The sequence below is a fragment of the Homo sapiens genome, chromosome 4, assembly GCF_000001405.40.
Source record: "Homo sapiens chromosome 4, GRCh38.p14 Primary Assembly".
NCBI lineage: Eukaryota > Metazoa > Chordata > Mammalia > Primates > Hominidae > Homo > Homo sapiens.
In genome coordinates this window covers 136,747,203-137,323,918 of record NC_000004.12, presented here as the reverse complement: position 1 = coordinate 137,323,918, position 576,716 = coordinate 136,747,203, and the positions used below count along the sequence as shown (strand labels likewise).

Genomic DNA, 576,716 nt, shown 5'->3' with positions numbered 1-576,716 from the left:
AATTCATTAGTCATGTTTCTTGTTTCAGTAAAATTCATAGTATCATATTACCTAATCTCACTTGAATATTTTGCGCTAAACAGTGCTTTTTATTCATATGTAAATAAATCTCAGTACATAAATACATTCCCAAACATTTCTTAATTGCAGGTTTTTCACTTTTCTGAAGACCCTACAGCCATTCTGTCTCATTATTAGAGTGAGTTAACTGCCTCCAAATTTACAAATAATAAAACAAGTTAATTAAAACTTTAAAAATGTTACTATCCATATCTTTCAAAATTTCTCTGAACATTTTCCATGATTTGTCCATGATTTCTAATTTCCAAGGATACACCGTCATTCTTTTTCCAATTTAACGTCCTCCTCTCCTCCCCAACAATGGCACCTCTTCCAGTCTATTCTTCATCTCATCCAGCATTCCTTCTGAACTATTCCATTGATCACTTCTTCCATTCTTTCATCTTATAATTACTCATTTTCTTTTTTTCTTGGCCCTCAAAACTTCACACTTTTTTATTATTTTAATTGACACATAATTGTACATACATATTTATGGATACAGTGTGATATTTTGATACATGTATACAATGTATAATGATCAAATCGGGATAATTCACATATCTATCACCTCACAATTGGTCATTTTCTATTTATTCCTCAGTGGCTCTTTGGTAAGATCTTCAAACATAAGCAGTTGTAAAATATATTAAAGCTTTTTTCTTTAATTGTGATACCTGATCAAGCTCCCATACTGTCTTTAAGAGTGGTTACAAAATTATTTCCATATCTTTATGTTTTAGCAGTGAGATAATTGAAATTACACTTCTATACTACCTTGACTTTATTATTACATTAAAAGTCAGGAACGAACTCCCCCATTGTTACAGTTTAACCAATGCTCCTAATTCTCCTGCTTGACCTTTGTGGTGTTGATATTACTGTCTAGCCCATTCCTGTTGACATTTCTCCCTAAAATTCAAATGAGATAATTTATTTTTCTTTTCCTCTCTGATGACTCTTTTTCATTCTTTCACTGATTCACTATCTTCTCACATTATCTTACTATAGGCACAGGCTAATGTCCTGTTTTCAGTTTCACTGATTTTCTGCTCCTGTCTTTAGTTATTTCCTTCCTTCTGTTTGTTTGGGTTCATTTTTATTTTTTTCTATTTCTTCTTCTTCTTCTTCTTCTTCTTCTTCTTCTTTGGTTTCTTGTGGTAGAAATTTAGCTTTGAGATTTTTCTGCTGTTCCGAGCATCTATAAATTTCCCTCTGAGCATTGCTTTAGCTACTTTGTTGCTTTAGCACTGTTCTAGTGCTTTTTCTCTAAGACTGGCTATAGCCACATATTTTGATATTGCTTTCATTTAGTTCTGAGTATTTTCTACTTTCTCTTGAGACTTGTTTTCTGACCCGCAAATTCTTTAGAAATGTGCTGTTTAATTTCCAAACACTTGAAGATTTTCCTGTCCTCTTTCTGTATTTGTCTTATTTAATTCAATTATGCTCAAAGAAAACAATTAGTATCATTTACATTTTTTAAAATTTATTGAAGTGTGTTTTATTACCCTCCCCCCCCACAAAAGAGCCTGCCTTGTTGAACATTACGTGTACATCTAAAAAGTGATATGGTTTGATTGTGTATCCACCCAAATCTCACCTTGAATTGTAATAATCCACATGTGTCAAAGGCAGGGCCAGGTGGAGATAATTGACTCATGGGGGTGGTTTTCCCCATATTGTTCTCGTGGTAGTGAATAAATCTCATGAGACCTGATGGTTTTATAAATGGGAGATCCCCTACACAAGCTCTCTTGCCTGCCACCGTGTAATGGGTGACTTTGCTCCTCATTTGCCTTCTGCCATGGTTGTGAGACCTCCCCAGCCATGTGGAACTGTGAGTCAATTAAGCCTCTTTCCTTTATAAATGACCCAGCCTTGAATAGGTCTTTATTGGCAGTGTGAGAACAGACTAATTGTCTAATACAGTTTACACTAATAATCCAGTAAATTGGTATCAGGTAGTGAGGCACTGCTGTAAAGATACCTGAAAATGTGGAAGCGACTTTGGAACTGGGTAACAGGCAGAGGTTGGAACAGTTTGGAGGGCTCAGAAGAAGACAGGAGGATGTGGGAAAGTTTGGAACTTCCTAGAGACTTGTTAAGTGGCTTTGAACAAAATGCTGATAGCGATATGAATAATAAGGTCCAGGGTGAGGTGGTCTCAGATGGAGATGAAGAACTTGTTGGGAACTGGAGCAAAGGTGACTCTTGCTATGTTTTAGCACAGACTGGTGGCATTTTGCCCCTGCCCTAGAGATCTGTGAAACTTTGAACTTGAGAGAGATGATTTAATGTATCTGGTGAAAGAAATTTCTAAGTGGCAACATGTTCAAGAGGAGGTAGAGCATAGAAGTTTGGGAAATTTTCAGCCTGATGATGCAGTAGAAAAAAAAATTTTCTGGGGAGTAATTCAAGCTGTCTGTGGAAATTTGCATAAGTAATGAGGAGCTGAATGTTAATCACCAAGCCAATCGGGAAAATGTCTCCAGGGCATGTCAGAGACCTTCACAGCAGCCCCTCATATCACAAGCCAGAGGCCTAAGAGGAAAAATTGGTTTTGTGGGCCGAGCCCAGCGCTCCCTGCTGTGTGTAGCCTGGGGACTTAGTGCCCAGGTCCCAGATGCTTCAGTCATAGCTAAAAGGGACGAAGGTACAGCTCAGGCTGTGGCTCCAGAGGATGCAAGCCCCAAACCCTGGCAGCTTCCACATGATGTTGAGCCTGCGGGTAAACAGAAGTCAAGAATTGAGGTTTGTGAACCTCCATAGATGTCAGAGGATGTATGGAAATGCCTGTGTGTCCAGGCAGAAGTTTGCTGCAGGGGTGGGTCCCTGCTAGGGCAGCGTGGAAGAGAAATGTGGGGTTGAAACCCCAACACAGAGTCCCCACTGGGACACTGTCTAGTGGAGCTGTGAGAAGAGGGCTATGATCCTGCAGAGTCCAGAATGGCAGAATCATGGACAGTTTGTACCGTGTGCTTGGAAAAGCCTCATACACTCAATGCCAGCCCATGAAAACAGCCAGGTATGGGGATATACCCTGTAAAGCCACAGGAGCGGAGCTGCCCAAGGCCATGGGAACCCACCTTTGGCAACATCATTACCTGGGTAAAATAACCTGGATGTGAGACATGGAGTCAAAGGAGATCATTTTGGAGCTTTAAGATTTGACTGCCCTGCTGGATTTCAGACTTGCATGTGGCCTGTAACCTCTTCATTTTGGCCAATTTCTCCCATTTGGAAAGGGTGTATTCACCCAATACCTGTACTCCCATTGTATCTAGGAAGTAACTAACTTATTTTTTATTTTACAGGCTCATAGGTGGAAAGGACTTGTCTCAGATGAAACTTTAGACTTGGACTTTTGAGTTAATGCTGGAATGAATTAAGACATTGAGGGACTGTCAGGAAGGCATGATTGGGTTTCAAATGTGAGGACATGGGACTTGGGAGGGGCCAGGGGCAGAATGATATGGTTTGGCTGTGTCCCCATCCAAATCTCAAATTGAATTGTAATAATCCCCACATGTCAAGGGTGGGGTCAGGTGGAGATAATTGAATTACAGGGGTGGTTTCCTCCATACTGTTCTCTTGGTCGTGAATAAGTCTTATGAGATCTGATAATATTATAAATAGGAGTTTCCCTACACAAGCTCTCTTGCCTGCTGCCATGTAATAGATGACTTTGCTCCTCATTCACATTCGGCAATGATTGTGATGCCTCCCCAGCCGTCTGGAACTGTGAGTCAATTAAACCTCTTTCCTTTATAAGTTACCCAGACTTGGGTATATCTTTATTAGCAGCCTGAGAACAGACTAATACAAAAAGTCTGTATATCCTGCTGTTGTTGATCATAGTGTTCTGTAAATGTTCATTAGATTGCACTTATTCATTCTTCTATATCCTTGCTGATTTTCTGACCAGAAGTTCTGTTTATTACTGAGAAAGGAATGTTAAAATCGCCAACTACTATTTTTGATTTGGTTATATTTCCTTTCAGTTGGGTCAATTTTTACTTCGCATATTTTGCAACCAATTTCATACACATTTAGAATGGTTATTTCATCTTGTTGAATTGGCCATTTTAGCATTATGTAAAATTCTTAATGCCTTGTAACATTTTTGGTTTGTTTTGATGTCTAATTTGTCTGATATTAATATAGACATGTTAATGTTTTATTTTAAATCAATATATTTTAGATGAGTTACTTGTAGACAGAATACCACTAGATTTTTGTTTTTATCCAACTTACTATTCCTGTCTTTTAATTGGTGTGTTTAGATTTTTTCCTTCAATGTAATTATAGACATTCTTAGATTAGGTCTACAATTTTATTATTTATTTTCTGTTTATTCCCCCTGTTTTCCCTTTCCTGCCTCTTTTGGATTACTTGAATAATTTGTAGTATTTCATTTTAATTAATCTATTCTGTATATAATTTTTGTTGTTATTCTAGCAATTACAATATACATACTTAATGTTATGCAGTCTACTTTGACTCAGTATTTTAACACTTCAGCTGAAATGTAGAAAACCTAATCCCTCAAAGACCCCTTAACAACCTCTGCCTTTATTGTAACAGTACTAAGAGGTGGGGACTTTAACAGGTGATTAGGTTACAAGGGTTCTACCATCATGAATGAATTAATGCAATTATCATGGTAGTAGGTTAGTTATCATGGGAGTAGCTTTATTATAAATGCAAGTTCTCTCTCACAAGCACTTTTTGCCCTCCCTTCTTTTTGCCATGGGATAATCCTTAGCAGATTCCGGCAGCATTGGGCTTTCCATCATTCATAATCATGAGCTGAATAAAGTTATTTTCTTTATGAATTGCTCAGTCTGTGGCATCTGTCATAGCAGCAGAAAATGGACAGAGACACAATCTGAACAGAGAAAATGAGCAGAAAAAAGATGAAGAAAGTCTTTGGCAGCTCTGGCAATAATAATAATAAAAAAAATCAACATTCATGTTACAGGATGTCAGAAGAAATGAGTAGAGCTGAGATGACAGAATATTTGAAGAAATAATAGCTGAAAACTCCCTAAAGTGATGAAAGATACAAACCTATAGATTCAAGAAGCTCAGAAAATTGGGAACAAGATAAACCCCTCAAATTCACCCTAAGACACATATTAATTAAATGCCTGAAAACTAAAAACATAGAAAATAATCCTGAAAGTGCTCTGAGAAAAACAAAACACTGCCTGTAGAAGAACTTCAGCTTTAAAAACTGTATATTTTTTGTCTGAAACTGTGGAGACCAGAAAGCAGTGATACAATCTATTTTAAATGCTAAAAAGAAACCCGTGGAAATTGTGCATCCTGTATACAGAAAAAAGTTTCTCTTGAATAAAGCTTAAAGGCATTATTAGCTGAAGAAAAAAATAAATAAATTTGACATTAGCAGATTTACCCATAAAGATGAGCTAAGTAAGGCTCTTAAAACAAAACAATAATAAGAACATCTGGAACATCAAGAAGGAAAAGAACAATAGAAAAAGAAGAAATATGGGTAGAAAATATAGAGTATTCTTTTCCTCAGAAGCTTTATAAAACATTTTCATGATTAAAACTAAAATTATAACATTATATGAAAAATAAGACAATGATATTTAAAAGTTGGGAAAGTAAAGAGAGAAAAATGGAAATAATGTGGTCATAGTCCACTTGAAGTTGTAAAATGTTAATACAAGTAGACTGTAAAAGTCATATTTGTATATTTTAAAATGCCACTCAATCAGTACAAGAACTATGCAAAAAGAGTGAAAAAGACTGTAATTTAATGATGCCACAATCCTAAATATAAGTTCAAGTAATGTACAGAAAGATAAATATAACAAATAAATGAGAGCAAAATAATAATACAGAAAGATAATTATAAAATGGTAGATCTAAGCTCTAACGTATCAATAATTACTTTAAATGGAAGTGGTCTATACATACCAACCAAAAGAGAGATTGGCAGAGTGAATTAAAAAATTACAATTCAACAATATGTAGATTACAAGAATCTCACTTTTAGTGACATGGGTAGGTTGAAAGTAAAGGAGTGGAAAAAGAAATACCTTATAAATATTAGCTAAAAATTAGAGTGCCATTATTAAATATAATAATGTAGACTTTGGAGCAAAGAAAATTACTTAAGAGAAATAAGGATATCATATAATGATAAAAGGGTCAGTATAATGGAATCCAACAAGAAGTTAAGCAGAACTACAACAAGAAAATCTCTACAAAGATGTAAATTAAACATTAAATTTCTATATAATCCATGGTCAAAGATGAGATTTCAAAGCAATTTTGAAAAACATAGGTAACTAAATGAAAATGCAGTTTATAAAAACATGTGGGGTTCTGTTAAACAGAAGTGGGAGGAAAATTTATGGCACTTAATGCTTACATTTACACCAAAGAAAAATCTAGAGTCAAAAATGTAAGTTCCTTTGTCAAGAAATAAAAAGAGAAAAATAAACTTAAAACAACTATAAGGAAGGGAATAATAAAGATAAATGCAGAAGTCCACAGCAATGATAATAGAAAAATAATAGAATAAATAAGGCAAAAAGCTGATTCTTAGAAGTAAGAAATCAAATTGATGAAATTCCAACAATATTGACAAAAAAATTAAAAAGGCATGAATTGTCAAAATCAGGTATAAAACAAGCAATGCAACTACAGACCCTTCTATCATTAAAAGAATAATCCAGGAATACTAAAAACATCTATACTGTCATAAATTTAACTATTTAAATAGAATGGGTCAACTCCTCAAAATCTGAAAACTGCATAAAAAACCTTGGTAAAATAGATATAGTAGCCTCATAACCATTATTTAATTTGATTTGTAATTTAAAATTCCCCAAAAAGAAATACCTTGGCTCAGTTAATTTCACTGAGGAATTCTACTATATATTTAAAAGAGTAATGAACACCAATTTTACAAATTGTCTTCAAGAAGATACAAGAGGTGGAAATGCCTTCCAACTCATTTTATGAAGTCAGTGATACTTTGATTCCAAAACTAGACAAAGATGATATAAAAATTGAAAATTACAGATAAATATTCCTCATTAATTTAGACCTAAAAAAGTAACAAAATAATAACACACTGAATACAAAAATATATACAAATAATTATACAACATGACTACATAGGATATATTCTTGTTATTCAAGCCTGGTTTAATATTTTAAAAATCAGTCAACATAGTCCACCTTATTAACAGACTAATGAAGAAAAGCATCATGATTATATCAATTGTTGCAGAAAATGCTTTTTATTAACCTATTTCCATTCTACCCTAATTCATTTTCATAAAAAATCCCTCAGAAAACAAGGAATAGAGGATATAGAATAGCCTAGGCTTGAATAAAGAGCATCTAAAGGATCTGATAGTCAACATCATACCTAACAGTAAATGACTGAATATCTTCCCCCTAATATTCACAAAAAACCAAAATGCCTCTGCTTTTATACCATTTATAAAACATAGTATTGAAAATTATAGTCACTGCAATAAGAAAAGAAAATAATAAAATAATAAATACAAGACATGAAGATTGGAAAGTGAAAACAAAATAAGAGAATAAAAACTGACACATGGCATAATTATCTACATACAAAATCCTAAGGAATCTATAATAAACTCCTGGGACCAATAAGTACGTGGAGGAAGGTGGCAGGACACAACATAAATGTATAAAAGCCAATCTCTGTATACTAACAATGACAATATGAAAACTAAAATTTAAAACAATTATATTTAAAATTGCTCCGAAGAAAATAAAATACAGTATCTGTATGCTGAAAATTAAAAATGCTAATGAAATCAGTCAAAGATGATTTAAATACTTGGAGAAACATACCATGCTCATTGAACTCGAAAACTCAATATAGTAAAGGTATCAACTCTCTTCACATTTATATATGTTTAATGCACTTCCTATCAAATCTCCAGTAAGTGATTCTATAGAGATTGCCAAGCTCACTCTGAAATTTTCATAGAAAGGCCTAGGCTCTAGAAAAACTAAAAGAATCCCAAGAAGGAAGATTAAAGTGAGACTTTAATCTACCTGATATTAAAGATTACCATATAGCTATGGTAATGAAGACAGATCAATGAAACTGAACAGAGCACCTGCAAATAGACCCACACATGCTCAGTTGATTCTGAAAAAGATGCAAAAGCAATTTAATGGAGAATAACCTTTTCTACAAATGCTACTGGATAAATTGGATATCTATGGATATCTATCTCACAAACCAACCAACCAACCAACCAACCAACAAACAGGCCAGGTGTGGTAGCTCATGCCTATAAACCCAGTACTTTGGGAGGCCAAGAAGGGAGGACCACTTATGGGAAATTTAGCTCAGAATAGATGTCATACAATTAAGTTTAAAATTTTAAAGTATAATACTTTTTTTAAAAATTGAAAGAAAAAATTTTGCAATATGGTACTACTAAAAAAATTCTTAGATTTGACATCAAAGTACAATTCATTAAAAATAATCGATAAATTGAACTTCATGAAAATTAAAATTTTGCTCTACAAATTAAATTGTTTGCCCCGCAAAAGCCATGTGAAGGAAATGTAAAGACTACAGAGTGGGAAGACTATTTGCAAACAACACAAGAAAAGGACTATTATCTAAACCATGTAAAGAATACTTAAAACTCAGCCGTAAAATTACTATCTATACGAGGGTGCGGTGGCTCATGCCTGTAATCCCAGCACTTTGGGAGGCCAAGGTGGGCGGATCACAAGGTCAGGAGATTGAGACCATCCTGGGGCAACACAGTGAAACCCCATCTCAAATGAAAAAAAAAAAAGAAAATAGCCACGCATGGTAGCACATGCCTGTAGTCCCAGCTACTCAGGAGGCTGAGGCAGGAGAATTGCTTGAACCCCGGAGGTGGAGGTTGCAGTGAGTCTAGATCACACCAGTGCACTCCAGCCTGGGTGGCAGAGTGAGACTCCATGTCAAAAACAAAAAACAAAACAAAAAAAATCTATTTAGAAAATGAACAAAAAGCATGGACGTTACACCAAAGAGAATACACAGATGATGAATAAGTGTATGAAAATATATTCAATGTCACTAGCCCGTAAAGAAATTCCAGTTAAACCCACAATGAAATATTACTACACACATATCAGAATGGCCAATGGAAAAAAAAATGGTAACACCTAATATTGGTGAGGTTGTAGAGAAACTGGAGCACTCATAGATTGATTATTTGACTGTAAAACAGTACAGATTCAATGGAAAACAGTTTGACAGTTTCTTATAAAAGTATACAATTACCATATGACCCAGCAATTGTACTCTTGAGAATTTATTCCAGAGAAATTGAAACATATGTTCACATAAAAACCTGTGCACAAATGTTCATAGCAGCTCTATTCAATATAGACCAAAATGGGCTCTTTACAGCTTTTGCCTATACTGAATGAAGACGGAGTCCAGGTGTCCTTTAATAGATGAATGTTTGAAATATTGTAGTAACTATATTCCATATACTACTTATCAATGAAAAGGAGGAAAGTGTTATTCATTCGATCATTTGGATTAATCTCTAGGAAGTTATACTGAGGAAAAAATCCTAAAATAATAATATTATATGATTTTATTTATGTAACATTTAAAAAATGTTATTTTAGAATTTTGGAAGTAGAAAAATGATTAGTGGTTTCTTAGGGGTGAAGGATTGGTTAGAGGATCTGAGGAAACGGTTATGGTTACAAAAGAGCAACATGAGGGATACATTTAGTGATGAAAGTCTTCTGTGCTAGTGGATACATGAACCTATGAGAGTCCAACATTGTATACAGCTAAATACACCCAGGAGAGACAAATACAGATACAACTGGAAAATTTGGTGGATGGGTGGGTTTTATCAATATCTTGGTTATAATATACTACAGTTTTGAAACATGTTATAGTTTGGGGTAACTGGGAATGCTGTACATAGATTCTATCTTAAAACTGTATATGAATCTAATGATCTCTATAAAAATTTGAATTAAATTATTGTTTCTAAGTATGTGTATGTAGGGGTGGGTTTGTGTTTATGTTTGTGTGTTCACATATATTGAAGGTGGGTGTCCCAATCCAAGTTCATTATGTCTCCCCAGATTGCTTCCCCTTCTGGGATAGTATCTCAGGATATTTTAGTGGTTAAATCATGGCATGACTTGGAGCCAACAAATCTGGCTTTGAGTGCTGATTCTGCTATTTACTAGTTTTTACTTTGATAAGGTGTCTTTAGTCTCTTCAATTTTCAATTTCCCCATCAGAAAAATGCTGTGTTTGTGTTTTTTAATAGAAAATAATCACCTTTGTAAATTATTTAGCTGACTTCTTTGCATATATTATTTGTTTATCTGTATCTCCAACTAATGATATTAATTTTTCAAGATACCTTTCTTCCAGAATTTATCATGTTCTGAAATTTTTTATTTGCCTTTTATTAGTCTTCTAGTACTTAGTCTCTTGTGATTATTGTAGTTAAATGCATTAATTTTATTATACTTTGATTGTTGAAATAATCTCTTAAATATCTTCCACTTTTTGTTACCTGGCGCTGGATTACAAAAGTAATTTTTCTAAACATGAGTTAGATAATGACAATGTAATGTATTGAGTTATTTTATTTCAGTATGAAGTGGACATGTAGAACAGAATAAAGGACAAAGGCACAGGAAGGAAAGTCAGACTACCTGAGTACTCTCTGACCTTGGCAACTCCCATTAACTTTCTGAGCTTCAGCTTCATAATCTGAAAAATGAGTTTAATAACAATAACTACCTCTTAGGTTCACTGTGAACATGAAAAGAGATGATTCCTCTAAAGTGCTTCTAGGAGTGCCTAGAACCTAGTAATCAGCAAGGAAATGAATAACAAACGTTCACAATTGGAAAGGATAATAGAAGTTTGCGGAACACTGCAGAGAATGATACTGTTTAGGAAAAGAGACTGAGGAATCATAAGTAAGTGAACAATTGTTGGATATAATCATCTTATTTCATGTTATGCTGTTACCTGGAAAGAAATAGTAATTCTCCAACAAGATTCTTTTGATTACACAGAATTTAGACCCAATGATAATTTGTGCTAATATTATTTGCAACAGTGTATCACTTTCTTCATTTTGATAGATTACAGTATTAACCTGTCTGGTAACAGTGAATAAATTAATTGTTCTTCAGAGTCTCTTTCTGACCCACTGTCCTTTGAGTGTACATGAAAGGTTTTGACAACTTAAATATTATTTAAATTTTCTATAAGACGTTATTTCTCTGTTACGGTCATTTTACTCCCTCTATCCATCCAGGCGATATTTGGCAACATTTGGAAACATTTTTGTCTGTCAACCTCAGGGAATGTAATGAGCACTTACATACATGACTTCATTGCTGACTCACACAGAGATTTGGCTGTTGATTGCTTTATAAATATCAGGATTCATAATAATTGTTTTGAATTTAAGAATATAGCATGCTACTGTGAAGTTTTATGTGTACCTAAGGATATTGCAAATTTTAATAAATGGAGGAACCCCAAATTGTATTTCTTAAAAAATAAGAATAACTTGTTTTTAACTTGTATATATTAAAATTTAAATTTATATACAATTGTTTTTCCAATGGAAAGCTAAAGACCACAAGAGGGCAGGGATAATGATGTAAGATTTAATAAGTGTTTAAATTAATAAATTAAATTATAAAATATTAGTTGATTTGGGTTATGATGTATAGTGAGAATAACACTTCGATGGTATAAATAATAATAATTTTCTAAGAATTAAAAATACACAAATAAGACTCAAATAGAAAGAGCCATTGTAGAATCGGGTATTTGGATTTTCACTTTGAACCAATGAGATTATCAGCTACATTTTTTTCCATGTGTTTTTATTTGTGCATTTGGTAAAAATAAATTATAAATATATGAATGCTTGAAGCCTCTGAGAATATTTTAAATCTCCTGGGAAAAATGTACGCTGAGTTTGGGTGTGATAGACAGACCTTCAGGCAAATCGCATTGGTTTCCATCTCCTGGTGTCCATGCCTCTGTGTAAACCTTCCCCCTTGAATGGGTGTGAGACTAAAACTTTTAAAACTTATTTCTAACCAATAGAAATGAATATGCATATATATATCATATATACATGGCAAAAATGATAAGGTGATAGAAGGTCAGTTCTGTGATTACATTACCTTACATAAGGTAAGGTATGATGTATCGTGGCAAAATGAAATAGAGATTCACCTTTCTGGCCCAATGAAGTCAACAATCAGTTTGGGGGAGCCTATGTGGCAAGGAACTTCTGTTGGTTTTTAGGAACTGTGAGTGGTCTCTAGGACAGGAAAAACCCCTCGAGTTGATAGCCAGCAAAATGCTGGGACTCTCAGTCATGAAGCCATAAGGAAATGAATTCTGCTAAAAGAAAGAGCTTGGAAGTGGATTCTTCCCCAGTCAAGATTCCAAATGAAAAACATTCCCCCAACACCTCCACAGTAGCCTTACGAGACCCTGAGCAAAAGTACTCAGCTAAGCCATGCTCCTGACCACAGAAACTGCAAGATAATAAAATGTGTGTTGTTTTAAGCTGCTAATAAGCCTCTGGTAGTTTGTTGTGCAGCAACAGAAAATTAATACAGTGGGCTTTGGTTTTGCAGATCTATCTATCCTCTACTTATTGTGGGATTTTAGGTATACACTGCAAGGCATGAGCTTTTAAAATATATGTGAGGAGTTTTTCAAGTATAATGGTCTACTGCATCAGCCAGGCTTTCATCACAGTGAAATCAACAGAAAGTCTCAATATTTAAACAAAAGTGGGTTAATATGAATCTCACTTAAAAACAAGTGAAAATTAGTGTTTAGAACTCTGACTTGTACCTAATCCATTCTTTTTTTTTTTTTCTTTGCTCGGCTTTCTGTTTTTAATGAAAGAATGTAGTTCAGAAATTTTGAAAGACATTGTGTTATGCATTGGTATAAATTGGAGAAAAAATATTTTAGATGATTCAAGAGTGAATGAGTCATCAACAGATGGTTTCAGTTAAGCCTTTTCTCAAAACACATACTTACCAGGGGGTAAAACAACTAGTGCAGATGTCTGGTTTAAACAAATTTGTTCTTTTTGTTTGTTTTTTAAAATGTAACTCAGGTAAATATGAATGTTTTAATTTGGAATGGAATATGTTATAAAATATTATATCTGTCACATGTTATAACCACACCACAGAAAAGTAGGTGATTATATTCAAGGTATTAAATATTTAGAGCAGGTCAAAAAGTGGGAATATGTAAAATCATGTTTGCATGTTAAAGGACCCTAATATTTTCATACAAATCATAACCTAATAAAAATCCTGGCTATGATTATGAATGTTTTGTTTGAAAGAAAGAAAAGAAAGAGTGAGGTTACACACATTTTTGGCCAACTGATATGGTTTGGCTCTGTGTCCCCACCCAAATTTCATTTGGAATTGTAATCCCTTTGTGTCAAGGGAGGATCCTGGTGGGAGGTGATTAAATTATGGGAGTGGTTTCCCCCATTCTTTTCTCCTGATAGTGAGTGAGTCTCAGGAGATCTGATGGTTTTAAAAGTGGCAGTTTTTCTTGTGCATGCTCTCTCTCTCATCTGCCACCATGTAAGAAGTGCCTGCTTCCCCTTATGCCTTGATTGTAAGTTTCCTGAGGCCTCCCCAGCCATGCAGAACTGTGAGTCAGTTAAATCTCTTTCCTTTGTAAATTACCCATTATCAGGAAGTTATTTACAGCATTGTGAAAATGGACAAATACACCAACTAATCAGCAAAATATTATATATTTTATGTTTTCTAATTGTGTATTGCAAAATAGTTTAGAATACCTAATGTGAAGAATGCAATAATATTCTAATAAAACTAGTAGAAGGAGGTATCAGGTATTTCTCAAGTTGATTTTATAATTCTGGTATAATGTTTAGGGTTCTCCAGAGAAACAGAACCGATAGAATATACGTATTCTTTTGTATTATTTCAAGGAATGTATGCATTATTTAAAAAATGTATTATTTTAAGGACTAGGCTCATATGATCATGGGGCTGACAAATTGAAAATCTATCAGGCAGGCCAGTAGTCTGGAAATGCAGGCAGAATTTCTATGTTATAGTTTAGAGGCAGAAATCCGTGTTCTCTGGGAAACCTCAGCTTTTGCTCTTATGGTCTTCAACTGATTGGACAAGGCCCACCCACATTATCTAGGGCAATCTTCTTTACTTAAAGTCAATTGATTATAAATGTTAACTACATCTACAAAATACCTTCACAGCAACACTTAGATTATTTGATTTATTAACTGTACTATAGTATTGCTAAGATGACAGAGAAACTGATAATCACATCTAGTTTCATAGTTTGCTTTCTTTTAAATGTATATACATATATGTACACAAATGACATATTATACATGTAATATATATTTCTACATATTAATTCAATTATTAGTTGATTGATATAATATCCATTAATACTAATATGTATTCATCAATATTATTTTAATTGATATATTATGTTTTATATATTCGTTAATTCAACTTCATTTATTAAACATTTTCTATACTGTGTTCTGAGACCCAAACAACAAATAGGGTATTATTCTTATATATTGGAGAAGTTCAAATTTCATTGAGATGAAATATAACTCAAGATTTTATGAATATTATTATAGCATTCCTAGTTTTCTGTTTGAAAAAAAGCCCTAAGTTGGAGATCATTTATTAAAAAATTATAGGGTAACTATATATGCAAGGCACTGGACTATATATGCCCAGTATAATTTAAGGGTTAAAAAAATAAAGTGTCTTTCCCCAAAGAGTTTAAAATCTACTGGGAATTGTTTCAGCTCTTAATTTGGCCACTGTGTAATACAGGACATATTACTATAATTTGAAATTCAGTTTTCTTATCTGTGAAATGGGAATTGAACTGAATAGTATTTCAGTAAGATTTTTTAATGATTCTAAAACATTATCATTTTCAAGACTGTATAGAAAGTTATTCTTTAGTGGGTAGAATAGGTGCATTATTTATATTAATTTGGTTTCAAGTAGAAAAATAGCAATTGATAGCATGTGTTTAAGTAGTGAGCTCTAGATATATTTTCTCTTATTTAGATCAACATCTAAATTGCCTTCATAAAACAATAAAAATTAATCTCAAAGACTGATAGAGAAAATTACCAATAAGTAGGAAATGCAGTGGCCAATAGCAGAATATGTTTTTTAAGTTTGCTTAAGCATTAGATGAACAAAACTTTTTTGAGATAGCTAATTTGTTATTAATTATTTATAGGAAACAATATCATGTGAGGCTTGAGGATTTGAAAAGCTGTATGTGTTCAAGATTGTTCTTTGCAAGTCGTGTTATGTTTGTCTCCAAATTAAATCTTGTTTTAAGATTTGGCCATCTGATAATAAAGGGGACCCATCATTGTAAAGTAGATATTATAAGGATGTAAGATTTTAAAAATATTTGAATGAGGTGATGTACTCTAATTCTTTGTATTAATTTTAATTTTAAAAATTACACAGGTCAATAAAATGATCACGATGCAATTGGTAGCATGCGTAGTTGATGATTCATGAATTTGAAGAAAAATGATACACTATTTTGTATATCTTGTTGAAGAAAGACCAAACCTTCCATTCTCTTACTGAACTGCTTATAATTTTCAATGCACATTGAAGTTTCATTCTTCATATTTGCTTTCTATTTTCATAGTGATTGGAATGGAATGTGATCTCCATCACTCAGCCATAATCCTGCCCTTTGTGGCCATAGCCTTTGACTCAGGCCTGAGTTCACCACAACTTATTTTTACAGTGATCCTGACATGCAGCCAGTCCACTTGGCAGTATTTTCACTCTTGCTTAGCTGATTTCAAAATGAAGATTCTTATTGTTTCTCTTCAAAGCATTTCTAGTTTCAGCAAGAAACCTTTTAAAATAAAACTGCTGTTATGCAAATGACTGAAGGCAAAATGCATTTCTTTTCCAATTCCCTGATTCTGTCTCAACTATTAAGTTCCGTAGAGCTCTCCACTTTTCAGTCTTATTTATAAAGATATTATCAAATCTAGCAATATTTTCTCAAGAAATTGCTGGGCAGTGAGTACTTTTTTATAATGGTGAATGGGTTCACTGTTTTCATATAGTATGTTGTAGAAAATATATCCAATGTGTGTGTAGCAAATGCTTGTCTTGTTGGGTATTAAATGACTGAATTGTTTATGACTATCAGTGAGGCAAAGGGAACATTGCAAGGTTTGGGACTGGAGTTATTTTCTTTCTGACTTTTGATGTTCTCCTTTTAAGGTTTTGTTTTGCTGCTTACTCTATGCATTATTTCATTTCAGTTTTTTTTCTTCCTTGGTGGACTTTTTACAACCTACTAGGAGTTGATGGGCTTCGAATTTTCAAGGTATAATTTAGTAGTTTTCTCTCAATCACAATGTTGAGTGACCATTTATTTATTTATTTTCACAGAACTAGTTTTATAACCAGGGTGGTTGCAAAAATAAATGGTAACTAAAGTATGTAAACTCATCTTGCTTGTAATTTTGGTTTATAGCTTATCCTAGTGGTTCCCAAACTTTAGTGTGCACCAGAATCACCTGGTTTAAAACCAACCAGACAGCTGGGCCCCACCCCAGAATTCAGTAGTTTTGAGGGGTGGGGTCTGAAATTTTGAATTTTGAATGACTACCCTGCCAGTGCCACTGCTGCTTGGCAAGAGACCACAGTTTGGAAATTACCTCTGCAGAACATGAAAGAATAGTAGACGCTAGTCATTTTGTTCAAATAAAATAGCACACTGTCATCTACTGAAGAGGGCACAAATGCCATTGTTCTTAAGAAATAGCTGTGACTTTCTCTTCTTAAAACAGTATACCTTCTTTAAGCTTAGCTCTTGCGTTCTGTGAATAAAACTCGAATTGAAGGAATGGCCATATTTCTGACAAGTCATGAGGCTTACCAAGGTCAATTTCATTTGCTGTATCACTTAAAATACAATTCTACTTACAATGGCCTGGCATGGATGATTGAACTTTTTTTAATGTACACAATACATTTGACACTGAGAAATAAGAAGCTATGAAAATAAGGTTGATAGCCAGTAAAGAAGTTTTTCCTTAAATGGTTGCAATCTGCCAAGAGCTGATAAGGAAAGAATCCTGTGGGGACAATGACAAAAAACTTAAATCCATCAAACCCATGTCAGCACTAGGCAAGAAAACAAATAGAATTCCAGACAATTCAGAACAAATACTACAAATCAGAGACCATACTCTAACCTCCTTTCCATCTTACACTTTTGAAAGACAACTTAGAAGTGCAAAGGACAGTGAGCAACTCCACGCTAATAGTTAACATTGAGCCTTTATTTTGACTTTCTTCTGTTGAGCTGGAGTTAAATTTGTCTTCAGTAAAAACTTTGCTCAGCTTCTCTATGGTGCATATCATATTGTCTCTAATGTAAAATGTTCAAGAAAAAAAACTGAGGCTGAGCAAAGGTAATTTAATTATTTAAAGTTGTGTGTTAATTATGATGAATTAGAGTAATGAAATTATGCTTAGCAGATTTCTGTTGTGCCTTTACATTCTCTGTTCTAAATGGCTTTGAAGTTATAAAGTATTATTGGAGAAGGATATTACCATATGAAGTTAAAATTATTAATCTTAGCTTCATGGATTCATACCCATGAAGTAGATAGTTAATTATTCCTCATTTTTCACATGGTATTATATAAAAGGTATGTCACAGATTTATAATTTTTTTTAAATTTTGACATTAAAATGAGTTGTGTGTCAAATTTTGATGCTGCTTCTTACACAGAGTACTTAAAATGAATGGGAGCAGAAAATGGATCAACTGGAGTTGTTGTGACTTATGTTATCTTATACTTTACAACATTTTAAAGTTGTTCAGCTAAGGTAGATGGGCATAAAGCTAATAATATCAGTATCGCTCTATCATTGAAAGATTGCCATATGCAAGGTAGTACTTCCCAGGCTGTGGACTGCACAACTTCTTTAAAATGTTTTACAGATGACATCTCATGGAGTTTGTGGAATTTTAGATTTAGGGAAGTCAAATAACCTGAAAATCTCATGCAGATGCTAAATGCTGAAGCTAGAATTTGAACTCATCTTATTCTTTTAATTATACTGCCTTATTACAAGTTTATATTAATGCATTCAAGGTTATCTATATGTGTGAACAACCTCCTCCTGTTGATAAAAAGATACTAATATAAATGATTTCCCAAAGTGGGATTTTATAAAAGACTGCATAGAAAGTAAATGCTGTTGAAACCAGGTAGGGGTGGGGATAGCCATAGATCTTTATAGTACAAATATATTGGTATATTACAGAAACATCCTGCTTAGTTGAAATGCAAAAGTGATCAAGAAAACAGTGCATCGTTTTGTGGATTTATAAGAGACTTAAGAAATCCAGGGTGAGATAGCTCAGTGAATGGTGAATATAGTGAATGTCTGTGAAATAAGAGGAAATAAAGACTCCCTAGCATAGAGCAAAAGATATTGACTTTAATGATGTTTTTCTTTTTCTCATGTATTTTTTTTTCTTGTTCCAAACTGTAAAATAATATGTGCGTTTGTTTTCTGCTAAATTGTTGTTTTACTGAATTCACTGCTTAACTTATCAATGATAAAAGGAGTTATTTCAAAGACTTGGCCAAGGCAGCTGAAGGTAGGAGAATAAACCAACTTCTTGCAAATAAGACCAACAAAAACAAAACAAACCTAGAGTGGTGATTACTGATAAGGTTTGGCTCTGTATCCCCACCTAAATTTCATGTTGAATTGTGATCCCCATTGATGGGGAGGGACTTGGTAGTAGATTATTAGATCATGGGGGCAGATTTCTCCCTTGCTGTACTCATGATAGTGAGTTCTTACGAGATCTGGTTGTTTAAAAGTGTGTAACATCTCCCCTTGGTGCTTTTCCTCCTTCTCTGGCCACATAAGATGTGCCTGCTTCCCCTTTGCCTTCCGCCATGATTACAAGTTTCCCGAGTCTTCCCCAGTCATGCTGCTTGTACAGAGTGTGGAACTGAATGGATTAAACCTCTTTTCTTTATAATTTACCCAGTTTTACTTATTTCTTTATAGCAGTGTGTGAATGGACTAAGGCAGTTAGTGAAGGAAAGCTTCTCTCGGTATTGTTATGGTGTTTGGGCTCAGTTTTACTCATTGTCTTGTAGAAACTCTGAAACAAATCATCAGCCTCTAGCAAGTATAGTTTGAATTAAAGATAGAAAGTATAAAGCATGTCTATTTTTCTTTTATTTAATTTCAGTTGCTTGAGAAAAGAAAAAAAAGAAACATGTAGATAAAGATAATTTATTCAGAAAAGTAGTCAAGAAAATAGCATGGCTTCAATGCAGAATATTTGAGTCATTTTAGAAATAGCATCAAACTGGCAGAAGTTTGAATAAAATGACAATGATGTAATAAAATAGCAAATGTACTATATATCAATAATAGAAGTGGTAAATTATTTTAAATAAGTTAATTATAAAGGTAAATTTTTACAAAAATGATAGGGCCAGAGAGATATTAATTTAAAATTATGTGAAAAAAGAGACATTGAATAGGGCTATAACTTTATCATCTTGATATCACATAGTATTGATTCATCAGTAAGGAAGATTTTTTTAATTTATGATACTGTATAAAATACTTGAGTTTAACTAAGAAAGATCTCATTAAATTATTTTGTAATCACCAAACTAGGGTATTTTATCAAGATAATAAGCATTCTAATGATCAGATAATCCCTTAAAAGATCTTTAGGTAGCCAAATGAAAATATGCAGGTACAAATTGTTTTCTTTCAAGCAAACAGTATTATTACACCCTAGTTAATTGAATCCCCAGAACTGATTACAATATTACTTCCTTCCACGAGTATACATTTAATAGCAGTAATTTTCCTTCAAAAAAGTAATGTTAGATTAACAAACATTGACATTGGTCTAAAGGGGACTTTTATACATCTAAGAAATAATTGTCAGTAGCAATTAAGCTGTTTCACAGTTAAAGCTTACTGAAGGAAGTAGGGAAAAATGAACAAAGTATTCTGTAATACGAAATTTACCTACTGCATACCTGAATCATTGAAAAAATACATACTTGTAAGAAATATAGAGCGGGCAAGAATGAATTAAAATATAGGTGCTAAATATGAAGTAAGATCTACGTGTTCATTCATTAATTCTGACAATATATTTATAGAATGACTAATGTGGCCTTTTTGTGTAGAGTTTACATTAATTCAGTTTTCTTGGAGAAAATATTTAGAAGTTTAAAATGTTTGCTCTGTGGAATGAGAGGTGCAGTTGACTGAAGACATAGAAATAACTGAGAGCACAGTTGAGATTGGAGGAAATGAACATGGTACTCTTCAAAACAAACTGATGTAATCTAGAAGCATTCAGCAGCCTCTTGATAGCCATAAAGAATGCATACAATTTACTGCATTAGTTTGAGGTGTAGCAAAGTGGTAGATGTACGTTGAAGTGTTGTGTGAGCTTCAGTTGCACAAAAACTTAATGTAGAACTGCAAGAGAAAAAGTCTATTGACTACATGAAATTTTAACATCAAAAGGATAGGTGGAAAAATTAAAACCAGCAAACAAAACTTGAATCAGAAATATAGGAAGAAAATTAGATCAGAAGAACATTAACACAAACAAAATTGCAAAAGAGATGTTAAAGAGGAAAACTATTATTTTCATTTTCAGTGCTCCAGAAAGCTTAAGGAAGACTGGGTACAAATGTTAGGGATGTCAGGAAAAGTCTCTCAGATGTTGTTATTTCTATGTTTGAACCAAAGCAAGGACCAGATCACCAGTGTACTTAATTCATAAATAGAAATTGGTGCTGCTTTATCAACACTGCTGGTGAGAAAAATCTCATGTTTTTATTGTGGTGAAATTCACATAGCATAAAATCAATCATTGTAAAGTGTGAAATTAAGTGGCATTTTGTACATTCACAATGTTGTACAACCCAAAGCCTCACTTTTAATAAGCGTAGTTTGTCTTGAAACATAAAATGAAAAAGCCTGAAGAAATCATATAGGGAAAGTATTGACTTGTAGCATAGACCCGAAAGAAATGAAAGAGAACGTTTGGAGTAGGTATGGGAATGATTCCACTCTTTGCTGACTAATGGATTAAATTATGGTCTAGGATATCTAACAAGAAACAAGAACATCTCCATCTGGTAGCAAAGAACTGACTTTGAAGGAAACACCCACAGTGCTACTTCAGCTAATCAAGGATTGTAGCAAAGCTGTGGTTTTCTTGATAGCTTTATGTCCCCTTACAGTTGTGCATACTTTATTTTCCAACAAGTACCATCTTATTTGGTATTATAAAAATTTTATAGCATGCTAGGTCTTTTTTTTCTTCTACTTTTTTTTTTTTTAATGGAGCAATTACGTCTTGCAGAACAGGCTATTTTAAATCATCATTTAAATATAAAATATTTAAAAAATAGAGTTATAAAATGATTTTCCTATACATGCAATTAGTGAAATTATTTCTGGGAATTATAAGCTCAGGTAAGAATTTTAGTGTTAGGAGGATATTGAATGAAATGGAAGAACTGTCACATATAAATGATGAGATTAGATAGATTTGGTTTTGTGGTGTCATGATATATACTGGCTTTCATCCAAGGTTCCTGGCTCACAACTTCTGTAGCCCTTGTTACAGTCTTTTGTTATAATGTTGGGTGTGTTAGGCCTCAGGCGCAGGCCTCTAACCTTCTCTTTCCCTCCTTTCTCCTACCTTTATCTCACTGACCCCAGGCAGGATTCTACTCTTCCCTGGCCTTTCTGATCGTGGGTCTTAAGGCCTTTCCCAGAGATGGTCCTGCCCTATATTCTAGGCGGAAAGAATACTGATGTCCTAAAGCTTCCATAAAATCCCAAGAGGATTGGTTTAAGGGAGCTTCCAGATAGGTGAACACATGGAGATTCCTGGAGGGTGGCACACCCAGGGAGGGCATGGGAGCTCCACACCGTTTTCTACATGCCTTCCTATGCAACTCTCCATAGATATCCTTTGCAAAACCAGCAAATGTAAGCAATTGTTTCCCTCAGTTCTGTGAGTTGTTCTAGCAAATTAATTGAACCAAAACAGGGAGTCATGGGAACCCCAATGCCTGATACGTGTTAATCAGAATTTCAGAAGCCTAGAATTGTGACTGGTGAGCAAGGGGCAGGCTTGGGTACTGAGCCCCACCCTGTGGGATATGCTATCTCCAGATAGACAGTGTTGGAACTAAATAGGAGGACACTCATATGGTGTCCACCGCTTGGTGTGTGGGGAAACTCCCCCCTACATTTTGTCACGGAAGTCTTCTGTGTTGATTGTTGTGACATGAGAGTAGAGGAAAACCATGGTTTGAGAAAATTTTCCCCACACAGGTTGTCTTAGGGGAGAAAACAAAAGCTAGCAGATAAATGTAGAAAGAGAAAAGAAGACGGTGGTGATGGTAGCCTAGTGTGCCAGGGAGCTGTTGCTTTTTCTGAGTCGCTTTATTCCAGGCTCTGTCAATGGTCGGCATGGCCCGTGGAAATCAATGAGAACTTGTCCACCAGAAAAAACATGGAGAAAACCCAGGAAAATAGTAAGGGGAAAAGAAAAGAGGATAGGTTGACTACCTCTCAGAGAAAGCATAGGGACTCTGAGCTCATGCAACAAAAGCAGAAGGCAGCTAATGAGAAGTCTATGCAGACAAAAGAAAAATAATGACTGGCTATTTGGAAAACATGGGTGCTACTGCCAACTGGGTGTGTCATAAGCTTTAAGGTCAAGATTCTGTAGAGTGAATAGTCATTACATATACTATGACTTATACTTTAAAAACTATTTTAAACTTTACCTTTCAGCTTGACTTAGTGTGATGTTTTAGAAGCATTCTTCAAAGAATAAAGCACTAACCATAAAAAAAAAGTACAAATATGAAGATTGAGAATAAGAGTGGAGGCACAGATGTGGGGAGTCCAACTGCTGGTTGTTTTTAATAGGAGAACTTGGTTAAGTATTTACACTGCTTTCTTTTATTAAAAACCATGATGACCTGATTCAGATAGTTTCCCTTCTGCTATGAACATGAGATCATAGATGAAACAAAACCTTCAAAGTAAGATCTAACTAAACACCAAAGAATAAAGGAAGGATTCAAAGAGCACAAAATATAATAAAAGTCAACATGGCGAGAGCCGATGGCACTGCAGCCCACAGTAATTTTTACCCTGTATTTAGGCATGAAAGGCTGAGTGTAGGCTTGTCATTCACACAGGAAGACCAGAGAGACAGCCTCAGGCTGTTGCAGGTGGGTAAACTGGATTTTCTAATCCTGCATAAAAATATGCATGAAAATCTTTTCATAGAGATTCTCCACTTATGAAAAGTGACCTAGAAAAACTTCACATACATACAAAGAGATTTGGCCTTAAAATTTTTGCTCTGCCTAGGGTCCTAGGTATAAAGGAGGGAAGAAGAGAAGGCACGTATAAAAAATCAAAGCCCCGGGGCCCAAACATGTCCACATTTAATTTTTTTTTCTGTCTAAAATCATTCCAGGACCGTTGTAATCCATATATCCTCATCAGTAATAAGAAAATTGAAATAATAAAATCAGAGAAAAAGAAAAAAGTTAATGCTGAAAATGAGCTCACACAACTGGATTACATGATACGATTAGAATCTTAGTAGATGGAAATAAACAGAATTAGGCATTAAAGTATTATAAATATGAAAATCAGAGAAAAACTTCTAACTAAATATGCTGAAGTTTATTGATGGGATAACAAAATAGAATTATATATATATTTTATAATATACATATTGTTATATATTATTTATATTTATTATGAGGAATTGGCTCATGTAATTATAGAAACTGAGAAGTCCCATGATCTGCTGTCTGCAAACTGGAGACCTAGGAAAGCGAGTTGTGTAATGTAGGCTGAGTCTGAAGGCCTGAGAACTGGGGAAGTCGATGATATAAATCCTAGTTCAAGGGCGGAAGATGACATGAGATGTCCCAGTTCGAACAGTGTGGCAGAAAAAAAAAGGGGGGGTAGATTCCTCCTTTCTTTACCTTCTGTTCTATTCAAGCCCTCAGAGGATTGAATGATACCCAACCATGTTGGGAAAGGTAATCTATTTTACTCAATCCACCAACTTAAATTCTAATTTCATTTGCAAACACCCTCACAAACATACCCAGGGAAAATGTTTAATCTAGGCACCCCATGGAGCATTCACATAGATGCATACCATTGTCTGTCATACTCAATGAGCAGACTAAGAAGATTAGGAAGAGCTAACCAGAGAATTAGTGACCTGAGAGGTGGCTCTAAGAAAACTACCTTACATACTACAGAGAAATTTAAACAGATGGTGTTAGTAACTGTAGGGCACACAAAGCGTTTCCTGGGATATTCATGATATTCTGCTTCTTTATCTTGGGACAGATTCCGTGAGCATGGTCACATTCTGAAAATTTGTGAAGCGGTACAAGGGAGAATAATATATTTCTATAAAAAGGTTAAAAAAGCTTATAAGTACAAAAATATGAAATGTAACATTTTAAATTGTAAAGTGAAAAAAATTATATAAAAAATTTCTAGTAATTTTAGAGAAGTAAAAATGGAATTAAAAACAAGGAAAAGAAACCATGAGGACCAGAAATACAAAGCACAAAATAAGATGGTTGAACTAAATCTAAATTTAAATCTACCTATTTAAATACGGGAAATATTAGCTTTGATAAAATAACAACATTTTATTTGAAATAATCATACCTAAAACTTAATGACTAAGAAATTTTGAAATTCAAGAAATAAAAAAAGTTGACCAAGTATTAATTGCATAAAAATATTAATATATAGACTTTATTACAGATAAAAGAAGTCATTAATAATAAAAATAATTCATTAGTCAGATCTTGTAATCTTATATCTAAATATCTGTAATTCAGTAATTACTTAAAATTATTTTTTAAGAGAGGCTTTAACATTGCTAAAAGAATTAAGAGAAGATGAATTTTAACAATGGAGAAATAAAGCTCAGAGGAACAAGTGGGATGTAAGGGGCAAAAGAACGCATTAAATTGAACTTATGTAACATTCTTCAAGTTATGAGTTTAAGCAGAATTCAAAGTAGAGCTCATTGATCATTTAAAAATGTAAAGAACTGAATGGAAAGAATGTATGATAGTACACTTATTAATACTTGTGAAATGCAGCAAAAGCCATAGACATTTATAATTTCAAGTATATTTTTTAAAAATTAAGAAAATAAGAAAATGTGAGCTAAGTATTAAACTCAAATAGTAAAATAATAATAATAGTACTTGTAAAAATGTAGAAATATGGAGATAGTTAAGATAAATTAATATTAGATTAATATTAAAAAAACAAATACTATTTATAGGTGTTACTAATATACAATTTCCAAAAGGACTTATCACAAAAAGATAATAGGCTTAATTTTTAAATAATTGAGACATAACTATAAGTATAGCAAGATAAAAACAAAAGTAAATGGAAGACAGCTTTGTTTGCAATATCAAGAATTGGAAAAAACTAAACATCTATTAACAGGGGAATGGATAAATACATTTTTCCATAGATATATGATGGAATATTATGCAGTAGAAATTAATGAACATATACCTGTGTGGATAAATGTCAACTATAAGGCTACATAAAAATCCAATTCTAAGAATACATATAGATGACACCAGTTGAATAAAGGTTTAAACATACATAATGATATCAGCTTTAAATCTTATATCATCAGATCATGCTAGCCATTCCTCTATTTTTGCTCCTACCTGCCATGTAAAAGCTCTCTGATCAGTTCCCAGTATCAACTTAATCTTTTACTTTCTGATTTCCCATCACTTTCTCCAATACTGGTGCTGTCATAGTTCTTGATGATTTAAAAGACAACCCATTATCTTCCATTTTCTGGCATCTCAGTTCCTGTCAGTTCTTTTATCTAATGATCTTCACCAATATCTCCACTCACAAGTCTAACACTCAGTCATTGGGCTCTCCAGCCATTACTTCCTGTCTTTGTGGCTAACGCTCCAGTATTGCCACAGCTTTGATCTCACTATGATTTACTGTATTAATTTTCTAGGGGTGTCTTAATAAAATACCTTACTACCTAGTTCACTGAGAAGGAGGAGGCAATCAGAAGAGACTTTCTACAACCCCCACTACAATTTCTAATAACCTACTTGCATTTGAACTCATATTTTCAACTTCTTCCTCTGCATATCTTTCACCTTCATACTTATGAACTAGGTCGTCTCCCTATCTTCCAAAGTCTTTGTTTTAGTGATTTTTTTTTTTTGCTCAACCATTCCCTTTCTACTGGAACTTTCCTATAAATATATAGACATGCTGTTGTTTCTCACATTTTTAAATGGCCTCTTAACCTTGAATTTCTCAAATACTGCTCCACTTATCTCCTTGTCTATATCCATGATTCCCAGTTTTTCTTCCACTATTCTCTACTGAACTCCTACCAGCAAGACTTCATTGTTACTACCTAACCAAAATGGTTCTTATCGAGGTCACCAATGACTTCCAATAAGAGAATTCCATGGTTATTTCTCAGTCCTATTTTACTTGATCTGTTAGCATTTGTCGTATTTGTTACTCTGAGGACATCACACTCTCCTGGTTTTCCTTCTTTCTCAAAGGATAATCTCAATCCCATAACTGGTTTCTCCTCATCTCACAATCCCATTGTTGTTGCTCACTGGGAGTTAGTGCACCTTATAATGACATTTTGATCAATAATGGGCTGTACATAAAATGATGGACACATAAAATTATAATGGAGCTGAAAAATTCCTATCATCTAGTGACACCGTAACCACCACAATGTCATTGTGCAACCCATTACCTTTGCTATATTTAGATACACAAATACTTACCATTGTAATACAATTACCTACAGTATTCAGTGCAGTAACATGCTGCAATAGGTTTTTAGCCTAGGAGCAACAGGCTATATCATACAACCTAGTCGAGCAGTAGGCTATACAATCTAGCTTTGTTTAAGAACCCTGTGTGATGTTCACACAACAACAAAATAGCCTAAGGATGCATTTCTCAGAGTGTATCCTTATTTAATGATGCATGACTGTATTTGGACCACTTCTCCTTACTTTCATGCTAATTCTCTTGAAGCCGATTCAGGGTCATTTATATGGTAATGCTTCCAAATTTTATATTTACAATCTTCTTTCCCCTTCAGTCCAGCCTCATATATACAACTGTACCCTTGGTATCTTTGCCTGATATTATAATATACATATTTAATTTAATGTGTTCGAAACTGAGCTCCTGATCATTCTGCTGCCACTGCCTCCAAACATGCTCTTTTAATAGATTTGTTTGCTTGTTTGTTTCTGCTAATGATAGTTCTCTTTCCAATAGCTCAGAACTAAAATCTTGACCTATGCCATCATTATCTTTCACCTGGATTATTTTAACAGCCTCACAAGTGAACTTCCTGCCTTCTATCAAGCCCACCACTGAAAAACAAAACAAAAACAAAATAAATCTAGTCTATTTTCAACATACCAGGATTTTTTGATTAAAATATCAATGATATCATGCCTATTCTCTGCATAAAATTCTACCAACTGGTTACCATCTGACAAAGAGTTGTTAATAAGTTATTATGAATGCCTCCAGCCAGTCCAAATCTGTACACTCCTCTAGACTCTTTTGTCTCTCTGATTTCATTTTCTGCTCCTCTCCTCCTTTCTATATTTATTTTTTTACTGTTCTTTATATATATCCAGTATATTTTCAATCCTTCATTTCCTTTAACTACTTACTCAAGAAACAATACATTGTCTGTGAAACTTGACACGGACGACATTTTCCTTTTATCTCTTACCCTCATCTAACATATTATATATTTTAGAAATTTATTTTGCTCACTGCCTAACTTACTAAAATGCTATCATTATGAGAAGAAGGATTTTGGTCTGTGTTTTGTCCTTTGTCCTATTTCTAGTAGCTAGAATAATACATGCACTTAATGTAATAGTATATACCACTTAATATTTGTTGACTGAATAGATAAAAAATACGTGTGTATATGTATGTGTGCACTATGGATATATAAATATATAGCAAACATGAGGATCTGTGCATGGAAAAAATAAACACCAAATTGGGGAGCTTCATCTCTTAGGTGGATAAATACAGGAAAGAAGCAATCTGAGGAGTACACAAGGAGATTCAAAATATTTGTGTTTATTTCATTAGTTTAGTGAAGAATATATGAGTATTTGTTATATTATTTGTACTTTTTTGTATGTCAGAAAATTAATTTTATATGAAAGTAATGACATACTAATCATACTGTGATCTAATTAGTAACTACTTGGATAAAATTCTATTATGCTATGTTGTCTTCTTGAGCACTATCTTAAAAATTCCATGTATGTATTTAAAAAGTTGCTTGATTTTAAAAATATCCTTCATTTCTCTATTTTTCATAATTTTAGACATATGAAATAGAGTAATGGCTTTAATTTTATTTTTCAAAAGTTCTAGCATCTGTGTCACTTCTCTGTCAGTTTTCATTAATTGTTTTTTATCCTCATTATAGGTCATAGTTTTCTTTTTCTTACTACATCTGTTTCTTAGACTGGATGCCAGACAATTTGAATTTTACATTCAAATGGTGCTGTATAGATTTGATTTCCTATACATGTTTTTGATTAATTTATTTGAAACAGTTGAATCCACTTTGTTCTATTTTTTATTTTTGATTTGTTAGGTGACTCCATAGCAGTGTTTACTATAAGGCTAATATTACCCATTACTGAGGTAAGAGTCCCCTGAATATTCCATCGAATGCCCTGTATATCCTGAAATTGTCCAGTCTTGATATTTACTGCCCTTTGTGAGTACCAGGCACTGTTTCCTCTAATTTTATTGAATGATCTTTCCCACAATTCTAAAGTAGTTTCCTCACATGCATGTGATGCTCAGTACTTTGCTGAGTACTCAGAGGAGACTCTGTAGACAGCCAGAATTTTCTCCCTGTGCAGTTTTCTCCTCTCTGGTACTTTCTCCTGCAAATTATAGCCACTTAGTCCTCCCCAGGGCCTCTACTAAGCTTCCTCAACTCAGGGAGTCTTCAGGACTCTGTGCCAAGGCTGGAACCTTTCTCAAGGCAATAAGCTGAAATAAATGTAAGATTCCTCTGGTTTGCTTTCCTTCTTTCGGGTATCACTTCTGTCTGGTATTAAGTGTCTTAAAAACTATTGCTTTTTTTCTTTTCTTTTTGTCTTGTCTTTTGGTTGTTTCAGATGGGATTATAAGTTTGTTCCTTATTATTACACCTTGACCAGAGCTTGTGTTTTATTACTATCACTTTCAAATATATGTACTCTTTAATCGTATTTGATTTAAAAAATAGTTTTCTTCTTTCTTTCTTCTGCTTTTTCATTTCTCCAATACCTTTATGCATTTCCCCTTTCCATCTTTTGCTTTTCCTCTGCTTTTTTTTTTTTTTTAACTGTGGTATCTATTGTTTTTTTTGCTTTGTACTCCACCCTCCAATTTCAACCCCAGTAACTACTGGTGTCTGAGACGTTTTGTTTTGTATCTTCCATTTGCCTAGGCAAACAGTTCTGAGGTTTTTTATTTCTAATTTTAGCTGCTCTTTCAATGTTTGCATAACTTTTTATAATTTATTTTTCCCTCACTTATATGTATTAAATCAATGCTTTCATCTTCTTTTTTGTTGTGTGTTTCTGGTGTTTTTCCATTATTTATTAAAACACCCTCTAGTTTCTTTTTATCTTTTTTTTTCTTGGAATACACTTGCATGGAGTTAGATTTTATTTATTTTATTTTTTTGCAGTATTTGATGTTTAAATGATGTGGGTTTTCTGGGAAGATTAGCTTGGGCACATTTTCAAACTTTTTGTTTTTTTAAATCACTTGCTATCTGTGATCTACTCCCACAAAATCTAATGTCTAATATTTTGGCCCCGCTCAATTTCAATTTTGTACTCAGTATTTGGTCTCTATGTGAACTGTTTTCTTTTATAAGAGAGACTTAGCTTGATATTCCTAAAATTTTCAGGGGAATATACTAAGATAGCAATATTAGACCTTTTAGGTCTGCTCACAAGTTTTTTCATTGCTATTAATTCAGCTCCTGTGAGAAATTTTCCTAATTTCACTGGTCATTCCCAGCTGCATCTATTCAGGTTACCACTCAGTGTAAAACATGCTGCTTGAAGTGATAAGAATAAGTTGGCTTTTGGGGGAGGAAGGGTATTTCCATGAAATTGTGGATATTTTTGCATTTCATTTTCACGCTGTCATTCCCAGTTGTTACTTTGGTGGTTTGACCAACTCCATTTTTATTTTCAGATTCATCAGGCTTCTGTTGCCTATTTTTAAAAAGATATAATCAGATGTTAACAAGTGTTGACTTGTTTAATTTTTAGCAAAAGTGTGGAGGCAATTTTAATATACTCAATTTTACTATGTGTATAATTTTGACAAAAGAAAGCAAAACTTACAAGAGAAAAAGAAAATTTAATGAAAAATATATTAATAACCATAGTAAGAAATAATATACAAGGATAAATCTAACAAAGGAAATCTTTATCCATATTTCTGGATAAAGTTTATAAACCTTTTGAAGGAAATAAAAGTATGCTAAATAATTAAAGATATATACTGTGCTTGTGGGTGACAAAACTTAGCATTACAAAGATTTTGTAATGCTTAGCATTACAAAGATTTTGGCCAAGCAATTTTATTCATTCATTGTATCATAGAATCTCATCAAACTCTTTGTTAAATATATACTAAAGTTTAAAAAATTGCCAAAATATTATTAAAGAAGAAAAAAAGAGAGCTTGTCAATATTTATTGTAATGATAACATTTGTATGATTACAATAATGCATTAGTAATATACAAAAGCAAACTTATGGATACATACATGGTAAACTTATTCAAGTGAGGGCAAGGATATCATATAAACTGAGAATGTTTATTTATGTGAAGCAAAGATGAGGAATGTGATTGTAAAGATACACAAAGAGACTGCAACTTCATTTGTTAATGTTTTAGTTCTTTAATAAATATGGGAAGTAAAAATGGACAAATGTCTACATCATTAAATCTGAATCATTATTCTTAATATGTTAAAATTTATTATTCTCTTCCTTCTTTTTCACCTTCTCCCCTGCTTCCCTTTCTTTCTTTCTTTACCCCTCTTTTCATTGTTACTTCTCCTCCTCCTTCTCTCCTTTTCTTATTTCTTCCTCTGTCTGTTGTCAGGAACTGTGCATTATTTTTCAAATATATCTAAATTATTTGGTTGTTTTTGATTTGTCATTAGAGAGTGATCCAGGTTCTACAAGAAAAAGAAAATGTTTATATTGTTCTATTGCTCTCCTCTAACTTCCTGTTTTTATTTTGTGTGGTAGTATGAATGGAATCTATGAACAGAATTTATGAGGAGAAAACAGCTGTTAGCAGCAAAATGATAGAGTTCATTAGCTGTCCTTACAATATGCATTGCGCATAATTGCATGGTTCAAGTTTTAATTTAGTTTTAAAGTCTTTTAAAAATATATCGGTAATTACCAGACCACCAGGCACTAAAACCCATGATGAGTAATCAGTTTTGGATAATACTTTAAGTACTGCAAAGCTATTTGATTCCTTAAAAGGAGGCAGAGTATACAATATTAGGTAATAAGCCTAGCTAAAATTTTTTCATATATGGAAAAAACTAGCTATCTGGAATTTCTGTAGTCATTTTTAGGAATTGTGTTTGAGGCAGGGCAATAGCAACACAAATAATATGGTGGACAATGAATATCTGTTACTCACTTGGAATGAGTGAAAAAGTGTTTCATGAAGTGAAGCTCATATTCAGTTACACATGGATAAAAGCATGTCATTCTGAATAGTGGGGTGAAGGGGGGTCTATTACCAATGAAATGTAATAGAGTGGAGTGTGAGGAATACTGTTTTATGCATTATCTTTTAGATTAAAACTGACATAGCACAACTAATGAAAGTTGATCTGATATTTCTCTTAACATGTTAAAGATATCTATAGAGATAAAAATAGAAAAGAAACACATTAAGCAAGTTCAATGCCTTACAGTGTTTTTAGTCATGGCCCTATAGGAGAATGATTCCACCATGGCACCCTGTCAACCTTGCGTATCCATAAAGGTCACACAAACGAAGATTTGAACCACAGCTAACCTGAGTCTTAGCAGAATGCCTTATGAAGCTCCTGGAACATAAGAGGATGGAATGCATGCAGGGAGCTTCTACAGGGCCGTTTCCCACTCACCTTGCGTTATCTCCTTGTTATTATAAAACAATTTCTCATCGCCTCCTGAATTTTGATGAAACTTCTGGAGTGCCACACTCAGAAAAGAATTTCAGAAACATAAGTTCACTTAGTTGCAGTCTAGAGTTAGAAACAGCAACAGGGCATCCTGCTACTTACACCAAGGTGTACTGTTTTGTTTTAGTGTTGTTTTTTGTTTTACAACAAAGCATAGGAAGCTGGCACCTCTTGCTAATCTTTTTTGCTTGGTAAAGTAATAAAGTAAATAATAAAGTGTTTGAATCTAAAAGTGGTTCACTGTGACTTTATCAGGCTTTAGCTTTGGCCTGGACTTAATTTTTGTGTGCTTGACAACTTTAGCTTAAGAAATTCATTTTGCATCATTGAAAGAGGGCAACAGCTTATCTTTCAGCATTGAATCAACAAAGTTGTTAGTCTTGTTTCATGAGACCTTGCATTCTGCCCTTGGGACCACACAGACACACACTATATCTGTATATCCGTAATACAGTCCCTGAATGTTCTCTGATGTCCAGTTCTTATCCTTTCATTTCGGTGTACAATTTTGTCTAGAGATATGGTTCTGCCAGGTCTCACTTCCACTCTCCCAGGAAGTTAAATACTGCTCTTGAAGTACAATTTTTACAAACAGCTGTCTTTATATATATATATATATATATATATATATATATATATATATACACACACACACACACACACATACACACACACATATATGAACACACACGTCTATATTTTGAGGCAGGGTCTCCTATCACAGTTTTTATAAACAGCTGTCTTTATATATATATATAATATATACATATATTTATACACACACTATATATGTGTGTGTATGTGTGTATATATATATATATATACACACACACATACATACTTTTTTTTTTTTTTTTGAGGCAGGATCTCACTCCTATCACCCAGGCTGGAGTGCAGTTGCGTGATCTTGGCTCACTGCAGTCTCGACCTCCTGGGCTCAGGTGATTCTCCCACCTCATTTTCCTGAGTAGCTGGGACTATAGGTGTGCACCACTATGACCGGCTAATTTAATATTTTTGTCTTTTTAGTAGAGATGGGGTTTCACCATGTTGCTCAGGCTGGGCTCAATCTCCTGGACTCAAGCTATCCACCTACCTTGACCTCCCAAAGTTCTGGGATTACAGGCATAAGCCACTATGCTCACTGTCTTAACATTAATTCAAATATCTCAGGACCTAATTACCCAACTGGAAGGAGCACCTCAAATCACCTGTTAGATTGCATGATTTTTAGTTTTAATGAGCCTGTCTACTTTTGAGCCCAAGAATTGGCAGAAACTATACGACAAAATATATAAAGACAGACTGAACTGAATAATTGAAAGATAAGCTCTCTGAGAAAAGGAATATGGTCTTTTTTTTTTACTACTATTATTTTTGTGCATATAATAGTATTAGGTACAACATAAGTACTCAATTATAATTTTTGATTGAATAAAGAAATACTAGAATAGCATAACATAACATAACACAGCATAGACTAGAACAGTTTGTCCTGAGGGATGGTGAAAAACTTTCTATTATTTTGAAAAGGTACTAATTTCAGTCTTATGATTTAAAGTGTCAAAGAATGACACTGTCAAAAGGAGTTTATATTACATGGTAGCTAATTTTATGTGCTGACTTAACTGGGCTAAGGAATTCCCAGGTGGCTGATACAACATTATTTCTGGGTGTGTCTATAAGGGTGTGTCTGGAAAAAGCTGACATTTAAATTGGTAAACTGAGTAAAGAATATCACCCTCACCCACGTAGGTGGGCATCATCTGATTTATTGAGAGCCTCAATACAGTAGCGAGGTAGATGAATGTGCTCTCTAACTGAGCTGGGGCATCCATCTTTTTCTGTCCTTGGAAATCAGGCTCTTGGTTTTCAGGCCATTGAACTTGGGATGGGTCTTATATAATCAGCTCCAGTTGTTTACAGGCCTTGAGACTCAGACAGAATTACGGTAGCTTTCCTGGGCTTCCGTCTTTTAGACAGCAATTCATGAGACTTAGCTTCTATAATCATGTGAGCCAATTTCTTATAATAAATCTCATTATATCCTTATGTATGCTATTGGTTATGTTTCTCAGGAGAATCATGACAAATGCACATGCATCTTTAGTACCCCAGAGTATTTGTACTGGGTAAGGAGTAGAAGGTGGAGAAATCATTTTGTTCTCTCTTTTAATTGATGGTTTGAGAAAAGAAGCAAGAAAGAAAAAGTAAAAATTTATCTACATAATTTTAGTAACAAAATGTACTACTATGAATGCCACTTTCTATTATAAGGTAGTGGGTTTCATGTAGAGATACAGGTTTACTAAACCATTTGTAAAGAACACACAAGTTGGTAAGAGAAATGCTGACCTGAACTATTAGGTTGGTGCAAAAGTAATTGCAGTTTTGGACCATGAATTTTAAATCATAACTAGGCTCAAACACAGCTTTATTAATCAAAATAGGAACCAATACAATCAACACATTTTTGCCAATGAGAAATAAGTTCGTTTATTCCTGTAGCATAAAAATCCATGCTTCAAGATTCTACGAACTCTTGGAAAGCATTTTCTGCATCCTGCTGGTTGTGGAAGCGTTTTCCCTGCAAAAAGTTGTTAAGATGCTTGAAGAAGTGGTAGTCAGTCGGCAAGAGGTCAGGTGAATATGGCAGATGAGGTAAAACTTTGTAGCCCAATTCATTCAACTTTTAAAGTGTTGGTTGTGTGATGTGTAGTTGGGCATTGTCGTGAAGAATGGGCCCATTTCTATTAACCAGTGCTGGCTGCGAGTGTTGCAGTTTTTGGTGCATCTCATCGGTTTTTAAGATATAATGGTTTTGCCTGGATTCAGAAAGCTGTAGTGGATCAGACTGGCAGTAGACCACCAAACAGTGACCATGACCTTTTTTTGGTGCAAGTTTGACTTTGGGAAGTGCTTTGGAACTTCTTCTCGGTCCAACCACTCAGCTGGTCTTCACCAGTTGTCATATAAAATTCACTTTTCATCACATGTCACAATCTGATCAAGAAATGGTTCGTTTTTGTGATGTAGAGTAAGAGAAGATGACACTTCAACAATGTTTTTGATTTTTGCTCACCTCATGGTGCACCCACTAACCAAGCTTTTTCACTTTTCTAATTTGTTTCAAATACTGAATAACCACACAATGGTCAAAGTTGAGTTCTTCGGCAACTTCCTGTGTAGTTTTAAGAGGATCAGCTTTGATGACTGCTCTCAATTGGTCATTGTCAATTTCCAATGGCCAGCATCGGAAATTGACAATGGAAAAACACTCCATCTTCAAAGCTCTCATCTCCTTTGCGAAACTTCTTGAATACCACTGCCCTGTACTTCCTTAGCAGTTCCTGGGCTAAATGAATTATTGATGTTGCATGTTGTCTCCACTGTTTTACAACCCATTTTTGAACTTGAATAAGAAAATTGCTCAAATTTACTTTTTTCTAACATCTGTAGTCTAATCCGTTTAATACTTTTGCAGTCTAAAATAAACACAAATAGCAAGTAATGTCATTAGCAAAAAAAATTAAGTGAGAACTTCCCATTAAAATGATGTATAAGATAACCACGTTTATTTAATAATGTATTGCAGGCCGGGTGCGGTGGCTCACGCCTGTAATCCCAGCACTTTGGGAGGCTGAGGTGGGCGGATCATGAGGTCAGGAGATCAAGACCATCCTGACTAACGTGGTGAAACCCCATCTCCACTAAAAAAATACAAAAAAATTAGCTGGGCGTGGTGGCGGTCACCTGTAGTCCCAGCTACTCGGGAGGCTGAGGCAGGAGAATGGCGTGAACCCAGGAGGCAGAGCTTGCAGTGAGCCGAGATCACGCCACTGCACTCCATCCTGGGTGACAGAGCGAGACTCCATCTCAAAAAAAAGAAAAGTGTATTCCAATATCAAATGGCAAATTTCAACAATGCAAAAATGCAATTAAATTTGCACCAACCTAATAACAATCTTTTATTTCTATTTTTGTTGGAAAAATTTAAAATAGAGTAAAGAACAAAGACTGAAATACAAACATATATATTCCATCTCCAGAATTACTGTCAATTAAGATTTTATCACATTTAATTTCTGTTTTTTCCCAAATAATAAAATATTACATACATATCTACAATTTGTTTTATCTACTATCATTTTTTTCTGTCCACAGCTATGCCCACAATCACTGCTATCACTGCAATAAGAATTGCAAAAGTTGGACATAGGGATGAGACAAAGATTTGATTCATGAAAATAACTTTCTTTTAGAGGGAAGTGAGCTGTAAATGGAATTCTAAAAATTCCATCATACCTTCCAGGAGAGGTGGATTACCTCTAAACTTAAGCAAAGTGAGTAGAACTTCCTCAAGATTCTTTGGAAGTGATGGTTTGATTTGAGTTTTCTGTTCTTCTGGAAATGTACAGGACAAAAGAGACAGATTGACTAAATGCTTTGATAATTCGGCAACAAAGTCTTACTGATGCTTAGGAATCAGCTTCTACTCTCTGAATGTATTCAGACAAATAATCTAAAAGTTTTCTGTGGACCAAATGAAAAGTGTGGGAAGTTACTGTCTTTAATTTTATCCCATGGAACCATCAAGAGGAGCAAATAGCAACAAATAAGCTTTGGCAGAGGAGAGACGGGGTGAAAAGCTAGATCCCTAGTAGGGAGAAAGCAACTTGACAGAAAAGAGTACATTCACCCAAGCAAAGAGAATTTTATGACTAGACTAAACAGGCAGAGGGGAAAGTTTATAAAGGGGTTGTATAGAGGCAGAATTGTGTCCCCTCGAAATTCATATGTTTTAGTTCTAACCCACAGTACTTCAAAATGTGACTGTTATTTGACAATAGGACCTTAAAATAGGTAATTAAGGTTAAACGAAGTCTTTACAGAGGGCCCAAATCCAAAATGAATGTTTTCCTTATAAGAATAGGAGATGAACACAGGGGCACACACAGAGGAAAGACCACATGAAGTCACAGGGACTTTCTTTTCTCTCTTTAGCTTATAGTCTAGCTGCTTAGCAACTACAAGCCAAAGAGAGAAGAGAAGGAAGCCTCAGAGTACATTAACTCCGCTGACACCTTGATCTTGGACTTTCAGCCTCCAAAACTGTGGAAAAGTAAATTTCTATCATTTAAACCAACCAGTTGGTGGTACTTTGTTATAGTAGCCCTAGCAAACTAATACTATATGATAGATAATTATGAACATCATTCATGAATAACTATGCAGAAAAGAACATGGCATCAAAGACCATGAAGCAAAACTTACAGAAAATATGAGGATAGTTATAACAAACATTATTTTAGTTCTTTACTGAAGAAATATCAAATAATAATAAAGACATTTATTACTTAAATAATTTGACAAATCATCTTGATTGTAGATTTTTTTCTAATGTCTACTGAACAATCACAAATAATAACCATATATAATCGGATTCAGAAGAGAAGGGGAGGGTGAACTTCGGAAGAAATAGCTTCATTATAAATGGAGGAGATGAATGTGCTAATGGTTGGAGAGGAAAATAGCAACAAGAGAGATTGCTTGCTTAAACAATTGTGCTTTAAATAATAGAAATAACATCATGAGAATAATCTAATAGAAATCAATTAGCAATATAGTGGAAAAGGAGAAGACCTACCCGAGTCTAGTGCATGAGTAGACAAAACAGAATGTCATCTAGTATAAGAATGAGCAGCTGGTCATTGCTAAGAGTGCAGAATAATAGGAATGAAGGCGAGTATATGTGACGAGTATAGATGTGGTTATTAAAGGTTGCTGATTGTCTCTTCTGATTATTTTTGTCTTATCAGTGAAACAAAGTGAAATGATACGCTGAGTGAAGGAGATTTTGAAGATGTAAAGAGCAGAAAGATGAATGAAATAATCACCCTCAGGGTTAGGAAAGTGAGTAGCTTAGGAAAAGTTGTAAGTTTGCCAGGGATAATTAAGGGCTCACTTGAGTTTGGTGAGGTGAGACTCATGAGCATGATTGTGTGTTTCATCCCGGTCATGTCCAGATGCTAATCTGTTTGCACAGAGTAGGTAAAGATTTGGACTTAACTAAATTTGTGCGATTGTTAATTTTGGTTTTCCACAATGTGGTATTCTATTATTTGTATCAAACAGAAGATCGCATGTGTTTCAATTCATCTAATATCTTGATAAAAACTGGTCTCAAAAGTTTTCTGTGCAAAAAGGAACTGGGGAAATGACAGATAGCAATGGGAGAAAAGCAAACTGTATGTGCTTTAACATTTTCCATAAGTATAGATTACCTGTGTGATTTATAAAGTGTCATAAGTGTGTTTATAAATAATTTGAATATAAAATAACAAAGTTGAATGAAGCAAATTTTACCTGTAAGATTAATATGAAATTTTACTAAAAAACACAGGAGTAATAGACGACAATAAACTAAGTTTGGGCAAATGATTAAAAACGGCTACTAAAGCCAACAAATAGAACAGTCCAACTCAAATCTAAATATCAGAGTCAGTTTTAAGATAACTATAGTGTTTATATCATGAAAAATTGTTATTTTCCACTTCTGGAAATGTACATGCATATTTAGCTGTCAGATTTTAAGGTTGTGTGTACAAAAGCTTGTTCAAGGGATATATAGCCAGTGATTAAAAACAAGAGTGACTAAACCTTAAAGAGAATGATGTATAGGAAGTTTATAAAATTTGCAAACTGAGCCTTATAGTTTCAATAATTTTATGAATAGTAATTGTCATTTGTTGAGTTGTATCACAATTCATGACATGGCATAAGTGCAAAGAGAGCATATGTGGTAAATCACTTTGCCTCCTTGAAGTGGTAGAGACATGTATAAAGGGGAAAAATTGACCATCATTTGGGTGCCTTTAAATTTTAACTTTCTTATGTTGTACATACACATAACTGAATAAATATATAATTTCAGTCTTTACACTTTAAAATTCTTTAATAAATCAGAATTTCATAAATTAGAAACATGCTAAATGGATGTATGCAAATACAGTACAGTGTTACACATATTGTTGGCATTTATTGTATACTTCCTTGTTAGACCTAATGTTCATTTCTCCCCAAATGTCAATCTTAAGATTATTGTGCCTTAGGTATCATTACTTTTAAACATTAAACCTCATGATGTCTCATAGTTTTCTTCTTGAACCAGGCAGTTATATCTCTAAAGACAAAAAACATACAAACAAACAATTTTTTCTCTTGCTTTGGAGTTAGATCATCTTAACATTTAGTAGTCTGTTTAAATTACACTGACAGTACCTTGGGGAACAGGTACCTGATGAGTAACTTTACAACTGTAATAGCCCAAAGAGAAAGGAGCACATTCTGTTGATTGGATGAGTCTAAGAGAGACATCTGCTGGCTACCTTTGAATAGCTACTCTGAGAAATTGTCAGAATCTGTAGTCCTATTTTTTAATATATAATTAGGAAAAAGAAAAAAATGGAGTAAAATAATTGAGGACACTTACAGAATTTAGTTTATTCAAATAAAGTTGATAATTAGACTATAACCACAAGTTCATAGTTAGACAAACAAGTAGAGGCACTTTAGAAAAATGCTGTAGACGTGCTCATTGATAATGAAGGTCCTTCTTTTAAATAAGAGGATATTATAGCCGCATATCATGTACATAAAGTAATATTAAGTAAATCATTCTGAAACTAATATAGTATTTAGCTGGGCAAAATCGTTATTGCAAGTGAAAATCTGAAAAAAGTGACAAATAACAGAAAACATTATAAAATGTTATCCTCAGATATTAACCCATAAAGTTTTACAATGGTCACACCTTTATATACATATTGGTCTCATAATACCTTTCCTTTTTTCAACTCTATTTATTTATTAATATAAATGGTACTCAAAATGCTCATAAATATTATTATGCAGATTTTTTCTACAATCACCATTTCCAAAGACATCAAGGAGAAGGGGGTATAATTTAAGCAATTTAATCTGTTTGCCACACACTGCCTTATACATACATTGCTTTTAAACAATCCATATAAACAAAAAATTAAACTTCAACAAGTAAAGCAAAGAATGAAAGGCATTGAAAAAAGTAATGTCTCATACACAAGATTGAACATTGGAATTTTAGCCACTTGAAAAGTCTTTCTCTTTCTATATGAGTTAAATAAAAATAGCCAGTGATTATATGTTCAGAAGTGGTTTATTCCTTTGACCAACTTTGCAAAACATAGAAGACTGAACTCAATCTCTTACAGCAAATTTCTTTTGGTTAAAACTAGTGACTTATCTGGCCATTCGATCTGAATCTTTCTCCTATTGGCACTATTGCTGCATTGCACGTTTGATTCCTTTCCTCTGCAGATGAGTTACTACATCAGTGACCTTTGTTTTGTTTTAAAGAATTGTGACATTTCTGTGTATGAGAGTAAGAAGTACCAAAGGCATCTTCCGAAGACCTTCACTTTTTTCTTGTATTAATATCAGCTTCAGTCATGCGGGGTTCACCTAGGGAACATCAATTCTTTAGCTACCAAGGCCTCATGTCCCTTTTCTTTTTCACATGTTCCATAGAAAACACATTTTTTTTGCACTTGTATGCCGTGTGACTCATAAATAATTTCATATTTCAAAAAATTGATCTGAATATTCTTATAGATAAGCAAGATTTTTTTCCCTGGCTTCACCTAATATTTTTTCATTCTTCTTCCCTTCATTCAAATTATCCTTAAGTTAAAATAGAATCATTTTATTAAACTTAACTTCCTATGTTGTTTCAAAAAATTTTTGGAAAAAATGTATTCTGACTAGAAATAGAAACCAATCATTTTCACTTACACATGAAGAAATTGAGATTCAGAGGGAGTAAATGCTTTCCCTGAGGGTTGTTTATTTACTTGGTTTTTAAAAATTTTCTTGTTTTTGTTTTGTTTAATATATTGCTCAGGCTTGCTTTTTATATCATTTTGCCTTTTAAACATTTTTAAAAATTATGTTCTCTCTTAATTAAAGAAATCTTAGATGTTCACTGAATAATTATGTAAGATCAACTTGGAAATCGATGTTAATTTCCAAAAACTATTCTATATCTCCAACTTTATTCTTCTTTAATATATATATTATCGTATGAATTTCTGATTATTACCTACTGACATCAGTATTTTCCTCCTTTTGAATAGTAATCTCAAATCTCTTCTTAGCATGCAATCAATACTTAAAGATTTCGTGGTTTGTACTCCCAATATATTTATATTTACTTTTTTACACATTTGATGAAATAGTACTATATACATATGTTTATATATTATGGAACATTCTGTCAACATTTCAAATGATGAAATAAACATTAAAAATGTATAAGAGGATTATTATGTCCATCCCAATTATTTCCATATTTACAATTTGGCCTAGATACAAATAGTTCATTTAATATGTGAAACAGGACAAAAAACTGACAAGATGTGAAGATAATAAAGTGAACAAAGTGCATCTAATTTTGACCTTAACCTGACCATTGTCCTGTTGAAAGATGATGTATAGAACAATTTGAATATGTTATTTTCCAATGATAGCATTCTAACTTTCTATTCTTTCACTACCTTTGTCCTATTATAATGACTCTTTATATACATCAATATTATCAATGATTCCACATGTTTTCAACCATACAATCTATTCTACCCCAACTCTCTGCTCTATTTTTATGTGAAATCCACCCTTTAATCAACTCCTGCATATCTATCCTTTTCCTCTCACCATCCCTGATCTGCCAACTCTTACAACAAGCTCAATGCAGCTATGCTTTTCTCTTCTCTTCTTTTAATCCTGGGTTATAACTAGAGAGAAAGTTACAGAAAAATTTCACTCTGTGGTACTTCACCTGTCTGGTCCTCACTTTCTGCTGAAACTTCAACGTTTTTTTCAGCATTAATCCTTTTAATATGTATTTCATGTATTTAATCTCTGTAACTGTATATTAAAGATTCACCAGTTTCCTCAAACCCTCTGTCCTTCTCTTTGACTCTTAATCACTCCTTTTTTGTTGAAAACTTTGCCTACTACTTTATTCGGTAAATGGAGGCCATGATGTATGAAATTTAATTTATCCATCTATTTAGCCAATATTTATCAGGCTCTTCATTGTTTTCGACTTTCAGCAATGGAAAAGTGTTATTCTGGGCCTTTATGTTTCATGAGGAAGACTGACGTGGCAGATTCAGTTATTCCCTCACTAGCCTCTTTTCTCATAATTGGGTTTAACTGGAACATAGAATTTAACAGTGATTATGGATGCAGGGTGCTGTAACTGGTATTTTAAATTTTATTTCATCTTTACTTTCTGATATTTTACCTAATTAATCTGTATTAGTTGTATAATTTTTTAAGAGTCTGTATTAAACAGAAATCAATGACTAACCCGTATGAAGCTTAATAAGTAACAAACATTATGCTAAATGATACACGTGGATTATTTTGTTTAATCCTTGCCACATACTGAGAGTTTGGTGATAACTAGGTAGGCAAGTCTGTGTAAATATAAAATGCGAAGGTGAGATTTACAAGTGTTAACCAATTGGCTCAAGGTCAAATATCCATTAAAGATATAGACCTGTGATGTAAATCTAGGCAAATCTATTCAAGGAGCACATGCAATTAATCTTAGAATAGGAATTTCTAAGTAGCACAGGCATTTCTAAAATATCAATGAATCCTTGGTTGAATCTACTAAAGAGTTGATATTTATCAACCACTCCCAATTTCTGGCTTACAAAGATACTTAAAATTAAGAACAAAACCTGTGATGTGTCCTCAGACGCTCCACAGGATGTGGTCAGTGTCTACCCCTACCACCTTCATATTGAACCACTATTATTTTAGACTCTGAAGCCCAAGCCTCATGGGCTGTTTGTTATGTTTGTTCAGTGAATACTACATGATCTCTTTTATGTCACATCTTTTGCATGTGATATTCTTCCTGTCTGTGAAGATCTTCACAACCACACATACCTATCCCACTTCAACTACTGTACACCATTAAGTCACTGTGATTGCAAATACAATAATGTTTTAGTTAATTTTTTTAGTCTGATATAATTGTAGATACCTGTGAATTTGTAACAAATAATATAGAGATAGCTAGTCAACCCTTCACTCAGCTCCCTCCAGTGTTAAAATTGTGAATGATTATAGCACTACATAACAACCAAGAAATTAGCATTGATATAATCTATTATTCAATTTTTATGTTATATTTGAATTAATTTCTGTGTGTGTATTTATTCCTATACAATTTGATCATATTTGTAGGATTGTGTGACTATCACCAAAGCCAACATACAGAAAAATTCCATCATAAGGATCCTTTGTGAACCCTTTTATAGCTTAAGCCACCTCTCTTCATAATTCCAGGCAACTACTAATTGTTCTCTATCTCTATGATATTGTCATTTTTTAAAGAATTTTATATAAATGGAATTTGTTTAAACTCTTTAATTTTTTTCTCTTTTTTTCTTTCTTTGGTGATAGTCTTTTTATTTTTTGGGACAGTTTTACATATACAGAAAAACCATGAAAATGAATCAAAGAGTTCTAATATATTCAGTTTCCTGATAGTTAGCATCTTATATTAGTATGGTACAATTGCTGTAATGAATGAAAGAAATATTGATACATTAGCATTAAATTAGATGTTTTATTCATATTTTCTTAGTGTTTACATAACATTTTTTTTCTTTTCCGGGATCCCATCTAGAATACCATATTATATTATATTTAGTTGTCAAGTCTCCTTAGGTTTGTCTTGGCTATGACAGTCTCAAGATGTATTTGTTTTGGTGGTCTTGAAGGTAGTGTTGGATATTGTGAAGAATATCTCTCAACTGGATTGTCTGATGTTTTCCCCCATGATTAGACTGAGATTACCAGTTATGGGGAGAAAGACCACAAAGGTAAAAGTGTCATTTTTATTTTCATCACATCTTATCAAGAGATATGCTATGAATATGACGCTGTTGCTATTTCTTTGATCATCTAGCTGAGATAATGTTTGTCAGATTCTTCCACTATAAAGTTTTTTTGTTTCCTTTTCAAAACTGTACTCTTCGGAAGGAAGCCACTATGAGTAGTCCATACTTAAGAAGTGTGGAGTTATGCTTTACCTCCTTGAAGGTGGAGTGCCTACATAATTATTTGGAATTCTTCTGACCAAGTGGTTTCCCTCTTCTCCTCCATTTATTCATTAATTTTATCACTTTATATCGGTATAAATTTATGAATGCTTATTTTATATTTTTTGTTATAATTCAATACTATTTTATTTTATTGCTCCAATTCTTCCAGCTTTGGCCCCTGGTGGCTCTTTAGTTAGCTCTTCTGTCACTTTCAAGTGAATGTGGGATTGTTTTTGTTGTTGAGGCATCCTCATTTTCTGTCCAAACAAGATGCTCCAGGCTCATCTTATATATTTACTTCCTCAGTCCTAGAAATAGCCATTTATCTAAGGAGATTCCTCTTCTTGAAGAATAGTGTTAGAAACTAAAATCTGGTGGCTACATGTGCTCAGTAAGTTACCTTATGAGGCTGGCTATTTTTTTTTTTTTTTACTCAGTGTAAATCCCTTGAGATTCATTCAAATTCCTGTGTGTTTCAATAGTTTGTTCCATTTTATTGCTGAGTAGTATTTCGTAGTATAGTTGTAGCAGAGTTTAACAATTCACCTATTGAAGGACATCTGAAATGTCTCTATTTTTAGAATATTACAAATAACATTTGAACTGTGAGCATTTATGATCTCTGAAAGTGCAGTGGCTGGGTCATATGGTTGAGACATGTTTAGCTTTATAAGAAACTGGAAAGATGTTTTCCAGAGTGGATGTATCATTTTACCTTCCAGTCCCACCAGCAACCTATTATTCATCAAGTTTCTCTGTATCCTTGCCAGCATTTGCTGTTATTATTATTATTATTTTAATCTGTTTTATTAGATGTGTAATAATATTTTACTGTAGTTTAACAATAATGTTTTATGTACTGCTTGGAAAGGAGGAAGAAAGGAGGGAAAGAAGGAAAGAAAGCAGGCAGACAGGTTTGTTACCAATTAAGGATGCTTCACTGATTGTTGTTTATTGAATTTAAAATGTTAAAACATGACAAAAAAGTGCACCATAGAATTAATAATAAGTAGCTAGTATCTGTTCATCCTTCATATATCAGATAATAGCCTACTTTCTCATAGTAGCTTTGCTTGATCCTACAGCCTTGATGAGATCACCTACTTACATATTGTAGTAACTCACTGTTCATTTTCTCTGTAGTACTAATAATACTTTTAATTATATCCATGTGTATTTAATTGATTAGTTTCACCCTTCTCACTAGACTACACTCCATGAAAACAGAGACTTTACCTACTTTACTTACTACACTATCTCCAATGCCTACTCCAGGTTTTGACATACAGGTGCTCAATACATATTGTTAAATTATCATATAGATGTATTCTTAATTAATTAATACATGTTTGAAATGATGTAATTTAATCTTCTTAAAGTTCTGTTTATTTATTTACAAATAGAAAATTGATTTAGATCAATTATAAGACTTCAGACTTCCAGTTACAGGGACGTGATAAATGATAAACAATTTTTTCCTTTATAAATTGCCTTATCCCCAGCCTCAACATGGACAAATGCATCAAATCACCTTTGTAAGTTGGTATATCTTCCCAGTAAGCTTCAGTGTTTAGGTATCTTGTGGGAGGAGGCCATGGTTCTTGCTGTTTTTATATTTATTTAGAAATTAAAATAATCTTAGACACATAAAAAAGAAAATACCCTAGTACCTAATAAATATTTGGTTGATTGGGATAATATTACAAAGAAAATCTTATCAATACAGAGAGATTTTAAATTTTAATAGTTAGTGATCTATAGTTGTAAGTTATTTCAGAATTACTCAAATACTGAGGTTAGTACAGATTAATTTCAATGTATTTATTGAAAACAGTTTCATGACACAAATGATTCACCAAATTTATTACTAGATGAATAAAAGTTAAATTATGTGCTATGGGCTAGGATAGCCAATCCACTAAAATTCAGTGTTTAACATCTCCCCAGTAAAAGAGGAAGTAATAAATAATATTCAGTATCAATCAGTAAACAGCACCTATGTACATTTTGATGGGAAAGGAAGCTAAAATCACTGTCAAAGGGCATGGTTGGCTATGAGGTTATTTTAAATTAAGTGTAGAATGTTCTCCAAATAAATCGTATTATGTCTAAGCAATTTTCAGTCCTTTATGCCATAGCATATTCTTACATAAAGATTGATAAATAAAGCATAATTCAATCTTTATATATGGAACAACTTGAGAAAAATAGATAACTTATCGGTGCATATGAGCAATCTAAATTGTCTAATTAGATAATTTAGGCCTAATTGCCTCATGTTTAAACAAATAGCAATTTAGGTGCTTTGTTCCTTCCTCTCAATTTTGTCCTAAGAAGTGCTGATAGAGTCTGCTATCCCTTGAAGTTTGATTTCTCCTCCTTAGTTTTAGCCATACACATAGAAAGCTACTTATCTGTAATCTATATCCCTAGCTTGTCTTTGCAGAGCTAGATTGATTCCAATTGGATGCTAGCAGAAGTTATATAGAGCTTCCAAGTCACAGCCTTAAAGAAGATTGAGTATCTTTAGTTCCACTGACTAGGAAAAGAATGGTTAACACTTCATTTAAAAAATGAGAGTGAAATAAGGTAATTCATGTAAAACATAATAATATTGGATATTATTAATTACATTATCAATTATATGTTAGTTATTGATTGTTGTTCTTATAAAATACTGTAAAATAAAAATTTTAAATTGGCAACTCCAAAGAAAATGTCATCAGAATGAAGCCAGAATTCTATATCCATTATGAAGTGTGATCTTGAATTTCACTCGGAATCTCCTGAAGCCAAAACAAAATAAGAAAATGTGGCTACTTGCACAATCTACTCTGTCCATGAGAAACTGTTGTGTCTGAAGGAGAAACAAGAATTCTAAATACTGATCTATTAAAGTAATTTCTTTCATGACCTTTTAATAGATGAACAGTAAGCTCTGTACCTACTTCTGTACCTCTGTCAATATAATTTGAGGTGAAACTTCAAAGCTTAATGAGGTAAATGCAGTTCTGTAGGAGTCAAGAACAACATACAGGCAGAATGGCAGCATGTGTAAAGATAGAAACTGACTTATAAATCTGGATTTGGTCTTACCTGTAAATTTTTAGGCAAATTACTTCCTTAAACAAATGTAGACCCTTGGAGTGCCTAGGAGACTAATAATGCAAATTCATTCAGTGTCAAAGAAAAATTTAAAAATGCACTGAGATTATTTTTATTAGCTATTTATACCACGTTAGTAGCCAAGGTTTTTTGAAGAGGTCACAGGAACAAATTTATTTTCAGAATAGCAAGGCACATTTCTTATGGCCAGAAGAATTTTCTGCAGAAATAATCGGTCCTCACAGGGAACCAGGGACTTGGAAAGCCTGAAACTTCATGTGGGAAGATGTTGTATTGTTCCCAATTCTTATGGTTGTTTTGGTAGTTTCCATGTAAGAGAATTATATCACTTATATTTCTCAGTTGACATCTTTCCATCAATCTTTCCATCTACCTCAAAGGTTGGGGTCAGAATATGGACTAGCACAAAGACTCAAAACCTAAATATTAGGTTGATTTGGGGGAATTAAGAACAACAACACAACAACAAAACTTGGAAAAGGAAATGATACTAGAATGCTAGGACTTTACTCAGACCATTTAAGCAAAGACCTTATATGGATTTTCAATGGAATATGACTATTATTTCTTTTGGGGTAGCTTAGCAGACTGCATTTAAAAAAATATAGTTCAAAATGGTGAAGTGGACATTTCTCCATTAGATTCTGGAATTCCATTAGTTTTAACTAAAGAAGTAGACATGCCTGAGTTTCCAACAGAGGCTGAAAGCAATAAGCACTCAATAAGGAATGTAGTGGGTAAGCAAAACAGGAGCAAAAAGTGTTTTTTGACATAAGTACATGAGGTGTTAGTGTTAGAAATGTTAATGGGTCAGAAGACTCATTCAACTCCATTCTCTCTGAAATGGAAGTTTGTGATACCTAAAATTTACAAAGGCTGGGGATTTCTTTGACCCAAACATGCAGACTGAAGACTTGTGAAACACACACGTGTGTGTGTGTGTGTACATATATATGTGTATATATGTACATATATGTGTATATATATGTGTGTGTATATATATATATGTTTTTAAAAATTGTTTTCAGAGTACAGAGTTTTAGAATGGATTTCATACTTGGACAATATTCCTTGTGAGTATAGAGACAGAAGTACTTAGGTGACACGTAGAATTTTCAGTGCTAGCATGTTATATAGTAAGACTTTTTCCCAAAATATCTCTGAATAATATGAATGATGCCTGGCCGGTGAGAGAGATTCTGTGGGTGAATGTTTGGCTAACATGTCAAAGCAGTTTGACTATTACCAGAGTTATCCATGATTCCATAGTACGCTAAATTGGTTCAAAGATATGAAGATCAAAGGGTTAACTAACTTTTCTCCTTCAGGCATGATTGTGTTTAAGGGAAGATATTTTGCTGCAATGGAGCCAAAAGAGATAAGTGGAGAAAGCTGGAAATATGCCCAGCTTCTCTAATCCTAAGATCTTTGGGAAAATAACTATTTTCTTTTCTTATTCCCTTGAGGTGTTTTACTAATCATGGATCTTACTAAGCTTTCTTAGGAAGGGAAAGCATCTGGCAAGGAGTAAAATGTCTGTCTCCAACAATTGTCCCTGTTCCCACTACTTTTTAAAAATGTCCTTAGTAAAAAGTGTATATGAGGCAAGATTATATTGAAAAAATGAATATAAGAAAAAAATATTATGTTAGAGAGAAACGTATTCAGCATAGTTATCAAAATCACAAACTGTTAGGAACTCTGACATCAGGATTGTTCTCCATAAGCAGCAAGAGGAACCTAGAGTAAAAAAAACCCAAACAGACAACAAAATAAAACAAACAAACAAACAGAAAAAAACGCAGTGGCAGAGTCCAGAGGGCAAATTGAAACAGCTTTATCAATTATTAAAATATATCTTCAAGCTTCAAAATTAATATAGCATTGTATTGATTCATAGATAGGACATAGAAAAGTTGAGCAAAAAGTTCACATATAAACCCAAATAGACACAAGAATGTAATATATAATAAATATGGTCCCTCAAATTATAATAAAGGTGCACTGTTAAAAATTACTAATGGGAAATCTGAATCATTCAGATAAATGTGAAGTTTGAATGTCTCCTTACATATACTCATATCAGGATATATATCAAGATTTCAATATTAAAAACATAAATTTTCTAGAAGAGCTAGTTCAGTGCAAACAAGTGAAATAATGAATGTAGTAGAAATATGTTTAATTTCCTTACACATAGAGAATATGTGTAAATTCATTTATAAACTTGGAGACGGTTTTTCCAATTATGATTTGATATTTGGAATCCATAAAGAAAAATATTGCTAAATTTTCTTATACAAAAGTCAAAATGTCAACAGATGTTTAATTTTTCTTATACAAATGTCAACTTCTGGGTAAAAAATATAGAAAAAAAAAGCCCACTGTGACCAAAGTCAGGAAACAATTGACAAATTAGGAAAAATGTATTTTCAACTCATCTACCTAAATTAGAAGTGCTAATCTTCCTAATTATATAATGCTATGTCTAATGCTAAAATTCGTGTCTTGGAAACTTAATCCCCAATGCAACAGTTTTAGAAGGTGGGGCCTTTTTGGGGGTGTTTACGTCATGAGAGCTCTGTCATCATGAATGAATTAATGCCTTTATAAAAGGGCTTAACAGAGAGTTTGCTTCTTTTAGCCTTTCACCTTCTGCTATGTGAGAACACAGCATTTTCTTCTCTGAAGTGCACAGCTTAAAGGGCACCATCTTGAAAGCCAAGAGCAGCTCTTATAAGACACCAGACTTGATGGAACCTAGATATTGGGTGTTCCAGCCTCTAGAACTTTGAGAAAATAAATTTCTGTTCTTTAGAAGTTACCCAGTCTCAGGTATTTTGTTATGGCAGCACAAATTGACTAAGGCAGAAATTGATACTAGAAGAGTGGAATGTGGCTATAAAAATCCCTAAAACTGTGGAACCAGCTTTGAACCTTAGTACTGGGTAAAGGTTAGAATATTTTTTAACTAGTAAATAATAATTGTATATATTTATGGGGTACAATACAGTGTTTCAGTACATACATATATAATGATCAAATCAGGCTAATTAGCATATCCATCACTTCAAATATATATCATTTTTTGTAGTAAGACTATTTAAAATCTTCCTTTTTAGCTGTTTTTAAAAATAGAATACATGATCATTAACTATATTCAACATATTGTGCAGTAGATCCCCAAAACTTATTCCTCCTGTCCAACTAAATCTTTATACCATTTGACCAACATCTCCCCTTTCCCCGTTCACATTCCCCACCTCTAGTAATCACCATTTACTCTCTACTTCCATGAATTTGACATTTTTAGACTTCACATATAAGTGTTATCATATGGTATTTGTTTCTCTGTACCTGGCTTATTCTACTTAGTATAATGTTCTCTGGGTTCATTTATATTGCTGCAAACAACAGAATTTTCTGTTTTTAAGGCTGAATAATATTTCATTGTGGATATATAACACATTTAAAAAATCCATTCATTCCTTGATGGACAATTTGTTTATTTTTATATCTTGGCTCCTGTGTATAGTGTTGCAATGAACATGAAAGTGTAGATATCCTTTCAAGATACTGATTTCAATTTCTTTGGGTATATACCTAGAAGTAGGATTGCTGGATCGTATGTTAATTCTATTTTTAGCTTTTTAACCTCTGTACTGTTTTCCAAATTGGCTGTACTAATTTACAATATTCCCAGGAGTGTGCAGGGTTTTCTGTTCTCCATATCTCATCAACACTTATTATCTTTTGTCTTTTTAATAATAGCTCTGCTAACAGGTATGAGGTAATATGTCATTGTGGTTTTACATCTCTCTGGTGATTAGAGATGTTGATGATTTAAAAATACATCTGTTGGCAATTTGTATGTCTTTTTTGAGGAATATCTATTCAGTCCTTTGCTCATTTTAAAAATAAGGTTATTTTGTAGTAGTTTGAGTTCCTTGTATATTTTAGATATTTGCCTCTTACCTGATGTATGATTTCCAAATATTTTTTCAATCTATGAGTTGTCTCTTCACTTTATTAATTTTTTTTGCTATGCAGAAGTTTTTTTAGTTCAATGCAATCCCATTTGTCTACGTTTGATTTTGTTGCTTGTGCTTTTGGTGTCTTATCCAATAAGGCACAATCTCATGGAGATTTTCCTCTATGTTTTCTTCTATTAGTTTTACAGTTTCAGGTTTTATATTTAAGAATTTGATTAATTTCTAGTTGATTTTTGTACATAGTGTAAGATAAAGCTCTACTTTTATTCTTCTGCATGTGGATATCCAGTTTTCCCATCACAGTTTATTGAAGAGACTGTTCTTTCTGAATTGAGTGTTCATGCACCATTCTCAAAATTCAATTGACCATAGATGTGTGGTTTATTGCTAGGGTCTTTATCCTATTCCATGGGTTGATGTGTCTGTTTTTAATGCCAGTACCATGCTGTTTTGATTACCATACCTTTGTAATATACTTTGAAATCTGTTTGTGTGTTGTCTCCAGCTTTGTTCTTTTTCAATCTTTGCTCAAGATTTTTATGGCTATTCAGGATGTTTTGTGGTTTCATAAAAATTATTGGATTTTTTTTTCTATTTTTATGAAAAATGATACTGGAATTTTGATAGGGATTGTATTAAATCTATAGACCACTCTGTGTGATGTGGACATTTTAATAATGTTAGTTCTTCCAATCCGTTAACATGGAATATTTTTTCATTAATTTATATTATCTTTAATTTCTTTCATCAATGTTTTATAGTTGTATAGATATCTTTCACTTCCTTGGTTAAATTTATTCCTGAGTAGTTTTTTTTTTGATGCTATTATAAATGAGACTGTTTGCAGAGGCTGGAACAGTTTTGAAGTTAATGCTGGAGTATGCCAGAGGGCACAACCAGTGAGCTTTGGCAGCAACCACATGGTGCTAATTCTGTAGGCACAGGATACAGAAGTTCTGGAGGGCTGGCCTTCTCCCCTAGATTTCAAAGGATGTCTCCAGAAGCCTCCCAGGGAGAGAACTGCTGCAGGGGCAGAACCACCACAGTCTCTGGTTAGGCAAGGCTGTATAGTAACCATGGGGGATGGGCTGCCTCAAGAGCCCTTACTGTAGAGCCACAGCATGTAACACCAGCTTGGGAGGGCCACGATCTCCTAATTGCAACCTGTAAGAGAAGCATGATCAATGCCCATCAAAGCTGTAGGAGTAAGGCCATCAGGAGCGTTGAGGACTCACCCCTTACTTCAGTGCCTGTGGACAGTAGGACATGGAGTAAAAGATTATTCTCAAGCCTTGAGATTTAATGTTGCCCTGTTGGGTTCTCAACTTACTTGGGACCTGTTGTCCCTTTATTCTTTTTTATTTCCCCTTTTTGGAATGGCAATATCTGACCTATATCTGTCCCACAATTATATTGTGGACATAACTTGTTTGATTTCACAAGATTACAGTGGGAGAATTTGTTTCAGGATGAATTGTACCTAAAGTTTCACCCATATGTTGTTTAGGTAAGACTTACGTCTTAGACTTTACAGTTGGTGCTGGAATGAGTTAAGACTTTTTGGTACCATTGGGATGGAATGTATGTATTTTGTTTGTGAGAAGGATGTAAAGTTTGGGGGCCAGAAGTAGAATGCTATGGCCTAAATATGTCCCCCAAATTTTATATGTTGGAAACTAAATCCCCGATGTACTAATGTTGAAAGGTGGGGCCTTTCTGGAAGTGTTTATGTCATGAGGGCCCTTCCGTTGTGAATGAATTAATGCCATTATAAAAGGGCTTGACAGAGGAGGTTCACCCCTTTTTGCTCTCTATCTTCTGTCATGGAGGGACATACCATTCCTCCCCTCTCACAAACACAGCATGCAACTCATCATTTTGGAAGGAGAGAGCAGTCCTTTCCAGACACTGGATATGTTGGCACCTTAATCTTAGACTTCCCAGCCTCCAGAAATGTGAGAAAATAAATTTCTGTTTTATGTAAATTATCCAGTCTCAGGTGTTTTGTTATAGAAGCATAAATGGACTAAGACATGCAAATACTTCACAGATACATAAAATATGAGATATTGAAGAGAGAAATCACAGAAAAATAAATTCAAATGTTTTCAAAAAATAATTTTTGTGAGTCTTCAAACTTACTCGTGAGACATGCAAATTAGAAATAAAGCAAGATTTATTTTTTATATTTATGATTAACAAACATGCAAAATGATGAGAAAATATTCTTTCCCAAACTAAGGAGAAACAGGTTCTTTCATACATAGATGGTGGGAGAAAAAATGGTGTACTTCTAATGAAACAAGTTTTAGCAATATCTCTAAATAAATGCTTCTAGCCTATGAACAACACATCTCACTGGGAATTTATCTTACATATGTTTCTGCATAGATTGGATAAAGTATTGCATAAAGTAATACATTGAAATATAGTCTGTAACACCAAGAAAGTGGGAACAACCCAAGTATTTATTAATAAAGGACTACTAAAATAAACTATAATACCATTATCATAAAGCAGAAAAAGATAATAAGATAACTTTCTATATTATAATATTAAAGAGCTCAAGATACATATGATGAAAAAGCCAATCTTTAGAATACTGTATAGAGTAAGTTTTATTTTTTGGAAGAAAGAGGAAAGTAATTGTATACAATTATAATTGCATAAAGCCACCTTGGAGTGATGCATCCAAAAGTAATGACAGTGGTTACCTCAAAAGCATTGAGGTGGGCTAAATTAGGCTGACAGTGATGGGTAGGCCTTCAACATGTTCTTTAAAATTGTATGCCTCTTGCATTTTGAACTATATGAATATATTACATATCCTAAATGAATGCAAATGGAAAATATATAAAAATTTAAAAGGCAGTTAGTCAAAATATTATATTCATAGCATTTTTGTTGCTGAAATAGTCCCAAACCCCTTTTTTTTAACTGATGAAAGAACATACTGAGGCATATGGCTTTGTCAAGTTCACAAAGAGATTTTCAGAACAAATTAGACCTGCAGTAATATACATTGTTAACATCTGGCTAATGTTCCGGTGAGTCTTTCTAAGACACATCCTCAAGTTCAGTCTTCACAATGGAGGCTGCACATTGTCAGGGAAATATGTATATCCAGGTTGAGAGTCAAAATGGAAGTGCATTTGCCTTCTTGCTCAGATTATCATATGTTACAAATAAATGTGATAGGTCAAGATAAAACCCATAAAGTTGATCTACAAGGACCAACTAACAAACAAAATTAAAGGAGGTGTGCAACATGTGGAAATGTTCCTCATAAGTATCTATGGTACATCTGTGAATGGAAACAAAATCGTATGCTCTTAGGTGTGCTTATCGAGATAGGAAATAGACATGAGTAATTTGCTTGTAAGGTGAGATTGTGCTATCTTAAATGCAGCAGAAATGTTACAATTGAACATTATCAATAAAGTGAATAAAAAAGTTTCTCTTTCATCAAATCTTCTAGGCTCTAGAGTTGAAGTTTTAAAAAATGAATGTTAACTTTATATTATAAAATATTATCTGTTGACTTTCACAAAGTTTTTAAATTATTAGTTTATATTTTTCCAAGTTACTCTAGTATTATATTGAAAATCTCTTAATAGCATGTTTTCATGATCTCTGAATGTCATAAAGAGTTGTAGTTTTTTCATGTTTCTATAATATATATTTAACTGTCACCATAATTGCAAGTTTTTAATCTTAAACTAAAATTTTGTTCATTATGCTACAATGAATCAAGGAATAACATGAATGAACAGACACAAAATATTCTTTTTCTGTTTTTAATCTTCATCTTAAAGTATAATTTCTATGAAACAGCAGAGTTTACAAGGGATTAAATTAATATGGAAAGCTTTAAATCAAGACCTATTATCTATATTCATAGTGTTTAGGAATATAAGACTTTAGAATTAATCCTGGATTTTTGTTTCTCTTTTCCATTACTCTCCTATGGTATGTAATGCAATGTTTTGTTTTGTTTTGTTTTGTTGCTGAAAAAGGCATTAAAAACTCCCACTGGGAGCTGAAAAATATAACAGTGGTTTTCCAAAATGTAGATCGAGGAAAATTAGTTTGTTTCATATTTTTTTTTTGCACCATGCTCTGGGGTCTTTTGATCACCTATTATTTATCCTGCTGGTGAGGAAGATATCGTCTCCTTTACCTAATATGAAAAAAAAAACAAATATATGATGACCAATATTGCACAAATGAAATCAAACAAGTTTATTGTTAAAACATACCCATAGCTCCAGAGTAGTATCAGGCATGACACAAGGCCATGCAGAGGGTGCACAGGGGACAAAGCTGAACAAGCAAGGGCTGTGGGAGGCAGGCTTGGTAGTAATGAGAGGGTGAAGTACCTGAGAAAGATACGAACTTGTTCTAATAACTTGTTTGAGGTGGCAGGCATAAAAAACCTGTTAGGTTGAGGACCAGATGGCGAGCAGCTGCCTCACCTGATCCAACTAGCTGGGTCAGAGTATGTCTGTTGAGAGCAAGGAGACTCACCTTTAGGCCTTTTGTGCCCCACAAGGTTCAACAATGTGAAAGCAGCGGCATGTGAAATTGTAGGCTTATAATACTTAAGATTGTAGTCTAAAATATTATAGTAGTCCTCCCTTATCCATTGATTCACTTTCCGTGATTTCAGTTACCCACAGTCAACCAGGGTCCAAAAATATTACATGGAAAATTCCAGAAATAATTCATAAGCTTTAAATAGTGTGCCATTATGAGTAATATGATAAAATCTCACACCATCTCACTTGGTTCCACCCATAACATGAATCATCACTTTGTCCAGTGTATCCAAGCTGCACACACTACCCACTTAGTATCCCTCTGGGGTATGATATTAACTGTTGCGGTATCACAGTGTTTTTGTGCAATTAACTCTTTACTTAATAATGGTGCCAAAGTGCAAGAGTAGTGATGCTGGCATATTGTTATAAATGTTCTACTGTATTTTTAGTCATTGTTGTTAATCTTTTACTGTTCCTAATGTAGAAATTAAACTTTATCATAAATATCAATATATAGGAAAACATATAGTGTATGTATAAGCTTTGGCACTAGCACAGTATTAGGCATCTACTGGGAGTCTTGGAACAAATATATTTCCATTTCTCCCTGTATTAGTCAGGGTTCTCTAAAAGGACAGAACTAATAGGATAGATGTATGTATGAAGGGGGGTTTATTAGGAGAATTGACTCACACAATCACTAAGTGAAGTCCCACAACAGGTCACCTGCAAGCTGAGGAGCCAGGAAGCCAGTCCAAGTCCCAAAACCACAAAAGAAGGGAAGCTGATAATGCAGCCTTCAGTCCGTGGCTGAAGCCTGAGAGCCCCTGGCAAATCACTGCTGTAAGTCCAAGAGTCCAAAAACAGAAGAACTTGGAGTCTGATGTTCCAGAGCAGGAAGCATCCAGCATGGGAGAAAGACAGAGGCCGGAAGACTCAGCCAGCCTCGTCCTTCCAGGTTCTTCTGCCTGCTTTTCTCCTAACTACTCTGGCAGCTGTTAGATGGTGCCCACCCAGATTGAGGGTAGGTCTGCCTCTCCCAGTCCACAAACTCAAATGTTAATCTCTTTTGGCAGCACCCTCACAAACACATCCAGAAACAATACTTTGCAGCCTTCAATTGGATCAAGTTGATACTCAATATCAACCATCACACCCCCTATAATGGGGTACTATTGTTTACTTCTCATGAGAGAAGTTTCCTATTTGCTTTTTGTTTGCTTTTGTTCTTCCGTAGACTAAATTTTCTTGTCTCCCTGAAAGCTCAAGAGATACATCATTCTTTTATGTGAAATGTTCAATATTGCACAATTAAAATCTTATATAGCACCCCCAGCAACTGAAATAGCTAAAAGGATGGACTGCGGATTTAACAACAAAAAGATTATATTGATATGTAAAAATTTTAAGGCATATGTATAATTTTATGGAGCATTCTATTGTGATGATTTTATTCTCCATAAAATATAAAGAGGTAATAGGCCATGTGTTAAAATGAAAAGAGAACACAGAAACTAGTGTAGGAAACCCGAGTTCCAATCCTGGTTCTTTTGGAAGTAATTTAATAGTTCCAGTCATCGGTTTCTCCAGTAAAAAATAATAATGGTGAAACAAGATGAATTTTATTTTCCTCCTTTCTCCAAGATTATTTTAATCTAAGTTCACATGTTTTAAAAATATTTGCACAGTATCTGTGCATATTTTGTTTTTAGTTCTGTAAAAACATGGCCCAAGGATGATGAAACAGACCGCTATCAAAAGATAATGGTGTCTGCCTGTAATCCCAGCACTTTGGGAGGCCAAGGCAGGTGAATTACCTGAGGTCAGGAGTTCGAGACCAGCCTGGACAACATGGTGGTGAAACCCCATCTCTACTAAAAATACAAAAATTAGCCAGGCGTGGTGGCATAAGCCTATAATCCCAGCTACTCCAGAGGCTGAGGCAGGAGAATCGCTTGAACCTGGGGGATGGAGGTTGCAGTGAGTGGCGATTGTGCCACTGAACTCCAGCCTGAGTGACAGAGCGAGACTCCATCTCAAAAAAAAAAAAAAAAAAAAGATAATGGTGTTGATCAGCTGATACAGAAAGGGAGAGAGGTTAAGAGCAAATGCTTCCAGTAAAACATTTTACTGATGTTTACCTTGTTGATTATGCACTGACTCATTGATTTATATTGTAACATTGCAGCCACTGTAATAATTAATATATGGTATTTACAAAGACATCAACATTAAAAGACAGCTATAATTATATAATATTCATGTTAATAAAAGTTGTTGAGATAAAGTGTAGCCGCTGCTGTTTAAGAGAATTTGCGCCATTATGAGAAGATATTTTGAAGAAAAGCATCTGCTTTCCATTGCAGAGATTATATTTATTCTTTTAGAATGTATTGAACACAAGATTGGGTGAAAATGAGTTAACTACAACAACAAAAATGAAGGGGAAGCAGTTGCCCTGTTTTCTTTTCCCTTAGTACTTCTGGGAAATGCAAACACAAAGAGAAAGATCTAGCTTTGGTAGAAAGGACAAGGGAATAAAAATGAAACTCAAAACTACTGCAGACGAAAGAGTAGAGTGTATGAACATTCCTTTTCCTATGTAGGTTTGGGGAGACTATTATTTTGTTGTTGTAGAGTGTGAGGTGTGTGATACAGTTGTGTTGTTGTTAGTGGATTCTTGAGGCATTATATGTTAATCTCTGTTCTCCATTTTTTCCCCTCTCACCTGTTGAAAATGTTTGTTTGTAGGCGATTTTGTGTTTTGAAATGGTTGAAGAAACTAAGTGGGGCTGATGGTAGAAGAAGAAAAGTTTAGAATTGGCCTGAAGTTTAGTTGTGAGTAACGATAAAAGTAATGAAATAATAAAAGTAATGAAAAAGCGCTTTTTATCTTTTTCTAAATTGCCCAACCACTTTTATTGGAATAGGACAAATAGGAATGAAGTGGGAGAACTTTTCTGTCCAGGAATGTCACGGATTTGTCTGAACCTTCCCTTTTATTCATCTTTCTGGATGCCACTCCTGTGGCTAGACAAAGTAGGTTAGGGATCCAGAACCTTGCCAACAGTATATCCAAACTAAACTGTGAAGTAAATACGTTTTATAAAATCAGCTGCAACTGAGCTTTCATGTTGACAGCATCATCAAATGTTTTATATAATCTAAGTCTATGGACTATTGAATGAAATTGATTTTTTAAAGTTTTTATGCTTTTTCAACTTTCTCTGAGAAGTCTTCTCAGAGGAGTCTTCTATATGTTCTTTATTTTAGTACATTATTTTGCTATTGATTGTTAGAATTACGATAGACCCCCCCACACACACACATTTCACTAGCAGCAAGCAATATGAAATTAGTGATCAGGTTGTTCATCTGTGTTATCCCAGTGTGGAGTAGAATGATGAAACATAAAAAGCAAGCAGTAGTCAGTTTCGTTCTTAACCCCTCTTTCGACTGCTTCTCGTAGCACCCACACCTTTATTATCCACTTGTCAAAATTTTACCAATCCTTAAAGTCTTATCTGAAATACAATCTTCTGTAAAGTATTCATTTTTACTTTGCATCTTAATCAAGACATTACTTTCCCTCTGCAACCAATAGCATTTTGTGTTTCTTGTACTGCTCATCTTATTGTTTCTAGAATTAAAATTGTGCATGTATGCTTTATCACTAGTAATAAATCCAGACAATTTATTCCCTTAGAAATATTTGTTGAATGCTTACTAGGGACCTGTTTTAGTTTATTTAATTACATCTTTGAACAAAATGAACAAGATATTTTGCTTTATGGAGTTTATATTCTAATTGATATAGACAAATAAGTAAAAGTAAAACAGTGTGAGAGATATGGCAGTGACAGGGGTTGGGGTTGCAGAGTAAAATACAATGACCTGGATAGGATATGTTGAGAAAGTAAAGACTCGATTATTAGGGTTAGCTTTATGGATTTTTGGGGTTGGGGAAATTAAGAAGCTTGTTCCAGGCAGAGGAGACATCGAGTGCAATGAATGCCCTAATCCCAAAGCAGGATTAAGGTAAGTAAATCAGAACAATGGAGTGGAGCCCAGTGTAACTGGAGGCAGTCTTGTTTGGAAGATTGCAGTGCGGTAGATGATGACTTTGAATGATAATGAGGGGCTAGATCATAAGAGGCTTTTATAAGCCCTTTAAAGAATTTTACCTTTTCCTCTGGGTAAAATAAGAAGACATTGCAGGATTTTTAGCAGAAGAGTGACATGATTTGGCTTGTCTTAAAGGGATCTCAATGTAATTGTATTGAGAATAGTTGAGAATAGGGCATTAGCAGTGCCAGTGATAGAAGCAGGGAGTCTAGATATCCATTATAGAAGAAAGAATAATATCATCTGAGATGAAAGAGTAGCTGTGGAAGTAGTGGGAACTGGATATATCTCAGGGAACTTTGCAGTGGATAGGTTTGAAGGAGAATATGAGAAGTTCAGTTTCAGAAGTGTTAAGATCCTATGCATATGTTGAGTAGGCATACATGTTTATGCTAAGTATTATTTAAACATAGTCATTTATTTTGCAGGAGCTATCTGTATAACACATGAAAGCATTAGTATATTTTCTTTCTATTTCATATAACCGATATTACTAGATACTAAAAAAGGCTTATGTTCTATTCTAAGGTAGTCAATTTAGTACTTGGAGGCTGAGAGTACATATTTTTCTTTAATTGCTGATTATTTGGTAAGGGTTTTACCAAAACTAGCAATGTATTAGAAAATAATTTTTAAAAATTAAAACTTCCTGGATCATATTCTGTAGAGTTGTGAAAACTGCAATATTTTTCACTGACACTTTTAAGATATACCTATCATGTTAACTTTGTGGTAAAATATTGAGTATCTTGAAAATTAGCACAACAAATGAATCAGACACACAAAGATAATGCCTTTGCTAGCCCAGAAAATAAATGCAATGCTCATATGCCTGAGTACACCTTGATTCTTTTCATCATTTATCATGGAAATGTGAGTTGACAGTTTTATGTATGGAATGCAAATCTGGCTCTGTTTATCAATCCCATGCATATTAATATTTATATATGGTAATTGTTGTTGCTTGTGGAATGGCCTTTAGACACTACTGCAGTTCTACACAATTTAATAGGTGAAATGTTGGAATGTATGTATTTCATGGGCTTGTTTTTATTAAACTAGTAAAACGTTTGTAGAAATTTGCTAGATGATTGTCATTCTTTTATATTTCTATACATGATAAAAAGGTAGGTTAAGATGCATTATCATATATACACATGCATAATATATTTACAAATGCAAATATTGTTTCTATTTATGGAAACTCAATAACTTTGTTGAAGCTAGAAGGACATTGGGGAAGAGTAATTGTCATGAAATGAAGGCACACATTTTCATAAAGTTGCAGATTATCTGAATTATAGTAATTATGATCCACCAAGTGACTCTTAGCTTTCTAATATAATTATGAGAGAAACGAAAACTTCATAATCCCTAATTATTCTTCCCACATGTCAAATATCATTATCAGCTAGACTGGGTTATGAGGAGAAAACAACCTTCCATCTTTTCCCCATAGCCTTTCTCACCACTATACTTCAAGAACCTGAGTCTGTGCTTTGCAGTTTAAAATAATGATAATAATAATAAAAAAACAGATCCAAGCACTTACTAGCTAGGTGATCTTGGACATATCTTCTAAACTCTCTAAGCATCTGTTTCTCCAACTATAAATAACAACAATAGTAGTAATTGTTTCATAGACAATCATATGAGTGAGAAAAGAGAGGAAATAATTTTTTTATACAGAATCAGCATTCTAAATTATTTCTGTTACTATAACTATTATCATTACATGCATATAATTTATCATAAAGATATACACCTTTTTTTCCTCCTTATAGACAGTAGCTCTTCCTATAAAGCACATAGATTCTATATCTGCTCAAAAAACTTACACTTACTATGTAAGTGTAAGCCAAATTATATAGGAAGAAATTCTCCAAGAAGTTTCTAGGGTATCTATGCAAATCCTAAAGCTTTAAAAAAATCTGCTAGTATTAGCTCATACAGTACCTGTAGGCTATATAGGAGCAGGAAAAAATATGCAATATGAAGTTGAAGACACTGTAACAGAGGTCTTCCTAAAGAACTAGAGAGAAGTTAGAAAATAATTTTTAGAAAACTTCCTGGCTCATATTCTGTAGAGTTTTGAAAACATGCAATATTTTTCACTATGACATTTTTTCTTCCTAAGGACTTAGAGAGAAGTTTCTAGTATATTGTGAGCATCTTCTAACCCCTGCAGTGAGGCAGTGCCTCCTCCCTATCTCAAGACAAATGAGAGTGGAATTTTTTTTTTTTTTGATGGATCTTGCTCTGTGGTCAGGCTGGAGTGCAGTGGTGCGACCTCAGCTCACTGTAACCTCCATCTTCCTGGTTCAAGCGATTCCCCTGCCTCAGCCTCCCAGGTAGCTGGGACTACAGGCGTGTGCCACCATGCCTGGCTAATTTTTGTACTTTAGTAGAGATGGGGTTTCACCATGTTGGCCAGGATGGTCTTGATCTCCTGACCTCATGATCCACCTGCCTTGGCCTGCCAAAGTGCTGTGATTACAGATGTGAGCCACCATGCCTGGCCGAGTGGGGCTTTTAAGTGAACCAAGACTGTATTCAAGTCTGAAAAGTTTAAGCGCAAAACGCCAGAGCTAGTTTCCTTGGAAAAGCAGAGTCAAATGGACTGCTCTGAGACACACTTCTACTGGCTGCCAGGCAATGACATTGATTTTCATGTGTTAAAGGGAGCCAACGGTGAGCCATCTCTAAAAGACCCTTTCCGAGAGGACTGCTAGCCTGGGGTCAGGGAAGCTCCATAGGAAAGGCCAGCAGTTTAGTATGGCCTGTAGGAGACGGGCTTGAGTGGTAAGGACATAAACAACCAAATGACAGAAGGAACACCATAAACCACTTTAGGAATTCCAGGAAACTACATGACTCTCAAGAAAATGCCACTAAAGAAAGAGTTAGCTTTTGGCATATATTAAGCCCAAAGCTGCATTATGATCTTCCAACGCAGGAAAAACTTTCTGACCCTTATTTCTTCCTTTTCTCTTGCCTCAAACTTTAAAGCTTCCATGAAAATCCATAGCATGGGGCAGGAGATCAAGAAAGGAAGACTGTGCCTCCCTTTTCTTGCTTATCAGCAGGGGAAAGAGAAATCTTAGACTTAAAGAGTGGTTAAAGATTTGATGTTAGACTGACAAGAATTTATGTTATCTGAAATGAACCAGAAATCATTGAGATCTTCTTGTGATTTCCTTCAAAGTTAGGGAAGAAAAACAATCTATTAAATGCACTGAAAAGGGAAATTGTGAAGAAGAATAAAGTTTCTCCCTGATTACATTCTGCAACATCCAATTTTTCAATAAGCTGGTTATATGCAATTTTACAAATTTCATTAACTTCTTCAGTAGGTTATAATTTGTTCTATTGGGAACTTTGTTGATTAGATTCATTTGTTATTCATTTAGAATTAGAGATCAGTTCATTTACTAGGAACAATTAGGAAAATTATTCTCAATGATACTGTCAGGAATAATTGTGAATGACTTTGAAATGCACAGAAAAAGATCACTGGGTGTTTTGTCTAGCTCATCCTTCACTGTCTTGATCTGTGTTACCACTCTAAATTGTAGATAACTGATAGTGATGCAAATCATTTTTCTCATAGGCAATGCAAAATGAATTTCCTCCATTGGAGGTACTATTGATTTCCTTCTCTTTCCCAAATAAGTTAATTTTCCATCTATTAATCAAATTCATTTCAACATTCCTGATAATTTAATATATGTCTCTCTTTCAGTTCTCCTTTGAACTGTTTTATAGTATCTCATTGGTGCCTTCTTTAATGAATGAGTTAAATAAATGCAAATCATACTGCTGGTCTGCTGCTATTTTCTTGCTCCCAGAGGGAAACACAAGTGACAATAGAACTTTAGTTAAATGTTGATTTTGTATTTCTTGTATTTTTCCCAATAATTTTGTGCTTTGTTGAAGTTTCTATTGTTCTTACTGTGTGCAAGTTATTCTCCATTGGTGAGAGCAATGTTTGAAAATTCGGCTTAATGATCTGGTTATTTGTTGATCATTGCTGTTGGATTATAGAATCTGTTTTCTGTTGGGTAAAAGATGACAGGGAATGAGGTTTTTATTCTTTTTTTGATTGTTTTTATAAAATTCTCAGTTCAAAATATGGTGCCCACGTGAAGGAAACAAACTCAGTCTGATCCGTATCTGTGTATTTACTCTTGACCTATGGGTGAAGTTAAAAATGTGAAGCTATAAGTACTCTATGTATCTTTGTGTCTATGTTTCTGTAATTCAGAAAGGCCTTTACCTCTGATTGTGTTAGTGTGAAATGTTTTACTCTTTCTAGAGGGTATAAATAACCTATATTTATCTTAAATTATAAGCTATGTTCCAATTGGCTTATAGAGATAAATAAATACGTAAACTAAATGATCCAAAGTCCCAGAAATAAAGGAAATTAAAAAATGAATAGTTTAAAAATGTTCTCAACTTAAAGAAATTTCTTATAAAAAAAGTCTGAAGACTTTTTGAAGATACTAAATTCACATAATTAGAATAAACATTGACAAATAAGACTAGTTGAATAATTTTTGTGTTAAAAAAGGTAGCTGTGTCTCTTCCATGATTAATTTGTGTTGAGTAGAGTAAAAGCATACACTTTATTCTACTTAGGTTTGTTTTCTCAAATTTATACAGGTCTGCTGTTTAAATAAGGTGAAATTACCCATGCATAATATTTAAAATTAAGAAAAATTTAAATCTATGCAAATAAGTTGGATCATTACTTTGTCAACCTATTTATTTCTACAGTAATTATGCTGTGTAGTATGTCAGCTTGAAGATACTTTCTAAGATGTTTAAATAATTTAAATTATTGTTCTCTTATTACATTAATTAAAGGATATTTTTATATACCTAACAAATTTCCAAGTAAGATAGGAAACCAAAGCATGTATGAAGCATCATTTTATGTTTGTATGCCTTTTAACATAAATTTTATGTTATAAAGAGAGACTATAGCTTTGCGTCATGAATGTGTGGGTGAGACCTATGTGGCCTTAGAAAGTTTCATTACATGTTCTCATAATGGTAATGCTGTGTGAGACAGACAGTTCTCATTTATCCAGCCAGCTGCTTTTTCTGTAAAATAGAATTTAGTTACTTGGGTTAAAAGATATTATTAATATAAGGATTTGAAACTATACTAGCAACAGCAGTGTCAGAGAAATACAATTCTATGTGTGCTTTTATCAAGTGAAAAAGTGTAGGTTTTTTCCTAACTTCTCAGCAATTCTCAGGTTTCTTAATTTCTGGATTTTTTATACTCTTGAGCACTGCCTAAATAACTTTTGTCTGTGTGGCTATCTATATTTACTGTGTTGGGAATTGAAACTGATATCTTTTAACACTTGTTTATCAATTCATTTGAAGATAGCAATAATAATGTATTGCATTTCAACATGATTATCATCTTAGTATTTTTATGGAAATTGTTTTGCCCTCATAGACCCCTGAGAGAACTACTGTCCTAGGGTGAAGTGTCAATTGGTTCCAGAAAATGATCAAGCATAGTGAAGGATAACATTTGGAAGGTGAATTTTAATTGCCCTGGTCTATAATATCTACTTCCAAAAAAAAGCTATGAAATATGTTAAAATTTTAGCAACGTTCACTCAATTTGTACAAACTTTCTGCCTTTGTTTCTAATTAGTGCCTTTAGCAACAGTAAAAAAGGTTATTCTTTAATTCAATGCAATCTTCCTGGATAGCAGTGATTCTGTGTTATGTCAGATTAATTTTCTGTGCCTTATGCTCAATTTGAAATGCTCTTTATTACAGAGAGAGAGTGAGAGAAAGAGAGACCAGAGTTTCCTAACTCATGTAAGAGATATAGTTCTTTATAAATGTGTTATATTCTGTTTCTTTAAAATGCTTTATTGTCACTTTAATTAAATACACATGCCAACTGTTGCTTCTCAGGCACCTGTGTCAGGCACCCTAATCAAGCACCCAAATCTCCGATAATGCTTTTGATTTTGCCTTTCCAAAACCAGCATTAAAGTTGTAAAGAAAAAATCTACTTAAAATTTTCTTTGAGGCTTTTCAGATGGATTTTGGAAAATCACACATATTTTATTTTTCTCTTTATATAAAAAGAAACACTAGAAATAATTAGGTTTGTTTTCTGTGTTACTATTGTAAGAGTTGCATAGAAAATTGTCACATCAGAAGATATGCTCAACTTCCTCTAAATTAAATTTGTATAGGTAAAATGTTATCAAAATAAATATTTCTGCTTTATGGGAAAACTCTGGAGTTTTGTCAATGTGCTTAATATCTATAATATGTACTTACCCTTGGGAAAAGCACTGATCAAAACTCTTTAGGGAAAGAATGTACTATATTGCAATAGAGAATTTTACCATCTTCCTTCCTGATATACTGATTATAGTAATAAATTAACCACAGCCAGAAATTAATCCTCTCTCATCTGTGGGTAGTTTTGATTTTACTGTTACACTTGCTAGAAGGTTCTGCTACGAGCCAGTCATTGTATATTCAACAAATAAACATAGTCTCAGAGTTTTGTAGAAAAGTATTGTACCAGACATGTCTAACTACTGACCGTTAAAAGAGTGGACCCATGGGTATAGGTTTCTGACCAAACATCACTTAGATAACTTCCATACCATACCTGTTGACTGAGTTAGGATTTCCAGGACTCATTTTAGTGTAGTGTAAGTCAGCTGCAGGCAAATGGATGGATAAGCCAGGATCCAGCAGAAAAAAAACTAATTACGTAGGACTGAATAAACGCTGAAGGAAATTACACTGTGGTTACTTGGAATATTGTTGATGTATTTTTAAGGTTCCATTCTCCAGATATGTAAGGAAGACCTTTTTCTTCTTTCTTAAGCTATTCACAATCAACAACAACTTAATAAACTCTACTTCTATACATTGAAATATGACATCTTAAAATGATATCTGATTCTCCCTGACCTTCCAGAATTTATAAAATCTTGAGTCTCCTTAATTTTCATTGCAAAAGAGAGTAGATTGCATAGTTTCTACTGCAATATCTTCTCCTTCTTACCAGCACATAATTGACAAATTGTGCAGTCATAGCCATACTTCAAATATCTTATTTGAGAATCATGCTTACTGAATAAAGTATAACAAGTTAGTTTTAAATAATAGTGTTTAGCTTTCTTGACAGAGCCAAAGCATAAAAGTTCTATTAGGAAAACTGGCCTTTTACCTTGTTCATTTGGCTTAGTCTTTTAGTGCTGGGTATAGGCCCCAAATCTGGCCATAAACTGGCCCCAAAACTGGCCATAAACAAAATCTCTGCAGCACTGTGACATATTTGTGATGGCCATGATGCCCACGCTGAAGGTTGTGGGTTTACCGGAATGATGGCAAGGAACACCTGGCCCACCCAGGGCAGAAAGCCACTTAAGGCATTCCTGAACCACAAACAATAGCATGAATGATCTGTGCCTTAAGGACATGTTCCTGCTGCAGATAACTAGCCAGAGCCCATCCCTTTGTTTCGGCTCATCCCTTTGTTTCCCATAAGGAATACTTTTAGTTAATCTATAATCTATAGAAACAATGTTTATCACTGGCTTACTGTCAATAAATATGGGGGTAAATCTCTGTTCAGGGCTCTCAGCTCTGAAAGCTGTGAGGAGTCCCCTGATTTCCCACTCCACACTTCTCTGTGTGTGTCTTTAATTCCTCTAGCGCCACTGGGTTAGGGTCTCCCCGACCGAGCTGGTCTCAGCATTTTAGACTGTAAGAAAGTTAAACTCCTGCCAGTGCAGGAGCTTTGAGAAATGTTGGGGACCTCAGGAAGAGAAGAATTCACTCAGATTTACAGACACTGCAGTTGAAATCTTGTAGAGAACATTTCTTGGGTTTGTTTTGTTATCCTCCCAATAGCAAATAGATACCTTTAAAAGCATAATCCAAAATTCCTTATGAAAACATTCATAAAGAAGTGAATTTTGTGGCTTACACGAAAGATAAAATATCTAGGAATATACCTAACCAAGGAGGTGAAAAATCTCTATGAGAAGTACAAAACATTGCCCAAAGAAATCACAGAAGACACAAACAAATGGAAAAAACCATTCCATCCTCATTGGTAGGAAGAGTCAATATCATTAAGATGTCAGTAGTGCCCAAAGCAATCTACAGATTCAACACCATTTCTATCAAATTACCAATGTCATTTTTCACAGAGTTAGGAAAAAACCTAAATTTCATATGGAACCAAAAAGAGCCCAAATAGCCAAGGCAATCCTAAGCAGAAAGAACAAAGTTGAAAGCATCACATTACCTGACTTCAAACTATACTGCAAGGCTACAGCAACCAAAACAACATGGTACTAGTACAAAAATAGACACATAGACCAATGGAACAGAGACCTTTGAAATAAAGCCACATAGCTACAACTAACTCATCTTTGACAAAGTTGACAAAAATAAACAATAGGGAAAGGATACCCTATTCAATAAATGGTGCTGGGAAAACTGGCTAACCATGTGCAAAAGAATAAAACTGGACTCCTACCTCTCACCATTTATAAAAATTAATTCAAGATGGATTAAAGGCTTAAATGTAAGACATCAAACTACAAAAATTCCAGAAGAAAGTCTAGGAAATACTCTTTTAAAGACTGGCCTAGGCAAAGGAATTACCATGAAGACCCCATAAACAAATGCAACAAAATAAAAAATAGACAAATCAGACTTAATTAAAGAGTTTCTGCACAGCAAAAGAAACTCTTAATAGAGTAAACAGACAACCTACAGAGAAGGAGAAAATATTTGCGAACTATGCATCTGACAAAGGATGCATAATATCCAGAATCAATAAGGAACTTAAATCAAGAAGAAAAAAGCCAAACAACCCCATTAAAAAGTGGGCAAAGGACATGATCAAACTCTTTTCAAAGGAATATATACAAGCAGCCAACAAACATGAAAAAATTCTCAATATCACTCATCATCAGAGAGATGCAAATCAAAATCACAATGAGATAGCATCTCAGGCCAGTCAGAATGGCTGTTATTAAAAAGTCAAAAAGTAACACATATTGGCAAAGTTGCAGAGAAAAGGGAATGTGTATACACTGTTGGTGGGAATGCAAATTAGCTTGGCTTCTGTGGAAAGCAGTTTGGAGATTTCTCATAGGACTAAAAATAGAACTACCATTCAACCCAGCAATCTCATGACTCAGTATATACCCAAAGGAAAATAAATACTTCTACCAAAACTACACATGTCCTTTTATGTTCATTGCAGTGCTATTCATAATAGCAAAGGCATGGAATCAACCTAGGTCATCAACAGTGAGCTGGATAAAGAAAATGTGGTACATATATATCATAGAATACTATGCAGCCACAAAGAAGAATGGGATCATGTGTTTTGCAGGAACATGGATGGTGTTGGAGGGCATTATCCTTAGTAAAGTAATGCAGAAGCAGAAAACCAAGATAACTCATGTTCTCACTTATAAGTTGGAGCTATATCTTGAGTTCACATAGATTTTAAAGATGGGAATACTAGGCACTGGGAACTCCAAATGGCTGGGGTAAGGGAGGGGCCAAGGGTTGCAAAACTTCCTACTGGTAACTACGTCCACTATCTGGGTGATAGGATCAACAGAAGCCCAAACTTCAGTACCAAGAAATATACCCTTGTAACAAATCTGCACATGTATCCCCTGAATCTAAAATAAAAATGAAAACTAAAAAAAGAATTTTATGACTTTGTGGGTTTTAAAATATTCTGTGATACTTGATTTGCAAAAGAACATGTAAGGAGAACTACAGGGTTAATTAAAACTGTTGCTGGACCTATATAAACAACCAGGCCAAACCTAACAAAACTAGTCAATTCTTTGTAATCAATTATAGTCTTCTTTGTTATTATGATATGAACATAAATTGGGAGGATTGTCAGAAAAATAATTGTGAATGGACAAATTGAAATGCAAGGCTACAGTAACCAAAATTATTCCTGGGTGGCCTGTTCTGCAAACACATCAGGATTATCTCTGTCTTTCATTTACTTTGAGCTGTTTTACACTTTTTTTTCTTTTAGATGGAGTCTCACTCTGTCGCCCAGGATGGAGTGCAGTGGCATGATCTCAGCTTACTGAAACCTCCACCTCCTGGGTTCAAGCAATTCTCCTGCCTCAGCCTCCAGAGTAGCTGGGATTACAGGTGCGTGCCACCATGCCCAGCTAATTTTTTGTATTTTTAGTAGAGACCGGGTTTCACCATGCTGGCCAGGCTGGTCTCGAACTCCTGACCTTGTGATCTGCCCACCTCAGGCTCCCAAAGTGTTGGGATTACAGGCATGAGCCACTGCACCCAGCCTTTACACCTTTTAAGTAGTAGGTACTGACAATGGTGAAAGTAATTCTTATCCATATAAAACAATGCATTTTGACAGGTGGAGGCGCAGTTGATTTTCATTTACCCTGTAGAAGAAGCCAGTTTATTATCTATTATATTGAGCCCAATAATTTCATCATTCCTGTTTATGTATGTATGCTTGCTTTTAGGATAATCTGTTGAATAGATATAACACCTTACATGTTCTCTCATTCATTAAAGAGTTAAACTACATATTTTAAATGTGTTCATATTATATTTAGATGAGAGCTGTGACTTTACCTTTTTAAAAATATAATACTGTGTGTGTGTGTTTGTAATATCAATTTGCCTTTCAAGCCCTTTACTTTTTTTTCTACCTTTACCATGTAACAGGTGCTATTCAAGTAGATTTACAAGTCTTTTCAATTCTAAGAACAGTTCTGCAATGGAAGTATTATTAAGCTCATTTTACATCTAAGGAAATAAACTTGCAAGATATTAAGTGGTGAAATTATAATTTAAACTTGAATTTTTCCAATGCCTGTACCTTTAGCAAAAGGTTAACTTTTCAAAATATTTCATGAAAAGCCAAAATGCAACTGATGGATACTACGATTTACTGCAATATAATAGAATGTGGCATAATTGTTTGGGTAATCAAAATCAGGAATTAATCTATAAGAAAACATTATTTCAGGAAAATTCTCAGTGAGATGAAGGAAATTGGCATCCAATGTGCACATTCTGTTGACAATAAAAAATATAAATAGCCCTAGAAAATTTGCCAGTATATCATTCACAGTATCGTTCTATAAAATTGGCTGGCTTCCTAACTTCCAACCTTCCAGCAAGCCTATTAACCTTAGCTGGTATTGTTTTGAACAGCTTTCAGAATCATCTACTTTATCACCAAAAGCAAAGAATTGCTTGTTCTTTTTTTATGTTTTTTTTCAGTTTTTTTTTTAATAGAATGCTTGATGGAGTTGCTTTTTCTTACATACCTCAGCAATATGACTTGCCTGTACTTAGATATGAGGTGACATTTTGAATGTCTTGCTGTAAAATATTTCTCCCCATGTAAATTGCAATGCCTTTGCATTTTGTTTACTTTTCCAAATTCAGTCTATAAACATAGGTTTTCTATAATTATTTTTTTAAGAACAATAAAATGTTACTCTCCCTTGTCCCAGAATTCTATTTGGAAATGTCTGCTTGCTTTCAAATATTCACCAATTTTGGCTTCTCCCGAAATTGAAAAGTCCGAAACAAAAACTTCACTTGTGCTTGTGACAGTACTAGACAGTTTATATCTTAATTGATTATCTTATCCTTCATGATTAAGTTTTGGTAAGCCACAGAGAACCTGTCTTCCCCTGTCCATTTCTATATGTCCAACAATATTAGAGTATCCACTTGGGTGAGTAATTGCATGGCCTTTAATCTTTTACTTAACCAGTGAATACTTTATAAAGTTATGTATATTGGGTGAGCCCCTTCTGAGCACAGAGCACATTTCATTTTTCTCTCTTCATTCTCTGTTTTTTATGTTTAAATTTTTCTTTATCATTCCAGCACTTATTATCAATGATATCCCAGACACACCCACTACACTCATGCAATTGGAGTGAGTTGATATCTCCACTCCTGATATCACCAGGATTAACTACTCTGCACCTTCAGCAGAGTTGTCTGACTCCTCTACTTGGATATTTCTTTGGAAAAATATGTTAATGCTATCACAATTCTTAGATATTTTGCTTCTTTCTCTGCCTCTAATGTGGTTTTCTTGTTTGTTTTTTGGTTTATTGCCTTACTCATTAACCCCATGTTTAATTCTTTTGTCGATGTTTATTTCATTCTCTACTGTCTCCTTTATACCACTCATACATCCAAGTACTGGATTTTAAACTGATCATTTCAAATAAATCCTCTTTTTACCCTGGGCTTTCCATTGCATCAGTATTTCTCTAACTTTATATATAAAGTATTACTCAAAATTAGCAAGCCAAGGCTAATTTTATTAACTTCTCTAAGAAACATAACATTTGAACAATTCTTAATTCAGCATCATTCTGCCTTATTATCAATCTTTATTCAAAAGTGGCATGGGTAGAAAGCAACTGTATGGCTACTTTGACTCACCATCTCATTGGCTTCTCATGTGTTCATACTACCATCAGTCTGCTTATACCCTCTTAAATAAGCATCTTGGTTTCTTCTTCCCTTTCTGTTTAAACAGCTACTACTTACATTGAAGCCTTCATAATATACATCAGGCAAATAGGTAAACACTGATCTTTACATTTCATATTCTTACCTTAATATAATAAAGCTATGCCTTGGAATTTCTTAAACAAACTTTATTTCCCCCCCTTTCTATTGCATTACTTCAAGATTCTTAACTCTTCAACTAAAACCCCTCAATTTTTCAGTATCGATTTACAGATTCAGCTATTAAAATCTTTCAACATTTCTCACAAATGGCTCCTAAGTTTATTAACTATTTTAAAATACATTTGGATGGACATTAATTGTATTTTATATACTCTGTGATCATTATATTGCTCAAACAAGTCTAGCATGTTTTCTGTTTGCCATGTAGATAAGAGTTCTAATATTTAAAATCAAATAATGCAATTAAATGGGTAACAGTTTTTCTTCAAATATGTGGCCTAATATTAAAACAATGTTTGGGTGAATTACTTTGGGATTTACCATCCACATTTGAATTCAGAACCATTAAAAATCTCTTTATCTTTTCTGACCAACCCTGGAACTAAATGCAGAGTTTTCATTCTATCCAGTGTTGAAAACATGTGACTGGTCGTATTTTTCTCTCTTCATTCATTCTTTCATTTGTTTACCCACTGATTCATTAGCCATTTTATGAGCATCAACTTTGTATCAAACCCTTTAGAATGCACATATATACTTAGATACTTATATATGTGTGTGTATATATATGTATATGTATATATATATACACACACATATATATACCCCTATATACATATATAAACAAGTTGTCACTGTATTTTAAATTCTTACATCTAATTGGGCAAGAAAACAAATACAATATTAAAATGCAATGTGATAAATATCACAATTACGGTATGGCAAAAATGCTATGAAAGAACAATCTCTGAAGTCTTTGAATGTTACAAGGGAGAAGAGATTATTCAATTTTGTGGAAAGAGAGACAGCACAAAGTCTTCTAGGCAGAGGCACAAAGTATTCACTTGTGAAATGGCAGGTGGCTCTAGAAAAGCAGTGTGAGTTAAGACATGAGGCAGAGTTTGATTGTGATTTTAAATGAAATAATTGCTTTGCCCCTACTTTCTGTCTTTGTTTCTACCAGTATTTCATATGAAATTTCTTTTGTCCCCCCACCACAGTTTGCAGAAGTCTTTTGAAAGAGTTTAGGACCAGTACTAATCTAGGCTTTGTTTTAATGAAATGAAAGTAACTGTTAAAACTCAATTTGCAAGTGCCATGGTAACTGTGTAGTTGAATTTATTTTCTTATTCTCTATAGACACAACATCTGAGCTAGTCTGTCACAGTAGCCTCTGTTTAATAAATGGAATAGTCATGCAGTAAATTAATGAATGTCTCAACATGTACATTTTTACACCTTTATCTAGGCTTTCACATGGACAGCTCTAACTGGTCTGGCTCAGATTCACTTCAGTTCATACACTCAAGAACACATTTATCAGGCACCAGACAGTGAGGCTCTTTTAGACAGTCAATATACTGCAGGAGAGAAGCTGAAGAGTGAAATTCTAATTATTCTCGACATAGGGCATTCTAAGAGTGTCTCATGCCAAAATAATGAAAGTTATCTTTCTTCAGGAAATTGAAAGACGATACATGAAGTGTCTTCAGGTTTCCACGGAAATGGAATTAAATAAGAAACATTTGGCACTTTCTGATGGATACAGATCAACCTGAAGTCACTTCACATCTGCTGGCTAAATAGAGAAATAACTATAAATCTTTTCAAAAACAAAGGAGAGAAAAATGTAGGAAATACATCAAGTAATACCTTTATGGCACCATTAGTATGACTCTATAAAGAAGGTTATTTATAATGGTGGAATTGTTTGTCACACAGCATATGAAAAAAGGAAATTAAAATTATAGATGGTTTACAGTATTAAACATGATCTTGTAAACTCTAGATATGTCACCTTACTAGACGCAAACCTTATTTTTAATTTTTAGCAACATTTAAAAAAATTAGAGATGTATGAATATTCAGCATGGTTTAAGCTCGGTTCATTTGGATATTTTCTAAACAATCCTTAGTAGAAATTTAAACAAGTTTATCTTGTTCTCATATATGTGTTTATGCATAAAGGGTTGTTTTGAAGTAGTGTTAATGGTGAATAAATGTATGCAATGGAATAAATTCTTTACAACTGTGGACCTACTTCATGAGAAATGTATATAAAGCACACAGAATTCAGACTTCTTCCAAAAGTCTCTGGTTCATACTTCTCCCCATCATGCTCCATTTCCAATTATGCACCATATACCTGTTCAAATATAATTATATAAGAATTTTTATGTTTAAGCTTAGCAACAGTAAATTTTTCATCAGTTCAAGAAATAATATATGTATCCACGAGAGTTAAAAAGACAATATTTTATCAATATATAACTAGTCTCATATTTCAAGTGCAGAGGCAAACTATTATCACAATATAAATATTTTCATGTGAAAATATAAAAATAAACTCTCATGCATATTCATGTAAAACAAAACAAGTGTATGGCTACAAAAAAGTCCTGTGTTGGCAATTTTTTCATCATAATCTGCATTCCTGTTTCTCTTAACCCTTAGAGAAGAACTATCAATGTTTTAATAAGATTCAGTTGGAAAGCAAAGTGTAAAAGTGCTTATTTTATTCCACTCAGACTCCACCACAGACCTGGAAGTGGTCCTGCCTGTGGAGGCAGAAGGGCTGTGGGGAGTTTTCATTTAGCAGCCTAGTCTGGTAAACTAATAAACACAAATTTGACTCTTTGCTCTCTCCTTCATGTCTTCGTATACTTCCCCATGGTATCAGCTGCAAAAAAACGAAGGCTTTGAGTCAGACTGAGACATAAGCAAGGATTGCACTCTGAGTTAGGCACCTGTCAAAAATAATGTGATTCCTTATGTAATATTAGAGAATAGGTAGAGATACATACAAAGTTATATTTTATTATTTGACCATTAAAGTACAGTTCTGTCTGCCATACTTTTTTCCATACTAGAGAGTAACCTCTATTAAATACTATTATCTAAATTCTGGCCTGCTATGAATTTTCAACCAAAGAAAAGAAAGCCATTTCAATAAACTGCTATACAAGATACTAAAATTTAATGATATAATTTAGGTGTTATAATTTTTTGAAAGGACATTAGAGGTCAGAGTTAAACGTCTTCATTTTCAGATGCAGAGGCAGTTTAACAATAAGTTTTAATGGCTTGTTCAAGGTAATTTTTAGCTTTTATTGGACATAAATTTCATGTTTTATTTAGGTCCAACATTCTTGTATATCTAATGGTGCTTCTCAAAAATTTTCCACTACAATGTAGGATGATGCCTATATTGAATGGGGAATATATAACAGGGAGGTCATTCTACCCCTACAAAGAAATAACAGTGGTAATGAGGAGATGTAACTGAAAGATGATTCTAGTTCAGAAATCCCCCCATCCCTCCTCACAGTTCAGAATAAAGGAAGTTTTCTGTGAGAATTATTGTTCTAAACTAGGGTTTTAATTGCCACATGTTAATTTGCAACAAAGAAATTATTGGGCCTAAACTACCCTTCATGTCTTTAGGGTGCTATAAAAGAGAGAGAGAGAGTAGAAAGAGAGAGAGGGAAAGGAAGAGAGAAAAAGAGAGAGAGAGAGAGATAGGGAAGTAGCTTGTAAATGAAGGGGCAGATAAAGGGACGGAAGTACAATTGCAAGCTGACTAGGCATGACTTCCTATGCAATGCAACTGGCACTGCAGTATCAACTTGCTCCTCCTTGCCTTATTCAACAGTGCACAGATTCTCTGCCTGTCCATTTCATAGTAAGAAGAGAAATGGAGGACATTTAGTTTTTTTGTTAAGTCTTGATGACCATTTTAGGAATCAGCTTAATTACTTTGATGGGAAAAGTAAAAGATTTAAAAACAAGCATGAGAAATTCACAGAAAGATGTGATTAAAAAAGAAAAACCTCATGGTATAGTAGTATGCGAGGAAGCATTTCTTACCACTTTCTCATATTTAAATCTGGCCTTTTGTTTCAGAGTTATGACAAGTTTAGTCAGAGCGGTGGTGGAACAGAGGTCATTTTATCAGGCATGAGTGGGATGGAAATTCTGTCCCACTTCCCATATCCCACAAAGTAGTGATCTAAATACATTTGAGTTTGAACAGAGGGGTAAATAGGCTAGAGCAGAGAAAGCAAACTATTATGATCACTATAATTCACTGATTATCAATACTTCTTTACCATCTTGCCTCATTGTCCACTTTTCTACATATTGTCTAGTTATATTCTTTGATTTTTTTTTTAATTGCCAAAGTTACTTTCTGATCTGTGGCCAAATCTTTTAGTTGTTGGAAGCACTCTGAGTGTGGAGGATAATACATAATAAGACAGCCACATTTATGAAACTTTGGATGATACGTCTGAGCATCACAGATTTTTGGCAATATATGGATATTGATTAGATTTTAACATTCTATTTTATTCCCTTTCCTCGGGATTTTGTTTCCAATCTGCCAGGGGAGAGAAGTTAAATTATTTCACTGCAGAATTTCAATATATAAAAAGGTCACTATTGCATAGCTACTCCTTAGGTAAAGATAGGGGCTTAAAGAAGAAAGAATATTAACTTTATATATGGCCACAACAAATAATCTAAATCTATTTAGCATGATAAATTAGGTACTTCCAAGGCAAGCTGAAAAGATCTACAGTCATAAACCATATGACATTTTGGTCAGTGACAGATCACATATATGAAGGTGGTCCTATAAGATTATAATATGATGATGGTCTCATAAAATTATGATACCATATTTTTACTGTACTTTTTTATATTTAAATACACACACTTACCATTGTGTGACCATTGTCTACAATATTCAGTAGTAATATATTGTCCAGGTTTGTAGCCTAGGAGCAATAGACTATACCATGTAGCCTAGTTGTGTGGCAAGCTTCACCATCTAGGTTTGTCTGAGTACACTCTATGATGCTTGCACAATGATAAAATTCCCTAATGATTTATTTCTCAGAATGTATCCCCACTGTTAATCGATGCATGGATTGCAGTTTTTAGAATCTCTATTCTGGGCCATTAATAATATATTTAGGGATTAACAATATATATTTTTAAGACATCTGTTACTTCCTGTCTGTTAACTAAGAAGGGGTTGAAGTGGAAAGAAGGGAATTAGTACTTATTTAGCACCTACTTTGTGCCAGGTGCTATATTCCATTTATTTTTTTTTCATTTAATACAGTATCTTATGAAGTATGGGATCTTCATTTTTTAGGCAAGAAGTCTCAGAAGTTAAGGAAATTTAACATATATTACTCCTTGAATATAAAGTGTTTTATGAGACTTAAAGGCTTTTTTCTTTACCATTTATGACCTATGTCACTGGATCCTATCTGGTATATGAAGTTGTAATGGGAGACATGCGTTTCTGACTTAATCTTTAGTTGCTGCCCTATAGTTCACTGAAAACGGTCTCAGAGGAAGAGGGAGAATAATTTCTCGGCCAGTCCTTCTGTAATATGGAAGAAAGCAGCTTGAGAAGATGGTCTCCGATTTAACCAATTGCACAAGCAATGATCTCTATGCAATCAGAGAGCACAGAGAGGCTGGGGTGCAGCTGAATTGCTCTGAATTCTCTTCAAGTCTGTTCAACTCTGCAGGAGCTGCCTTCCGCTAGGGACACATCTTTCTTTCCTGGCATCTTGTGATGGCCTCTTAACTGGGCTTCCTACAGCTTTTATAACTATATATGTGCTCCTTCCATACAATCTCCATATAGCCACAATAATATTCCCCAAACTCATATTCAGTCATCTTACACAACTACTTTTTAACCTTTTAGTGGCTTTTCACTGTCATTAAGATGAAGTTCAACATTCTTAAACTGTTCTTTAAGCCCTTGTATTATCTGACCCCTTTGATCTGGGCATTAGAGTATAGTTTTCTGGAGAAATGTGAATGGGTTATAGATATTGCCAGATGGTTGTGCATGTGTACATATATAAAAAATATTTTTATATCTAAACATTTTTATATCTAAACATATATTTAGATATAAATATACCAAAATCTATAACTAGTAATACATTTCTATGAGGTTGTTTTCTGTTGCCGTTGTTGTTTTAGAAGTGGGGTCTTTCTCTGTCATCCAAATTGGAGTGCGGTGGTGTAATCATAGTTCACTGCAGTCTGGAATTCCTAGGCTTAAGGAATCCTCCCACCTCAGCCTCCCGGGTAGCTGGGGCTACATGCATGTGTCACCATGCCCAGCTAATTATTGTTTTATTTTTGTAGATATTGGGTCTTGTTACATGTTCAGGCTGGTCTATAACTCCTGCCTAAAGTGACCATCTCACCTCAGCCTCCGAAAGGGTTGGGATTACAGGCTTCAGCCACTGGGTCCAGCCTCCCATGAGCTTTTTCCTTATACAGAAGATAAAATAAGGAATCTTATCATAAGACATCATTAAGAACCCCTTTAAAGATTTTGATGACTCTTAGGTAATGCCTGAATTTCTCTCTCTTGTCTTTCAAAAAATATCTGAGCTCAGTCTGAAGCTAGGATATTGCTTGCGTTAGCACACCTCAGACTATTCCTTTGGAGCCATTTTTATAAGACCGTGTCTGAGTGAAAATTATTTAATTATGAAACATAAGGGAGAAATATGGAGCATAAAACATAGCCTGTTTTTATGAAGAAACTACATGTCAGAGGGGAGGCAATTTCCAAGGCCATGGAAGGGTTAAAACAGAGCTAGTCACTGTGATTCCAATTCATTGCGTTTCAACCACTCCATTATCACTTGCTTTCTAAATTTCAGAAAACATTTCAAAATAAGAATTATCCTTTCTTATCTTTGTTCTGTCAGCCTACTACATTGCATTTGAGGATAAGAAATCAGTTTCTATTCAAATAACCAAAGTCTCTGTGCCAGGTACTTTGGGCAGATGATTAACAGGGTCAAATTTTAATATGTACATGAAGTCCTACATTGCTATACTATTGCTTAAAAATCGCAAACATATTTATTTATTTTAAAATATGAATAAAAGCTAAAAATCACAACAGATATAAGCAGGTGAAACCACTCCAAGTACACTGGAAAATTTTTTGAGAAATGTGATATATTTAGTAAATTGATACATACTTAATGAACTGTAATGATACTAGTTCTTTTTGTATGTTTTGAAAATGGAATGTCATAACTTCTTATCAGAGAAAAATCATCAATATCTATTTTAATAAAAAACAGGATAGATGATTATATTAACATGCTTTTCATGCTTCTGTTATACATAGAAAGGAAAGTTTAAAATCAAGAAAACATAGACTTAAAAAAATCACTGTGTGGGACTAACTGCTTTGTCTCACTTTTTGAACTGTTTCTCAGTTCATGGTCTGCTTGTATCTCTCTGCTAATATACTTTGAATAGGGAGAATTCTTTTCAGTGATTGGCATGACTTTGATTCAGCATAGCAAGGACAAGCTAGTTTAGATAGATAGATATACATTTTTTTTTTCTGTATGGTAAGATCATAGAGTTCCACTTGTCATGTGTAGTTTCTGCCTCTCTCAGTTAAATCAACACAATTGAAATATGCTTTATTGTTTTAAATAACAGCTTGGGCAGAATATGTACCTGCCATCAAACACAGGAAATATATTTGACAAAATCTTTTACACTGTTCAATTATAAAAGTTAGGAATTTATACTTTGAGCCACCACATCATCCAAAAGTAAATCACTCTTTTATAACTACTCTTTCTAGTCACTCATAGATGAAATTAGTAGTAGTTCTGCGGAGTCTGAAGTCATATGATTGAATCATCTCTCTGCTATTAAACAACTGAATAATGTGTTATGTTGCATAAATTAGATAATTTACTTGAAAATATCTTATACATAGAAAAGATGTATTGTGGTTATTATTTGAGAAACTTAGAGGTTAATTGATTGCATTTTTCTTTTACAATGAAGTGTTTTGGTTAAAGATTATAAGGTGTCATCAAACAGTAATGGAAGGATATTGTCATTTTAACTGGATAAACAACCTGCATCACTCAATCATTGCAAGCACAACAGACTCATCTCGCAGTGTTGACATAAGTGTGAAATATTACACTGTAATTTTAAACCACTGAAGATTATGTTTTATAGTCATGTAACATAAATTACGTTTTCCTATTATACAAGAAATTTTTAAACGAATTTTATAAAACTGTATAAATGAAAATATTGATAAATATGGTAATATTAAAATAAGACACTATCAAATACAAATATAAATGCTTCTTAGAGACAATAGGAATTCCAAAAATATAAAACTAAAAGATTCAGACCTCAAACATATATAGATATTATAAACCAATAAGAACAAAAAAAAAAACTAATAGGCAAACGTTAAAATGTATCAACAGGCAATTCAGAGAAGAAATCATAGTATCCAATACATTTTTGGAAAAAATAAATGGCATACAAAAATTCAAATTCAAAGCAAATACCATATTTTTAACTTTCATATTGAAAATAAATATTAACATTCTAAAAATATTAAGTATTATCAAGGATGTAGAGCAAAGAAAACCCAGATTCTGTGCTGGTGGGGATATAAACTAGGTAATTTTGGAAGGTAATTGCACAAATTTAGTGAAGTTGAAGATGTACATATTCTAAAACTAACCACTTACATTCTATTTCCTGAGACATCTTTTGCTTATGTAAATTCATTTATTAGGACATTAGTTATAAGAGTGAAATATTTGTTTATCCAAAGGAGAGTGTTAATTTACTTGAAGTATATTTTTATGAATGACTCTATTTAGTTCATAAAATATTTGAAGTAGAATTCATGTATAAACAAAGAAATTTCACATAAAAATGTTTTGAAGTAAGATAATTATAGAATGGAAATCTCAATATTATATTTTAAAATGTAAACATATGCAAACTGGTTAGTATGTATTAAGTATGAACTCATATGTATGGAAAAAACACTGAAATGTTTGGAATAAAAATCACTATAATTTAGGATAGTAATTCTGTGCTAGACGAAGGGAAAAAAGAGGTGAAGAAGATCAATGTATTAGTCTTTTCTCGCATTGATATAAATAAATATCCAAAAGTAGGTAATTTATAAAGAAAAGAGGGTTTAAATTGGCTCACAGTTCTGCAGGCTGTACAGGAAGCTCAGGAAACTTACAGTTATGGTAGAAGGGGAAGGGGAAGCAGGCGTGTATTACATGGCCAGAGCAGGAGCCAGAGAGAGCGAGCAGGGAGGTACTACACACTTTTAAATGACCAGATCCTGGGAGAATCACTCATTATCACAAGCAAGGGATATGATGCTAAACCAATCAGGAGAAACCACCCCCATGATACAATCACCTTCCACCAGACTCTACCTCCAACATTGGGGATTACAATTGAACATGAGATTTGGGTGGAAACACAGATCCAAACCACATCAATCAAGAAAGGAGGATTCAGAATTTTAATTATATCTGTAACGTTTGTACTTAAAAAATAGTAATGAGACTTTAGCTTCCAGAATTGGTGCACTAGTAAATCTGAATCAACAATCCTACTGAAAACTACAAGAAAAGCTGGACAAAGACTAAAGAAGCATCTGCTTGAAGTAATTGGCAAGTTACCAATTCTCCAACTATTGGAGGATGTACAATTCAAGGCATCTGAGCCTGGCATTTAGGGCCATTTTAGCCTTCTGGGTATGTGCCAATCCAGGAAGAAGTAACTGAGAGTTTGTGACCCTGGGAACTGTTTTTGAGAGTCTCATGAGACCAGGGAAACAAAAATTAGACTCCATACATTTCCATGATGTAAAAGATGCCCTAGATAAATTTCTCATCTTTGCACTGGGATCCTAAAGTGTTGGAATACAGGAGCAAGTTTTACTTACAGTGAAATTGACATTCTGAGGAACTGCAACCCAGCATTAATTAAATTTAATCATGGATACTTGATTTAGTTGATCTGGGATTGTTATGATGCCTAAGCCCCCAATAGAAATTGTCAAGATTGTGGTTACTTTAGGAGAGGAGATGGAATAGTAATGGAAGAGGACAGAAAAGGAATCTGTGGGTTGTGGCAAACGTTTTTTTAACTTGGGTAGTGGCTACAAAGGTAATAATTTTGTAATAAATCTTGGGCAGTATATTTTTTGTTTTGTGTACTTATAGACATATTGAAATATTTCATACTACATCAGGCTAAATAAGTCTTTTAAAAAGTAGGAATTCAAAAAATGTGAACTCATTTTTCAAAAAGTGAAGCAAATAAGACAAATCTATTAATATTTGATAAAGCTAGTTTATTGCTACATTGATTGCTTTTTTGTATCATATACCTCAAAAATTAAGTAGTAAAAGAGTAATAACAAATCAACACCATGTTCATTCTGAGAAAGACTGGGCAAAAAAAAAAATCACTGTCATTACAAGGGAGCAAAATATTACATCTAGCTTTGTAAACAACTTATAGGTGATATTTACAACAGCTGGAAGCCATTTCTGAATGTTGTTTAGGGATCTAGATTTCTCCTCTTATCCCGTATAACTTTTCATTGAATTCCATTGTTTTTCAGGAAAAAAAAATATAAGTTTTTTTCACAGGGCTTGGAAATGAGCACTAGCTCATGCAGTTTCAGCTCACAAAGCGAACTCAACAATCCTGTAAAAAGGCAGCAAGAACCAATATTATAGATTTTGCCCTTTGAATTTCCTAGAATAGTTACCAAGTAGAAAAAGTTTGGCAAAAGTAATTTGAATGGCAAATCACATATTTTGAACCATACAACTTGATAACTTTCCTATTGCATTGCCAGATTATTTTATTTTAATATGCTATATACAATATATTTGTCTTTCCTAAGAGGTCAACAAGGTTGAAATTTATTTTTCTCTATTGTTGATCTTGAAAAGTCATCCAATTAGGTTACTAGAGCATTTGTAAAATCAAGTGTCATTTTTTTCCTCTCAATTTTCCTGATATCTAAAATATGCATGAATTTTTATTTTTATGTCATCGTATATTTGAAACATTTTCTGCTACACTTTTGTAGCATTTGCAGCCTTAAGGACTTGTCCTATATCAATGGGGATCTTCTGTTGTCATTTGTTTACCTCTCTGTCTCTAGAGATTAACCTGAGGACACAAATCATGACTTAAAAATCTTTATACCTTGTGCCTAGTAAATAATTCAATAAACATCAGCAAATTGGTGAATAAGAATGGACTTCTAGAGAGATCATCATATCAATGAAAACAGGTAATCCTTGACATATTAGAACGATGGTAGATAGGAGATAGGACTAACTTGCAGATCCCACTTGGATGGCCAGAGCAGCGTGTGGAGACTCACATCGTGAACTTTTACTCCAATAACTTCCACAGGAACATACCAGAAACTCTCAGAGAATCCACAGACCCTTTGAAGGAACTGGGACACCATTGCAGGCTCCCTGAGATGCTGAAAAACTGAATCTTCTTGCTTTCTCAATGGGGAGGCTCATGGTCTGGGGCAAGTTCTCAGCCCTTGTCACTGGCTGCCTGGAAATAGACTCGGTGCTGTTGTGGTGGGGATGGTGGGAGCGAGACCAGCCTTTAAGACAGTGGGCTGTGTGGGAGCAGGGTGAAGCCTGTGACTGCCAGCTTTCCCCCACTTTCCTGGCGACCTGTATGACTCAGCAGACACAGCCATAATCTCCCTGGGTAATAATATAACTCCACTGGACTGGGAACCACACCCTTATCTCTCACAGTAGCCACAGCAAGCCCTACCCATGGAGAAGCTGGGCTCAGACTAAGCCTCTCCCTGCCCCTACCTGGTGGTCTTTCTCTACCTGCCCTGGCAGCTGAAGACAAAGCTCATATTCTCTTGCGAGCTTGATGGCCTGCCCACTGCCTGAAAAACCTGAATACTTAGCCAGGTGTCCCTAGGGCAAGTTTGCATCCTCCCTGTATGACCACAGCTAATATGCTCTTGAAAGCACCACCTCCTGGCTTGAGGCCAACCCACACAAAACAGGTGCACTAAACAAAAACACAACCAAGGACCCTCACAGAGTCCACTTTACTCCGCTGCTAAGTCCACAAGAGCAGGTGCTGGTATCCATGGCTGTCAGACCTGAAGATGGATCACATCACAGGACTCTTTGCAAACAATCCCCAGTACCAGCCAAGATCCTGGTAGCTTCCCTGTGTGGCTAGACCTGGAAGAGCAAAAACGATCACTACAGTTCTGCTCTCAGGAGGCCCCATTCCTAGAGGAAGGGAGAGAACACCACATCAAGAGAGCACCCCATGGGATAAAAGAATGTGAACAGCAGCCCTTGAATCCCAGATCTTCCCTCTGACATCGTTTACCCAAATGAGAGGAACCAGAAAAATAATTTTGGTAATATGACAAAACAAGGTTCTACCTAATGAGAAGGAATCAGAAAAACAATTCTGGTAATATGACAAAAGAATATTCTTTACCACCCCCTAAAGACCATACCAGATCACCAGCAATGGATCCACACCAAGGTGACATCTCTGAATTGCCAGAAAAAGAATACAGAAGGTCAATTATTAAGCTAATCAAGGAGGTACCAGAGAAACATGAAGTCCAACTTAGAGAAATTAAAATCATGATACAGGATATGAAAGGAAAAGTCTTCAGTGAAATAAACAGCATAAATTAAAAACAAACACAAATTCTGGAAATTAAGGACCACATAGAGAAATGCAAAATGCACTGGAAAATCTCAGCAATAGAATAAAACAAGCAGAAGAAAGAACTTCAAAGGTCGAAGACAAGGCTTCTGAATTAATTCAATCCATCAAAGATGAAGAAAAAAGAATTTAAAAAACTAACAAAGCCTCCAAGAAGTTTGGGACTATGTTAAACATGCAAATCTAAGAATAATTGGCGTTCCCAAGAAAGAAGAGAAATTTAAAAGTTTGGAAAACATATTTGAGGGAATAATCAAGGAAAACTCCCCCTGCCTTGCTAGACATCTAGACATCCCCAGTACAAGAAGCTCTGAAGATACCTGGGAAATTCATTGCCAAAAGATCATGGCCTAGGTACATAGCCATCAGGTTATCTAACGTCAAGACAAAGGAAATGATCTTAAAAGCTGTGATGTGGTTGATGGGTGTAGCAAACCACCATGGCACGTGTATACCTATGTAACAAACCTGCATGTTCTGCACATGTACCCCAGAAGTTAAAGTATAATACTAATAAAAAAACAAGCTGTGAGGCAAAAGCATTAGATAACCTATAAATGAAAACGTATCAGGTTAACAGGAGATTTCTCAGAAACTCTACACGCTAGAAGGAATTGGGGTCCTATTTTTGACCTCCTTAAACAAAACAATTATCAGCCAAGAATTTTGTATCCAGTGAAAGTAAACTTCGTAAATGAAGGAATGGTAGTCTTTTCCAGCCCCAAAAAAACTGAGAGAATTTGCCACTACCATCCAACACTAAAATAACTGCCAATAGGGGCTCTAAATCTTGAAATAAATCCTCAAAATACACCAAAATAGAACCTCCTTAAAGCATAATTCTCACAGACCTACATAACAATAACACAATAAAAAATGCATTCCAGCAACAAATAGCATGATGAATAGAAAAGTACCTCAAATCTCAATAATAACATTGAATGCAAATGGCCTAAATCTTCCACTTAAAAGACATAGAATGGCAGAATGGATAAGAATTCACCAACCAAGTTTCTGGGAGGCTCACCTAACACATAAGGACTCACATAAACTTAAGGTAAAGAGATGGAAAAAGAATTCCTTGCAAATAGACACCAAAAACAAGTAGGAAGTAGCTATTTTCATATCAAACAAAACAAACTTTAAGGCAACAGCAGTTAAAAAAAGACAAAGAGGGACATTATATAATGATAAAAGGACTAGTCCAACAGGAAAATATCACAATTCTAAATATATATGCACCTAACACTGGAGCTCCCAAATTTATGAAACAATTATTACTAGACCTAAGAAATGAGAGAGACGGCAACACAATAATAATGGGGGACTATAGTACTTCACTGACAACACCATACAGGTCATGAAGACAGAAAGTCAACAAAGAAACAATGAATTTAAAGTATATCCTATTACAAATGGACTTAACATATTTACAGAACATTCTACTCACCAACTACAGAATACACATTCGATTCCTCAGCAACTGGAACATTCTCCAAGATAGACCATATGATAGGCCACAAAACAAGTCTCAGTAAATTTAAGAAAATCTAAATTATGTCAAGTACTCTCTCAGACCACAGGGGAATAAAATTGGAAATTGACTCTGAAAGGAACCCCCTAAATTATGCAAATACATGGAAATTAAATAACCTGCTCCTGTATGAACATTGAGTCAACAATGAAATCTTGATAAAAATAAAAAAAATTATTTGAACTGAATGATAATAATGACACAATCTGTCAAAACCTCTGAGATACAGCAAAAATGGTGCTAAAAGGAAACTTCATCTCATTGAATGCCTACACCAAAAAGTCTAGAAGAGCACAAATAGACAATCTAAGGTCATACTTCATGGAACTGGAGAAACAAGAACAATCCAAACCCATACCCCACAGAAGAAAAGAAATAACAAAGATCAGAGCAGAATAAAATGAAGTTGAAACAACAACAACAACAAAAATACAAAAGATAAATGAAACAAAAAGCTGGTTCTTTGAAAAGATAAATAAAATTGATAGACCATTAGCGAGATTAACCAAGAAAAAAAAAAGAGAAGGTCCTAATAAACTCAATTTGAAACTAAGCAAGAGATATTATGACTGATAACACAGAAATACAAAGATTATTCAAGGCTACTATGAACATCTTTACTTTGTAAACTAGAAAACTTAGAGGAGATGAATAAATTCCTGGAAATATACAACCCTCCTAGATTAAATCAGGAAGATATAGAATCTATGAACAGACCAATAACAAGCAGGGAGACTGAAATGATAATAAAAAATTTGCCAACAAAAAAAGTCTGGGGCCAGACGGATTCACAGCTGAATTCTATCAGACATTCAAAAAGGGATTGGTACCAATCTTACACTATTTCAAAAGATAGAGAAAGAGGTAGTCCTCCTAAATCATTCTATAAGGCAATATCACCCGAATATCAAAACCAGGGAAAAACAACAAAAAAAAGAAACTACAGACCAATACTCCTGATAAACATAGATGCAAAAATCCTCAACAAAATACCAGCAATCAAAGTCCAACAGGATATCAAAGAGATAATCCGCCATGATCAAGTGGGTTTCATACCAGTGATGCAGGGGTGGTTTAACATACATAAGTCAATCAATGTGATACACCAAATAAACAATTAAAAACAAAAATTACATAATCATCTCAATAGATGCAGAAAAAGCACTTGACAAAATCCATCATCGCTTTATGTTTAAAATCCTCAGCAAAATCAGCATAGAAAGGCATACCTTAAAGTAATAAAAGCCATTTATGGGCCGGGCGCGGTGGCTCACACCTGTAATCCCAGCACTTTGGAAGGCCGAGGTGGGCGAATCACCTGAGGTCAGGAGTTCGAGACCAGCCTGCTTAACATGGCGAAACCCCGTCTCTACTAAAAATACAAAAAATTAGCTGGGCCTGGTAATGTGGGCCTGTAATCCCAGCTACTCGGGCTGCTGAGGCAGGAGAATAGCTTGAATCCAGGAGGTGGAGGTTGCAGTGAGCCAAGATTACGCCACTGCACTCCAACCTGGATGACAAGAGTGAAACTCTGTCTCAAAAAAAAAAAACCATTTACAACAAACCCACAGCCAACATTATATTGAACAGGGAAAAGCTGAAAGCATTCTCTCTGGGAAGTGGAACAAGACAGGAATGCCTACTTTTACCACTTCTATTTAACATAATACTGGAAGTTCTAGCCAGAGCAATCAGATAAGAGAAAGAAATAAAGGGCACCCATATCGACGAAGAGAAAGTCCAGCTGTTGCTCTTTGCTGATGATATGATTGTATACCTAGAAAACCCTAAGACTCATTCGAATGAAAAATTAACTTCATAATCATGGGAAATGTAAAGTTTGTCAAGAAACTATTGTGTATTTATTTTACAATGTTATTTATATTCATATTCTGTTTCTAAACATATTACAGTGGAGAATTTCTCATATTAATGCCACCTGAGTAGCAGATCTTTGAGCAATCTCTGTCAATTTTCTGCTAAAATACATTTAAAGACACAAGGATAAAAACTGAAATATAAGACCCATAGTTTGGGTAAATTATCTACTAATATTAAGAATATAAAGGTATTGAGAAAGAAACCTACCCAACTTCACTTCCTTTCTGACTCTAGGTTTGTTTCATAAAATAGTGTCCTCTGGAAAAGAAAAAAGAAAAAAAAAAGATAAAATAGAATTTATATACTTATCTCTGTGGTAAATAGAAAAATGGCTGCCAAAAATGACCATGTCTTAATCACCAGAACCTGTGAATATGCCATTATACATGGCAAAATGGATTTTGCATAATTAATTAGAGACCATGAAATTGGGAGATTATTCTGGAATATCTGACACACTCAATCTAATCACATGGGTCCTTGAAAGGGGAGAACTGGCCAGGTGCAGTGCTGTAATCCTAGCACTTTGGGAGGCTGAGGGGGGCAGGTGACCTAAGGTCAGGAGTTGGAGACCAGCCTGGTCAATATGGTGAAACCCCGTCTTTACTAAAAATACAAAAATTAGCCCAGCTTGGTGGCATGGGCCTGTAATCCCAGCTACTTGGGAGGCTGAGGCAGGAGAATTGCTTAAACTCGGGAGGCGGAGGTTGCAGTGAGCCAAGATTGTGCCATTGCACTCCATCCTGGGTGACAGAGCAAGACTCTGTCTCAAAAACAAAAAAAAAACAAAAAAGTGGAGAACCTTGTTAAGTTGTGGTCAGAGATGTGGCTTAAGGACTTGATCCATTGTTATTGGCTTTGAAGATGAAAGAAAGATGACATAAATAAATGAATAGGGGCAAATGCTAGGAGCTGAGAATGGTAACAAAGTGGATTCTCTACTATAGTCTCCAGAAACAAAACAAAACGAAACACACAACCATGCCAAACCCTTGGGCTTAGCTCAGTCATACCCATGCTTCAGCCTCCAGGTGTGGGATAACCACATATTACAGCAGCAGTAGAAAACACACAGTTTCTGTATGAGCTTGGATTTACAGACTTAGTATCTATACTAACCAGAAAATTGGGAGGCCTTGTCTTTAACTCCAGAAGGCTGATTTAACTTACTTCCCTATCCACCCAAAATCTCAGGACACCTGCCATCCACAGAAAACACCAGAAAAGTGGACAGGAAGGGTATATGGATATGTTTGTATTTGAGTTGGAAAACTAAAGCCAATCTGCCAATTCACTATTTTTAGTCCCCGTGTCAAGATCTACTTATCTATATATCTACACACACACACACACACACACACACACACACACACACACACACACACACACAATGCATAAAACAACTTCATCGGGTAACTTATCCATTTAACTAGTGAGGGATGTACACATAGAGATAGTACATAGCATGTGACTTGTAAGAGATGGAGCATGGAATTTGAATTCAAGTTTGATACCAAAGGCTTACAAGGTGTGTTTTTTTGTGTGTGTCACACAATTCGGCCACAATAAATAGGTTTATGTCATTCTTTTTTATTAAAATCATGTCCATGCATTTCCTATATTCTAGTTCTTGTGTTATTTTTTATTTTATTGATAATAGCCTTCCTTCATCTCAGAGCTTGTATTCTGGTAGAGATAATCTTTTTTCTATGAGAAACTAAATCTGTATTTTATATACCTATTTTTTTATTAAAATAAACCACAGTAATGGAAAATCCTAATCAAAATGATTTTTAATAAGAAAGTGTATTGGGGTATGTAAGTTAGAAGTCCTGAGGTTGGGTTGGCATCACATAAATCAAATAAGACATGATCCAGGATAACTCAAACATGTTACCAAACGATTTTTTTTTATTTAGTTTTCCACTCCGCTTGTCAAGAAGTTAATTTTCTTCAAAGCTTCTTTCCTTCTTTCTCCACAACGGTTAGTCACCAGTTCTTAAGCTTACATTATCCCTTATTCATGTTTTCAAGGATGAGAAAGTATCTTTGTTCCAGAATTATCATGAAATTCTGAGAGTTATTCTGATTAAACCAATTTAGGTTACATGCTACCCATGAAACACTATTCTTGAGAGATTTAATGCACTGATTGGCTTCTGTTATATATTCCTGGAAATAGAGTCAGCTTTCTAGAATCAAATGAATCCCCCAAAGACAAGCTGCCTTGTTTCAAGGGAAGTGATGTTGGAGAGGTTAATAAGGTAAAGAGAAATATGTGTATAATTAACAAACAGAAAAAATATTGTAAATGTAATTTCCTTGGGGAAAGGATTTTACCTTTTTTAATCGTTTTTAAAATCACTATTCATCATTGCAGAATTCATTTGATCTTGACAAAAGTTTATAATAAATAAAACAAATATATATGTACTTATATGACTATACATATAAAACACCTAAGATACTACAAAGACAAATTATGAGAATTAATAAGTGAATACTGTATTAGTTAATTCTGATGCAACATAAATATACAACAATAAACTTAAATGACAGCAGTGAAAGAATTGAAATTTATAAAAATTTTAAATTTATAGTTGTGGAAAAATATGAACTATACTTGAAATGTTGCTGTGTATTAAATGTTAGTTAAAAAAATAAAATTGGGTCTCTACTCCACACAATATTTAAACAGTTTTTAGGTAGATTAAAATTTCAAAGCAAAAGACAAAATTTCATAATATTTAACAGTAAATTTTAGTCTTTTCATTGCTTAGTATAATAAAGGGTTTCTTAAAGCATTAAAATATAAACAAAGGAAATTATTGATAAATGTAAGTATCATAAAATTTAAATTTTTTCTGTAAGGATTTCATAAAACATACAAGACAAGACACAGAAAGACAGAAAATGTTGCATTGTGCTGTCAACCAATAGTATTCAGACTATGGAGCATTTTGACAATAAGGGAAGACAATACAACAGGAGAATGGACCAAATATGGAAAAGGATGTCCACATGAGAGGAATCATAACTGAACACTAACCAATGAAAAATTATTAACCTTACTAGTAATCAGGAAAGTACAAATTAAAAGCACAGTGAGATAGTATTCTCTATCCATCAGATTGGAAAAATAAAATTCTAAATTGCAATAATCCTACCTCTTGGTATTCAACCCAGAGGATTTTTTGCACATGTACACAAGGTAACAAGTAAACATGCATCTACAATTGTTTTTACCGGGGAAACAGAGAGGATCCAAATGTCTGGTAACATGAAAATTAAAAAAACATAGTGACTGTATTACTCAGCTAAGGCTGCTATAAAAAATACCACAGACTGGACAGCTTACATAACAAAAATTTATTTCTCAGGGTTCTGGAAGTTGGAAGTTCAAGATCAAGGTTTCAGCAGGTTTTGTTCTCCTGAGACCTCACATGAGCTGTTCTCTGTTTGTACCAACCTGGTGTCTCTCCCTTTTCTTTTAATGACACTAGTCCTATTAAATTAGAGGCCCATTCTTGTAATCTCATTTAATCTTGATTACTTCTTTGGAGGCCCTATTTCCTAATACATCACATTGGGGATTAGGTATTCAACATATGAATTTCGTAGGATGCAATGCAGTTCAGTCCATTAAGAGTGACACATTCATATAATGGATCACTGCAGAACAGTGAAAATATATTATCCATAAGGATGAATTTCACAAACAAAATGTTAAGTACAAAAAGCAAGCATCATATAAAGTTTTAAGATATGAAAGTAATGCATATTAATTGCTTTGGAAGAAAGTCATTTATAATAAACATGTAAGTAACTGTACAATAATAATTTAAAAATTCAAAATAGTCTTTCCTTCTGCAGGGGAAAAGATGAAGATTCAATAAAGAATGTGTATACCGTATTGGATACTTCAGCTCAACTGTGTTGAGTTTTTTATTTTTTAGGCTGAGTGCTACATATATGCTTGTTTATTTTACTTTTTTGTTTGTTTGCATTAACTTTTACATTTAAAATATATATAGTGCAATAATTTTGTGTGAAGTAATCTTGTAGAATCTTAGGATACATTGGTAAACATGCTAAGATACCTACTGTCATGAAGCTTATATTCTATTGCAGTAAACAGACAATAAACAGTAAGCAAAACAAAACAAAACAGCCAAATGCATATAGTCCTTGCTGTGGTTTGGACATTTGTTCCATCCAGACTTCACGTTGAAATTTAATCCAAAATATTGAACGTGGGGCCCAATGGGAGGTATTTGGTTCATTAAGGTAGATGCCTCATGAATAGGTTATGCCCTCCTTGGGGAGCATAAGTTCTCATTCTCTTTGTTTCCATGAGTTATAGTTGTTAAAAAGAGCCTGGCACCTCTCCCTTCTCTCTTTTGCTCCCATTTACATCATGTGATCTCTGTACTCAGACCCCCCTTTCACTAGCCAGCCTAAGGCTGTTGACCATAAGATGTCCAACCTTGAACTTTCCAGCCATCAAAATTGTGAGCCAAATAAACCAGGAATACGGATTCTCAGGTATTCCTCTTATTTATTTAGAGACAGTCTTACTCTGTAGCTCAGCTCCCCGCCACCATCCTGGGTTTAAGCTATTCTTTCCTGCCTCAGCCTCCCAAGTAGCTCAAGTACTTGGGATTACAGGCGTGCGCTACCACACCCAGCTAATTTTTGTATTTTTAGTACAGACAGTTTTCCTGTGTTGCTCAGGCTGGTCTGGAACTCTTGGGCTCAAGTGATGGGCCCACCTTAGCCTCTCAAAGTGCTGGGATTACAGGCATGAGCCACCACGCCTGGCCAGGTAATCCTCTTTACAAACAAAAACAGGCTAAGATAACCTTTTAGGAAAAATAAAAATTGAGCATATGTTTTTTTCAAAAGGATATATATTTTTCAGTATTTGTTTTCATGCAGAAGAATTGTTTTCTTTTTATTATATATCTTTTGAATGTTTCTGAATTGATCAGAACTTTTTCTCAAATTCACTGCCACAGTAAATATGTAGGCATTTGTTATATGTTATGCATTTTATATTTAGTTGTAACTTCCTTCTAGATATTTAATTTCAATGCTAATATACTTGTAAACTGACTTAATTCTGTCTTTAAAAATCTTTGGAATATAAACAAATAGAAAGGAGCAAAATATCAAGTAATCCTCACATTGCAAACAGATTGAATATGAAAAGTATATCTGTTAGTTATTCACTTAGAGCATAATACATATGCTCTTTTTTCAGTAAAGTTAAAAATTTTTATCAGCTACCAATAGCAAAATTATGAAGAGCCAATTGAAAAAGTTAATGCCAATGCTAATAAATGATAAAAATATTTTGATTATATTAGTTATTCAAAAATACAAGTTAATAATAATTTAACTTATACCAGCAAATATGTATGTCTATGTCTGCATATATATAATGCAAATTGGGGAATTAGCTTTTACTACCACATATTAAAGAAAACAAGGTATATCCAGATGATACCATCAAAAGCATTATTTTGAAAAATGTTAAAGCACTTAGAAAATACACATACTTTCTAAATACACATATTAGAATATTGAGTGGAAATTGAAGAATACAAAAGTATTTTCTGTGACAAAGTCTTTGTTCCTGATTATGTAATATACACATGCATGCAGAAAGATAAAAATAATGTTTGCCATTTAATGAGCTCTTACTTTGTGTCAGACACTGAGCTGAGGATCTTATCAGGATTATTTCAGTAAATCCTTGTAAGAATCCTTTGAGGTAAGTGCCAATATTATCTACATTTGACAGATGAGATGAATTTTAGAGAGATTAAGTTTACAAACCTAGTTATTGTGGAATCTAGGATATGAACCAAAGAAGTGAGACTCCAGAACCTGTGCTTTTAATTACTGTCCCGACTTGGAGGTCAATTGAGGTTACTCTTTATGATAAAAATATAATTAGTTAGAGATTAAAGTAAGAATCCTGCTTCTAAAGGTAAAGCCCATGCTGTCCCAAATGTTATGCAAATTCCTAGGGGTTTATATTATCATTTTCTTTTGATTCATGGTGGTGATATTCATTATAGCATCATAAACTGTGTATAGGTGAAACCTCTGTTGTTCAGTTGTTGGCTATCCTGAATCTGTAAAATTATAGCTTGCCCCATTTTCCCTTAGGCTAGAGCTTCCTTATCTTGTGATTTTTTTTCTCTCTTCTCACTCTTGTCTCTTCTTTTCTTTTCTCTACCTTATTCTGACTCACTGTTCATTTCTTAAACAGATTAATTTGTTTTCTTCCAAGCATGTTGTCTGAGAGGAATCTTTCAAGACATTTTGCTGGGTGCAAAAATAATTGTGGTTTTTGTCATTACATTTAATGGCAAAAACCGCAATTATTTTTGCACCAACCTGATACTTGCCTGCTACATAAAATGAACAGGATAATCTAAACAGAATTTATATATAGAGAGAGAGAGCAATATACATTTGGGAAAATTTTTGATCTCACTAAGAATTAATGAAAAAATATATAGTCACAATACCATGTTTACCTCAACAATTGGAAAAGCTTTAAAAGATATATTATTTAATACTGAAAAAGGTGTTTTGGCAGGAGTACTCACTGGTGTGACTTTGCACTGCTATTTCTGGAAAGTAATTTGGCACTATATTAAAAATAATCTCAGTACTAAATTCATACACTTTGGCCCAAGAATTCTATAAATATCTTCTAAATGCAAGACAGAAGACTACAGACATTGTAGGTGTTTCAATAACATATATCAGAGCTAGCTTTAATATGAGAGGTTGAGCACCCATGGTTCTAAGTTACACACTGTCAGGAGGTATTCCACAGCAAAATTGTCTAAGGACCAAAAATTACTGCTATAAATGATGAATTATTTTCAAATTACAGAGTCACCAACACAAACAAAAGGAAACAGATATTTTCCTCAAATCTCTACCAACACCACCGCCATGGAAAATGGTGATTCCATGACTAGATGACATTTAACTCTGGTAGTAGACACATCACTGGTTCTCTTTTACTCCCTGAAGTTTGAAGTATTTCAATAGTCAGAGCCCCAATGAGGTTTGCTTAAATGTTCTTAGTCCATGTTCACCCAGAAATGTTTTATATGATAGATCATCAATGTCAGTTGAATCCAAGTTTCTTTTATCCCTAAAGGAGTCTTCAGATGATCACGTGAATTGGCAGATCTAAATTAATACATAGAAAAAGTGCACAAATTCAAATGGAGATATTGGAGGTTGGATATAAACCTCCAGTATCTCATATGAGTAGGAATAGACCTCAGGTTTATCTGACATGTCTTGTTATAAACATGTATATAGATTGTTTATCATTTGCATTCCTGTGTATCTGGAGCTCTCTAGATCTAGTATCAAAAGTAAACTACCTGGCAAATTCAACCTCCATCACCACCTGCTGGGAACTATTTCAAATTGCATCCAAAGACCCTAGAGGACTGATGCTGTTCCTTCTTCTCAGCCACACTCCTTTAGATATTCACTTAGGAATTATAGATAGAGGAGAGGTCGGTGTCACACAACATTTTCAGTAATATTATCGGGAAATTCAGAATTTATTTGTAAATTAATAAATAAGAAACAGGATGAAAGAAAGTTTATACATGAAACTGTGGCATAATTCTACTGAATACTTTGAGGTTTTGTGTTCTTTCTTGTATATTAGAAAAACTAATTACAAAATATTAGTTACTAATGACTTTTCATCAGTGAATATTTATCTACTGGTACACAAAATGCAGAGATGTTTGTAAGTAGTTTATGGTTTATTTTAAAGATTCCAGGTGTTTAGATCATCTGCATATAAATATGACACCCACACAAGCATACAAGTTTATTCACCAGAGTAAATGAGGCCCCTCTAGCTATATACTTTGTACTTTCTTCAGAGATCAATTCAGCAAGAACCACATTATTTATTCAGGGTGACATTAAGATGTTCATTCTTTACAAGAATAAACACATTGATAATGTTTATGCTTCGTTTTCTGTGGAACACCTACACTTAAATACAGCAGAGAAGTGCATGACTTTTTTTTGCATTTTTCATTTCAACATGTGATTATAGCTTTCTGTTTGTGGTTAGTCACTTGTGCAAGATTTCCCAATTTAAGATTTTAAATATTATACTTCTAGCTTTCCAAACAAGTAAACTCAGCATGATTTCATTATTGCTGCTCTTTGATAGAAGTCGATAGTAAAAATTTAAAAATACAGGAGGGCACCAAATTCTGTTTCTCCAAAGAGAGTTGAAAGGAAAAATAAATATAGAAAGCATTGAACATGAGGAAAGTCACAATAGTCATATAAAACTCTGGATAAAACAAACCTCCTAAAGAAACAGATGGGTCTTTTTACAATGAACTGAGCATTTTTATGGCTCACTGGAGCTCATACTATAAAGTGTCAATGAAGAAGAAGATTAGATAAGTCTCTAAACTAAGATTCTGCCTTCGTAAGGGATAGTAAACAACTCCAGGATGTATCCAAAGGGCTTTTTAGTTCCTGCTACACAAACAACAAATATAGAAGACAAGGTATAGCTGAGGCAAGATCCATTCTTTTGTAGTTGGTAAAAAAAAATGGTTCTTTGGTTTCTGGGCTTAGAACCTTCCTGTTGCCTATTTAGGGTTAACATCATTTGCACGTTTAACTCTTTAGGCTCTTGGCCCCAAAGCTATCGCTGATCATTTAATTCTATATGTTTCACTTTCTGATAGAACAGAAGTTATTTCCAGATCCCACAGCAGAGTTTTCTTTATATATATATAAAGGGAGATATATATAGGGATATATATATATATATATAGGGATATATATATAGGGATATATATATATCCCTTTATATATATATGGGTATATATATATAGAGATATATATATATGGATATATATATAAAGGGATATATATATATAAAGGGATATATATATAAAGGGATATATATATATATAAAGGGACATATATATATATATATATATATATATATCCCTTGAAAACCACTGTACAATTACCAAGTGAAAAATTATAAGTGAATTTTTAAACTAGAGAAAAAGATGAAGTATTACTCAAAAATCTGATAGAGGTCAGTAAAAGTCAAGAGGATGTACAATTTATCTTAGATAATTTAAAGATAAAGTGATACCACATTTGCTAGTATTGAAACGGAAACATAAGTATATTTCCAAAATAAAATATAGCCATAAAAGAAATAATTTAACAACAAATATTTTGTTCTAAATAAAATCATACTAACCAATGTAATCGTACTTTGACTAACTGAAGAAAAAATTCAATTTCATAAATACTAACATTTCAAATAATTATAGAACATATCTGATACAGAATATACAGTTAATTTATTGTTACTTTAGAAAAGAGTGTAAAGAAGAAAAAATAATGGTTATATTCTCAAACTTAAAAATTAGAACTACTTCTTCAGAAGGCATATAGTAGTAATTAATCTCAAAATTAAAAGGAATTGTTCTAACATAAGTTGGTATAGAGAAAGTATTTTGAAATTATATTTTAAAATATGTATTTGATTATTGAAAAGGTAAAATTTGCAATTGGAGAAAAATTCAGTGTTATAAGTGGCATACAATGAAAAATCAGCTTGTGCTCCTTTCCCTCCTGGATGCAACCATGATAAAAACCATATGTAAACCAAGATCTTTACATAAATAGAGTGTTCTTTGACATATTTTCTCACATATTATAATGTAAAGTAATCTTAAAAAATTAATGTAGTCCTGGCTTATTTTTTCAGATTGCAAAGCACTCCATTGATGGGCATATTACAGTTTATTTTTAATTTTATAGTTTCTAACATTAGTTCTTATACCCATGTTGACACTACTTGTATTTGTGTGTATCTGTATAAATATATGTATAGATTTTTTACCACATTTTGCCAAATCTTTCCTTTGATTGTAAAATATGGCATTATTTTGGTATCATTAAGAAAGAGAAAACAGCATAAGATAAATAGTATATACCATCAATTATTTAATATATCCAATTTTGGCTGAGCACTGTGGCTCACGCCTGTAATCCCAGCACTTTGGGAGGCCTAGGCGGGTGGATCACGAGCTGAGGAGGTCGAGACCATCCTGGCTAACACAGTGAAACCCCCGTCTCTATTAAAAATACAAAAAATTAGCCAGGCTTGGTGGCGGGCATCTGTAGTCCCAGGTACTCGGGAGGCTAAGGCAGGAGAATGGTGTGAACCCAGGAGGCAAAACTTACAGTGAGCTGAGATCGTGCCACTGCACTCCAGCCTGAGCAACAGAGTGAGACTCCATCTCAAAAAAAAAAAAAAAAAAAAGAAAAAAAATATCCAATTTTAAAGATGTTAAAATATGTCTCATAGTCAATATAATGTAGTATGGTTATGAGTATCTTAGAATCAATGAAATATGGAGTTAAAAAGTGATATAGCTGTGTCAGATTGCCATATTGCCACCTATAGCACCTCAATAATTTACCACACCATTGACAATGCAAGACAATGCCTGTTTCCCCTTTCCAAAAAAGTGCATGTAAATTTTGAATCTTGGCCTATCTCATACATTAAAAAATAGTATATTTTAATATGTAAAAATGACATTGCTATTTCCTGATCCACAAACTGCTCCAGATTTCCAAACAAAAAATGAACACTTTGACAAACAATAAATCTTATTGCACATCTTTTCTGAGGTTGGACAAGAGTTTAATATGCTGTGAGATCTGGGCCCATTCATTTAATTATTCTAAGTCTCAGTTTTTCTTTCTGTAAACTGAAGATAATAATAGATTTTCATGAATTGTCATAATATTGAGTAAAACTAATGAAGGTAGGCTATTTCTGGAATTTAGTGGTACTCTTTGTGTATTAGACATTACTATTATTATCACTGTGTCTCGAATTGGTTACTTCCGGTGGGTTCTTGGTCTCGCTGACTTCAAGAATGAAGCCGTGGACCCTCACAGTGAGTGTTACAGTTCTTAAAGATGGTGTGTCCGGAGTTTGTTCTTTTAGATGTTCAGATGTGTCCGGAGTTTGTTCCTTCCGGTGGGTTCATCGTCTTGCTGAGTTCAGGAGTGAAGCTGCGGACCCTTCCAGTGAGTGTTAAAGCTCTTAAAAGGTGGCATGTCCAGAGTTGTTTGTTCCTCCCAGTGGGTTCGTGGTGTTGCTGACTTCAGGAATGAAGCCGCAGACCCTTGCAGTTGAGTGTTACAGCTCATAAAGGTAGTGCGGACCCAAATAGTGAGCAGCAGCAAGATTTATTGTGAAGAGCGAAAGAATAAAGCTTCCACACTGTGGAATGGCACCCAAGTGGGTTGCTGTTGCTGGCTCCAGTGGCCAGCTTTTATTCCCTTATTTGGCCCTGCCCACATCCTGCTGATTGGTCCATTTTACAGAGAGCTGATTGGTCTATTTTACAGAGTGCCGATTGGTCCATTTTACAGAGTGCTGATTGGTGCGTTTACAATCCTTGAGCTAGACACAGAGCGCTGATTGGTTTGTTTTTACAGAGTGATGATTGGTGCATTTACAGTCCTTTAGCTAGACACAGAGTGCTGATTGGTGCGTTTTTACAGAGTGCTGATTGGTGTATTTACAATCCTCTAGCTAGACAGAAAAGTTCTCCAAGTCCCCATTTGACCCCGGAAGGCCAGCTGGCTTCACCTCTCACTGCTACTACTGATACTGCACTTAAGAATGGAGAAATATTTTAATTCGCTTACAACATTTTTTATTCAGAGTGAGCTTTTAAGTAAGTGAGTGCATATACAGTCAACCCTTGAACAGTGGAAGAGTTAGGGGTACCGATGCCTTGTGGAGTTGAAAAGCCATGTACACGGCCGGGCACGGTGGTCACGCCTATAATCCCAGTACTTTGGGAGGCTGAGGTGGGTGGATCACTTGAGGACAGGAGTTTGAGACCAGCCTGGCCAACATGGTGAAATCCTGTCTCTACTAAAAAGACAAATAATTAGCCAGGCGTGGCAGCGCATGCCTGTAATCCCAGCTACTTGGGAGGCTGACGTAGGAGAATTGCTTGAACTCAGGAGGCAGAGGTTGCAGTGATCTGAGATTGCACCACTGCACTCCAGCCTGGAGGACAAAAAAAAGCAAATCCGTATACCTTATGATTCCCCTACAACTTAATAGCTTACTGTTGACTGGAAGCCTTACTGATAACATAAACAGTTGATTAACACATATTTTGTACCTTATATGTATTAAATACTGTATCCTTACAATAAAATAAGCGAAAGAAAATGTTATTGAGAAAATCATTAGGAAGAGAAAAGAAAATGTATTTCCCATTAGGTGGAGGTGGATCGTCATAAAAATCTTCATTCTTGTCTTTACTTTCAGTAGGCTGAGGAGGAGGAGAAAAAGGAATTCATCTTGATGTCTCAGGGGTGGTAAAGGCTGAATAAACTCTGTGTATAAGCCTACCGGCCCAGTTCAAACCTGTTTCGTTCAAGGGTCTACTGTATAATGGGTAAGGGAAAAAGAATAAATCTTTTTGGGATGCCATTTTCACAACAATAAGTATTGTGTTCAATTTACAAGGTGATGTCAGAAGAGGTTATATTAAAAAGAGATAATCACAATGGAGTTTTAAAACTGAGAAATAGTTATTTCATTTAATTATAATGGGTCAAAACCAACATAGTTTTTCAGATTTTTCAGGAAATAATGTGTATTTCATTGGGTAAAACAGAAAAAGTCATATTTGTGCTGATGTGTATTACATAAACCAAAATATAAATTATATGCTTGTCTGATTAGAATATTTTCTTTAATTTCTTTAATTTTACTTTTTATTGACAAATAATAATTGTGTATGTTCGTGGGGCATTATGTGATGTTTTGATGTTTCCTTACAATGTGTAATGATTAAATAAGACTAAGTCCTTCACCTCACATAATTATTTTTTATGATGCCAATTTTTAAAAATCTATTCTTCTAACAATTTTAAAATAGATAATACACTATTATTTATTATAATCACCATTCTGTAGGATAGATCACTAAAACGTCTTTCTTCTATCTAATTGAAACTTTGTACCCTTTGATCAACATGTACCTTTTCCCCACTGACCACCCTCCCCTATCCCCTGGCAATCCCCATTCTACTCTCTGCTTCTATGAGTACAACTTTTAAAGATTCCACATATAAGTGAGATCATGTGGTATTTGTCTTTCTGTGCCTGGCTTATCTCATTTTGCACAACATCCTCCAGGTTCATCCACGTTGTTGCAAATGACGATATTTTCTCCTTTTTACGGATGAATAATATTTCATTATTTACACAAACATACCTTAGATATATTGTAGTTTGGTTACAAACAGCCATAATAAAGTAATATTGCAATAAGGCAAGCCACATAAATTTTTTCTGGTTTCCCTGTGCATACAAAAGTTATGTTTACACTATACTGTAGTTAAGTGCAATAGCATTACGTCTAAAAAGTATATACTTTACTTAGAAAGTACTTTATTGCTAAAATGTTAACAGTCATCTGAGCCCTCAGTCATAAGTTTTTTCTTGTAGAGTATCTTGCCGCAAGGTTGATGGCTGCTGACTGATGAAAGTGGTGGTTACTGAACGTTGGGGTAGCTGTGGCAATTTCTTAAAATAAGAATGCAATAAAATTTGCCACATTGATTGACTCTTCCTTTCATGAAAGATTTATCTGTAGCAGATAATGATATTTGATACTATTTTACTCACAGTAGACCTTCTTTCAAAATAGAAATCAATGCTCTCAAACCCTGCTGCTGCTTTATCAACTAAGATTACATAATATTCCAAATCCTTTGTTGTCATTTTAACAGCGTTCACAGCATCTTCACCAGGAGTAGATTCTGTCTCAGGAAACCACCTTCTTTGCTCATTCATAAAAAGCGACTCCTCATTCATTAGTTTTATCATGAGATTGCAGCAATTCAGTCACATTTTCAGGCTCCATTTCAATTCTAGTTCTCTTGCTATTTCCACAACATCTTCAGTTACTTCCTCCACTGAAATCTTAAACCCCTCCTTTCCCTTGGACACTTAGAAGCCATTTTAGGGTTATTAATTGGCCCAATTTCAATATTGTTGTGTCTCAGGGAATAGAGAGGCCAGAAGAGAGGGAGAGAGGTGGAGAACAGCCAGTTGAAGGAGCAGTCAGAATACAAGCAGCATTTATTGATAAATTTGCCATCTTATATGGGTGCAGTTCATGGCATCCCCTAAACAATTACAATGTAACATCAACGATCACTGATCACCATAACAGATATAATAATAATGATAAACTTTGAAATGTTGTGAGAATTATCAGCATATGACATAGAGACACAAAATGAGCACATGCTTTTGAAAAATGGCACTTAGACTTGCTCACTGTAGGCGTGACACAAACATTCCATTTAAAAAATAAAAATCTGTGAAGCAAAATAAAGCGAAGTGCAATAAATGAGGAATGCTTATATATACAACATGCTTTTTATTCATTATTTTGATGGTGGGTACCTAGTTTTCCATATTTTAGCAATTGTGAATAATGCTGCAATGAATGTGGGAATGCAGGTGTCTCTTTGGCATGCTGAATTCAATTATTTGTATATATACCCACATATGGGATTGCTGGATTATATCATAACTCTATTATTATTTTTATGAGAAACCTTTATACTATTCGGAAATGGCTGTATTAAATTTATTTTTCCACCGACAGTGCACTAGGATTCTTTTTTCTGCACACTCTAAGCAATACTTGCTATCTTTTGTCTTTTTGTTAGTAGCCACTCAAACATGTGTGAGGTGACAACTCATTGTGGTTTTCATTTGCATTTCCCTAATACTTAGTGGACATTTGTATGTCTTCTTTTGAGAAGTGCCTGTTTAAGTCCTCTGCACATTTTCTGATGGATTGTTTTCTTGCTATTCAGTTGTTCAAGTTTCTTATATGTTTTGGTTATAAAATCTTTATCAGAATTATGGCTTGCAAATTTTCTACCAATATATGGGCTGGTCCATTCCTCTATTGATTGTTTCGTTTGCTGTATAGAAACTTTTTAGTTTGATGTAATTCCATTTGCTTATATTTGCTTTTGTTGCCTGTGTTTTTGGGGTCATATTCAATAAATCTTTATCAATGTTGAGCATTTTTTTCTATGTGTTTTTCTAATAGCTTTATAGTTTCAGGTCTTATGTTTAAGACTTTATTACATTTTGAATTAATTTTTTATATGTGGTGTTAAGGTTCTAATTTCATTCTTTTGCATGTGGTTATCCAAAATTTTTAGCACAATTTATTAAATAGACTATTTTTTTCCCTATTATGTATTCTTGGCTTCTTTGTTGAATATCAACTGACCATAACTGTGTATATTAATTTCTAGACTCTCTATTTCATCCCTTTGTTCTATGTGTCTGTTTTTATGCCAGTTTCAAAACAAAGCCATGCTATTTTGATTGTCTTTGGAACAGATTTTGAAGTCAAGTAGTGTTATGCTTCCACTTTTCTCATTTTTGCACAAAATTGCTTTGGCTATTTTTGTGGTTTCATATAAATTTTAGTATTTTCCTATTTGCTTGAAAAAATGATCTAAGAGTTTTGATAGGATTGCATTGGATCTGTAAATCACTTTGGGTAGTATGGAGTTTTTAATAATATTAATTCTTTCAATCCATGAACATGAGGTAACTTTCCATTCATTTGTGTCTTATATAATTTTTTAATCAATGTTTTATAGTTTTCAATATACAGATATTTCATCTAGTGGGTTAAATTTACTGCGACGTATTTTATTGTCTTATACCATTGTTAATGGGATTGATTGCTTAATTTCCTTTACTAAGAGTTTATAGTCAGTGTGAACACATACTACTGATTTTTGCTTGTTGATTTTGTAACCTGCAATTAAGCTGAATTCCTGTATCTGTTCTAACAGTTTTTTGGTGAAGTCTAAGATTTTCTATATTTAAGATCATGTCATAAACAAACAGAAATTTCATTTATCTCTTTTTTTTTATTTGGATGTATTTTGTTTCTCTTGTCTACTTGCTCTGGCTAGAACTTTCATTATTATGTTGACTAGAAGTGGTCTTTCTACTTCTAGTCAAGTTGTCCTTGTCTCTGATTTTGGAGGAAAAGCTTTTGACTTTTCCTTATTGAGTATAAAATTAGCTGTGGCCTTTTCATAAATGAACTTTAAGGACTTTATTGTGTTAGAGTACGTTTCTTTTATACTTAATTTGTTGAGAGTATTTTTTTTGTTATGAAAGGATGTTGAATTATGTCAAATGCTTTTTTTGCACTTATTGAAATAATGATATGGCTTTCATCTTTTATGTTAATGCAGTATAACACATTTATTAATTTGTGTATGTTGAAACAGTCTTGCATCCCAGGAATAAATCCCACTTAATCATGGTGAATCATTGTTTTATTGTGCTGTTAAATTTGGTTTGCTAATATTTTGTTAAGGAATTTTACGTCCAAGTTCACTGAGGATATTGACTTGTAATTTTTTTTTTCTTGTAGTGTCCTTGAGTAGCTTTTTATCAGGATAATGCTTGTCTTGTAAAATGCATTTAAAAGAATTCCTTCTTCAACTTCTGGGAAGAGTCTGAGAAGATTAATATTAGCTCTTTTTAAATGTTTAATAAAATTTTGTTACAAAGCCATCTTGTCTTCGGCTTTACGTTGATAGGCGATCTTTTTTTGTTATTGATTCAGTCTCTTGCCTTGTTATTTGTCTGTTCAGACCTGCTGTTTCTTCTTGATTCGGTCTATTTAGGTTTTATGTTTCTAGGGATTTATACATTTCTTCTAGGTTACCAAATTTGTTGGCATAATATTATTCATATTAGTATCTTATGATCCTTTACTTTTCTGTGATATTAGGTGTCATATCTCCTCTTTTGTTTCTGATTTTATTCTGGTTAGAATTTTGAAATCCAAATTTAGAAAGGTTATGTTCATGGCATACTATTTATTGCTACAGAATTACAATGGTAAATTTAAAAATGGCTTAAGAATTAAACTACATTGATAATCCTTATTCATGAGAAATGAGTATAATGTGAATTATTAAACTAATTTTTATTACAGTCTTACAATAATTTATAAATATTTTAAGTTTTGTCTTAAATGTGGTATCATTTGCATAAAAAGTGACATTACATATATGTGTATGTGATTTGTAATCTTCTAAATTTGATTGGACATTTTAATATAAAAATAGCAAAGGAGTTACAATAGTAACAAAAGTCGTAATTTCTATAATTTGTATATTTAGTTAATATAACCTTGTTCTGTGCTTCTGTAACCTGTTAAGACCCACCAAAAATTCTAATCTCTTGAAGGCTGCAGATCATAGTAATATGTGACATTTACATTGTGCTGTATATGACAGACATGCTGATGAATAATTTAAAGACATTATTTTATTTAATTCTTACAGTAAACCTATGAGGTAAATATCATTATACCTACTTTATAAATAAATAAAACTGAGAAAGATTAAGCAATTTCCTCTCATAGAACTTATTTATCTAAAATTACATTATCTTTAGCTGCTTTTATAGTATGACTAGTCACTTATTCATTTATCATTTATCCATTTACTCGCTCATTTATTTGTGCCACTAAATGAGAAATTTGTTTGTACCAAAATTGTGCAAAGAATTAGAGGCACACTTGTGAGTAAGGGAGAGTATATAGTTTATTGAAGGAGTAATTGAAGGTAATTACATTTTAAGAATTATGAATTATAATGTATAAAGTAGAAAGAAAATAGATTTTTAGGAACCTATCTTTATAGGTCAGGATTTTAGTAACTAATCATAAAGGACACTTTAAAGGAGATCTATCAGATAATTTAAATTTGTACAGTATTGGGGAAAAAAAACCAATCTTGGATACTATACAGAGACAAAACTCCACTGTTGTTGATATACATTGCCTCAAACTTATTAATCTAATATCTAGGAAATCAACTAGTAGAATTTAACACAGATATTTTAGAGGAATAAAATACTTCCACCACATGATCTATTCTCCCTAACTCTATTTTCCTTTGCTTCATCATTTTTTATATGTGGTCACATGGGAACTCCAGATAAAAGGGGAATCTAGGAAACTTAATTTTGACTTTCTGGTTTCTATAGAACACATACTAGAAGATTGAAGTGAACTCTGAGTCAGAATATCCACCTTATCTGACACATCTTGGCTTTTAATATATTCTAAGTTTTACTGGAGTAAAATGCATTAAATAAGGATAAAATAAACAAAGGAAGACCCCACCTAGGCCTATTTTTAATGTTTATAAATATGTGCCATAAGAATAGACTACAAATATCTACATTATGCAGTAGTATTAACTTACATTTACATATTCTATGCTCTTGTTATGTGCATATAGTATAACCTATATTATGTAAGGTAATTAGTACAAAGAAAAAATAATGAGTATGTGTGGGATATCCAGAATACATCAAGAACTCTCACAACTCAACACCAAAGAAAAAACAACCCAATTAAAAAATGGGCAAAGGACTAGAGTAAACATTTCTTCAAAGAAGATATACAAATAATCAAAAAGTACATTTAAAAAATGCTTACCATGGCTAATCACTAGGGAAATGCAAATTAAAACCGTAATGAGATACCACTTCACAAACATAGGGTAGCTATTATAAAAAACAAAAAGAAAAACAAACAAACACAAAACCTCATAAAACAGAAACTGTTGGTGAGGATGTGGAGAAATTTGAACCCTTCTGTATTGCTGGTAGTAATATAAAATGGTGCAGCCACTATAGAAATAGTATAGACGTTTCTCAAATTATTAAACATAGAATTTACATGTGATTCAACAATTCCACTTCTGGATACATAGTTAAAAGACCTGAAAGCAGGGACTTGAATAGATCTCTACACCAATGTTCAGTACTCACAGCAGCCAAAAGGTGGAAACAGCTCAAATGTCCACTGACTGAATGTGGTGTATACAATGGAATATTATTTATCCTTATAAAGGAATACAATTCAGATACATGCTACAACAGGAATAAACTTTAAAGATATTTTGCTAAATGAAATAAGCCAGGCACAAAAGACCAAATATTGTATGATTCCACTTGTATGAGGTACCCAGAGTGCTCAAACTCATACACGCAGAAAGCAGAATGGTAGTTACCAGGGTCTAGGATGGATGGCAAGTTGTTTGCTAATGAGTTCAGAGTTACAACTTGGAATGAAGAAGAAGTTCTGAAGATTAATAGGAGTGACAGTTGCACAACAATGTGAATGTGAATTATACACTTAAATATAGTTAAAATGGTATATTTTATGTTAGATATATTTTACTATAATGAAAAAGTTTATGTGTCATTTAATACTGTGGTTGAGATTATTTTGTTTTAAAAATTTAGAATAGTCTTTTAACTTTACATAAAATTTGCAAATATATACTTCTTTAACTCACAGGTAGTTTACTGTATTGATAATATCTTCTATTGATATGCTACATTTGTAAAAAATAATGAAACAATGATGATATATATTAAAGTTCAAACTTTGTTAGGATTTCCTTGTTTTTACCTAATGTCCTTTTTCTGTTCTAGGTCACCAGCTAGGATACCATGTTAACATTTAGTTATTATATCTCTTAACCTCCTCTAAATTGTGACAGTTTTTCAGGTTTTCCTCTTTTTTAATAACCTTGATAGTGGTGATCAGTACTGGTCAGGTGTTTTGTAGAATATCCCTCAATTTGGGTTTGCCTTGTGTTTTACTCAGAAACTAAGGATATGGGTTTTTGGGACGATCACAAATGTAAAATGCCATTGTCATCACATCACATCAAGGCTATATTCTATCAACATGCCTTATGAAAGTTGACTGTATTCTATCAACATGTTGATGAAAGTCTTTTACCTGGCTAAAGTACTCTTTGTCAGGTTTTTCCTTTGTAAACAATGTTCTTCTCTCTTTCCATACTGTGCTCTTTGGAAGAAAGTCATTATATGCAGCTCATACTCAAGCACTTGTAAGTTGCACTCTACCTCCCTAAGGAAGCAGTATCTACATCAACTATTTGGAATTCTCCCGCACAGGAGATCTGATTAGTCCCCTTCACTTAAAAAATATATTCAGTCATCCATTGATATCAGGATGGAGTCATGGATATTTATTTTATACTTTGGATTATAATCCAATACTCATTTTCTTCTACAAACCACTCCAGATTTGACCACTGGGAAATCATTTGCTTTTCTCCTGTGTCTCTTTGATATGTCCTCATCATTTTTAAAAATCACTTCCTTACTTTCTGGCATTGCAAAGATGCTCCAGGCTCATCTTGTATATTCCATGTCCCAGCCCTTGAATTAGTCAGTTCTCTAAGGATCCCTGATACCTTTTATTGGGGAAGGTAAAGATAATGCAAACCAAGATCTGAGCACTGGGTGAGTTTGCTGCTACTGCAGTGTCACAGTGTCTAGACTCTTCCGGCCGAGAGAGTTTGGAAATCTATGTGTGTATACTAACCTAATACATGGGTGTATGCACAGGCTACTATACACATATATCTATAACTTTCACTATATATGTCCACCTGTATGTATATTATGCTAAACATATGTTTATATTTAATTCGATGACTCCAACTCTAATCCAATGTTGTGTGAGTCATTCTAGACTTCTTCCCTTGCTTATCTATAATCTCTCTCTTCATCGGTGAGAAACATGATTCCCACCATCTGCTATTCATTTACTTGTTTGTTCAGTTCAAGTATACATGTATAGTAGTTTCAAAATTGTTAACATGTACTCCTTTGAAAAATGAACTTTATCAAATAATGTACAGTGTTTATGTATAGTTCCTTTTGCTTTTAGTCATTTAGATTCCACTCTATTCAAAATTTAATTAGGTCAGCACATTTTCCCTCCACACTTGAGGAGTTATTTTGTAAATTGGTCTAGGAAGTTCTCTGCTGAGGTGACTTTTGATGAGCAGATCTGAACTGAGGGAGGTAATAAGCCACATGGAAATTTGGTGATATAGCACTGCAGTTGGAGAGAACAAGTTCAAATGAGGAAGAAAGGGAATTGTAACAGCATCACAAAGGAATTTAGTTTGGATGTAACTATGAAGCTTATGGAAATTAATAGGTAATATTTATTATCCTAAACCATTAGTGGGATATTGGAATAACACACTGGTTTTCAAAAATCATGAGCTTAAGAATTATCTAGGTGCTTGTTAAAAACTTAGAACATTCTGAAACAAAATGTTTTGCTTAAAAAAGCTAGTGTCTTTAGACTAGCAAGTTCTAGTGTCTCTAGAGCCTTATTCTCATTGTTTAGCTCTACAAGAGGAATAACAACTATTACAGTTTCTTATGTATGCATTCAGAAATATGAGTATAGCATGTGCTGTTTGTGTAAATAAACTCGCACACGTTAAAGATTTTGTGACAAAACAGAGATTAATGGATGCCACACCTCAAAGTATCTGATAGAATACATTTAGTCTGGGGATAAGAATCTGCATTTTAAATAAGCACCCTAGGTAATAGTGTCTCAGGTTGTCTAGGAATCAGACTTGGAGAAACACCAGCTAAAGCAGTAGGAAGCCATCAGCTGTGTGAAGTAGAAATAAGCATAGAGCCTAGAGTTGACTTTAATGGTGAACAATGAGCAATTGTGCTGAGAAACAAAGGAGAGTGGATGAAGAACACAGCAGCCTGCCTCCACAGCTTTGGGTAAGCAGAGATCAGGAAAGCTCATCAGTGGAGAGGATCTTTTCAAACTCAAATTTTGTAAGCAAATTATGTGTCTGAAGATAGGATAAATTTATGATTATAATTTACATTGTGATTATTAGAGGCAGTATAGCATAGTGCTTTTGGAGCGAGACCACTTAGGTGGGAATCCTGGCTCTGACAATTACTAATGATACAACCTGGGAAATTACCTTAACATGTCTCTGCCTTTTCCTGTCCATAAAATGGATATAACAATAGTACTGACCTCACAGGAGCATTAATTCAGTAGCACTAGGTTCATAATAAGAGATCAAAGAATAGCAACTCTTATATATTTGGTTGCTTGTAAACATGACGGTGTTTATTTGTGTAGAGTATTTTACTTGAAAATGGGTATATGTCTAGGCCTATATCATTGAAGAACTCTACATTAAGTATTCTATTTAGCCTTGTCAGGCAATACAAAAATATATCATGAAAATATATTTTGCTTTAATGGAAATACTAGCTTATTCTTATTCTATGAGACTGTGCATGAATAGAGATGCTAGATATAATATGAAATAATCTACTCAACTAAAGATGGTTAGTTCTTTAGTTTTCAGGTGTAGAAAGAACAAACAATGTAGTCATTTTAACGTGACCTAGATGAAATTTCAGGAGAGGTCTTGAAAGGTGATAGATGTTTAATTCTGGATAATATTCACCTTATTGGTTTATTTGAAAGCAAAAGGACAGTCTAGGATTATCTAGGATCTTTCCAGCATGTCCTAGATTAACTTTTAAAGAATTTTCTCAAAATATTTAACCCTGGGAAAAAAAGCTTTGGGTTCAATAGTCTAGTTCACAGTTCACAAATAATTGGTTCTGGGTGCAAGCTAGAAGTTTGAATTTATGGTGTTCTATAAATATGAAATTTAAGTATTAACTATTGTTCCATCTGTTATCCCTCTAGAAATGATAAAATGATAGAAGTTCTAGTCTTAGGGAAAGTTGTTTCATGTGATGGCAGAGAAATTGGCATTTCATCGGAAGACTACAAAACGTGGAAAAAAAAAGATTATTTCGCCAAGGTGATATTTCTTCTCCTGAGTAGAATCATCCATCTCCTTTCTATGTGGTATGTTTACATACCAGACACACTTGATGGTTGGGTGTTGCTGTTATCACAGTAGGAAGATTTCTCACTGAACCCTATGCTTTCTGGAAGTAGGTCCTTCATGGTTTCCACTGTGCTTAGTGGGCCCAATGCTAGAGGCTTTCTAATCCAGTTTCCCTTTTGTAAGGTAGAGGAAGAGTTATTACCTAGAGAAATGCAATAGAGAATATGACCTTATGGTTTCAATACCCTTACTGTAGACATTTGACCAATCCATCTTTCAGTATCAAGCTTCACCTCCACCTTCCCCTTCAGCCAGTGACTTCAGTTCCTGAGCCTTTCTATAGTTGTGCTTTATGAACAGTTTTGCCTCTCACTGTCTTCTCTCACTGCAGTCAGTTTTTCAGCTTTCTCTGTTCCCTTTCCTTTTTCATCTTCACCTTGTAAAAAATGTTGAAATCTTGTCTATCTTGGTTGCCTTTCTAGTTCTATTTCCGTTTGTGTATTTATATGTATATTTTTAACTGATGTAATGGAATTTGAAGTGTGCGCAGATATAAACATATATATTCAACATCCCACGTTGATTCTGAAGTAATCCAATAAAATACACACTTCTATTGCACAATCCTCATTTTGTGTGCATATAGCTACTAAAATTATAGATTAACTCATTTGTCAAAATTGCCTGCTGAAATTATATTGTTTATTCATTTAACTGAATTGCTTAGTATGAAAATAATTCAGAATCTTAAAGAAGTCTAATAGCAAATATTTTTTATGAAAAGTATCCTTATGATCTGGCATTTTTATAAAGAGACTAACCATAATTTTACTTTTTGCTTCCTTATCTTTCTAGGGTTCTCAACTTTAAAAATAATATTATTTTTGATAAACAAGCACCACACTGTTCATACAATTCTTTTATGTTTTTTTCTTTTTGTTTCAAGGACTCTTTCCATTTTTCCCATTTATCTATCGAAATCCTAACTATTCTTCCAAATACTTAAAAAACACCATACGTTTTCCACTTTTTTAACCAGTCAATATATCTCCTTGCTTTAAAACACCAAGACAAGTTTTCAATTCATCGAATCTATTAAAATCTCACTGACAATATCCTAGTCCACATCTGCATTGTCTATTTCTTGAACTATGGTAGGATATTTATGTATGTGTGTGTGTTTATTTTTTTTTTTTGCCACTAATCTTTCCCTCTTAAAGCATTCCCTGTTCTTCTATAAGAACTATTCTCCACATAACTTTTAAAAATCATTTCCTTTCCAAACAACGTATCTTGTTTTGCTCACAATTACAGAATAATACCAAGCACTGCAACATGGATATTCTTCCAGTTTTGCCCTTCTGGCTTCTTACACTCCTCCGTGTCTTCATTCCTACATCATGATAATATCTTTGACTCCAGGAAATGCTTGTATTTCATGTACAAATAGGTAAAAATTTACTAATAGAAAATTAATATTTCTTCTGACAATACTAAATGAATATTGCACTAATGTTTACATTAAAAGATCACCAGAATATTCTACTGATAGACTAAGTAGGATTAGTTTATCATTTATTAAATGATGACAAGGAGAAGAAAAAGTCAAAGGTGACTAATGCTTGAGGCTGGGCAATTGGTAACACAGTGTTGCCAGTAGCAGAATTCAGGGACTATGCAAGGAGGGAGATTTAGGCAGAGGTAATATGTTCAGTTTGGAAATAGGTTGCTTATGAGGACACAGTAATAGAGACAACATAGTAGAGTTGGAAATGTTACCATAAAGATTTAAGGAGGGTCAGGCTGATACATGTGCATTGAAAGTAATTTACATTAGGGTAAATGTCATGAAACAATTTAAATTACTGAATATTATACTAATTAAAATATTTAATTTAAGCCATCTTTTATATGAGGCAAATATCTTTTACTGTGACATCTTTATGTAAATAATAAATATTAGAAAAATCATGGAATCTCTTATAAATGATTCACTTGTTACATATTTTTTTCTTAAATCAACCTCCCTTGCTAAAATTATAACAAATGCACCTACTTAAAAACAAAATACAAGATTGTATTATTATCATTTAATCCAAGAAAAATAATAATACAAAATGAAGTAGATTCTTTCTGATATTCAAATGCCATTTCAACAGTGGTATGCAGTATTGTGCCTCATGGTTGTCATGGCAACTGCGTCTCAATTCTAGAGTATCAAATCCTCATTTTCTATGAATTTCCAAAAGAAAAAAAAGGTATAAAGTAATCAATTATATAATGGTCCTCTTTATCTTTTATTTTGATGCACCACATTTCATATGATATGAAATACACTTCAAATAAAGGGATAACTAATATCGATGTTGAAAATTTGAAAATTTAAATTAGACTAGTAGGTTATTTATTGTTCACTCATTTTAAAATTTAAATTGCACTAATAGGTTATTTTATTGTTCATTTTATTTATTGTTCACTCTCTGAAAACTAATACCCTAAATTTCTTCAAAAAAAGTATTATTTTCCAGAAAACTATTTCCATCTTCTACTTAATATTAGTTATCTAGTCAATAACTGGTTGAGGTTTTTTGAAGGAGTAGTAATGATTATGACTGGTTCTATTTTAGCTACACCCAGATCACATAGGAAATAACAATTTAATATTCCCTTATTTTCTAGCTTTCTCTTTGAAACCCAGATGCCTAATGTACTGAATAACTATTCTTTATATGTTAAAATATTACTCTGTATAACAACAGTCTACATACAGGATCAATAAAAATGTCTCATGTCAGTATTTTGTTTATTATGAAAAAATAATTTCCCAGCCCCAATAAGTATTTTTATTTTAACTCGTAGCAAACCAAGTGTATATTTGCATGTAAATGAGGTTATAGAACTTTTAAATAATAACTGTAGGTCCAAAAAATTAAAGTATTAGGAGAAGAATTGAAAGATTTTAATGGTCAGTCACAGGGTCTGTTTGCTATGAAGGTAGAAATACACCTTACTTAGAATAGCCAAAGTTGAATGAATATATAAAAGAAATACTTCCAAGAGAATTTATTGTTTAATACATTAATGTAGACTATTGACCCTATTAAAATCTAATGCTCCCCCATACTTGAATGTTTTGATAATTTTATGTAGTAATTTGCCTTATTACAGAATAATAAAAAGAAAACCACAGGATAGGAATTGGCATACTTTTAAAACCAATAGTTTTAATATAATAAACTTATATTTTTATTACTAAGTATTATTTTATCTAGAAATACTGTAAGAATTTTTATATAAGGAATTAGAATATAAAAATGTATACATCAAATTAGGCTTCCTCTAGAATACATTTCTATGAATATTTCAAGCAATGCTGGGCCAAAAGTGGCAGCATTGATTTCTTCCTCAGCAAGGAAATAGGTAATGCACATAGCCGGTGACAACGTGCCAGCCTTATGTTGATGGAGATAGCCTTCTCATCTATTTGTGACTGCATGCAGCCAGGAAATAAACCATTTTGGCTGAAATGACTGGTTTTTGTCGTCCTTCTCATTTTGCTGAACTCACTATTAAAAAAAAATTTTGAATCAATAAGCTATTCAGGCAATCGTGCAGATATGACTTTTAATTCTTAAGTCGATTTAACATGTGTTGAATTTTAGCATGAATCTAATCAGAGGAGAGGCCATTTCCAAGCAGTGAGCTCCAGGCTAAGATTTCCTTGCAAATAGCTCTAGAAATCCTTGTATTAAAATATGACTCTGCCTTAGCAAGGGAAAACATCATGTTGTTGAAAGGTACCTCCCAAAATTAAGACTTTTGGAATAACGTTTACTTACATCATCCAGGTACTGGCCATCCTGTTTTTATCTGGGACTGAGAACTTTTAAATTTCTGGTTTTATAAAACATTTTATTTTAAAGCCATTTTTGCTTTAATGATGACTTCAAATGCTTGGATTGCTTTCTTATATATTCAAAAGAACCGGAGGTTTGGGTGAAACAGGCCACTCAAATGTAATTCCAATACTATATAGTTGTGTTGTGTAACATTAAACAATAAATCATGATATTATGGTAATTTTGTCTGAAAGCAAGAATAATTATTATAATTCAGAAAGCTATCATGAGAAGTAAAAGAAAATAAAATGGTAAAACACCTGGTACAGTGCCTAGGACAAAATAGGCATCTGGTAATTAGCAATTTCCTTCTTTCTTCTCACTCTCCACTCTGGTCTCAAGTGGGCAATTGCCTTGAACTTTGCCTGTCATTTAATGTATAGATTCTTCTGGACAACAAGAAAGGAATCAGGCTTAAGGATATGTTGAATAGAGAAGTAAAATTTCTCAGAGCAAGTATTTCAAGTAGGTTATAAATATCACAAAGAAATTCATGTAATGATAGTTTTTGGAACATCTGCACAAACAAAATAACCATCTAAGTAAACAGAAGAGCAGGGACTGTTATTTTTTTTCCTGCAGATATTTGGCTTGAGCAGCTACTCTTTGATTTATATAATTTTATCATTATGCTGCAACTGCTTTCATTCTGAATTATTCATTCAACATAAGCTGGCAATAAAGGCAATGCCTTTCTTCAGCTAAAAATTCTCTGACAGTAAGAAGGTGGTTTAAATGAACCATGGAGTTTTTTTCTCTCCATTTTATGGTCTGAATAGATGTTGCTCTTGGACAAACCACGTTTTGAAAAAATTATCACAGCTTTAAGAAAAGCTACACACACACACCAATAGAATAGTCTTTGAGCCATGTCCTTGAATGGCCACTAGTTTCTTTTCTTGACTGCCTGCTTTTATGGAGAGAGTTTCATTGAAAGGCCTATAATGAAAATAACAGCACGAATATTGGCTTCTGCTGCTAAAGTTACTCCAGATGGTTACATTTTTTTTTCTAGAAAATGCATGTGTGCACATACAATTAGTTTTCATAGCCTGTGCTTTTACACATGAAACCAGGGAATAATGAATCATTAGTGTAATATTTTGGTCTTTATCAATAAAGTCCATATTAATATAAATAGCACATGGAAACTCAAGCAACTTTTTTTGTTTGGGTTTAATATTTTAAACCTAAATATTTACAGGTTATGTGATGCTTTTTGTTCTTGTTTTTTGTGTATAAGGCAGGCACTGGCTATACCACATTGAAATTATGTAAATTCTATTATTTAGTAATAATTACCCTTGAATGTTACAAAAGAAACTAAAAATTACTCTTTAAACTAGAATTCCTCGCCTGTTTAAAAAGATAAACACAGCAATTAGAGATTTCCTATTAGTATTCTATATATTGATCTTTCACTTATATTTAAAGAGTATTCTCACAATTTTTATTTTTATTAACAATAGCTGACACATTATTTGGAAGAAAGACATGTCTCTATATTAAATTGATTGATTGTATGAGTCTTTTGCACACTGAAACCTAAAAGAAATTGATGAAAGATATTAAAGAAGATACAAATAAATGGAAAGTCATCCAGTGTTCATGGCTTGGAAGACTTAATGTTAAAATGTCCTTACTAATCAAAGTCATTTATAGATTCAGTGCTATTCACATCAAAATCTCAGTGACATTTTTACAGAAATAGAAATAAGCAATCCTGAAATTCACATGGAATCACAAAAGACCCTAGATAAACAAAGCAATATTGAGAAAAAAGTACAAAGCTGGAGGCCTCACTCTGATTTCAAAACATATTATAAAACTATAGTAGTTAAAACAGTATATTACTGGCAAAATAAAGAACACCAGACACATAGACCAAGGGAAACAATAAAAAGCCCAAAAACAAACTTACACTTATAGTGTCGATTGATCTTCAGTGAGTTCCAGGAATAAACAATGAGAAAAGCATAGTCTCTTCAACAAGTGACATTGAGAAATTTAAATATCCACATGCAAAATAACTATATTGGTGCTTTGTGTTTTGCCATACACAAAAAATAAGCTCAAAATAGATTAAAGACTTAAATATAAGACATGAAACTATAAAGGTTTTGGAGAGAAATAGAAAAAAATTGTGATATTGGTTTAGAACATGATTTTTTTTGATATGACACCAAAAGCATGGGCAATAAAACCAAAATTAGACAAATGAGACTACACCAAAATAAAAAGCTTCTGCATAGCAAAGAAAACAATCAACAGAGTGAAAAGGGAACCTATTGAGTGGGAGAAAATATTTGTAAATAGTACCTGATAATGAGTTAATATCCAAAATATAAAAGAACTCCTACAACCCAATAGTAAGTAAAAACAAATAAGCTTTTTAAAAAATGAGCAAAGTATGTGAATAGATATTTCTATAAAGAATACATACAAATGACCAACAGGTATAATAAAAGATGTGTAACATCACTAATCAGGGAAATGCAAATCAAAACTGTAGTGTAATATTACCTCGCACCTCTTAGGATTACTATTATAAAAATGGCAAAATATAAAAAGTGTTGATAAATGTAGAGAAATTGGAATACTTTTATACTGTTGATGGGAATATAAAATGGTGCATCCCCTATGGACAAAAAGTATGGAGGTTCCTCAGAAAATTAAAAATATAACACCACATGACCCAGCAATCCCCACCACTGGGTATATAGCCAAAAGAATTGAAATCGGGTTTTTAAAGAGATATCTGCACTCCCATGTCCGCTGTGGTATTATGCACAATAGCTAAGATATAAAAACAACCTTAATATCTATTAACAGGTGAATGGATTAAAAATGTGATATATAAATAAAATGGGATATTATTCCGCCTTAAAAAAAGGGAATTCTGCCATATGCAATAATATGGATGAACCTGGAGGGCATTAGTCAAATTATCCAGGCACGCAAGGACAAATACTGCCTGATCTCACTTATATAACAGGTATGAAATAGTTAAACTCAGAGAAGCAGAGACAATAGTAGTTTGTTCAGTGGGTATAAAGTTTCAGTTATGCAAGATGAATAAGTTCTAGAGACCTCCTGCGAAACATAGTTCTTATAGTTATCAATCTTGTATTCCATACTTGAAATAATGTGTTAAGAGGATAAATCTTAAGTCAAGTGTTCTTACCACAAAAAGGAGGGAGAGAGATAGGAGGAAATTTTAAGAGGTGAAGGACAGGATGGTGGTGAGGGTTTCAAAGATGTATTTGTTCCAACCAAAAAATTACATATATTAAATATGTACAGTTTTTGGTAATAAAAAAGGATGAGTTTATGCAACATGATTTATGTGTGTATAAAATGATTTAATGAATTAAATAAATTCATTACTACTTGAGACAACACATCAAACTTAGTACACGATACATAAGTACTCAAGTAAATGTTCATAATTACTACTATTCCTATAATGTTTCTGGTCATCCAAAACATTATAGTGACAAACACACCAGTTATTAATTATTGACTATGTGCCAGGTACTAGGTTAGATGTTTTATATTTAACAGTAATCTCATCACAACTTTGAAAGAGAAATATTTATCTTTTTTTTATTTGGCCAGGAATCACAGAATCCAGAATTCAAATCTGATTTTGTCTGACTTTAAGCCCAGCTTCTCTTTATTGACCAGCCAAATTACTATTATCCAAATGTTAGATAAACACAAGCATAGAATACAGTTTCATTTTAAGGTTTAAGTACATTTAATTCATTTATGGAATCACAAAATGTAGTGGAATAAAACATCTATCCACCAGAGGACATGAATGCTAAGGACTGGAATCAGCTGACGTCTCACTCACTTTTCTGGCTGACTGTTGACTGAAACCTACATGTGGCCACTGCATGTATTCTGGGCTTCTTACAGTAAGTGGCTGGTTTCCAGGGCAAACATACCAAAAAGGAGAGGGTCAAACCGAAGGCATGTCCTCCTCATGACCTGGCCTCCTGAATCACAGAGCATCACTTCTTTTGTAGTCTATTGATTTGAATAGTCACAAGCACACTGAGGTTCCAAGGAAGAGACAATAAACTGTATCTCATGAAGAGAAGTGGCAAAGTTCTAAAACAGCATTTGTGGCCAGAAATAATCCTGTGGCAAATTTTGGAAATTACCATCTGCCACACTTTTATAAATAGTAATTATTTAAAACAAAGAAATCATTTGTATGTAAATGCTGAAGTAAAAATGTGATAGCCCAGTGTGCTAAACATTTACTAAGCTTTCTCCAATAAGAGTACTGCCTTAAAGGCCTTATACAATATGTTAGATCAATACAGTTCAGTTGAATTTCTGAGACAATGAAAATATTTTATATCTGTTATGTCCAAAGGTAGCTGCTAGCCATCTGTGGCTATTGAACTCTTGAATGTGGCTAATGCAACTAAGGAACTATGTTTTAAACTTTATTTTAGTTAATTTAAATTTAAATGCCCACAGAATTATATGCTTGATATGATCTGGATCTGTGTCCTCACCCGAATCTCATCTTGAATTCTAATTCCCATGTTTTATGGGAGAGACACCATGGGAGGTGATTAGATCATGGGGACAGTCCCCCCATGCTGTTGTGATGGTGGGTGAGTTCTCATGAGAGCTGATGGTTTGATAAGGGGTATTTCTCCACTTTACTCTGCACTTCTCTCTCCTGCCACCATGTGAAGAAGGATGTGTTTGCTTTCCCTTCCACCATGATTATAAGTTTCCTGAGGCCTCCCTAGCCATGCAGAACTGTGACTCAATTAAACCTCTTTCCTTTACAAATTACCCAGTCTCAGGTATGTCCTTATAGCAGTATGAGAATGGACAAATACAATGGTATTTATCTAATTTTATTTCTTATGTGAGATGTTAGCATTAATATGATGGTCAGTTATAGAGGCAATTCAAGTAGCGTAGACTCCCAAATAAAATTTGAGATGTTTATAAAAATTATCAATATACTGTAACTGCATTTTTTACTAAATTGAATTTGTTCCCAATAATACAGTAAACATAATGTGGAGTCAATTTCTAATTTAATTTGAAATCACTAGTTTTAAATCAAAATTTAATAACTTTTATTTTAAAAACATGCATTTTATGGTAATAGGACACTAATAATTGAGAGGTCAATAACTTGTTTTAATCTCTAATGTTAATGATCTTAATGCTGCTTTATATAATCTTTAAAATGCATTACAAAAATATATTTTATGAATAAAAACAGTCTCAGATTGTGTCTATAAAAAATCAAGCCACTGATATGCTGGGTGCAGGGAGAAGCAAATAACTGGCTAATAATGAACTAAGTCAGTCAGACCTATTTTATTGCATCCTTTAGATCTGTTATCCTAAAAGATGGTTTAGGATGCTTCTAAAATGGTTGCCCATTTAAATGGAACAGAAACTTTTGAAAAATATCAGTGTCCAGGTCCATTCCCCAGAGATTCTAATTTAATTGGCTTGGGAAGAACATTAGTACTTTGTAAAATAACCTAAGTAATTTGAATATGTAACCTGGGTAGAGAATCATGACTATAGATAAGACTGTAAGCTAAAATAATTTTAGGAGAAATATGTGTTTAATATATACATACATATATGGCTATTATAACATCAATTCATAATAAATATATTACTGAAAACACATCTAACACACTGGGGCCAGAAAGAATCCTGTGGCAAACTCTGGAAAACCACCATCTGTCATACTTTTTTTTTTTTTTATATTTGAGATGGAGTTTCACTCTTGTTGCCCAGGCTAGAGGGCAATGGTGCCATCTTGGCTCACCGCAACCTCCGCCTCCTGGGTTCAAATGATTTTCCTGCCTCAGCCTCCTGAGTAGCTGGGATTACAGGCATGTACCACCGTGCCCGGATAATTTTTGTATTTTTAGTAGAGACAGGGTTTCTCTGTGTTGGTCAGGCTGGTCTCAAACTATCGACCTCAGGTGATCCGCCAACCTCAGCCTCCCAAAGTGGTGGCATTACAGGCGTGAGCCACCGTGCCCGGACCATACTTTTATAAATAATAATTATTTTAACCAAACAATTAAGATGCACATATAAACTCTAATGTGAAAATGCAATGACCTTAGTGAGCTAAAAATTCATGAATATTTTCCAAATAAAGTATATATCTTAAATGCCTTGTACAATATATTAGATCAATACTGTCCAGTAAAATTTAAATTCTGTATATCTAATGATCATACATCTAATGAAAACTTATATGTAATTAAAATATATATCAATGAAAACACATATCTAATGAAAAAGCTTATTTAGCAATGCACAATATAAGTAGAATGTAAGCATCAATTTTGCTCTTAAATTGAGCTCCCCAGAATGATTTTTATAAGAAGCCAAATGCCACAATTATTGTTATAAGCTATTTAAGGAAGTCACTAAAACCTGTAAACATGTATTCAGTCAAAACTAATATCCAAATTTGGTTACTGTTTTATTGTTTCTTCCAAACTCACATAATAGGATATAGAAAACCAATACATTTAATCTTTAAATAGCATGAAAATCCACATAGGGAAATTTGAGTATACGTTTATTTCAATCATAGTCCAACAATTAAATTTGCTGTACAGGCTGCCATTCTTTTGGGAATATCTCATCCATCTGTAGCTCACTAACACAAATCTACACAAATTATCCCATCTGTGGATTAAGAAGGTGGTGATTTAAAGGCAAATAAAGTGGCTAATCTAGCTATTTGATACCAGTGATAATTATAAATTGATATCTGTGTTGGGATAAGTAACAGACAGGCAACTGAAAGAGGTCAACAAGAAAGGGTTCTTTATATCATTAACAAGAACGCTTGCAGCAGAGGGACTCGTGGAACAAATGAAAGAACTCTAGCTTGGCCTTAAAGACCCTAGATCAGCTTCTCTGCTTTCCCCTTGCCTTCTCTTCATAGTTCGAAGAAGGCTGTGCCATGTTAGATATTACTTGCAAAAGAAAAATATCCAGAGCAAAAGAGGATCCATGCTCTTGTTTGTTTGGTGTACCTTTTTCAGAGTAACAACACGTTATTCTGTCTTCAAAATATTCCCTATGGTGTTTTATTTAGGGTTGTGACACATGCCCCTGCTTAAACAGTCACAGGAAAGGGAAATTAAATTATCATGCTTGGGTTAGTCTTATCAACCTTTGTCCCCTGGGGCTGGGAAGGGATCATAATTAACATGACCACCCAAAATGTGAACAAAGTACAAAGTACGGGTTTGCTAGCAAAGAAAAAGCAGAAAAAAAGTTGTTGCATACACCAGACAGGGGCCTCTCAAATGTTAATGGTCATACAATCACCTGGGGATCTTGTTAAATGCAGCTGCTGATTTAATATGCTCCCAGGTGATACTGATGCTGCCAATTTGTGGGCCACAGTTTAAATAGAAAGAGAATAAACTACCAACTAAATTGCCACAGGTATTCCTTTCATAATATTTTCTTTTTTGTTTAATAGTAATGTTTTCAAGTAATGCAGAATGCTGATGTTGATGGGGAAAATAGAAACCAAAATGTAAATTTTGAAGTTCTTTTTAAAATGGACCAAGAAATCAAACAAATGGGTATTTTTCTATATATGTATAAAATATCATTATATAACCTAATTTGTGTTTATTGTCCACATAGGCACATAAACTTATAGTTTACCAGTAAGCAATACAATGTATAAGCAAAGCATAATATATGAATAAAAAGATTTATAAGCTTTTAACTCATAAAACATATTTAAATTACATTTATTAATTATAAGCCAATACCCAGTTAGAATATTTATACTTAATTGTCAAATTTTTAGAAATTATATTTCATAAATTTTTATTTTATTTGGAAAGAAAATACATTTTTACTGAAAAATTTGTATTTCTCAATCAACCAGTCTTCCAATTACTAAAAATATACTGAGCCCCTTATTTTAGCAACTTTAAAAATAGACTTTCTCAAATTTGCTTTTGTTAAAAAAATTATTTTCAAATTTCCTAATAATTGTGAATTATGACCAAGATATATGTGACTCAGACAGTCAAATTTACTTTATAGAAATGTAAACACGTATCTTCAAATTCTCCATCAGAAACCTGGCACCAAACCCTATTGACTTCTCAATACCTTACTTGCAATATATCAGAAGGTAATATCTTCAAAGACAAATTATTTTAAAATTCTTTATTCTGCAACTGGTAAATCCTCATAGCCAAAAGTCTTATGATACTCTGCAGTTTTTTAAAAGTCCCCAATAAGTATTTCTCCAAGTCATAATGTTAGAGTAGGTAGTTAGGCAGACATGAGCCAGGCAGGAGAGCCTCTCCCAACCCCAGAGAACTTCAGGGGACCATCAGGTAATGGTCAGGTGGTTGTTAAACTGTGTCTCTGAAATTATAATTGGTCACAGCTGGTACTAGGGACCGACAGTCTCCCAATAAATAGGAAACTCCTGGAGCTGTGGAGGAGCAGCAGCTTCCCGATAAGATCTCAGGGATTGGGCTAGTGGGCTCAAGCATGCACTAAGAGGCAAAATGGCAAAGTTTAACTGGTATATAACCTTCCTCTGGGAATTTTTGTCTAATGAGGGGAAAAACACCTCAAGTGAGCATGCACACAACTTCAGTAAACACACTGTGTATGCACCCCTTCCCAAGTGCTGGCGGGCCACTGTGCCTGTGGACAGCCTGCCGCAAGGGAGAAATCAAGGGAGGAGAAACTCAAATCCCGGAACCAAGCCAATGTATTAAAATCCCAAGCCAAAGGTTGGACGGGGCACTTGGATCTCTCAAGGAACCCACTTGACCCTCTTCCAAGTGTGCTTTGCTTCCTTTCACTCAGGCTCTAAAACTTTTTAATAAACTCTCACTTTTGCTCTAAAACTTGCCTCAGTCTCTCCCTCTGCCTTAAACATACTTCTGCCCCTCAGCCAAATTCTGTCCTCCAGAGAGGCAAGGATCACTTTCGCTGCAGATTCGCGTTGGTAACAATAGTACTTGAAAGCATGGTTCTGCATGTCCAAGCAAATTTTCTGAGAGCCGGTCTTGTAAATCTGCTTCATCACCCTTTTCTGGCTCCGTCTCTGTTCTGGCAGGGTGAGTCTTTAAATCCCTTTTGGAATCCTCTGGTGGAATTGCTGGTTATTTTAATTAATGTTGTACATCTGTATTTTTGCTTCATACCTCATCAAACTTATGATGCTCAAAGCAGGCAATTCCAAGCAAATTCACTCTTCAAAGATAGCTGCCTAATTTTGTGTGGTGTTTTTCAGTTTGTTGTTTAAAGAGTTCCAGGTTTGTAAAGTAAGGGAAAAATAAGCAAGTGGGAAACTCATGTATTTTATTCCCTGCTGGATCCCTAGTGTCCAGAACAACGTCTGGCACAAAATAGGTGTTCAGTGGGTGGGTGAATGAACACATATTTCTGTTAACACAATACAATTTTCCTTCTTCACTTATTCAACCAGTATTTGAAAACAATTTCAACTTAGTTAAGAACGCCATACAGTGATGAGATACTAATAATTGATACATCTGCATGAAGTGTTTTTCTATATTATAGTATCTTCTTTAAATATCTTTGTAGTGTCTTCTTTGAATAGCTTAGAAATATTTTATACACAGTAGAGCATAATTTTCCTACTACTTCAATAATTGAGTTAAGTGCAAAGGCCTTCCAATGTATACTTAGAAAAATATTTGTGCTGATTAATGAGGAAGTTTGGAACAAGTTTTGCAAATACTGCTTTCAAAATTTTTATTATCCTCCACTTAGATCATATTCTGCACATTTATACTGTGGCTCATACTGCACAGACAGTATCTATTTTTCATCCTTTTTTTTTCTGCAGGCAGCATAAAACAGAATAATGCTTTTTCATTATTATGATATATGTAACCAGGGTGCTAAACTCCTAAATAAGGACCAGGCACCAAAATCATAGATCTTCTTAATAATGCCATATTTTATGTTAATTCTTTAATACTACATACTTATTTTAAACAGGAAAATGAAAGTCTATGTCCCATAATTGTGCAAATATATTGGCAACATTATTTGCCTAGTATAATAATCTAACATTTCCTCCTTTCAAATGGTCCATATTTTAGTCCTACCCATTGTGTTTCAAAATACCATTAGATCAAGAAAACACAATAAAAAACAGTAAGTATGTGTTAGATCAACAATGGCCGAGTCTTAAGTTTCCTCATTTGTGAAGGTGAGTACTGGACTAATATGGCTAAAACTGCCAGCTATTGACCAAAATTTGTCTACCTCCAGAGTGCAGAGTTGTCATCAGAAGGCAACTGCCTTGCCAGGACTATGTTTTCTTGCTCTTCTCACATCTATTTGTAGCCGTATAAAATATGAACAGAAATGATGAGTACCCCTTTCTGACTAGGGCATTTAAGAAGCAGATGATGAATCTTCTCCACACTTCTGTTCCACTGCCCGGATGCAGAGGACTTCAAAATCCTGGAGGACTGGGGAGTCAAAAGATGTTAGAAAACTAAGTTTCAGAGTCACTGCATGGGAGAGATCTACCCACTAACCGAGAACACCTGCATTAGGCAATGTAATAAGTGACAAACTATTATGTGATGCCACTGTTATTTTGGGGTTTCCTTGTTTCAGCAGCTAGAATTATCCTAAATAAACTACTGATCACTGTAATTGTACTTCATAGAACTCAAACATTAAATTAGTAAGTATGCAAAACAATAAAATCTAAATACAGTTATAGTGCATATGTAATTAAGAGACATTAGTAACATTGAAGGCTGTAAGCTTTTGTTATTAAATTATGGATAATTACTAAATAAGTATAAAATGCCATAAAAATAAGTATTATGGGCCAGGAACTAAAGGTTCATTTAAACATTACAAGGATCCTGTGAATTAGTTATTATTTTCCTTCATTATACAAATGTAGTAACTGAAGAGAATTTTCCCAAAGTTTTAGACTTGATAAATATAGGATTTTGAAATTTAATAGAAACTTTTGTACCACCAAAGTAATTTTGTTCCACTATAGTTTGCTATCTTCTAAAATAGCTCATTATGCAAATATTTCATTTTGCCTTTTCCTTTCACCACCAGTATTTGACAGTAGTCTATACATCATGCTTCCAGTTTCTGGCCAACAATGCATTCTACTGATTCTTGTAATCAGACTGTAATCTATTATTTTGCTGAAACTAGGCAATTCAACTTTCATTTTCACAGATTTAAGAAGAATACAAATGATGAGGACAATCTCAGAGAGGTATTGTGTTAAAGTAAAAATAGAGAATATGTCTTTTGCTACTATTTGTGTAAAAATTAAAAGAGGAGGCCTGGCGCGGTGGCTCACACCTGTAATCCCAGCACTTTGGGAGGCCCAGATGGATGGATCATGAGGTCAGGAGTACGAGACCATCCTGGCTAACAAGGTGAAACCTCGTCTCTACTAAAAAAATACAAAAAATAACTAGCCGGGCGTGGTGGCGGGCGCCTGCAGTCCCAGCTACTCGGGAGGCTGAGGCAGGAGAATGGTGTGAACCCAGGAGGCGGAGCTTGCAGTGAGCCAGGATCACACCACTGCACTCCAGCCTGGGCTACAGAGCGAGACTCTGTCTCAAAAAAAAAAAAAAAAAAAAAAGAGGAATAATGTATATACTTGCATATACATAGAACAATGTGAAAAGCAATATAAAAGCCTTGTGATTTATTCTCTGACCTGGAATACAAGAGAAAGAAGTTTGCATTTCACGGCAAGCTTTTCGTAACTTTTGAATTTTTGTGTTTAATTCAGAAAAAACATAAACCACACATTTGATTTTATAATGAATGAATAGCCACATTCATTATTCAGGGTACTACTATATTAGACACTTATGACCAAATTTTTTTCTAGATAATTTCTTTTGTTCATGCTCATGATTCTTCGACCTGAAGTATCTTCTTTGTTCCAAAAACCTATTCATTATTCAAGATCATTTAAAGTTTATCTGAAGTCTGTGATTTCCACTACATCACAGAAAAATAAAATCATACTCAAGTGTGTAATTCTCTGCATCTCTTATAATACTTGACTAGTTATTCTTTTGTGAGACCTGGATATATGAGTTTCAGATCATAAATCCTTGAAATTAGGAATTATCTTTTTTTCATCTTTGTTCCACAAAGTCTAGTCCTATTTGGGATAGAGTAACCCAATAAATTACTGAGCTCTGGTTGAGTCATTCCTCACGTGACATATGAAGTGATGTTTTCCAATTTACCCATCAATGATTCAGATCTAGAAAACCTTCTTATACTTATCTTTCCCTCTCTAATCATGCATCAAAAAAAAAGTGACAAAAGAGTTTTTTGCAATAGTACTTAGCACATTTTTCTTGAAGCATTTATAGAAAGTGAAATCATAAGGCATGGTAAAGTACCATTTTATCAGGAGCATCAATTTTTACAATTTATTTGTCAATTCTGACACAACTAAAACACTAAGAATAATATTTAAACAAGCTAATTGAGTAGACTATTGAAAGACTATAAGTGAAATACTTAGGGCTTAAAATCATTGTATAGATTTTTATTACCATAGATTTCAAAGTAATAAAAAATTGTCCACAATGAGTGAATAATGTAATAAATGGCTAATTTAGATGACTTAAATCATAGCTTAGACATTTGTTAATGATAAAGTATGAGAAACTATGGCTAAGACAACATTTCAGACAAAACTACTGCGATGTGAAAAAGACAGAGAACTACATACAACAACAGCACTTGGACAATAAATCTTTGCATTCTCCCAGATGGTTGTGTTGTCCAGTATAAAATATGTATGATAGATTTATATGCCTCCCTTCTATGCAGTGTTTACATAACTTGTTTAGCTGGGTACCTAGGTCACATCATTCATCTTCAGAATAGTCCTTTTTGTTAATTTATTCTTCACAGCACTTAAAAGTCTTTATTATTAATCAACTCACATTAAAGGTAAATAACATAGCACATATATATACATATATATGAATTCAGTACAATCACAAAGAACTGTAATACTAAAGTTTTGTATGTTAAGTCTCACTTTTTCATCATATTAATAAAATAATTGTCTCTTTTTAAACTTTTTTTACTTTAAAAAATTTTATAACGATGAAGTATAGATCTAGAAATATTCTCTGGACTATTTTATTTGAATGACCTTTTAAGATTTTGTTCTCTTCTATAATTCTTGAATTTAAAACAGGAAAAACAGAAATGTAACCAACATGGTAGAATCCTGATACTTTGCATTGTGTATGAAGTAGAGAATCATAAAAAATGGTTTGCTTTCATTTAAACTATATTTTCTGAAATCAATTACATATTGCAGTTCTCTACTAGAGATGTTAAGAAGTTATTTAATTCTTTTTTAAAATTATAATTTGATAGTTTTTCTCTTTCCTTGTTTAATTACAGAACTTGGTATCATATCTTTGCAAGAAATTTGTTTTAGCAAAGGTGGTGTAAATCTGATAAGCAGAATATGTTACCTGTTTCACTCAGAGTTTCATTGCGCACAGCAGAAATCATAATCGCGATTTTAAGCTTGAAGGTATTTATCGTTATCTATTGAGTTTCTTATAAAATTGTTGGAAGGCCAAAATAGTAGGCAGCCCATGTCTCCAAGAGTAGCTTTCAAACTCCAGTATCAGTCTGCCCCTGTAACATGGTTAAAGCTTTCATAACCACTGCAGAAAAGTCTAAAATCTTCTGACATGCTGACAGCAGAATGACACCAGTTATATTTCTATACATGCCAGCAAATAAATGTTTTATATCCTGCTTTTCTTCACATTTAGTTCTTTTCTACAGCCAAATGGCACTGTGAGAGTATCTGTGGAATCTAAATCCTATCCAGGACCCAGGCTATGTGGGAATCATGGAGAGACAAAGATTAGCATTCTAGAATCCACAACACCAAAGGCATACTTAAAGGGAACTGGAATGTTTTCAGAAGGAACCTTTTGATGATATCTTTCCTAATTCTCCCGCTAGGAAACTCCACAAACAAACCTAATAAAGCAGCAGGAATTGCAACAGTAATATGTTCCTGATATAATGCAACCCTCTTACCCATAAACAGGGATGGGTTATCTTTCTCCCCTACGAAAGAGTTCTTTCATCTTTTGGTGATGATCACTATTCCTGTGGCTCAGGTACAAATCTAAATTGACATCCTGTCAATTTAGCTGATAAATTGGGAGCTGATAAATTTGATTTTCATGACCACCATCATGGCATAGACAGACTATAGAACAAAGAAAATTTGTATCATTTTCACAGTCCTTGTTAGTTATGAAATCATAGCTTAGGAGACTGCACTGAAGAACTTTTGGGGTGATATTTCATATTTGTTCTAGCACTAGTTTTGTGCTGTGAGTGTGTGCCTTTACATAGAATCCAATATGAATGACTCTTGAATAGTGCCTCAGATTTGGACATTTCAGTAGTTCTTCTAATCTTATCATTGTTGTTACTTACAACTTCCAGCAGCCACTAGCTGTTATATTTTCCATTGTTCTCAGTCAAAATACCTACTGAAGGGTCTGTGCTTGCCAGGGTGACTCAAAACCCTTATTTTGACACATGATGAGCTTTAGTTCTCCTGTTTGTATTTAGTTGACATAGTCTTCCACTAACTTTTACCACTGGACATAAAGTACCAAATGGTAATCTAAACAATTTTCTAGACTCCATCCACTCTCCTCCTTTGCCGTTATATGTAACAGGAACCCCCTCGTTCTTTTTCTTTTCTTTTTTCCTTTTATTTTCTTTCTTTTCTTTTCTCTCTTCTCTTCTCCTCTTTTCTCCTCTTTCCTTTTCTTTTCTTTTCTTTCTGCCTTGCTCTGTCACCCAAGCTGGAGTGTAGGGGAGCAATCCCAGTTCACTACAGCCTCAACATCTGGGACTCAAGTGATTCTTCCACCTCAGCCTTCCAAGTGTGCATCATCATGCCTAATTAATTTTTTTTGGAGAAATGAGGTCTCTATGTCATCTAGGCTGGTCTCGAACTCCTGGCCTCCAGTGATCTTTTGCTGGGATTTTAGGCTTGAGCTACTGCTCCTGCCCCCTCTCCACCTCACATTCTTCTTAATAATAACAGCTGATCACTCAAGCCAGTACAGTAACTTCTCTATTGGCTCAGAGACTCAGAAAGTACAAAAAACTAGGATGACAATCCTGACTTACCACTAAATGCAACCACTGTGTCCCTGGGTGGAAACATTATTCTGTTGGGAAGTAGATCTCTAAACTAACAGAGCTGACATTATTAAACAGGAGAAAAATGAATCTGAAGGGCCATTTGAAGTACAGTTGAGAGGAAGTACTTTTAAATCCATCTCTCGGTTTCCAGGCCTCTATATCCTAAATATAAGACAAATGATATATGTATATATAGTTTTCAGATTCACAGCAAAATATATCACATCAGATAGAATAGGTCTCAGCCACCTCCAGACCTCCAGGTGTTAGTATTTAATTGGTGCTATTATTAAGTGATATGATGGAGCCTTTACTAATTAATAATGTTTAAAGCAATAATTCATCATATGGAAAAGAGAAAATTGTGTATAATCCTCACCAAATCTGTCAAGACAAATTCCAAATGGGTCAGAGTTTTGAAATTAAATATATAAGTATTAAAATAATAATTAAATTGAAATTTTTTACAACCTAGGGGTAGAGAGTATTTCCTAACCATAACTTTTAATTTATTTGAAGCAATTAAAGAAAAGATGGTGATATGGTTTGGCTCTGTGTCCCCATTCAAATCTCATCTCCAGTTTTAATCCCCATGCCTTGAGGGAGAGAATAGGTGGGAAGTGATTGGATCATGGGGGTGGTTTCCCCAAGCTGTTCTCATGATAGTGAGTGAGTTCTCAAGAGATCTAATGGTTTTATAAGGCTCTGGCTCTCTCTTGCATGCCAGCATGTAAGATGTGACTTCTTCCCCTTTTGCCATGATTGTAAGTTTCCTTTGGCTTCCCCAGCCATGTAGAACTGTGAGTCAGTTAAGCCTCTTTTCTTTATAAATTACTCAGTCTCAGATTTATAGCAATGTGAAAATGAACTAGTGTAGTAAATTGGTACCGTGGAGAGTGGGGTATTGCTATAAAGATACTTGAAAATGTGGAAGCAACTTTGGAACTGGGTAACAAGCAGAGGTTGGAACAGTTTGGAGGGCTCAGAGGCAGACAGGAAGATGTGGGAAAGTGTGGAACTTCCTAGAGACTTGTTGAATGGTTTCGACTAAAATGCTGACAATGATGAGGACAATGAAGTCCAGGCTGAGGTGGTCTCAGATGGTGAAGAAGAACTTGTTGGGAACTGCAGCAAAGATGACTCTTGCTATGCTTTAGCAAAGAGACTGGCATTATTTTGCCCCTGCCCTAGAGATCTGTGGACCTTTGAACTTGAGAGCAGTGATCTGAAATTTGAATTTATATTTAAAAGGGAAGTAGAGCATACAAGTTTGGAAAATTTACAGCCTGACAATGCGATAGAAAAGAAAAACCCATTTTCTGAGGAAAAATTCAAGCAGGCTGCAAAAATTTGCATAAGGAACAGGGAGCTGAATGTTAATCACTATGACAATAGGGAAAATGTCTCCAGGGCATGTCAGAAATTTGGTGGCAGCCCCTCCCATCACAGGCCTAGAGGCCTATAAGGAAAAAATGGTTTCATGGACAAGGCCTATGGCCCTCCTGCTCTGTGTAGCCTTGAGACCTGGTGCCCTGTGTCCCAGCTACTTCAGCTCCAGCTATAGCTAAAAGGGGCCAAGGTACAGCTCAGGCCATTGCTTCAGAAGGTGCAAGCCCCAAGCCTTGGTGGCTTCTATGTGGTGTTGGCCCTACAGGTACACAGAAGTCAATAATTGAAGTTTGGGAACCTCTGCCTAGATTTCAGAGGATGCATGGAAATGCCTGGATATCCAGGCAGAAATCTGCTACAGATGCAGTGCCCTCATTGTGAACCTCTGCTAGGGCAGTGTGGAAGGGAAATGTGGGGTTGGAGCCCCCACACAGAGTCCCCACTGTGGTACTGCCTAGTGGAGCAGTGAAAAGAGGGCCACCATCCTCCAGTCCCCCAAATGGTAGATCCACCAACAGCTTGCACCATGCACCTGGAAAAGCCATAAACACATAAAACCAGCATATGAAGGAGCTGCCCAAGGCCATGGGAGCCCACCCCTGCATCAGCATGCCCTGGGTGTGAGACATGGAGTCAAAGGAGATCATTTTGGAGCTTTAAGATTTAATAACTGCCCCCGTGGATTTTGGACTTGCATGGGGCCTGTAGCCCCTTGGTTTTGGCCAATTTTTCCTATTTGGAATGGGTGTATTAACCCAATGCTGTACCCCCATTGTATCTTGGAAGGAACTAATTTGTTTTTTATTTTATCAGCTCATAGGCAGAAGGCACTTGCCTTGTCTCAGATGAGACTTTGGACTGTGGACTTTTGGATTAATGCTGAAATGAGTTAAGACTTTGGGGGACTGTTGGGAAGGTATGATTGTGTTTTCAAATGTGAGGATGTGAGATTTGGGAGGGGCCAGGGGTAGAATGATATGGTTTGGCTATGTCCCTACCCAATTCTCATCTCAAATTGTAATCCACATAATCCCCACATGTCAAGGGAGGAACTATGTGGGAGGTGATTGGATCATGGGGGTGGTTTCCCCCATGTTGTACTTGTGATAGTGAGTGATAGTGAGTGCGTTCTCATGGGATCTGATGGTTGTATAAGGCAGTTTTCCCTGCTCTTGCTCTCTCTTGCCTGCCACCATGTAGGACGTGACTTCCTCCCCTCTCCTCATGATTTTAAGTTTCCTTTGGCCTCCCCTGTGAGTGGAAGTGTGAGTCAATTAAACCTGTTTTCTTTATAAATTACCCAGTCTCAAGTATGTCTTCATAGCAGTGTGAAAATGGACTAATACAGATAGATACATTTGACAATATAGAACATAAAGAGACATTTGCATAGAAAATGAAAATAAAAATATTTGGCAAACCAGAATATATATTTTTATATTATCCATAGATAAAACTGTAATATTTCTTATTGGTAGTCTATAAGTTAAAAAGTAAAATATAAATATCCTATGCAAAAATGTGCAAAGAAAAGTCAAGTTACAACAAAAAGAAATGCTACATTTTACTTTATTCCTGCTAGCCTAAAATGAAATAACAATGACAACATAAAGATTAATAATTACTATAATAAATTTTAACCCACCATATATACATAAAAAAATCATTTTTTTATTGACACAAAAATGATGAACTGGCACTGGTTATTAGTGAGTGTTTCTAGGTAATGTTATTATTTTGAAAGTGATTAATTAAAAGGATAAAAGAAAACATTTATTCTGCCTTTTCCATAAATTTTGGATTGCTTTGTGTTTCTCTAAAATTTATGTTGAATTTTTAACCCTCAGTAACTCAGAATGTAACTATTATATTGATATAGGGCCTTTAAAGAGATAATTAAGATAAAAGAGGTCATAAAGATGGGATCTTATCCAATATAACTGATATGCTGATAAGAAAAGAGAGACACCAGAGGTACAGCCATGTAAAGACACAGTGAGAAGATGACCATCTACAGCCAAGGCAAGAGGCCTTTGAATAAACCAATCCTGCTGACATCTTGTCTTGGACTTGAGCCTCCAGAACTTAAAAAAAAAAAAAAAAATTCTGTTGTTTAAGTCACCAAGTGTGTGGTAATTTGTTATGGCAGCCGTAGCAAACAAACTCATTGTACATGTTATATTTTAGTCTCACAGAATACTTGATGTAGAATAATGTTTCCTTATTAAAAATAATATGGCTAATAAATGTAAAAGAATGACGGGAATGATATTCTATTTTGCAATTCTTAGTTACATAATAAGTTATCATCAGTGAATACTAAAACCATTAATTGAAAGAGTGTGGAAAAGATTTGTAAAGGATAGATCAGTCTGACAGCCCCTGAATCCACTGGTTATAATTAGCATCTCTAAAAGTGGGATAAGTAGACATTAAATGCTCCGTAATGTAATAAAATAAAAAGTATCCATAAAATGTCCTTGCTTACAAAAATTGAACATAAATCTGAACTAATACCACTTTACAAGAAACATAGGGGTACAAGTACACAAACCCATGAGGAATCAGTCATTCAAATATCAGAATATGGGACATTTTATGGAACAGATAACATAAATTTTGAAAAACCAAACCAAACAAAAAAACAATGGCATGGAAGGGAATAAAAGCAAAGAGAAGGAAGGAAGGTTGTTATAGAATAAAAAAGACTTAAACCTAATTACACATGCAATGTGTGGATATTTGCTGGATGTTATTTTGAAAAAAAAAACAAAGTATATTTTTGTCGCAACTGGTGAAATTTCAATATTGATGACAAATTTAGTTAGCTGTATGAAGTGCAATAATACTGTGGTGGATATTTTTAAAGTTCTTATGGGGTTAAAATGCTTAGTAATATTTATGGGTAGTATAGCGTAATTTTTATTATTTGCTTTAAAACAGTATACACACACAAAGGAAAACTGGAATGGTTATTAAACAATGACACAAGTCTGGCAAAATGTCAGTAATTGAGACTGGGTGATGAGTACATGGAATGGTTTACAACGATCTCTCTGCTTTTGGTTATCTTTGAAAGTTTTTATTTAATATGTACTAAAAGTATTTCCACAAGGTAGAAATGTGCCATTTATGGTGTTGTTTCATGTTTTTAACTGTTTCAGTGTTACTATTTCGAAGAGGAAGAAGAAAATAAAAAATAACTTCCTCTCATATTTCCAAGTTTATCTTACAAGGCTAGCATTACCCTGATTAAAAAAAAAAAAAAAAAAAGCCAGAGAGCTACTGCAAGAAAAGTGCCATTATCCCTAATAACCATACATGCGCAAATACTCAATAAAATAATAGCAAGCAGAATTCAAGACTACATTAAGAGATTCATTCACCATGATCAAGTGGGGTTTATCCCTGAAATGCAAGAATATTTTAACGTACACAAATTAATGAGTGTGAATACATCACATTAACAAAATGAAGCACAAAATTATTTGATCATTTCAATACATGCAGAAAAAGTATTTGACAAAATTTAATGCCCCCTACTTTTACCATTTCTTTTCAACATACCACTTGAATTACTAGCCAGAGAATTTGGCAACAGTAAGAAACAAAAAGCATCCTAATAAGAAAGGAAGAAGTCAAAAAGTCTCTGTTTGTGAACAACATAATCTTGTCTATAAAAAAGCCCTAAAGACTCCACCAAAAAACAGGAGTTGGTAAGTGAATCCTGTAAAGTTGCATGAAACAAAATCAACATATAAAAATCAGTAGTGATTTTTAAGAAATTTTTTTAGCTTATCATTTCTGTTTTATTCCTAGAGACCTTTTTGTGGAGCCTTCTCTCCAACACAGAACTGGTTGTCTGTCCTCCTGGAGCATTCAGCACCATTGTACAAATTTCCTTTGCCTTTTATTGGATCCCCTATTTCTTGGATGCTATTTATTACTTTTTCCTTTTTAAGGTGATCCTTGAATAACATGGGTTTGAACTGTGAGGGGGCATTTACATGTGAATTTTTTTCAATAAAAGTATAGATTACCTACATGGATTGTTGACTGCATGGAGGGTTGGCACTCCTAATCCCTGAGTAGTTCAAAGGTCAGTTGAATTGTACTAATAGCAGATTGTCTAAACAGGAAATTAAGAAAACAATCCCATTTATGATAATAACCAAAAAATTTAAATACTTAGGCACAAATTTAAGCCAAAAGGTAGAAGACCTGTATATTGAAGACATTAAAACACTGATAAAATAAATGGAAGAAAACACAAATAAATGGAAAGATATCATGTGTTCATGGATTGAAATAATTAACATTGTGAAAATGTCTGTCCTACCTAAAGCAATCTACAGATTCAGTGCAATCAATCCCAATCAAAATTTCAATGTCATTTATCACAGAAATAGAAAACAAATACTTAAATTTGTATGGAATCACAAAGATTCCAAGTAGCAAAATCAATCTTGAGCAAGTAAAATAAAGCTGGGCCAGGAGTGGTGGTTCACATCTGTAATGTTCATGCTTTGAAAGAACAAGATCTGAGAATTGCTTGAGGCCAGGAGTTTGAGACCAGCCTGGGCAAACATAGTAAGGCTGTACCTCTAAAAAATACAAAATAAAACTAGTCAGGTGTGGTGGTGTACACCTGTAGTCCCAGCTATTTGGGAGGCTGGGGTAGAAGAATCACTTGGGCCCAGGAGTTTGAGGCTGCAGTGAGTGAGTGTCGTGCCACTGCACTCCAGCCTGTGAAATAGAGACAGATCCTGTCTCTAAAATAATAAAAAATGAAAAAGAAAAAAAGAAAAACATACCTGAAGGCATTGCACTCCAGGTTTTCAAAGCATATTGTGAAATGATTGTAATCAAAATAACATGGTACTGGATATAGAATAGACATATTGACTAATGGAACAGGCTAGAAAACCCAAAAATAAATCCATACATTTGTACTCAATGCATTTTTGAAGAAGATATCAAGAATACACAATAAAGGAAGGACAGCTTTTCACTAAATGGTGTTGGTAATACTGTATATTCATATGCAGAACAATTAAAGTAGGCCTTTAATTTACACCATACACAAAAGTCAATTTAAAGTAGATTAAACACACGTTCAGTGTATACTGCTCGGGTGACAGGTGCACCAAATCTCACAAATCACCACTAAAGAACTTACTCATGTAACCAAATACCACCAGTTCTCCAAAAACCTATGGAAATTAAAAAAAACATTTAAAAAATTAAAAAATCAGCAAAAAACCCCCAAGTATGTTAAACATTAAAATATGAAACTTGAAACAGTAAAAATATTAGAAAAAAATTATAGGGGAAAATCTCCATGACATTGATTTGGAAAATGGCTTTTTGGATATGACCCCAAAAGCACAGGCAACTACAGCAAAAATAAACAAATGACATTGCACTAAACTGAAAAGCTTTTTCATAGCAAAGAAAATAATTAACAAAGTGAAAAGACAACCCACAGAATGAGAGCAAATATTTGTAAACCATACATCTGGTAAGATGTTAATATCCAAAATATATAAGGAACTTAACCCAGTAGCAAGAAAATAAACCCGATGAAAAAAATGGACAAAGGACCTGAACAGATGTTTCTCAGAAGAAGAGTAAAAATAGCCAATAGGTTGATTAAAAAATGCTCAGTATCACTAATCATCAAGGAAATGCAAAAAAACCCCACAATGAGATGTCACCTCATATCCGCTAGCTAGAATGGCTTTTATCAAAAAGAAAAAAAATTAACAAGTTTTGGACAGGGTTCAGATAAAAGAGAACTTTTACACATTGTTGGTAGGAAAATAAATTAATATAGCAATTATGGAAAACAGTATAGAGTTTCCTCAAAAAGCTAAAAATAGAACTGCCATGTGATCAAATAATCCCATTTCTGGGTATATATACAATGGAACTGAAATCATTATTTTGAAGACATATCTGGACTTCTGTATTTATTGCAGCATTAGTCACAATAGCCAAGATATGGAATCCATGTAAAGGTTTATCAATGGATAAATGGACAAAGAAAATGTGTTATACACATTCAGCCTTAAAAAGTGGGAAATCCCATCATTTTCACAACATGGATGAATATGGGAGACATTATACTAAGTGAATTAATCCAGGCACAGAAAGACAAATACTACATTATCTCACTTATACCTAAAAAGGTTGATCTGATAGAAGTAGAGAGTAGAATGGTGGTTACCAAAGGCTGAGGGGGTGGGAGGGAGGAAGGGAATGGGGAGTTGTTGATTAACGGGTACAAAGTTCATACTGGGAGGAGAAATATTAATAGGTTTTGAGACTAATTCACAACAAAGTACTATAATTAATAATAATGTATTATAACTAAGAGAGTAAATTTCAAATGTCTCACTGTAAAAAATGATAGGTAAGTAAGGTGATGGATATGTTCGCTTGATTTAATTATTCTACATTGCATACATATATCAAAATAGCATATCGTACCCCATAAATGTATGTAATTATGATTTGTCAATCAAAATAATATTACAAATAAATTTTTTAAAAAGATAGTTTTCTTCTGTGCCACAGTACAGCTAATGCCAAGAAGCAAAGCTCAAGGAGAGCATCTGAAACAGAAAAGGTGCTTTTTAAGAAGTGTATCGCTAATATCCTCCCAAATGAAACAGAGTTTTAAGTCAGTTTTATGACATAAATAAGTGCTACTATGTTACACTGAACACATAACATAAAAAAAATTATTCATAAAATCAGTGTGAAATGATTGGTCTTCTAAACTCCAAAATGACAAATCTTCCCCATCATTTTATCTGTAGTCTCTTGTCTTCTAGTCTTGGCTATTCTAGTCTTTATTGTCTTTTATCACAACAAAAAGAAAAGAAATGGTTTTATCTCTAATTATTAATTTTGTGTACTGGGAATTTTGAACAAACAAGAGTGGCAGGTACCTGTCAGCAATGTTCCCACTTCTGATCTAAAAAAGTATATAATAATAGTTGGTAATAGTTGGTACATTACCTTCCCCATAAAGAAAGCCAGGTGAAGGAGGAAGTTAACCTATTTCCATGGTCCAAATAGTGATATGTTAAATTCCTTCTTCATTAGGCATTCTTCCTAACTCCTAAAATGACCTGAGGAGGAAAAGCCAAAAAGACCAATTGAGGATTTAGTTTTTTATCTGAACAGATAAGTAAGCTACATTCCACAGGTTTATGTTTTGCTTAGCCACACACCTGCAGTGTGCATCAGAATATGCCACATTCTCCCCGAGCCGTGTCCCATAAAACTAGGATATCTAGGGTGGATATGTAGATATCTCGCTTTGGTTCATCTGAACTGAAGACAAAATCCAAAAAGTAGGGAGCAGCTATCATTAAGTATCTTCCCAAAAGGAGTAAAAGTATACACTGACTAGGTCTCACTGACTAGTACAGCCTTGTATTTAATGTTTTGTGTTTTCTAAATAAAGTATATCCAATTTCTAGTATATAGTGAGGATGGATAGCTTTTTTCTCTTAAAAAATGAGACTGACAATATGTTTTCCTTTTCTTTAATTGTTGAAATAATCTCCAAGATTCCTTTAAGAAATTCCCTAAGGAAAAAACAACTTAAGGGCCAAACTTAGTTTGAGAAAAACAATTAGGTATAAGGTGCTCTTTGGAAATTTCAGGTAGATATTCCAAAAGACAATGGAAAATATAAGACTGAATTTCTCATAAGTGGAACTTCCATAAACAAAGCAACCATGGAGGAATTTATTTTTTTATATAATATTGAGAAAAGCTTTATTTTCTCTAAGGAACTGGTGTGTTTCTAATTTTCAGATAATAAAATAATATAAAGAATTATGGTAATACCTTATAAAGTTTGCATTGTAGTAGGCAGGAACAGTTAATAAGTTCATATGCATTTAATATTCACAAGTTTGTTAAAAATATACTCTTCGTCCTCATGTTAAAGAGAAGAATAATGAGATTCAGAGTGCTAAGTAACGTATCTAAAATCATACAGCTGTTAAGTGTTGAAGCCATCATTTCAGCTCACTAACTCTGGAGTCTACACTTAGCCACTATGCTATACAGCCACTAACTAATATTCATTTTTGTATTGGCTTCTATGAAGTTCAGAAACAAACCTGCAGTTTAACTTTAGCAACTCATCCTTCCTTTCCTCCAACTTACTACTCATATTTATATATTTTTGTGCTTTGTGAGACGTGTGTCTTTCTGTAAGCCATTTCCATTCCTTTGTGGAAGAAAATACCCTATAAAATAATATTTCTTCAATATATACAAGCTACACATTCACTAATATAAGGAGAATAATGGAATAATGAAATGTCAGATAGAGATTTTGAGGAGAAACGGGGATAAGATTTTTCCTATAAGTAGGGTATGGTTATTTGTGATGCAGAATAATAGAGAGGGGTGAAGGCTGAGGAAAGACAAATGGCTGAAGAGGTTTGGGAATGGAAGACCTGTTTCATGTTAGCAACCAATAAAAATTTGGGTTAGTGAGAGTGGCTGCTATAAGCCACTCTTCCAAGAAGGATAAAGCTGGAGAAGGAATGAAATGGTGTCATGAGAGATTATAATTTTGCCTGAATGTTACTAGATATAAGCAAAGTAGACCATAGGGAATATATTAATTACTATCACAGTAGAGAGATAACTTACAGCTTCATTATCTGTACAGGACCAAATTGATTAATTAGATTTATTCATCAATTTCTCTTTCTCTTTCCCTCTCTCTCTCTCTCTGTGACACACACACACACACACACACACACACACCCCTTGCATACAAACTTTTAGTACTATGACAAATTATCTACAATTTCCAAAATTATTTGTAATGTCATATAAATCAGAAAAGGGTGATTAAAACCAGTTGTTAACCTCAGAAAAGCACTAGATAAGCCATTAAGTATTGAAGAAGTTAATGTTAATAGAAGCGGATATAAATAATTTAATCAGGACATAAAACCTATGAAAATTGTAGGGAATAAAAGATAGATAAATAAGAAAGGGTTATCTATAGCTTTCATAAAGGACATTGAAATTCCCTTTCAATTCAGGGAAAGGAGGTGTAATTTGAATACAGAAGATTGAAGGAGGCAGTTAATATGTACCTTGGAACTTTAGAATAAAGAAAGAAAATAAGGATATTAATCCAAGGAGCTTAACTGATGATTTCATAAAATTATTGTAGATCTGGAGTTGTAAAGGGAGTTCTCAGAAAGATTGAAGAGATGTGAATAAGCAAGACCAAAAGGAGAAGAGAAACTAAATGTATTCTATCATGGGACTTAATCAACTGTTTAATCTCAATCCCATATGCCCCATTTGATTATGCTGACAAGTCAAAAGTACATTCATCTAAATTTTTAAAGTATTTAGACATTAACCAATATAATATGAGTTATCTAAATTTCACATTGCAAATAAAAATTAGATCAACCATTTAAATTGAGGCAATAAGAGATGACATTAAATTATTCAATGACAAATAACTCTATCCAGTTAAATGTCATACACATTTGAAAGGAATTTACTTGTCAGAAAGATAGCTAACTGCTGAAATGACAAATAGTATGGTAAATGCAGAAAAAAGGTCAATTAGTAAGCTGATGTTTTTGAAAGCAATGTCTTTTGGCATTTATTATATCATCGCTGTATTATTCCCTTTTATTTATAAAGATGGGTAACATTCATACCATATGCATCTCTCATTCAGACTAAGTAGTAATTATATTTAAAATATACATTGAAAGAAATGATAATATGGTGCTAATCATATTCTTTTCTTTTAAATGGCTGTATAGAAAAAAAGCAACCTCAAACACTTGGATAAAAAGAAAAATAGCAACTGCAACATTTGTGACCCAGGATTTAAACTGGCAAATAAAAGTATTCATTGAAAGAATATACAGACAAGTCTGTTTTGACCATTTTAGAAAATGTCAAACTAGTTTTGGATTCACTTAAATGAGTTCAGGTGGTAATTAGAACAACTAATTCAAAAGGATAGTCAGAAGATATTATCATAGTTATGATATTACACAGAGAGAGTTGGAGTAATTCCTAGTGATGGTAATTTTTTTTTTCAGTGTAAGAAAAATCTCAAGCTTCCCATTTTATGGTTTTAAAGTTGTCAATAGAATTGTTTGTAGTAGACTACTATATATCCTGCAAAAATGTTCACACACTAATCTCTGCAACCTGTTAATATATGTCAAAAGGGACTTTACAGATGTGATTAAGATTGTGGAAATTGAGATGGATTGATTATTTTGGATTATCTGGGTGTCTCCAATCTGATTATGGGACCACTTAAAAGTGGAGAACCTGTCTCTACTGAAGTTATGGAAAGATGTGGCAGAAGAGACACAGCACTGTGAGAAGTATTCCAGGTGCTGCTTGTTCTGAAAGGCAGCGTCCTACACAGAAGCACCAGAAGAGAGGCTGCTGGGAACAAAGAGTGGAATCCAGCAAGAAAATACGACCCCTACTGCCTGGTACTGAATTTCGCCAACAACCTGAATGAGTCTGAAAACGGATTCCCCTCTAGGGCATTCAGAGAGGAACATAGCTCTGCTGAAACCTTGGTTTTGGCCTTGTGAGATATGAGCAGGGAAACTAGCCAAGTACACTGGATTCTGATTTACAGAACTGTGAGAAAGTTTGTGTTGTTTTTACCAATGAAATGTGGGATTAAGAAAAGAAATACTGGGTTAACTTTCTATACATACTTTGTCACTGTATGTATAGAAAGCTAACCCAGTATTTCTTCAGCTTTTCTGACATAAATTCATGTTTTTCTACTGGCTAAAGTTTTTGCAGGGTATTAGTGCATATGATGTTCTAGAGTTGTTTGCTGTAAAATGCCCTCCATTTAACTGCCAGTATAACATGGTTTCATGAGGGCTGAAAGATAGTATGCTGGAATACAAATAAAAGTTTAAAAATCACAGAAACCCAGATTTGGATACCTGTTCTACAATTTCATTCTGTTGCGCAAGTCCTAATCTTTAATTTACCACTTTGCTACTTAATGACAATACTGTCTACACAAACTTGAGATAATCTATGTAAAAGTAGCTTTACACACTACTTGAAACTTATGTTTAATAAAGCAAATTTCCTTATCATCTGTCTTTCTTGGACAAAGTTATCTACCCCACTATCCTATACGTGACTCCTAGGGACTGCTTTAGGTTAAAATAGCCTATTTTTAAAATTTATTTTATGTTTATGACTTATTTTCTTCCGATAATAGAGATGGTCATTGTTTAACACATAAACAACTCATCAGGAATCATATTTCTATTGAGTTGCATTCTTGTTGATGTATGTGATAAGCTGGGAATTGACATTTTTCCAGGCAAGGTTTCATGTGGAAATAAAAGATGTTTACAGTGGATCACTGCAGGGAGGTAATGCCTAACATGACTCCATGATAACTTCCTGAGACAACCAGCTATTATTCTGGAGAATCTAGGTTGAAGAAGTAGGAAACAAGAAAAGTCTTCTGTTGGGGAAAATGAAAAAAGATTGTCAAAATCAAATAAAATATGGATCCATCTCTAAAATTTAAAACATTTTTATTTGGGAGGCAAGAACTGCAATTTGGGGCATAAACACAGACCAGGTGGTCTTTGGTATGTCCAAAGAACAAAGAGCAGGCTGGAAGTTTTAGTAAAACATGGAAATATTACATATTGTTTTGCAAGAAAGTTCATTGGCACTGGTAAATTTTGGGGGAACTGGCAAGTGGGCAGTTTTAGAGTCTCAGCAGGTTCTTTCAGGAGCCATTAGATAAAACTGGTTTCAGGTTACAGCAGCCAGTTTCAGCAGCCAGGTTTGCAAAGAACTTACATTTTTGGAGCAATGTTACGTGCCCTTAGTCCTTTTTTCCCCCTGGCTTTTCTACTCTGTTTTAGTTGGGTATGGCTAGAATGACCTAATTTGTATGACAAACTTCCATGAGATGATGTCAGAATAAACTTTATTCACGTAATAATTTTTTTTCCCCACTAAGGTTAACCTTTCCTGAAATCACGGATTAGATGTATACTTTCTATACTTCATTTTCTAAATAAACCAAAAAGAACTATATAATGGTATAAGATGTTTTAAATTTTCAGAATATTATATATATTTTATATTCATTCTCTTATAAAGTGAATACTTCTGTCTCTATTTCCTTCACGTATTTATAGTGCCTACAATACGTGAAACATTATGGGTGCTGCATACATGGTCCTATTATTTATTCATAATAAATGCAAAAAATTATTTAGGCTGAATAGAGCAGAAAAATCTAACTGGATTTGGGAAAATGTAGAAAATTATTTTCAGCTAACACTATAATAGCAACTCAAGAGTATAGATTTCTTGTTTGTGGAAATTTAATTTTTTGTTTTGTTTTGTTTTGATTTTTGTTTATTTTCTTATTTCTCAATCAAGAAGTAATTATATACGATATTTACTCTGTGCAAAACGAAGCAGAAGAGAAACGCAGAATATAATTTGTCTGCAATAGAATAAAATATACACTTCAAAAACTATACTGAATTGCCCTGGTATTCCAAATGTTGCAGCAGCTACAGGATGGCAGAGACTCCATCATCCTTAGAGTGTCTAAAGCAGAGACCGTTACTTCACCATTAGTTGACATTAGCATGTACAAGAAATAAACATTTTTTTTTTTAGACGTGGTTTAGCTTTCTTGCCCATGCTGGAGTGCAGTGGCATGATCAGAGTTCACTCAGCGTTGACTTCCTGGGATTAAGTGATCCTCCCACTTTAGCCCCCCAAGTAGCTGGGAGCACAGATATCACCACTACACCCTGCTAATTTCTTTTTCTTTTGTAGAGATGGGAGTCTCCCTGTATTGCCCAGGCTGGTGTTGAACTGCTGGGCTCGAGCAATCCTCCCACTTCAGCCTCCCAAAATGCTGGGATTACAGGGATTACAGACGTAAATCACCATGCCCAGCAGAAAGAAACATTTTTATTGTTATTGCTAAGCACTGAGTTTTGGAATTTGTTTATTATCATAACATAATTTAGCCTATCCTAGCTGAGATGGACACTGTTGTATAGAATTATGGTCCTGACCTAACAAATACCTTAAATATATGACATCATTTTAGTGGTGGAGTCGTGGTGTCTAGAAAAATGGTATGTTATACAGTAGCAAAACATTTGGTAAAACTGTCCAGCAATAACTTGTGTCAAGTAGATCATGAACATTAGTGATGATGTTGGGTGCTTTTGTCAAAGTTTTATATAAAAAAAGATGAGCTCAGGGAAGAACTGCCTGGAATAAAGAATAGAGAGAGTGAGAAAGAGAAGTCTTTGCCAATTGGAAAAGGGCAACTGCTTCAGGACTTCAAATATAAGAGTAGAAAATACATTTAAAGAGGTAGTTGAGGATGGAAGTCATTTAATCCTTGCCTGGGAGCAAGGATCAAATCAAGTTTTTAACTGTCATACATTATTAATCATTAATATCTCTTTGGTGATTACTGTGGTGCCCAGTAAATCCCTTCAGTTTATAAATGATCACTTAGTCTCCCAACATTTCATAAACTCTCATTACACTCAATTGTGCCTGTTGGACCTACTATGAACTTATTGTGTCCCAACAAATTTATATATTATAGACCTAACTTGCAGTGTTGATGGGATTTGGAGATAAAACCATTAAGAGATAATTAGGTTTAGATAAGGTCATGTGAATATGGGGCCCTCAGAAGGGTATTAATGCACTTATAAGAAGAGATGCCAGAAAGCCTGCCCTCTTTCTGTTTGCCCTGTGAGGACTCAGTGTGAGGGCCTTTTGTCAGCCAGGAAGAGACCCCATGCCAGAACCCCACCATCCTGGTACCCTGACCCAGGACTCCAACTTCAGAACTGTTGAGTAAATAAATGACTGTAGTTTAGGCCACACAGTTGATGGTATTTTGTTATGGTAGCACCAGCAAACTAATAAAGGCCATTACACAGATTTTCTGAGTAAGTATCATCGAAAAATGAACCTCTAGTATTATGCTTGGTGAACAGTATATACTCTGGAAATCTAACTGCCTGTTGAAGAGTCTATATTAGTTTGCTAGGGCTGCCTAGCACAAACTGAGGAGGTTAAAGAAGACAAATTTATTGTCTCGCAGTTCTGGAAGCTAGAAGTCCAATATCAGTGTGTCAGCTGGGTTGATTCTTTCTTAGGGCTGCGAGAGATAATGTGTTACATGTCTCTCCCCTCATTTTTGGTGGTTTGCTAGGACTCTGACTTTCTTTGGCTTTACACATTCTATGCTGTCATCTTCAAATAGTGTCCTTTTTGTGTGTGAGTCTCTGTGCCCAGACATATAGTGGGGTGTGTGTGTGTGTGTGTGTGTGTGTGTTTTGAAAGCTTTTTATATTAAAAAGTGACAAAAAAATTCCAGAGAGCTCCCATGTAATTTTCATTCAACTTCCCCAATGATAAAATCTTCTATTACCATAGTACAATTATCAAAACCAGGAAATTGACATTGGATCAATGCTGTTAACTAAATTTAGGACTTTATTCAGATTTCAATGACTTTTATATGCACATTTTTCAGAAGAGTTTTATGAAATTTTATCACATATTTAGATGTGTATAATTACACAGTTAGGAAACAGAACTGTTTCAACACGCCAAAGGCACTCTCAAATGTCTCCTTTATAATCCAACCCTAACCCTAGCAATCCCTGATCTGTTTGCCATAATTATAATTTTGTGATTTCAGGAATGATGTATAAAAAGATCTTACCATATGCCACATATTGATACTGGCTTTTTCATTCCAATGAGAGGTCCTTGAGATTTATTCTTATTGCTCCATTTATTAATAGTTGTGTATAGTTCATTACATGGATGAACCAAAATTTATCTTTCACCAAGTTTACATTTAGATCTATGATCCATTTGAGTTGATTAAATTTCACTATTGTTTTTCTGTTTTCAATTTTATCAACTGCTTCTACTATCTTGATTATTTCCTTTCTTCTCCTTTGTTTGGTTTTACTTTGCCCTTCTTTTTTTAGTTTCTAGAAGTAAGAGCTTAGATTCTTGATTTTTATGTCATTCTTACTTTTGAATGTGAACATTTAGTGCTATAAATTTCTCAGTGCTGCATTAGCTGCAGCCCACAAATTTTGATATGTGTGTTTTCATTTTCATTTATTTCAATATTTGTTTATGTTTCATTTTCTTGCTGGGATCCTTGCTCCCAGGTTAGGATTAAATGACTTCCCCTTTGACACATAACTTATTTAGAAGCCCGTGTTTTAATTTCCAGGTATTTGGAGATTTTCACACGACTTTACTTGTATTCATTGTTCATTTTATTCCATTATATTCAGATAAAATAATCTGTATACTTTTCTTTCTTTATTTTTGTAGCTTATTTTGGGACCCACAGTGTGGGCTATATTGCTGACTGCTGCAATGGCTCTTACAAAGAATGTGTATTCTGCTTTTGTTAGGTGTTGTGTTGTGTTCTATAAATGTCAGTTGGATTCTGTTGGTTGATGGCATTTTTGAGTTCTATGTCCTTGCTGATATTCTGATAAGTAATTCTTGAATAGAGTTTATGTTTTCAACCATGATTGTGTTTATTTTTATTTTTCCTTTCAGTTCTATTAGTTTTTGTCCCAAGTATTTTGAAGCTTTCTTGTTGCCTACGTATTTAGAATTGCTTATGTTTTCTTGCTGTGTTGACTTATTTTTATCAGTATGTAATGTGCCTTTCTGCTCCTGGTACTGTTTCTTTGTTGTGCAGCCTATTTTATCTGTTAATAATATTGCCATTCATGCTTTCTGTTGACTAGCGCCTGTGTTGTATCTCTCTTTCCATCTATATATTTTCAACTTGCCTGCATTGTTGTATTTAATTTTTTTTTTTGACAGCATAGAGGTGGTTATTAGTTGTTCTGGGGGCTTTTAAAAAACCTACTCTGCCAATCCCTTTTTGTAATTGATGTACTTAGGCCATTTGATTTTTATGTAATTAGTAATATATTAGGACTGAGGTGTACCATTTTATTTTTTGTTTTCTGTTTTTTGTTTCTCTGTCTTTTTTTCTCTCTATCGCTGTCTACTTTGCCCTGGCCTCTTATAGGTTACTCAATCATTTTTTAGAATTCCATTTTGGCTTATCTGTAGTGTTTTTGAGCATATTATGTTCTATAGGTCTGTTAGCAGTTGTTCTAGATACTTGATTATATATACATAATTTACAACATTTTAGGAAGGGTATAGGCTTTTTCATGGCTGAAAAGGGGAGCATAAGAGATCTTTAGAGAGATGGAACAATTCTGCGTCTTGATTTAAGTAATGATCACGAGTGGTTTTGTGTTGTGAGGAGATAGTGAATCTTATAAAAACTTCAAGTAATATAAACTGCACTTATTCTAGCCAAAAATGCTATCAACCAAGTAGTGGTCTCAGTTGGACTTATTAGTAAACACAATTTTATCTTGCGATTTTACATTATGTTTTCAAATTACATAAACATCCTACATATAATTGGCATTACACCTTTGCTATTTACTCATGAATGTAACAAACCTTTCTTATTCATAAGACATTATTAATATCTTTGAATTATTCAGCTTAACATTATTTTCATGGATAATCAATCATGCATTCTAGAACAATGAACATGGGCTGTATGACAACAAAACAAACTTTTAGAAACTAAGTGACTTTCAACTCTCATGTAAGCAATTACATTTCTGTTGAAATATATAAAAGAAAAAACAGTTTTTTAACGGGATTTTTTTCCTTTTCAGCATCATGGTGCCAAAAATAACTATCTTATATTGCTTAAACATTATTATATTCTTGTATATGCATGGTATTCTTTCAAAATATTTTTCCTAATTCCTAGAACCTGTGACTGTTACGTTATTTGGAAAAGTTTTCGTTGGTGTAATTAAACAAAAATCTGTTTTTTTTTAAAATTGTTTTTTATTTTACCTTAAGTTCTGGGATACAAGTGCAGAACATGTAGCTTTGTTATATAGCTATACGTGTGCCATGGTGGTTTGCTGCGCCTATCAATCCATTATATAGGTTTTAAGCCCTGGATGAATTAGCTATTTTTTCTAATGTTCTCCCCCTCTTTGCACCCCACCCCCACCCCTTGACTGGCCCCAATGTGTGGTGTTCCCCTCCCTGTGTCCCTCTGTTCTCATTATTCAACTCGCACTTCTGAGTGAGAACAGGTGGTGTTTGTTTTTCTATTCCTGTGTTAGTTTGCTGAGGATGATGCCTTCCAGCTTCATCCATGTCCCTGCAAAGGACATGATCTCATTCCTTTATATGGCTGCATAGTATTCCATGGTGTAGGTGTACCACATTTTCTTTATCGAGTCTATCATTGATGGGCATTTGGGTTGATTCCATGTCTTTGCTATTATAAATAGAGCTGCAATAAATATATGTGTGCATGTGTCTTTATAGTAGAATGATTTATATTCCTTTGGGTACATACCCAGTAATTTGACTGCTAGGTCAAATCATATTTCTGGTTCTAGAGCTTTGAGGAATCACCACACTGTCTTCCACAATGGTTGAACTAATTTACATTCTCACCAACAGTGTAAAAGCATTCCTATTTCTCCATAGCCTCACCAGCATATGTTGTTTCTTGACTTTTTAATAATCGCCATTCTGACTGATGTGAGATGGTATTTCATTGTGGTTTTGATGTGCATTTCTCTAATGATCAGTGATGTTGAGCTTTTTTTTATGTTTGATGACCATATAAGTGTCTTTTTTTTTTTTTTTTTTTTGAGACAGGGTCTCGCTCTGCCACCCAGGCTGGAGTGCAGTGGCATGATCTCTGCTCACTACAACCTCCGCCTCCCAGACTCAAGCAATTCTCCTGCCTCAGCCTCCTGAGTAGCTGGGATTACAGGTGTGTGCCACCATGCCAGGCTTGTTTTTGAATTTTTAGTAGAGATGAGGTTTTACCATGTTGGCCAGGCTGGTCTTGAACTCCTGACCTCATGATCTTCCTGCCTCCACCTCCCGAAGTGCTGGGATTACAGGTGTGAGCCACCATGTCCAGCCAAATGTCTTCTTTTGAGAAGTGTCTGTTCATATCCTTTGACCACTTTTTGATGGGGTTGTTTTTTTCTCATAAATTTGATTAAGTTCCTTATAGACGCTGGATATTAGACCTTTGTCAGATGGGTAGATTACAAAAATTTTCTCCCACTCTGTAGATTGCCTGTTCACTCCAGTGATAGTTTATTTTGCTGTGTAGAAGCTCTTTAGTTTAATTAGATCCCATTTGTCAATTTTGACTTTTGTTCCAATTGCTTTTGGTGTTCTTGTCATGAAGTGAAGTATTTCCCCATGCCTATATTCTAAATGGTATTGCCTAGGTTTTCGTCTAGGGTTTTTATGGTTTTGGGTCTTACAGTTAAGTCTTTAATCCATGTTCAGTTAATTTTTGTATGAAGTGTATGAAAGAGGTCTGTTTCAGTTTTCTGCATAAGGCTAGCCAGTTTTCCCAGCATCATTTATTAAATAGGGAATCCTTTCCCCCATGGCTTGTTTTTGTCAGGTTTGCTGAAGATCAGGTGGTTGTAGGTGTTTGGCGTTTTTTTCTGAGGCCTCTGTTCTGTTCCATTGGTCTATATATCTGTTTTGGTATCAGTAGCATGCTGCTTGGGTTACTGTAGCCTTGTACTATAGTTTGAAGTCAAGTAGTGTGATGCCTCCAGTTTTGTTCTTTTTGTTTAGGATTGTCGTGGCTCTGCGAGCTCTTTTTTGGTTCCATATGAAATTTAAAGTAGTTTTTTATAATTCTATGAAGAATATCAACAGTAGTTTGATAGGAATAGCATTGAATCTATAAATTACTTTGGGCAGTATGGCCATTTTCATGATATTGATTCTTCCTATCCATGAGGATGGAATGTTTTTCCACTTGTTTGTTTCCTCTATTATTTTCTTGAGCAGTGGTTTGTAGTTCTCCTTGAAGAGGTCCTTCACTTCCTTTATTAGCTGTATTCCTAGGTATTTTATTCTCTTTGTAGCAATTGTGAATGAGAGTTCATTCATGATTAAATAAAAAAATCTTAGGGATTATTCAGGTGAATTTGTCAGCTTGTTTTATAAGTTCATTAAATAAATGTGTTAAAATATGCCACTATGATATGAAATTATTTATTACTTATGTTTTTGTCCAAATTTGTTTTCTATATTTTATGGCTATTTTATTATGTAGGGTCCAGGTCGTTATTGCATCTGGACACTCTTACACTGTGAGAGCACTTAAAACTCAGTATTAAATGTCTTTCTTTTTTGTCAACTCATGTTATGTGATTTTAACGCATGTATCCCAACAGTTTGTTGTTACAGCCTCTAAGGAGTATTTATATATGTTTTATTTTCAAACCATGTGGGTCAGGTCAAGCAATTTTAAGTGTAACACAATGTTGTTTTGTGGGTTGGAGATTTACTTCTAGCTTACATTATTCAAATAATATAGTTTTTAAATGATCCAAATTTAAGGGAAAGAGAGTGTTTCTGATTGACTCTTCACATTAGCTAGCAGTGTATTTTCACACTTCACATAGTCTGCAAACAACTTGAAAATTTAAACACAGTTTTACTCCCTTTGTTTAAGTCATTGATACAAAAACCGATTGCAGTGCTTTACTTCCCAACTGGCTTCTTTTTTGTCATATGTTTACTTTGAGTAATATATTACTTTAATGATTGCATGTTGACTCTTTCAAGACAGTTGGTTCTGATATCTCACCTGCCATACTGCCAAAAGTAAAATATTCATGCCTTATTTCATTTGTCATTTCAAGTATCATGAATTGATTATAAAACGTATTCTAGTCTCATTATTGATAGTGGTTATGTTCTAGAAAGTCAAGAAAAAACAGAATTATTGAATAATAAACCATTTATTTGGCCAGGTGCAGTGGCTCATGCCTGTAATCCCAGCACTTTGGGAAATCAAGCCAGGGTGATCACTTGAGCCCAGGAGTTTAAGACCAGCCTAGGCAATATAGTGAGACCCTCATCTCTACATAAAATAAGAAAGTTAGCCGGGCATGGTGGTGCATGCCTGCAGTTCCAGCTACTCGGAAGGCTGGGGCAGGAAGATTGATTGAGCCGGAGAAGTTGTGGCAGCAGTGAGTGGTGATCATGCCACTGTACTCCAGCCTGAGTGACAGAGTGAGACACTTTATCAAAAAAAAAAAAAAAAAAAAAAAAATTCCAGGAGATATAAAGAATGAGGTTTCTATGAGCTTTTAGTCACAACATTTTCACTGACTAATCAATATGTAAAATTGTGTTTTGTTTGTTTTGTTTTGTTTTGAGTCAGAGTCTCGCTTTGCCTCCCAGGCTGGTGTGCAGTGGCACGAGCTCGGCTCACTGCAACCTCTGACTCCCGGGTTCAAGCGATTCTTATGCCTCAGCCTCCTGAGTAGCTGTGATTACAGGGTGCACACCACCACGCCCAGCTAATTTTTGTATTTTTAGTTGATACGGGGTTTCACCATATTGGCCAGGCTGGTCTTGAACTCCTGACCTCATGATCCGCCCGCCTCAGCCTTTCAAAGTGCTGGGATTACAGGTGTGAGCCACCGTGCCTGGCTATAAAATTGTTTTAATATATACTATTTACTTATTAACAATCAACAGCACTGTAATTTGTGCTTGGATAAGTGTTAGTGAAAATGTAAATTTTCAAATACAGAATCCACAGTCGTCATGACCAACTTTATATGCCTTGAGGCTACAGTAAGTGCTTAGAAAAGTCATGCAATGATGTTTATGGCATCTTCATGGCATTTGCACGGCTCTCAGTTTGGATTTGCCCACCATCCTAAACAGAATTAACAGGAGCCACTGAGATTATGTGTTTAAATCTCTAGTACCATGAAATAATATAATTCATGGGAGACACTCTGCCTGATCCTCAGTTTTGGTATTCCACTGACCCAGAGCCCAGTAATTCATGAGGAATTACAGCCTATTTGTCAAATAGATTATTGAAATGAAAGTTAATCAATATTCATATTCATTTAAAAAAGAAAAGCAATAAATCAAACAGTTCCATGCCAGTCATGTACATTTATAATATCACTTAATCTCACAACTGCTCTGGACAGATTATATTTTTATGTCATCAATCATAAACTCAAGGCTCAAAATGGTTAGTCACCTTGCCCATGATTTTATACCTAAATACAACTGAAAAATGGGGAGTGAAGCCATGTGTGTCAAACTGTAAAGTTCATGATTTTTCCTTGCCTCACTTTCTGTCCTTTGCCACTGAGTTGTGTGGCATTTCTTTACTTCAAAAACAAAACTATGTTTGCTGTCTATAATTACAAGGCATTGAACTACTTCCTGATATTTCTGGCTTTCAAACCAGCTTTGAAAAATATTAGACAAGGCAGCCGTTTGTCCTCAAAAGCTCCATTTTCTGAACACACTTCTATTGAGAGATACTATAAGAGAATGTCTTTTTCTGCAAGTGTGAGTTATTAAATCTCATGTGCATCATAAGGCAATAAAACAGTTTTGAAATAATTAAGCATAGCTACTTCTTCTTTATCTCTGCACTGAGATCCACCAGGCACCATTTTTCAATTAGTTAAAATATAAAGAATTACTTTGAACATGACTTTATCTTTCTTCTCTTTTTCTTCACCTTATAAATAAAGAAAAGAAGAGAATATATATATACATGTATGTATATACATAATATACATACATGTATATATACATGTATGTATATATATAATATACCTACATGTACATAATATACCTACATGTATATATACATATACGTATATACATAATATAGCTACATGTATATATACATGTAGGTATATACATAATATACCTACATGTATATATACATATAGGTATATACATAATATACCTATATGTATATATACATGTAGGTATATACATAATATACCTACATGTGTATATATACATATAGGTATATACATAATATACCTACATGTGTATATACATATAGGTATATACATAATATACCTACATGTGTATATACACATATAGGTATATATACATATGTATATATACCTATATGTGTATATATACATATAGGTATATATACATATATGTATATACATATATACCTATATGTGTATATATGCGTATATGTATATACATATGTATACATATGTATACGTATACATATACGCGTATATGTATACGTATACATATACGCGTATATGTATACGTATACATATACGTGTATATGTATACACATATATGTAAACACATATATTATGTATATTATGTATATACATATATGTATATATACACATGTATATTATGTGTATACATATATGTATATATACACATGTATACATATATGTATATATACACATATATACATATATATGTGTATGTGTATACACACACGTGTATATACACATATATGTGTATACATGTGTGTATATATGTGTCTATATGTGTGTATATATACATATAGGTATATACCTATATGTGTAGGTATACATATAGTTATATTATGTATATACCTATATGTGTAGGTATACATATAGTTATATTATGTATATACCTATATGTGTATACACATATAGGTATATTATGTACATACGTGCGTGTATACATACACACAGGTATATTATGTACATACATGCGTGTATACCTACACACAGGTATATTGTGTACATACGTGCGTGTATACCTACACACAGGTATATTGTGTACATACGTGCGTGTATACCTACACACAGGTATATTGTGTACATACGTGCGTGTATACCTACACACAGGTATATTGTGTACATACGTGCGTGTATACATACACACAGGTATATTGTGTACATACGTGCGTGTATACATACACACAGGTATATTGTGTACATACGTGCGTGTATACCTACACACAGGTATATTGTGTACATACGTGCGTGTATACCTACACACAGGTATATTGTGTACATACGTGCGTGTATACATACACACAGGTATATTGTGTACATACCTGCGTGTATACATACACACAGGTATATTGTGTACATACCTGCGTGTATACATACACACAGGTATGTACATACGTGCGTGTATACATACAGGTATATTATGTACATACATGCGTGTATACATACACACAGGTATATTGTGTACATACGTGCGTGTGTACATACACACAGGTATATTGTGTACATACGTGCGTGTATACATACACACAGGTATATTGTGTACATACGTGCGTGTATACATACACACAGGTATATTGTGTACATACGTGCGTGTATACATACACACAGGTATATTGTGTACATACGTGCGTGTATACCTACACAGAGGTATATTGTGTACATACGTGCGTGTATACCTACACAGAGGTATATTGTGTACATACGTGCGTGTATACATACACACAGGTATATTGTGTACATACGTGCGTGTATACATACACACAGGTATATTGTGTACATACGTGCGTGTATACATACACACAGGTATATTGTGTACATACGTGCGTGTATACATACACACAGGTATATTGTGTACATACGTGCGTGTATACATACACACAGGTATATTGTGTACATACGTGCGTGTATACATATAGGTATATACATATGTATATATGTGTATATATGTGTGTGTGTGTATATATATATATATCTTAAAGAAGAAAAAGAACAAAGTTAATGGCCATGCTTCATGCTTCTGTGTTTTCTAGTGTTAAATCAGTAATTTTCTTGTTTCAAATATAAATGATTTCTTTCTATAAACATTAACTTTATGTACTTTAAATCTAGAAATGATTACTCTTCATTTGCAATAAGTATACTGTTTTAAAATTATTTGAAATAGTTCCAAACTTACAGAAAATTTGCAAGTAGAACACAGAGAATTTGTTTTCTGTACCATTTGAGAATAAGTTGCCAATCAGATGCTCTACAAACCAGAACATTCTTATATATAACCACAGATCAACTATCAAAATCAGAAGTTATCATTGATGCATTACTTTTATTTTATTGTCAAACCTTCTTCAAATTTTACCAATTGTACCAATAGTGTCCTTTATTGCAAATGATGCAATTTAAAATCATCTGTTGAATTGAGTTTCTGTATCTATTGTTTTGCGTGTGAAGTAGTTTCTCAGGCTTTTCTTGGCTTTCATGACATGAACACTTTTGAGGATTATACACTGGTAATTTTATAAGAAGTTCCTTTACTTAGTTTCGTCAATGTTTTGTCTGGATTATATTTCAAAAGAATATCACAGAAATGCCACAGCCTGTTAGGTAATATTCGAAGTAAGTTTGGACCATTATGGTGACCTTAATTTTGATCCTACAGTCACAATTGTATCAACAACTTTTCTCCAATGTAATCTTTCCCTTGTATTCAGTAAGTATTTTGTGGAAGTGGAACCTAAATATCTTGCCAATATGCTGTTACCTCTTGAAATTTAGATAATAAATTTCAAAATTGATATTCACTATGGATAAGAACTTCTTTATTTTGTTCAGTGGGTTATAATCTATTACTACCATTATTTATTTAGGTGCTCAAATTGTCCTGTATTTAATCAGTGATGCCCCTTCAATCTGGCTTCTGTGTCTTATGTATATCATATCTCAATTATTCTTTGAACACTTCCTTCTTCTCTGAACAAGTCATTCAGGTTTCAAATGGAAAATATTCTCACTTCAGCCTTGGAATCAGCTCTTTCTCCCAAGAATCCTAGCTCCTTTTAATAGAAAATGGTGTTTAGAAATTAAAATATGGGCAGTAGATATTATCATTGCCTTTAGGGTGCTACTGTTTCTATGCTTTTTCAGTGGCAAGAGCTAGGAAATGTTCCTTATACAGCTATAAGTCATGTATATATAGTCAAAGCTATAGTAAAGACTAATATAATAGTGTCTACCGTATAATCTGGCACATTTTCTTTATCTTAGTATTTCTCTTCTCCCTGAATATGCTAGCTTGTGCCCTTTACTTGGCTCATTTTTTCCAAGTATTTTATTCAAAGTTTTTTGTTTGTTTCTTCATTATCTGCACAGCTGTCAGGTTCTTTCTACCCCTGCTCAGCTGGCTGGCATAGCTGGTAGACTTGTATGTTAAAACCCTGATTCCCAATGCAAGTCCTGGAATCTTATTTTACACAAGTACAGAGATCAAGTATATAAAAGAAGAGGTCACACTGACCAAGACCTTCCATCACAAAAGATCTAAATAAGATGAATAAGCTATTTGAAATTCAGGCAAACTAGAACACAGTAGCCTTGGCTAAACTGGTTAGTTGATACTTATTACCAGCAAATTTTGGCTCTAGGAGAATATTTTCCCAATATTGCCAAATCTGCTTCTCACTTTTGAAAAGACTGTTGAAATTAAGTGAAGTCTGCCAGTTTTAAATGTTGTCAACTAATTAGATTTTTGTTGCCTTGTTTAATATTTTACTGTCCAAAGAATACATGTCTGTATGTCACCACTTTAAAACCTTTTACTTAACAAAGCCCAGGGAATATTTTTCATTGAGGGGGGTAAACATCAGAAAAATAGCTGCTGTTTTATTCCTTTGTGCTTATGAACTACTATATACCAAACCTAGAGCCAAGCATCCTCATTTATCTACTTGAGGGACATTCATTCAGTCCTTACTGTGTACAAGGCATAATGCTAGACAGTGCAGTGGGCAGACAGATAAAAATGCTGAATAGATCCCTCTCCTCAAGACATCATAACATTGCAAGGAGAAGGGTAAGTATATATAAATATCCATATATAATCTCCTAAAGCAGAAAGGGAAACATAAAATATATATATATTTTTATATATATAATATATTTATATTTTATATTTATATATAAAATATATTTGTATATAACTATATAAAATATATTTGTATATAACTATATATAAAATATATTATATATAACTATATATAATGTATTATATATAACTATATAAAATATATTTATATATAACTGTATATAAAATATATTTATATATAACTGTATATAAAATATATATAACTGTATATAAAATATATTTTATGTATATTATATAAATATAAAATATAAAAATATTGTATTTATATATATATTTATATATTTATATAAATATATATATTTATATATTTATATAAATATATATATTTATATAAATATATATATTTATATATTTATATAAATATATATATTTATATAAATATAAAAAACTATATAAAAATATATTATATATAAATATATAATATATTTATACATGAAATATAAATATATTATATATATATGAGAGAGAGAGAGAGAAATAGCCCTAAAACTATAAAACATATTGCAGTAATGATACAACAGAGAAATATGAAAATTCAGATTACAGAACATATTTTATGTTGAAGACATTGGGCTGAAAAGCAAAAACAATGTTGTATGAGCATAGTAATGAAGCAGATTTCTTAACAACTTAGTAAAATGGAGATTGGGAGAAAGTGGTTAGTTAGCATATGCAAAAACATTGAGGTAGAGAGGTAGGAAATACAGGCAGGATCTGTAAAGTAAAACTATTTGTAATGGATCTGAAAGTACGTAAATTAGCATGAAGACCACTGATAGTCCAATCTACCTTAACCTGAGAAGTAGGGATCAAAGACAGTTCTAAAAAAAGTGGCAATAAATGTATGAAAAATAGGATAATGAGAGAGATCATTTGGAAGTAAAATAAATTGTCATTTAGATTAAACAGGGGTTGGAAGAAGTAGAGGAGATAGAGATCAATTAAACATAAATTCCAAATGTTGGTTTGAGATGATAAAGAAAATATCCTTAACGTATCCAGAGTGATGAAAAGAAGACACTATTCTGTGAGGGGCAAGATGGTTCATTCATATTTTAACCTCACTTAAAATGTAGGTGTAAATAATTAATTTATTCATCTGTTTTTCAGAAAGTAATTGTGTAACTACTATGTGCAAAGTGCTGGATCTTGGCCATGGGTGATACAAAAGCCAAATAAGAATAGGTCTTGTCTGAGGAAATTACTGTGTCTACATGCTATTAATGGAGCTATGCTGAGGGCACAGTTGAAGCCCTGGAAATTGGTAAGGATATCATAGGAAAAGGGGAGATCTGACTTAAAGGTATTATATGCTAATCCCAAGGTTTTGCCTTTATTCTGAAGGTTTTTCGAAATCACTGAAGTAATTTGTTCTGACAGTGTAATAATCAGATTCATGTTTTCATAAAACATATCTAGCTATGCTACACATTACCTGCTTATGAATACAAGATATTTGTTAATCCAAGATGGAATGGTGAATGTAATAAAATATTTCCCTCTTACTATATACATATTATTATTATACATTCATTCAATAAATAATAAATGTATATTTTCAATAAAATATTCAATAAACAGGTACATAAATAGTTATTAGTTGTGCAACTACTATAAATTGAACATACATGTGGTAGAAAATAAAAAGGGAGTTCGAGTAATGGGATAGGGCCCTACTTGGTCTATAAGAGGCCAAAATCATATCTTGGAAGGTAAGATATATCAGATTTGAAAGATAAAAAGAGTTGTGTAAAAAGAAGAGTGTATTCTAGGAAGTAGAAATAGCATATGCACAAATTCTAAGGTTTATGGTACTTTTGCTGCATTTTGAAAACATTGTTATTTTGCAGATAAGGTCACTTTCCATAAATAAGCCTTATCTGTGAGGATTTTGAAAGCTGACACAGCTCACCTGTAGATCCTGAAGGGTTGCCAGTTTTAGAGCAGCAGTCATCCTCTCTTTCCCTTTTTCTTTTCCCTATGTAACCCCAAATTTAACTGCAAAAAGGTATTTTTCAAATGTTCAAACTTCCTTTAAATCTCAAAATGAAAGAAAACAAGTCATTTTCAAGATGAAAACCTTAAATGTAGGAACCTTTAATCTTATTTATCCCAAATCTTAAAGCTAATAAAATAAATTTTAGAGACTTGTCAAAAAAATTAAAATCTGCATATATATGACAACTAATTTTGGGAATAGTTTCTAGAGATTGACTAAAACCTATGCATGGGAACCTCAGGTGACATGCAAAAACTGTAACATTAAAAGTTCTACTACTAATTACTATAAGGAAAAAATATCAAAATAACATGTTTGCATTATTCCAAAACTTGAGATATTTCAACATATCATATAATTAATTTTAATGAGATTCTAATTTTAAGTCAAAGGCTTAAGTGTAGAAGAGAAAGTGTATATTATTACATACACGTTTCACAGAACAAGTATTCCATCAAAATTCTTCCGGTTAACTTTATGGTGATGGCAAAACCAATTCAGAGAATTCTAGACATATGAAGTTTTATTAGATTTCTAATAGGGTATATTTGTTAAATAAAATACTGTTCACATTCTTAATATTTAGTTTCTTATATAAAAATTAATTTATATCAAAAGTATAACACATATAAAACACTTTTGAAATGCCGTTAATTTTTTTTAGGTATGTTCAAATAACATGGCATAAAGTGAAAAAAAGTGTAATACAATCAGATAAGTTCACATAAGAATATATACAAGATGTGTCACTCTACAATTAATATCAAGTTATTCCCCTGATTTAAAATAAAGATATTAAAAATTATGTAATTAAGCATTAAGTGTTATGGACTGAATTGTATCCCCCTGAAATTCGTATGTTCAAGTCCTAACCTCCAGTCCTTTAAAGACCCTATCTCAGTATTCGGGGATAGGGTCTTTAAAGAGGTAATTAATTTAAAATGAGTCCACTATTGTAGGCCCTAATCCATTCTGACTGGTGTCTTTATTCACAAAAGAGAATGGGACACAGAGGTGCACACACACAGGTGTGTACAGAGAAAAGACCACGAAGACATGGAGAAAATGGGGCTACCTGCAAACCAAAAAGAGAAGCTTCAGAAGAAATCAAACGTGCTGACATCTTCATTTTGGGCTTCTACCCTTCAGAACTATGAAAAAATTAATTTATGTTGTTTAAACCACCCAGTCTGTGGTATTTACTTAAAACAGCCCTAGAAAAACGGATACTCTATGTTTCCAAAATGATTTTTTTCCTACAAATAACACATAGCAAATAAAAGATATACATTTTCTACAAAATGCATACTCTTACTACATAATTCAAAATAATTTGAGATGTCATATACTGTCATTATAATTTCATGTTTTAGCTTATTTCTGGAAAAATAGCTTCTCTTTATCTTGACACTGTTACACTTAAATAGTTTTTAAAAAGTCATCTTTCAAGCAAAATAATGTTAACATACTGTGAAATATAAAATAAAATATGAAAAATATTCATTGACATATTTCATGTCAATGAAGTTTATGAATAACATGTATTTGTAAAATATTTTGTAAATGTCAGACTTTGATTATGTAGGTCATTAAGCAAATTATACAAATGAGCAAAGTCTAATAGATAAACTGACCCTCATAACTAGTAATGTATTATCAACAATCTAGACTATGCGTGGGATAAGTCTGTGAAATATGTAATGTGAGCAATAAAATATGCAAAATCAGGACCTACAGTATATAGCTTACTCAGTAAAACTTGGCATGCATAATAATTAAACAATTTACTGAAAGAGCAAAATATGCAAAAAAGGGAAAGCAATTTTATTTATTAAACTGTAGTAATGGATCATCAATAGATAGTTTCAGATGATTTAATTTAAAAAATAAGCTGTTTGAATGATCTATGCTGCTCCATCAGCAAATTATGTACCTCAATCATTGAGCTATATGAAAAATTAATTGGCTAACTATGGTATTTTATTATTGCAACAAAGGAAATTCATTGAGACACTAAAAAGTTTATGTGTATAATTTTAAAATCTTATATGGCATCTTAGAGGTTTTTGCAGCTTGCTTCTATTAAATTCCCTTTCTCCCTTTTTCTTGTTTTACTTTTTTTTGGTAAAAGTTGACTGACAGATTATGATGGGATGTAAAAATAAAAGCTTAAAGATAAATAGTAAAGAGCTGTTTTTAAGATTTCACATATGATTATGACTTATTAATTAGTACCAAACTATCCCTTCTACCCCACACACTAGACAGAACATATGAATCAACTGTTTTCAGAAACTAGGTAATAGGGAATACAAGACTGCTATTCCTAAAACCATGGATATTCATCTGCTGTGCCCCATGATATCACTAGGTCTAAGAATAGGAAAACTTCCCAAGCACAGAAGAGCAGACAAGGTACTAAAAAGAGCGCTGAGCTGAGGAGGCAGAGATCAAAGTTCAAGTCAACTGGACCAGAGCAGGAGAGAAAAGGTGGTCCTGCAAGAGGAGATCCCAAATTCTGTACATGGTTCCCCAAAAGAAACTGGGTGAGGGCTGTACTTCATCTGTTCAGGGTGAGACTATAGGAAACTGACAACAGCGTCAATGTCATGAGGCAAAAAAGTGAGCAGAGATGCTAAAACTCAAGTTGTCCTGGTGATACTGCATCCTGACAAGAGTGAAGAGTCCATATTAATGTCCTATTAACATCCCTTCAGATATCTGATATATTAGAAAAGTAGATCCTAGAAGTAAAAACCGTGCTCTAGAATAAGACCTACTCTGCACCCCTCCACAGACACAAAAAGCCTCAAACTAATCCCAACAAGACGTAGATATTTGAAGTTGAGTACTGACAACTTGTAGGACTTTGGGAAACAACTGGACTTTCCATACATCTATCCAATAAAGCATAAACCAAGTTTACCTAAGTTTGTTGAACAAAACTCAGCACTTTTCCAGAAGAGACAATATAATATAGATTTCTTATAGATATTAACAATAAACATTAGTAGACATGGAAAGAAACTAGAATATGGGAACCTTATTTTTTGTTTTTATTTTTTGCATAGTTAATGGAAAAGAACTATCAAATGGTCCAGGTTTGAGACTTATCATAAACATATAATAAATCAGATATTATAAATATATACATAAAATTAAAGGAAGATAATTTTGTAAAATTAAAACAATGGCAAAAGAATATCAACAGAGAAATGAAAATCATAAGGAAATAGGGAAATACAAGAATTAAATTTTTTTTCCTAATTGGGCTTAATAGTAGTTTGGATATGGCAGAAGAAAAGTTCAGTCAACTTGAAGATAGGATGGATAGTCAATTCCCTATGAGAAAGTTGATATGTAATTCATACTCTGTATGGGGTAAGGTAGCTGATAACAAGACTTGAATGGAAAATTGTAGCCATTTTGAGATCAGGTTAGAAGTTTTATCCTGGTATAACAGTGAGTATACTGTTGCAAGTAAAGGCTAAAGAAACATGTTTACAAAAAATATTTAGTAGACTTAAAAAATGAAGTAGAGATGATGAAATCAGTGTGAAGGAGAAAATCAGTGGCTTGAAGCAGCAGCAACAAAATTTCCCAATTTATTAAACGTGGGATAGAAGAGAGTTTGAGAGGGAGGAATCTAGGAAGTGGTGACCCAAATTTATCAGCTTGATTAAATGGGTGTATGAACAAATTAATATGTTCAAAAATATGTTTTGAACATCTACTACATAACAGCAACTTCTTATGGTGTTGAAGATACAACACCATAAGCAACAACACAGTCTACAACACAGTCAGGAATTTCTGCCTTTATGAAGATTTTACAAGGTGGTAAGACAGACAATAAATAAAAAATTATATAAATCTTCTTGAAATACTTTTTTGTGTGTGAACTGAAAGGATGATCAGATTGAGAAAAATGTAAAAATATGATATTATGGCATTCATACAAATTCTCTAAAATATCATTCAGGAGTAGTTAACATATATTTACCTACTTATTTTGGTGACTGGGAGTGTGTCTGGTGGAGATTACATAATAGAAAAAAAAAACAGCATTATTTAGCAACACCTAATAATCATTGTAATAATTCTATATGGAGAAATTAACTCTGTAACACAGCCAATAAATTGTACAAACGATTACATTATACAGTTTTGAATATGCATAGAGCCTAAATGTCTGAAAATAAATGATTGATTTAAAATATATCAGTATGCAAAACAGGATCTACAAAACTCTGATGAAAGAAATCAATGAGCTGAATAGGTGAAGAAATATTCCATGTTCTCGGATAGTAAGAGTCAATAATGTCAAGTTTTAGTTCTTCCCAATTGACCTATAGAGTCAATGAAATCCCATTTAAAATCCCAGCAGGTTATTTTGTGAATATTGACAAATTGATTCTAAAATTTATATAGAGAAGGCAAAGACTCAGAATAAGCAGCACAATACAGTCAGTCCCCTGTATATACATGTTCCACATTTGCAAATTCAATCAATGGCAGCTGGAAACTTTTTGAAAGATAAACAATAAAAAATAACAAACAGAATGGGTGTAGTGGCTCAGCATCTATTATCCCAACATTTTTGGGAGGCTGAACCAGGTAGATTGTTTGAGTCTAGGAGTTTAAGACCAGCCTGGGCAACATACTGTACTATACATAGTATAGACAGTCTTGCTGTCTAATATATATTCATATATATGCACACACACAAAACCCAGCCAGGTGTGGTTGTGTGTGTCTGTAGTCCCAGCTACTCAGGAGGCTGAGGCGGGAGGATTGCTTGAGACTGCGAGGTCAAGGCTGCAGTGAGCTGTGATGGTGCAACTGCAGTCTAGCCTGGGTGACAGAACGAGACCTTATCTCAAAAAAAAAAAAATACGAATACAAATAAGAAACTATACAGTATAAAAACTTTTACTTTTCTTTGTATTGGTGGTTACTATAAGTAATCCAGGAATGATTTAAAGTAACTGGAGAATGTGCATAAATTATATGCAAATACTGTGCCATTTTATATAAGAGACATGACCATTCACAAATTCTGATATCCAACAGGAGCCCTGAAACAAATCCTCCACAGATACTGAGGGAGGAGTGTATTGAAGGGAAAAGGGAAAGAACAGAGCTGTTCGACCAGACCTCAAGACTTAATATAGTTCACTATACACTGTACCTCAAGAATTAATAGAAGCATGGCAGTGTGATATTAGCAGAAGAACAGACAAATCAATGGAGAGCCAGAGAGCCCAGAAATAGAGATCAACAGAGAGCCCAGAAATAGAGCCAGATAAATATATTCAACTATCTTTGACAAAGGAAAAAAGGCAATATAATTGAACACATACAGTCTTTTCAACCAATGGTGCTGGGGTATGCAAAAAATGAATCTAAACACAGCCTTACACCATTCACAAAAGTTAACTCAAAATGAATCATAGACCTAAATGTAAAATGCAAAACTATAAAACAAATAAAAGATAACATAGGAGAAAACCTACATGTCTTTGTGTATGGTAATGGATTTTTAGATACACACCAAGGCAGGATCCATTAAATAAATAATTGACAAGCTGCATTTTATTAAAATAAAAAAACTTCTTGTCTGTAAAAAGCAATGTCAAGAGAGTAAGAATATAAGCCACAGACTGGGAGGAAATATTTGTTTAAGACGTATCTGAAAAAGGACAGTTCTCCAAAATATGCAAGAACTCTTAGAACTTAATAATGAAAAATGAAAAAGCAAATTAAAAAATTAGCAAAAGACCTAAACAAATTTGTCATCGAAGAAGATATACAGATGTCAGATAAGAAGTCCATGAAAAGATGCTCCACATCATATGTCATCAGGAAATGAAAAATAAAGCAACAATGAGATATTACTGTACCTATTACAATGGCCCAAATCCAAGCCACTGACAATATCAGATGGTGGAAAAAATGTCGGACAACAGGAACTCTCATTCATTGCTAGTGGGAATGGAAAATGGTGCAGCCACTTTAGAGGACAGTTTGGCAGTTTCTTACAAAACTAGAGAGTCTTACAATACAACCCAGCAATCATCTCCTTGATATTTATCTAAATCAAGTGAAAACTTATGTTCACAAAAAAACTTGCACATGGATATTTATAGCAGCTTCATTCATAACTGCCAAACTTGGAAACAACCAAGATGTTCCCCAGTAGGTGAATTGATAAACTGTGGTATATCCAGACAATGGAATATTTTTTCAGTGCTAAAGAGAAATGAGCCATTAAGCAATAAAAAAGGAGGAAGTTAAATGCATATTATTAAGTGAAAGAAGCCAGTCTGAAAAGGCTACATACTGTACGGTCTAAACTGTATGACATTCTGGAAAAGGAAAACTATGAGAATAACAAAAACACCAATAGTAGTCAGGGTTTGAGGGAGGAAGGGAGGGATATCTAGGTGGAGCTCAGAGGATTTTTAGAGTAGGGAAGCTACTTTGTATACTATTATGATGGTCATTATACATTTGTCCAAACTCATAAAATGTACAACAACAAGCATGAACCCTAATGCAAACTATAGATTTGGGGGTAATTATGAGGTGTCAATGTAGATTCCTCAATTTTAACAAATACGCCACTCTACTGGGGGATGTTGATAATGAGAGGGGCTGTGTATTTGTGAGGGTAGGGGACATTTGGGAAATCTCTGCACCTTTCTCTCAACTTTACTGTGAATCTAAAACTGCTTTTTAAAAAAGTCTTTAAAAAGCACATATTGGTACAATTAAACTAGTATTTCCCAAGACTCTGTTCATCAAAATCACCTCAGGAGCTTGAGAAAGCTACAGATTTTCCTAATTTACTCAAATTAAATGAGTCAGCATTTCTGGTGGTGGATATGGAGAAACTATATTTTGAAAGCAACCTTTCAAATGATTTTCATGTAGGAGCAGTCACTTACACATACAATGGAATGCTATCAAATAGTTTGTGGCAGAATAATTGATGACACATAAAATGCCTAAAATATACTCCACTGGTAAGCAAAAGAGTACTGAGAAGTATGTTCGTGATGATATGATGTTGTTACACATAAGGAAACACACACATGGAAACACACACTCAGTTTCACATAGTAGTTTTTGCAACACTAAATAGAGGGACACATTTAAACAATAATTATGATTGCTAATTAAGATATAACAGTAATATTTAACAATTTATATTTAGATGCCTATGTCATGATATGCAGATGCTTTCCCTCCCTTGTCTTAACTGTAAAAACTTAATTGAGAGGTTCTTTGTAATTGTTATTGTTTCCCAAAGAAGGCTATATTTTTGGAATTGTGGACAGCTGTAGGAACACACATTCTAAAAACAGAAGTCAGAACCATAATTTTGTTGACTTGAAAGATCAGACTTAGAGTGCAATGTTGGTAATGCTTGCTATTTAGTGTATTTTAGTAGCATCGCTAAAGGACTGACACTAGAGATGAAAATTCAAATCCCACTCTTAGTAAATTATCTGAATGATTACAAATTTCTTAAACTCCATTGTTTCTCTCACCCTTAGGCCTATTTGCCTTTGTAGAAAGTCCTCATATATACAGTCATTCACACTGAAAATAAAGGCAACTTAATAGGAGCTAGAAGAGAGAATTCAGACGAAAGATGTCAGATGTAGAAAATAATCCTCCCAACTCCTGATCAGCAATTTGCTAACTGAAAATCATTAACATTTATGTTTTGAAATATGACTATGACAGTATGGAGGCAATTTATTATAAACTATATAAATTGATTTATAAAAAAGTTTGGTAAATACTGTCTTTCTGCTTAATATTTTGAATAACACAGTTTGGTCTAGAGAAAATGTATGGAATATAATTTCAAAAAATTAGCATTTAACAAAATAATTATATTTGGGATGAGGAAAACTTACTTTCAGATCTGAGGTGCCTCGAGATGACTCTTATGAGCCTCCTCTGTTCTTGTAAAAGTCCTGAAACCAGAGAGGATAATAAGAACAATTAAGAACCAATTCATTTTCTCTGCAACCTTGCCAGCATATGTTTTTATTTTTTAGTAATAGGCATTCTGACTGGTGTGAGATGGTATCTGATTGTGGTTTTTAATTGTATTTCTGTAATGATCAGTGATGTGGAGCTTTTTTTCATATGATTGTTGACTGCATGTATGTCTTCTTTTGAGAAGTGTCTGTTCATGTCCTTTGCCCACTGTTTAATTTTTTTTTCTTGTAAATTTGTTTAAGTTCCTTATAGGTGCTGGATATTAGAACTTTGCCCAATGCATAATTTGCAAAATTGTTCCCTTATTCTGTAGGTGGTCTGTTTACTCTGTTGATAGCTGTTCAGAAGCTCTTTAATTAGATTCCATTTATCAATTTTTGCTTTTGTTACAATTGCATACATTGTTGGTGGAAGTGTAAATTAGTTGAATCATTGTGGAAGACAGTGTGGTGATTACTCAAAGACCTAAAGACAGAAATACCATTTAACCCAGCACTGCCATTACTGGGTATATACTCAAAGGAATACAAATCATTCTATTATAAAGACACATGCAGGCATATGTTCTTTGCAGCACTATTCACAATAGCAAAGACTTTGAATCAACCTAAATGCCTATCAATGATTGGCTGCATAAAGAAAACATGGTACATATACACCAGGGAGTAATATGCCACCATGAAAAAGAACAAGATCATGGCCTTTGCAGGAACATGGATGGAACTGGATGCCACGATCCTTGGCAAATTAATGCAGGAACAGAAAACCAAATATGGCATGTTCTCACTTCTAAGTGGGAGCTAAATGATGAGAACACATGAACACAAAGAGGGAAACAACACACGTTGGGGCCTATTGGAGGTTGGAAGGTGGGAGGAGAAGAGGATCAGGAAAAATAACCAATGGATACTCGGCTTACTACTTGAGTGATTTAATAGTCTGTGTAACAATCCCCCATGACATATGTTTACCTATGTAACAAACCTGAACATCCTGCACATGTACCTCTGAACTTAAAATAAAATTTAAAATAAACAAGTAAATAAAACAGTGCCCAGCATTCAAAAAACAGTGAATTCTATTATTTACTCATTGAAGCAATTACATAATAGGTTTAACTGTTTTGTTTTCTTATTTATTTTGTTTATATATTTATATTTATTGGGTTAATCTCTAAATGTAGTTTTCTTACATAGACAAAAATGTGTTGTTGTCTACCCAAGGATTAATTAATGATGGTCTCACATAAGTAGAAAAAATATTTAAAAATTTAGTTCCTGGGGTAAGAAAGTAACACAAAACACTTAGCAGACCCTTTTGCTCTGAAACATCACTAGGGCTGTGATGAGAACATTCGCCAAACCACTTCCACATGCATTTCTGTATAGAATCAACAAGGATGGATCACTGATATGTGTTTTGTGAGTCTTTAAAATTTTAAGACAGGAATTTTTGTTACAGGATATTTGGGCATAATGCTAATGCCTATTCAACAGTGATTGCTAAATAAATGAGGCTGGCACTAATGCTGACGAAGGCTTCAAGTGAGTTTAGAAGCGGGTAGAACCAGAGATTGAATCTAAATCTGAAACTTGAACTGTTTGACCTTAGGGAAAGTTATTATAAGTTTTCTACATCTTTGAAAAGATAAAAAATAGTGAAAGAAAAAAACAGGGTAAAGCACTGGGTTGCAGAACTCTTTGTGATTATGAGTGGTAATGTAAGAGTTCCCCCAAATTGTTTTACTCAGAATTGGCTTTCAATAAATAAAAGTTATATCTTCTTGGAAGCAGAATGCTGTGGTAGAATGAGGGCTTCTAATTTCAATTCTAACATCTATGTGACCTTGTATCGAAGTCACTTACTTCTCTGAGCCTTCATTCTCTTGCATTAAAAGAGAGAAATAATGCTTACACAGGCTTTGTGACCTTAGCCACATAACTTTGCCATTCTCAATGACAATTTCTCTAAGCCTAAAATGAAAATGATTTTACGATTTTGTATATATTTATATATATTATATATATACTCTCTCTATATATTATATATAATATATATATAATAAATATATAATATATAATAAATACATAATATATTATATATAATGTATATATAACATATATATTATAATATATATAACATAATTATATATAAATATATATAATTATATAATATATAATATATAGAGAGCGTATATAATTGTGGCAATCAAATTCATAATTATCAGTATATAACTAATTTAAATCATGTTTCTATACTTTTATGATGTATTTGATACATCATAATAATGTGTACATCATAATAATGTGTATATGCAATATTTAACTCAACATTAAAAATGTATAATTTCTTAGATTTCTGTCTCTTTCCCTTTTCTTGTTAGTTGTAATTTTCACAAATGGCACCAATACCTTCTAGCATGTAAAACTAGAGAGTGTGATGACATATACATTTTTTTGAGTCAAATTTTAGGAAAGAAAGTTATGTTAAATTTCAAGAAATCTCCCAAAGCTGTTTCAATTTCCTGAAATTTCAATAATAACGTGTCATGAAAAATACATAAACTTGTCTGCAATTGTTTGTATGCCTGCACACAGATGTCTAGAAAACATTTAGATAGATGGATTTTGATGTGGAGAGTGATAGGGGAGGAGAATTTAGGGAATAAAGCTGGTATAAAGTAATATTTCTACACTTTCAGATTGGAGGTCTGTCTGCCAATGGCTGGGATGCTTCTTTCTTTTTAGAACTTTGCTTTATATAGGACTGTAAGATTCAAAGTGAGATTTTCTTCTTCAAACCCTTCTTAGTAACTAAATGAGAAATAATCTTGTAAAGCAATTAGAACCACCAAACTTGATATCCTAGCCAACCCAAAAAAAATAATTTCACATTGGCTTTCAAAATAAGCATAGCTAAAGATCACTCTGTTTAAAGTATCTTCATTACTGTTAATTTTCTTAATCCAAACTCAGGGCAATACAGTTGCAATGATGTCACATTTTTACATTATGGTAAACTGATCAGTTGCTGAATCTTATGAGGGGAATAAAACTGAGTTATTTGTTCTATATTATACCATAACATGAGGTTTGTTATAGAATTTTATAATACAACACCAGGAATAAAGTGCCCTAGGTCTTACTTTTAAGTGTTCAGTAAAGAGAATAATTTGTTCTGTGTGTGCTATTTTAATTCATAATTGCCCATTATTATTTATGGCTGCTTAATACATCCTCCTAACATCTTCAACAGAGAAGCAAAATGAAAACAGTGAAAATGTTTTTAAAAGTAGTCTGTTTCAGAAGTTAAATGAGGTTGGTGGACTCAAGTCACAAAGGTCTAATAGTCGTGCTTAATGATGGTGATAAAGCCATCATAAATACTGTAGAAAGGCCTGTATAAATGCAAAGTAGTATTTGGAGTGGTGACAGGAGAAAAACTGAATATACCTTTTACTTTAACATTTTATGTTTGACTTCTTTGTTCTTGCCTGACTTGACAATGTTACAACATCACAATATCTGGTTCTCTTTAGTCCTATTGACATCAACACCCCTGTGTATTTATGCTTATATGGCACACAGTTAATAGAAGGTCTGCCACAACTACTCTGCTATTAACATTGAGATTTTCGGAGACTGTGTGACCACCTTTTAACCCTGAGTTGTTTTTTGTTTCTTTAAAATAATGAAAGTTTTTGGAAGAAAAAATAGGATTGATGTCACTGCTGTTCCAGCCTCTAGTCCACTGTTATGACTTCAACATTGCAAGATGCTGAGGATTCAGTTGAGACAGAGAAGGTGTAGACTTTCCATTGATTGATGGAAAAAGACAGTCTCTAGAATGACCTTAAAAAGCCCAAGATTATTTAAAAAATACTTAACCTCCTAGATCTCAGATATGAAAAATCTTTTTTTTTTTGTTTTTCTAAAAGATGAAAGATAGTAGTAGTTAACTTTATGAGTGTATTTATAACCAATTTCAATGGAATTCATTTTCTTTGCACTTATTAAAATATGACACTGACTCAGGAGGGTGAGGCAGGAGGTTTTCTTGAGGCCAGGAGTTTGGGACCAGCCTGGGCAATGTAGGCAGTTGCCAAATCTAAAGGAGAAAAATAAAGATTAGGTGGGCATGGTGGTACATAGATGTAGTCCTAGCTACTCAGGAGGTTGAGGTGGGATAATAACTTGAGCTTAGGAGTTCGAGGCTACAGTGAGCTATGATCGTGCTACTGCATTCCAGCCTGGTAATCTCAAAAAATAAAAAAAGACATTTAAATAAAGTTATTCGAATTTTATCAGTATTTATGTTCTCAAACTGGGTTAATCATCTAGTGAATATAGCATGATACAGCCATCCCTTTAATTATATGGTTTATTACAATGACTGGCATCCTTTTTATCTGGCCCCTTCATACTCTTGTTTAAAACAATTATGGTTCTAATGGAGAAATAACCTCTGATTCTTGTTGTAATAACTGAGAAGTTCATAAAAAGGTGTCAAGAATATGGCTAATATATAATATTGGCAATTTGTAATACTTGATATAAAAGACTAAGTTGTTTTTCTTTGGCTATGAATGTATTGCCATGTTCTCCAAATTTAAAAACTGCAGATCACAGAGCAATTGACATCCATGTTACTTCCTGAAATAAATCTGATTTTGCATACAAGGTAGAAATTAAAAAGAAACCAAAGTGGGGAATATACTTCTCAAATGATTAGTACTGCTTCTTTGGTTCCATCTGGGATGATTTTGCTTATTATTGGCTTCAATAAGCACAAGAGATGTGCTGGATACTGAGCAAATCTGAGAGCCTAGATATGTCAAAATGAGACTATTATATACGGTCATTTGTTACCTTGCAAAAATGAGGTCAGCAGACATTTCCACATGCCAGTCAGTCACAATTTTGTGTTTTATAACCTCTGACTTTAGCACATTGTGTAGTGAGTAAGGTCACCAAGGATGCTCTACAACTAAATGTGTTTCCTGGATTACACATGTGGTTTTCAAATTAGTTCTTACTTTCTCAACTGATAAGGTACTTTTCAACATACTCTGAGACTCTCAATTTTTAACTTTGGATTTTTGACAACTGCTCACCTGAAACTCATTGAGGGAAAATAATGCCATGCTCTTTCAGGATATTCTCTTTTTTTTCTCTTCAGTCTGACTAAAAATGGTTTAGATGATAACAATATGTAAATAAATCTCTGAGAAGCGTCCCTTCTCCAAAGCCATTGTTTGAAGCTACTTATTTTGATACTGTCATGAAAAAGGCTCTAAGTAGCCCATAGGAAAAAGCAGGCAAAACATGGTGAATCAGAGGCTAAGGCATCCAGTGACAAAGAAAAGTATAAAAATACAATATGAGGGAAAGAAACTGTTGAAGAAACTCATCTATAGCAGTGTATTATTTACTGTCATCCCTATTTCTGTATCTTGTAACTATCTGTCCCAAATGCTGAAATTCGCCTTCCAATGGTTCTACTATAGATGGATTTGTCATGGCACTATACTCCTGCAGCTTTCCTCATATTCATGGAATTGTCACATTTGAACTTTTTTCTTTTTTGTTAACAAAAAATAAAATTTGGCAACAATGCAGGCGAGAATCTTTCTTAAAACTAGGCCTAATTTTATAGAACAAAGTGCTCCAGTTAGAAAACCTGAAATTACCTGAAGCAAATGTGTTCTTTCCTTTCTCCAGCCACCAGAGATTAGTCTGTTAATTTTTTTCTAAACAATTTGTGGATTTGCCAGAGATTCTTCATATTTTCAACAGAGAAAGATTCTCAATCATGCATTGATATGGTTTGACTGTGTTACCACCCAAATCTCATCTTGAATTGTAGCTCCCATAATTCCCTCGTGTTGTGGGAGGGACTCAGTGGGAGATCATTGAATCATGGGGGCAGCTCCCCCATACTGTTCTTGTGGTAGTGAATAAGTCTCACGAGAGCTGATGGTTTTATAAGGGGAATCCCCTTTTGCTTGGCTCTCATTCTCTCTTGCCACCACCATGTGAGACGTGCCTTTCACCTTCTGCCGTGATTGTGAGGCCACCCCAGCCAAGTGGAACTGTGAGTCCATTAAACCTCTTTCATTTGTAAATTGCTCAGTCTCGAGTACATCTTTATCAGAAGTGTGAAAACGAACTAATACATCTATTCTATGTGTTTTGTTTAAGGGTCTGAAAAGAGAAAATATGAGAAATTAGTTCTGGGAATGGGATGTGGCTATAACAAATACCCAAAAATGTGGGGATGGCATTGTAACTGAGTGATGGATAGAGGCTGAAAGAATTTGAGGTACATACTACAAAAAGTCTACATTGCTGTGAACAGTTTTTAAAGGCAATTCTCATGAATGCTTAGGGGGAAAAGTGGAAATCTGTAGAAAAATCCTCAATCTTTGAGAATACCTTAGTAATTTTGAACAGAGTGTTGGTAGAATTTTGAATTGAAAAGTTCAGCCATAGGAGGTCTCAGACAGAAATGAGGAAGTTGTCATTGGAAGCTGGACCTTTATGATAAAGTGGCAAATAAATTGGTTGAATTGTGTCTGTGTCCTAGTGTTTGTGAAAGGTAGAAATTGAGAGCAATGAAACTGGATAGTTAGCTGAGAAAATATCTAAACAAAATGTTAAAGATGAAGCTTGGCTTCTGCTATGGTCTGAAGATTTGTGTCCTTCCAAAATTCTTGTTCACATCTAATTCACATTGTGGTGATATTAAAACATGGTGACTTTAGGAGGTGATTGGGTGTCATTGGCCCCATCCTCATAAATAGAATCAGTTTCTTATTAAAAAAGATTTGAGGCTTCCTCTACTTCTGCCATGTGAGGATGCAACAAGAAAGAGCTGTCTTGAAACAGAGAACAAACCCTCACTAGACACGAAATCTGTGGATGCTTTGGCCTTTGCAGCCTCCAGAACTGTGAGCAATAAATTTCTGTTGTTTGTAAATTAACCAGTCTATGGTATTTTGTTGTACCATCCCAAACAAACTAAGGCGACTTCTCACTGCTGATTATAGTAAAATGTTAGAAGAGGTACATGATTTTAAGACGGAATTGTCAATTAAAAGGGCATCAAAACTTAAAGGCTTGGCAAAACTATTAGCCTATCCATAATGTAAAGGATAACACCTGTTCAAGAGAAAACACTAAGGCTATGGCTGAAGGAGTATTTGGCAAGGAGCTTAGTCAGCCTTCCCAACAGAAGACAAGAGCTATTGTTCAATGGAAGAATGCAAAGGAAGGGCTCGTGCCCGTTGAGTCTTGGCATAAACTGCCTGGTATAACTTCACATAAAGGGTTTAGCTCCCCACACTCTCTGGCTGTTTCAGGTGCAGCTGTGGCAGGGTGCAGTGGCTGCCTTTCTAGAGGGCATAACTTTGGTAGAGTTTGTACAGCACCATCTCCACTTACCATACATACCTAGAGAAGCCTAGGGGCATGGCTGCCTCAACTTATATTTCAAAGGAAAGGAACAATTTCCTGTGGATCAGTGAGGATGGGTCCCCACCAAAGAGCTACCATGGCACCAAGGCAGCCTGGGGCCTTGGGGACTCAACTTTTGCCTGACAAAGCTGCAGTAGGAGGACTACTGCCCAATTAAGTTCTCAAGGCAGGTCCCCTTCCCCAATGTGTTCGGGTAGGGACCTCTGCCTCAGTGGTCCTGGAAGACAGAGCATGGAGCCAAAGATTATTCTAAGCCTTAAGGACTAATGGGGTTTGCTCCATTGGGTTTTGGACTTGTTCAAAACCTATTAATCCTTTGTTTTTTTCTTATTTTTCTCTTTCAGAATGGAAATATCTATCCTATGCTGATTCCACCATTGAATTCTCTTTGATTTCACATGTTCAGAGCTGGAGAGCAGTTTGCCTCCGAATAAATCATACCTTGAGTCTCACTCATAGCTAATTTAGAGATATTTCGATGAGACATTAGACTTTTTAGTTGATGCTGGAATGAGTTAAAACTTTCTGGGCTTTGGGGATGTAGTAAATGTATTTTACCTGTGAGAAGAACATGAGTTTTGGAGGATGATTATTTCATAAATGTGAAGCTCTTATAATGGGATTAGTGCTGCTATAAAAGAGGCCCTCACCCCTTTTGCCATGTGAAGACACAACCTAAAGACAGCCATCTATGAGCCAGGAAACACTGTCACCAAACACCACATCTGTGGGCCTACTAATCTCTCAGACATCCTAGTCTCGAGAACTGTGAGAAATAAATTTCTGTTGTTTATAAGCCACCCAATCTGTAGTATTTTTGTGGTTAACAGTCTGAATAGACTCAGACAAATAGCTACTGACACTTTGATGCATTTTTAAATGTATGGAATTAGATATTGATGTTATTAGCTAGGGATTCTGCACATTTCAACACAGAGAATCTTAATTTCACAATTATGTGTACCACTTCTTTACAGCCATTGACCTTTCAGTGTTCATTTGGGGAAAAATGATAAATCTAATAGGAATCCAGCAATAATTTTGAATACATTTGCATTTCATTACATTCATTTGAAAAATATGAGATCCAAAACATATTATTTGTTCTACAGGTAGTCCATGCACATATCCATATGGATTCACAGACCCTTGCAGTAGCTTTCACCTTACTCTATGATTCTATGCTTTAGCAATATGAAAATAGCTCACTCTTTTTAACTAGTAGATGAAGCCACCTCTTTCTCTGTCCCTGTTTTTCCTCTCTATCTTTGTCTCTCTCTCATTCTCTTTCTCTCTCTCTTTTTCTCCGTCTCTTACATGCACACACACACACACACACACACACACACAGAGCCTCCCATATCTTTGGTTGGCTATTCCCGTTAATGTTTCAGGTCACAACTTCAGATAAGTTTCTGCAGGAATTCTTTTCTTCATGACTGAACTTTGTGCCTCCTCTAAGCAATGTTTGGGGCAAACTGTGTTTGTATCTGCTTTTTACCAAAAGATAAGCAACCCAATGTTAAAACTTTATCTACACAATTGTATTAAGTGTTCATAATGTGTATTAAGTGAAGTAATGAATGAATCAACTTTTCTTGTCAACTGCCAAAATCAATAGACTCTGAGCTATTGCTATAACTTAATAAACGTACTTCTAACTTGAATTTGACAAAAGGAACCTCTTCTTTTCCCATATTCCTAATTTTTAAGCTATCCATAAAAATAATTTTAAATATCTATCATCTTGCACATCTACGTGTTTCCAGTATCTTCCTTCAAAATATTATTTTTTTGTAACATATTTCTTAGTAAAAATTGACAGTATAGCACACTTTCTTCCTTTTTTCAGCAATAGTAATAAATGTTTGCTAAGTTATTCATGCATGAGAATGTATTATGCAGTCATGGAAATATTAAGTTAACTGTTTTGCCAAGCACCACACTTTAACCCACTGAGCTTACCTAAAATCCAGAAATTAGCATGTAGAGGTTACTTTATGTATTATATTTAAATTGATTCTAGAGGAAAGTGTATTCACTTATTCATCTAAATGTAAATAACATCCAATCAGAAAAACTTTTATCTAGAGAAGCCAGAGAAATCTGACAAAATAGTGTTTTCTTTTTTTTTTTTTTTGCTTATTTTATTTTGTACATATTTCCCAGACTAAAGTTAATGTTGTAATGGTCCATTAGTTTTCTTCACCTTCTTTAATATTTTCTTGGAAGAAATAATAAAACACAAGCACCCTAAAAAGTTTATTATATATGGCTCATTTCGTTATATATTATATTAGCTCTAATATATCATCAAAGCAACTGCTTTGTTGAATTTATATTTTTGAAGTTGTTATTCAAAGGGTAATGATTTGGCAGGGAAATATCCATATTTTCCCCATGCAAAGTAATGATTTTCTAATAAGCTGGGCATGGTGCATGGGTCTGTAGTCCCAGCTACTCCCAAGGCTGAGACAGGAGGATGGCTTGGGCCCAGGATTTGAGTCCAGCGTTGGGTAACATAGTGAGATCCTGTTTCAAAAATAATAATAATGATGATTTTCTAGATGAAAACTTCACAAAAACCTTCATATATGTATTATAGAATATATTCTATATGTTGAAATCTTCCATCGAAACAATTTCAAATTTAATTTTCATTAAGGTCCAAATCTTGATATTGAACATATTAATTATTGTGTAATTAAATGTCTATGAAGAAAATTAAAAATACCTTATTAGATTTATCTGTGCTCTGATTAAACTACTGCAAAGGGCATAATCAAGTTTAAAAATAAACTTAAGCTTGCTACATATATTTTTACCCTAATGTTCAGAAAGACATTTGGAAACTAATGGAACTAAATTTTATTTCAATTACTTATTACTTTATCCATGCTATGATTATAAATGAGTTCAAAATATGTAGATTTGAAAAAGATTATCCAAGTGGTAAAGAGAGTCAACATTTTTTTTTCCTCAAGGATCCAAGCCCAACTCCTACTAATAAGACTCAAAATTGTATCAAATATTCAACATGTATGCTAAAGTGATTGGTATGAAGTGTAGTCTTGTTGTGTTTTTTTATATTGAGAAAATATACAGTTTTCTGTGTACGAAGTTAGTTATTTTCACAGAGTGCTCCTTTTCTCAGAAGACTCTGTCCACCCAAAAATCCTCAAATGTTTTAAAATTGATAAATAAAATCTATTTGAATTCTAACTAGCTAATGTTACAACTTGTTGCATGCTTTAAAACATAATACCATTCTTTGATTTTATTTTATAGATCCATTTGAGTATCTCTTACACAATGTTAATTTTCAAGATGATTTTTATACACTGAAATGTCTTAAGCTGGGCGTAGTGGCTCATGCCTGTAATCCTAGCATATTGGGAGGCCAAAGCAGGCAGATCACTTAAAATCAGGAGTTCGAGGCCAGCCTGGCCAACATGATGAAACCCCATCTCTACTAAAAATACAAAAATTAGCCGGGCGTGGTGGCGTGCACCTGTAGTTCCAGCTACTGGGGAGGCTGAGGCACGAGAATTGCTTCAACCTGGGAGACGGAGGTTGCAATGAGCCAAGATCACTCCACTGCACTCCAGCCTGGGCAACAGAGCAAGATTCTGTCTCAAAAAAAAAAAAAAAGAAAAGAAAAAAAATCTTAGGCAGATTTAGTGACATTAGAAATGCTCAAGTATTTCATTCCAACTTTATTATAGCATGCTAACTAACTTCAAACATTTTAACTCCATGGACATTTTCTTTTCCATGCTTTGACCCAACCTGGCCATCTGGTTGGCAAGTAAATGAAACCGATGGTAGAAATCTTATATGTGATGCTTAGGCAAAAACAATGAAGGTAAGTGTTTATAGTGGGAAGGACTGATCAAATATTTGAGCTTAGAACCCCTCGATTTTAATACGCTCCCTGCTGTAAATAAGAAAATTAATAAATCTTTGAATACTTCTAACCTCACCTTCTTGAGGCTTCATCTGCCAATGCAACTTAAACTTCTTGGATCAATAATTGTAGATATTGCAACAAAACTGATTTTTTATTTTCTGTTTATACACTCCTGTAGGTATCTCTTTTTCATGACTTTTAACATAGAAGAAAACAAATTAGCAAGGAGAGTTGAATTACTATAAATTTATACATTTACATTTTAGCTGAGATGTGAAATATATTGTGATTTTTTAAAAAGACACTTTCAAAGAAAGATATTTGCTGACCATATCAGTCATTGAATAAGAAAATTCATATTTTATACAAAAAATGATAAATTTATTACCAACATTTATAATACAATATTCCAAATGTGTACAAATATATGCATAATAAGACACAAAATCACATACTAACTCCTAAATTTTTCCTCACATCATAATTTTTTTTGGTCACATTTACTTTTCAACTTTTTTTTTTGAGACGGAGTTTTGCTCTTGTTGCCCAAACTGGAGTGCAATGGCATGATCTCAGCTCACTGCAACCTCTGCCTCCCAGATTCAAGCGATTCTCCTGCCTCAGCCTCCCTAGTAGCTGGGATTACTGGCATGTGCCACCACACCTGACTAATTTTGTATTTTTAGTAGAGACAAAATGTTGGTCATGCTGGTCTCGATCTCCCGACCTCAGGTGATTTGCCCTCCTCGGCTTCCCAAAGTGCTGAGATTACAGGTGTGAGCCACCACACCCAGCAGAACATTTTGTTAAAGACATAAAACAATACAGATCAGCTTGAGCCTATTCCCCTGTTTATTTTTCTTCAATTTCATTTGCCTCTGTTCTTTCCTCCATCTCCCCTAATAGGTACTAATAATTATGAATTTGGTAGTCTTCCCCCCAATGATAATTAATTTGCATGTGTAAGTAATATTTAATATTGTCTTACATGTTTTTGAACTTTTATAAATGATCTCCATTTGATTATATTATTGAGCTACTTTCCTGTTTGTGCAACTTTAACTTCTGAGATCTGGTTTATTCCTGTTGATACATGTATCATTTAAATAGTCATAAAATATTACAATTGCAAATAATTAAATTCATTTTAATTGTCATAAAATATTCTATTTTATGAGTATACCATAGTTTCAGATCTCTTGTGTGGTAAGATATTTAGGTTGTTTACAAATATTACAAAAAACATTTCAATAAATATTGTGTACATGTCTTCTCATGCACATGTGAAAGAATTATTGGGTGTAGACTAAGAGCACACTCAAAACTTCTGAGTATGGCCAAATTGCTCCATAAAGTGATTTTACCAGTTGCAATCCCACTAGGCTGCATAAAAGCAAGCAATTTGCTGAGTGTGTAATGATGTCTTCTTGTAGTTTTAATATTTATTTTCCTCATTACAAATGTGCTTGAGTATATTTTTACATACTTATTGAATATTTAGTTTTTTCTCTTTGTGAACTGCTCATTTTTCCTAATTGTTTTCCTTCTTTGTAGGTTTTTTTTTTCTCTCTTTCAAAAATCAAAATATGTAGTATGACAAAAAAAAATTTTGTTTTTGTGTGAATTTACATACAGAAAAAAATCTTACATAATAGTTTCTCAACCTGATTGTCTTTTAGAGAATCAATCGTGATTATTTTATTTAAAAAAAAACACAATCTAAAGAAAAAATTCAAAGCGTGCTGCAGTTTTTCCACTAAAGATGCTGATGAAATTTAGAGCTGTTCTAGACACATATAAAAGTTAAACAATCATATTCTATGTAATTATTTGAACACCCAATGTTGCAAGGTACAAGTATCAATAATATTCTTAAAAAGTTTTATATAAATTATGTAATAGAAAAAAATAAGTTGGCCACAGAGAAAGAAAGCTGAGAAGGTGACATTTAAGGCATGTCACTGACATGGATTTGAAAATAATTAAAGGACTTGGTTTGAAAGAAAGTAATGGTGTGGGCATTTCAGGCAAGCAAACTGCTGAAATAAAGGCTCAGATGTAAGATGCCCCCATGTGTAGGGGCAGTGCAGAGCATAGCAATTAACGAGACCAAGTGTTTAGATTTAAGAAGGTGGTTATTGAAGTCAAATCAATCTATGCATTTAATAATATAGCATCTCTGCATAAAATCATGATACTGTCCATTTCTATAAGATAAAAACTGAGAGTCCTTCATGTGGTACGCAAGGTCCTTCAACTTCTCAATTCTATCCACATTTATTTTCAGATTCATCTTCCACAATTTCTTCATCCATAGTCTACTTGCTAGCCACTGAAGCCTTGTGAATTTTCTTGAATTCATTATTTCTGAGATAACTTTCATCACGCCACCCACAAGCCCTCATCCCTATCCATACCTCAGTTTTTCTAAGTATTATCACCTCTGTGAGTCCTTGGACAGTTCCTCCCCATCTTGCTCTCTACGCAATTTTCACAAGTTCATTACCTTTTTTTTTTAACCTTATACATGTATGTTTATCAGCATTTCCCCTCTACCCAGTGTATTTCTTATCTTTCCTCTAAGTATCTTTTCCTCTGTCCTCAGGAGTTCTTTGAAAACAGGATTTATGTATTTGTTTCTAAAAGTATTCCATTCTTGCAGCATAGGAACTGCAGCAGATTATTTGATCAGTGACTGTTTCTAACTGGAAGACCGTAGAGGTCTTAAGACCAGAATAAGACACATGCGATGGCAAATCAGCTGTGGACGATTCCTCGTATATTGGTTACTCTGCCTTCTCTGAATTCCACATCTCAGGCTTATAGTTTATTGGATAAGAGATCAGGACAAATGAACCACAGGCAATTATCTATAAATGAGCCAGCTGCGAGGTCCGAAAATAATATCCAACAAATATGCATGAAATTGGGAAATTACTAAGGGAGACAATCAGTGGAGGTTTGTGTTTTGTGTTTGGAATATGTGAAAGTAATCTTTAATAGGAAGAGACCAGGGAGAAAGGAATCAAAATAGATGTGCTGAGTAAGAGTAATGGAAAAGTTACCCTTGTACCCTGAAAGACGTTTGAATTTTTCATGAGACCTGTTGAAATGCTCTCCTGGTCTCTTATTTCTTTTCATTTGGTAATAAATAATATTTCACTTAGAATACTATTTTATCACCTGTGCTAACCAGAATGACTTGGCCACTTTCACCTTCATTTTAAAAGAACCCAGATAATATGAATAAACAAACCAAATGATGTAGAAAAGAAAAAATAATCCTATCTTCTGAGAACAGAAACGAGATCTAAAGTTTTTATAAGATTTAATAATCAAAATGAGCCCATTGTAATACCCTCCTGCCTTGTTAAAATAGTTACAACAAAGATTGTCTGGCTATTTTATTAATTTTGAAAACTATAAAATAATTTTGTAGAATGTTATTTATTAATTTCCTCTTCTCTCAACTAGAAACTGGATATTATAAATTAGGTTTAAAATATTTGCACATGTCCTCTTCAAGGATTTGATCATTTAAGATCAAAGCCAAGAGTAAGTCTGAAACTTTGAAAGGAATGCAATTATTTTTTCACAGCTGTTTGCTATTTCACACCTGCAAAAACAATAATATTTCAGCAAAAATATTTTTAAAGTAAAGAAAGAGTTTAACTTGTGATTGAGGGCATGTGTGGGTAAGGCTAAGCTACTTTTGTTAGCTGGTGAAACTAATCCCTCCCTTTCTTGGATCATGAAGGGTCTCTACAGATGGTTAGGAATTTCTATATCATGATGTTTTGTTTGCTTGCTTTAATCAAGGTTGCCATAAGAAGGAAATAATTCCTTGGATAGAATTACCGATAATACTTTCGTAAAATGACACAATTTTAGCAAATGATTAAGACATACATTCAGTTAGACAATTAAATAATGTGGTGCTTCTGTCTACTTTGTTTTCTTAGTAAAGATTAATATCACTCTTGGTTGGGTGTGATGGCTCATGCCTGTAACCTCAGCACTTTGGGAGTCCGAGGCGAGTGGATCACCTGAGGTCAGGAGTTCAAGACCAGCCTAGCCAACAGGATGAAATCCTGTCTCTACTAAAAATACAAAAATTAGCCAGGCGTGGTGGTGGGTGCCTGTAATTCCAGCTACTTCAGGAGGTTGAAGCAGGAGAATAGTTTGAACTCGGGAGGCGGAGGTTGCAGTGAGCTGAGATTGTGTCACTGTACTCCAGCCTGGGTGACGAGTGAAACTCTGTCTCAAAAAACAAACAAATAAACACACGCACACACACAAAGATTAATATCACTCTCTAGTTGCATGTATCTTTGGAGTCAGATTTCACATTTGGTTCCTGATGTTCTTTATTTGTTTTGTCCTGGTTTACTCCATCTTCTGTTGCCTTGTTCTACATGATTGCACCTTAATTCTTGTTTTAGTCTTTGTGTTGGTTGTGTGAATATCTTCTTTCATTTGTATCTTGCTTCTTATTAAGAAACAGTTACATTACCCTTTATTTCAGAAACAAGCAAATATACAATGAACAGGCAAATAATCAAACAAATAAAAATCCCAAACAAATGTGTGTTAGTTATTGTTTCTGCTGGGCTTTTATGCTCTCTTACTTTCTGTATCGATTGACTGATTGATGTTTTGCCAGCATCAAAAGGAGGCCAAATTGAAGAGTGGTTGAAGTCCCTCACTTTGTGAAGACTGAATTGATTGCTTTTGTATTGGCTAATTCAAAGCTGGAAATAAATTTTAATGGCATACTGATATTTTATTAAGAAAAAGAGAGCTTCTAGGAGTAGTTCCCATTGCAAGATTGATCCCTAATATTCATTCCTCGTTTGCCATATTTATTTTTAATCTCTCACTTGGTCAGGGAATGACTATTGGACTAAGCAGTTAAAAGTAAAAGTGAAAGCCCAGGGACTGGTGTGGCACTTGGGACATAAAATCTAGTCCCAGAGGAGACAGTTGAGATTGTCTTTGAGAAAACTCTGGCAAAATTTAGGAGTGTGTTTGGTTGCTTTCTGTGTGTGCTGGATCCAGCAGAGAGTGCAATGATAGTCAATACAGGTACGTGTGTAGTTACAGGATTGGTCTAATGGTTTGCACACAGACAAACTTATGTCATACAAATTTGGCTTATGAATAAATTATGTAATGTATTCTCTGCCTTCCACTCAGTAAACCTCTACTGATTTTTTTCCTTTTGGAACCTTATTTCATCTATGAGGAAATTACTTCTTCTGTCAATCTCCTCTCCTTAGCTGATTTGCTGTGATACCATATCATGCTTTCCACGGGAGAAATTCTTTGTTAGAAACCTGGGCTGAACTATGCTTATGGCATATGCTTTCATATTGAAGAGACGCTTCAGCACCTGCAAGCTTCTCTCTGTATGTGGCAAGCAGGTTTATCCACAGGTAATAGGATGTTAGAATGGCTCTTTCCTGTCTCAAGTTCAGCTGTACAACAGCAGATATTAGAATGGAGTGTAAGAAAAATGTTCCCATGTAAATTAAGAGGAAATGGTTTAAGAAACTTTAGCTAGCTTAGGGTTCTGTAAGAGGAGTGGCTGGAATATGGAGGAGATTTATTGGCAGAGAGGAGTCCCAGAGTGGCATGGAAGAATGGCGCTACCTTCTTGCCGATAGGCAATGGAACTACTTGGAAACTTTGACCTGCCTGCTGCAATTGGAAGAGATGAAAAATTTGGGCTTGATAAAAATAAGATGGCTGAAGCAGAATGTAAACCGGAGAATGATTTGATTCACGAAATTCATAGGACTGGCTTTAGTAGCAGAAGTAAGGAGTGTGGTCACATCTTAGAGTCCATCTCTATTAGCTTACCTTGGTAACAGATGAGTAAGTGTTTTGCACAGGCCAGATTTGAAACCAGAAAGAGAGAGAGAGAAGAGAGAAGTAACTGGTGAGGTTACCTCTTGGCTTGGGGTTGTCTTGGCTTTTATTTCCTAGGACTCCAGAGGGACAAGGAGTCCTCTCTTGAAGGAATCTGCGTATAAATTGCTGAATACACAGAAGGTATAGAAGGATTTGTAAATGACCACCAGGATGGGAGTGCAACCTTCCTGGTCAAGAGAGTTTGGGAAAGAATTGTCTAGTAGGCTCCACCCAGGAGAAAGTGTAGCTTTATTCATCTGCCAAGCACAGAAATGGCCAAACTATTCAGATAAGCAAGAACTGTCCTGAACTTATAGCACCTTCTTCTTCCACTGACTTGGAGTTGAGAGTCAACAAAATGATAACAAAAAACCACCGAGGAAAGAGTGAAAGAGGAAAGATATAAAGAATGACCATTTCCCCATTCTAGGTGGAGCAAACTTGAAAAGGTCTCCTTTTCAAAGGGGAAAAATTTTAACTGGAAGTCAGATTCTGTGTTTTAACTTATATTTGTCATTGTTCATTCTAACTTCACAATTGAAATTGTGTGAAATGTAAATTATCATAGGACCTGTTATTCCTAAGGATAAAGGAAAAGACACAGGTACACCAAAATTTTTATCCAGGGGCAGATAAAAATTATTCACATTGAAAAAATGTTAATAAGTGGAATGAGGGTGCTGGGGACACACAAGTAAAATTGTGTTTTGTTTACTTTGCAAGTTGTATATATTCTTGGCTTAATTTTGTTTTACTGGAATTTTTTTAACCTTTTCCTTTTAGTTTTAGGGTTAATGAAATATATTTTCAGTTAGAAAAGCTGGGTAAAGATTTTATGAAGTTTATTGGTTCCTAAAATTTACTCTTACATTATTATTTTAGGTGATTTGGAAGTTCTCTATTCCTTCTATGACTCTCCAGTTTTCCAAGTTTATGTTTTTCATTTTGTATCTTGCAGAACTATAGAGGTTGCATATACTGTCATCATTCTGGACTCATTTGACATTCAAAATAACTCTGTATAGTTGCAAGACAAACATCATTGTGTCTATTTTAGAAAAAAGCAGACCAACGTTTACAGAAGTAAAATAATTGCTGAAATTTATACTGTTAATAAATGTCAGGGCCAAGATTACAAGTCAGTAATTACAGTTTCATAATTTCAGAATCTGTATTTCAGTATTCGTATAAGTCTTCTATTTTTACAGGTGATAACAATCCATAACAGATAACAATTTCTGAGCATTTCTCTTTTTTTTGAGATGGAGTCTCACTCTGTCACCCAGGCTGGAGTGCAATGGCAAGATCTCGGCTCACTTCAACTTCCACCTCCCTATTTCAAGCGATTCTCCTGCCTTGGCTTCCTGAGTAGCTGGGATTACAGGTGCCTGCCACCACACCTAGCTAATTTTTGTATTTTTAGTAGAGACGGATTTCACCATGTTGGCCAGGCTGGTCTTGAACTCCTGACCTCAGGTTATTCCACCTGCCTTGGCCTCCCAAAGTGCTGGGATTACAGGCATGAGCCACCGCGCCCGGCCTGAGCATTTCTTATGTAACAGACCTTCTAGTAAGTGCTATTTATTATCTCTCTTGCTTTTAGTAACAGTTCTATGAGGTAGGGATAACTGTACCAATTTGTACATGAGAAAACTGAGACTTTGATAGGTGTAGGGATTTAACCAAGATCATGCACTAGATAATGATTAGCACTGAGAAAACTTAAACCAAGGCAATCTAACTTTAGACCTGAATAATTAACTACTGCACTCCCATATTTTTTTACATGAATACACTTAGTAAGTGTATGTATATTAGTTTGTCCTCATGCTGCTAATAAAGACATACCTGAGACCGGGTAACTTATAAAGAAAAGAGGTTTAGTTGATTCACAGTTTCACATGGCTGGGGAGGCCTCAGGAAACTTACAATCATGACGGAAGGCAACTCTTCACCAGGCGGCAGGAAAGAGAATGAGTGTGGAGGGAAGGGGGTTGCGTCTTATAAAACCATCAGATCTCCCGAGAACTCACTCACTATCATGAGAACAGCATGGGGGAAACTGCCCCCATGATTCAGTTATTTCCACCGACCCTGCCCTTGACAAGTGGGGATTATTAGAGTTCAAGGTGAGATTTGGATGGGAACACGGAGCCAAACCATATCAATATGGTTTTGCATGTATTGCTGAATTTTATATTATAGAAATCTAAAGTGTGTATAATTCTAAGCAAACTGCTGCTACTAAACTACTGCTTTTTTTAGAGAGGTGAAAAGTACACTTGACCTGAATTTAAAGCATTAAGTTGCAATGTCTGCCTTGGTTTTAGACAATTATGACATAAAGCATGTTGCAAAATTCCTCAGTATTTGTTTTCCTCTATAGCTGTTATACAGAAACTATAATTAATCTCACTACACAACTTTAAAATATTATGCATAAATTCACATAGTAAGCATGGATTAATTACTGAGGAAAAGAAGTGTGTCTCTGTGTGTGTGTGTATATATATACACAGTTCTATACATTTATATATATATTGGATGCCATTAGTTCCCGTAGTAGTAATGAGGCAGCCATTTATTTCTCATTATCAAGGTTGATGATTAGCTGGCATGCACAGTAGCTGGCATCTATATGGTGTCCCTGCTGTACCATTTAAAAAATATTTTCTATGTATACTTGCCTCTAATAATCTCCAATCACAGAGTTCCATGTATGTCAAAAACAGTAACATATTAGCACATGGCACTTAAAAAAGAGCTAAATGTTAAATTGGAATAATATCTTATGTATTGACATTCATTTCAATATGCTAAATGTTATAGAGCCAAAACTTCCATAGACTAAGCATCGGCACTCTTAATCTATTATTTTTACACCAAATTCTGACTGTGATATTCCAGCCAATGAATGATCATTTTGCGTCATCAAATGGTACTGCTGCCTGCTACCTTCTTTGTACAGCAGCATTTGTGAAATTATTTGAATATTCTATTGCATTTTATGTTATTACTTATCAAATGAGTGGAAATGGGAAACTGATATAAAACTTACATCTCATAAATTTAATTCCTTTGAGGCAAAGTTACAAATTATTATCATGCTTCAGGCGATAAATCTTAAAATTCCTTGTCTTAAACTAGTTGGTATTTCATAGTTAAAGAAAATAATAAAGGAAGTGCATGCATAAAATAATAGAAACCTTTGATGAATACATTGTTTAAAAGTCAAGATATATTTAGGAAATTTATTATTTTGTATTTTATAAATTTTAAGATACCACTCATTGTAAGATGAACTATCAATTAAAAAGTATCTAACAAAGAATATACAGTCCTGTATTCAAAGTAGAAAAATCTATTCAAAATGTACACTGATTTTAGAAATGCTGAAATGCGGTTTTAGAATCGGATAAGTATATCATTATTTTTAATATTGAAAAATGTTTTTTCTAGCTTTCTTATATTTGACTCTGATATGCATTTAGAAATATATTATTTATAAAAGTTATGATAAAATTTAGATCTATTTTCTTAATACATAAAAGCTCATTTAATAGTGTGTAATGCTTGTTAATAACAGAAAACATTGGTATAATGGATATACTCTAATTTGTTTCTTTGTTTGTTTACGGCTCATAATAACAAAGATGTGATGTTTTTGTAATATATTTTGACTGTCAGACCACATTTCTGTGTTTAGCTTCAGTGAAGCAGAAACTAACAAGTAAGAATAATCTTCTATATGCTGTCTTAGAGACTTTTGTAGAGTGCCTCTCCAAGTGAAACCTGTATTCTTTATAATATTTAACATCATTTTTAAATTAAATTAATATATGTGTGCTCCTAAAACAAGAATCAATAGTGGCAAATGTGCTGTGGGCTCTTCTCTTTTATACTAATAATTATTCCTTTGCATCTTTACTTTTGTCTTTTTTCTCTTTCTTATCAAGATTGCTTCACTACCTATTAGTGGCTAGAAATTCTAGCAGCATATTTTGCAAAAAAAAACTCAGTTATGAAAAAGAGGTGTAAAATATTTTGGATCAGACTATTTAGTCAAAATCATGATTGTTTACATTTGCTAAGGAGTTGACTTGAAGATGACTCTTATTTTTTTCCTCTGTGAATCCTTCCTAAATATTAACACTAATGATTGTTTTTAAAGATGCAAAGATGAAAAAGCAGTCATTTGTGGTATTAAGTTTCTGATTGGTTAATAGATGACTTTTCCACACCTAATTTAATTACTACTTTAAGTAGATGATTATACAGAGAAAAGTTACTTTTATTTCAGTACGAAGAATAGAAATGCAAATGTGAGGAGCGATAAGATTCGGCAAGAAACATAAATTTTTGCCACCTAGAGTGTTTTCTTAGGTATAACTTCCCAACATACAGTTGGGTCTGGAATTGAAATGTGGCTTATAATAGATATATCATTTTCAGGGTCATCAACATTCATGGAAGAAAGTGCCTCAGTAGTATTTGTGAAATGATCAAGTTGCATATACAGAAGAAGAATAAAGGAATATGGCTAGATCCATGGGAAACTTCTATTATTTTCCTATTTTCTACACCTAATTCAATTGCTTCAGTTTTGGCCCAACCATCTCCTGAATTAACTGTATACTTTCTACTCTGTCTTTCTGCATCTTGTCATTCTCTTCTCTAGTTCATTTTCCACATGACCTCTGTATTGACATATTAAAAGTAGATCACTTTTCATATCACAAACCTAAATAAATCTTTGTTTCCTTTTTATTCACAGAAGAAAGCACACTCATCCTAGTACTTGGTATCTTTCATTGTTTGGCTGAAAGTTGTATTGGCTGTGATTCCAGATATAACCATAGAATCTGAATTAAAATTGATTTTTCTCTTATTCTCTCATAATTGTTTATTACCATTTTCTTATAGCTCTTTTAAAATCTTAATTGTATGGCCATGCAGATGTCTGATTGTTGGGGAATAAATCATGAAGGGAAGAAATTCATTCTAAGTAATCAACTAATACAGGCTTTTCATATAATAGATACTCAATTATTTACTTTTTGGTTTGATTTGATAAAAATTATATAACTTTGGATGTTTGGTACTTGGTGGTTCTCATACAACAAAATTTCAATTTTAAAAAAGTAGTCTGATTTTCTAGAAATATCTTATTTGCCTTCTCTATCTGTCCCACAGTTGTAGATTTCCACTATTCTTCATTATTCTATCATAATTCAAAGGTATGTCTTTAGCTTTTTATTTTATGTACTTTATTAGGTCTCTGTATAAATCTGGAACATAGAAACAGAATATTTATATCTTGTGCTTGCAATTATGTATTACTATAAGCAATTAAATGTTTATTTTCATGTTTCATAATTATTGCTCTTGACTTGCTTAGGAAGCACTGTATATGAATAGGCCAAACCTAAAAAAGCAAAACCTTCTCCAACCCTGAGTACATCAGTAGCTTTCTGCCTTCATAAAATAAATTTGTGAATTTTAGTTTCTAAAACTATATCCATGGTAAACACATAATTAGGTTGAATGTAAGCAAAATACAGTTACTTATAGTTTACTTTCATTTTTATTTTGGATTTTGGTTTCTTAAGAATAATGGAATTTGACTGATCATTATTTTTTCCCTAGAATATATTTGACACCACATATTTGCTCAAATAAATCACACTCCCATCTTAATTTATTTATTTGTAACAAAAACATGCCAGGGAATAGGCGGACAAAATATGCATTATTATTATATTTTTATACTAACAAGCTCTAGAGAGCCATATAAGCTATGGCTTTTCTTATTTCTGCTGTCAGTTATCCTATACCTGACAGTATCTGAAAACATACATATTTGTGATTCAAATTATAAAAATATAGTTGAAGATAAAGGAAAAATGGGAGGGAGAAAACAAGGATGAAAAAGCCATTTGATAGTAAGATTAAAACATTTATTTCTGTTGCATGTAGGTGTTTATTTATTAAAGAATAAAACATGTATCTACTTGAATAAGCAGCACACAAGGAGAGAGAATAAAATATAGGATTTGCCACTTCACTGCTCTTTCCATTCTTAAAAGTATAGGATTTCATAAATTTCATATGCAGTTGCATTTTTAGACTTTTATAATACATGTGAAATTTTTTTTAAGTTTTGTTAAAGGGGATTAAGAGTTCTATACATAATAGTCTAGATAATTTAATCACAAGCCGTATTTTATTTTGATTATGTAATGCCAGAATTATTCCATTTTTAGGGAAATTAGAGCTATTCTTACACATCTTATTACTGTATGTTTGCATACTATCAGCACCACCCATCACCACATTCAATAAGCAACATGAGGATAGTGAATCAGTAATAATTATGTTCTGTTTTCTTCTGAAATTCTACCCATGAATCAGTTAATTTATATGGAGATCTGGTAAGCTCACCATGCCATTTGTACTTCTTAATCCTTCTTTTATTAGCCATACTTATGAGAATATTATACCATTATTTTCCTACAAGCCTCAAGGCTCAACTAATTTGTATAGTCAAAAATATTTTCAAGTGGCCTTCCTTTCTGACTGAAGAATTATTCAAACTCTGTGTCTCAGTTTGACTGAATCTGTCTCATTATTTGTATGTGTACACTTTATTCTGTAGGTAAGAATAAGCACTAAGGAAAGCAAGGTCTTAACAGGTCTTGAAATGTGTTGTGTATATCAGTGGTTCTTGGTCTTTATCCATCAATGCTATGGCTACCCCCTCTCAAAGGCTGGAGTAATTTTTTATAGTCATTTATTCACATTATTTTTATAAAGACAAGGTTGATTTATGATGGAGGCGAGAAAGAGATTGTGCCTTCTAAACTCTGAAATTCTGGCAATTAATCTAACAGTTGTGGAAGATTTCTAGCCTTACATGGCAACAATAAAAAGAGTATTTGGAAAGCAAATCTATGCCCATTGATTATTAATTTATGTCTCCCACCTCCCCCTGGCACACAGTAAGCCTCTAACATTGAAATTCCATTTTGATTGATATTTCTGAGATGTTAAATTTACAGAGTTTAGTTATTCCAGCTCTGCTCTTTGTGTCCCAATTTTATCAAAACTTCAAAGTTTAAATGAGCACTTAAAACACCATTTTATTCTTTTGCCAAATTCTTTATTGTGTAGATTGAAAGAAATTTAAATTCTGAATCTCAGTAAAATAACAGAGGCATATACATTAAGGAAATGTAAATTAAAAAGTTGGATATTCAGCAAGGGTATATGTCCCTAGGCCAAGTGAGTCCTGCAGATTTCAGGGGAACAGTCCAGACTGGGACATGGCTAGCTAGTGAGCTCAAGAAGGGAGTTACTGTGACTGGAGAAATAGTGCCAAAGACAGAGTAGTAGATGAGGTAAAAAAGCTAACTGAAACCCAGCTTTTGTTAGCATTTAGCACATCATAAGATCATTTGGCTTAATAAATCAAACAAAGATGTTGAACAGTTTTGTGCAGATATATGATGTGCTAAATTAGATTCTATCACCATCACTATAGATTCTGAGCTCCGTGATGAGTCTAGACTGTAAACTGATTAGGATATTGCTTTAAGGCATGACAATAATCCAAGTAAGAGATGATGGTGGCTTTTAAGTAGTAGAGATGAGAAAAAATGATTTGATTCTGGTTATTATTGAAAATTTTTCTGAAAGATTTGATGGGGATATGAAAGAAAGAGCGGTTATTAGAGACAATTCAAGGATGTTGGCTTAGTCAAATAGAAGAATGACATTGCCATTTGTGTCATGGAAAGACTTTGACAGCAAGTGTGTCTCATAAAGGTGAGAAGTTCAGTTTTGAAGATGTCAAGTGTAATTTGCTTATTAGTTATCTAGGAGTGTGTGTGTGTGTGTGTGTGTGTGTGTTTGCCATCTGTTTCCTGGCATTTAAATATATATGGACAGAATTCAGATAAGTCTATACTGGAGTTATAAATTTGAAAGTTGTCTACATAGAAATGGTATTCAAAGCCCTAACACTGAATCCGATTACCCAATGAGTTAGTATATATAGAAAAGAGGCAAAGAAAAGGAGGAAGAAAGAGGGAGAGAAGCTTGAAGTGGCTGGTGATGTCAGAGGAAACAAGGACAGGAGTATGGTCAGCAGAAACCAAGGTCAGTCAAGTCTAGGAAGTGGTTAAAGAAGGAGGGAGTAATCTACTGGGTGAAATAATGTTTATACGTCAAGTAGATTGCTGACAGAAAACAGATGGTTAGAATTAGCAATATTGATAGTCCCCGATGATTTGTAAAAGAGTCATACACAGCAATATACAAATGAATTCTGGTGGAAGTGTGGCTGATGGAAGCTGTTACAATAGTCTCAAAAGAGAATGGGAAAATAATAATCCAATAGGAGATGGAGAGTATAACACTTAAGAAGTTACCATAAATAGGAAGGAGAATGTGAGGTCAAGAGAAGCCTCTCTTTTTCTTTTTCATTTATAAAGAGAATAATGACATTTTTAATTCATAAGAATTACTAGTACGGAGGGGAGATATTAAAACAGACCAAAGACACATGAATCTTTGGAGCAATGTTCTTAAGTAGGTAAGGTAGAATGGGATCTAGAGGAAAGGAAAATCTTAAGAACAGAGGGTTCATCCTTACCAATAGGAGGATGATCAGAATTATGTAGGCACCAATTCTGGAAGTAGGTATATAAGGTGGCGGGATTTCATGGGAATTTTTGTTACTGGCTTCAATTTAATCAGCATTTGAAAAGTGTGCATTTACGTGTCCCTATACATTAAGAGTGCTCATCTGCTCAACATACTTATATTGCTTATGTAATAAATATCTGGAAAGAGTTAAAACACATGTAAAATTAAAGTCAATTTAAAATATACTCCACAAATCTGATTGTAATCTACTTACCTACTTATCTACTATTATCTACTTACCCAAACCAGCCTGCTCCCTACCTCACTCTTGTCTTCTGTGTTTAGAAAATTTAAAATCTGTGAGAAAATTTAACCAAGATAATTTGTGCATGTGTGTGGGTAAAGTGAAGGGTGGAGATAACTGCTCTTTTCAAGTCATACATTTTCTGTGGTAAATTTAAGAAATCATATTTAAATTTCTTTGTGGGTGTGCATATATAAAGATTGCAAGGTTATAGGTAATCGCTATTCACGTTTGCTTTGCAAAGCTCACAATTTATAATAGAAAATCTATCTGTTTAGTATGTGAAGGACATAGAAAAAATACAAGTGTTTATAAATTAAAGAAATCAGAGCCAGAAGACTGGGAAATTGTAGAAAGATTAATAATATCATTGAAAATCCAATTTGCCTGCACAGAAAATCATATTTTCTGAGAGAAATATTAATATCAGAGATGTCTAAATAGGTTATTTAAAGATTAAATTGCAAGGGATGGAGGAGTAAGAACAAAAACAAAGTCAAATAAATAAAAACTAACATTGCAGAAACTTGAGATCTTACAGATGACTGATTGTTATCTACTTAAATATCTTTTGATTAAGTAAATGTAAAAGATTATTCAGAGTTCTATATTTTGAAAGAATTTGTAGAGATCATTACGCACATTTTCTTTAAATTAGGCCAGAGTTATTTAAGACACCCTGCGGTGCCAAATAATGGGCAAGTGCCAGAATAGAAAAGTATGTAAATTTAATATGTATAAGCAGGATCTTACATCCTGGCTGTACAGATAGAGGGCAATGATGGAGTTTATTTTCACACATAAGATTAATGAACATGACTATCTATCTTTTCATTTCATTTTATTCCATTTTAAATGTTAGCATATTTTCAGGAAAATTTATGCAGCTATTGGATGAAATCTGTCTCAATATTTCCATATATTAGAAATACACAAATATGGCAATCACATTCATTTAGATTATGTTACGAACTCTGCAGCAATTTACAGACACTGGACAGGTTATGTTTTTCTTTTTGTAATTTTTAAATTCCTAAAGAGACTTCATCTTTCCCCCAAATGTCTTTTTGGGGAACTGTGTTCATGCGTGGAGGAGTTTTATTTTGTAAGTACTAGACAGTGTGATCTTTCATGTTTCTACTTGCTTCATGAGATAATAGCAAAACAAATGAACAAAAGCATGTTTACCTATCTTAAAATTATCTAGTTTTTTGGCTTTCAAATTTGCTTCAAAATAGAATAGTAAAGATATTTTTCATAGCTAAACAGCGTGCAGCCATGGTTTTTCTACCAAGCTTTAGTTTACATGGCATTCTTCATGGAGAAATCTGATCTTCAGTTATGCTTGTCCAACTTTTATCTATATTGTGAGGCCAAAATAAAAACTTTTGCTTACTGCCTGAGATTTAACGTAAAGCTTCCATTCAATAGTAATGATGAATTTTTCCCTTAGTCTACTTTCTTTTAGAACTTATATTATTTCATAGCTTACTGTATTTGTAGTTTTTGTCTCTGAACATAAATTTTAAACTTCTTGAAAACAAGAACTAAACTTTTATATTAGATTTGTCTTTATAGCTGCCAGTACCCACAAAGTAATTGGCCAAATATCAGGTCTTTAATTAATACTTCTTATCTAAGTAAGGCATCATTTCAATTTGTGTATTTGAGGTAGTAATAAACTGCATGTGAACAGTTTCTGCTAGTGTGGAGAAAATGAGAAAATAAAATATTTCATTTAAAAAAACGTCAAAATTTTATGATAATTGAAAGTAATTAAGGCGACTCAACAGTCAAATGGTTTAGACGATTTTTAGATTTAAAGCCTGGAGCATAGTAATATTGCTAATTTAAGTAAAGTTCATTTGTGGAGTAAAATTGTTTTATGTATTTTTGTCCATGGATATTTTGGTGTATCAGAGGGACCAGAATTAGTTTTAAGATCAGTAATTATCAGCAAGGATGTGGGAAATTTCACATTAACTCGAACCAGAATGCGAGAGAAACAAGAGCAAAGGCTGTGGCAGAACATTTTGGAACTTGCTGAATATGAGGCCATATTCTAAATTCCTTGGTGGCACCTGAGCCTTTTCATTAAAATAAGTTGTAAAGTCATCTACTGACAATCAGCAAGAACATCTTGGGAACAGGAACAAGTAGAAGATTGTGACAGTTGTTCACATGATGAATAACAAGCTTAATTATAAATACTAAATGTAAGATATTACCATTATCAACACAGTAGTATCAAAGTTAATATTGATTACTTGGCATTCTGCTACAATTTTATTTTATTTCATCTTCACAATGCTATCAGGGAGGCACTGTTATTAATATTTTTTCCCATTTTATAGAAGAGAGGTCTAGGAATTAAACTAAGGAAGTCACCAAAGGTCACACAAAAAGCAAAGGTGAAAGTTTTTATTTGAACTTTGGCTAACTCATGCCTTTGTTTTTTCTATCACAAAATATTGATATACCACACTTACAAATATTATCAATTTTGTAGTTATTTTAATTATTTTTTTGCTCCATACTCTAAATTGTGAATGTTGAATATTTCCTGTTACAAAGAAACAGACCAATGAAACAGGTGTAGATGTGGCACCAATCTCTCTACATCTCTCTTTCTCTTTCTCAATCTCTTTTATCTTCTATAGAAAGGAAAAAAATAGATGACATCTCTTCTGCAGTAAGATGTTAGAAGGAGGCCGGGCGCGGTGGCTTACACCTGTAATCCCAGCACAGATCACGAGATCAGGAGATTGAGACCATCCTGGCTTAACACGGTGAAAGCCTGTCTCTACTAAAAATACAAAAAATTAGCTGGGCATGGTGGCGGGCGCCTGTAGTCCTAGCTACTTGGGAGGCTGAGGCAGGAGAACGGCATGAACCCGGGAGGCAGAGCTTGCAGTGAGCCGAGATAGCGCCACTGCACTCCAGCCTGGGCGACAGAGCAAGACTCCGTCTCAAAAAAAAAAAAAAAGAAAAAAGACGTTAGAAGGAATACTACTTTAATATTTTGCTCCAAGCAGAGAAAAGTCTATAGTTAATGGCACAATACCTGGATCAAATAGCCATTTTGTCAGAGATGCTATTGATTAGAAAGCCTCTGAAGTTTTTGCACTGTTTTTTGCTCTCTCTTTTTTGCCTCTGGTCTCAACCGTAAACTTGGCAAGGCACTTCCTTCAGCTGATTCAATTGGTTGATTCCATGTCTCTCCTCATTTGTGGAAGGATATATCTACCTGAGAGGTGGTTGAATCTAGGTGTTAAGGGTCCAGGTTCTGAAAACAGACTGAATTTAAATTCCAGCTCCATCATTTACTTCCGCAGCCCTAAGAGAAAATTTATTAAGCTTTATCTGCCTCAGTTTTTTCACCTTTAAAATGAAGTTATTAATAATACTACCTACAAGATGAATTGTTATGAGGATTAGATGAGTTTATATATGTATTATTCTTAGTGTCCAATATATCCTAAGCTTTAACTTTTGCAATAAAAGAGATACTTGATCATAAATATTGAGTGTCACCAAAAATTAGAAAATAACTTTACATATGTCCAAAATAGCATTTTTCAATAGCATAGAACTCTGGTCAAAACTTTGCCCCAGCACTGTTAGATCTCCCATTGACTCATGTTTTTTGCTTACTATAACAAAATATGCTGCTTGCCTCCTGCTGGTCCCCAACCCCCAATGACAGATATGACCAGCTTTGCAAGTCACACAACGTGACGCAGCTTTCCCCATAAACCAGAATCCTAGGGGGAGGGGTTTGTCCAATCTTATTAAAGAAACTAAGCAAAATGAAACTTAAGCCTTGAAGACAAGGTTCTACTTTATTTGCCGTTTTCAGGATTTGAGTCACAGTGGCAGATGCTAATTTATATGCAAGTTTTATTCCCTGATGGTGTGCCAAAGTTTTGGTAAAAAATGAGAATGTTAATGAAAGAGCCGATCATCTTCAAGTGTTGAATTCAATATTCGTGCTGCATTCGAGGTAATTTCACGAAGAACTGTGGCATTAATAAATGTCTTTCTCATCCTAAAGCACTTATAAATGAAAATAATATTTGTCAAATTAAACCCTGTGTACTATATATAATACTATACAGAATCATGAGTACTATGTACACTTTCGGAAACAAGGTAGCCAAAACAGTTTCAGAATAGGGACACCTGAGATAATCACAAAAAGGAAACATTCTCCTTGTAAAAATTTTAAAAATAAATAGAAAACGTTTTTCTCTTTTGTTTTGACTGTACCTAAAGCCTTATAATTTAATTTATGTTAGAATATATGAGGATGGGGAAAAACACAGTAGTGAAACATTTAAGTTCCTTGGAGAGCTGCAGTCTGTCCAGACAAAGCTGAAGTGTCTGTTTTCCTGCAAGGATGGCAGTGAGTGAAAAAGTGATGTACAGAGACCTCTAGAGACTGGAAAGCTTAACTACAGTTAATACTATGCAGATAGGCTTCAATGCTGTACTGTAATTGAATTACTCAGGGAGCTATAACACAGCTATAAAGAGAACAAGGTACTATTCTATTCCTAGTGATGTGGTTAAAATCAGCATTCTCAAAAGCCTTATGCTTTTGGCTATTTTCTCTTTAATGATTTAATTAAGGTAAAATATGCTTTACATTTGCTCTACTGCAAAAACAATGATTAAACCACAGATGTTCATACCAAAAACATATAAATTATCAATGTGTGCAGAACATTTATTCTTAGAAAAACGTGGTAAGCATTTACCTGCTGCCGTGGCATAGGATATTCTATTTACTTTGGCTTTTACTTACTTGTTTTGGAAAGAAAAGCTGTCGTTATCACGTTTATTTTCCTTTTTTGATATATTGGATTCCTCCTTTTGATAGCTTTGATTATGGCTGGTAGATTTCTTTAAATACTCACTAATAATCCTATAAGAACTTATTGGAATGGAAATAACACAGTTTACAATCAGTTCTGTCTTCATTTCAACTAATTTTTTTGCTCTGTGCACGAAGTTATGAATGTTGAATATTTCCTGCTACAAAGAAACAGATCAAATAAACAAGAATAGCTGCTCTACTTCTGTCTCTGTCTCCATCTCTCTCCCTCCTTCTCCTCTCTCTCTGTCTGGCAGACACATACGTATTAGTGTATTAGCCATTAGTATTAGTCGAGGTTCTCCAAAATAACAATACCAATATCCAATATGGGGTGTAGCGTGTGTGTGTGTGTGTGTGTGTGTGTGTGTGTGTGTCTCAAGGAAGAGAGGGAGAGAGATAGATGATAGAGAGACAGAGAGAGAGAGGGAGACAGAGAGAGAGAGATTGATTTATTTTATTTTATTATTAGGACTAGAAAGTTCAAAATCTCCTGGTCAGGTTGACAGGCTTGAGATCCCAGGGAAGAATTGATGTTTTAGTCTCTAGCTCAAAGGCAATCTAAAGGCAAATTTCCTTTCAAGGCATTCAACCAACTGGATGAAACCCACTCACATTTGGGAGAGTAATCTTGTCTTCCTCAAAGTCTATTGATTTAATTGTTAATCACATCGGAAAGATAACTTTACTGCAACATCTAGACTACTGTTTGACTAAAAACTAAGTACCATGGTGTAGCCAAGTTGACACATAAAACTGACCATTGCGCTGAGTAATTCTGACAACTTTATAAAATTTGACTATTCTAAGTGAACCAAAGCAAATCAAAGCAAGCAAAATATTAACATAAATATACACACAAATAATACAATTATATAATAACTAGTGATGGTATATCCTAAGAATTCTACCTAATCACAGTAAAATATTTCTCAGAAAGACAAACACTGCAAAATGCCTACCTTGCAATTAAAGTTCACAGCTATCTGATGTTCAGCCTACCAAATTCTTTTATTATTTATTTCTTCTTGAAGAATAAAGCTAAATTTATAATTAAACTATTTTAATAATCACACCCAAGTTCTAGTTATTGAATCCAGACAGATATGTTTTCATTGATTACAGATTTTTTTCTTGTAGACATGTGGAGATCCCAGCGAAGAGTTGATTGAGATATATTTCCTTAATATTTCAAATAAAACTGGAAAGATACTTTAAGCCAAATATGTCATTTATTATTGAGCATATAAATAAGGATAATATGCTTGCTAATAATTTTATAATCTTTTATTTTTTAAAATCCCAAGTAATATAATTAGTTTTGAGTTATATTGACACAAAATGGTGTCCTCTTGGTTTGAAATTGAATTTTAATTAATATTACCTATGCAAAAATACTTGGAATATATTAGTGATACTGTCTTCAGCCACCATTATATATTTAAATATGAATTTGATATAAAATACTCACTGACTTTGCCTTTTAAAATCTGTGAATACTATTTGTATATTACATGATAGCGTATTTCTGAGAGTACTTTCCTCATCATTCTTTTTTGGATAGGCATCTGCATTCTCTTAATATGCAATGAGTAGAATATGACTATGGACTCATTTGACTAATTAAAAAAATTGCTCATGCACATAAAGTAGCTTGTATAAGATCATATTGCAATTTAGTATTCATGCCAGAAGTAAAACCTACATTTAGTAGTTTTGAATACAGTGTATAATCATTTGAGATTTACCAAGTGGGGATCGAGTAACTGGCGAAAAGTCTGTATACATTTTTTAAAACATGTTTAGATCATTATATTTATTTTTCAGCCTTATTAAGGTATAACTGACAAAATTTCAATATATTACAAATATACAATATGATTATTGAGTCTATGTCTAAATTGTGAAATGATTACCACAATCAATTTACACATCCATCACCCCACATAGTTGCTATTTTATGTGTTGGGGGAGGCATGCTGAAGACAGTTAAGATCTACTCTAGCAAATTTTAAGTAAACAATTCAGTATTATTAACTATAGTTGCCATGCTATACAGCTTCAGAATTTATTCATCTAGCAATCGAAAGTTTGCACCGTTTTACCTGCATCTCTCCACGTCCCCCACCTTCCCACTTCCTGAAGTCACCTTTCTACTCTACTTTTATGAGTTGAGCTTTCTTAGATTGCACATGTAAGTGAGATTATACAGTATTTGTCTTTCTGTGCCTGGCTTAGTTTATTCAGCATGACGTCTTCCAGGTTTATCCATGCTGTTGCAGGCGTTCCTTATTGTTTATGGCTGAATAATATTGCATTGTGTATATGTATCATGTTTTCTTTAGTCATTCATTAGTCTATATGCTTCTTAATTCCTTAAAGACCTGAGGAAATGGCAATATAATCCCTCATCTATATATTTTTAATAGACTACATCAGAATCTGTATAAGTCTCTAATAGAGATATTTTTAATATAGCTAGTAAAACACATAGTAAGATAAATTCTGAACAACAGTTCTGTGTTTTGTTTTGTTTTAAAGCTAAGTAGTTTAAGGCTAAATTGCAATCATGATCTGTAGTTAATGGACTGATTTTCTTTCATCCTGAATCCAAATGTAATATAAAATTGAATGAGAAGTATTTAAATACAAAATAAGCAGAGGTGCAGCATTAGATGGGCCAGATGAAATCTGAACGCAGAAAATATTGAGGGAGAAATCAGACAAAAAAATAAAAACATAAATGAGTACAGTGCTGATAAAAGTAGCTATAAAAAGTACCAGGGCACAGATATTTGCCCAAATGGAAAGGGCTATTTAGGAAATAGAAAGACTGTAGAGGATCGGGATCACAAATAATGACAAGTACAAGAGCAGCTTTATCTCTGAGCCTTCTTTCATCTGAAAGTAGGAATCATGTATCAAATTACCCTATGCAGTAATATGGCTGGAATAGCTGCTAATTGGAATTAACAGTTATCAATGTTGATGGAAATTTGTTTGGTACTGCCCATGCAAGGCATACTGAATATGAGAGAGACCATCTTAATATAACTTCAGGTTAACTGTAACTGACTGACAAAGAGATGTATTTCTGAAATCAGATATGTCAGAGAATGCAGGGAGCACCGTGGGAATAGCCTTCTCTTAAATGAGGGCAGAAACATGTGGTTACTGAGTTTGAAGTTGGTGCAAATAAGACATAAACTTTCCTTATTTCACCACCGTTTTTCAGGGAAGATCCTCAGTTATCTTATTTGCATTAATAACATTTGTTTGATTTTTGTATATCTGGTTGGGACAAAGAAAAAGACAAGAAGAAATTTTTTCGAAATGTTAGCCAAATCCCTTTTTCAAAAAAAATACATTTTGTTAGGAGTTGTTTTTATGGCTCAATCTCTAGTCATAATTTAATTTTAATCTTAAGCTTTTAATTAAAAAAAACTTTTAGTTTTTGTGGGTGCATAGTAGGTGAATATACTTATGGGGTACATGAGATACCTTAATACAGGCATGCAATCATAATAATATCTTGGTAAATGGGGTATCCATCCCCTCAATCATGTATCCTTTGTGTTACAAACAATTTGATTATACTCTTCTGATTATTTTTAAATGCACAATTAAATTATAATTGATTACAGCCATCCATTTGTGATACTAAATACACGGTCTTATTCATTCTTCCTATAATAACTACTTATATACCCATAAACCATCCTCACTTCTCCCTCCCCATCCTTCTACTCTCCATCTTCATGAGTTCAATTGTTTCATTTGTTAGCTCCCACGAATAAATGAGAACATGAAAAGTTTGTATTTCTGTGACTGGCTTATTTTAGTTAACATAATGATATTCAGTTCCATTCATGTTGTTGCAAGTTACAGAATCTCTTTTTTAGGGCTGGATAATACTCCATTGTATTTATGTGCCACATTTTCTTTATCCATTCATCTGTTGCTTCAAAATTTTGGCTATTGGGAACAGTGCTGCAACAAACATGGGAGTGCAGACATCCCTTTGATATACTGACTTCCTTTCTTTTGGGTATATACGTAGCAGTGGGATTGCTGGATCCTATGGTAGTTCTGTTTTTTGTTTTATGAAGAACCTTCAGACTGTTCTCCACAGTCATTTTACTAATTTACATTTCCACCAACAGTGTATGGGGGTTCTCTTTCTCCACATTTTTGTCAGCACTTGTTATTGCCTGTCTTTTGGATAAAAGCCATTTTAACTGGGGCGAGATGATATCTCATTGTAGCTTTGATTTGCATTTCTCTGATGATTAGTGACATTGAACACCTTTTCATATGCCTGTTTGCCATTTGTATGTATTTTGAAAAAATTCTATTCAAAATTTTTACCCATGTTTTAATTTGATTATTAGATTTTTAGCTATAGAGTTGTTTGAGCCCCTTATATAGTCTGGTTATTAATCCCTTCTCAGTGGATAGATTGCAAATATTTTCTCCTGTTCTGTGGGTTATCTCTTCACTTTGTCGATTGTTTCCTTTGCTATGCAGAAGCTTTTTAACTTGATGTGATCCCATTTGTTTATTTCTTTGCTTTGGTTGACTGTATTACTCAATAAATTTTTGCCCAAACCAATGTTCTAGAGAGTTTCTTCAACATTTTCTTCTAGTAGTTTTATAGCTTGAGGTCTTAGATTTCCATCTTTAATCCATTTTGATTTTATTTTTGTATATGGTGAGAGATATGGGTCTAGTGTTATTCTTCTGCATATGGACATCCAGTTTTTCCAGCATCACTCATTGAGGGGATTGTCTTTTCCCCAATGTATGACCTTAGCACCTTTGACAAAAATTAGTTCCCTGTAGGTGTATAGATTTGTTTATAGGTTCTCTATTCTTTTCCATTGGGCTATGTGTCTGTTTTGATGCCAGTACAATGCTCTTTTGGTTACTATATAACCTTGTAGCATAATTTGAAATAATGTAATATGATTCTTCCAGTTTTGTTCTTTTTGTTTAGGATAGCTTTGGCTATTCTGGCTCTTTTGTAGTTCCATATAAATTTTAGGATTATTTTTTCTATTTCTGTAAAGAATGTCATTGGTATGTTGATAGGGATTGCATTGAGTCTGTAGAGTTCTTTGCATAGCATAAATATTTTAACAATATTGATTCTTCCAATCTATGAAAATTGAATATCTCTCCATATTTCTGTGTCCTCTTCAATTTCTTTTTCAATATTTCATAGTTTTAGTTGTAGAGATCTTTCACTTTTTTAAGTATTTAATTTCATGAGTGGCTATTGTAAATGGGATTACTCTTTATTTCTCTTACAGATTGTTCACTGTTGGAATATAAAAATGCTAGTGATTTTTGTATGTTGATTTTGTATCCTGCAACTTTGCTGAATTTTTTTTTTATCAGCCTAAAAGTTTTTGGGGTGGAATCTTCAGGTTTTTCCAAAGACAAGTTATATCACCGGCAAACAAAGATAATTTGTTTTCTTCTTTTTCAATTTGGAGGGTCTTTATTTCTTTCTCTTGTCTGGTTGTGCTATCTAGGACTTCTAATACTATGTTAAATAACAGTGATGAAACTGGGCATCCTTGTCATGGTTCAGATCTAAGAGGAAAGGCTTTCAGTTTTTGCAGATTCAGTATGATACTAGTTATGAGTCTGTTGTATATGGGTTTTATTATGTTGAAATATGTTTGTACTATACCCAGCTTTTTGAGGATTTTTATCATGAAAGGTTGTTGAATTTTATTGCATTCTTTTTCAGCATCAGTTGAGATAATCATATGGTTTTTGTCCTTCATTCTGTTGTTAACATGTATGCATTGATTGATTTGTGTATGTTGAACATCCTTGCATCCCTGGATAAATCACACAGTCATGATGAATAATCTTTTTAATGTATTATTGAATTATTTTGTTGAAGATTTTTGTGTCAAATTTTATCAGAGATATTGGGCTGTAGTTATCCTTTATTTGATGTGTCTTCATCTGGTTTTGGTATCAGGATAATACTGGCCTCATAGAATGAGTTTGGAAGTATTTCCTCCTCTATTTTTCAGATTAGTCTGAGCAGGATGGATATATATTTTTTAAATGTTTAGTAGAATTCAGCAGTAAAGCCACAGGGTCTCGGGCCTTTCTTTACCATCTGACTTTTTGTTACAGCTTTGATCACATTACTTCTTATTGGTCTGTTCCTGTTTTGGATATCTTCATAGTTCAATATTGTTAGGTTGTATATATCTTGGAATTTATCCTTTTCCTCTAGATTTTCAAATTATTGGCATATAATTACTCATACTAGCCACAAATGATCCTTTGAATTTCTGTGGTGTCAGTTGTAATGTCTCCTTAAACTCTGATTTTGTTTTGTTCTTCTCTCTTCTTTTCTTAGTCTGGCTAAAGGTTTGTGAATTTTGGTTAACTTTTCAAAACAACAAGCTTTCATTTCATTAATCTATTGTATTGTAGTCTTCATTTCAGTTTCCTTTATCTCTTCTCTGATTTTTATTACTTATTTTCTTCCACTAGTTTTGAGTTTGGTTTGCTCTTGCTTTTCTAATTATTTAAGATGCATCATTAGGTTATTTGTTAGAAAGTTTTCTTCTTTTATGAAGTATGCATTCATAACTATAAATTTCCTCTTAGTACTGTTTTTGCTGTATCCCATAGGTATTGGTACGTTGTGTTTCCATGATCTTTTTTTTAAATGATTTTTTCAATTTTCTTCTAAATTTCTTTATTGATCCATTGGTTATTTAGGAGCGTATTGTTTCATTTTCGTGTGTTTGTATGTTTTCCAAAATTCCGCGTTATTGATTTCTTGTTTTATTTGATTGTAGTCAGAAAAAATTCTTGATATTATTGTAAATTTTTGGAATGTTTTAAGACTTGTTTTGTGACCTAACATATGGGTCTATCCTTGAGAACGATTCATGTGCTGAGGAGGATAATGTATATTCTACTGCCATTGGATGAAATATTTTGTAAATACCTATTGGGTATATTGATTATATAGTACAGGTTAATTCTGATTTGTCTTTGTTGGTTTTCTATCTGGATGGTCTGTCCAGTGCTGAAAGTGGGGTATTTCAGTGTCCAGCTATTATTTTATTGAGGTCCATCTCTCTCTAGCTCCAGTAATATTTGCTTAATATATCTGGGTGCTCCAGCATTGGGTTCATATATATTTACAATTGTTATGTCCTCTTGGTAAGTTGACCCTTTTATCATTAAATAATGACCTTCTTTGTCTCATCTTACAGGCTTTGCCTTTTAATCTATTTTGGCTGATATAAGTATAGCTACTTTTGCTCTTCTTTGGTTTCAATTGGCATGGAATGTCCTTTTCCATCTCTTTATTTTCAGTCTTTGTGTATGTTTATAGGTGAAGTGTGTTTCTTGAAAGATCATTGGATCTTGTTTATCTTTTGATTGGAGAGTTTAGTCCATTTCAATTCAATGTTATAATTGATAAGTAATGACTTACTCCTGAAATTTCATTATTTGTTTTCTGGTTGTTTTGTGGTCTTCTCTTTCTTCATTTGTTCCTTCTTGTATTCCTTTTAGTGAAGGCGATTTTCTCTGGTGGTGTGATTTAATTTCTTCCTTTTTATACGACCAGGGTGTCACTGTTGGTTATTCAAGGCCAAAGGCTCTTTAGTCAGCAGGTGATGAATCCTGCTTGAACTGAGTCATTTCCTTTGAGGTAGTGGGTTCTCTTCTGGCTCACAGTGTGTCTAGAAATGCTGTCTGGGAGCTAGGGCCTTGATTGGAGGCCTCATGACCCTGCCCATTACTTTATCCTATTGCGGCTGAGCTGGTATCCAAGATGCAAGACAAAATCCTCTTTACTCTTCACTCTTCTCTCCTTAAGTAGAAGTAAGGAGTCACTTTTGTTGCTGCAAGCTGCACTACCTGAGGTTGGGAAAGGGTTGGTTAAAGCACTCCTGTAAACATGCTAGTTGGTGTCTCTCTAAGTCCCATGTCATCCTAGTCCACTAGCTCTAAGCCCAGCCCAGCACTAGGACTTGCCTAGGAATTGAAATGCTTCTGTCCTAGACTGCCTTTCAATTTTACTTATGGCCCCAGTGCATTTTGACCTTTCGTGGTGAAGCTTGCTGATAATCTCAAGTTTCAACCACTGGGATGGGTGATTCCTCTCTAGCAAGAGCTTGGTCAAATGCTGCCTCTCGGGGTGGGCACCAGCTGAGCCCAGCAAACCTTTGCTGTCTGCTGTGATAGGGCAACACTGAGTTCATTGCCAATTTCCACAGTCATTGTGCTCTCCCTCCCCCAAGAACACAGATTCTCCCTCCACACCGCAAAACCACTGCTGGGGAATGGAGGAGAGGTGCATCAGTAATTCAAGACTGTCCTTCCAACCTTCTTCGGTGCCTCTTTCAACAATATGAAGTTAAAACAAGGTACTATGATTGCTAACCAGATTTTTGGTTCTTGTATTGGTACGTTTGTGTCTGTAGTTTGTTGTTAAAATTTGGTGTTTCTGCAGCGGGGGATGATTGGTGGAAGCTTCTATTTTGCTGTCATGCTCTGCCCTCTTATGGCTCCAGCCAAATTTTTATTATGCACATATATAAACACTGGAGAAGTCCATAACCCAATTTCTCATATAATCATATCTCTGGGAAACTAACATCCTGCTCAAGAAAATAAATACAGAAAAATTCTGCCTCTTCAAAGTAATATTATTCTCACATGTGTTACCATTGATTAGTTTTGCCTGTCCTTGAATTTTATATAAAGGGAATCATGAAATATTTACACTTTTGTGTCTGATATTTTATTCAATCTGGTTTTCAAATTTTTCAATATTCTCTTTTATGAGAAATATATCCCTTGCATTGTTATGCTGAATCCCCGTTTGTCAACAAAACAAAAAATAAAAACCATAATCCTCATATCCATTCTCTTATTGATTGAAATGTGGGTTGTTTCCAATTCACAGTTTTTTAAAAACTTTGATTAACATTATTGTATGTGTCATTATCTTTGGATTTCTTATGTATACACCAAAGAGTGTAACTCTTGGATGATGGTTTTGGCATGCATTTAACTTTATTAAAAATGCAAAATAATTTTTCAAAGAGGTTGTAAAAATTTACCCTCTTATGAGAAATGAAGGGGAGTTCTATTTGCTCACAACCTTTCTAACACTTAAAATCACCTAAAAGAGATTCACTTCAACTGTACAGATGTGCACAGACTGAGGGTAAACATGGAAAAATGTTACTTCATGTAAACGGAAACCAAAAAAGAAAAAAAAAAGCAGAAATAGCTGTACCTACACAAAATACACTTTAAGCCAAATATTTTAGAAAGCTAAAAAGAAGGCTATTATATAGTATTAAATGAATGGAAACATCAAGATGATGTAACAATTATAAATATATATACATCTAACATTGAAACATCCAAATATATAAGGCAAATATTAATACAGCTAAAAGGTGTGATAGACTGCAATACAATAATAATGGGGAACCTCAATACCTTACTTTCAGCAATGGAGAGATTATTCAGTCAGAAAATTACCAGAGAAACACTGAAGTTAAACCACACTCTAGACCAAATTGACCTAACAGAAATTTACAGAACATTCCATCCCACAGATATGAAGCATTCTCCAGGATATATCACATATCTGTCTACAAAAAAAGTCTCAACACATTTTAAAAAATTAAAATGATACCAAGTATCTTTTAGACTACAATGGAATAAAATTAGATATCTATAATAAGGGGAACTTTGGAAACTACATAAATACATGAAAATTAAACAACATGCTTCTGAACAACCAATGGGTTAAAAAATAATTTAAAAAATTTTTAAAGTAAATGAGAATTGAGAAAAGAAATAAAATACAGACTACATGAAATAGAAAAGATCAATAAAACAAAGACTTGGTTTTTTGAAAATATAAACAAAATAATCAAACCTTTAACTAGACTGTGAATAAGAAGAAGTAACTCAAAAAATAAAATCAGAGATGTAAAGGAGGCATTGCAACTGATGCCTCAGACATATAAAGGATCTTACAAGACAGTTATGTAAAACTATATGCCAATAAATTGAAAAAATCTTGAAGAAATGGATAAATTTCTGGGCACAGACAATCTACTAAGATTGAATTACACAGAAATAAAAAAAGGTAAACAAATCAATAGTAAGTAATGAGACTGAATCAGTAACAAAGTCTCCTATCAAAGAAAAGCCCAAAACCTGATGGCAAATACTAATTTTTTTCAAACTGTCCCAAAAAACTGAAATGGAGGGAATTCTTCCCAACTAATCGCTTGAGGCCATCATTAATTACTCTAATACAAGAAACAGAGAAAAGCACAACAAAATGGAAACTACAGGCCAATACTCCTGATGAACATAGATGCAAAAATCCTCAACAAAATGCTAACAAACCAAATTCAACAACACATTCAAAAGATCTTTCAACATAATCAAGTGGAATTAATCTCAGGGATGTAAGAATAACTCAGCATACCCAAATCAATAAACATGATGTCACATTAATAGAATCAAGGACAAAACTTATATAATCATTTCAAACGTGGTAAAAATCATTTAACAAAATTCAGCACCCTTTTATGGTAAAACTCTGAACAAATTAGGTATAGAAAGAACAAACCTCAACACAACAAAGGCCGTACGTGACATACCCCAGCTAACATCCTACTGAATGGGGAGAAGTAGAAAGCTTTTCCACTAAGATCTGAAAATAGACAAGGGTTCTCACTTTTACTACTTCTATTCTATATAGTAGTGTAAGTCCTAGCCAGAGCAATTAGGCAAGATAAAGAAATAAAGAGCACATAAACTGGAAGAGAAAGTAAAATGTTTCCTACTTGCAGACAACATGATGTTATATATAGAAAACCCTAAAAATTCCACTAAAACTATTAAAACTAATAAATTTCATAAAGTTGCAGGACAAAAAATCAACATATAAAAAAGTAGCATTTTTATACGCCAAGTAAACTATCTGAAAAAAATCAATAAAAGTAATTCCATTTAAAATAGCTACAAAAATTAAAAAGTACCTAGGAATAAATTTAACCAAGGAGACAAAATACATCTTCAATGAAAAATGTAAAACACTGATGAAAGAAACAGAAAAGGACAGAATCAAATAAAAAGAAATCCTGTGTTCATTGATTGGCAGAATTAATGTTAAAATATCCATACTATCCAAAAGGATCTGCAGAGTCAATGAAATCCCTATTAAAATACTAATGACAGTCTTCACAGAAATAGAAAAAAAAAAGATCTTAATATTTGTATGGGACCACAAAAAACCTGGAATACTCAAAGCAATCTTGAGCAAAAAGACCAAAGCTAGGCAGGGTGTGGTGGCTCACACCAGTAATCCCAGCACTTTGGGAAGCTGAGACCAGCCTGGCCAACAAGTCAATACCCCGTCTCCATCTCTACTAAAAATACAAAAGTTAGTTGGGTGTGGTTTTGCATGCCTATAATCCCAGCTGCTCAGGAGGCAGAGCCAGGAGAATCACTTGAACCTGGGAGGCGGAGGTTGCAGTTAGCTCGGATTATGCCTCTGCACTCCAGCCTGGGCAAGGGCAAGAGTGAGACTTCCTCTCAAAAAAAAAAAAAAAAAAAAAAAAGGGAAAAAAGAACAAAGCTAGAGGCATGATACTACATTACTTCAAAATATTCTGCAAAGCTATAGTAACCAAAACAGCCTGGTGCTGGCATAAAGACAGATACAAAGACCAACGGAACAGACTAGAAAACCTAGAAATAAGTTCATGCATTAACAATCAATTGATTTTCAAGAAGGCTGCCGAAAACACACATTGGAGAAAGGATAGTCTCTTCATTAAATGGTGCTGGGAAAACCTGATATCCACATGCAGAATGAAGCTAGACCCCTGTCTCTCACCATATACAAAAATCCACTCAAAATTGATTAAAGACTTAAATATAAAACCCCAATTTATGAAACTACTAGAAGAAAACATAAGAGAAACACTTCATGACATTGGTGTGGGCAAATTTTTTTTTGATAAGACCTCAAAAGCTTAGGTAGCAAAGCAAAAATAGACCAATGGGATTACATTGAACAAAAAAACCTCTGCACAGCAAAGGAATCATTCAACAGGGTGAAAAAGCAACCTAGAGAATGAGAGAAAATATTTGCAAACAATGTACCTGATAAGGGGTTAATATCCAGAATATATAAGAAACTCTAGCAACTCAATAGCAAAAAAAAAAAAAAAGTAATCTAATTTTAAAATGGGCTAAATATCTTAAAAGATATTTCTCAACCAAAGACATACAAATGGCCAATAGGTGTGTTAAACATACTCAAAATCCCTAATCATCAGGAAAATACAAATCAAAACTATAGGGAGATATTACCTCATCCCAGTTAGAATGGCTATCATCAAAAAGATGAAATATAACAAATCTTGGCAAGGATGTGGATAAAGGGGAATTCTTATACACTGTTGGTGGGAATGTACAGCCATTATGGACAACAGCATTGAGGTTTCTCAACAAATTAAAAACAAAACTGTAACATGAGCCAATAATCCCACTACTGGGTATATGCCCAATGAAAAGGGAATCAGTATGTTGAGGAGATATGTGTACTCCAACGTTTATTGCAGCACTGTTCACAAAACCAAGATAAGGAATCTACCTAACTGTCCATTAATGGATAAATAGATTTCTATATATATGCACAAAGGAATAGTATTCAGCCATAAAAAAGAATGAAATCCTGTCATTTGATGCAACATGGATGAAGCTAGAGGACATTGTTCAGTGAAATAAACCAACACAGAAGGCAAATACCACTTGATCTCATTCATGTGAAATATTAAAAAGTTAATCATGTAACGTAGAGAGTAGAATAGTGGTTACCACTGGCTGGTCAACAGGAATGAAGATACAGTTACATACAAAGAGTAAGTTCTGGTGTTTTATTGCTCTATGAGGTGACTATAGGTAAAAATAATGTATTGCATATTTCAAATAACCCAAAGAGAAGATTTTGAATGTTCTCAAAGAAATAATAAAGGTTTGATATTATGTATATGCTAATTACCCGATTTGATTATTACACAATGCATACATATATGGAAACATCACACCGTCCCCCAAAAATGTATACTTCTATGTCAATTAAAAACAAAATAGAACTTTAAAAAAGTTTGCAATTCATGGGTTGTAATGGTGTCTCATGGTTTTAATTGACGTTTCTCTTGTGACATTTGGATGAAGTGTCAGCTCAAGCATTTGACCAGCTTGTTTATGTGCTTGCTGATTAATTTGTTAAAGTCCTTTATATAGTATAGATCTGAGTTCTTAGTCAGTCTCAGCCTGACTTAACCTGCCTTTTCATTTACTTAGCAATGTCTTTTGCTAAGCCACAATTTTGAGTATTGATGAAGTCTGATGAATTTTTTCACATATGTTTAGTGCTTTTTGAATCTAGTTTAAGAACTACTTATAAAATAATCTCCAATGTTTTCTTCTATAGACTCTGTGGTCTTATCTTTCACATATTAGTGTAAAATCCATCTTGAATTAATTTCAGGATATGGTATGTGGGAGAGCTAAAATTCATTTTTTTTTCTAAATGCATATCCAGTGTCTCCCAGATTTTCTTTCCACATTGAATTGCATAGGGATCTTTGTTATAAATTAGTGATTCTGTACATGAACATCTATTCTGGATGCTATTCTTTTCTTTTTTTCTATCTTTATATGTGTCTTTGCATTTTTATATAATTTTTATTATCCTTATTGATTTCTACACAAATACCAGTTGGAACTTTGATTGGGATTATTTTAAGCGTGTAGTTCAATTTAGGATAATTGATATTTTAAAATCTTAGGTTCTGCAATTCCTTAACATAGTTCTTGTTCTCCATGCCTGTAGATCTCACTTGGATTCTCTCAGAAAAATTCTGTAGTTTTCAGTGTAGTGGATCTTTAGCACACTTTAAAGAATTAATTTAATAAGAATTTATTATGATAATTACAGTAAATAATAATTTTAATCTACCAAGAAATTATTATTGCCTTTTTGGTTTCCTTTTATTTCTTTTTGTTTAATCCTGTTGTTGCTAAATTGCCTATCTTCCTTGTATTTCAATTCTTCAAAGGGTTAAGTGAACTGAAGAATTATTAACCTGCTTCTTTCTTTCTTTTTTCTTTTCTTTTCTTTTTTTTTTTTTAGAGACAGTCTCGCTCTGACGCCCAGGCTGGAGTGCATTGGCATGATCTCAGCTCAAAGCAACCTCCTGGGTTCAAGCGATTCTCCTGCCTCAGCCTCCCGAATTGCTGAGATTACAGGTGCTCATTACCACAACCGGCTAATTTTTGTATTTTTGGTAGAGACGGAATTTCGCCATGTTGGCCTTGCTGGTCTCAGAGCTCCTGACCTCAGATGATCCGCCCACCTTGGCCTCCCAAAGTGCTGGGATTACAGGCATGAGCCACTGTGCCTGGCAACCTGCTTCTTCTTTCTAAATGCTGTTCTCATCATCCCAACTGCGAGGAAAAATTTGGTATCTTTCTATGGGTGAAGATATATTAATTGAACTACTGTTCAGAAGACAACAACCCTGCCACAAAGCATAAATCACAACTCCAGGAGATGGGCAATTGTGACTTTATCCACTGAGGCCTCTTTTTATGGTTTTCTAGCAAGGCCCGGTCTTTCTGTGTGGTGTCTATTGCCACAGACTTAAAAGTCACTGGTTCTCCATCCTTGGCTTTTAGGGTCCCGTGAACACTTTCCTGGAGAAGGGTATTAATCACATGTCTCAGGAGGGAGCTCATCCCCAAGGGTGAGGGGTGTGTTTGTGAGTACTGGTGTCTGCAGCCCCACTGCCAGTTCATCTTGTAGGCCGGAGAAGCTGACCAGAAGCATGGGGTCCTGTAATCTGCAGGTATGGGAAGCCAGGATTGTGTTTCTGTAATAATAGGTATTTAACAACACTTAGAGAAGCCATTGCATTACCTATAAAGCTTAAACTTTCCAGTACTTTTCTCATTTGAAATATTTAGCAACGATGTTTGGTGTTTGCATTTATTTTGTTTCTCCAAAATATATACCTCCGTATTGACTGGGCAAAAAAAAGATGGCACTAAATTTCAGAATATCTTTTCCTTAATTCAAACACTACTCAATTGTGATGTATTCAAATTAACCCTGTTTCTTTTACTTTGCATTCTATACTTCAGTAAATGTTAACTAAGTAATAAATCTAGTGAACATTTTAAAAAATACACATCTTTGGGGATATTTAAGGAATTATATAGGCATACACTATTCAGTGGACACCAATTTGCTTCAGTATGTATTGAACCTTTGCACTCCACATCTAGAGAATATAAAGTTCAAAATTCTCTCAACGGTGTGAAAATTTAATTTATCTATATAAATATAACTGAAGGTATTGGCATTATTCAATTCTGAGAAAATAGTTGAAGAAAACATGAAACTATGCAGATAAAATATGTGCAAAATAAAATGATTTATTGAATAAACCATGGTCTGGGTGTCAGTCGTCCTTTACACGTGCTTTGATTTCACCCAGTATGGCTTGTTCCCTCAGATGCAGGGAGTGCTGTTGGCAAAAAGGCTTTAGCTACAGCCCCTTCAGAATTGCCTCAGATGTGGATGGCTGCTTTGTCCAGTCATGATCTTAGGTAGTAGCTCACATCCAGTAACTGGTCCAAGTGGTGATATAAAATCTAACTCGAGATCAACAACTCTGAGATACCATTCCAGCTCTACAAATTCCTGTAATGTTGACTGAAGTTTTGAGGCCTGAATCTAACTTGACTTTTTTGCTCAATCCTCCCTCTCCTCCCTCCCCTCCGAGGACCCTCAGTAAGTATTCTGAACATTAAATTATTTCAGAATCTGCTCCCCACTGGGGAAAAAAAAAAACTTGCAACAAATCCTATTACTTAATTCAAACATTGCTCCATATATTTGGAGGTTATATATTATTTGACCTCTATAAGTTTATGAATAACATGTACTATTCAGTGTTGTAAATTTTACCATTATTAAATAACCAGCTTTACTTACTCTCTTGGGTGATTTTATCTTTTATCTTTTTTTTTTTTTTTTTCTGAGACAGAGTCTCGCTCTGTCACCCAGGCTGGAATGCAGTGGCCCGATCTCGGCTCACTGCAACCTCCACCTCCCAGGTTCAAGCAATTCTCGTGCTTCAGCCTCCCCAGTAGCTGGGACTACAGGCACACACCACCACACCTGGGTAATTTTTGTAGTTTTTTGCAGAGACAGGGTCTTTCCATGTTGACCAGACTGCTCTCAAACTCCTGAACTCAAGTGTTTTACCTGCTTTGGCCTCCCAAAGTGCTGGGATTACAGGTGTGAGCCACCATGCCTAATTTTATCTTAAATTGTACTTTCCTGAGATATATTTTGCTACTTCTACTTTATTTTTCTTTTGCTGTTTATTCTTTTATTTTTATACATCTCTATTCTTTTCTCTTAGGTGTTTATTTTGTGCATAGTGTATATTTAGACCTTTACAACATTCAATTTAATAGTGCTCTTTTAATAGGGGAGCTGAAATCCTTTATGTTTACAGCTGTAATTTACATGTTTGGTATTACTGACTTCATATTTGTATTTTTCTTATTTGTATTTCCCTTTTTTTCTATTTCTTCCTATGTGGTTTGTATTTCACTTTTATTCATATTATTCAGTGCTTTGAGAGACATATGCCACTCTTATATTTGGCAGTGGTTAACATAAAGTTTAAAGTAGGAACCTCTGCTTTTCAAAGCCTGGCAGACAGTATGTGGGGAAGCTAACTTCACAACTAAAAGAGCATAAGCAGTATATCTCTTGTGCATTTTAATTTACACTTGATCCTAAGAAACTCATTATAAGAAATGAGTTTTTCAACAGTTCTTCCTTAGTAACATAAGGCAATGAGCAATTTAGATACACAAGAACATTTTACATTTTTAGATCCAAATTTAGTAATTTTAGAATTGTTTTGTTTACATTTTTTATATGACTAACACTAAACTAACTCAAATATAGTTTGATGTTGAAAGGAATGGCGCTCAGTTTGTGAGTATTTATGTAGAATCCCTCTTGTAAACCAAAATAATTTCACTGAAATCAACCGTAGTTTACTTAACAACACATTTAGAAAATACTGTGTATGTTTTCCCAGCAAACCAACCGTTCAGAACCCGCAAAATTGATGTTTCTGCTAACCTTTTCATCAAAAGCTGTTTCAAAGAAGATGTGAGAAGATTAGCAAATGATTAGTTTAAACTTTCTATTTTAGTGTAATCAAATAGTTCACATTTCTAGATTGCATTTTTTTAATCGACCAGTATTATTTTCTTACTCAGCCCAGCTGTTTGTGACAGACGAAATAGTGCAATTTTGGAAGTGGCAAGAGAAGCTTATAAACTAACTACAGAGATGGAAAATTACCTCCACTGCTAAATACCAGGGGAATCTACAAGATAAGAGTAAAATGGAATGTCACAATTCACAGCAATGGCATAAAACAACTGGACTTGGGGGAGTACTTGACTATTTGCTTTGGCCGCATTCTATAATACACTCCAACTAGTGTTTTTCTTTTCTTTTTTTTTTTTTTGTATTTAGAAACTTAAAGTTTCCAGTATATTAAAGGAATGAAATGTATTTCTGGCCTTATCAACATAGTTATTTCTCACTCAGAACATTTGATGTGTTCTAGTCTGTCATTAATTACAAAAAAGATTAGACATAAACATAAGTGGTACAAAACTATTATCAGTTTTCATTTTAATAGTGTTTTTAAACATTAACTTAATCATATTTTTTACTGAATTTTTACTATTTTGATGTGAAAATTGTGTATAAATTAATGCTTTCTCAAAAGACCAAATTAACCATCAGTCTTAATGTTACTACCATATATTCTATGTTCATGTAAGAGAACATTGTAATTCTACAAAAGGATAAGAAATAATAGATGTGGGTCTGTAATATGATGATAGCATATAACAAAACGGAATTATTCTCAATTTCAGATAAAGTTGAAGGATAGAAAGTTTAAATCATTAAGATCGCAAATTGTTCATTGGTCTATGAAATTACCCAAATTCATCAGTGACATTTTGCAGTGTTCTTGATGGTCATGAAGTGGGAGGAGGAAGCCATGAACAGCTATAAGACTTAGATTTATTTAGCTAAACAGATAAAGCATTTATTGGCAGAAAGAGGGTGCACAGAAGAAGGGCTGAAAAACAGAAAATGGTTAGGGGTCTTTTCCTTTGCCCCCAGATTTCTTGTGAGAATGCTCAACTAATGGTGAGATTTTATGCAGAGTTAAGATTAACTCTTGTGATGCCATTGTCCTTTATACTTAGTCTACACTATCTTTCTGCAGGAATGTATACTAATACAAAGTGTGTTTCCATGGAAGATAAAACTTACAGACTTTATGTTCTTCTGGTTCTTGAACCAAACTCAATGTTCCTCAATATAGTTGAAAAGCAGAGTCATTTTCCAGAGAAATGTTATTGCTCTGGTTTGCAAAGATCCCACAAAACACATCCTTCTATCTAACTCTTCAACTCAAACTTTAACTCTTCATTTGTCTCCATTGAATAAGATAAGACCATAGTTTTCAAAGGTGCATCATGATCACCTAGAAGGCCTGGTTAAAAAGCACATTGCTGACCCCTCTTTTCCGGTTTCTCAATCATGTTTCTTGGTGATGCTCATGCTACCAGTCCAGGGACCATATTTTGAGAACACTGGATTGAAGAAACATAACTCACTTTTTATGCCATGTATATTTAAACTTTGCCAATACAATTTCAGAAAAATCTGTTCAGACCTCAAAAAAGGAAACTAATATACAAATGCTTTAATTCTGTTTAATTGAAAATGTAATTCACATTGTTAGGGTACTTACACTAATAACTCCTATACACACACATATAATCTTTGCTATAATTTTTATACATAATAGCCATACATCACAGTGATTTTTCTCTCTTAAACACTGCGCATTGCAAGAAGTTATCAAGTATTTTGTTTGTCTGTAACAGTTTTACACATTTATTCCTTTTTATTTATATGTAAGTGAATCCATCTTTCAGTCATGGCAGTCATGGTGACTACCACTATCAAAGAATATTATTCATAGCTTGTCTAATAGCCTATAAAATTAAGGTTAGAAAATAACCAAATATCTCAGGCAATCTAAGACATGGAGTGAATAGAATTATACTTTTATTAAAGTCGTTTTCTCTATTCCAACAGTAAGTAGAAATCTAAAGAATAACTATTAATAATGGTGATGTTAGATACATCATTGACTACTATATACCCCAAAGTCCTTATCTCCATAATTTTTCAGAAGATATATATATAAATTTCTATATTTATATATAAATCTATATATATAATTTTAAAAATTATTTTTATTGTGGAAAAATACACATAAAATTTACCATCTTAACCTTTTTAAGTGTACTGTTCAGTGACATTAAATACATTCGTATTGTTATGCAGCCATCACTACCATCCAACTGCAGAATGCTTTTTCATTTTGCATAACTGGAACTCTGTATCTATTAAATAATAATTTCCCATTCTTCTCTTTCTCCAGTCCCTGGCAAGCACCATTCTACCTTATGTCTCTATGGTTTGTCTACTGTACATCCCTCATATAAGTACAATTACACAGTATATTTTTGTGACTGGCTTACTTCACTTAGTATAATGTTCTCAAGGTTCATCCATGCTGTAGGATATGTAAAATTGCCTTTTTTAAGGTTGAATAATTTTTTTTTGTTTGTATATACCACATTTTGTTTACTCATTCATCTGTGGCCTCCACATTTTAGCTATTGTGGGTAATGCTGCTACAAACATAGTTATACAAATATCTCTTTGAGACTTCATTTTTAATTATTTGGGTATATATCCACAGGTAGAATCGCTGGATCACATTGTAATTGTATTTTTAAGTTTTTGAGGAAACTTCGTACTATTTTCCACAGTGCTGGTCAGTTTTCAATTCTCACTAACAGTACTCAAGTGTTCTAATTTCTCCACATCCTTGCCAAGACGTTCCTGCTGTTTAAATAGCAGTATTTTAATGGGTGTGAGGTGGTATCTCATTGCAGTTTTGATTTGCATGTCCCTAGTGATTAATAATGTTTAGTATCTTTTTGCCTGTGCTTATTGGCCATTCATATATCTTCTTTGAGAACTGTCTATTCCAGTAATTTTCCCTCATTTGAATCAGATTGCTTTTTGTTGTTGAGTTTTGGGATTTGTCTACCTATTCGGATATTAATACCTTATCAGATATGTGATTTTGAGTATTTTTTCCCATTCTGTAGGTTGGATTTTACTCTGTTGTTAGTGTTCATTGAGGCACAAAAGTTTTAATTGTCATAAAGCCCAATTTGTCTATTTTACCCTCTGTTGCTTTTGCCTTTGGTGTCATGTCCAAGATATTGTCAAATCCAGCCTGTGAAGCTTTTCCCCTATATTTTCTTCTAAGAGCTTTAGAGGTTTAGAACCTATGTTTACATCTCTGACCCATTCTGAGTTAATTTTGTACATGGCATTAGGAACGGACCCAACTTAATTCCTTTGCATGTGTGTATCTAGTTTCATAGCACCATTTGTTGAAAATACTGTCCTTTCTTTATTCAATAGTTTGGGCATCCTTGTCAACATTATTTCATCAAATATGTGAGTTTATTTCTGGAATCTCTCCAATTCCATTGATCTATATGTCTGTCATTATGCTGGTACCACACTATTTTGATTATTGTGGCTTTGTGGTGAAGTTTGAAATCTGGAAGTGTGAGTCCTCCAACTTTGTATTTACTTTTAAAGATTGTTTTGGCCACTTGGGGTCCCTTGAGAGTTTATATGAACTTTAGGAAAAGTTTTTGTATTCCTACAAAAATGTCACTGAGTTTTTGATAGCAGGTATATTGAATCTATAGATGGGTTTTTGTAGTATTGACATCTTAATATTATATTAAGCCTTCCAATACATAAATATGGAATGTCTTCCCATCCATTTATTTATATCTTTAATTTCTTTCAGCAACGTGTTATAGTTTTAATTGTACAAGTCTTTTATTTCCTTGATTAAGTTAATTCCTTATTATTTCATTCTTTTTGATGCTATTATAAGTGGAATTGTTTCCTTAATTTCATATTTTGATTGTTCATTTTTATTATATAGAAATGCAACTAATTTTTGTATACTCACCCGTGTCCCGCTGCTTTATTTAATTCATTTATTAGTTCTAACAGGCTGTTTTGTAGAGTCTTTAGGGTTTTCTACATATAAGAACATGTCATCTGCAAACAGATATTTTACTTCTTTCCCCATTTACATGCATTTTATTTCATTAAATTCTGGCTAGAATTTCCAGTATGTTGTTGAATAGGAGTGGCCAAATGGGTACACTTGCCTTGTTCCTGATTTTAGAGAAAAAGGTTTCTATCTTTCATCACTGAATATCATGTTCACTGCAGGTTGTTTGTTTGTTTGTTTTGAAACAGAGTCTCGCTCTGTCACCCAGGCTGGAGTGCAGTGACGCTGTCTCAGCTCACTACAACCTCTGCCTCCCGAAGTCAAGCGATTCTCCTGCCTCAGCCTCCTGAGTAGCTGGAATAACAGGCGTGCGCCACCACACCCAGCTAATTTTTGTATTTTTAGTAGAGATGAGGTTTCACCCACGTTGGTTAGGCTGGTTTCCAACTCCTGACCTCAGGTGATCCACCCACCTCAAAATATAACTTTTTAAATGTTGATGTAGTTTTCTTCTATTCCTAGTTTGCTAAGTGTTTTTTATTATGAAAAGATATTGAATTTTGACAAATGTATTTCCTCAATTGCAATTATTCTATTTTTTCCTTTATTCTATTAATGTGATATATTATATTAATCCATTTTTATATCTGAAACCATTCTTAAATTCCAGAAATAAATCCCACTTTGTGGTGTATAATTATTTTAATATGCTGCTAAATTTGGTTTACTAATATTTTTTGAAGAGTTTAGTATTAATGTTGAGAAATGATATTGATTTTTCTTTTCTTGTACTGTCTTTGTCCATCTTTGGTATTAGGGCAATGCTGGCCTCAAAGAATAATTTAGAAAATATTCCCTCCTTTAATTTTTTCAGAAAGTTCTAGAATGATTGGTGTTAGGTTTTTTTTTTTATGTTTGATATTGATAGAATGTATTGGTGAAATCATCAGATGGTGTTTTTTTTTTTCTGTTTCAGGAGATTTTTTATTTATAGGTCTATTTAGAGTTTTGATTTTTTTAATATTTAATCTTGGTAGATTTTCTATTTCTTGGAGTTTATCCAGTCGATCTAGGTTAACAAACTTGTTGGCACATAATTTTTATAGTACCCTCTTGTAATCATAATACTGGAAGTATTGTCCTCACTTTCATTTGTGACTTTAGTAATTTGAATCTTTATTTTGTTTCTTAGTCTATCTAAAGGTTTGTAACTTTATACTTCTTTCCAAAGAACTAAGTTTTGGTTTAATTGATTTTCTCTATTTTTTTTCCTGTTATTTCATTATATATGCTCTAATCTTTATTACTTCATTCCTTCTGTAATTTTGTATTTAGTTTGTTCTTTTTTTAGTTCTTGAAGTTGTAAAGATAGATTGTTCACTTGAGATCTTTCTGCTTTTTAAATGTTTTAATGTTTTTAACTGTTATTTTAGGTTCAGGAGTACATGTGCAGGTTTGTTCCATAGGTAAACTTGTGTCATGGGGATTTGTTGCACAGATTATTTCATTATCCAAGTATTAAACCTAGTACCCATTAGTTATTTTTTCTGATTCTCTCCTTCCTCTCACTCTCCACCCATAAATAGGCCCAAGCAAGTGTTGTTCCTCTCTGTGTGTCCATGTGTTCTCATCATTTAGCTCCCACTTATACGTGAGAACATGTGGCATTGGGTTTTCTATTCCTGCATTAGTTTGCTAAGGATAATGGCCTCCAGCTCCATCCACGCTCCTGCAAAGAACACGATCTTGCCCTTTTTTATGGTTTCGTGGTATTCCTTGATGTATATGTACATTTTCTTTATCCATTCATCCATTGATGGACAACTAGATTTATTCTATGTCTTTGTTCTTGTTAATAATGCTGTTCACATGCATGCGCCTTTATGATAGAATGATTTATATTTCTTTGGGTATATACCCAGTAATGGGATTTCTGGGATGAATGACAGTTCTGTTTTTAGGTCTTTGAGGAATCATCACACTGTTTTCCACAATGGTTGAACTAATTTACACTTCCACCAACAGTTGCAGGGTTTTTTTCCATGTGCTTGTTGGTCGCATGTATGTCTTTTTTAAAAAAGTGTCTGTACATATATTTTGCCCACTTTTTAATGGGGTTGTTTGTTTATAGATGTAAATTTCCCTGCTAGAACTGGTTTTGACAAACACCGTAAGTTTTCGTATGTTGAGTTTTCATTTTTATTTGTCTAAAGGTATTTTCTAAATCCCCTTGTGATTTTTTATTTTATCTACTGGTTGTTTAAGAATGTGCTGCTTAATGGCCGGGCGCGGTGGCTTACGCCTGTAATCCCAGAAATTTGGGAGGCCGAGGCGGGCGGATCACGAGGTCAGGAGATCCAGAACATCCTGGCCAACACGGTGAAACCCCATCTCTACTAAACTTACAAAAATTATCTTGGTGTAGTGGCACACGCCTGTAATCCCAGCTACTTGGAAGGCTGAGGCAGGAGAATCGTTTGAACCCAGGAGTCGGAGGTTGCAGTGAGCCAAGATCGCCACTGCACTACAGCCTGGCGACAGAATGAGACTCCGTCTAAAAAAAAAAAAAAAAAAAGAATGTGCTGCTTAACTTAAACAAATTTGTTTGTGCATTTTCCAGTTTTCCTTCTGTTACTGGTTTCTAACTTCGTTTAGTTATATAGTCAGAGCAGATACTTTGTACCGTATCTATTTTTGAAGGCTATTGGGACTTAATTTGTGGCTCATATCATAATATGGTCTATCCTGGAATATGTCCCATATTCACTTGAGAAGAATATGTGTATTCCGTTATTGTTAGGCAAAGTGTTCTGTATATGTCTGTTGGATCTAGAGGGTTTATTGCATTATTAAAGCCTTTTTTTCTTTACTTATCTCCTGTCTGGTCTATCATTAGTGAAGGTAGAATTTTGAAGTCTCCAAGCATTGTTGTAGAACTTCCTATTTCTTCCTTCAATTCTGTCCATTTTTGTTTTATATGTTTTGGTCTGTGATTAGGTGTGTACATGTTTATAATTCTCGTATCTTATTATTGTATTGAAACTTTTAATATATAGTATTCTCTAGCTCTTGTAAGCTGTTTCAATTTAAAGCTTATTTTGTCTGATAGTAATATAGCCACCTATATGCTCTTTTGATTACTATTGATATGCAATATTCTTTTCCACCCATTCACTTTCAACCTGCACATGTCTTTAGATCTAAAATATCTTGTGGATGGCAAATAGATGGATCATGGTTGTTTTTAAATTCATTCTGAAGTTTTTGTCTTTTGATTGGAGAGTTCAATCTATTTATGCTTAAAGTAGTAGGTGATAAGAAGGGACTCTGTCACTCTGTTATTTGTTTTCATATGTTTTATAACATTTTTGTCTTTCATTTCCTGCATTAATATCTTCTTTTGTGTTGTTGGTTTGTAGTAAAAGATTTAAATTATTTTCTTATTTTCTTTTGTGTATATTCTTTAGCTATTTCTTGGTGGTTACCATGGGAGTACTTTTAACACAATAAAGTTAAAACGCTCTAATTTAAATTTATGCCAGTTTAACTTCAGTAAGATATAAAAACTTTGCTTCTTTATATCTTTATCCCCAGCCCTTTAAGTTGTTGTTTTGAAATATTACATCTTAACACATTGTGTGTCCGTAAACCTAAACTAATATGTTTAGATGTTATTAGCTTCTTAAATTGTGTAGAAAACAAACATGAAGTTACAGAGCATTGTTATAATAATACTAGTTTTCATAATTGCCTATGTATTTACTTGTATTGAAATCTTTATTTAGTTATTTCAGCTTCAAGTTACTGTCTAGTGACCTTTCATTTCATCTGCAAGATTCCCTTTAGCATATTGCAGAACAGGTTTATTGGGAATGATCTCCCTCAGGTTTTGTTTATCTGGGAATGTCTTAATTTCTTCCTCATTTTTGATTGACAGTTTGCTAGATATAGGATGCTCAAAATTGCCTTAACTTTCTCTAATAAACTTTTCATTTCCGTAATTGTGCTTTTCAGCTCCAGATTTTCTTTTTGGTTGATTTTTAGGTGTTTTATCTCTTTATTTATATTGTTATTTTGTTCAGGCTGATTTTTAGCTTTCTGTATGTCTTCCTTGAATTCTTTAAGCATCTTCAAAAGGGTTGCTCAAAAACTTTGGCTAGTAGATTCTCCATCAGGTATTTTGCAGGAGCAGTTCTTGTTGCTATAATGTATTTTCCCTTGGATGGACCATACATTTCTGTTTCTTTGTGTGATCTGTGATTTGTTTTGTTGTTATTGAAAACAGTATTTGATTTCAATAATATGATGACTCTGAAAATCAGAGACTTCCCTTTCTCTAGGGTTTGCTCCTTTTGTTTGTATCACTATAGGCTGCCTCCGTATTGAGGATCAGCTTGAGTTATAACCTTAAACTCTTTACAGGTCTTTTCTGAGGTGGCTTCTTTCCTTGGGCATGTACAGTAACTTTCTGTTTTCCTCCATGTATGTGTTTGTTTTTGAAAGTGTTGTTCCTTAATGTTTGGTGACTAAGTGAGAAAAAATATGTGAAAGTTTTAAAAAGGCCCTGGCCTATGAAATCTCCTGAAAATCACTTCAGTGGGAGGGGTAGGGTCTCACAACAATGGCGAGAGGTGCAAAAACAACAGTCACTTGCTTTTGTGTTTGCATCTTAATGATCAGAAGCATCAATCAAAGATTAGAACACAGATCCCTTGTATTTGGAAGACAGAGTCCTTTTTCCAACCTGGACTCTCAAAAACTTTGTGTAAGCCACTCCTGCAATGTGCACTGCTGCTTGCCATTGGGGTGGGAGAGGATTGACAGTTGATACTGTGATAAGAGTTGAAATTGACTGAAATTAATGGCTATTTACCTTTCAGGTCTTCCCTTAGATGTTGCAAGCCTTCAATGGACTCTAGAGTTCCAAAACAGTTATATCAGATGGTTCTCCCAGTGCAATTGTTATCTAGGTATGAAGAAAGATTCCTGGTACTTCCTACTCTGCCATTTTCTAAGAATCATTCTCTGTATATAATTTTTCTATAAAAAAAAGAGTTTGCAATTAATATGATTTGTAATTATATATAAATGAATAAACTAAGAGAGATGTTTACACTTTTGTTAGGCATAGTATGTTAGCCTGTTTTTATACTGCTATAAAGAACTGCCTGAGACTGGGTAATTTTTAAAAGAAAGAGGATCAACTGACACAATTTAGCATGGCTGGGGAGATATCAAGAACCTTACAGTCATGGCAGAAGGTGAAGAGGAAGCAAGTCACCTTCTTCACAAGGTGGCAGGAAGAAGTGCTGAGAGAAGGGGGAAAAGCCCCTTGTAAAACCATCAGATCTCATGAGAAATCATTCATTATGATGAGAACAGCATGGGGGAAACTGCCCCCATGATTCAGTTACCTCCACCTGGTCTCTCCTTTGACACATGCGGATTATGGGGATTAAAATTCAAGATGAGATTTGGGTGGGTACACAAAACTTAACCATATCACTCAGTATACTTATCAGCTGGCCAGAAGAACTTTTATCAGCTATTAAATTCCAGGAAGACATAATCAATAAAGAAAGAGAGTATTGAATATATGATGTGAGAAAATGATTCATTTTGGGGGGAAGTAAGAATGAAAACAAAAGAAAAATATAATTTTATGAGCCTTACAATTTTCAATAAGATTGACCCTGCTGAACTTCATTTGATTGGGGAGTAATACATTCTTTTTTCAGAGACAACTTTGTGAAATAATGTATGTAGAAAGTTCCAAATCACAAACCTTATCAACGTATTTATGTTGAGTTTGTTTTTATTTATTTTTCTGGGGAGGAGGGTTATTCATTTGATTGTTTTCAGCAAGGCTACCATTCTCTTAATGGGTTTGTTTACTTAGTGAATCACAATACTCATATCACATTGAACCACAATAAAATCAGAGGACATTGGCAGAATCAATAAGGAAATTTTAAATTATCTTTCTTCACTTTGTTTTCAGGACACATGCTCTCACCTTACCTTTATTGACACATCTAAGGTACTTCCCTTTTGAATTGCCCTCATCCCAGGATCTAAATATTGGAATTTCCCACGGCTCAGTTGCTGACTGTTTTATTCAATTATTCTTATTTCATAGACAATCTCATCTAGATCTAAGTTACTGATTATTCACTATATTTTTATTACTGATGGCTTTAAAATTTGTATCTTCAGTGTAACCACATACTTTAGCATATACATAGGCACAAAAAGAAGATTCTAGGAGAAGCACTACTGTCTTAGGTGATCCCATCAAGTCTCATGATTTAAAATAATATCTTAACCAGGAATAAGCAAACTTTATTGTCAAATGGTAAATAATGAGGCTATTGGATCACACTGTCTCAATCACAACTGTGCAACTTTGTCAATGTAGTGTGAAAGCAGCCATAGGCAATAGGGAAACTAATAGGCATAACTGTGTTTCAATAAAACTTTATTCATAAAAAAAGGTGGTGGCATAGATTTGACCCATGTTTCATACTTTATCCTAATCTATACCATCTAAATTCTAATAATTCTCAATTATATATGTTTATCTATGATATTACCTCATAGCACTGGATACGTATATTTAAGTGTCTACTAAATATCTCTGCACAAATATCCAGTACTTAGCTCAAACTTAAACTCTTCCACAGTAGCATACCTGATATCTTCCTCACATCTCGGTCATTCAGTGTTCATATCTTAGTAATTAGCAGCCCCAGATACCTACTTGTTCAAGCCAAAAATCTTGGAGTACCTGTTTGATCTCTCTCTTTCTATCTCTACCCTCATCCCATCCATCAGTAAGGTGTGCCATCTGTATTCTCAAAATATGTAATGAATCTGACAACTTTTCACAATCTTAACCCTTCCACTCCCCTACCACCACCAAGTACACAAGACCGTCATTTTACTCACACTTTAATGCAACAGCCTCTAACTGGTCTCCTTACTTCTAATATTTCTCCCATTTTGTGAATTTTCTACAAAGCAGGTGAGACTTGTGCTTTAAAGAATAAATACAGATTATGTCTTTTTCTTGATCAAAACTCTCAAATGGCTTCACTTCACATTCATAACAACTTCCAAATACCTTATCATGGACCTATGTAAGTCTGTTGGTGTCGTCACTTTCTAGCTTTCTCCTTCCTACTCCTAATTTTGCTGTAGTCATAGTTTTCATTTTACTTTCTTGAAGGTGCCAAATTAATTTTTACCCCAGGTTCTTTGTACTTACTCTTTCTCTTTTAATAGTGAACTTTATTGAGACTTTCATCTGGCTTGTACAAACTTCAGGAAGTTCCTGAGACTACTTCAGGTTTTCATAATTCATTAGAAAGACTTATAGAGCTGAGAATAGCCATTATACTCATGAATGCATACTGTTACACTGAAAGGATATTGATTAAAACTAGCAACAGAAAAACAGGGCAGAATTTAGGATAACCAAAGGTAGAATTTTCATTTGTCCTCATAGTGGTATCATGTGGACAGTGTTCATTTCTCCCTAAAACAGCACTTGATGATATGCATAAAATGTTGTCAACATAAGAATGCTATACTAAGCATTAATATCCAAAGATTTTATTGGGGATGCATCAGATACACAAGGCTGAACACTCACACTACTGACCTTAGACTCCAGCCCCTTTAGAAGTTGAGCTGTTACTCTGTGGCCCAAGACCCCCTATAATAAATCACATCATTAATATAGAATATTTAGCATGGTCCCAGGCCCTCAGGAAAACAAAGTCATTCATAAGATGGAACTTTTCAAGGACTTAGAGGTTACCTCCTAGGGGTGGGAGCAAAGAGCCACTTTTCTTTGGGCACCATTAATCTTTTACTGCACAGCTTGCTTCCTCATTTTATCCAAGTCTCTCTGATGAACACTTACTGGAACACCTTCTCTAACTTCATAATGTAAAATGTCCACTAGCTCCATCACTCCCCACCATTCTGCTTTATTCTTTTCCTCATGTCCCTTACTAAAAAATGACATGCTTATGTATTCATTTATTTGTGCTTGTCTACTGAAGTAGAACATGAACTTCATGAGGGCAGAATTTTTCTCTCGTTTACTATTACATCTCCATGGAGTAGGCCCAGAAAAGGTATTTTCAATGAGTGAATCTGAAACATACTCTACTTATGTATTTATGAATCTATATATCTATATCTATAGTAATCTCTTGAACAATGTCTAATATATAATTAATATTTTGGGGGAAGAAAGAAAACCAAAACTCATAAATTATTTTTAATACCCTAGTATTTTCTAAATCACATGGAGTCTAAAATATAATGTTTGTTTTATTCTATATGAGGGATCATCAGCTTTTGATAAATGTCATAGTCTCAGAATTTTAAATAAGGATTTGTTATTTTATAATTTAAAATATTTTTAATATTTTAATAATTTAAAATAAATTGTTGATTTAAACTGTGTTTAAGTTTTTTGAAATGTAGTGTTTTATTTCACTAATAGAAGTAATAGATTAGTTTTTTAGATCTCTTTCATGAAGACTAGAAATCAATATTATTTCTTCATTACATATCAAATTGTATAATTTATTTTTTAAAAAGTAAAAAGTAAACTATTAGTGTTATATGCAAGATCATTTTAAGAAAATAATTTTTTCCCAGCATATGGGGAAAGATTGGGATAAATAGCACTTATGTGGACATCACCAAAAAATTCACATACAGAAAAAATATGTAACACAATTGCTCAATCCTAAATATAAATTTGAGCAGGCACTGAGTATGTCCTTTGGAGGGAAATATACTAACACTCATATATTTTTATTATTCTGGTTTTTCCACTAATTGTAAAAGAATTACTAGGTATTTTATTACACTCTCCTCTGTAGAAAGCCTACTTAGTATCTTTCTATTCAAAGAAATCCACAAGAGTGGGGCAATAATGATACAAGATACCTTGAGCTGAAAATTTTACATTACCTCTTACTGAGTAATATAGTATTTAAATAAGTTTTTTTCTCTGTCTATGAGAAAATTAGCTTTTGCTTATGTTAGTGACAGAAGAGGAAATTGTCGCAGAGAACAAGCAATTTTGTGTGACGCTCACAAAAGAGGGAGGACATCTAACAAGCAACATAAAGGTCATCTGAATATTTGATTTTTAAGGGAGATAAAAGTAATTGTGGTAATTAGCATTTGTAATATTTATTTGATTACATAAATCATCATAAAAGCCTTCATGTTGCCTTTATAGAACTAAATGACATCTAATACAAGTCAGATTCTACATTAGAGAAAAATAACTAGTCTAAATGGTGAAAGTGATTTGGAGGTTAGCAAAAAAAAAAAAATACAATTTTACCTTTGGTATTTTGTAGACTTATAGAACTGATAGAAACATTAAATATTACCAAATTCAAAATTCTAACGTTTCAGATGAGAATCAGAAAAGCTTATCTTAGTACTGGAAAAGGTGCTCACAGATGGAAGCCTCATCTTTATTAACTGTTAAATGCAAGCAAAATGTGGTAAATAGTTTTGTAGCTTGTGAAATATGTTCTAGGTTTTTAGGTTGCATACAATTTTGTACTTTAACCAAGTCATCATCCAGTCCTTGTTTTTAAGCCTCATTTTGTCTTCTGTATGCAAGTATTCCCCTTAAATACCCCTGTGATTCTTTTGTCCTTGGAAGACCAACCCCTATATGTCACCCCAACCACCTATCATAATTACCAATTGCTTCATTTCTCTGGGCTGCCATTGCACTAAGCTTGAAACCCTATAACAGTACATGCTTTTAAATTTTTTAAAATTTGTTTGCTGAGCATATCCTCCACAGCACCACCAGTGGAATCTTCTTGGGAAAAAAAACACCACATTCGATTCCAAGTTTAAGAACCACTTTCTACAAGTGAATGAATAGAAGGTTATTAATTTTGCCTGACAGAATAGGTTACAATAAGAAGTGACACCTAAACAACCTGTTTAAAAATGTTCTCTGGTACGCAATAGCCTACATTAAAAAAAAAAAAAACTTCTAAATCTCTATATAGCATTTAAATTGTAATGTTTGGTTTTATCCAAGTCTTCTGATTTTCATTCGTGCAGAAACTTTGGTCTCTCACAACCCACATGCGGCCATGACTTGGTATCTTTAACATGTCATTTGCTCATTCCTTTGCTCACACTCCTCTCTCCAGACCATGCAGTGGGCTCTTAATAATAATTCCAGTCTAAGCTGGAGTGTGACTTTCTTGCTGAGAATTGCCTCATTCACTCAGGCATAGTCACTGTTTTATTTCTCATAACATTTTGAGAATTATGAGTAGCTTATTACACTTTTAGTAAAAGTTGAAATTCTTTTTTTTAATTATTATTACACTTTATAGGGTACATGTACACAACGTACAGGTTTGTTACATATGTATACATGTGCCATATTGGTGTGCTGCACCCATTAACTCATCATTTACATTAGGTATATCTCCTAATGCTATCTCTCCCCGCTCTCCCCACCCCACGACAGGCCCCGATGTGTTTGTTTCCCACCCTGTGTCCAAGTGTTCTCGTTGTTCGGTTCCCACCTGTGAGTGAGAACATGCGGTGTTTGGTTTTCTGTCCTTGAGATAGTTTGCTCAGAATGATGGTTTCCAGCTTCATCCATGTCCCTACAAAGGACATGAACTCATCCTTTTTTATGGCTGCATAGTATTCCATGGTGCATATGTGCCACATTTTCTTAATCCAGTCTATCATTGATGGACATTTAGGTTGGTTCCAAGTCTTTGCTATTGTGAATAGTGCCGCAATAAACATATGTGTGCATGTGTCTTTATAGCAGCATGATTTATAATCCTTTGGGTATATACCCAGTAATGGGATGGCTGGGTCAAATGGTATTTCTAGTTCTAGATCCTTGAGGAATCACCACACTGTCTTCAACAATGGTTGAACTAGTTTACAGTCCCACCAACTGTGTAAAAGTGTTCCTATTTCTCCACATCTGTTATTCTTTATAAACTCTCTCCTCCGGACATGTCCTAATGCTCTTGTCTTAAAGTTTTCCACTGGCTACTCCTGCCTTCAGTGACCTCCATGCATACATCCACATAGCTATTGTCTTCACAACCTTCCAATCTTTGCTCAGATTCTGCCTTCTTAACGAGACGTATCTTGACAACCATAGTTTAAATTGCTATTGTGTACCAATCTGTTTTATGACATCCATTTCTTCATAATATTTATTATTTTGTAGAAAACTACACAATTTATTTATTTCATTTATTTGTTAATGGTATAACCACCCATTAAAATGTAAGTTCCATCAGGGGAAAATGTTGTTTTGTCTGTTTTTTTTCCCCATTGATGTGTACCAAACCTATTGAATGATGCATTTTTAATAAATATGTATTGACTAAATGAAAGAGGAAATCTGGAGCAAGATGCTTTGCCACCTTAGCCTCTATTTCCCTGTATTCAAAGCAGAGGTCACGAGAATTCCTAAGTGAGAAGGCTATTGTGACTAATAAATGAGATAATGCCTTTAGAGCAGTCAGCGCAGTGTCTGACTCATCATCTTCAATTAATAATGCTAGCTCCCGTTGTTAATCATGTTATTATTTTCCAAATTTTTAGAATTCAGAAACCTAAGTTGTTAATTATTAATTGTACACAAATGAAAAAAGTAAAGGAGAAAAATCTAGGAAAAGTATCTGTAGGTAGAATTTATAATATAGTTATATATTTTTTACTTCACAAAAGTGAACAATGATATTTTATGGCATAAAATAATACCTGAAATATTAAAGTATTAACAAAAGTATTTTTAAAAAATTCCAATTATTCCTTTTATAGCAATATAAAGAATGCAATTCATCATTTGTTTGAACTTATTAGAAGTATTAGTTTAACACCATGTTTGTCAAAACTTATCTCACAATAAGTAAAATACCATTAAAACTTAGGACATATATATTTGTTTTTTTAATTTTTAAAAACAACCTCAGAGTGGTATACATAGTCTTAAAAAATAAATTATATGTTATTGATAGAGTTAAACTCAGCAATTGTTTGCCCTAACCTTCTGCATGCCCAGCTCTGCTCACTGAGGCTGTATTAATGTCTGCTCAGAGCTGTTCTGTTGCTTGCCTTCACATAGCTAACACATATGTTTATACTGTTATTTTCTGATTCATCGACTATAGATATTTTTCTATTGTCCTTGGCTTGTGATAGATGAGCTATTAACTTATTTCTCTACCCTCAACTCCCCTCCCACCTTCTTTATTCCAATTCTTGATAATTTTAATATCCTAAAAACTTTCAATTAATTTTTCTTGTTACTTTTTTAGAAAACCTACTGAAATGTCCAAATTTTAACAACTATAAACATCATGTTTCCAATTTCTATTTTGTGAGAGAAGCATGTTAGTGCCTCTATCCTCACATTAATTTTCACTTTAAGACTGATAATATTTATATCCTATTATGTTACAAATAGTTAACTGTGTTTTGCTTTCTGCACAGTTTGATCCTAAAAGTTGAAAATTAAAAATTGGTTTATTATGATGATTGTGTAACTGTTGTTCGATTCAGAACGAAGTATTGTACATAGTTCCATTTCCTCTTCTAGTTTCTAATGTCACTGCAGCTGTGCCGTTCAATAGTGAATAGTCTTACTGTCAATGGCAAGTGTATTTTTACTTTTTATATTTCACTAACTCTTAAAATCATGCTGACTTTGTGTTTACATGTTTTTGAACTATGACTATATTTTACAACAGTATAATCGTCAATCAACAATCGCTGATTACAGTTGTTTTTGGTTCTTCATAGAACCCTAAGTCCTAACATCTTTTAGATAGCTGGATAGTCATCTCCTAAAAACCAATTTACCATATAGTTTTAATTTACTAGCATTTAACTTTTCCTCATAGCAGCATTTAAAAAGGACTTAACTGACCTCTCCCCCATTCCCTACTGTTGCTTTAGGAGAATAAGGGGTGAAAAGAAGTTGAGAATTAGGCCTTAAAAAAATATTCACTATTTTTGTTTTTTTCTCTCACTTTTCCAGAATCGATGTGCAAATAATTTCCTTGGGAGGAACTCTTTATGTAAGTAAATGTCGAATAATTTTGCATTAATGAACTTTGCTTATCAAGTAAAAATTGATTAATAATTTGTTGAGATATAGAATTCTAGATTTTATCACATTTTCCCTCTCTGCTTTGAGACCTTGCTCCGCTGTCTGCTAACATTTCCTCTCACTGATGAAAAACATAATGCTGTTCTGATTCTGGTTTCCTCAAAGTTCACTTGCCTGTTGTTTTATTGTTTGCTGTCTGAAACCATTGGGAAAATTATTTTTGCCTTTAATGTGTAACATTACACAATAATTTATGTACATGTGATTTATTTAAGTCATATTTGGTGTTCAATGCTCAGTTAATCTGTTGCTCTTTTATAGAATTGTTTCCCTTCTATACAGTTATTTCTGTGTTCAAAGTGGCAGTTAGTTTTTCAAAAACACTTTCTTATTTTTTCCCCTTTCCTAATTCCCTGTCCTTGTGTTACAAAGTTAAAGCTTCTTGAATTTCTAGAACATCTTGAAATCCTCTGAACATACTTACACACACACACACGTGCACACGCATCTCCTTATAACATTCTTTGCCTTTGAAGGTAGACTTGTTTATTCTGATCTTTCTTTCTGAATCCTCAGACTTTTTTAACCCTATTTTTTTTTTAATAATGAAGGAATAAGTTTAACCGGATGCTTGAAGTTAACAGGCAGAATGTGGCAACCCATGGCATTACTTTAGTGTCAGTTGCTATGGAATAATAACAAGGACACTGTTTTAACATGGTGATATACACATTAACAGTTTTATTTGTATCCTGAGAGTGTATTCACTTTTTAAAAGAATATTTTGAATTAGGATAAGGGGCTTCATTTTCAGTCTTCTAGTCAAGTGTTTGTACATATGTTTGGGTGTATACCAATACACAACACATCACAAAGCATTTGTGAGAGAGAACTAAATTCATCCTAAATTTCAAGTTCACATTTTATTACGGCCTTCATTTATAGATTTATAATGAATATTCTAAATTAGAGAATGCTGCCCTCACCTCTTGATCTATAGATTTCTAGAAGAAAGAGAAATTTATTTGTTCCTATGTGTGTGAAAGATCTACAGAGAAGGGAGTATCTCTGTAATTAATGCTTTTCTAAAACAATACCATTAATCTTTTTTTCTGAAACTATTAAAATGAATTGTGAATATTTTATAACAAATTAAACATAGCAGTTTTTCATTAGATGGGACAGAGAAGCTACAGTGGCATGTGAAAGATTTTTGGAAATTTATTTTCCAAACAGCTTACATAATTAAATTGAATGCAAAGAAGAAATTATCTGTCATTTTTTCCCTTACAATTGTGTTGAATTGCCAAAAGTGTCTAATTAAACAAAGATCATGGAAACATCAACACCTCAATTCATTATTTATGCAAACATTTGTAGAGACGAAAATTGTAAATTAACATTATATCAAGTTCTACAAATATTGTCTAACTCATGTTTACAGATCGGTATTAGATTTTGTGAGACTACTGTTAGCACATATAATTAAAGATCAGAAGATTTAGTATTTACCATAGAAAATAAAGAGCGAACAGATAAGAGTAAGCTATGGTTTATTATCTTTTTATTTTTCATTAGAAGAAATATTTTAGGTAAGTGCAATTCAAGCTTTAAACCTGGTTAAGTAGTTTAAATGATTTCTGGTAAGAAATTATTTGAACTTGACTTCTGAGTTAGCCATACTTCTTTCTAAAATGTAGCTATCAAATTATGGGCTTTTTTGTTTTCATATTCACTGGAAGTATATTCTACATCTTATTTTGATGTAATAGAGAATAGTTAACTTTTGTTGGGAGCTAAACTGTACCATTTTTCCATTTATTAACTCTTTTATTCTTCACAGTCCTATGAGAGAGGTGCCATTATTATCTCAATTTTAAAAACTAGGACATTGAGGCAGAGATGTTAAGCAATTTGTTAAGGAAGGCCACACACATAGGAATCAAACACCAGAGGCCATGTTTGTCCTGCCTTTCACCATGTAGGTCTCATTTAATGACATTTACATATTTTATTTACTTTTCATACAGTACTACCAGTTAGACGTGTTCCCCAATTGTCAGATGAGGAAACTGCAGCCCAGAGAGGTTAATAAATTTCTCCCATGACACTCAGCTATCAAGTGGTAGAGGTGGAATAGCATTTTCAGAGAAAATTCCATCACTCCACTAGAATGCAAGATCAATGAGGGCAGTGATTTCACATGGAAACTACTAAGAGTGTTAGTCCTGGAAATTGTAATTATAGCACAAATGTATATTTATGACAGCCAAAATATTATGTTATTTTTAATTGGAAGTGGTATCATGGATAAATATTCCATAGTATCTTATATTCGACTGGAGCATATACAAATCATACAATCATATCTTAAATACAATACATATCATTGTATAGAGATATCATTACATATTATTGTGTAGAGAACTCTAAGAAAACCTGGAAAGATAATCAAGAGACTTTTTCATAATTGCATTAATTTGGGAAGTGGAGTTGCCAAATATTCAAGGTGACTAACCTCCTTCCCATGCCTTAAATTAACTAAAATATTTGAAGAGATAAACAAAGTGAAGAGACAACCCACAGACTAAGAGAAATTATTTGCAAACTCACAGCTGACATGGGATTAATAATCAGAATGTATAAGAAGTTCAAACAACTCAATAGTGAAAAAGTTAAAAGTGAGCAAAAGATCTAAGTAGCCATTTCTCAAAAGAAGACATACAAATGGCCAACAGGTACATTAAAAAAAAAATCAACATCACTAATCACCTGAGAAATGTAAATCAAATCACAGTGAGATATCAACTCACCACAGTTAAAATGACTTTTATTAAGAAGATAGGCAATAATGGATGGTGGTGAGGATGTGGAGAAAGGGGAACCCTTGTACACTGTTGGTGAAAGGTAACTTAGTAGGGCCACTATTGAGAACATTAAGGAGGTTTTTCAAAAAACTAAAAATGGGGCAACATAGTGAGGCCCCATCTCTACAAAAAATAAAAATTAGTTGGATGTGGTGGTGCATGCCTGTAGTCCTAGGTACTTGGGAGGCTGAGGTGGAAGGAATGCTTGAGCCCAGGAAGTTGAGGCCGCAGTAGGCTATGATAGCACCATTGCACTCCAGCCTGGGTGACAGAGTGAAACTCGGTCTCAAAAAAAGGAGAAGAAGAAAACTAAAAATACAACTACCATATGACTCAGCAAACACACAAATATTAAATGCATTTCTATACACTGACAATAAACAATTGAAAAACAAAATAGAAAATGCAATGCAATTCCCAATAGCACCAAATAAAGTAAAATTATTACATGTAAATCTGACAAAACATCTGTAGGAGTCGAGAGCTTAAAGCTACAAAAGTGCTAATGAGAGAAATGAAAGAAGACTATTTTGGTGTGATGGTTAATATTGAGTGTCAATTTGATTGGATTGAAGGATGCAAAGTATTGATCCTGGGTGTGTCTGCAAGGGCGTTGCCAAAGGAGATTAACATTTGAGTCAGTGGGCTGGGAAAGGCAGACCCACCCTCGATTGTGGGCACAATCTAATCAGCTGCCCTCGAATATAAAGTAGGCAGAAAAGCATGAAAAGGCGAGACTGGCCTAGCTTCCCAGCCTACATCTTTCACTCGTGCTGGATGCTTCTTGCCCTCAAACATCAGACTCCAAGTTCTTCAGTTTTGAGGCTTTGACTGGCTCTCCTGGCTCCTCAAGCTTGCAGACGGCCTATTGTAGGACCTTGTGATTGCATAAGTTAATATACATTTCTCTCTTATTAGTTCTGTCCCTCTAGGGAATCCTGACTAATACATTTGGAAAGATCTATTTCATTCATCCTACAGTAATCAAGAACATGTAGTATTCCCAGAAGAAGATACCTATAGATCAATGGAACCAAATAAAGAATCCAAAAATATATCTACACAAATATGTCTAAATAATCTTTGACAAAGAAATGAAAGTAATTCAGTGGAGGAGTGGTTTCCTGCCAAAAAAAGGCACTAGAGCCATTTAACATCCATCATCAAGAAAAAAAAAGATTCTTAATGTAAATTCACACCTTATACAAAAATTAACTCATAATAGATCATGGGCTTAAAGTAAAATTATACAACATAAAAATACGTGGTATACATTTATTATAAACTATAAATCATATGTTTATAATGTATACCACATACTTATGTGTACATATAAAAATATGTATACCACATATTTATATGTATATATAAAAATACATTTATAATATATGTATGAAAAACATCCATGGCCTAACCCCAGAGTTTTTAGATATGACTCCAAAAGGACAATCCACAAAAGAAAAAATTGGTAATTGACCTCATTAAAATTATAATTTTTTGCCTTGTGAAAATCTTTTTTAAGGCAAAAAGTCAAGATGCAGACATGGAGAGTATATTTATTAATCTTAGTCAACAAAGAACGTGCATTTCTACTATATAAAGAACTCTCAAAAATCAACATTGAAAAAAATACAATTAGAAAATGAGCAAAACACATGAATAGATGTTTCTCCAAAGAAGATGAAAGATGTACAAATTTATTAAATATTAGGAAAGTAAAATTTAAATAACAATAACATCACTATACATATATCAGAATGGCTGAAATTAAAGACAGTGATAATACTAAATGTTGGTGAGAATGTGGAGAAACTGGATCACTCGTACACGGGAATGTGAAATGGTTTAGCTACATTAGAAAGTATTTTATCAGTTATTTTTAAAACTGGTCTTAGTATATGACCCAGCATTTTCATTCTGGGGAATTTATGCCAGAGAAATGAAAATTTATTTTCACATAGAAGTTTGCACATACATATTCATAGCAGGTTTATTTTTAATAATGTAAAACTTTAAACTTCCCAAATGTCTTTCAGTAGGTGAATGGTCAAGCAAACTGTTATACATCAACATCATGAAATACTGTTCAGCAATAGAAAGAAACAAACTATTATGATATATTGATATACAAATTTAATAAACCTCAAGAAAATTATGTGATGTGAAAACAGCTGATGTCAAAGGCATACATGTTGTATGATTCCAGTTCTTATGAAATAACGTAACTACAGTGATGGAGAATTAGTGATTGCCAGAGGTCAGGGAAAGGATAAGGGCTAGGTGTGGCTCTAGGGATAAGTATCTTCATTGGTGGAATGGTCATATAAAGCTACCCTGTGATAAAATTATATCAAGCTATACACACACAAACACCCCAACATGAATGCATGTGCCACTGGTGAAAAGTACATATGCTCTATGGATTGTACCAACATCAGTTTCCTTGATGTGATACCTCATTCTATTTACACAGATGATAAAAGAGGAAGAGGCTGGGTAAAGGGTACATGGGGACTCCCTGTACTTTTTTTTTTTTTTTTTTGCAACTTCCCATGAATCTATATTTATTTCAAATAAAAAATTTAAACTTTAAGTGAGGCATTTGGATTTTATTTTTATAGGAGGTGTTAGATAGGGATCTGTTTTAGTTTCCTAGGGCAGTGCTATAAATAACCACAGACTGGCTGACTTAAAACAACAGAAGTTTGTTCTCTTACAGTTCTGAAGGCTAGAAGTCCAAAATCAGAAGGGAGTCTCTTTTCTGGAATCTCTGAGGCAGAATTTGTTCTCCTAGCTTCTGGTGTCTGCTGCAATCCTTGTACTTTCTTGACAGCTGCCTCACTCCAATTTCTGCCCAGTGTTGTCAAATAGCATTCTCCGTGTGTGTGTGTGTGTGTGTGTGTTTATAAATTTCATTTCACTTATTACTTTAGTCATCAGAGTAGGGCCTACTTTGATCCAGTATAACCTCATCTTCATTTGATTATCTGCAAAGAGTATTTCCAAATAAGGTTACATTCACTGGTACTGGGGGTAAGCTATGTTCTAAGAATTTATAATCCAGCAGAAATGACGTCAAACTAGTTTACCAACTTTTAAAATCTTTTACCATTTGGCTCATACAGTCAATTTCCCACATCTATCAAATAACTATTTTGGACTCTAATTAAGTATATATTTTAACACTCTATACCATACTAATTTCAGCTTCCTTCTTAATTTATGTTCCTGTTCAGAGTAATATCCCACCTGACTTCAACATTTTCTAATTTGATAGATTCTTTAAGATCCAGATCATGAAACATCCTTTAATATTTAGAACCAAACTTTGCTACATTTTTTCTGAAACTCTTTTGTAATTATAATTAGTACTGTGGTTTAGCATTCTGTTATTTCCAAAAGTGCCTCACCAAGTTTTGGCTTCATGTTCAGAATGTAGGCTCAATGAAGTCTGTGCATATGCTGATTAGGTCTAGAGTTGTATCTTGTGTATGCCCCTTCAAGGGTAATGGTGAATATATAAAAGACACTATTAAATGACTGATTGAATATGAAAATGTATCTTTAAAATAGAGAGGTGAGAAAACTTACACATAGATTCTGAATAAATGTTTATCTTCTTATAAAGTAAGAGAGAATAAAGACACATGAATTAAAATTGCACACAGTTGCAGGTTTAAAGAGAATAAAACGTATAAACAATGTAAAAAACTATTATGTAATGGAAATGTTTTATTTCGTCTACTGTGATTTCAAAGTTGCAGTTGTTTGCAGCAATACAGGAATAAAAATAGATTTCATATAGCAAAATGGAGCTAGTCAACAAAAATAAAAGAGATTTTGGTGCTTACATGTCCATTCCCTCTCTCTCTTTCTTCTGGAGTCTTTGTAATCTTATTCCTAGGCTAATAAAATGCAGCCTTTCCCCCTTAGTTTCCTATTTATTTTTCTTGGGATCTTGAATTACCTCAGCTTCCAGAAACTTTACCCAGTGGAATCTGCAGAAATGATCTGTAAGATCTTATGTTTAGAATGTTGATTATATAAAATTTAACAAATTGTAGTTTTAGTTTACCGTTTTTGATTCTTATGACTTAGATATTCCCCTTAATGTCATTTTAATTTCATTATGTTTGTTATATTTTGACTGTCATTATGGCTTGTTTTATATCCTATGTTAATTACTTTGTTTCTCTTTAAAACTAATTTTCTCCTTCACTACTCAAGGGGATTCTTTCTCTCACACAGTAAAAGAAAAACCAACAACTTCTCTAAAATATAAACAAACACTAGCTTCAAGGAGGAATAATTCAATTCACTACCAAAATATCTGTTTTGTAATCACTATGTATTTACAAAGCAACATGCAAGGCACTGCATATGGCTACAAAAAAACAGATATGGGGCAGTTATTGGCCTTCCAGAGCTTACAGTCTTGCCAAATGCATGAAAATAAACATTCATTTAAATGTATTACAGATGAAGTAAAATGATAGGACTAGGAAAACTACGTAGATATACACACATTCAGAGGACTGAGAGGAGATAGAGTAGGGATGAGAAATAAAGGATCAAAACAAAAAAAAGGTTAAGGTATTTTTAAAGATTTATTGGATAATCCATTTTTTAAATAGGGAATAAAAGAGATGATTCTAACAGATACAGTAATTGAGTTTTGAGGAATCCTGCATCTGCTCTCTAACCATTTTAGGCCTTAAGAAAATTATTCTACTTCTTAAACCTCAGCCTTTTGCTGTAGGTGAAAATTAAATATAAAAAGACCACCTACCTTATGAAGCTTTTATAAATGTTAAGTGGGAGTCATATAAAAACTTCAAAAATTTTACATAGTGTTCTATATTTTTTCTTTTTTTAAATTTTTTTGGCAGAAAATCTGGGATTGTTTTTATAGGAAAAATGTCAGTATGGATAAAGGTAAACATCCTATAAATATTTGCAAAATAAACTCAGAAATATATTAAATATAGTATATCATGCCCAAGTAAGGTTAATCCCAGGAATGCAAGGATGGATTAGACTGATTAGAGAATCTACTTATATAATTTTCCTTATTTAAATTAAAGGGGAAAATGTAGGTACATAACCGTGGAAAAACCTTTGATCTAAAGTCAATCGCCATGTATCATAAAATATTTAAGCAGGCTGGGCAGTGTTTTATGCCGGTAATCCCAGCACTTTGGGCAGCATAGCGAGACTCCCATCTCTATAAAAATAATAATAATAATAAAAAATAGCCAGGCATAGTGGTGTGGGCCAGTAGTCTTAGCTACTCAGGAGATCAAGGTGGAAGGATCTCTTAAACTCAGGAGTTCGAGGCTGCAGATGGCCATGATTGCGTCATTGCACTCCAGCCTGGGTAGCAGAACGAGCCCCTATCTCAAAAACAAACAAACAAAACAAAAACAAAAAGAAACTCCTAGCAAACTAAAGATAACAGGACACCACCTAAAGAGAATAAAGAACAAACCTAAGCCAACATAGTTTTAATGGTGAAATGTTGGAAACATTTTTTTTAAAGTAACGAATGAAAAAAAATGTCTCTTCCTACCACCATTTGTAGTCAATATTATGTCTGAGGCCTCAATGAATTCATGAAGATGGAAAAAAATAGCAAGCATAAGGACTGGAGAGAGGTAACAATAATAATAAACTGACAAATTAACAGAGTAGATATGATTTTAAGTAGTTTTTTTGGTATAAAATTAATTACATTCTTATACACTAGGTTAAAAATAAGAAAAGATTATTTTAAAAGTACAAGATGTACAAATATGATGTACATAAGAATGCATTTGACAAGGAATGTCCAAATGCTTTATGGAGAAATTATTTAACTTTATTAAAATCATAAAAGATGACTAAACTGAATATAGACGGTATGCATGAATAAAAAAGATTCAGTATCACAAAGATGGCAACTGCCTAAATTAATGAGTAATGTCAATGTGATTCTAATAAAAATCTCATTTTTTCCTTGATGGAACTTGACAAACTGATCTGAAAATATATATAATTGTAGGGACATAATGATAGACAAGATAATTTTAAGGAGGAACATGGAGGGGATTGATGCATGGACATCTGTTAAGGCATACCTACCATAAAACAATGGAAATTGAGACAGTGAATTTGGCTGTGGTGCAGACAAATGACCAATGCCACAAAAGAAAGTCCCCAGATGGAACTATGTATTTCTGGACAGTTTGTGTAGGAAGAAGGTGTAATTATAGATCAATGTAGAAAGAACAACAACTTAACAAATGAGGATGAAAGTGGTTTTCCATTTTAAAAAGTTGGCAGGGCTCACGCCTGTAATCCCAGGACTTTGGGAGGCCGAGGCAGGCGGATCACCTGAGGTCAGGAATTCGAGACCAACCTGGCCAACATATAGTGAAACCCCGTCTCTACTAAAACATACAAAAATTAACTGGGCGTGGTGGTGCATGCCTGTAGCCGCAGCTACTTGGAAAGCTGAGGCAGGAGAATTGCTTGAACCCGGGAGGCAGAGGTTGCAGTGAGCCAAGATCATGCCACTGCACTCCAGCCTGGGCAACAGAGTAAGACTCTGTCTCTCAGAACAAACAAACAAACAAAAAGTTACCTATACTTCACGTCATATATGAAATTCCTGGGTAACAAATAATCCGGTGTAAGAAAATTTTAAAACTTTTAGTACAAAATATGAATTTTTTTTTTTTTGAGATGGAGTCTTACTCTGTCACCCAGGCTGCAGTGCAGTGGCACGATCTCGGCTCACTGCAAGCTCCGCCTCCTGGGTTCAAGCCATTCTCCTGACTCAGCCTCCTGAGTAGCTGGGACTCAGGTGCCCGCAACCACGCTTGGCTAATTTTGTTTTTGTGTTTTTAGTAGAGACGGGGTTTCACTTGTTTTAGCCAGGATGGTCTCCATCTCCTGAGCTCGTGATCCGCCCGCCTCAGCCTCCCAAAGTGCTGGGATTACAGGCCTGAGCCACCACACCCAGCCCAAAATATGAATTTTCTTTATGAATTCAGGGTACGGAGTATTTAATAAGATCTGAAAATATTAAACATTTTAATTTTGATTATTAAAAATTTAGTGCTTTGCCTGAAATGACACCATTAAAATATTAAGAATTAAGTTTGGGCTGAAAGAATGTATTTAAAATGCATAAAACTTGCAGAGAATTAGTATCTAGATTTCAAAATGCCCTCCTATGAATCAAAAATGAAATGTAGAAACACTAAAGTATTAAAAGAGCAAATATATTAACTCACTTTCCTGGTTGAAGGACTGTATAGCCCATGAATATATGAAAATATTTTCAATTTCAATAGAAACCATGAAAATGCAAAATTATAATCACAATTAAATATCTGTCATGCTCCTAAACTAGACAATAATTTCAATGTCTGCCAATAACAGTGTTGGCAAGGCTGTAGACAAATAGGCAATCTCATATGTAGCTGCTGGTGGAAGTTTAAATTTTTGCATCCACTTTGGGGAGCAATTTGGCAATCTCTAGTAGAGCTAAATATGTGCATACCCTATGTCATAGAGAAACTCTCCCACAAGTGCACAAGAAAAAATATAGAATGTTTGTATCAGCATTTTTATAGGAAAACAATACCATAAAAAACTCTGAAACAGCATAAACAAACCAATACATTTGGTATAGTCATCCAGTGGAAATCCACCTAATAAAACTAATGAAATAGATTTGAATTTATCAACATGGATAAACCTAAAACAAAGTTGAACTAAAATAATTTTCAGGCAAGCACATAAAATAGGATATCATTTATGTACATAATATGCACACCATTATTTAGAGACAGGTACATAAGTAGAAGATGTGTAATAAACATGGAAATAATACAGCTTGAAGTCATGATTGTAGTTAGCTCTGGGAAGAGAGGGGAGTAGGGAGATGAAGGTGAACTAGGTCTTCAACTGTGCTTTTAGAAGTTTATTTCTCAGGCTGGGTGTTGGCTATATTGTTATATGACATATAGATGATAATAAGCCTATAAAATATAACAAATGCATGACATTATGCGTGTTAATATGGTTTGGCTGTGTCCCTACCCAAATCTCATCTTGAATTATGGTTCCCATAATCCCAACTTCTCTTGAGAGTGACCAGGTGGAGGTAATTGAATCATGGGGGCAGTCACTGCCATGCTGTTCTTGTGATAGTGAGTGAGTGAGTTCTCACAAGATCTGATGGTTTTATAAGGGGCTTTTTCCCTTTTGCTCTGTGCTTCTCCTTGCTGCCACCATGCGAAGGATGTATTGTTTCCCCTTCCGCTATGATCGTAAATTTCCTGAGGCTGCCCCAGCCATGCTGAACTGCGAGTCAATTAAATCTCTTTCCTTTATAAATTTCCCAGTCTTCGGTATGTCTTTATTAGCAGCATGAGAACAGATTAATACACAGTTAATATGTATAGAATTTATGGTTATATACATTAATATATATGATTATATGTATAACAAAAAGTATATATATTATATATGATATGATATATTATATACCATATATAACATAATTATATGGGTAATTATTTACATAATACCCTTTTGCATGTCTGAAATATTTCAAAATAAATAATATGTAATATGTAATATGTAATGCAGGGAGGAGGCAATATAGGAGAGTATTTTCAAAGAGTAATAAAAATGTAACCTGATGGCTCAGTCTGCTGTTTAAGATGAGAAAGGTGAATGTTTGGTCAAATATTCTGCTAATACATTACAAGGGTAACCATATTTCTAGTGAAATGTCTGATTGATATTAGAGAGTCCTTATTATTCACCTGCCAGCCCTTCCCTTCAATCAACTCCACATTTTATGCATCATTATTATTTTAGATACCAAATTCTGTATCACTCAGGAAGCAAAACACAAATAATAGTGATGGCAGCGGCTGCTACCATCACACCAGCTGCTGCAAAGACATGCAGCTAGGGCTGCACACTCCGTGGAGCCAATGGGAGTCCCGCCCCTTCTGAGTTGGGGTGAGAGCTCCCTGGGTATCAGTGCAGCCACCCAAACCTCAGCTGCAGACCCAGGGCTTCTGCTCCATGGAGCAGGCAGGAATCCTGCCCTCCTGGGTGGGGCTACAGCCACCCAAACTGCAGCTGTGGATCCAGATCTTCCTGTGCTCTTGGTGGGGGACAGGAGCAGGCAGGATCTGCCCTCCCTGGTGCAGCTGAAGCTGCCCAACCTGCAGTTGCAGACCTGGGCCTCCCACTCCATAGAGTGGGCAGGAGTCAGGGACAAGTGGGAGCCCTGCCCCTTCTGAATTGGTGGGGTAGGAGCTCCCGAGGTGCAGCTGCGGCAGCCCTCCCAAGTGCAGCCTGCACCCTCAGGGGCTTCTGGAAGAATCCCCTCATCCCTGCAGGCTCAGAGATTTCTGCTCTGGCTGCCTGGCCTCTCTCCCCTCCCAGGGCCTGCTCTGATCTATCAGCAGGGTTGGGACTGAGCCTCAGGACCGTGAAGGGAAGCAGAGGGCAGACAGATTCCTGGGCGGAAGGGGGCAGTCAGGTAAGGCCACTCCTTCAGGCCAGGAAGGTCCTAAAGGCTGGAGGCTGGGCTGCCAGTCCCCTGGACCAGGGTGGGGACTTGTGGTGCCTCGTCTGGGCCCACCCATGGTCACCCATGGACCAATCTGAATGCACTTCCTCCCTTCTGAGGTCCATGAAAGCCCCAGGTTCATGCAGAGCAGGGCAGAGGACAGAGAGACAATAGGCTGACCAGCTGAAGAGAGGAGCTACCCTCTTTGCTGGTAGCTGGAGCTAGTAGCTGGTAGCTGGAGATGACAGGCCAACCTGCTGGCAAAGAGGAGCCACCCTCTCCAGGGCCTCCTCTCTGCTGACAGCTGACACTCCACGAGATGACTGCCTACAGAGAGGAGCTACCCCCACTGCGGATTTCCTCTGAGTTGTTGTAACACTCAAAGCTCCTATTCATCTCATTCACCTTCCACTTGTCTGCATACCTCATTCTTCCTGGATGCAGGACAGAAACTTGGGCAAAGGTGCCACCAGCCACTGAGCTTTCCGGCCAGAAAAGCAACAGCCTAAAGATCCTATAACAATGGTGGCTTAAATAAATTATTTTTCTCCATATAACACTATGCTGAGCATAGGTAATTCTGAGCTATTTCTGGAGAAAGGCAGATCACAGCTGGAATGGAACCTCCATAGTCCTTCGGGAACCCAGGCATTGATCTTTTTCATCTACTATGTCTATAATGAGGTTGCAACTTTATAGTCACAAAAATTATCTAGAATTGCATCTATGATGCCCATGTTCCAGGCAGCAGAAAAGAGGGCAATGAAAATGATAAATGTCCCCCATTTAAGGACCTTCCCAAGAGTCTCAGGTATCAACATTATGGACATTAGATTACTAATTTTAGCTGCAAGGGAAGCAGGGAACTGGAGTACTTTAGCTGGGCTGATCTGAATACAATTGTTTTTCTGCTATTCTGAATATTTATTAAAGTCTTAACTCCTTACTAGGTCTATTTCTCTTTTAACAATTGGGTCCACAATTGATTCTTCAGGATGTTTATTGTGTTTGAGGAATAGCTAAAGAGTCATCATGGTGGTTGAAGAGAAGCAGTCAGTCCATATGCTCATGCTTTTACTAAACTTGAGGTCTTCCCTGACTTCTATGCAGATGTCCCTTATGTAACTGTTCACAAGGTATCCCACAAGCATTTGTTCTAGAAGTGTTCTGCACTCCAGGTACCGTCAAAATTTGGGGGTTTGGCTTCAAGTGACTAAGCACCACGTTTGTTTGTTTCTGAATCTTGGCTGCTTCCGCATTGTGTTTCCAGTAAATCTGCTCAAACGGCCACCATCTGCAGGACCACATGGTAGGTCCTCTGGCTCCCAATAGAAACATGCAAGAATGTTTGCATCATTTCAAAATGACATGAATGCTGAATAATAGAAACTCCAGCCTCTCCTTATCTATCTAAAAATGTGTCACTGCATTTTTTAATGTGTTGCAGCTAAGCCATTGTTTTTTGGATGAGGAACAATTTTTTGTCAAAGGTCAAAATGAGTAGCACTGTAAAAATACAATTTCGTATTATTTTTTCCTGCATTTTATAGGAGTTTTTTTTCACTACATACTAACTTTCTTTTGGTTCTGCCTTAAAAAGAAGAGGAAAACAAATTGTTTAACTTCTTTCTCCTTCCTCTTTCTTGTCCTTTTCCTACCTTCCTTCTGACATCAGAATAATCGTCTATTTTTCCTTTCTACCAAAGGAAAACTTGTTGACATTTTAAAATTATTTTTGTATTTGGAATTTCTTGCCCATCTTCTGTGCAAAAGTCATGTGGCTTAAACTTAGTGATAGAAAGAAAGTAAGGGAATTTATTTTGTGGAGGAAAAAAATGAATCAGTCTAATGTTCTGTATATATTTTTTACATTAGCGTCTGTATGACTTTGAAAGTTGTCCCATATAGACACTCATTCTTTCCCAAACTCATTGTTCTCATATCTCACAAGAAGTAATATTGAGTCCAGTCTGCTCAGATCCTGACTCTGTCTTATCAGTTTTGTTGACTCAGGAGAGCTTAGAATGCCAATGCATTCTCTCCAGCCAGATTCTGTTGCCTGTGCAGAAGGTAGGAGTGTCTTTGGTCTCAGTGCTTACTCTGCCTCAAGGGACTACAGATGGGTGAACTTTTGGACAATGGACTGAAAGAAGCAATAGCCAAGTGATTCTGAGTTAGGACTGGCTCTCTCATGCATTATCTGAAAAGGAACATCTCTTGTCATTACAAATAATGTGAACATTTCAATCTATTTCCTATCTACTAATGACAATTTCTTTTCCTTTTAAGAGAAAACTTTTTCATCATCTTCTGTCTTTTGCTAGCCACTCCATATATTGACTAACAGTGAATACTGAATTGCCCAGATTGCTTTGCCTGTTAATTCTAGTTTGGATTTCAGTTGTCAAAGGATTCTATCAGGGTGCAGTGAAAATCACACTGGCCTTTTATTAGCTTTTTTTTTTTTTGGTTTAAAACTCTATTCTTAAACAATAGTTAACACTCACAAAGCATTTGCAATGAGAAGGCACTGTTCTTTGTGCTTTATAAGTATTTATCTCACGTAATCCTTGTAAAAGCCCTACTAATATCTTTATCTTACAGATGGAAAGACTGAGGAGCAGAAACATTACAAAACTTGTTTAAGGTCATATGGCTAGAAGGTGATGGGACCACAATTCAATCCAAGCAGTCTATCCCAGAATCTGTGCTTTAAACAGAATACTATACTGCTATTCTTAGGGGCCTGAAGCCAATAATTATATTGGCTAATCCAATAAATGTTTGCACCTGAAAATTAGTGTATAAGACTCTGGAATGTGATAAATTTGCTAGATAAGTTAGTTCAATTCTGTGGTGAGCAGAACCATTTTTAAAGTCAGCCATTTTCCACCAGGAAACAAATCTCAGTATTTCTGTGCACTATTACACTTTCCTTCAAAAAATCTATAACAGGTATTGGAAGACAAATATATACAAAGACAAGTATTTATTCGTTTTTAAAATGTTACTGTGGTTGCTGATCTGAGATAAGATTCTTGGAAAAGATTGATCAAAGTCTATTTAAATGGTAGATGGTAGGAGAGCATGAAAAAACAATTTGATGAGAAGGGAAATAACAGAAAGAAGTGGATGTATCACTAATTAGAGAGACAGGAATATTGAAAAGCAACTTTGAGGAGAATTAGTGAAGACTTATTATTGAATGAGGGAAATTAGTGCTACAAAGGAACAAGACACCAGATATAGGACAGAAGGAGGATAAGTAATGGAGGCAAGTCTACAAAGATGAGAGCCTGTTGGTATTTTGAGATAAGCAAAGTATCAATGTCTACCAATTAGTAATCCTTGCAAGATAATTAAAAATAGAAAGATAAGAGAGTTTCCTTAATGATGTGATGAGAGATGATTCAAAGGAAAAACGATATTGGAACATGTAGCAGAAGAGCAAAATCAGTCAAGGCACTGAAGGCAGACAGCATTGGGGTATTTAGTTTTGTGAATGGTATGACAGGAGATAATTCAAATGAGAATTCATCTGGGAGTATAGAGTAGAAGAACTGGAAGTCACAAAGGTTCTAAAATCAAAGAAAATGTAGTGTTCTGTTAGGGAAAAGAAAAAGGCAGATTTGGAAAGTGGCAGAGTTACAAAGATGAATTTCACTTAATATGAATTTTTTATTATTTTCAGTCCATTTAGGAAAAGTTGTTGCAATTTTAGTGTTCAAGAGACAATTGGAGGCAAATAGATGTCACATTAAAAGTAATGTAACTAATGTGAAAGGATGTGATTTTTCAGTGCTCTACGAAACTACTTAGTAACTAGTATATTGCAGTTCTATTCTATCCACATACAATGGAAGAATTACCATGAGAATTTATCTTCTTGGTCATTCAGTATCATAAATTTAGCTTTCATGCCTGCACTTACTTTTGTGTAACGATACTTTTTCACCATCATATATATATTAATCTGTCACCCACAATTAGAATCTTTTGTTGAATTCCTAAATAAGTAAACAGCTTTGATAAAGTTGGGAAATGCTTTGAAACAGTGTTTTAAAGAGGAAATAGGTTCTCAAGATTAATTGACTTGAGCTCTCTGTAACTTAAGAAAAGTTTCTTTACTAAAAAGAAATAGTAAGAAGACCTGTCTTCGTTCATTTTATGCTGCTATAACAGAATACCTGAGACTAGTAATTTTTAAAGAAATGAGACTTATAGCTTACAGTTCTGGAAGCTTGGGAGTCTAAGATTGAAGGGCCTGTATCTTGCAAGAACATTCTTGCTGCATTATGCTATGACAGAAGACATAAAGGAAAGAGCATGAGAGAGAGTGAGAAAGACGGGGGTGCGGGGAGAGAGAGAGAGAGGAAGGAAGGCAGGCTCAACTTATGCGTTTAATCAGAAACTCATTCCTGCTATAACTAACCTATTCCCTAGATAATGGTGCTAACCCATTCATGATGGCAGAGCTCACATGATCTAATCACATGTTAATCGTCCAACCTCTTAATACCATCACAATGGCCATTAAACTTAAACATGATTTTTGGGGAGAAAGTTCAAACCATAGCAGGACCTGAATAGACTTTTTTTTCAAGGAAGACATTAATATTGCCAACAGGCATATAAAAAGGTGTTCAAGATCACTAATTATCAAGGAAATGCAAATCTAAATCACAATGAAATATCACCTCTATGCCTGTTAAGATAGTTATTATCAAAAAGACAAGAGCTAACAAGTATTGGCCAGGGTATGGAGATAATGAAAACCTCTTACACTGTTGGCAGGAGTGTAAACTGGTAGATCTATAATGAAATACAGTATGGAGGTTTCTCAAAAATTAAGATAGAATTATATGACCCAGGATTTTCTTTTCTGGATATATACCCAATGAAATTATAATCGGCACTTCATAGAGACACTATTCATTGCAGCATTATTCACAATACCTAAAATATGAAAGAAACCTATATAGTCTATCAGCAGACAGATAAAGAAATTGAATACACACACACACACACACACACACACACACACGAATGTTATTCGGCCATAAAAAGAGAAAGAGATCCTATCATTTTTGTGAACATGAATGTACTTGGAGGATATTATGCTAAGCAAAATAAGCTAGAAACAAAAAGAAAAATATTGCATGATCTCACTTATGAGTGGAATTTAAGAAAAGTCAAACACGTAGAAACAGAGAGTAGAACAGTTGTTCCTAGGAGTGGGGATGGGGGAAGGATGAGAAGATGTAGGTCAAATGGTACACAGTTGCAGTTATGTAGGATGAATATGTCTAGAGGTCTAATGTACAGCATGAGGACTATAGTTAGTATTACATTGTATACTGGAAATTTGCTAAGACAGTAGGTTGTAGGTACTCTTACTACAAAAAAGAGGTAACTATTTGATGGTGAAAAAAGTATATAAGGTGATATGTTAATTTTTTACTGTAGTAATCATATCACCATGTATTAATATATGTATATTAAAAACATCATGTTCTACACCTTAAATATATTCAATCAAAAAATAAGAAATAAATAAAAATGGGGCAATTTTTAAAAAAATAAATAAATGAGATAGTAAAAAAGAATAAAGAGGGTGGTTCAAGACAGCTGACTAGATGCAGCTAGTAGGCACCTCTTCCATGGAGAGGAATAAAAATAGTAAGCAAATATTTACACTTTGAATACATCACCTAAAAGAGAACACTGGAATTCAATAGAGAGGCAAAAGGAATCATGAAAAGAAAATGAGAGTGAAGCCAGACAGGGCTGGGATTGGCTTGAAGCTGGGAGAAGCTCTCTGATGTGGTAAATGGTAAGAGACCGCTGGGGCTCCACACTTCCACCAGGAACTATTATAATCCTGGCTATGAGAAAGTCCCTCAACCCTCCTGGGCCTCCAGACTAACGCAGGAAGGTGCCTAGAGATTGTGTAGAGGCATTGCTCAAACTCACATGGAATCCCAGGTGTTTTCAAGCCCTGAGCAGCTGCAGCCTAGTGCCATTCTAAGAGCCCAGGCCCCAGAGTCTTGTGTTCTGCCCTGAAGCTGCCACTGAAACCTCAGGGCGAGGGAAGGAGTGGAAAGGCCAGGCATTTTTGCACACTCAAAGACAGATACCATCACCACTGCTGTGAGATGAAGGAATCAGCAACTATGTGCCCCCACAGCTGCCAGCCTCCACTGCTCCTTCTAAGAGGGGCTTGGCCTCCCCGATGGCAGGCCAGCAATGTAGCCACCCTGCCCCCTACTGAGCATTTTAGCTACAGCCTCATCCCATTCTGACAGCCCAGTCCCCACAGGCTTGTGTCCTGCCCTGGGGCTGACACCAATGTTGCTACCACTACCACCACTGCCACAGAGCTTGGGAGGGAGCAGGGAGGCCATGAACTCTTGTGTACTTTAGTAGAGATAGCTCTGCCACTGCTGTGGGACAGAGGCATGAGTAAACTATGTGCCCCATGGCCGCCTACCTCTGCTGCTCCCACTGAGAGGGGCGTGCCCTTCCTGGTGGCAGGCCTGCAGCATAACCACCCTGCCCCCACCTGACTATTCTGCCATCAGCCTAAGAGCAGCCCACTTCAACCTATCATAGCCAGCACATAAACTCCTGGGAACTGAGGACAACTACACTGGTCTGGTCCCAGTCTAGTTCCCCGCCAGGACTTGTGCATACGGTTCAGGGGGCTGTCTAGGGGCATGTGAATTGAGGATTGCCTTGCCCAGTCCAATACCGCTAGTACCTGATCACTCCATGGGGTCTGAGGTCAGGCCAACCCAACCAGCGGACACCATCCCAGCTGGTATTCATCCACATAGGCCAAAAGGCAGACAACCTTCCCCTGTCTACACAAAGCAGCAGCACTTCTGCATCAGAGAACAGGCAAGTCACAAAGCTGTTTGTTTTGAGCCCAGGGAAGATCTTCCACCCTGAAGCCAATTCAGTGGAGAGCTGAAGAGGCATTTTTTAGATTTCGGCTAAATTATGGACTGAAGATAGACAACAGTATTGGGCTGAACTGAGTCAGGAGTTCTCCAGTACAGGAGTGTGATAGGGAAACAAATCATTTTTCTCTCTACCTAAGGCATACAGCTGGTGCAGCTCCTTCTGGACATGTGGAGAACTTAGTGATTGTCACCACGAGCAAGCTGCACCACCCCCATCAGGGATGGTGCCTGTGATTATCACTGGGGTATATATGAGTGAGCTTTCCAGCGCAACTCTCCCTAGCATTGTCACCTCATCCCCACAACCTTGGTGTTGAGCAAGGAACTCAGGACACCAGGCATTCTACAGACAGGTCCATCACCTGAGGCAACAAAGAGCACATCCCAGTAAACAAATATCAAGCACATACCCATCTGCTTCTATTCAGCTGGTTCTTGCTCATAAGCATCATCTACTGGCCTGGAGGTTGAACTGCACAACTCAATACAAAACCAGCTGACGGAAGTGCACAGCCTTGGAGAATGAGATAACATTACTGAAAGCTCTGCAAATTGCAGTCCTGAAAAAGGAAATTAATCTGCTCATACACCCAGTACATCACTACTACAACCAGCATTTGAGAAAGCTACCACACAAAAGCTATCTATAACAAAGAAACTCATATAGAGCCTTAGCTCCCTGAAAGCACCTAAAATCAAAACCAAATAACCATACACAACACAAATTACAGTCACACCTGCAAGAGGGAAAAAAATGTCCCACCTGCATGAAAGTAAATCCAAAAATAAAAAGTGACAGCCTCTTTTGATGAGAAGGAATTAGAATAAGAACTCTGACAATATTAAAAAACAGAATATTATGACACCTCCAAAGGGTCACATAAGCACTCTAACAATGGATCCAATTCAGAATGAAAATTTTGAAATGACAGCTACAAAAATTCAAAATATGATTTGTAAGGAAGCTCAATGAGATCCAAGAGAAAGTTTAAAATCAACCCAAAGAAATCAGAAAAACAGTTCAGGATATGAAAGAAAGACTTACTAAAGAGATAGATACTTAAAAAACAAATTCTGGAAATGAAACTTTTATTGAAGTAATTACAAAACACAGTTGAAAATTTTAACAATAAGCTAGACCATGCCGAATAAAGTACTTTAGAGCTGCAAGATAAGTCTTTTAAATTTACAGAGTCAGACAACAAAAAAACTTTTTTGAAAATGAACAAAGCCTGTGAGAAATATGGGAAAATGTAAAGCATCCAAACCTATAAATCATAGGTATTCTAAAGGGAAATGAAGAAAAAGTTAACAAGTATGCAAAACTTATTTAGGGAAATAATTGAAGAAAATGTCCCTGGTTTTTGCTAGAGATTTAGACATCCAGATAGAATAAGTTCAGAAAACTCCCTGGGGAATACACTGCAAGAGGGACTTTGATCAGAGCAGAATTAAATGACATTGAGACCAAGGGGGGGTGGGGGGAAACAGCAGCAACAACAAAAACCCACACACACACAATACAAAATGTCAATGAAATGATGTTTGTTCTTAGAAAATATTAAAAAATGGACAGACTACTAGCTAGATCAACTAAGAAAAAGAATGAAGATTGAAATAAGAACAATAAGAAATTAGAAGGTGACATTACAACTGATATTACAGAGATAAAAAAGATCATTAGAGACTACTATAAGTATCTTTACACTTAAACTAGAAAACCTAGATAAATTGGATAAATTCCTGAAAAAGTACAACCTCCAAAGATTGAGCCAAGAGGAAACAGAAATTCTGAACAGACCAGTAATGAGTAGTAAAATTAAATTTTAAAAAATCACCTCCTTCAAAAAAGTAGCCTAAGCCCAGGCAGAGTCACCGCTGAATTTTACCACACATACAAAAAAGAACTAATAGCAATCCTACTGAAACTTTTCCAAAAAGTTGAGGGGGAAAGAATCCTCCCAGACTGACTCGATGAAGCCAGTATTAACCTGATACGAAAATCAGTTGAGGACACAACAAAAAAGAAAACTTCTGGCCAATATTCTTGAAGAAAATAAATGTCATAATCTTCAATGAAACTAGCATACTGAATCTAAAAGCACATCAAAAATATAATACACCACAATCAAGTGTGTTTTATTCCAAGGGTGCAAGGATGACTCACCATATGCAAATTAGTAAATGTGATTCACCACATGGAATTAAAAACAAAAACCCTATGACTAGCTCAATAAATGCAAAAAAAGCTTTCAATAAAATCTAGCATCACTTCATGATAAATACCCCAAACAAACTAGGCAAGGAAGGAACATACCTCAAAATAATAAGACTCATATATGATAAACACATGGTCAACATTAAAGTGAGAGGAGAGAAGTTGAAAGCATTCCCTCTAAGAACTGGAACAAGGCAAAACTGCCCACTTTACTCGCTGATATACAACATAGTACTGGAAATCCTAGCTGGAGCCTTCAGGCAAGAAAGGAAGAAATAAAAAAGCATCCAAATGGGAAAAGTGGAAGTCAAATTATCTCTGTTCACTGATTACATCATCTTATACTTAGAAAACCCTATATACACCTGCAAAAGACTTCTAGATTTGACACATGACTTCAGTAAATTTTCAGGATACAAAATCAATGTACAAAAATAAGTAGCATTTCTATGCTTCAGTAAAGACCAAATTGAGAACCAAATCAGGAACTCAGTCCCATTTATAATAGCAACAAAATATAAAATGAAATAGCTAGTAATATGTTTAACCAAGGAGATGATAGATCTCTACAAAGAGTAGTATGAAAGTCCTATGAAAGAAATTGTAGATGACATGAATGGAAAACCATCTCATGCTCATAGATTGGTAGAATCGATATTGTTAAAATGACCTTACTACTCAAAGCTATTACAAGTGTTATTTTTCACATAATTAACCAAAACAATCCTAAAATTTGTATGCAACCAAAAAAATAGCCAAAATAGCCAAAGTAATCCTAAGCAAAAATAATAAAGCTGGAGATATCACATTATCTCACTTTAAATTATACTATAAAGCTTTAGTAACCAAAAAAGCATAATATTGGAATAAAATTAGACACACAGATCAATGGAACAGAACAGAGAATCCAGGAATAAAGTCACATACACTAACTGATCCTTGACAAATTTGACAGAAAATATACACTAAGGAATTAGTGTATATTGAATAGTGTAAACACTATTCAATAAATGGGGCTATTAAAATTAGATGGCCATAAGTAGAAAAATGAAACTGGGCTCCTATATCTCACCATATACAAAAATTAACTCAAGATGGGTTAAAGACTTAAACGTAACACCTAAAACTATAAAAATCCTATAAGGAATCCTGGGAAAAACTCTTCTGCACTTTGCCCTAGGCAGTGAATTTAAAAGTAGGTCCTCAAAAGGAAACCCAACAAAAACAAAAGTAGACAAAGAGGGCTTAGTTAAACTAAGAAGCTTCAGCACAACATAAGAAATAATCAGTGGAGTAAACAGACAAACTACAGAAGGGAGAAAACATTTATAAGCTAAGCATCTGACAAAGAGCTGATATCCAGAATCTACAAGAAACTCAAAGAAGTCAATGAGAAAACACACACACACACACACACACACACACACGATCTCATTAAAATATGGGCAAAGGACGTGAACAGACACTTCTCAAAAAAAGACAGATATGTGGGTGACAAAGGTGAAAAAAATCGTCAACATCACTAATCATCAGAGAGATGCAAACCAAAAGCAGTGAGATACTATCTCAGTCAGAATGGCTATTATTAAGAAGTCAAAAAATAACAGATGTAGGATGCAGAGAAGAGGGGACCCTTATACACTGTTGGTGGGAATGTAAATTAGTACAACTTCTATGGAAAACAGTATGAAGATTTCTCAAAGAACTAAAAGTAGAACTACCATTTGATCCAACAATCCCACTGCTGTTTATCTGCCCAAAGGAAAGGAAATCATTGTATAAAAAAAGATACCTGAACTCATATGTGTATCATAGCACTATTTACAATAGCAAGTCATGGAATCAATTTAAGTGTCCATCAATGGATGAGTGGATTAAAATGTTGTGTATATATGCCATGGAATATTAAGCAACCATGAAAAAGGATGGAATAATGCCCTTTGCAGCAACATGGGTGGAAGTGGAGGCCATTGCATTAAGTGAAATAAACCAGAAACAAAAATTCAAAAACCACATGTTCTCACTTATGAGAGCTAAACAATGAGTGGACATATAGTGTGTAATAATAGACATTGGAGACTCCAAGGGAGAATGCAAGGGGGTGATTGTTGAAAATTTCCTATTGGGTACAATATTTACTATTTGGGTGATGGGTACACAAAGAGCCCAGACTTCTCCACTTCACAATATATCCATGTAACAGCTGCACTTCTACACCATAAATCTATAAAAGTTAAAAAAAATTAAAAAGAAATAGCAAGGAACAAAGTATTCTAAACCTTAAATTCTCCAATTCCATGGAAAAATTCCTGTGGGATTAGATCAACGATCTTGTGCCTGACATGCTATTGACTTTGTACAGACTAGCAAGACTGCCACTGTTTTCTCTTTTGTTTCCATGGGCCCCAAATTTCTCACTTAAGTGCTCTCCCTAGCAGTTGGGTAACCCACTAGTGTGAATGGCTATCTAAATTTCAGAATGAAATATCCTTTGATCCCTATTCCAGTTGTTTGTCTTTACAGCTATTGTTGCTCAGCAATATCTCTGTTCTGTTTTGTGAATATTCTTTACAGTTCCTCTTTTTGAGTTGTGCCTCCAAAGGAAGTCATCCTGAGATAAAAAGCAGAGGACATTTTTGTGCTTAGTAATCATTGACAAATTTTTATTCAGTAGAGACCCAGAGACCCAGTGATATAATAATTAACATTAACTATATAAAAGTTGTCTTAGACAGTGAGTGCTGCTATAACAAAGTACTGTGAACTGGATGGCTTTAAGCAACAAAAATTTCTTTCTCACGGTCTGGAAGCTACGAGTCCCACAGTCAGGGTGCCAGCATAGCTAGGTTATATTGGATGATCTCTTCAACGTTGCAGACTGCTATCTTCTAACTGTGTCCTCACATGATGGTAAAAGATTTCAGAGAGCTCCCTGGAGAGTCCCTTTATAAGTGCACTAATATCCTCCTAGAGACCTAATCTCCTTGAAACCATCACAATGGGGCCAGGACTTCAACATATGGATTTGAAGGGGACACAAACATTCCACCCCTTGGAGAAGACAAATATTTAAATGAAATTATAGATTTCGTTTAAATCTGTAATTTAAGAGATTATAGTGCTAAAAGCTTACCCCATAAACTAACAGAGGTTAAACATGCCCTTATGATGCTATGAAGCACCAGGGAAATAACAAAATCTAATAGTAAGTGAACCAGATTACTGTTTTTGTTAGCTTTCAAATCGTCAATTGTTACAGCTACTAAAAAGGAAGGACACTGGACTGCCTATAGAGAATATTCTCATTTTATTTAGCACTTTCCATTGTCTTCCAGATGTTATTATAGTCAAAGTTTTCTTCTTTACATCTTACTATAAGTCTAAAAAATCAACATTATTGTTACTAATCTTATCCTGTTTGATGAAGACCTAGAGATCATACAAACTACGTGAAGTGAGACATGTCCTCTGATTCTAGCCCCGGTGCTGACACTTTTCAAAGGAACTGTTGCAGCGAACCCATCATGAGTTATCTCTCACAGTGCAAAGTAAAGACATCTCCTACACCAACTTTATTCCTTAAATTCTCTACAGTTTCTTATCTTTTAGTGAAGTCTACCACCCACATTTTTCATCTGTGCTATCCTGAACTGACCATATTTAACCTAAAAAACTATTGCATCCATAACCATGTCTCTGAGCATTTTCATCAACTCTTAACATAAACAAATTTTCATCTGATGACATCATCAACTCTTCTACAGCCTGTAAAAGTGGTGGTCGTGTTGTGAAGATGTGGAACAACCGGAAATCTCATGCACTGCTGGAGGAATGTAAATTGGTACAAGCTACCTGTCAAACCAGCAGCAGGTAAATTCTATACTTGAGCAAGTTATCATCTTAGGTATCAAACCAACAAACATTTGTTCATATAGTCACCAAAATATAGGTACTAAAATTTATAGCAACAATGTTCATAACAGCTCCAAAAAACATGTAGTGTAGAATATTCTTATTTCTAGAATATCCAAATGTCTACAATGTAGTAGAATCAGTAAATACAATGTGATATATAATGCAAATCCGTATAGCAAAGACAATGAACATTATATAGTTATGATATTGTGTCTTACAATAAAATGTTGAGTGAAATAAACTGAATACAAAATATATGCATATTCTATTATTCCACCTAAATGAAGGAAATAAGAGTAACGTGGTATTAGAAGTCACAATGGTATTATTCTTAATGGCGAGGGGCTTTAATAATGTCTGAAATGAATATGAGTAGTTATTTGTGGGGTACTGGTAACATTCTGTTTATTGATCTTGGTTCTGATTACATTCATAAATATTTGTATTGAAATAACATTTAACACTTTAGAAGGTTTCTCTTCTCTCTTGTTATGGTACTTTGAAAAACAGAAATTTCTATTTTATTCTATCAAATAAACTAATTTCTCATTTATGGTATCTTTCTCTCCTGCTTAAAAAAATGTTTAAAGTCAGGAAGATATTCTTCAATATTTCCCTTTAAAGTATTCCTCTTAAAATTTTCACACTGTGATCTGCAATCCTTTTGAGCTGTGTGTGTATGAGTGTGTATATGTGAGTATGTATAGTATATGTAGAGTTCAAAATGCATTTTTTCATAAGTGTAACCATTGTCATAAATGAGAGTTGGATCTGTTTCAGTACTCACAGTTTGTTTAAATGTTTGCCACTGCCAAATTGTCTTAATAACTCAGGTTAAATAGGTAGTATAAGTCCTTATAGCTTATGTTAAATCCTTATAGCTCATAGCTATGCTCTTCTCCAAGTTTGAATTGACTAAATTTTGATTTATATTGAATTTATTCTACATATTAAAATTTAGAAAGTCAACATCTGTAAAATATTGAGGCTCCCAATCTATGTATTTAGTGCTTAATTTCTCTCAGTGATACATTATAGTCGTCAATGTGGAGATCTCATACAACTTTAGATTTATTCCTTGGTATTTATTATATGTAACGATATTGTAAATAATATTTTAAACCTTATTATACTGTTTGTCCCTGGCTTATAAAGACACTACTAATTTGTAAACTATGTATCCAGTATTTATGTCTTTAGTTCATGTTTCACATTTCAATACACTGATAAAGACTATAGTATGATATACATGATAAAATACTTGCAGCCATAAAAAAAGAACAAGGTCTCATGTCCTTTGCAAGGACATGGATGCAGCTGGAGGCCATTATCCTTAGCAAACTAACACATGAACAGAAAACCAAATACCACATGTTCTCACTTGAAAGTGGGAGCTAAATGATGACAGCACATGGACCCATGGAAGGGAACAACACACACTGAGGCCTTTCAGAGGGTGCAGGGTGGGAGGAGGGAGAGGATCAGGAAAAATAACTAATGAGTGCTAGACTTAATACCTGGATGATGAAATAATCTGCACAATAAAACCCACAGCACAAATTTACCTATGTGATAAAGTTGCACATATAAACTTGAATTTAAAAAAAAAGTTAAAAAACTTTAAAAATATTCTCAACTATTTGTTTAAGAAAATAAAGTTCTTAAAAGAAAGACTCTTTTAAGACAATATGAGAAAATATGGCCATTTTTGTCTAATTGACAACATATAAAATATTTAATATTGTTATCATTGCATATGATATTTGGAACTTATTGATATAAAGTATTTAACAGGTTTCAAAGTTTTTCTCGTATTTGTAGTTAACAAAATAAATATTTTAGAATCATGAGGAGTTGTTGAATTTTATCGAAAGTTTATTCTACAGCTATAAAAAATCATATAATTTTTCTGCTTTTCTCAATTAATGTGGTAAAGCATAGGCTGAGAAATACCTTTGTATTTCTGAAACAATCTGAGTAAATCAACTACATTTTTAGTGCAGTTTGAAATTCACAGCAAAATTGAGCAGAATACCCATATACCCACTGCCCAAACACCTGTACAACTTTTCCTACTATCAGTATCCCCCCATCAGAGTGGTACTTTTTTTTTTTTTTTACGATCAGTACACCTACAGAGACACACCATCATCCAAAGGCCATATTTTACATTAAGGTTCACTCTTGGGGTGTACATATTATGAGTTTGGACAAAAGTATAAAGGCATGTATTCAACACTGTAGTGTCATACAGAGTAGTTTCACTGCTGTAAAAATCTTCTGTTCTGTGTCTGTTTATGTCACATTTCCCACTAACCTCTGTCAACCAACCCCTGATCCTTTTATTGTATCCATAGTTTTGCCTTTTTCAGAAGGTCATATAGTTGAAATCATACAGTATGTAACTTTTACAAATTTCCTTCTTTCACTTAGTAATGTGCATTTGAAGTTCCTTCATGTCTTTTCTTGGCTTGACACCTCATTTCTTTTTAGCACACAATAATATTCCATTGTCTGGATGTACCACTAATTATCCATTAACCCATTACAGAACATCATGGATGCTTTCAAGTTTTGGCAAGTATAAGACTTGTAAAAGTTTTATAAACATCCATGTGCACGTTCTGTGTGGAAGTAAATTGTGAGTAAATAGTAATTAATGTGATTGCTGGATCAATCCTACAGTAAGAGTTAGTTTGGTAAGAAATATCTAAAAGTGTGTTTTCTTTATGAGAATCACTTGTAATAAGAGATTCAATTTCATTAGAAAATAGTCAGATTTTCTACATCTTATTCTGCCAGCTTTGTTTAGTTGTAGATTTTTAAGGAATTGGTCCATTTTTAAATTTTTGTTAAACTTGCTCATTTTAAGTTCATAATACCTCATTTTTCTCAGTTTCTGTAAGATTTCTATTGATGTTCTCATCTTTTTTCCTGAGAATCTCTGTCTTTCTCTTCCTCTCTCTGACTAGTTTATAGATTTCATCATTGTATATTTATTCTTTTTTGTTGGTATCTGTTTTAATTTTTATTATTTTATTCTGTGTACTTAATGTGTTTACTTAGCTCATTTTAGAGAGTGTCTCACATGTCTTATATTCTTTGATTATTTTTCATTCTTTTTCATGTCTGTGCTTTAATTTAGACATTTTTATTGACGTTTTATCCATTTCACTTTTACTTGGTACCACTATACCTACTATGTCAATAATCCATTTATTAATTTTTTTAATTTCAAATATTGTTATTTTTAGTTTTAGAATGTTTGATTCTTTTTAATACATCTTTATTTCCATATATCTTTAATAAAATTTGCAATGTGTGGAAAAAAACATTTATACCTAGTTTTTTATCCTTTCCTGTATTGTCTTAAACATAGTTATTTAAAATTCTCACTTGAATAACTCTAAATCCTGGATTATCTCAGGGTTTATTTCTGTAACATACTTCTCTTCTTGAACAATATCTTAAATGTTGGTCTCATTTTATTGCTGCTTCATATGTCTACATTTTTTATTATGTATTGGATATTTGTATAAATGAAATTACCATTCTTCAGAAAGCATCCGTTATTGCCTGTATTTGAAACATGGCTAGGTGACTGACCATATTTGTTTTGCCTGGTGTGGACCTGGGCCTGTGTTGGATTACCAGTTTAGCAAGATAGAGCCTGCCTCCAATTTATCCCTTTTACTAGAAGGTGGCCCTCTAGAGATTTCAGTTGAAACCCTATTAAGTCTTCCTTTATATAACCCTGAAAACAGGAAAATTCATTTAAACTCTTCAGAGTATTATCAGCAAAGCTCTTTAACTTATTTTTCCCTTGTAGATTCAAAATTTAGTACTAAATTTGAGGAGGGACTAGCTGTGTTTTTGAGATGGCTTCATTATCTATCTGTCACTTCAACCCTGAATGAGCTATAAAGTCTGTACTGGTTTCTTTGTAACTCAAAATAAGCATCTGCCAGAGGGCAAGCCTGTTTTCCCAGATTCTAGCCAGCTCTGTAATCAGTAAACTGGCTGTATATCATCAGTATTATTTCACTATTCCCTTTTTAGAGCTTTCATCTTTTGCATATTTTACCTTCGGGCCCGTTATGCTCAGTGCTATTGTTGTTTCCTAAGTGCTGAGGGTCTGATGGAAATACATCTTTTCCATTTGCAAGTTTTTACCTTAGCTCTTTTTAGCCTCCCTTGAAGACTTACATTTCCAGAAATATCTTCTGGGGCAAATAAGCAATCTGTTCAAGGCTTTTCAGGCTTTTAGTTTTATTACTTTAGCCCTGTATGAACATTCTGCTGGTTCTTTCTTCCATTTTCCCCCAAGAGTATCCCTCAGAGTGATTCTAAGATTCTCAGCCCCAGTCTGAACTAGCAAATGCCCTCTTAGTGGGAGGGATCTTACAATATTCAGCTCATCTCTAAATCTTAATTTTCTCTTTGTTAATTTAGTCCACCTAATCCTCATTGTTTCCACAACTCTCTGATGTTTTGAAAAGCATTATTTAAAAATACATGGACTTTTCTATATGTTGTCAGAGGGAGCATATTTTCTGTCATCAAAGATAATGGGTCTCATCATGACTATTAAACATGACTCCAATGGTTCTGGCTAATGTGGTATGATTCACGACAGAAATAATGATGTTTTATGGCAAAAAAAACCCAGATCATAATTCTTTACAAGTGATAATGGTTTTCTTAATAATCCAAAAAATAGGTGAAAACTTACTATGGTCATTTAGAAAACTTGTTAAAGTGAATCATCAAAAATCCTTAAATGTCCTGAATAACAGACTGCCAAATAGCAACAGTGGTTAGGCTTGGTAATGTTCGTTTGTAAAACAGAGCTGATAAGAGAAAACCTGTCCTGTGAAAAAGAAATAATTTCCACTGAGTTCTACCCAATGGAAAAACATGTTTACTGTGACAGTCTTTCATTTTTCTTAATATAAAGATGTAAATTCAGATTTTCAAGTCAAGTATTCTGTTATTTTATAATTACCCTTTTCAAAGAGGTTCTATAGATAAAATATGTCATTATTTTCAAACTAAATTTTTCTATTGATGGCAGGTATGCTTCCTTATATCTTTTATGTCCTGTTAGAATATACTTTGTGAAATAATCCATTTACAGTAGTATTGCAAGATAAATTAACCTGATAAATACTGCGTGTAATCTAAGAAAATAAGGAAAACCACAACATTTAATTGGGAGATAATACATACCTGGAGGTAATATGCAATTCCTTATTTGGGAAAACTGAGCATTATAAAGGTGTTCATTACTTTAAAATATAAATTTAAAATTTAGTCTACATATAATTTACAGATTATTGGAATGGTGCCTTCAATTCCTAGTTCTTAATATGAATATTCATCTCCTGGTATCCACAGGGGATTTGTTCCAGGAACTTGTGTAGATTCCATAATACATGGATTCTCAAGTGTCTTATATAAAATGGTGCAGTATTTGCCTATAACCTATGCACATTTTCCCATGTACTTTAAATCATCTCTAGATTACTTAGAATACATAATACAATGTAAATGCCATATAAACAATTGTCATACTGTGTTGCTTAGAGAATAATAAGAAAAACGTGTATATTTTCAGTAAAATGCAACCTTTTTTTAATTTGAATATTTTTGATATTCAGTTGGTTGAATCCACAGACTTGGAACCCACAGATATGGAGGGTTGGCCCTACTAATTTTAACATGAATTGAGTCTGAACCTGATTATACTTTTACTGAACACTGTGGGATCTGCAAAAGTGAAGAGTAGGCGATGGTATGAAGTGGTTGAGTAAAGTTATGTCATAATGACTCTTGAAGGACTGGTACATTCCCAATATGTGGGGCATAGAATTGGCATTCTATCAGTTTATGTTGAATGACTACTCAACTACTACATTTTGTTATTGAGTCAAAAAGTGAGAATAGAATTTGGTAAGCAAGCAGAAAGGTTACTCAAGGTAAGAATAAAGAAAGTGTGTAAAATATTAGAAGAAAAGGAAACGAAGAACAGATTGAGTTAGGTTAATATATGTGCAGCAGACAGGTAATGAATGTTTTCTGTGTTTTGGGGAAATAGCAAGCAGTCATCAGCTAAGAGTTAGAGGTGGATTTGGTAGAAGAGAGAAAAGAAAATATGAATTAATCATCTAGAATAATGCAAAAATGAATGGTTTACAAATGTATACTATGAATGCTGGATAAAATTAAGATCTTTATAAGACTAATTGCTTTATAATTTAAAATAAAACTTGCCAGCAATGTGGTACACTTTTGTTCAGCCATGTTCAACTGTATGAGTGCAGGCAAAAAGTAGGTGGAAGGCCAAATATTAGGTTTTATTTTACTAATAGAAGTAAGTACAGTTGAGAGTAGATACACGTTGAGCTTATATCTATGTAGTAATAATTATCCTAAAATTTAAGCTTGTTAAGGAATAAAATTAAACTATCAATGAACAGTAAGTCCAAATGGGATCAAAAGCTTGGGTGATCAGTCAGAGAGTTAGATGGTTGAAATTAAGACTATGGAGAATATTCTGCTTGTTATTAATCAAATGACTATCATTTATTATACAACCTGGCACATCTTTATTCACTGGACACATTATATGTATATTAATTAAAGGCATTTTTCTAAGGTAGGTGACCTTTGGCCTGTAGAAGGTAAATGGCTGGATTGGGCAGTTGGGAAGAACATTGGAAAACAGAAAGAAAAAAGTCTTAATGATGATAGGTTTTGGAGAGATTAGGCATCTAATTAAGACAGAATTATGTTGGAAATAGAGACAACGAGCTTAAAGCAACCTCCAAAGAAAGACGGAGAGAGGCCCTGGATTACCATATAAATGCCACAAAGACAGAGAGTTAATTGTATAAAATTAAGAGCTGCAAATGTTAGGGTTTCTTGTTTTTGTTTTTTTATCGACTATGCATTCAGTGCTTATCTTCATTGCTATACTTTAATTCAATGAAGAGAAACACAAATTAATATTCATTGTTGTAACTGCAGCACCAAATATTATAAGCACTCAGGGACTATTAGCTGAATAAATGAGTTAATTAGATTAAATGTGGTAGATGAATGTGCATTGTCCATATAATGCCACAAATATATTTGAATTCAAACTTTCAAAGTGAATGAATGATTTTGTGAGAGTATTTCCAAGGAGTGAATATTATTATTATATGATGTTGCTTCTATTATAAAGTATATAAATACTTATTTATTTTTATCTTCTAACTACTACAAAAATCATACATCGAATTGACCAAATTGAAGCAAATCAGCTTCAAGCATTACAATGTTTTAAATAGAATTACATTTATATCAATATAGTTTAAAGGAAGCATGGACAATATGTAGCCTGGCAAAGAAGTCTTTGCTGCAGAATTTTGCATAATACAAGTGCTTAACAATTTCCAGGTTTGACACTGGGCAATATCATTTTAATATCAACGCTTGGAATCAGTCATTCCATGTTAAGAATAGAAAATGACTTCCTTTTTTCAGAGGTAGATAAACACTCGTAAGACTAACAAATTTTTTTTTTTAATGTTGCCCTACTTTGCTGCTTCACTGGTTACATTTATTGAAAGGATTAGAATTTTTTATTTGTTTCTCATATTTTATCTTCTTAATGATTATGGAGTTAGAGCATGTGGGTATCTGATATTCTACTTAGGTATATAGGTCCATATCTTCTCTCCCCCTTGAGGACTCAGACGTCAAAAGGAAAAAATATATATATTTTTATTTTATTAAGACAAGGACCACTACAATCAAAAAGCAACATAGAAAAAGTTCTCACATCAAATTTCATTATGTTTAACTATTTCAAATTATATTCCTTAAAGACTAGAGTTTCGCCTGAGGTGAACCTGGCTTGTCACAGGAGGTAAGGTGAGTGAGAAGCTCAGTATGTGTCCCCTTGACACATGGAATTTCAATCTTTATTTAAAATACAAGAGAATCTCTACTTAGGTATGTTATATATTGAAGTTTTATATATTAATGTTAAAATATTACATTGTTTAATATTCTTTAGTGACATTTGTTTTCATTTCCTTTGCTCCTAGTGTAGTAATAAGTACAACTGCCAAACTCTTGGAGTTATCATAAATAAAGGACCTGTCTTGGCTATTTGCTTATTCTAATGTTGCTAGTTTACTGCATATAAATGCTAAAACCTTGGTATATTTGCTCTTAAATTGATGTAATTCATACAATAATTGATATTTCTTCATAAGGTTAAATGGTTGCATTATTGTACTTGAAGGAGATTTACTCTATTTCAAGAGATTAGATTTGTAATTAGCAAGTTGAATTTTCAGAAGCCTGAATTTAGCTTTACACAGTAATATTGTGTGTGTGCTTTAAATACACACCGTACAATAAAGAAACGGGGTACTTTATTAGCTAGTGAGATCCCTATCACTAGATCTATTCTGCAGGGTTGTAGGGGTACTTTATTGAATTGGTGGTTAGGTAATTCCATAGATTTCTTCTGTGTCTGAAACCATATGAGTTGTCTTCATATAAAAGTGGACTATTTAATTACCTGTATGATTTGATTGATATATTTACTTTGATTTTACAGATTACAAATAGATGGATAAGGCCTGTTTGCCTTTCTTATATAATGAAAACTTAAAACCTTACATTGGTTACTAAGATTGTTAATCTTATTACACATGCCTTCACCTGTTTTTATACACTTTATTGCTGGGATAGGAGTACATTTTTAAAAATTAACCCTTCACAATATATTTTAATGTTTGCTCACTTTGTAGAAATAAAATCCTATTTGCATGCAAATAAAACATTATTTTAAAAATTATATATTGTTTCAAATGTTCAATTTTAAATAAATAATATCTTTACAAAATGGTTCAATAACCACAATAGTCAAAAGAAACAGTAAAATAAGTCCAGAGTGAAAAAAAATTTATTTGCTTCTGGTATGGTTCTTTCTTGACATTTAATTGGATTTCTTATAAGGGAGTTTTACTTTTAGTATGCCCACTGGGATGCTATGATGCCTTAAACCAAAGAACTATTAGTGCTTCCAAGATGGCAATGTGTAGACATAATCATTTTGTTTAAGTTGGCACGTCTCACATTAGTCAAGCATTCTGGAAATCAGCGTCTTACCAAATCCATATGCTGTAAATCACTTTGTTTAAGTAATAGACATGCTCTTTTCTAAGAGCTAAGGCTCAACAGAAACCTGAAATATAAGATCATTTACCTCCAAGAGGTTTCATAAGAAAACAATCAAGGTATTCTATGACATGGACACACGTTATTAACTGTCTATAAAAGGATGAGAAGGTGGAGATCTCAGCAGGTTTGTTTCTGTGCTGTATTTTTGCATGTCATTGTGGTGGGGGTAACTTACAGAAGATAAATGCACTAAAATATATCAGCTGGGCTAAAATCACTCCTTTTAGTCACAGCTTAGATTATTTTCTTTTTTAAGCATTATATTTGAATTTTCAGCTTTCAATAAGCCAAAGGATTGTAGGGGTGCCAGAACATTCTAAAAGATAAATTCTGAGGTACTAGAAAGGTATATAACTTTTAGATTTATCAAACTCAGCAGACAGCAAGTCTGAGAAAAAAATGAGATCTCCAATTATTTAAATATTTCTCAGAGGCAAAAATACTAAATTGATCTGAGAAGTTACATTTTGGAATAATAGCAACACAATTTATTCTACCAGTGGATGTTAAAGAATATCTTCTCTAAATAAACTAATTCTGTTTCTACTTTTCATATAGAATTTTACTTTTAAAAATGTATTTTAATTTGTTTTAGGCTAGACATTACTATAGTGAAATGGTTAAAATATTGCTATTCTTCAAGCAATTATTATGTTGTTTTAATATATTTGAGTTATTCTAACAGACATTTTCATAATAATTTACAGCCCATGATTTGTTATTTATATATAATTAATATGTGAAGAATTAATGTGAATCATTATTTTAAATGTACATTTTAATTAATTGTTTATATGTATTTATTATTTACTTGATAAAAATATATTTTGATAATCCACTATATATCAAGAACAACTTAGACTACAAGATAAATGTTGCTGGAGTTTGGCCAAGGGGAAAATATTAGCATATATATAAGGATAGTCATAAAATTATTTTAATATTTTTCAGTTACATCAAATAATTTATTTGAATTCTGTGATACCTATTATTGAGAGAAATATGTTTTAACTGAGTTACTTTATCCAAATTTCCAAGTTAGTGAGAGGTCAATAATGTATGGCAGTAATTAGACCTTTTTCAATCTTTTCCCAGACTTGATACCTTTACTATGGATATATCAGATATATGAAAATAGCCAAAATAGATACTATAATTATGAGAGATAAAACTTCTGAAAAACAGTAATTGTATTTCTTAATGAAGTCATAATTCCAGAGACTTAAAAACCATTTTCCTACCATTTATATTTTCATTGTTGGTCTCGGTTTACAAAAAACCATTTTAATGATCTGTTTAAAGTCAATTGTGATAGAGAGAGAAAGAGAGACAGAGACAGAAAAAGAGAAAGAGAGGGAGAAAGAGGGAGAGACAATCACTGGCTAAAATAGAAAGTACTACAAAGTCAAGTGGCAAAGAGTATGGAATACAAAGAAGGAGAAAAAACAGTGGGGAATGGTAACCTTAACTACTAAACTACCTATAACATCTTGTCAGGATTGAACAATTCAGGATTTCAGAATTAAACAATATACAAGGGAAAGCAAACATGGGCTTATTGATTCTGAATTTCTTTTTATAGCACAAAAATATATTGGTCAAAATCCCTTTTAGAATTTTAATTCATCATGGTTTTTCCCATCTAGCTTTACCGAACGTTGGAAAAGTCCCAGGTATGTTTGACAATGAGATAAGTTTATCAATATTAATACATTCATAGTCAAGGTAGTGAGTCTAGCAGCTATTGAAGCATGACTTGCACTGTAATCCTTTATGCCAAAGAATTATACCACTTAACTTTACTATAGAAAACTAGATTTTAATAAGTATCACCTTCATTAGTAAAAATAAGTAATAATTTATTCTTTCGACGAGAATTTGAAATATACAAGACCCCTTGCAAGTATTGTAACAGTTAACAGTTAAGCCAAGATTCCTGTGGAGTATATTATTATTATTATTGTTACTCAGTTTTCCAGATGAAAGAAAAAGGAGCACCATTGTCACAAATTACTTGGTTAATGTCAGAATTCCACTAAGGTACTGATATAAAATTCTAGATAGCAAAATACACTTAAAGCTGTAGTGGATTTTTAAGTCTTATAGCAAAAATGATAAAAGCAATAGTAAAGTAATTTAATACTGTTTAGAAATAGAAATATCAATGAAATAAAAAATAATACAGAAAGACAATATAGATGTTGAAAAAGAGACAGAGAAAGAGAGAGAGAGATGAATAGAAAATAAGAAAGAACAGGAAAAAGGTGCCATTACAATCTTTAAGATGGACAAAACATTCCTGCCAATTATGTGGAACAACACATTAGACACAATGGAAAGTAAATGGATAAATAGAAAGACAGATACAGATAGATAAAACAAGAACCATACTTATCTCCTCAAACCAAAATGTGTTTTAGGATGATCAAAAATGTAAACATAAAAATAAGCTGTACAATAGAAAAAATAGATAATTTTAAAATATTTCATGGCAAGACATGAACCCATAAATCACAGAGAAAAAGATAATTAAATTTGATATTTAATTTGAATTTCAAATAGCTAAACATATATGCAATTAGGTAGTAGAGTAGTGAGGCTTGTCATTTAAATATTGATCAAAATCAATAAGAAAAAATCAACAGGCTAACAGATAATACAAAATATATGAATGTATAATTCATAATCAAAAACAGACTGAAACAAAAAAGATGCTGAACATCTCTTATAACATTAAAATATCAAGATATACATTAGAATTGAATTTATTATAATAATAATTTTTGAGGAAATAGGCACTCCTATACTGGTAACCAGGTAGTAGTTATTAAATTAAATAAACACATTATTTCATCCTGCAATTCATCTAGTAGAAATGTGTTTTACATATTTACTGTCAATTGTACCCAAAGATACTCATAAACTGAGGTTTTTATATATTATTTTTGTAATAACACACACAAAATATAATTAACACAAATGTCTTTTAAGAGGACTAATTAAATTATTGATTACCAATATAGACTCTAAAGGACTCTACAATATTATTGTAGGATGAAGTACTTAAGATATATTGTTAATTAAATTACAAAGGAGAGTACTGAAAATGTGGGTCACATACTCCCACTTGTATAAAAATGAAACATACAATTAGGAAAATTTTCTGTACTGATACAAATGACCTTATTGGTAGTGATAATTTTTCAAGAATAAAATTATAAGTCAAGTTTGAGAAGATGTTTTACCTTTTATAAAGCTTTTTACTGTTTTAGTTTATAATATGTGCAAGAGTTTTTATGATAAGACAAATAAGGAAACAGTAATAATGTTAAAAAAGCTATTTTACTGTTACTATGTACTAAACTTATGTTCACATGTAACTGAATTCTTAAAAAATTCTTGGCCGGGCGCGGTGGCTCACGCCTGTAATCCCAGCACTTTTGGAGGCCATGGTGGGCGGATCACGAGGTCAGGAGATCGAGACCATCCTGGCTAACACGGTGAAACCCAGTCTCTACTAAAAACACAAAAAAATTAGCCTGGCGTGGTGGCGGGCGCCTGTAGTTCCAGCTACTCCGGATGCTGAGGCAGGAGAATGGCGTGAACCCAGGAGGCGGAGCTTGCAGTGAGCCGGGATAGCGCCACTGCACTCCAGCCTGGCCTAAAGAGCGAGACGGCGAAAAAAAAAAAAATTCTTAAGAAAGTATCATTATTTCATCTCGCCTTGTACAGACAAAATGAAATAGAAGAGCAGAGAAGTTAAATAACTACCACCACTTGTATGACCAGAAAGTGACTGTGTTGAGAAGTCTCATTTCCAAATTTCTGCTCTTCAGTGCCTTACTGAAAGGTCATGAATCAATATCTGATATAAAGGATAGTGGTCTTGTTATAAGCTCCTGACCTACTTTTCATTTGACCTCACTTGCATTTTATGTTAACATGGAAGAAACAAATAGTTTTATATAAATCAGAGACAAATTAGTATCAGTAGAAATTAAGTAATTCTTCCTTTGTCTGTCACGTAATCTCAGTATTGATATCTTTTCAAGGGAAACAGAAACCTGCAAACTTAAGGTTCTCTATTCTCTGAAATGACCTTCTAGGAAATGTCCTGATTTACATGCTTACGGCTTGTCTAACCTTGAGTGCGAAGAGCTCAGTACATGCTGGTCTTAAAAGGGGTAATTATTTTTAAAATAAATTACTTTTATTTTCTCTATAAAAGACAAAGATTTTGACATATTTTTTATCTATTCTTAAGAGCTCTTCTTAGTAGTGAAAGCATATGTGAAAAAATCAAACAGCTGTGAATCTAAATATAGTATCAGATTCAGTCTTTACAACATAAAGGTTGGAAATGTTGCTGCTCAACATGTGAAAGTATAAATGACAGTGCTATGTGTTACAGAAATTGCAACTTTGGAAATTGAGCTTAATGCTAATTTATCTCATAGAGGGATGCTTATCATGCATCATCACATATATTGTACTATATTTTTCTAGTGTGAATAGGCCCACATGTGACTCATAACTCAAAAGAAAAGTTGATAGAATACATAGTTTATTGTTATTTGTTTCTTTCTTATGAATAGTATGATATCTCAGGGCGCAAAAATACTGCCACTAGGTAAAGAAGAGCAATGTTTAAAGAAATTTCAGCTAAGACAATCCAGTTAATGTGAACACAAAATAAGTATTTTTTAAAAGAAAAAAGGGATGGTAAAATGATTTTACTAAAAAATATATATTTTTAGTTATTTTCTGACAATAAGTCATATCCACTCTCAAGCTTCTTCATATTCAATATAATATCATTTGAATTAATTTAAAATTATGATTATGTGAAACAAAAATTTACTCACAACAAATTATATTTATCATGTTATATTTGCTAAGGTAGAAAATGTACTGATATATTTTCAGCAACAGGAATTGAAATAACAAAATTTTAAAAATCAACTAAGAAAGTAATTAATCAAACATCCTGTTTTCTAATCGTTTAGGTTTCTTGGCAATTCACTACAGAAGTGATAAATAACATCTGGTTTTATATGGTTAATGAATGTAACATGATACTGCAATTCTTTTTGCCTAGGGTTGCTGTGTCTTTTTCTTCCTCTCATTATATAAATAAATGTATAAAATCGGTAGCTATTTTTGTTACATACATTAATGTGAAATAGCCACAGTGCAGTCTCTTAGTAGTTTTCTTTTTTTTAACTGGTGTGTTTTTCAGAGTCTGTAATAATAGTGATGGATTTAACCTATGTGACCACCAAAAAAAGAAATTAAAGTGAAATCCAGGGACATAAATAGGTAGAATACAAATATCTTTTCAGTGTAGGGGCTGTACTACAGAGGAGACAATGCTACAATAAAACTATTAAGTAATTTGGGGTTTTAATTCAAAGATATTTAAGCATGCCTTTTATGGAAGAAGGTGACTACTACAAATTTATCTTATGAGCAAATAAGATACTGGGCAGCAAAGAAGTAAAGAAAATAATGCAGAAGAAATAAAATAAATATTCTTAACACTATGTGCTGTATATGCCTGAAAACACTTTATCTTTATAATGTGTATTTTATATTTAATTTAAAATTAAGGAAATATTGGTACCAAGAAGTTAAGTATCTTGCCCATAAATGTATATGTAATAAAAGAAGGAGAATTTGATACAATTCTATTAAATTTGAGTCTTTTTAAAAAATACTTCTGCATTTCTCTTGATAGCTCATATTAAAACAGCAGATTCCAGGAAGAGAGACAAACAGTAAGGGGAGAATGACTTATAGAGAGTGCTATTCATATATAGTTATTTAAAATACAATGTAAGTGTTGTTTTACATTGGACACTAATTCTTCAAATGTTTTGGTAAAATTAGTCTTTTATTTCCTTAAAGTGTGTTTGTGAAACATATGCAGAAGGACTGCAAGGGGTCTATTATAAAGGCAAATTCTGGTTCATAGAACAGATTATTCAATCAAATATATTAGGTAATAGAATGTGGTCATTTAGAGATATGAAAAGTAGTTCTTTATTTTGCTGCTTAAAAACAAACAGATAAATAAAAACAGGTCATCAACTTTTTAAAAAAACTAATGAGTCTTTAAAATATTTTATTAATTCCATGTATTTGGGAAATACAAAATATCCATGAAACGTTGCTGGATGAAAACAAGACTATGGTATCGAATTAATGGGAAAAGCCTACTGAAGTAAAAATGTACACACGTTTGAGTATAAAAACGTAAAACTTGTATGTTGAACAAGCATAATGAATGACCCTAATAAATACATATTTTATTCTTGTCTTTTAGTTCTTTTCTACCACTAGTAATTTTTCTGTGGTCCTGGATAAAAATTGGACCAGTGCCCATAATACTTTGCTTACTTCTATTTAATAGATCATTCTATAGTTATTTAAAATCTCAAAATATAGTCTTAATCAGAAATCTAATACAAGATATAAAGCAACACTTCAAGCTATGGCAAAAGATAAGACCTTCTTCCCTATATGCAACTAAAGACAGAGTTTGGGGAGACTTGTAGCTAGGAAAGAAGGTCTGGCGTTTTTTTTGTTTGTTTGTTTTTGTTTGTTTGTTTGTTTTGTTTTCCTTCCTCTGCTACCTTGTGGAAATAGAGAAATTAAAAGTGAAGGGACAGGGGATTTTTTTATTTGCTGATCTCTGGATCTGGCAGTATTTAAAGTTAATTTCACTCAGGAGTGCTTTGTGGGCTTGTGGATGCTTTTCTGTTTGGACCTCCTCTGCCCTCATTTATCTGATTGTCCACTTTTCCGGTTCTCTGGTTGTTAAGGTCTTCTGGCTTAAGACCTCTTGGACAATGATTTCTCTTTTTCCTGTTCTGCAACTGACTCCTAGTCCTTGGCAAATGGAATCATCCAATCTTTTCATTAATAGATGTAGGAAATGTAGGGCCTTTAGCTTTCTCAGGTATTAAAAAAAACCATCACTTTTATATGTTAAATCAAGGACGCTGAGTAATATCATCAAAGCTGCCTTTACTGTGCTTGGAATTCGAATGTAATATGGTAGAGGTGATAAGAAAAGAAATCATATCTGATAACAGTTCTCTTCGAAGAAAATCTTCCCAGAATTCCTACTTTGTTCTCTGTATCTTGACTTTTTTAAATTTTAAAGTTGGAAAGTTCTTTGCATCTTTTTTCTCTGTATCTTGATTTTTTTTTTATTTTTAAGTTGGAAAGTGGTCCAGTAACATGAAACCAATTGACTTTTCTTTTACTATTTTTTACAATTATTATTTATAAATTCAGCATATAGGGAACTATCTTACAAACACTTTGGGTTTTGATATCTATAATGTTGGTACATAAGTGAGAAATAAATAAGGTGGTTCTAATTCTGCAACGTGAAATATATGTGTACACTTACAAGTGTATATAAACAAGTATATTAAGAGAGAAAGGAAAAAGAAAAAGGAAAAAAGGCAAGACCGTTTAATGATCCTCTGATTATACTGTTAAATGTTATAATACAGTTCAGGTGTTAAAATCATCTTTTTCTATATTAAATTTTAATAGAAAAACACAAAATTATACCAAATCGGCCCTGTCAGAATAAAATAGAGGCATGTATAACTCCTATATTGTTTTATTCTCCTTCCTTAAAAGTGCGTTTATTAAATACCTTTACCATATAAGTTAAGTACACTCATCAACTGTTTATCTGTGGTACGTATTTTATCAATTATTGAAGAAACTATCCTTCAGCAATTTAACATCATTATTTTCAAAACGATGGGTTTTTTATTTCCCTCCTGCTTTCTACATGAATGTAATTGTTTAGATGAAAGTAATCCAATTTCTAAAAATTTGTTTTATTGTCATATAGCCCATGTTCATTGGGCTAGAATGCATGATTGATTATTCATTAAGATAATGTTTAGATAAATAATGCAAAGATATTAATCATGCTATGAACAAGAATGACTTGTTACTGTAGTGAGCAAAAAGAGAAGACATAGTGCTAAGTATGGGATGTTTATGTAATTTTAATACACAATTTGAGAATTACAACATAAATCATTTTTGCTGATAAGTCCAGTTAAAACCACTATTTGGCTGATACTATTTGTGGTTATATTTAGCATATTTTATTATACTTGAGAGCTTCATAAGATTCCATTTATTCCCCACTTCACATAAAAATCAAGCATCACCTTTATTTTCTTTACCTTTGTATATCAAAAATCTCATAAGTTCACAGAAATTTGAAAAAAGAGATAGCACAGAAAAGTCTTGTGTGTCCTTCATCCAGTTTCCCCAATGGTGATAGTTTGTGTATAGTACAAAATCAAATACAGTAAATTGGTGATAATACCATCCACAGACCTTATTCAAATTTTACCATTTTACATACACTAATCTGTGTATTTGTATAATTATATTTACATATAAAATTCCATTACAACAATTAAACTCCAATACACAACTCTCCCATTACCCCAAAAATCCTTTACGTTACCCTTGATAACCACACACAACACTGGCTTCCTCCCTATCTTATATTGACCACTAAAATAACAAAACCACTAGACTAGAATAAGTTATGCACATGTAATGTAATATCTAAAACAAGTACTAAAAGATTTATAGAAAGATATACTCAAAACCACTATGGATAAATAAAAATAAAATTTTAGAAAATGTTTACGTAACACTCAGATATGCAGGAAAAAAAAACAAATAAATTTTTAAAAAACCAACAAAGAAATCAAACAGAAAACAGAAAAGGAAAAGGAAGATTTAGGCCCTATTATATAAATAATTACACTAAATACAAATGGTTTAAGTTTATAACTTGACAAGTTTGGCATAGTGGATAAAAAGTCAACAAACAAAAAATAATCAACTATTTGTTGTCTATAAGAAGCTCACTTTAAATGTAACAATATAACAATACAAGTCAGTTTAAAGTAAATGAGTGCAAAGTTATATAACATGAAAGCATTAAACAAAAAATATTAATAACAGTTAAAGGAGAATGCTAAGAAAATTGCTAGGGACAGAAAGGGACTTTACACACAATTAATATGTAAGTCTAACAAAAAGCATAGCAATCTTAAGTATGTACACAGTAAAAACAAAGCTTCAGAATACTTGAAGCAAAAACTGATAAAACTTAAAATAGAATAAACAAATTCACAGTTATAGTTAAGAAAAAAACAATCACTGAGAAATTGATAGTACCACTAGACAGAAATTATCAAGGCTATGAAAAAAACAGAACACCATCAACCAACAGACTGTAATTGTCATTCATATAACACTCCACCAAACAGCAGCAAAATACACATTCTTTACAAGTGCTTATGAAATATTCAACAAGATAGATCACATCATTTGCCATTAAAAAATCTAAACAAAGTTAAAATAACTGCAAATATACAGAGTGTATTTTCTGGCCAAAATGGAAACAAATGAGAAACCCATAAGAGAAAAGTAAGAGAAAAATCTGCAAATACCCGGAAATAAATAACACATTTCTAAATAATCAAAAGGAATTCTAAAGACTATTAAAAATTACATTGAATGGAATGAAAATGAAAATATAACATATCAAAATTTATGAAATATGGCTGCTGCAGTACTGAGAGATAAATTTATAGCACCTAAAATTTACATTAAAAAAAAGAATATTATCAAGTAAAAAATCTAGGATCCAACCTCAAGAAAGTATAAAAAGAAGGGCAAAATAAAATCAAAGCAAGTTGAAGAATAAAAAAGAAAAAGATAAGAGCATGGCAATGAAATTTAAAATTAAAGTTCCAAGAGCAGTGTTTCACATCTGTAATTCCAGCACACTGAGAGGCAGAGACAGGTAGATCCCTTGAGCTCAGAAGTTTGAGACCAGCCTGAGCAACATGGTGAAATACAATCTTTACAAAAAAAAATTGTTTTTAATAACCAGGTGTGGTGGCATGCGCCTGGAGTAACAGCTACTTGGTAGGCTGACGTGGGAAGATGGCTTGAGCCTGGGAGGAGGAGGGTTGCAGTGAGCCGAGGTCATGCCACTGCACTCCAGCCTGGGCAACAAAGCCAAAAAAAAAATAATAAAAATAGCTTAAAAATTAATGAAGTAAAAGCTGGTTTGTTAAAAATATCAATAAAATTGATGAACATCTAGCAAAAATGACAGAGAAAAAATATGACCGATATTAAGGAATGAAAGTGTAGATATACTACAGACCCCACATATATCAAAAGGATCATAAAGAGGCACTATGAACAAATCTATGCAAATTTGATATGTTAAATGGACAAAGTCAATGAAAAGTTTGAACTACCAAATTATACCCAAGTTGAATTAAATAATCAGAATAGTCCTATAACTATGTTTTAAATTCAATTTTTAGTTTAATACATTCCATAAAAGAAATATCTAGGCCTACTTATTTTTACTGGAAAATTTTACCAGATATTTAAGAAAGCATTAATATCACTCCTATACAATATCCTCTGGAAAATAGCAAGTAAAGGACACTTTTCAATTCATTTTATGAGAACAATATTTTATTAATCCCAAAACTACATAAAAACAAAAACACCAATTTCAGATCAATATCCTGCATTAAGACAGACATAAAAATTCTCAACAAATTATTAGCAAATAAAAAACAGCACTATATACAAAAAATAACCCATGACCTATGTTATTCCAGGAAAGCAAAACTGATTCAGTATTCAAGAATAAATCAATGTAACTCACCTTATTAACTTGTTGAAGTAGAAAAAACTCATTATCTTATCAAATGATGCAGGAAAAAAATGTATTTGACAAAATTTAACACCCAACAAATCTTTGGAATTAGGAAGTATATGTAAACCAATACTTCTTGGTAATATGTGTTGTGTTGAGGAGTGGGAGAGGAGGATTATTGAGAAGCATGAGGAAGCTTTCTGGGATAGTGGGTACATTTGCCATGATGACAGTGATAATAGTGTCTCAGATGTATACATATGGCAACACTTTTAAAATGTGCTCTTTATATATGTGTAGTTTATTGTATTTCAGTTATACCTCAATAAAGTTGTTAACTTGTGGAATATCACCACACCTTTCTGACCTTGGCCTGTTTCTTAATGTATCTATCAAGATTTTGATAAAGACGTATTATTACCTTTGCTTAGGAAAACATAATATAAAAATAGAGGTAAAGCTTACATACAAGATTTATCAGAATTGAAAAAATGACATGAAGTGGTATTGTCGATCCTAATTAGAATGTTATTCTAATCTCAGTGAAGAACATGGACACCTTTGATGTGTAGACACTAAATCTTCTACATTTTTCTTCTACCTTCAATCTTGACAGATGATTTTCCCTTTTCCTTCCTTGAAAAACTAGAAAATCATCAAAATGAACTTCTCTTCTGCCTACCTGTAATTGGCCAATCAGACAATCAATCAAATTCCCTAAGCTTGTAACCATCTACTTCTTTTATTTTTCTTTTATCTTATTTTATCTTATTTTGTTTCAATGGAGAAATCATATTATGTTCAATGACTTTATGTATGCTATAGATTCTACTGTTCTACCATCTTGATAATTTTATTACTCCAATAATTTCACTTCTGTTCTTCAGCAATATTGCATTTTCTAATGCAGGACCACACTTAGCATGAAAATGTCCACTACCCACTCCTGTTAAAAAGATACAAAAACAAATCCTCAACCTCATATCTAAATACTGTGACATTTCTCCTTTTCCCTTCAAAACCAAGAGATATTTACACTTGTGTGAAATGACTCAATACCCAATTAATCTTCCTGTAACTAGTGTCTGACTTTTACAACCTTCTCTACAACTTATTTATTGGTATCAAAATACCATCTTTAATGTTGACAAATGCAATAAGCACATTTTTATTTTTATTTCAGATATTTCACCTTCTTTCAATTCTCTTTTGGAAATACAAGTCTTGCCTTTTATATCATCAATCTTAGTTTTGCTCTCACTTCACTGTTCACAAATTTTCAGTTTACTTTGCTACATTCTCCTCCTCTGTCTATACTCTTAACTTCAAAATACCCTGGAGTTTGTTTCTTGGCCCTTTCTCTTTTTTCTGTATACTCATTTCCTAGGACATGTAAATTATTTGTGGACATTTGTCTTCCAGTTGATTTTTCATTACTTCCTAATACAAATTTCTTGCCTAGATCTTACTGAATATAAATCCTTTGTCTAGATTAATCAAAGAACACCACTCTTTTATTGCCATGTCACTGTAAGATATTCTACTTGAATGCAAGAATCACAGTAAAGTCCAAAAATAGATCTCTTGAGTTCACTCTTTTTTGAACATGTTTTCTAATTCTAATTTTACCGGCTAATAAGTGGCATCATTCTGCTCAGTGTAATCACTGCTTCCTTTTCTGTCATCTCTCACATCCAATTTATGTGTGAATGCAAGTCTTGTTTATTAAACTCAACAATATATCTCAAATACAAACATTTCCCTTCGTTTCCATTGCTATCATCATACTCATACTTTTTACTGGACTACTATGATAGTCTCCTTGCTGTTTGCATATAGTCACTCTTAATTTCCTCTATCTCAAACTGTATCTACAGTTAGAAAGCTCTTCTGTATGCACAGTTATTCCCCATAGCACTTGGAATACATTCCATTCAACTTACCCTGACCTTAATGACCTAAATGAGCTAACTCTTTCCTATCTCATCTGCCTTTTCTAGCAGCCCTTTCCCCTAGGTAAGCTATAGCACAGGTGGTCGTGTGCTTCTCAAAATGCCAAGCTCTTTCCTAGTATTAAACTTTGGTACATAACATTTCCTCTTGAGTGAAAGCTCCATCCTCCACTTTTGCTCTGGGTATCTATTACTGAATTACAAATGTTCTAACTTTTAGGAACTTAAAACAATAACCATTTAAAAACACCTCATGATTATGTGGATTGGAAATTGAGGCAGTCCTTGGCTGGCCTATCATTTTCTGCCACATGCATGAATTGGAGTTGCTCAATGACATTGAGTTCTGGCTGACCTAGTCTAGAGGCTGGTATCTCAGTGGGGGAAGGACTGCCTTAGCCAGCCCATTTTTTCTTTTGGCATAATTTTTGGATTTCCTCTCTAGCAAGGTACTTGAATATAGCCATTTAAGACTACGAGAGTGTTCAAGAAGATCTGTAGTGCAAGGTAGTCTATTAAAGCTAATGTCTGGAAACTTGCATTCACTTTTGCCACATTTTATTGATCAAAACAGACAGTATCCCTCAGATTCAAGACAAGGAAATATAAACTTCTCTTCTTTATATGAAAATTTTCAATAAATTTATAAATGTTTTTAATTCTGACACAGTCACAAAAGTAGATCTCATTTGGTAAATGTTTTAAAGTAAATATTATAACATTGCAGCTAAATGTATGAAGTAAAGAGCTTGAGAATTTGAGAACCCGGTGGACTATCAGTAGGGCTATAGCTTAGATAGGAAAAAGGGCTGTTAGATAAGGCAGAGGAGACAGACAAGAGTTAGATCATTTAGGACATTAAAGTCAGGATAAGTAAATTAGTAACTAAATATTGCAAAAATGTGATTCCCTAAGTAACACATTTAAATTGGATGTCTCCAGCAAAAGAAAAAATCATCAGGGTAAACAGACAATTCACAGAATGTGAGAAAGTATTTGCAAACTATACATTTGCAAAGGATCCAGAATCTACAAGGAGCTCAAAAAAAAAATCAGCAGAAAAAAAACATAATCCCATTAAAAAGTGGACAAATGACATGAATAGACAATTCTTAAGAGAATATTTACAAATGGCCAACAAACATATGAAACAATGCTAAACATTGCTAATCTTCTGAGAAATGCCAATAAAAACCACAATAAAATACCCCCTTACCCCTGCAATAATAGCCATTATTAAATATCAGAAGACAACAGATGTTGTGTGGATGTGGTGAAAAGGGAATCCTTATACATCCCTGGCAGGAATGTAAATTAGTACAACTTCTATGGAAAACAGTATGGAGATATCTCAAAGAACTAAAATTAGATCTACTATTCTATTTAGCAATACTACTACTGGGTATCTATCCAAAGGAAAAGAAGTCATTATATGAGAAAGACACCTGTGTATGTTTATCACAGCACAATTCACATTAGCAAAGTAATGGAACAAAACTAAGTGCCCATCAACTGATGAGGGGATAAAAAATGTGGACTTTTACTCAGCCATAAAAAAAATGAAATAATGTCTTCTGCAGCAACTTGGATAGAGTTGGAGATCATTATTCTAAGTGAAGCAACTCAAAAATGGAAATCCAAATATTGTATGTTCTCACTTAGAAGTAGAAGCTAAGCTATGGGTATGCATGGACATACAGAGTGGTGTAATGGACATTGGAAACTCAGAATGGGGGAGGGTGGAAAGGGGTGATGGATTAAAAAAACTACATGTTGAGTCACAATGTATACTACTTGTGTGATGGGTGCACTAAAATCTCATATTTCACCACTATAAAATTAATCCAGGTAATCAAAAACCACTTGTACCCCAAAAGCTATTGAAATAAAAACTATATATAAAGAAAATAAACAAATTGGGTGTCTCACCAATTACATTTCTTTCAAAGCATCGTTTGCTTGTTTATCAACATGTGCAGTATACTAGTAAAATGTATTTTTGTGGTTTTTATAAATTTTTGTCTTTTTCTATGCTTTATCTATTTGAAAGCAATTAATAAAGTGGCAGAGGGTGTCGATGTGTTTACCTCTGCCTCTCCAGTGCCTGACATAGTACTGGTAATATAGCTTGTATTCAGTAGATGCTTATTGAATAAATTCTTGTTTGGAATAAATAAAAATTGCCGCTTTATTAAAATTTTGTACATAAATGCAGAGCAGAGCATCTAAGAACAACTACTGTGAAAAATTTTAAAGAATTCAGTTGGTCACAAATTCAGTGAAGTCACTATGGCTATTAAGGGATTAGGTGACAAAAAAACTGAATAGGATGCATTAAAAATGAAAAGGTTAAATAGAGGAGTGGTGTTCCAAACGTGCCAGTCAGATCACATTGGCAACGTGAGTCCAGCTCTAGTCATATTTTTAGAGGGCTAGAGAATGACATGAGAATATGTAAGTGTGACATATGAAACACTTGAAGGAACTTGGAATGTTCAGCTTGTAAAAGCCTGAGGGACAAATATAATTGATATCTTCAAACGTTGAGCAGCTGTCATATGTAAGATTTTTCCCTCTACTTTTCTCAAGAACTTTGATTAATAATATGTCAAAAATATATTTTACAGTTAAAGTAATACTTAAGCAATCAGAATGATTACTCTATAAGAAAAAAAGAATTTTAAATGCTTCTGCCGGTTTTTCTTTAGGTTTTTATAGTTGCTTCTTCCTCTTACACCTGGGATTAGATTTGAAGCTTTCTTGGCATCTTTGGAGTGGTAATTACATTTGCTTTCAGTCATAAAATGCAGGCCAACTAAATACTCTATTGTCATATTAATTAATACTAAATAAATTAATATTTATTAATATTAATAAAGCAACTATACTGTTTAAAATTGGTAGTGAGGAAAATCATAGTGGACTGTATAGCAGTCACTTCTTATCAGAGAATACACTCAAGTGAATGAAAAGAAAGCTCTGCAAATTAATTAAAAACAAAAATAATAAATCACAACATCTAAATAGCATAGTTTCCATACTTGTATTTATATACCTACTAAAAACTCATCTCTACATACTCTTTTTTCAAATTTGTTATGATACATATTGTTGTTGAAGAGTTTTGACAGACTTTGAAGATTGTTGCAAAGTTTTGCCTGGGCAATTTATTAATTACTATTTTAAGCATCAGATACTTAGAATAGTGTTTATGCATTTTTAATAGTTCCTAAGCTGATTTCTTTCAGTTATATTTCCGGTTTGTCATTCTTTAGGTATTTTTCAATTTATGCCAACAAATTATCAGGAAGAAAATTAATATCAATAACCAAATTGAATGTTTCAGGTAGTTAATCCTATTGAATTAAAACTCATTTCTTGGTTTATTCTTTTTTATATATTTTTGTAAAAGCAATATTTAGCACAAAATAATAAAACTCTCCCAATTTCTTCTACAGAATAATTGAACTTTCTCCAGAACCTATACCTAGACTTAGTTAGGAGAATCTCTTTTTAACTTTGAAATTACCTCTTGTGAGGATCTTAGTGTCTGTAAGTGTCAGGGGATAGGGCAAAGAAAGTGAAGAGTTTGTTCTTATAGTCACTGCTATATTTCTAAGGTATGACAATCCTTAGGAATTAATTGAACTTTCAAGAATGAAGCCTGCTTCAATGTTAACCTCTAATAATGTTAGATTTAGTTCAAAATAAACCCAACCCTTTAAAATTTTTAAGAAGCTTTTTAAGTATGCTCTTGTGAAAGAATCTTAGTACTTTGCAGTTAAATTATAGCAAATCTGGCTAGTACTATACCGTGAAATGTCTTGTCACTGTACTACATGTAAGAAGACTTAAGACATCCAGCTTCTCGTGTCTCTGCTTCTCTCACCACAAAGCAGAGAGGACATTTACACAGATGCAGTTTTTTTCTAAACTACTTTGTTGTTCTTTTTAGAAATTATTACTAAAATAATGATGCAATTTGTTCACAGTGGTATAATTCATAGTTTGTAGTGAAAATAGTAAGTGTAGTTACATGAAATGTGCAATGGTTTAACTGTTCCTTCCAGAACTCATGTTGAAACTTAATCTCCAATGTGGCAATATGGAGAAGGGGACCTGTAAAAGGTGATTAGGTCATGAGGGCTCTTCCCTCATGAACAGATTAATCCATTCATGGATTCATGGATTATAGGGTTAATGGATTATCATGGGAGGGAAACTTGTGGCTTTGTGAGAGGATAAAAATAGACCTGAGCTAGATGTTAGCACACTCAGCCTCCTCACTATGTGATCTTCTGCATCATATTGGGATGCCACAGAAAGCCCTCACCAGCAACAAGGCCTTCACCAGAGGCACTCCCTTCACCTTGGACCTCCCGGTCTATATAACTCTAAAAAATTAATTTATTTTCTTTATAAATTACCAAGTTTTAGGTATTCTGTAATGAGTGACAGAAAATGAACTAAGACAGCATGTGTAATACAATGTGAAGAAGTGTATGAAATATAAAGAATAGACTGAAAGGCAAAATGATTTAATTGTCCATGTTTTATTAACTAAAGGGAACTTGTACTATAATTAAGACAATGTTCTCTCTTCTGTTCCTATTTTATTTTATTTGAGTTCATAAATTTCCCATATCATCTCGCTCCATGCTGTGTGAGATCTATTTATTTTTTACTTCTTGATCTTATTACTAGTTTTAATATTTGCTTGTGTCCTTACTCAAAATCTGCCTTGATATTAAGAGTCAAACACCAATTGATTTCTTGAATAACTTTTGCTCCTCCGCCATGATCATATGGTATTTATATATCAGAAAAATAATTTAAAAATACACAGTGAATGGCTTTAATGCTAAATAATTCCAGCCTTTCCAATTTGAGCACTTTATCCATGAGTTTTCTGAAGTGCCTGAATCTGTCTGACTCCTTCCTTCACATTCGGTGGAGTATGGTGATGGACATGCCTAGTATTACACCTAAGTTTCCTTCTCCAACCAGCTCCATTATTGGAAAGCAAAAGTAGATGGCATAAAATTTTAACCTTAAATGAGTATACATCTCAAAAAATGCCTTTTTTAAAAAAAAGGAAAATTTATTGATAGTACCTAATATATCTTCATGTTGGCAAGTCTCCACTGTCTCATAAAGGTTTTTAAATACTTTGTTCTTTTATAGCAGTATTAAGAAAACACATTTTATGTGTTTTGCATATCTCTTTGCCTCTTTTAATCTATACAATCTCCTCATTTTAAAGACTTTCTTTTAGGCTGAGCGCGGTGGCTCATGCCTGTAATCCCACCACTTTGGGAGGCTGAGGCGTGTGGATCACCTGAGGTCAAGAGTTTGAGACCAGCCTGCCCAACATGGCAAAACCTCGTCTCTACTAAAAATACAAAAAATTAGCCAGGCATGGTGGCAGGCACCTGTAATCCCAGCTACTTGAGAGGCTGAGGCAGGAGAATCGCTTGAACCTGGGAGGCAGAGGTTGCAGTGAGCTGAGATTGTGCCAGTCTGGGCGACAAGAGTGAAATTCCATCTCAAAAAAAAAAGAAAAAAAAGAAAAAGTATTTCTTTTCAACAAGAAATAATTATTATGTCATTTATCTTATATAATTTTTGAGCTAAATTGCATCCCTATGATATCATTTAACATATTCCTCTATTTCCTTTATTTTATATTAATGCATTAAATTGAAGGGCTTGATCAAATTCAACTTTGACTTTTTAGAAATACCTTATGATGCACAATGATGTCTGGTCATCTCTCCTTTTTGCAATCCTCAGATATAAAGTTCTATATCAGCTTTTCACTTAATGTTTCAGCAGTCATTGTAGGTCATTAGCAATAGCCCAGTATCTTATTAAGGGACAAAAAATGGTGATGGTCCAACATTATTAGTTTTGCTGTGGATATCAGCTGTTATTCCATACAAAAGCTTTCTTCGTTAACTATTTGATTACCATTAAATACATTCGCAGCCAGGCGCTGTGGATCATGCTTGTAATCCCAGCATTTTGGGAGGCCGAGGCAGGCAGATCATGAGGTCAGGAGATCGAGACCATTCTGGCTAACACAGTGAAACCCCGTCTCTACTAAAAATACAAAAAATTAGCCTGGCGTGGTGTCAGGCGCCTGTAGTCTCAGCTACTCAGGAGGCTGAGGCAGGAAAATCACTTGAACCAGGGAGGCAGAGGTTGCAGTGAGCCAAGATCGCGCTACTGCACTCCAGCCTGGGCGACAGAGCGAGACTCTGTCTCAAATAAATAAATAAATAAATAAATAAATAAATAAATAAATATTCACACACTATTAAGGAATGATGAATTCTTCAGTGTCTACTCTTAAGCATCAGTTTCCAGAATTATGCATTTTTTCCCAAGCAAGCTTCAGTGGTGATCAATGAGATTTTCCAGATTATTATGAACTCATGGGTTTTTAACATTTTTGCAATGTTCATTGCAGTTATATTATTTGATGTTTAAATCATGCTGTTTTAAACTAGTAAAGCCCCTTTACTTTCTTACTGTGACCTTCCAATAGGATTTTTATAGCCTTTGATAGTTTCTTTGTTTTGCAATTTGGTATAAAAATATTTCCAGGCTTACATTGTACAGTTCTTATCACAGGGAAAACCTGTCATTTCTCCAAGAAGATTTGGTTTATTTGACTATGAAGTGGTATTTAGAGACCACAATCTGAATTCTCTTTATCTGGATTTACCATTACTTTCAGACCTTTCCTGTGTACCAGTTAGAAAATATGTATTTTATTGCATAAGAGAAAATAATCACACATAGTTTGTACACTAATTGAAATTAAAAATTAACAGTAAAGGATTTCTTTGTCTTTTGTTTTTTTCACTCTTAGTTATTACTCTGAAAAATCTTCTTTCCTAAGAACACTAATATAATTGCTTATTTTCTACCTATTTGTCTATCTACATATAAATCTTCAAAATAATAGTACTAATATTATTAGTATTAACATGATCAACAAATGCTGTTTAATATTTTATTTCAGCTCCTTTTTAACCTTGATATATCCCAGGAAAGATGTACAGTCAAGTCATACATAACAACATCTGAGAAAAATCCCCAACATGTCTGCCAGACCAGTCCATGTTACACAGCCTGAGTGGCTGGCTGCACTTTTTTATCCTTTCTTTCTTTTAACTTTTATTTTAGATTTCGGGGGTACATGTGAAGGTTTGCTATATAGGTAAACTTTTGTCATGAGCATTTGTTGTACAGATTATTTCATCACCCGGATATTAGGCCTATTGTCAAATAGTGATTTTTTCTGCCCCTTAACCGTCGTCCCACCCTCCACTCGCAAGTAGAGACCAGTGTTTGTTGTTCTCTTTTCTTTTCTTTTTTCTTTTTTTTTTTTTTTTTTTTTTTGAGACAGAGTCTCCCTTTGTCACCCAGGCTGGAGGGCAGTGGTGCGATCTCGGCTCACTGCAAGCTCCGCCTCCCGGGTTCACGCCATTCTCCTGCCTCAGCCTCCCAAGTAGCTGGGACTACAGGTGCCCGCCCCCACGCCCGGCTAATTTTTTGTATTTCTTTTTGGAAGAGACGGGGGTTTCACCTTGTTAGCCAGGATGGTCTCGATCTCCTGACCTCGTGATCCGCCGGCCTCGGCCTCCCAAAGTGCTGGGATTACAGGCGTGAGCCATCGCACCCAGCCTGTTCTCTTCTTTGTGCTCATGAGTTCTCATCATTTATCTCCCACTTATAAGTGAGAACATGAAATATTTGGCTTTATGTTCCTGCGTTAGTTTGCTAAGGATAATAACCTCCAGCTCCATATGCTTTTCTGCAAAAGACATGATCTCATTCTTTTTTATGGCTGCATAGGATTCCATGGTGTATATGTACCACATTTTCCTTATCCAATTTGTCATCGTTGGGCATTTAGGTTGACTCTGTATCTTTGCTATTGAGAATAGTGCTGCAGTGGACATTTGTGACTGCACATTCTTTCAAGATTCTCTTGTGCCTTAGGGAAATCATCAATGTATCATTAGCTTCAGTTTCACTGTTGCTGCTACTTCCAAATGGTTTATTTTTTCCCTAGGTTATTGTCAATGCCTTGTAATACTTGTGTAGGTCATAAATGTGCAGTGTTTTTAAAGTTATAATTTACATAAAGAAATACTTTTAAAAGCTTTTAAAAAGAAAAAAAGTACAGTCAAATTACCATGTTTTAAGGTAATTCAAAACTATTCTTGCATAGTTAAGCCATCAAATTGATATATAATTTAGTTTAGTTTTATTTATTTTTTGCTGTTTTTTAGGGTTGTTTTATTAATTTAAGCTGAATTTTATTTTATAATTATACAAAATAATTAGAAGCCTCTAAATTGTAATCCATAAGAGAAATTACATACAGAGAAGTGTATTGTTTGGTAATTTCCCTTTTTCTGATGTTTCTATGGTGTACATAACACTTTTCACTAGTTTTTTTGTTTTTACTTACATTTATAAAATAAGAATATTTCTTATATATATATGTACACGTGTATATATTTACATCATTTTATATATGCATGTTACCCCCTTTCAGAAACGAAAGGTAGCATAGTAATAACATTAGTCGGCACCTTTAAAATATTTTTTAAAAATTAACTTATAATCATCTAGAAAAATATTTCTCATTCTTTTTAGTGATATATAGTACTTCACTCCACGGATATACCATAGTTTATTAAACCAGTCCCCTGTAGATGAACATTTTTATTATTTACTCTTTTATGGACAAACTGGACAAAAACATATAGCCTTTTGCATATGCCACTTTAGAATTTTGCCTGGATAGCCTTAAAAGAAGGGTTGCTGTTTTTTTCAGGTATTCCAAATTTACTTTTCATAGATGTTGTATATAGAAATATTTTCTTCAGCAGTATATAAATATGTATTTCCCGACAATCTCTCCAATGGATTATATTGCTAATCTGTTAACATGTTGTTTAAAGGGAATTTTTTTGCATCTAGAGTTGAAAATGAATCCTTCTATTAGACAAAATATATTCAAGTCATTGTCTATTCAAGAACTTTAAATAATATTTTTGCCTTTAGAGGCTCAGTGAGTATATGACTTTTAACAGTCATACTGACTTTTGAAAAAGGCTAATCTAATCATTTGGGCATCTTCCAGTAAAATATCTCTGGGAGGAGTGATAGCTCAAGAAGATATATAGCATAGTACTTTACTTGACTTCAGAAGGCCTAAAAATTTAAGAAAACTTTTAGCAATAGAGCCTATGCTGTAACCTTGATCCAGCATGAAATCCACATCAGTACTACTCTCTAATTTCCTAGAGTGGAAACCTTTGGATGAACTTCTAGTTACCTCTATTTAAAGGGATAATTAGGGAATAGCCTTCTTCCATAAGTGAGCATGAATGAGAGCCTACAGAGTTGGATTATTAGTACTTTTTTAGCTATTATCTTTGGGCCTTACTGGTGCCCTCATCACTATAAGGTATGCATGTTATGCTTTACTCATCTGTGTCATGGCCTATTCCCTTGGGAATCATCTCAGAACAACAGAGTCACTGGAGGGTTAAAGAGTGTGGATGGCAGCAGTTAACCACCACAATGCACCTGTCAGATGTCCAACTGGCTCACATATCACTGAACATAAGGCTGATTGGCTCTCTGCCCAGATATTCTAGTGTATCCTGAATGGTGCCATATTGACAATTATGGATATGCAAAATTGTTCACACATTTAAGGTCAAGAGCAACTTATTTTGGGCTCATATCTTTATGCAATTTATTTGATGGCATATGGGGTCATTTTGGAGTCTAGTCCCTAGTGGCAAGAATTGCTGTGGCAACTAACTTGTTCTAAATTGCTGTTGCTGTTTAAATAGTTTAAAAATTAATTATCCTTCTAGATTTCAATGATGATTTTGAATAATTATTCAGGGAAAATTGGGAAATAATGTAAATTAGCATCTAAGTTATAAAGAATAAATGTATTGGTTAGAGCTGGGGGGACAATGATGGATGATTTCTGCTGAAAACAATAGTGTCTATTTGACAATTATGTGTTGTAAAACAACATAACAGCATGAAACTAAATAATAAATTTATCCTCCTGTAAACCTTGTAAGGGGATTCCCAAAGAAATAATTATCTATTTTCTGATTTCACATTGAAGATAAACTACCATAATGTGCTATGGTGATCTTTATTTTTTTACAGTCATTCTAGACAGAGTATTTATTTTGTGTATTCATGATAAGGACTCATGTCTTTGAATAGTGTTTTGTAGTTCTCATTGTGGAGATTTTTCACCTCCTTTGTTATCTGTATTCCAAGGTATTTGATTCCTTTTATAGCTATTGTGAATGGGACTGCATTTTTTATTTGACTCTTAGCTTGGATGTTGTTGGTGTATAGGAATGGTACTGATTTTTGTACATTGATTTTATATCCTGAAATTTTGCTGAAGTAGTGCATCAAGTCAAGAAACTACTGGACAGAAACTATGGAGTTTTTTAGTTATAGAATCATGTTGTCTGCAAACAGGGATAGTTTGACTTATTCTCTTCTTATTTTGATGTTTTTTATTTCTTTCTCTTGCCTGAGTGCTCTAGCTAGCAGTGGTGAGAGAAGCCATCCTTGTCTTGTTCCAGTTTTCAAGGGGAATGCTTCTAGATTTTGCTTCAATCAGTATGATGTTGGCTGTAGGTTGGTCATAGATTATTATTGTTATTATTACTCTTATTATTTTGAAGTATGTTCTTTCATTTTCTTGTTTGCTAAGAGTTTTTAACATGCAACCCTGCTGAATTTTATTGAAAACCTTTTCTGCGTCTATTGAGATAATTGTGTGGATTTTGTTTTTAGTTCTGTTTATGTGATGAACCACGTTTATTGATTTTCATATGTTGAACCAACCTTGCATTTCAGGGATAGAAGCTGACTTGATAGTGGTGGATTTGCTTTTTGATGTGCTGCTGGTTTCAATTTGCTAGTTTTTTGTTGAAGATTACTGCATTGATGTTCATGATAGATATTGGTCTAAAGTTTTTTTTTTTGTTTTTGTGACTCTGCCAGGTCTTGGTGTCAGGATAATGCTGGTCTTATAGAATGAGTTGGGGAGGAGTTCGTCTTCCATTTTTTGGAAGAGTTTCAGTAGGAATGATACTGGCCCTCCTTTATATATATCTGGTAGAATTCAGCTGTGAATCTTTCTGGTCCTAGGCTGTTTTTGATTGGCAGGCTTTTTATTACTGATTTAATTTTGGAGCTCATTATTGGTCTGCTGAGGAATTCAATTTTTTTCTGGCTGTATGTTCCAGGAATTTATCCATTTCTTCTAGGTTTTCTAGCTTGTGTGTATAGAAGTGTTTATAGTAGTCTCTGAACTTTTCTTTTTTCTCTTGTATTTCTGTGGAGTGGGTGGTAATGTCCCTTTTGTCATTTTTGATTGTATTTATTTGGATCTTCTCTCTTTTTTTATTCCTTAGAAATGACACAAACAAATGGAAAAACGTTCCATGCACATGGATAGGAAGAATCAATATCGTTAAATGGCCATACAGTTCAAAGAAATTTACAGATGCAATGCTATTTCTAAAAACTACCAATGACATTCTTTACAGAATTAGAAAAACTATTTTAAAATTCATATGGGCTAGGAGCAGTGGCTCATGCCTGTAATCCCAACATTTTGGAAGGCTGAGGTGGGAGGATCACTCGAGCTCAGGAGTTCGAGACCAGCCTGGGTAACATAGTGAGAGCCTGTCTCTATGAAAAAACAAAAAATTTGTTCAGGCATGATGGTGTGCACCTCTAGTCCCTGCTACTCAGGAAGATGAGGCAGAAGGATCACTTTGAGCCTGGGAGGTTGAGGCTGCAGTGGGCCATGACTGTGCCACTGCTCTCCAGCCCAACCACCACCACCAAAAAAAAAAAAAAAAAAAAAAAAAAAATTCACATGGAACAAAAAAAGAGCCAGAATAGCCAAGAAAAAATCTGGAGGCATCATGTTACCTGACTTTAAACTCTACTACAAGTCTACAGTAACCAAACAGCATGCTACTAGTACAAAAACATACACATAGATCAATGGAACAGAATAGACAGCTCAGAAATAATGCTGCACACTTACGACCATCTGATAACCATCTGATCTTCAACAAAGTCAACAAAAAACAAGCAATGAGGAAAGGACTTCCTGTTCAATAAATGGTGCTGGGAAAACTGCCTAGCCATATGAAGAAGATTGAATCTGGAACCCTGCCTTACATCATATACAAAAACTAGTTCAAGATTGATTAAAGATGTAATTATAAAACCTAAAACTATAAAAACCATGAAAGATAACCTAGGAAATGCCGTATTGTAGCATTCTGGACATAGGCCCTGACAAATATTTCTGGACAAAGATGCAAAAAGGATTAATGGGACCTAATTAAATGGAAGAGCTTCTGTACAGCAAAAGAAACTATCAACAGAGTAAACAGACGGCCACCAGCATAGGAGGAAATATTTGCAAACTGTGCATCCCATAAAGGTCTAATATCCAGAATCTATAAGGAACTTAAATGAACAAATATAAAACAAACAGCCCCATTAAAAAAGTAGGCAAGGAACATGAGCAGACACATTTCGAAAGAAGAGATACACGTGATAAACAAGCATATGAAAAATGCTCAACATTACTAATCATTAGAGAAATGCAAATCAAAACCACAATGAAATACCATGTCACACAAGTTAGAATGGCTATTACTAAAAAGTAAAAACATAACAGATGCTGGCAAGGTTGCAGAGAAAAGGGGTGGCTTATACACTGCTGATGGGAATGTAAATTAGTTCAACCTTTGTGGAAAGCAGTGGGGCAACTTCTTAAAGAACTTAAAACAGAATTACCATTTGACTCAGCAATCCCATTACTGGGAATATTAATCATTTTACCATAAAGACACATTCATGTGTATATTCACCACATCGTTATTCACAATAGCAAAGACATGGAATCAACCTAAATGCCCATCAGCGGTAGACTGGATACAAAATGTGGTACATATACATCATGAAATACTGTGCAGCCATAAAAAAACAATGAGATCATGTCCTTTGCAGCAACATGGATGGAGCTGGAGGTCATCATCCTAAGCAAACTAACACAGAAACAGAAAATCAAATACTGCATGTTCTCACTTATACTTGAGAACTAAACATTGAGAACGCATGGACATAAAGAAGGAACCAGCAAACACTGGAGTATACGTGAGGCTGGAGTGTGGGACGAGGGAGAGAATAAAAAACTACCTAAGCAGTAATATGCTTATTACCTGGGTGACAAAATAATCTGTACACCAAACCCCAGTGACATGCAATTTATCTATATAACAAACTTGCATATGTACTGCTGAACCTGAAATAAAAGTTTAAAAGTGATAATAACAAAATAAATGCTACCTACTGCCAAAAAACTCTTCTTATCCACTTAAAAACTATGCAATTAATTTAATTTATTTTTTTGTAACAACAATTTTCTGCTACATCGTCCCTTGTGTCAGAAAATTCTTGTACTTTGGGACATCCTGAGAGTAGATTTATTGAGTGAATAAATCCCTCTTTGAAAGAAAGTCCAGATATTTCTTAGGTTTTACTTAAATGAGTAAAGGGGATATTTATTTTTTAACCATTCTTCAACCATTATCCAGATAAAATTCTTGTTAAATTAATTGTTGAAATTATTCTTAACTTTTCCAGGTCAGTTGTTAACTTGGGTAATATTATGTTGATAAAAATTTGGTGACTGAAATAAATTTTCAGGAAATTTTCACATACCTTTGTATTATCTTCTTCAATATCTTGTCATTATTCAAAGAGCTTTTGTCATTTTACTGTGAGCAATAATGAACTCATAATAGGTAAAATGACTCATTTTATTTTGTTTTATGTCACTTCTTATAATAATATCTTAGTCTAAAAGATTACTTCGGTTGATTCAGAGTTCTTACAAATTTTATTAATGTTCTATTATTATTTTTAGTTATACATGCATTTTCCCAAATTTGCTTTATCTCCACTTCAATATGGGGTATTTATACTCCTTGTTCATTTGCTACTAGTTGTGAAGATGCTACCTGCTGCTGACTTCAAATGAATCCTTGATTATTCACTAAATCTTGTGGAACATTTAGCTCTACTAAACACTTTTTAAAAAGCACACGGAAACTCCAAAATAAAGACACTTTCAAATAACTTACAAAATGAAGGCCATTATTATGGCTATAGGTTAATTTGTCTCTAATGCTTCTGTTTCTATTCTTCCGAGTCTTGTAGAACCACATTTAACTAAACTTTATCTTGGACCTGGGGCTTCAATTTAGGTATGCTTTTCCCCTCATTGCTGTTTGAAAGTTAATTTATTTCTCAATACCAAAAATTCAAATTATTTTTCTTTTCTCTAATTCTTATTTTTTTCAAATATTCTTTAAAAACAAATTTCTTTAAAATCTTATTTTTCTAAAACCAAACTTTCTAGTTAATGGTCCTCCATTCTGATTTTATTTCATATTACTTCTTATTAACATGTAGATACTTTTAAGCCAGCCTTGCTAATTTTGTATTGCTTATAAAAGTTTTTAAATTTTTAAATGAACATATTATGTATCTCAAACCAAATTGCATATTTCTGTATTTTTCATTCCATATCTTTAACTATTATGAATGGATTCAGCATACTGATTAACTGTAATTATTCATAAAGTATTGTTGATAGAGTTGAAGTCCTTAATTTTGTATGTACCAAAGGTAAAATATTGAGAAAAGATATGTAAAACAATACATGTGAGAGTAATCATATATTATCTTTTCTCTCTTGGACTATAAAAATATATATGAGACATTGATGAAAGAAACACTCAGTATGATAAAGTGAAGGCAGATCCCCAAATTCTTCACCCCAACTTGAATCCACATCCTTATCATTGCCTCAATTTTGAGATATTGTATTTCTCCACTTTTTGACTTTTGGACTTTGGCCTATGGCATGAGGCAGTAATGACAGTGTGGTGGTGATGGACCAAAAGAGGTCTCATGTGATTCTACTCTCTCTGTGTCTTTCTCTTGCCATGAGAACAACACGCCCTGGCTAGTCTATTGGTCCACTGTGGATCTACTTTATGATAAATAAACGGATGAACTTGGTTTCGTCCTGGTTTACCATGTACTATGTCACCTAGAAGTTGCTAGACTAATAGAACATTGGCATGGACTCCTAAAGTACAACTAAGACATTGGCTTGGTGATTAAACCCTGAACAATTTCAAGACTCTTTGAGCCTATGGCTATCATATGGTACTGAGTTATGTTTGTTAGGTAGAATGCAGGTGTCTCAGAACCAGGTAATCAAAGAAGTACCCATTTGGATAATTTCTATAGTTATGTGCCTACTGGACTAGAGGTTCAGGTTTTCATGGAGGAGCAAGTCTATTAATGGACGGAATAAACATCCCACTAAAACAAAAGCTAAGGCTGCCACCTGATCATTTGTGTTCTTCATTTCAGCAGACCAGCAGGCCAAGAAAGGTCTTATTAATCTTGATTAATCATGAAGAAATAGTTGTTACAATCTGTTGAAGGCAGTAAAGTATACCTGGAAGTTGAGAGAGTCACTTTGAAGCCATGTATTGTTTCTATATCCATAATTGTGATTCGACAATTGCGCCAATCAGACCTAGCAATAGCGTGGTAGCAGGAGATTCCAACCTCTTTAGGAATATAGATTTAAGTTGCTTCACATTGCAAGCAACACAAATCAGCAAATATTCTGGTCAGGCATGAAGAGCATCAAGATAATTGGCAGAAGAGGAATATGATGAATATTAGTTATTGTCTCAGGATTATACACTGCAGTATGGATTTAGCTTGGCACACTAATACTTGTTTTAAGTCCTTTCTTCATACATTGTCACTGCACACCACCTTTAAGGAGGAGTTACAGGTTGGAATGGATTTAGTATGGTGCATGAGTAGATTTGATCTGGGGCCACGTCAACAGAAAATACATTGTGTTCACCTTCATCCGCTTTCTCATCCTATATCTGTGCAAGTAGCCCAGAACTCCAAATGCAGAACCTGCATCTCTGTCTAAGGGCTTCTGCTCTCAGACAAGCTCTGCCCATGGGTGCAGCAGGCCAAAAGTGTCAACCGTCTCAGGTTCCCTCAGGAGGGATCCTCAGCCAACAATGGAAAGTGCAAAAATATCTCAGATCTTTTGCCCTCTGTGGCATTTCAGTGAGGCATTTATACTACTCTGGCTTTCAGAGTTCCCCAGCATGATCAATGTCAGGTTTCCCACGGTGATAACGTACTTGAATATGTGCCTTTAATTAGCTGCCTTCCCTCTCCTTTTACTCTCCCATTCCCTATTGTCTTCAGGGATTACCTACCCAATACATTGTTGTGCTCAAACCTCATCTCAAACCAAGATACAAATCTGAAACACATATTTACCATTGTCTCCCATAGAAACATATAACACAGTATTTTTACCTTATAATCTGGTATCAGTATTTTGTATATTATTTTAACATGCGTACATAATTTCATAATTATATCCTCTCAAGAACTATAAGATATACCCTAGTATTTACAGGACCAGTAAAGAAACCAGCTCCAAATTACAAACTTAACTACATAATGCAATGCAATAATGGAAGAAACAGATATAGAAATAAGTTTCGCTGATTCTTGATTTGGAGTCTCTCAATTATGTTTTTTTGCCAATTCCTATGTTAATAAAAAAGCCTGATGCTTACTTGCACATTCACTTTGAACTTTTAAGAGACAGCATGTGCTTTATATATTATAAGTGGTTCTAATCATGTAAAAGCTGTTCTGAAGAGAGAAGGAATTGTAATTTTATTTTTGAAAATGAAATTATCCCTGTATTTAAAGAGGCATAGATTGGGATTTACATATAACCTTAGTGCATGAAGGAATAAAATTAATAAGAATTTTAAAGTCTTCAAATAAGTATCTTGAGCAAAGTCTTCAATAGAAGGAGAATAACAAAGATAAATAATAATCATGCCTTATACTTACAAAGAACATGGTAAAGTAGGAGGTATTTTCACCCAGTATCTTGAGCCTCACAATGACTCTTGAAGTGAACAGTATAATGGCCATCTTCTGTAGTGAAGCATTCAGACTCCAAGTTGTCAAGTGGGTTATTCATTACTAAATGTATTTAGAAAGTGCTAAGGTGAAAACTACCAATTAAATTATAAAAAACTAGAACACTCTTTTATAAACCAACACTACGTATAAATAAAGTGTGAATTAGAGGAAATCCAATGCTTTGTATTTAACGTCTACCTCTGTAACCATTCTTATTCCTTAATTAGAAATTCTACTGAAGAAATGAGATCAAATAGCTTTGCATAGGAAAAAAAAACTTGTTTGGTGCATTGGATAGTATTTATATTGCAAACACTGCATGGGATTAAATATAGGAAAATGAGTATTAATCTGTATTCTCATTTTTAGTTCCCGAACAGAGAGTGAAATATGAGTTTCATGTCAGTTAGTATGAGTGAAACTTATCTGGTAAAGAGAAATTACTAACTTTCAACTCAGGACTCTCGATTCTACTATTTATAAGTAAGCAATTAATAATGTATCCTAACAATCTATATGATACACCATAATTAATGTTCAAATTTATTTCTGATTGAATTGACTAACATCATCATTTCATGAAAAGCCAATTCAATCTATGCAAAAAGTGAAAATGTTTTAACAGTAGGTAATTTCATTTTTAAAATCATAAGTGATAATTAGATAACTTACTTTCAAAAATAAAGTATTAGGTTTAAAGCAGAAAAAAAATTGGTATATATGGTATGAGATCATAGATTTTCATAAAGATAATTATCTATTATGCATTTTTTATCTCTGAAATTAAGTAGTGTTCATGAAGTGCATCGTAAAAGTTATAAAGTAAATTACAATAAAAATATTTAAATATTTTAACTAGTGTTGTATGAAATGAATTACATTTGTTTCAATCATAAAAATAAAACAATCTTAAAAGCTGTAAATATAGGTATATTTAATTCACCATTTATTGACATTTGAAAAAATGGCTATTTCAGTCACTAATTTAATTTCAAGGTAAGAATATTAACTTCAGAAAATAGATTACTTACCTGTTTGTCAGGGTGCATTTAATTCCTAGCTCAATTTCAGCTTATAAAGTCAGCAAGAAAATACTATATCATCCCACTTTTCCAATTTACAGAACGACAATTGTATAATTCCTTTAGTTTGAGAATGTGTCCAATTCTCAGTAATTTTTAATTCAAGAGGACTTTACAAACATGCATTTGAAATTAAAATGCCATTTTGCAACAATTTCATTATTTTTGTTGTAAAATACATTTTTAATAAATGCATAATTCTTTCACACTTGTATTACTAAATAGAGTATTTGCACAGCTCAATAAGTGACATTGTACCTATGCATTGTTCCTAAGTAAATTTCTATAACCCTATTATATTTGTGTATTCATACCACATATAAGTAATTTTTTAGGCTTGAAACTGAAATCATTAGCACTTATCCTGAATGCAGCTGTTTCTAATAATGAGTACAAAATTTAAAAAGTTAGAGAGTAGTAGTCAGATATAGTGTTTTAATTAAACATCAGATATTCGTTGAATAGTTTCCACAAGCTCCGTTTTGTTTTGATAAAGCATGGACATTGAATTAGGAAATAAGTTTGAATTTTATTCTTGCTCCTCGCTCAGTAACCAATTTGGGGGAAGCTTCTTAGAAGTCTTTTAGATTCAGTCTTTTTTTTTCTTTTTGGAATGTAAAACATCGGAACATCTAATTCATAGGATTTTTTTTTATAAATAAATGAAATAAATTGTGTAAAATACCAGTAACGGTGTTGAGCTTAAGAAAATTTTTATTCTGAACTTTGGGAGGCCGAGGTGGGTGGATCACGAGGTCAGGAGATCCAGACCATCCTGGCTAACACGGTGAAACTCTGTCTGTATTAAAAAAATACAGGCCGGGCGCGGTGGCTCACGCCTGTAATCCCAGCACTTTGGGAGGCCGAGGCGGGCGGATCACGAGGTCAGGAGATCGAGACCATCCCGGCTAAAACGGTGAAACCCCGTCTCTACTAAAAATACAAAAAATTAGCCGGGCGTAGTGGCGGGCGCCTGTAGTCCCAGCTACTCGGGAGGCTGAGGCAGGAGAATGGCGTGAACCTGGGAGGCGGAGCTTGCAGTGTGAACCGAGATCGCGCCACTGCACTCCAGCCTGGGCGACAGAGCGAGACTCTGTCTCATTAAAAAAAAAAAAAAGTTTTTTCTGCTTTAATTTAGCAAGATTTAGAAGGATATTAATATTAATAATTTATTTGACTTTTACACAAATTGTAGGAAACTTTGTATTGTAATTAAAATCCACAAGAGAAATAACTCATTGATTAGTACCAAGAAATTCATTTGGGACTTGTCTTTTCCTGAATGACTTAAATGTGTTCATTTGATTGGCACCATGACTAACCCAAAATCAAGAGTGACAGCAGGCCAATAGGGAGAAACAAGATGGCAAGTGCCTGCACAGAATGGAAGCTGCAGACCCGGATGTAAACTAGTAAGAATAAACTAGACTAATGAGTTGCTGAAGTCTGACTGTGACCTGGTGTGAGAGTGAGAAGCCCATAACGGCTAGAGATACAGGGAGAGGTTCACATTCTCTTTTAGGCTTTTCCTTCTGGAAATCCAAAAGGAGTCCACAGAGAAGATCAAAATGGATTATGAGAAGTCTCACCTGTGGAGCTGGCAGTGGGAGAGGAACAGTGGTCACTGTAAAAATTCACCCAGACTCATTTTCTTTATCTCTCTGATGTTACAAAAGTCTTAAGCTACATGGGGAAGGGAATCGAAACTCTAGGCTGAAGCCACTGGTAAAGTTCAGTACAAGTGAGGAATAAAACAGGAAGGGGGATACAGGGAGGGGCAAGAGGAGTTCTTCCACTGAGGAAGATCCAGGAATATGTGCTAGGTCCAGCATTATATATACCTAGAGAAGGGAGAGGGACATGTGTGAAGACCATACAACTGAGACATCCATGTACGAAGCTGGCCTAAGACTGAAGCTTTGTTGTAATATTAGAGAACTCAACCCCATTCCTGCAAGCCTTGACTAAAAATTCAGAATAGAATACAGCTGGGGCTGGGAGAACTGCAAGAGATAGCCCATGTCTGGGGCATAGGACAAAGGAAATACCAAACACCAGGATACTAAACCAAAAAATGTTAAGCTTCAGATTAACTGAAGGTTAAAATACTAACAACATCCTTTGTAACTATGTCTACCCTGGGTATAGAATTATACGTTGACATTGTTTTGTTTTAATACTTATACTTCAAATATGTTATTCCATTGTCTTCTTACTTTTTTGTTTCCAATGGGAAATCTATTTTCTTCTTTACTACACAACATGCCTTTTCTGATCACTTATAAGATTTTTTTAATCACTGGATTTAAACAATTTCATTATGACATAGTGTTGTGTGTGTTTCCATGTTTTGTGTGCTTGAATTTTGTTTAGCATTTTTTATTTTAAACATATAATAAAATATGAAAATTTGTGGCCAACATTTCTTTATTTTATTTCCCTTTCCTCTCTTTCAGAGACTCCATTTACTTCTATATTAAGCTATTTGAAGTTCTACTATACTTCACTGATGATCTGTTATGTATTTATTTATTTCTCCTTTCTGGCTGTGTTTTATTTTAAATAGGTTTTATTGCTAGCTCTTCAAATTCACTAACCATTTCTTCTGTAATGTCCAATCTGTTAATCTCATTCAGTGTATTTATTAACACACACATTATAACTTTCTCCCTAAAAGTTTATTTAGGTCTTTATTACATATTTCATCTTCCTTTAACTCTTTGAACATATATAATTTAGTTCTAATAACTCCCTTAGTGTCTTTGTCTGCAAATTCTAGCATATTCATCTGTTCTTGGAATCTATCAATTGCTATTTCTTCTTATTTGGGCGTGTTTTTTCTACTTGTTTTTGAGAGGTTTGTAGTATTTCATTCAATGGTAGGAATTAAGAATTTTACCTTGTTGCGTGCTGGATATTTTGCATTTACAAAAATATCCTAGAGCTATTTTCTGGGGGCACATTGAAATTAAGTTTGATCCTTTTCTGTCTTCAAAGATTTGTTGAGCGGTCCAAAGTAGTGATCAGATTTGGACTAGTTATTTCCTCACTACTGAGGCAAGAAGGCCTATGCACGTTACTCTTTGAGTCTTGAGGATTTTTCAATTTGGTTAGTGAGAACACAGGAACTATGACCAGTTCTGTATATGTATGCCAGGCACTGTAAACTTTTTCTGGTATTATTTCTTTTGACTGAAGTTGGTTTGTTTGTGAGCATGGACAGCTGAATACTCTAAGGCAACTTCTACAGAACTTTGTAGTTCTCTCTCTTGAAAATATCTACTGTATAATTATTTGTCCTGAAATCTCTAGTTTCCTTGTTCTCTGTAGACTCTCAGCTCCACCTCAACTCAGGAAGTTTGGCAGGCTTTACCCTGGTGTACTGGTCAATTTTCACACTGCTATAAAGATACTATCCAAGATTGTGTAATTTATAAATAAAAGAAGTTTAATTCACTCACAGTTCCACATGGCTGGGGAGGTCTCAGGAAATTTACAGTCATGGCAGAAGGAGAAGCAAGCACCTTCTTCACAAGGCATCAGGAGAGATAGAGTGCATGGGAAACTGCCACTTTTAAAACTATCAGATCCTGTGAGAATTCCTTCACTATCATTTGAACAGTATGGGGGAAACTACACTTATTATCCAATCACCTCCCACCAGGTCCCTTCCTCGACACATGGGGATTACAATTCAAGAATGAGATTTGGGTGGGGACACAGAGCCAAACCATACCTCATTTGCCTTCCCTGTGGGACAGATTCAAAATTCTCTCAAGAGAACAAACGGGGTTAATTTGTGGAGATTGCCTTATTTGTTTTTCATTTCTCAGGAATCATTGTTCCTTATTGTCTGATGTCCAGCATCTTGAAGAATATTGTTTTATATGTTCATTTTTCTGATGTTCAGGTAGAAAACATAAGTTCAGTGTCTGTTAAACCATCTTGATCAGAAGCAGACATCTCCCTCATTATTATTAAATAAAATAGCCAAGTGTGATGGCTAATTTTATGTGTTAATTTGACTGTGTCTCAGGGTGCCCAGATACTTGGTTAAACATTCTTTCTGAGTGTTTCTGGATTTTATTAGCATCTAAATTGATAGGCTAAGTAAAGAAGTGGCTTTCTCCAATGTGAGTAGGCATCCTCCTATCTGTTGAGGGCCTGAATAGAACCAAAAGGTAAAGGAAAGGAGATTTTACTCTCTGCCTGACTGATAGAGCTGGGAAATAGGTCTTCTCTTGCCCTTGAACTGGAACTTAAAACTATTGGTCTTCTTGGTTCTTAGGCCTTCAGATTGACACCATTGGAATGAAAGTACAATACAGTGAGACCAATAGGAATACACTTTTGGCTATCCTGGGTTCCAGCTTGCTGACAGATTATGGCACTTCTCAGCTTCCATAATGTATGGGCCAATTTCTTACAGAGGAAATATTTATGATACATATTATCTCTTTATCTCTCTCTCTCTCTCTTTCTCTCTCTCTCTCTCTCCGACACACAAATGTATATTTATACTATAGAAGACATATCGTTTCTTCTGTTATATCTCCTATGGTTCTGTTTCTCTGGAGAACCCTAACTAGTGCATCCAGTATGCCTGTGAGAATACACAGGGCACAAATTACCATGTGGAATAAAAGCACAACATCAAAAAATTGTGCAAACCCTAGGTTATTGTGAGAAAAGTTCCTTCTGTGACTGTGACTATAGAGCCCCCTCTATAATCCAAGGACTTCTACCATAAAATAAACATTGACACAAACCATGCCATAAGCTATGATTATGGTCTGGTCCTCTCTTCGTATTCATGTCTTTGACCACCTTATGATTGAACCAGGGTAGCTTATTTTTTTCCCCATTGCTCTCACCTAAGTAAAGCAAATGTGACTAAATCCCTAATTTTGATTGATGAGCATCAAAACTCAACTCCCCAGGCTCCTGAAAGCTGGCATGTCAAAGATTTTCCAGGACCATGTTGGGACAGTAAAATTAATCCTGTGAAAGACAGCCTAAATATACCAATTGGTGGTCCCAGTTAATAAATTATTTTGCATTTCTGGAATCTCTTTGTTTTTGTGTCATTTTTCTTTGCTCTTGCATATGCTACATTTAAATAGGCAGATTTAGTTTCAAGAGTAGACTCTCTAAATTTGCCATATTTGAAGCTATTAATGCTCCTATTTCTTACCATATTTTAAATTGACATTTATTAAGGACAATCATTTTTAATAATGAATTAGTCATATATATACATGCAAATGTGTGTATGTGTTTTTGTGTATTCAGTTACTCATATATTTAAATAAGATTCTAAAATGTATTATTTGAATGAGAAAACTTGAATGATATAATTACTGTCTCTGTATGTAGTCATGTAAATTTATACCAAAACTGAAGATATCTTCAGATTTATTAATGCTGTTTAGCAGACTTACTTAGCTAAGCCATATTAGTTACATTTGTTAAAATGCGTAGTTATTTTTATTACTAGTGTTTTGCTGTTTTGTTTTGTTAATTCAACCATATTACATTAGATTTGTTCATGATATAAATAAACAATCATCTAAATGTTTGCTGGAGGAAGTTTAAGTTTTAAATGTGAGTAGAAAGTTTCTGTATTAGTTAAACTTGTGGCCTATTGCTAACTATCACTTCAGTTACTCCCACAGATATGTAACTCACATAGCTTCAGTCTTGTTTAGTATATCCAATTTTTTGCCAACATTATTCTGTGATCCCATACTGTAAAACAATATGCTCTGTTCGCTAGTCTACATTTTTCTACATGCACAAACATACACACACATACACATACACACAGAGTATAAAATTCAGATAAAATATTGTTATCCTTCAGCAAGTTTTTTACCAGTTAATTCAGATCCAACAAAGACTTTCTTGGCAACTGCATATAATCACCTTATACTTCCAATCATATTTTACTTTTTACTCAATAGTAAATAGCTTTTTTCTTTCTCCAATTCATATTCTATATCTCTCTAGATGCATCATCTCTTTGTATGTCAGTCTTTTCCAAAAGACTTTAAGAAACTTTGGAGAGAAGTAGAGAAAATAATGCATACTGAGTTCTTGATATGTTATTATTTTACATACATTATTAAGGAAAACCTCTTAACTTGCATATGACTTAGAAGTTATTTGCACAATTTTACTATTGGTATAACTTAGACTCAAGAAAATTGGTTTTCAAAGGTGGGATATGATATGTAGCACAGACAGGATTTAGTTCCAGTTACATTCAATTCAAATATATATTTCTTACTCCTTGTCATGTTGGTTTATTTATATAAACTTACCCCTCATCATGTTTATTTATTTATATATATTTGTTGACTGAATTAATATCACCTCCATGTTTTCTCCTATATTGATTCCTCTATTCATTCATCTTTGTGTTTATTTCTCATCCCAAACATTGTTATTTATGCAAGACCATTTAGAATGTTTGGCACACATATTTTAGGGGTTAACAGATGCTTGTTCATGATAAATGCACTTTAGGAAATATATGCTTATTATTTTCTTAATGCATAAAATTTATTCAAGCTTTGGATTTACATGATAGCAGATAGGCCATAATATAGAAACCCAGAGGAAGGAGGTGCTTAAAATAGAGATGGGAAAATATGAAACCTATTTTTTTTTTCATCTATAGGGCATGTTGCAGTTACGGAAAACTCAACAAATAGCACTCCTCTAAATTTTTCAACTGAGTTTTGAGAAATAAAAAGTGGTAGATGGAAAACAAAAATTTTCGATTATAATTTATAAATAATAGATTTGAAGGCATATATTATATATTACATATGAGAACCAATAATGGGATTCTTAATAGCAAATATCAAAATTAATAGTTATTGAACCAGTAGACCTGCTCTCCTTAAGGAACAGCAGAGAATGACGTATCTCTTCAGATTTGCTTACTATAAAGAGAAGGAAAGGCATAGATGAGCAAAACATGCCTACTTAACTACTTCCACATTTACCAGTCATACAAAGTACTCCATCTCCTGTTAGCAGATTGAGTAAAAAGATAGAGAGAGGCTAGGAGTTAAGATAATTCAGAGCCCTTCTCACAGAATAAAACATCACACAAAAAGCATCTTTTTTTAACACTTCATAAGTTCAGTTAATATTTATGATCATTGGCTAAAAAACATATGGAAACAAGTTAATTCTAGATTTGTAATGATGATCATTAACCATATTTTACTACAGCAAAAATTATATTTCCAAAGATTCTAAAATTCATCAGGGATGTATACATAAAAGATAAAATTTCAGATAGAACTATTTTGATATACCTAAATTTGCTTCTGCATTAATGTCAAATCATCAGGCTAGTTGAAAGATAGGGAAATTATTCTCAGTGCATCTGCCAAGCAATTCTAGACAATTTGACTGATTTTTTAGGTAGTAAGTTCTGAAAACAGAAACTGCTAAAAGCTATCTGACCTGAATTTATTCCACAAAATTTTATTCCCATCTGAAAGTGTGCCTTTGATTTATTCTCTGTCACTGCTCTGTCTACACTAATGCACCATTATGCATAGCTGATGTTTCAGATGTATAACCATCATTCTTCTTGAAGCCAGAACTTTATGATTACGTCAGACATTGTCTGGCATAATCTATTTAGCTAGTGGATTTTACCTCTACAGTTTCTAATGAATTTGGAAGAATTACTTAAATATTTACTCTTCTCTGTTTAAAACTTGCTAGAACAAAGAGATTATGCATGCAGAAAGTGTGCAGGGGGGTTGAAGATAACAAATGATACATCAAGCCCAGCCTAATGTGGCTTTACTGGAGTAGAAACAGTGGTAATAAATCAACTGCCATTGTTGATAATAAAATACTGCATTGGCCTCCGTCAGCCACAAGAGAAAGGTTAAATGTTATTTCTCACAATAACCATGTGGTCTTCATAGCTGACACCTTTAATATTAAACCCCATCATTATTTTATATCCAAAACATTTGATCTTTATTCCTAATGGAACATTTTTATAAAGAACTACTTTGTAAATATCTAATATCCCTGAAAGAGTTTCATTCATTTTATGGTTATTTTACCCCATAAAAGTATCTCCTCTCTTTACTGTAAGACTACTGTTTTGTAATGGGTAGCTGTGGGAGGTTGAAATTCATTCTGGTCAACTGCAAAGTGATCTTTTAATGATTGACTTCATAGGAAGCCAGTGTTAGTGTAGGGTGGAAATTGAAATGTTATTAGTAAAAAAAACTCAGGGATTTATTTTCTAGTTTATTAGATCTAATCTCAATTTTGTTCATCTTGTATTCTAAGTAACTCATTTCAAACACCAACCTCATTTCTTGACCTATCTATACAATTATTTTTAATATGCTTTCTGTTAAGAATTAATTATTGCAGAGTAGGTTTGCAATGTGTGTTGATCTTAAAGGGGAAGGTATGCAATCTGTTTCAGAAAATGTAAATTTGAGGCTTTTATTTGTGAAGACATTGATGATATATGTACACATGAACTAAATGATTGCAGATCCTTCCAGCTGTGTTCGTAAATGAAATCACACTAACCATTCATGCCCCACCTACACCTGAACCACCTCCACTACCTGCTGCAATATTGCCCACTCTTACTTCTGAAAGATTTCAGACTGGAAACCTGTATCTACACTAATGCACCATTATGTGTAGCTGATGTTTCAGATATATAACCATCGTTATATTGTAATGGCCATAAGCATCTTTCCTGTGCTTCCTCTGTTCAAGAAGCCACTTTAAGGGAGATCGGCTATGAGTGCTCATCAAGATAACACTAATGTTCATCAGAATTGTTTTATGTTTGGCATTCACTAAAGAGCCAATCTTAGAGCTCTTAGAGTGCTCCTGGGCAATGTGCAGAAGTAGACAGAGTGTTTTCCTGTGCGATTCATTGCAGAAATGTGTTAACTGGGTACCTAAAGTGGCATTGCATGTGACCACTCACAGACTTACACACACTAATACTCATACCCCTCCACCAAAACCAGCAGTGATTTTCTGGACAACTCATCCCAAGGTCTTACTTTGAAAGTTTCTATAATAGACTATCTTTTATTTTACTTTTATTAGTCTTTTTATTTTACTTTTATTAGTCTATTATCTATAATAGACTATCTTTTATTGTTCTGTTTTTTACATGTTGTTAAATCTTCACACATGTTTTCTGACTACAGAATCTTTCAAGAAACCTAATTTGAGAATACAATCTGCTTTTTACTACAGGATTGTCAGCAACTCAAGTATAAGTGCTGTTAACTTTCTTTCTCACAGCTGTATGCTCAACAATTCCTGGCATAAGTGAACGATCCTCAGGGTTGTTTCTGGCAGAGGTATTTGTTTTTGTTTGTTTCCTGGGCTGAAAGTGGCAAAGATTAAATCCATTTTAATCCCTGCTGTATCTTCAGCATGGTCCTGACATTGAGTACTTTTAAAGAAATACATAAATAAATGAAGGCAATTCGGGTAATTTTTCCAAGATGTATCAGTCTAAATAAAAAGATAATTCAATATTCTATATCATATCAAATTATAAATAATGCATATATTTGAGATTATGGCTTTTCAGTTTTCTGCCATCACCAATAAGTTTTGAAATATATGCGATCAATGATCAGTTTTAAACAGAGGCAAAAGTACCTGTTTATGTCATAGATAATGGAAAACAGAACATTTCTCCAGCATATAGCTTAGACACTAGAACTCATTTTTGTAAAGATGATGAAGAGCTTGTCATCCTTATTTTGTTTTGTTTTTGCAGCAATCCCTGATAGAACAAATATATAGACAGGTGGGACAGAGAACTCTCTAGATCTTACCATGCTACCATTTAGTTCTTACATATTTGAGTGTACAACCAATTGTTTACCAAGAACTTATGTCCTTCTTCTAATATTCTTGTTTTATATATTCTTCAATTGCACTCTTATTCTAGTGATAATATATTCGGGTGATTTGGGAAAGTGAGGTGCATGTCCTACTGAAATAGAATTCCAAATTTTGCACTTAAATTTGCACACATTTCAGAGGAAGAAAGCATTTATATTTGCCGAGTTTCTTAAGGGTTTTTAGGCCCAAATTATTAAGAACAATTTTTCTGTGTTTCCCATGTTCAGTTATACCATTTTATTCTCAGGCTAATTTTAAAGCAATACATTTTAAATTTGACACTCTTATCCTAAAAGGGTAATTTTCATAATTAGTTACCATACTACTTGTTTCTTCATAACCAGGAATTTTTCTAGCCAAACGTAACTAACAACAAATCTTTTGCTACCATATGTTGTTAGAGTTTGCAATGCCAATTTGTACATAATAATTTTATTTATAAATACTCAGAATATATTATATTACCTTGACACAATGCTTTATGTTAAATCACACCTAGGCCTTTGCCTGTATTATCCTTTAAATTTATTCCTGCCTTCAAGTTCCATATTGTTTTGTTTCATAAGAAAGAAATGCCCATTCCTTCAGCTTCCTTAATCTTTCAAGATGAAAGTAAGTCTCTTCTCCCTAACAACAGACATTAAACAGATTTTGTCTTTCTCTAAAGTCCAGACACAAGGTGCTGTGTCTCTTTGGGGAAATATAACCATATTTAATTTATATTGAATAAGATTTTTATAGTGGGAGCAGAGTGAATACAGGAGCAAGAAAAACGTCAATGAAATAATAGAAGAAAAATTTACAGAAATGTATAAATATTAGGGAATTTTTTTTTAGCTTGGAAGAGCTGTACTAACTGTGGAATAGCAGGAAAAGTAAAAGACCTCAAATCAAACACATCTTTATAAAAATTATATTAAGTATTACCTGATATTGCTCATCAAAACGTTTTTAAAAAATCAAAGAAAAGAAAAAGACAAATACATTCTAAGGAAAGAAATGTAGATTATCTAGAAATTAATAAGAATTAAATATGTTCCATATATCTTAATATTAAGTGTAAGTGAGAAAACACCTTAAAGCAAAGCTTTCAAAATCCTGAGGGAAAAATATTTCAAAATGAGAATCTTATATTCAATAAAATGATATTTATTAAAAGGTTAAAATACAGACATTTTCAATCTATAGAAAGACACAGAGTTTATCTCCCAAGTACCTTTATTGAACAGCATCAATAGCAAAAGAAGGTGTTTATTACTTAGTGTTTAACAGAAAATACATTTAATACATGTTTAAAATTTTACATAGATGAAATATTTCTATAGCTTTCTCCTTTGTTTTTATAAACTTCTTATAAAACATATCTTTCTTTCAAAATAAACAGGATAACTTTTTGTATTTATTGTGCTTCAGAAAAATATATAAAATGTGGGAAATAAGTGGCATTTAATATATGTTATTACATGGATATATGAGTAAAACAAAATGGTACTCTACTATTTTATATAAAAATAATGCATTTTGCTTTCTTAAAAAATAAAGGATGATAGTCTTGTAAATCGTTTTCCATAAGTAAATAGAGAAATTCACCATTTATTTTAGACGTCCATGATGATTAAATTCATAGATATACTGTAGTTGCCTTTCTGCAGTTTTAGTTACCCACGGTCAACCACAGTCTGAAAATATTAAATTGACAATTACAGGAATGAAGAATTTGTATGTTTTCAATTGTGTGCCATTCTGAGTAGTGAGATGAAATCTTACACCGTCGTGTTCCATCCCACCTGGGATGTAAATCACCCCTTTGTCTACCGTATCCTCACAGTATATGTTCTCTGTCCATCAGTCATTAACATCCTCTACTCCGGACATTCAACCATTGTCAACATCATGGATCAAAGATCCAGGGTCTCCTGAGGCAGATGATCCTCCTTCTGACATATTGTCAGAGGTGAATAGTAGCCTAATGTTATCTCACAATGCCTACATAATTCACCTCACTTTATCTCATCATGTAGGCATTTTATCATCTCACATTATTATAAAATAAGAATGATTATAGCATAATAAGGTATTTTGAGAAAGATCACATCCACATAACTTTTATTATAGTGTATTATTATAATTGTTCTACTTTACTAGTGTTGTTAATCTCTTATTGTGTCTAATTTATAAATTAAACTTTATCATACGTATGTGTATTTAGAAAAAACACATAATATATTTAGGGTTTGGGACTATCTGCAGGTTCAGTCATCTACTGGGCATCATGGACTGTATCTCCTGCAGATTAGTAAGGACTACTATAATATTATATTTAGCCAATTTATTGCTCACTGACATTGAGATTGCTTTCTGATTTTTTACAATTATAAAAATGATTAAATAAAAACTTGAAAATATTGCATATTTGACACATACTTTTATTGGAAATAAAACTTTTTTGTATTTTATGGTATGCAAATTTTATTTTGAATGGCTATTACTTAATTTCCCTTCAAATATGCTAATATTTGTCTTTTCAGAAATAGTATGTGTGTGTGTGTATATATATATATATCCCTTCCTTAATCTTATCTTCAATAATATTCTATGTCATTCTAACGTCATCACAAAACTAATTCAATAATTATTTATGTATCAATCAATGGCAGAAATTTACAATGCATTAACATATGTAATTAAAAAAGGGGTTGAGGAAAATCTATTTACAAAAGTATGTTTGGTTTTCTTAAAAAGGAATAATGGTTTTACAGTCACCCCAATAAGGTTACCAACAGTAGATCAAACTTAATAACCTAGACCAGAAAGATCAAGATCAGATAGAGCAATTTACAAAACACAGTAAGAACCTAGCTATAGAAGAAAACTATCTCTGATCTTGGGTGGAGCATTACATCCACTACAAGCCTATAGGCTGGTGAAATGGGAGCTGAAGTGGGGAGAATAGCCTGACATTCTTCCTGCTTCACAATATTCTGGTAATGCATTTCATTGGCCAAATCAGAAGCCAGAGGGTAAGACCATCTAGTTTATACCTTAACAAATGTCTGCCTTCTGGGTAGAGACCAAGGTGGAGAAAGCTAAGACATGGCTCTACGGAGGCGAAGGAAGACTGATCATAATACTTAGAAAACAGAGAACTTTTTTGTCCTCAATCTATAGTATTTTAAGATCATAGTTTTAAGGTGAACAATTTCTCTTTATCAGGAAAATATAGCGATTGCAATTACATATGCAGGCAACATCAGAGTACCTAAATATATAAAGCAAATATTAAATGATCTGTAGAGAAATATAGGTGGCAATACAATAATAGTAGGGGACTTCAATACCCCACTTTCAGCAATGACTAGAGCATCCAGAAAAAAATCAACAAAGAAACACTGGACTTCAGCTACACTTTAGACCAATAGGATCTAACAGACATACACAGAACATCCCATCTAACAAATACAGAATACACATTCTTCTCAAGTACACATGGAATGTTATTCAGGATAGGTAATTTAGCCAAAAAACAAGTCTTTACAAATTTATGAGAATTAAAATGATATCAATTATCTTTTCTAATCACAAAATATGTAAGTAGCAATCAATAACAATAGAAATCTTGGAAAATTCACAAAACCATGGAAATTAATCAACATGTTCCTGAAAACCAATGAGTCAGAAAATAAATCAAAAGAGAAATTTAAAAAATATATCTTAAATGAAAATGAAAACACACATCTCAAACATATGGGATGCAGCAAAACAGTTCCAGGAGAGAAATTTATAGCAATAAACGTCTGTATCAAAGAAGAAGAAAGATCTAAAATAAAAAACCTAATGTAACAACTCAAAAAAATAGAAAAAGAACAAACTAAGTCCAAAGTCAACAGAAAGAAGGAAATAAATAACAGCAGAAATAAATGAAATATAGTTTAAAAAAATTTGAAACTCAATAAAACAGGTTTTTTAATTGAAAAGATAAAACAAAATTCACAAAACCTTAGCTAGACTAACTAAGAAAAAAGAGAGAAGCCTCAAATAAAATCAGAAATGGAAGAGATGGCATTACAGTGGATAGCACAAAAATCAAGAGCTTTATAAGAGAGTGATTAACAATATGCTATTATATTAGATAGCCTTAAAGAAAGAAAGAGATTCCTAGACACATACAACCTACCAAGACTGACTCATAAAGAGAAAATCTGAAGAGGCTAATAAGTAAGGACATTGAATCAGTAACAAAAAAATCAATCGTTCTTGAATCAAAGAAGAGCCTGGAACCTGATGGCATCACAGCTGAATTTTACCAAACATTTAAAGAATTAATGCTAATTCTTCTCAAACACGACCAAAAAAGTTAAAGTGGAAGGAACACTTCCAAACTCATTTAACTAGGCCAACATTACTCTACTAACAAAGCCAGATAAGGTGACTACATAGAAATTGCAGGCCAATTTTCCTAGTGAACACAAATGTTTAAAATACTCACAAAATACTAGCAAAAGAAATCCAGCAGTACATCAATATGATCGTTTACCATCACCAAGTGTGATGAGCAAGGATAGTTCAAGACATGCAAGTTAATAAATGTGATACACCACATTAACAAAACAAAGGACAAAAAAAGATCATTACAGTAGATGCAGAAAAAATCATTCTACAAAATGTAATATCCTTTTATGATAAAATCTTTAAACAAATTATGTGTAGAAATAATGTACTTCAACACAATAAATGCCATATCTGAAAAGCCCACATTTAACATACTGAATGGAAAAAAAAATAAAAGTTCTGAAAGCTTTTTCTCTAAGATCGGGAGCAAGACAAGGATTTCTATTCTTGCCACCTCTTTTCAAACATTGTGCTGGACGTCCCAGACAGAGCATTAAGGCAAGAGAAAGAAATAAAAATGAATTCTAATCAGAAAGGAAGAAGTAAAATTGTCTCTGCCGATGACATGATCTTATATATAAATAACTAAAGATTCCACAGAAAACAGCTAGAACCAATAAATGAATTCAGTAAAGTTCCAGGATAAAAAATTAACATAGAAGAATTGGTAGAATATCTGTGCACTGACAATGAACTAGCCGAAAACTAAATTTTAAAATATCCCATTTACAATAGACAAAAACGACAAAATACCCAGAAGTAAATTTAATCAAGGAGAAGAAAGATCTGAAAACTATAAAACACTGATGAAAGGAGTTAAAGAGGGCTCAAATAAATGGAACAATGTCTCATGTTCATGGATTGAAAGAACTAATGTTTAAAAGTCCATACTTCTGAAAATTATCTAAAAATTCAGTGTATTTCCTGTCAAAATCTTAATGTCATTTTTTACAGCAACAGAAAAAACAATCTACAGTTTGTCTGGAGCCACAAACTCCCTCAAATAGTCTACATAATCTTGAGCAAAATGAAAAAAGCTGGAGGCATCACAATACCTGATATCAAAATATAGTACAAGATTATAGTAATCAGAACAGCATTCGTACTGGCATAAAAACAGATACATCAGTGAGATAGAGAACTCAGAAATAAAGCCATGCATGTACAGACAACTGATTTTTAATAAAGATACCAAAAACATACAATAGATAAAAGGCAGTCTCTTCAATAAATGATGTAGGTACATTTAGATATCCACATGCAGAAGAAATTGGACTTTTATCTCACACCATTTGCTAAAACCAATTTAAAATGGAATACAGAATTAAATGTAAGACCTAAGATATAAAACTACTAGAAGAAAACATAAGAAAAAAGCTCCACAACATTGGTCTCGGCAATGATTTTTTTTATATGATCCCAAAATCACATGTAACAAAAACAAAAATAGACAAATAGGATTGCATCAAACTAAGAAGCTTCTGTATAGAAAAGAAAACAATCGTTAGAGTGATTAAAACACACAGAGTGGTAAAATAAATATTTGCCAACCATGTATCTCATAAAGGGTTAACTTCCAAAACATATAAGGAACTCAACTTGATAGCAAGAAAAAAAATGCACAAAGGATTTCAACAGACACTTCTCAAAAGAAAAATGACCAACAGGTTTATTTTAAAAATGCTCAATATCACTAATCGTCAGTAAAATGCAAATTAAAAACCCAATGAGATACCATCTCACACATGTTTGAATGGCTGCTATAAAAAAGACGGAAGATAAGTTTTGGCAAGAATGTAAAGCAAAAGGGCTCCGGTACACTGCTAGTGAAAATGTAAATTAGTACAACCATTATGAAGAATAGCATGAGGGTTCCTCAACAGACTAATAATAGAATTGACATATGATCCAGCAATTCCACTTGTGGGTATATGTCCAAAAGAACTGAAATCAGTATACTGAAAAGATAATCTGCACTCTTGTTTATTGCATCACTATTTGTAATAGCCAAGATCTGGAATCAACCTAAGTGTCCATCAAGGGATGAATGCATAAATAAAACATGTTAGAGATACACAACACCCTCCCCAGAGGCCAGGAGGTGGAGGAGAGCACGGGGATAAATTGACCAAAGTATACTAAGTTCAAATTAGACAAGATTTAGTTTTCACGATTTTAACAAAACAAGATTGTCATATTTAATATTAATGAATTTTATATTTCAAAATTGCAGTAGGTGTAGATTTTAAATATTCTCATCGCAAAAAAGATAATTATGTGATGTTTATTTGCTTGATATAATCATTTCATACCATATAAATACATCAAAACATTATATTATAATCCATATATACAATTATTTTCAACTAAAAATATAAACAAAAGTAAAAAATAAAATGAATCAAGTTTTACATAACATCAAGAAACACATTATTAAGTATTAAGAGAAATAATCACAACTCGCTTTCTGCATCTTAATGTGTTAACAATGTGCACTTTTGATTTCCATTTAAATCCCTGACATTTGCAATGTGTTTGCATTAATAGAACATAATTCTAGACTTTTCTTGAAATGGTTTTGTGTTTTGAAAAATTGTTTGTAGTAGCACTGGGCAGATTACTTATTGTTGCTTCTGAAAATAATTTAGGAATTTTTGAAAGAACATTCTCAAACATGAATTAAATAACAGCGCTGAATAAATGTACCAATAATTTTCCTATCTACTTTTAAATACACATTTCTCTGCAAAACAAACTAATAATTTTTAAAAATCAGGTAAATATCAATATTTTAATATAAATTCATTTTTTATATTTCCAGCTATCAATTAATTATATTTAACATAAAAACATGGGTGTTATTTGCTATATGGAAAAGAAACATACCTGGTATATAAGCTTGCATTTTAAAACTTGGATCACATTTTAAAGGCACCAGGCAGCTTGCAGTAGAAAAGATAGCATGGTCAATTATTTAATAGAATAAAAAATTACTTTGAGAATCATATGCACATTTTCTCTTTTAGGAGTCTATAATAGTATATCTAGTACCTGCTTATATATATGCATATATGCACATATGTATACATGCACATATATGTATGCACACAGAGATTTATAAATTACTACATTATAGTTAATTTTATGTGCTAATTTGACTGGACCATGGGGTACCCTGATGTTTCATCAAATATTATTCTGGATGTTTTGTGAGGATGTTTTTGGATAGGATTAGCATTAAAATTAGTAGATTGAGTAGAGAAGATCGTCCTCCCTAATGTGGATGGCTTCATCCAATCCGTTGAAGGCCTAAACAGAACAAAAAGGCTGACCCTCTCCCAGATCAGAATTTTCCTGCCTGTTTTAAAACTGGACCATTTGCATTTTCTTACTTGAGCTGAAACATTAACTCATCTTGGATCTTGAGCCTGCGGATCTTCGGACTGATGCTCCATCATTGGCTCTCCAGCTTGCTGACTCACCCTGTAGCTCTTGAAACATATCAGCTTCCATACTCTTATAAACCAATTCTTATAATAAATATCTTTAGACAGATATATAGATATATAACTATATATCCTATTGGTTCTGTTTCTCTGGAGAACTCTAATTAAAACACATTGCATTTAATAATATGGATAGCCTTTAATGGTCTGTGGAAAATTACTTGGGGGCCCTAGGTATTGGAAAACTGTTTAGCTCAAGAAAAAAGACATGTAAATATTATTTAACTTTCAACATCAGGTGATCTGCATAAATTATTGAAGTTCAGGGTATTGGCAAAGGCTGATGGTGAAAGAACAGGACAAAAAATATGCTCTGGCTAGAATTTGAGAAGTTTTAACTTAAGAGTTAATCCCTCAATTTTGAAAATATGCTCACAAGGTCAATCACCCTGTTTAATTTTGGAAGTGTTCAATCATAAACCCATCAATGGGTTCACAGTCCAAAAAACTAAAGATCTTTTTAACGTAAGTTTTGTCCAGTGTCTGGAAAGCATCAGAAGGAAATTACAGAGTATAAATTTGGGTCAATTGTTATATCAATTTCAGGAAGAGATCTCTATTGTTTCTGAAATAGTTGTGTCATATGGAATAAGTCAGTGTGTTTATTCCTAGAAATGTACATTAAACAACGTTTTGTAATGACAAGCCCAGGGAACCACCTAGCAGTGAATGATGGTTCCCAAAGGGGATTCCAACAGGACCATGTATGGAATATTTAGCTCTTAGGACTATAAAAGGCTGGTGCGGTGGCAAGGAGCAAGCCAGAGTTGGGACCTTCAAGTGCAATGTCAGGAACTCCAGGGAATAGTAACCATCTAGTTCATATTCTAAAGGGACATAAGATTAAGAAATAAAAGTGAACTACAGAATGCAAGGAAGTGGGAAGAGCTGGGACTATGGCTTGGCAGAAATGACCTTTACTCAAACTTAATAAAATTGGAGCAGTGGAGTAGGTCAATTTCTCTAGCTTAAGAAATTGTGATTACTTGTTTTTTCATACTTGGGGTTTTCAACAGAAAACTATATAATACCAAGTCAGGTTTATATACATAAAAATATCAATAAGATTCTTTTTCATTTTATTCAGTAATAGCATAATGAAACTTCCAACTATTGGTTCCGAATGATTGAATTGAATCCCTAATGAATCCAACTGCATGTTTTGTTTTTTTTTAATTGGTTATCTTTATATATAGGAAACTCAGTTGTATATTCAGATTATAATATTGGCTTCCCTGATTTACACAATGAAGACATTTCAGAGTTTCCGAGGGAATAAGCCTATTTCCAGTATGTATAAGACAACAGTTATAATCCTGATGAAACATTTCTTTCAAGCCCCAGTGGTTACCTGTGCAACTCTCTGGTTCAGTTTACTTCTCACTTGCTACTTATGGCCTTGTGACACGTCATCAATGGATTGACATCCTGATCTTAAATCAAGGATCATATTACTAGCAGAGGTAGAATTTTGGCTTTCTTAACTACTGCTTTCAGTAAATGAATCTTTATTAATGGATTTTTCCAAAAGATTTTCTAACATGATTTTTTTAGGTTGGTAATGATATTTTTTATCATACTGGTTTTATTTGGAATACTATGCATACAAGGAATATTTTTTAATCTTTGCTTTCCCCAGAAAGAGTCACTTTGCTTGAACTCCTAGGTAAAATAAAATATTTCTTGTAACGCAGAAATATGATTATTACAATTACTGTGCATTTAATCTTATTCCTCTCTTCTTACCCACCTTACTAATTCAGAATTTTTTCCTATTTAACAATTTCCTGTCTCTTTACACATTAAACCCCCATAAAGGCCCTGCGAACTATGCCTCCATGGTATAGTTGGAGTGAGAGACCTATATGGAGTGGAAGAGCTCTTTTATAGGACAGAATAGCTTAAAGCAGTTGATTCTTTAATGTGGCCTTTCTCATCCTCTGCTCAGAAAAAAATATATAGCATTTTAATATCAAAACATGTAAGAGACTATATCCTCAGATTTATATTACTTGTAGAAAAATTTTAAGTTATCATTCTTCTATATTTTCCCCTTATATATCTGTGACTTGATGAAAATATTCTTCTTGATAGGTGCTTTTACAAGATCCTATTGGGAACAATTGGCCTAAAGAATAACATTGACACTCAGAATTGTGACATGTCACAAACACTGAAAAAGGAAGTACACTTGTGTTACTTCTAGCCCCACCCCAGGAGTCATCTGGTAAATTTAAATAAAAACAACTCAATGAACTTTTATAGGCCAACTTATTGATAAATCTCTTCTATCCTTTAGGGTTATATCATTTCATGTATACATGATGTAGTTTAAGATTGCCATATTTGCTTGTTCAATAGTATGGGAATATAGGTCTGTTGAGAAGGTATTTTCCAGCTCTTTTACTTTACAATGAAAATGTTCTTATACATTTGTTAATTATTTTAATATTTAAAAATTTGACTTATATTGTCCTTAGCTTTTTTCCACTATGATTCTGTAGTTATAATATGTCACATAGTTGAGGTCCACTAAATAATATCTGATACTATATCATCTCTGAACTTAATATTTTAAAATTATTTATTAACAAGACTTTGCTATCTCTAATCAAATATAAATTTAATTCAGCTTACTCATTGCATATGTTTCAATTTAGAATACATTGTTCAAATTAGTTTTTCTGACAAAATCTTTGCTTTCAATAATATGCTGAGAAAAAAGGGAGTCTATTTTTCTCGTTGAGGTATATATTCTCAATGACTGAAGCTATTCTTAAACTATTAGCAAATTAAGTTATTAATGTAGAAATATTCATAAATTAAGCAATAAATTTATTTTAGAATGACTTGAATTAGAAGCTTCATTTCTACTCAAGAGAATTTTAATTGTGCTTGCAAGTTGGACAGACGTGCTAGCATTGAGAGACAATGAAATCTATATATATGGTGGTAATAATATAATTACTTCTAAAAGTCAGATGACTCATATAAAATAATGAGCAATTAGTGCTTACAAATAGTCATTTGTTATATATTATTATTATAATGTCTACCATTAAAAGGGAATATGTGAAATATTGCCAATCTTAAAAAGTATTATTTCAGAGCAAATATGTTCTTTGATTACACAAATCACCTCTGATTTTTAAAAAACTGGTGTATGTATTTGCTGTCTAGAATAATATATTTACTAGGTTAATGCTCATTGTTGAAATAGATACTGTGATGTGCCTCCCAGATTTCTCTAGGAGAAAACTCCTTTTTCAGGAGTTTTGACTGCTGAAGTCTCAAAACTGAGCTAATCCCTCAAAATTGCCCTCACCCAATATTATGCCCATGCCCTGAGAACAGTCTACTTCTAAGAAGTGGTCAATTTGTACAAAAACCTGGTCCTCTTACTTTAAGTCAGGATATGTTTGAAGAACTATCTCAGTTTACGTTTCCCTATAAGTTGAGGCCCCTGTTGCAACCACATCACAATTCAAATCCCCTTTCGGCCCAGTCCTATTTCTTCCATTTCCTTATAAGACGAACAAACAAGGTTATGTTTATTAAAATGATGATGAGCAAGATACAGCTAATATAAGGGAAGCCTTGATAAAACACATGCATTCCAGAGTGTGAGAAATTAATTCTGTTGTCATGGAATCTTTGGGATGTTGTTTTTTTAGCCAGAAACCTCTGTGGCCTTTGGCACCTTTGCCTGAGATTTTCCTCACGTCTGCTGAGCTCATTCCACCCATTCGGCCTGACAGTCTGTGCTCAGCTCATGCTACCAACCTGAATCTCACACCTGCCATGGGTGAGCCAGGCACAGAGGGCTGTGTGAGGGAGCAAGCATGGGCTCCAGCCACTGCACACGGCCAGGCATGTCAGCTGCAGCAGGGTGGGTATCTCCAAGCGCTGGCTCCTGCAAAGCTGCAGCTGGACCAGACACACTGCAAGCACCTTCCATGGCTGGCACTGGGGAATGCAATAGCACTCAGAAGCTTGGAGATGGTAGCCGGGCGCGGTGGCTCACGCCTGTAATCCCAGCACTTTGGGAGGCTGAGGCGGGCGGATCATGAGGTCAGGAGATCGAGACCATGGTGAAACCACATCTCTACTAAAAATACAAAAAATTAGCCTGGCGTGGTGGTGGGTGCCTGTAGTCCCAGCTACTCAGGAGGCTGAGGCAGGAGAATGGCGTGAACCCAGGAGGCGGAGTTTGCAGTGAGCCGAGATCGCGCCACAGCACTCCAGTCTGGGTGACAGGGCGAGACTCCGTCTCAAAAAAAAAGCAGCTTGGAGATAGCATGAACTGCAGCACCTCAAAGAGGATGTCATAGCCCTGGCTCGGGGACCTCCTAGGTCTGGGCTCCCCAAAAGGCTTCAGCTCTTCTTTCCTTCTCTCTTTTCTCGTCACCCACAACATGGCAAGCAAGGGACATGTTTCAGCCCTGTTTGTGTTACAGCTCTTTTAGCCCCACCATTCGGCAGGTCCCAAGTTCCTGTCTTGCATCCAGGAAGAATGAGGTAAGTGGACAAGCGGAGGGTGAGCAAGGTGAAGAGGAGCTTTACTGAGCAACAGAACAGCTCAGAGGAGACCCGTAGTGGGTAGCTCCTCTTCACAGGCAGGGTGTCCCAATGAATGTTCAGCTTTCAGCAGAGAAGAGACCCTGGAGTGGGTAGCTCTTCTCCACAGCTGGTAGTCCAAACCTCTGCTGGGTCCAGGGGGTTTTTACAGGGTTCAGAGGGGAGGAAGTGCATACTGATTGGTTCACGGGTGACTACGGGCAGGCCCAGAAAAAGCAGCGTAAGTTCTCTTACTGGTCTGTCAGTCCAGCCCCCAGACTTCATCTCTGGCTTGAATGTGGGGCCTCACCAGGGACCTTCCCCTTTCTGCCAGGAGCCTATCTGCCTCCTGCCATCACCTAGGCTGTTTGTGCTGAGGGGTGCCTGCAGGCCAGTACCAAGCTGCCCTCAGCCACCACTTGGCCTCCCTCCTATGCTCATCAACACCCAAATTCCAGAGGGGACTGAGGCAACAGGTGGCTGGCATATCAGTGCTGCCCTGAGCGTGCACACGTCCAGTTGCATTGCAACAGCACCTGGACTCGGCCTCAACTTTTCTCCAAGATCAGAGCAAGCACTGAAAATTGGGAGAGACTAGGCAGAGGGAACAGACACTTCTCAGCCTGTGGGGGTGAGATGGGGGACTTCCGGGCCCTTGAGAGTGCAGAGATGCCCAGGTCTGCAGCCACAGCTGGGCAGCTGCAGCTGTACCTGAGAGGGCAGGGCTCCCTCCTGCTCCCAGCCCCCAAGAGAACAGGGATGCCAGGGTCCAGAGTAGCAGCTGGTCAGCTGCAGCTGTGCCTGGGGAGCACAAGGCTCCCATCCTGCCAACTGGGAAGTGGGTAGGGCTTTTGCCTATCCCTGGCTTCTGCTGGCTCCATGGAGCATGCCGCCCCAGCTGTGCTTTCCTTACTGCAGCTGGCATCATGGCAGCAGCTGCTCCAGATGGGCCATCACTGCCATCACTATAATGTTTTAGAGACTGAGCATATGAATAATATTTTAAGAGTCCAGCCATCTGTTGTGCTCTGGTGTATTCCTTTCAAAACAAAAGCTAATCATGACACTTCATACCTCCCACCAAAGTAAAGGAAGCAAGATTCCTAGATCTCTTTTGTTCTTTGGGCAACATATTCTGCACTTGAGAATACCACTCCCACCCATTTACTTACTGAAATGAAAACTGCCACCTTCGATTGGGGCACGCATAAAGAATGGCTTTGCAGCTGTTTTGGGCTGCAATGCAAGTCCTATTGTTAAGATCATACAAACTAGTAAACTAAGGAATTAAAGACATTTGTGGTAGGAAAATATTCATAAGCCCAGGTGTGGTGGCTCACACTTCTAATCCTGGCACTTTGGGAGGCCAAGGCAGGAGCATCACTTGAGCCCAGGATGTTGAGGCTATAGTGACTTATGATTGCACCACTGCACTCTAGCCTGGATGACAAAGCAAGACTCTAAAAAGTGCAGGTGGGGCCAAGATGGCCGACTTTAAGCAGTGGTGTTCAGAGGCTACCATTGAAAAAAATATAATAAGCATGTAATAAGCATGTGAATCCTTCACCGGCATCCAAGGTATCCAGATTCTCTCATCCAAATTGACTAGAAGGCTGAAGTGACCCATGGAGAGAAGGAAGAAAGTGTGGTACATCAGCCCACTTGAGAGCCACATGGGGCAGGGGAATTGCCTTCCCCCAGGCAAGGGAGGCAGTGAGTGAGTGTGCTACCCAGCCTAGGAAACTGCTTTTCCACATAACTGTGCAACCACAGATCAGAATATCCCACTCATGGACCCACTCCACGAGGGCCTAGTGTCCCAACCTCAGAATGAGCAGATTCTTACAGCATCTCAGCTAGAATCTGCTTAAGCCTACCAAATTCCCAGGGTGGGGAGAGGCGACCAGCACTGGCTGCTGCTGCATGCTGTCTAAGCCTTTTGAGCTCCTTTGGGGAGGGGCAGCAGCCAGCACTAGGACTTGCAACTGCCTAACATACTAAGCTTCCTGGGCTGGGGAAGGGCAGCACCCATTTCTATAGCTTCAGGTAGTGTTTTTCCTCTGCTTGAGCCAGGATGGCTGGAAGTCTTGGTCCCAAGACTTATCACCACAGCCCAACACACTGGCTGTGGTAGTCTGTGGCCACAGTGCCTCTTTGGGCCAGACCCTGATGCATCTTTCCTCATTGGGCAGGATTCCCTACAGGAACTCCAATAGCTCCAGCCAGAGGCTTAGGGACGGAATTTGGATTTCCCTTTGCCTGAGCCCCAATGGGGAGGGGTGGCTACTGTCTCTGCAGACCAGCAGACTTAGCCTCTCCTCCTGGTAGTTCTGAGGAATCTAGGCAGCCCAGATGAGTGGGATATCCCCCAGTGAAACACAGCCCCTCCAACAAGGGACACAGTACTTCATTAAATGGGTCCTAGCTGGGTGAGACCTTCCAACAGGGATTGTCAGATACCCTATACAGGAGCAATCCTACTAGCATGAGGTTGGTGCCCCTTGAGGCCAGAGGTCCCAGAAGAAGGAGCAGGCACCCATCTTTGCTTCTCTCCAGCCTCTCTGAATGACATCTCCAGGCACAGGAGCGAATCAGATGAATAGGGCCTAAAGTGAACCCCCCAGAAAACTGCAGCAGCCCTGCAGAAGAGGGGCCTGACTACTGACAGAAAAACAAGCAAGCAGAAAACAATAACAGCATCAACAACAACAAGAAAAGGTACCCACAAAATCCCCATCCAAGGTTCAGCAGCCTCAAAGACTGAAACAGGCAAACTCACGAAAATGAAAAAGAGTCAATGAAAAAATACTGAAAAAGGTCAGAGTTCCCCTTCTCCCCCAAATGATCCCAATATCTCACCATCAGGGGCACAGAACTGGACAGAGGATCAGATGGATTCAGATTATGGGTAATTAAAAACTACGCTGAGCTAAAGGAGCATGTTCTAAACTAATGCAAAAAAAAGCTAACAATCTTGATAAAAGGGTAGAGGAATTGCTAACTAGAATAACCAGTTTAGAGAGGAACATAAAGGACCCAATGGAGCTGAAAAACACAACACAAGAATTTCAGGAAGCATGCACAAGTATCAACAGCCAAATCAACCAAGCAGAAGAAAGGATATCAGAGTTTGAAGACCACCTTGCTGAAATAACATGCACAAAGAATAGAGAAAAAAGAATAAAAAGGAATGAACAAAGCCCCCAAGAAATATGGGATTTCATAATAAGACCAAATTTATGAATGACTGGAGTACTAGAGGAGATGAGGAGAATGGAAATGAGCTGGAAAACACACTTTAGGATATTATCCAGGAGAACTTCCCCAACCTAGCAAGACAGGCCAACATGCAAACTCAGGAAATACAGAGAACACCATTAAGATACTCCACGAGAAGATCAACCCCAAGACACATAATCATCACATTCTCCAAGGTCAAAATGAAGGAAAAACTGTTAAGGGCAGCCAGAGATTAAGGCCAGGTTGTCTACAAATGGAAGCCCATCAAACTAATAGTGGTCCTCTCAGCAGAAACTCTACAAGCCAGAAGAGATTGGGGGGCAATATTCAACGTTCTTAAAGAAAAGAACTGTTAACCTAGAATTTCATATCCAGGCAACCTAAGCTTCATAAGCAAAGGAGAAATAAAATCCTTTCCAAACAAGCAAATGCTGAGGGATTTCATTACTACTGGGCCTGCTCTGCAAGAGCTCCTGAAAGAAGCACTATATATGGCAGGAAAACTGTATCAGCCACTACAAAACACACCAAAGTATAAAGATCAATGATGCTATGAAGAAACTGAATCAACTGGTGTGCAAAATAACCAAATAGCATCATGATAGCAGCATCAAATTATCACATAACAATACTAACCTTAAATGTAAATGGGCTAAATGCTCCAATTAAAAGACACGGACTGACAAATTGGATAAGGAGTCAAGGCCCATTGGTGTGCTGTATTCAGGAGACCCATCTTACATGCAAAGACACATATAAGCTCAAAATAAAGAGATGGAGGAAAATTTACCAAGCAAATAGAAAGCGAAAAAAGAGCAGTGGTTGCAATCCTAGTCTCTGACAAAACAGACTTTAAATCAACAAAGATAAAAAAAGACAAAGAAGGGCGTTACATAATAGTGAAGGGAGCAATTCAACAAGAAGAGCTAACTATTCTAAATACATATGCACCCCATATAGGAGCACCCAGATTCATAAAACAAGTTTTTAGAGACCTACAGACAGACTTAGACTCACACAATAATAGTGGGAGACTTTAACACCCTGATGTCAATGTTAGATAGATCAATGGGACTGAAAATTCACAAGGATATTCAGGACTTGAACTCAGCTCTGGATCAAGTGGACCTAGTAGACGTCTACAGAACTCTCTAGGCCAAATCAACAGAATATTCATTCTTCTCAGTGCCACATGGCACTTATTCTAAAATTGACCACATAATTGGAAGTAAAATACTCCTCAGCAAATGCAAAAGAACTGATATCATAACAAACAGTCTCTCAGACCACAGTGTAAACAAATTAGAACCTAGGATTAAGAAACTCACTCAAAACCACACAACTACATGGAAATTAAACAACCTGCTCCTGAATTACTCCTCAGTAAATAACGAAATTAAGCCAGAAATCAAGAAGTTCTTTGAAACCAATGAGAACAAAGACACAATGTACCACACAGAAATCAAGAAGTTATTTGAAACCAATGAGAACAAAGACACAAAGTACCAGAATCTCTGGGACACAGCTAAAGCAGTGTTAAAAGGGAAATTTATAGCACTAAATGCCCACATCAGAAAGCTAGAAAGATCTCAAATCGACACCCTAACATCACAATCAAAAAAGCTAGAGAGGCAAGAGCAAACAAATCTAAAAGCTAACAGAAGACAAGATATAACTAGGATCAGAGAAGAATTGAAGGAGATAGAGAGAAGAAAAACCCTCCAAAAAATCAGTGAATCCAGGAGGTGTTTTTTTTGAAAAAATTAACAAAGTAGATAGACAACTAGCTAGACAAAGAGAGAGAAGAATTAAATAGACACAATAAAAAATGATAAAGGGGATATCACCACTGACCACACAGAAATACTATAAAAACCTCTATACAAATAAACTAGAAAATCTAGGAGAAATGGATAAATTTCTGGACACATACACCCTCCCAAGACTAAACCAGAAAGAAGTCAAATCCCCTAATAGACCAATAACAAGTTCTGAAATTGAGGCAGTAATTAACAGCCTACCAACCAAAAAAAGCCCAGGACCAGACAGATTAACAGCTGAATTCTATCAGAAATAAAAAGAGGAGCTGGTACCATTCCTTATGGAACTATTCCAAACAACTGAAAAGAGATACTTCTCTCTAACTCATTTTATGAAGACAGTATCATCCTGATACCAAAACTGGGAAGAGACACAACAACAACAAAGAAAATTTCAGGCCAATATCCCTGATGAACATTGATGCAAAAATTCCCAATAAAAAACTGGCAAACTGAATCCAGCAGCACATCAAAAAGCTCATCCACAAAGATCAAGTTGGCTGCATCCCTGGGATGAGAGGCTGGTTCAACATGTGCAACTCAATAAATGTAATCCATCACATAAACCAAAGACAAAAACCACATGATTATCTCAATAGATGCAGAAAAGGCCTTTGATAGAAGTCAACATTCCTTCATGTTAAAAACTCTCAATAAACTATTGATGGAACATATCTCAAAATAATAAGAGCTATTTATGACAAACCCGCTGCCAATATTATATTAAATGGGCAAAAGCTGGAAGAATTCCCTTTGAAAACTGGTACAAGACAAAATGATGCCCTCTATCACCACTCCTATTCAACATAGTATTGTAAGTTCTGGCAAGGCAGTTAGGCAAGAGAAAGAAAGAAAGCGTATTCAAATAGGAAGAGAGAAAGTCAGATTTTCTCTGTTTGCAGATTACATGATTTTATATTTAGAAAACCCCATCATCTCAGCCTAAAAACTTCTTGAACTGATAAACCACTTCAGCAAAGTCTCAGATACAAAATCAATGTGCAAAAACCACAAGTATTCCTTTACAACAACAATAGGCAAGCAGAGAGCCAAATCACGAATGAGCTCCCATTCACAATTGCTACAAAGAGAATAAAATACCTAGGAATACAGTTAGCAAGGGATGTGAAGGACCTCTTCAAGGAGAACTACAAATCACTTGTCAAGGAAATGAGAGGAAACAAGCAAATGGAAAAATATTCAATCTTTATGGATAGGAAGAATCAATATTGTGAAAATGGCCATACTACCCAAAGTAATTTATGTATTCAATGCTATTCCCATCAAAATTGACATTCTTCACAGAATAAGAAAAAACTATTTTAAATTTCATATGAAATCAAAGATGACCTCGTATAGCCAAGACAATCCTAAGCTAAAAGAACAAAGCTGGAGGTATCACATTACCTGACTTCAAACTGTACTACAAGTCTACAGTAACCAAAACAGCATGATAATGGTACCAAAACAGACATATAGACCAAAGGAGCAGAACAGAGACCTCAGAATTAACTCCACACATCTACAATCATCTGATCTTTGACAAACCTGACAAAAACAAGCAATGGGGAAATGATCTCCTATTCAGTAAATGGTGCAGGAAAAACTGTCTAGCCATACGCAGAAAACTGATACCTGGACCCCTTCCTTATACCTTATACAAAAATTAACTCAAGATGGATTAAAGACATAAATGTAAAACTCCAAACCACAGCTACTCTAGAAGAAAACCTAGGCAATACCATTCAGGACATAGGCATGGGCAAAGACTTCATGACAAAAATGCCTAAAGCAATTGCAACAAAAGTCTAAATTGACAAATGGTATTTAATTAAACTAAAAAGCTTCTGCACAGCAAAAGAAACTATCATCAGAGTGAACAGGCCACCTACATAATGGGAGAAAATTTTCTTACTCTCCCCATCTGACAAAGGTCTAATATCCAGAATTTACAAGGAACTTAAACATATTTACAAGAAACAAAAACCATCAAATATGGGCAAAGAATATGAACAGACACTTCTCAAAAGAAGACATCTATGTGTCCAACAAACATATGAAAAAAAGCTCAACATCACTGATTATCAGAGAAATGCAAATCAAAGCCACAACGAGATACCATCTCATGCTAGTCAGAATGGTGATTATTAAAAAGTCAGGAAACAACAGATGCTGGCAAAGCTGTGAAGAAATAGGAATGCTTCTACACTGCTGATGGGAATGTAAATTAGTTCAACCACTGTGGGAGACAGTATGACAATTCCTCAAGGATCTAGAACCAGAAATACCATTTGACACAGCAATTTCATTACTGGGTTTATACCCAAAGAAATATAAATCATTCTACTATAAAGACACATACACACATATGTTCATTGCAGCACTATTTACAATAGCAAATACATGAAACCAACTCAAATGCCCATCAGTGATAGATTGGATAAAGAAAATGTGGTATATATGCCCCATGGAATACTACACAGCCATTAAGAGTAATGAGATCATGTCCTTGTAGAGACCTGAATGAAGCTGGGAGCCATCATCCTCAGCAAACTAACACAGGAACAGAAAACCAAACACCGCATGTTCTCACTCATAAGTGGGAGTGAACAGTGAGAACACATGGACACAGAGATGGGAAAAACACATGCCATGGCCTGTTGGGGGTGGGGGGTGAGAGAGGGAACTTAAAGGACAGGTCAATAGGTGCAGCAAACCACTGGCCATGTATATCTGATGGAAAAAAACCTGCACATTCTGCACAAGCATCTTTTTTTTTTTAGAATAAATAAAAAAAAGACAAGGAAACATAAAACAAAACAATAAATAAAAAATAAAACTGATAGACTTGGCTACAAAATAAAGACTTTAAAAAGAAAAAAAAAGAAAACAAAATTGAAAGAAAAACATTCATACGTCACTCAAAAAATATCTTAAAATGCTACTTAGCCATGAGAGAAATGCTGATCATGGGATATCAAGTGACCATGCAGCCCATCCTTTATGATCCGGCTTCTGTGAGACCCTCCACATCATGTGGTCATGTAGATCCAGCTATCTATTCCAAGGTTGAAGGAAAGTATTTGAAATTGGGCAGAATCAAAGTTAGGGCTACAAGTAATTTGCATAAAGTGGCTTAGAATTTCAATTTATCAGACACCCCTGCACTGGGCCCTGTCCCTCAGCTCACCCCTATGGTTACATTGGCAGCCACTCAGAACAGCCTATATTGAAGGCAAAGGCCAAGAAAAAGATTATGAGTACATTGGCTTGTGGTTGCAAATTAAAAATGCGCTAATTCTACTGTATAAGGTGGGCCTTCTTAAAGCTCATACACTCAAGAGTGTGAGAAATATACTCTATAATGTTTCTGGGACTCAACGTATCGATAAGTGCATTGTTTGGGGGTCCAATGACCTGGGGTGTTCTGAAATGTTCCTCAAACATAAAGAAACCCAAATTACAGTATCTCACAACTCCCCCCATAAAGAAATAAGCAACATGTTTAGTAGACTTCATTTCTGAAGAAGTGGTCATGAATGACATTGGTGAAGAGGAATTTTCATGTGGGCAGAGCTTCAGGTGATATACTTGGTCATTCATATTGTGTGGCAAGAATAGTTTCCATAGATGACAACATATATGAACTCATTGGCAGTGGGGAAAGACTTGCTTTGTTTATCAGGGGCCTAGAAGCAGACAGCTTAGAAGACTGAGACAGAGAGGTCTACAGAAAAGGCGTGTGCATAAATGAGGGGGGTAAGCAAAAAGAGTGAAGATCTTTATGTTACCTTATGATGCTTTATTAGTCAAAGTTCTCCAGAGAAACAACCAATGGTGTGTGTGTGTGTGTGTGTGTGTGTGTGTGTGTGTGTGTAGAGAGAGACAGAAACATAAAGATTTATTATAAGTATAAATATATATTTTAAATTTATACATAGAGATAGACAATGGATATAGGTCGGTTTTAAGGAATTGGCTAACACAATTATGGAAACTTACAGGTCCAAAATCTGCACAGTGGACCAGCAGGCTAGGGACCAGGAATGAGCCAGTGTTGCAGTTGAAGTCTGAAGCCCCTCTGCTGCAGAATTATTTATTACCCAGTGGAGGGCGATCTTTTATTCTCTTTAGACTTTCAACTGGTTTGTTAACGTCCACCACACATTATGGAGTACAATCTGCTTTACACAAATTCCAACTTAAATGGTAATCTCATCCAAAATACTCTCACAGAAACATCAGAAAAATATTTGACCACATATCTGAGTACTGTGGCCCAGCCAAATTGACAAATAAAATTAGCCATCACAAATCTCTACCAGAGATGCTCACCATGAAAGAGGCATTAATAAATAGAATGCTCCAGCCAGTTAATGTTCAGACTCTATCAGCAACCCTTCCTGAGCTAGCACAATGGGTGCATGAATAGCTTGGGTTTCTACTCACCAAGAATGACCTAGTTAATGCTGCTGCTAATTATTCATCTTGCTAGCAATAGAAATCAATACTAAATTTCTGATATAGGAATATACCTCTTAGATACTTAATGCCAAATTAACTACAGAGACTAACCTACATTCTGAAAAGGACAGTAATTCGTCATGATTGGAGTTCACACATTCTTTAGAGCCTCAATTTTTGCTAGCATTTCCTTTCCCACAGAGCCTCAGTTTTTGCTAGTATTTTAGTGCATAGAGTGTTTGATCCACTAATATGGTATTCTGCATAACATTATATTGTAACAAGGAACTCTACAGGAAAGGATATGAAGAAATGGAAAATTGAGGCATGTTACAGAAGCTAGGTTGGTAACAACACCCTGCTCAGATGGGGCACCATATTTTAGGAACAATATACACACTAAATCAATATAATAATGTGGTATCTTTCCTCATTATCTAAAATAAGTAAGCTTCAGAACCAAGAGATGGAAGTAGGAATGACTGTAATTACCGTTACTCTCAGTGACTGACTTGGTGAATGTGGGCTTGCCATATCTACAACTGTAGTCTCTTCAGATCTGAAAGTCTAGGTTCCCCATGAGGATACACTTCTACCAGGGATGACGGCCAGAATTTCAGCAAATTTCAAGGTATGGCTGCCACATAATGTTAGTCTCCTAATACTAAAAACAAGCAGGGAAGAAAAAAGTCACTATCTTGGCAGAGATAGTGACTGTAATCATCAGAAGAAAGAGATAGGGTTATTATTAAATGATAGGTAAAATGAAAAATATGTTTGGCATCCAGGTGATTCATTGGGTCATAACTTAGAACTCGTCTGCCATTTTTGAAATAATTTTATTGATATATGATTGACATAAAATACAATTTTCCTAGTTAAACCATTCAAGTCAATGATTTTAGAGTATTTCATTGTTTCTTAATTCTGATAAAATATATAAAAACTGTATATATTATAAATTGAATAAAATGTATATGTAACATATATTTTATAATTAAATTTATATACATAATCTATATAATTTTATATATTTATATATTAACATAAAATTTACCATTTTGATTATTTTTAGGTATACAATTCAATAGCATTAGCTACATTTAGAATGTCATGCGACCTTCATCTCTACCTATTTTGAAAAGTTTTTTGTCATCCAGGAAAGAAATCCTATAACCATTAATCAACAATTTCCACTTCTCCCTCCTTTCATCTCCCCTCTCATCTAATCTATTTTTTATCTCTATAAATTAATTTACCTAAATATTTTATATAATTGGGATTATATAATGGTTGTCCTCGTGTATTTGGCTTATTTCATTTAGCATAATGTTTTTAAGATTCATTCATGTTGTAGCATGTATCAGAACTTCATCCTTTTTATTGGTTAGTAATATTTTATTGTATATTTGGAGTACATTTTATTTCTCCAATAATCAGTTTACATACACTCAGATTGTGTTTACCCTTTGGCTATTATGAATAATGCTGAAATAAATATTGGCATAAGCATATCCATTTGAGTCTCTATTTTCAAATCTTTTAGGTATATACTCAGGAGTGGGTCACATGGTAATTCTGTTTAGCTTTTTGAGGAACCACAAAATATCTGCCCAATTTTGACAATAAATACATGACCATAGCAGCCTTAACTGGAGAGGGGAATCATGCCCTAGAGAATCAGCTTTTCAGAAGAAAAGTTGTCTCTCTTGACTAGGGGAAGTTATAGTTGAAGTTGAGGGGAATCTAGAAAGGGTAGCACAGGAGGAAGATTATGCATATCATTTGTGGCCCTGAGACCAGCTGAAGCCAGGGAAGAAAGGCTTGTGTAAGTCTCAATAATAATTTTCCCTCAGGAAATGAGACCTGAAAAATCTATTTCCAGAAGAAGTAAATTTATTATTGGAAACAAAGGCTCTAAGAGACACAAAGGGTGAACTGCAATGGAAGTTGTAGTGTACTGTTTAAGTCCCCTTTCAGAGTAAAGATGCTTTTTACCCCAGGTGCTGAGAATAATAGCTGCTGATGTATCATAGAAGTATCCCTTCCAAGGATTTTCTCTCAGCCAAAAAAGGCATCCTCATACACTCTTACATCTCCTCAATGGGAAGAAACCTATAACAAAAGTAATTAGTACAGGAACATAAAGCCTCAATACTTTTCCTCAATTTGGGATATTTCTGAAGGTCCAACCCAGTTTTAGAGCTCACAGTGAGATCAGGGGATCTGTTGCAACTATATCATAGTTAAATTTCTTCTTCTACCTAGTTTTGTTTTCCTTTTTCTCTCTTATAGGTAAAATTCCTTAAATTATTATTTAATATATTTTTCTTTCATTTGCCATTCTGGTAACCTGATTAAAAAACTAATTGTCTTAGAAAATTTGAGAAATTGCAATTACTATTAATAAGTACTGAAACTGATTTTTTGGTTTGGTTTTATCTATGGCTTATGATTTCCCATTTACAGAAAAAAAATCCAGTTTGTTAACGTTGAAATTCCATATTCTTTCCAGAATGACACTTTTCTTTTTCTCTGATAGTGCAAAGAATCCATTATAATTTCTATTTAAAATTAACTTATGGAATATGATGGGTAGTGAAGACTGTAAATGAAGTCAAAGCAAAGCAATAACTGAATGTGTAGGGAAAAAGTAATAGTAATATATTGTATGCTTATGAGTACTTAAAAATGAAATACATGGCAGCAATAGTACAGAGAATAAGATGAGAATAGTTGAGACCATATGGTTATAAGATAAACTGCACATGAAGTGGAAAGATATCATTGGAAGTTAGACTACAATTGAGTAAATATGTATATTTCAAATCTGGGACAATTACTAAAAAAATTAAACAGGTGTACATAATGAGACAATAGTGAAGATAAAATGTAACCATGTAAAATGTTCATTTAACACAGAGAAGGCATAAATGGAGAAAAAAGCCAAATAAAAACGGAACAAGCAGAAAGCAGCTATAGCAATACTCACATTAAATATAAAAGGTTAGAAGATAGCAGTTAATAAAAACATTGGTAGATTGAATGAGGAAAGAAAGAACCAATTATATGTTAGCTACAGGAAGCACACTTTAAATATCTGAGCTTAGAGCTGTTAAAAGGAAAAGGATGAAAATCTTTATACCATACATATGTCAAAATAAACCTCTTTAGTTATACTAATATCTGACAGAATAGATTCAGAACAAGAAATGTTACCAGGGATAAAGGGTGACATTACATAATGATAAAAGTGTCAATTTTCTAAGAAGATATAAAAATTTTTAATCTGCATGCACCTAATAACAGCTTTGAGTTATATAAAGCAAAAACTCATAGAAGTTGAAGAAGAAATAGAAAAAAATATCCAAAATTAGTTCTGGAAACTACAACATTCCTCTCTCTGTAATTGATAGAACTAGTAGCCAATCAGTAAGAACTTAGAAGAATTGAACAACTTCATCAAAGGAAATAATTGACATTTATGGAACACTTTCCTAATGTCAGCAGAATACATGTTCTTTTCAAATGTATATGAAACCTTTACCTAGACAGAGCATATCCTTGATCATATAGCAAACTATACAAATAGAAACACTAGAAATAATACAAATTATTTTTTTCTGACCATACAGAGCTAATCTAAAAATTAATAATTATTTAAAATAGTCCAAACTATTTGGAAATTAATTAATATACTTTTTTTTGAGACAGGTTCTCACTCTGTCTCCTAGTCTGGAGTGCAATGGCACAATCTTGGCTAATTTCAACCTCCACCTTCCAGGCTCAAGCTATCCTCCCAATTCAACCTCCTGAGTAACTAGGATGAAGGCACTTGGCTAATTTTTTGTGTGTATATATATATGTATATATATTTTGAGACTGAGTTTCACCATGCTGGTCTCAAGCAATCTGCCCCCCTGGGCCTCCCAAATCTCTGGGATAACAGGCCTGAGCCACTGCACCTGGTGGAAATTAACATATTTCTTAATAACCCATGGGTTAACGAGGAAGTCTGAAGAGATATTGAAAAAGAAAACTTAAATTGATTAAACATGAAAATAGAACATATCCAAATTTGTGGAATCCATCTAAAGCTGTCATTTGAGTATAATGTATAGCACTCAACTCTCATTTTAAGCAAAAATTACATTCTCAAATCAATAATCTCAGATTCCACCTAAATAAAGCAAATAAAATTCAAAACAAGTGGAAAAAATCATAAAGAATTGAGCAAAATTCAATGGAGAAACCAAAGAAAATAAACAATTTAAATGAAGCTAAAAGCTGTTCATTGAAATGAATTATAAAACCAATTGCATTTTATCAATGAGTAGATTAACACTCAGAGAGTTTAATTTATTTGCCCAAAGTTACACAGAGGCAGAAATTGAATAGAATCTAGGCCTTTCTTGATCTGAAAACTCCTAAGTACTAGCCTGAAAGTTTACATATTTCACCTGGGTTAATTTAAATGAGAGAAGACTACCAGAGTCTTCATTTAAATAAGATATTTGGCAGAATGTTTTTGTTTTCTCCTTCAGGTATAGAGAAGATATATGTTCCAATCTCGTCTCATAAATCAAAGAAGAATTGTAAAGATATATGTCATTGAGAAATCAGAGATGCCAAATTAAATGCTATAATGATGGCAACATTTCATTAATTAAGACAACCTATCCATGGTTAAAGTTAAGTTACACAAGTCATAGTAACATTTTCCAAAGTTTGAATGTCTTACAAGTCTTACTTATTAGAAAAATACATGTATAGACACTTCATTTTTATAAAACTCAGGGTATTAAACATTTTTCTTTCATCTCTGAGAGAATGAGAAAGATTTTATTCTTCTAATTTTGCTGAGATTTCTTTAATTCACAGTTAGAAGATCTTGCAGTTTCAGATCCTTAATCACAAAGAATAGAGAGTTCTCAACATCTCTGTTTGCAATTTCTCAAAGTTCATATTTTATGTACTGAGTCATTATTGTTTGTTTATATCTATAACTGCAGCCCAGCTTCACAAAATGCTTGAATTTGAGTTTTGCTAAGTTGCACTTATTTACAAAATGATTGTTACAAGTACACTGTATGCCTGTAAGAGTGTCTCTTAAAGTGCTGTCTGACATACACTGTGATAAAATTTGGGTGTTGGGTGTTAAAACCTACAGTCAGTTTTGGTAGAAAGTACAGATTTATGATAGAGTTGGACCTCAAAAAGAAGCCCTCTGTGAATATATTCATGAATTCATGAACTAGCTCAACATTCTCTGAATTGAGGCTCACATCTTTATTTTCTATTTTATTCCCAAGATAAATTACTCTATTATTTTAGGGTGGTGTCCATAGCAAGGGATAAAAAAATCTCAGCTAAAACTGGCTTAAGAAGGGATCTAATTTGTTCACATTACTGAAAAGCACAGACATAGCACAGAAAAGCACAGACATAGAATTAGCTTCAGGGAGCATTTGAATCCAGAGTCTTCACTAATAGCATCGGATCTCAGTATGTATGCCTGCATTATCACAGCCTCAAATTAGGTAGAAATAAAAAAGAGTAAGTCTTCATTTGGTGTCCATACAAGTCTGTTGTTAATTAATAGTAATTAAACCAGCTTGGGTCATAGGCTTATCTCAGAACAATGGATGTGGCCAGGGATTGAAAATTACATTGTTTAGTTCTGTCTTTGTTCCATTCTTAACTACTAGACCCAGTGTTATCTTCATCATATGGGATGAGGGTGAGGGAAGATTTTGTTTTTGTTTGTCTTGGTTTTTGGTTTTTGGGTTTTCTGTTTTGCCTAAAGGAAAATTGGGAGTCCCAAAAGAAAAGAGTGTATGCTGAGGAAGCAGAAATAATAACCACAGATTATAGTCTTTTATGTAAAAAAGACAGTAGAATAATTTTTGAGAACAGTTCTCCTTTTCCATTTCAAATACAGCAGCACAACTTCCGACATGAAGTGTCACTCTCAGTGGCATATTTCAGAATGACATGCCACTTAACACTGCTGTACTGATTAGTTTGGGAGGAAGTTATGATCAGAATAGTTCTTGCAACTATTCTACTTGTGTGTTTGCTGACAGGAATTCAGAGAAGTCTTGCTTGCTTGATGGGAAGATAAATGTCTTAAGAATTAAGAGGAACATTATATTCATGTTTTAGAGATGACTGTAGGTTGCTTGGTTAAAAAGGTTAAAAAGAGAGAGCTGCCACTCAGTGGTAAGTGAGAAAGTGTTTGACTTTTAGAGCACTATGCTTGAACTGCAAACAGAGTGAAGAACTCACCAAGAAAATGGGCTGCCCTTTGGACATCTCAACCTAAATGTAACATTTCTATTCAAAACCAATGTCTTCAATCAATAACTCTGCAAACACAGCAGAAATTATATCTACAATTTTCCCATAGTTATCTTCCAACACCCATATGGGCAATGCTGAATTTAATGTGACCTGTGACATGGATACTTTTTCTATTCTCACTTATCCTCCTTCAACAATTATAATTGCTCCCTCAGGGAATAATTCGGGATATTCTTCAACAATTCACCCCTATAAATGATAGGCTATTTTCAAGCTCAGGTCTAACACAATAAAATGCAATACAACACGTAGTCAAAAAGACTTGCTGAAGATTGAAATAGGTAGTTTAGTGGAAATCCGTAACTCGGATTTCAATCTGTCATTGTTTTGCTGTCTTTAGGAATCCAAATACTCAGCAAACTTTTCTAAATGTATTTTCTTTCTATTTTACTCCCATTTTTAAAAGTTAACAAAACCTAATTAATTATAACTAACACTTCTAAGATAGACCACTGGCTTTGTGCTTTTGGCATTTTAATTGTATTTAATTATTTACTTAGTCATTGACAATGCCTATAACACACAATGGTCTCTTTCTAGTGTTGATGCAGCATTAAAAAATGGTATTATTAAAGCTGTAATATTTAGTTCTTCCAAGAGTTAATTTTTTTAATTGCAAATGTAATTATTTAGGACATAGCTGAAAATTTGTGTCTGATCTATATGAATTTTCCATGTCAATTTGTTACATCTTATTCTTCTATCTAGTTAAAGTTACATCTTATTCCTTGTATCTGTTACATCTTATTCCTTCTATCTTATTCCTTCTGTGTAGTCTCAAGAGAAAGAAAAGAAAAATCAAAAGTATCAAATAAGTTCGACATAAGTACGGAAATACTCCATCTGTAACTTGTACATTTCTACTTATGTTAGACGGTGTTTATGTTTATGTTTTGGTGCTTTTCAGCTGTTTGGGATTCTGGCACAATATTTCACGTCTTGGAAACTAATGTAAAATCCCTAATATTTGAAAATATTATGTCGTTGCAAGGTAAGAGTGGGGTGCAGGAGGGATTTTGATATGGGGAGATAATAAAATGTCTTTATTTATTCATGATACAAGGCTTTGAAAACAGAATAATAATTTAGTGATTTGGAAACACAGAAAATAAAGTGGAAATATGTCACATGACAAATGTATGTAAGATAATTTAATATGAAAAACAGCAATAATAACTATGTAGCAGGCAGCTATCATAACCTAAAAATTCAAATTTAGAAAAACTTTCAATTATCTCACTTTCTTAAAGCAAATTCAATATAACTACAATTTTACTTTTCTCTAAGGTATTGGGAAACTCACTACATAATATTAATGGTGCCACTCCTTTCTCTCCTTTCTGAAAATCACACAAACTCCAAGAGAACCCATAAAATTGGAAAGACCTCTAACAGCCAGGTGTTACAGTCAATGCCAATGTCTTAAACAATCTTAAATAAATGAGGAAAAAGGAGTTCCAATCTCGCGCAAACATACATTACAGCATGAAGAATTAAAAGAGCAGTGTACTTGTTATATTCAGTAAGATTTTGAATATATTTGGCTACATATTAAAATCCCATGATAGCCAATTTAATATAAAACCTCAAAAATACCAACTAATAGGAGCCTTGTTTACTTTTCATATAACATGCAAATCTAAGTGAATTAAATTATGTGTGTCCTTCCAAGTATGTAAAAATTATATATCAGCTGTTTGACTAACATATATAAATCAATCTGAAGAACTCAAAAATGTTTATCAAATTAATACTGGAATATTAATTAATGTTTTATTACTTGTTATGACTTAGTTTATTTTATTACTTAGTTTATTACTTAGTTTTGAATGTCTGTAATGATTATGCAGCATGAGATCATCATAAAAATATATCTTTTATTTGGTCTGCTGCAAATTACAATAGAGGATTAAAATTAATGTGGAATTTCTACATTGTTTTGGCATTAATACTTGCATATTTAACGCTATAAAACATTTAGTTTCAGGTTAAAATCATCATATTATTCATGGATAGAATTGTTTATTCCTAATTCTTTAAAAAAGTCGTATTATGTTGACATAATCTACCACTTTCCTTTAGCTTTCTCTTGAGGGAACCTTCTATATTAGACTATTCATTATTTGTTTGATAAAAGAAATTGTGACTGTGAAGAAAAGCTGTAATGTTCAAAATGTTCTTTATTAAAAGTAAATATTATTGCTTATTAGAAATAATAAAAAATAGGTTATTCCAAATCGAACTGAATGATGGTCAACTGTCTAGTCATCTCTTCTTTCCACAGAAAACGTATTTATTCAATCTCTGAGTGTTTAGAACAAAAGAAAATCATGGCTGAACACATCTTGGCAGCAAACTATGCAATTTATTTAAACCTTAAAGTTTTTTCTGAGTATCAGTTCTCATCAGTGATTTCATGCTATTGCTAGAGATGTCTGCTGCAGGGCCATTGTCACCATGCCTAACAAAATAGGAAATAGAAAATATCATGCATTTTGTCTATTTATCTAATTCTTTTCTTATGCCTAATTTTGTTTCCCTTCATAGATTGCTTAGTAGTTATATGTTTGTAAATCCCTAGCCTTCTGTCCTCTCGTCACTTTTGCCTCTATATTTTTCTCTTAAAAATCTGAGAGAAATATTGAAGTATTTTCTCTTTAAATATTTGATTTTTAATTGTATTTGATTTTCAAATACTTGCTCAAGTTTCACATTTGAATTATCTTTACAATATCATTTAAAATGTGCTTTAAGTATTTTCTTCTTTTTTCCTATTTTTGACAACTCAAACAATATTTTTGGACATTTGTAATTTAGGTCAGTTAAATTAAAAATTCATGAAGTTATATTCTGCAAAAATATTGCAAATGTACCCAATATTTCCTTACAAACAACTTAAGGTTTTTGATACATATAATACAATTTATCTTGCAAACATTGGGTCAATTTACAACATACTTTACATAAATTGAAACTGATATTATAATTTCTGTGTCTGCAAATTTTAGAGTAAAGCCAAAATGATATCTTGTTTAATTTGCATTCGTTCAATACTACTTTTTTGGATAGTTTCCTTTATTTGTTCTCTAGTTTTTATTTTTCTTTCATAGATTTTGTTTTGGGGATTTTTAAATTTTATGTCATTTTTTGTTGGTTGGTTGGTTTTATTGTTTTATGTACAGTATAGCCAAGAACATCTGCAGTCTTCGGAAGGCAAAAGCAGGTCCAGAGAATTCCACTGAACAATTAAGAATTATGCCTAAACCAAGACTAATTCTGAGTTCATTTTTACTCCACATATTCCTTAACTTATTAAGAATTCTTTATTTAAATTAATATGTATCTGATCAAAGGTTGGAATTTTGCTTGGCAATTTTGGCAATTTCAGGGTATCCACCTGTAGTCACATATTCACATTTCTGCAGTTTCCTACACTTGAATTGTTAAAATCTAATATATTCTGTTCATTTTGTATACTTAAAGAGAACAAAATCTAAAGGATGTACACTGGGTTATATCAATCTTCACTTCTTTTGCTATTAATGTACCAGTTCATCATGGGCTCTGTTGCATAAAACATTAGAAAGCAGCAGATCCAGGGTCCTGTGTAGCCCAGCCAAATCCATGTAGAAATGACAGAATTTCTGCCTTCAATCACAGGCTCACCTGAAGCTCTGTGTTTTGAGGGATCAGACTTCCTCACAGGTTACCAGAAAGGCCAGGTAACACAACTCAATAAACTCAGGGACTTAGTGCTCACTCTGTGGAACAAAATTGACCACTGAGAATAAGGAGAGAAGAGTTAAATTCTGCTCACTTACTGTAAAGACCGTTCAGAGTTGCAGGGATCACTCCCAAGCTGGCCACACAGTCTCAGAGAGCTGTGTACAACTCAGGAATGCACTGCTTTAAATATCCTAACCATTCTTTCCTAACTTAGTGTCTGCTTCTCTCCATACCTTGTCCTGCTTTGAGTCCACACTCCCCACAGTTGTGATGTTCAAAAGTCTATTTTTAAGTTATCTCAGGCAATGATGTTTGGTTCCTTCATAATTACTACTTTACATATCCCTCAATTCTTCTTTCTTCTTTAACATCCCCACCCTCTCTTGACAAAACCACAACCCTGGTTTGATTCAACACTGCCTACTCCAAATTTGCACCTATGTCCTTACATGTAGGTGGAAAAATGCATAAAGCAAACTTAACTCTTAACTTAAATTTATATTTCATATTTAATTTTAAATATATGTCCATGAACCTCATTAAGGATTACAAATCCTATCTTTGCATCTATCACTGATCATTCTGATGCTTCCATCTAAATTCGGTTCCCCCACATACATGCTTGCTAAGTTCCATCTTTATTCATTTACTTAAAGACATTGCTTCAGCAAACCTCTCTTTATTTTCTGATTCATTACTTTTTTCTGTAATTTTGTTGAATGTTTCCCATCAGTATGCAAACATGTTTTTATTGCCTGTGTTAAAAACAATACACATGAAAGACACTTCTTTGACCCCTTTTACTCTGTAGTTATATTCTTCTTTCCTCTTTTCATTGTAAAATTCTCAAGAGAGTTATTTCTAATTCCTATTCTAGTCTCTCTTCAGTGCATTCCAATCAGGGTTTACTAGATTAGCAATGACCTTAAAGTTGCTAAATCCAGCAAGTAATTATATGTCATCATTTTTTTTTACTTAATTCACAGCAGTGACTTATTTTCTCATCCTTGATATGCATGTGTATGTGTATGTGTATATGTACACATATATATTTAACTTGTATTCTAGGACATCAAACTCTGTTTTAATTCCTTCTCGGTAATTGCTCCAGTTTAGTCTCTTTTGATTATATCTTCTTTTCAATCTGACTACTGTTACAAAGCGTAAGTTAACGTAACAATGCAAAACTTAGTCCTTGACTCGCGTTGGACTACACTAATTTTTTTGTTGTTGTTATTTTACCCAGATTCAGTGATTGCATTACATTCTGTATGGTGATGAATCAGCAATAGATAACTCCAGCCAATTACTCTCCATCTCAAACTCCTATTTGTTTATATGACTTTCTTATTGCCACGTCCTATTGGTCATGTGATAGACATTTGTAGCACAACACGACAAAAACTAAATTCTTGTTCATTCTGAAACCAGCTTCATCCACATTACTCTTTATAACCATGGATGACAGTTCAATCATTTCAGTGGACTAGTGCAAAAAGCTCGGAGAAATTATTTTCTTTCTCTTTCTTTCGCACTCCATAAGAAGTGAGAACGCAATCAATGCTTGTTATTCAGGATAATGTGTTCTACGAAGTTAACAAAAACACTGAGTTAGGAAATACTAAACCATTGCTCCGACATGGAGAAGAGAGTTTCTGCAAGCCTTTGGTTATAGCTTTTCTGTTTACTGATCAATATATAACTTTGTTTTATGGGGGTTTCTGTTTAAAGGCACTTTATTTAATATGCACTGTTGATTTATTAACATTGAACTTCCAGCCAATATAACTATGAGTCATGGCTGAGCAAAGTTTATGTAACAGAGGTGTTTTCTCCATAAGGCACATCACAGACTTCTTGCACCTGTGAGCACTAGACAGCACTTCTGCACTATGCTTGGGGCCATTTTAAACAGCAAGATCACAAACCAAAAGCATGAAAGGCAAAACCATGGTACTAAATAAACCATAAAAAGATTTGTTTATAGTGGAACCACTGAAACAAGAAAGTAGCATCACTTTATTTGACCTCAACTTAGGAATATGGATGTTGGGCAACTCAAATTATTCCTGGCTCTGTGCATGTACATGAATGTGCATGAAAGCAGCACAAGTATTGCTATTGGGGTTACAAATAATTTAGTAAGTAGGCAAATTCATAAATATTAAATCTTTGAATAATTTGGATTGACTACATTTTGAAATGTTACTTACCAAATATCACTAGAATGTTAATGTTTATTACCCTCTGGTTCAAATTATAATCATCTGTCACTTGGATTCTCCAAATAGCCTGTTTTATGTTGCTCCTTGCTTCCAATACCTGCTTTTTTACTGTCCATCTTCAATGCACCCCAGATGTAATGTATCTCTTAGAAAATGGGTGGGGGAGGAGGAAGAAAACAATACTGCTAATTATTATGACAGGGTACCTTAGATTATAATAGTTACTCCAATTTTTACGCCAGTTTTACTTGGGGGAAAATGTGTCTCTTAGAAGTGATGAAATATAATACTTCTTATTTATTTTATATGCTTAAGTTCAACAAAATCTAAAGGATATGCAATGGGTTGTAAGAATATCCAGTTTTTTTATTGAGATATCAGTGTAATCGCCTTTGATTATTAAGACTAAAGAAACCATGGCTATTCTCCCATAGCATTTTTGTATGATGTGTCCATCTTGTTTCACAGATCTAAATATCAAGTCCCTACCTTTGCTTATGCTTGCACTGCAGTACTGAATTTAGGTATTTATCAATTGTTTCTAAGGAAATACTTATTTCCTCACCAATAGGCTTTGAAACAATGCTGTCTGTGGTTGTGTCTTGCTCCAGTTTTTTATCTCTCTGACTTGAGGATTCTGTGACTTTTTTGTCTTTGTTCTCCTTACAGAAAGAACTATAGGCATACAGAGCACATATTTTAATGGTTGAGAAAAATAAGTTTCTGCTGAAATAGGATATAATATTGTGTATCACAAAAATAAAAAATTTTCAATATTTCTGGCTGCAGTAGCTCCTGGGTAACATGGTGTTGAAACTTTTTGGGCAAATATTACACTCACTGTATCAATAGGCCTCACTACTAAGACTGAGTTACGACAAAACTTCTGCATATAATTCCCATGTAATCATTTAGTGAAACTATTTAGATTTCATTTTCAGTGATAGTTTAAGTCAAATATAATTCTAAATTCCGTCTTATAATCTCTATGAGATTTTACTATAATTAACTCCGAATTGCCATTTTAATGAAGGCAAATTAATCTATAGAAGTTGACATGTCCAACCCCAATAAATAAATGGATTTAAACTGAATGCAAAGAGGCAGAGGAAATATTGTGATAGCAATAAATTGATAAAAATACAACTCCCAGTCAATTAAAGTAAAAAAGTAACCTAATCACATCCACATAGAGGTTACAAGGATTCTTGTTTAAAGATTGCCACCTTCAGATGAAAAATGCTGACTTTATGTGACAGAAGTTGAATCTAACCCACCTGAACTTACTATTCTCTTTTGTCTTGCTTGTTCCCTCTCCCCCCTCTCCTTCCTGCTTTCTTTCCTTCTCCTTTTAAAACTAAAAACAAACATTTATTTATAGTGATAAAACACACATGCTTTAAAGCCAGAGAGCTTTGGTTTCATGCTAGTAAAAATACTTATCATTTATTCTTGAACACGTTCATTTTCTCATACCTCAGTTCCCTAATATGCTATTTAATGGTAATGAATAATGCCTTTCTCAAGAGTTTGTCAGGATTTTCAGCATGAACTGAAAGAGGAGCAGAGCACAACGCTTGGCATATAGTAACTGCTTAGTTAAAGGTAACGAAGACATTTTACAACATGTAGAAAGTACATGGTTATCTGTATACATTTTATTATTTCCATGTTGATTGTTTCTTAAAATGATGTAACGGCTTTATACATCACATATCATTTTGCTTTAATTTACTTAAATCTAATGATTTTTAAATAATTTTGTATATTAATTTAAAGACCATTTACAACAAAGTGATGCCAAAATAGATGAAAAGCAAAAGAAATACAATATTTATAGTTTCACTGAACCATTACATATGATATTAATAAGTATTGATCACTTATAATATGACAGAAATGATGCTTAGTGTTTTACATGAATTTTCTTATCAAATTATCTCAATAACACTATAAGGTCAATACTAAACACTACTTGAAAATACGTAAGTATTCGGCAAACATTTTTTTCTTTTAAATAATTCAAGATGGATTAAAGACTTAAATGTTAGTCCTACAACCATAAAAACCCTAGAAGAAAACCTAGGCAATACCATTCAGGACATAGGCATGGGCAAAGACTTCATGTCTAAAACACCAAAAGCAATGGCAACAAAAGCCAAAATGGACAAATAGGATCTAATTAAACTAAAGAGCTTCTGCACAGCAAAAGAAGCAGAATGGGAGAAAATTTTTGCAATCTACTCATCTGACAAAGGGCTAATATCCAGAATCTACAAAGAACTCAAACAAATTTACAAGAAAAAAACAAAAAACCTCATTACAAAGTGGGCGAAGGATACTTCTCAAAAGAAGACATTTATGCAGCCAACAGACACATGAATAAATGCTCATCATCACTGACCATCAGAGAAATGCAAATCAAAACCACAGTGAGATACCATCTCACACCAGTTAGAATGGCAATCATTAAAAAGTCAGGAAACAACAGGTGCTGGAGAGGATGTGGAGAAATAGGAACACTTTTACACTGTTGGTGGGACTGTAAACTAGTTCAACCATTGTGGAAGACAGTATGGCGATTCCTCAAGGATCTAGAACTAGAAATACCATGTGACCCAGCCGTCCCATTACTGGGTATATACCCAAAGGATTATAAATCATGCTGCTATAAAGACACATGCACAGGTATGTTTATTGTGGCACTATTCACAATAGCGAAGACTTGGAACCAACCCAAATGTCCATCAATGATAGACCGGATTAAGAAAATGTGGCACATATACACCATGGAATACTATGCAGCCACAAAAAAAAGATAAGTTCATGTCCTTTGTAGGGACATGGATGAAGCTGGAAACCATCATTCTCAGCAAACTATCACAAGGACAAAAAAACAAACACCGCATTTCTCACTCATAGGTGGGAATTGAACAATGAGAACACATGGACACAGGAAGGGGAACATCACAAACCGGGGCCTGTCATGGGGTGGGGGAAGGGGGGAGGTATAGCATTAGGAGATATACCTAATGTAAATGATGAGTTAATGAGTGCAGCACACCAACATGGCGCATGTATACATATGTAACAAACCTTCACGTTGTGCACATGTACCCTAGAACTTTAAGTATAATAATAAAAAAATAATAAATAATTTCATGTACATTTTTATCTTTACATATGTACAAAGTATTAAAAATCACTCTCCACTTCAAATTTTTTTCTCAGCATAGTTCTTTGCATTGCATATGCATAAACCTAAAAACAAAATCCTCAGATTCACTTGGCTTACAGGTTTTCTTCCAAAATACAATTTTATACATTTTTCAGAAAAATGGCAAAATAGAAATTGTTAATGGTCACCAAATAGCTGGATAATATTTATTGTGCCCTTACTATGTGTCAGGTAGGTTACCAAAAGGTTTGTCCACAATTTCCTCTTCATTCTCGCCAAGTTCTATGAAATAAATGTTATTATTTTCATTTTATATATTAAGTAATAAATGAAGACCAGAGAATTTGAATAACAGTCTCAAAAGCTACACATCTGGAAAATAGTTCCTTTATTTGATTTCAAAATCTGCGATCTTAAGCATAATATGTTACCACTAGTCTCAGCTTGAGTGGCCCAAAAAGCAGAGCCTAAAATAAAAATCACGCATTATGTGCATATTACAAAGCATAAAAAAGCATTCTAGGTTGTTCATGATTGAAAAGCAGGCAGTTCCTGTGGCTTTTTTTTTTTTTTTTTTTTAGAAACAGGGTCTAATTCTGTTGCCCAGGCTGGAGTGCAGTGGCATGATCACAGCTCACTGCAACCTCAACCTCCTAGGCTCAAATGATTCTTTCAGTTCAGCCTCCTGAGTTTCTGGGACTACAGGCACGTGCCACCACGCTGGCAAATTTTTTTTTTTTTTTTTTTTTTTTTTTTTTTGGAGAGACAGGGACTGTCCATATTGCCCAGGCTGGTCTCCAGCTCCTGAGCTCAAGGGATCTGCCTGGCTCCATCTCTCAAAATGCTGGCATTACAGGCATAAGCCACTGCGCCCAGCATTCTCTGGCATCTAATACATCAGAGGCAATAAAGAAGCCCTAAGGTGGAGTAATAAGTCAAGAGTTATAGACATGAAATACAGAGCTTTTGCTATTGACTGAATAATTGTGTCTCCCCCACTTGTATCAAAATTTATATGTTGAAATCCTAAGCCCCCAGGGGATGGTATCAGGAGGTGGGGACTTTGGGGGTAATTAGATCATGAGGGCTGAGCCCTCATGAATAGTATTAGTATCTACAAAAGGAACACAAGAGAGATCTTTTACCCTTGCCCATATGAGAAAAAAGCAAGAAGACGGCCCATTGTCAGTAGTTGGGTCCTCACCAGACATCAAATCTGATGGCGACTTGATCTTGGACTTCCCAGCCTCCAGAACTATTAGAAATAAATTTCCTCTGTTTATAAGCCACTCAGTCTACATTATTAAGGCAGCTATTGTCAATGAAACCTGTCAGTCCACACAGGGCTGCTGCTGTGGTGGCTACAGTGAAGGGAGTATCCAATGGCTCAGATGATGTGTATGAGGTGTCTAATAGACCCACCTCATATGTCATTGATGGAGCTAATTGTCTAAGGGTTTCACATTTTATTTTGGGGAAAACCTAATTATCGGACATATAGGTTAAATGGTGATCCATATAAATTGTGAGTGAAACCCACAGGTATTTATAGCAAGAGAACAAAATAATGTTGCAAACATTCATAATTGGTAATGAAGAAGTGCTTTCCATAATACAAATATTCTGCACAGAGCAAAAAAAAAATTATCCAAATCTTCTTTTGAAAATGATAGTGTTTGGAAAAAAGTATCAACACTAAATTACCAAATATTTACATTTCACCCTTCCCCTGTGGTTTGGCTGTGTCCCCACCCAAATCTCATCTTGAATTGTAATCCCCATAATCCCCATGTGTCATGAAAGGGACCCAATGGGAGGTAATTGAATCTTAAGGGTGGTTTCCCCCATGCTGTTCTCCTGATAGTGAGTGAGTTCTCACAAGATCTGATGGTTTTATTAGTGTCTTGGCATTTCCCATGCTGGCACTCATTCTCTATTCTGCCACTCTGTAAAGAGGTGCCTTCCACCATGATTGTAAGTTTCCTGAGACTTTCCCAGCTATGTGGAACTGTGAGTTAATTAAACCTCTTGTTTTATAAATTACCCAGTCTCAGGTATTTCTTCATGGCAGCATGAGAACAAACTAATATAGTAATTTGTTACTGTAGAAAGTGGGGTGCTGATACAAAGATACTCAAAAATGTGGAAGTGACTTTGGAACTGGGTAACAGGCAGAGACTCAAACAGTTTGGAGGGTTCAGAAGAAGACAAGAAGATGTGGTAAAGTTTGGAACTTCCCAGAAACTTGTTGAATGACTATGACCAAAATGATGATAGTGATATAGAAAATAAAGTGCGAGCTGAGGTGGTCTCAGATGGAGATGAGGAATTTTTTGGGAACTGGAATAAAGATGATCCTTGTTATGCTTTAGTGAAAAGACTGGCAGCATTTTGCCTTTGCCCTAGAGATCTATGGAAGTTTGAATTTGAGAGAGATGATTTAGGGTATCTGGCAGAGAAAATTTCTAAGCTGTGAAGCTTTCAAGAGGAAGCAGAGCATAAACGTTTGGAAAATTTGTGACCAGCTGATGCTATAGGAAAAAAAAAAACAAAAAAACCTTTTTCTGGGGAGAAATTCAAGACTGCTGCAGAATTTGCATAACTAAGGATTAAGAAGTTACTCACCAAGACAATGGGGAAAATATCTCCAGGGCATGTCAGAGACCTTCATGGCAGCCCCTGCTATCACAGACCTGAAAGCCTAGGAGGGAAAAATGGTTTTGTGGGCAGACTCTGGGCCCCCCTGCTCTGTTTGGCCCCAGAACATGGTGCTCTGGGGCTTCAGCTCCATTTGTGGAACAACATGGTGTTCCAGTTGCTTCAGCTCCATTTGTGGCTAAAAGGGGCCAAGGTACATCTTAGGTCATTGCTTCAAAGGGTGCAAGCCTTAAGCCTTGGTGGCTTACACATGGTATTTGTCCTGTGAGTGAACAGAAGTCAAGAATTGAGGTTTGGGAACCTCCAACTTGATTTCAGAGGATGTGTAGAAATGCCTGGATGTCCAGGCAGAAATTTGCTGCAGGGGCAGAGCCTTCATGAAGAACCTCTGCTATGGCAGTAAAGAAGAGAAATCTGGGTTTGGAGCCCCCACACAGAGTCCCCACTGGAGCACTTCCTAGTGGAACTGTAAGAAGAGGGCCACCATCCTCCAGACCCCAGAATGGTAGATCCACTGGCAGCTTGCACTGTGCCCTGGAAAAGCTGCAAGCACTCAATGCCAGCCAGTGAAAACAGCTGGGAGGGGGCTGTACCCTTCCTACAAAGCCACAGGGCAGAGCAGCCCAAGACTGTGGGAGTCACTTCTTGCATCAGCATGACCTGAATGTGAGAAATGGAGTCAAAGGAGATCATTTCAAGTTTGAAGGTTTAATGACTGCTCTATTGGATTTTGGACTTGCATGGGGCCTGTAGCCCCCTTTTTTGGCCAATTTCTTCTATTTGGAATGGGTGTATTGACCCAATGCTTGCATCCCCAGTTTATCTAGGAAGTAACTAACTTGCTTTCGATTTTACAGGCTGATAGGCTGAAGGAATTTGCCTTGTCTCAGATGAGGCTTTGGACTTGGACTTTTGGGTTAATGCTGGAATGAGTTAAGACTTTGGAGGACTGTTGGGAAGGTATTGTGTTTTGAACATGTGAGGAGATGAGATTTGGGAGGGGCCATGGAGAGAATGATATGGTTTGGCTGTGTCCCCAAGCAAATCTCATCTTGAATTATCCCCATGTGTTATGGGAGGGATCCAGTGGGAGGTAATTGAACCATGGGGACAGTGCCCCTCATGCTGTTCTTGTAATAGTGAGTCAGTTCTCTCAAGATCTAATGGTTTTATAAGTGTCTGGCATTTCTCCTGCTGGCACTCATTCTCTCTCCTGCCGCCCTGTGAAGAGGTGCTTTCCACCACAATTTTCAGTTTCCTGAGGCCTCCCAAACCATGCAGGACTGTGGGTCAATTAAACCGTGCAGAACTGTGAGTCAATAAAACCTGTTTCCTTTATAAATTACCCAGTCTCAGGTATTTCTTCATAGCCACATGATAACAAACTAATACACTCTGTGATCTTTGAAAAATGGACAGCTCAATTGCTTCCTAAGCCAGTGTCAACAGAAGCTACCTTATTCAATTCACTTTTTTTGGATGTTGGTAATGAAGCAAAACCAAAAATCTAGAAAAGGTGAGCAGTATGGGATGAAGCTATTTGGCTCTTCTTCTTCTTCTTCTTCTTCTTCTTCTTCTTCTTCTTCTTCTTCTTCTTCTTCTTCTTCTTTCTCTTCCTCTTCCTCTTCTTCTTTTCTTGTTCTTCCTCCTTCTTCTTCCTCCTTCTTCTTCATCCTTCTTCTTCCTTTTCTTCCTCTTCTTCTTCTCCACATATTGGGTAGAAGGGGGAGCACTGGAATCAAGCACAGTTTAAAAAGTAAGCTCAAGATATATCTTATTGTTTATTTTTTCCAATTAATAATATAGTTAAAAAATATTAATTATAGGTGAACCTAGGAAACATAAATATATCATGAGTTATAACTTGATGTTTAGCCACTGGAGAATTTGCAACATTTGTTGTTACAATATAATACACATCTATTAGATTTATTATGTGAAGATATTACATATTTATTATTTCATATGATACTTTAGTCATCAGATATTTTATTAGGTAATTGCAAACAAATGATTGGTCTTATGTGAACAAGAGTTTGCTTTCCAAATTATCAACATCAGAATTTTAGTCTTATACTAAATGGTGCTAAAATTATTTTGTAATGTATTAGATATGTCATGTTTTATTTTATTATTGTGATTCACAAACATTGCTTTGTATTTGTCCAAATTATACTTATGAAATTTGTGAGTAATATTAAAATGTAGTTGTGAAAACTACTGTCTAACTCCTACAATTCAAATTATTGAATAATACAGGTCAATTAACTAAATGGAAACATAAAGCAATTATATAAATTTAATAAGATGATCTAAAATGTTAGTAAAATAAGTGCCTTATAAATATTTTATCCACTAATAATTTTCACTGGTGATTATCCATTGCAAATGTGTTTTTCAGATTCGATTAAATTTTATTCACAAATTTTGAAGAGTTCTTTATAATTTATTTAATTATATTATTTACCCTATATAATGGCTATTAATATTTTTAAGTAGAGGACTCAAAAGGCTTAAGTAAAAAGCTTTTTACAAAGTTATACTATTAGTTAATAAATGGTGGGGCTAGGGTGTTTTGATTCCAAACACATCATCAATTTCACCACATCATAAGCTAAAATTATACTGTACTTGTGTGGTGGCTTCCTGTAGAACAAATTGCTGTATTCTCCTTGAGACTGTATGTTTTTAGCAAGTGAAACAAACAAATCCAGAAAAACGACAATCAAAACAAAAGCCCAGGCTATACTAAGTCCTTACAAGATAATGGCATAAAACACACACGCACGCACAAGACGGAGAGAGAGAGAGAGAGAGAGAGAGAGAGAGAGAGAGAGAGAAACAACTTCAGCCCAAGTACACTAGAAATGTTGATATCATGCAGCTTGATGAGAGTGCAGAAGGTAAGAAGACCTCTCGAAAGTAAACCTACCGGAATTAGATGGATAACAGAAGGCAGGCTGGAGGGGACAGCATATAAGATTAGAAACAAGTAAAACGTTTCTAGGCCAGAAGGAAAGAAGAGAGGAAGGTTAAAAAACAATGAAAAGAACTACTTCACACATTCTAGGGGAATGGAAGAGGAGAGAGGATATGCAGACTCATTTTCAGGTAAGAGAGCAGAGAAGTGGCCTATCAGATATGTACTTCACTTCAAATTGAGGAATGGAGAATGGACTGTTGATAGTACAGAGGAGAATAATGATGTAGCCCATGAATGTAGTAGGAGTAGTATAAAAGAGAGCTAGTGTGCTGGGCGCGGTGGCTCAAGCCTGTAATCCTAGCACTTTGGGAGGCCCAGGCAGGTGGATCGCCTGAGGTCAGAAGTTCAAGACCAGCCTGACCAACATGGAGAAACCCTGTCTCTACTAAAAATACAAAATTAGCTGGGCATGGTGGTGTATGCCTGTAATCCCAGCTACTCAGGAGGCTGAGATAGTAGAATCGCTTGAACCCAGAAGGCGGAGGTTGCGGTGAGCCGAGATCACATCATTATATTCCAGCCTGGACAACAAGAGCAAAACTCTGTCTCAATAAATACATAAATAAATAAGCTAGTAAGTATGCATCTAGGCCCAAGTTATACCTACCATTAGACTAATTATAATAAAAACCACACATATCGCACTGTTTTACATGTATTAGTTTAAAATATTTAATACTTGTAACAATGCCAGGGATTAGGTACTTTAACGCCCTTTTTCCTTTGTTGGGAAAAATGAAGCATGAGGAGTTTAAATAACTTGTCCAGGTATGCACAATTAAAAAAGGATGAACAGAAATGCAAACTCAGAGGGCTGACTCCAGAGTCTATTTTCTTAAATCCTATCCTGCTCTGGCGGATGGCTGGACGCTTGAGGGTAGCTGTATCACACTTAGCAAATTACATGGCTTTTTTATACAGCAGTTGCTTCAAAAGTAAAGATGGGTGTGATAAAACATTTTGTATTTAACCTTTAAATCTTTTTAATGGGGGGTAATATATTGTAGTCAAGATTAGATCTTACTGATAAAGGCACAGTTTATGAAAGTACCTCTCTTATTTAGTCTTAAAAATATCTCACAGCACCAACTGCTGCAGATTTATCAAACTCAAGCCCTACTTACTGTAGGAGGCTCTTCTTTCCTTTTCTGGTACCAACTATCACTCTCATCTAAGGATTTCTTAGTAATACTTGTCTGAAACTCAATAGTAGATCTTTTTGTTATTGAGGCCCAGAAGTTGATATTCAGTATTTGTGGAGAAATTTTAAGCAATTTATTTTATTAATAGTAAAATTTGATTATATACTAGAGAAATAATTGGAGTGTCATCATCAACTGATTGGTCACTTGAGGAAATTCCTTCTGTTGATGATATGCTAGTAGCTGTTGATAAATATTGCTGGCAACTATCATCCTGGAAGTAGCTGTGATTATCATCCACATATCTATCAATGGCAGGGGCAGTGAGAAAATGAATAAAGAGGGTAGGCTCAGCCCACATTTCCTGCCAAATTTTATAGCACACAGACACACACAGAATTTTAAATTGAAAATAAGTAATTTATAGTCCTAGGTAACAAGAAACAGTGCACTCAATTTTTTATAATTTCTCTAAGTAGAACTCCAACAAACTTGGCTTGACGAACACAAGTTTTTGTAGTGCATTTTTCTGAAGAAACTTGAAAGTCAGAGTCTATAGATGAAGAGTGTGGAGTTTGGTCTTGTGTTAGTCACCAGAGGGTACTAATAAAAATGTCATTCAGAGTAACAGGACAGAAACTCTTTCCCATCTCTTATCTGCACAGAGCGAGGGCAGTAGCAGCTTCTTGTGCCCACAAAGAATGTCTTGGAACTGTAGATATAGAGAGTGCTCCCTGTAGCTGCTAGCTTCTTGCCAGCATTCAGAGACATCTGAAGCTAATTCCATCCAAGCAAACTACATACATGTCTGCTATGTTTACTGCACAAATGATGAATTTTAGGAAAAGTATTTTTTTAGATCAAATTGATAAAAATTAGATAAGCTATGTAATGTGAAGGATTTTTATGTTAGTGCACTGTTAATGAAAACATTGGTTTATTACACTTTTTCCCGTCATGAAGTTATATACCATAAATAACAGACTCATTGCAATGAAGAATTTTTCAAACATTCTATAGAGAATATTTTCCAGTAATCACACTCATTAGATATCTGATTAAAAGTAGCAAAGTATAATCAGCCAGAATCTTGAATCAATTACACATGGCAGCTTTACTATTCTCCCAGTGCATGCATAAAACTGCCATTTAACATTACTAACATTTGAAGTCTTTGGAAAAAAGTGGCTATTTGAAATGTTAAAAAAAAGAAAATGCCTTCAGGCTGGGCATGGCAGCTTATTCCTGTAATCCCAGCACTTTGGGAGGCTGAGGGGGCGATCACTTGAACGCAGGAGTTCAAGACCAGACTGGACAAAATAGTGAAAACCCGTCTCTACTAAAAATACAAAAAATTAGCTGGGCATGGTAGCAAGTGCCTGTATTCCCAGCTACTCTGGAGGCTGAGACAGGTGCATTGCTTGAACTCAGGAAGCTGAGCCTGCAGCAAGTCATGATGGCACCACTGCACTCCAGCCTGGGTGACATATTGAGACCCTGTCTCTGAAAAAAAAAATATAGGCTTCTGTATTCTTTCTAGTCATTTCTGTACAATTAAATTTATGTAATTTAATCATGTGCAAATTTTCTTACAATTTAATAAAATAAATATTAATATTAATAAGTATAATTCTATGAGGCATATCTAATAAAATACATCAAAATACTTCGTTCTGTCCTTCACAATATATTTCTTGTTTACAATGAATCTGGCTGGGTACAGTGGCTCACACCTATAATCCCAGCACTTTGTGATGCTAAGACAGGTATATTTCTTGAGGCCAGAAGTTCAAGGTTACAGTGAGCTATGATTGTACCACTGCACTCCAGCCTTGGTGACTGAGCAAGACTGCCACCAAAAAAAAAAAAAAAAAGGATAAAAATTTATCACAGCATGTGGCTAAATAAGATTTATAAATTTAAAATAACAGCTTGAGAAATTTCTTCTTCAACCACAAGACTCTCAATAAAATTTAAGATTATGGAAACATTACTGATAAGGCATTTTAAAGTTTTATTATTACTTTAAGTACCAAGGACTTAGAAGTGATCATTTGAGAAATCAGAATCACTTATTTGTATTTTTTAATTCTACAAAGACAAATGCGTGAAATGTTAGCTTGCTGCATTTTTTGCCTGAAACTAAATGTACTAAATTATGACAGTTTTTTCCTTTTATTCCTAGATTCAAATTGAATTCAATTGAATACCACAAATATTTATTTAATATGTAATCATTTTTATTATCTAAGGTATTTCAAGGAGGAGTGCGTAAAGGCCTCGAGAGATAAACGCCCATATGAGTCAAACATTACCAGACTGTAGTCAAGAAAGTATTGTCAATCCCTGATTGAAGTGTAGCTGCAGTTGCGTAGACAGGTATGTACACACCACACAGATACACACACACACACACACACACAGAGGCAGCAACAGTGATTAATATTTTCAAGTATTCAATTCCAAAAATAATCTTATGTCATATATTCTATACTTTTTTTCAGCCAAGCTATTGCCAAGACTGTAAATTAGGTGTGTATTATTTACACATCTTTTAATCTTTTTTCTCCTTAAATCTTCTGGAGCATATTATAGTGTAAATAAATTATTAAAAGCATGATGCATAAATAATATTATGATTTCTTATGAGATTTATTTAACTCAGGATTCAGAGGTTTAAGAGTGTCAAATATTTCCATCCACCAATGCATGCCTTAACAGTAGCTCCAATGGAAGCCACCTCAGAAGAGAGTCCGCTTTTTTTAAAAACTAATTCATAATATATTGCCAGTTTTACATTTTAAAAAATGCTATTTGTGAAGAATAAATGTTTACAATTTGAAATCAAAATTTATAAACTGTGAATATCTATCTAATTGTCCTAGTGATAAATGGAGTTGTTTTCTCTTATTTTATAAATGTTATAGGGACAGAAATAATTTGTAATTACTAACACTGAATAAATGATAAATCTACTCATGTTTTTTTTTTCCCCAAAAAGAATGAGCAGAAGGTCTTTTGGCAAATACTTTATTTTTATTTATTTATTTATTGAAACAAAGTCTCACTCTGTCACCCACACTGGACTACAATGATGCTAAACTCCTCCCACCGCAGCCTCCTGAGTAGCTGGGACCACAGGTGCCACCATGATGACTGGCTGCTTTTAGTGTTTTTGTAGTGATCGCATTTTACCATGTTATTCAGGCTTGTCTCGAATTCCTGGGCTCAAGTGATTTGCCAACTGAATTAGATTTAGAGGCAAGCTTTTGCCTCTGATTGAATGTGCAAATTTCATTTCACAATGGAAATTTCTGAAGTTTGTCCCAACTTCAGAACTTTGGACACCCATTGTAAAAATTTATGAAAGGTTAGGGAGTCATATCATTTATTTTGGTGAGATGCTTTGTGTCAGGAACAGCTTAGCAGAGGGATTTTATTTTTTATGTTGAGAGAAAGTCATTAAATTTAAAAACCCAGAGGTTTGTGGAAGCACAACAAATGACAAAAGTGATATTGTAGCTAATGGTTTCTGTCAACTGTGAAATTAGTCATAAACACCAATATAATTCCATGAAATCTAAGGCATATAGAGAATCCAAAGCCTGGCTTTTTACTGGTAGTAGAACACTTTAAATTTCTTATAAAAAACATATATATATATATATATATGATTTTTAGTAATTTCAAGCATGTATAAAAATCGGAACATGAAAATTAACACATATTTCAAATATGTAGTTACACAAACAGCTCAAGAAAGACCTGCCCCCATAATTCAATCACCTCTCACCAAGTTCCTCCCATGACACGTGGGAGTTAAATTCAAGATAAGATTTGGGTGGGGACACAGCCAAACACTATCAATATGCATGTTTTCAACCTGTTCACTTCTGAGAAATCTAGATGCATTTTACAGTCAGCTGAATTTTACAATCACCGCCAGCTGGTTGAAGTCATGACATAGACGTGTGAAAAAATCTCCCTTAGAATCTTCTGGCAAAACCAGGAAACTGTCAGTATCAGTGGTGCTTAAATTTCATGTGAGAAAGCTTAGTGAGTGATTAAATCAAGGGTGATTTTTTTTCCCCTTTTAATCTTTTACTCAGGTTTTAAAAATTGTATGATTTTTGTAAAGACAAAATTTATTAACAAACACCGTAAAAGAGAGCATAGGAGGAAATGAAATGAAGGAGGGACATGTGTTCTTAATATAGACCTATAAAGTCCCGCTGAAAGATTAGAAATAATGTCACTTTAACTGTATTGAAAACAAAGGTTGGCACAGAAACAGAATAGCAAAGAAAATTAAAAAGTAGAGAAGAGGAATTGTACTGAAATATTACTTTCTTTATTGCTTTTGAGAAAGTTGTTAGCTTAAGTAAAATTTAAAGTAACTAAGCCAGTTAACTTGATGTCAGGTTTAGGTCCTACGTAACACATACAACCTTGGCCAAAACACTGCTCTCACTTACATTTAATTATTTCCATTTTTTTAATTGGGAAATATCCCAGCAAGTTTGGGAAAGATTGTTAATTATGTAAGTATTGGGAAATGTTATAAAACACCTATTTGAATATGACTCTACTGAGTCATACAGATTCTGAAAAGTTTTAGTGTCAAGATATTTTCATCTTGAGAAATGCCAGTCTTATTTACAGATTTTGAGGGACAGCATTGGTACCAAAATTACCCATTGTAAATGTACAATTAAGTGAATTTTACTAAATGTATACAATTGTGCAAATCTGCACAATTCAGTTTTAGAACATTCATGTCACTCCAAAAATTTCCAACTTGTTCCTTTGCAGTCAATCCCCCTTCTCACCCTAAGCATTGATCTGCTTTCTGTCTCAATAAATGTGCCTTCTCTGGACATTTCATATACATAGAATCATGCGATATGTGACTTCTTTCACTAGACAATGTTTTTAGATTTATACACGATGCAGCATGTATCAGTAGTTTGTTAAGTTTTATTGCATACTATTACAATTTGTTCCTATACTGCATATTTTTAATCATTCACCAGTTAATGGACATTTGTATTCTTTTTAGGTATTGGCTATTATGAACCATGCTGCTGTGAATGTTCACATATGTGTCTTTGAATGGACTTGTGTGTTCACTTATTTTGGTAGATTTCTGAGTGGAATTGTTGTGCTGTATGATAAATTTATGTCAAAATTTTCAAGTGCCCAACTGTTTTCCAAAGTAACTTTACCATTTTGTATTCCCACTAGCAATGCATGAGGGCTCCCATTTGTGTACATTTCCCCCAACACTTGGTATTTTCTGTCTCCTTCTTCCATAACCATTCTAGTGGGTGTGTAATGGTATCTTATTATGCTTTTCATGTGCATTTCTCTAATGATTAATGACATTGAACATCTTTAAATGTATGTCCTAATCTTTTATATATCTTCTGTAGTAAAATGTCTATTAAAATTGTTGATCATAGTTTTTAGGAAGAATCTAAGAAATCCTTATCTAACCCAAGATCATGAGGCCCTTCTCCTAATTCTTTTATGTAAATAGTTTTAGGTTTTTCATTTAAGTCTTGTGATTTGTTTTTATTTAATTTTTGTATATGGTGTGGAGAATTTTATTGCTATTATCATTATTATTGATTGCATGTGGGCACTTTGGTTGTAAAGCAATTGGCCATAAGCACATGGTTTATTTGAATTTGCCAAGATCACAATAGAAGACATAAGGTTTCCACAATTCTAATGTTTACTGAAAAGCTCACATTTGGCCGGGTGTGGTGGCTCACACCTGTAATCCCAGCACTTTGGGAGGCCAAGGTGGGAGGATCACGAGGTCAAGAGATCAAGACCATCCTGGCCAACATGGTGAAACCCCGTCTCTACTAAAAATACAAAAATTAGCCTGGCATGGTGGTGCTCAACTGTAGTCCCAGCTACTCAGGAGGCTGAGGAAGGAGAATAGTTTGAACCCAGGAGGCAGAGATTGCAGTGAGCCCAGATCACACCACTGCACTCCAGCCTGGTGACAGAGCAAGACTCCATCTAAAAAAAAAAAAAAAAGCTCACATTTTATTACTGGTAATGAATATTGCCATTTATTTTTCTTGAAGTGTCAATCTAATTAATTAATTTCTCAAAAATATCTGTCAAATACCAAAGTCTAAATAATTATATTATTTTTAAAACTCTTTTCCTATATAGCTTCCCTCCTTCTCTCTGGAGCAACTTCTATAACTAAAGTGCATCATTTTGTCTGTAAGTCAGAGTAACTAACATTCTCTTGAGAATCTCCTTTCTTGATGAGTGTTCTGGAATATGTTTCCTGGAAGAAAACTGAGGCGATGGTAGAGATCAATTTGCTTGTTTCCTTTCTCTCCGGGACCAGAGTCTTAATCTGGCATTTGGGTAACATCAGAAAATAGTTTTGTCTAGTCCTTTGGTTGTTTTTTTTGTTTGTTTACAGATATAGGCTTTATGTGTCTTTTTTAGTCCATAGTCCATTGTAATTGGAAGCCAGCTACAGTTCTTCATCATATCATTTTAGCTGAGTCATTCTAGTAATTGAATAATTTTAATTATAGAGTAATATTTCTTACTTCAAAAAATAGTGATGATATATTACATAATTAGAGATAAGAGCTCTTAGAACCAAGAAGTTTATCTTAATATTTTAGCTGTTCCAACCCCCCAGAAAATGGACAAATGGTATTACATCAAGTTACAAACTTTCTACAAAGCAAACGAAACAATCAACAAAGTGAAGAGACAAACCACAGAACAGCAGAAAATCTTTGCAACCTACTCACTGACAACGGATTAATAACCAGATTGTATAAGGAGCTCAAAAAACTCTATAGATAAAAATCTAATAATTCCGTTTTTAAAATAGGCAAAAGTTTTTGAATAGACTTTTCTCAAAATAAATAAAACCGTACAAATGGCAAAGAAATATCTGAAAAATATTCAACATCACTGATTGTCAGAAAAATCCAACTAAAGCTACAATGAGGCATCACCTCACCCCAGTTAAAATGACTTTTATCCAAAAGACAGGCAATAACAAATGCTGGCAAGAATGTAAAGCAAAGGAAACCCTTGTACACTGTTGGTAGGAATGTAACTTATTATAACCACTATGGAAAACTATGTAGAAGTTCCTCAAATACTAAAAATAAAGCTACTGTATGATCCAACAATTCCTCTGCTAGGTATATGTCCCAAAGAAAGAAAAACACTGTATCAAATAATATCTGCAATCCCAAGTTGTTTCAGCACTGTACACAATAGATAAGATTTGGAAGCAATCTAAGTGTCCATCAGCAGATGAATGGATTAAAAAATGTGATGCTTATACAAAATGGAGTACTATTGAGCCAAAATAGTTAAAACTGCAGTTACATCAGCATGAATCAAAGTGGAGACACCAACTGTACGTGTAGTCAATGCATTCTTCACTGCCTTACACTTAGAATAAAATTAAAAATTCTAGTTCAATTCTAGTTCAAATAAATGCCTTAAATGATAAATTTAAAATTGTTATTTTTAAAGGTATCTACCACTGATTTATGCATGTTTAATATTCTGTGTGAAGAAATAGGGAGCATGCCTAAAGTAACTTAATGCTGAGTACATATTATGATGATTGGCCCAGAGAAAATAATTTGTGGACTATTTTGAGTGGCTGGGTGAACCAGCCATTGTTTTTATGGAATGTAACTTTTACTTGATAAGTGAAAGAAAAATAACATGATTATTTAGACTTTGATATTTGTCAGATAGTTTTGGGAACATGAACAAGTGAGAGACTGACTCCTCAAGAAAAGCAAATGGCAGTCTTCATTACCATTAATACAACGTGAGCTCTTGAGCAACAATTAAAATTTTGGAAATCTTATATTTTCTACTGTGTGCTTGGCAATTTCACATACTTGAAACTTTTTTAATGAGATAGGTAATGAGATTAATAAATGTGAACTTTTCATATCTTGTACTGTGTTAAAATTTGAAAGATTTACATAACTTAGTGAACTAATATTTTTAAAATAATGCATGATATTATGAAAATATGCATTGGTAAATAATTCATTTGAAGTTCCAAACAAGCCAAGAAAGTTTAATGCAATGTAATGTGAAAGAGTACCAAAGAGTACCAAAGTTCACTGAGAGGGTTTCTGATCCCATATTGCAACTAATCTTTAAGAAATTATCACTTGTTAAATTTTGGTGAAAACCAAAGAATAATATTCACAATTACTTAAAAAGGTCATTCTAACTTTTTAAACTACATTAATAATTGGACAGATTTTATCCAAATACTCCAACTAAAACAAAATATTGGATGAAGAAACAAATATTAGAATCTACATGACTTCACAGATATTTGCAAATGTATAAAACGGTCCCTCCCTTCTCACTGAATATTTTATTTTGAAAAATGCAGATGTTTTTAATAAAAGTATACTGATTTTACTATGATCATTATTCATAGTACCTAGTACATTTATTATTATTCCCTAATTAATTTATTACTAGATATTTTAAAAATTTCTTTTCAATATCAATATGGTAGATATTGATAGACACAGCACACACAAACAAAAGATTTTGTGAGTCCTCAGTAAGTTTTGGAGCATAAAAAATTGGATTAGATGGGAAGAAGAAAGTCAAATTTCTGTCCTGTAATACATCCCCTACCTCATTAAATTTACACATATCATGTTTAAATTAAATCCCACAAGCCATTCTGGATGTTTGCTGCTTTTAGATGGCATCAATTTTCTGTCCCTTTCACCTTCAGTTACTTAACAACAAGGTATTTTTGAGTTCAAATTTTGTCAGCAATTTTATATTATTACCAAATTTGCTATTTTATACAGAAATAGTAATTGGTTTATAGTATCAACGAAAAAAAATTTTAAAAATAATCATTATTTTAGACCTCTTGAAATTAGACAGAGCTACAGTATTATATCATGGGTTCTTCTAACCATGGTAAACAGAACGGTGAGGGAAGTTATATTCTATCCCTTAGGTGTTTGCTTACAAAGAGGAGGTAATGATAGAGGACAACAGAGAGCATAAAATATTTATGTAGTGCCACTTGTTTTGCCCATTTGGGAAATCAATATTTTAACAATCGTATTTTACAATACCCAGGATCATGAGTCTAGCGTGCTAAGAATAAGACAGTTTATAGAAGTGGAGACTGAAAACATAAAGTATATAAAACTTCTTAAAAGTGTACATCCTGGAGCTATAAAGAGAGAGAAAACCTAGCACTAGCAGAAGCTAAACCAACAATGTTCTCCTTGCTTTTTACCTCATACGCATTAAAACTCTCTTCCAAGTTTCTATGTTTTCTTTATGGTATTTGATATTCTTCCAACAATATTCTATAAAACAATATGCTGTGTTAATTAGGCTGCTTTTAAAAGATCTCAATTGAAAAATAAATACTCATACAAACAGCACTATTGTTTCAGAATCATATGGAGACCACTTTTTTGTTAAAATACTGTATGTTTAATGTAATTATTTTTAGTGTTGTTTATGATGTCTTAGACAGATAAAACTACCTAAAACACATATAAATGCACTTGATTACTGTAATAACTTATAGAATATATATAGTGAAAATATTCTCTGTCATATATGTGATTTAAGTAATTCATAATTATGGGGGGTTTTATTTTCTTTTGTTATTCCTGAAAAGCAAAATCCACCATTTGTTCTATTTACCAAGGTTATTAGATTTTAAATGACATTTAAAGGTATGAAACATAGATTATTAAAATATTTTAATAAAAATAAAAGTGTAGAGGCTATAAGAATGAATATGTGAATTTAGAATAATTAATAATTTTAAAGATAATTATGTTGGCATATTATAAAGTTAGAAAATTGAAATAAATATAAAAAGCATAAGAGTAAACTAATCCTCTCTATACGTAGTAAGCCAAGAGTAAGCCAATCTACTCTGTATATACATATATATATGTGTGTATATGCAAATGATATATGCACATATATACATAGAGAGAGAGAAAGAGTGGAAAGAAGGAAGGAAGGAAGGAAAGAAAGACGGAAGGAAGGAAAGAACAACTAATTCATTGGTCTCGAAGGAAGGAAGGAAAGAAAGGGAGGCTATGACAAATAAATTTGAACTTTATACAAAATCTAACATATAATTGCATATCTCTTTATTCCACTTTTTGTATTAAAGAAGAGTTATGCAATACAATTTTCCTTTTTGACTATGCATTTCTCTGAGTTTCAATAAATGTATAATCATGTTAACTGCCACTATAATCAAGATGTAAAACAACTCCATCAATCTCATCTACTCCCATCCCTATTTTCCTTTAATGCTTTGTATAACCCTTCCTCACACTGCCAGCTCCTGTCAACCAGCAATCCGTTTCTAGTTCCTGTAGTTTTGTCCTGTCCAGAATGTCATATAAATGATATCATATACGGAAATCTAATCATATCCTTAGACCCGGTAATCTGAGTCTGTTATATTTCAGGCAGTAACTCGTTTGAGATTTGTGCAGATTGTTGTGTATATTGAGTAGTTTTTTTTTAACCACTGAGTAATATTCAATTTTGTGGATATCCCAAATTTATTCCTCTGTTTACCAGTTGAAAGAACTTTGGGTTAATTTCAATTTGAGAACAGCTAAAAATAATGACACTATAAACCTTTCTGTATAGGATTTTCTATAAACTAAAGTGTTTACTTGGCTAAAATCTGGTGAGTAAAGTGTTTCTGTTTGTTTGGTGATTTTATGTTTAATTTTATGGGACTACCAAACTATTTTCCAATGTACCTGTATCATTTTACATCCCTCCAAGCATTGTTTGACTGTTTCAGGTACTTTGCATCTTTTCTAACTCGAGATGGTTTTATTTTTTAATATCATTTTAACCACTTACGTATTTGTGTCGTGTATCTTTTCATGTTTTCATTTGTATTTATCTGCTGATGAAAAAGATTGAGCATCTTATTTGCTTTTTGCTATGTTTATGTCTTCTGGTCAAGTATCTGTTCAATTATTTTGCCAATTTTCAATTATTATTAGTAAACCAGACAAAAAGGATACATACTAGGTGGCTTCATTTATATAAATTTCTAGAAAGTGCAAACTAACTTATATTGATAGAAGACAGTGCAGTAGTTGTCTGGTGATGGGAAAGCAGGGAATAAGGAGGGTTATTATGGGGAGATTATGAAGGGAAATGTGTAAACCTTCACGGATGATAGACATGTTTATGTATCAATTATGGTTATGATTTTACAGACATATATATGTTAAAACTTATCAAATTATACAATTTTAATATATGAGGTTTATCATTTGACAATTATGCCACTATAAATATATTTTAAAATGAAGCATAAACAATAAATGGGTACATATTATGTTTTCACCCACCTGCCTTTAGACAATTCTTATTACAATGGGCTAGCAGGACTATTAAAAATAAGTCTGATAATATGCTCATTTGCTCCATACTTCAATTAATTTCCCATCTTTGTCAATGTTTTTCAGGGGTGTAAAATTTCTTTCACCATTGCTTCCCAATGTACTGATCCCTAGGAGAAGTTTTAGAAACGGGATACTGTTGTGGCAGTGATGACTGGAGATCTACTTGTGCTTACTGGGATGCTAAATGTTCTACAATGTTCAGAAAAGTTCCACAAAATGATTTTTCTGATATTCTGCAAAAAAACATTTGAATTTCCTGCTAGACATTTATCCAAAAGAGTTTTGAGCCTAAAACACTACTCCATATTCTTGAGGATATTAAATATTTTTGCACAGTTTTAATAGAAAGTAAACAATTTAGGAATATAAATCACATGAAAGTGTAGGAAGGCTGTATTTGTTGTATCTCTACTTGTTAGTTTTTTTTCTTTTTTTACCATTTCAAAAAAATAACAGAAAGTAAAAGTAGACAGCCGCATCAAGTCTGTATTTATAGCTGTAACGTTCACATTTACTCTACACAGAGGTGCAAACATCTGACTTCAGCATCACATGTTCTGGAGTAGTTGTGCCTGAGCTTTCACCTACTGAAACACTCAGATTTTATAAAGACTTTACATTAATGTTTTTAAATAGTGATGTCAGGTGTTACAGGTTGGGTTCTCAAGAAACATACTCTCCGAGGTGGAGTTTAAGATTCAAGCCCTTTATTAGGTAATATCCTTCCAACTCAAATCTGTTGAAAGTAAGAGTAGGAGCAGGACTGAGCAGAGGGTGAGGTGGGTCTGCAATGCAGACCAAAGAACAACTAATTCAGTGGTCTCAAAATTTTGGAGTCAGAATATTCCTTCTGAGTTAGATCTCATTAGGCCTGGATGTCCAGGCATTTGTCAGTCATTTGACGTGGACTGCCTCAGTAGTTTTATATCAAGAGTACTGCCTTAAATTCAGTTTATTGTGAAAATATTCAATGCCCTGGCTCTCAGCATTTTCCCATTACCATCACGGATAGTTCTAAGACTCGGGTTTGTCAACTTTGAATAAACTGCCTAATATACAGTTAAAATAATCTTGGGGTATTAATTATTAATGCGTGACTACTTGACTACTGGAAGACCTTGTGAGTGATGCCCTTTTCTAGGCAGTGACATGCACGTAGGGAGTGTAATCTCTGTGGCTATGTACTGGCAAGTACGCAGCCAAATATCAGAACATTGGATTATACTTAGAGGCAAGCTTTTGCCTCTGATTAATGTGCAAATTTCATTCTGCAATGGAAATTTCTGAAGTTGGTCCCACTTAAGAACTTTGGACACCCATTGTAAAAGGTTTATGAAAAATTAGGAGGTCATATCTTTTCTTTAGATGAGATGCTTTGTCTCAGGAAGAGCTTACCAGAGGGATTTTATTTTTTTGTTGATGTTGAGAGAAAGTCCTTAAATTAAAAAGCTTGGAGGTTTGTGGAAACAAAAAAGAAGACAAAAATGATATTGTAGATAAAGGTTTCTGTCAACTGTGAAATTAGTCATAGACACCAATATAATTCCATGAAATCTAAGGCATAGAGGGGATCTAAAGCCTGTCTTTTTTATTGGAAGTAGGACACTTTCTAGCAGTTTTATTTGTTTTGTTTTTAATTTTATTTTCTTTTAAGTTCCAGGGTACATGTGCAGGATGTACAGGTTTGTTACATAGGTAAACGTGTGCCATGGCAGTTTGCTGCACGTATCAATCCATCACCTAAGTATTAAGCCCTGCATACAATAGCTGTTTTTTCTGATGCTCTCCCACCTCCCTTCCCTACCCTGACAGGCCCCAGTGTGTGGTTGTTTCCCTCCCTGTGTCCTTGTGTTCTCATTGTCCAGATCCCACATACAAGTGAGGACATGAGGTGTTTGGTTTTCTGTTCTTGTGTTAGTTTGCTAAGGATAATGCCTTCCAGCTTCTTTCATGTCGCTGCAAAGAATATGATCTCATTCTTTTTGTGGCTGCATAGTATTCCATGGTGTATATGTACCACATTTTCTTTATTCAGTCTATCATTGATGGGCATTTGGGTTGATTGCATTTCTTTGCTATTGTGAATAGTGCTGCAATGAACATGTGTGTGCATATATCTTTATAATAGAATAATTTTTATTCCTTTGGGTATGTACCCAGTAATGGGATTGCTGGGTCAAATGGTATTTCTGGTTCTAAATCTTTGAGGAATCACTACACTGTCTTCCACAATGGTTGAACTAATTTACATTAACACCAACAGTATAAAAGCATTCCTATTTCTCTGCTACCTCACCAGCATCTGGTGTTTCTTGACTTTTTAATTTATATTCAGGGACTCTTCATTCAATCTTAGATGCTGTTTGGTTACTTGGTATATGAATTTAGTAAATTATCCAGGTATAAAATGTTTATCTGATACATTCAAAGAAACCAACTTCTTTAGAGTCAATACCTGCCAAGTCAATTGGTTTATTTCTCAGTAGGGGTTAAAGTTTTATGCCCAAATTGTATAACCTTGGGTTGTGTCTCACGTTTGAATAGATAAGACTCGGTAAGCATAAATACGATGTTGGTTCCTTTTCTGCTGAAGGTAGACAATGTAAACATTTTACAAATGAAACATTTGGATACCAACAGTTCACAATGTGTAAATATTTTTCAAACCCATTGATGACATACTTTAAGATCATTAAAATATACCTGTGAAAGCATGTCAAATGCGTATTGCACCCCTTTCCTGAGAAGATATGCTGATATTTGTCTTTTAGATGAGCATAGAAAAGAAGGCATTAGCAAAAGCAAAGGCTGTATTTAAATGCTAACAGAGGCTGCAAAATATTCATTTACTGTAGATTCAACAGTGGTCATGTTCTTGTTAAAGCTTTGATAGTTTACAGTGCTGTGCCAAGTAGCAGTAGCTTCCAGAAAATGATGTATAGTGTTCAACTTGTATAAATCTTGTAAGAGAATACTATTTATTTTTCTCCTGAATTAGTTCATTATATGACTTTGGCAGCCGTAAGAAGTATGAAAGTTCTTGGCCATGTATATTAGTTCGTTTTCATGCTGCTGATAAAGACATACATAAGACTGGGCAATTTACAAAATAAAAAGGTTTAATTGGACTTACAGGTCCATATGGCTGGGAAATCCTCATAATTGTGGTGGAAGAAAAGAAGGAGTAAGTCACGTCTTACATGGATGGCAGCCAGCAAAGAGAGATTGGGCAGGGAAACTCCCCCTTTTGATATCGTCAGACCTCATGAGACTTATTCACTATCATGAGAACAGCACAGGAAAGACGTGCCCCCATGATTCAGTTACCTCCCATAGGGTCCCTCCCACAATACATGAGAATTCAAGATTAGATTTGGGTGGGGACACTGCCAAACTGTATCACTATGCATTTGAGTTACCATTCTAGAAAACACTAGCAAGTGTCATAGTGGATGTGCTCAAATACTATATTCACATGCTTGCTTCTACAAAATATCCATACAAAATATATGGGGCCTCCAAAGAAAAGCAAGCATAACCTGTACAGATGATAATGATAATAATGACCAGTATTATAACCATAATTACAATCTTGTAAGGTGCAGTACTTGGCTTAGGATTCAGTACTTAGCCTCCTCTTGGAGGAAAGAATGGAAAATTGAGTTTCAAAATTAGTCAATGTCTCTGTTTTCTTTTGCCTCTGACTGTGAAAGAAAAATTATTTCTGCATTTTCACATTACTCTATTTCATTATACATGTTTCTGCCAAGTGGAAGTAACCCAATCCATTCCTGACTTAATCTCGAGTTCAGTACTTTCTTCACCATCGTTATAAACATTGTAGCTTCTAGCTTAGCTCAGACAGGTAATATGCATAAGCCACTATTAGGATCCAAAATATATTGCTCAGAGGTACATAGTCATGAGCCACTATTGCCATGCAGTATTAATGTAAAGTAGCACTTACTGGAGAAACTCAGAGGCAAAAAGAGCACCTGAACACATATGATCTTGAAGCTCTAAGTATTCTACAAAAAGATCAGTTGGGGCTGGACATAACTGAAAAATTGTGGAAGAATTTCAGGAAGGAGATTTCACACTGTGATAATTTACATGTTTGTAGAAGACTTGAAGGAGGGACAAGAAACATGGGTTACATGGTTTAAACCATATCACAATTAGAGCTTTTTGATCAAGGAGAAAGCTTTGTCAAGACCCTTCTCCTGGTATTATTCAAAAGCCTTATGTTGTTCTGCTCAGCTAATTTTGATTAAGCTCCCAAATATAACCCTAGCACCATCCATATATGCTTTCCATTAAAATCATATTAATGAATCTATGAAATAGTGATCATAGTTATGCTTGCAAAATATCAATAGGAAGGAAATAAACTAAAGGTAATTTGTAGAATTTCATTTAAAAAAATAGAGCATATCTTAACAATGGACTGCATATCCCATGCCATCTATATACTTACATAAATACTATATTTATGTGAACTTATGTGAAAAGAAACAAGGATCACTGAAGTGTGCCACCTCTCCTTCCATGTAGATAACTAGAAATAATAGACAAGAAAATGATTAGAGAGATGCATATTTGTCTACAAAATATCAAGGTACACCTGAAATGATGCTGCATTTTAAAAAAGGAAAAGGATGTGGATATGGGAGAAATATTTACTTTTCATTGAATACATTTTCTGTAATATGGGCTTTTTAAATATCTTAATCTACTGAGTCTTTTTTTTTTCATTAAAATAAAAAGAACCTATTACTTCCCAGAACTTGATTTCCAATATTATTCTCCAGTAAAAATAACCAAGGTTCCATGAATAAGTAGCTGATTCTAGTGCTGAGGTATGAGAAATCAAAGAACATGGAGCATCTTGCCATGCCAGGAAGTAAGGATGGACACAATGGTGGAGACATTTTAAAGAGATATAGGATCCACCTGAAAGAACTTTCAGTGTCCAAAGCTGGAAGAATATGAGCAATAAAATAACTCATATAGTTGTATTATAATGTAAAATATAGAATAAATGCACATGATGTGGCTTGGCTCTGTGTCCCCACCCAAATCTCATCTTGTAACTCCCATGATTCCCACGTGTTGTGGGAGGGACCCAGTAGGAGATAATTGAATCATGGGGGCAAGTCTTTCCTATGCTGTCCTCGTGATAGTGAATAAGTCTCATGAAATCTGATGGTTTTAAAAATGGGAGTTTCCCTGCACAAGCTCTCTTTACCTTCTGCCATCCATGTAAGATGTGACTTGCTCCTTCTTGTCTTCCACCATGATTGTGAGGACTCCCCAGCCATGTGGAACTGTAAATCCATTAAACTTCTCTTTGTAAATTTCCCAGTCTCAGGTATGTCTTTCTTATTAGCATGAAAACAGACTAATAAAGCATATGAGTCCATATTAATACAAATAAATGACTAAATAAATAAATAGAATAAGAGGACATAGGCAAATCCGTGTAAAATAATTCCAAAAATTTATATAGGTACTCTCTATTCACAGATGTGAAACTTAACTTTCTTTTCTTCAAGTGTGGGCTGCATAAAGTGATTTCCTTCCAAAAAATTAAGTATGTAAATGGAGAAAATGATAGTAACTTTACAGTGGAAAAACATGACAGGCACAGTGCCATCCAGATGAAGGTTAATCTCAGTTGTAATAAGTGATATTGATAGTATGTTTCTTTGATGTGATGTGATGAGAATGGCACTTTACCTCTCTGATTTTCCTTCCCCTAAAATGATAATTATTATCTAACATTGAGGGGAAAAATCTAAGCAAACCCAAATTTAAAGGCATTCTGTAAAATACCTTCCGAGTATTTCTTAAAACTATTAAAGTCATCAAAAAAACTGAGAAATGTCATAGTAGAAGACCCTACACAGAGATGACAATGAAATGTATTGTTATGTCCTGGATGGGATTATGGGAACAAAAAAAGACATTAGCTAAAACCTAAGGAAATCTACATGAAATATAGGCTTTAGTTAATAATAATGTATCAATGTTGATTCATGGTAAATTTATCACACTAATAACCGAAGATGTTAATAATAGGAAAAACTCAGTGTGAGGTGTATTGGAATTCTCTGCTGTATACTTTGCAAATTGTATGTACTTTCTCTGTGTATACCTTGTAAATTTCCCTTTTTTTTAAAAAAAGGGTTATAAATATAATATGACAGTACCTGTATGTAAAGATTTCTTTTCAAACCTATAAGATACTAGAGCTTTTATTAATGGCCCTATATTTATTAAGAGAGGGTTACCTGTTTTATTGATTGTTATTGTTATAATTGTGGAATGATTTATTTTGAAAATATTTTTTAAAGATATCTTTTCAAAAATCTAGGAAAATAACACATAAATCTGCAACAATGAGCACTGCTGTAAAATTTTAAGAATCGATAAACCCTGCTGAGTTGTTGGGTTCATTCTACCATCTGTTCCAACTATTTTTCAAAAAATCTGTTTTAATAGATTACTAAGTATGTCTCCAAAGCTCATATCCCACAGGGAATAAAGATCCTGGAGATTTCTAATCATAAAAATAATTGTGTTACAACTTTATTAATTTGAATCCAGGTTGTGGCAATTAGCTCAGATCTGGTAAAAATTAGTCTTATTATTATTCTCTTTATGTAGATGGCCAATAGTGTTCAGTTATTAATCTATTTCCTTTCACTGTTTAAAGTATCACTTTCTAACTTTTATATCATGCCTGCTATGGATCTTCTATTTTCTGTACTAAGCAATAATATCCAAGTCACAATTCTGCTATCCAAATTTCATCTGAGAGAATATTTTAAGGAGAGCCCTGCTATGAACTAAGTGCTGATGTCCCTTGAAATTCATATGTTGAAACCTTTATCCCCTGTGATGGTATTTGAAGATGGGGCCTTTGGGAGGTAATGAGGTCATAAGGACAAAGCACTCATTAATAGGATAACACCATTTTAAAGAGATAGGAGAAAGATAATCTTTCTTTTTACTCTATGAGGGTACAGCAAGAAGTTGGCCATCTATGAACTATAAAGAGAGCCCTCAACAGTAACGGAATCTGCTGGTATCTTGATCTTGAACTTCTCAGCCTCTAGAACTGTGAGAAATATTTTCTGTTATTTAAGACACTCAGTCTATAGTGGTAGTTACAGCAGCCTGAACTGACTAAAACAAAGCTCTGACACTAGTACTAAAATATGGGACATAGAGTTAAATCATGATCTGTTTCCCATTTGCATCTGTGTCTAACAAAGATTCTAGATGATTATATCTTGAATAACTAAGGTAAGATCTCTCTCAACAATCTTGAGTACATTAGGAATACTTACAAGAGTGTAAGACACATATATTCAAAATATTGAGTTACAGACCAAACTCAGAACCGTGTGTAGAGATGGTTGAAATCAATTTGGAAAGAGTTGACACCTTAAGAATATTATGTCTCCAATTCATGAAGATGGCTGGCTAACACCACTTCGTGTATACTTCATCTACTTACAAGAACCAAAATAGTGTGTACATAACTGCACTTTGAATCTATTGTCAAAGAGAGAGCATGGTAGTTCAACAGAAAAGTGATAGGAAATATCAAAACTATAAAGGATAAAGAAACAAGCAGCATACTTGGCCAGGACTAGCTGGGAACCAGGAATGACTCCCCAATATGGGAAAAAGGTGCATGAGAATCTTTCTGTGGTCTAGTTTCCTACTGGGGAATCAAACAATCAAGGCCACAGGAGAGCTCCATTACCCGCCCAAGCTTTGAAACTAACTTAGGGAGCAGCTGGGAGACTATGAGAAAGAACTGCTCCAGGGAAAAAACTCACGTTGGTTCCCAGACCCTTTCTGAAACCTAAGCAGCTACAGCAAGATGCCATTTTTAATTCTAGCTTTAAACAGACTGTGTTCTGTCTTGAGAACCAGCATCATCAGTCCTAGGCATTATCAAAACTCATGCTATTGATTGCACACCTGGGATATAAGTTGGGGGTGGGCTCTTATAGCAAGAACTTGGAAATGACTGTGGATTGGGCTTTTACTGCTGGTGGTGGGAAAGGGGTTTCTCCTCTGGAGATTGAGGGGGAATCAAGCTGCCATAAATTATTGATCTTGAACTGGGTGGGCACTCTTAAGGCCTGGGGCTGAGTTGTGAGCATGGTGCAGACTTCTAGGTATGACAGATACCCTGGGTCCACTGCAATAACCTGGACTGGGGAATGAGCTCCATTGAGACAGGCATGACAAGGACATGTGTCCCCCACTCATGAGCCAAGACTGTGGCCACTGGAGCTGGCTGCACCCTCCCCATGGCAGGACCTTAGTGTAGCAGCTACTGCCCTTAACCCTAGCAATCAACCAGAGGCCTAAGGATCACTTTGCAGCATGTGCTCCCCATTGTGAGGCCTGAGCTTAAGCCTGCCCAGTCCAGCTCTACCTGGCTTCATTTCCACTCTTAAGACAATACAGGGTTGTCTGTTGTCTGAGGGACTGGACATTCCAATCCACCAACCAAGAACTCCTTCTGGGGCACTGAGGTTGGACCTGTACATCCCACCACTTCCACCTCAGCTGTCTCCTACCTGCAACTGCCATACATGTGCTGGTCTAGGGGCCAGCCTGCACAGCCCACTGCAACCACTACCAACACAAGCACACATTGCTTGGGATCTAGAAGAGAATGTTACCACTGGTGCTGCCATTGCTCCTACCACACTAGCAACGCAGGGGCTCAAGAGAATACTCACACACCTGATATACTACTACCATAACTGGCATCTGGGAAAGCCACCCAGAGGCCCAATAATCAGCTGGCCTGGAAATGCCAACATAGGTGCCCATGTACACTGCCCCAGATTACAAGAATAGAAATGCCTAGCTCTCCAATGCCAGTGCTGAATCCTGAAGATAGGCTCATCTGGCATTGCAGTCCCCAGCACAACTCTTCCACAGCCTCCACTATTAATTCCACTCTAACATGCCAAGGAAACCACAGATGCCACTGATGCTGTTTATAGCAAGGAAATAATATGGAGACTTTACTGCTACATGCATTCAGAAGGAAAGCCAAAGGGTCCTACCCAGCCAATACCATTGACACATCTTCAGAAATAGTCCCCCTTGAACAAAAGTAAACTCAAAAATAGGAAAAAGCGACTGTTACACTACATGTGCAGAAATCGATGTAAAGACACAGCAAACATAAAAAAGCAGGACATGTGACACCCTAAAGAAACACAATAATTCTCTAGCAATAGATTTTGGCCAAAATGAAATTCTCAAAATCTCAGATAAAAAATTTAAAATATTTATTTTAAAGAAGCTCAATAAGATGAAAAAGAAATCTGAATACCAATAGAAAGAACAAAAAAAATCAATTCAAATTGTAAATAAGAAATTTACCAAGGGGCTAGTTCTTAAATAAAAACTGAAATTCTGTAACTACAAAGAAATTACTGATGGGAGCCCAAAATACACTTGAAAGCCTCAATAATAAACTAGGCCTTGCAGAAGGAAGAATTTCACAATTGGAAGACAGTTTATTTGAAATAATTTAGTCAAACAAAAATAAAGAAAAAGAATTTTAAAAAGTGAACAAACAAAACTTCAAGAAGTTTGAGACAAGATAAAGCAACTACATTTATGAATTATGATTATCTCCATGGGTAATAAGAGAACTAAAGGTTTAAAAAGTCTATTTGATGACATAACAAATGAAAAATTCCCTAGAATATCGAGAGAATTAGAGATCCATATACAGGAGGCTCATTAGTCACCAAGAAAATACAAGGCCAAAAGGATTTGCTATGACATATTATAATCAGACTGTCTAAAGTCAAAGCGCAAGTTATAAAATCAGCAAGAGAAATGTGTCCAGTCACCTATAAGAGAAATACCATCAGACTAACAGCAGACTTCTCAGCAGAAACCTTATAGGTCAAAAAAAGAATGGGATATATTCTAAGTGAATATATATACATATATTTGAAGTGCCAAAAAATCCTTTTTAGCTAAGAATTATATACCCAGGTAAGAATATATTTAGCTAAGAATTAAATATCCAGCAAGATTAAACTTCATAAATGAAGAAGAAATAAAGCCTTTCCCAAACAAACAAATGCTGAAGGAATTCATCACCACCAGACCTGTCCTGCAAGAAATGCTTCAAGGTGTCCTAAACGTGAAAGCAAAGGAAAAATTATAAAAACAATGGAATTATAAATCTCACTGGTAAAACAATTTCACCAAGGAGGAAAAGAAAGTAATCAAATGGCACCACTATAGAATTCCATCAAACCACAATGAGAAACGTTAAGTGAAAAAGAAACCAAGAATTTATAAAACAACTAAAAAATTTAACAATATGAAAGAAGCAAAACTTCCCATATCAATAATAATCTTGAATGTAAATAGTTTAAATGCTCCACTTTTAAGTTCTAGATTGGCTAAATGCATAGAAAAAGAAAAAACATGATCCAACTGTATGTTGCCTAAAAGAAACTCACTTTAGCAGTAAAGACACATATAGACCGAAAGCAACGAGGTGAAAAAAGATATTCCATAAAAATGGAAACAAAACTGAGCCAGGCTTGGGAATGATGAGGGGTGTGTGGACAAGTGAATTCAGGGTTCAGACACTGCACACAGCCTGGCACACTGGCTGCTGGAGCAGGGCAGGCAGCTCAATGTGCTGGCACAGGTGCCAGCACTGTGGGGGGCTGTGGGTCACAGCCCTGATTCCAGGAGCCTCTAGGTCTGGGCTCCCCAAAGGACCACAGATCTTTTCTCCTTCTCATTGCCCACAATGTGGTGAGTAGGGGAGGCATGTTTCAGCCATGTTTGTGTTATAGCTCTTTTAGTCCTGCCATTCAGCAGGTCACAAGTTCTTGTCTCACATCCAAGAAGAATAAAGTGCACAGACAACAGGGGGTGAGCAAGGTGGAGAGGAGTTGCATTGAGCAACAGAACAGGTCTCAGAAGATCTGAAGTGGGTAGCTCCTTTCCGTAGGCAGGTCTTCCAGATGAGTGTCTAGCTCTTAGTGGAGAAGAGCCCAACAGCGAGTAGCTTCTTTCCAGAGGCAGGTCATCCTGATGTCTGTGTGAGTCTGGCTGAGACTAGTGTTTTTATGGACTTCAGAAGGGAGGAAGTGTGTGCTGATTGGTCCATGGGAAACCATGGGCAGCCCTGGAAAAAGCACCGTAAGTTCTCACTCCAGGCAGTGGACTTCACCTGGAAGTGACAGCCCCACACCCATGTTTCAGGCTATTCCTGGCTTGAAGGTAGGGCTTCACCAGAAACTTGCCTCTTTCCACCCAGGAGCCTGTCTGCCTCCTGCTGCCATCAACATGTCATCCACGGCACCCAGGCTGTTTGTGCTAAGGGATGTCTGCAGTCCTGCACCAAGCTGCCCTCAGCCCCCACTGGCCTCCCTTCCTGAGCTCGTTGGTGCCCAATGTTTCAGACAGGGCTGAGGTGACAGGGGAGCTGGTGTGTCAATGCTGCCCTGAGCATGCATACACCCAGACGGCTCACAACAGCACCTGGGCTCGGCTTCAACTTTGCTCTGAAATTCAAGCAAGCACCAGGAGTGTGGAGAAACCAGGCAGTGCGAGCAGGCACTTCTGAGCCTGCAGGGGCAGTGGGTACTTCCCAGGCTCCCGAGAGTACAGGGATGCATGGGTCTGCAGCCATGGATGGGTGGTTGCAGCTGCGCCCAGGAGGGTAGGGCTCCCACCTGTTCCTGGCTCCCACCAGCTCCGTGGAGTGTGCAGCCAGTGTCTTCACAGCAGCCACTTCAGACATGCCACCACTGCCATCAATAGTATTGGAAGAAAAATATATGCATAGTTCAATGGGAAAAAATAGAGAACCCAGAAACAGACACATATTTACAGCCAAATTATCTTTGCCAAAGCTGACAAAAATACACTGGGGAAAGGACACCCTCTCCAATAAGTGGTGTTGGGAAAATTGGATTCTCATATGCAGAAGAATAAAATTTGACCTCTACCTCTCACCATATACAAAAATCAACTCAAGATCAATTAAATACTTAATTTTAAGACCAGAAAGTACAACAATACTAGAAGAAAATATAGAGAAAACTCTTCTGGATAATGGTCTAAGCAAAAACTTTATAACTAAGACTGCAAAAGCTTAGGCAACAAAAGCAGAAATAGATAAATGGGACTTAATTACACTAAAATGCTTCTGCATAGCAAAATAATCAACAGAGTGAAGAGACAATCTGTTGTATGAGGGGAAATATTTTCAAACTATTCATCTGATAAGGGACTAAGCAACAGAATATACAAATCAAACAGCTCAACAACAAAAATAAGTCTATTAAAAAGTGGGCAAAGTATATGAATAGACTTTTTTAAAATGACATACAGATGTCCAGCAGGTATATAAAAAATTTATCAACATTACTGTCATCAGGAAAATGCAAATAAATACCACAATGGTATATCACGTTACACTAGTCAGAATGGTTATTGTTTAAAAAGACAAAAATATCTGAAGATGGCGAGAACATGGAGTAAAGGTAACACTTATACACTGTTGGTGGGAATATAATTTAGTACAGTCTTTATAAAACAGTGTATGGATATTTCTCAAAGAACTAAAAATAGAACTATAGTATGATTCTGCAATCTCACTACTGGGTATGTACCCAAAGGGAAAGAAATCATTAGCTAGAAAACATATCTGCACTAGTATGTTTACCACAGCATTATTCACAACTGCAATGATATGGAATCAACCTAAGTGTCCATTAACAGATGTTGGATAAAGAAAATGTGGTATATATGTACTATGGAATACTACTGAGCCAAAAAAATTAAATTATGTCTTTTGCAGCAACATGAATAGAACTGGAGGTAATTATCTTAAGCCAAACAACCCAGGCACAGAAAGACAGATATCACATATTCTCTCTTATAATTATGTAGTTAAAATGGGTTCATGTGAATGTAGAGAGTGAAACGATAGCTAATGGAAACTCAGAAGAATGGGAAGTGGGAGAGGGGAGGATGAATATAAGTCAGTATGTTATTTGGGTTATGGACACCCTAAAAGCACTGACTTGACCACTATCCAACCTATGCATGCAACAAAATTGCACATGTATTCCATGCAGTTATACAAATTTAAAAAAACTCAATTAAATTTTTGAATTAATTAATTAGGCTTTGAATTCTTTTCCTGTGACTGCTAAAATAATTTTACCACATGATTGCTGGCTTAAAAAAAAATCCCGGAAATGTATTATCTCACAGTTCTGGAGATTATAAGTCTGAAATCAAGATTGTAGCAGGGCTCTGCTCCCTACAAATATTCTAGGAAAAAATTCTTCCTTTCCTCTTCGAGGTTCTGGTAGCCCCAGGTGTCCCTTGGCACGTGATGGCATAAATCAAATCTCAGCCTCTATTGAATAACTTTAATATGTCCCACCTGATAACTGTGTATAATTCTTTGTATACATTGTTGTATTATATTGGTAATATTTAACTAAAGATTTCACATTTATGTTCATGAGATATATTGGTCCGTAGTTGTTCTTCTTGTAATATTTTTGTTTGGTTTTGGTGTTAGGATAATACAGGCCTCATGGAATGCATTAGGGCATTTCACCCCAATTTTGTCTTCTGAAACTGATCATAGAGAATTAATGTAATTTCTTCTTTAAATATTTAGTAGGATTTGCAAGTAAAATCGTATGGACCTGATATTTTGTTCTGTTTTATTTTTGTAAGGTAATTATTAATCAATTTCCTTAATAAATACAGCCCTACTCACATTATAGATTTCTTATATTATAAATTTTGAGAGTTTGTGTTTTCTAAGAAATTTGTTTATTTAAGCCAAGTTATTTAATTTCTGGGCACAAAGTTGTTCACAGTATTATAATATTATCTTTTTAGTAGCCACTAAATCCTTAGTAAAAGCCCTTGTTTTATTTATGATATTAGCACTTTGTTTTTCTCTCTATATATACATCTTTTATTTGTTACCCTGGTAAAGATTTATCAGTTTTGTTGACCTTTCTCAAAAGAAAAAAACATTTTTTGTTTTTATTCACTTTCTCTATTGATTTCCTGTTTTCAATTACATTGACTTCTAGTCTAACCTTTATTATCTCTTTTCTCCTTCTTTAGGTTCATATTTTTCTTAATGTGCTACCTTAGACTGTTGATTTTTATAACTTTCTTCTTTTCTAATATACACTCAATGATATAAATTTTCCTTCAAGCAATACTGTCATTGCAGCTAATAAGTTTTGGAAAGTCTTGTTTTCATTTTCATTTAGTTCCAATGTTAAAATTTCCCTGGAGGCTTTTTTTAATACTGTATTATGTGGAAGTGTGTGTTTAATCTTCAAATATTTGAAGATTTGCCAGCTATCTTATTCTTCTTGATTTCTAGTTTAATTGCATTGTGTTTTGAGAACATGCTTTGTACCTTTGTATATTTTCTGTTCTTTTACATTTGTTAAGGTATATTTTTATGACCGAGAATGTGGTCTATTTTCATGAATGATCCATGTCAGCTTGAAAAAAAAATTATTTTTTTTGTTATTGGCTGAAGTATTCTGTAAGTATCCTTTAGACACCCTTTATTATTGGGGGTGCTGTTCACTTCCTCTCTAACCTTACTGATTTTCTGCTCACTGGATCTATCAATTACTAACAGAGAGATGTTAACGTCTTCAACTTTAATTGTGAATTTGCCTATTCCTTTTTACAGATTTCATCACTTTTGGACTCAGGTATTCTGACACCGTTGTTAGGTGCATGCATGCTAAAGATTGTTATGCATTCTTACAAAATTAACCTCTTTATTAATGCTCCTATTTATGTGTGATAATTTCCTTGTCCTGAATTCTACTTTTTCTGCAATTATGCAGCTACTCCAGTGTTTTTTACACAAGTGTTAGTATAATATTTTTTTCTTCATCCTTTTACGTTAATCTGTCTGTGTATATATTTAAGATAGGTTTCTTGTAGATGGCATATAATTGTGTATTGGCTTTTGTTTGTTTGTTTCCATTCTGACAGTCTCTGACTCTGGTGTATTTGAGTCATTTTTTACTGTCCCTCCTTTTACTGCCTTCTTTATTCTTAATAGAGCATTTTAATGTGTTTTCATTTTCTCTCCTTTCATAGAACATAATTTATATTTAAAGATATTTACACAGTCCAATCGTGTCCTGAAAAGAAAATACAAAATAAAAGAAATAAATAAACATGTTTAATTATTGCCCTAGAGTTTGCAATATACATTTACAACTACTCTAAGTTAACTCTTTTCTTTTTCCCCCTCCCCACCGAGAGAGAGTCTCGCTCTGCCGCCCAGGCTGGAGTGCAGTGGCCTGATCTCAGATCTCAGCTCACTGCAAGCTCCGCCTCCTGGGTTCACGCCATTCTCCTGCCTCAGCCTCCTGAGTAGCTGGGATTACAGGCGCCCGCCACCATGCCCGGCTAATTTTTTGTATTTTTTAGTAGAGAAGGGATTTCACCGTGTTAGCCAGGATGGTCTCGATCTCCTGACTTTGTGATCTGCCCGCCTCGGCCTCCCAAAGTGCTGGGATTACAAGTGTGAGCCACCGTGCCTGGCCTACTCTAAGTTAACTCTTACATTATAACCTACTGATTCACAGGTAGCACTGGTGTAACATTATTGTCATTCATTTTATTTATCTATATGCTATAATTACCTAAAATAGTGATGGTCTTATTACTTTGAACAAACATTACTCTATTAGATGCACTAGGAGTAATAAAAATAAAATACTTCACTTTACGTTCATTTGTCCCTTCTCCATATTTTCTCTCTACATAGATTCAAGTTTCTGACCTATATCACTTTTCTTGTCTCTGAAGTACTTCTTTTTAACGTTTCTTGCATGACCTGTCTACTGGCAACAAATTCCTTCAGATGTTTCCTTCACTCTTGAGGAATATTTTTTTGTAGAAGTCTGATGCAACTTCTCATCCTTGTTCCTCTATTTGTAAAGTGTTTGTTTTTAATATTTTCACTTTGTTTTTGTTTCAGTTTGCGTATGATGTGCCTTGCTGTAAATTTTTGGTATTTATCCTGCTTGGTGTTTTCTAAACTAGCTTGGTATTGGTTGTAATATCTCCAGTTTCATTTCTAATTGAGCTCATTTGGATCTTTTCCCTTATTTTCCTGGGTAATCTCACTAAATGTCTATCAATTTTGTTTATCTTTTCAGAGAGCCAGCTTTTTGTTTCATTTATCTTTTGTACTTTTTTTTTCAATTTCATTTAGTTCTCTGATCTTTGTTATTTCGTTTCTTCTGTGTTTTTTTTGGGGGGGTGGGTATTGATTTGTTCTTGCTTTTCTACTTCCTTGAGATGTATTGTTAAATTGTTAATTTAAAATCTTTCTACTTTTTTTGACATAGGCATTTAATGCTATAACCTTCCCTCCCTCTTAGCACTGTTTCTGCTGCATTCCACAGGGTTAGTATGTTGTGTTTTCATTTTGATTTGTTTCAAAAAGGTGTTCATAGTAGGCTTGAATGATCTTTTGTATTTCTGTGGTATTAAGCCTGTACTAGTGGTGATATGTATTAGTGGTAATATGCCTGTATTAGTCCAGATTCTCTAGAGGGACAGGACTAATAGAATATACATGTTCGTAAAAGGGAGTTTATTAAGGAGAATTGACTCACACAATCACAAGGTAAAGTCCCAGAATAGGCCCTCTGCAAGTTGAGGAGCAAGAAAGCCAATGGTGGATCAGTACGACTCCCAAAACCTCAAAAGTAGGAAAGCCAACAGTGCAGCCTTCAGTCTGTGGCCAGAGGCCTGAGCTCCCCTTGCAAACCACTGGTGTAAGTCTAAGAGTCCAAAAGCTGAAGAACTTGGAGTGTGATGTTCAAGGGCAAGAAGCATCCAGCATGGGAGAAAGATGAAGGCTGGAAGACTCAGCAAGTTTCTTTATTCTAGCTGTATTGGCAGTTGATTAGATGGTATCCACCCACACTGTGGGTAGTTGTGCAACTAGCAGTTCACTGACTAAAATGTTAATCTCCTTTGGCAACATCCTCACAGACATACCCAGGAACAATACTTTTCATCCTTCAATCCAATCAAGTTGACACTCAATATTAACCATCACACTGCCCTGGGGTTTTCATATAGTAGAATGCTTTGCAGAAGTGGTACATATCACTTCCAGTCACATTTCATGGCCACACCTTGTCACATGGCTTCTCCCAAACACAAGAAAGCCAGAATTATAATCTGTCTTATGCCCAGAAATCAGAGAGTTAGAAATATTTGTTTATGTCACTTACCACCAAAAAGTAAAATAATGGTAGAGAATCTAATGACACACAAGCATTTTCATTTCCACCATAACAACTCTGCATTTGATGGTCTAAAATCATGTCAATATAAAGAAAAATCCTTCTAATATTAGTGGACAAATATTGGAAGCTGATACTGTCAGCTGGAATTTCGGGTCCTTTTGCCAAAATGACAATAAGGAAGAAAAAGGAGTTATTGACCTGCCTCAAATCAAGTTGATATCTGCTTTTTGGTATGGAAAATGTATAAGTAGAAACCAGTTATATTCCCATATAAAAATAGGACCTCCAAAATTAGGACAGAAGTTGGCAGACGTTTCCTGTAAAGGGCCAAATGGTGAATACTTAGGCATTGTGAGGTATAAGTCTCGGCAGCAACTACTTAACTTTGCCGTTGGTAGTGGTAAAGTAGCCATTGACAATAATGGGCATGACTGTATTCCAATAAAACTTTAGATGGAAATTCTGATTTCCCCATCTACTGTGGTTTGCTAACTCCTGTCATAGATCTTTAAGGAATGAAGATTTACAAATGTTTTTTGTGGGAATATTTTGCAATTTTATAACTTAAATGAGGGGTGAGCCATAGTAGTTATTAATTTTTCTGTTTTGTACTTTTTTCCCTGTTTTTCTTTTCCTTTCTCTACTTCCTCAACTTTTTATAATTGACTTTATTTTTGCTTCCACACTGAAGACACATTCACTCCATTTGCTAAGAGATTTGTAGCTGACACTGACAGTGCTTAAGCTCCTCTAGTAACTCCATTCAATGTGGGTTAGTGATTAGTCACCCTTCTAGACTTGTTTACTTCCATCTGTCAGACTTAATTTCTTGTAAAATATAAAATACATGGTGCTATTTTAATATCAACTCAAACATCATTGATGTAGCAACTTCAATTGCTCAAATACTTATAATGGCCTAGTCTAACACTATCTTTTATGAGTTGAACAAAAGAGAAGCATGAACTTGTAGTGGGGCCCTGTATTTATATACAAATATTGGGCTTATGTAGGGAATTGTGGTTTATTTGATTGTATACTTGACTAAATCAAGAAACAAGTTCTCTCTCTTATATCTGAGTCCTCTTAGTCCAGAGTACTACGGGCATTGTAGGGACAGCTGACTCACTGCTGTGATTTTAAAATATCATAATATCTTCCATTTTAAACACTCTATTTAGTAATTTGTAAATACATAGCTTTAAAGGATTTCTGCTTCTCTCTTTCTTCCCAAATTGGCATCTGTATTAAGGGAAAGCTTACTTGCCTCCACTTCCAAGAGATGGTGCCCTTGGAGCCAAATGTTCATCCTTTTTTCTTCCTCTGGGGCTTTGTTAGTATCTGTGGCAATATGTCATATTAAATACCAGGTTCCCTGCCAGCTTCTGCTGATCAGCTCTGGCCGACCCTGCAGGTTTTTTGTGATTCAGTCATATTTTCTATTGTATGTATGACTTATGCCATCCTACCCCACAGCCTCCACTCTGGGGTCACCTTACCCCTTACCTCAGTGGGGGATCATCACAATAACAGGTCCATTGCCACTTTCTGTGTCTCTCTCAAGGAGCACAGAGAAAAAAAAGGGAAAACCTCTCCTTTCAAAATTACAGGAGCTTGGGGAAATTTGAGGCATAAATCCTGGTAGCAAATGTCTCTGTTGAGCCTGCTCCAGATTGACAGAGACACATTCTAAAAGGTCTTCTCACAGAATCCCAAATGGGGAAGACGGGGCAAATATCTATTGTATTTGTTTGCTGGGGCTGCCATAACAAAGTTCCACAGACTGGATGGCTGAAACAACAGAAATGATTTTCTCACGGTTCTGGGGGCTGGAAGTCCACGATCAAGGTGTTAGCCATGTTAGTTTCTCAGGTGACCTCTCTCCTTGGCTTGCAGACAGCTGCTCTCTTAGTGTCTCTGACATGGTCATCCCTCTGTGCATGCATGCACCTGGTGTCTCTTTGTATGTCCAAATTTCCTGTTGTTACAAGGCCATCAATAAGACTAAATTAGAGCCTACACTAAGGACTTTATTTAAACATAATTACCTATTTAACGGCTCATGTCTATATACAGTCACTTTCTGAGGTACTGGGAGTTAGGGCTTCAACATGTGAGTTTGGAAGAAACACAATTTAGCCCATAACATCTGTCTGTCTCTATGTATCTATGTATGTATGTATGTATGTATGTATGTATGTATGTATGTATGTATGTATCTATCTATCTATCTATCTATCTATCTATCTATCTATCTATCTATTTATCAATCGTATATCTCTAGTCATTTCTGTTCTCTTAACCCCAATAGCAGGCATTTTGATCTAAAAAGGGCCTTATATTTTTTATTTTCCTTTCTCCATTTTTTCACCTCTCTCATTCTAGGAACCACTAAACTTTAAAAAATTCCCTTCTTCCCTCTTGATTCCCAGTGCCATACCCTTCTCTTTCCACTTACCCAGAAATACGGAGATAGGGGAATGTAAAATATGCACTGACAATATTATTATAATTACATATCTCTACTTCTTGAGACAAAAGATTAGATATGAAGATATAAAGCAAGTTTCATATTTATAAAATATTTCTGATGAATTAAAACTTTTGAAATAGTGTACAAAATAATAATATATTAGCAATCTATAAAACATAGTAAATGCAGATATAAATTGGAAATAAGCAATACATATTTTCTAAACATTTTTGCTTTAAATACCTTTAAAGTTCCAAGAATTATATGTTTTATAATATTGAAAAGGATTATAGACCATATAAAATAATTCTGCAAATCTCAAGAGGAATTACACATTTTCCCCTTGAGTAAATAATGTTCATTTTAATCTCCCGTGTATGGTTTCCTATAACATTCTACATGGCTTCCTCACATCTCACAGGTATTTTTAAACATAGTTTAAAGTTTATTGTACACCGAGGTGTTCAGTAATTAAACTTGCCTCAAACACTGAATTGAATTTTGTGAGAAATATACAAGAAAGATTAAAACTAACAATGAAGATTTTAAAAATATAAAGCTATCAGATCTAACTCTACCTCAGAAATTTTCATCTTTATTGTTAAGTATTGTGCAAATGCCTTAAACTGAGTTTAACTTAATAAGAAAAATAGTCTCATCCTATCAAGAATAAAATTAATTAAACTCCGATGATAGTAGATTCACTTAAATAAGAATAATTTTGACTACAAGCTTAAAGTTTCCAGTAAGGGTAAATGTTTGAGTTCAGGCTAATACTAAAACTAACCAAGAGGCTTTACCTAACAAGACAAATAATGATAGTCATATTTCAGTGACAATCTCTGTATAAAATTATCCTGATATTATTTTACCGAAAATTCCTGGGTTTTGCATATCACCTTAAATGCACCTAAATGTTTTAAAAGGATACAAAATCACAAAGAGAAGCATAAAGATTTTCTACCTGTTTCTAAAGTAGAGAATTGTTAATAATAGGAAATGAAACACACCATTATTCAATAGAAGATTGCAGAGCTTTCAAAATCTTATAAACAACCAAGGAAATATAATTTGCATTAAAGTTTATCATATGCAACTCTTGCTAAGAGAAAGGTAGACATAGATGACAAAAAGATAATGAGATAGATGGCTAGATGATAGAGCATAGGTAGTTTAGTAGGCAGTTAAAAAGCTAGGTAGAGAGACAGACAGATGGTTGAATACATAAGTATATAAGAGAAGAAGAAGCTGAAGTAATACGCTCTGAGAATGTTTTCAAAACATGTATACTCCTAAATACATAAATAAATCTGTTATGAACAAGAAGAAACAACCCGATGGTGGTGAAGGGTCAATATTGAAAAGTGGAAGTATTAGAATGAGTGTATAAGGGCTGGACTTGGTCACAATATCATTTACAGAGACCTTGAGATTTCAGTTTTTCTAAAGATAGCTCTTCTCCAGTAATTATTCTACACTAATGTGTGGGATATTTGTTTAAAAATGATCATTTTCCCCTGGATGTGTCATTTCTTTTTCACTGGGCTATCAATAGTTTCCTCAATCAAACAGCACTTCTTTGTTAGTGAAATGATAGGTGTGATATTTTCTGATGGAATATCGATGTCTATAAAATGGCTAGAAAGTAATGCCCACCTTTCCTTTGGGGCTATTACATGGATTGTCAGTAGCTTGCATATACTCTCCAGGCTTCCTGAAATATTGATTGGAGTAATGGGTTTTTATTGATGTGTCATTTTTCCACAAGACAAATGAGACGTCTCAAGAACCAAACTGAATGTGCTTTGGTGGCTACTAATGGGAGGGGCCTTACAGCAGGCAGATAAACCTAGAAGGGTCTAGAGGTCTTCCAAATAATATTACTAAGTCATCAACTTTGGCAATCAGTTGGCATCTTCAAAACTATATCCTGGGAAGTTTCCTGGTTGCTGCCTTTTCCACTTTCAAGCTAAGTCCAACAATTCACATTTCTGCCTTTCTCCTCCTCATCCTGCCTTTACTCATAATTCTATATGTCCAGCCTGAGGTTACTGTTCTCCTCTTTCCCTCTTAAACACATGTACTTTATCTTCTCAAATATGTTATTTCAACTTATAATTCTTGATCAGAATTCAGTGGCTGTCTAACAAGACCATACCCCTCCCTTGATAGAGATATTTTGGCCCTGCACCAATACTTCCTAAGCCTGGAATCTATAAAGACATTCCAGGCATTTGGACCTCCTATTTTCTGTCCCACAGGGGAACAGAAAGCACTAAAATACGTTTTTATTTAGAGATACTTCTCTGCACCGACTTGTGAAACAATGATATTTTTACTCTTTTCTCCATATTTATTATCTGCCTAGAAACTGAGAGTATCGATATCTTTTATTCCCCAAAGCTGTCTGCTAAATATCAACTGAACATTGTGTGTGTATGCGTGTGGAGGGGGTGTGGGGGTGTGGGTGTGTGCTATGTATATATTTGCACATATGTATGTATGTGCATGCACACATGTGTGTGCGTGGAGAAAGTGAGGGAGCAGCAGGGTATGTTATTCTTGTAACTATAAATCCTAACATTTGATCCCCAGCTCAGCCTCTAGCCACTACTAAATTTCAGATCAAATTAATAACATTGCTTTTCACTGCTTCCTTCTTAATCTCTCTCAATAGCCCAGAAATAGACTTGTTAAATATTAAAAGGTTGAACTTCTCTACTGGGGGCAAGACAGAAGAGAGAGGAGAGAAATTCTGCGCATAATAGTAAAGTCAAAGTTAATGATTCTGTGATTTCACAAAGGTTAAAACCTACATTCTCCATGCAACAATGCCTCAGAAAATTCTCCAGTCCTTGTCATTCCTGACTCACTACCCACTTCCCCCACCCCCAAATGTACTAAAAACTGGTTCATATCAGGGACTAATTAATGGAGAAATATTTTTATATTAAAGAATTGTGAAGTTACTTAGTCTATCAACTTATAAAAATGTATTGGTGGTGAGTAGATATAATGTCGCAATATATTAAATAGAATAGTTATTTAATTTCAGTGTTGATCTTGCTTTCTTTTGTAGAAGGTTCATTTTTAACACAATTTTGTTCACACATTTTTTCTCTTTCCTAGAATAAATATTAGTGTTTCTGCCTTTTTGGTTTGCTAAAAGTGCTAGCTCTGCAATCACCAGTGTCCTAATACCAATATTTTACTGGACTTCGGGAATCATTTTATGTAGTTATCACCATGTGCTGCTCTTTAAAAAAAGAAAAAGCCATGCCAACATTTGTATAGCATGCAGAGACCTAAAGAACCCTATGTGGTGCTTTTTATTCTGACTGATTTGGGGTATATAACAGCTTTCTGATGGATAAAAATCAAGCAAGTAATTTTGCTTTACCAAATAGCTCTCAATGAAAATGATCATTCTATTTCCTTACAGGAAAAGAAAGGAGGTCCCAGGGGACTTTTTTTTTTTTTCCGTTATGTCTGTCTATTCACTTAATCTCTTACCAAATAAGCTTGTAGAAATCTGAGAACTGATTCTGCCCACTCCCAGTACACACATTTTTATTCAAACACATCAATAAGCCACTCACCTAGGAAAAAACAATGTGAACTTAATATATAAAAATATATATATATGTGTATATGATCTTCACCCATATACATATGATCTTATTTTAAAAAATAGAAACAAGTGCAAATTCAACTTTGCACATTTAAACTTTCGCTCAACGAAATGTGAACATTTTTGTATTTCTCATTGGAATCTCTGTTAAAATGTAGCTTCTGTGATGGGGTTACATTAAAATGTATTAAACTAATTGCTATTTTTGAACATGTATGCTATTTCTAATTCTCATAATCAAAACAAAACTTAGTGAATATTGTTTCATATAAAGGCATTAGTAGTTCCTAAGAAAAAAAGTATAGAAGGGAAAATTTTGCATGTGGGCCATTTTATATTTTTTGGCACAATCACTAATCCTGGTATTATCATGTTTGATAAATAATTGTCTTTTCAAAGGAGAAATGTAAAATGATTTTTCTGACTTATTCTAAGTATGAAGTGAAATATATTTTAGCATAATTAATTGCTATATATTTTTAGCCTTTCAAATTGTGTGTACTCATTAACTTTTCCAAGTTTCAGCTGGAACATTCATTGTCTGTATACAACTTTAAGACTGGTTTATGGTCTGTTAGATATGTGACAAATAGTGTCTCTCATATTCTTTTGCTTTTTATGTTTATGCTAGATTTTGTATCACGTTGAAAATGTCACATTTTGATTTCTACCAACTATTTTCTGATATTATATTTTTATTTATATCCAATTTTGAAAACTTCCTTGTGTCCATGAACAGATATATGCATATTCTAATTTATATTTTCTGTAGTTTAATTTAGCTTTTGTTTCTTTTATTTTTGATGTTTGCTCATTTAATGTCTGAAATGTACATTAGTGTAGGATGTAAGGCAGGCATCAAAATGTGAATAGTTAATCTATATACTTTGGGAAGTTGTTCTGGTTTTTTAAGTTTTTTCTAGTTATCTGATAGTTTAAAGACCTCTTCATTAATTCCTATTAATCAATATATGTTTACTTGACTTTTTTCAACCAAATCAATGTGTTTACTTCCTTTACAAGACTATTTTTAATTAAATATTTACATTATTTTTACATTAATTTGGTACATATTATCTTTATATTCATGGAAGTTTTTTGGGCATTGTCAAAATTTTTATATACCTTGTAAAATTTATATGAGTTTTAGAATTTTCAGTTTTTGTTTTTCAACGTCACCCATACTTTTGATTCCAGAATGGAATCTGAAACTTATGTTCTTTCTTCCTGTTTTACTATATATATTTAAAATGCACAACATGCTGTTTTAATATGCATGTATTTAGCGAAATAATTACTATAGTGAAGCAAATTAACATGTTAACCTCACATAGTTACTTTTGTGTGTCTGTAGTAAGAGCATGTAAACTCTACTCTCTTAGCAAATCTCTAGTACAAAATTATTAACTATAGTCCTCATGCCATATATTGAATCTCTAGATGTATTCATCCTACATAAATGTACTTTTGTACCCTTTGACCTTCATCTCCACATCTCCCCTCCCTTCCTGCTCCTGGTAGTCACAGTTGTACTCTCTGTTTCTATATACCCAGCTTTTTAAAGATTACACATATAAATGGAGTATGCAGTATTTTTCTTTACCTGGCATATTTCTCTTGGTATAATACCCTTCAGGTTTATCTATATTGTTGCAAATGGCAGGATAGCTATCCTTTTAAAGGCTAAATAATATTCCTGTGTGTGTTATATATAAATTTATACCACATATTATATATATATAAATATATATACATACATTATATATATACACACATGTATACAAGTGCCACCATTTCTTTATTCATTTACCCATTGACTGACACCTAAGATTTTTTCATATCTTGGCTATTGTGAGTGATGCTGGAATGAACATAGGAGTGCAGATATCTTCATGTGGTGCATATATTTTTTGAGGGTATATTCTTATATTTTGCAATTATTGTCATTATGTGAAACCATTTAAAAATGTTATCTATCCACATTTCCCTGTAATAAACCTGACTTGATCACATTTTTTAAATATAATTTTAATTTTGACTTTTTTTTTTTTTTGAGATGGAGTCTCCACCTGCAGCTGGTTGCATGTGACCTCTTGCTCTCCAGTGCAGCCCCAAGAATAAACTGGGCAAGAGACATAACACAGCTATTAGGTGATGGGAGGGTCTGGGGTATTTGCTTATATAACTTACTGATGCCTTCCTTCTTGTTCTACTAAGGCTTAATCCAGATACACCTTTCCTGCTTATTATGGTAAAATGCTGGGCCTGATAAAATTTATGATTTATTAGGTCTTACAGAACTGGACTCATAATGGGTACTTTTGTATACACTGTCACTTAGAGCACTATGAGCAAACCATCTGTCTCTGCTAGGGCTGTTTCTTAAAAGGAATATAATTTTTTGGTGCAGATAGATGGCCTTGTTCCCAAATCTAAAAAAAATGTTGTGATGCTCTAATTGGGATTTGATATAAGCTCCATATTGTATATTTTTCCGCTATAGATGACTCACCAAAGTATCTGCTGAATTGTATGACCCAACCCATAGAGCTACCTTCACTACAGCTTGGATCTTTCAAAAAGCCCTTTCCCAACCTGGGGAGCCCTCAGAACTGGCTGCCTTCCCTATTACTTGCTGTATCATCCAGAGCATGATTACTATGACAAGGAATCCAGAGCACAGTAATATGTCTTTCAGTTTGAAGAGGAAGCCACAGCACACTCTTGGCCCCTGGTCTCCTAAAAAAGAGATTTCCAAATAGTCACAGGATTTATCTCACATTCTCTGGAGCACATTTGTCTTACCAAGACAATCTTTTGCTTATCCTATCCAATTAGCATGATTCCACGGGTGTAATTAATCATTATAATGTTAGTGGGATGTTCAGGTTGTTCAGGTCTCTTCTAACTATGTTATAACAGACGGTGAGCAACTTAACAGAGCCCTGACACAAAACTGTAAGTAAATATTGTTGCCTGTCCCAAGTGAATATGAACTTTTCCTGATGCTTTTTCTAATTTAAATAGAAATTGGTCAAGAAATCAATGGCCAAATACCATGTACCTGAGGTCTTATCAATGTACACGAGCAATGTTATTATGCCTGGCATAGCCTCTCCTATCAGGTTGCTCCTTTGTTGCACTTATGTAACAATCACTCTCTACTGTCATTGCCAGGATTCACACAGTGGCTGCAGAGGTCAGACAAAAGAATTAAATAGAGATCATTAATGGAGACCACATGCCACCCCTGCAGCTTTTTACACTTTAGTTGTGGTATGGGCTGAACTGTGTCCCCTCAAATTTGTATGTTGAAGTCCTTTTAGTAGCCCAGAATGTGATTTCATTTGGATAAAATGCCTTCAAAGAGGTATGTGAAGTAAAATAAGATTCTACAGTAGGTCCTAATACAATATGAATGTTGTCCTTATGGGAAGAAGAGATTTAAACAGGTGTGTGAATGCACAGAGAAAAGACTATTTTAGGACAGTGAGAGAGAGAAGATGGCTATCTGCAGGACTACGAGAGAGGCCTCAGAAGAAATCAAACCAGCTAATACATTGATGTTGGAGTTTTAGCTTCGTGACTGTGAGAAAATAAACTTCTGTTGTTTAAGCAAGCCAGCCTGTGGTATTTTGTTATGGTAGCTCTAACAAACTATCACAAGTCGTGATACTTGTCTCTATCATTATTCATATCCACTAAATATTATATGTGGGTTATCATTTTGACTGGGGGAAGGAAGCCATTTCTATTTGGTATTCCCTAGGGAGATAACTCTTATCCCAGAGGCCAATAAACTAACGTGGGGTTTAAGCAAATTGTCAACTAAATCAATTCCAATTAAACATTTGGATACTGAAGAAATAACCAGTGAGTGGTTTCTCAGACCCATTGGGTTGAATATGAGCCAGGTTCATATTGTAAGGATTTCATTTATTACCTCGCCCTTATCAGCTCTGACTCTACCAATAGGCCCAGGATGATGCTTTGGGGCTCTAGGTATTAATGTTATCTTAGACTCTATGTATAATAATATGAACTATCTGGATATTGCCACGTTACTAGAGGTTTCTTCCACTCAGGAACACAGCCATTTCTTCAGTCCATTGTTGCTGGGTCTGGAAATAGACTTCAGCCTGAGAACAGAATGAGGGAGTATGGCTTCTTGTTTGGGTGCCTGCCATTAATCTCTTGTTCCTAGGTTCTTACCTCTTTCTGGTTGTATGTCTTTGGTAGACTGTTGTTGACTACATGCCTATTTTGTTCTTAGAAACTTCATCCACGCTCTTTGAACCATTTTCTCAATTCCCAGTGGATCAAGCTTACCTATCTTTATGGTGTGACCTTCTGGTTTCTGGTGTTCAGGCTTTCATCACCAGGCTTCTTGGTGGCTTTGTCATTTTCTGCCCTGAATTGGTGGGTTCTTGGTCTCACTGACTTCAAGAATGAAGCCGTGGACCCTCGTGGTGAGTGTTACAGTTCTTAAAGGCTGCGTGTCTGGAGTTTGTTCCTTCTGATGTTCGGATGTGTTTGGAGTTCCTTCCTTCTGGTGGGTTCGTGGTCTTGCTGGCTCAAGAGTGAAGCTGCAGACCTTCGCGGTGAGTGTTACAGCTCATAAAAGCAGTGCAGACCCAAAGAGTGAACAGCAGCAAGATTTACTGCAAAGAGCGAAAGAATAAAGCTTCCACAATGTGGAAGGGGACCTGAGCAGGTTGTCACTGCTGGCTACGGCAGCCTGCTTTTATTGCTTTATCTGGCCCCACCCACATCCTGCTGATTGGTCCATTTTACAGAGAGCCGATTGATCTGTTTTACAGAGAGCTGATTGGTCCGTTTCAGCAGGGTGCTGATTGGTGTGTTTACAATCCCTGAGCTAGACACAAAAGTTCTCCAAGTTCCTACTAGGTTAGCTAGACACAGAGCACTGATTGGTGCATTTACAAACCTTGAGCTAGACACAGGGTGCTGATTGGTGTGTTTACAAACCTTGAGCTACACACAGAGTGCTGATTGGTGTATTTATAATCCATTAGCTAGACATAAAGATTCTCCAAGTCCCTACCAGATTAGCTAGCTACAGAGTGCTGATTGGTGCATTTGCAAACCTTGAGCTAGACACAGGGTGCTGACTGATGTATTTACAATCCCTTAGGTAGACATAAAGGTTCTCTAGGGCCCCGCTAGACTCAGGAGCCCAGCTGGCTTCACCCAGTGGATCCCACACCGGGGCCGCAGGTGGAGCTCCCTGCCAGTCCTGCTCCATGCACCTGCACCCCTCAGCCCTTGGGCGGTGTATGGGACCAGGCACCGTGGAGCAGGGAGCCACACTAGTAGGGGAGGCTCCCGATGTGCAGGAGCCCACTGCGTGGTGGGGGAGGCTCAGGCATGGCAGGCTGCAGGTCCCGAGTCCTGCCCCACAGGGAGGCAGCTGAGGCCCGGCAAGAATTCAAGCCTAGCGCCAGCACTGCTGAGGGACTCCACAGCTGCTGGCCCTGGTGCTAAGTCCCTCACTGCACAGGGCGGAGGTGCCGGCCAGCTGGCAGCTTCGAGGGTGGGGCCTATGGAGCCCACGGCCACCCAGAACTCCCGCTAGCCCACAAGCACCATGCCCCTGGTTCCGCCCGCGCCTCTCCCTCCACACCTCCCCACCTCCCCCCAAGATGAGGGAGCCAGCTCTGGCCTCGGCCAGCCTAGGGAGGGGCTCCCACAGTGCAGGGGCGGGCTGAAGGGCTCCTCAAGTGCAGCCAGAGTGGGCGCCCAGGCTGAGGAGGCACCGAGAGCCAGTGAGGGCTGCGAGGGCTGCCAGCACGCTGTTACCTCCCAATTTGTTGAGTTTTAACAATTCCCACTTATGTAAATACCTCTCCTTCTGTTGTTCCTGGTTTTCAGAGAATTGCTGTTATTGAACTTCTTAGTGGTGCTAGTGCCCCATCACTGGTGCATTCCTGAAGGCCTTAGTGAACTGTGCGTTCAGTGAGCCCTTCTGTGGAACATAATCCTTGGGTGGTTTTTCTGGGTTTATATAATATTGCTATTTTAGCATTCCTAATTCCCTTAGCTTCTTTATTCTTTTGACGTCACTCACCTTAGATATCTTTTTTTTTTCTAGCCTTCTCAGAGCCTCTCTAGTGGTAAACTTGCTCCATCCACTGGATTACTTGCCAGGTATCTCAAAAAATGCCCCCATGTCAGTGAATTAATGTTTAATCTACATTTTGCCCTTCTTAATATGGCATCCTCAAAATCCAGTCAGTTCATACGCTCTGGTTGCCTACTGAAACATACTATTTCACTCTTGTGGCTCTGTTAGTGAATAATGTCTTTCTGCCATCGTCAAGTCCAGCATATATTCAGTAATATTATGTTGGGATTTGATCCTAGCTATTGGCCTTGATGTCAGGAGAGGAAGTGGGGAAATCTTATTTGGGGGACACCTGTTGACTTAACAGAGAGAAGTTTCTGCATTATCTACCAACACTGGGTATGTTTTTGTTCCTACTAAAGAAGAGTATGTCAGCTCTACAAACTCTGAAGGCATTTCCCCATCTCATGTTTCAAGAGCACAGGAATTTTCAACCACAGCCCTGATTTTAACATGATAGACCTGCTTTGACTGAGCATTTATATTTTACATGTAAATATCTCTGATACTCTGTGACTCGAAGTATCGATTCTTCAGCTTGTTGGGCCATTGTCTGTTCTTTTACAGAGGATAAAGTGTCTCATATTTAGCTTATAACAATTAATGGGCTGGGCACGGCAGCTCACGCCTGTAATCCAAGCACTTTGGGAGGTGGAGCGGGGTGGATCACCTCAGGTCAGGAGTTTGAGACCTGCTTGACAAATATGATGAAACTCCATCTCTACTAAAAATACAAAAAATAAGCTGGGTTTGGTGGCATGCACCTGTAGTCCCAGCTACTTGAGAGGCTGACACAGGAGAATTGCTTGAACCCAGGAGGCGGAGGTAGCAGTGAGTCGAGATCACGCCACTACACTCCAGGCTGGGCAACAGGGCAAGACTCCATCACAAAAAAACCAACCAACCAACCAACCCTGGTTTTTGAACCTGGTTCTGGTTTTGAAAACCAGAACCATGTTCCACAAAAACAGTGTTCCACAACAGACATCAATTTGACATAATAATGAATCAACTCCACTGCTTTTGTAATAATCACTGTTGACCCCATATTTTTCAAATGCCTGAAATATTGCACCCCAGGTGGCAGTTTCCCAAGCCAGAAGTTCTCTCAAGTCACCCATAGACATGTGAATTCTTTAGCAATTTGGTCACCACCTTTTTCCAGAAACTATCAGTCACCACATACTACTCAGAATGGCATTTTCTTGGCTACCAGGTGTGAGTGAATGAGTCAGTGCTAGATTCCTATCCTGTTGTCTATTTTCTTGGATCTTCTGAAAAGGAGGAAACAAAGATAGGAGTACATGTATAAGATATATATATATATGGAAATGACCGTGAAGAATAACCAGCAAATAAAGAAGGCAGGGAGAGCCATCTAACACTAGTAGGTCTTCCATCAGTGAAGGAGAGGGGAAAGGAAGGAGGGTTGGACAGGAAGAAACACAGAGTGCAAAACAATTCCAAAGCAGGTTCAGCCAGGCTGAAAGGGAGCCATTGGGCCCAAATCTCCAATTGGTAGCATCTCATGTCTCACAGGAATGAAACTTTATTAGGACCAGGGTTGCTTCTAGCCATTGCCTGGGAGAAGCCTTTGGAAAGTGGAACCACAGTGTGAAAGTGGTGATGGATTCAGAAAGGCAGAAGCTGGGACCATGAATCAGTAGGTGCAGGAGATCTGAGAGGCATATTTTCACGGCTTTCCAAGGTTCTGTCTAATGTTCAATAGAAAATTGTGTAAATTGGAGTGTCCTCCATTCTCCCAGAGTCTTTTATTCTGTCTTTTTTGATTAAAGACATTTTAGAGAAGCCCTGCTAAGTATTTTTTCTACCTACATCCTACTTTCTCTTGAAGAAAAGTTGGGGGTTCCTCTTGATGATGTTCTTTAATGTAAACTTAATAGGAAAAAATTCCTAGAAGCTTAGGGTAGGAAGTGGCAGCCTTTTCTGACTTTCACGCTTATACGGATATGGGTTTTTATTTTATTTTGTTTGATCATTTAATTCTGGTTTTGCAAACGGAGTTAGAAGACCTGCTCACATCGTCATCTTCCTCAGATGTTCCCCTGCTCCACCGTGAATCCACCGGTTCATTCAATCAATGTGTCTAAATGGAGCGCAGTTCCTGTCCTCACTCAAATCCTTCCAAATTCAAAACAATGAGGTCTCTGAACTATGAAGATGATTTATTTTAGGTGAGGTATCTACTTGGCAATAAACAAAAGGATTGAGTAGATACATGCAGTAGAAATGAACAGTTTTTCAGAAAGATAGCATAAAAGCATGGATTTGACTCAACCCGGTCGAGTTAACCTTCCATGGTTTTCACAATTAAGTATTTATGGAAGATTACTTGTGCATGTGTTGTTTAATTCATTTATTTTGAGCATTATCATTTTAGAAAGTTAATAAAATCAAATTAAATCCTTGGGGTATTTATCTTTCAAAGAGCATATTGTAGATCTGTGTATTAAAAAGATCCAAAGAACAGAGAGAAGCCGCCATTGGAATTGAAATAGTTGCATAGATGTTGATTACTTTTTTGAAATGTTCATGCATATTTTGTAATAATAATTAGCATAAAATATATTAACATGCAGTCATTGGCAAATCTTTTTAAATAGGACAATTTTTATTGAAATAGATCTATAGATTGGTACACTCCCCATTTTATAATCCAATGTGTTAATGGTAAATTTTTAGGTTTTTTTTTAATAAGTGAAGTGAGAAATTAAAAAGACAAAATAAGTATTACAAACCAAAAATTTAAGAAATTGATGTACTATTTTATTTTAATATAGATTTTAAAAATCTTTTTGTTTTCTCCAATATTTTCTAGTTTTTTTAAACCACAGCTTAGTTTATCAACTTTTAAAAATTATTTATTATTTACTAAGCATTAAACAGCATTTTCATGTAAATACACACACACAGTGATTTTGGCACAAGATATCAGAAAATTGTATAGTAATTAAATCATCTAGTACCTTTCATATTTTTATTTGGTGTAAGTGAATTGAGAATAACCTTGATGGACTCTTAGTATCTCAACTCATGGTAACTGTAAGTGCCAAGTTCTTTTAATAAATAACCTAATAGCCATCAATGTTCCAAAGCCCTGCTCATTAGTAAATATTTTACCCTGGGAATGGAGAAAAAAGGTTGAAATCCAGCAAGTTGCTTAATTAACAGATGATTAAGGAAGTGTTCTACTGTACATGCAATTTCCACATTTTCCTATTTATTTATTTATTTATTTATTTTGGAGATGTCTCTTACTTCGTTGCCCAGGCTGGAGTGCAGTGGGGTGATCTCGGCTCACTGCAACCTCCACTTCCTGGGTTCAAGCAATTCTCATGCCTCAGCCACCTGAGTAGCTGGGATTACAGGTACCCACCACCAAGCCTGGCTAACTTTTGTATTTTTAGTAGAGACGGGGTTTTACCATGTTGGTCAGGCTGGTCTTGAGCTCTTGACCTCAAGTGATCCGCCCGTCTCAGCCTCCCCAAGTCGTGAGTTATCAAGTCCTGCTTCCACATTTTCAAGGTTTTATTTTTGTAGTGTATTTGCAAACAATATGACAATGTGCTGTATAAAAATATTAGGTAAGAAAAATATATAGCAATGCCCAGAAACAAAGAGAAAAACCGTTCACTTTCACAAGTTTGATATTAAAACTGCTAGACACTTTAAGCTACATAATTATATTTATGTATTTAACAATTATATAATCGTTTCAATGTCAGATGAGATAAAGAAACAAATTATGTAAACAATACTTTTAGAGGTAATATTTCATAATAATTCACATGCACTCGGTACTGATTTGAAATTTAGGATACCTTATTAATTGATGAAAATAATCATCTGCCTAGAAAACAATTATAATCAACATAAAACATTAAAAGAGTACTTGAATTTTACATATATTATTCTAAAATTAGTTTTGTATTAATTGAGAATACTGTGCTGTTTGTCATTTCTGTTTGCCTATGTTTTGTCTCACCTACCTCTGTGTCAAACAACACCATCATTATAACTCCAGTTGAGATATCTCAATTATTATAGTTTTTTTTTAATCTGGATAACTAGCAAATATAATACCTTACCAGAAGATAACCCTTTTTGGCTCTCTTTAGATATTTTGACCTACTTAATCTAATTCTTGATTTCAAAAATTTATTACTGGGTTGTTTTCATACCCTATGGACTTCCTCAAATAACATAGATAAATGAGAAGTTCAAGTTGTCTAATACAGCAAACCAATTTTTCAGTATATTTCCTATATCCAAGAAAAGCTCATAAATTCCTAAAGAACTGTTTCATTGGAATTTGACCTTTGTTTGTCAACGTTATTTATATTCATTAAATTTCTCCCTATTACTAATTCAGTTTCCAAAGTACTTATGATCATAATTTTGCCTAGTATTCCCTTGTAGGAAAACATATTAATAATTAAAAGTCTAAGTTCAAGTCTTTTATGGGTTAATGTATACATGAAAATATTTTTTTTAAATACATCAATGCTTTAGTGTTCATGAGCAATATAATTCTAAAATGAACAGGAAAATACTGGCAAATAAACTTCATTATCTATTTTTATCACAACTTTGTTGCCTTTATTGCTGCTATTTCAGCTCTAAAATGAGGACGTTCAATGCACTGGGATTGAGAAAAACTATTAAAATTATTCTGTGTGATACCAACATGCCCTTTTCTGGACCTGTGTTACTGACTCCACTTGAAAACTGCCAAGACTTTTAGGACAGCTGATTTGATTTTATTGCTATGCTATTGAAGATGCTTAACCTGTGCATTTTGCTTTCCCCTTGCACTATCTTCTTTGTGGACTAACAAGCCATTAACCATGGGGACAGAGAGCTGTTTGTCTTGTAAAATTATTTCCAAAAGCAGCCCTAAAAGCATCCTTTCTTCTTTAAGAGATATTAGTGTCTCTCTCTCTCTCTCAAGAACATCTTAGTGCAAAACATTTTTTTTCATGAAGTGTTCAAACACCTAACATCTGAAATTCACATATAAGAGGCAGTAAAAGTTTAACATTCAAAAACCATATAAGCTCAAAATATGTCATTTTATGATTTTGAAGTGCTGCATATTATTGAAGTAAGAGTGCTTCCACATAGAGAGGCAAAAGCCTCATAGAGAAAATATTTGTAGTTATGTCCTCTGTCAAAGACATCTTTAAGCTGTTTTCTTAAAGGCACATTTTCTGGGCAAAATAATTTTTCTTTACAATGCAGCAGATTACTTGTTCACTCAGATATTAAGAGTGGATTATGTAAGCTTTTCTAAACTTGAATACAGCGTGCTTGTAAGAGAGTAAGTAGCTGCCAAGTATGTTACATAGGAGATAAACCTCTGTAGACTTGTAACTGAGGACATAAGGGTAAGTGATCAACTAATGCCCAAAATATTTGTCTGTACATTGTCCTCCCTCAATATAACCCTTAGAGTTAACCATCAAGCACCTGCTCCCTACACAATGCTTTAGAGTACTTCTGTTTTGCCCTCCATTTGTCATCCCACTTTCCAGTGTGACTGGATGGCAGGAGCTAAGGATTCCTGCCCACCTGAAGCCTGTTATACCTTCTGCATGGAATTTATATCTCAGAGCTCTCCTCCTCTTATTCCTCCATAGTTCATTTCCCCGAGGCTACAGAAAGGTGACTTTACTACTAGTGTGCTCACCATTAAGCCCTAATGTTAAGCGTGAGGCTTCTGTGGTTGACTCAATGGCTGTGGATGGAGCTTGGATGTGAGGGCTGAGATGTTCCTTTTAGTGAAGAGTTATAGAGGAATAGAAGGGGAAATGCTGGGTGACTACATTTGTACTCTTGACTTGGACTTGCAAACACAGATGTTATGTGCGGGCCTAGTCTTCCTTACTAAGTCTGTGTACTTCTTGAAAGACAAAAAAAAAAAATGCTTAATTATCTTTATTTTCCAAAGCCTGGCATTTAAAACAATTATTTAGTAGGATTTGTCCAACATGAACTAACAAATTTATTGTCCCTGGGCAAGATTCCACCTGTAGACATTTTGTGTTGGGTCTGCAGTATTTCATAATATTTAAATTTTATTTGGAATAAATCTCTAAAATTGGGGAAAATTTGCATAGTAATCTTGCTTGTCTGAAAAAAAAATTAAAAACACTCATCCACATTCCCAAAAGTCATCATCAAAGAGCAGCTGCTCTCTAGTTACAAAAATCTTGTGTGGTTAGTCCTGTTTGTCATGGTCCAGAGATTCTGTTGTTAAATCTTACAACCATTTCAATGGTGCAGTTTCCCATCTGTGTCCTATAGGAATTTGAATGTTATATCTGCAATAAACCTGTATGAAATTAATGAGAAATTAAAACATAGAATATGTAAGTATGGTGTTTACATTCTGACCATCTCTGAATAGTGGTTAAAACAAAATTCTCTTGTGAAGGATTGAGTTTCACAAATGAACTGGTACTGACTCTGTATCTATGAAGTATAATCTAGTGCTTACATTTTATGGCAAATTATCCATAGACTCATTATTGTTAAACAACTCCTGAATGTTAAATATACCTTTTTGAGATTCCTAATCAGAAAATTTATGAAAGAGAAACTTTTGATTATGATCTGCTTTGTATCTGAAATCAAGTCCCTCTAATTTAAATTATCCTAGTTCTCAAAAGCCTTGTTAAAGCTTCATGCCTCAAAATGCTATGGTGACCCAAATATATTTTTCTTTTCAAAATGTCCGTTTATCCCATTGGACTAAAACATTTTACTGTTAATGCCTTTCTTTTCAGCATCAAATCTTAGGTAATTTATGAAAGAAAAAAATGGTAGGTAATTTATTATGTATGGATTTATATTTTGATGTGATTTGGCTGTGTCCCCATTCCAATCTCAACTGAATTTTATCTCCCAGAATTCCCACGTGTTGTGGGAGGGAGCTAGGGAGATGCCATTGAATCATGGGGGCGGGTCTTTCTGGTGCTGTTCTCGTGATAGTAAATGAGTCTCATGAGACCTGATGAGTTTATCAGGGGTTTCCGCTTTTGCCTCTTCCTCATTTTCCCTTGCCACTCTCATGTAAGAAGTGACTTTACCTCCCGCCATGATTCTGAGGACTTCTCCTGGCATGTGGAACTGTAAGACCAAGTAAGCCTCTTTTTCTTCCCAGTCTCGGGTATGACTTTAACAGCAGAATGAAAACAGACTAATACATATTTCTTATTTCTTTTTTCATGGTAACTTTGAAAGATATGTGATATCTCTTATTACAAATGAAATAGGCTATTTTTGTATTACATGTTTTATTTCAATAAGTAGTTTTTAAATAATTCTATAAAATAGGTAATAATTTCCTATTGATGGCATTTGTATTATAGCTGTGACTACCAGAAAGAAAAGGAAATAATGCATAGGGAAGATATTTTAAAATAAATAATACACTGTTCTCTGTGTGATAAAAAGATTGAATCAAAGAGGGTGACTCATTTTAAAACTGGAGTTAAAACCACTTGTCCATGATGAACTCCTTCTCCAAATTCCCTTCTCAATGCTACCAAATAAATCTTTTAAATATACTACTGGATTTAAGAAAGAAAACATTATATTCTAGTTGTATTACAAACAGAGATCACAAGTGAAATACAATATAAGGTCTATATCAAAACAAATTTCATGTAGATATTTTGTAAAATCTCCCCTTTCTATTCTAAATGGTTGTGTTCCAAACTAGTAGATTAATAAGCTACTTGTTGGTTGTTGCTGATTATATTCATGAAACTTTTCAGTATCCTAGGTAGAAGATTAACTTAATGAGAAGAACCCTAACAATCTCAACCTCACTGCCCTTCCCCCGATTATATATTTTCCTTGTCTCTCCAACACTAACATTACTCTCCTGCATGGACAGCTGTAGAATAGAACTGTGCTAACAACAGATTTTCTTAGTTAGGAGCTTCATGCTGCATTGGAGCCACAGTCTGTCAGTGGTTCTCCCAAAAGAAATGAGCATGTTATTGATCTGGTTTTTCTTCATCTTATCTTTCAAGTCTTGATTTGACTTGACTTCCAGTGAATCAGTTAAAAGCTTACTGCTGAGGCATGAGAATTCAGTGACAGCTTTCAGGGCTGTATCCCTTATGAAGATATTTGACTGTGTATAAGATACAGTGTAGTTGTCAGTCCTTAGCATACAGCTGACACCTTAAAATGATCCATAATCTGTTACAGGATTATTCATGTGAGAGATTCTACATGGACTTTACAGCTTGTTGGGATGTCAGTGTCAGTATTGTACTGTGTACATAGGTATCTAACTATAAGTTGTCTTGTGATTTACAGTACAAGGTCTAGAAAATGACAATTTCAGAGGGCAAATCTATTATAAAAATTAGGTTAAAACAAGTGGCATAATCATGTGCAGATGTGCTGTTTCCAAAGAGATAGTTTATAAACATGTGGCTGAGAAGACTTGGTGAAATACTCTCTCTAATGAGTTACCATCAATCAAATTTGAAATTTGGAGGAAAGTGTAATCTACTTACAATCTGTGAGTATGAATAAAGATGTATGAATATACTGTTACATCCACAAATAATATGGTGAAATAAATAAAATTTATTTTCATGTTCTTTCCTAGGAATAACTCTTGGAGTTAAAGTATTTTTAGAGGCTAGCTATTTAAACCCAACATAATACTCTGAATTAGTTTGTGTAGCAGAAGTGTAGAAATTCATGTTATATAGCTTTAGAGGTATTGGGTATATACCACAGGCAATGTAGTCTTTGGTATTATTTTATGAAGGGAGTGACTAGGGCTGCTACTAAGTCTTCTAGGTGGCTGAGGTTCCAGCAAAATTACTTTTGGAAGTCCCTGTCTATATAAACAATTTGATTCATAAAACCATTTTTACAAAATTATTTAGAACACGTGAGATAGTGAGTTATCAATGAAGATTAAGAATAGTGGGTAGAAAAGAGGCTCTTATGTATTTATCACCCAATGAGTACACATAAAGAGTCTTCATAGTGCCCTTGCATCATCTTTTCTCTATTATTAATTGTGCATTACTGGCTAATTTCATATCTCTGGCCAAGAAATAAAAGTAGCAATGTTGTTACCACTGGCAAGTTTCCTTAGAACCTTCCAGTATTCAATGATACAGATCTTTTTGACTCTGAAGATCCTTAATACAGTGTACTTAATGCTGTATACATCATTATTCATTGTTGTGGGTAGAGTTGTGTTCTCTTCCTCCAAAAAGATATATTCCAGTACTAACTCCCCATACCCATAATGTTGCAGGATCCTTGGGGTGTCCCTTTTCTTGCCAGAAACCTATGTGGCCAGTGGCATCTTTGCCCAAGTTTGGCTTGGGCTCCCTGGGTTAATTCTGCCCACTTAGCCTGACAGTCTGTGCTCAGCTCATGCTGCCAACCTGGATCTTACATCTGCCAAGGGCAGGTCAGGTATGGAGTGGTGAGGGGTATGTGAGTGAGCGAGCGTGTTGTCTGGCTATTTCACACAGTGAGTCATCCCAGCTGCTGCAGCAGAGTGGGCAGCACCAGGTGCTGACATGTGTGCTGGTTCTCTGCGAGCCTGTGGCGGGACCAGATGGACCACAAGCAGCTTCCCTGTCTGCCACCAGGGAATGAAGTGCTGCCTGGAAGCTTGGAGACTCCAGGAAGTTCAGGGTCCCAAAGAGGGAGTCACAGTCCTGGCTTGGTGAGCTCTCAGGTCTGGGCTTCCCAAAGGGCTTCAGTTCTTCTCTCCTTCTCTTTACCCACAAGGTGTTGAGCAAGGGACATGTTTCAGCCCTGTTTGTGGTATAGCTCTTTCATCCCTGCCATTGGGCAGGTCCCAAGTTCTTGTCTTCCATCTAAGAAAAATGTGGTATGTGGACAAGTGGAGGGTGAGCAAGGTGAAGAGGAGCTTTATTGAGTGACAGAATAGCTCAGAGGAGGCACTGGAGTAGACAATTCCTCTCTGCAGCTGTTTGTACCAACGTCTGCAGCTCTCAGCAGAGAGGAGGCCCTGGAGTGGGTAGCTTCTGTATGCAGCCATTCGGCCTAATGTCTACATCTCTCAGCAGAGAGGAGGCCCTAGGGTGGGTAGCTGGTCATCCCAACGTCCGCTCTGCTCTGGCTGATTCCAGGGATTTTGTGGGCCTTAGCAGGGAGGAAGTGCATATTGATTGGTCCACGGACAACCATGGGCAGGCCTTGAAAAGGCACCACAAGTTCCCACTCCAGTCAGTGGGTCTGACAGCCCGGCCCTCAGCCTTTAAGCCCACCCTGGCCTGAAGGTGGAGCTTCACAGGGGACCACTCCCTTCCACCCAAGAGCCTGTCTGCCTCCTGCTGCCATTCCTGGTGCCCAGGCTCTAGGTTCCAAGGGGCACCTGCAGGCCAGTACCAAGCTGCCCTCAGCCCCCCATCAGCTTCCCTTCTATGCTCATTGGGAACCAAAGTCCAGAGGGGGCTGAGTTGGCAGAGGAATTATGTATCAGCACTCCCCCAAGAGCATGCACACCCAGCTGGGCTGTGACAGTGCCCAGGCTCAGCCTCGACTTTGCTCTGAGATCAGAGTAAGCACCAATAGCAGGGAAAAGCCAGGCACTTGGAGCAGGCACTTCTGAACCTGCAAGGGCAAGGGGGGCCTTCCCAGGTTCCCTAGAGTGCAGGGATGCCTGTGTCCACAGTCACGGTTTGGGCAGCTGCAGCTGCTGTTGTGGGGAGGGTGGGGCTGGGTGCTCTTGACTGCTTTGTGAAGCAGTAGGCCCAAGTGTGCAGCCTCAATTTGGGTGGCTGCAGCTGTGCCCACGAGGGCAGGTCTCTTGCCTGCTCCTGCCCCCTGCCAAGAGCACAGGAAAGCCCAAGTCTTCAGCCACGAATTGGGTGGCTGCAGCTGCATCTGAGAGGGTGGGACACCTGCCTGCTTCATGGAGCAGGAGGCAGGATCCACAGCCACGACTTGGGTAGCTGCAGCTGCACCCAGGAGCTCCTGCCCTACCACCTTGGAAGGGTCAGGGCTCCCACTTGTCCCTGGCTCCCTCTGGCTCCACAGAGTGTGCAGCCCCAGCCACACCACCATGCTGCAGTGGTGTGATGGCAGCAGCCACTCCAGATGGGCTTTATTGGGCCTTATTTGAGACCTTATTTGTAAATAGTATTTGCAAATACAATCAAGTTAAGATGTGATCACACTGGATTAGAGTGAGCCCTAATGCAATGCCGCTTGTCCTTGTAAGAGGAGGGAAAGTTGGACACAGACACAGAAGAGAAGAGTGACATGTGAAGAAAGAGGCAGAGATTGTAGCAATGCGTCTACAATCCAAGTGACACCAAGGATTGCCAGTGACCGCCAGAAGCTAGAGAGAGGAATTGAACTCACTCTCCCTTCAGGTCTACAGAAGGAACCAACCTAACACTTTAATTTCAAACTTCTGGCCTCCAGAAGTGTAAGATAATAAATTTCTGTTGAAATAAGCCACCTAGTTTGTGATAATGTGTTATAGTATCACTATAAAACTAATGCACGTGAGGCTGCATCATCTAAAGTGTCACCGATGAATGCTGGCTTTTAATGATTTTCTCAAGACTAGCACTATGATTTATTAATGATGACCACAGATATAAATCCTGCCCATAGTATCCAGGAAACTTTGAATGATAATTCTTTTTTTTTTGGTCATACTAAATTTACCATTTAGAATTGTATAGTATAAATGTAGAATAGCCCATTGGCCAGCCACATCTTCTCTTGAACACTTTAGACTATAATCATTGAATTGCTACAACACCAATAGCACCCCTGCCTGCCTTTAGTGAGGAGGATAGGCAAACAGCCTGTAGGTGAAGCATGAGGAGGAGTCCAATTTGCACAGGGAATGCCAATCCTTCTTTGGGTCAGTCTGAAGCCAGACCCATGAGAGCACAGTATCATAATTGGAGATAATTGAGGATATCAATTGGAAGGCCCTTTTGATATTGCAGAGCAACAATCTTAAAAGCCCTTTCAGGAGATATATGTGTTCACCACTGGGTGGGTTGTAAACCACATGGCACAGAATCTGCAGAAGACATAGAGTGAACACTATAAGCTCCAGCAATGGAAGCTGCACAAGATAAGGGACCTGTTTATCCACAGGTGCTATAGACTAAAAGTGGTCCATACCATTGGCAAAGAGAAGGCAAGAGCCAAGACATGTGGCTCAAGCTCAAGGGTGAAAGAAACCTATTTATTTTGGGGCTTGTATCATTCCAGATACAAGAGGATTCACTCCAAATTGTACACCACACTCAGGCATGGGACTAAGGTAGGAAACCTGCTTGCCGCTTCCCCTAAACAGACCTAAGAGAGATCCTGAAGTAATGTTGTATGAAATGTTTTATTGTGAATATTAGCTAGTCTATACTTATGTTTTTCTCATGCTAACACATAAGACGCAGCTCAAAGGTCTAAAAAGAAACTGTACTCTCAACCTCAAGGGTAAAACTTTTTGGTCTCAGTATAAGTAATCCCAAGAAACTGGATCTGTCATTTATAACAGCAAATTGTATAAAGGCACTGTTCCTCTTTTCCTTGCCAAATGTAAACCAGGTCCAGGTTGTTACTGGCACTAGAACCTTGAAGAAAAGTTATGTTGATTAAGATGTTGACAATTTGGGAAGCAGAACAGAAAGATGGAAAGAACTTATGTTTTAAATGATGAAGTTGGACTTCTGAGTCAATCAGTAGGAAGTCTGAACCAGCTCTGGATTTCCAACTTCTCATTTATTCCAACTGAGTAGGGTTTGGGCAGTACAAATATATCCTAATTGATAACAGCATGAAGAGGATTTGGAGAAGAATATCCTTTGGGACAAGAAGACCAGGTAAAAGTCTATTGTTTGAATTAACGGTTTGGATTATAGTAATGGAACTATGCTATTGGAGAAATTAAACCTAATATGTCATAAAACAACAAAAATATAGTAACTGCTATTTATAGAGCATTTGTTCTGTGTAGGTCACTGTGTCCGACACTTTCCATATTTTTCCTTAATTATTACTCACTGAAATACTGCCTCACAGACATTTTATCGCATTTTATAGATTAGGAATCTAAGGCCTAGTGAGTTTAAGTAAATTGCAAAAACCATGTACCTAATAACTGGGAGATCTCAAATTTAATCTTAAATCTATTTGGTTCTAAAGACCCTGATGTATCCATTGTGGAATTTTTTGAAGAATGACATAGTGAAAACTCACAGATTAGTTTTGAAAACATGGCTAATTAAATCAAATATTTCAAATATAATATTTTGTATTTTTATTCTCGTATTTTTATTGCCAGTCTCATAATCTATAGCAAACACATCTACTTAGCACCACTTGAGAGCAAGATCATAAACTTATTTGTCCATTTGTTCCTTCATATTTCTACTCCAATCCTGTTGGGTTAGAAAACAGACAATGAAAATATCTTTCATCTTCCAAATAAAACTGAACGTTCCAATACTACTTACTAAAAGTATAGATGTCCTGAATTATGAAGAAATTACGGGCTGAAGCAACTGAACTTCAGATTAGTTGAAGTTCAGTTGATTAAGATGTTGACAATTTGGGAAGCAGAACAGAAAGATGGAAAGAACTTATGTTTTAAATGATGAAGTTGGACTTCTGAGTCAATCAGTAGGAAGTCTGAACCAGCTCTGGATTTCCAACTTCTCATTTATTCCAACTGAGTAGGGTTTGGGCAGTACAAATATATCCTAATTGATAACAGCATGAAGAGGATTTGGAGAAGAATATCCTTTGGGACAAGGAGACCAGGTAAAAGTCTAACATGTTTTTTTCCTTATCAGTCTCGTTTGGGCTTTTGTGAAATGCTTCTCCTGCTGCTACTGTGTGTGTGTGTGTGTGTGTGTGTGTGTGTGTGTGTTTAAGAGAGAGACAGAGAGAAAGACACAGATTGATTTACCTAAAGAGTTATCTGTTGCAGCAGAGAGCATCTATCATTGCACTAAACAGGTGAGACACACTGGCTTCTTGACATTCTTGCATTGGTTGCTAAATCACAATATATTCTGAGCCCTGCAGTCTACTCACACTACTCTTTCCACATAAATTGATGGCATTGTCTTCCATGTCCTGGGACATGAGACTCAAGGATTAAAGATGTGACTCTGACTCCAAGACTTTAATTCACACTCTGTACACCTACTTCCTCCAAATTCAGAAAGAACTGTTTGCCCTGTTCTCTGTAAAATATGGCATATATATTTCTGTAGAAATATAACCCACCAGCAAGCACCCTGTTTTCTGTTTTTATCTAGAGCAAGAGTTGGCAAATATTTTGTAAAGATCCAGATGTTAAATATTTTAGGCTTTATGGGCCAGATGTTCTCTGTCATGACTATTCAACTCTGCCATTGTGGTGTGAAGGCAGCCATAGATAATATAAACTGATGTGGGTATGTTCTAATAAAACTTTATTTACAAAAACAGGTGGCTGATGAAATTGCCCCATGGGTTATAATCTGCTAACTCCTGATTTGGTGCATCACTATTCATCTTCTTTTGCCACAAATATATTCAGTTTTAAATTATCCTGAAATAAATTATAATATAAAAATACAGGAAATACAATTATCCTGAACATATATACATGTAATTTTTCTATTGCCTAACTTTTCAAACTGACTTTCAACCCCTTACAATCTATTTTTAGCATAATCTCTCTATCCCTTCCCTATATACACACAGACACACACAAAAACACACCTCAAGCTCACACTAATTGCTTTCTCAACCCAGTCTAGTTGCACCACCACCCAACAATAACATAAGTTTCATTTTATGTCTCTATGTCCTTCTTCCTATAGTTTCTATTGTCTGAAATGCCTGTCTGGAGTTTCCCTACCCAAATGCTGCTTATGTTTCAAAATCTAAATGTATAGACCTAGGGCAAACATGAAAATTGATAGTTTTCTTGAGTACCCTAATCCTTAATAGATTTTTCTCAACTAAATCTTATGGCATTTATGTTTTGTGGCAAGTTATTTATTCTGTGTGTCTGTGTGTGTGTGTGGGGGGGTGGGGTGGGTAGGAATTCAGAAGTGAATAAAAAGTACAAAGCCCTCACCTATGTGGTGTTTACATTTTGGTGCGGAGACAATCCTTTGAGCATTTCTTTCCATATGATCTTTTGCTTTTATTAAATAATGTTGTGCTGCACAGCATTCCTTCTTACTAATATTATAATGTACCAGAGAGTTTCCTGATAGGTGAAAATGTGGAAGTTCCTGAAGGGAGGCATGCCTGGAGAGGATCTGGAAGTCCCATGCTCTTTCCCACACAACCTTGCCCTGTGCATCTCTTTTTCTGTATCAAACACTGCTCCCCACTAAAACGAACCAGGGCTCCATGGAGAAATGGCGGATACTAGGACTGGGGAAGTGCAAGTACAAGAGAACTTGGAACATCATGAGTGCCAGAGAATTAGGAAGTGTGCAAAGAATGTAGGGATTTTTTTAAAGACAGAAAAGCCAACATTAATGGGTTTCCAGCAGCCAAATATGGGAGAATTTGAGCATCAAAACAACTAATGATAGTAACAAATTATAATTCATTCAGTAACATGAGAATCCGGAAGTCCATGCATCTAAGTTAATGAATTAATGAATCATATGATAATGGCAAATTCTTCCACACAGTGGAATGCCAGCTAACAGCTATAAGGATTTGGTACATTTGAACATCACTGTTTGGCAGTCACTATACAATTAATTCCAGCAACATTAAGGTGTGCTAAAATGAGTGGGTGAAAGGGTTGAATAGGAGGGTTTTAAATGGTTTCAAAGTATCTCCCACCAAAACATTTATTAAACACAAAGGAACAAAAAAGGAAATTTACAGAAAAGGAAAAAAACCTTGATGTATCATCTTTATAAAGTGGACATAGTCATTACCGTCAGTCGTGGAACGGAGAAATATCAGGTGCCACCCAGAGATTGCAAGGGAAAGCACATAGCAAATTTGATATGCATTCCCTGGGTCTAATCATAAAGAAATATTGAACAAATCCAAATTGAGGGATGTTTTACAAAATGACTGGATTATGTAGGGGTGCCTAAAGATCTCAGCCAGCCATTATAGTTCTTCAGTGGGATCTTTGGCTGGGTCTAGGAACCAAACTGACACAAACCAGATTAACAAGGAAAAAAGCATACAAGTTTTCTTAATTTTACATGGAGATCCTCATGAGAGAGGGAAGACCTGAAGTAATAGCCAAAGCAGGAAGCTTTAGTTCTTTTTAAACAAAGAATGATAAATCTTGTGAAAAAAATGATAAAAACATTGGAGTCTGGACTAGTTGTTGTGAATTCTAGGGAAGTAACTAGGAGCTACACAGAGGGGTATAAAGCCAAGTAGAAGATAAGGTTTATTTACTACTTTTATTTATATATTAAAATCCATTGCAGCATCACTTCTCAATCACTGGTAATACAGGTTGTGTTCTTGTGTTGGTGAGGGAAGGCGGCATTCTCACAGGAATTCTAATGGCTTGCTATAGATGAGAAAGGGAAGTTCAGATAAGTCTCTCTGATACTGATGCTTCTCAAGTGCTTTCAGCTCAAAATAATCCATATGCTAGGTTGGGGCAATTGAGGGTATTTCATCCTTAACTTCTTCAGCAATAATCTTCAAAAATACTAAAGTACTTAAAAATCAAAGAAAGATCAAGGGACTGACTTAGATGGAAAGTGATTGGAGAGACAAGATACCCAGGTACAATGTATGATCCTGAACTGGAACCTTTCCTCCAAAGGCTGTTCCTGGGACAGTTGGTGAAAAGTGAGTAGAGACTCTAGCTAAATGATATACAGGAGTTCTATGAACTATTCTTGCAACTTTTCTAAAAGTTAAAGCTATTTTACATTAAAATCTTGCAATAGTGGGAGGACTGAGCTACCTGTTTCAATGAAGAACAGAGTCTTCTCCTTCCTGCATTGAGAGGTTAGGAGGGTCCTCCCATACATTCCTGCCATTGGGCAATATGTAAAAAGTAATTATTTTCAGACACTGTGAAATAGCATAGTATAAAAGGGAAAAAAAGATCCACCAACATTACTATTGTTATATACTCAAAGAAAATGAAGCTGTGTCAAAGAGATCTGCACCCCATGTTCACCGCAGCACTATTCACAATAGCCAAGATATGAAATCAACCTATGTGCCCACCCATAGATGAATCCATGAAGAAAATGTGGTATGCATACACAGGGGAATACTATTCAGCCATAAAAAGAATGAAATATCACTATTTGCAACAACGTGGATGAACCTGGAGGACATTATGTTAAAGGAAATAAGCCAGGCACAGGAAGACAAATACCCACATGATCTCACTCATATACGGAATCTAAAACACATGATTTCATGAAAATAGAGAGTAGAATAGTGGTTAGCAGAGGGTGGGGAGGGGAGAGGAGAGGGAGGTGGGGGAAAGATTTGTCAATGGGTACAAATTTACAAGTAGAGAGAAGAAATAAGTTTTGGTGTTCTAGTACACATTAGGGAAACTATGGTTAACACTGTTGTGTATTTCAAAATAGCCAGAGGAGAGGATTTTATATGTTCTTACCACAAATAAATGCTAAATATATGAAGTGCGGAATATGCATGATGCCCAGATTTGATCATTATACAATATATACATGTATTGAAACATCACATTGAACCCCATAAATGTGTACAATTACTTTGTCAACTAAAAAAAAAATAAATATTTTTTAAAACTAGTATAATATACATAAAGATAGAGATCTATATTATGTTTTGCACACATCTTACAAAATAAGCAATAGTCAAGTGTGTGTTTGTTTTTTGCCATCTTTCAAAAGTAAAATTCTGAATTAAAAGGTGAAGTTTTGTTTTAAATTACCTTCATTTTTTAAATGTTATATATTGTAATTTATTACATTTTCCCAGTTTTTGTTTTATTAATAAGAGTAGTGAATCTTGTAACTGCAAATTACTTTTTACATTTCTCAACAAGTAGAGTTTCACAAAAGAGTAAAGAAAATTTTAACAGATTGAGTGAATGGAAGGAAGAGAGAAAAGACAGTTGGGCTCATCTCTGCTTTAACTTTTGGTTTTCTGATTTTTTTAAAAAGTCTTTTCTTGATGAAACTATTGTTAATTAAAAAAGAGATAGAATGATGTAGAATGATAAGAGAAAAGCACTTCTTTTTTCTTCCTTTCCTGTTTACATGCATATGACAAAACTATTTAAGGAGAAAATATGCAACCTTAGGTCTAATGTGGGTCACTTACAAAATGATCCACTATTTTTTCTTTAACCCATAGTTGTCTAATTGTCAAATTAGTTTTTTTAAAAAAATTTCTAAGTCAAGTGGCAAAATGTGTCAGAATTATATACAGATCAAATAGGGCACAACTCTGGGCTCTGAGTCACCTGAATTAAACATTGTTACCAAGGTACATCTCTCACTCTGTCTTATAATTATTTTCACATGCGTCTACTTCCTAATTTGCCTTCACTGTAACGATGATGGCATGAGTCCAATATTTAATTAAGACCTATCTCCTATTAACTAATGGTTAAATTTGATACCTTATTGCTGTATCCTAACAGGGTTGAGAGTATGTGAAAGTTTTGGCTGAGATCCAGTCATCACAGCTGTTCTTATATAATCACTGCTTTGAGAAAACTGTTTTCTCCACCTCTAAATACGCTATTTTCAAATGTAAATTTGTGATGAGAACTTCTCTTATTCTCTTTTACACAAAAATCCTTTCCCTTTGGGGAAATCTTTAACATAGGCTACTGACTGTTTTTCACAACTATTACTCATCTGTGATATCATCATAAAGTAAATCACCAGAAACTATCTAATCTCAAGTGTCACAGGAAGAGTTGTACTTTATTGTTAGGAAGTTAAGGTGGAGAAGTTTCTAGAACAAAGAAACAATATGAATATAAAATATATTGAAATAAACATGTTAATTTCATGTCTCTTTCTATTGTTTTATTTTCACTCTCAAAGAAGAAGCAAACATTGGAATAGAAAGCAAACCTGTGTTATTCTGAACGTTTTTTCTTTTAAAAATGAATAGTTTGCACTTCTTTATATGTTAGAAAGAAAGTGCCTCTTTTTATTCATAATGTGCTTCAACTGACTGCATTTTCTAATTCTGGATATTATGAACATTCAGAAACACTATACACAGAATTGTATTCTACAGTCCTGGAGTGGAGGTGTGAAAAAAGAAGAGTTTCTTTTGGAGTGACACTTAAAAACACTGAAATAAACACTGGGTCAAAGTCTGACATTATACACCTGGTTTAAATATAGCTTTTCATTGGGCGTAAGTTAGGTTTTATAATAGATTAAAAATACTTATATAATTATGATTGGCATTTATGGTATTGTGATTATGTAAACTCTAAACTCCAGAAAAAAAAAAAAAGGTGTATGTGACACAATTTTGTATTCTAGCCCTGCTAAGTTCACCTCTGTATGATGAACCAAACTGCTTATAAAAGGATACTGTAATGGAAGAATTGCAATTATGACACTAGCACCAAAATTTCTCATTTCATCCATTATATCTCATTTTGTCTTGGACCACACTAATGAGTCTTGATTAACTCTGTCTCTTATTCTGCCTAGGAAGTCCTACTTGGCATATCAATTGTCTTCTCTGCAATTTTTCAATTTTCAAGTTTGTTCCCTCAAATTTGAATGATGTCTAATTATACCACTCCTGGCTGTCCACTGGCTGCTAAACGGAGATTAAAAACCCTTTTATAGAGGATCACAGCAGCCGCCACAGCACTCCATATCACAACTCAACATGTGTGTAGTGTTGAGGTGTAATATTATTGATCATATAGAGATCTAGTAATAACATATAACTAACAGTGAACTTGGAGGGTGCAAAAATTTATTTAATTTTTTAAAATAAGTGTACTGTAAATGACAATATCACTCTGCCCTGGCTTCCATGTAAAATTTTCTTCTCTACTGATTCAATTTACATACATCACTTCAACCAGTATCCCAATTCCGGTCCCTTTTATAGTTGGCTATCTATAAACAATGGTATTAGGAATGTTAAAGAATATCTTTGTTTCCTTATTTGTTATGTAAAAGTCTAAACACAAAGGGTTTTGAACAAGGGTGGCTTCACACGTGTGAGGTCTGTACAGTTGTCAATGGCCCCACACTCAGAAGTACTTGTGCTTTGTTTAATGCTCTGCTGTCTTTGTCTTGAAATTCTTAATAATTTTAGACAATTCATTTTTTCACTGGTCTTAAATTATGTAGCCAGTCTTCTTTTGACATTTGGCAAAAGTGATTAAAAAAATCTGATCATAGGTGACTTGGGATATTAATTTGGGAGACAGGAACTCTCAGGATAAAGGGGAAATTTTAATTCAATAAGTATTTATTAAAGGTCCACTCTTTGCAGGCACTGCTCTAGATACTGGAGATATGGTAGTAGGGAAAGGCAAAATTCTTTTATCATGGAGCTTATGGTTTAGAGAGAAGATAGAGAAGTAAATTTAGAGACTACTATAAAGTATGCCAGAGGACAAAAACTGTAGAGAAAAATGCAGAATTAGGAGACACACACACACACACACACACAAAGGAGAGTGGGGAAGAGAGAGAGAGAGAAAGGAGAGGAGAGACTGCCCACCAGGACAGAGATGGGATAGGACTATAGCATCAGTCTTCCTCTGCTGAAATTATCTTTGCCTTCGGACAAACTCACTCCCCTGCCCGAACTTTTAATATGAAAAGAGATGCTTACTTTATCCTCTGGGTGGAAAAAATGGAATTGGTGTGAGTTTTTATTAAGAAGATGTTAAAATTTGTAGTTAGTGAAAATATTTCTCTTGCCCAGAGCAAATTCTTTACTGTGGCAAATGGTGAGCGTGGGGGCCAAGGAGGGGGCGAGGGCATAGCTAATGTACTCCTCTTATTTATTTTTTCCTTTTATTTTTGATTGACACATAACAATTGTGCATATTTATGGAATATAGATTGATATTTCCACATGTGTATACAATTATAATGATCAAATGAGGGTAATTAGCATATCCATTACCTCAAACATGTACTGTTTTGTGGACTGGACGTTCAAAATTCTGTCTTCCAGACTTTTGAAAATATATAATAAACTATGGGTAATCATATTCAACCTATAGTGTGGTAAAACACAAGAACTCATTCTGGTCATCTAGCTGTAGCTTTGTATCTGTTAACAAATATTTCCTAATCTTTCCCACCCTCTCCCTTTCCTAGCTTCTAATAATCACAATTCTACTCTCTACTATCATGAGTTTAATTTTTTAAAATTTAGCTTTCACGTATGTGCGCAAACATGTGATATTTATCTTTCTGTTCCTGACTTATTTCCCTTAATATACTCCAGATCTAGCCATGTTGCTGCAAATGACAGGATTCATTCATTTATATGTATACATAACACATTTTTTATCCATCTCTCCGTTGATGGACATTTTAGTTGATTCCATGTCTTAGCCAGTTGTGCATGGTGCTGCAATAAACATGGTGATGCAGGTATACCTTTGATATACTGATTTCCTTTCCTTTGGATAAATACCTAGTAGTAGACTTGCTGGGTCATATGGTGGTTCTGTTTTTAGTTTTCTGAGAAATCTTCTTGCTTTGTCCATAATGGCTGTGCTAATTTATATTCCCATCAACATTGCACAAGAGTTCCCTTTTCTCCACATCCTCCCCAGCATTTGTTATTTTTTGTCTTTTTGATAATAGCCATTCTAACTTTTTGATAAGTCATTCTAACTAATCCAGTTAAAATATATTTGTTATCTCATTGTGGTTTTTATTTGCATTTCAGTGATGATTAATAATGTTGAGCATTTTTCATATGCCTATTGACCATTTGCATATCTCCTTTTGAGAAATATCTGTTCAGTTCCTTTACCCACTTTTTAATTACATTATTCAGTTTTTTTTCATTTTTGTTTTGTTTCCTGCTGTTGAGTTTTTTGCAGATGTTACATATAAGTCTGTTGTTAAATGAGTACTTTGCAATTTTTTTCTCATTCTACAGGTTGTCTTTTCATTTTGTTGATTGTTTTCTTTTCTGTAAAGAGTGTTTTAGTTTAATTTAATTCCATTTGTCAGAATTTGGGGGAATTGCCCGTGCTTTTGAAGTGTTAGCCATAAAATCTTTGCCTAAACCAGTGTCCTGAGCATTTCCCGTTTCCTTTCAGTAATTTTATAGTTTCATGTTTCAGTCTTTAATCCATTTTGAGTTGAATTTTGTGTTTGAGGAGAGATAGGCATCTAGCTTTATTCTTCTGCATGTGGATGTCCATTTTTCCAAGGACCATTTATTGAAGAGGGTCTCATTTTCTCAGTGTATATTCTTAGCACCTTTGTCAAAAATCATTTGGTTGTAAGTGTAAATTTGGTGAATTTACTTCGGAGGCAATTTTCTTATTTCTGCCAGCTAAATTGTTTTTGTCTTAAGAAAACACAACTAGATAGCTGATGGGTCTTGGTGTTTGTAACAGGTACCAGACACCTTTTCAAATAAATTTGAAGATTTAGAAGAGCATGTGAGGGTCATATGCCTAAGATAATCAATTCCCATACTATTTGCCATTTCCAAAAATAATATGTAATAGAACATAGTCTTAAAGTGTTATGTATTCTACATTTCAAATGTTACTTCTCTTAAGAATGCATTTTTATTTGCACAGATCCAATGTGTGTGTGTGTGTGTGTGTGTGTGTGAATTTAATGGACAAGTCATGAATTTGGGCCATGATGAAAGAATGCGGTTGTCATGAGCAATAATCTATTTACAATGCCTTCTAATTATCATAGCATCTTTCCAATGATAAACTAAAGTTCCTTCAAAGGCACTATAAATGGAATTTCAAGCATTCTTACAATGTATGCAAATAATGTATGACCACTATGCTTTAAGAGCTCATCATATAGACTCTGGAAAGTGAATTAAATTTAATACAATTATTAGTAAATGAGTAGATTAGTTGCTAAATCTGTGGGTCTTCAAAAGGTTGAACTGCTTTATTTTTATAATAAACTTCATTATGTTTATTTAGCTTAGGATCCTTAAAGTTTATAAACAGAATTAAATTTTATAAAAGTACACATCACCAATCAGTGACTAAATTCTGTAAGGTTAAAAAATAGATTCATATAAGCAGCATCATCAGGAAAAATAGTTATCTTTACTTAAACACTAACAGTCTTCATTAAACACTATTGTTTTTGGCTGGACATGTTACCACTCTAATAATGTATTAACCAGATACAATCACTACTGTGTATTACCATAGTTGTTTTATGTAGATTATATGCCCTCATTTCTGCAATCAATCTTCTATATATTTCCTGGATCACATTCGGTTTCTTGTTTTGTCTTGTGATAAAAATATACACTTGATTTTTATTTTTCAATCTCTACTTTTCTTTTACATTTTTTGAACATATTTTCAGCAAGATTTGAAGGAAAGTACATTAATTTGTAGTTTTATTTATTCTGGATGGTTTATATTCCTATTAGCCAAGTAGTTTCCAAGATGTGCTATTCCTACCATCTGTTCCAATAACTGAGGGAGAATTTTTAATGGCTAATGATGCATGCGTGTTAGTATCTCTTTAAGATATTTTGTCACGTTGATAGGCTCGGTGGTGCTAACAGAATCATCTAGCTATTGGAATTTAGTTTTAAAATCTAAGAGTAATAGAAATAAATCTGCAAAAGCTTGAAGAAATGTTTTGGGTTTTAATTGAATTGCACACATCGTGTTAAATTATCTTCACATATCTTATTATTATTATTATTTCTTTTAATTCCAGCTGTAGAATACTATAGATGAACACTGGGGCTATTTTCTAGAATCAGTAGTAGTATTAATGCATTTGTAGAACATATATCATTTTCACGGTGTCTGAGTAACTTCTGTAAGTCTATACTACTACTTCATGTGGAAAAATTAGAACATATTGCATATGTTGCTTACACTGAAGTCTTCAAGCTTCCCAACAGCCTGAACTAATGAAAATGTTGTGTAGGACGGTTATTACCTTTGTAAATATAGAGTACTTTTTGTTAAAATTCAGAAGCATCCAGTAAGTAATGAATATTACAAAGTAAAGCAAATTAACAAATTCAAATCACTAGTAACACCAATTTAAAGGTAGAGATATGAAAGTTAAAATAATGTTATTTTATTTGTTCTGACTCTAAGTGTCCATAGTCTTAGAACTAAATTGATAAACAAAAACAAGAAAAAAGTATGGCAAATGGAGAGAAAAATGATAAATTGGCTGGGCATGGTGCCTCACACCTGTAATCCCAACACTTTGGGAGGCCAACGTGGGCGGATCACCTGAGGTCGGGAATTTGAGACCAGCCTGACCAACATGGAGAAACCCCGTCTCTACTAAAACTACAAAAATTAGCTGGGCATGGTGGCAGGCGCCTGTAATCCCCACTACCCAGGAGGCTGAGGCAGGAGAATCACTTAAACCCAGGTGGTGGAGGTTACAGTGAGCCAAGATCGCGCGATTGCCCTCCCACCTGGGTGACAAGAGCAAAACTCCCAGTCAAAAAAAAAAAAAGAAAAAAAGAAAAATGATAAATTGTTTGCAACGTTAATAAAACCATTGAAAACACAACTTTTCTGCCCAGGTATATCATGAATTAGTTATAAATAACTTATATACTTCACTCATATTTAAAAGATCAGTTTTTCCCATGTGGTGACACCCATGGCTAACTGGCCTTCCCCATAGCTCTCACTGCAAGTGTGACTCTCATACAGTGAGGAAAATAAGGGCTTCTGGCTGGGACTCTGTCCCTAAAAATAAATGGCTGTAGCTTTTTATCAAAATTCAGAGACTGTTCAGAACATGGTTGTGATAAATAGTATACTTGCTTTTCTTCAAATTGCTTTAGTACCCTATAAATGCACATTAAAAGACGTACCAGTCTGCCTCAAAACAAACAAATAAACAAGTTATAATAACAACAACCACAACAATAACATTTATAGGGTCAAAATATCCAGAACAGAATAACTGATAACAAGGCTGAGTGTTATTGTGCCATCTTCTACTGTCTACTCAATGCCATGCACCATCTTGAGGGTGGGAATATAACGGTAAGCAGACATGTCTTCCACCATCTGCACCATACTTATAACGCAGAGTGGAAATATATCTTACAGTCGCAGGGAAATGCATATTTTAAAATTTAGATATGACAACAAAACACGGGGCTCTTAAGGAATGGAAATAATTTCAGTGATAGTTACTGGATTATGGAGGGAAAATTATACTAGCTTGAGAGCCAAAGTTGGAAAGGAAAACAGGAACCAAACCATGAGGGGACATGTAAGTCAGGTTTCAGAGTATAGACTTTCTCCTTAAAGGAAAGGGAAGCCTTTGAAAAGTTGCAAACAGAGAAGTGCTATAATCAGACGTTTGTCTCCCACGTAAGGCAACTGGGTAAACATTAATATCATTCACTTAAAGAGAGATCAGGCTGGGAGTGGTGGCACACACCAGTAATCCCAGCACTTTGGGAGACTGAGGCAGCAAGATCATTTGAGGCCAATAGTTTGAGACAAGCCTGGGTAACACAGTGAGGCCTCATCTCTACAAAAAAATGTAAAAACAAAAGAGGGATCACTGGAAAAGAGGCAGGTTTGAGACATAATGCATTTAAATGATCAAACATCGAGTGTGATATGTCTATGACTCAAGGGTACATGTCAAATAGGCAATTCAACCTATATATTTAGCAAGCAAGATAGTTGTGTGGTGTGAAATATAGTTTTGTAGCTTTATAGAAGTAAAATTATACTTTAAGATGGAATAAGGGAGCAAAAGAAACAAATGCTACTAAAATGGCACTTGTATGCAAAGAGAAAGGGAAGAAAATATTCAGGTAATTTAGGGTGAATTTGTTCAATGATTCTGGATATTTCCGGCTCAGAGAAATTATGGGGGCAGAAAACTGATAGTAATAACTTAAGGATAAAAAGGAGAGATGACTTATTAGTGTATTTCAAAACATTTAACTTTTTTGTGGAAGAGAGAAAGAACCAAGTGTAATGATGGTTGAGTTAATAAAAGCTTCTTTGAGAGAAAAAGTTTTAATGTTCAAATACTGATGGTCATCAGCCAGGATATGTGTTTTTCTTTCTTTTCCTCCTTCTTTGTCTAAATAAAACAACCTTGAGGAAACCTGAAAGGACAGTGTAAGTTTTTGGGTACATATGTGTTAGAAAAATTGTTGAGTTTTTGTTCTAATTTTAGTTTGGTCTAGGAAAAAAGAGAAACTTTGATCAGATGCAAAGGGTACTTTCCAAAGAAAAGTGAAGCAGTTTCCTAATTTCAGGACACTTTGAGGAGAAGTAAAGGACAATTAACTTTACTTTGAGATTCTTAATGTCAGGACAACCGGACCTCTGGCAATTTTTGCCGTCCAACATTACGGAACATCCCTTCCTTTGTTGTTATATTGTCCCTGATCTCTCAATTTGTACTAGGGAATTTTAATAAAGTCGTCCCAGTTAGTCAATTCTTGCCAGTTCTACGTCTGCCACTCCCTGAGATAAAACCTTGTGGATCCCAGAAAAGACTGTCCTGCCAATGCTGGGACAGAAAGAGAGAAAATGAAAGGGAGAAGACAGGGGAAGGAATGTCAAGTAATTCTAAGTCAGAATTTGGAAACTGTAAGTCTCATGATATGAGTATGTGCCCCCTCTGCCAATTTTCCTGTTATATATGAAAATATAAAAATTTTAGGTTTAAAGCATATTAATATAAAGAGTATATGTCTTCTTTAAAGAAAGATCAGAAAGGCTGATCATTCACTCTTTTCCCCAGGAAAGGTATTGGGTTTCTGATTTACATGAATAAAAAATATTGGCCTAAATAGTTAAATATATGTAACCAATTTGATTCAAATAATTAAGATTCCATAACAGCACCAAAAACCTTAGTCTGTAGCCTACTAAAAATGTTTAGAAATGTAAATTGAAGATGATAATATGGAACAGTCCTGTTGATACAACTCTTTTTAATTACAAAAGTATGCAAAACCATATAAAATTTAAGAATTGTATAGAAGATATTAAAAAATTTGCCAAGGAAAGAAACTTTGAGGGAGTTGATGTTCTAACAGGCATTGACAATTATTTTCATCTTATAAAGAGGCAGGTAGTAGATATTTTAGGCTTTGCGGGGCATAACCACTCAGTTCTGCTACAGTAGCTTGAAAGCAGGCAGACATAAAAGAACGGGAATGGACATGTCCTAAAAAACTTTATTACAAACAGGCTGAAGGCTGCATTTGGCCCAAGGGTCATAGGTTGTGACTCCTACACTACCTGCTAAAATTCATGTGATGAATATTCTCCCTAAATAAAAGTTATATGGAACAACATTTTTCATTTGTATATGTCAGCATCATTGGTTTTTGTGGGAACTCCAGCTGTCATAAACCCACTGTGAGACAAATGATCAAGGAGGACTTCCTGTTCAGAGATAGTGCCATTGGCAGTGACTCAGCATCTGCAGTCTGGAGTAAGAAGCCCATATGGAACTCCTTTCCATTTATTTTTTACTATTTGTCTCTGCAATTTGAGGCTGACTCTTCATTTCACCATAACTGTTCATCTTGGTTCTTTTCTTGAGACGGAGTCTCACTTTGTCGCCAGGCTGGAGTGCAGTGGCATGATCTCGGCTCACTGCAACCTCTGCCTCCTGGGTTCAAGCGATTCTCCTGCCTCAGCCTCCCAAGTAGCTGGGATTACAGGCGCATGCCACCATGCCTGGCTAATTTTTGTATTTTTAGTAGAGATGGGGTTTCACCATGTTGGCCAAGATGATCTTGATCTCTTGACCTTGTGATCCGCCTCCCTCGGCCCCCCAAAGTGCTGGGATTAGAGGTGTGAGCCACTGCACCTGGCCAACTATTCATCTTCATATGGCCAAAACCCATACAGATTTGCCAACAAAATTGCTATCAGGGCTTAATTTCTGGCTGTTCTAAAACCCTGGGCCTAGGACTTTTCCTTTCCTTTTGTTCACTAAGATATTCGGTTCTTTCTCTCATAATGGCCTTCTCGACTGCATTTCCATGCCATGGTCTTAGCTCCACCTTTTCTTGAGTCTTCTCTAAAACAACAGAAATACTTCCTGGCCAGTTTTCATATCTCAAGTCATGCATCTGTTCAGTCATTTTTCATACTTCTGTAAACCCCAAATAAAATCCTAAGCCTCCCAAACAACTGAAAGTACCCCCTCTGTGCCAAGGGCATTCCAAAGTAAACCTGAAAATCTAGTTCAGACCATGATGGAAAGATAGGGTTGGACATGCCTCATTATACCCTCCTCTCTTTGGAATTCAAGCACAGCTAACTAGCCTTAACATTAAAGCAGATCTTCAGACTGACAAAATAGACTTTGTGTAGCAATAAGACACCAAATTCTAGCCTGACTCTAGTGTAATATCACATGACAGATAGCAGGCACTGGAAGAAATTATTTTACCCAAAAATATATTTCTTTGACATATTTTGAAATGACCCTGTAAAGAGTGGAGAATATACCTTTTTTTTTTTTTTTTTTTTTTTTAGAGAATCCCCTTTCCTTTCAAGGTCTTTTTCCTGATCCAAGAGAGAATTAACTGAGTCTGGCATCTTTTTAGGTTTGATAAGAGCTCTGAAGCCTGCCATCTGGAGGTTTTATCTGCATGATAAAGGGGTCTCCACAACCCCTTATCTTAATCTGGAAATTCCTTTCTATTGCTTCCAAGTCTTTAGATAATAACTCTTTCAAGCAATTGTCAATCAGAAAATCTCTGAATCCACCTATGACTTGGAAGCCCCCACTTTGAGTTGTTGCACCTTTCTGTACCAAACCAATATACCATCTTACATGTATTGATTGATGACTTATATCTCGCTAAAATGTATAAAACCAAACTGTAGACTGACCATCCTGGGCACATGTTGGGACTGTGTCACAGGACATTGTCACTCATATTTGGCTTGGAATAAGTCTCTGTGAATATTTCACAGAGTTTGACTCTTTGCATCGACATTTCTACCTGACATGTGATTCCAAAAGGCAATCCTGATTGCAACTAGGAAAACCAGTTGCTTAGCATGGACACACACCAACTCTTAGTGCAGCAGACACAGGGACTGTGTGCAGGTTTACATATGCAGAATAAAGTGGAAACCAACTATTACCTGCCTCAAACCACTGTGAGTTAGACTCATCCAGAATTTGTAAAGTCCAAAGACAGAGCAGCCCCTTCAGTTACTGTAACTGCTGTATCCTGACCACCAGTTTCTGAAGGAATGCAGTCACTCAGGCATACAAAGAGCCTCCAACTGTTGAATAACAGGACGGCATAAAAAGATTCAATCCAGAGACATGGCTATGGAGGGGGAAGGTGGGAGATTAACTAGTCACATCTAGGAATAAACCTGCTAACTCATCTGGGTAGTGTAAATAACAGACCTGGGTAGAATTACCAGCTGAAAATTACATTTGAAATATACAGATAGTAAAACATTTTCTTGCTGGTTACTCCCAGACAAAATTTTATGCCTGCCTCATATAGTGTCCAGATGTCTCAAAATCTAAATTAAATTAGCACAGTTGCTTTGAAAAAAAAAAAAAGAACTTAATATGTACATTTTCCTTCCTTTCTACTCAGCCTAATTTTGGTACTTTGTTGAGATATTTCTTCTGCATACATAAGGATTAGAGTTCCCACTGTATTGAAAGAAAGCAAGATAAAATAACTATGTACTGTTTTTCTCATTTTTCAGTTGCAGTTACATAAGTTTTTAACAGACTGGTAGTTTGCTGAGGGTCTTCACTTGACCATAGACTTTTAGAAATCTGGTTACTTAAGAAAAAATGATTCAGTTCTTACTGCTTGCTAATAGCCACAATAGGTACTGAGGATTCCTGTGCAAATAAGAAAGAAACCTCACCCTCAAATGCTCACAGACAGACTGTTCTAATATGATCTGAGAAGAGCTATAATAAAGTGATAGACACGATGTTATGGGAATTCTGAAGGACTTCACTCAACTAACAAAGGGACTATAGAATACTAATTTTCAGGTAACTACTTATAGGCAAATACCTTAATTACAAGAATAAAATATCCCACTAAAGCAGAATACTAAATTTTTACGTTTTTTTTTTTTCCATTAATTGATACAACTACCTTTGGCCATACTATCAGGAAGTCCAATATTTGCTCCTTGAATTTTCCAAAGGCTATGTGAAAAATTTATTGTCCAAAATGTTCTGTTTCCACATTTAAACTAAATGGTAAGAATAATAGGATCAGCTCATTATTATCTATTGCTTCTACCTGTTAATATATGGTGTCATACTTCAGATATATGTAAATGAGTAGTGCTGATTTATATTTTATGAATTATTTTATGTTCACATGCAGAAATTTTCTAGTGGAACTCGTTCTAGAGTTTATCACCTCACATACCCAGAACTACTGAACTCTTTTCTACTCCCAAGTATCCATCTCTAAATATTTGGCAGCTTTTTCTTTTGAAACTTCATAAAACAAAAGGCCTGATTATATCCCTTTTTCTAAATACAAAAACACTCACTTAAATTTATTGTTCTTAAGCTACCTAAGATTTTTGCAAAGTGTCCTGTATTATTTCTCTTCTATAAAAACCGTGCTCTCAGTGAACATGAGCTAGACTCATTGTGCTGAAGACATTGTGACCAAAACTTCAATTTAAAAATCTACACATACACAAATCAACTGAGGTATGCCATTCAGCTATGTGAATATTGAACATTCATTAGGCAACAAATGCCATCAATGTATGAATGGTGACTTATTACTCTTCATTATGAGACTCCAGGATACTGCAAAGGCTACCTCCTCCCCTGGTACAGAAACTCCAGCTACTTTTTGCTGCAGGCTGACACTCACACTTGCTGCCCACCAAATCATAGATCTAGTGATGGAAATGAGTCAGGTAGACTTTCAACATTGTCATACTCAAAAAATTAACTTATTAATATGCTACAGTGGCTATTTGCAACAGAGTTGTGTTGTTATAGCTAAAATACTGGACTCAAAGCTAAAGTATCAATATTCCAGTTTTATAGTTAAGATATCATCTTCCTTTGCAGAAAGCTTGTTGGTCTCCTGCTCCCATTCTTATTCCTCAACCCAACAGTGTTTAATCAGAAATCTAATGCTTAAGATTTATGACACAATTAAGATTATTATTTATCTTTTTTTAACCTTCCCTTTCTCAAAGGAAATCATATAGTTTGGAGGCCATAAACAGAGTGTGTCTTAGTTTTGAGTGAATTAGTTATTGTATTATAGAAGACTATACAATGTCTGACAAAAAGCAAGAGCTCAATAAATAAATCTACCAGCTTTGGAGATGGTAATCAAAGGTGGCTGGTGGAAAGAGCAACAAACTCTTTTACTCTCCTTCAATGCTGTGAGAAAACTATAGCACAAGCTTCCTATAGAAGATGGTATAATCTAAAAGATTGTCTTTATTGCTAGAGCAAAATCCCAAATTTAGATAATCTCAGGTTAAGTCTGTTACCCAAGCAAAAAGTTTTTGCAAGCTTCTTCCTCATTGTGAGTTCATTCTCCTTCATTGATTCTATACTCTTCTTTCCAGAATTAATTCTACTTCCACTTGAAATCCTCAAGTGGGATTAATAATTAAACATTTTTAATGGATGGTCCCTAAATGAAGTATAAATGAATTACCCAGAATATTGATAGATAGCTGAAACATAGATAGATGCAATGGTTCATCATGTATTCTCATTAGAAAATTATGCAGGAACTTGAATAGTACCTTTGTCCACAAGACCTAGACATTTTCATCCTATATGAGAATATCTGGTTTTTTCTTCAACCTAGAGCACCAATTCATCAGTTGTTAAGTGAGTATCTTTTCAAAAGTTTGATTGAGTAAGGATTGGGTTTTCACACTATAGCCCCTTCTCCTTGAGAGAAGAGAGTAACACATAGCAAGTTGAAGCTGAAGAAAGTTAACATGAAGAAATAGTACAAGAAATACAACATGAATTCATGTAGTTATAGTTAAGATATTATTTTCCTTTGCAGAAAGCTTGTCGCTCTCCTGCCCCCATTCTTATTCCTCAACTCAACAGCATCTAATCAAAATCTAATGCTTAATATTTATGACACAATTAGGATTATTATTTATCTCTTCACATAGAAATACAACATGAATTCATGTAGGGATTTCTAAAGCATGGCATGATTCTACTTAATTATATTGTAGTTTAGGGTATTAATCACCAACCTTATATTGACTACTATGAATTTGGTGCCATACAACAGACTATACATATGATCAAAAATGTCTTACCTTTGCCTTAGAGAAGCTTAAACCCAATAAAGGGAGAAAAATCCAAAGTAGACTGTCATATTTCCTGTGATAATGTAAGCACAGGGTGTTACAAGAATACAGGAAAGAACTCCTATTTTCTCAAGGAGAGTTTGCTAATGAATGGAAGACCTTAAGATCTCCTCTAATTAAATAGGACAATCCTCCTTCATCGGAATGAGAATAGAAGATGCCAAAGAATGGCTTGGGATGCTAGTCTTGCAAAAGCCTCATAAAATATATGAGAAATTGAATAAATAGAACTTCTTTTCTAACACGTGTGCTAAAATTATCAAATTAGAGTGAAATGAGTCTTTTGTTTTCTGATGGTAGAACAGGATGCTTTATATCCCCTTTTGTGCGAAAAAAAATTGTATTTGCCAGGATTCTCCGGAGAAGTAAAGCCAATTTTATATATATGTGTCTATATATATGCATATATATGACATATATCATATATATTTTATATTATATATTATATATATTTTATATATATATATAGAGAGAGAGAGAGAGAGGTGAGAGGCAGGCAGAGACACAGAGAAAGAGAGACAGAGAGAAAGAGATTTATTATAAATTATTGGCTCATGTGATTATGGAGGCTGGGAAATCCCATGATCTGACATCTGCAACCTGTTTCCAGTACAGCCAGGGATGCAGTTCAAGGCCTAAATGCTGACAGCGTTGATTCCAGTCTAGAAAAAAAGGCCTGAGAATCAGGAGCACAGAGGGGAGGAGAAGATCAGTGGCCCAGTTCAAACACTCAGGCAGAGAGTGAATTATACCTTCCTCTAGCTTTTTGTTCTATTCTGGCCCTCTATAGATTGGGTGATGCCCACCCACATTGAAGAGGGCTGCCTATTTACTCAGTCCACTGACTCAAATACTAATTTATTTCAGAAATATTCTTAATAGGCACACCTGGAAATAATGTCTAACCACATGTCTGGGCATCCTCTGGCCCAGTCAAGTTGACACATAAAATTAACCATCATGGTGTGCCCACAGGAATTCAAGGGATCCTTAAAGCTAGCATGAGGAAAGCTATCCTAAAGACAGAACTGACACCGGAATGGTGGTGATGGAATAGAGCTAGAGTCCCAATAAACATCAATGCCTAGGTACTGTCTTAACTCTAAACATTTCAATCATAAGAACCAATATGACTTTATTGTTTGAGGCAATTGAGTATATATTTTTTCATTGAAACTATAGATATGACAATGCTTTTTAACTAATTTTCAAAGTGGTAGAAACAAATGTCCTTAAAGATGTTCTGACATAATTTTATGTCAAAATGTGTCAGTTTTTCCATTAAGTGTTGTATCAGACTATATGTTTGTATTATATATGTAAATAGTCCCTAGATAAATGATTGCATGCTATTATTGATGGAAAGCATACCCAGTGAGTCCTGCTCACTTATTTCACTTCTTCTATCATTACATTCTCTTTTCCTCACATTGAAACATTGCTTACATTGGCCACTGGCAGAGGCAATCTGCCTAACTAGATGCGCCAGAAATCTAATCTGGTGTGACAAATGAAAGAGACACATAATTGGCTATAAAATGCTAGGGTGGACCTCTTATCAATTTTAAGCAATTGAAGTTCTCAGAACAACATTATACACAGCACAAGTGATTACAATTACTGTCAGGAATCATTCAATGTTTCTATAATCTTCTAGTGGGTTATAAAAATTAACAAAAACTTTTTGGTAACCAGCGTTTTACTTGCATATGATGATGATCTGGGTTTAGCTCTTTTGATGGAAAGTGGTCCTACCATATAGCTATTGTTATCTTTTTGTAGAAAGTATCTATCCCTAAACATAACATGACTGTTTTCCTTTAAGTATAAAAGCCTTTAATTTTAACTTGTGTCAAAGTTGCTCGCTGAATTACCTGGCAGGTGAGGATACTTGTTTTGTTGACCTCACCTTCTTCTGTCTCTACTAACTTCACAGTCTAGTGAAACTTTTGAAACCCACCAGTATTATTGTTCAGATTTCCTATTGCTCACACAGTTTTTACTCACCCTAATTTTCTAAAAAACTGAAACTTTTGTTTTGAAGGAAACTGAAATTGCATAGCTGAAAGTTGAGAGAAACTCTAGGCCATATACAGAGTTATGTCCCAATAGCTTCCTGGCTTGCATCTTAGGGAACTGATGAAATTTAGTCCAAACTTGGAAATGTCACTCTCAGCAAGAGATTATGCTCTACTACTGTTTATTTCTGGCCTTGCATTCTCCCAGTGTGTCACATGTGTCCTTCCTATAGCTTCTCAGAAAATTGGCTCATTCTCCATTTCACTTATTTTAGTAGGTTCTATATTATTTGGCAGACAGAAAGACACAAATGAGACAGTACTCTATGTGCCCACGTACACCATGTGCTTACAATTAAATTACACTCTTCGGCATGGATGGATTTGTAAAAAAAAAAAACAAACAAAAAAAAAACCTTAAACACAATTTTCCAGGCAACTCTGAAGCTGCAACATTTCAAAACATCCAGGCAGTATTATTCTTTGTTAAGTTTCCAAATATAAAATATTACAACAGGATAATAATAAATTTCCATAGCTATATAGAATTCTTAATGTGGCAATGAACAGATAATTTGAAATGCCCTAACAGAATGAAAATTCTAATAATAACAGTAAGACATCTTAACATGCTTCCAGTTTTTGCCAGGCACTGTGTTCACCACATCACATGAGTTAAATTCTGATACTTTCAACAAATTCTTCACAGTTGGAGTCATTATCCACATTTTAAGGTTGAGGAGTTTGAGACTCATGTAAGTCATTTGCCCAGGGCCACATATGGGTAAGACAAAGGGTCGGGACATAAATTCAGTTTTATTTATCTTTAAAACTTATGCCTTTTCAGCTATAGCACCAACTTCTGCTTCAAAGTATCAGTACGATTAGAATTTTTTGTCACAAAATAATTATAAGTGAGAAATAGATACATTATGGAACATACACTTTGGTTTGTTTAAATGGACTGGTGAGAATGTCAGGACTCAAAAGAAAGTAACAGATTCTACATATTTATTATACTCTAACAAGATCTTAGTTCAGGGCTGACAGTCAAAGATACTACCCAACAATTATATAATTGTTCTTCTCCAAGAAATAAACTAGAGCCATGATATTTGTCATGTATAAAAAGATAGCATCATTGTTTACCTTTTCTAATTATTATTTTAACAAAAATATAGCCATAAAGTTATTTCCTGTTCTATTGTCTTATGATTGTCAATATCATAATAATATTGGCTCTACATAATAAAAAAATTCCAAATGGCTCAAGATTATCTGTGGGGATTCAGTTTAAACTATTTAACTGGCAGATGTATTCTGGACAGAAATTTAGTGTGGATATCAAAGGGCTTCAAAATAAAATTAGTTCAACATTGTTGTATAGCAGAGCTTAATCAGTCTGACAAGTTAAAGAAGACTTTCCTCACAGACAAAGGTTATTTTGACAAAGCCAAATTAAGGACCAGGTAGGTCCTGATACACAGAAAGAATGCTCAGTCCCTACTGAGTCTAGTGATAATTAACATCTGACTTAAACAACCATTGGGAATGACTTGGAATGCTTTAATTGGTCCACCTTACTTGCCTGCAGGCTTTTCTGTTAGGGGAATGATTTAAGTCTCTTCTTGCTTTCAGCTAAATCTCAGCATGTCTCAAATTTCTGAAGCCACCTTTATCATTTGAGGCCCTGAGGAAAAAATGAATTTTAATTCAGCTTTCTTCTTACTTCATGGAGAACCTTAAGTGTTTCCATAGCATTAAAGGGAAAGCTGACTAAGAAGGCAGAACTCAATCACAAGGTAAAGAAAAATAAGTAGGAATGCATCTTTCGGGGTCCATTAATACACATGACCTACTTCTTTCATGGAAAATGTGTCGGATTATTGTACATTTTAATGTAAAAGGGTAATAAAGGATTAATTCGCAAAATCACTGGGGAAGCAAACTGAGATACACTGAGTCAGTACATAGCCACACGTTTGCTTTCACCTATCAATATTTGTCATTCCCACAGGAAAATGGAACAGAAAATTGTGGAATGTTAATTGTATCACTCATATATGTTTATTATTGCCTACTTTGAATGAAACCTATGGGAGGGTGGTTGTAAAAAATAATGATATCCTGATATCCATTAAGGGTGCGGATCTAACTGAAGGCATTATCAAATGTGGTAACACTTATAGCTGGACTACCACAGAAGCAGAAATAAATATGCAGATGCTCCAAACCAGTCTGCCTGTCAATGAACCATTAAGGCACATTATCCCAGCTGTCAACATTTTTTTCTATTTGTTCTGAGTATTCATCTTTGCTAAATAGTAGACAGGCAATTAATCTGTTTATTTTTAAGACTAAACTTTCATAATTTCGGGAAGGTAAAACTATGTAAAGTTATTGATGAAATGATGCTCTCTTGGAAGTTTCTGTATTGGTTTATTTGGTCTTTCTCTTTTTATTATAAATCATACTATCCTAATTCCAGAGAGTATGTATATGTACATATAATTTGTAAAAAATATCTGCCTTATGTTATTTCACATATATGCAATGTATATTTTTATATAAATTCCTTGCACTTAAACACTAAGCCATTATTATTAAGATAGTCCTTAATTTGGTTTTGAGCTATGTAGTTGTGGATAATATGTTCAGAAAGAAATTCTTAAAATCTCTTTGGATGCAGATAAAAACAGCAACATATTTTTTTCTTTTTTGATACTTTTTACTATACACACACACAGAGAGAAACACACACAAACACACTTCAGTAGAATAAGAGTTCCAGTATTTTTGTACACAGAGACAGAAATGCCAGATGAGTAGAAAGTAGAGTCCTGCTGTCATTAAGAGTACTTGAATCTCTAATTCTGAATGAGTTATCTGAGTGTTGTCAGTGAGCATGGTGAAAAATTCTTGTCAATCTGATATTTAATTGGAGGTGCTTCATTCTATTTGTAATCTCTGGGGGAAAGCCCTCTCAAACAGTGGACTCATAACACTTATAATTAAGATACTTCACTCCAAGCCTTGCTTTCATTTAAAATACACTGAATTATTCTTTCACGATTCAAAGGAACACATGACATTGACATGAAATACATGCAGCAAAATCTATGGGACAACAATTTATAGAAGGTTGTCTTAGGGGAAAAGTTTTGTCTTAAATTCCTGTCATTCCTCAAGAGTTTGTTCTATTTGCAGGCAGGAAGAAATTATTATTTGTAAGCATGGGAAGGAACAATGACATTCCATCAAGATGTAATTTTGATACTGCTAAGAATCAAACTTATGGTGTGAGATGGGAGAATATGTTCTTAAGTTGCCCATAAGCTAATTAATCTTCAAATAAGCAAGTGGCCATAATGCAGGTAAAAGAATAGCACTGGAAACTAGAAAAAGTTTAGAAAATGTATAAGTTTAGAAAAAGTTATAGAAAATGTATACATACATGCCAAGTATCCAAAGAAATTTCTGGCAGAGAAGCATAGATAAGGCCAGATAGAAGAAAGGACCAATATGACACATGACTTGCCAAAAATCACCTGTAACTTGATAATGGAGCTCTCATAATTAGAAAGGTAAAAGACAAGATTGGATCAGGTAGGGACCAGAGCAGCCCTTCCATTAATGCTTCTGTGAAGCCCAGGAGGTGTGGGAGGCCATGCTGAACAGAGAGCCTGATGTGGTGATTCCTCCAGGCTGCAGCTTAAAGCTAGAATCTGGGCCAGGCAAAGTGACTTTGACCTGGCATCGCTGGTGTTCAATTAGTGCATTTATTCCAGCTGATGAACAGCTGGCTCCAGTTAGAATCCAGCTGCTTCCACAAAAAAGGAATCTTACCCAACCTCTCTTTCTTGGTTCTCTCAATATCTTGCTTATTGCAAAATCTCTCCCGATCAAATGGACTGCCGGAAACCTAAATGTTCACCTACATGGGGACTTGAAGAGATGAGGTTTTCCTATAATGTAGCCAAAGTTAATTCATCTTCCTGTTAAAAATTAAATAGGCTGGGCATGGTGGTTCATGCCTGTAACGCTAGCACTTTGGGAAGCCAAGCCAGGAGGATCACTTGAGCCCGGGGATTTGAGATCAACCTGGGCAACATAGTAAGACTCTCATTTCTACAAAAATTAAAAAAATTAGCCAGACATGGTGATGTGCACCTGAAGTCCCAACTGCTCGGGATACTGAGGTAGGAGGATCACTTGAGCCAAGGAGTTCAAGGCTGCAGTGAACTGTGATCGTGCCACTTCACTGTAGCCTGGGCAACAGAGCAAGACCTTGCCTCAATAATAATAACAATAATAATAATAATAATAAAATATAGAGAAAATTACATAACACAAAGAAAAATTTACTGTTCAAAAGGAAGAGCACAATATAAAGAAACAAAACATGTCTTCCTATGACAATTTTAATAAGAGTTAAGAAAATGCATAGAAATGCATACTTTTATTATTTGTATTTTTTCATTTACTAAACTTAATATTACTTTCAAAACATTCACTATGTGCTGAATGCTCTTCTAAGCATTTTATTAATGTTAACATGTTTAGCCAACATAATAACTTCTGTCCTAATTTCATTTTCACAAATTTTATTCTTAAGAAACACCAAGAGTATGTTTGGAAAATAAAAGTGGAAGAAACAAAGAGAGAAAACTCTGAGATCAAAACAGGATCATGGCTTCTAGTATAATTTGTTGCAGGTAGAACCAGCTCAATAAATATGTGTGGACTTGATTTTGTTAAATGTAAACTATTTCTGAATATTATTGATTTATTTATTTTTATTGTATTTACTTTTTTGAGACAGGGTCTCACTCTGTCGCCCAGGCTGGAGTGCTATGTCACAAATTTCTACTTTTAGAATATAAGCAGCACATTATAGATTAGGTTATTAGAAAAAATAACACTAGTGTCAAAGTAATAAAGAATCTTGAAAAGTTCCCATATACTTAAAAATAAATGATAGATAAATTGTATAATAAGGGAAAATATTATGGGTGAAATATTAGCAATTTTTAATAATGTTATTAGAGGAATCCCAGGATGAAAAATGGAAGTAATCAATATTGAAGAAATTATAGGAAAATGGTTGAAGAAAATTTTCTTTTTTAATGAAAGTTTTCATTATACTAGATTAAATTGATGATGATGATGATAACTGACATTAAACTAATAGTAATTATTAACTTCCAAAGTGTTATATGTCTATAAACTCATTTAATGTTCTCAACTTATTAACCCTGTTGAACCTGATTAAAGGATGAGTGTTAATATCAGCATTTTTGCCCAGGCAGAAATTAAAGTGTAAGACGACAGTTAAAGCCTAGATTCAGTCAAACTCATGAAGCCTTCTCCTGATCCATTCGTTCTGATCACCTCTGTACCACACTCTATTGATTAAAAGAGACCCACACCTTAGTAAAGTGACTGCGCTTTCAGAGAGAAAAAAAAGCCACAACTATTCATATACAAATATCGAAAACAAACACTAGAACAAAACAAAACCAAAAACAGCTTGGTGACTAAAAATAATAGACTTGAAAGTTGCCTAAGACAAAAATTAATACCAAAACCATAAATCCATTTCCGCAGACTTTGAGTAAAACCAATTGAGATTCCAAGTTTTTATATCTAGCCATGAAAATGTTTATAAAATTTACTTATTAGAAAAAAAAAGTAATTCAAAGTCATCTTTGGAGCCAATAGTGAAATGAATCAAAACAAGTTATTCAATAATATCAGAACTCTGTTAAGAATTAGTGATTAATTAAAAACAATAAAACCATAAAAATTCTAAATTCTTATGTATATCAGTACTAATGTCAGAAATAGATGCTGCATTATTGATTTAAAAATTAATTCAATAATATTTACTGAGAGATAACAATGTGCTAGGTTCTATGGATTCAACAATGACCAAAACATGTACCTTCCTGCTCTTGTGTAACATTTTTTTACTGAGGAGAATGGAGCCATAATAAAAAAAATACATCAGGCAGTGATAAATGCCACGAAGAAAAATAAAGCAGAAAAAGGGAAGAAAGAGTATGGGCAATTATGAAAGGCCTTATTTGTGTTAAGGAGACCTTTTAATTGACGGAAGTGATGGAGTGAGCCTGGAGATGATCTTCCCAGAAAGAAGGAACAGCAAAGAGCAAGGAACTTGATGTTGAAGACTGCCTGGCTGGTTTCAAGGAAAAGAAGGAAGTGAGTTAGGAAAGAAGGTCAAAGTAAGAAACTGATTATTTAGGCCAGGAGTTGGCAAATTATGCCTATTGATTAAATTCTTCTCAACAAGTATTTTTGTAATGAAAGTGTTATGGGAACACAAACACACAACTCAATTATTCACATTGTATATGAATGCTTTCAGCCAACAACAGCAGAGCTGGATAGTTGTGCATGGTGTTTACTGCCTGCAGAGCTGCAACTAGTGTTTATTTACTTGCCTTTGACCAAAAATGTTTACTGGGACTTGGCTTATGCCATTATTAGGTGAAAAGTGCTATGACATGACATAACATTAGAAGAATTATCATTGTTGCTGCCATTTAGCCAATTGGCCTTTTGTTTTGTTTTGTTTGTTTGTTTGTTTTAGGGTCTCTATTATGAAGGCTGAAGTGCAGTGGTGTGATCATGGGTGATTGAGATGAAGTGTGTATGAAGTGTTTAGATTCTGTATATATTTGAAGAAAGTGTTGAATTAGTGACTGATTTGATGTGGGGTGAGAATGGGAGAGGAGTCAGGGGTAACTCAAAAGATTTTTCTCTCAGTAAGTGTAGAATGCAATTCCTATTGACTAAGGAAAGAAGAAATGGAAAAAAATACATTGCAAAATAAGAGTTTCAAAATAATCTGTATCTGAGACCTGGAATTAGTGAGGATAGAATTAAGAAATATTGTTTAATTCTTGACATTGACAGAGAAATAGATTAGCTATATTTTTTACATGTAAAATCACCACAATGACCAAGTACAATGTACTTTGAATACTTAATTGTAAACTTTGAGTTCATAATTAACATAAATAATTGATTGGCTAAATAAATAATAGGAAGACGAGAAATTCGTTCTTCCAAGAATTGCAAATAATTTATATTGATAAATGCCTCTCTGGGAGATAAAGATTAATTTTCACCCATTCCCCCTTGAGTGTAGGCTGCACTTAGACTTGCTTCTAAGGAATATAGTAGGGAAAGAGGTAAAAATGGGTAACTTCACAGTGGACAATCCTGGCAAACAAAACTTTTAACAAAATGATCAAGTGAATGTTACCAATGATAAGTCATGCTGATAGCTTGCACTGCTGATATGAGATGATAAGAAAGGTACTTCACCTCTGTGGTATTCCTCCCCAAAATTATACCCCTGGTCTAACCGTGAGAAAAGAAATATGAGAATCTCAAACTAAGACACATTTTACAAAATACCTGACCAATACTCCTCAAAAGTGTCAAGACCATGATAAACAAGAAAATAAACTGTCATAAACCAGAGGCAACTAAGGATACACAACAACTAAATGCAATGTGGTATCCTGAAACAAAAGGACATTAGTGGAAAAATAAAATACAAATAAAATCTGGAGCTGGGTTAATAGTAATGCACCAATTTGTCTTCTTAGTTGTAAAAAATGTAACTTGGTAATAATGTAAGATGCTGACAATAGAGAAAACGGGACTATCTTTAAACTTCTGTAATCTAAAATGATTCCAGAATATAAAAGTTTATTCTAAAAGTATGAGCTCTAAAAATCACTACTAGTAAAAATATCTTATATTTTTCCAATAACTAGCAAAGAAAAAAATTAATTTAAAAGATGACCATTCACACTGAACAAGAAAAATCATAAGTCCTAGAAAGCGTGGTACTCAAAGTATTAAAAACCGAGTGAAATATACAAGTTAATGGAAATATAATGACATAACCTAAGTACGATTAATATTAACATATTCATTCCTCTTCTCAGAAGTGAAGCTTACAATAATTTCTTAATGGGAATGTATTGTGAAAAATTAAAATATTCTTAAATAGAATTAAATTAAAACTTAAAAGAATAATTTAAAAACTGAATGTCCTGTCAAAAAGCAAGAAATATCATTCTAAGAAAAAAATCTAAGGAGAAAAATCATAAAGTATATCTGAGATATAATTGATGTTAGGTTCAATGAGAATTGTGTTAAAACTAAATTAAATTTAAATTAATATTATCAGCTGAGAAAAAGATACACAAACTATATATTTCATTCCAAATGTTAACATCTCTAATTGATAAAAAAGAGTCCAACAAATTATCCTGTGTAAGTGGACAAAATGATGTACAGTAACTTCATTAAAGTATTATATAAAGGCACTTTATAATACATATTTATGTTTACAATTGTAAAATTGAATGGAAATCAATAAAAAATTCTGGTTCACACAAAAAAACTGTACTGCTTATTAATTTGCATTTATTTCATTATTTAATATTATAGACATTTTAAAATAATATTTTGTAAAACTTCAGCTTGCAGTGTTTGTAAAACTTTTAGGTACTACTTTATCATTTTTATAGATAATGTAAATATATATTTTTTTAATTCTAGTAAGTAAAAGGTGAAAATAATCTATATTTATTAATAAAATTTGATTCAATAAGTCCAGTATGCTTATTTAATGGAAACTTTCTATTCATTAAAAAATCATGTTTCCTAAGGATATTTAATGTTTTTGGGAGCGTATATAGGATTTATTGTTAGGAAAGAAAGAAGCTTGCAGGATATTGTATTAATATGCTTCCAATTATTTTTTAAATAAAAATATATGAATGAAATATAGCAAAACTTTAACAGTTAATTTCTCTGGCTTATAGCATGGCTTTTAGAGAATGGGTAGGTAGATAGATGAGGTAGATTAGATAGAGAGAGAGATACATATACAGATTGATTTTTTTCTGTATTTTCAGTGTAGTTATTTTATAATCAATAAAAACAAATGTTAAAAGGTAAAAGAATGAACTTCCTAAATTTTTGCTTAAAATTTTTACTGGACAAGTGAATTAACATTCTTTTACCTTTCCTCCATTTTTTTTTTACATTTTTTTTAAAAAGGTAGAGAAGCAAATACATAGAGAATATTTAATTCCTTATTAATTGTAAATACATAGTACATATCTAATTACATAAAGCAGAAAGATAGATTGATGAATAAATCATATACAAAAAAGGAAAAGTACCATACAAAAATGTCATTTTATAGGAGTTATCTCATCATTAGAACTATGCCTAGAACCTATCAATAATATTTTCTGTACTCAAAACTCTTTATTTTTTCTTCCCTTCCTCCCTTCCTCTCTTAGCATTCTGTCTTTTTTTCTTTATGGAAATAGATACTGGAAAATAAGTGGCTGGCAGAGTAAGGAAGGTGGTTAGGCTAGAATGTGCCCATAAAGAAGGACTCACCTGAGAAATTTGCCTAAGATATGAAAATGCAAAATGAACTTAAGAGTTTTTATTTTATTTTATTTTATTTTTATTTTTTATTTTTTTTGAGACGGAGTCTTGCCCTGTCGCCCAGGCTGGAGTGCGATGGCGCAATCTGGGCTCACTGCAAGCTCTGCCTCCCGGGTTCACTCCATTCTCCTGCCTCAGCCTCCCGAGTAGCTGGGACTACAGGCGCCTGCCACCACGCCAGGCTAATTTTTTTTTGTATTTTTTTAAGTAGAGATGGGGTTTCACCATCTTAGCCAGGATGGTCTCGATCTCCTGACCTCGTGATCCACCCGCCTCGGCCTCCCGAAGTGCTGGGATTATAGGCGTGAGCCACCAAGAGTTTTGTATGTAGTCTGGGGTAGTGTGGTATGGATGGTGGATGGAAGAAACAAGCCTGAAAAAGTGGTTTATGACAAGATGCTAAATTAATCTTAGCCATTATAAGAATTTTGAACATCATATTATAGACAATAAGTGACCATTGAGAAATGTGTGTTTAACTTGGATAATTTTAATAGCAATGTAAAGCATGATTGCAGAGATAAAACAGAAATAAGGAATAGTTGGAATGTAAGAATTCATGCAAAAAATGATGGGATCTTAGAGGAAAAAGAGGAGGAGAAAAATTTCAAGAAATCTTCTTAAATGTATAATTACAATGATTTGTAATATGTGTTTGGTATCCAATTACATGTGTGCAGATGGATAGATATAACAATGAGAGCTGAGGCAAAGAAACTTCTGACCTAAACTTCTGGAAGGATTGAATTAAAACCATAAAGCTACTGGAAAGTTTCTCCAAAATGACTCTTAATGTTAAAGGTTTTTGATACTAGTCATGATGAGCACAATAGAAACAAAGCTGGGCCGGGCACAGTAGCTCATGCCTGTAATTCCAGCACTTTGGGAGGCCAAAGCTGGTGGATCACCAAAGGTCAGGAGTTTGAGACCAGCTGGGCTGACATAGTGAAACCCCGTCTCTACTAAAAATATAAATATTAAAGATTAGCCAGGTGTGGTGGTGCACACCTGTAATCTAAGTTACTTGGGAGACTGAGGCAGGAGAATCGCTTGAACTCAGGAGGCAGAGGTTGCATTGAGCCAAGATGGCACCACTGCACTCCAGACTGGGCAACAGAGCAAGACTACGTCTCAAAAAAAAAAAAAGAAAGAAAGAAAGAAAGTTTGCCATAGCTACGAACTCTTACAGATCAAGAAGGACACCATTAAATCCTTTTTGTTAGAAACCATAATTGTCTACATTATTGTTATAGTCTAATTATCTAAATCAGCATATTTTAGGCAAATGAGTATGAATGAATGAAATCCTTTGATTCAGCTTTTAATATCGGAAAGTGAGACAATGAATTATTTGCAATGACATTTCCATCCTGATATAGAAAAACAAAAAGTGTGACAAAAGCGATGGATCATGTATAGCAAAACTTGGAAGACAATGCCACTAATGGACATTATTGATTTGTGTCTGGTCCATTTGCAGGACAGAAAGACCTGTCATATAGGAAATTAGTGCTAATTTCCTATATGACAGGAAGAGTTTCCTGTAAGAGATACCTTTTCAAATTTGAAAATAGTGTTTCTATTTTAAAAAATTATTTTTTGTGTGTGTTTTAAAAAAAATATGTTCCGGTGTTAAATTTTGGCAAATTATCTTTTTTCAAATTTAAGTTGATTACTAAGGGGGAAATGTGTTAATCTGTGCTATTCTAAAGAAGGAAAAATATAGAATTAAATTTTGAATGGGAGAAGCACAGGTGATTTTTTGTGCTCTCAATCTTAAAAGACATCTTGAGAAAAATTATTTTTTTATCTTCTGCTATGTTTAAAGCAAAAGATAAATTAGAAAATTCTAGGAAATGGAGTTATGGTATTATTAAGAGAGTTTGAAAAGGAAGTTGAAAAAAAATCTGAAATACTATATTCAGGCATTTGAGTCAAAGTTTAAGAATGAGAGAAGACAATGTATGAATATTAATTCCAAGCTAATTGGGATACAGTTCAAATAAACACAGCAATAGGGATTGGCATATGATAATTAGATAAAAAAATTTAGATGTGCTTGCCTATTAAATCTGCCAGATTATTTTTCAACTGCTTTGTTGATAAAGTGCCTCTCACTATATGCCAAGCACTGTTTTAAATGTTCGAAATAGTTTGATGAAGGAAACACACCGACTTCCTGCCCTCCTGAAGCTGACAGTTCTTGCCTGGAAAGCTTACACTCAAGCAACAAGTCCCTATTAAAGTGCCAGTGACTGAAGATCTCCTAAGCTCTCCAATATGATATTACTGGCTCAGTCTCCCGTACTATCAAGTAATGTTAATTCTTCTACATAGCATTTGCAATTCTTGATAAAGATCAACCTATTTGCAGCATTTGTCTTTGCACATTCTAGGTACTTAAAAACGCCAAGTCTCAGATGAAAACAGGAATGAAATCTTGAACATATTCTAAGTTCCTTATGGAAATGGGTTAGCCTACTGCCTGGATGTGAAATCATATCAGGAACTTAACATTTCACAACAGAATGTCAATTCAGCTGCCTGAGTGTGTGAAATGTAAAACATATGGATCGTTTTATCAACAACACAAAATATTGGCATTTCAGACACTCATTAAAAATGTCAATCATAAATTAACTGTGATGCCAAAAACTTGCTTGAGACATCTGATATTTGAGAGATAGAATTTAAAAGATATATGAAGCATCCATTTCTCTAGTCAGGAAATCATGAAACTGAAGCTGAGATTTGCATTTAGTTTTCCAAATTACATGACTTGACGGAATTGAGAGTTTATTCTTCCCCTTACACCATTACGTCCATGCTTTCAGAGAATAAAATTTGATGGTTTAATGACTGCATTCACTTACTTATAAATATTTATAGAGTTAGTGCCACAATTATGCCAAGTATAAATATAAAGGACATATAAGATAATAAACTTGCTTTTTTAAAAAAAACAGAAAGGTGTTATAGTCAAGGACCTCTCTGTCCTCTTAACATGAGTTTACATTCCTCCTTTCTTACTCTTAAGCTATATCCTCTTAGGCAAATTTTATTATCTTTCAAAACACCAATGTTTTTATTTGTAAATTAGATTTTGATAGCATGTGCCTGTGTCATACAGCTCTTGCAACAATAAAAAATTATGATATTTTTAAGAGCTTAGCACTGCACTTGTGTGGTAAACAGCTGTTATGTTTATGCTCGCTAAGTTCTAATTATTGTTAAAGATACTATTTTACTTTTTATTTTAGGTAATTATAATTAACATGTAGTTTGAAGAAGTAAGTTAGAGAAATTCTGTATAACCATCACCCAGTTCACCCAGTTTTCCCCATTGTGACATCTTGTATAACTATAGTACACAGTAATATCACAAGCAGGAAATTGGCATGGCTACAGTCACTAAAGCTTATTCAGAATTCACCAGTGTGTATATTTAGTGCTAAAACATTTTATCTTACATTTGTGTGACCATCACCACAGTCAAGACACAGGATAGTTCTATCACAGGGCTTCTGCTTGTTACTCTTTTATAGTGACAGCTATCCTCCTCCCTTACTCTGCCTCTAACACTTGACAATCACTAATCTCTTCTCTATCTCTATAATTTTAAGATTGTTATATAAATGCAATCATATACAACCTTTGGAGACTATTTTTTCGCTCAGAATAGTTTCCTTAAAATCCATTCAAATTTTCCTTTTTGAGACTAATATTCCGTAGTATGGATGGACTACAGTGTATTTAACGTATTTATCCATTGAATGACATATTTGTTGTTTCTGTATTTGGAGTATTAAACTTAAAGCTGCAGTGAACATTGGTGTACAGATTTTCAGGTGAGCATGTTTTCATTTCTCTTGGAAGAATGATCAAGAATACAATTGATTTGTCATATGGTATGTGGACATTTTTTAACTGTTACATATAATTTTGGGAATGGCTGTCTTTACTTTACACTCCAACCAACAGTGTATCACAGCTCTAGGCCTTCCACATCCTAGATAGCATCTGATGCAATCACTATTTTATATTTCAACCATTTTAATAGGTGTGAAGTAAATATTAGTATCATTTTAATTTGCATTTTTCTGATGAGTAACAATGTTCATATATTTTCATGTGTTTATCTGCTATCTCTATACCCCCTTCAGTTAAAATATCTGTTTTATCTTTTGCCTGTTTTCTCATTGAATCATTTTGTTGTTTTTGTTGACTAGATATCTTTACATATTCTAAATACAATTCTTATTTTGGATATGTGGCTATCGAGGTGTTTCTGTTTTGTTTTCTTCTGTCCGTAGCTCATTTTTACCCTCTCCACAGGGTCATTCACAGAGAAAAAGTTTTTAATTCTTGTGAAATCTAATTATCAAATTTTTCTTTTACAGACTTAGACAAGTCTAAGACCTTTTCACCTATCTCTAAGTCCCAAAGAGTTTCTCCTATGCATTTTTGTAAACATTTTACAATTTCAGGTTTTCAATTTGAATTCATAATTCATTTTAGTCGAGTTTTGTAATAATGTGTGATATTTAGGTTCAAGGTTTTTTTTTGTTTTTTTTGTTTTTTTGCCTGTGAATCTTCAAATGCTTTAACACCGTTCGTTGAAAAGACTATACCTCTCCCACTGAATTGCCTTTCCATTTTTGTTCACCTCCGCTAGGCACATATTTGTTGGTTTTTATTCCAGTTCTCTCTATCCTGTTTCATTGATCTATGTGATCCTCTTTCCACTAATACCACAGTCTTCATTCAGATTCCAATAGGACCTATTATCAGATAACAGTTATTCCTCTCATTTAGTTCACATATATAAAAATATGTTTTAGCCTTTCTAGGTTTTTTGTCTTCCCATGTAAATCTCAGGATAAAGTTTTCTAGGCTACTTAACTACTTACTAGGAATTTGAAAGGAATTGCATTTAATCTATAGGTGAATTTGGAATGGTTTAACACCTTTACTGTTAGTCTTCAAATTTACAAATGTGGACTGTCTCTACATTTATTTGGATCTTCTTTGATTTCTTTCATCAGAATTTTGTAATTTTCAGAGTATAAATCCTATAGATATTTTGTTAGGTTTCTATCTGAATGTTTCACTTTCCTTAAAGCAATTTTCAGTGTTTTTTTTAATTTCAGCCCTCACATATTTATTTTTAGTGTATAGAAATGTTATTTATTTTCATATATTGATATATCACTCAGCCTTGCCAAACTCACTTCTTAGTTCTAAGACTTTTTTTGTAGAATTTCTTTCTTATCAATCAGTAAACCCTTTTTTTATTTTCTTGCTTTATGGTGCTGGTTAGAACTTCCAGCACTACGTTTAATAAGAGAGTGGTGAAAGTCAACATCCTTGCTTTGCTCATAAATTTAGTGAAAAAGCATTTAGCTTTTCAATGTTAACTATGATGTTACCTGTAGATTCTTTGTAGCTGTTCCTTAATCAAATTGAGGAAGTTTATTAATTTGCCAGGACTGTCATAACAAAGCACCACAGTCTGGATGGTATAAACAACAGAAATTTATGTTCTTACAGTTCTGGAGGCTAGAAGCTCAAGATAAAGGGTCTGTAGGTCTCTTTTTCTGAAGTCTTTCTCCTTGGCTTGTAGACGGCTGTCTTTTCTCTATGTCTTCATGTGATCTTTCCTCTGTGTGTGCCTGTGCACTTGTCTTCTCTTCTTATAATGACCCTAGTCATATTGCCTTAGGGCTTACCCCAGTGACCTCATTTAAATTTACTCATTTAAATACCCTGTTTCCAAATAAAGTCATATTCTGAGGTACTGGGAGTTAGGACTTCAAAATACGAATTTGGGGAAAATACAAACATAAGAAATTCTGTTCTTATTTATTTGCTTTGATTTTCTATTAAAAATGGGTGCTAGATTTTGCCAAATGCTTTTTATGTATCAGTTGTTGTGATTATACAGCTTTTCTCTTAAAGAGTTGATGTGGTGTATTACTTTTTAAAATTAAACCAGCCTTATACACCTAGAATAAATCCCATTTGATATTGGGATATAATTTTTTCATAAATTACTGGATTAAATTTTATAACATTCTGTTTAGAATTATTTTTTCCTAAGATCATAAGAGCTATTCATCTATAATTTAATTTTTGTACTGTCTACCTTTGTTATCGGGCTAATACTGGCCTCATAAAATGAGTTAGAAAGTGTTTCTCATTGTCTATTTTCTAGAAGACATTGTCTAAAATTATGTTAATTATTTGATAGAATTCTCCAGTGAAATCATCTTGTCTAGAGTTTTCTGAGGGAGGAGTTTAATTTTTAAAAATTCCATTTTTAAGTCGTTGTAAGACTATTCAGAGTATCTGTTTTATCTTGCTAAGTCTTAGTAGTGTGTGATCCAAAGACCATTTCTTCTAAATTGTATGATTTATGGTATAAGGCAACTTAAAGTAATCTCTCATTATCCTTTTAATGTCTGCAGAGTCTCTAATGGATATTCCTGGTTACATTCCCACTATTGGTAACTTGAGTCTTCTCTCTTTTTACCTCTATCTTCCTGACATTTGTCAATTTTATTGGTTTTGTGAAGAACTAGCTTTTAGTTTCATTGATCTTTTTATTGTTTTTCTCTGGTCATTTTTATTGATTTTCACAATTATAATTTCCTTCATTCAGCTTGCTTTATTTTGTGCTTCTTTCTTTCTCCTGAAGTTTGAACATAAGTTATTAATTTAAGACCTTTCTTTGTCTCGAATGCAAATATTTAAAATGTTCCTCTTAGTACTATGTTACCTGTATTCGACATATTTTGATATGTTCTATTTTTGTTTTCATTCAATTATGTTTTTGAAACTTATTTTGACACTTTTTCTTGCATTCATGAGTTATTTAGAAGCGTTTTGTTCATTTTCATGTGTTTGGAGACTTCCTTCTTGTCTTTTAATTGTTTCTAGCTTGATTCCATTATGGCCAGAGAATATGCCTTACGTAATTTTGGTTCTTTATGTTTTCTCAGGTTTGTTTTATGGCCCTGATACGGTCCACCTTGGTGAATATCCTGTAGGTGCTTGATAAAAAATTCTTTATTCGCCGGTGTTGCCTGGAGTGTTCTATATGTCAGTTAGATTCTGGTGGTTGTTTGTGTAATTAATTTCTTCCATATCCTTGCTGATTTTCTGTTCAATAATTATAACAATTGCCAAAAGGGGGAGGTGGAGACAAATTATGGATTTGTCTACTTTTTTAGTTCTGTAAGTTTTTGCTGTACGTATTTTTGGGCTCTGCTGTCTGGTGCATATACATTTAAAAATTTATGTCTTTCTGATTGATTCTTTTACATTATAAAAACACATTTTACTAAGAATTACGAGTTATGTTGCCCTGCATACATTTTATGGAATCTTAGGAAATACAGTCTACATGAATTAATGATTAAATAGGGTAGGATTAAACCCTATCGCTGTAGTAAGATAAGTTATTTTAACCTTCAGTGAAATCACTGGAAATACATTTTATAGGATGGCATATGACAACAAGAAAGAGAATCTCAGTCTTGTGCAAGGAGTTTTAAATACTGTAGTATATTAGCTTGTTCTGCTGTAACAAAAGTACCACAGACTTCATGGCTTATAAACAAACAGAAATTCATTTCTCACAGTTCTGAATAATGGAAGTTCAAGATCAGTGTGCCAGCATGGCTCTGTTCTGGTGAGGGCCCTTTTCCAGGCTGCAGACTGCCAATTTCTCATTGTATCTTCACATGATAAAAAGAGAGTGAGCAATCTCTCTGTCCTCTTATGGGGCACTTGATATGTTATCACACATAAGTGAAAACACTTAAGCCCCAGGGCCACTTCAGTTTATCTTGATTTGATACAGAGATAAATAAATGGCTGGATGGTATGGAAGCAGATCGTGATCAGGACTAACATTTTCCTAGTCATTTCTAACTAGGATTGAGGGACATGTTTGTATGTTTGTATGTGTTTGTGAATGTGACCATGCCCACAATTTTCAAATCCTGTTTTCAAAGCAGTGGGAGTTTTTGCCACAACAGTCCCCCTTCCTAACCTTCCCAGACCTCTTCTTTCCAGTGAAACCTTGTGGCACCTGAGAAGTTCTAAAGAATCTTCTTTGACTCTATGTTTGTCAGTCAGTAGATAGCAGGTATATTTGAGGCATTCAGTAAACACTTGTTAAATATGAAAGTAAAAGATTTTATATCTATACCTATATTTATATCTATTTGATCTTTATCAGTTTGGGAACAGGGGAAGCTTGCAAGTCAACTATAGGAAAAAAAGAAATACAGTTCTGATTTTCAGAGTATTTGTGTGCCTAGGGCTGATTTTCAGATGGTGTATTGTATACTAAAAAATAAAATTAACCTGTGTCTACTATAAGGATCTTAAAATGCCATATTAAGTTTTTGACAATTAGAGTAAAACATAAAATGACACATATTATGATTTATATGTGTCTCTAGCACCAGCTTCCCATGGTCACCAATAATCAGCAGCAACAGATTAAATAACAGATCTCAGTTAGTTAACTCAATGGCAGAAATTAACTCTCAAATTTCCTTTTAACACCCATTGTGGACTCTGTAATCTTTGTTCACTGATTGACAAGTTCTGTATGAAACATCAGGGTAAACAAGGTTGTTTTAGGTATCTATTCATATGTAAGAAATTAATCCCAAAACTTAGGGGCTTAAAATAATGCGTATTCATTTTTGTCACAATTTTAATGATTAAAGAATTCAAGTCTGACTTATCTTGAGGTCTCTAAGAAGGCTGCTAATCATGGTGTAGGTTGGGGCTGTCATCTCATTTGAAGACTTGACTGGAAGAGGATTTGCCTTGCTGGTGGTTTGTTGAAGGTCTGTCTTAATTCCTTGTCATGAAGGCCTCTCTACAGCATAGATTAAAACTTGGCAGCTGACTTCCTTCTAAGTGAACAGGAGGGGGTATCAAAGCCTAAAGTCAAGTCTCTTTTTATAACCCGATCTTAGAAAAGCTACCTCATCAGTTTTGCTTTATTTTATCAGTAGGCCTAGGTCATACTCAAGGGCAGGAAACACAAAGGCGTGATTACAAGTAGGCAGAGATTATTGGGGGTTATATTAGAGGATACCTCCCACAAGAGTATACAATAGGAGAAGGGTAGAAATTAGACCCTTCTACTGTATGCAAAAATCAACTCAAATGAATAAAACAATTAAATATAAGAGCTGAAACTAGAAAACTCGTAGAAAGAAACAAAGGGAAAGCTCCATGACATTGGTCTTTGAAATGATTTCATGGATACAACATCAAAAGCACAAGCAATAAAAGCAAATGTAGACAAGTGGGACGAGATCAAGCTAAAAAACTTCTGCACAGTGAAAGAACCCATCAACAGAGTGAAAAGGCAACCAATGGAATGGAAGGAACTATTTGCCAAAAAACAAATAATTCTTACCATTTTACGTAAAGTACTTTCATCTTTTCTTGATCTAATGTTGACATCACTTTGCTTAACAATTTGGTATAAAAAATATAATAACTTGGTATCTCTTACTGAATATTAGAAAATCAATGCCACCAAATTTATTAAAAATTCTGTAATTTGAAGTTTAGTTATCTTTTGTTGAATTTTAAAAATAGGCTTAAATGCTGGTGGAATCTGTTGATATTTAAAAATATTTAATTGGAATTGCTATTTTGGAAGTGAGGCAGTTTGTATCTGCAGCATTTATATTTATTAATCATCTCCTTTTTTCTTCCTTATCCCACAACCACCTTCACAAAATAGGATTATCTTGAGTGTATGTTTATTTTTCTGTTCATTTTTATCTATTTTCTTTAATTGCAAAACTGAGAGATAAAATCAAGTGGATTTTCAAGGAAATGTGGATCTATCAGTAATTTAAACACATTTACACACATACTTCAGAAAATCAATGTGTTTTGTTTTTGTTTTTGTTTATTGTTCCTTCTTAGATAAAGCATAACATTTTTCCCCTAAAAGGAACACTGCTTTTAGTTTAATGAGAATGGCAATTTACTTTATTATCAAAATAAGTCGCCTACAGTATCTGCTAAAGTATAATTTAAAATATCACATACTTGTGATACTTTCTTTTTTGTATGACTTTAGATTTCAGAATCCCATATTATGTCACATTGACGTTTTTAATAAAATCTATTATTATCATTGTATACAATATTGAACCTTTGAATCCATTCCCTACTGTGGAATTAGATGTGTAACTATTGTCTCATAATGAATATGCTGCCTAAAAATGGACTCCTTTATAAACACAACAATAACATTTTGAATTCCATCATTATGAAAGATTAGAAATGTACAATATAATTCCCAGGGTTTTAAAGTTAATGTGAAACTAGCTGAAATATTTACATTTTCAGTGCCAGTTTAATTAACATATTCATTGTCTTGAATCAAAACATAATTTGCACTGGGTTTAAATATTTCAGTATTATGTTTGTACAGAGTTTAAACACTGTCACAGAGGGTCCTTAGTGTTAATTTTAAACTCTGGCTAATGAGTCATTTTAAGCTAACCCAAGCTTCTTGGTGCACTGCAACAGAGCTTTACATTTCCTGACAAATTGAATTCCAGCCAGGTGTCACTCTTTAGAATCCCTAAGGTTTATCTCTGCCCTTTCTGCTCTGACATATGCTTTTGACATACCCAGAAAATTGTGTGATAGAAACCTGTGGAGTGGTAATACCCTCTACAGCAGGGGTCAGCTGTAAAGAACCATTAATGAGGCCTCCCATAAACAAACTCTTCTGAACGGTGAGAGTGGCATAGAAAAAGAAAAGAGATGTAATCTACTGTTACATAATATATACAATGCAGGATTCTCTTATAATCCATTCTTCAGTGTTTTTCCAAAATGCAAAAACAAGCTGATTTTTATGTCCATATCCCCCATGAAAGAAAATTAGGTTATTTGAATTTTTATTTTTTCCTCTTAATTTAAGAAGTATCAAAAATTGCTTTTATTAATGTTCCACAATGGATATGTTATCTACTGTTTATATTCATTAAAATATGAAAATATGTTTCACTTTTTGACAACACATACCTGAGGCATTCGAACAGAAATCAATTAATATTTGTGTAATTCACAAGAAACTGTTCCTTGTGGACCCCACCATGCAGGTAAATCTGGAGTGAAAATCATCAAAAACAATAAAGAAAGCATAACTACATGCAATAAGATGAAAGCTATTAAGTACAAATAAAATGAGATATTCAGCTCACAATTTTTTCTTAAAGTAAAATCTGCTTGAAATGCAATACTATCTCTATAGAGAAGCACTAAGTAAAACAATTCAAATTATTTCAATTACTCCATAAAGAAATAAACAATATCATAGACCAAGAAGCAGGAAAACATGGGCTATGATTAGATGACCTAGATAACCCTGCAGTTATATTACCTGCATAATTCCTTTGTTTGATGAGATATTTGATGGTTATTTCTGATTTGTGTATTTGTTGACATTTAGTTTTTTGTTTATTATGGCTGGGCACTGTGGCTCACACCTGTAATACTAATGCTTTGGGAGTCCGAGGCAGGTGGATCACCCAAGGCCAAGAGTTCAAGACTAGCCTGGGCAACACAGCAAGACATTTCTAAAAAAAAATTTAATTAGCCAGGCATGCTAGCTCATGCCTGTAGTCTCAACTACTTGGGAGGCTGAGACAGGAGGACTACTTGAGCCCAGGAGTCCAGGACTTCAGTATGACAGTGAGCTATGAGCACACTACTACACTCTAACCTGGGTGAAAGAGTGAGAACCTGTCTCAAAAAAAAAAAAAAATTGCTTATTGATGTTATATGCAAATATGTTCTGATTAATGCATTCATTAGTATACAAAACACAGTCATTTTAGAAGGAAAGTCAACCCCAATAAGTGAGTAAGTGGAGTCTGCAAACCTCTAGTGTTCAATGTGTTGAATATGCTTCAAACTTCTTGGCTGTGACATAAGTTTTCCCAAGTATTTTGAGTAAAATAATGCACACCTAGACCTTTTTTAAAGCACTCACTGTAACACAGGAGGCATAATTTGAGTTATTTAATTTATTTTAAACTAATTAGAAAAAAAGTCCCTTTCTCCTTTTGTAAAATATACTTACTAACAACTGATGTTTACATAAAAAATCTGCCTAGAGGTCGTTTATGTTTTTTCTCAGTAAAATATAAACAACTGAAATTAAATACAGTAAGATATTAACTCTTGATGGATTAAAGGCTTAAATGTAAAATCCAAGACTATAAAAACTCTAGAAGAAAATCTAGGCAATGCCATTCAAGACCTAGGCCTGGGCAAAGATTTCATTATGAAAATGTCAAAAGCAATTGCAACAAAAAAACTGACAAGTGGGCTCTAATTAAACTAAAGAGCTTCTGCACAGCAGAAGAAACTATTATAAGAGTGAACAGACAACCTACAGAATGGGAGAAAATTTTTGCAACCCATCAATGTGACAAAGATCTAATATCGAGCCTGTAAGAAACTTAAACAAATGTACAAGAAAAAAAACAGATAACTCCATTAAAAAGTGGGCAAAATTCATGAACAGATACTTCTCAAAAGAAGACATTTAGCAGCCAACAAATGTATGAAATAAAGCTCAGCATCACTGATCATTAGAGAAATGCAAATCAAAACCACAATGAGATATCATTTCACGCCAATGAGAATGGCAATTATTAAAAAGTCAAGAAACAACAGATGCTGGTAAAGATGCAGAGAGATATAAATGCTTTTACATTGTTGCTGGGAATGTAAATTAGTTCAACCATTGTAGAAGACAGTGTGGCGATTTCTCAAAGACCTAGAACCAGAAATACCATTTGACCCAGCAATCCAGTTACTGGGTATTTACCCAAAGAAATATAAATCTTTTTATTATAAAGATACAGGCATGCATATGTTCATTGCAGAACTATTCACAATAGTAAAGACATGGAATCAACCCAAATGCCCATCAATGATAGACTGGATAAAGAAAATGTGGCACATATACACCATGGAATACTACTCAGCCATAAAAAGGAATGAGATCATGTCCTTTGCAGAGACATGGATGAAGCTGAGAGCCATCATCCTCAGCAAACCAACACAGGGAAAGAAAACCAAATGCTGCATGTTCTCACTCATAAGTGGGAGCTGAACAATGAGAACACATAGACACAGGGAGGGGAACAACACACACTGGCCTGTCGGTAGTGGGGGAGTGTGTGGGGCTGGTTGTGGGGGTGGTGGAGAGAGAGCATCAGGAAAAATAGCTAATGCATGCAGGGCTTAATACCTAGGTGATGGTTTGATAGGTGCGGCAAACCACCATGGGACAAATTTATGTATGTAACAAACCTGCACATCCCACACATGTACCCCAGAACTTAAAATAAAATTTTATAATACAGTAAGATAAACGAATTCTGTATAAGTCATCACATAGTACAATGCTGACTTGTGGAGTAGAGCCACCAAGGACTCTGTATTCCTCCTCCTTCCCACATCAAAAGTATCCTTGGCTACTGTAATCTGACTTTTCTCTCCAGTCTTAATTTCAAGAACTCTGAGAAGCTGGTGTGGATGAAAGAATTTTCATTTACAGCTTTCCCTCCCCTTTCCGCATCTCAATTCTAACATTACAATGCTTATGCCCCTGAGAAGCTGTATCAGTGTAAAAAGTTTCTGTGTCCATGTGCATGTGTGTGATCTATCATTCCAACTGGATTGTCAATAACCTAGATAAAGAAACAATGCCTTTGACATTTTCCCTTAGGGAAAAAGTTGACATTATTTATATTTTTTGCAATTCCTCAATAGGATAAACAATCTTACCTATTTTGAGTAGAGGGGTTTTTAACACATTTTGGGACAATCTTGGCCCTCAAATACTCTCTGTCAGTTTTTCTTTTTACTAACAACAGCAGCTATTGAATAACTAAATGAGATTAGAGATATCACCTGAGGGTATTTTTCTCTTTGTGAAACCATTTTTTTTTCTGTGCTTAATGCAAAATTAAGACCAAGTGTCATGTGAATTATCCCTTCCATTAATCATCTGTATTTTATAATTACTATGCTATAAAGAAAATGATCTCTTTATTATTTTCACCCAAATTATTTACATCGAGGTTTTCCATAAACGTAATGACAGAGAAAACTGAGACCTCTTGGGAAGATTTCCATTGAAGGATACATAGGGTCATTTGGAGAAGGTTGAAGCAGACAAGTGACTCATCTTTAATTCAATCCCAGGGCAGGCACTAAACGGTATAGAAAAAAGAAGGTTATTTTTACCCGATTATAACTACCAGAAGCAGATTGATAAATTTGCAGGCCATCAGAACTTTAATTCACTTAGAATTAAACTATATTTGTTAAAAGAATAAGGATAATTTAAACGGAATTTTGTCTTCCTCATATTTTACTCAATAGTGGTATGATAGCTTTGGGAAATTTGAAGTAACTTTAAACCCAAGATAAAGTTAGTCTTTGGAAAACTGTGTGTGAAAGTTAGGGCTACAAATTATCGTTTAAGAATTATCTCACCTGGTAGATATTCTAATTTTATTTAACAGCTTTTTTCTTTTTTTTTTTTTTTTTTTTTTTTTTGAGACGGAGTCTCGCTCTGTCGCCCTGGCTGGAGTGCAGTGGCGCGATCTCGGCTCACTGCAAGCTCCGCCTCCCGGGTTCACGCCATTCTCCTGCCTCAGCCTCCCAAGTAGCCGGGACTACAGGCGCCCGCCACTACGCCCGGCTAATTTTTTGTATTTTTAGTAGAGACGGGGTTTCACCGTTTTTAGCTGGGATGGTCTCGATCTCCTGACCTCGTGATCCGCCCGCCTCGGCCTCCCAAAGTGCTGGGATCAGCTTTTTTCTTAAAATTGTGAAAATAAAATTGACTTAACTACATAGGGCCCTTAACCATTTCTTCAGTCCTTTATCCTTTTCCCCACCTCCCTTCCTCCCTTCCCACCTTGTCTTGCCTCAGTGAACAGGAATAAGTAGCTTTAATGCACCAGGTGATATGTTATGAAAAAGCAAAACATGGATAAAACCCAGCTTCTGTCCTCAATGAGCCCTATTTTGTTTTATTTTTATTTATTTTTTATGTATTTTTCTGAGACAGAGTCTCACTCTGCTGTCCAGGCTAGAGTGCAGTGGCACAATATTGGCTCACTGCAGCCTCCGCCTCCTAGGTTCAAAGGATTCTCATGCCTCAGCCCCCCAAGTAGTTGGGATTACAGGCACACACCACCAGGCTTGGCTAATTTTTGTATTTTTAGTAGAGACAAGATTTCACCATGTTGGCCATGCTGGTCTTGAACTCCTGCCTCAAGTGATCTGCCTACCTTGGCCTCCCAAAGTGCTGGGATTACAGGTGTGAGCCGCCACCCCGGGCCGATGAGCCCTATTTTAATAGGGAGAAATAGAAGCATGAACAACTCTGTGCCATCAAGTGTGGGTGTTCTTGTCTCTCTTCCATTTACAATTCTCCCAAGTGTCTTTCCGGATTCTTAAAATACGTATGTAAATAAACTTCCAAAAGCATTAAACTTAAAAAAGAAGTATTAAAGGTTAAGATTAGGTGAATGCATTCTGGTGATATTTTATAAACCATTGACTGCTCAAAACCTTATTTTTTGATATTGAAAAAGCTTTGTAACTGAATTTAGCAAGCAAAGGGGTCACCAAACATACTCAACTTCTGTGGTCCTTAAACATCATTTTGTTCATTTGTTTTACATGATTCCTTGATAACTGATTCATTCCTCTGAATATTTGTATACAAACAGTCACATATACTTCATGTTCTCAATTTGTGTTCTGCATCAACAATGACAAATGAAAGTTATAACAACATGATATGTGAAAAGTGTTATAATGGTAGTGGAATGGAAGGAGATACTATACTCATATTATTATCCAACATATAGAATGATTAAATTTTAATCATTGTGTATATATTAAATGATATTTAAAATATTTATAACATTTCAAACATTGATTATGTTTTATTTCTCTTTATACTACATTAGTCATATTATTCAATTTTTAGAGTTTATCCAATACACATATATAATGTGATGAACATTAGAGGTATCTGTTTAGGTCTTCATGTGCTTCAATTACGTGACAGTTGTGAAAACACAAAGTTCTTAACTGAGTAATTCCTTTACCATAGAACTAATAAAAAGCAACACACATTGATTCAATTATCTGCTGCTTTGCTTTGCAGTAGTTAATTAGAATGTCCTGATATGTGTATAATACATATTTATAGTCAGGAATTAAAAGTATTTTAATTCCTGACTAAAATCTTTTTAATTCAAGCCTATAGCAAATGTATCAATATTTGAACTACAACCAATTTAGGAAATGCACTAAACTCAACCCAACAAGGCTTTAGGTTATCATTATTCCCAGATTACACATCTCACCAGATTTAAAACTTTCATTTTCTTTTAGATTAAATTTAAATCCCCATTCGAAGTCTATAGGATTACAAACCAAACAAATAACCTAATATTTTTATTCTTTTACTTAATATGGCTTGTATTATACATACTGAATTGGGAAACATTTTCTCCTATCCCCCTCACAGGACGTGTGATGGGGGTTGTGGCTCACTTCTTTGGTGCCCGGCAGTTCAAACTCCTAAGGGGAGCATGCAGACGGGCAGGTATGGGAAGCGCAGCATCCAGGGTTGAGTGTTTACAGCTCCTGAAGCCCCAGTGGGCGTGTATTACATTGCGCTCTTTCAGCTTAGCGGTCCACAGGCAGCTTGTGTTAATCAGCTCAGTTAGACCCTCTGCCTTACTGCAAGGACAGAGGGCTTTCTGTATCCCTGGTTCTCTCCTTAGTGTACTCGAAAAATCAGAGCACACGTGAGCTTGGTGGACGGGTGCAAGGTTTTTTATTGAGTGGTGGAAGCGGCTCTCAGAAGATGGATACAAAGCAAGAAGGGGGATGGAATGGGAAAGTGGTCTTCCCCTGGAGCCAGGCCATTCAGCAGCTGGGCTGTCCTCTGACTGCCCTTGGCCGAATTTCCCTGGGTGTGCCTATCATTCCTCAGTCCATGGCCTGTCGGCATCTGTCGGTGTGTTCTTCTGCCACTGTGCTCCTCTTGCCATCCAGCCACCTCTGTGTGTGCCCTCTAGGGTCTCAGAGTTTTTATAAGCAAAGGATGGGGAGTATGGCAGGCCAGAGTGGTCTTGGAAAATGCAACATTTGGGCGCTAAAACAGAAGTGCCTGTCCTCACTTAGGTCCGTGGGCACAGGCCCGAGGGTGGAGCCTTCACCAGGGACCTTGCCCTTCTTTACCCAGCACTTCCCTGCGCTTGCACCCCCAAGTCAATACCACATATAGTTCAGGGATATCTCTACCCTTCCAGAAAAAAGGGCTGAAAAACTTTCCTCCTCAAGCTGTAGATTTATGAGCTAACAGAAGCCTCCAAAGAGAAACACCTCCTTGGCTAACACAGCTACCCTAAAAGCTGCTCTAGAGGTGTGACTTTTACTTTATATAAAGTGGCTAATTAGCCCCTCCTGGGTTCTTTATTTAGCAACGACAGAACCCAAGTGTTTTGCTTGGTACATGATGATTTAACCTAAATTTTGGAAAAATTACCAAAATCGTAAATGTCAAATATCTTTTAAATCAGTGATCCCTTTTATGAAGATCTAGCCTATGAAATCAATTAAAATGCATAAAATACTTTATATTATAATATATCCATAATATTTCTAGTAATATATAAATAAAAGTTAAATTAATTATGGTACTCAAAATTAATGGTATATTATAGATGCAATAAAATATTTTTGGAGTCTGTAAAAATGAAAAACATATTATATTAGATTAATTTCAATAATTACATGAGCATTTGAATAATGTAATTGTTTTCTTAAAGTCACAATAATGTTAAAGACATACACCTTCCAGTTAATAAAAAAACTAAAAAACATGTTATTTGGATAATCCACATTTTGTTTTCTGAGTCATAACCAGAACATATTTGGAAAAGAATCTTTTCCCTATAGTTCAGGGAAAATTCAGAGACAGAATAAAAGATAAGGATGCTAAAGGTGCTATTCAAATGTCCTCTAGCCCTCAAACACAGATAAAATTATTTTTAAAATACTAGGTTTAAAATGATGTTTAAGTTGTAAGACGTATTCCATGGGTTTTAATCAATGTTGTTGAATATAAAAATGAAGAAAGGTAACCATTTGCTTCTGTATATTTGGTGGTTTGATTTCTTAGAATATGGATATATACAAAAAGAAATTTAAGAGAACACAGAAGAAGAGATAATGAGAAAGAAAGAAAGAAAGAAGAAAGAAAGAAAAGAACGAACCATGAAAAAGAGAAATGAATAAGAAAAGATATCTGTATATAGTAACATAAAATGAGAAGTGATGTAATTCTTACCAAAGGTTTAACTATCATGCAGAGCATGATACATATTTTGGAAAAATGTGGGAGTTTGCTTTGTTAAAGGAAAATTAAAGTTTAAGCTAGTGTTCCAAAAAATCTTTCTGATGAGGCAATCTATTTGATTAAGGATTCAGGGGTGGAAACATTAAAGCTAGGTTGTTCAAAGCACTCAGGCTCTCTCAGAGTGGCTTTGCTCAGAAAGCAGGCATCGAAATTATGTGAGGCACCCTTTCCCTTTCCAATTTCTACAATTTGTGTTTCAAATCAAAGTCAGAAAGCACACACATCAAGATCTTAATTTTGGAACCAAGCCCGGAATACAAATTACTCTAGTTTAAATGTCTTAAAGGCCTGATTCACTATTTTTCTCTCATTCTTTGTGTTTTCTATTGCCTTATCAAAACTAAGAGTTTTTATTTGTTTTAAAAAAGTGCTTGTTTTGAATGTGACAACTTTTGAAAGGATAAGAATCATGTCAAAGGACTGCATTATCACACAATTAACAAGGTGGGGATTACACTGCATCACTTCATCAACATGATTCACTACTAGTGTATAATAGCAAGAAAACACCTAAAACTGCACACACTGCTATGACTTTTCTGGAAAAAAAAAGAAAGCCTTATGGGATAAGCAAAAGGCTACTTTCTTGACAGCTGTGTAAAATATTTAGGTGCTAATGTTTCTAAATGAAAGGGCTGTAAGTGTCAAGCTTTTTAAGCAACACCAGTGCTCAAACTACCAGTGTATTATTAGCTCTTACGTGACTTACTTTTAATATAGCTAGTCATTCACCAAGGCTAACTTTGGAATTTTTCCTTTTTAAAGGTAGTTTATATGTTGGCTTCTAAAACTAAATGCTTTTATTTCTAGGAATCGAAAAAAATACATTATTTCTGTTACTGTGAAATCATACTGGAACATTGATCAAAATACCAGTGATATTTTCCTCCTAGAAAGGCCATGAGAAGTGCATTGCATTATCAACAAAGACCAGCTGAAAAATAGTGTTGTTGTGGTTTACAATAAATACAGTAATCTAAATGGTATTTCACTAAGGCATTCTTTTAAATGAATAGACATTTCATAATCCTGATTTTTGAAAGTGAGGACTCTAAATATTTATCACTCTTCCTTTCTAAGGAATTGCAGGCTTATGGATGCTAATCATATGGTCAGTAGGTGGCAGCATAGCTCTTTGGTTGCTTGAAATAAACGGTTTCAAATTGAAAGTAGCTGAAAGCACTCTCCTCACTGGTGATTTAAAAAGAAAGAAGAAAAAAGGTTTTCTGTATGCTTCATATGTTTCTTTTATTTTCACTCCATATTCATACATGAGTATATAATATTTATATTAGTTTTACAGAAAATTAGTAATCTGCTCTGCCCTTTTAAACACATTCTGTAATATGTGTGCTATCTTAAAATATAATTTTCTTTTTAAAATCCTAATATTTTAAAGCATAAAAAGAAACTTATAAATCTTCTACTTCAACTGTATCGTTTTACAGATAAGAAGTAAAAAAAAAAAATAGAAGCCAGGAAAGTTGAAGCCATGTGTACAACCACAAGTAGTTATAGAAATAAATTCATCTTCATTAAAAGCTTATCTGGAACAAGTTTTTTTGCAACAGTGTTGAAATATAAATTAGAGAATACAGACAACTACTCATACTTTTTTCATATTTTAAAGTAAAAAGTTTTCTCTCTCCCTCTTTTTTTTGGTAAGGTTAGATAAAATTATCAAAAGGCCATTGATAAGTGGCAGTCATTTTTTCTGAGCACTGAAACATGATTAATCCAATAACATTATTAGATTAAATGACTAGTCAATGCCAGCTGCTATGACCACTTTAAACGATGAGATGTCAGCTTAAGTAACCATTGGTCTTGAATCTCTCAGAATGTTTTTTGATTGTTATTCAGAATGTATCTCTACACACATAAAGCCTGGGTTGTTAGAGAGGGAAGTAAAGTCCTACACAAACTTCCTGTTCCTTACCTTCCTGAACTCCTCACCAAGCTCCCTCTGTGGCTATTTCACTCCTAACACACAAGGTTGCTGCTGTTCCTAGAGGGAGCCAAGTTTTTTCCAGGCCTGGCTCAAGCTTTTGTATTCACAAAAATACTCTGGCCCCAAAGATTTTCAAGGATTGCTTGCTTCTCTTCTTTCAGTCTTGGTACAAATGTCACCATAGCAGTGAAAGTACATGAGGTTTCTGATCATCTTAAATATAATTGCAACCCCTGCCTCCCCTTGTCATTTTTCCTATCTATATTCTCTTAGTTTTTCTATTGCACTAATCAACATTAGCAAATAATATATTTAATTTTTTATCAATTTATTAGTTTGTTATTTTCCTTACTAGAATGTAGGGCTCAAAAGGCCCCAGATCTTGTTTTCTTTTGTATTTCCACACATAAAGTAGTCCCTAGAAAATAATAATAATTCAATAAATTGAAGGTTGGTTTTGTTCTTTTTAATAAAGATTTTGTGATCCTTTGAAGAAAATTGTGAATAGAAGAGAGTGCTACTCTTTAGGTTGTGATGTATTAGCATAGAGTTTACTTTGTAGTTGATAGATTGTGTTGTGTTTGTTTTTATAAGTTTCTGTATCTTTGTTAGTAGCTGATGGTTGTTGCAAGTAAAAACAAATGAGAATATTAATAGCACATTAAACTTGCTAGATGCTTGGTGGATTTCTTTGTCTCCTTGTCTTCTTTCTCTGTTTCTTATTCTTTCTGTTTTTCTTATTTCTTTTTTACGACTATATAAAAAGTACATGAAGTCAAACTAAGGAAGACTGACTTTGAAATTTTAGTAAGTAATCTCATTTAGACACAGAAAAATAAAATATGGGGTTTATTTTTAAGTTACAGTCATAGTTTTGACCTTGACAAGTTTATTAATATGTTACCCAGCCTGAGATAATCAACTCTGGACGTTCTGTTTGCGTGACCTTCCATAACTAGAGTGGCATTTGGTGGTGAGAAAGCTGATTTTCATGGCTAATCACATATCTTTGCTACCTTGTAGCTGTGTGATTATAAACTACCTTATGTAGCTTACAGCTCAGTAACAAGTGATGTCACAAGAGATGCTAATAATATGTGGGCATTTTTCTTGTTAAGTGAATATCGATCAGACTTCTAACACTCAGTTTGTAGGGAGGATTTTATTACCTCAAACACCATCTTATGAAAAACATAGACACTGTGACTTGTAGGTTATTCAAACTCTCATAAGTGTAAAATTCTATAATCCATAGCCAAAAAAAATGCATTATGCAAACCAGCTCACCTCGCCTTAAGCTCACACTATACTTATTTGTTCTATGTTTAACAATATATTTTTATGAAAGAATGAAACTTTATATTTACACAAGCTACCTATGAATAAATTAATTGCTCTAATAATAGCTTTGTTTTATAACACTGTCACCAAGAATCAAAGTAAAAGAAAGAAAAAACTCTCATTATTACAAAAATAAAATTAAAGAAAAACATTATATATATATATATATATATATATATATATCCTCTTTTAAATCATCAAAAATTAATATTGGTCACTATGAAATATGTTGCTCGAAAATAGTAAGGAAGATGAAAAGAATGGATCAATGAGATGATGGGCAATTTCTCATCTATATTCAGGCATGGCCAGCTCCTTCAAAAAATAGTGCAGGGGAATAAAAATGAAAAGCTGTCAAAATTTCCACAATCACTCTATCTTGCCCTGAAATGGATAGATATTTTATATATTAATGTAATTAAATACTAGACAGTGTTCAGGGGAATAGAAGAAATATAATTAAAAAACTACAAATGATAGTCATATCAAAAATTCCATTTTAATCTAAATTTTGAGGAAAAAATGCATTTACAAAGCAAGTGTTGGCAAAACAGAGGCACAGGATTTTTTTACTGGTATTTACTATGTGAATGATCATATGGCATATTGTAACTTTCAATGTTTTAGAAGAAAGGTCTAGGTAAATTAGCCATATGATGAGGAAAATCAGCCAATAAGCCACCTGTAGTTTTGTTTGCACAACAACAGGATGCACCTATAGCTAATTCTTCTGATTTTAGATATCACAATCTGTACCATGTTCAAACATAAAACAAATATCCATAGATATAGATTCCTTCAGTTGCAGCTATGTAAGTTAACAGTGTTTCTGGGGTACAAAGTTTTAATGGCACTGAGACTGTATATGACAGTGATCATGTGGAGAACATACCAATATTTCTGGAAAACTTAAAAAATATCCTCTCTCATGAATACAACGCGTTCTCCTTATTCATTTAAAATAATATTTTTCTAGATTACGAACTTTGAAATAAAGTTAATTATAACTGTTCCTTATTAAAATTATTACTAAAGATTATATTCCTGAATAAATGTAGGTATAGGTATATACAGTTTGTTTAAAAGTAGGTCTTTTTATATCATGTTTTAAAACCTGTTCTACTATGCTCCTGTATTGTGTTTCATTCACACCAATGTTGCATTCCTTCTCTTTTACAGTAATGACTCGTGTTTCTGTCCTCTCAGTTGACTGTGAAAGTACTGCCAATTCCTTGGGTAAAGAAACCATGACTTTTTACCATTTTTTGCAGTTCAAGAAGCTAATTCAGTGGCTGATATAAAATATTAGGGAACAGATGTTTAGTAAAGAGCTCATAAATGCAATGCAGTGTTTTCTCTCTTAAAGCTTTCCAAGGTTTATAGAGAGTAACAAGTGAAATACGATAGCCCTTGACAAGCTATTTTGATTTATTTAATACAGTTGTGAGCTATTATAGAAAGATTATTATAGAAAAATTTATTTAGTTTTTTGTTGCTTTTTATTTTTAAAATAATAGATAAGAAAAGGAAGCTATTTTCATTAAGGCATACAACTGAAAAGTTCTTTAAAGGGTGATTTTGATAAACATTTGTGAGAAAATGCAAAAAAACCGCACAAAACTAGGAACAATCTCACTACATTTTGAGAAAGTGATTAATAGCTGCTAGTTACATTCCTTTAAAAAAAATTCTTTTTGACCAGCAATCAAAGACTTCTGAAATCAGATTTTGTTCTTTCTGGTATATTTCACGTTTGAATACAAATACACATATACTTTTATATTGCTTGCCAAGAATAACATCAAAATAAAAATGATTTGCTTTCTGCATTTTTTTTCTCAAGGCAAGACATGTTGTTATCATTTTTCTGTGTAATACCCGGACATAAAACTCTGAGTGTAGAAATGATCACATTTCTTTTTGAATATCCAATTATGTGGTTGAAATAAAACTATTATTTTCTTAGAAATATATGTGACAAAAGGGTCTTAAAAACACAGGGGCTTGAGAAAATTTAAAAAAAAGAATATAGTGAAGTATAGGCCTGTATCATTACATATCACTTGTGTCATTACACTACATTTTAAGTGCCATTAAAATGATTAAAAATGTGAAACTGATTTCTTGTTATGGTTGTTTTAAAGCATCTGTTCTCTTTTTAACAATTTTGGTGTGAGTATGTGTTTATGGGCCTTATAAGGCAGCATCTCACAAATCAGCATCTGCATGTTCTAGGGACCTACTCTGGGCTTCCTCTAGTATCTAAATGTAGAAGGATCCAGTCAAAAGTTAAGATATTCACACCAACATGGCACATGTATACATATGTAACAAAACTGCTCGTTGTGTACATGTACCCTAGAACTTAAAGTGTAATTTAAAAAAATACTTTCTATTAAAAAAAAAACAAAGTCAAAGTATTCTCCTATGCTGCCCCTGGTACTAGATTGTAATTAGCACACAGATCCATCAAGCATATGTACCTGTCTTTTCAAATACACAAAGTAGATACATTTTAACATGAAATATTTTAAAGTTAAAAACAATTTGTAAAATTATCTATACTATAGAAAATAATATATACTATGCTGTGACATTTTATGCATTTTTATTTACATGTAAATAAAATTTTTACATACATACAAATTTTTACATACATACAAAAATTACACTATGTTTTTGACATTAACTTGCAATTCCTCCTCCTTAAAGGTTGGTGTAGCTCTTACTGGGTATGATTTGATGCACTATTGTTATAGTGTTTTTCAGTCTCTCCACTACTTTCATCTCCTGCTAATCTTTTCACATGTCCTCATGCCAACCTACATCTCTGTCTTTGTGCCAGAATGATTACTTCTGTTAAGTTTAACTGTATTCACTTAGAATAAAGACATTAAAACATTTTCCCCGTAGAGATTTTAAGCCATATGTTTTTAAAAGTGTTTTGGGTGTACGCTGTATGCTGAAAACCATTAGCAAATTTTAAAATCATTACTATTACCATTTTCTTCAACTCATCTAAATTGACTTGCTTCAATAACAAAGATATTGAATTAAAAATAAGTACCTAAAATGTTATGAAACCAATAATATTTATAGGATAGCTATTCAAAGCCTACCAATAAGATAAGAACTACATAAGGATAAAAAACAAACAAACAAACAAACAAACCAAAAACCTCTTTCAGGTCTTCTCAAGAAACAAAATTAACTGATACTGCAGTATTTTAACAAAACTATTCTAGGGACTAAAATAATTATGTATCATCCAAGAGAAAGAAAAATAGGCCATACTTTGTTTCCTTAAATACAAGGGCTTCAAATAAAACAGTATTTGAGTTGCTTCTTCTCTTTGTAGAGCCTAGTAGCTGATGTTATTTCTTTTCTTTACCTGTATTTTTAAAAAGACATATTTACTTAGCCATTTCATCTCTTTATTTGTTATTGCATGGGTGATTGATTGATGGTTAGTGACATTGCATAAATCTCAGCTTATGTCAAACTGTGGCAAAGTGAAATGGGAGGAAACTTGTCATCATTATTTGACCTTTACTTTAATGCAACTCTTATCAACTGCCACTTAGCTTTGGGAATATACTGAGCAATGCAGTGCCTGCCCTCTAATTATATTTTTTAAAAATAGAGTACTCTGTTTACATACTAAATGTTAGTCTACAAGTCATAGTTATTGTTAATATTGCTGTATCTACCTGTGACTTTAGAAAATAATTATCCTTGTTCGTGAGTTTTTCCATGTGTAATAATGATTTTCACATTACTACTGTATAAATTGAGCAATATAGTTTGACTCACTCTTGGTTAAAATAGTAAAAAAAAATGCCTAGAAACAGCCAATATGATATAAAAATGACTTGCCAGTTGGCCTAAGCTCAAAATGACAAATGTTTTACCTATCACATGTAAAAATATTGTTGGTAGAAGTATACTCAATTAGATTCATTCATTAATTTTTAAGCAATTTAAAGATATTGACACATTGCAATGTTTTGGAAAAGAAGTCATCATTGGGTTAATTTTGTGGTTAGGAGTACTATTTGAGTATTTAATATATATAAATATATTTAGTTTATATTATTCGTAATATTTAGTAAGAATTGATGCCATATTTGGATGCTGACATTTTAAAGATTAAATCTAACCAAATCACATGCTCTCTACCTAGAGGCATTAATGTAATTTGATTAAAATATTTATCCAATTTATTTTTATGCAAATAAATAATACTTAAGATAGTTACTAAAAAGAATTATTTTTCAAAATTATTGTGAATCTTTAACTTATATGTTTATTTTGAAAGTGGTAAATATAGACATGTTTATTTAAAATAGGAAAATTAAAAATTTATCTCATATATGTTATGTTACCTAGGACCAAATTGCTTTTCTCACTTTAAAGAATAATTAAATTACAGAAAAAGACATGAGACAAATTTTTTTAAAGAAAGCTTGTGATTTTGAGAAAAGGAGAACAAACAAAGTTAGCACAACTTTCACTTAGGCTTTCTGGCTGGGGAAACCTTTTTCACCAAAGTACAATAAATTGGACTCCAATGAAAGTACAGCAGCCTCACTGAGCTGAAGACAAATGGAGTTCAGGCAACTTAAGTGGTTGAAATTTTAGTAGGGCAGGTTACTGGAAATGAGGGAGTGCTGAGAGTGAGATCTCAAAATTTGCAGGGGGTTCCATATGTTCGTGACTTGAAGATAATTTGCACATGTGGAGATTCCTCTGGAGGCTGTGGGAAAGTAATTGCTGCAGGGTAGCTAAGAACTGAGAGAAGTAACATAGTTTGAAAAGTCCTGAAAGACACTGGAGTTACAGCCGAGCCAGATGGTAGAAACCTTGCTGAACGTGGACATCCAGTTGAGATTGTAGACATGTCAAAACTTGGGAGAAAAGACTATCTTTGAATTAAAAAACCATACCCAGGTTTAAAAAGCAGGAAAACAAAAGCAAATACACAAATAGCTCCCACAAAGAACAAAACCAAGTCTGAGAGTATGAAAATAATGTGTCAATAATTTAACTGCTTACAAAACTAAAACTTTAAAGGTTTTGTAGTCTCACTGCAGTGTATCATCCACAGCACCTGTCTGAGAAGATAAAAAGACAGTGGATATAAAAGGAATAAAAAATTGTAATTCTTAAAAAAGAAAAAAAACAAGCGTACGAGGAGGAAAGAAAATGAGACCAATAACCAGGCGAAAAATCAATTAATAGTAACAGAATAGAAAACATGACTAAGACTATAGAATTAGCATAGGAATATCAAAATAGCTATGGTAATTTTATTGCATATGTTCAAGATTGTATAGGAGAGCAGGAACATTATGAATAAAGAAATAGCAGATATAAAAAAATGACTCAAACTGCTAGAGATAAAAAATGCAAAATAAAATAAAAAATATACCAGATTTGTACACGAGCAGATTGGACACCCCACAAGATAAGATTTGTGAAGATGCAAAGAGAAAAAATCTGACAAAATGAACAGAATTTCATATTGTCTTTGGGACATTATCAAGAAATACAACATTTATGCAATTTGAGTCTCAGAAGTTGGGGGAGGCAGAAAAGATTTAAGATGATTGCAAGTTTTTTTTTCTAATTTCATGACAACTATGTACTCATGGATCCAAGAAGCTCAACAAACTTCAAGCAGAAAAACAAAAAAAAAGGAAACTTCACCAGAAAATATCTAAATCAAATTGACAAAACTTGCAACAAAGAATAATCTTGGGCCAGAAATAAGAATTATGACTTGCAGAACAATCAACATAAGAATGACAGCAGCCTTTTCAAAAGAACTCCCACAGGCCAAAAGATAATAGAAGGTAATTTTTAAAGTAATGAAAGAAAACTAAACCATTAAGCTACATTTCTATATCCCAAAAAGTTTTTTTTTAAATAATGGTAAAAGGGTTGATTTCTAGTGTGACAGCATCAGAAGCTTCTCTGACCTGCTTCCCAGTGAAACTGGTGGACATTATTTAAAAACGCACACACCCACACAATCATTTAAAGCCTCTGGAGATGGTCCTCAAGGGAAGTGGCTAATAGAGAAACATCTACTCAAGAAAACCTACAAATTTCAGTAAGAAAAGCAAAAGTCTGTGGCAACTGAACCAAGATTGATTCCCCCTACCACAAGTTCAGCAAAGCAAAATCTACACTCCAGACTCCTGAAGCCAAGAATACAGGGTTTCCCTTTCTTCCCAATTCCCAGACAGAGGAGTTTTTTTCCCAGGAGGAAAATGACCTTAGAGCTTCTCATCCTGACCTCAGCTACCTGGTGCCAAGGCTAAATCATGGGCAAGTGCAATCCAAAGGTGGGGGATCCCTCTATACAACCCCTACTCATGGAATCCAGGTTCTGCTATGAGCGTGGAATGTTGAGGATACTGGACCTTCATATCTCTTCCTCCAGTTGTGAGGTGGTGGACTCACACCAGGAGAGAAACAACAGGCTGTTACTTGCTCCCTCCACTGCATGCTCAGCTCCTAAAGCAGGGATGTCACTCAGAAGGAAATTTGCCATTGTTCTCATCTCCAGCTCTAGAGCTCTAGATAAGGGATGTTCCTCAGGGGAGAGCAGGATGTAAGATAAACAGCTCCTAGTCTCTTCCCAAATAAACTGACATTTTTTTTTTTTTGCAACAGAATTTGGAGAAGTTTAAGCCCAATGGCACTCTTAAGAGCAGTGGAAATTGTAGTGAAAGTCAATTGGGAAAAGATCAATGTATCTAACAAAGATACAGCCTATACAAGACGCAGACTGATAGGTACAGGAAAAGTGGGGAATAAGACAGCTGAGGGGAACACTCAAAATATCAAATAATAACTTCAGACATTCTTCCCTCAAAGGAGACATAATTTGACTGGATTAGTTTGTAGAGTAAGTTATGTCCCAAGGACTTACTGAAAACAGTAGAGGAATTGACTAGAAAGGAAAATAGTGGACTTTCATAAAGGGGTGTGGTCAGAGAAAGAATGGAAGAGAGTCCTACCAGTACCGTGGTTATCCCTTGATGACTGAGGGCATACTAAAGGCTGCTCCTCTTTAAAGAGGATTATATGAGGGCTAACACTGAAAGAGGAGAATAGAGAAATATTTCACTAAAACAATCCAGACATTCGCTAAACTAACAAATAAGCAAATTACAATAACAAGCCCAGGAGAGGAGATAATACCCAGATAGTACCTAGAATACCTAAAATATATTATCTAAAATTTCCACTTTCCAACAAAAAATTATGAGACATTCAAAGAAATAGAAAAGTATGACCTGTACCCTACAAAAAAAAAAAAAGCAGGCAAGAGGTAGTGCCCGTGAGAGTAGTTTTCTAACTAATAATGAATCATATTCAAATAAAAGATTGATAATTACCTGGGCTTGCACCTGTTAATTGCAGCACTTAAGGAGACAGACGTGAGAGAATAGCTTGAGCCCCCTGCTGGGGATCATAGTGAGAACCCGTTCTCCGCAAAAAGAAAGAAGAAAATAAGACAAAAAAAATAAAATTAACCATTAAAAGCATACTCACAAAAGTAATTAAAGAAGACATGTATATTGACAATGTTGCCTCAAGTAGAGAATATCAATAAAGAGATAGAAACTATTTTTAAAAAAGAATTAAATGGAAATTCTAGGATTGAAAGTTCAATAGCTAAAATAGTTTTTAAAGATTCATTGAAGTGGTTCAACAGAAGACTTGAACCAGTCAAAGAAGAAATAAGCAAATTTGAAGTTTGATTGATCGAGATTATGTGAGCCAAAAAGTAGAGAGAGAAAAATGGTGAAATGAACAAAGCCCTGGAGAAAGGTAAAACACCATTAAGTGCACCAATATACACATAATAACCGTATCATAAGAAAAGGGAAGAAAGAGAAAAAAATTCAAAGAAATAAATAATGGTTGGAAATTTCAAAAATTTATTGAAAAATATTGAACAACACACAGAGGAAGCTCAATAAAGTCCAGGTGGAATAAACATAAAGAAAACCACAGAGACACCTCATGGAAAAAAATACTGATATTCAAAAACAAGGAGAAAATCTTGAAAGCAGCAGAAGAAAAATGGCACATCTTTACAAAGGAAACTCAGTAAGATTAACAGCAGAAACGCTCAAGGCCAGAGGCAAAAGGAAAATATATTTAAAGTTCTCAAATAAAATAATGACAACCAAGAACCCTATATCCAGCAAAAATATTATTAAAAAGTAAAGGTGAAATAAAGGCCTTTTCAGATAAACAAAAACCAAGAGAAGTTATAGCTATCAGACTATCTTATAAGAAAAGCTAAGGGAAATTCTCCAGACCGAAAGCAAGTGACTCCAGACAGTAATCCAAATGTATAAGAACAAAGAAAGAGCACTGGTAAGGGTAATTATGTAATTACAAAAGGCAATTTAAAGGCATTTTTTCCTTTTTGAAAAACTGATTTAAAAACCAATAAGTTCAAAGCATATTTACAAATAAGAATATTTTAAGAAATAAAATGTGATATTCAATTCCATTTTTTCATTTAAGAAAAAAAATCTTAGATGTCTAAGGACTTAGTTACATTGCTTCAAAATATGTAAAAGAAAACCAAATAGAATTCAAAGAAGAAATACAAAAATACAAAAATCCATACATACAGTTGTAAATTTTTAAGTCTCTCACTAATTAAAAGAAAATGTAAATAAGTAATCAGTAATTTGGACACTATCAACAAGTTAAGCAAATTGACTACTCTATCCCCAAATACATACCCTTTTTGAGTACAATTTGAACACTCACCAAGATAAACCACATGCTGTCAATGAAATGATTTAATAAATAAAGAGTACTAAAATTATACAAAGTATGAACTTTGATCACATTGGAATTATACTAAAAATCAGTATCAGAAAGAGAACTGAAAAGCCTCAAGTATTTGGAAATTAAGTAATATACTTCTAAATAAACCATGGGTAAAGATGATACACAAAGAAAAATAGAAAACATTTTGAACTGAATTAAAATGAAAACACAATACATTACAATTAGTGTGATAGAGCTAAAATAGTTCTTAGGAAAAAAATATTGTATTAAAATAGTTATGTTAAAAAGTCCTTAAATGAATGATCTCAGCTTTATTCAAAAAACAAAAACAAAAACAAAAAAAACTAGATGGGTGTGGTGGCAGGCACCTGTAAGTCCCAGCTACTTGGGAGGCTGAGGCAGGAGAATGGCATGAACCTGGGAGGCAGAGCTTGTGAGCCCAGATCGTGCCACTGCACTCCAGCCTGGGCAACAGAGTGAGACTTTGTTTCAAAAAAAAAAAAAAAAAACTAAAGAAGACAAAGCAATGTGAGTTTATGAAAAGCACAAGAAACAAAATAAGGAATATGAAAGTGGAAATTAATGAAATAAAAGATAGAAAAATGAACTAAATGACGTGTAGGTTTTAAGATCAATAAAATTGATAAACTTATGGTTTATCTGAATAAGAAAAATGAGAAAAATGCAAATTTCCAATATTAATAGAGAAAGTACAAACATCACTATAGAGCCTATATACATTAAAAGTATAACTTTGGTAAGTTAGATTAAATAGAAAAACTTCTTAAAAGACACCACTATCAAAGCTCACTCAAGAAGAAATAGGATAGTCATTCACATATTTACATTAGTAGTTTAAAATATTTCCACAAAGAGAACTCCAGGCCCAGGTGTACTGAATAATGAGCTCCATCAAATATTTAAAAAAGAAATATTTAACAGTTTTTAAGAAAGACATTCAGAAAATAAAAGAGCAGCAAACACTTCTCACCTTATGCATACAGATGCAAAAATTCTCAAACTAAACTATGTTTAGTTTAACAATTTTTCTTTCCTCTTCTTTTTTTCTTTTTCTTTTTTTTTTTTTTTTTGAGACAGAATCTAGTTCTATCACTCAGACTAGAGTGCGTGATCTCAGCTCACTGCAACCTCCACCTCCCAGATTCAAGCAATTTTCATGCCTTAGCCTCCTGAGTTGCTTTGATTACAGGCGTGCGCCACTATGCTTGGCTAATTTTTGTATTTTAGTAGAGATGGAGTTTCACCATGTTGGCCAGGCTGGTCTGGAACTCCCTGGCCTCAAGTGATCCACCTGCCTTGGTCTCCCAAAGTTCTTGGATTACAGGCATGAGACACTAAGCCCAGCCTTTTAGCAAATTTAATACAACAGTTTTTTAAAAGAGTATTCTGTATTATGACCAGATTCAGCCTAGGAATGCAAGGTTTAAAATTTGAATTCAGTGTAATTCACAATATAAACTAGAAAATAAAAATCATACGATTATCTCAGAATATGCAGTAAAAGTACTTGAAAAACTTTAATGTGCAGTCAAAATAAAAACTCTCAGGCAACTATAAATACAAAGACAATTTCTCAAACTGCTAAAGTACATCTATGAAAAACTTACTGCTAACATGATACTTATTGGTGAAACACTGAGTACTTTCTCTCTGGGAGAAAAAGAACACATATTTTTCACCTGAAACTATCTACTACAATATGCTCAGGATTCTGACCATTATACTTAATATTTGCTACTTAGTACTCAACATTTATTATACTTACACTTAATATTTGACATATCAATTATTATTTTCATTGCTATGCAATGAAAAGAATACAAAACTAGTTTTAACTAGTTAAATAGGTAATGTAACTTAACTCAGTTTTGTTTTGAGTCACGTTAGAAAAGACATCAAATAAAGGAAATAGATTTTTTGTGACAGGGACTAGGCTTGGTGCTTACATACATAAGTTATTTAAATTTTTCTCAAGCTTTTCTTTCTATACATTCTGTTCAAGCTTTTATATTCTAGTATTATAAAATTCTTTTAGGATTAATAAGCAATTCGTGTTTAAGGTTCTGTGTAATTCTACACCATGTTCTATTTAGATATGGCCACTTTTTTCTCAGAGTCTTAAATTCAAACATACAGGATAAGCAGAAAGAAACAAAAATTACCAAGTGAAAAAGTAGACAGGAATCTAATTTACAGATTATACAGATGAAGGTGAAGATATAATTGGACCAGAGTTCCAACTGGACAATGAAAATTCAAGCAATAAGAATTCCTGGAGGATTTAGGGCTTTGGAAATGGCGTGGATAATAGAGTGGCAGATTCTGTGGTGTCTTCCCTATTCAAAGTCAAGTCATCATTCTCCAGCTGTCCAGCATACTATCTTGGTTGCTGGCTGTTTACCGCTGTATTGATTCTGCAAATCACTTTAGTCCTCAGAAACTGCTCTATTTAAGATGACTCACCTTTCCAAGAGTGACCAGAAGATGGGTTCATGTGAAGATGCAAGGTTCTGGTCCTTTTGCCTAAGTTTGGGACCATTCTGAAGGTCCATCTTAGCTGCAGAACTATATGCAGGATTTGCTGAAGCCTTTGGTGCAATAACTTTGCTATAGCCCCTTACTCTGCTTAGTCCTGCCTTCTTCACTGCCTGATAGTTCTATCTCCAAGAGTGCTCCCCAATAAGCATTCTGCTCACAACTCCCTGCTTCAGAATCTATTTCCAGGGAACCCAATATAATACCATCAGTGAGAACTGAAGCAATACTTTCAAGAGAGTGGCTTGTCAGGTACATGGTGCTGTTTTTGAAAAGGCTCACTTTTCAGTGGATTGAGTAGTGGACAGGACATAGTGTGACTGAGATGTGTGAAATGGGCAGGATCATCACAAAAAAATAGTAAAGCTGCTGAATTTAAATAATAAACATTTTATTAAAAATATTTTCAGAAATTCTCTTTAAATCACTAAATAGAAAGCAAAGTTAGCTTCAAAAATAATTTACTTAAAAAGAAAGTGGTACAGAATCATTTAACAATGTGACACCTAGATCCTGAGACTGCCAAGTACATTCTGGCAGCATTGGCACTGAAGCCAGGGCAAATTTAAAGGGTGCCAACAGGAAAAGCTGGTGCCAAACTAATGCTGGAAATTGCTTAAACTTAAACACTAAAGCCAATTTGCTTTTACATCGCAATAAGATAAAATGAGGGCTACAATTAAACCTTTACCTGATAAACATTTTTGGTATCCACACCTAGCTATCTGTGAACTCATCATGCATCCCTCCTTCTTTACTCGTCCCCCTATATATCTACTAGGAATGAATCCAACCACCTGGTTTCTAAAATAAGAACTGTGAGAGCAGATTTAGAAACTTACTCACAAAATGCTTACATGCATTTGCTACCTCTAGCCCAAACCCGCTGCTACCTCTTCATTAATGTTCAAATTCTTCCTTATTGCTCCCCAATTCCATTTTTGGTTCTGTAAGGCTGCTGATCAGTATTGGGCAAATTATTGCAACAGCTTTCTTGCAACCAGTGTCTTCCAAACTAATACAAAAGTTCAAAGAATGAATATTCTAAATGCAAATTTAATCATGTTATCCTTCTTTGTAACATGTTCCATTGTTAAGACATGTCTCAGCCTTCTTACAACAGAGTAGAAGGCCCCAGTATTCATTTTATGAGTTACCTCTTCAAATATTTATCTTCACATCAAATCTTGAGGCCCAAATACATTATACTACTTTCAGGTTCCACAAATGTGGGCCTATTTACATAATTCTTCTTCCAGCAGATCCACAACTTCATATCTCAAAAATTAGTGTCATTAAGAATATTCTTTGCAAAAAAACAATTAGCTGAATTTTTTTAAAGAATTAAATGTGAATGAACGTAGTGTTGGTATGCATTCTCCAGTCAACTTTGGTTCTCCTGACTTGTATGACGTTTAGGCAAGTCGCTTAGATTTATCATTTTTTGTTTTTGTTTTTGTTTTAATGAGATGGGGTCTCACTATGTTGCCCAGGTTTTTCTTGAACTCTTGGCCCCAAGTGTTCCTCTTGCCTCAGGCTCCCAGAGTGCTAGGATTACAGGTAAGAGCTACCATGCCCAGCCCCAGTGTTTCTTTTTTATCACTACATTTCTCTAATGCACCAGCTGAAGGTTTTCTGACTGTATTTGTCTTCCTTAAGTTTTCCTCTTCCGTGTGTATAGAATCAGCTTCCTTTAAAATATATATAATAGCACTTTGAAATTGGTTTCTTATCTATTACCTTCATTTTGTCCCTTACTGACATTTTAAACATAAGAATGTGATATATGGACTCCCAGGCAAGATGGCCAAATAGGAAGAGCTCCAGTCAGCAGCTCCCAGTGAGACCAACACAGAAGGTGGGTCATTTCTGCATTTCCAACTGAGGTACTTGGCTCATCTGATTGGGACTGGTTAGACAGTGGGTGCAGGCCACGGAGGGCAAGCAGAAGCAGAGTGGGGCATCACCTCACCCAGGAAGTGCCAGCAGTCAGGGAACTCCTTTCCCTAGCCAAGGGAAGCTGTGAGGGACTGTGCCGTGAGGCATGGTGCATTCCAGCCCAGGTACTATGCTTTTCCCATGGTCTTCATGACTCGCAGACCGGGAGATTCCCTCGGCTGCCTACCCCACCAGTGCCCTGGATTACAAGCACAAAACTGGGCAGCCATTTGGGTAGACCCTTAGCTAGCTGCAGAAGGTTTTTTCATACCCCAGTGGCACCTGGAATGCCAGCGAGACAGAACTGTTCACTCCCCTAGAAAGGGGGTTGAATCCAGGCAGCCAAATGGTCTAGCTCGGCCTATCTCACCTACATGGAGCCCAACAAGCTAAGATCCACTGGCTTGAAATTCTCCCTGCCAGCACAGCTGTCTAAAGTTGACCTGGGACACTCGAGCTTGGTTGGGGGAAGGGTGTCCGCCATTACTGAGGCTTCACAGTGTAGACAAAGCCTCCTGGATGTTTGAACTGGGCGGAGCCCACTGCAGCTTGGCAAAGCCACTGTAGCCAGACTGCCTCTCTAGATTCCTCCTTTCTGGGCAGGGCATCTCTGAAAGAAAGGCAGCAGCCCCAGTCAGGGGCTTATAGATAAAACTCCCCTCTCCCTGGGACAGAGCACTTGGGGGAAAGGGTGGCTATGGGTACAGCTTCAGCACACTTAAACATCCCTGCCTGCCAGCTCTGAAGAAAGCACCAGACCTCCCAGCACAGCACTTGAGTTTTGCTAAGGGACAGACTGCCTCCTCAAGTAGGTTCCTGACCCCCGTGCCTCCTGATGACGCGACACCTCCCAGCAGGGGTCAAGAGACACCTCATACAGGAGAGCTCTGGCTGGCATCTGGCAGGCCCCACTCTAGGATGAAGCTTCCAGAGGAAGGAGCAGGCAGCAACCTTTGCTGACCTGCAGGCTCCACTGGTGATACCCTGGCAAACAGCCTCCACTGGTGCTACCCAGGCAAAAGTGATACCCAGGTGATACCCTGGGTATCACTCTACTGGTGATACCCAGGTGATACCCAGGGTCTGGAGTGGACCTCCAGCAAACTCCAGCAGACCTGCAGAAGAGGGGCCCGACTGTTGGAAAACTAACAAATAGGAAGCAATTGCATCAACATCAATAAAAAGGATGACTATGCAAAAACCCAATCTGAAGGTCACCTATATCAAAGACCGAAGGTAGGCAAATACACGAAGATGAGAAAAACTAGCAAAAAGGCTGGGAATTTCAAAAACCAGAACACCTCTTCTCTTCCAAAGGATCACAACTCCTGGCCAGCAAGGGAGCAAGACTGGACAGAGAATGAGTTTGATAAATTGACAGAAGTAGGCTTCAGAAGGTGGGTAATAATGAACTCCTCTGAGCTGAAGGAGCATGTTTTAATCCAATGCACAGAAGCTAAGAACCTTGATAAAAGTTTACAGGAGCTGCTAACTAGAATAATCAGCTTGGAAAAGAACATAAATAACATGATGGAGCTGAAAAACACTGCGTGAGAACTTATTGAAGCATACACAAGTATCAACAGCTGAATCGACCAAGCAGAAGAAAGGATATCAGAGATTGAAGATCTACCTAATGAAATAAAGCATGAAGACAAGATCAGAGAAAACAAAATAGAAAGGAACAAACAAAGCCTCCAAGAAATATGGGACTATGTGAAGAGACCAAATCTGCGTTTGATTGGTGTACATGAAAGTGATGGGGAGAATTAAACCAAGTTGGAAAATACTCTTCAGGATATTATCCAGGAGAACTTCCCCAACCAAGCAAGACAAGCCAACATTCAAATTCAGGAAATTCAGAGAAAACCACAAAGATGCACCTTGAGAAAAGCAAGCCCAAGACACATAATATCAGATTCACCAAAGTTGAAATGAAGGAAAAAATGTTAAGGGCAACCGGGGGAAAGGTTGGTTTACCCACAAAGGGAAGCCCGTCAGACTAACAGCGAATCTCTCTGCAGAAACCCTATGAGCCCAAAGAGTGTAGGGACCAACATTCAACACACTTACAGAAAAGAATTTTCAACCCAGAATTTTATATCCAAACAAACTAAGCTTCGTAAGTGAAAGAGAAATAAAATCCTTTACAGACAAGCAAATGCTGAGGGATTTTGTCACCACCTGGCCTGCCTTACAAGAGCTCCTGAAACAAGCACTAAATATGGAAAGGAAAAACCAGTACCAGCCACTGCAAAAACATACCAAAATGTAAAGATCATCGACACTATGAAGAAAGTGCATCAACTAATGGGCAAAATAACCAGCTAACATCATAATGACAGGATCAAATTCACACATAACAATATTAACCTTAAATGTAAATGGTCTAAATGCCCCAATTAAAAGACACAGACTGGCAAATTGGAGAAAGTGTCAAGACCCATTGGTGTGCTGTATTCAGGAGACCCATCTCACATGCAAAGACACACATAGGCTCAAAATAAAGGGATGGAGGAATATTTACCAAGCAAATGGAAAGCAAAGAGAAGCAGGGGTTGCAATCTTAGCTTCTGATAAAACAGACTTTAAACCAACAAAGATCAAAAAAGACAAAGAAGGGCATTACATAATGGTAAAGGGATGAATGCAGCAAGAAGAGCTAACTGTCCTAAGTATATATGCATCCAATACAGGAATACCCAGATTCATAAAGCAAGTCCTTAGAGACTTAGACTCCCACACAATAATAGTGGGAGACTTTAACACCCCATTGTCAATATTATACAGACCAATGAGACAGAAAAAATTAACAAGGATATTCAGGACCTGAACTCAGCTCTGGACCAAGCAGACCTAATCGATGTCTACAGAACTCTCCACTACAAATCAAGAGAATATACATTCTTCTCAGCACCTCGCACTTATTCTAAAATTGACCACATAATTGCAAGTAAAACACTCTTCAGCAAATATGAAAGAATGGAAATCATAACAAACAGTCTCTAAGACAGTGCAATCACATTATAATTGAGGATTAAGAAACTCATTCAAAACTGCACAACTACATGGAAACTGAACAAGCTGCCCCTGAATGACTACTGGGTAAATAATGAAATTAAGGCAGAAATCAAGAAGTTCTTTGAAACCAATGAGAACAAAGAACCAATGTCCTAGAATTTCTGGGACACAGCTAGAGCAGTGTTTAGAGGGAAATTTATAGCACTAAATGCCCACAGGAGAAAGCAAGAAAGATCTGAAATCAACACCCTAACATCAAAATTAAAAGAAATAGAGAAAAAAGAGCAAACAAATTCAAAAGCTAGCAGAAGACAAGACATAACTAAGATCGGAGCAGAACTAAAGGAGATACGCAAAAAACCCTTCAAAAATCAATGAATCCAGGAGCTGTTTTTTTGAAAAGATTAACAAAATAGATAGACCACTAGCCAGATTAATAAAAAAGCGCAAAGAATCAAATAGACACAATAAAAAATGATAAAGGCGATATCACCACTGATCCCACAGAAATACAAACTATGATCAGAGAATACTATAAACACTTCTATGCAAATAAATCAGAAAATCCAGAAGAAATGAATAAATTCCTCGACACATACACCCTCCCAAGACTAAACCAGGAAGAAGTCAAATCCCTGAATAGACCAATAACAAGTTCTAAAATTGGGCAGTAATTAATAGCCTACCAATCAAAGAAAGCCCAAGACCAGATGGATTCACAGCCGAATTCTACCAGAGGTACAAACAAGAGCTAGTAGAATTTCTTCTAAAACTATTCCAAGTAATAGAAAAAGAGGGACTCCTCGCTAACTCTTTGGATGAGGCCAGCATCGTCCTGATACGAAAACCTGGCAGAGACACAACAGAAAAATAAAATTTCAGGCCAAATTCTACCAGTACAAAGAAGAGCTGGTACCATTCCTTCTGAAATTATTTCAAGCAATAGAAAAAGAGGAACTCCTCCCTAACTCTTTTTATGAGGCCAGCATCATCCTGCTACCAAAACCTGGCAGAGACACAATAAAAAAAGAAAATTTGGGGCCAATATCTCTGATGAACATCGATGTGAAAATCCTCAGTAAAAATACTAGCAAACCGAATCCAGCAGCACATTAAAAAGCTTGTCCACCATGATCAAGTCAGCCTCATCCCTGTGATGCAAGGCTGGTTTAACATATGCAAATCAATCAACGTAATCCATCACATAAACAAAACCAATGACGAAAATCACATGATTATCTCAATAGATGCAGAAAAGGCATTCAATAAAATTCAACACCCCTTCATGCTAAAAACACTCAATAAACTAGGTATTGATAATAAGAGCTATTTATGACAAACCCACGGCCAATATCATACTGAATGCGCAAAAGCTGGAAGCATTCCCTTTGAAAACTGGATCAAGACAAGGATACCCTCTCTCACCACTCCTCTTCAACACAGTATTGGAAGTTATGGCCAGGGCAATCAGGCAAGAGAAAGAAATAAAATGTATTCAAAGAGGAAGAGAGGAAGTCAAATTATCTCTATTTGCAGATGACATGATTGTATATTTAGAAAACCCCATTGTATCAGCCCCAAAACTTCTTAAGCTGATAAGCAACTTCAGCAAATTTTCAGGATACAAAATTGATGTGCAAAAATCACAAGAATTCCCATACACCAATAATAGACAAACAGAAAGCCAAATAATGAGTGAACTCCCATTCACAAGTGCTACAAAGATAATAAAATACCTAGGAATACAACTTGCAATGGATGTGAAGGACCTCTTCCAGGGTAACTACAAACCACTGCTCAAGGAAATAAGAGAGGACACAAACAAACGGAAAAACATTCCATGCTCATGGATGGGAGGATTCAATATCATGATAATGGCCATATATCCCAAAGTAATTTATAGATTCAATGCTATTCCCATCAAGCTACCATTGACTTTCTTCACAGAATTCGAAAAAACTATGTTAAATTTTATATGGAACCAAAAAAGAGCCTGTATAGCCAAGACAATCCTAAGCAAAAAGAACAAAGCTGGAGGCATCACGCTACCTGACTTCAAACTATACTACAAGGCTACAGTAACCGAAACAGCATGGTACTGGTACCAAAACAGATACATAGACCAATGGAACAGAGCAGAGGCCTCAGAAATAACACCACAGATCTACAACCATCTGATCTTCAAGAAACCTGACAAAAACAAGCAGTGGGGAAAGGGTTCCCTATTTAATAAGTGGTGTTGGGAAAACTGGCTAGCCATATGCAGAAAACTGAAACTGGACCTCTTCCTTCCACCTTATACAAAAATAAACTCAAGATGGATTAAAGATTTAAATGTAAGACCAAAAACCATAAAAATTCTAGAAGAAAACAGGCAATACCATTCACGACATAAGTGTGGGCAAAGGCTTAATGACTAAAGCACCAAAAGCAATGGCAACTTGAAGCCAAAATTGAAAAATGAGATCTAATTAAACTAAAGAGCTTCTGCACAGCAAAATAAACTATCATCAGAGTGAACAGGCACCTACAGAATAGGAGAACATCTTTGCAATCTATCCATCTGATGAAGGGCTAATATCCAGAATCTACAAGGAACTTAAACAAATTTACAAGAAAAAAAAAACACCACCAAAAAGTGGGCAAAGGATATGAACACACACTTCTCAAAAGAAGACATTTATGTGGCCAAGAAACATACGAAAAATGGCTCATCATCACTGGTCATTAGAGAAATGCAAATCAAAACCACAATGAGATACCATCTCATGCCAGTTAGAATGATGATCATTAAAAAGTTAGGAAACAACAGATTTTGGAGAAGATCTGGAGAAATAGGAATGCTTTTACACTGTTTTGGGAGTGTCAATTAGTTCAACCATTGTAAAAGACAGTGTGATGATTCCTCATGGATCTAGAACTAGAAATACCATTTGACCCAGCAATCCCCATTACTGGGTATGCACCCACGGGATTATAAATCATTCTACTATAAAGAGACATGCACACGTATGTTTATTGCAGCACTATTCACAATGGCAAAGACTTGGAACCAACTCAAATTCCCATCAATGATAGACTGGATAAAGAAAATGTGGCACATATACACCATGGAATACTATGCAGCCATAAAAAAGAATGGTTCATGTCCTTCCCAGGGAAATGGATAATGGGATCTTTCTCAGCAAACTAACACAGAAACAGAAGGCCAAAGACCACATGCTCTCATTCATAAATGGGAGTCGAACAATGAGAACATATGGGCACGGCGGGGGGGAACATCACACACTGGGACATGTTGGGGGGTGGGGGCAAGGGAAGAGATAATATTAGGAGAAATACCTAATGTAGATGACAGGTTGATGGGTGCCACAAACCACCATGGCACATGTATACCTATGTAACAAACCTGCATGCATGTATCCCAGAACTTAAGTATTAAAAAAAAAAAAAAAAAAAGGACAAGTGCGGTGGCTTACACCGTAATCCCAGCACTTTGAGAGGCTGAGTTGGGTGAATCATGAGGTCAGGAGTTCGAAATCAGCCTGGCCAACATGGTGAAACCTCGTATCTACTAAAAATTAGCTGGGTGTAGTGGCGGGCGCCTATAATGCCAGCTACTTGAGAGGCTGAGGCAGGAAAATTGCTTGAACCCAGGAGGCAGAGGTTGCAGTGTGCCAAGATCATACCACTGCACTCCAGCCTGGGTGACAGAGTGAGACTTCATCACAAAAAAAAAGAATGTGATATATCTGATGAACAGGAATCTTCATTAATTGCATCCATTTTTATATTCTCTGATCAAGCCCATTGATATGGCATCTTATTTTAAATTATGATAAAATGACTGTAAATGTAGAACAGATAGGTCTATATTATCATTGCTCATTTGGGGGCGCTTTTTGCTTCCAAGGAACATTGGCAATACATGAAGCATGTTAGGTTAGCACAATGAGGGGTTTGGGGAGCTGCTAGCATCTAGTGGGTACAGTCTAAGGACACTGTTAAATATCCCACAGTGTACAGGATAGTTCCCCACAACAAAGAATTACCCAGTCCAATATGTCAATAGTACTGAGGTTGAGAAGCATTGATTTATATGAAATCAAATATTTATTAGCCTGAGGAGTCAAATTGTCTGGTTTCAAATCCTGACTCCACTTGGAAAGTATCTGTTTGACTCTGGGTAGTTTATCTGTCCATCAGGGTTTTTTTTTTTCCTTTATAAAATGGAGGTAATGATTCATGAATCAAAGTGTTGTCATCAGCATTAAATACTTAGAACAGTATTTGAATAAGGTGACAATAAATAAATATTATCATATACATTATTACATGTTAATGTATGTGATTTTCTCATCACAAAATTGTCAAGTCAAAGCGATTTTGCCAGAATTTCTTTTTCCTGGTGCAATATTCATTTGTATCTAGTCGTGATTTTCTTTTGTCTTAACTAAACACCACCTAAGTTAGCCATATAATGATAACTAAGTTTCATTTTCATTTTCTCTTCTCTCTAGACATATCAAGTCTATGTGGTTGGTGTTTCAGTTCAGTCATCTAACAAGGGAAAGTTGTAGTAAACAAATAGATCTAATACTAGCAAAAGGTAAAAATGACATACAATTTGAGCTAGAATAATGACTAAGAATAGTTATCTTAATTCTGTTGAGTATGCTCTGGTTTCTCTTCAGATCTTATAAATCTTTTGCCTTTTTAGTTCTTCTGAGTATCATGAGAATTCTTAGCGTTTTCTCAATAGCAACATTTTATCATTTTATATTCCCATCCAAAGAACCCATTTATGCTGTTGATTATAAAGTCTAAACAGAGTAATTTCAATACCATAATTTCTATGTTGTTTTACCAATAGTATTAAAAATGTTGTAAAGCATATATATTGTTGGCAAATGCTTGCATTTTCCAATATGAACAAATAAATTGTTATAAATCAAATAACTTTGAAATCACACATGTAGTTACTGTGTTAATGTAAATCTAGACTAGAAGACCCCCTTCTTCAAAAAAGGTACTCTGGAACTTTCTAGCTATACCCTTATTCGTAAGCTTCTTGATAAAAATATTTATTGGATACTGAAGCACTGGGTACTAGAAAGAAACGAAATTTTTCTAAGCTATTTTTTTAATAAACAAATGCAAATCATCACATTTTAGTGAATATATACCTAAACACACACACACGCATATATGTGTCAATAGTCAATAACACAAAAACAGTCAGAAGCAACACTTACTTGTGACTGGAGTTTATTGAAGTCTGTGTGGGGAAAAATGTGTCTAATTTCTCAGCCTGTATAAGTCTACATTTTTCTTTTTTGAGATGGAGTCTTACTCTGTTGCCCAGTCTGGAGTGCAGTGTCACCATCTCAGCTCACTGCAACCTCCGCCTCCTGGGCTCAAGCAGTTCTCCTGCCTCAGCCTCCCGAGTACCTGAGATTACAGGTGCCCACCACTATGCCCAGCTAATTTTTGTATTTTTAGTAGAGACGAGGTTTCACCATTTGGCCAGGCTAGTGTCAAACTCCTGACCTCAGGTGATCTGCCCGCCTCGGTCTCCCAACGTGCTGGGATTACAGGTGTGAGCCACGATGCCTAGCCTAGACTACATTTTGATTTACATAATCTTTACCCCACTGGCAAGGAAACTTTGTGATCTAAAAGTGATATGATGTGTTAGATCAAGATATCTGCTTGCAGTAAAAACTAACTTGTAAGTTTTAGAAAACAGATAAAAAATTCCCAATACTATCTAATGTATAGATATGGCTAGATATTTGATATAATAATATTTCATCATTAATGTTGATTGTCCTAAACTATAAAACCTAAAGCCAAAATGGGTAAGCAAGAGGCAGGTGCTCTCTAGCCTGTGTTTCCTTTAAAGACTAGCATTACAAAAAACCTGATTCATTCAGTTCCTTGATTTTTGGCCACAACTGCATATTAAAATTATTTGGGAACTTTTGAAACACGGTTACCTAGGCCTCACCAAGACCAATTAAGTCTGAATCACTGTAGGTGCAGCCTGGGAATCAATATTTTCGAAAAGCTCTCCAGCTGATTCTAATATGCAGCCAGGGTTGGGAACTCTTAAGTTAGTCCACTAGCCCAGCTAGACTCATTATGCCAGTGGCTTTTCCGGCTTCACCACTAGTGAGGCTAGCATTGACCCCTCTCTCCTACACTCACCCCCATCCCCTGCAGTGCTGTCTGGGCAGTAGTGTTCTGTTTGTTCTCATATCAGCTGAGGAGGGAATATGGAAAGAGAATAAATGTTTTTGTACATTATTTCATTTGAGAGTCACAATACTTCCTCTGTGGTATACAGGTAGACATGCAAGTGAGCCATTTTGTCATCAGATTCTCCAGCCCCAGTCAAGATGACAACCAGCACTCGCTGACATCCAGACCATAACCTCATGTGAGACTCCGAGCCAAAACTACCTAGCCAAGCTACTTTTGAATTTTTTACCCACAGAACTGTTTGCTGTCTTAACATGCTATAATTTGGACACCTCTGTCATACAGTAGTAGTTATCCAATATGGTAATAAGAGAAGAGAGAAGGTCATATAGCAGGTGAAAGCTGATAAGACAATTTGGAAGCTGTAGGACAAATAGACAAGTGTTATAGGCAGAATGTAGGTGAGACTGAACATATGTGGAAGAATAATTGAAAGTCAAAAAGAGAACTTAGATTCCAGAATATCCTTTCCCTCTCCTATCTACACATGAGCCAAAACAAAACAAAAAAGCAATATCTGTTGCTATTTGGGCAGGAGCCTGATGACTTGCTCTAAGGAGGGATGATGGATTCTGGGGAAGCAAGAACAGCTATGGAAAAGAGCGCTAGATTTAAATAAGGTTAACTAAATGGAACTCTACTTGATGATTTTCAGGCATCCGGCCCAAATCTCCAGATAGTCTCCCAGAATATTAAAAAGTAGTGTTATAACTGCCACCCATACTAAGTATTAACTTACCCAAATACAGTGATAAGAGCTTATTGTGAGAGTAAGGAAAGACCAGTGAAAGGAGCTATGGGTATTAGAGTTCTAAATCTCATCCTCCATACTAGAAAATGATACACATTTTATGATTTATATATCTTGAAATAGTGATATGGATATAAATTTTATATATACCCAGGTAAATATAAGAAGACTACTTAAAAGGCAAAGAAATCAAGTGAGAGGTGCTAGGGAAATATAGCAGAAGACCACATTTTTCATTACTGATCTTTTCAGTTCTACTTGAATTTTTAAACTGAGTACATGTACTACTTTTATAAAATAAAACTCATTAAAAGGGCTATAATAAACTAATTAAAATGCAAATGTGGGGAAAATGTGGGAAAACATTTCCAGCTAATGTGACAGTCAACAAGATGATATTCATGTATTCAAATAATTCACTCATTACTGGGAAAAAATATAACATGCTGTCATGGTTGAAAGTGAGTGATGTGGAGATAGACTCCATTTTTGAATCTCAGCTTCTTTGACACTCACTTTTATTCCTGGGCTAGATACATAATTTTCCTATCTCTAAAAAACCAATGCCTACACAACACAGTTCTTGGAAAAATAAATATAAGAAAGCTTGTAAAGTGTTTGACAATACCTGGTACATAGTAAGTAATAAATATTAGCTATATAATTCAGTGGGATATATTTACCAAATGGCTCCATGTACACAGCTGTATTAATCCATTCTCATAATGCTATAAAGACATACCAGAGACTGCATAATTTATAAAGAAAGGGATTTAATTGGCTAATGGTTCTGCAGCTATACAGGCTTCTGCTTCTGGGAGGCCTCAGGAAACTTACAATCAAGGCAGAAGGAGAAGGGGAAGCAAGCACATCTTACATGGTGGGAGCCAGAGGAAGACAGAGAAGGGGAAGTGCTACACATTTTCAGACAACGAGATCTCGTGAAACTCACTTACTATCACGAGAAGAGCAAGGGGGAATTCCGACCCCATGATCCAATCACCTCCGACCAGGTACCTCGCCCAACATTGGGGATTACAATTCAACATGAGATTTGGGTGGGGACGCAGAGCCAAACTGTATCACTAGCAGTATCCTAACTCTGGGTATAAAGAACCATGAATGAACCAAGAATAATTTCTGCATGTAGAATTGGAAGTCTATATTAAGAAACAAAGGAAAGGCCAGGCATGGTGGCTCATGCCTGTAATTCTAGCACTTTTGGATGCTGAGGCAGGTGGATCACTTGAGCTCAGGAGTTTGAGACCAGCCTGAGCAACGTGGCAAAACCCCATCTCTACAAAAAATACGAAAATTACTTAGGTGTGGTGGCATGTACCTCCAGCTACTCAGGAGGCTGAGGTGGGAGGATTGGTTGAACCTGGGAGGCAGAGATTGCAGTGAGCTAAGATCATACCACTAAACTCCAGTCTGGGTAACAGAATAAGATCCTCTCTCTCAAAAAAAAAAAAAAAAAAAAAAGGCACAAAATAATACAAGATATTTTAAAAACTAAAAATGTTTTTAAAAATCCAAGTCTTGGCCAGGCGCGGTGTCTCACTCTTGTAATCCCAGCACTTTGGGAGGCCGAGGCGGGCGGATCGCGAGGTCAGGAAATCGAGACCATCCTGGCTAACATGGTGAAACCCCGTTTCTACTAAAAATACAAAAAATTAGCCGGGCATGGTGGCGGGCGCCTGTAGTCCCAGCTACTCGGAGAGGCTGAGGCAGGAGAATGGCGTGAACCCGGGAGGTGGAGCTTGCAGTGAGCCGAGATCGCGCCACTGCACTCCAGCCTGGGTGACAGAGTGAGACTCCGTCTCAAAAAAACAAACAAACAAACAAAAAATCCAAGTCTTAAAAGGGATTAGTGCTCTGAAAGAAACAGAGTAATAGGCAATGTTGTGGGGTATGTATGTGTGTGTGTATGTTAAACGGTGGAAGTTGTACTTTCAAAGGTAATCATTGGTTCTCTCACAAGGAGATCCTGTATTAAGTCAAAGTCTTTATTAGTCAGCTGGGGTTACCAAAACAGAACACAACAGACTGGGTGTCTTAAAAAGCAGAATTTTTTTCCCACAGTTCTGAAATTTAGAATTCCAAGATCATGCTTTCAGCAATTTGATTTCTGGTGAGGGCTCTCTTCCTGGCTTGCAGATGAGCACCTTCCCATCGTGTCTTCACAAGATCTTTCCTTCGTGCTCATACAGGGTGGATGAGCTCTCTGTGTCTCTTCTTTTAAGGACATTAACCCTGTCAGATCAACACTCTACTCCTATGACTTCATTTAACCTTAGTTGCCTCTGTAAAGTCCCTGTCTTAAAATACAGACACATTGGGGTGCAGGGCTTCAGTATATGAATGGGAGGTTGTGTGGATTATAATCACTCAGCCCAAAAGACAAGCATAAGAACGTAACTTCCGTGAGTGTGGACAGGGTAAGAAAAGAAATCTGTATATGTATTGGCATATTTCAATGACTGAAAGAAACCCAATGTGAATAGCAGAATTGGTAAGCTGGGGCAATTATGAGGTAACGAAAGATTAGAATAGAGCGATAGGGTGGGGACCTACAGGTCATGTTTTTCAGATTTTATTTTAAACATGAAGAAAAACCATTGAAGACGTGAAGCTGAGTGGTAATAAAATGCAATGTGTTTTGAAAGCATCACTATTTTGGTTTCATGGAACAAATTGTAGGTAATCCTTAATATACAGTGAGTCATCAAATACAGTATATCAAGTAGTAAAAAACAGGCAAAAGTATGATCAAAGTATTTACAGAATTAATATGTTACAATATATTTAAGCTCCTTCTATTAATAAAAGGAATATTAATTAAAAGCATCAGTGGTATGTTATTTTTATCTTATCAAATTTTTATTAATGGGGCCCAACTAAGGTAAAATTCAACCAGTGTATTGGAGTAGAACCAAGATAAGATGATATAAAAAGCAAAACAAACAAACAAACAAACATGGAATTCAGCAGCCCTAAATAACTGTATGTCATCAAGAAAACAGAAACTTCACTCTTGTTTTTATTTTTCAGACAGTGCCAGCCCCCAATGACCATACAGAAATGTGTCAAGGTACTTTTGGTTACAGTGCCAGTGGAGGTTCTATTGGGAATTATGTTAGTCTATTGGGGCTTTTATAACAAACAAACATTAGGCTGGGTGTCTTATAAGTAACAGAAATTGCTCACAGTTCTTGAGACTGAGAAGTCCAAGATTAAGGTACTGGCTGATGTGGTGACTGTTGAAGATCAGCTTGATTCACAGATGGTACCTTCTCACTGTGTCTTCCTGTGGTGAGAGAAGAAAAGTGACTCTCTGGAGTCACTTTTTTTTTTTTTTTTTTTTTTTTTTTTTTTTGAGATGGAGTCTCATTCTTTCTCCAGGCTGGAGTGCAGTGGTGCAATCTCGGCTCACTACAACCTCCGCCTCCCGGGTTCAAGCGATTCTCCTGCCTCAGCCTCCCAAGTAGCTGGGACTACAGGCATGCATCACCACGTTCAGCTAATTTTTGTATTTTTAGTAGAGACGGGGTTTCACCATGTTGGCCAGGATGGTCTCTATCTCTTGACCTTGTGATCCACCCGCCTTGGCCTCCCAAAGTGCTGGCATTACAGGCGTGAGCCACTGCACCTGGCCTAGAGTCACTTTTATAGAGTACTTCTCCTATTCATAAGGGCTCAACCCTTATGACCTAATCACCTCCCAAATGCCCCACCTCCTACTACCATCACTTTGTGGGTTAGGATTTCAGCATATGAATTTTGGGGAGACACAAACGCGCAGATCATAGCAGCAATTATTTGAGCAGATGCAGAGGAATTGTGATGTGGAGAAAAACTAAACTTTCTGAAATGGTCTGGCAAATTCTACACAAGGAAAATATAGCTATACCCTAATGCCAACAGTGCCCCAAGTGAGGATGGCACAGGTTAATGTCAAGAAAGCAGTCATTCTTCTGTTTCCTCTTGTCTGGCTAAGAGACAGGCTCTCTAGAGTAGAGGAAACCAGAAATAGCCACATCCCAAAAATTACAGAAAAATATACTCATGGAGAGAGAAATGCTTGAGGAAGGAACTATGAAGAATTATTCAAGGTATTAATGCCTGAGAGAGTGGCCCAATGCAGATGTGAGGCTTAGAGAAATGGAAAATAGTTGCTCTTATAAAAGACATTTCCATTTTGTGGTAGATTGGTACACCAACCTCAGTCAAGCAACCTGGCAAAGATTAACCTTTAAATGAGTTAATATCCTGTAATTTTAGTTCAGGGAAACTGTCCTAAAGAAATTATCAGAAACTCCAGGAATCCTCCACAATATTAGTTACAATGTTATTTATATTAAGAAAATATAGAAATGATTACATGTTATGTAGCTATCCAAATTGTGTTTTCCAAAATATTTTATTCTCATGTATATCTTTTCACAATATATTGATAGGAGAAAATATGTACATATTTACCTAGGGTTTATATCTATATATATCTAGATATAGATACATATATAGACACACATGCACATAAATATGTATATATTAAAAGGAAACTTCCTAAACTAATAACAATGATCATCTTTCGTAGGTAGGTAGTGTTACTGAGGGCATTCCAAAAATATCTTTATTTTCAAAACTTCTATAACAATCATATATTGCTTTCCTTTTTGTGGCTATTTGCAAAATAAAATATGTACTTTTCTCACTGTAAAAGATTCAGACAACACTGAGATATGTGAGAGCTGTATTATATTTTAAGAAAGTCACTTCTGAGGATATTATATAATTACAGGTTTGCATAGTTCAAGCCTAAAGTAATTCCAAAATAATTTCTATTATAGAAAAGCCAATGGAGAAATGTGGTCTCAGAAAATAGGAATTTCCAATCACAGCACATACATCTCCTATGATATATTTTTTCTCTAATTACACTTTTTATTTCAGCGAAAATAAAATTTCTACATTTAAAACTTGACCTTCTTTGTAAATTTTTTTTATTTTACTTTAAGTTCTGGGATACAGTGCAGAACACGCAGGTTTGTTACATAGGGACACGTGTGCCATGGTGGTTTGCTATATACCTATTAACCCATAATCTAGGCTTTAAGCCCTGGATACATTAGCTATTTTTCCCTCCCCTCACCCCTATCACCTGACAGGCCCCAATGTGTGTTGTTCCCCTCCCTGTGTCCATGTGTTCTAATTGTTCAACTCCCACTTATGAGTGAGAGCATGCAGTGTTTGGTTTTCTGTTCCTGTATTAGTTTGCTGAGGATGATGGTTTCCAGCTTCATCCATGTCCCTGGAAAGGACACGATCTCATTTCTTTTTATGGCAGCATAGTATTCCATGGTGTATATGTACTACATTTTCTTTATCCAGTCTAGTATTGATGGACATTTGGGTTGGTTCCATGTCTTAGCTATTGTAAACAGTGCTGCAATAAACATGCGTGTACATGTGTCTTTACAGTAGAATAATTTATATTCTTTTGGGTATATACCCAGTAATGGGATTGCTGATTCAAATGGTATTTCCGCTTCTAGATGCTTGAACACTGTCTTCCACAATGGTTGAACAAATTTACATTCCCAACAACAGTGTAAAAGGATTCCTTATTGCCCATATCACTACCAGGCTTTTGGTGAAAGCCATTCAAGTCTCTAGTAAGTTCCAAACTTTCCCACATTTTCCTGTCTTCTTCTGAGGTCTCCAAACTGTTCCTCCCTCTGCCTGTTACCCAGTTCCAAAGTTGCTTCCACATTTTCGGGTATCTTTTCAGCAATGCCTCACTCTATTGGTACTAATTTACTGTATTAATCCGTCTTCACACTGCTGTTAAAGACATACCTGAGACTGGGAAGAAAAAGAAGTTTAATTGGATTTACAGTGCCACGTGGCTGGGGAAGTTCTCGCAATCATGGTGGAGAGTGAAAGGCACTTCTTACATGGTGGTGTCAAGAGAGAATGAGGATGAAGCAAAAGTGGAAACCCCTGATAAAATCAACAGATCTCATGATACTTATTCACTATCATGAGACTAATATGGGAAAGACCAGACCATATGTTTCAATTACCTCCACTGGGTCCCTTCCACAACACATGGGAATTATGGGAGATATGATTTAAGTTGAAATTTGGGGAAGGGCACAGCCAAACAATATCAATCCCTTCCTTACACTTTATACAAAAATAAACTCAAGATGGATTAAAGACTTAAATGTAAAACCCAAAACCATAAAAACCCTAGAAGAAAACCTAGGCAATACCACTCAGGACATAGGCATGGGCAACAATTTCACGGCAAAAATGCTAAAAGTAATTGAAAGAAAAGCTAAAATTGACAAATGGGATTTAATTAAAATAAAGAGCTGCACAGCAAGAGAAACTATCATCAGAGTGAAGAGCAAACCTACAGAATGGGAGAAAATTTTTGCAATCTACCCATCTGACAAAGGGCTAATATCCAGATTCTACAAGGGACTTAAATAAATTTACTAGAAATTTAACATGACTAATTGAGTTCCAAAGTTTTTGTTGCCAGGCAGCACTTATCAGAACATGCATGCACTGGTCCTATTATTTAATTAATTCTTAGATTGTATTGCCATAATGTAAAGAATATTTTCAAGTTATAACAAATGTGAATGCCAAATAATAGCACAGGTGTTGTAAAATTTTTCTGGAAAATTCCAATGTATGCAAATGAACATTGTAACTTAGAAGAAGTGCTGAAAAAATGGAGGAAAATGGATATTTCTGTTTAACAGCTAAAGTGATACTGATACAGGGAGAGGCCAAGGAAGTGCTGGGTAGAAAAGGGTGGGATCTCTGACAAGGGTTCCACCCTCAGGCTTGTGCCCATGAACCTAAGTGAGAACAGGCACTCCTGTTTCTGCGCCCAAATGTTGCATTTTCTAAGACCATTCTGGCCCACAATGCCCCCCATCCTATGCCCATAAAAACCTGAGACCCTAGCAGGCACAGCCACAAGCAGCTGGATGTCAAGAGAAGCCGAAGAGCACACCAACAGACACCAGCAGATACTAGCAGGCCATTGGGGTGGGACAATGTGAAATTTGGTTGGGGGCAGTCAGAAGAGAGGCCACCAGGCTGCCCAACTCCAGGAGAAGACCACCTTCCCACTTCATCCCCCTTCTGGCTCCCCATCCACCTCTCTGAGAGCTACCTCCAACTCTCAGTAAAACTTTGCACCCATTCTCCACGCCCATGTGTGATGTGATTTTTCTGTATACCAGGGCAAGAACCCAGGATACAGAAAGCCCTCTGTCCTTGTGATATGGCAGAGGGTCTAATTGTGCTGATTAACACAAGCCGCCTACAGACAGCAAAGCTGAAGGAGCACACTGTAACACATGCCCACCGGATCTTCAAGAGCTGTAAACACTCAACCCTAGATGCTGCTGTGGGGCTGGAGCCAAAAATGCTCCCCACGATCTGCCTGTCTGCATGCTCCCCCTAGGGGTTTGAGCAGCAGGGCACAGAAGAATTGAGCCACACCCCTGTCATATGCCCTGTGATGGGGTAAAGGAACTTCTCCCATTTCATCACTAGCTTATGGCAATCACTGAAATACAGGGCAGAATGAACCTGGTCTGGTGGATTTTTCATGACAACAGTCTTGATAATTAAAAAATTAACATTTTATGTATTATTGTTTTATAAAATAGAATTACACTGCATATATAATACAACACACCATGATTATCCCCCCCACAGACACACAGACATACACACACACACACACACATAAACACACACACCTACACACAAACTCACATATACACACACTCTTTATCTCCTGTTATCAAGGTACTATCTCTTTCCAGAATTAGCCACTTAACAGTTTCGTGTTGGTGCCTCCAATAAGTGATTTTATTAATATACACATATTTAGTATATTGTATGACTTATAATAAAATTACAATACAATGAAATATATAAAATTAATCTCATTTTTTCTTCAATTTATGTACTCAATATCACTTTTTTGCAATGCTAACAAAATTCTTATGTACATGGTAACATTAGTTATATTGACTGGCTCGTAAATCTTTTCCTAAAATTTAAGAATTTAGTTACAAGAAGATTCTCCTTAGAATGTGTTCTCTAGATCTGTATTATGACTTTAATGTGTTTTACCTAGATATGGATAGACAAATTTTGAAAGTATGAATTTCATACTTTTCTATTACTCCGTAATATTACTTCTATAAATAACAAAAATGGGGGAAAGGAAGAAAACCATCTTTTCCATTTTACTTAGCAAAATACTTAACAAAAGATAATTGAATCATCAACAGCATATGGTTTTCTTGTGAAATAAAAGCCAGCTATAAATATTGAGCTAAGCTCATGCCTCATTAGAAGTAATTTAAGGACATTTATGAAGAATACTTATATTGGATTAGGGCTAAATTATTTTCCTATATGTGATATGATGGTAAAAATGTTTGCTTTAGAAAGAAAGAAAGAGATCAAACACCAATTTGAAAAAGGGTTCATTAAGTATTTATGAAAAAAATCTTTAGATTAAATTTCAGCCCAATGAAGCAATTATAAATTTGAGATCACTATGGTTTGAATGACTTCCTCCAAAAATTTGCTTTAGAAGCTTAATCCCAAATGCAACAGTGCTGGGAGTTTGGGCCTCCTGGGAGATGTTTAGGTCATGAGAGGTCTGCACTCATGAATGGATCAATGCTGCTATAAAAAGGACTTGCAGAAGTGGGTGCCATCTCTTCCTCTTTTCTGCCATGTGAGGACAAAGAGTTCCTTCCCGCATTGAGGATGCAGCATTCATGGTGTCATTTTGGAAGCTGAGACTGGGCCCTCACCAGACACCAAACCTTCCAGCACACTGATCTTGGACTTCTCAGCCCCCCGAACTGTGAGAAATACATTTTATTTATAAATTACTCAGTCTCAAGTATTCTCTTATAGTAGCACAAAATGAACGAAGAAAGGACGTTACTACATTAAAATGTTGCCTTTTCTAAGTTTCTCCTCTTATATGAAACTGGGTACCTCTTTAGTTACTTTTTTCTATATGTAGTATGATTCTGACTAGCAAATCAGCATGCAACTGCCACTTCAGCAATTAATAATTTCCTAAACATCCTTGCAAATTTCCATAATCATCATGGTTAAAATATAGTGAATCTACTAATAAAGATATGTCATGAACAGAACACTAAATAGTTAGAAGGATCCAAATAATTTTTGATGAAGAAAGAAAAGAAGTTTAGCTAACGAAATAAGTTTTTTGCTAGCAGAGACAGACATTGATGGCAAATTCTTATACCCATTTCCCAACTTTATGTAATTACATTTGGCTTTTTTGATGATGATGTTTCCTTAAATTTTACTTAAACACAAATAGTCCAAGTTACACGATTTTATTAGATTTTTAAGAAGCAGAAAAATTTGAATTTATAATAAAGATTGATCAGGGTTGCTGTTGTCATATTTCTCAATAAATCAACCCACAATGACTCAATATTTTAGCAGAAATGTTGTATGTGTGTGTATTTCCAGCTTTTGTGTCTCTGTAAGAAAAAGGTGCTTAACAGATGGAACAATATTGAACTTTACCCAGAGTTACATTCATCTTATGTGCAAGTCTATGCAACAAGCAAGCCAACTTGACAGTTTAATTCCACATTAGGATAATGCTTGGAAGGGTAATCCTATTTGCACTGCAGGATAAGAATGCCTGCATAGTGGCTTTGGCCTATAAAACTGTTAGCTATAAATTCTGAGCTGGCATTATGAGCTTCTTAACTTTTAAACCAGCTTTTTCTTAGCATCCTATTGCCAAGAGTGGGTTATTTGCCCCATAAATCCACCTAACCCATTATATTTTTCTTTTTGAAATCAGTTGGCAAATTTACCCAAAGTAATAAAATCTACTTTTCATTTGGATTATCTTATTTTGGACAAAATAATCACATGCATGTAAAAGAGGCAGAATGAGTTATAAATTCAACATTTTTGTTTGTGAGAGTAGTTTTAAAGAATGCCAGAACATTTTTATTTTTACTGTATTTAAGGATAAAACAAAATCAAACAACTGCTCATTTGAGTCAAGATAAATGTTCACAATATTTTTGTAAGGAAAATAAAAGGGTAAATTAAAATACCTTTTTGTTTACTTACTTTTTATAAAGTAGCACATAAATCTGATTGGATAACATACCCAGCCCGCGAGTTTATATAATAGATATAATTAATGTCTATACTTTGCTGCTGCAGAGTGACCAGACATGGGCACAGAAAGATGAGTTCCAAGGACTCCTGAGTGATGTCTTTCTTGCCTTCTCCATTCAAACACTAGCTAGATGTCTGAGGCTTCCAGGAGCCAAGTTTGAACATAAGTATCTTAAAGCCAAGCTTTTTTGCTCTTAGCTCTTAGTTTTCCAAATGGAGATGTTACATTTAATGAAAATGAAAACCCTCTGTAAAGAATCCTTTAGCAGACAAAGCCAGTTAGGCCTCATAAGGGACCCCAAACTTGCTTCATTTGCAAACATAAGTGAAATAACTGAAGCTATTTATTGTAAATGCCTATATAATTTAACTTAAAAACATAACATGCTCAACCAATCAGAAGAAACCAACAAACTTATAATTAGATTACTAAATATTTTCCAAAGGATAGACCAAACAAATCTGTATAACTGTGCAACTGTCAGTGATCAAATATTTGTCTGTCTTCTCTGTTAGTCCCACAAAAGCCAATATCTTATATTTCCTAAGGGAAGCTTCTAAACAACTTCTGGTTTAGAGCTGTCCAAATCATGACTATTTTTGCTCAAATTAACTCTTCAAATTTTTAGTGTGGCTCAGTTTATTTTTTAACAGAGAAAAATCTGCCTGGGACCTCAAGTTTTAGATGGAATGTTTACCGTAGAATCTACATGTCCTGCCATCTCTTTTAGCTCAGAAAGGGAGTGATTGTGAGAAAAGTTTTGAAGGCCTGAAATTCTGTCCTACGTTTCCATACCTACCTCATTGAGATTACGTCTTTTTTCAATTTCTTAGTGCTTTAATCTGTTTGTCATTTTATTTTTTCTTTTCATATGGCATTTCCATAATCCATTGCCATTTTCCCTTTAAGTTATTCTTTTCAATTAGTTATAATTTAGTTTGACACAGAATCATCTAATTTATATTTGCCTGTAAGTATAATTTATATCTTAACTATATTATTTATTTAATTAATAGACTACTTTCTGAGAGCAGTTTTATGTTCATGGCAAAATTGTGTAGAAAGTACACAGTTCCCTCCCGGGTGCCCCTCTCCTTCCCACACACACTGACTATGTTAATTTTTATTTTTGTTGTCTTAATTATATTTTTCAGTTTAAATATCATTAGATATTGTTTTTAAATTTATGTCTACAGAAGCAAGAATATTCATAATGATCATAGCTATAAGGATCATCTGTATCTGTTTGCCGCAATCTTTATTAAAAATGCCAACTTCAGCAGAATGGACATACAAAAGCTTTATAATAAGAAGGATTCTTGGGCTCCCTTCAGACACAGTAGGACAATTTCATGATCTATTAGAGATCCCACCATGGGCAGAGGAGGCAATGGCACCTTGGGTGTCACATTTTTGCCAAACTTCCCCCTATTACCTCAATAAAGAAATGTGAAATTCTAGGACAGGCAAGACTGATCTATAGTCAAACTGAAAGCAGATACAGACTGCCTGGAGGGAGGGCTGGGTGGGTGAATTTAGTGCAAAGAAGCACAAGCTAATTTTGTTGGTAATGGAAAATGGAAGTATTTTATATATTGTATAGTTCATATATTGTATTGCACATTGATTTGCTTCATGGTTACACAGATAAAGCCATTTGCAAAAATAATAAACTGAATATTTTAAAATGGTGCATTTTTTCTTATGTTTTTATACCAAAACAAAATGGATTTTAAAGCAAATGTTTTCCCTCGCAAGTTTCATAAACTTCTTAATTGAAAACATAATTTATTCTCTCATTATTGCAAACTTGTAATAATAAATTTTAGGAAATCTAAATAAATAGTTTCTTTCTATTTATTTGGGTTAATATTAAATGACCATATACTATCATCTTTTCTGAATAGCTGAAATTCTTGCTTTATCTTACCATATGTGGAAATAGATGATATAAAAGTTGGTGTCTCTATCCTATATGATCATTAACAAGGTATATATTTTAAGATAACAATATTAATGGAATTTAAAATGTATTTTACATTGTATCAAAACATCTCATGTACCCCATAAAGATATACACTTACTATGTCCCCACAAAAATTAAAAATTAAAAAATTAAAGTTACATTTTACACACATTAATTCAATTAATCTTCACATTCTAACTATTTTAATCCAAAATTACCGATGAAGTCATGAGATATTAATTTATTTGCACTAGGCCACCTAAATCATAAGTAATGTAGACAAAATTAAAATCCTGAATGATAGGCTCCAAAGTCCATGTTCTTAACTGTAACACAGAGTGCAGAGAGGTAGGAGGGAGGTGAAAGACATCAGCAGTTTAAAATATTCCAGTCTTCTGGAAGACATTTCTCCATAGCCAGGTTGGTCTATTCTTGCTTCAATATGTCTCCAACATCTTGACTTTATTGATTATTTTTACTCAACATAGGGTTCAAAAACATGTTCTCACTGGGACACTTATTTTTTTCTTTTAAGACTGTGTCTTAGAGTATGTACACTAGCAAAATGTGAAGCACCTTTTATTACTGGAAAATTTTTTTTAGTAAAACATAGTCCTTAATAAGTTAAAAGAACCAACTCTCTTATAAAATGGTTTAATTTCATTGTTTTGGAGTTATATTTAGGAAAGGCAAAAGAAGAATTCCCTTAATATGAAAGTGTATCAAATTTTTTCTTTATTGAGAGTTAAAGGAGATGTTTGAGATGTCCAAGATCATAATCAACAGAGTCTTTTTTTTTTTTTTTTTTTTTTTGAGACGGAGTCTGGCTCTGTCTCCCAGGCTGGAGTGCAGTGGCACATCTCTGCTCACTGCAAGCTCCGCCTCCCGGGTTCATGCCATTTTCCTGCCTCAGCCTCCCGCATAGCTGGGACTACAGGCGCCCACCACCACGCCCGGCTAGTTTTTTGTATTTTTTTAGTAGAGACGGGTTTTCACGGTGTCAGCCAGGATGGTCTCGATCTCCTGACCTCGTGATCCACCTGCCTCGGCTTCCCAAAGTGCTGGGATTACAGGCATGAGCCACCACGCCTGACCCATAATCAAAAGATTTTAAGAATTGAGGTAGTTTTATCTTTGATAAGTCTATGAGCACACAAACAAAACAAAATAAAAGTAACAATTAAAACCCTTATTAGCAAGCAAAACTTAAGTAGAACACTACAAGTCCACAAGAATGAGACCTTAATTTCCACTAAATTGGAACTTTGAGGTTAGAATTGGCCTAGGAGCTTGGTAGGAAACGGCCATGCTCAGCCTTTACCACCAGAAATTCTTATTTAATTTTTCCACTAGAGGCCTTGAGCATTATTTTTTATTTAGCTATTGTACATTGACTTCAAAATCTATTTTGTTTTGGAATGATATACATATGAAAAAGGCACTCAAAATATTCAGTTCATTATTTTTATAAATGTCTTTATGTAACCATGACGCAAATCAATATACAAGATATGAAATATACAATATATGAAATATTTCCATTTTCCATTACCAACAAAATTACCTTGTACTCCTTTCCACTAAATCCACCCACCCATCCCTCCCTCCAGGCAATCTGGATATGGTTTCAGTCACTATAGATTAGTCTTGCCTGTCTTAGAATTTCACATAAATAGAATAATGCAGTATTCATGTGTGCATGTGTGTCTGACATCTTTGTTCAGCATAATGCTTTTGAGATTTATCCTTATCATTGTGGTGTATATTCATAGCTGGTTCTTACTGCACAAAAGCATTGTAGTGTAAGTTTATATCAAATTTGTTTATACAAACATTTTTATGGCTTGTGTCTTTTTAAGTTCTTTCTAAAATCATTCCTTTCTATATGTTGAAGAATTTTTTTTCTGGAATTTTTACGGCTTTCGCTATTTTATGTTTAAGTGTATGACCCAATTTGAGTTTATAATTGCATTTGAAATGAGAGCAGGTTTGAAGTACATTTCTTTTTTTTTTTTTTTTGAGTTGGAGTCTTGCTCTGTCGCCCCGGCTGGAGTGCAGTGGCACAATCTCGGCTCACTGCTAGCTCTGCCTCCCGGGTTCACGCCATTCTCCTGCCTCAACCTCTCCGAGTAGCTGGGACTACAGGCGCCCGCCACCACGCCCGGCTAATTTTTTTATTTTTATTTTTAGTAGAGACGGCGTTTCACCGTGTTAGCCAGGATGGTCTCGATCTCCTGACCTCGTGATCCTCCCGCCTCGGCCTCCAAAGTGCTGGGATTACAGGCTTTAGCCACTGTGCCCGGCCTGAAGTACATTTCTTTAGATAGTCAGTCATTCCTCTACTATTCAGTGAAAAGACGATCCTTTGTCCATAGTGGCCTTGCCATAAATCAATTAATGTGATTCGGGGAAGAATTAATTTTTACTGAATTGAGTGACGATCACAGACAAATTTTAGTGGAGATGAATAGTGTATTTCTAGACTCTCTGCAATATTTAATTTGGTCTATAAGTGAAACCATACTACTTGATACCTTTATAGCAGGTCTTGAAATGTGTTACTGTAAATCCTCCAACTTTGTTTTATTTCAATTTTATTGTAGTGATGGCAGCAGCAGCCTATCTGGAGTGGCTGCTGCCATGATGCTGGCTGCAGTGGGGAAGGCAGGCAGGAGCCCCACCCTCCAGGGTGCAGCTGCAGCCGCCCAAGCTGGGGCTGTTGACCCAGGCATCTCTGCACTCTCAGGGGCCCAGGAAAGCCCTCCCTGCCCACACAGGCTCCAAAGTGCCTGCTCCTACTGCCTGGCCTCTCCCCACTCCCAGCTCCCGCTCCAGTCACTGAGAAAATTTAAGGTCACGCCTTGGTGCTGTCATAACCTAGCTGGGTGTGCACACGCTTGATGCAGAGCTAACTCTGGACTTTGGGTGCTGAAGAGCATGGGAGGGATGCAGACGTGGGGGCTGAGGGCAGCTTGGCACTGGCCTGCAGGTGCCCCTCAGCATAAACAGCCTGGATGCCATGAACAGTGGCAGGAGGCAGACAGTCTCCAGGGCAGAAAAGACCGGGTCCCCAGTGAAGCCCCGCTTTCAAGCTGGGGAGTGCCTGAAGCCTGGGGCCAGGGTGCCAGTCCTGTGGATCATAGTGGGAATTTGTGGTGCTTTTTTTGGGCTCGCTCATGGTTGCCCATGGACCAATCAACAGGCACTTCCTTCCATATGAGGCCCATGAAAGCCCCGGACACAGCCAGACTCACAGAGACAATGGGACAACCTGCCTGAAGAGAGGATCTACCCACTCCAGGGTCTCCTCTCTGCTGAGAGCTGAACACTGATCAGAACGTCCTGCCTGCGGAGAGGAGCTACCCAATGCCGGTCTTCTCTGAGCTGTTCTGTTGCTCAATAAAGCTCCTTTTTACCTTGTTCACCCTCCACTTGTCCACATACATTATTCTTCCAAGATGCAGGACAAAAACTTGGGACCTGCCAAATGGCAGGGCTAAAAGAGCTGTGGCACAAACGAGGCTGAAACACTCCCCTTGCTCACCACGTTGTGGGTGAGAAGGAGAGAAGAAAGAGGGAGAGAAGAGCTGTGGCCCTTCACGGAGCCCAGACGTAGGAGCTCTGGGAACAACCAATGCTGTGGCACCCACTTTGGGGATCTGTAGTCCCTGGCATCTCCAAGCTTCTGGGCATCACCACATTTCCTGGTGCCAGTTGTGGAAGCTGCTTGCAGTACGCCTGGTCCAGTCGCAGCCTCGCAGGGAGCCAGCTTCCATCCTGGTGCCTGGAGTTGCACATCCTGCCGCAGCCAGCCTGCCTTATTGTGCACAGTGGCCGGACGCCATGCTTCCTCACTCTCACACACCTCTTGCTGCCCCTCATGCTCTTGGCAGGCGTGGTATCCATGCCAGTAGCACAAGCCAAGCACAGCCTGCCAGGTCGTATGGGCAGAATGAGCCCAGCAGGCCCAAGCAAAATTCAGGCAAAGGAGCTACTGGACACAGAAGTTTACAGCTGGAAAAGCATCACCCCAGGAAACTCATTGACAGTAGTTTTTTTATGTCTTTGTAGCTCCACACTAATTTTAGAACCAGTTTATCAACTTCAATTAAAACAAAACAATTAAAGGAGAATTTTGGAATTTTGATTGGAATTATGCTGCATATGTGTATCCATTTGGGGACAAATAAGAATTTGACAATATTTATTTCAATCTACGTAATTGATATATGTCTCTAAATTTTAGGTTGTCTAAAATTATTGTAATAAATGTTTTGTATTTATGAGTATACTGGTTTTCGTACATTGTGTTAAATATATCTTAAACTATTTTGTCATTTAATGCTATTTTAAATGACATTTTAATTTCATTTTCTGATTTTTTTTGTTTGTTAATGTATGAAAATGCAAACAATTATTCTAGTAGATCTTTTAGGTTTCTTTTTATATTCCACCAACTATAAAGTCTTGCTTTCTCTGAAAGAATACATTTTTACCTAGTTCTTTGTAATGAGCATACTTTGAACTCCTTGTTCCCTTGGCTAGGACCTTCAGAAAAATGTTAAACTGTAACGGTGCAAGTAAGTATCCTTGCCTTCTTAATCTTGGAGGGAAAATAGTCATTCGTTCATTATTAACTACAAAGTAACAAGTAGGTTTTTCAAGGATACCTATTATGATAACAGAAAATTTTCCTTTGAATCCTAGTTTTATGATAGACAACATATTATGAACGGATGCTTTTTTTTTTTTTTTTTTTTTTTGAGACAGAGTCTCACTCTGTTGCCCAGGCTGGAGAGCAGTGGCACAATCTTGGCTCACTGCAACCTCTGCCTCCTGGGCTCAAGTGATCCTCCCACCTCAGTCTCTTAAGTAGCTGTGACTACTGGCATATGCCACCACACCTGGCTAATTTTTGTATTTTTTATAGAGACAGGGTCTCCCTATTTTGCCCAGACTAGTCTTGAACTTCTGGGCTCTAGCACTAGGCTAGCCTCATACTCCCAAAGTGCTGGGATTATAGGCATGAGCCATCGTGCCTGGGCTCACATGCTACCATGAGTGAGATCATGATATGCTTTTTCTCCTTTATTCTAGTAATATGATGAATTACATATATTTTGATTTTCAAATGCTAAACCAATCTTGCCTTCCTTGGAAAGCTAGCTTCTTCTCATAATATATTATCATTTCTATATATTATTCAGATGAATTTCTAAACATTTTGTTAAATACTTTTTTGTCTACATTCACCGTTGTCTCTCCAAATTCAGTCTTCTTAACTCCATGAGACCATCCTGCTCAGATCTGGTTATCTCTTTCCTGTACTGGGACTCAGAAAATCCAATAGTCAGAAAGCCTGGAATTGTCAATGGAGACAGTATTCCAGAGATGATTAGCAATAGTTGATACTTTAAATGAAATCAGTTCTACTTCTGATGTCTTATGTCAACCAAGACACATACTAACTATGTCACTTGGTGGGAAACCAAAACTTAATTAAAAAGATAGCAATGCATAAAAATCATATCCTTATTTCCATTACATGGCTTGTTTTCAATATTACCTACATATACTGTCAAAAATAGTATTGTCCAATTTCCATCATTAGGAGTTTTGACTTAATTATTCTGATTTACTTAAGTTAATATTGGCTTTTGTTATTCTTTTTGTTTCTGTTTTTGTTGTTAATCTCTTCAGGTGATTCTAACGTGCAGGGGTCAATTCTCCCAGAATTGGGTGGGGCATCATATATTGATTTGGGGTGAAGGCAACTAAACTCCACCTTCATCAATCTTGACTTATATGAAGGGAAAAATTCCAAGTAAATGTGTCAATTTGTCATCCTTGCTAATATGGCTTCTTATTTAACAGCCAAATAAACTAGGACTCTGGCACTGTGCACAGGAAATCAATCTGACTGTGCCTGTTTTCTAGCTCCTATTAAAAGCCTACTTCAAAGAAGTAACATAAAGAAAATATTTTAATTTATTTTTTTTATTTTATTCTCTCCTCAAAGGTATCTAAATTCTATCTTTGGAACTAGTCCATCCTTTGAAAATCTATGCATTCTAACTGCATTAGTTTTGTCCTCATAGAACCGTCATTGCAGTGTTGTGTTTTATTGTTCTGTCCTTTATTGTGTGATATAAAATCATATGAAAATGAAAATATATTTACTTTTGTATTGTAAAAACAACATTTAGGTATTTCTCACAAGTCTTTATATTTATTTTAAATTTTTATGGGACGAAGGAGTTAATAATTCAATGCAAGAAAAATATTAATTTTTCTAAGTAAGTGGTATCATATTCCATTTTAAACAATGTATATGAGAAAGCTCAGACTAAAATATAAACAACAAATATTACTATATTTTGTGTAGTTTCTAGCCACTTTTATTTTTTAACTAGTTTACAAAGATATATGTTTTATTATGTGTTTACTCCAAAATTTATATAAATTGTGCTGTCTTTGTGTATCTCTGCTGAACAATTTAAAATTCTCTTTAGGCTAGATATGGTGGCTCATGCCTGTAATCCCAGCACTTTGAGAGGCTGAGGCAGGAGGATCACTTGAGGCTAAGAGTTCGAGACCAAGTTGGGCAACAAAGCAAGACCCCTTCTTTAATAAATAAATATAAAATAAAATAAAAATCTCTTTAAAATATGTGCATTATAAATGATGCCTAAAGAGTTCACAAGAAACAAGAATAAAACACCAATGGATAAACAGCAGAATTCATTTACTATATAGAAAATTATTAGAGTTTGCAATGTTTGAGAAAAGTTAAAATCGAGTTCTTAAAATCATAATTGCAGAAGTTTATGTTTATAAAAATTAGAAAATATAAAGAAGCTAAAATAATTAAAGGAAAAAAACATACTGGAAATTCCACCACCCAGAAGTATGTATTATTAACATTCGTTAGCACATGTATCTCTAGATTTATATAGATGTTTATCTTTAAAACTTAATTTACCTTTATATTATTTAATTTCTTGTTTTTATACTTATTTAATGATTATTGTCTGCCTTGATACCCAATTCTTTATTTCCTCTTCCAACTCTTCCAATAAACTTAAATGTTGATTAATAAATCTAATATACCTATGAGAATAAATACTCTCAAGAATTGCTTGAATATTTCAGTAAAGGCAAGTTACTCTCTTTAGAAGGTTGATTATAATTTTATAATATTATTTCACTTTTGTCTTGTATTTTCCTCCATGGTGATATCTATTTCTCACTATGTATAATCAACAAAGTATTAAATATTTTTATATGCCATGGTATATAATATTGATACAATTATTTAAAATAGATATGTAAAAATCACAAAAGAACAGGAAGAAGTGATAAAATGTAGAAATACAAAGCAAAAAAATCATCAATTTTCAGGGTTTTTTTTTTTAGTTCAAATGCTGTGTTCATTTCACAGTAACCAAAAAATTTAAAAGAGCAACCATTCAATCATGGTAGATTTTATAAATCTCTATCGTTTCTCAACAGCACAATAATATTCACAGTTTTGCAGCTGACAGCATACTTGTGAATTGTTGTTTCTATTTTCAATAAAGTTGGACTTGAAGGACTAAAGCACAGTAAACCTGAATAGCAGTCTAGACTAGTGTACTTCGGTTAATTCTGTGCGTATGAAAGCTGCTGAAAATCTTCAGAAACTGTCTTATCCTCCCCGGAATTAACAAACAGCCTAAACTCTTTCACCTGACAGTGTCATTGTTCCCTTCATTTGGATTCACCAAAAGAGAAGAGCACTTAATGTAAGACATGCCTTTAAAGGATGCATAAATGTGGGGATTATCTCCCTTTTTCCAACAGTGCTACTTTATCAATTGTCATAAAGCAGAGAAACCCTCATCTTATAATAAAGAAAAGTTTGACAGCAATTTTGATAAGACAATTTTTTTAAATGCTTTTGTGGCCAAACCCATTAAAACTAAGTCTTTCTCAAACTGAGAAGCCTAAGAAGAATTAAAAAACTATGACTGCCCATGACTCAACTCTAGACAGGAAGCAAAGAGGCAGCATGGAGTCTAGATAAGAGAAATGCTCTCTCAAACATATGCAGTCTCTTAAGGAGCTAAAATCGTCTTGTAATGTTTGCACTTAATGAATTAAGAATGGATTTGAGTTGTTATTAAAATTGTCTAATGAGGTATTTTCCCTTATCAAACCTTTATGAGATATATGGTCTTAATTGAAATATTCAGTCATTAGATCAGGGCACTAAATCTTTGTATTAAATAACATGTGGTTTTTTGTTTTTTTTTCTGAGAGGGCTTTATACTATATAATTTGTCTAAATTGCCTAGAAAATAGCCTGACTTAAAGATGACATAGGCTTAATGTTCTTTTCCTTTTTGTTTTTCTATAAAAAGTAAAACAAGTTTCACCTAGGTTTATCATAAATCTTACAGTAAATATTATGCATTGTTAATGCATTTACTTCTGCTTAGTACTTACAGCTTGATGGATCCCAGATCCTTTATTACACACTGCTGCCATTTCATCTCAGAACCAGAAAATATTAAAAAGAGAAAGAAAAGAAGGAAGAAATGTAGGAAGGGAAGGGAAAAAAGTAAGAAAGGAAGGAAGGAAGGAGGAAGGAACCACATTAGCATTATTTAACAGTGAAGTTATCTGTATGTATGAATTACAAACTTTCTGCAATAGATATCCAAGTACTTATTATGGATTAAGAAAGGTACATTATGTTATCAAGGTTTAAAAGAAAGCATGATTAAAGAAATAAAAAGACATTGTAGAGTTCTTTTTAAGAGATGCCTATATTGTTTTGGAATCAGCTGTCCAGTGAGATCAGTTATCAGTATTTAGTTTCAGTACTTGTCAGGGAAAACAATGTTAATATTCCAATTGTGCTTGACTTTGCTGTGACGTCAGTCACATCACTAAGTCCCAAGGCCTCAGACTGATGAAATGGCTGACTAAATTGGAGTTTGTTTCATCCTTTCATAACTTATATGCATCCTTCCTGAGTGCTTCCTTCAGAAGAATAGAAAACATCCATGGTACTTAAAAGCATTTTTAAGTACATTTTCAAATCAGTTAACTCAGATTTACCTGTTCAGTGTTTGTTTTTCTGGTTGTAAAGAATTCTTACTGTTTTCTGGTGAGCTGAATGCAACATGACATGATAGAGCCAACAGAAAATAGAATAATCCAGAAGGAAGCTAAAAACCTGGGAGGTTCCAAATCTGAGCACCCACAGCCATCATAATTTTCTTCATTGTATTAGAAATAAACAGGTTACCTGAGTATGGAGACTTTAGCTTCATTCTCCTTCCCAGCAAATTTCCAATGTGGTATCTGAGGCTTGCATTTGGGGGAAGGTGCTCAAACAGTGTAGTCTATACATGAAAAGCACTGTAATTCTTACCATGTTGGAGTATTCCTTAGAGTGAAATAAGTAGTTGATAAAATTTATCTAATCTTTAGGACTGTTGGTTTAGAATTATCAGTTATCCACATTAATTCAAAAACTGTAATGGGATGCAGAACCAGTACAGAAACCAAATGAGGCTCCTAGTGATAAATATAAGGTACTATATAATTTTTCCTAAATTTTCAGATTAAAAACTTTAAAATACATTTTATTTCTTTATTTATTTATAGCTGTTGGGCAATTACATTATTTCCTATACTTTAGTGAGTAGGACAATTAATAATTGTCCTTACATTAATAATTACAATTAATGTAATTGTCCTTACATTAATAACTTAATGTAAGATTGCAGGCCTGAAATCAACATTTTATAACTAGAGATTTGACACAATCTTAATATTTTTCCAATTAACTATGTTGGACATTTTAAAATTCAGGTTCTACCATGAATCATTTATAATTGTGTTACAATGAACATTTCACAGTCTTTCAAATTTTCATAAGTTAATTTTTTTTAATTTTCCAGAATCAATTAATTTTACAGCCAGCTATGTATAAATATATATTTTGTTCAGCTGGTTGAGACACAGATTGAATCAAGTCAAATACTTTGCTCTTAAAAAAACTAACTGGTTTTAAGCTGTGTTAATCACCAAAGAGTCTGGTTAAAACAAGTTGAATGAATCCATGAAAATCCATCACCATGCTGGGAAGCCATACAGAATACTTTATTTATAGATGTTGTGTCAATACCGTCATCTTTGTTTACAAAAGACAGAATTATAATTAGAATCAAATAAAGTAGTTTTGGCTAATTTGCTCTACAACTCTACAAATTCATTACTAGTTTAAAGTTTAATAACTAAAGCAAAAAAAAGTCATTTCTATTGCACTCTTCCTACAGTTTTCTACATGATAATTAAAATTTTGAAAAATGACCACTTTGCCTGCCATGCTAGTAGAATTAGTGAGCATGAAATACATCATTTTGACAATATTAAAGTAGAAGAACATTTTTAAAATGTAAGATTATTTAAGACAAATGCAAAACAATGGGGCATGACATTAAAGCAAATGAGATAACATTTTAAACAGGGTGACACTTATTTTAGTGTTTTTCAAAATTTTTGAACCAAAATAGGTATAAATAAGACTAAAAAATTGATTTTTTCTCATTATTATTTGTATCTATTTGTTGTAAAATTAAGATAAAATGTAAAATAAGATTGAGAAAAAGACAGATTAAGAAAGAGAGAAAGGGGAATTGATTATTGGATACAATGCCTTCAAAATATATATTTACTCTCTTTACATATAAAGGCTGCTTATTGAATAAAGTTGGCCAATTATAACTTAAGTCCCAAAAAATATAATCTCTTATGAAAAAAGAAAACTTCATTTTAAGAACTGATATACTAAATCAATGATAAACTCTGGTAAAGTGTTCTCATTAGTAAATTTAATTTTTAGTGAACAATGTTGTAACAACTGTTTTAAAAAAGGAAAAGTTGAATCCATACCTCACTACATCTAACAGAATGACTCCAAATGAATAAGAGATCCTGAAAGCATAAACATTCTTAAAAAAATAAAAATGGGGACATGTCAGAGTACAGTGGACCTAACTAGAAAGCGGACCCCATGGGCCAAATTAGAGATAATTATTCACCACAAAAATAGTGAGAGAACCAATTATAACACACTGAATTATAACATATTATGCATGAGTTCATTGACCTACTACAAAAACAGGAAAAAAAAAGATTTGTGAAGGAGGAAAGCTCTTTGTTAACAGAATATTAGCTAAGATGTAGGAAGAAAATAGACTTAGAAAATTATCAAGGGTTCTTAAAATCCACTTATACAGGTTCTAAGCGTCATCCTACATATTATTTATATGATACCAAAGGAAAATTTTTCCTTTCCAATAGAGGGATCTAACAGATGACACCAGATAAAATGATCAAACTTAGCATCACTAATAAGGACCAAATGGTATCGTATGCCTCATAATGTTTTTCAATGCAAAATCACCCATGTAGTTTTTTGACAGACACAAAAAATGTTTAATTCAATTCTACTTGACAAAGAAAGAATTGGAAAAATTCATATTACACTATCTTGCACATAATATTTGGTTTGCAGTCTTATAAAATATCTCATGCTCTACATCCCACCTTGCTTGAAGGACCCTCTAGCATTTTTGTGACTATCCATTATGGCTTCAAAATAATTGTTTACTCATTGTGAGAAAAAATGCTTTGAAGTTTAGGCTATCTGAACATTTCTCTACTATCTATCTTCGTTTTCAGTTACAGAGACTTCACAACAACTATTGCCATTAGCCTGAATGTGTGAATTATATGTTATGTCCAGTAGCCCCATACTCTTCACTTCATTCCCAGTGATTCCCCTCTCACCTCACTTTGGTACTCCATTCTTATCACAGCTCCATCAACCTCAGCATAGCCAGAAGTACTCAAACGACAAATGTAAACTTCATTATCCAGCCTTTAATGAAAATAGACTTATTATTTCTTCTGGTTTCCTCTTTCATTTAAAATAACTGTTTTAGTATCATTGAGACCTTCAGGCCCTTGGCCTACTTTTTCCCTCAGTGTATGAACTTCAAATTCCCCATTTTCATGACTTCTTGGTATAGGTCCTAGAACTTTCCCTTCAACTTTTCTTTTCCTCAAAAACCTCAGCTTCTGGTCTCTCTGAACTTTCCATGTACATGTTCCATTGTGGATTAGTCCATCTCAGTAAAGCCAGCACTACTGTCAGCATGCTAATGCTACAAATAAATATACAATATTGTAAGGTCATTAGTATATATACCATCAAGAAGAAACCAAAAGTAATAAACAAATATCTAGTAAGTTTTTTCTAGTTAAAAATGTAATGTTTACTATAAAGGGCAGAAAATTACTTCCTTAGTGAAATAAAACATATTTAATGAGCCTAGGCAAATTTATTGAAGACAAAGAGTACCATGCACTCTTCTGCATAAGTAGGAATTTAAACTGGTACTATATTTGGGGAAAATTTTACAATATCAATATGCATTGAAATTTTTATATATTAGACTCAATAACTCTACATATGTGAATATATGTGCCAAGAAAAAATTCCGAAATATCACAAAAATGCTCGGATTGTTTACAGTAGTTCAATTTACAACTAAATATCAACATTAAGACATCTTTATATAAATTATTTTGCTGAAATACGATGGAATATTATAAAACTATAGCAACTATTTTTTACAGTGTCCTTAGAGCCTAATATGCTAGCTCTGTTCAAAAAGAATTGTTTCAAGAAATTTTGATAATTTTGCCAGAGACCAAGAGGATATTTTTGACAGAAACTGAGCTAGGGGACATTTTTCAGTCCCTAAGGCGTAAGAATGTGCCACTAGAGAGAAAAACATAATGAATACAATATCATGTTTTTCTTAACTGTGGATAAGCTGCTGTCTGAATTCACAGATTTCACCGTTCACTGCTGTGAAAGCACAGCTTTCCCCAATGACACCTTCTATTCTGTGTTCCAGGGAAATCCTGGGAAGCCTATTAAAAAGCCATTTGGGTTCTACATAAAGCTGCAATACTTTTATGAACCAAGGTGGGTCCTAGGAAAAAAATCAGAAGGGTCATATTTCTTGCATCCTGATGACCAGAGAGGAGGAGAGAGGCAAATTGGCTGTCCTTTCGGTGATGATCACAGTTTTCTACTCACTCTTCTGAGAATGTTTCACAGTGCTGCTTACGACAATACAGGGAAATCTGCAATCCACTTTCTTCTATAGAAGGAAGATAGAGGCGGCTGGTATGCTACAAAATAAGGACACCTTCATTTCTTCTTTTCTAGAACGATCTACAATCAGAAAGTGATTCAAAAGACTCTCAGCTAAGTGCTACATAATGAGCAACTCGTACTCCTCAACCAAACGGTAATATGAACGAAAGACATTTTCTATTTGCATAGAGATGCAGATTAGAACCCATCCGTGACTTCTCACTGGTCACTATGCAGGTTGAATCAATCATTTGAGGTGAAGCCAAGGGTGGCAAAAGTTCGAGTGTAAACGATGGAGTACAACCATCGCTTCTCTTGCCACTGTCAGAATCAGCATATATGCATTATTTTCTAAAAGTGATTTTCTTTTCTTTTCTTTTTTTTTTTTTTTTTTGAGACGGAGTCTCGCTCTGTCGCCCAGGCCGGACTGCGGACTGCAGTAGCGCAATCTCGGCTCACTGCAAGCTCCGCTTCCCGGGTTCACGCCATTCTCCTGCCTCAGCCTCCCGAGTAGCTGGGACTACAGGCGCCCGCCACCGCGCCCGGCTAATTTTTTGTATTTTTAGTAGAGACGGGGTTTCACCTTGTTAGCCAGGATGGTCTCGATCTCCTGACCTCATGATCCACCCGCCTCGGCCTCCCAAAGTGCTGGGATTACAGGCTCGAGCCACCGCGCCCGGCCTAAAAGTGATTTTCTTAAAGCATTCTCTTGAAATGGTCGCCCCGTTATGGTGGAAGCAAGGTTTATATGGCTTAAAGCCTGTCACCAAAGACACCAAGTTCTGCCCTCCTAATGATTGTAGCAATGCTCGTCCTGAGTGGGGAGGTGTGGGCAGTGGCGCCAGGCTGCGGGAGCAGCAGTGGCGGCAGTGGGTCCCCTGTGCCCTGCGTCCCTGAGGCGGCTGACTGCAACGCTCTCATCCTTGCTGGGCCAAGTGGAACCCGCTCCCAGGTTAGGAGCCTCTGTAGCACTGGACCCTGGTCCACTCTCGCCCGCCGCTGCTGCAGGGAGAGTAAGGGGTGGAAGCCGAGCTGGGCCCAGGGCAGTGCTGCACTCCCGGGTGCTGGCAGGAGCCAAGGACAAGCGGGAGCCCCACTGGAGCCCGTCATCCTGGGGGCCAACTCGAGGGGGCCGGCCCAGCTGCCTGCCAGCAGGGGAGCGGCACAGTCAGGCAGAGGTGGGCCCCCAAGGTGGAGCCGGGCTTGGGGCGGTGCCGCGCTTGTACGCGGAGCTTGGGGAGCTTGGGGGTCGGGCCCGGGGTGGCGGAGTAAGGAGCTGGTGCGGTGCTTTGGCGGCCCAGGGCGGAAAGTAAGAGTGGCGCGCCGCTTCAGAGGCCCAGCCAGCGACCTGGTCAGCTGCATGGCCTCCGCCCCCAGCTTACCGAGGGCGCTGGGTTCCTGGGCCTCAGGAGAAGACTCTGGGCTGGGGCTTCCTGGCCTGCATCCGCAGAGTCCGCCCCGCATCAGTGTGACCGCCAAGCCTGACACTCCGGACGGCCATGCCCGGGGCCCACAATCCTCTCCCAGAGATGCCCTTGGGCAGAGCCGCCAGCTAGATGACTGGGAGCCCCAGGCCGCCACTGAGCACTGGGGCCACGGAGGGAGGTCACAGCGATATTTCTCCTGCCCCAGAAGCCGGCCCAGGCACAGCAAGGACCTGGAGCCCCCTGCCCCAGGCTGCTAGTAGGCATAGCTAGGGCTTCCTGCATGCTCTGCAAAGTGGGTGAGAGCCCCACTTTCCCAGGAATAAGACCCGGGCATCTCTGCATTCTGCACCCTCAGGGACCCAGAAAGGCTCCCCCTTCCCCCGTAGGCTCGGGGTGTCTGCTTCCGCTCCTGGCCTCTCCCTGCTCCCAACTCCAGTTCCAATCTCAGAGTGGGGTTGGGGCCGAGCGCAGGCGCTGTCGGTGTGAGAACGCTTGGGACAGCACTGACACGCTAGCCCCATGCTGCCTCGTTCCTCTCTGGACTTTGGGTGCTGACTAGCACAGGGGGAAGCCAAGGGAGTGCTGAGGGCAGCTCAGCACTGACCTGCAGGTGGCCCTTGGTGCAAGCAGCCTGGGCACTATGAACAACAGCAGAAGGCAGACAGGCTCCTTGGCGGAAGCGAACAGGTCCCCAGTGAGGCTCCACCTTCAGGCCAATGTTGGCCTGAAGGCTGGGGGCTGGACTGCCAGTCCCAGGGACCAGAGTGGAAACCTGTGGAGCCTTTTCTGGGCCCACCCATTGCCTCCCATGGAAATATCGGTGCACACTTCCTCCCCTCTGAGGCCATGAAGGCCCTAGGCTCAACCAGGGATGAGCAGACGAGGGGATGGCCAGTTGTAGAGAGGAGTTACCCTCTCTGCTGAGAACGGAACACTTGTTGAGACAGCCTGCTTGCAGAGAGGAGCTACGCTCTCTGCTAAGAGCTGAACACTGGTCGTGAGGACCTGCTTGCAGAGAAGAGCTGCCCTGTCTGCTGAGAGCTAAACTCTCATTGGGGTGACTTGCCCAGCAAAGAGGAGCTACCCTCTGCAGGTTTCCTCTGAGCTGTTCTATTGCTCAATAAAGCTCCTCTTCCCCTTGCTCATTCTCCACTTGTCTGCATACCTCATTCTTCCTGGTCACAGGACAAGAAATTGGGACCTGCAGAATGGCAAGGCTAAAAGAGCTTGCCATTCTGTAACCCAAACAGGGCTGAAACATGCTCCTTGCTCGCCACGTTGTGGGCAAAGAGAGGGAGAGAAAAGCTATGGTCCTTCAGGGAGCCTACACCTGGGAGCTCCCTGAGCCAAGAATGTAACTCCCTCTTTGGGGCCCTGCAGTTCCTGGCATCTCCAAGCTTCTGGGCGCCAATGCACCACCATTCCAAACTGCTTGCAGTGTTGTTGGTCCAACCACAGCCTCACACAGCCGGTGACTATGCCAGGACCTATGCCGGCACCTGGAGCTGCCCTCCCAGTGGCAGCAGCCGGCATGTCGTACTGGGCAGTGGCCAAACACCAGGCTTGCTCACACCCCCATCATAGCTCCATTCCTGACTCACAGTCTCTCTTGGAGGCGTGGGATCCAGGATGGTAGAGTGAGCCATGCACAGCCTTCCAGGCCAAGTGAGTGGAATGAGCCCAGCAGGCCCAAGGAAAACTCAGCAGACCCAAGGAAAAGGTACCACCAGCCACAGGTTTCTGGTGAGAAGAGCAACACCCCAAGGATCCTGCAACACTAAGAAGCCCAATAAAGCTATAGGGAAAATGAATTCCCCAGTGAAACGGGGTCTCTTGCTGCCAGTTCCACTAAACAGAGGAAACCTATCACCAAGCCCTTCAAGTGATTAATCCTGGAGCACTGGACAGTGATGCTTTTCTTGTGAATGGAGATACAATCTCAGTCAAGGCTCATACTGAATAGGTGGCCCAGACCCAGAAGGCTGGCTTCTCTTATATAATTGGAAATGAGAGAATTCTACTTGACTAAATTACTTCTCAACCCATTATAAATGTTGGTATGAATCCATTAGTAGATGCCCTGCAGCAACTTCACTCTTTTGTATTGGTGTACATCATGTAATAAGTGATATTTATAACCTTTCCAAAATGCACAGACCAGTAGTCCAAGCATGCTTCAGTCCTTCACAGTAGTCACACCTCTACCCTAACATGTATTTGCCTAGGTGTTTTAAACATAAATCAACAATACTATACACCATGCCCACATGTATGCTTGTTTTCAGAAGAAGGTAAACTAGTGCTCAATAAAGAAAATCTTTCATATTTTGTTTGCAGTATTTCAACACAATGGTTGAGACAATTTAAACAAAAAGAAGTAATGCTGTAGACTGAATGTTTGTGTCCCCCCAAAATTTATGTGTTGAAAATCTTATCTGCAATGTGATAGTATTCAGAGATGGAGACTTTGGGAGGAAATTAGGTCATGAAGGTAGAGCCCTCATAAATGGGATTAATGCCTTTCTAACAAGAGACAGGGAAGAGCTTGCTTCCTCCATCTCTGCTAAAGATCAAGGAATTTAAACCTCAAATATAGCACCCTGGTATGCTGATTATTTTAAATTAAAGGCTCTTGGAATCCAGCAGATACTACAAGAAGGTTTACTCTGATATTCTCTTATTTGCTTAAAGTTCAGACCAACCAAGGAAGAAAACAACTACTTTAGGTTCCTCCCCTGAGTTTTCATTAACTTAAGCCATCTTGCAGAAAGACTGAAGTATGTTACACTTGGACAGACTTTTGTCACAAACCATTTTCTGCTTTGTGGGCCCAACAGACGTGGTTCCAGGCCACTGTGTGTTCTCCAAGCCCATTGAATCCCCTTAAAAATAATAATATCTCCTTTAAAATCATCCATATTTCCCCATCTCCCTTTCTCCTATGAAAAAAAAAGAAGTATATAAGCATCTACAATTAAGTTATTGAGTAATTATTGAGTTATTGAATAATTTTTCTGCTGCAATTGGCATGTGCTATGCACATTAAAATAAATTTCCTATTCCTTTTTTCCTGTTAAACTTTTGTCAGTTGATTTTTAGTGAAACTTCAGAGGGCAAAGGGGCAGCTTTCCCTTCACCTCTACACTATTTTCCTCCATGTTAAGGCACAGCAAGAAGACAGCCATTGGTGAAACAGGAAGAAGACCTTCATCAGAACCCAATCTTTGTGGCACCCTAATCTTGGACTTCCCAACCTCCAGAGTTATGAGAAATAAATTTATGTTGTTTAAGCCATTCTAGTCTATAATATTCTGTTACAGCTACCCAGACTAACTGAGACAACTAGAAATCTCAGAATTGTACAAATGCAGCTGATCCTGTTTACTCTGTTCTTTAAAATCCCAAAATTGTATTTACCAGGCAGTCATAAATACTTTATAATTTCAGGGATTAGGATAAATCACCCCACATCAAAAGAGCCTTTAACTGAGTAATTCTACAACAGTTGGGATTAGGCCAGGTAATCAATTCTAAATAAACAACCGGCTGCTAAATACAGCAGTGTCTCTTCCTCCTCTATTCTCCTTACATTGGATTTATTCCTCAAATTCACACGTCAACCATATCTACCTCCTTGTTATAGCTATAAAATCTTGTTTAAAAATCTAGACATGTCACTGCTTGCTTTAAACTCTCATTATTTGCTCTCTCTCACCCCTTAAAAATCAATAGCAATTTTTAAAAAAACTTATTTTCATTAAAAGCATATAAAATTGAGATTTTCTAAAAATGAAACAAATACATAACATTGCTTACACATGAGAGTCAATTTTACAAGTAATAATGGCTTTTAAATGAGAAAATGCTTTCGGTGCCAGGACATATGACTCAGGTATGGTCAAATAATTATCATATTGTTATCAAAATTAACACAAGGGGTCATATAATGTCACAGGGTTTATTTCTACTCTATATAATCATATCTCCATGCATTATGTATATTTTATGTATTTTAAATAACAGTTCAGGATAAGTTGGACCTTATCAAAATAATGAGGTTTTACAAAAATCTGTTGAGTGGTGATTTGCAACTAGATAATCCACAATTCTTTTCCATGATTGATGTGCCACACACGAGTAACCCTAAAAACGTAAAAACTTTAGCATTGAGGCCATTCGTAGGGGAGACTTGTTACTTAACATTTACATTTTTTTCTATTGAAAGGTTCTTCATGGTGAGAACCTATGAAAGTTCATGCCTGCTAATTCATTGCAAGTGTGTCTGATGCCCATAATCCTAAACATAAATTCATTAAAGAAAGCACCCAAGCTGCTTTGACCCGGCCTAGGCATTTCTTTTTTTAACAGTTCCATGGAACTTTTTCAAGAAGTTCAATGCTGCTCTACAGTATAAGATTATTCTGTAATAAAAACAAAACGTTTTCCAGCTCTTTTTATTTTTTAAATATCTTCACATTTAAAAAGTAATATGACATAATCATTATAATAGCATGGGTTCTGAAGCTAAATCAAAATCTGGGTGTAAAACCTATCTCTACTCTCTTTGTTACATTTAGCACGTTATGTAGCGTTTTTCTCCTCTTCAAAATGGGCGTGATAATAGTACATACTTATTTCCCACCGCTGCTATGATCAGTAAATAGGATAATTAATTTTAAGCACTTTGAGTCTAGTGCATTTTTAAAGCTAGAGGTAATTATTGATTATTCTCATAACAGTTTTATTCAATCAGTATCTGCTGATCATCTATTACGTGGAACACATTCTGCTAGGTCTTGCAGGGAGTTAGCCCTGGTAAGCACAGTAAGTTTAACTATAAAGAAAATTGGTAATTTACAAGATTCTAATACTTAAAATTATTTTAGCATTCTAGTAGATATTTTTCTAAAAACTATTTCACAAATATAAACTCTCATTGCTAAAAATAATATTAATGTCTATAGATCTGCTTCTAAAGACATAGTTTAGTAAAATAAAAAAATAGGCATGGCAGACATACTTATCAAACTTATAAAGCTCTCATGTAAGTTATATCACTGTATTGCAGTTGTTATTTCATGTTGGCAACCATGGGCTGTTTTCATCATAATATAATGCATCAAAGTCTCTCAATTGACTAAACACAGGCAAATGGCACAGCAGCAGGATACACAATATTCTAGAAAAGCTTTAAATGTTCTGGAGAAAAGACAAGTTGCAAAATGTTGTGACTGTGTCAAGATCTTCTTGTGAAACATAATTAGCTGAATATGAGAGTAGGCCAGTGGTCAGACTTGCTACCGTGTACCTAACCATTAGAAATAGCCTTAGGGAGCCAAAAACTCCATATTCTAAACCAGATTGAAGGAAGACTATGAATATGCAAATAGGCCTCCCACAACTGCATGGCTTAAAAAGCAATAAAAGTAAAACAAAACAAAAAACAAACAAACAACTCCAAATTTAATCTGCCTTAGGAACAGTTTTCTATCAGTATAATTGTCAACCCCAGTATACATGGATCTTGTGGAAAGTAAATGTGTTTTCAAGATATGTCCAACATGGTCACTGACGACTGAAAACATTATCATGTTCACATCGGTATTTACCACGTAAAAAAATGATAAAAAACCTTTGTATGCAGTTACTTCTGTAGTGGTTTTATAACAATGGAGATGTTACATGGCTTATGAAATTTAAAATACAATTATGTTGAGCACTGACACGCAATATGTGAATTATCTTTGACAATGATTTGCTTTTCTGATAAAAATGTTATTTGCTCATAGAGGTACAATGTGTATATTTAAAATTTACTCTTCATTTCACGAGTAATGCATGATAATTTAACTCATACTGCAATTTTTAAAAAAGTGCATGTTTTATAATTTTGCATGTTTCACTGGAAGGTGAGTTTTACTTGCATGTTTCACCAGAAGGTGAAAGAGATCTGCTAAGGTGTGATTGCATGTTTCACCAAAAGGTGAAAGACCTGATAACTACAAAACACACCTAGAAAGAGTAAACTGTGCCTGCCCTCTGTTGCAGGGGTTCCATCAAGATTTATACAGTACTAGTGTTTCAGTCTCCTTTTGCCCCTGGTGTTCAATGAGGTCTGGGCTCTTGTCCCACAGCCAAGAAGAGTAAGGCACATGGACACTGGGGAGTAAGTAAGATAGAGTAGGATTTATTAAGTGAAAGGAAAGCTCTCAGCTGTGAGAGGGGACCCTGAAAGTAGGTTGCTTCCAGGGTATCTGTGGTTGGGGACCTTCATGTGGAAGAAATAAGGAAGTCTTCTGTGGGTTTTGCCTTAATGGGAGGGGTAAAATTCCCTCCTAGGGTTATTGCATCTGCGCTTGCCTGGGGTTGGCCATAGTGACTCCATCTTAGTTGTTACCTATGAGTGGCTAAGCAAAACCCATGGGTGGGGGGACTAAAACCACAATGCTAATGTCATGTTAATGATGTTATAATGAGCTGGGTTAAGTTAATGACATTTAGATTGATTTATTGTGCCTTCACCTAGGTTAGGACAGTCCTTCTAAGCAGACATCCTGGCATAGGAGGAAGCTCTTAACCACATTTCTTTTGCTAGCTGCAGAGGCAGTGTTGGTGCTGTCCCGCAGGTGTTCCTGTGACTATTGCCTCTCTCCCGAGACCTCCCTCTCTGTCTAACCAGTCTCTAACTGCCTCCTCTCTCACTAGCATGTTCTGCTTCTGATTTGGCTTTGTAATTTCTGCAAGATTTTCAAAGCACAATGACATTGGTTTTCTAATGTAAAAAACTGGGTTCCAGAGCTAACATTCAATGATTCTACCTTTATAGCCAATACAACAATAACATTTTAATTTGAAAATATTTCAGAGAGCTTTAATATGCATAGATTTCCATATTCTATCCCAACAAACTTTTTGATAAGTGCATGTTTCATCCCTCAAGCAAACTTTAAATTGTTTTGGCTATAGATTAAAATTCTGACTTATTCACTAGTTATTTTATGATCATATTCTGAGTTGAATTTGCCAGCCCCCCTAAATTATGTTACCGATATGTTGAACTCCTACCTCTCAGTACCTCATTATGTGATCTTATTGGAGACAGAGTCTTTACAGATATAAAATGATGTTGCTGTAGGATTTTTCTTGGCCCCTTTGCTGGACTCATAGCAGGGGCTTGCTATGCTCAACCCCTTAGAAGAGGGAGCATGTGAGTGAGCAAGTGCAGGATCTGGCCAGCCACTCCAGGTGCCAAACACAGGAGCAAGCTCTGTACAGGGCCCATGGCCAGAGAAGGTGCTGGTGAGTGAGTGTGGGATCCTGCCAGTCGCTCCAGCCGCTGACACAGGAGTGAGTTCTGCAGGGCCCACAGCCAGACAAGGTGTATTGCCTCAAGGGGAATGTGGTAGTGCCCAAGTGAAGGTGCCTGTGGCCCCAAAGCAAAGTTACAGTGCTCATGTGGTTCTGCCATCCACGAACAGGAGTGTGTTGGCAGCTCAGTTGGCCCCTTGCCTCATTGTATGGGGCAACTGCCCTCCGCCAGTGAGGGCAAAGGGCCGGTGTGACAGCCTTTCTGGTTACCCACAACCAGTGGTTCCCGAGCTCTTTTCTGGCATCCAAGAAGAATGAGATTATGCAGACAGTTGACGGATGGTGAAGTCAGAGAATTTTATTGAGTGATGAAAATGGCTTTCAGCAGAGAGGGGAGATGGAGGGAGGACAGGAAGCACAGGTCATCTTCCCCAAAGTCAGGTTGTCTCTTCCCTGAAGTCAGGCTGTCTCCCCTTCTACTGACTGAGTCTGTGGTCTTTATAGACACAGGATGGGGAGTGCATGCTGATTAGTTGTGAGTATGCAAAAAAAGGTTAAAGCAAAGATACCACTCAAAGGTGGGCACAACAGTGTAGAAAACCAATTAGTAAGGGGTAGGTATATGTAAAATAGGTAAAGGGTAAGGATAAATCAGAGGAAAGCACACCAAATGTGAAGACAGTTTCTCAACTTGGTCCAAGGATTTAATTTGTACCTTGGCTCTCAGGCTTTAAACTATCTTTGGCTCAGAGGTAGGGTTTCACCAGGGGCCCGCTCCTCTCTGCATAGGCATTTGACAGTCTCCTGCTGCTCTCTATGTCGTTATGGTGGATCCTAATATGATTGATCTTATTTTTTTTAAAATAGGGGAAATTTGGAAAACACACACACACACACACACACACACACACACACACGGTGAATGCCATATAAACATGAAAGCGGAGATGAGGGTGATGTTTCTCCAGGCCCAGGAGTCCCAAAGATTGCCCGCAAACCTCCAGAAGCCATGGGAGAGATCTGGACTTCAGAAGTAACCACGCCTGTCCGTACCTCGAGGTCAGATGTCTAACATCCAGAACTGAGACAATAATTTCTGTTGTTGAAGCCCCACTGTCTGTGGAACTTCCTTATAGCAGCTGTAGCAAATATACAAATCATGCCAAGCTAAAAAGAGAAAATACAGATGAACTAATTATATTGTTGATTTTCCTTTAACATAACTATTTGTTCCCACCAAGAATTTAGTTTCTTATCTCTAAATGATTCAAGTCAAAAATTAATCAATGACTTGGGTCACTTTAGCTGTTACTTAGAATTACCTTCCATACTGACTTTGGGGGGTAGGGGCCTGGGGCAATCCCTCTCTGGCCTCTGGTTGACACACGCGCTAACTGGAGCTGTTGATGATTAATGCTACACATCAGGTCAGCTCCTTCCTGCTCATGTATCATAAAGGTCTCCCGCAGCTCCCAGCAGTATCATACTAATTCAGTGCCCTAGCAAAATTAGCAGCAGGAAACAAACCTTTGTAATTTTCTTCCTTTATAAATAGCATTGTTCCTTCAGTAAAGGATAGCAGCTCCTGCTGTAATTGTTTCTGCACTGAAAAGTTACTTTCTTTCCATCAGTGTTAAAAATCAATCAAATGAGTGTATATAAAATTAACCAGCCTACTGAGAAAGAGAACATTCCTTTTACTTTTGAACTCTTCTGATTTCATCTCTCAGAGTGGGTCTATTGTACTGGTATTTTTTAGGGAGCACTCAATACTTTTAATGTGCCTTGAGGTTGTCATAGGAGAGAGAGGAACAACAGACGGAGCGTGAATGATCCTATGACACTGGTTTTTGGTGCTTTTTTTTCTCTCAAAATTTATTTTATTCTCAGCAAAACAGTTAATAATGACATTTGAATGTGAAATCCGGGACTTTATGGTTCTTGAACATGAGTACAGAAATTATAGACCAAAGGTTGTGTTATGTATAGAAGGCAGTTATATAGAAACTGTAATTTCTTGGTGTGCAAGGGAATTCATCACAAGCATCCTCTGAGGTAGTATAATACATCATCTTCAAAATTGACTGGAAGTTTAATGGACATAGACCACAGTAATTTAAGAGCTTAGCATTTTTTCTCACATTGCAATTGTTGTGGAAAAAAAATATCATGTGGGTGTCAACCCACTTCTACTTAATCTTAACTCCAAGTAAATAAAATTGGAAAAAAAAACTTTTTTTTTTTTTTGGAACGGAGTCTGGCCTTGTCGCCCAGGCTGGAGTGTAGTGGCGCAGTCTCGGCTCACAGCAAACTCTGCCTCTTGGGTTCACGAAATTCTGCTGCCTCAGCCTCCTGAGTAGCTGGGACTACAGGTGCCTGCCACCACACCCGGCTAATTAAAAAAATAACTCTTAATATAGACAATAACAAAGTGATCCAAAAGAAACACTTAATACAAACAACAGTTAAAAGGAAAAATATTTACAATAACAAAACATAAAAACCCAAATGTTAGAGAATGAGGATGAAAATCAATAAAAGTACATTTATCATTACATTTAGTATACATAGAATTGGCTGGGCATGGTGGCTCATGCCTGTAATCCCAGCACTTTGGGAGGCCAACGCGGGTGGATCACAACGTCAGGAGTTTGAGACCAGCCTGACCAATATGGTAAAACCCTGTCTCTACTAAAAATACAAAAATTAGCTGAGCATGGTGGTAGATGCCTGTAGTCACAGCTACTCGGGAGGCTGAGACAGGAGAATTGCTTGAACCCGGGAGGCGGAGGTTGCAGTGAGCCGAGATCGTGCCACTGCACTCCAGCCTGGGTGACAGAGCGAGACTCCGTCTCAAAAAAAGAAATAAAAAAAGTATACATAGAATTAAGAAAGATTGTGGGCGAGGCATGGTGGCTCACACCTGTATACCAAAGCCTATCATGAGCCTAAACTGAACTCTTTGTCAGGTTGTAGGCATTTATGGACTTTTGGGAGAGAACTGAGGTGCCAGGGCAGACCTTCAAGCAAAGGAGATTAGAAGCCTCTTGGGAAAGAAACAAAGTCCTGAAGTAGAACTCTCCAAGGAGAGTCTTGCACACCTGCCTGAAATCACAAGATGGTAGCCTTTCAGTCTCTGGGTTTTATAAGTGCTATCTGTTGCTTAAAATTCACATTTATCCCCATCTTCACTATACCATGCCCCAACACCTACGGGCTCATGACTGACTTTAAGATCGAGATAAGTCTGTAAATAAAAACTGAAAAGGGTGTTTTTGTTAAATTTCCATTATATGTCTAGAGAAAAATTAGCATTGTTTTGAAACTCATCTAGCATAGTGAAACTGCAAAATGTAAGAGAAACATCACTATCCCTGTATTGGCATAGAACACAATACTGTATTCAGGAAAACTCTGTAACTCATTCTAAAGGTCCAGGGTCCAGCATTCTTGTTCCAAAGGCACGGGGTGCCACAGCATAGCACTGCCTCATATAATGATAATGAAAGCAGATGCTAAAAGCTGGTGTCATTAAACGGTTGAGTTTGTTTTGTAGAAACAGCTCAGGAACAAATACTGATGACAGTTTGCAGGCACTTTCAGGGAAGAGTAGCTTTAATAAATGAGTATGATAAAAAATGATTTGCATTGTAAAACAAGTATTTTTCCTTTAAAAATTTAATTTAAGATTTCTACATTCTATTCTATAATTTTCTGTTTTGCTGTAAGCTTACCTTACTTTTATATTACAAAATGTTAAAAAATAATATTATACTAGCAAAATTTTGGAAAGAAAACTTGCCCTAAGTTGAATCTTCCTGCTAGTTTGTGAAGAAATGAAATAATTGCTCTATGACAATAGATTTTGTTCTACACAGTGTCATCCAAAATCAGAAAAATAGTGCTATATTCAACAACTATTTGTAATGTTAATTCAAAAACTGCAATCATAGAGACGGTTCAGGATCAGGACAGTGTTATTTAATATTGTGTTCACATCACTGAATTTTTGAATGGCACTAAATTGGGTGATTTGTCTGAACTACCTGGTTGTTTTGGTATCATGCAAACATCTTGCTAAAGGGACTCTATTTATATGCTCTCTTGTGATGAAGTTGGGTTATACATTACTATGAGCAATTACTAATAGCATATTAAATTTTAAAGACCGATTTTATCTACCAAGTCAGGAGAAGTGATAGGTCATGAATTTAAAATAGGAAAGTAAACATCCAAGTTTTTTTTCAAACTTGACTTCCATGTTTTAGCTGCAATTTCTTACCCTTATATAATACTCTCTAAAATAGGCAATTTACTTCATCAAGGCAATAATTTAACTAACATTGTGTTTAACCTCTAATGACCAAATATACAAAAAAGAAAAAATACCCACAAAGGTAAGTATTCTTTAGGCTTAGCAAAAGTGACTTGCTATTAATATTATTCTCAATTTGTTTCGAACCTGTTGAGTTGAGCAAAACGGCATGAATGAGGTCCTAGCTGAGATTATTTATTGAAGCAAAAAAAGAATTAGAAAGGGTGGTGACACATATATCATTGCCACTGTTACAAACAGCTTCGAAAATCCAGTCTCAGTTGAGTATATTAAACTCTATGAATGACTGGGCAGGCAAAATTATAGTCCACTAGGATAATTATAGTTCACAGTCATATCTAATGGGATCTGCATAAATCAGGCTATTGTTTGCCACAAAGTGTATTTATACTTGTCAAATGATTGTAATTGGACATTTACAAAGGACCATTTCAATTTATAAACATGACTTTTTAAATGAATATTTATAAAGCACTTGTTAAAGAAAATAAATTTACTCAGGTAATTTTGAACTGTGATTTTACAGCATGTAATGTAAAACCATCTCTTACTAAGAAAATCTCCACTAAGTGTCTGTTGATGGAAAACCTCAAAATTAGATAGAGAAAAAATCCTTTCAGTGGTTCACAGCGAAAACTTATTTTGTAGTATCAAAAACAGTAGCGTTAAGTTTAAATTCCAAGCTGTGGGACTAATTTTTATGGCGGGAATAGCACCAAGCCTATATACAATGGCACACAGATGCAGATCCCTTATCTATACAACTTACATAAAGCCTATCAGATAATTCTACCTATATTTTAGAACTTTGCAAAAAAATTGAGTACTAATTTATTCCAAAATAATGAGGAATTATGAAGTTAAGTAGGTCTTTTAGACTACCACATATTCTACTATGGATAACTTCTTTTATTCAGACTTTAAGTTTTTTCATCTTATTCAGTATTACACCGTTTACTAGTAAAAGGATCTACAAAATAGATCCTTGTCACAGAGCCTTTGACATTACCTGAATTGAGGTGGAAACAGCCAATATAAGGACTTCATTCTATCAAGTCTTTGACCAACCACTTACTCTGTAGCTAATTTTATTAGTCTGATAATTCTATATATCATAGAACACATCGCTGGAAAATGTACCCTGTCATTTATTACTAGCATATGACCCACAAAATTCTCCTTGGATTTTGATTCCTTTCAGTTGGGCTGGACCATCCGAAGCTTAGAAACACCCCATGAAAATAAATTTAAGACAGATATGCTTCTGTGGCCTGTTCTTGCCCTTTATCCATCATGGGCTCTGCTTGGTTTTCTCTTTATCATCTAAGGTTGGATATCTCCTCCAGGTTACACAGGACATAGCAGTTGCTTGAGATGGAACAATCTAAAAGCAAATGATGTAAGTTAAAAGAACATACAACCTGATATAGTTTGGATATTTGTTCCCTCCAAATCACTTGTTGAAATTTGATCCTCAGTGGTGGAAGTGGGGCATAGTGGGAGGCACTTGGGTCATGGGAGCAGATCGCTCATGAACAACTTGTTGTCACCCTCAGGGTAATGGGTGAGTCGCTCTATTAGTTCCTGGGAGAACTGATTGTTAAAAAGAGCCTGCCACCTCCATTTTCTCTCTCTCCTTTCTCTTTTGCTTCTAATTTCTTTTGCCACGTGACCTCTGCACATGCCAGCTGCCCTTTGCCCCCATCTCACCGTGAAGTGAAATCCTCACCAGAAGCAAATGCTGGCACCATGCTTCATGTACAGCATGCAGAACTATGAACCAAATAAACCTCTCTTCTGTATAAATTACTCAGCCTCTGGTATTTCTTTATTGCAATGCAAATAAACTAAGAAATGGCCATTTCAGTTCTATGTATAACTGCTTATTCTTACTGGCAAAACTTCCCCTTCCAACCAACTCTGCCCATTAGAGTGATCCAGTTCTGTTGCTGAGAAATCCATTTTTCCCTACATGTGCAATGAATCTTAACCTCTTCAGGAAGAGGAAAGGCAGTTTCCTATTTTCTCTAGAGATTAGGATGTCTCCCACCTCACCCTAATATCCCAATTATATTAGGAGCGTATGTTTTCACAGTTGCACTAGCATCTATTCCACTTTCTTCTTTGTACATCTTTCCCATTTGTTTTACTACCTAATTTACTCTCATCATTCAAGATTCAATTAAACCAATATATTGTGTTGAAATATTATTCTCTCAAGCACATCAGATACTCCTCTCTGAAATTTCTGCATTATGGTGTTGATCAAACTTTTTACCGTATTCTTAAAAGCTGCATTTCCTACAATGAGATGCTTTGTCCAGAAGCCTGGGTCATTAAACTTTAGCATCTAATTAGCAAATTTTCAGTATATGAAGAGTTCGTGATAATTCTTGTGAAGGCCTCAATTCCTAAGAAAAATATGTCACCTATTTTAAAACTTGAATATAGTTTCCATGTTGCATTAGCCAATTAACATGATTTATCTAAATCCGCAGATAATGAAAGAGAGGCACCTGACTCAAGCAATGGATGTCGGAGCAGAAGACTAGAAGGCAAAGCAAGTACATGCTACCTGTCTGGGCAAGACCTTTCAGTGCCTTTCCATATTTCAATGGGTAGTCATCTGCACACCTTCCAGTCTTTTCTTCTGTATTGCAAAGGCTAGAAGCCTTGGTACTATATTTATCAAACTTACTTTTTTTTTTTTTAACAAATCTTCAATGTGATTCTCATTTTGCTAAGATACATTTGTATGAAATTTTGAGATAGAAAAGTATGAATAAGAAAGCATTGCCTTCTTTCTCAGTGGCAGCACACAAACATATGGACTTCACAGACACGACATTTTGCAGCAACTTCTAGATCTTCCCCCTGTGAGTGCCCTGGGACATCATTACAATAAATAAACCATTCAGGAAGTCAAAGGATGGTAGTTTTCACAGAAGCATTGCAAGCATTGAGAAGAAAAATAATCCATATCTAGTAGGTTTATTTTTATGAGGATAAATCTCTGGCCTCTCCATATGGAAAAGGATCTCCTGTAAGTTAATCCTGCCATCAGGTTGCTGGCTGGTTTGCCTGGGATATAAAGCCCTATTAGTGAGCCAGTGGTGACCTTTGCTGCTGTCTGGTTAGATGCGCAGCAGCACTGCAGTCACCCTTTCTGAGGGAAAGTTCACGTTTTGAAGCCTAGGTAGAAATTCTCTCTGTACCACCATGGTTTCACTGAATGTGAGTCAATTGAGGCATCACCAGGGTGGCAAAAAGTTATCAAGTCAAGCCCAGTCAACTCAGAAAATTCATCTCAGAATTCCATTTTACGTCAATTTCCTGGCATAATGTTGAAACACTCTGCCCTTTAGTATCTGGAACAATGTCTAACACAATAATGCTTAACGCCGGGGAAATGAGGGCATAGGTCTGAATCTCCGGAGATTCCTTTTATGGGGAATATCTTTTAACACCCCTTAGGAAACAACATCAACTCACTAAAGACAGTACCAATAAGGTCTCCTGCCTTCCCCAGGAATAAAGATTTAAATCACACCAGCTCAATGCTGGTTGAGGGCAAGGGAACAATGAATGGCTTGTGGAAGGGGAAAGTTAAAAATGCAAATTACAACTTTGTGCCCCATTTAAGGAAAGAGAACTTGAATAGCTATGCATATTTGTGTTTTCTTCCTTGCTTTGTTATGTACATATTTGTATATATCAGCCACTAACTTCTTATCTTTCCTTCATTCTTCACTTACTAATTTACATAAGGTACTGGTAGTTCATATAAATTCATTTTTAGAGACTAAATATAAAAGCAGAATTGCAACTGAACTTAAGCAAGAATCATTATCACCCAGGGCTAGATTTGGTGACTAATAGAAGTTTGGATCTCTATTTTTAGAGGAGGGATTGAGAAAATTTTTGTATGGGGAATAATTCTATTCTATTAGCAAGAATCGTGTTGTTTTTTGCCATTGCTGCTAATTAAAATTTTAAATATTGTCAAAAGTGGTATATATTATGCTCGATTTTTTCCTTTTGGCACCCAGTATATGTTCCCAAACTCTCCTGTGCTCTTTTTGCTATCATGTGAGCTAAAAGCCTGGTAAGTAGATTTTTCAGACTCCTTTGTATTCAGTGTTCAGTGTATGATGCATGTTTTGACTAATGGGTAACTGCATCTTTAATCCATATTGTTATTTAACATACATTGTAATTTCCATACTTGTTTTCAATCTCCCACACTAGAATGGCAATTGTGAAAGCACGGAGGTTTTTTTTCTTTTTATTTTTTGAGATGGAGTCTTGCTCTGCTGCCCAGGCTGGAGTGCAGTGGCGTGATCTCGGCTCACTGCCAGCTCCACCTCCCAGGTTCAAGTGATTCTCCTGCCTCAGCCTCCCGAGTAGACGGTACTACAGGCGAGCGACACCATGCCTGGCTAATTTTTGTATTTTTACTAAAGACGGGGTTTTACTATGTTGGTCGGGCTGGTCTCAAACTCCTGACCTCGTGATCCGCCCACTTCGGCCTCCCAAAGTGCTAGGATTATAGGCGTGAGACACCGTGCCTGGCCACAGAGGTTCTTTCTATCTGGTGCTCAATAATATTTCCTGCATGAATGATTAATAAGTGAATTAATATTAAAACAAAAAAATAAGAAAAGTCAATGACTTTATAGGATTTGCACATTGAAATATTTTAAATTGAACTAGGGTAACTTCAACATGCTAACACATGTTGAGACATGGACATGGTAAATTTTTCAGATCCATAATTTTATAATAATTTTCAAATTACATGAAAGCTTTGCAGCACTCAAAACCAAGGTACAAAAAGAAAAAAAAAATCTTACAATCTCAGATGGTTACCCAAAATAAGAACATTTCTTAAATTTCTGCAAAAATATTGTAAAAATGAAACACATGAATAGAAAAATAATCAGTGATAAAAAGTATTGATTGAGTAGGTTAAATTGATTATTACTAGTATCCATAGTAGAGAAGAAAGATAGTGCTATTCATTACTTGTTATTTTCTTATCCTGAAAGACTAGATGCTCTTTTAGTTTTGCCTTTCTACCCACATCAGAGATATTTCCTCACTACTGGTGTTTGTGTGTATTTTTCCAAGGGAATGATTAAATTCTGGAGGAGAAGGTTCATGTGTTGGTGATTTTTGTGTCTTTCAGGGTATAACTTCTTCTCACACAGTGGGAAAAGATATATTTTTTTAAATTGAAGTAAAACATTTGATGTGCCTAAATAGCTAGCTAGAAATCTTCTGCACATACAAAGTTCAATTTCATAAATTCTATAGTACATTGACTAAAGCTATATAAAAATAACACAAACTTAACTAAAAGAGTAAGCCTTCAAAATAATCCTGATTAATGGATGGACTAATTATTCTTCACTATGGAAGATATTTGATAGCATTCATTAGTCCTTCTCAACAAGTAGATCCTTGCAAAATAATCGTAAGAATCATTTCTTTTAAATTATTTAAATCGTTCTTTAAATTAAAACATATTATACTTGCATTGTCAGTCATTTGGAAACTTTAATAATCAAAATGAATGTCAGATTTTAATGAAAATTAGCCCTCACACCTGTCATCCAAACTTATCATATTTCTCATTTTGACTTGAAAGTGGAAAAAATACACCCTTCTATATCTGATTATTCAGCTTTTGACCTTATTGTATTTAATTATATATTTTATGCTTATTATGAATCTCTTAATGTAGATGAGTTTCTTTTACCCTGTAGTGGCTCATTGAACTGATAGAGTTGACAATTTTTCCCAAAAAAGCATGCATTAAGTGTCATCATAAAATCTAATTTACAGCTGTCCTACATTTGAGTACAACTGCTTTCTACACACTGTACTTAGTTATATCATTTGTTAAATAAATTTGCATGTCATATATGAAATTCTGTTCATGAAATGTATTTCCATACGTCTCAATTGTCAAACTTTTATCTTCATTACCTTGAGATTTCAAAAGCAAAAATCAAAACCTCCTTGGTTTCAGCTTTTTCTAAAGAACAATTTTTGAATAACAATTGTTAGATTTCATATTCTTTCAAAATGGAAAAAATGCATTACTAAAATGGCACATTTTTGATATCAGATGAATGCTCTTATCTGCTATAGAAATACAACTTTATTATTAACATATTTTTGAAATAATTATATACATGTATTTATTATGCTAAATAGCTATTATCTATTATGCTAAGATTTCGTGGGATTTTTATATCGTTATAAAAGTCATTGAATGACACAAATGTTACTTAAAAGGTTTCCACCATCTGATAAATCTATTAGAAAATAGTCTGCAGTAACTGTTAACCCGATTTGCCAAGTTGAGCTCCAATTACTTGCCGTATATTAGAAGCAGCACCAAAGATCTGGTTATTCTGGAAGGATTAGGGAAGACAGAAAAGAATGCCTGCCTGGGAGCAGAAGACCTGGTCTCTAGAATTGGATCTATTACTAATAATTTAAAATTGTGAAGCCATATTTGCTCATCTGCAAAATGTGGAGCATAACTCTTGTTTCCTCGACTCAGGATTATGGTAAGCAGTAACGTATTTATAGTTTACAAAAATAGTTTACAAATACTTTGAGTATCCCTGGAGGACAGCAGGCTGAGGTCTGAAGCCCTGCAAGGGAACTCCATGCAGCAAAGGGTATAGCAAAGTCTGTGGGCGGCTGAAGAGAGCCTTCGATTGGGAAACAGAGAAATGAGACATGCATTCTTAGAATGTGACCTTCATGCTAATTTCCTTTGTCTTTCTTATTCATGTATGCTTCTGACCTATACAAGATGTAACTCCCCATCTTCATATGAAAATCTGAAATCAGAAATCACTGAATATTTCACAGAACTTCTTTACCTCACCATCCACATTGAATCATTTGCCAAGTCCTGTGGATATTATCTCCAGAAAGTTTTGTGTTTTTTTACTATTTATTGTGAACATGTGTATACTAAATCCCATGTTACATTAATATTTTATATCATGATTTAACTTAGTATAACTTAATTTCATCATGTGTACATGTGTAACACAATATTTTTACAGTCTATTGCTCTCTGAGTTCTTCCTATTCTGCCTGAAAAAATTAGTCTCATTCTTTGAGTAAAATATAGAAATGAATTCCTTCCACAAAACAATGTTGTTAGGTATTTTTTTTAAAGTCAAAGTAATTTAAAACTAGAATAGATAAAAACACTTTGTAAAACATCGTTTTTCTTAACAGAGAATATTCATGCACTGTCAAGGGATGAAATAGATGAGCTAATATAATTCTGCATATTTAATTTCTGCAATCTTATAAGGTCTGACAGTTATTAAACAAGTAATTAAGAGGCATTATGCAATTATATTTAACTTGCATTCATATATGATGTTTGATTTAAAAAGTAACTGTATCATGCATGGTTTTCATGATAGACATTTAGAGGCAAATTTCAGGAGACAGTGAGTGTATGAATTTAATACATGACAATTTTTAGGATAGCTTTTATCCTCCACCTAGATAAATTAAATATATTTATAATTAGGACTGTGGTGAAACCCTATTAATTTTTCTTAACTTAAATGCATTAGTCTAAATTTACGATAAAATAATCTTTTGAATTTAAAATTGTTAAGTTAATAACCTTACATTGAAATGTAATCAGTGCCTTAGGATGCATCTATTGAAATTAGTGGAACAGAGTATAACATATTCTAGTCTCTTAGCCTGTTTTAATGATGAAAGCATTTAAGTATATTGTGAGATTTCGATGCTTGAAATTAATTCAGAAGACTATAAAAATAATTGCAATGTAATAATCGAGTTTAAAAACAGGCCGTTTACATTTTTAATATTAATTTTTAATTTGTTTTTTACAATTGCTGTAATGCATTCAGTATCAAACATCTGTAATTGTAGATTTTAATAATTTAGTATATATCATGTGCTAAATTGAAGAATAGCAACAGAAATTTCCATGTTATTTCCTAAAGCCAGTCTTCTGAGTTCCTCAATTCAATCACCACATTTAAAATTTGAGGTTATTTTTATATGTCCCATATGAATTTCTGGACTATGTGTGTCTGTTTTGAACTTTTTCCTCCCCTTTAATTTGGATCTCATTGCCTCTCAATTTTACTCCTGTACCAGCTTCAAAGCTTCTTCTCTTCAATCCACCCTTCCTTTGCCACTTTCTTATTAGAGCTTCACTACTTTTATATCAATCTTTTGCTCTAAGTCTCTTTTAAGCTTTCCTCCCAGCCTTACTGGAAAAAAAAAATTTAAAGTACATAGTATGGCCTTATTGCATCCCCACCCCTCCAGATGCACACAGGCATGGGCACACATACAGACATGAGTCTAGACTCAGTTTACCATAACAGCTTTTCTTCTTGCCATATTTCCCTGTCTCTTCTATGCTAGGAACACTAGACTACTGGCTAATTCCAGCAGATGTTTAAATTTCACCATCACCATGTCTTTACTACCAGGGTCCTAATATTGAAATGTTTTTCTTTCTTCCTCACCCTCTGACCCTCTTAGTCTGTTGAGATTTTGGGTAGAATCAATGGATCAACCAATTTTCCCCAGAGAATCTTTCCCTTATTTTGTAATAAGAATTAATTTTCATCGCTTTGTACTCTTTGTGGCATAGTATTTAGCCTAATCTACCTGAATTAGTACTACCATCAGCATTACTTTCTCCACGAATGTATGGGCATTTGTCACCAGAGAAGATCTCAAATTCAATTTTGTTTCTTCCTCCTTAGTACCTGGAAGAGTTTTCGTTGAGTATAATATCAATGAGCACGTAGTGAAAGAAGGGAGAAGGGGGAAATATGATTTCTTGATTTCTTCCAGTTCTATATTTCCTTCCTGAATTAGTGAATATACACTAATCTGATAATTTACAAAAATTCTCATTATAAGTACACCATATTTGAACAATAAAAAGAACCACATAGCCACTCCTTCCTCTTTTGAAGTTTGGTATTTGTGCAGACTTTTTGCTGACCAATATCATCTTTATATTTGTCATGACTTGGAACATAATGTTTTTAAAAACATAATTCCAATTTTGATTTTAAGTTCAGGAGGTACATACATGTGCAGGTTTGTTACCTGGATATACTGTGTGATGCTGAAGTTTGGGGTATGACTGATCTGCTTACCAGGCACTGAGCATAGTACCCAATAATTAGTTATATAGCCCTTGCCCCCTACTACTCTCAGTCTCTGTCATTGCCATTATTATGCCCATGAGTACCCACTGTTTAGTTCCCACTTATAAGTGAGAACCTGTGGACCACAAGCTTTTAACCACTTTCTGTAACCCTGTCCCATCTAAACTAACCTTACAGATATTCCTCAACTTATTCTGCACAGTATTCAATTCAAAGCCTAGTTTTAGCTGAAGAACCAATGAAAACACTTCTTGTTTTCTCATCCATCTTTTCCTGTTTAATGTTGACCCAAACATTCCTCTACTTGGAGTTTCTTCATTAATTATTTCAAGACACTGTACATTGCGCTTTCACACATTTTACTTTCAGATGGTTCTTGAATTATTTTCTTAACTATATAAATTTTCTACATAGCAGAAGTCAAGTGAAGTTTTATTGTTTCTATATTTATTGCAGTATATGTTAAAGGGAGTACAAACAAGGAAGAAATTTAATAAATGCTTATTAATCTCCAAAATTTGGCTAACCATTGCAAATTTGTGCATGAGATTTAAATGTATTGCTTGATTTATTTGTGATTCTGACTTTATTTTTAAAATCATTATAAAATCAGTTAATTTTTTAAGTTATGTTATTAACAACAATGTCTTATGAAATATAATGATTTCTTTTTTATCTTTAGTGAAGTAATTCCCACTTAACCTGAAAAGAGCCAGTGGTAACTCCAGTTAATAAGAATCCCTGAAACAAATGTACTAGCTTAGAAATGGCTGAATTGAACAGCTTATAGTTCTCACATTAATTGGAAATGTTTCTTCTTTTATTATTGTCAAGTTAGTTACATATGCTAGTAAAATTTTAATATGTTTTTTAAAATTTAAAAAGTAGTATTGACACATGATATTACAACAGAATATTTTGACCAGAAATATTGTGCTGCTGAACCTTAGAGTCTAAAATAAACACACTACTGGTGGCAAAGAATGACTCTATGAAGAGGCAATGATACAGAGTACAATGCAAAAAGATTGGCATTCTGGACTCCTGTGTTTGAGTTCATGGTAAGGCAAACCTACTGTGTGATGTTGGGCAAAGCAATTTTCCACATATGTGGACTACTTATTCTTTATCTTTGAAAATGTGAATAGCAGTTCTTGCCTCATCAGTTTACTAAGAGGGTTACGTAAAGTAACATATATGAAAGCCATTAGCACAATTACACATTTTATAATCATATTTTTAGTGAGTGCTCTCTACCCACCATTTGCTTTTCAGATAATTTCATGCATATTTTATCAACGATTTCCATATTTCATTTTCATAATTTTGTCACACTGAGAAAATAATCTGCATAATCTGTTTCCTACTTGATTTTCTTTAAAATGAACTCACTTTTTCCTTTTTTTCTTGTTCTGTATAATTATGAGTTTCCTAATTTATATAAATAAATATATAGTTACATAAATATAAATGTAATTATATATATTTTTTATATATGTACACATATAGTAGTAGTAATATATTACTATTATAGTATTTTAACAATGCCTTTCCAGCACCAGGTAAACATACCTCATGTACCACTAGTGTTATACTTTCACCGGTTTGAGAAATGATGCCCTATGTACTGTAATTCTTGTCACAACCAGGGGAAAGGAGATAAAGATTCTCATCTTCTTTTTATAAATATTAAAGCAAAGAAAATTTAAGTCACTTTCCTAAAGTATTACTGGGATTTAAAAATTTCTGAGGATTCTTTTAGGGTAATATAGAGGGATACTTGATTTCCCTAGTCAACTTTACTCCAAGCTCCTGCTTTCTTCTCAAATCTTTATTTTTTTCCCATTGACTTATCACCTCCCCATATTACAGTGTATTTTCTCATTTATTTTCTACAAATCCACTAGCACACGGCTGTAGATTTTTGTAGACCTTTAAAGAAAGAGTTATCATTTAAAGAAAGTGCAGAAATGATTATCTACAAGAGAAATATTGAAAATTAGATCTCACTCTTTCTATCATCTCTCAATTTTGTCCATGACAAGTGCTCTGACCCTCATCTAAAACATTCTCTCATCTTTTCTCTTTACCACTTCCTAGTATCCATTATCTCTCTGGAATAGTTAAGAAAAAACTCACAAATAGGTGCCTTTTAGTCTAAAATTCTACTTTAAGAAGCTCCAATAATAAGTTTTACTAACTAAAATTTTCTCTTCCCTGAATTAAATCCCTCTTCTCTAAAGTTTGGGTATTCTGTGACCATTTACTTTTCTTAATTTTTCTTTCTGTTACACTGATATATTATTACCATACAGGATTCTTAAGTTAGTGCAGTGGAATAACCATAAGAAAATGTGTGGAGAAGGTTTTTGCATTACCAAATGCACTTTCAACTGAGAACTATATACATAGATTAAGAAAACAATAGCAAAGCTTTAGAGTTGATTCAAAACAAACAACCTATTTTTGTTCTTCATTACTGAAGAGTTGGTGATGAGAATTGGTCTCTGTATTAGTCGTTTTTCATGCTGGTGATAAAGACATACCTGACACTGAAGTAAAAGAAGTTTTAGTGGAGTTACAGTTTACATAGCTGGAGAGGCCTCACAATCATGGTGGAAGGCAAGGAGGAGCAGGTCACATCTTATATGAATGGCAGCAGGCAAAAAGAGAGAGTTTGTGCAGAGAAATGCCCAATTTTAAAACCATCAGGTCAAGTGAGACTCATTCACTTTGACTAGAACAGCTCAGGAAAGACCCACACCTATAGTTCAATCAACTTCCACCAGGTTCCTCCCACGACACATGGGAATTGTGGGAGTTACAATACAAGATGAGATTTGGGTAGTGGCACAGCCAAACCATATAATTCCATTCCTGGCCCCTCCCATATATCATGTCCCCTCATTTCAAAACCAATCATGCCTTCCCAACAGTCCTCCAAAGTCTTAACTCATTTCAGCATTAACTCAAAATTCCACTGTCCAAAGTCCAAAGTCCAAGACAAGGCAAGTTTCTTTCTCCTATGAGCCTGTAAAATCAAAAGCAAGTTAGTTACTTCCTAAATACGATGGGGGTACAGGCATTGGGAAATTACAGTTATTGCAAATGGGAGAAATTGGCCAGAACTAACGGGCTATAGGGCCCATTCAAGTCAGAAATTCAGCAGGGCAGTAAAATCTTAAAGCTCTAAAGTGACCTCCTTTGACTCCATGTCTCACATCCAGGTCACAGTGATGCAAGAGGTAGGTTCCCATGGGCTTGGGCAGCTTCACCCCTATGGCTTTGCAAGGTACAGCCTCCCTTCCAGGTACTTTCACAGGATGGCATTGTGTGTCTGCAGTTTTTCCAAGTGAATAGTGCAAGCTGTTGGTGGGTCTACCATGCTGGGGTCTGGAGGACAGTGGCCCTCTTCTCACAGCTCCACTAGGCAGTGCCCTGGTAGGGGCTCTGTGTGTGGGATCTGACCCATATTTCCCTTCTGCACTGGCCTTGCAGAAGTTCTCCATGAGAGCCCTGCCCCTGCAGCAAACTTCTGCCTGGGCATCTAGGGTTTTACATACATCCTCTGAAATCCTAGGCAGAGGTTCCCAGATCTCAATTCTTGACTTCTGTGCACTTGAAGGCTCAACACCACATAGAAGTTGCCAAGGCTTGGGACTTGCACCCTCTGAAGCCATAGTCTGAGCTCTATGTTGGCCCCTTTCAACCATGGCTTGGAGCAGCTGGGACACAGGGCACCAAGTCCCTAGGCCGCACACAGCATGGGGACCCTGGGCCCAGCCCATTCCTGGGCCTCTGGGCCTGAGATGGGAGGGCCTGTCGTGAAGGTTTCTTACATGCTCTGAAGACATTTTCTTCATTGTCTTAGAGATTAACATCTAGCTCCTCATTACTTATGCAAATTTCTGCAGATGGCTTGAATTTCTCCTCAGAAAATGGGTTTTTCTTTTCTATCATTTGTCAAGATGCAAATTTTCCAAACTTTTATGCTCTGTTTCCCTTTTAAAACTGAATGTCTTTGAAAGCACCCAAGTCACGTCTTGAATGCTTTGCTGCTTAAAAATTTCTTCCATCAGATACCCTAAATCATCTCTGTCAAGTTCAAAATTCCACCAATCCTAGGGCAGGGGCAAAATGCTGCCAGTCTCTTTGCTAAAACATAACAAGAGTCACCCTTGCTCCAGTTCCCAACAAGTTCCTCATCTCCGTCTGAGACCACCTCAGCCTGGATTTCATTGTTGAATATCATTATCAGCATTTTGGCCAAGGCCATTCAACAAGTCTCTAGGAAGCTCCAAACTTTCCCACATTTTCCTATCTCCTTCTGAGCCCTCCAAAAACTGTTCCTCCCTCTGCCTGTTACCCAGGTCCAAAGTCACTTTTACATTTTTGGGTGTCTTTTCAGCAGCGCCCCAATCCCAGTACCAATTTATTGTATTAGTCCACATTCATGCTGCTGATAAAGACATACCTGAAACTGGGAAGAAAAAGAGGTTTTAATGGACTTACATTTCCATGTGGCTGGGGAGGCCTCGCAATCATGGTGTAAGGCAAAGAGGAACAAGTCACGAGTTACATGGAGGGGAGCAGGCAAAAAGAGAGAGCTTGTGCAGGGAAACTCCCATTTTAGAAACCATCAGATCTTGTGAGACTCATTCAGTATCATGAGAACAGCATGAGAAAGACACACCCCCATAATTCAATCACCTCCACTAGGTTCCTTCCATGATAAATGAGAATTGTGGGAATTACAATTCAAGATGAGATGTGGGTGGTGATGCAGACAAACCATATCAGCCTGGGTTAAAATAAAAATGGCGATGGTTTAGTCTGGAGTCTTTGTTTTGTCTAATTTGCTTCTGTCTCATGTCCGTCCCTCTAGCCTGGAGTTCCTGCTTCCTACTTCAGGACTTTTATTATGAATTATTTCAATAGAGAGGCCTCATGATCACAATAGTTAAGTTTTGAATCCCTGCAGTTGCAAGGTTGCAAAAATAATACAATATTTTTGCAATTTTAAAAGCATTTAGTACTGAAATATCAACTATTAAATTACTTCCTATTTACATATTCACTTTTCCCTTTCCAACAGAGACATGTACACATAAGTTCAGGCAGTTATCCCTGGAAATCTCCTGGTAGTTCTTGAATGCTGTAAACATCTCAGTGTAAAATGCAAATATAAAGAAGAATGATTACAAAGTGAACTTGTATATATCTTGGCAAAGATGAAGAATTTCATGAAGCTAATAATGTGAGATGTTAAGCAAAATTTTTCATCATTTAAAGCCATTGAAGATTATGCACCTGGCAGTGTCTATGAGTTTAAAATTGAAAGGACTACTGTCAAAGATAATGATAAAGAGCTTGTGAAAGTGATCTATTTAAATATCAACTAATAATGAGAGACCTGTGAGAAAACTGATAAAGTACTGAATTATTTTTATTAATAATAACCCTTTTTTGTAATCTTTCTTTAGAAGCCAAACATGAAGACCATTCTATGATGCCATTTATGCAAATAAACTATTAACACTTTAATCATTTCTAACAGTCTAAAACTCAGTATATAATACAAAACAACATCAAATTTGAACCCCTTCTTAGCTATTCAACCAATTCTACTTTCTTTTCCTTTCTTTTTTTTTTTTTTTTTTTTTTTTGAGACAGGGTCTCACTTTGTCACCCAGGCTGGAGTGGAGTGGTGTGATCTTGGCTCACTGCAGCCTCCACCTCCTGAGCTCCAGCAATTGCCCACCTGGGCCTCCCAAAGTGCTAGGATTACAGGTATAAGCCACCATGCCCACCCTACTCAATTCTTAATACAATAATGTAGAGGCAATGGCAAAATAAAAGAAAGAAGATAAAAGGGAGGAAGGAAAAGGGAGGAAGGAAGGAAAAGGAAGGAAGAAAAAGGAAGGAAGGAAAGAAGGAAGGGAGGGAGGGAGGCCGGGAGAGACAGGATTTACATTAAAATAACAGAGCCTAGAATTAACTATTACAATTTAATTTACTACTTTCCATATGTAGTTTCAGAAGTCATTTTCTGCTGAGAGATATCATTTAGTAAGGTGTAAGTTCTATCTTTAGGCAAACATTAAGAACTGTAATTGTAGGTAGAATGAAAGTAGCATTACTTCTATATATTATTTCCACCTTACAGAAAACATACATATTACTACTATCACTGTTACTTCCATTAGTTGAACAGAATTACTGCACTGGTATCAAGTTTATTAAAGTAGATGCTAAGTACAAATTTTCAGATGGAGTGCCTAACTCAGAGTAGAAATTCAAAAATTTCAGTTAATTCTCCCTTGAAGATGGCCGAACACTTAACAGCTTACTTGTTCCCATGAATGAAATAGATTGAGTACATGGGTCAATTTTAAGCCATTGATTACTCAAGATAGAGACCATTGTTGGTCTATTTCCTCCCTCTTTCTCTCCGCTCAATTTTCAGAAGAGGAAATTTTTACAGTGTAACACAGAATTATACTTTATGATTTGTGATGTCGTTTTAAAACTGACTGAAATGTTACTATGACTCATGCCGACTTTTCATGGATTGTGTTTTAGAGTTTGAAATGAGTGTCAGCAGAGGATGTGGAATTTCCTTTACTTAAAAAAGGTAAAAACTGAAAACATAAAGGCTTTTGAACTCTGATAAAAAGAAACTGCAATGATGAATAAATATATGCATTTATATACACATATGTAAACACACATAAAATACATGTAAAAATTATTATTAATTTAGTCTATGTATACTTAGAAATAAAAAGCAAAAAAAAAAAAAAGTCCATCTTTTCTTCTTACCATCTGTGTGTTAGGTGGCAGAAGGCAAGCTGGCCCAATCACCATTTCTGAGTAAATGGTCTTGAGTAAATTTGCCTCTTTGCTAAAGAAACTAGGATCCACTTCTCACTGTTGCTCACCACGCAGTCAGAACTTATTATAAGTAATATTGGATAGATCTGGGAGGACATCCAGATGGATCTGGGAAGGCATAAGCAACTCTACATTTTAGAAATTCCTCTCCCCAACTGACCTGTGAAGTCACTGGCTAATGAGTTTATTATTTCATACCACTTTAAGAGCTGCTTGGTTCTATGTTCACTTTTGAGTATGATGGAGTAGATTGAGGCAGACCATTTCTCTCTCTAAGAAAAAACAGGAAAGCCAGATAAATACCAAAAGAACTCCCTTACCATTACTTTTCACATTTGACTTCTAACTTCACTTGTACATATGATTTTTCTTTCTAATATAACAAAGTTGAACAATTTGTGTATATCCCCTCTAATTTATTTTTATATGACATAATTTCACCTAATGAAAAAAACAAATTGATTTTTTATTTAAACAATCACTTTGGCATATTAATATCAGATTGGAAACAGAAGCACTTATTTTAAAAAATTTAATAGCGTTTTGTTGGGATACATATTCTACTCCAAAGAGTAGAATTTTAAGAGCAGAATTAAGAAGCATTAAAAATGATACATAATATCAACATGCCTGTAATTTTTTTGTTGTGTAGTTGGCGCTGCAAAAAGAGAAAAAAAAACACTCCATCTTCCTTCACTGACAGTCCTTTTTAACCAGGTGTCACAAACAAGCATTGCTATCAGAGTGCTGAGTTTGCTGAATACAGAAAATGTTTCTTTAAGGTACAAGTAATATACAATGAATCTGCTTGATAAACATGATTGCCTAGTCAAAACTGCATTCTGCCGGAAAGTAAATGTACTTAATATGGCTACCCAATTGAAAACATTTGCAGACTGCATCAAGGAAAATTATAAATATCTGACATCACTTGGGATGCAGTTGATTATATTTGTGGGCAGCATTTTTATAGAATTTATATTACATCAAAAGTGCTGACAAAACCAACATTTTACACTATTGAAAAAATTATAAGACTGTTCTGTGGCAAAGTATGATTGATGAGCCCATTAACTTAATATATGTTTTTAGTCAAACAGTTTCTTTTGAAACTATATTGCTATATCCTGTTTTTAGGTATTCTTAATAATGTTAAATTAAAGTCATTTTTGACTTTGATGAAGGAAAAAGTGATGTTAAGAAACTGTTTTTAGTCAAATTATTTTAACAAGACATATAAAACCCGATTTCTATAAGTCTCAGATGATTAAACATACTTTTTCTCCTATTTAGTCCAGAGAAACCAGAAAAACTGCTGATATTTTCATCTGACTGTCCAGCATGTAAGCTTAGGTTAAAAGTTCCGTTTTCCCTTGATACCTATTCATATTGAATTTTGAATAGCCTTCTTCAATAGCGGTTTTTTGATAGATGTCAATGTCTTTACCCTTGGCTCTGATGTTTCAGAATTGCTTCAGTTAGTCTGAGTCCTCATGATCTCCCACTCTGTGGGCCACTTTGTATACACTAGACTCTAGACCAAAGCAGAAGCATTTTTACTGCTTTGATTCAGTAGAATCAAGAAAGACTATATTTCTTTTCCTTTTCTTTCCTAACCTTTAGCTTGAAAACCAGGGGACTTTTACACAGCACTTTACAATTGTTTGAGTTTCATGAATTCTCAACCAGTGGATGAAACTGGATTGAGCACTGATTTGATTGATTATTGCCCTGGAAATGCTTGAGTCCTTATGATTGTTCATCAGGAGAAAAATGTTAAAAACAAGCTTGGTCTCTAATAAGAGATTTGAGGACAATCAGAGATAACATTCTTAAGACCTGTTACCTGTATTATTTGGGGGATTTATGATTGATCTCTGCTTCTTGATATCAGAAAGGACTAACAGTGTTAACTCAGATAGTTTTCCTGTGATCACATATAGGAGTAGGAAATACTTTTAGTTAATTGATTCATAAGTTTTCTATTATTCAAAATTTCTTTTTAAATATTCCTGTCTTCTTAAAGACTCTTTTCTCTCTATCTCATCATTTCCACACAAGTTTTACATGAAATCCCTGCACTTCTATGCATTTTTTTAAAAAGGGGTCTTTGAATATGTCATGTTGACACATGTATGTTCCAGACGATTAATATACAAGCATTGACAAATATTTATTATTTATCATTACACCTTTATAGTTAGGAAATATTTTAATTTAAAGTAATAAAAAATACTCTGGTGATATGAAATATCCTGATCACACCTCACACATGGAACAATTATAAAATAATTTTTACTAAATACTTAAAAATCAGTATTTTTATGGCAGTCAGGCTCAATAAAAGTGCACAGCACTTTAGAAAATCAAACCCTTGAAATAAAGGAAGTAGACTGGGTCTAATTGCTTGTCACTATTTTGCCTGAGGGTAGACCTCAAAATCTTAGGTATAGCATATTAAATTAAGTAGTCTTAATTGCTCCGTGTGTCCAAATACAAAGTTCAGGGTTAGTACAGTAACTTTTTTAAAAGAAAAATAAAACTGAAATGAGAAGAAATCCAGACAAATGAGAAACATAGATGTGGAGTTCTAACATTTGTTTGTAAGCTTTGCTCAGATCGTCAGTTGATTATTGAATTATGCCTCTGGGAAGGAAACTCCAGAGCATATATTGATAACAGCATCTAGAATCTAAAACAACTAAGTGGAGATTTCTAGTGTATACTGCTCTAGAGAGAAAGGAGAGTTAAGAGTCAGAGTCTCAGACAAATTAGTAGCCTCCTAGAACAAAGATCAATCCTCCTCAAAGCAAAACAGTTAAATGCAGGGCATCTAAAACAATACTCTTCAAAATACTTATTGTAAGACAAAAAATCAAGTATATTCAAGTGTTTAATTCTATATAAAGTCTCACATTTTTCTCTCTAAGTACATCATGATTAAATATGCATATTGAAATGCCAAAGAAAACATAACTCATACCAAAAAAGTCATTAGATACAGATCCCCAGATGATCCAGATGTTGGAAAAATCAGAGGTGCCATTTTAAATATGTTCACAAACATGAAAAAAATATGGTAATAAACAATTAAAATAAGGACTTTCATCAGGCAACTATCGATAATAAAAATAAAAACAAATGGACATTCTAGAATGGAAAAGTACAATCAGTGAAAGGAAAACATGACCAAATAAGCTTAACAGCAGTATTTAAGAATACAAAAGAGTAGGTCAATGAAGTTGAAGAGATATCAATAGAAATTATACAATCTGATCCACAGAGATTTGTGACCAAAGGACAAAAATTAGGTGGTCCACAATCTATATGACTAAAAACCTGGAAGATGAAGAGAGAAAAAGTAAATAGAAAATGTATTTGAAAAAATAATAGTAGAAATTTTTCCAAATATGTTGTATAATTTCTAGCTAAGTTTGAAGAAGCAAAGTGACTGCTAAACAAAATAAAAGAAAGAAAACCGAACCTAAAATTTCATACCAACAGTGATAAAATGCAAAGACAAGAAAGTAGCCAGAGAAAACTGGCAGGTTTCATATAGGGAAACAATGTGTGAGGCTGATCTCTCATAAGAAAAGCAATTGGAGGCTAGAAAGAAATGGAGCAAAATCCTTAAATTGTTAAAATAATATAAAAGTATCAATCCATGAAATCTATAGTTAGCAATTCTGGTCTTTAGGTGAAGTGGGAATAAATGCATGCTTAGATGAAAGAAAACAGAGAATTATTTTCCAGAAGATTTACATTACAAAGAATGACCAAAGTGTGTTCACTGGGCTAAAGTGAAGTAGCTTCAGATGCAAACTCAGATCTCTAGTTATCAATAAAGAGCACAGGAAAGAGTAAATATGTGCAGAAGATAGCTATTTCTAATTTTGTAAAAGATATATGACTGCTTAAAGCTAAAATCATTACACAAATTGCAGAGCTTATACAAATAACATAATACAGAGGAGGTCATCTGAATGATGCAGTTACAAGGTTCATATATTCTATATAAAGTCTCACATTATTCTCTCTAAGTACATCATGATTAGTTAAATATGCATGTTGAAATGCCAAGACTCAATCACTAAAAATTAATTAAACCAACAAAATGTGGGAAATGAGGAATGGAGGAGCAAAAATAGAACAAAGAAAAGCAAATAGTAAATGGAAGATAAAAATTCAACTATATCAATAATTCTATTAATTAGACTAAACAGACTAAACATTCCAATTAAAAAGCAGAGAATACCAGCCTGGATTTTAAAAAGAAGGAGGGAAGGAAAGATGGAAGGGAGGGAGGGAGGAAGGAGGGAAGGAAAGAAAAGGAAAGAAAGGAAGTCCAACCATATGTTGTCTATTACAGAAACACTTCCAACGCAAAGACACAGAAACAAAGGAAAAGGATATTCCATGAAAACACTAATTATACATAAGCTCTAGTGACTACATTACTACCAGACTATGTATACTTTGATGCAAAAACTGTTACCGGAAATAAAGTGGGAAATAGCATATGTTAATAGGATCAACTAATCAGTAGATTAAATATTTATAAGTGTGTATGCAAGTAGTAGATTTTCGTAAATCATGACAAAACGGAAGGAGAAATAGGCAAATAAACAATCATAGTTGAAATTTTAGCAAAACTCTCTCAATATTTGGTACAATAGACCAAAGAAATTAATAAGAATGTAGAATATCTAAACAGAAAAATCAACTACCTTGACATAATATTTACACAATGTTATGCTCAGCAATTATAGAATACACATTTTATCAAAGGCACATAAGATTTTTACCTAGATAGATAATATACTGGACCATAAAAAATAGTCTCAATAAATACAAAAAGACTAAAATATTTTTTAAAAAAGATATTTTATGGTGACTTTAGACTTAAATCAAAATGGGTAACAATGTTATATCTACAAAATTGCCAAATGTTGAGAAATTAAACCATACAACGAAAGCAGTACTCACAGGAAAATTTTTAGTTTCAAGTGTTTATATCCAAAACAATGTTTTAAAATATTGATCTAGATTTGTTTTTTAGAAAGCTGGAAAAAAAAGTAAAACAAAGGAAGTAAATTAAAATGAATAATAAAGAGCAAAAATCAATTGCATTAGAAAAATAATCAAAAAATTTACAAAACTCAAAGGTGCTTCTTTAAAAGTATTAATAAACTTAAAAACACATAACAAAATGGATCTATAAACAAAAAAGAGATAAATTTCTAATATCAGAAATTAAAAAAACAAAATAGAACCTCTATATATCAAAGTAATAAAATATGTACAACTTTATACTAGTAACTTTCACATTTAAGATAAATTAAAAATTATCTTTAAAAAATTCAACCTACTGAAATTGACACAAAAATTTACTTTGTTATTAAGTATTTGTAACAAACAAAGCTCCAGATTATATGTAATGATTAAGAAGAAACAGAGTCAAGTTCGTACATACTCTTTCAGGAAAATAGAGGAGGAGAAAACAACTCCTAAATAATTTTCTGAAGATAACATATCCCTTATTCTAAAACATGTCTCAGATATTAGAAGAAAAAAACTTATTGACAATCACCTTATAAGCCTCGATGTGAAAATACTTACAAAAATATTAGCAAATTCAACACACAGATATATTACACAAAAATAATATTTTATGAATAAAATAAGTATATTAAGGATATAATTTAAGATTTAAATAATAATATCAATCATAGTGATATTGCTATCATTGCTATCAATTATTTTAAGGTTATTTTATTTAAACAGAATTGGCTGCCTATTCAATAGACTTTATTTTTTTGAGAAGTTTTAGGTTCACAGCAAAATTGAGCAGAAAACTGCTACTTTTTAAAGAGGCAGAAGCAATTTCAAGCAAAGTAAGGATTTAATATTAACATATGCAATACATTGACTATTAATGATTTTTACGGGTAGTAGAATGGTTTTCCCCATGTAATTAACATTCAGGATTAGTTGAGACAGTGTTACTTCCTCAAAAAACCCAACTGAAAACTTTAAGATATGTGAAAGATGCTTTGAGAAGTGCAGTGTGATACAAGAAATGAATGCTATGAAAGAGTTAACAGGATTCAGATAGGAATTGATAAGTCCCATGGAAAGGGTGATAGAATGTCAAGTACGCATTCATTGGAGTTCTCGCTATATTTCTGTAGCACGATTAGTAAAGTTCCCAGATTCCTGAATACTGAGAATAAAATATGGGACCTGAGCTAAGGTCTGGAGCCTTTGATACAGTGAAAGTAAAAGCGGCCTGGTGTGATGGCTCACACCTGTAATCCTAGCACTTTGAGAGGCCAAAATGAGAGGATTGATTGAGCTTAGGAGTTTGAGACCAGCCTGGGCAATGTAGGGAGACCCCATCTCTACAAATAATTCAAAAATTAGCAAGATGTTGTGACATGCATTTGTGGTCCCAGCTACTTGGGAGGCTGAGGTGAGAGATCCCTTGAGGCCAGAAGTTCAAGACTGCAGTGAGCTGTGATTGCATCACTACACTGCACCCTGGGAGAAAGAGTGAGAATCTGTCTCAAAAAACAAAATAAAAATAAATAAATAAATAAAATAAAAGCCAAAATCTCAATTCTAAATTGGCTTCATGAGGGTAAATTATGGACTTTTATAAAGAAAAATATAGCAAGAAGAAAAATAAAACAACTATATGAAGTTAGATACGTGCATAAATTGTCTGACATTTGTATAATGAATGACTCTGCTTCATCACTTTAATAAACCCTAAACTCCGTTGTTTCAACATCAATCATTCATTCATTTCAATATACTCCTCATAAGTCAATGGAACTTAGCACAGTTCATCCCGACATACATAAGTATGTATACATTCAAGAGGTTAGTCGGAGTCAGTCAGCCATTTTTATTCAACATTACAGTTCATCTTGGCTGCCCTCCCAAACTTATTCAACAGTTATTAATTGTGGCTTCCTATATATCCCTTTAGGAAAAGAGATCTGGTCAGAAACACTAAATGGCTTGCCTGGTCTTAGAGTAAATTGAAAATTCTCAATATGGCATTTATTAACTTTTATAAACAAACATAACTTTTTAAACATTTACCTTTTACCAATTTCCTCCAGTCTTCTGCAGTAGACAATTTACTACTTGATAACTTCTGAAAATGTTTGCATGATTATTTTTCTCCATGCCACAGTTCATGATTTTATTCTTGGTGTTCTCTGTAAACGGTGAGTAAAGGGACCGAATCAGGCTTCAGCTCCAGCTGAGGTACAATCTCTTTCATGATAACATTTTCAGCCTCAGAGATTCCCCAGATGAAATATATATTCTCTATGCTCAATGTATTAATCTATTCATAATGCTATAGCAAAATAACTGAGACTGTGGCTGGGTAATTTACAAACAGAATAAATTTATTGTTCACAGTTATGGAAGCTGAGAAGTCTAAGATTGCAGGGCCAGATGGTTTGGTGTCTGGTGAGGGCCCAGTCTCCGCTGCCAAAATGCTGTTGTATTAGTCCATTTTCACACTGCTCTAAAGAAATACCCGAGACTGTCTAATTTATAAGGAAAAGAGGTTTAATTGACTCACAGTTCCAAATGGCTGGGGAGACCTTAGGAAACTCGCAATCATAGTAGAAGGTGAAGGAGAAGCAAAGGCATGGCTTACATGGTGGCAGGCAAGAGAAATGCAGAGCGAAGGAGTACAGAATCTCTTATAAATCCATCAGATCTCATGAGAACTCACTCATTATCAGGAGAACAACATGGGAGAACCACCCCCATGATCAAATCACCTCCCATGAAGTCCCACCTACAACATGTGAGAATTAGAAATCAGATTACAATTCAAGATATTTGGATGGGGCCTCAGAACTAGACCACATCATTCCACACTTGGTCCCTCCCAAATCTCATCTTTCTCACGTTTTAAAACACAATTATGCCTTCCCAACAGTACCCTAAAATCTTAACTCATTTCAGCATTAACCCAAAAGTCCAAGTCCAAAAGGTGTCTTGTTGCTATGTCCTCCATAGGGGACGACAAACACTGTGTCCTCACATGGTGGAAGGTGGAAGGGCAGAAGAGCCTAGCCAGTCCCCTCCTTTTTAAGGCTCTAATCCCATCCATAAGGATGCAACTTTCATGGCCTAATCACTGCCAGAAGGCTCTACCTGTTAATATTAGTGTATTTGGGATTCGGTTTCAACATGGATTTTCAAGGGGATACAAAAATTTAAACCACAGCACTCCATGCTGAAGTTTGGAGGAATCCTTAAATAATATCGTTACGTCTTTAAAATATAAGTTGAGTATCCCTTATCCAAAATTCTTGAGACCAGACGTGTTTTGGATTTCAATTTAAAAAATTGGGAATATTTGCATTAAACTTACTGGTTCAACATGCCAAACCCAAAATTCTGAAATCGAATATGCTCTAATGAGCTTTTCCTTTGACCATCATATTTCTGCTCAAAAAGTTATAGATTTTGGAATTTTTTGGATTTCAGATTTTTGAATTTGTCATGTTCAATCTGTAATGCCACTTTTCTCAATCTAAGTTTGGAACTCAAAGAGAGATAGACACTGGAGTTATTCAAATGTATGTAAAAATGTCAACTTTGCTACTACTAACAGTCTGTGTCTTTAGATGGGTAAGCCAAGTAGGATCAACCATTGAATAAAAAGATGCAAACAGACACTGTATTGTAATATATCTCTTATTGTCTAGTTAGTATTACCAAAAAGTTACTTTAATTTTCCAAGGATAGTTCCTCATTATTTAACATCTATTATTTTACAAAACAGCAATAAATACTTATCCTCATCTTAACTATCAATATATAAATATATTCAGTATTCACTTCTTTGGAATACAACCTTGAGTAAAAGAAAAAGAATAGTAAAAGTTAAGTAATTCAGATTCAGAATATTTCCATTATTCCATTCTTCTCTTTCTATCAGAATCATTCTTTTAATATTTCTATGACAATAGACATAGTTTCCTATTTCAACCCTTATCTTCTATGTTTGTTGTCTATGAATCGAAGTTGAAGGAAGGCTTTGGTAAGATGAGGTTAAAACGTCCAGAAAAATAAATAGTTTTAGTATAAGTGTATATACTTATATTAAATGACCTCATTACATGCTAGGCTACTATGTCTTAAAGAATACAACTGTAGATAAGAGAAACACAATATCTACCTTCATAGAAATTAAAGACTAATGTAAAATACACATGTAAACAGGCAACAGCAGTATTGTGAAGTTAAGTAAAGAATTAGGGGAGTTATAGAGTGCAATGTGAACACTTGAAAGGTGGTTACTTAATCCTCAGGAGAATTTGTTCCTTTTTTATATGGTTTATTCTCTCATTTGACTACTGCCGTCATTTGGAATAAGAGAGATTAAAGAACAGTTTTCTGAAGTAAGTTTATTTTCTTTGTGTATTCTATTCTAACTACTGAAATAGTCCCTGGAAGAACACTCATACAGTACTTAGCCATTCTTTAAACATTCATTTTAATCTAGTAAACCTCCTATGAACCACTCGCTTCAACACCAGTCTCATACTAAGCAGAACAAATGCCACATTGGTCACTGTTCTTTTGAGACACTACTTATCTTACACAGCTTTTAGTTTCTAATGTATTGTACTTAATGTTAAGTGCTGTGTAGCCCAACGATTGAGAGTACAAACTTTATCTTATTACTTTTAATAACTAAAAGGCAGGTGCTTGAGTTTGAATCCTAACTCTGTCATTAACTAGCTTGAATTTAGGCAAGCTTTATTTTCAAAAACTTCTCCAGGCCTACCTAGCTTGGAGTTACAACGGAAGGCATGTCACCACTAAATGCTAGAATTTTTATTGATTTTGAGCTCCCACTTGATCAATTAGTAGAACACATTGCATGTTTCCAGACTTTACTTTTTATGATAATTCTAAGAAATTCTAGGACATTTACACATATCTGAAATCAACTACAGCTATCATAATCACTTGCCAGTGGAGAAAAAAATTCCAAAGTGACCCTAAAGGGTGTTGGATTCCTGAACATTTCAGTTAATGTTAGTTTTCTCCATACATATGCTGCCTACTACCTGCAGATGCTACCACTTTTAAGCCTGCCTGAACAAGAAATGTCAATGAGGTTCTTTAAAGCAGAGAATCAGTTCCCAATCTCTCAGAATGAAGAAACAGAAAAGAATAGGGATAATGAACATTCAAATAAAATTCGTTGATCCCCTACATGTCACTGCCATTCAACAATAATGTTCTTCTTGCCACTGGGACTCGCTGGTCAGAAAGCCATGTAATTCCCAGAGACAGGGGTTCTAACCAATTCACACAGTCTTGATGATCCCAAAGCCATTGCTGCTAATGCCATCTGTAAAGTCAGAATCTACAGGGTAAAATCTGAGGTCCATACAGATATGTTTCTCACCAAGGTATGTATATAAATGAAGCTGGTTTTGGCTGCAAATACTAAAACACTCAAACTAAAATGAGTTAAATATTAAGAGGACTTATTACAAAGCCTGGGAATAAAATTGTTTCTGCTTTTGTCAATTTAGGTTCTCTATATCATGATCAAGGGTCCATATTCTTTTCACTTTTTTTCTGGTGATTCATTCTCAGCACATTGGCTCTCTCTCATTTTGCTGAAAAATGGTTTAAGAATCCCCAGGCATTCTAATCTCACACACTAATGTCTGGAGTCAGATCATTTTTTTCTTAAGTCTTACTTATGACCTAATTAACCATTTCACCACTAGGAGATTTAAACTCCTCATTGGCTAGAATTGAGACGTAAGGACATGCCCATATCAAATAAAAAATGTTAAATATACATATGGCCATGAGTATTTTATAGCAAGGCAAAATCTACTACTATTATTTATTAATGAATCTCTCAGGAACACTTTGTGATCTACCAAACAGTTGTCTGTTTTATCACTCACAGGTTCTGTTGTGAGAGTTTATTATATTATGATTTTACTATAATTTATCCTTATGAAGATTTAAAGTTTTTAAATAATTTCTGTGGATATTTATTAATAATTTTAGTCATTTAATTTCTCCATAATAGATCCATTTACTTCAAGAAATTATACCAACTTTACCCATAACTTTGAGCAAAGGAAAAAGAAAAAAACCTGCCCACTGATACCACTCATTGACAACATGGCTAATTGTTTATTAAACTTAAAGCATGGTAGTTCAAGTGGGTCATGACCCAGTTTAATAACATGTAAGTTTTGGATATGCCTTTCACTTTGGTTGGACTAAATAAAATTGATTATTTCACCTGAATGTGGTGTCTCAGAGGACAGATTAGTTGAGTGTATTTAATGAGTCCTATTGGACAGTGGAAGGAAACAACAGTTTTGAAGAGCATCTAGGTTATTACATACTAAATTTAGTTTTAGTTAACATTGAAGAGGATGATTTGTTATTATTCATGTATGTATACTAATTATAAGAACCCCTTGCTAATAGAAACAGCATTATACTTTGGAATGTGTGTTTGTATTTACAGCTAGCCTTACAGTAAATATCCTTGAATGTGGTTGTTAATCTTAAAGAAAATATTTGATAATTTTAGAGAAGCCTACCACTTCAGCTACAGATCCATGCCTTCATTATTGATGAGTATAGCTTTATAGTAGGTTTAGTGAAAGAGCTTTAGGTATCATTATTTTAATAGCATCACTTTTCTAAAGAAGGTACATTTAGCAATGTGAAATGTTAGTGATCATGGGTCTCCTCTCTACTGAGGATAGAAAAGTTATCTTCTTTCATCCGAGACACTGAAAGTGCTTAGAAGACATTATCTCATTATCTCTATAACATCCTCTGACAGAATTGGCTTGTAGTATAATTCCCATTTTATTGGTGGATAAAGTCATGTACATTATGGTTTTATAATTTAGCTAGGCAGTTGGTCTGCCCTGGCAAGAGAGCTTTCAGCTTTACTTCATCTTGAAAATTTGTCTCATTTATGTCTTCACATTTCTAGTGCAGACATGACCTTAATGTTCCCAGAAACCAAGTATTTAAGTGGTCATTTGTCCAATGACTCTTTTTCTCCCTGAAGAAATGTTGCCAAATTTTACTTTATTTCATTTTGACATGAAGGAGAAATGAATAACATTTTGGATAACTGATAGAAATAGATTTGAGTCATTTTTTAGATTAAAATAAATAATAGAACTCCAGAAGTATCTTTTTCATTGTGTTAAATGGTTTTGACTACTTTAAAATGGTTACTTTAAAATGTTTAAAAGCACAGCTTTTAAAGGGTGAAAGATTATACGAACTGAAGAGAAACCAGAAGATAAAATGCATAACTTTTAAAAAGCAACCTCATGTAATTCTTTATCAGACATGTGCAAGTTAAATCCATGATACATATACTTCTTGTACATTATTCCCCTACAAGGCAATGAAAAATATATAAAATTTTGTCTAAGAAATAGACTAAAGCCATGATGACATAAGAAGTTTAGCTGGCAGAAGCATGCCAACTTAATGGAAGCCATTTCAGTGACTCAAGACAGAGGACTGTAACGTCCTTTATCAAGTTTTGCAGTTTTTCTATTTTTTTTTCAACTAGAAGTAAAAGATGGGCAAATCAAAAATATGGTTTTGTAATGCACAGGTTTACAACAGATATGAGGGAATTTGTGGAAATCTGAATCATGAAATTTCCGGGAATGATCAGAGAGACTTGATAGTTCATATTAGATTAGCCCTATTAATAGGTACATAGTACGAGGGATAAGAGAATGAGTAGGGAAAAAGAGAACATGGAGCTTTAATTATTATTCTATGTATCTTTCTTGTCTTACTATTAAAAGGAAATGTATTAAGTGTCTTTTTTATCTGAGGTCTACTTTAGAAACTGGATATATACAATTGTGTTTCAAACGTGAGCCTGTCCTTCAAATAATTATATATGAATATTACTATAAAAATTAAAAGCAATACCTAGAAAACAGAGTGAAACAAAGCATAGATCAACACATAATTTTTGTACTTCGAATATTTTTCTCCTTAGCAGAGTTCTCACAAATCTATTATGGCTCAAATAAGGGCTGTTGCATGCTCCAGTATGATAGGAAAATGTGAAATGGAAAAGGCAAAAGACATTTTGTTCTTTAAAACTAATGTTGGAAAACAAACTTTATGATGAAAGCTCTGGACCTCACTAATGTATGAAAAACAACTTCTAAAAGATGTCTGATTTTGACAGATAAATTATAATTGAGTTCTAAAAACTGAAATTTTGATCTATTATTAGAGAAATGATATTAATATTTTCAGTGCGTGATGATGATTATAATAGATCCTTTTTCTACTCTAGAGAGCCATCTAAATAAAGTCCTAGTTTCAAAAGATTATAAAGTTTATTTCACAATGAGAACCATTCAATATAAAAACAGACAAATAGATGCATGGAAGAGAATAGAGAACTCAGAAATAAAGCTGAAGACCTACAACCATCTTATCTTTGACAAACTCAGCAAAAATAAATATTGGGGAAAGGACTCTTTTTTTTTAGAAAGTGGTGCTAGGATAACTGGCTACCCATGCAGAATAATGGAACTGGACTCCTTCCTTTTACTACATACAAAAATTAACTCAAGATGAATTAAGGTTGAAATGTAAGAGTTCTTCATACTATAAAAACCCTAGAAGAAAACCTAAGAAATATCCTTCTCAGCATCAGCCTAGATAAGGAATTTATGGCTAAGTCCTCAAGAGCAATTGCAACAAAAACAAAAATTGGTAGTGGGACCTAATTAAACTAAATGACTTCTGCACAGCAAAAGGAACTATTAAGGGATTAACCAGATAACTTTCAGAATGGGAGAAAATATTCAGACACTATGCATCTGAGAAAGGTCTAATACCCAGATTCTTTAAGGAAATTAACTAAATGAGCAAAAAGCAAATTACCCCATTAAAAGGTGGGCAAAAGACATAAACAGACGTTTCCCAAAAGAAAATATATACGCAGCCCACAAACATATAAAAAAATGCTCATCACCCCAATCATCAGAGAAATGCAAATCAAAACCACAATGAGATACCATCTCATCCTAGTCAGAATGACTTTTGCCAAAGCATCAGAAAAATAACAGATGTTGGTGAGGCTACAGAGAGAAGGGGACCCTTATACATTCTTGGTGGGAATGTAAATTAATCTAATCACTGTGGAGAGCAGTTTGGAGATTTCTCCAAGACTAAGAATTGAACAGTCATACAATCCAACAATCCAATTACTGAGGGCTACCCCCCAAAAAATAAATTGTTCTACCAGAAGGACACATGCATCCATATGTTCATGACAGCACTATTCACGATAGCAAAATATGGATGCCCATCAATGGTCGATTGGATAAACAAAATGTGGTACATATACACCATGGAATACTATGCAGCCATAAAATGAATGAAAATGTTGTGGGACTTTTCCTTAGTTCAGCTAAATAGAGGGTTCTTGTCAGTCCCACAGCCATGAAAATTTAGGCTAGCAGACAGCTTAAAGGGTAAAAGCAGGGTTTTATACGACGAAAGGGAAAAACGGGGAAAACAGTGACTCTGGCTAGGCCAGATTCCCTCCACTAGGGCACTTCCTGCCCGACAATTTGAATCTCAGGTTCCACACAGGAAGAGGAGGGGCCAGGCTCCTCCCTGCTGCAAAAGTCATGAACTTCCAAGGCTCCACCGCAGTGAGCAGGCTGGTTTGAGATTCTCCAGGGACCCCCTTCCACCTGGCTGTCTCAAAATCATGTCCTTTACAGAAACATGGATGCAGCTGGAGGCCAATATCCTAAGCAAACTAACACAGAAATAGAGAACCGAATACTGTATGTTCTCACTTCTAAATAGAAGGTAAACATCGAATACACATGAACATAAAGATGGGAACAAAAAAAAAGGATAATTAGAGGGTGAAGAGAAGGAAGTGGGCAAAGACTGAAAAACTGTCTGTTGGGTTCTATGCTCACTACCTGGGTGACAGGTTCAGTCATACTCCAAGCCTCAGCATCACACAATATACCATTGTAACAAATGTGCACATGTACCCCTGATTCTAAAATAAAAGTTGAAAAAAAATGAATCATTTAATATATTTCCCTTTTCTCTTATTATAAAGGTAGAAATTGATATTGTCTTTCTTAAAAATAAACCAAAATAAGGCTTTGATACAACCCCAATTAACATAAAAATAAGTAGAGCTCTGCCAGTGTGCAAATTTGACCTAGATTGTTTTCAGGTTTTAGGATGAGTCATATGACTTTAGTGGAAGAATTGCTTTTGAACCAGAAAAACTGAACTTTTTTTAAAAAATTAAAATGCTATCCTCTTCTGTAATGTTTCACAATATGCACAGAAGAAAATATAATATTCCTTGAAATATTCAAGTAACAAATATTCTGTGCAGACATTGCACTGAATATTGCCTGCACTGAAGTAGATGCACAATGTTACACAATGTTCTGTGTCTTAAACTAAGCCAGCTTGAAAGAAATGTTTGTTTAGTGCCCTGAGGGTCAAAACCCCTGGGATTCCTGTTCAGACAAGGACAGGCAGGGGATTCCAAAGATGACTCTAGGGCTTCAAAGTGTAAATTCGGGAGCATTTTGACAGAAGTACTTCAGTCCTGACCTTAACTCCTGCTGAATGGCTTGTTCCTGTGAGAGAAAACCTCTCTTCTGCTGAACTGTTCAAAATTCATTTCCAATGTGCATTTGCTCTGCTCCACTCTGTCTGAAAATATATGCAGACAAAGTTGATTGACAGCCCTCTAGTTACCATACCATGAAGGTTGACACCAGAAAGGCTACAACTTTAATTCACTGACAGCTGAAAGCTACCGAACTTAATTTCTTAAGGTTCATTCTTAAATTTCTACTCATTGTCCCAAGAGGAAAACAAATAATAGGGGATTACTTAGGACTAATGGAACTCTGTATAGAAGGATGTAAATACGGAAATTGCAGTCATATATTCTCTGCTCTTCTGAGAAGAAAAGAAATCACATTATTCAAGTAATTCTCACAAAGATGGCTGATGAAATCATTTCATTTGCCAAAATATTTATTTTTCAAGTAGGAAAATAGGGTACATTTAATATATAAATATTTTAAATAATTTATCATTTTCAAATTAATTTTTAAAGAATTTATTATTTAATAATTTAGACATTAATAAAATATAAAATTTTCTTATAATTAAGTATTGAAATTGTAGAATAAACTGTCAAGTGGCTCACAGAAATTTAAAGTTCAATCCCATTCTCCTTTTTCTATCTCTAAAATTCTGGCTGTGCAAACTAAATTCTCGCCCTGTCCCTCTTGTATCTAGAGATAGTTCTGGCTAACAAACTACACTCTGAAGTTAATTCCTGCTTTTATTTTCTGCTTCCTTTCTCCTTCTACTAACATAAAATTGGATGTGACATTAAAATGCAACAAATACCATGCAGTATGAGGGAAAGGCAGAGAGAGAGAGAGATCAGTGTGAATGTTATTGATTCTTTATATTCCTATTTCTCAATATGTTAAATAATTTTCCTCACCCACACCCCAAAGATGCTCACATCCTTATCCTCAGAACCTGTGAACATGTTACCTTACATGGTAAAATGGACTATGCAGATGTGATTAAATAAAAGTCTTAAGGCCAGCAAAATAGAATCATAGTAGGAGGCAGGAAAAAGGATGAAAGTCAAAGAGAGATTTCAAGATGCAACATTACAGGCTTTGAAGATGGAGGCAGGGGCCATAAGCCAAGGAATGCACACATCCTGTAGGAATTGGAAAAAAAAAAAAAGAAGGAAACAAATTCTCACCTAGAGCCTTCAGAAGAACACAGACTTCCTGACCTATTTCAGATTTCGGAAGTCCAGAATTGTAACGGAATGAAATGTGTATTTTCTTAAGCCACTACCATACTGGCAGTTTATTACAGCAGCAATCAGAAAATAATTCAGCCACCGATCAGCCACCAATTTCTGTTATTCGCAATGTAACTCAATCTTAATGGAAACAATTGCAGAAGCATTCTTATATCTCAAACAAACATTCCAGAAAATCCCTCAAGGGAAAGCTTTAAAATCAAGTGAATCTCCAATGGGAAGTGGCACTTTTCGTTCAGGGATTCATGTGTTTGATTTATTTAATTAGGAGGAATTTTGTTAAAGCAATATTGTCAAGAATGATACAACTTGTTCATCAATTTATTTGTTTTTTTTCTTCTTTAGCAAGAATGATAACCTTTTCAGCATCCCTCCTTGCATGTGGGCATAACCTGTGATTTGTTTCTGTCAATAGAATATGGTAAAAGTGTTGAGATGTACCTGATTACATTGAAGAAGATGGAAGCATTGGTCTGCTAGAGTGTCTCTCTTTCCCCTGTTGGCTTTAAAATGTCCAGTAACTGACTTGGCAAGAAACTCAAAATGCTTCTAGAAACTGAGAGTGACCTTCTGAGGACAGCCAGCAAAAAGCAATTTCCCCAGGGACTAAAGTTGAGAAAGCACGGCAGTGATGCACCTTTAGCCTCTGGGTATTGTGTACTTGTGTTTTTTATTAGCTAAACACCAGTACTCTTATTTCACGGTCACTGCTAAGATAATAAAAGAAAATAATCTAATGCAATCTTACAACCCCGACTCAAGTATAGCCTGGCTGCATTCATCCAATTATGTATTAGTCCATCCATTAATCCATCGATTTATACATACTAAGGAAGATGAATTGAGTGTGTGTCATCTTCCAGGTCCTAAACTAGGTATTCTTAATGATACAGACAAATGACAGAGCCCAGCCTCATTGATTTATCATACTCTGCCTTACACTAAATATTCAGGTCCAAACTAGACCTAGGCCCCCTAGTTTGGGGGGCATATCGATCAACTCTGGCCCTATACTATGCCACTAAGTAGCCAATTACTCTATGGCTAAATTTAACACTAATGCAGTTCTACAGTTGGATGCACTCACTTTAGTGAGTACTTTTAAAAGCACAAAATAACATTTAAAATTTTGAATATATGTTATAGTAGTGAGTTTTGTCACTGATTAAAAACTCCTCTGGAGTCTAACCACCTGCATTGAAATTTCAGCTATACCAGTTTCTAAGTTTGCTCCCTTAAGCAAATTACTTGTTTTAAACTACTTAGTGTCTATTTCTTTATCTGTATAGTTGAGAAAACAATGATACCTACATAATCAAATTGTTGGGAGATTTAAATAAGATAAAACATATAAATCACCGGGAACTACCCTAGAAAGTGTTCAGTAGATATCAGCTATAATTATGAAAACAGTTTCTTCACTATCACCCTAGTCTATACAAGTAGGCCTTATCCCTTATATTCTGGGCCTTGTCCTGCTCCTTTTTTCCAATGAAAGTGGAGGGAGCTATCTGTTGGCAAATGTTGGAGCAGAACGTGTGTATTCTTGATCAAGTCTTTTCCTCCTCTTCTCCTGGGGATCAGGCTGTCCACAGAAAGTAGCTTTTCAGCTCCAATGCTTGGTGCTATGTATATCACAAGGACAGCCCTAAGCCTATGGCAGACCATTTTTTTGACTCTAGGTATTACTGTATAAGTCTGCCTAATAATGAATTTCAGTTTACAAAACAAGTATTTCATTTTAATAAATGATTATAGCATATTCATTTTACTAGTTAGGAATCTATTTCAGGAAAGAGGGTACCAGTTGGAAGATGATTTTTTTGAGGTAATAAAGGGAGGGAAATAATATTTTTTAAAATGTTCTACGATTTATCTCAGTAAACTTTAGACATATTTTGCCTCGAAAGATAAATAACTGTTTGATTGTCAGATAAGGAAACCTTGGTAAATATTCTTCATATGTACTCTAAAGAGCCTACAGGATAATTTTGCCTATATTACTTTATGACTAATATTAAAAACTAGATTATCTGCATATAATTAATGACTCTAATAAACTGGAAGTTAAATAACTTCTTTATTTTTATTCACACTTATTCATTACATATTAAAAGTTCAACTATTAAATTATATAATTTAGATTTGAAAATAAACTTTTAAAAAGGTTTAAGTATTTTCATACATCACAACTAACTGTGTAAATTGGTTTTCTATTTAAAAGCAGTTGATGATGGTATTAAGTATCTCAATATATTTACACACTTTAACCAAATACTTTGTAAATATATTTCTTAATTATCCTTCAAAAAAATCAGAAATAAATATAGATGCCTAGCATGTATATGTTTATTAAAACTTAATTTTGAGCCAGGCATAGTGGCATATACTTGTAGTACTAGTTACTTGAGAGGCTGAGGCAGGAGGATCACTTGAGCCCAGGAGTTTGAGGCTGCAGTGAGCTATATGCTCTGGCCACCATAGTGCAGTCTGGGGGAGAGAGGAGAGAAAAACGTTGTCTCTGAAAGACAAACAAACAAATGACAACAACAAAACACTCAATTTGAAATTGTAAGAGACTGAAAGAATCTTTAATAGTCAATGATAGGGAAAGGCTTCATAATCTTTGCTACGGCCATAGATTTTTAATGAATCAGGCCTTAGAGTTAATGGTTATATATTTTAGGTAATGGCATGGATTTACAGATACATAATAATCTTAAGTGAAAGCAAAGTTTGTGAATGTATATGGACAGTGTGTAGCAGCTAAGTTAAAACAACACTAATAACAATAACAATTGCAATAATCCACATAGAGAAAGGGATAATTTTGAAGAGGTGATTTTTGATGTTCCTCTAAACTGTTTCCCACATTTTTTTGTATTTTCCATTTAGGAAAATCTGTATTTGTTTTACAGCTACTTTTTAAAAAAAGTATTACCTTGTTATTTTAAAAAGCATTTTGGTTTTGTTTGAAAATTTATTAATGCATTCACTGGTCAAAATTTTACTTAGTATTCGAATATAAATTCAGGTTGTTATTACAAACTCTTTTATCCTAGTTTGTAATGGGTTACAAATCTCCATAATAGATATAGAATACTTAATGAAATGATTTAATTTTGAGATGAACTATAGTAGGGTTTCCTTATGCAACCCTGTGTCTCAGCTGGATCACAGTATGAGTTCATATTGGTAATCCGGGTCACCTTAGGCAATACCCTACTGTATACCACTCCCTGAGCACCAACTTCAACCTCATATCTAGCTGCATCTGCTGATTTGCCAAGGCATTAGGACTGTGTTCTCTCTTGGGATTCAGCTATGAACAGAAGAACCTGGTACACACATTATGGGGGGTCAGAGTCAGAACTGAAAAGAATCCAGTACAATTCACCAGACTGAGCACAGGAGTTAGAGTGGAACACTCAGTCCTCACAGCTGTGCATCTTGAGGAAGGAAAGACTGATCATAAAACTACAAGTGTTTTAGGATCTGGGCGGTTAAGCAACTGTGCTGTGGGATCTCCCTAAAATATTCACGCATAGAAAAAAAAAAGAAGCTATTTCTACGAGCCAGGAGAAAAGGAAACTTTGTTTATGTAAAACAGCAGAGTATATCAGTTGGCAGCTCAAGAAAGCAGCAGTGATGGAAGCAGGGCAATGTCTGGAGCAGATTTGTGTAAAGCAATGAGGGGATGTGGTCTGAGCACAGTCCTCACACCCCACCCCCTAACATAAGTGGGGGTGGCTCCAGTATCTTCTGAGTAAAAGGAACAGGCCAGGGCAGATTTGTGTTTTTTGAGAATAAGCTAAGTGGTGCACAAGCCTGAGAAGTATAGCACCAGGGACTGTTCTCAATTCAACAGTGTATTGAAAACCTGTGGAATGTTAAAAAAAAAAAAAAAAAAAAAAAAAGGAGAGAGAGAGCAAGATGGAAAGAAACCTCATAAAGGAAACCAACATGCACATTTATGAAGTTAAAATATTATCCTTCTAGCACATTAGGAATCTATTAATGTGACTTAATTAGTGTGGTTAGGTTTAGAAACATTCACGTAATATTCTTTTACTTTTTTTAATCTATCAAATATAAGTGAAGAAGTATGTGTCACGGTTATATGATTTTTTGCAAGATTATAATTAAGAAATTTTCAAGACATTTGCAGTTGCAATACATTAAGATAGTCTATTTGATATGATGATATAAACCTGACACAAAATACTTGTTACACATTGCATTTAGTTTCAATAATATTTTAAGAAAGATTTGTGAATTTGATAAATATCCCTTAAAATAATTCAACATTTTCTTGAGTGTCAAAAAGTAAAATAAAGTTGGAATTTTAGGGCACGTGTAAGCTATGATAGGTAGGAACTGAAAGATACCTTAGAGATAACGTACTTCCTGTCTCTCATCTTATATACAATATACAAGCAAAGGAATTAATTTGACCAAATCGCATAGCTGCTGACATGCCGAAAGTCACATATCTGGGCAATGACAGTCAGTAGTCCTGAATCTGGGTCTCCATTACAAAGAGCTGCCAACACTAGTTTTGTTTCTGCTTTGTGATAATTCAGATAAATTTTCACTGAAAAGGAAAAAAGAAAATTGACCTGGTAATGTAGGAAAAATAGGCCTCTTAATACATCAGTGAGTCAATTAAGTGAATGTAGTCTTAATCAATAAATGAAGTGTGTCAAACTATTCTCACTGAGGTAGTCAACGATTCTGGAAAGTATACCTATACAAATCAGGCTGGTAGGCAATTAGGGGATTTTATGTATTTCACTTCAATTACTTTTTGTTGTATTTAGAAAAAGTGTTCCTCCTAAGAGATTATACCTTATTTATATTCTTACATTTTGATTATAGGAAAGTGGTCCATTTTTTCTTTTCCCAGATAACAAATGTTTGAAGATTAAATTAAATGTTAAAAATATAAAATATTGTTATCTAAATGAATATTATTTTTATTGACGCAAATATAAAATCCCACTTTATTGGTTAAATAATTCATGTGGGATTTTTTTGATGAGCACTTTTGCCCATGTAGTTGGACATATTTCTCTGAAATTATTATACTAAAAAATAACTGGAAAATAACATTAACTTTTTAGGAATAAGAGTTGAGGAAATCTGGGCTATATTTCATTAAAAAGAGAAAATTTGGAAAAAAAATTGATAATGCCATGGTAATAAGAGCTAGCATGAGCCAGCCCTCACAATGTGCATTCACTACAGCTGAGAACAAACCATGTGAGAAAAACTCTCATTATCTTCTGATTTCCATTTTGTAGCTGAGAAAAATGAGATACAGAAGGTTAGACAATTTGACCAAAATCAACAGCTATTTAAGAGATAGAGGTAAAAAATCAAACCTAAGTAATCAGACTCCAGAATCTGAATGCTTAACCAACACCAAACTACTTCCTTTTATTATAACTAGCTTATCAAATCCATTACAATTTCCAACCTGGAGAATTAAATTATTTTCATGGTTTTGTTATCTAAAATATTTTAAATAATATTATTTCCCCTTCTGAGGAAAACATGGTTTAGAAGCACTCTAGTCTCTGTCTGAAATATTGTTTTCCCTTTTCTTAACCTGAGCAGTATTTGGAATAAAAAGTCACAGACCCCAAATTAATAAAAGGAGGAAAAAAGACACTTTGTCAGTTGTACCTGCTGCATTGCAAGAGCAAAACAAAGAAAGTAGAAAGTACTCTCCAAGCAAGGCTTGAGAACAATGCATCCAGTTTTTTTGTTTTTTTTTTTTTTTTTTTTTGAGATGGAGTCTCACTCTGTCACCTAGGCTGGAGTGCAGTGGCGCGATTTCAGCTCACTGCAAGCTCCCCTTCCCGGGTTCACACCATTCTCCTGCTTCAGCCTCCTGAGTAGCTGGGACTATAGGCGCCTGCCACCATGCCCGGGTAATTTTTTTTTTTTTTTTTTTTTGTATTTTTAGTAGAGACGGGATTTCACCATCTTAGCCAGGATGGTCTCGATCTCCTGACCTTGTGATCCACCGGCCTCGGCCTTCCAAATTGCTGGGATTACAGGCGTGAGCCACCGCACCTGGCCCCAGGTTTTTAATTCATCAAAAGAGCAGGCTTTCTTTTATTTCTGTGTATTATCAACATTTCCTCAATGATTTGTGGCCAGCAAGAAAGGAGGAATCTCATGTTGTGCAAATTAGGAAAGATGGTACATTATACTAAGACTCTGAGCAAGAAACTGGAAAGGGGACTATGTGTTCATGAATTACCAAACTTCAAGATGGGTTTTTTAGAATGAGAGTGATAAGGTATATTTGAATGAAGTCAAATATTTCTCCAATAAATATTAGAGATCTATAAAGGTGTTGTGGTATTTGTCTAGAGAATAAAAATAGTTAGATCAATAAAGTGACAATAGTATTTATCCAAGCATGAGTTCTGTTATTAGAGATCTCGTTAGCTATATGTAGAGATATCTGTTAGTTCAGCATTTAAAGTTTAGAGTATGTGAGAATAGTTCTATTAATCATGGATGGGCAGAGTTTTTAACCATTGGTCCGCCTCGTCCTCCAGACCTAAGTATTACCAAGACAATGAACATTTCCTTATGGCTTTTATTAAATTTGTAACAAAAATGCTTCTAATGTACTCTTTTATTTTCTTTATTGCCCACCATATTATAATTCCATGATAACAGGAATAACATATTACTATTAATACTATTATGAATCCAGCATCTAATATGGCACCTTACAAATAGTAGATTCTTAGCAAACATTTGTTAAAATGTGTTAAATGAATGAATAATTTACTGTACAATATCAAAATATGTAACCTTTTTTAGGGAAACGAAGATAACATGTTCCTAGGATAATGTAACAAGAAATAATCTTGCCTCTAGCCGAATGGATGATAGAAAATTTCAGATTAATTCTACTAGGGCCACCTTAGGTCTCTTATACAGCTAAATTCAGCTGGTGGGTTGGCTGGAGGCTGTGGTCAGCAAGAGGAGTTGGGATGGCTGGGATTCTCTTTTCATGTTTTCTCACATCTTATGCTTCTTAATGACATGATGTTTCAGAGCACTGTTGCAAGGAGGTGAAGGCAATGTTTCAGTCTCTGTTTGTTTCACATTTGCTGATGTTCAGTTGGCCATCACAATTGACATGACCAAGCCCTGATTCATTGTAGGCAAGATAGTAAAACAGGGCATGGGTACTGGTAAGATATGTTCACCGTCAGCCATCACTATAACAAGCTACCACAGTAGCCCATAAAATCTAGCAAATGATTTAAATCTAGAGAAATGTACTTGCATAGGGAATTTTCAACGTAAACAATTGGGATACAATTTCACCAAAAGAAGAGGAAATGGCATTCATTTTTCCCTGATTTCAAACAAAACATTTGATTGTCAAAGAGGTATCAATTAAATAATTCAAGCATGAAATTAAGCTTCTCTTTCAAAAGATACTATTATTGGTATTATTGATATAAGAGGATGAATCAGTGAAACAGTGAAATCAGAGAGCTTAAATGGGTGTTAGGAAGAAAATACCATCCATTTTCCTTTCTAGCATGATATTACAGTTAACTTGTTTTAGAAGATTACAATTTATAATTTGCTTTAAGCATTTCTATAAAGGGAGATTCAGCTTCTCTTGAAATGTATTTTACTTCAGAAGTAAAAATGGAAAAGTAGAAGGGAAAAGGCATTATATTATAGAGAGAAGGCATTACATCAAAGTCAATACTTTGGAGTTAGATTTGGACTTGAGTTGCAGCTTGCCCTGTATAGTACAGGTTTGCCTTCAATCAACAGTTTAATACTTCTAGGTCACAATTTATTGCTGTGTAAAGTGAGACAGTCTCATTTGCTTTGTTTTGAGTTAAATTCAATAAGCTATTGAGAACATTTTCACAAAATGCCTGACATATAGTAAGCACTCAATAAAACATAACTTTGATTATTATTACTTGATATTTTTAATAAAAAGCAAAAATTCCAAGAATCCCTTAGGCCAAGTATTTTCTACTTAATTTTTAATTCACTTTTAATGGTCAAGAATAGTGTGACACTAATATATTTCAGGTATTTTTTTTCCATTTTCACTTAGGTATAATCATAAACATAAAATGAATAATAAACATAGTATCCCATAGTTTAAATATTAAATAATGTCAATCAACTACTGATAGAATAAGTAGTTATATAATGTTTATTACTCTTTAATGCACTTTCACATGTATATATGCACACTCACATATATACATCTGTCTTTCAAAACATTTTTTGTGGATATTGTCTGTGGTTGTAAAATTTTACACAAATAATTAGTTAGTTTTGAAGTTCAAAGGTATTTAATTCAAGAGAACATATCTAGGTTCAAGTCATTATTTAGTAATGTGGTTTCATTTAACTGGTAATGGTAAATTAATATATTTCTTTTTCTGGTTTTTTTTTTTTTTTTTTTTTTTTTTTTGAGGCCAGGTCTTGCTTTGTTGCTCAGGCTGGAATGCAGTCATGCAATCATGGCTCTCTGTAGTCTCCATCTCCTAGGCTCAAGTGATGCTCCTACCTCAGCCTCCCAAATAGCTGGGACTACCAGACTGCACCACCAATCCCAGATAATTTTTCATTATTTGTAGAGAGTGCATTTCACTATGTTGCCCAAGCTGGTCTTGAACTCCTGGGCTCAAAAGATCCTCCCACTTCGGCCTCCCAAAGTGCTGAGATTACAGGCATGAGCCACCATGCATTGGTCTGATTTTGCTTTCTTTGGGAAAGGAAAAGATGGGAAAGGTAGAGAGTATTTAAACTTATATTAGTGAAATATTTTGGGTTGCAAAAAACCAGAAATTTGCTAGATTAAGTAAAATATAAAATATGTATTATAAGTGTTCAAAGGTGTCTCACTAAACATAAAGAGCAGAGATGTAGATTGGAAAGAATGGTGCCTAAGTGGCTCATACCTGTAATCCCAGCACTTTGTGAGGCCAAGGCAACAGGCTCACTTGAACCCAGGAGGCAGAGACTACAATAAGCCTTGATGGCACTACTGCACTCCCACCTGGGTGACAGAGTGAGGTCCTGCCTCAAAAATAAATAAATAAATAAATAAACAAATAAATAAATAAAAAACAAAATTGTCAGCACTTTCTGTGACTCAACTGGTTTTTGTTATGCATTTGTTTCATTTTTCTTTCTCTTTGCAGGCCTGTCTGCATAGTTTAAGAACAGGATCAGCCTATACCTCTCTAGATTCCTGTTAACAATTTCATGTTGTAAACAGTATGCTTTGTATCTTCCACCTGTTCATGCTGAGCCCCTCTCTAACCTGTTTCTCCCTGAACCCTTCCCAGGAAGTGGAGCTGTATGGACTGCATCAACAGAGCTGTCATCTTCTCTGGCTTTTAGTTGGATTTGGCCAATGGAAAGCATGACAGACATTTTAAAAACTAATAATAGGGGGACCGTATTTTAATGCAGAGAGAATTCTGATGGAGACTTCCAACTGCTCCTGGAAGCCACACAAAAGACATTTTGAACCTCCCTCTGTTATGCATCCTGGTCCCTGAGAATCCAGAACTTGACTGCTATTCTCCTCTTTATTTTCTTTCACCAAGGTATAGAATCTGCTTGCTACTGGCTGGCCTGAATCTGATGATAGTTTCCATGTAGAATTTCAGAGCCAGTGTCAGCAGATAGCCTGTTTGAGAGGTTTCTGTTACCTCTGCTTTTACAAGCCAGATCTCAACATGAAATCAAGTTTTTATTGATCTAAAGATGAACAGTGAAAAAAACTCTACTCTTTTGTCTAGAGAGAGACTTCCACACAAACTGGGATATTGCCTTCCTTACTGCAAGTTCAATTGAGTGTGCTCTGCTTTTCAGTGATAGCTGGAAATATCTGGGTTTAGCTGAGAAGTTTACTTAAAATAAAGCATATAGACCTGTGCCATATAATACTGTAGCCACTAGCCATAGGTAGCTAATTAAATTAAGTTAATTAAAAGTAAGTGGCGCGGTGGCTCATACCTGCAATCCCAGCACTTTGGGAGGCCGAGGAGGGGAGATCACGAGGTCAGGAGATCAAGACCATCCTGGCTAACACGGTGAAACCCCGTCTCTACTAAAAATACAAAAAAATTAGCCGGGCGTGGTGGCGGGCTCTTGTAGTCCCAGCTACTCGGGAGGCTGAGGCAGGAGAATAGCATGAACCCGGGAAGCGGAGCTTGCAGTGAGCCGAGACTGCGCCACTGCATTCCTGCCTGGGTAACAGAGCAAGACTCCGTCTCATAAATAAATAAATAAATGAAATCAAAAGTTCAGTTTTTTGGTTGCTCTTGTTACATTAAAGTGCCCAGTAGTCACATGGGGCCATGGTGATGATATGAGTTAACACACATCTCTCCTTCCTTTCAGAACGTTAGATTGGTGAGTGCTAATATAGACAATACACTAATTCTTGAAATATACAGCACTATATTGTTTCCATTATGGAGAGAGATTTATTCAAAACACTTTTAGGGTCAATTGATGTTTATTCTGTAAATATGCTGGAGGTTCTTTGAATTAAAAAAGCAAACCAAAGATAAGATGTACGCTGGAGGTTCTTTGAGTTAATAAAGCAAACCAAAGATAAGAATTGGAAATATTTATTGATTACCTATAAAGTACAGGTACTATGCTGAGTTCTTTTCATGCATTAGCTCATTTGATCCTCAAAAATCCATAATACTTGCATACTATTAGTATCTCACACTCTGGAGTCTTACAGCTAGGAATTGGTAAAGGCAAAATTAGAATCCAGCTAATTTGGCTCCAAAACCTGTGTCTTAGCAATCATGCTCTACTGCCTTCCTAATAGTTGGGGAAATACTGAATTACTTGGGCCTTTTTTTTTTTCTGTGAAGGAGAACGAGCAGGTAACCATCATCAAGGAAAATGAGACCTTGTTCATTACCCTGCAAGCATACAATACTTCTGAACAAATTTTTAAATGCATCTGCCATATGAACTGAGTATGATGTGAACTTGTTTTACATGTATAAAAAAACTTCTAGAATGTTTTTGATTTTATTCAAAGGGATTTGATCATTATAAAGAGTATACAGTTAATTTTGAAGAGATTTCAAAAAATATACTCCTAATACAGCATTCTTTCATAATCATCAGTAGAACATATATATGTTCTTTTCTTTTCTTTTTTTTTTTTTTTTTTTTTTTGCAAATTAGCTATTTTAAAAACCATCTCAGTGACAAAAAAAAGTAAAGAGATATATTGGAATACTAGTAGATGATTTAATTCCCTTAATCTCAGTCAGTTCAACCAAGGTCTTTACTAGGGAAAGTTAAAGTATTTAAAGAAGAATTTATGCCTACAACATTTGCATAGCCATGCTGAAGAACTAACATTTTATTGATGAGTTGCATCTTTAATACAATTATTAACTATGTCCAAAAATATATTTTTATTTTTGAAAAATATGTATTTTTATTTCACAAATATGACATGGAAGCACTTCAATGTCCATTCTATTTACATAGTATAAAAACATACAAGGGAAAAACAAATTAAGTAAGTAAATATTTTTTATTTAATGTCTTGTAGCACAAATATATGAGTTAAATAGCTGAAATGCATTTTACATTTTGCATACTTACAAAGCATGAAAAGTATCTTGGCATATTTACAAATATATCTTTAAAACAATGAAACACCTCTTGACAATAATTGTGTCTTTTTGCAAATACAAAACTCCTTATTTTTTTTTTATTGGCAGCAGTTTGGTTTGCATAAGTTAGTAATTCCTGCTGTGCTAAACTAATTCAGAAAGGATGATTGACAGCAACTTAGATATTCAAAGGCCAAATTGCATAGATCAGACTGGATTGACTTCCTCACTTCCCAATATTCAAATAGGATATTTTTCTGATACCCTCAAGAGGTTTCTGAAGATTGCACTGCATTATTGCATCCACTAATTGCTCATCATGTTTCTCAACTTGTATGGAAAATGACAAGTGAGATTTTTTTCAAAATATGCCTTCTCTACTGTTGGGGAACATTTATTTTTTAAAATATCAGGGAAATAGTGCATTATTCACTGTGGTTTTGAAATTTGAACGTTACCCATGATCATGTTTTCAAATACTTTTTATAAATTTATTTTAGAGCATTAAAAAGTAGAAAGCACATTTGGTTGGTTTTTTGGTTTATACGTTTGTATGTTTCACAGTCTTGCTCCTAACTAGTATCTGTGTAATCACCATTTAGTTGACAAGTTATGCACTGTGTAGCTAACGATTTACTCTGCAGGTCTGTGTTGTGCAAACTCTGCACATTCCAAGAAAGGATTAGTCCTTGACCAGTTCCTAGGAAATAACTTCTAAACCCTTGGAATATAATGCTTGATAAGAGTATTTGTGTTTACTTGGCACCTAGAGCCACACCAGGTAGTCTATGCTAACTGTGTAATTTAAGGTGGGGGTCTTGGTTCATGAGGTATCACTTTGACCTTTGGAGGGGCAAGAGACTGAGTAAATGAGGCCAGCTGTGCAGACCCAACATGACCAAACCCACAAACATATCTGGTCACCAAGCCTTGGATGAGCTTTCCTGGTTGGCAATACTATCTATGTGTTGTCCCACACAATTGCTGGGAGGATTATGTGCTGTTTATATGACTCAACTTGGAGAAGAAAACTGGAAACTTGCACCTCTGTGCCTTTTTCCTTTCTGATTTTAAATTGACTTCCTTTCACTGTAATAAACCATTGCTGTAAGTGTAATAGCTTTTCTGAGTTCCTCTATTGAATCATTGAACCTGAAGATGGTCTTGGGGACCCACTGAATACACACAGGTAGGGGTGTGTGTGTGTGTGTGTGTGTGTCTGTGTGTGTGTTGAAAGCACTTGTAAGATCTTTGTGCACTTCACCTCATAGAATCCTAAAATCATTGCTTTAAGGTCACATAACATGAAAACCCACATATTCTTTTTGCCAAAACTTAAGATATAATAACTCTAGCATGAGATCTTCACTTTTTAAGGGTGTAGTCTAAATTACATTATGATTTCTTACTTAGGATTGTAATATAGATCCATGTTAGATGCTATGAGTTAGTTTTATGTAAGTTATACTGACAGCAAGAAAATCTGTGATAATATTTCATTTTTTCTAATGTATTTTCTTTAAAATTGTACCCCTGCTCGCACTTAAAATCTCAATTATCCAAACTACAATAAGCTATTATTATTGTTTAGCCTAAAAAAATCTTGATATAATACAAATCATCTTACCTAATTTAGAGCTTAACAATTGTTTTATTCATATTCAGGTGAAAATCTATTACATGATGAAGATAAACATTTAAATCTGTGCAAAAGGGGTGAACTAGAAATGAGAAATGATGTTCAGAAAATAAGCCACCCTTTATGGGAAAAAAAAAGAAAATAAACTACAAATAATATTCTACCTCACCTAGTACCACAAAAACCTAGGTGGCTTAAAAAATATATATACAGTTTATATATATATATAAATTATATATATATTTATATTTTTATATATTATATATAAATATATACACACATACATGTATTCAAATACACATATATGTAAAAAATTAAAAATAATATTTTATCAGATTTAAGTAGGAAATGGCTTATAAAACAAACAGTAACCTTAGAGGAAAGAATGATAACTCGATCCTGTAAAACTAAAACTTTTTATAATAACAGGAACATGAAACATACTTCTAATAAAATTCAATTGACAACGTAGGCAAAAAATATTTGCAACAGAACAGGAAAATAATAAAGAAGACTTATCACTTAAAAAAGAAAGTGAGCAAAAATTATATATAGCTGTTTCACAAAAGAATCACTGCTAATAGGCAATAAATGTTAGGAAATTTGCTTACTGTAGCTATAATTAGGAATCTTGAACAATGTGTCATTTTTCCATCAAAGAATACAATATATAACTCCATGTCTACAAAGGAAAATATGCAGGTTTACGTGGACATATATATGCATGAAAATACATAGAAAAATCAGTTTGACCAGAATTATAGCATATGGTTAATAGTGATTCTATCTAGAAAAGAAAACAGGAGCAGGAGTGGTAGTCATACTGGGTAGCTAGGGATGGGGAGTAAAGTGTATTTAAATCTTTTACTTCATATATTTTGTTATTGTTTGTATATATTACAGTAATTACATACTTGTGCATTTTTTATTTTTAATTTGAATACAATTTATACTCTACCATCTATTTAATGACAGCCTTTAGGTAGATCAATTCGAAATAGAACTTAAAGAATGTGAAAGTATTTTTCTTTCACCTGCAGGTGAGAAAATAAGTTCCAGACAATGGTGAGATACAAATACAGAGATCATGTTGATCCAAGAATAAGATTTCTACATAAAATTTCTCAATTAAACTTTAGTTCTCTTTCATGCCTTCTGTTGATGACTGGCTAGAAATGATTTTTCTAATCTCAAGAAGACTGCTATTTTATGATTGGTAGATATTATTGTGCTTTCTTAAATTTTATGAAGCATAAATTGCAGCACATGGAGCAAATCTTTAGAGTATGAGACTCAAAAGTGCCTTCTATTACATTATGAGCCTTCAAGCACTATTGAAGTACTTAAATGCCTTTGCAACTTACACATATATGCACAACACTCCATCTGATTTTATGGACTAGGAAATTGAGGTTTACAATTTACAACTTCCAATTTGCTGAAAGTCATATAACTATTACTATAAAACTATAATTATTATTGGTACACTTCACTCTCAGTCCAGTACTTTTACTAATACAAACATTGTAATTCTAAAGTGCCTCATGGATTGGCACTAAATATTTAGTGCTGGTGAATCACTAACCTAGTTTTACTTCTGAAAATAGAAATTCACTTTTCCCAAAAAAGAAAACCCTATATTTGAAGTATCAGTTAGCTAAAATGTTATTCCTTTTGGAAAATGTTCACAATACATGAAAAATAAAACATTGCACCTTTTGGTACATACCGCACAGTTCTAAGTATCTCACATTTCTTAGCTAATTTCATCTTTACAACACCCCTACTATGTAGCCACCCTTATTATTATTCCCTTTTCACACATGAGGAGGATGAGGCAATGAGACATCAAATGGCTTGCCTAAGGTAACGGGAAGTAATGACCAAGCCCAGACACAAACTAAGGTTTGAGTGACCTTATTCTTAACCATTTCACTCTGACTCTTGGAGAGTAGCAATGTCTCTGAACTCCCCATGTGCTTTACTAAGTTCTGTTTTACGCCAATGTGTCTTAGAATTAGTTGCTTTACACAATGTTCATCAAATGGTAAAAATTCAATTTTAAAAACTCATGTTGTTTTGAATTTTCTCCTGTTTGTAGTCTTGTCTTCTCTGCTATAAAGGAGGCCCCACAAAGATAGGAGCTAGGTCTTACTTTGCTTTAGATCACCTCCTATTGGCTACAAAATTGTGGTTTACTTAAAGCAGGTGCTTTTAAAACATTTGTTAAATGAAGAATGAATGAATTAATGAAGAAAAGATGAATTGTCCTGACTGAATAAATAAATGAATACAATATCATTTATAAAAAATAAAATGTACAATTCAATAATAGAAGATAACTTACTAAGATATTATTCAGTATTTCCTTTGAGAAAATAGCATCAGTGAGTGTTTTCATTCTTGCTGAGTGAGTGTGTGTGTGTGTGTGTGTGTGTATGTGTTTTTAATGAAACTTGGGATGCTTGGTCAGTGCTCAGTGTGTTTGTGGCTGCTTCAAGATTATCATATTCAGGAGAGTTTAGTTAGACTAATTTTCTCCCTGAATTTAAATGTGGATGCCTCCTTTAGGTATTGTAAGTGAGGTTAATGAAACGTTAACTTCCAATCCTAGTTGAGACCATTTATATGCTAATTATTAAGCAAAGACAGTCTAAGAAACAAATATGCAACTGCACTCAAAGCACTTTTAAAAAATGTTGTCCTTATGGTCACTGTTATTTCTTCACTCATCTAGAATGACTTCTTTTATCCAGTTATTCCCTGTGACAGCTTTTCCAACTTAGATGACATTGCAAAGAAAGTAGGTTGTCTAACCTTCTCCCTCTAACTTTATAGCATTTACTTCAGAATACCCCACATTTTGTATGACAAAGTCAAACAGAGGGAAATATCTGGTGGTTAATGTTCTAAGAATCTGTCACATAAATAACATTGAATAAACAAGCCCTTTGTAGTTAAAGCCTTCATAATAATCATAATCGTTTTCCTCATCATGGCTATTTTACTTTTTAGCAGGCATTTTTATTTTATATACCATTTTTATGTAACCATGAAAGGCATAATATGGTAGTCCCTTCTTATCCATGGTTTTGTTTTACATGGTTTCAGTTACCCACAGTCAGCTGTGATATGAAAATATTACATGGAAAATTTCAGAAATTAACAACTTTTGCTTTTTAAATTGTGCACTGTTTTGAGTAGCATGATGCAATCTCGCACCATCTTGCTTCATTCTGCCCTGGACCTGAATCATCCCTTTGTCCAGCATATGAATACTGCAAATGCTATCACCTGCTGGCCACTTAATAGCCATCTTATGGCTCATAGTATTGCAGTGCATGTGTTCAAGGTCAACAGTAGCCTAAGACTACGTCACAGTGCCTGCATCGTTCACCTCACTTCATCTCATCATGTAGGCATTTTATCATCTCACATCTTCATAAGAAGAACTGGGAGTACACTGTAGTAAGGTATTTTGAGAGAGAGCATATTCACGTATCTTTCATGACAGCATATGGTTATAATTGTTCTATTTTATTGTTAGTTATTATTATTAGTCTTTTACAGTGCCTAATTTATAAATTAACCTTTATCATAGGTAGGTATGTATGTATAGGAAAACACAGTATATACAGGTTTCAGTACTTTGGCATCCACTGGGGATCTTGGAACGTATCCCCTACAAATAATGGGGAACCACTATACCAAATATATTGCAATGCCTCTCAAAACAGATATACTATTGAATCATTGTTATGATTTTTTTTGAGAAATTACTTCTCTAATTAAGAAATGTCTAGTGTTATAATGTCTGTATTAAGAGAGCTACTAAAATGGAATCACTGAACACTATTCTAGTTACAGGCAGAAACAGAACTTTACTGCAGTTAAGACAGATATGTCTCATTGGGAGTTTTTGCTTAAAAGCTATGTCTAGCACAGTTGTGTCAATAAGAAATTGTTGATTTCACGACAGAGATTAATTTCTTTCTAAAACTTGCTCCTTTTCTTTAGCCTCACAGCTTATTGGTGAGGTTTGTCATTTCTTGTCCACAGCAGTTGGAATATATTTTTTCATTAAATGCTACAGACACTGATAACTTGATAACACATGCTTGCTCTATTTCTTCACTCACTCAGCAACCCTTTATTAAGCAGTGATCATGTGGCTGGCTCCAAAGCAGCTGCACTACTTTAATGTGGCTGTAACTGTGGAACCAGCCTAAATTTGGTCTGCTCTGTTAAAAACAAAATGTAGAGTTACTTTGTAGGTATGTTGGAGTAGGCAGATAGCCAGCAATGGAAACCGACCCAGTAGTCTCATAGGCAATTATTATTATTCTTTTGACATTTTATTATTACATGACTCTTTTGACATCAATATTATTCAGATTGACATTTCTAGTCTTAAAGCTTAAAACTCACCAGATCCAGACAATGAGATATCAGGCCTCTCAAAGAGTATAAAAGAACAGAAACTCACCATATCATCGCATCCAGACAATGAGATGCCAGGCCCCTCATTCATCGTGATTCTTCCTTGCCCCTCCCAAGTTCCAGTTTTCATATATAGTTACATTTCTTTTTCTTCCTTGCTATATAAACCCCTAATTTTAGTCAGTCAGGAAGATGGATTCGAGACTGAGCTCCGATCTCCTCAGCTGCAGCACCCAATTAAAGCCTTCTTCCTTGGCAATATTCACTGTATCAGTGATTGTCTTTCTGTGCAGCGAGCAGCAAGGCCTAAATCAAATCCCTGGTGTGTAAGTAACAGATTTTGACTCCCTGACCTGGAACCCAGCTTGTGGCTTGGTTGCCATGGGCAAGGAGTCTCAGAAGCCCTCCTAAGCAGCTGCCTGCCCAATTTTGACTGGAGGAGAGTTTCGGTATCTCTCTGGCCCTGCTGCAGCTGGCCCCAGCCACATTCCTAATTGCCTAGGAAGAACTGCCTTTGAAATTTGGCATCTGCATCTGTTTAGATGAGGGGCCCTTTGTGGGCCCAGGCACATGAACTACTCCTATCACTTTGGAAATTTTTTTAAAAATTTCTGTTAGTTGGTTGAACAAGCCCAACTGACTGAGAGAGGGAAGCACCTTGACTGTTTCAGTATGAACACTATGTGGGGATTGTTTGCAATTATATTATGTGTCCTGGAAAGTGAGTGTCTTTTGTTGGTACCAGACAGTGGGATTGGCTCCTCTCAATCAGAGAAATCTTGAGGGAATTTTTGTTTGCAGGTTGATCAAGCCCAACCAATGGAGAGGGGAAGCATCCTGTTTCCATTAGGACACTCTTGAGGTTAGCTGTTGCAGCAGTTGGAATGTGTTTTGGTGATTGATTTTGTGTGTGTTACGGAAAAATTAGAATTCAGTAAGCTGATACTCCTTTGTAATACTGTTTGGCTCCAGTACTTCTAAACAGTGTCGGGCCTGGTTAGCGTGTGACATTCTTCTTTGGTGCTGTTTGGCCCCAGTGTTCTGTGTAGCCTGGGAAGGTTTAGCCTTTAAAAGTCAAACTGCCATGGAGACTGCTTTACCCATAATGTTGATCTACACCCTTCATTGGATTAACTATCAGGGAAAACAAAGTGTAGCCATGTAAACTGATGAGTTTGTATTGTTATCTTATGGCTAGAGCTCTGAGGTAAATCTATTGGATCTTTGCTTATGCATATGTATACATGTCTGGATGTGCTTATGTATGTACATTTATTATGTTATATGTCGTGCCTACCAAATTGGTTTAAAAATAAAAAAGCATTCATAAATTAAGCCCAAAGTATTTCTCAAATTCACAGGACTTAAGTAAACTTTTAATAAATAAGCTGGTTTTAAAATTGTTGGTAAAATAAAAACAGAAATTCTTCAGAATTGCTAGCATGCATTTTTTTTTCTGGGTTAATTTTTATCTCTGCTAGATATTTTGAAGTGTCAGAGTTTGGCATAAAAGGTTATAAAACTATGAACCCAGCCAAACAAAATGATCTTTGTGTAATTTTTTTGGATAAGTAAGACTGATGTAATGTTGCTGGTTTAATGAAAACAGCTGAATCTTCAGAGTTACTGGTGAAAATGCCCATGTAGCTAACTTTAAGGGTTTTTCTATGTTCGCTAATGTTCACTGGCTATGAAAAATAAATAAACAAATAAAGGTTAACAAAGAAATAACTATTTTTAAATGATGGCTAGCTATGTTTAATGTATCGGTTTTTAGAAATAATCTAGATAAGCTGTTAAAAATGAAAGAATTGAGAACATGTAAGTGAGATAAATGTTGGAGGTAAACTTTTTGTGTAATTTAAAAATTTTAAATTATTTTTGATGCTAACTAAATGTCTGAGTCATTTCCAATTAAAAAACAGTTATGATACAAGGAAATATATTTCTAAAAATTATGGAATGGGGATGTTTTTCATCTATAAAATACTAATATCTGGTAGGCAGCTCAAGATTTCTTGCTTCCTACATTTTCACTAAAATCTAAGTTTTCTAAGGATGAGAATTATAGATAATATATAATTCTGTATATAAAATGGGCCAAAGAAGATATGTTTTTAGTGAGAAAAAGAACAATTTTGTCTAATTCAGAAGTTGTCTAAAAATTAATTCAAATTACAGACTCGAAAAGGTTATTTTTGAACCAAGGTAGAAAGGAACCAGGGAGGAGAAGAGAAAGATGTGAAGAAAGCTATGGATAGGAGCTTGCATTTTTGGTAAGGCAGATTATAAAGAAAACAAGATTTAGGTCAAAATAGAAAGTCCAAGTATGTTATAGATCATCTGGGTAAGTCATACGTAGTTTTTTCCTTTTTCTCTGTATGTCTACTTTGTGCACATACAGAGAAAATAGAAAGTTAAAAATGTTTACATAGTAAAATACTCTTTAAAACATGATAGAAAATTAGAGAAATTAGATTAATTAACATCTCATAGTTAAAGCTCTTAGTCTTGATGAAAGTAAAATAAGAATTATTTTAAAAAATACACTGGAAGTTTGGTAATTTTTTTAAATATAATTAAGCATGAAGCTACATTTAACATGGAACCAAATTTCACATACATGCTTGTATTGCCTCACACTATATTTACTATTCTTTATAGATAGTACTAACACTAAAGTACTTATTGGTCATGTACCTAAAGTGAATTTCTTAAT

General features: G+C 34.8%; 2 long non-coding RNA genes and 1 pseudogene across 2 annotated transcripts; 2 read left to right on the top strand and 1 right to left on the bottom strand.

The window, feature by feature from the left end:
* SERF1AP1 (small EDRK-rich factor 1A pseudogene 1) lies at positions 22,732-22,915 on the top strand (annotated as a pseudogene).
* LINC02511 (long intergenic non-protein coding RNA 2511) lies at positions 111,120-528,017 on the top strand. The gene is made up of 4 exons (NR_149105.1): positions 111,120-111,182; positions 234,319-234,358; positions 407,693-407,744; positions 525,685-528,017. It is a non-coding gene; the product is annotated as a long intergenic non-protein coding RNA 2511 (long non-coding RNA).
* LINC02510 (long intergenic non-protein coding RNA 2510) lies at positions 123,971-130,163 on the bottom strand. The gene is made up of 2 exons (NR_134640.1): positions 129,750-130,163; positions 123,971-126,713 (listed from the first exon to the last, which is right to left on the bottom strand). It is a non-coding gene; the product is annotated as a long intergenic non-protein coding RNA 2510 (long non-coding RNA).
* Positions 528,018-576,716: the final 48,699 nt, after the last annotated feature.